This window comes from Plecotus auritus, assembly GCF_963455305.1.
Source record: "Plecotus auritus genome assembly, chromosome: 9".
Classification (NCBI taxonomy): domain Eukaryota; kingdom Metazoa; phylum Chordata; class Mammalia; order Chiroptera; family Vespertilionidae; genus Plecotus; species Plecotus auritus.
This window is the reverse complement of record NC_137783.1, coordinates 28,504,509-29,057,229: the sequence shown is the minus strand read 5'-3', so window position 1 is coordinate 29,057,229 and position 552,721 is coordinate 28,504,509. Positions and strand designations below refer to the sequence as shown.

The 552,721-nt window shown below is 39.8% G+C and overlaps 2 protein-coding genes and 1 pseudogene across 10 annotated transcripts; 1 reads left to right on the top strand and 2 right to left on the bottom strand.

Moving 5' to 3' along the window:
- Window positions 1-200,284: 200,284 nt before the first annotated feature.
- RNLS (renalase, FAD dependent amine oxidase) lies at window positions 200,285-518,938 on the bottom strand. Of its 8 annotated transcripts, XR_013961612.1 has the most exons (10): window positions 518,762-518,931; window positions 517,922-518,027; window positions 517,181-517,323; window positions 513,241-513,399; window positions 339,147-339,320; window positions 311,792-311,967; window positions 225,249-225,340; window positions 224,764-225,115; window positions 205,167-205,282; window positions 200,285-200,720 (listed from the first exon to the last, which is right to left on the bottom strand). XR_013961612.1 is itself a non-coding variant. In XM_080687541.1 (8 exons), the coding sequence occupies exons 1-7, from the start codon at window positions 518,877-518,879 to the stop codon at window positions 230,159-230,161; spliced, it is 921 nt and encodes a 306-aa protein (XP_080543667.1). In that variant the 5' UTR covers window positions 518,880-518,931; the 3' UTR covers window positions 225,008-225,115; window positions 230,146-230,158. The 8 variants fall into 8 exon arrangements, 5 of the variants coding, with proteins under 5 accessions (XP_080543667.1, XP_080543666.1, XP_080543669.1 ...); XR_013961613.1 differs by lacking the exon at window positions 225,249-225,340; XR_013961614.1 differs by lacking the exons at window positions 200,285-200,720; window positions 205,167-205,282 and having other exon boundaries at window positions 223,853-225,115.
- Window positions 495,437-499,922, bottom strand: LOC308257702 (nucleophosmin-like; annotated as a pseudogene). The gene is made up of 2 exons: window positions 499,912-499,922; window positions 495,437-496,253 (listed from the first exon to the last, which is right to left on the bottom strand). The product of its transcript is annotated as a nucleophosmin-like (transcript).
- A 7,685-nt stretch (window positions 518,939-526,623) lies between the features above and the next one.
- Window positions 526,624-542,639, top strand: LOC308234756 (gastric triacylglycerol lipase-like; the record flags this gene model as incomplete). The annotated part of the gene is made up of 11 exons (XM_080643063.1): window positions 526,624-526,636; window positions 526,726-526,766; window positions 532,239-532,354; window positions 532,513-532,630; window positions 533,449-533,647; window positions 534,761-534,870; window positions 536,229-536,365; window positions 538,310-538,456; window positions 539,275-539,346; window positions 539,746-539,817; window positions 542,403-542,639. Exons 3-11 carry the CDS (start codon window positions 532,250-532,252, stop codon window positions 542,637-542,639), a joined length of 1,197 nt encoding a protein of 398 aa, XP_080499189.1. The 5' UTR covers window positions 526,624-526,636; window positions 526,726-526,766; window positions 532,239-532,249.
- Window positions 542,640-552,721: the final 10,082 nt, after the last annotated feature.

Here is a 552,721-nt window from a genome sequence, read left to right as displayed (position 1 = left end):
CTTGGATATTAATGGGTATGTTAGTGGCATCTTGATAGCTGCATTAATGAATTATTTTCAAAGCTGTGCATTTAACCAAAGTTGGTTTATTGGAAATGTTTATATCAAGTTCCATTTGGCTACTGATGGACATAAAAAATAGAAATGCTTTCTTATAGAGAGTATTTTTTCTTTAACAAATTAAAAGGATAATTATTTTTAATAATTGGTTTTAAACTTTTTATTTAGCAAGTATGTATCAAGTCCCTGCTGTATATAACAGAGGCTTGGAATATATTACTGATCAAAACAGACACCCTTTCTTGCCCTTGAGGAGTTTCCATTCTAGTAGAGGAAATAGATTTTATTAAAATAATTATAAATTGTGATACATGCTGTGAAATAAGAGGTGCATATGTTACAGTAATAATCACCAAACATTCCATATGCTTTTAAAATTTCCACCTCCTTTTTTGGATGGGGCCATTATAACTAGTTTATTCCAATGAAATAGAACTGAAAGTTATGTGACATTTCTGAGGAAAGGCATTAAAAATGAAGTTTCTTGTACAATCCTCTAGCTTCTGTCTTTCCGTAATGCGGTGACCAGAGACAACATGTTCTGTTCCATGTGGGTCTTGAGTGACTTTTTAGAACTCCCTCAAATATTTTTGCTACATCGAATGTGTTAGACATTAGCATGAGCAAGAAATTATTATCTTAATTTATACTGATATTCTGGAAAATTTGTTAGCATAGCATAATTAACTGTTCTAACCAATGCTTTGGAAGGATCAGGGATGGATTTCTTGAGCAACTAACAGGGAGGTAAGAATGAAGCAAAATCAAAAGTGACATCTGTAAACAACATGACGCAATACTAGCCACTCAGTAGTGGCTGAGATGCTTGGGATACGAATGGGTGAACAGCAGATCCCTGCCCCAATGGAGCTTACATTCTAGTAAGAGATCATGGATGATAATTAGCATATCATATATAAGGTAATAAGTGCTGTGGGGGAGAAAATGTGGAAGAGGGTTCCCAGAGGTGGAGAGATTGCATTGTTGGATAGGGGAGCCGGGAATAGGCCTCACTGGAAAGGTGAGAATTGAACAGACTCATCAAATAGTGGTGGAATTTTTTCATCCTTTCAAACAGCAGGAAGCACTCATTATCTATAAAATTTCATTCTCACCTTTTACAACTCTATATTAATTCCTGACTTAAGATTATTATTGGTATATCTAGGGAGAATTTTTAAGGGTATCACCCCAAATAGTCACAATGTTCTAAAATCATTTCTTCTCTAAACTGGTTTGGCAAAACCTATACAAATCTGTTTCTCCTCATACTAAGAGTTAAGTTTATTTTTAAATTTTTCTTACAATCTACTAAATGTGGTTATATTTTGAAAATAATTGATATCACTTTCAGTAGAAGTTAAAGTTCTGTTATGGCCTCAAACATTTCTGGAAACCTGAAAGGAAATGTCATTTATGATTTATTGATGGGAAACAGGTTATAAATTTGGAGTCACTTGAAAAACAAGAGGGGTGAAATTTATGGCCTAGGCTTATATGTTTAATTATTAGCTCATAAGCAGAAACCTCTGGAAAAATATCAATATCTATATAGTAAAAAATTTTTTTTCTTTCACAAAGAGAGAATCCCCCTTTTCTACTCCATTTTAAGATCCAAGGATAACTTTGTGGTCAAGGGAAATAGTATAATTGAATTGATTTAATACAACAGAAATTTACAACTATTTATCAGGGCAGGTACATATAATTGGGCATGATATTTTGAAAGAAAGGAGTAACTATTAACTTTTAATCCTTTAGGATTCTACGTGATATCAATGACATTTTTCTTGGCAATTTTGCATCTTATTTTTATTCGAGTCTAATGAAGTTGTTTGGTTTTTTTTCTTGCATTTTACTTTGCTTGAGAAAGAATTTAAGGTATAGCTAAATGGGATTCCCCAATGTGAGAAAAACTGTCATGTAAATTTAGAAAAAATATTGCATATATCTTTTGGTCTTGACCTAAGGATAAACTTCACTTACTGGAAATGTCTCTCGAACCTACCTCATTGAGTTTGAAAGTATTTTCCAATAGTGTTGTGATTGCTCCTTTAAACATTGATAAATAGCCTCACCATTAATTTATAAGGAAGTATGTCATATTTTTACAGTAGTATTTACTCTTCTTGAAATTTATAACTTGTTTCCTGAGACTTGGAAAAATTTAATTTTGTTTTTCTGTTTAATAATATAGTTAAATGTGACCTGCAGATATTGTGAAACTTATCTAAAATATAACCTGTAAAATACTCTATGACAATGCTGTCTATGTAGTAAAACTTTTAGAGAGCTAAAGTAGTTCAATTAACTGACATTAGAATACTCCATGACATGCAAATTAGGAGGAAGTATTAGCAAATTAGAGTCATGTTTATGTTTCTCTTTTCAATTTTAATCATGTTTTTGAAATGAAAGATCTAATTTTCCATCCCTTATGATCTATAAGGAAGAGAAATGCATTTAAATTTCATAAGTAGATGTGAAAATTACCAAACTACTTAATTTTCAATATTACATGGAGATGTTATTGTCAAGAAAGTCCACCATTTTACATCGTTAATTCTCAACAAGGGAACTCTGTGTTCTTCAGGTAATTAATTAGCTAATACTTAGTGTACTGTGTGTGGTCATCATAATTCATATGGATAATGCATGAGCTTCTTAAACTTATTAAGTATTGCTGTATATTCAATAAATCAAAGGGAAAATAGTAACTTCTAGTCTTTAGTAAAAGAGTAGGCATAAGGTACAATTTTCCTTTGCAAGACTCAGCAGACACCAATTAATGTGTTTAGCTGTTCTTGGAGAAGATGGAGCATGCCATTTCTAAAAAAATAATAATATTAAAGCAGATATATCACTCTGAACATGATTTACTGAGGTAACAATGGCTTGGAGGTATATGAAAACCTCAAGCAACTTGAATCTCAAGAAAATTAAACACATTTCTACCTTAGAAAACCGGAAAGCCCATCTTTTAACAATCATAGGAATTCTGTGATAAGTCAGCTGCTTAGAGACCAAAATAAAGGAGCTCAGAGAGGAAGGAAGCTGAAATAAGAAGTGTAGGGAGAGCTCAAATTAACTCTGAGTACCAGAGGGATGGTAGAGGGATAAGAAAATAATATTGTTTTGAGCTTGTAGTTCATGCTAGACACTGTGATAGACATTTCACATATTTTACCACCCCCTTCAAGGTAGGCCTCAAATTAAGTACAAAACAAATCAGAGTACTTAAATTACCCAGGTGCCACTACTAGTAAGTAGGAAACTGGATTCGAACCCAGGGCAATCTGCTACCTCTTAAACAGAATCGAATTTACAAAGCAAACTAAAAACAAAAGCCTAAACAATTAATGAGTAATGAAATCATGCTAATATTCTTTATTACTGACAAAGGTAAAGCAAACTTTTAGTATAAGCTTTAATTCCTTCAAAATTAAAAGCAAAGAGAAGTATTTAACAATTGTTTGAGCCATAAAAGAGAAAACAAACAACTTTATGTATCTTGCAACATACTTGACAGGTAAGATGCTAAGATGTTGACACATTTTTATATCAAGACTCAGCATGAGAGCTCTTTTATTTACTAGTTTAGTGTTAAATCCATTGAATAAACTTGTACTTCAGTTTTGCTTGTACTAGAATACCCAGTTTTAAGTCATTGGCTCTCAGTAAAGCAGGCCAACCAGCCACCCAACAAGTATGTTGCTTGTCTACTGTGTCCAATTGGAATCAGAAAAGGCCATAGCACTTACATTTTAGAATGGGGAAGCAGATTTTACACAGAGGGGAGAATAAGTGCAATGACATGGTGAAGGAACAAATGTGGCCATTTAGGAAACAAGAAAAGAAAGGCTAGGGCGGAATAGTGACAGGGCAGAGTGGTGGAAGGTAAAATTTTCGAATTAGGCAGGGGAAGTCTGGTTAGCCAATGTAGAATAAAACTACTCAAGTTCACCTCTTTTTGTTGGTTAATCCTCACTTGAGGATTTTTTCCATTGATCTTTTTTATTTTTTTATATATATTTTATTGATTTTTTACAGAGAGGAAGGGAGAGAGATAGAGTTAGAAACATCGATGAGAGAGAAACATCAATCAGCTGCTTCCTGCACACCCCCTACTGGGGATGTGCCCGCAACCAAGGTACATGCCCTTGACCGGAATCGAACCTAGGACCCTTCAGTCCGCAGGCTGATGCTCTATCCACTGAGCCAAACCAGTTAGGGCTCCATAGATCTTTTTTAGAGAGAGTGAAAGGGAGAGGGAAAGACAGAAAGAAACATCAATGTGAGAGAAACACATCAATTGGTTGCCTCCTGCAGGCCCCAACCCAGGTCGGGGAGGAGCCTGCAACCAAGATACATGCCCTTGACCGGAATCTAACCCGGGACCTTTTGGTCGGAAGCCGATGCTCTATCCTCTGAGTCAAACAGGCTTGGGCAAGCCCACCTCTTTTGCCAATGCAATTAAAAACTTCTGGACCAAATACAAAAGCAAGTACTTAAGAACTTAGGAAAAGTAAACAGAAGCAGGCAGATTGTAAAGGAGAGTCTGGACTTGGAAAAGCAACATATATGAAGATATTCCTCATTTTTTTCTCTTGTATGGCTTTTCCCCAAGGTGGCCCCACCCCTGGAGCTGCACAACGGTGGAGAACATGAGTAGCTGAAAATCAAGAGAAATCCAGCTTTCTGGCCAGAAGCCCAGGAAAAGTTTTTGTGGGCCAGAGAACAGTGAGGGTGAGAGAGAAAATCCTGAAGAAGAGAGCTGGAAAAGGGATCCTATAATTCTGTGTGGGAACTTCCACACATCCTGGCTCACTCCTGAGCAGGCATACACAGAACAGACCCAAGGAGCCCAGAGCTTGAGTTGTGAGCCTAACTGGGTTGATTGTCTGCTTAAACCCAAAATATTTCCCAGAAAATTTCAACAAGATCCAGAAACAATACAATCTGGTATCCATAATTGCTTAACTAGGAAAGAACCAGGAAAATGTGACCAAAGGAAAAAGGCAAAGACACAGGTCTCAAGATAACCCAGATGTGGAATTACCAAGTGTAAACGCAGCAATTATGACATGCTCCATGAGTTCAAGATAAACACACTTGAACTGAATGAAAAGATAGACTTTCCAGCAGAAAAACAGAAATTATAAAAAAACACCTGGAAATTTCATAGCAAAAAGTACATCTGAAGTTAAAAATAAGAATCACTGCATGGGCAATAAAAAAATAGAAATGACAGCCAACAGAATTAAAGATAAATTAATAAATGTTCAATTCTATTGATGACTTTGAAGTCTTAAAGGTGGATGAGGCTTTGAAAAGCAAAATGTATTTGATTTGGAATTAGCTATGGGGAGCCTTAATAAGATATTAATCCAAGTACCTTTATGGGGCTCCCTCAGATACATGTGAAGAAGTTTCTGCTGTTTGTCAATTACATTTAGTAAAGAATTAGCATTATCATAGGTCCACCCATGATGATTATGAGAATTTTCTGGTAGTGTTTTATACAGGCTCAATATGTAAAAACGTTTCAAATGCTCTGTGACTTTCAGTGTCCAAGGTGAAGTATGCAATGACAAAGAAAAGCTCTCTGATTGGGCCCATTAAGTTGTGTACCTGTAATAAAAGCACTTTTTGAAACATAACAGATTTACCACTAGATAATTACCAAGCTCATCCTCAGAGTCGGTGCCTGGTAATTGCTTTGCTCGCCTGCTCATGCAAAACTCTATGATTCAGCCTTTGCAGTCAGTCCCAAATATGAATGTTATTACAGAGAATGAAAATCAACCCATCATGTAAGCACAATACATGCTTTTCAATTTTGTAACAACAACAAAGCAATGTTTAATGCTGCTAGTACCTAGAAATCTGTTATGAGAAATCATTAAGGTGAGTTTGGAGCAAAACTGAACTGGTGTTATGATTGGAGAAATGTCTTTCTGATGAGAGAATATAAATTCAAGATGTTAGAATAACTCCCCCATTGTTATATTTAGCACCATATTATTCTTTTTTTTATTTTTCCCTAAAAAGTTTTTTATTAAGGTATTATATGTGTACATATCTTACCATTGCCCCCCTACCCCACTCCCATACATGCCCTCACCCCCCAATGTTTTGCATCCGTTGGTTACTCTTATATACATGCATATAAGTCCTTCAGTTGATCTCTTATTTCCCCCACCTCTCCCTAACCTTACCGCTGTAATTTGACAGTCTGTTTGATACTTTACTGCCTCCGTATCTATCTTTTTGTTCATCGGTTTATAATGTTTTTCATTATCCCCAAATGAGTGAGATAATGTGGTATTTTTCTTTCATTGACTGGCTTATTTCACTTAGCATAATGTTCTCTAATTCCATCCAGGTGCCTACAAATGGTAGTAATTCCTTCTTTTTTATGGCAGCATAGTATTCCATTGTGTAGATATACCATAGTTTTCTGATCCAGTCATCTGCTGACGGGCACTTAGGCTGTTTCCAAATCTTAGCTATTGTAAATTGTGCTGCTATGAACATAGGGGTGCATATATCCTTTCTGATTGGTGTTTCTAGTTTCTTAGGATATATTCCCAGGAGTGGGATTACTGGGTCAAATGGGAGTTCCATTTTCAGTTTTTTGAGGAAACTCCATACTGTTCTCCACAGTGGCTGCACCAGTCTGCATTCCCACCAGCAGTGCACGAGGGTTCCTTTTTCTCCACATCCTCACCAGCACTTGTCATTTGTTGATTTGTTGATGATAGTCATTCTGACAGGTCTGAGATGGTATCGCATTGTCGTTTTGATTTGCATCTCTCGGATAATTAGTGACTTTGAGCATGTTTTCATGTGTCTCTTGGCCTTCTGTCTTCTTTCGAAAAGATTCTATTTAGGTCTGTTGCCCATTTTTTTATTGGATCATTTATCTTCCTTTGATTAAGTTGTATAAGCTGCCTGTAGATGTTGGAGATTAAACCTTTATCAGTGATAACATTTGCAAATATGTTCTCCCATACAGTGGGGTTTCTTGTTGTTTTGTTGATGGTTTCTTTGGCTGTGCAAAAGCTTTTTATTTTGATGTAGTCCCATTTGTTTATTTTCTCTTTGGCTTCCATTGCCCTAGGGGCAGTATCAGTGAAAAAATTCTTCTGGCATATGTCTGAGATTTTGCTGCCTGTGGATTCCTCTAGTATTTTTATGGTTTCCTGTCTTATATTTAAGTCCTGTAACCATTTTGAGTTTATTTTTGTGTATGGTTTAAGTTGGTGATCTAGTTTCATTTTTTTGCATGTATCTGTCCAATTTTCTCAACACCATTTATTGAAGAGACTGTCTTGACTCCATTGTATGCTCATGCCTCCTTTGACAAATATTAATTGTGCATATTGGTTTGGGTCGATATCTGGATTCTCTGTTCTGTTCCATTGATCTATATGTCTGTTCTTGTGCCAGTACCAGGCTGTTTTGAGGACAGTGGCTTTGTAATACAGTTTGAAATCTGGTATTGAGATCCCTCCTACTTTATTCTTCTTTCTCAGGATTGCTGTGGCTATTCGGGGTCTTTTTTTATTCCAGATGAATTTTTGGAGAGTTCTTTCTAGGTCTGTGAAATATGCCGTTGGTATTTTAATGGGGAGTGCATTGAATCTATAGATTGCTTTGAGTAGTATGGACATTTTAATGATGTTGATTCTACCAATCCATGAACATGGTATGTTCTTCCATCTGTTTACATCTTCCTCTATCTCTTTTTTCAGTGTCCTGTAGTTTTCCGCGTATAGGTCTTTTACCTCCTTGGTTAGGTTTATTCCTAAGTAACTTAATTTTTTTGGTGCAATGGAAAATGGGATTGCTTTTTTAGTCTCTCTTTCTGTAAGTTCACTGTTGGTGTATAGAAATGCCATAGATTTCCTGGCGTTAATTTTGTATCCTGCTACATTGCCAAATTCATTTATTAAGTCTGTTAGTTTTTTGATGGAGTCTTTCGGGTTTTTTATGTACAATATCATGTCATCTGCAAATAAGGACAGCTTTACTTCTTCTTTTCCAATTTGGATGCCTTTTATTTCTTCTTCTTGTCTAATTGCAGTGGCTAATACTTCCAGTACTATGTCAAACAGGAGTGGTGAGAGTGGGCATCCCTGTCTTGTTCCTGTTCTTAGGGGAAATGGTTTTAGTTTTTGCCCATTGAGTATGATGTTAGCTGTGGGTTTATCATATATAGCTTTTATTATGTTGAGGTATGATCCTTCTATTCCCACCTTGTTGAGAGTTTTTATCAAGAAAGGGTGTTGGATTTTGTCAAATGCTTTTTCTGCATCAATTGATATGACTATGTGATTTTTATCTCTCAATTTGTTTATATGATGTATCACATTTATTGATTTGCAGATATTGTACCATCCTTGCATTCCTGGGATAAACCCTACTTGGTCATGGTGTATGATCTTTCTGATGTACTGCTGGATCCGATTTGCTAGAATTTTGTTGAGGATTTTGGCATCCACATTCATGAGGGATATTGGCCTGTAATTCTCTTTCATTGTGTTGTCTTTATCTGGTTTTGGTATTAGGGTGATGCTGGCTTCATAGAAGGAGCTTGGAAGTGTTCCTTCCTCTTGAATTTTTTGGAATAGTCTGAGGAGGATAGGTTTTAGTTCTTCCTTGAATGTTTGGTAAAACTCTCCTGTGAAGCCGTCTGGCCCCAGGCTTTTGTTTGCTGGAAGCTCTTTGAAGACTGCTTCAATTTCTTCCATAGTTACTGGCATGTTGAGCTGTTTAGATTCTTCCTGATTGAGTTTTGGAAGATTATATTTTTCTAGGAATATGTCCATTTCCTCCAGGTTGTCCAGTTTGTTGGAATAGAGTTGTTCGTAGTATTTTTTAACAATCCTTTGTATTTCGGCGGGATCTGTTGTTATTTCACCTCTTTCATTTCTGATTTTGTTTATTTGGGTCCTCTCTCTTTGCTTCTTGGTGAGCCTGGCTAGAGGTTCATCAATCTTGTTTATCTTTTCAAAGAACCAGCTCTTGGTTTTGTTGATCTTTTGTATTGTTTCTTTTGTCTCTATGTCGTTTATCTCCGCTCTGATCTTTATTATTTCCTTCCTTCTGCTTACACTGGGCTTTTCTTGTTGCTCTTTTTCTAACTCTTTGAGGTGTTGGGTTAGGTAATTTATTACCATTGTTTCTTGTTTTTTTGCAGTAGGCTTGTAGAGCTATGAACTTCCCTCTCAAGACTGCTTTCGCTGTGTCCCATAGATTTTGGATTGTAGTGTTTTCATTGTCATTTGTTGCCATGATGTTTTTTATTTCTTCTTTGATCTCTCTGGTAATCCAGTCATGGTTTAATAGCATGCTGTTTAGTCTCCATGTGTTTGATTTCTTTGGGTTGTTTTTATTGTAGTTGATTTCCAGTTTTATGCCACTGTGGTCTGAGAAGATGCTTGATATGATTTCTATCTTCTTGAATTTGAAGAGACTTTGCCTATGTCCCAACATATGGTCTATCTTTGAAAATGACCCATGTGCACTTGAGAAGAATGTATATTCTGTGGCTTTGGGGTGAAATGTTCTGAAGATGTCAATTAATTCCATCTGGTCTAGTGAGTCATTTAGGATTGATGTTTCTTTGCTGATTTTTTGTTTAGAGGATTTGTCCAATGGTGATAGTGGGGTATTAAAGTCTCCTACTATGATTGTATTGCTGTCAATCTCTCTCTTGATATCCTCCAGGAGTTTTTTTTTATGTATTTGGGTGCTCCTGTGTTGGGTGCATATATGTTTACCAGAGTTATTTCTTCTTGTTGGATTGCTCCCTTTAGTATTATGAAGTGGCCTTCCTTATCTCTTGTTATGTCCTTCAGTTTGAGATCTAATTTGTCAGATATAAGTATTGCTACCCCAGCTTTTTTTTCAGTTCCATTTGCCTGGAAAACCTTTTTCCATCCCTTCACCCTCAGTCTGTGTGCGTCTTTTTTTCTGAGGTGGGTTTCTTGTAGACAGCAGATATATGGGTCGTGTGTTCTTATCCAATCCGTTACCCTATGTCTTTAGATTGGGGCATTTAATCCATTTACATTTAAAGTTATTATTGATAGGTACTTATTTGTCGCCATTCCTATTCTTTACCCCTGTGTTACTTCTTCGCTTCCTATTTCTTTTTTTTTTTCTTCTTTTTTTTTTTTTTTACAGCAGACCCTTTAGCATTTCTTGCATTGCTGGTTTGGTGGTAATAAATTCCCTTAGTCCTTTTTTGTCTGTGAAGCTCCTGATTTCACCTTCAATTTTGATTGACAGCCTTGCTGGGTACAATATTCTTGGATTCAGACCCTTCCTTTGCATGACTTTGTATATTTCATTCCATTCCCTTCTGGCCTGATGAGTTTCTGTTGAGAAATCAGTTGCTAGTCTGATGGGGGTTCCTTTGTATGTAACTTTCTGTCTCTCTCTTGCCGCTTTTAAGATTCTTACTTTGTCGTTGGTGTTTGCCAATTTAATTATAATGTGCCTTGGCGTCAGTCTTTTGGGGTTCATTTTGCTTGGGACTCTGTGAGCTTCTTGGATTTGTGTGGGTTTTTTCTTCCCTATATCAGGGAAATTTTCTGTCATTATTTCTTCAAATAGGTTTTCTATTCCTTGCTCAGCTTCCTTTCCTTCTGGAACCCCTATTATGCGGATGTTGTTTTGTTTCGTGTTGTCCCAAAGTTCCCTTAGGCTCTCCTCCTGCCTTTTAATTTTTTTTTCTAGAAGTTGCTCTACTTGGGTATTTTTTCCCATCTTGTCTTCTAGCTCACTGATGCGGTCCTCTGCTTCTTCTAGTCTACTCTTGATGCTTTCTATTGAGTTCTTTACAGCAGCGATGTCCTTTTTCATTTCTTCTTGGTTCTTCTTCATTTCTTCTTGGTTCTTGCTCATATTGTCGAATTTGTCTTCCATTCTTTTCAGCCACCTTATGACCATTTCTCTGAATTCTTTCTCTGGAAGGTTGCTTGCCTCCATTTCGTTTACTTCCTTTTCTGGTGATGCCTGCTTTTCTTTCATATGCGGGCTGTGTCTTTGTCTCCCCATGGTCTCTCTTCTCTGGGTGTCTGGTTATGTAGTTCTCTCTCTCTCTCCTTTCCGTGGTGGAGTGTAGAGCTCCTCTGAACCCGGGTGTTTGCGTCTATTGGGGAGCGTTGTTCTGGGGCTCGCAGCTGTTCTGTGGGTGCCGCAGTTGTGGATTCTTAGGCTTCCGATAAGCTCCACTTTCAGGATCAAGATGGCACAGACTCCGCGTCCAAGCCCGCAGCTCCGGGAGGGGACCCAGCCGCAGTTGGTGCTGCCAGGTCAGGAGAACCCCGTCTAGCAGTCCCCCACCTTCTTCTGGAGTTCAGCTGTCTCCCAACTTGCCAACAAACACTCCTTGTGCGACCCTCAGCTGTTCTTTCTTTCTGCTCTGGGACAAGGCTCGGAACACGTCTGTCTATTCCGCCGCCGCCTGTAATGCTGAAGGGCTCTCCAAACTTCTCCCTACACGATTCTCTCACTCCAATAAGGAAAGTAACAGAGTGAGCAAGAGCAGGGCTCCTGTTTCCCTTCAGGTGAAACTTAAAGGGCCAGCACCATATTATTCTTAAAAGGTGATACAAGCCCTTGGAGTGACAATGATAATTGTGGATTTAAGAGTTTAACAAGTGTTGCCACTTAATTCTCATAAGATAGGAAGTACAATTATATCCATGTTATACATGAGGAATTGGGGTACAGAAAGGTTAGTAACTTATTGAACCAAGCAAAGCTAGTAAATTGTAGAGCCAGAGCTTAAATCCAAGTCAATCAGATTTCCAAGCCTAGGCCATTGCCTACTGTGTTATATGTTTATGTTACCTCCTAAAACAACTTCCTGAGACCTTTCATTTTCTTTATAAAGACCATAGTCTTCAAACTGGAAAGGCTAAAGCAGTGGTGTAAGAAGCAATTCTCAAGCTTTTTGGCCTCAGGATTCCTTTACATCCTCAAAATTTACTGAGGACCTCAAAGAGTTTTTGTTTGTGTGGGTTATATCATATTAGAAATTAAAACAGACATTCCTTATTACCTGAAAAATATCTACTAATTAAAAATAACAATACTAAATATCACACATTAACATGAATAACACTTAAATAAAAATATGCTTTCCAAAACAAAAAATTTAGTGATAAGGGTGGCTTTTAAAAATACATCTTTTCTTACCTATCACTTGGCTTAATAGAAAACAGTGGATTCTCATATATGCTTCTGCATTTAATCTGTTGTGACATGCTGTTTGGATTGTAGTATATATAGAAAACATGGCCTTGCACAGATATGTAGTTAGAAAAGGGAGAAGTATTTTAATAGCTCTTTCAGATAATTGTAGATAATTTTATTTGATACTACTAAACTCATCAAGTTTTAATTCCGTAACAGTTAGTTGCAATATGGAAGTGGAAACCCTCAATGAACTTTTGTACTCTGTTTAATTCAAATGCATTGGTTTATCTTGTTCTTTGAATGGATTTTATTTTTTTACTCATTCATGATTTTGTAGCATCACCAAGCATGGGTTATTTGGAAAATATTGGTTCACTAACTTGTGTAGATTTCCAAATGTTAACATGCTTATTATACAATGCCAAAAAAAAAAATCACTTTTGTTAATATCACCCTGAGCTCAGCATAAAAGTCTTTAAATACTAGGAAGCTGTCAAGTTCACAATGGCAGATGCAAGTTTTTTAAAATACTGATTTTTACTTAAAAGTTAGAATTTTATTATTAACAACAAATACTGTTAGTTGTTTTCCTGAAAGGGTCTCGATGTTTGAGGCTGCAGGCCACACTTTGGGGATTACTGGTATAAGAACTTAGTGGGGAAGAAGCAACATTTACCTAAAAGGCTCAAACAAATTAATTTTCAGGTGCTGAAGGAATTTGAGAATAAGACCTCAGAATCACTTGGAGTAATCTATGATGGGTTAGGGGAAATGGGAGAGAGTTCAGATACACAGAAAAGATTGCCTTAATTCTCCAGAGGGATATATTCTGGGTAACAAAGGCCAGTATGTTTAACACTGATTCCCAGAAAAAGACTATGCTATGTTCTGTAGCAAATAGTTTAAGAACAATAGAAAATAATTCGGCAATTACCAGATGTCAGGAGGGCTGGGTGGGTCATCTCAAAGTTCATTTTTTCCTATATGATTATGTGACACATGTTACACATGGTGTCCATTCTAAAATGTTTAACTATAGAAAGACAATTTAATAATTTGTATAGGTACTATTTATACAATCTGCATGAATCTTATTTGATTAAAAACCACTTACACATTACCTGCCATATGCAAATACTGTGTTAGGCAAAGGGCAGGTCTAAGGGGCACATAGGAGGAAAATTAAAAGGATTTGCCTTGAAAACAGAAGCCCAAGAATATTTTCAAATGTGAGAAATCTGCCTTGTGAGAGCAAGTAGCTTGGTGTTATGGGAAGAGCATAGATAGCATAGGAGTTAAACATCTGGATGCTCATCCTGCCTGTGCCACCAACTCAATGACTGACCATGGGCATTTACTTCAATTCCAGACCTGTGTCCATACCTGTAATATTGAATGAGACTAAGGCCCCTGACAAGGTGCAGTTTTGCTTTCTCACTCCATGGAACGTAACCAGAGTTAGGAATGGAATTTTGGGGAGGCCAACTTTGTCTCACAATTAGTAAGTAACTTACTAGCTCTGTGCTGTCCAATACTATAGCCACTAGCTCCAGGTGGCAGGTGAACACTTGAAATGTGACCAGTCCAAACTGGGATCCGCTGAAAATATAAATTGCACACGAGATTTTGAAAACTTAATAGAGAAAAAAAATGTAAAATTTCTCAACAATTTTTATATTGATTACATGTTAAAGTGAGAATTTGGGAATATATTGGGTTAAATTATTATTAAATTAACTTCACCTGTATCTTTCTACTTTTTAAAACATGGCTACTAGAGAATTTAAAATTATACATATGGCTTACATTATATTTCTACTGGACAGTGTTGTATAGCTAAGTTTCCAACAAAGAATAATAACTTGAATAAAAATCTAATTGTACCTTTTGATGTATGTAAGCGGAGGTGCCTAAGTCACAGTTCTGATGAGAGCTTCACAGAAGATTCCATTTGCTGTGCATTTGGTCTGTATTGCATTCTCAATCTGTGCTCAGATGATGGCTGGGGCTCCAGCAGCTTGCTCCCAGGATTCATCCGTGGAGGGTACAGGAAAGGGCCTAGAGGGTTGCCTGATATAGGCACTGGGGGCTTTCTCCCTCCACCCCCTTTTTAAAACAATATATTTTTTATTTCATAGAGGAAGGGAGCGGGAGAGAGAGAGAAACATCAATGATGAGAGAGAATCACTGATCTGTTGCCTCCTACACACCCCACACTGGGGATCGGGCTCACAACCTGGGCATGTGCCCTGACCAGGAATTGAACCGTGACCTCCTGGTTCATAGGTTGACGGTCAACCACTGAGCTAAGCCAGCTGAGCTCTCCTCCCTTTATTTATTTTTTTTATTGGAGCAGAGAATCATTCAATATGTATTAAATGAACGAATGAGTGTACCAAATACATGTGTGTGTTTCAGGTAAAACAACTGGTAGGGTTCAGGCTTTGGACCAGGTCAGGCAACTGGTTTTATTCTCAATGCTACTGTTTACTAGCTCTGTGACCTTACTTATCCACTTCATGCCTCGGTTTCTCCATATGTAAAACATGGGGTTTGCATGTGCAGTTTGAATAGAGTATAGTAGATTTCCCTGGAAGCATGGCATGCTACTGAACATCCGTGGCAATACAATGGCCTAAATCACATCTTGCAAGAGAACACGACACACAACAACAACACTCTTTGAAAACTACCCTGCCCGTGAACAAGTTGTTAAACGTGTTCTCACTTCCTTGCCTCCGTCACCACCTGTGCAGCACATTTTGAAATAATTTCACATGGCTTGTGATTAAAGCCAGTTTGTACACTGCCTGGACACCCTTTGGAATTGATCTTCTGGTAGGAGGGCATTTGTGGGGAAGTGGAAACTTCATATTCAGTAAAGACCTGTTAGGTGCAAAGTGATCCAAGATGCTCTCTATTTCTGCATTTCCCATCCAAACCTGATTCTGGCAGCATGAAAGGGCAAGTAAGCGTTTATCTCATATGCCTATTATCTGACTCTTAGGATTCTAAAACTTAGGGCTAAATTATTTTTGTAACCCACACTTCTTGGCAATACCATTATACTCCTCTGTCCAGCTCTCTCCCATTCCCCAGAACTTGACTGCCCTGCTGTGTCCATCCCTCCCACCTCCTCTATTCTCTTTCTCTCAGAACCTACCCTTGCCTTCTGCTGAGCAGTGACAAAGAAAACAAAGGTTGTCATACTGAATGGAATGCTCAACGTCCTGCCCCTCTTATCATCAACCAGCCCTCTATCTCTTTCAATCTACCTCTCTCTAATTTTGATGAAAAAAATATTAACCTCTTGTATAAGGCTAACTTTTCTACAATACTCTCATTCCTCTCTTTTCTGGGATTAAGACCATGTTTAATTGGATTATTTCTTTTGTATCATTTATTGAAGTTTATAAATATTCTAAATTCCTGCATTCTATTTAGTTATCAGTCTCTTCTTTTCAAAAAGAAAATCTACAATTGTCTCTACTTACTCACATATCATTCACTCATTTTTCTATTGATATTTACTATATTAATTTAGTTACTAAAGCACATTCAAAAATCACAAACATAAAATAATATATCAACTTAGAAATATTCTAGACTTCATCAAATTATCAATCAAGTATAAAGGTAGGATATAAACTTTCAGATATTTAGGGATGCAGAAATGTGATCTCCTATGCAACCTTTCTTGGGAATGTATGGGAGAATATGTTCTACCAAAATACAGAAGTAACCTAAGAAAGAGGAAGACATGGGAGCTGGGAAAGGGGAGGGAGAGCAGCAAAGGGAAGTCCTAAAAATAAAAGCTGTGTAGCAGGCCTAGAGAAAACCCAGTCCAGAGTGACGCAGACACATGGAGTCATCAGGGAGAAAGGTTTCTTAAGGGGAAATGGAACCAATATGTTTGAATGTATGCAAATAGTTATCAATAGGTAGGTGACAGAGATGTTCGAGCATTTTGGAGAAAAAAATGTTAGAGGGTTAGAGGTACATTAAACAAATCAAACATGAAAAGATGAGTAATTGTCAATTCTGGGAAAAATGAAGAGCTGAACAAGACAGGGTGTATGGTTACAAAGGACTATTTGGTTCCTCAGAAGCATTACTACAGATTACTATAATGTAAACACTGATTAATGCTTTTACCGAAAATGGTTGAGCTGTTGGTTGTGGTGGATGGTAGGCCGAGGAGAAGGGTGATGTGGAAGAGCTGAGTCCTCATTCACCATCATAGGAAGTCAATAGCTAACACCTAAAACCTAAAATTGATGAAGAAAAAATCTATACTAATAAAAGGGTAATATGCTAATTAGACCGGGAGACCTTCCAGACGTCCTTCTGGACAAAGCCATGGTAGTGGGGCCAAGGCAGAAGTGGTTAGGGGTGATCAGGACAGGAGGGGAGGGCAGTTGGGGGCAAGCAGGCCAGCAAGGGGGGGGGGCAGTTGGGGGTGAGCAGGCCGGCAAGGGGGGCCAGTTGGGGGCAAGAAGACCAGTGGGTGGGGGCAGTTGGGGGTGAGCAGGCCAGCAGGCAGAGTGGTTAGGGGCAATCAGGCAGGCAGGCAGGTAAGTGGTTAGGAGCCATCAGTCCCTGATTGCCAGCAGTCTCCACATGGATCAGGCCTAAACCGGCAGTCGAACATCCCCTGAGGGGTCCCAGAGTGGAGAGGGTGCAGGCAGGGCTGAGGGACACCGCCCCCGTGCATGAATTTGTGCACTGGGCCACTAGTAGAAGTATAATGTTCAGTTAAACATATAAAGGCAAATACTACCAAGGAAAACAAGAATAGTTGAGAATGGGTTTGAGACATTGCCTTTGGAGTGTAGGGCCAGAGCATGGAGGGGGGTAGAAGTATAAATCTGTTCTTTGTCATTATAAACCTTTTAGTATTATTTGAAGTTTAAAATTAGGTACATATGTTGTTTAAATATAAAATAATTGTAAATTAGGCATCCGATTTGGATGTCAATGCTCCCTAGGATTCTAATCTTCTCTCCCCTTCTTTTATACCAACAACCTGCTGGGGTAATTTCTTCTATTTCATGATATTCAATTATTAGTACTCTATAACTAATATCTGGCTGCCCTCAAAATGCACTGCTTCCCCTGTAGCCCTCTGTAGTGGAAGCTGATTATACCTTAATGTTTCAGATAACTTAAGATTTGGTAGGGACAGGATGATAGGATAGGTATAAATCTTGTTCCTCATTGTTACCTCTCTTATCAGAGGTAACAAAAAGAACACACACACACACACACACACACACACACCACATTTTCATCTCTTCTGAAGCTTATGGCATTAGATTTGACAATCCAATTGTCCTCCTGTCACAGTTGCCTGGTGATCTGGACTTCACTGATAACTTTAGTGTCTGGCTTACTGTTTTTCTTCCCACCTCATAATTCTGCTGGGATTCTTGAACCAATATAGGACCAGCTGGTGTGATCTAGTATACATGAAAGCAGAAGTCCTTGTTAGGTTGTGAATTTTAAAAGGTCTATTTTTAATACACTTTACAAGAATATTTAGGTGTGAATTAAGCACATTTAGGAGAACCAGGAAACCTTGCCAGTTGCCACACTCTTCTGGGAAAGATGGTAGCTTATGTATAAATTTCTGAAGTTTTTCTCAGAATTGGAAATAGCCAAGAGACATTAAAGAAACAAAAACAAAATACCCCTAACTCATTTGTTTGGAAACCAGGGAATAGTGCCAACCACATTCCACAACATTCAAAGAATTTCTATTAGGTATGGTGCAATGGGGTCAGACTGAAGTGACAGAAAAGAAAGAAATCCTGGAAACCCTATTGGCACCCCTTAAGTTAATGTGATCAAGATCAAGAGTGAGGTGAAAGATGTAGCTATAATAAGACTGTGGTCCCCAGGTAATAGCAATGAAAAGCAAGTTGGAACTTCTTTGATCCATCTTCTCAGTAACTTAGGGCTTCACGTCAAGGCAGACAAGGACTTTCTGAGCAGGAGCGGTCCTGCTCAATGCCTACTTTCTCAGCAAGAGGCTGGGAGAAGGTTCCAAATGGTATATCAAGGGTGCCAATAAGCCAAAGAGTAAACTAGATGTGAACAATTACCTTCCTACGACAGAGAATGAAATATGGAGGCCAAACAACAAAGACAAATTCCCCCGCTCCCATCTGACCCCAGGGCAGGCTCTGGCCTCAGTTCTCTCCAGCCTTCTGTACACTTCTTTTGGAATGGTTATGAGAACACGTACCATCAGCCTTCCAGCTGGACTTAAGGGGAATTTTGAGGGGTGCCCAGGGTCAGTGAGGAGACTCAAGGAGAATTCAGAGACACTATTTGGGACAAACATCTGGTCTGGTATTGACCTCCATGTTTCTGAATAATATGCCAATACTCAATCTCTTCCTTTTTTAATTTCAGAAATTATATTGACTTCCCATTTTGGTAGATGCCATTTAGTGCCCATGTCCTCCAATGCCCAACTCTTATTTTTTTCTTGGTTCACTTATATCACAGTTTGTAGTTACATTATTATTATTACGTTTTTTCATCCCTGGATTAAACAGACATTGCTCTCTGTATTGCCAAACTATGTACTAATTGTTTCTTATAGAACTTTTGGGTTTTCCTGCAGTTAGTAATTGCCTTATTTATTTTCATTTCCTTATACCTCATATCCTTTGCTAATTTTTCGCCTTTCTTTCTATATAATATTGCACATGGCCAAATCTGGCTGTCAACTATCCATTCCACTTATTTTCCTGGAGACATTCCTTTGATTTCACTGCTTGCCCTCTACGTCTGCTACACTGCTGTGATCCTGAGGCTTTTCTTGATAGATTCCCTATTTCCTGGCTACTGTTTCTTCCTCTTTCTTAGTTTTATTCCTGTTTTAGTGATTCTCATATTTTGGAGCTTCCCCAGAAAAAGATGCAGAGGAAATAAAATTTTTTGAGATTTTATATGTCTGAAAATATATTTTTTTTCTATTCTCATACTTGTTTAAAAGTTTTAGTTAGGAATTGACTTCTAGGTTTCAACTCATTTCCCTTAAAAATTTGAATTCTTGTTTAATTTGGCTTCTTTAAATTGGGCTTAGAAAATACTTAAGTAGCAAATATTAGGTGCCAGACATCAGTCTGAGCACTTTTACAAACATAAAGTCATTCAATCCTCATCACATCACAACCAAATGACATAGATACGGTGATTAAAGCAATTTTTCAGATAAGGAAACTGGGGCACAGAGAGATTAACTGTGCAAGGTCACGTTGCTAGTAGAGAGTAGAGTCAGGATTCAAACTCGGGAATTCAGGATCCCAGCTTTTATACTTTGTTGCCACTTCTGATGGAACTATTATAAAGTCCAGCTTTTGGGGTCCTCCTTTTTATTCTGGTGTTCTAAAATTTCAGGATCATGTGTCCTAGCAATCTTTTTTTATTGATTTTGTATGACAGAAGACCCTTTGAACTTATAGTTTCATGTCTTTTAACCCTGGGCATTAAGTATGTGAGTGTGTATGTTTATTTGATCACTAGAGGCCTGATGCAAGAAATTCATGCAAGGGGCTCAGTCCCGGCAGCCACAGCGGCTTGCCTCGGCCCTCGAGCCCTGGCTTCGTCCGGAAGGTTGTTGGAAGGACGTCCGGAAGGTCGTTTGGCTGTGTCTAATTAGCTATTATGCTTTTATTATCATAGATTCCCCTCTGACTGTTTTCTCTGCTCTCCCTTTCTGGAACTCCCCTCAGTCATGTGGATTCCTGGATTGATACTCTAATTTTGAAAAAAGGCTTTTCTCTCCTTGTTCTATTTTTTGGGGTATTTTCTTGACTTTATCTTCCAATCCTTCTATTGATTTTTAAAAAGAATTTTAGTTATATTTTTACTTCCAGGATCTCTTTTCTTGTTCTCTGAATTATTCTTTTGTGTGGCTTCCTACTGTGGACTTATACACACAACATAGTTTCATTATTCTGAGGGGACTAATTACCTTTGAAAAAAAGTTTAAGGTTTCTTCTGCTCTTTGCATTGTTTTCTTCTCCCTCTTCAAGTTCCTTTTTGCAGTTTGTTTGGAAATCATTTTTTTCACGTCAGTGGAGACAGCTTTCCAGATGTTGCTTGGTTGTCCATTCATATTGAGGAGCCAGAGATCCCAGGTCCCAAAGCTTTGTTTTCAGTTTTAGCCCCAGCCCTCCTTCTTCACCTGACAACTATGCTGCCAGCAGCTTTTCCGGGTGGAGCCGAATAAGTGGACTTTCTTCTCATCAGTATTTCTCACTGTGAGCATTTAAGTTTCACTGTCCACTGTTCTGATATGTGGTTACTACTCTTCTATGTCTTTACTATTCTTCATGTTTTTGTGGTTTACAAGTGTCTCCAGGATTCTTTCAAGTTGAAATTTGTGCTTCTGTCCTCCTTCTCCTTGTTGTCTGGAGGAGATTTCTGAGAGGGAAAGTGTGCAGAAGTACCTTTACTCTGCCATGTAAGTGGAAATCAACCACTCCTTCTCAAAACACCTTCCTCTCTTGGCTTTGGAGACCCCACAGTCTTCAGGTTCCTCTCCTGCCTATTCCTTCTCTGTAACATGTCTGACTTCTGACATCCTTCCGGCGATAGGTGTTGGCTACCTGCTCACCTCTTCTCCGTACTTTTACCCAAGCTGCTCTAATCCATTCACATGATGGTAAGTACCTTCTGTGTCCCAACAACTCCCAGTTTACATTTCCATCTCAGATTTCTCCTTAAAGTGTCAATCTGGTTTATTTTTCAGATGCATCTCAAGCTTAACAGATTTATTTAAATATATAATAAATTTTATTATTTGCAGAAAACTCTTCTTTTTAAAGTCCATGGAACACTAAAGGATAAATCCTTTTTTTAAAAAAAAATAAATCTCTATTGTTCAGATTATTACAGGTGTTCCTCTTTTTTTCCCCCTAGCTTCCCTCCACCTGATTCCCCACCCCACCCCATGCCTTTACCCCCCGCCACTGTCTTCATCCATAGGTGTAAGATTTTTGTCCAATCTCTTCCCGCACCCCTCACACCCCCTTCCCCCTGAGAATTGTCAGTCCACTCCCTTTCTATGTCCCTGATTCTATTATATTCATCAGTCCATTCCTTTCATCAGATTTTTTATTCACTTGATTTTTAGATTCACTTGTTGGTAGGTATGTATTTGTTGTCATTTTGTTGTTCATAATTTTTATCTTTACCTTTTTCTTCTTCCTCTTCTTAAAGAATACCCTTCAACATTTCATATAATCCTGGTTTGGTGGTGATGAACTCCTTTAGCTTTTTCTTGTCTGTGAAGCTCTTTATCTGACCTTCAACTCTGAATGATAGCTTTGCTGGGTAGAGTAATCTTGGTTGTAGGTTCTTGCTGTTCATTACTTTGAATATTTGTTGCCACTCCCTTCTGGCCTGCATAGTTTCTGTTGAGAAATCAGCTGACAGTTGTATGGGTACTCCCTTGTAGGTAATTAACTGTTTTTCTCTTGCTGCTTTCAAGATTCTCTCTTTGTCTTTTGCTCTTGGCATTTTAATTATGATGTGTCTTGGTGTGGTCCTCTTTGGATTCCTCTTGTTTGGAGTTCTCTGCACTTCCTGGACTTGTAAGTCTATTTCTTTCACCAGGTAGGGAAAGTTTTCTGTCATTATTTCTTCTAATAGGTTTTCAGTATTTTGCTCTCTCTCTTCTTCAGGTACCCCAATAATTCAGATGTTGGTATGCTTAAAGTTGTCCCAGAGGCTCCTTACACTATCTTCATATTTTTGGATTCTTTTTAATTTTTGTTTTTCTGGTTGGGTGTTTTTTATTTCCTCATATTTCATATCTTTGGTTTGATTCTTGGGGTCCTTTGATCTACAGTTGAATTTCTGTATATTCTTTATTTCAGACAGTGTATGCTTAATTTTTTACTAGTCTTTTTCCATTTTTTTGGCATTCTCATTAAGGTCCTTGAAGATCTCACTAAGCTTCTCAGAGGTCTCATCAAGTTTCTCAGCAGTTTTTTTTTTTTTTAAATATATTTTATTGATTTTTTACAGAGAGGAAGGGAGAGGGATAGAGAGCTAGAAACATCGATGAGAGAGAAACATCGATCAGCTGCCTCCTGCACACCTTTTACTGGGGATGTGCCCGCAACCAAGGTACATGCCCTTGACTGGAATCGAACCTGGGACCCTTCAGTCCGCAGGCCGACGCTCCATCCACTGAGCCAAACCGGCTAGGGCTCTCAGCAGTTTTTAGAAGATTCTTGAGTAACCTTATAAATGTGGTTTTGAACTCTATGTTCAGTAATTTGCTTTCCTCCATTTCTTTCATTCGTGACATGTTTCTTTGTCTCCGTATTTTGCTGCTTCTCTGTGTTGATGGAGTGGTTTTCTGTGGTAGGTGACCAGTGGTTCAGCCTATCACCTGAGGTGGACACTCTTGGTGCACCCCTTTGTGGGCTGAGTGCAAAGTCTTGGTGTAGTTAAGCCTTGATTGCTGTTGGTACACTGGGAGGAATTGACCTCCAGGCCAATTGGCTGTGAGGACCTGCTGTGTCTATAATGGAAGAACTGTGCTGGAGACATGCTTATGGGGCAGGACTTGCTTCAGTGGGGCTTTGGTGCTCACTGAGTCTGCCTCTTGAATATGTCACTTGTAGATGAAATCTGGTGTCGTCTCACACTGACCACTAGATACACTAGCTTCTGGATCTCCAATAGGGTGCAGGTCAGCTATTGTCTCAGGCCACCCAGCAGGAGCTACAGCGAGAACTACAGTTTTCTCCTCTTTACTTGGGGTTTGGAGGTTTTGGAGCTGTCTGACCAGAGCTGCAGTTTGTTAGGTTAAGCTGTGATAGGGCAGACCATTTATATGCAAAAGCCACTGCGTGGAGCTTGGGTGGGTTTGTAGATTCTGAGGGGTGGGGTCTCAGGGAGTCACTAGGCTAGGGCATGGCAAACAGCGATAGCTGCCAGTCAGCCACCTCTGTGTCTCCGCGTTTCCAAGTCCCCGTGTCCTGCGCCCCAGCACAGTAAACAATGATTGCTGCACGCACCTCTGCAAGAAAGCCACTCTCACTTTCCGACCCAATGGCAGACAGTCCAGCTTCTCCCCGTAGGAGTTTGGGTCCCCAGTGTCTCCCCAGAAACTGGAGTTCAGAGTAATTGGGAGCTTGTCTCCCTTTGGGTTGAAAAAAAGCAGCATGCCTAGTCGCCCACCGCCAGCCTGATTCGCACGCCTCCGCACCTCAGTTTTTCAGCACTTGTGCACGTCTCAATGCTCTTTTCTCTTTCCTTCTAGTTGTAGAACTTCCACTCGCCAGCTTTCCCGTGGTTCTGGGTGATAGACGTTTTGTCTTTTAGTTGTAGTTTTGAAATTGTTGTGCGAGGCAGCAGTTTAGGTGTTTACCTATGCCGCCATCTTGGTTTGGATCTCCTAAAGGATAAATTCTTAATTAAAAACATGTGTATAATTTTACTTTTAAAAATCTATATACACATGTATAAATATATTCATATAGATAAAAATAAAACGAATGGAGTCCGCAGTAGTAATAGTGTTTTCTGTGGGTGGTGGGACTTCGAATATTTTCTTTTTATTTATATGTATTTTCTAACATTTCTACAATGAAGATGTATTGCTTATATAATTAAGAAGAGAACAGCCCTAGCCAGTTTGGTTCAGTGGATAGAGCATTAGCCTGTGGACTGAAGGGTCCTGGGTTCAATTCTGGTCAAGAGCACATGCCTGGGTTGCAGGCTCGATCCCCAGTTGGGGGCATGCAGGAGGTAGCCGATAAATGATTCTCTCCCATCATTGATGTTTTTATCTCTCTCTCCCTCTCCCTTCATTTCTGAAAACAATAAAAATATATTTTTTAAAAGTGAAAGGAACAGCTAGCCAACTTATGCTAAAATGAAATATTATTAGAAAAAAGACCACCATCATAAGAGAGAGGTGATCAGTAGGAAGGAGGAAGTGTGCACAGAGATTAACACACATGCGCGCGCACACACACACACACACACACACACACACAACCTTAGAGTATTTTGGGAAGCTTTATTAAACTGCAAAAATTGAGAAAAATCCATTATTCATTCATATATAGGAAAGGAAGCCATGGCAGTGCAAAACTAGAATGAAAGCTCTCAGAATGCTTTTCCAAGCACAGCATACCGTGGAGTAAAGAACAGAAAGAAGCAGATCTCAAAGGAATAGAGATGTTAACGTTAATGCTAACCCTGGAAGGATTATATTACTATGCTGTTGATTTTGGAAAGTGAAGAAAATTTCAAGCCTCTTGAATTGATCAGAGACACTGTGTTGGAGTAGAAAGGACCCTGTGGCATTAGCATATTTGAATTGGAATTCAAGGTCTGACACTCAACCAGTTTGTAATCTGATGACTTAAAGGTCTCTGACCCTCAGTATTCTCATCTATTGAAAGGGGAAAATGCTTTCTTTGGATGATATCTATAGTGAATTGTTCAAAGAAAGAATCTATAATAATAAAAGCATAATATGCTAATTAGACCGGATAGCTGAAGGACCTTCCAGACGTCCTTCCGAGAGACCTTCCAGACGACCTTCTGGATAAAGCTGGGGCTGCAAGAGTTGAGCCCCTTGCACAAATTTCATGCATTGGGCCTCTAGTATATACATAAATGTACACATACAGGGTGGGGCAAAAGTAGCGCTATAGTTGTTTGTATGGAAAATAATACAATAAGTAATAAATAATAATATAAGAATAAATTCTGTGTTTCACATACTTACAACTGTAAATCTATGTTTGCTCCATCCTGCATATACACACATATGTATGTATTTATGAATATGTATATATTACACATATATATGTAGCATCAGGCATGAATGAATCTGGGTTGGTTTGAAAAAGCTTTTGAAAGAAATGGAGCTGGACCTTGAAGGATAAGGTTGGATATATATATATATATATGTATATATATGTATATATGTATATATATGTATATATATGTATATATATATATATATAATACTTATTAAATATCAGGCATAGGGGCATAGAGGGGAACAGACCTTGTCTCTGCCCCCAGGAAACTCACATTCTGGTAATGAGCAAGAGTTTTCTGGACAGAGAAGGTGACTCTCTGAGCAAATGAATAGTGGAACTTGGATTACATTATAGTGTAAATCTGAAATACTGTTCAAATAATTACAAAAGCCTTGTCCTAAATCTCTCTTAATTATTCACTAAAATCTTTAAAGAAACAATTTACCTATGATAGCAATTTATATAGAAGAAAAATGTATTCATTCAACAAACACACAATGAGAATCATCTATAAATCCAATACTCTGGTATGTCCTGTAAGGATAATATAATAAGAACATGTGTATTTTTTTCTTAAGGACCTTGTAATGCAGTAGGAAAGTTAAGTCATAACAGTCATGTCCACAAATGCAGTATAAGATAGTAGAGAAGGGACTACTTTGAGGAGAGATAAATTATGTTGAGCAGGATAATACCATAAAAGATTCATAGTGGAGAGGATGTTGGCATTTGAACTGAACCTTACAGGAAAGTTAGACTCTGGACATACTAATCCATAGGCAGGAGGAAGTGTGATAAAGTGCACTCCTGGGATATGAAAAAGAATGACAAAAGACCAGAGAAGAAAAATAAAAAGTTGTCAACACAGAGTAATTTGATTTGATTAGATCAACAATAATCACAGCATCATTTCTTCTGTATAATTTAAAACACTATTGCTTGGGATGATGTTGCAAGCCTATACAATTGAGCAGGTTGATTATGAGATGTTGGTAAAAATCAAGTTCTCAAGTATTAACTTCTGCCTGCCTATGACTAGTATCTCTCAAAATGAATGCGAAATTTGTACCCACATGTTGAGTAAGATGTTCATGAGAATATCAGAGAGCTTGTTTATCAACCTTAATTAACAACTGATGTTCAAAAGACAGTAGTGTAATTCTTATAGTTTAATGGGAACATATTGCTATTGAATGCCAGAGGAAGAAGAACTAATATATGCAAAAGCCTGTAGAAATGAGAAATGTGGACAAAATAATCTCCTGTTTGTTTCATAAAAATGTAAAATAGCGCCCCAGGGATTGTTGGCAAATATTATCCTCTTTGAAAGCTACTACTTAACACAGATTCTGGGAAACCAGAGGCTTCTGGGTAATGTGAATCACAAGGAAAGAATGCCCCGTTTTATGGCTGAAACTTTTTAATGGAATACTGGTTGGTCTTAGTGAAGAAGGTCAGAGGTCATGGCCAGTTTGGAAGAGTTTTCTGCCCTTGCCTGTAGAGGCCCCTTCTAGGGCCCTTCTTCCTTGGCCTGTCTAACTGGAGTGTTTCATATGATCATGTGTCTATGGGAACCACTCATATATTTGAGGACATGGTTCTTTCTTTTTTCTAATATATAGAGTTATATGTGTATGGTTGTTGCTTAACTTAAGACAGAGCTTTATAGGGCTCTATTTATTCTTTAAATGAACATTTATTAAGCACTGGTTGAATACATAATCCCACCTTTGAGGGTCTTGATGTAGAGAGGGTATATATGAGTGAAGATCCACTAAGTGAAACACTCTACATGTTAAACCAAATGGAATATAGGAAATTGGTTACATGATGAGGGAAAAACCAAGATGCCATAGGGGATGGTGAGGCAACCCAGGGAATAATAAGGGCAAGAAATTGCTACTGCCTTAGAACAGAGCTCAGGAATTAGAACTTTGTGGTAGGGGATGGAACCCCGGTGGGGTTGGGCTTCCAGAGGAGTGGGGCCAAGGGACATTGCCAGGAACATCATAGGAAGCTGAAGGGGAGGGGAGAGAGATAACTTGACTCCTACCATTTTCCAGCTTTCGTCTTTCACCGGTGGATAAAGGACTTCTATGAAGCACCAATATTTTTGTTTTTAAATATTGGCCTTAAGATATTTTTATTATTACATCTCAAACAGGTATAACGTTGAGAGGATGGTATAATGAGCTCCTTGGGCACCCAGCACCACACCTTAATAATTTCATTTTTACTAGTTATCTATTGTATATAACAAAATACCCTAAAACATAGCAACTTAATACAATAAACATTTATTATTGTGTATTGTTTTGGTGGGTCATAAACCCAGGAGTGGCTTAGCTGTGTGGATCTGGCTCAGACTGGAACTGTAGTTATCTGAAGGTTTAACTGAAAATCTGCTTCCAAGGTGATTCACTCAAATGCCTGGCAAGTTAGTGCTGGTTGTTGGCAGGAGGTCTTAACTTCTCTTCACGTGGATCTCTCCGTAGCATTGCTCAAGTGTCCTCATGACAAGTAGTTAGTTGGCTTCTCCCAAAGTGAGTGATCTTAGAGACAGCAAGGCAGAGGCTATATTTGTGACCTGTTCTTTGAAGTGAGACACCTTCATTTCCAGTTATTTTGTAGTGGCAAAAGGTTGACCCTGTTGCATGCGGTAGGAAATTACTCAAGAGCATGAATGAATACCAAGAGGTGGGGGTCATTGGAACCAGCTTAGAGGCTGGCTACCATAACACTCATAGCCAATCTTGTTTTGTCTATACTCCCACCCAGCCCCCTGCCTAGATGGCTTTGAAACAAATCCCCAACATTGGGTCATTATATTAATAAATGTTTCAGTGGGTATCTCTAAAAAAGTAAGTACTTGTATCATTTTCACACCTAAAAAATTGACAGTACTTTCTTTTTTAAAAAATTTATATTTATTGATTTGAGAAAGAGAGAGAGAGAGAGAGAGAGAGAGAGACATCAATTTTTATTGTTCCACTTATTTATGCATTCATTGGTTGATTCTTGTATAAGCCCTGACCAGGGATTGAACCTGCAACCTTGATGTATCAGGATGATACTATAGCCAACTGAGCTAGCTGGCCAGGGCCAAAAGTACTTTCTTAGTAGAATCAACTACCCAGTCACCCAGTCAGCATTCAAATTTTCTTATGTACATACATAAATATACATATAAATATATTTATTTATTGTGCAACTTGTTTATTTGAATAATAATCCACCTAAAGTCTATATATTGCAATTAGTTGATATAACTATTAGATCTTAATCTGTGGGTTCACTCTTTAAAAAAAAAAAAAGGATTACATGTCTTTGCTAAAGAAAATAAGTTATTTGGTTTGTGCCACAGTCTGCTTTTTGATGATTGCAGTGTTACTTAACATTTCTCTTTCTTGCCTGTATTTTTTTATAGCGACATCAATATTTAATGAGTCATCAGAGAAAGAGGGCTTATAAATAGATAATTTTGTGGAATAGTCTAGTGTTCTAATTAGTATTTGACCAAAACTAATAATACACTGCCACGGAATGAAATTCTGACATATAAGAATATATTTGAATTCTTATTTTTAAATGTGATTATTTTTACTATTTGGTTATTTAAAAGTTGAGTAGTTAAATTTGAAAACTATGATATCACAGCATAGAAACCACCTTTCTTCCGTGCTCTCTCTTCCCGGGATTCTCCTGTGGTCAAACCTCTGTCCAGCTATGTTGAACTGCTATTCCCTTTCAGTTGAGGTCAGCAGAGAAGCAAGATATTTTGGGGTACCCCAGGTTCTCTAATACTTTCTTCTTTTCTTCATATACTTTATTGTGTTTGCAACAAAGATAATTGATTGTTGTTGATAACAGATTTTGGAGAACCTCCTACTTATGAAACTTGGAGGTGGCAAAGGTGACATTTTCCTTTTAATTTATCCTCAGTAGGCATAGAAGTATTCCCAAATAGGACTTCAAACTGAAAGGCTCATAGCCTAATGCAGTTAAGTAGCTGAACATTAAATATAATTATTCAAAATTATTTCATTTATTTTTGTGAGTGCTAGTATACCAGGAAATGCCACAAAGACTAAAATCCTACTATCTTATCTTTACTACTTTGACCTGTATTATCATTATTTCAAATTTTATGAACATTTTTTTGATTCAAAGGATGTCATAGCCTTGCTAAAGATACTTAGCAAACATATTATATGCTAAGTATGTTTATATCATAAATTACTTATTTAACTATTTGAAAACCTTTATTTTGTTTATGAAAAGGACAGCTTTCACAATTATGGCTAACTACTGCAGCATTTATTCTTGTAGTGATATATATATATATATGTATATATATATATTTATATATATATTAAGTAACTGGTAGAGTTTTTGCATATACAGCACTCAAAATTTTCACTCCAAATTATATCTAGAATGTTTATTGATTGATTGATTGATTGATTGATTTCAGAGAGGAAGAGAGAGGGAGAGATAGAAACATCAATGATGAGAGAGAATCATTGATCGGATGTCCCCTGCACGCCCCCTACACTTGGGATTGAGCCTGCAACCCAGGCATGTGCCTTGACCAGAATTGAACCATGACCTCCTGGTTCATAGGTCAAAGCTTAACTGCTGAGCCACGCTGACAGGGCTAGAATGTTTATGTATATTTGACAGTGAATACTTTGATATTAACAATAAATCTAAACAACTGCCTCTTCTGTATTAGAATGGCATATGATCAGATGCAATGGATACCTGTGCTATCATATGGTTATTGGCATGCATGAGTGCAGGGATGCCAGAAATAACAATGAAATTGGCATTTGGTTATTTGGCCTTTCAAAGCTGAAGCTGCATATCAGCTGAATACTGAGGTGGAAGGACACTGAGAATGTCCAGATAGACAGGAGAACCAGGAAAGAACAATTCCTTCAACAAGTATTTATTTGGAGCTTATTTATTTAGATAAATTTATTATTTATTCTTTACATAAATACTAAATACTAAACAAGTATTTATTTAGAGCTGATCCCTGAGATACATTAGGGAAAAACAGACCCCTGTCTTTATGTGATAGAGTCAAGAAAACAGGATGCTTGAGGATCAACAGTTTGCCTAGGCCCGTGGTCAGCAAACTGCGGCTCGCGAGCCACATGAGGCTCTTTGGCCCCTTGAGTGTGGCTCTTCCACAAAATACCACGGCCTGGGCGAGTCTATTTTGAAGAAGTGGCATTAGAAGACGTTTAAGTTTAAAAAATTTGGCTCTCAAAAGAAATTTCAATCGTTGTACTGTTGATATTTGGCTCTGTTGACTAATGAGTTTGCCGACCACTGGGCTAGGCCAATAAAAATAAGAGCTAAAAAATGTCCCTTGGGGTTGGCAGTTAAAGAGTTAAGCAGGCATCCATGGTGAGAACAGTTCTAGAGGAACTGTTGGGTTGGAGGCCAGATTATACTAGCCAAGTGGTGAATGGGCTGTTGAAGGAGTGGAGACTATTGTGTAGGATGTCTTTAGAAGCTTAGCTGTCAAGGGAAGGAGAAAGGGCTGTAGTTAGAGGAGGGGCTGGGTGGAAGAATGAATTTTTCTTTTAAGCTAAGAAAAGCTTTGAGCATGTTCTGCTGATGGTACAAATGAGTGTCAACATTTGGAAGAATAAGGAGAGTTAGTGAAAGGTCAGTGGTCAGGGCAAGCGAGGAGCCACAGCTGCAGGGAGGCTCCTTAGACTCAATGGAAATGACCAGAGAATGCGCTCTCCCTTCTCACTAAAGGGACACAGTGACACACTTTCAAGAGCCGTGGCGGGAGATGCCCTCCAACTCCTGGATCCTTCTTAGTCTCTCAGGGCTTCCTGCCTAAGCCCTGGGCCTCCTTCCCAACCACTGAAAAGACAACAAGAAGTGGTGGGGCCACCCTCAAGCCTGAAGCCCCATGTGAGAAACTTAGGCCATAGAAATGGGGGAAATGACAGGATTCCTTTCGCTTCGTTCTGGTTTTCAGAAAATCTGGTGTTCTGTACAGGAACTGGGAGTGACAAACTCAGGGTGGAAGGATAAGTTCAGGCAGATTTACTGTTTCCTGAGCTAGTGAGAAAACGGAGACCAAAATTCCCTGTTCAAGCCCCAGGCCCAGATAAGGGAGGGCAACCCTAAGAAGAGACATCTATTTTTTTCTCTCTCTTCTAATTCACACAGATTCCATATGGGCTAGCCACAGCCCTGAGAACACTCAAAAAGATACTTTTACAGAAGCTCTACCAACGGCTCAGGTGAGAGACTGCTTATCTTGCAGATGCTTAATTCCACATTCTCATCCACTTGGAACATATCCAGAACACAGTTCTGTTTATGGAATCTAGTAGGAACTTCTTGACTATTTTCTGAAGTAATATCTCTGAAAACCAAGAAATCATCCACAGATGAGTCACACAAGAGGCAATGTGGATCTTAAAGAAACACATGGGAAAAATCTACGACCTCATTAGAAAACAAAGGAAATAGAATAGAGCAGCCGAGGGGCAACATTTTAAACACATAAAAATGGAATGATTATGCCTTGTGCAGGGACGTTGGTGATGAAACTTACGTTCACAGGACAGCTGGCATCATTTGAGGACAAACCCATCTGGCAAGCAGTATGGCAACATGCATCAAGATGTTCCTCATTTTTATTCCCCATCCAGTTAGCCCATGCTTGGAAATGTATCCCATGGAATTAATTCAGGAAAAAAAAATCCACCCAGATATATGCACGAACTTGTTCATTGCAACGTTACAGGGTCAGAAAAATAATAGGAGCTTGGGTAATAATCTTGCATTAATCTAGCAGTAAAGGAATATGTTTTTGCTACAGGAACATTCTATATAGGAAGCTCTGTGATGATAGGTTGTTTCTAGAGGTCATATGTGCAAAATGTGTCCTACCACTTTATAATCAAATAGCATATGCAGATTAGATAGTGGTTTCTTTTGTATTTATAAGTGATCTTAAGCAAATTTTTTACAAGGAAAATAATGTAGGCATTGCTTAATGCTTAACATAGAGTAGTGAGTGATGGTCCTCAAACTTGGCACAGGCCCTCTGATCTGACCCTTGGAATATTTAAACTGCTGCTGCATTGGGACAGTGGTGGGGTGGTGAGTTCTGCTCTTATTCTTTTCTGTGCCTCTTAGATCCTGGACTCTCAGCTATGGGGGCTGAAAAATTGACTCCCAGTGCTGGTATGAACTCCACCATTTTCAGCAGAATGGGAAAGAGGAGAGTCCATGAAGTCAAGAGGCTTGAATCCCTTGAATGGATATCCTATATAATAAAAGCCCAATATGTAAATTGCCCCCTCAACCAGGAGTTCGACTGGGAGTTCTTTTATCTACCTGCAATTTATTTTGGTATATGGTAGTAATCTAATGGTATAAGGTAGTAATCTAATGAATACCCATTTTTCACAATATCATGACTATTTCTTTTCCCATTGATCTGAAATGTACTTTTATGATATTTTAAATTCTCACATATACATAGCATTTTTGAATATTTTACTTCAGTGAGTCATCTTTGTATCCATCAGCTAATACTAACATATTTTTTCTTAGCCTTTTGGCATTCACCAAGTGACTCCTTACTGTTATTTTAAAAACATATTTTGGCTTCTCTCATTCATTTTCCTTCATATGAAATTTAGAATCAGATCATGGTACAGAAAAATTTCTGTTAGAATTTTGATTAACTTTTTAAAATATTGTGTTTGTTGCCATTAGAAATAGTGTATTTTTTCTTTTAATTTTTGAAATGATTTTACAGATAATTAGAGATAATGTTAAATTTTATGTGTTGATCTTAAACTAGCCTTGTCTACTCTTATATGAGTTCCATAAATTTTAGTTTATTCCCCTGAGTTTTATGCAAACAATTATCTACAAAAAATGATTACATATCTTTTCCTTTTCCATATGTATGTTACTTAAAAATTTTTTTCTTATTTGTTAGCACTGCTAGTAAAATATTTAATAATGAAAGTGATAGCATGTTTTCTGGTCTTTTGATTTAATGGAAATTTTTTTAATATTTCTGCATCAATATGGTGCTTTCTATAGGCTTCTACTACTCTTACAACCTTTGTTAAAGAAATTTCCTCTTATTTCTTTTTTGTTTTTTTTTCTTTTTAAATTGAAATGTGTTTTGATATTTATGAAATGCTTTTATAAGTATACTAAAATGCTTATTTTCCCTTGATCTGTTATTGTAGTGAATTTCATAAATATAGTCTACACTCTTTGTATCAGTTCATAAGTGAAATTTTTATGAACTATTAATCACATATTGATTGATCTAAGGCTCTATTTGCAGTTTGTGTTTATTCAATCTGAGTTGAGCTTCTTGTATTCTTTTCTACTCCGTGCAGTTTTTTTCTCTTGTGTATGTTTCTATTTTCAAAGCATTAGACATGATTTCTAGTCATTAATGAGATTTCCCTCTATTTTCCAATGCTCGTTGGATTTATCCTTCTTAAGTTTTTAAAAAATTGGCAATTTTCCTTAATGCCAAAGTCATCTGTGTTCAGTCTATCATCTTGATCGAATTCCAATATAGTTGCTGCTGTGCAGAGGAAAAAAAATCGAATGCCTAATTTTGTAACTTTCTGCTGTATTAAGTTCTCTTTTCCAGACTAACAGTTTTTTTATGAATTGTTTCAAGCTTTTTAGGTAAACAATAAAATTATATGCAAACAAGAATTTTATCTCCTTATCAAAAACTACATCTTACTTTTCTTTTCATTGTCTTATTTCATTGACTAGAAATTATAGGTTACTCCAAATGCTTATCATGAGAGAGAGTGTCTTTATCTTATTTCTGACGTTAATACGACTCAATTTTTCACCATGCATATTATATTTGCTGTTTGTTTCATATAGATCTTCTTTATCTTGTTTGGGTTTTATATCATTATTTCCTTTATTTCTAGGTTATTACGCTATTTAAAAAAATTAAGTATCTATATTGAATTTTAATCAAATTCCTTTGGCTTTATTCAGAAGGTCAATGTTTTCCCTTTGACTTAATGAAATAGATCCATTTCCTGGTTGAGAGAGATTACTGCCATTCTTTCCTCCTCGGTTTTCAGTCATGGCAGAGCAGGACGATCACCAGGACCCTGACAAGTGTTAGGATGTCTCCTTTCAGTGAAGATGCAGAATGGATGGACTGAAGTGTGTTTTCTAGGTTTTTTTTTTTCCCCCAGTGATGGCAATACATTTTCATCACTCTCCCAAAACCTAACCCATCCCCAAAGAGAACAAGAGAACAAGGGCCCGCAGAGTCAGCTTCCTGGCCAGGTACATGCTGTAGCCTTTGAACAAGATGAAGCCAACAGGATAGGATTTATGAACCTGGCTTTTTACCAACAAAATAACCAAGAGCAGACATCACAGCTTTACTCCTTGCCAGTTCAACATGCCAAAAGGGCATGCAGGGGCTGAGTTCACTAAGATTCTCTCCAGTGTGGCTTTTGTTTCCCCCTTCCCATTTTGCTTGTATTTTTTGTTGTTGTTTTGTTATTGTTGTTGTTGTTTGAGTAAGGGATTTAATTCTGAGATGATTTAATTCATATTTGGCAATTTTCCTTAATGCCAAACTCTTAGAACTAAATCTCTGGATTTCTAATAGCTATGGGCAAATGTTTTTCTTGTGAACCCTGTTCAGCAAATGTGCCCAATTATCTCCTATGCTTACAAATATTTCCACAAGGTACATCCTGGACCTTCTTAACTAATACAAAGCTAATGAATTGTGTGTGAGGGAAATTTTTTAAAAAGTATTCCACAGAATCATGGGAAGTGAGCCACCTTTCCATGTGAGTGTGATTGCAAAGACCTTTCTTTGTGTTTCACTACAGGGTAAGAGGGCAGGCTAAGTATTTTAAGGCCCTAGTGATGAGCCTGCAGGCTAGATTCCCAAACTGTGAAAGAGTATTCAAAGTGTTCTCACTACCCAAAAACATGTTCAATGATGGGTGGTCTAGGAGACTCTAAGATGAGCCCTAGGCTGCAGCACCTTTATAACTGAGCCAGTGAAGGGTCTTATATCCTGCTCTAACCTCTGCTACCTCCACAAAGAAGCTTTGCACAGGAAGTGGTCACAGCTATTATGTTATTTGTCCTCATCACCATTGCCCCATCACACATATACTTAACAGGCTGGGTGGGTACCTAACTAAGGCTGATCAGTGACCTTGCTCCAAGTGTCTTTGGAAGAGTCACATTGCCCTCTCAGTAAGGCAGAATTGGGGTCCTGAGAGACTGAGCCAGTTAGGGAATGGACACGAAGATCACAGGTTAAGTTGAGAAAAAAGAGGTCTTAAGAAGCCAAGTACAAGTTAAAATGATGGAGAAAAGACTTTGAAGAAACAGAGGCAATGAATGGCAAAAAGAGGAGAAACGAACAGGTGTCTAAGGAAAGCAGATAAACGCTAAGAAACAAAGTGACCTTGGTTCCTGAGAGTTCCCTAGCTCCAGTTCTCACAAGGCACCGGGATGTACTGTAAGTTCCTGTTCTTGGTTTTTTGTGAGATCCTGATGTATTCTCACTATGCCCACCACCCTTTATATGTATTAGCATGAGCGTTCTTGCAATCAAAGGATCTGGCCCAAAATACTGACCGTGTGGGAAGCCTACTTTTAGGTTGACAGTGGAATCAAATTTTCCTGCCTCATAGAAAATCTGTAGCATGGGAGAAAGAATTTTTTGGTGCAGGCCGGGAATGTCCAGAGCTTGAGGATTTAAGGTTTTCATGCAGGTCTGAGATCCCATCACACTCCAACCCACTATGCCTGGTGATCTTCCATCCCCTCAAGGAGGGCTCATCTAAGGCTTTCAAGTCATGAGGGAGTACTTGCAAATGATGCTGGGTGGACTGTTTACCACCTTCACCACTTAACACCTCCAGAACTGTTCCTGGTGACAATGCTACTCTATTCTTTGGTAAACAAAAAATCAAAAGAACAAAAGGTGAAAATTAATTGTAGGGTGTGAGCATATTAGCAAATATTTCTAGTTTCAGCTTAGTGGAGAAAGAGAAGACTTGAAAGTGATAGAAGTCCAAGTCAGGAATTCCTCTGGGGCCTGCAGTCACCCTTCCAGGCCCACTGCCCAGAGCAACATTGCTTGAAGCAGGAACTGGAGGGTGGATAGGATTTGGATATGCAGACCTGAGAGGAATGGCATTCCTTGTGGAGAAAATGGCATGCCCGAAGGTGTGGACAGGGTCAAGTACGCTATGTATACAGAAACCTAAGGACAACTCAACTTGGCTGAGGTGCCAAGGATACAGGAAAGTAAACTGAGACTGAATCCTGCAATGCCCCCTACGCAGGCAAAGTGAGCATCGAAGTTTCATGAACAAGAGAGTGATTCATCAGCTGCACTTACGAATAGCAACTCAGAAGCAATGTGTTGTGAAGATTGGAGTAAGGAGAAAGCGACAGTCAGGAGACATGGTGAAAGCTAATAAGAGAATAGTGTCATTTAAAAAAAAGATGAACAATCGCCCAGCTGGCATGGCTCAGTGGTTGAGCTTTGACCTATGAACCAGGAGGTCACGGTTCTATTCCCGGTCAGGGCATATGCCTGGTTTGCGGGGCTTGCTCCCCAATGTGCGGCATGCAGGAGGCAGCCAATCAATGATTCTCTCTAATCATTGGTGTTTCTATCTCTCTCTCCCTCTTCCTTCCTCTCTGAAACAATAAAAATATATTAAAAACAAAACAAAAAGATGAAAAAGAAGGAAGCAAATGAGAAAGAAATTACAGATGAATGGCTCAGATGGGCATGAAAAGAAGCAGTCTGGGTTCCTCTTGGATGCTGCTTGCTTGTGTTTTTGAAGGATGGTGAGCCTTTTAGGAAAGTGGGGAATGCTAGAGGAGGGGGAGGGGATGGAGAAGAGGAAGAAATAATGGGGGAGGGGAGGCCATTCTTGAATCACTCTAAGTAGCTTCAAAGCCTCAACTGATGCATTAATACACCCTGTCTCAGTTAGGGTAAGACTCAGAAAGATACACTTATGTCATGGCTAAATTAGACTGAACGTTTCATGTCTGCACTGCGGGAAGTATATGGGTCTATGTCTGCAACATATATGTCACTAAATTCTTCAATGTGTTTGTAATTTGTTGAAAAAAGTAAAAAAAAAAAAAAAACACACCCAACACAAAACACCAAAACTCTAGTCTTCCTTCCCACCTCCACCACAAGAGAATTAAGCTATAGTATGGTCTATAGCCTTGGATTTTTATTTTATTGTGATAATTTTCAAATCACCTAAAAGTTTTCTGCATATTACCAATTTATGACTCCAAATTAGAAAAATCTAAGGCCTTGTGTCTTAGCACATTACACTTCTGATAATACCTTCTTTCCACAATGACATTTGAAGGATCTCTGGAGGTGACCAAAGGGACAGTAATATTGAGTGAATTTAGAGTTTTAATTACAGTTTTATTTCATTGCAAGTGGGTACCGTGAAAAAAAAAAAGCCATCAACAAAGGAAATAATTGTTTTAAAGAATCACATCTGCACTGCATTCTCTTTTGAAAATTTCTCATTAAAAATGTGTTTCTTTAAAAGTAACTCGAAGCAGCTGATGAAATACAAGAGCATGGAAAGTTTCAAATCCCAGTGCACATTTAGATTCATCAAGGGTCATTTGCCAGAGACTTGACTCAATGGCAAGAGAGCTTTTCACCATTTCTCACATCCTTTAACTAGGTTTCAGACTTAAGTCCTGATGCCTGCAGTTTTATTTCCAAAGCTGGGTATTTTCCACTTAAACACTTCCTTTTCATAATACTTCTATTGTCTCTGGAGTATTATTAGTGTTTGATTTTCCCATTTAATAGTGGCTCTGACTGTTGTGTTTCTTTATTTTAAGAGAGCAGGCAAGGAAAGATGAAGCTAGAGACAGCGCTCCTAAGAAGGAGACAGTCCTGAAAACCATTTCGGGATGTGTGAGCCATCATCAAAGTGTGGGAGAAATGGCAGTTATTGAGACTATTCCCAAACATCCCTTAGCTTTTCTGAAACTACAGGCCTGCCTGAGGGACCACCGGGACAAATCTTACAAAAGAATGAGACCAGCGAAAAATGGGGCCATCTCCTTGAAGCTGCTGCTGCTGATGAAAGGGAAGGAAATACATGGGCAGAAGAGAGGTCAAAACTCAGATTCAGGCTGATGCTCACTAGAAGAGGGAAAGGCTCATCATTGAATTGAATGAGCACCTATGATGCATGGGGATATTGCCAAACCCTGAGGAAATTCCCTCCTTCCTTGCCCCCTTCCCTCCGCCCCCCCGCACCTCACATCCCCATCTCAAGGCTTTTCTAGTCTATTGAGGAGACAAAGCAAATATCCCCATCTCCTTGGGCAGGTTTTCCTGGAGGATCTCTCTCTAAATGGGGTCTCTCTTGTTCTTTCCCATTAGAGAACATCATGGTTTCTTTTTTTCCTCTTCTTGCTTTCAGAACATTTTCTACATATGTAATTGTACATTTTTTTGCTTGTTTACCGATTTCTTTCTATTCCCTCCCTTCCCTACTCAGCTGTATGAACAATACGCACAGGGGCCACACTTGTTTTGTTATTGCTGGATATCCAGTAGTTAACTTGGTACCTGGCACAGAGAAGGTGCTCGATAAATGATTCTTGAGTGAGTGAATGAATGAATGCATGAATGAAAAATTGACAAGATGGCCTGGGGAAAGTCTCCAAGGCTAGTGGAATGCATTGCACACACAGCTAGAAAGAGCTTGTCAAAGCAATGCTTGACAAGGAGGAGCCACTTTATTGACCCAGAATTGACTCCAAACTGCAGGTGGGCGTGTGTCCTGTCCCTGTGGCAGTCTCTTAACGGAGGACCTCGGGGGAACAATGAAGGAATCAATGAAGATGACTGACATGCTATTAAAAAAAGAGCTACATGTATTTTATTCTGCATTCACTTTAGCATTATATATTCAGCGGGTGGAATTGTGATGATGGCGACCACTTCCTTCTCCCTGAGGAAGTGCTGAGAAACATGTCCAGGGTGGCTCATGCAGATTCCTCTCCTCTGGGCTTCTGCTGACTTCCTTCTGAGGCTGACACTGGTCCTTAACACACACTGCCTGCTCGGGAATCAGTCACTTCCCTGTTTCAGGGACTTTATTACTATTTGCATGTTATTCTCAGTCTCTGAAAATGTGACTACTCAAATTTCACTTTAAAAATATGGCCTGGCCCTGACCGGTTTGGCTCAGTGGATAGAGCGTCAGCCTGCAGACTGAAGGGTCCCAGGTTCGATTCCGGTCAAGGGCATGTACCTTGGTTGCGGGCACATCCCCAGTGGGGGGTGTGCAGGAGGCAGCTGATCGATGTTTCTCTCTCATCGATGTTTCTAACTCTCTCTCCCTCTCCCTTTCTCTCTGTAAAAAAATCAATAAAAAATATTTAAAAAAAATATGGCCTGTATCAGTTGATATTTATAGAAGTCTTACTTCCCTCTACTATCCGTTGCAAAAACCCTCCTGTCTACTAGAATTCTATCTCTGCGTTCTTGGCCTCAGCGATAATAAGGACAATACATACAATAATAACACAGCCACTATTTATTTAGTACTTACAGTGTGGCAGACATTGTGCTGACTCGTTTAAGTCACTCATTTAATCTTTGCCATGGGTGAGGAAGCTCAGGCATACAGAAGGTATTAAATAAAGTGGGATAACTACTGTAATATGCAAAGCCTTATTTTTTGCTCATGTCACTCTCCAGGTATTTAGTGGTCAAGGGTGTTTGCTTCACACAGTTGCTCAGGGATTCAGGCTCCTTCCATATGGAGGTGCTACCATCCTCTAGTGCAGGGGTGGGGAACGTCCGGCCTGTGGGCCGCATAAGACCCTCAAAATCATTTGGTCTGGCCCTGCCAAGGCATTGGGGTGAGTTAATTAAATGTTTGACCAAATACAGCAGGCTAATTTTTAAGTTGATAATTTTGTATGGCCCACGAATGAGATTATAAATATCCAAATGGACCTTGGGAGAAAAAAGGTTCCCCACCCCTGCTGTAGTGTGTCAGAATCCTCCCTTAGGCCCTCTGAATCTGGAGGCAGCTGATAAGAGAGAGTGGTAGACCCCCTCTGCTCCAATTCCATGGGCCAGAAATCAATGACATGACCCCATCTGAATGCAAAGGGGCTGGAGAATATGGTCTTGTTATAGACCCAGGAAGAAGAGAAAATGGTTTTAGTGAGTATCTAGCTAGTTTCTGCCACACGGCAGTTAAGTGACTTATGAAACAATAAATAAGTGCAGATCTGGGACTCAAACCCATGTCAGTTGGACTCCAATGCCAAGCTGTTAACCACGTGTCTCTATTTTACTCCCTTCACCCATCAGTTTTTTTGTTTGTTTGTTTGTTTTATTATATGGCCCTACAACCACGCCATGAAGGAAAGGTTATAATCTACTCTTTCTTAAGAAGGCTCAACCACCTGACTAAGGGGTAGGTGGAAAATCAGGTATTCAAAGGGGCAGAAAAATGGATGCTGTGTCATTTCTTCTGTGAAGGCCTAAATCCCCCTCTTTATGTCAGCAGCTGAACCGATTCCTGCCAGGTATCACGAGGCCAATTAGATTAAGGGCCTGAGACCCTACCCTGTAGCCAGCCTGCTTAGGCACTTAGCTGGATGCCCTAAAATTCAAGTGTAGTCTTGCATTGCTGCATGGGGAGGGCCTCAGACCTGTGTGACGGGCATAACTTTATTAAGCTCATGTGTGCAACATATGCACTTTAAAATGTTTCTTTAACCCGAATGACCATACTGCAGTAATTCTAACACATGCCTTCTCATATGTTAACATGTCTAAAATCAGGGTTCTACAATGGATGGCATCTTTGAATGGCTATTGGCCAGGTGACAGTGCTGATAGAGTTGGTGTTGCCTGTGCACGTTCAAACTTGGTCACAGGTATTTATATTATTGTCCCTTTAGTTGAATTGTATACATTGTCAGTTTAGTTGCTGTTTGAAATGCTTTCAGAAAGATCATCCTGAGTTTCAGTGTTGAAATGAAACAAAAAGTTAACACAAAGGGGATGTAAATATGATATTAGTGAAGCAACTATATATTTTTGAGATATGACTGCGAAGTAACTACCTCATATAGGGTATTAGGAGTTGATTACTACAAGTATATGAAACTGGTAAATTTTTTTACTTAATTATGTAAAAAAGCATTGCCTGCTGGCATATGCGAAGGAAGAATGCACCCATTAGAATGGGTGGCAATATATTGGATGAAAACCTGGAGCCAATAGTCGGGCACTTGTAAGAAATGCTTCATCATCAGTACAGATGACAATACTGTGCAGAAAAATATGAACATTGATTCAAAAGAGTTAGACTCTGAAAAGTGAAGATAATTTCAGGAATTTCTTAACTTTCTGTATATACACAAGACTGATATGTAATAAATCTAGAAGAGCTTCTTCAGCAAGTATAAAATAAAAATTGTAAGTGATGAGAAAGCATTGTTTTATAGATTAATTGGCATCTCTCTTTCTTAGTGGTAATACAAATTAACGATGCATTTTGCAATCAATGGCTTCTTAGTATCAATGAAATAGCTACTTTTCTCATTTGAGCTCCCATTCCTTTGGGTATTAGAAATTGTTTCAGTCAGGTCAGTAACCCCACCTCCCTCCATCCCCATGATTACATTGCATTTCCTGGGGTTTACCTGCGGCCACCATTTAGACTGGGGACAATGCATTTGTTGAACTTTATTCCCTGTCTGTGCTGGCAGCCACTGAGGTGTCCACTCCTTCGGATCCACGTCATCAGGCCACACAGATCATTGCTGTGCCCCTTTCCCCCTCACCTCAGGGCTCTTGCTAGGTAGCTCAGGTGGTTAGAGCATTGTCCCAATATGCCAAGGTTTTGGGTTCAATCCCTGGTCAGGGCACATACAAGAATCAATCAATGAATGCACAAACAAGTGGAACAACAAATTAATGTTTCTTTCGCTCAAATCAATAAATAAAAATTGAAAGAAAAAAAAGAGTGCTTGGGGTGTACCTCCTTAGATATAGATGCTCTTTGAGGCTGGTAAGGCCCTGGGCCACTCAGTGGGCTCTCTGGAGTAAAGGCTACTCTGCTCCCACACATCCTGCTAGGTGGCTGGGTAATGGTAGAATTCACTCCTCCTGAGCTATTCTTAGGCATGTAGGAATCTAGCCCTATTCTGTATCACTTTGGAATGGGGAAACCCAGCGGCTGCTTTGAGCTGCTTGCATCTACAATGCATCTTGCAGCCTCCCTGACTCTCTACCTGGAAAAAGGGCACATTTACCTTCAAGTGTGTGTGGGGCTTGTGGCTTTCCCTCCCCATTCTTGCACAGCCAGGGAAGATGGCCCAGCTGCAGGACCCACTGGAGGGGACCCAGCAGCATCCAACCTCTCCTAGATTCCTCTCCAACTCTCCCCTTCATCCTAGTCTGGGCGATGCTTTCTCAGCTTGAGAGCCAGCAAGCCTCTCTCTTCATGCCCCAAATTCTACCAGCTTCTCAGAGGCTTCGGCTTCTAAAACTGAGGCCAAGAATAGACGCGTGGTTTTTCCTACCTGCCAAACTATTCAGCTGCTGACTGAACAGTAGAAAGCTTTGGTGAAAAGAAAGACAAGAAATTGGTTAACATTTCAAAATATTATCCTAATGCAAGTTCTCACTGTGGTAACTCATTTTGCCATATTCTTCTCAGTGTGTTTTCTGCCCTCTATCCTAGTAGCCCGGTGCCTGGTCTGAATGATCCCTCAGCTTTATTTTCCCCAATCACGTCTGAAACCAAGGTAAAACGATAACCAACTCTCGCTTTCCCCCTCCTTCTTCCACCTTAAAATAAGTTTATAATTTTTATTTCATTATAGAAAGTCAGGGACATGCAGACAAGTTAGAAGGGGGAGAAAAAGGATGTACAAACCCATTACTCTAAGACATCCACTGGTTGGTGACATATTGTTATTTCTCCTTCTAGTTGGTTTTACTGCTTACTTAGCTCATGTATATTTTTTGTAGCTAACATTGCATCAGGCCCTGGCCGGGTAGCTCGGTTGGTTAGAGTGTCGTCCCAATATGCCAAGGTTGCAGTTTCAATCCCCAGTCAGGGCACATACAAGAACCAACCAATGGATGCATAAATAAATGGAACAGCAAATCTATCTATCTATCTATCATCTATCTATCTATCTATCTATCTATCTATCTATCTATCTATCATCATTTATCTATCTATCATCTATCTATCTATCTCAAATCAATAAATTAAAACAAAAACATTGCATGAGGCATAAAACCATATATCCCACTTTGTTTATTCCACATTATGGCTAGTATTTTTCCTTATTATTATAAAGTCTTCAGGAACATTAGTTAAATGTGGCAGTGTCACCCTAGCCGGTTTGGCTCAGTGGATAGAGCGTCGGCCTGCGGACTCAAGGGTCCCGGGTTCGATTCCAGTCAGGGGCATGTACCTTGGTTGTGAGCACATACCTGGTAGGGGGTGTGCAGGAGGCAGATGATCGATGTTTCTCTCTCATTGATGTTTCTGGCTCTCTGTCCCTCTCCCTTCCTCTCTGTAAAAAAAAAAAAAAAAAAAAAAAAAAATGTGGCAGTGTCCTGAACCATTTCCCTAGAGTTGAGCACTTAGCTTATTCCTGAGAAGGCTAAAAAGGGCTAATTCCAATGTAACCCTGATATTTGGGATAGTGATCTGAATCCATGCCAGCAAGCTCAGTGTACATTCTTGATAACCTATAATTAAGTCACTACCTCCTTCACAGATACTGGTCTTGCAGAACTAGTTACAGAGGCCATGGGGCTGTGGACAGTGCCCTGCCCCAGAGGGAGGGTTATTAATGCTGGCACCAGGCCAGACCATCAGATATGGCCTGGAGACCCCCAACACCTGGGGGCCTTCTTGCAAGGCCCGAGAAAAGGACCGGAAGCATAATCCATATTTTCGGGACAAAGACCACAGGGAGATATAAAGGAAAGCCCCGTGCATGTTCCTTCACTCAGATTTGGAAGGCTGTTCCCTGAGTCTGCCGGTGTATTAAACACTGTCCCTCCTCTTCTTTGAAGCGTCCTTGGTTTTCTTTGGTCTTCTGCAACATTCCCATTGCTATTATAAAGACATAAATAATAGCATTGTGATGACATCTTCATACATGAAGATTTTCCTACATTTCTGATTATTTTCTTGAGATAAACTCCCAGAACTGGGATCACTAGAAACACTGCATTTTAAATATATTTTATTGATTTTTTACAGAGAGGAAGGGAGAGGGAGAGAGAGTCAGAAACATTGATGAGAGAGAAACATCAATCAGCTGCCTCCTACACACCCCCTACTGGGGATGTGCCCGCAACCAAGGTACATACCTTTGACTGGAATTGAACCTGGGACCCTTGAGTCCACAGGCCGACGCTCTATCCACTGAGCCAAACCGGTTAGGGCGAAACACTGCCATTTTAAAAACAAATGATTTCCCTAGACTCCATGTAGTATCTTCCCTCCAAATATGGAAAGATTTTTATTTTTTATTTTTGCCTGAATAACCTATATTGTATCAGGCTGTACTTGAGGTTTCTGGTAGAGGAAAATCAGATTGCTACTGATAAAAGAACATTGTACACCTTCATGATAATCAAATTGATGATGCCAAAAATGTAAAGCCAAAAGCTTTGCCTGTTCTTTCCTCGTGAATCAGCTGTTGCAAGTCGTTTTCCACAAGTTGCTTTCTTTCAATTTCAAGCTTCTATAGATCTTGATGGCTTTTTCTGGCGTCATTGCAACAACTTGGCATTTATCCGTAGGAGGAGATGTACTGTACCTACAAGTACAAAGTCTGACTCAGTTACTTCTAAAGTTTTGTTTTTTTTTCTAACCAAAGCTGTTGATAGACAACCTGTGGCATTAGAACCAGAGGATTACGCTGAACACTAGAAATTATATGGTGGATTTTGTTTTAAACAAACGCCCAAAGCTGATACATTCAACGCATTGTCCTTCCCAAGGAGCTCCCCTCGCCGGCTGAACACTTATTCCAATGATGTATCATCACACAAGATGTCTTAAGGCCTCCTCTTTTGAAACTGCTGTCAGAGTCTCTGGCACATTCTTTTGAGTATCCTCAATGAAGAAAAAAATCTTAACCCTTTGAGGAAGAATTGGATCTTTTGAGCCTTTCAGTGGTATTCAGAATCACATTTGAGCAGACAGAGGGGTGAGTGGGCAGATGGACAAGATTAATAAAAACAATACGCCAAGGCACTGTGATAAAGCAAGAAGGCTGATTTTCTTCTGTGACTAGTAAATCACACAGTATGCGAAGACAGTTCTCCAAGAGAAAGGAGTTACATTTTAAGCTGCAGCAGCAGCCTTGGGACATAGGAATGGCCAGGTCGAGGCACTGTGTACTTGAATGTGTGCACATTTACATTTAGCCCAGGCTTATTACTTACTGATGATATCATCTCAATGAAAATATTTAAATGTTTTTAAAGAAGAGTCAAGTCTGAGAAAGATAAAATCTACCCATTGAAAATCATGGGATTAATTCATTCCAACACTCTAGGAAGGACCCTGCCTCTCTTAAAACAATGTCTTTTTATTCATTTAAAATAAGCAGTACAGACTCATTCTAGAGAATTTGGAAAATCCAGGAATTTTTGTCCCTCGGAGATATTTCCTCGTCACATTTTGATGTAAAATATCTTAAATTGGGTTGCTGGAAACATACTCTGAGGGCAGAACTGCAGGCTGAATGTTTACTGGGCGAGTTCTGTCTGGAGACACCCGTTCGGAAAGTGAGGGGGAAGGGTGTCAGGGGAGGGGGGAGAATCCGACTGTAAATGCAGATGCCACTGAGACTTAGCAGATGATGTGGGGTGGCCTTTCAGAGTGGTTCCAAATGGAAGTAAGTGGGTAGGCCTTTGTATCCCCTCATCAGCAAGTCATTGGCTCCCTGGAGGGGCTAATTTTGGATGGGTCGTTTCCTAGGGCTGAGAACAATTCCCAGTGAGGGGTGCAGCTGTGAGCTATCAGCAGTGGGAGTCACAGCAGCTGGGGAGGGATATGCGCTCCAAAGAAGGGATTTGGGCAAAGACTGCATTATCCATTTATCCATTACAATGTCGTGCCAAAATTGAGATCGTCCCATACATACAAATTCACAGCCTATCTTTTCACCTAACATTATTTGCTGAATTTTCCTCATGTCATTAACTCCTTTTTGAAAACACTTCAAATAGCTGCCTATTTTATCATATGGGAATATCATTTATTTAACCATCCTCTTACTATTGAGCTTTTGTCAAGTTCTCACTATCAAAAATAATATTGTGATGAACATCTTCGTGTTTTTGTCATGTACACAGTATAATAAAAAGAGCCTGCAATTAATTGAGTGCTTATTATTGATGAGGTCAGGCCAATGTTTTTCTTGCCTTCCTTATGGAGTTTTTATGAGGAATGAATGAGAAAATGATTGTAAAGAATGTTACATTTAATAACTCATTTAATCCTCTTAACAACTCCATGATGCAGAGACTATTATCATCTCCATCTTGCAGATGAAGAACCCAAGGCACAGAGGTAAGTGGCTCATGTTCCATAACTGGTGAGCATTAGGATACAGGCATATGCACCCAGAGATTAAGCAGTATGTTATAGTCTTCTCAGCCTGCTTTCCTGGTGATTTTTCTACTTATGTCCTTGGAAGTAAAGTTCAGAGCTCTAAGGGCTGGACTTACTCTAAAGCTCATGATAAGAATTGCCAGATCATTTTACAGAAGCAGTGAGTGCTTCCACCAGCGAAGAAGGAGGGGTTTATTTCACCATCGTCAACAACGAAGAACTCAAATGCTTAATTGGAAGCATAATAAAGAACAAGTAATCTATTTCCTTGTCTTCCATCAGGCATCATGAACAATGATTGTCCTTAAACCAAAGGCTCTCCTATTTTTTTTTTTTAAAGTACGCTCCATTCTTTCAACATTAACTTTTGTGTTGACTAAAATGTACCACCTACATTTCAGAGTAAGGATTTTTTTGTTTGTGGAATGAATGCACGAATGAGGCAGGAAGAGGGCGTGGACCTCGTACTGCATTGGGAGCTGTGTAGAGCAGGGTGCGTAAAAACCTTGCAGAACAGAGTCCTCCAAAAAACAGGGGAGTGATTTTTGGCAATTGCAAAGTTGTCCCAAAATCCCTTAGTAAAGTCTTCCTTAGTCTCAGATGAATTGAGTATTTAATAAACAATTACTGAACACCCTTTACCTGCCACACTCTCTAATCTGCTTGGAAACATCCACTTTCACTGCTGGAATGAACTTTCTAGTTATCTGGCCCCACAATGTATTTCAAGGAGGAGGAGCTTGAAGCCACTGCTGCTCTGTCAGGGCATTTCTGGTTTCTGGGTGAGGGGGCAGCAGCAGCTGGGGGTTCCTTTGCTCTTCATTCAGAGTCAGAGGGAGCCCTTCAGAAATGACTTAGAAGGCACTCAAAGTTATTTTGAATTATTTTAGCATTAACTTAGACTGCCCTTACCTTCAAATTGCTCAGTATTTAATTTATTTGTGAGTTCTGCAGGAATTCTTTGTAAAAACAAAGTTTTTCTCTCAATTTTGACCTTTGACACTGTATTGAACCTCTCCAAGTTCATGTCCTTACCAACCTCTCTTCCACATGAGTTGCTGCAAAGTTTAAAGGAGCCAAAGTATGTAAATTCTTTTTTTAAAAAATATATTTTATTGATTTTCTACAGAGAGAAAGGGAGAGGAACAGAGAGCCAGAAACATCGATGGGAGAGAAACATCGATCAGCTGCCTCCTGCACACCCCCCACTGGGGATGTGCCCGCAACCAAGGTACATGCCCTTGACCGGAATCGAACCCGGGACCCTTCAGTCCACAGGAAGACGCTCTATCCACTGAGCCAAACCGGCCAGGGCAAAGTATGTAAATTCTTAAATAAATACTTCCATAGAGTAAGTACTCCATAAATCTTGGCTTCACTCACCCTTCCCCTCCATACCTCTGCTCTTGCTTCTTCTTGGAATGTGTGTAGTTGTGTGACCTTCCCGAGCCTCAATATCCTCATCAGGAAAAAATACAGATTATACTTTCTATATATTCATTCACTACATAGTGGAGATCAGATAAGGTAATTGATCAGATAAGGTAATCGGTGTGGAGCAACTAGCACAGCACCTGGCACAGAGCTGTGATTGCCTTAATGCCGGTTAAGAGGTTGTTAATCAGTTGTTTGATTGGCTTGGCTGTCCAATGGATCCTCTGCACCTGATTAATATTCAGTCCTTTTGAATTTAGATAAAGGATAGAATCTATATAGAAAGAGTATACATTTAGATTTATGGCTGAGGCATTAATTTCAGCCCACTTGTCTTTGATTTTGATGTTTATCTCAACTCTTTCTAAAATTTCTTCTTTGCCTTTGTCACACTCTTTATTCCCCCCCCCCCTTAATGATAACTGAATCATTTAGTTTGAAGTATAATTTGTGCCAGTGTTGAGTAGTTGAAATTAGGCCATGTGGTCTTCTAGTTGTCAAATCTGATGGATTGGTCCTCCTGGCCTTTGGCAGCATTCCCTGGGCCTTAGGGACAGACACGACTCCCTCCTTTTTTCCTGTTTTGCTTCTGCTCAAATTCTTTAGGGTCTCTTCCTCTTCCTTTGCCTGCCACTTAAGTTCTGAAGTTTCCATGAGTTTTATGTGCAATCATCTTCTCTCACTTCCCACTCTTTTCCTGAGTAGTCTTCTGTCCTCCTACGATGGCTTCATCTTTATTATATTGGGTCCCAAATCTGTGTCTCTGACCTAGATTGCTTGGCAGTGTCCAGAGGTTGAACATCTCATCTTGGATATGCCACTGGTGAATCAAGCTCAATGTGTAGAGAATAGAGGCCATGATCAGTTTTCCCCTAACCAGCTCCAATTCCAACCCTTAACCACTATGCTATGTCTAATGCAGAAATCACCAGTTAAAGCAGCACAGGAAAGTGCATAAATTAAGTATTTTGCCTTTTTTGAGTAAAATCTGTCTCTCACTTTTCAAATGGCTCCTTCTCTATGAAGACTTTGATTCAGCCACCATTCCTTTTTCTGTACTATCTGTGCATTATTATAACAATTACTAGAGGCCCAATGCACGAAATTTGTGCAAGGGTAGGCCCTCGCAGCCTCGGCTTCGTCAGAAGGTAATCCGGATGGTTGTTCCGCTGTTCAGCATTCGGTCGATTTGCATATTACGCTTCTTATTATAGATTCTATTGCTATGCTTCATTTATGTTTCTTTTCTTTGAGACTAGGGGTCAGTAAACTTTTTTGGTAAAGGGCCAGAGAGTAAATATGGTCTCTGTTATAACTACTCAACTCTGGTTATAGTGTGAAATTGGCCACAGACAAAACATCGATGCGTGAGCATGGCTGCATTCCAATAAGACTTTATTTACCAAAACAGATAGTGGGCTGGATTGGTCCCATGACCCATGGTTTGCTGCCCCTGTTCTAGACTATGGATTCTTAAAGGATTATGTAATAAGAATTTAAAGTTCAGTGACCCATTTAGCCGCCACATGCTATAAGAGGCCTGAGATCCAAAGTCAAATACGACTCAGTGCCCACTTGTAAGGAGCACACCTGGAAACTGAACACATGCTGTGATGCAGGTGTGGACTGGCCTCCAAGGGCTGCTATAACGAAGTCTCATGCACTGGGCAACTTACTGTCTCACAGTTTTGAGTCAACGTTTCACAGGGTTGGCTCCTTCTGAGAGCTTGAGGGAGAATGTGTTCCATGCCTCTTTCCTACTTCCTGGTGATTTGCTGGCTATCTTTGGCATTCCTTGGCTTGTAGATGGATCACTTCAATTCTCCACCCTCACATTAGCTTCCTCCGTGTATCTCTTCACATAATTTTCCTTCTGTGCAAGTCTGTCTCTGTGTGCAAATGACCCCATTTTATAAGGACATCAGTAATATTGGTTAGAGCCCATCCTAATGACCTCACTTTAACTTGATTACCCCTATAAAGATCCTGTTTCTAAATAAGGTACAGAAGGTTAGGACTTTAACATATCATCTTTGTGAAACATGATTCTACCCATAACAAGGTATATGTATTCACTGTGTGTACAACGAGGGTGCTGAGGTGAGGAGATTTGTTCTGCTGGACAATCGGGGAGAAGAAAACAGAGGGAACAAAATCCCCACAACATTTGGCCTGGAAGAATGACTAGTATCTTGCTAGACTGAAGAAAAAGGAAAGAGAAGTCCAGACTGAGCAAACAGCTTGAGTAAATGCAAGGGGCAGGCTTGTAAGAAATGTATATTGAATAATTACGCAGGTACAGTTATAAAGTCGTGAGGTTGGTGGAAAGGGCTCACCTTGATGTTAGAAAGATTAGCTGGAGCAGAGCAAGACGAAATGTGTGCAGGCTTAACGAGTTGCTTGGACAGTGTTTGTTGAGTGAATGAACTAATGAAATAGAAAAGAATGGTTGTAACTAACTGGTAGTTATGAATTCCTTCTTTTTCAAATCAGGGGTCTCATTCATGTTCTGAGTACTCGTTAGGATCTGGGCTATTATCCTGCAGCTCCTCCTTTCACTGACACTTGCTTGGGCTCATGCCTCCCTCATAAATGTTTTTGCTCCTATATGCACTGGAAGAATAAGGACAAGAAATCTGGAGGTTTAACTTGTAAGCAAATATTCTCTGATGGAAATATACAACATATTTGTCCTTTGGCAATATTTGTTAAATGTTTACTCGGCACCAAGCACTGTGCTAAGCATCATATATATGAACTCATTTAATTTGCATATATCTCCATGAGATCGTATGCTCTCTTATACGTGAAGTAACTGAGACCCAGAGGGATGAACTGGCCCAATGTAACCAGGCTGCTAGATTACTTGTCTTCCTATGTTCCAACTTGAATAAGTCAACCTGCTTCTGTTCATCTCTACCCTCCACCAATTAATGTCTGACATTCTGGTTTTTCTCTCTCTCCCACTTCCTCTTTTCCTCCTTATTCTCATGCATTTCTCCATTTCTTGGCCTCTCCTTTACTCTCTCTACATTGGCTTACTGGTCTTTCCTACCTTTGGTGGCAACATTAGATGGTTATTTTGAAGGACTCTTCATTTTTTCTCAACAGTAACCAAATACTTACCAGCTGAACATAAAAATGTAGGCCTGGCAGATTTTATAGCGAACCCACTCCCTGCTTAGGAGGGGCTGGAGGATGTACAATGGGTAGCATGTTCAAATGTAAACATAGGAAATGTTGCTGTAACCATGGAAGCTCCGTTAAAGAGGATCACAGAAATACTGAGAATAATAAACTTGTAGCAAAACACTCCCATATTTTGTGCTAGTAGCATAATTTCCTGGATTACTGTTATTCCGGCAGTTTACCCCAGTCTGATTTCACCTGTGCATATTGTTCAGCATTGAAGCTTGAGGAGAGTTTCCTAACTTTGCCATTTCTGATTCCATCCTAGGGATAACTTTGGAGAGAGCTTCCAGCTAATCATCCAACAGTGGCTTGCTAGAATGAAGGTCATGAACTTTGTGCTGAGAGAAGCTTTGGGATTTCACAGGAGTAAGTCTTGAGAGGAATTCTGGGATGTTGGTGGACGGGAGGAGGGATGGAAATGGGGCCATTTTCAAAGTCATGACACTAGATTAAGTTAGATGTTTCTTATAAAACGTCCTTGAGGTGCCCTAGTGCTCTTTTCTGATAACTTTCTTGGTAGAAAATAAACAGCAGACTTTTGGCTCCTGACCACCACTGTACCTACAGAAAGCAGCCTTTGAGAACGTGCAAGCAGCTTATGTGTGTCCGAGCGTGCGTGCTTGGCAGGAATTTTCTGGAGAGGCATGAAGCACTACTTTAATTCCCATGGATGCTACTTGTTCCTCAGAATGGAAACTTCTATTTTTGGCCAAAAGACTATTTCTAAGGAAAAAGAGATTAAACAAAGCATTGTTAACAAGTTCATGTGTGTAGTTTTCTGAGATTGAAGAAATCGTGAGTTTAATGCATTTGGGGGAAGAAGAGCAGCTTCTTGGACTGCACTGGCCTCAGAGTGTTAAGAGGAACAGTTCAATTTGGATTCTCGGGTTAGGACTGGAGGGCTCTGGGCAGAGGCTGCATGAGTGTGTGTGTGTGTGTGTGTGTGTGTGTGTGTGTGTGTGTGTGTGTGTGTAGGGGGGGTCGTGGCTGTGAAGGCTGCAGCGTGGCCTTTGAGGGCAGGCAGATTGGCTGGTGTGGAGAAAAATAGCTTTGGCATCTGAAAAAGGAAAACCCAGCAGACTGGTGTTCTCTGCCATCATAAACCTATCTCGGATTGTGAGGTGATTCGCACCCCTGCCTCAGTGTCATAGTTGGTCATGTGCCTTTTAATTAATTAATTAATTTAATGTATTACTTTTTTTAATTTTTTTTTTTAGAGAGAGGGGAAGGGAGAGACAGAGAGAGAAACATTGATGTGAGGGAAACATTGATCGGTTGCCTCCTGAATGCACCCCGACTGGGGATTGAACCCATAACCTAGATAGGTGCCCTGACCGGGAATTGAACCTGCTCCCTTTTGGTGTTTGGGAGGACACTCCAACCAACTGAGACACCTGACCAGGGCGGCCACGTACCTTTTATGGGCACTTCCAGGGGCTGATTCCAGCAGAGTCTGATCTCAAGGCAAGTCTTTGAGGGCCAGCTGCATGGTAAACTAATTTTTTTGGCCTTTTCCCCATCAGAAACCTTTCTAGGAAACATATTTTGCTGCCATGACCTCTTTTGCTGCTGTTTGATATCCTTGACATGAAAAACGAGAAAGCGGACAGCACTCCATCAACCAGCAGCTCTTAAGGAGCATCTCCTGTTGAAGGTATCTTTCCACAGGAGGCCTGGAGCTGAATCAGTGCAGCCCAGGGGCCTATGGGGGAATCTTGAAGGTGACCAGGGCATTTTGCACAAGTGGTTGGAGTGCCTGGGAAGAGCTATCACAGACTTTGTAACACCCTCAACCCCAGGAAATGGAGCTGTATCCTTGGGCTCTGATTAAGAAACACAGGCTAGTTTAGAGGGAGCCATGTAATCCGATGCCCTGAAGCCAGCAGGGCGGGGTCTGTGAGGCCTCTGGGATTTTTCTCTCCCCTTGCTGTTGAAATATTCTTGAATTCCAATTGGTTGTTTCTTTCATCTGCTTTAAACCTAGCCCTCGGGTACAGATGCAGTAGAGTTTCTGGGTAACATCTAATTCTTGGAAGAAAGGGCTGTTCTCTTTTCCTGAAGACATTCCATATCTTCGGAGTTATGAAATGAAGTGCCTGGTGAGGAGACCTGTTATTACTAGTTCCTGAGGCAAAGCATTTCTGGGGAGTGCTGTTCTTGAAAGTGGCTCTGAGTTGATGCTTGTGAGCTTGGAAATTTTTCTTCTTGGCTACAGTCTTTTGAAACTTTTGCTCAAGATTAAGGGATGGGACCTGTATTGGTCTTGTTCAGAAATGTATACAGACTTGGCACCAGCTACCATTTCTCATGTCTTTACTCTCATTGATTCACCAAATATGTACCAAGCACCTACTATGTGCCAGGCACGAAGGCAAACACAAGAGACACAGTCTCTGCTGATGTAGTACTTATGATCTGGTTGGGGAGACAGACAATATATAAGCATATTCACATTATAGGGAGTGCTGTAAAGGAAAAGAACAGGGTACAGAGAGAGAGAGAGAGAGAGAAGAATGGTAGATATAAGGAGGGTGGGCAGGGGAAGTCTCTTTGGGAGGGTGAAATTTAAGTTAACAACAAAAGAAAAGGCCAGTAATGTGGAGAAAGTGGGATGGAGATGGAAGTTTTAGGCAGAAGAAACAGCAAGTGCAAAGGCCCTGAGGTGAGAAAGCTAAGCATGTTTGAGAAAGCTAATAACACCTGGGTGAGCTGCAGCAAAGTGTGTGGGTGAGATGAGCTTGGAAAGTTAGCCATGGAGCTGGATCACATAGCATCTTGTAGTCCCAAATATAGAGCTTAAATTTTATCCTGAGAGTGTTGGAAAGCCACTGAGGAGCTTGAAGCAGGGGTGTGACAGTATCTCTTTTACAGTTTTGAAAGCACACCAGCTGCTGTGTGCAGAATGGATGGGGGCAGAAGCTCTAGAAGGCCTATCTAATGTTCAGGCAAGAGGTGATAGTGGCTTAATCTGGAGATGGCAGTGGCTCCTTTCTATCTGTGTTCATTCTAGTCTCCTGTTATCAGTGGGGAGAGGTCCTCGTCTCACTGGTTGCTAGTGGGAGTGGGATTCTTGTGATATCCTGAGAAAAGGAATTTTCTGAGACTCCCATGGGAGGATGAGATATTATAGAAAGCTTTATTTCTATGGAATCCAACCTCTGAGTTTTCAAGGACCCATTTCCCTTCATCCCGCCCCCTGCCCCCGGGCCCCCCTAAGGAAGAAGTCTAGCTGTGGCTTCAGAAGAGCTAGAACAGAGGCATGTTGAGAATTTCCTTTCCATGTTGGAGCAGAGTTCAGATCAGCATCAGGCTAGCTTAGCTTGTGTTCCCTGCTGCAGTCCATGAGTCCATTGCTTGTGGCATCACATAGCTTGGAGGGAACACGGGCCAATGCAAGGAAGCCAAGGGAGAGAGCGAACTACTTTGTTTGGGGGGTATCCCCAAATTTCCCCAGGCTTGCATTGGCCCTACTTACTCTGGCCAATGATCTCTGTTCCCAGATTTGACTGACAGGTGCCTTCCCTAGTCACTCCAACTTTACTATGCATGTGTCTATCTCTCCTTTTTTCAGTCCCTTCCTCCAGTGATCTGCAGGGAACGGACCAGCGGTGCCTTGGGGAGTGTAAAGCAGCTTCCTGGTGAAGTTGCCCAAATGACATGACTATGATGTCTGGCCTTCCTTTTGCTCCTTTCCTATTATTAGTAACTAACGAATGATAATGGTATCACTTCCATATCTTGCCCTCCCCATCACTGTTTTCTGGGGCAAAAGCTGGCCTTCCTTTACAACAAGACCCCTTCCTGGGGTTGGGGGTACTGGTGCTTAAGACTTTTCCAAGATTCTTTAAATCTTCCCATTGATTATCTCAATAACCCTGTGAGGGAGACAGGGAGCTTAGCATATTGTCCCCGTTTGTGTGAGAGAGAGGTTTTAGGAAATTCCTAGCAGAGCTGTTCCTGCCCAGGGCTCTCTTCGGCTCCATGGAACCTACCCTGTTGACCTTTTGGTTTTACATGTCAATCTGTTTTACACCTGGTGTTAAAAAAATATTTTGAAAAAAAAAGTACATTTTTAACACTTAGAGAAATATAAAAAAAACATAAGTCAAAGATTTTATTTAACTCATTAATTAATGAGGGAACCAGTAAGATGTTACATATGGCCTGCTCAGAAATGACCTACCAAACCAAGATATTTACAGGCAATTACATAAAGAAATGTTAGGGTTAGATATAAACTGGCTAATGTCTGACAGGTCATAAATCTTAGGGATTATCTGTCCAACTGGACAGAAATTATTTGCATCTCTACTGGGCAAAAATGTGTCAGAGAATGGGCAACTTCACTAAGTTAGGGACCTTTAGTCAATAGCAAACAATGAAATGAACTAAATGTATATTCCCAGAAAAGGGGTTTTGGGTGATGTTAAAAAGATGTGCTACTTTTTTTTTTTTTTCTTTTTGCCTTATTTCAAAGTTTTGGCTATTTTTATGACACTATTTCTCAGAGCAGTGATCACTAGGTACAATGCCTTTGTTATGATGTTTGTAGAAAGGGTAAGGAGAAAAATAAAAATAAAGAAAGGATCGATTAAAATACAATCCTACTTCTCCCAGAATGAGTTGCAATTCAGTCGATTATCAGACCTATATTGACCATGGATGTGTAGAACCCTTTGTGAGGCTGTGGGAGCACAGTGCTTCATACAAAACAGTTCCTGCCCTGTGGACCTCACAGTCTAGACAGGGAGACAGACATATAAACGGTACATTCCAATTCGTTGTGATTAAGGCCAAGTAGACATGTGGGAACTGTGCAGGCGCCAGAGAAGGGAGCGGCACCTCAGCCTGGGAGAGTCAAGGCCACTTCCCAGAGAAGGTGCAGAGGAGCTGTCTTGAAGGCTGGGAAAGGGTTGCCGGTTGGGAAGGACTTGGGCATGGATAGCCGGTCAGGCAGGACGTCAACTACCAACCTGAGAAATAGCATGGGCGTGCATAAAGAGCTCTACCTTTGTGGTTATGAGAGATTTAAAATTGTCTCGTCAATTCTCATTGTTAGTTGCAGAATTCTAAGATTTTGTGCGGTAGGGAGTGAAGGGGGTATGGAAAAGGGAAGAAGTTGGAGTTTCTTGGGCAAGCTTGCAGAATTTTCTTTTAATATTAGGTCAAATTCTCTATAAAAACCCTATTTAAAACTTTTTGAAAGACTTTGAAGTCCCAGAGAAGCAGGAAGTTAATTAGAGTGGCTTTGATATCTTCGGGTATGTTTTAACAGCTGCTTAAGACAGTTTAAACAATAAGAACTTATGTGGTTTGGGATGTTTCTGTGATAGTCAGCTCCGGCCAGAGTGAAATATCACTGCATCTGAGAGCAACAGCAGTTGGCTTTAATTTTAGAAAGAGTTCAAGCCAAAAAATCTCTCTAAAACCCAAGAGAGGAACTCCTAAAGAGGAAGATTGCTCCCAGAGAATGCATTTGGGGGTAAAAGATGAACTGAGTGGGGAACAAATAATCTTAACTTGGTTCTCAGAGGAACACAGGGCACACCCATTTCTGAATAATTCTTTTAAGGTGGATTTAACCAAGGGTATTTGTTGGCAGTTGCCATTTGTAAAGGAGTCCCAGTGAGGTGGATTAGTATCTATAAGAAATACTTAAATAACACAAAGGGTGTCCAACGAGTTTAAATATTCTGGAGATTGGTCGTTGTACTTGAATTAACATGTAATTTGTTTTCCTGGTCGATGCTTTCAGTCTCCTTAATTGTTTCCCCAGAGCCTGCTCCTGATTGGATCTTATCCATGCTGGGGAAGAGCAACTTGAGGATATCCATGATAAGCAATAAGGAGAGGCCTGTGGAGTGAATGTCAAGAAATTCTGGGCAGGCAGGCCTGCTCTAGAGGCCTGATGTGGGCAGCATGCTACACTGCTGCTGCTGCTGCTGTGGCTGCTGGTGATCGATAGTGGTGGTCTTGGTGTCAGTGGTGCTGGTGATGATGCTGGTGGTTCTGGTGGCAGTGGTGCTGGTGATGATGCTGGTGGTTCTGGTGGTATTGGTGGTGGTGATGATGATGCTGGTGGTTCTGGTGGCAGTGGTGGTGGTGATGATGATGCTGATGGTCCTGGTGGTAGTGGTGGTGGTGGTGGTGATGATGCTAGTGGTCTTGGTGGTGGTGGTGGTGTTGATGATGCTAGTGGTCTTGGTGGTGGTGGTGGTGGTGATGATGCTAGTGGTCTTGGTGGTGGTGGTGGTGGTGATGATGCTAGTGGTCTTGGTGGTAGTGGTGGTGGTGATGATGCTAGTGGTCTTGGTGGTGATGATGATGCTGGTGGTCCTGGTGGCAGTGGTGGTGGTGATGATGGTGCTGGTGGCCCTGGCGGTAGTGGGTGGTGATGATGCTGGTGGTCCTGGTGGTAGTGGTGGTGGTGATGATAATGCTAGTGGTCTCGGTCGTATTGGTGGTGGTGATGATGGTGCTGGTGGTCTTGGTGGCAGTGTTGGTGGTGGTGATGATGATTATACTGCCTAACTTTTGGAGAACTAAGGATTATACGAGAAGCACCCTGCTGAGCATTTAAACCCATTCTCATGCGTCAGGTATTTCATTTTCAATTTATTGATGAGAAAAGTGAAGCTTAGAGAGCCTCAGTGACTTGCTCATTCATCCATTCATTCACTAAGTCTTTGGCTTCCATTAAGTTCTGTACCTTCTCGAAATCTATACAATAGTGCATTGCAGCCTCTTTCTCCCTATGCAAAAACTGACTAAACCATAGAAGAGGTTTGAAGATAAGTGCTTTTGGTAATGGGCCAACTGTTGGCTGACAGGTGACTATATCATCCCATTCAGGAGACAAATTTATCTTCCAAAAATATTGCATGTTATACCAACCTTCCAAGGATTTCTCATTTTCCACAGAATAAAGACCAATTTTTTTCTGCCTACATAGTACATGCCAGGCCATTCTGCATGCCACTTTTGGTGGGAAGGGTTTGAGACCTAATTGAGGCCTTCCTTGCTACTGCAATTGTAGACTGTGTTGTAAAGGATGTTGTTGTTCCTTTCTAAAAGTGTCACCACCACATCTTTCCTAGAGAATGCTTGAGTTTATTTGCAAAATGGAATAAAATAAAATGAAAATTACACATAACACTCACACTGAATCTATTGAGAAACGTGCACAAAGATAACCAGTTTTCTTTTTCTTCTTAAAAAAAAAAAAGTATTTTTATTGATTTTTTTTTAGAGAGGGGGAGATAGAGAAATATCAATTGGCTGCCTCCTGCACATCCCCTACCGGGATTGAGCTTGCAACCCAGGCATGTGCCCTGTCCAGGAATTGAACTAGCAACCTTTTGGTGCAAGGGATGATGCTCAACCAACTGTGTCACATCAGTCAGGGCGAGATAACCTGTTTTTTAAAAGTTCCATTTTGGTGTAGTAGCTGAACAAAGAACTTTAACAGTTAACTCTCTGAGTGGGATACATTTGTAAATGAGGACATTTGGTAAATGCACAAAGACCTTCTAAAACAGTGACCTTTTCTTGATAAATTACTGTCCTCAAACTAAGTTGTTTTTGCTCTATCTATCTATCTATCTATCTATCTATCTATCTGCATTTTTACTTCTCTATAAAGAACACAAGTGCGTGGGTGGCCTGTCCAAGCCCAGTGGGGTACAAAAGATGCATAAGAAAAATTCATATAGAAAACATGATGTGAGTAATCTCCTTTCTTAAAGAACAGGCACTTTCCATATAGAGGAGTGGGCTATGACAAGGTGTTCTAGAGCTCAGTGTTTGCCATAAACCGGGGGAGGCACAAAAATAAGGGAGAAGAGGAGCATGTCAGGGAAGGCAGGTTCTCAGGGAGCCTTTAATGCTTACTAACTGTGGAATGTTCCTCAAGGGGACTTAATTTTCTCCAATTTTATAGCTCATGGTAGGTTCTGACTCCTTTCCCTGATCTATTGAGGCACAAATTTGAGTGGAAAATTTTGTCTAAGATTCACATGTTGTCTCTGGAAAATAGAGCTTGTTCTTCTTTCCTTTGGACTTAGGTTTGGCTTTATCTTGTTTTCATTGGTCCTTGAAGTGTCAACAGCCGTGGGCAAACTACGGCCCGCGGGCCGGATCCAGCCCGTTCGGCTGTTCTATCCAGCCCGCGGAGCCGAAAGAGCGGAGGGTTCTCTTGCTCTCCCCTCCGCTCCTTCACCAGCAGCAGTGTTAACATGGCAACGTCGGGAAACATGGCCACAGCTCCTTCTTCTGAGTGGGCGGATTTATATCCGCCCATTCAGTAGAAGGAACAACCTCTCAATCTTCCAGAGGCTCCTTGTAATGCCCGCGGACGCGTCCCCCGACATCACCCTGGGAATGCGTAGACACGTTATCTTGGTGATGTAGGGAGACACGCCCCTGGAGAGCACAGTATCAGAGCATTAGCTAAAAAGGAGACCAACAACACTGTTCCCACTGAAGATGTTTTAAAGACCAAAAACCTTTCAACCCAGTCTACATTGCCATCTACATCTACGTCCCGGGCATAATTTGGAAGTTGCACTAAAGAAAACGTTTAATTTACTGTTTACACATTTTGTTCTTTTCTATTTGTTTTAGTTTTAAATTATTTTATTATATTTAAGTTTAATTTGAAAGGCTTTTGTACCTTTCCTTTGTTAGGCAATTTTATTTTGCCTTTGCCATCTTCAGTATAAGGTATGTTATTGTGCTATGATTCCTCCATTTTTTGAAGTTTCAAATTATAATAATTAGTGTTTACATTCTTCTTGTTAAAATGTTTGAAATGAATAAAACTATTGAAATAATAAAAAAAAAGACCGTACCCTTTTATGTAATGATGTTTACTTTGAATTTATATTAGTTCACACAAACACTCCATCCATGCTTTTGTTCCGGCCCTCCGGTCCAGTTTAAGAACCCATTGTGGCCCTCGAGTCAAAAAGTTTGCCCACCCCTGACCTACAACCTAGAGATGAATGCTCAACAGTATGGCATTGCTTCATGGCAAGCAGAGTGAATTCTGTGCACTGCAGTATGCACACACTCTCACGTTTTTAGCTGGTCCCAAGTCTCTTGCCTGAGAGCCCACACTAGCAGCGACATTTTTAACAATTAGCTAGTGGCTAATGTGGGTGTTTTTGCTTCCAAAAGCTATAAAGAATAGGCGCTTCTGTACGCAAAAGGATACTCTACCTTTTCCACTCCAATCATCTAACTTAAGAATTCTAGTGTTTCCAAATTTCCAACAGATATTAATCTTTGGGATTCAACAATGAGAAATCAGAACTCCCACGAATTCTTAAAAATACCCCCAATCCTAAGTTATTATTAAAATACCTCAACATTTTTCAGATTCTTTACTTACTATCATGGATATCTAAGAAAATGTATTTAATAAATAAAAGCCATTAAGTTTAGTAGTATTTGCAAAGAACTATAGCCTATTGCAAATATTCAAATGCTTGAAAATGCCAGCAAACATCATTGGGTAGTATTTGAATAATGTAACATTGGATCTCCAAGCTAGGCTGACAGCATAACACAGAATCTCATGTTGAAACTGCCAATTTTAAGGACTTGTTTTACTTCCAAAATTTTTTATTCTTTAGTATACCTCTAATAGGGTATATTTTATTTATAAAGTACAGTATATATGCATACTAGTATATATTTATTAATATTACTTACTTTTTTTAAAAAAATGATTCACCATTGACAGCCAGCAGGACCACGAACACACACTTACAACATGACAACAGCTACAGGCAAGATCAACTGATTCGAGTGGGGCAGCCTCCCTTCCACGGTGCCTGTCCCACTTCCCTGAAATGTTGGCATCAACCCTGGGCTGCGCATGCCAGCTGTTCTGCTTTTGCTTTCTACTTGATGTCAGTAGATTTCTTCAAACCAGTAATGTCTCTCTGTGATTGCTAGGCTTTAGTTCTCATGGTGTAATTATAATAATTTCCCCCATTTTCTCAATTTCTTGACCAACTTTCCTTGGGATTTGAAATTCAGAAAAACCAGCTTAATTTTAGAGATATGCTGGGAAGGATTTCCCTCCTGGAAAGGATCACTCTTTCTGGGAGTAATCCAGGACATCACCACCATTCAAAATGGGGACTGAGGAGATGTCCACTCAAAAATCCCCAGTAGCTCATGGTGGATTGCCACCACTGCCACTATTCAGTGGTGTTTGTGGGTCTTCCTCCAGCAAAGGACTCGTTTAAAAAATGTAAAAGCTGAACCACAGCAGGCAGGGGGGAAATTATAACTGAAATGGGTTAGCATAGAGCATCCACCTGGGAGACGTGTAAGTCTTTGATGAAAATGGCCGCATGGGGCCATGTTGAAGACCTAGATGTTGGCTACCTCATTTTCTCCTGGAGTGTAGCATAAAGATATATAGTAAAGGGTAAGCGTGTTAGACCACCTGAGGTGAAATTCTGTCATTAACTAACACTGAGAAAGTTGCATACCTTCTCTAGACCTCAGTTTTCATGTCTGTATTGACTTCCCAGAGTCAGTTAAATGAAATAATGCAAATTACAGTGCCCTGGCACATGCTGGCTATGAACTAAGCAGAACCTAGGATTGTATATTTTTTCTTCATAGAATTATTGAGAGTGCACGTTACCAGCACTTTCATTCATTGTTCTGAGATCTGGGTGCCCGCAGCTAGGTGATGGGCAGTGCTGGTTATGGTTCAGAGCCCTACCAGGTGTCTTGGCACTGTACGTTTCTAAAATGCTGTTGCTATTTAGTTGACGCCCTCAAAGTAAATCCCAAACATGGTGTCAGAAAAGGACCTCATGTCTGATAACTCTTCATCTTGACAAGCCCTAGTTCTTTGGGGGAGCTTTGGACTTGAGTATTGCACACACCGGCAGGGGACAGCCTAAAGAGATGCAGGTCTAGGCAGCCTTGAGAGCAGGGCAGGCCACTGGGGTGTTTGGTCCATGCTCCTCCTGCACATTTTAAGCTGTGGGTGCAGGTTTTATAAGAGAAAGGGCTATCTGGGAAGAGTTTGTCTTTCTGAATCTGTCTCAAAAGATGGAGGAATTCTCAGATACGGTCACACAATCTGATGTCAAGGACCCCTTGAGCAGATTTGTTATAGGAAAGTCAGTAAGCAGTTGGCATTAGAGTGTAGTAGAAGGTTCTATGTTAAGAGCATTAGTGCAGACTTGATCACATTTAGGGCTATAAACATAAAAAAAGAGATATTTTTGTTGATTTCAGAGAAGAAGAGGGAGGGAGGGAGGGAGGGAGGGAGGGAGGGAGAGAGAGAGAGAGCGAGAGAGAGAGAGAGAGAGAGAGAGAGAGGGAGAGAGAGAGAGAGAGAAAAGCATCAATGATGAGGGCAAATCACTGATCGGCTGCCTCCTGCATGCCCCCCTACTGGGGATTAAGCCCGAAACCTGGGCATGTGCCCTGACTGGGAACTAACCCTGACATTATAGGTCGACATTCAACCACTGAGCTACACTGGCTGGGTGGAAAAAAAACACACCTCAATTTTCTTCTTTTACTAGCTGTGTGACTTTTGGTGAGTTACTTATTATCTCTCATGTTGTGTTTCCTTGGTTATAAATGGGATAATAATTGTACTTACCTCATAAGGTTATCTTGAGTATTAAATAAAGTAATATTGTAAAAAGCTGTCAAAACAGATCCTGGAACACAATAAACACTCAAGAAATATTAGCTATTTTTTCATTAGTACAGTTGAGTCAAGGTGTACAAATATTCCTCTCCATACTCAACTGCTGCATTCTTGAATAGATAAAAGTTTCCTCATAAAAAATATGGTAAAGAAGGGAGTGAGAAGAGTTTAGTCATTCATGATGTAATTTTCCATTATTCTGGCCTAGATTCACACAGCATGTGTTTCTGGACATGGACAGACAGCAGGAGAGGTGAGTGGGTGGATTGTGGAGCAGGGTGGAGTCACTACATCAGAGCAGAAGGACCCGCTGTGTTAAATGTAGAAGAGCAAGGTGTAGGTGGTGGGGACTCCTTCCCAGCGCCAGGAGAAGTTGATGGCTGGACACTCTTCTTTGGGCTTTTCTTGTAGGTTAACTTACTCCAACTTGTTTAACTTACTCCAGTCCTGGTCTAGTTAAATCATGAGACTTTTAAAAGAGACTCTTTAGTAGTCTCTCACGAATCAGGCTTTTTAAAAGCTCCCCAATCCACCACCTGCACCATCTTGCTGGCAGGAAAAGTCTTTGCAAAGGTCAAGTTTACCAACAGCTGATCCAATAAGTACCAGTGATGAGATTTCAGGGGATACAAATGTCACTTTTCACAGGGGACTAGATAGAAAATTATTCTTCAAGGATGTTCTGAACAGAGACTGACAGAGCTGGAAACTTCAGAAAGATCTCCTTTTCTGATCCATTAGCTTTTAAAATGAAATAAAAAGAAATGTGAAACTGGAAGTTCTCAGAATATGTCATGAACACTGCTGAACTATGCTTACCACTCCTAAAGAATGTGCAATCAGCAGTCTCTGGTTCTGGACAGCTTTTAGGGGGACTTCCCTGATCATGATGGACCACGCCCCCAGAAGGACATTTGGCTTTCCAGCACCCGTGTATTTTGTATGACCTCCCCCTTCCTGGAACGATTTTTGACTTCATGCATGCATGATAATGGTCAAATCACAATGACAACAGTGCCTATTTTGAGGGCCTTCTATGTGTCAGGCATATCACTGGATATTTAGCTTACATTATTTTCTTTAATTCTCAAAACCAATTAAATATCATTGTCTCATGTTTAGAAATAAGGATATTGAGGCTTGGAGAAGATCATTTATTTGTCACTGACATGAATGGAATTGAGAATCAAACCTGGGTCTGTTTGAATCTAAGGTCTTTACCTGCTAAACAGCAGCAGCTCAAGTAGACGTGGCATAGCATCAAGGCCTCATTTTGTAGATGTGCGTGCCAGGTGACTCTCTTGCCTTGACGCCAGCCATGCCCTGACAATTTATGCTGATCACAAATCTCTCTTGGTTTGTCTTCTCACACAGGTGTGCCCATATTTCTGCCCCCCCCCCGCTACCCTCTCCCCCCCCCCCCCCCCACCATATGCAGCACTGGCAAACTCCTGCCTTGAGTTCAGGATACATATTTTTTGGTTGGCATTATAGACATGTAGTTATTGGCTAAGAACTTGACTCTAGAATCAGATTCAAACCACAGCCCTACTACTTACTAAGTCTGTGGCCCTGGGAAAGTTGCCTAATTGCTCTCAATTTTTGCATCTGTAAAGTGGGGACAGTAACAGCACCTAACTCACAGGTGAAGATTAAATGAGGTAAATTGCTTAGAAGAGCAAATGGTTCAAGTTAGCTGCTTAATAGAATTATTCAAACTTGGAAGAGTTCACTGAATGTTAATTATAGCTAACAACATAATACAATTAGACACTGCCCATTACAATCTCTAGTCTCCTGACTTTGGTTCAATTCTTTAACAGACAATCATGAGTGCTTACTATATGTCACACACCGTACAAAGGGTCATGGAGACAGAGAAGAATAAAATCCTCAGGAAATGTATGGTGTGGTGGGTAGTCAGACATATAAACAGATCCCTTCGACTTAATGTACTAAGAACGCAGGATTTATTAGGAGTCTGGTACGGTGATTAACCTGCCTGTGCAAGGAAGGAAGAGCAGGAGCCAGTTACATGCAGAAAGATGCAAGAGGATTTCTAGGCAGAGAGACCATGCAGAAAGACACAAAGGTGGAAAACAATAATATGGTGAGAGGACCTATGAGCAATTTGCTGATGTTAGAACATATAATTTAAGCTAGGAAATGAGCTGGAAACAAATGTGATGCTATGGACTTTATTCTGCAGGTCATGGTGGAGTCATTTTAGTGGGTGCGTTCAAGAAGAGTGATCAGATTGGAGCAGGGGGACTAGGTGGGAGGCTATGGAGAGACAAATGGTCCAAACTAGAGCAGTCAAGGACAGGAAGGGGTGGGGTGCATTAGAGGAATATTCAAGGGGTGAGCTGCAGGGCCTGTAGCTGAATGGAGATGCTGCAGTAAACCCTGAGTTAACATGCCCCTCCTGTGGGAGTTCTCCTTTTGGAGGATAATTCTTTTTTTTTTTTTAATTTAATAAATCTTTATTGTTCAGATTATTACAATTGTTCCTCTTTTTCCCCCCACAGCTCCCCTCTACTCGGTTCCCACCCTACCCTCTGCCCTTACCCGCCCCTCCCCGCCACTGTCCTCATCCATAGGTGTACGATTTTTGTCCAGTCTCTTCCCACACCCCCACACCCCTTTCCCCCTGAGAATTGTCAGTCCACTCCCTTTCTATGCCCCTGATTCTTTATATTCACCAGTTTATTCTGTTCATCAGATTTTTTTATTTACTTGATTTTGAGATTCACTTGTTGATAGATATGTATTTGTTGTTCATAATTTTTATCTTTACCTTTTTCTTCTTTTTCCTCTTCTTAAAGAATACCTTTCAGCATTTCGTATAATACTGGTTTGGCAGTGATGAACTCCTTTAGCTTTTTCTTATCTGTGAAGCTCTTTATCTGCCCTTCAATTCTGAATGATAGCTTTGCTGGGTAGAGTAATCTTGGTTGTAGGTTCCTGCTATTCATCACTTTGAAAATTTCTTGCCACTCCCGTCTGGCCTGCATAGTTTCTGTTGAGAAATCAGCTGACAATCGTATGGGTGCTCCCTTGTAGGTAATTAACTGTTTTTCTCTTGCTGCTTTTAATATTCTCTCTTTGTCTTTTGCTCTTGGCATTTTAATTATGATGTGTCTTGGTGTGTTCCTCTTTGGATTCCTTTTGTTTGGGGTTCTGTGCGCTTCCTGGACTTGTAAGTCTATTTCTTTCACCAGGTGGGGGAAGTTTTCAGTCGTTATTTCTTCAAATAGGTTTTCAGTATCTTGCTCTCTCTCTTCTTCTGGCACCCCCATAATTCGGATGTTGGTATGCTTGAAGTTGTCCCAGAGGCTCCTTACACTATCTTCATATTTTTGGATTCTTTTTTCTTTTTGCTTTTCCGGTTGAGTGTTTTTTGCTTCTTCGTATTTCAAATCTTTGACTTGATTCTTGGGATCCTCTAGTCTGCTGTTAGATCTCTGTATAATATTTTTTTTTCAGTCAGTGTATGCTTAATTTCTAGTTGGTCCTTTTTCATATCCTTGAGGGTCTTGCTAAATTTATTGGCCTTTTCTAGAAAATTCTTGAAAAACCTTATAACCGTCGTTTTGAACTCTATATCCAGTTGTTTGCTTTCCTCCATTTCTTTCATTTGTGACCTGTTTCTTTGTCTCTGCATTTTGGCTGCTTCCCTGAGTTGATAGAGTGTCTTTGTGTGCTAGGTGTCCTATAGGGCCCAGTGGCTCAGCCTCCCCAGTTACCTGAGGTGGACACTCTTGGTGCACCCCTTGTGGGCTGTGTGCACAGTTTTGTTGTAGTTAAGCCTTGATTGTTGTTGGTATCACTGGGAGGAATTGACCTCCAGGCCAATTGGCTGTGAGGATCAGCTGTGTCTACGCTGGGAGAACTTCTGTGCTGGAGACACCCTTATGAGAGAAGACTTGCAAAAGCCTCTGTGCTCAGCTTGGATGAGGCGGAATCTCAGGGCGGAGCAGACAGCATTGGTTTCTCATCAGCCCTGCCCTAATAGGCCCCTGTGTCAGTGTCCCATGGTAATTGCTGCAAGCACCTCTGAGAGAAAGCCACCCTCAAGTTCCACCCACTGCCAGACAGTCCAGTTTCTCCCTGAATGAGTCTGGGTCCCTAGAGTCTCGGCTGGAACTGGAGTTCAGTGCAGTCAGGAGCTTTTGTCTCCCTCCCGCTTGAGAAAGCTGGCTGCGCACTCAGTTGCCAGTCCTCTCTGTGTGCGTGTCTCAATACCTCTGCCTTCTACAGCTCCTGTGAGTCTCAGTGTGCTTTTCTCTTTCCTTCTAGTTGTAGAATTTCCACTCAGCCAGCCTTCCTGTGGTTCTGGATGATGTCTGTTTTGTCTTTTAGTTGTAGTTTTGAAATTGTTGTGCGAGGCAGCAGTTTAGGTGTTTACCTATGCTACCATCTTGGTTTCTCCCCTAGAGGATAATTCTTTTCCCATGTTTTCAGAAGGATCCATTAGACCATTAATTGTATAGGCTCCTAATGTCCATTAGAGAAACTACCTGAGAAGTTGAAGCCAGCTCTAAGAAGTCAGCTTTAAAAAAGATAGCAGCGATATGATAGCACTTAGGGTCTCTACATCTCAGTGTCCCAATCTGTAAAGTGGTACTTGTCCCATTGGATAAACATAAGAATTAAATTAGCCAAAGCTTTAATAACAGTGCCCACCATCAAGCAAGCCCTCAAAATAGGAAAGCTGCTGTCAGTATTGTTGTTGTGACTGTTACTCACTTTATAGCACAGCCTCATGAATCTGACTACCTCGGTTCCAACCGAAACTCTATGAAATTAAAAAAAAACACACAACTTAATTTCATTAAGCCTCAGTTTCTCATCTGCTAAATGGGAACAATGATAGACAATTTAAAAAGTACCTATCTTGCCCAGCTAGCATGGCTCAGTGGTTGAGAGTCATCCTATGAACCAGGAGGTCATGGTTCAATTCCCAGACAGGGTTTGATCCCCAGTGTGGGGCATGCAGGAGGCAGCTGATCAATGATTCTCTCTCATCATTGATGTTTCTCTCTCTCTCTTTACCTCTCCCTTCCTCTCTGAAATCAATAATAAATAAATAAATAAATAAATAAATAAATAAATAAATAAATAAATGATACCTATCTCACAGGCTTGTGGGCAGACTGAATGGAATGTGTACCAGACATGTAGCCCAGATCCTGGCATGGAGTAAAAAGCCAGGAAATGTAAGCTACTGCTGTATTTTTTATTGTACGCTAGGTATTTTTTGTGTATGTGATATTTCACTTTCCCCTGCATCCAGTACAGTAGGTGATATGTTTTCCATATTAAAGATGAAGAGATTGAAGCATGGGGAGGTTAAATGCTTTGTCCAAAGTCATCTAACTGAGCTGATACAAGCTATTCCATTTAGGACACCTTGATTGGATATAGGGGAAACACTGAAGGAGAATCAAAGATGATTTTAGTTTTGTTGTTTCCCTGAACAAATATTTATTTTATTTTTATTTTTTAAAAATATATTTTATTGATTTTTTACAGAGAGGAAGGGAGAGGGATAGAGAGTTAGAAACATTGATGGGAGAGAAACATCGATCAGCCGCTTCCTGTACACCCCCCACTGGGGATGTGCCCGCAACCAAGGTACATGCCCTTGACTGAAATCGAACCTGGGACCCTTCAGTCCACAGGCTGACGCTCTATCCACTGAGCCAAACCAGCCAGGGCTGAACAACTATTTAAATGGAAACCTGGATGAGGAACAGAATTTAAATGGGGGTTGTGTGCATTCATGTGTTTGTATAGGTATGTGTGTGTGCCTGTGTGTTTGTGAGAGAGTGAGACGGACAGAGATAGAATCCAAGACTTCAGTTTTGGATATGTTAAGCTTGTGATGTCTTACAGACATCTTTGTGGGTATATTAACAAAATAGTTGATTATACAACCCTGTCTTTAAGGAAGTCTGGAATGGAGATAGAAATCTGGCAGTTGTCATCACAGAGATGGTATTTAAAGTCATGTGAATGGATGAGATTTACCAGAGCAGGAAAGTATAGAAATGGAAGAGCAAAAGGCTCAGGCTAAACCAAACCCAGAGCATGTCAACCTTTAGAGGCAAAAAGAGGAATAATTGCTATAAAATGCACTAGAAGGAATGGCCAGAGGGGAGAACCAGAGGGCAAAACACTGCCAGGAAAGTGGGCATCCTGGGTCTACCTCAATTTTGCATGGCACATTGGTGCTATATGTCACCCATTTGGCACTATGGTATATCCTGCATTGGTGGTTATTTCTCTTTTTGTGTATTGGACACTTTCTCTCTGTGTTGAGACCTCTGGTCCCCAGGGACTGGGGTTCTGTCTGTCCTTTGGAATTCCCCATAGCAGGCACGGCACTTGACCTTGAGGTGATACTCCATAATGTTTGGCAATGATGATCTGTGCTCACTGTGGTCACAGAAAAAAGATGGTGCTCAGCAAAAGAAAGCTGGTTTGGAAAAATAAAAAAAAATGGAAAGTGTGCTCAACTCCAGGTTGAAAGTCTCACTGAACACCAGAATGAAATACATTATCTGACCAAAGGGAAGACTTTTTAGAAGTAATTTTAAGAGTATGAATTGTCTGTAGCTCATAAGACCTAATATAAGCCAGACAGATTAAAGAAAAGATGTTCAGAATCTAAGAATTTCATTGAGTTAGGGTTCAGGTGGAGAGGGTAGCTTTGACCAGAAACACCAAGGGCTTATATCAGAAGCTGAACAGGAAAGAACAGAGTGTTCTCAGAGCTGGGATGAGCTCATGGTGGCTGCTGGGGTGAAATAAGGAGGAAGTAGCTATGAAACCCTGGCTGCATGCTGACCCACAGTCATGGCATTGGCTGATTCTTGAGATATCCTACATTGGTCTTTGGCATGAAGTGCTGATGTCCTGTTATAAGGTTCTTTGGGAGAGAAGTGTAGCCCTTGGCTAGAAGGCCAAACCCCGATCATCCATCCATTCATATATTCATTCATATTTAATTTGCAATTGCTATATGCCACATCCTTTGGATATAGTGGTGTAAAAGACAAAAAACATACCTAATTTCATGAAATTCCTATTCTAGTGTGGGTAGTTTGTCTATATATGAGAACAATAACTACAGGAAGTTAGTGACTGTTGGAGCTCAGAGAAGGCCTTAAAACTAAATTCTGGAGGGATTTAGGAAGTTCCATGTGAGCTGGCTCTTAAGGGAGGAAGACTTTTTGCAAATTTAAAGGGGTAGTGGTGGTTACTGGACGGTAATGGTGGTGGAGGGGCAATGATGGTGGTGGTGGTGGTGATGTTGATTTTGAATGGAAGTGGTGGTGGGTGAGGGTGGTGATGATGAAAATGATGATGGCAGTAGTGTTGAGGTGGCTGTGGTGGTGGTAATGGTTTTGGTAATCATAGAGATAATGAAATACAAGTATATACACGGCAGAGGTCACAGCGTGCCCATGAGCACAAAGTCATGAAATAGCTCACTAAGTCCAAAAAGCTCACTTGGTAGAGACATTGCAGGTAAGAAGGATAGGTAGGTTTGAGTCGGATATAAGGGCCTCTGGGGCCAAGATGGACCCATTTTTATTACAGGTTTAAGTGGGACTTGGTTTGCTTTGATTTGTAGGGAGAGAACTGGCAGTATTGTAGCAGGGGTCAGGGAGGGTGACATCTCCTGTCATAGTTGACATTCTTATTTTAAAATTGTACCGGCATCAAAGGGGAATGGTCAGAGGAGTGTATGGAATATGCACAAATCTACTTCTCCTTAGATCCAACATCCTAGAGAAGGAAAGAATGTCCCCCTTCAGGCAGGATAATATTGAAATCAGTGAAGAAAGATAGTTAGCTATCTCATTTATGTAATTGTTTGCATCTACTCAGCATTCATTAGTTCCCTTACTCATTCCAAATATTTTTACTGCATGCTTGCAAGTTCAATGCCTTTAGAGAGGATGGTCAAAAAGAACAGTAAGTAACTCCCTCAGCTCTCAAGGAGTTTACAGTCTCTTGGAGAGGCAGGGCTGCGGGCACACATAGAACCATGAACAGGAGGTGCCTATGTGCCGTTCCTGACTTTGCAGATTAGGACAGGTCTGTAATGTGTTCGCTCAGCACTTTCTTCCTGAGCCCTTACTGTGTTGATGGTACTATATTGGAGAATGCAAGGGTCATTAAAATAGTTCTTGCCCTAAGGAGCAAGAAGTTTATAATCCAGGGAGGAAACATCTCTATAGTCTTTATTTATATTCTTTATGTGTCTGTGTGTAGGTGGGTGCAAAAGGGTTGACCAGATGATTTTTAAGGTCCTTTACGAATTTAATATTTTATGACAAAAAGATCCAAGATTTATAGAGAGCACTTGGATTACAAATAAGCCCAATATTTATGCTAACTTTGCTAGATGCTTAAAAATTACAGAAACTGCTTCACACCCCCCGTCCCTCCAGTAAGTTATCTAGGATCCTTGTAAAAGGCTTATTTGTGGTAGATTTGTGCACGGTTGTCAGTTTTCAAACCTGAGTGCAGGACATGGGACCATCCCCGGGAACTCAGGATCCTGGAGGCCATGGCTGGGCAAGTAGTCATAGAACGAAAGACCCAGTTGTTCTGTATTCATGCTGGGGAATGTGGTTTGGGTGGCTGTGGGAACTTAAACTTTCTGACTTTCTGTGTAACCGAAATCTCAACCCCCAAGTGTGTCAGAGTGACTTCTCTGACACAGCACATGGAACTTGGCTTCCTCCTGATGTCTGTTTTTCTGGCTCTCAGGAGAAGAAATGGCCTAAACAATCCTCATGGGCCAACAGTTGAAAAAATATTTGTTTTGGTTTTGTTGAGCGCTTTCCTCATTAAAACGTGAACATTTTTGAGGGGAAGGGAGATCCCCATTGTGTACATTTGATTCGTTTAGGCTTAACACACCAATTGTTTTAAGGAGAGACTATGTCCAAGAGGGCTATAGAAAGCTTTACTGCCCTTTCCTTTCAAACAGGAAGTTGTATTTTGCCAAAAGTAAACAAATGTGAACCGGGAAGGTTTGTTTAGTTTCTAACACTGACTTCAGGACCTGAGAATGGAGTCTGTGCTTGGCAAAAATGCCTTCTCCGGGATCGCTCTGGGCCAAAATGTTCTCAGCTCAGGACCTGGCCTTTGCGCTCTGGTAAACATCCTCCTCTCACCAGCCCCCAGAACTTCACTGCCAAAGTCCCTCGGCAGCTCTGCTTACTTATCAGGAACATTCTCAAACTGATGGCAACGTGGAAACAAACTTTCAGTGGGACGTAGCTTTCCGAAGAGTGGCCTGAGGTTTGGAAATCTCAGGGGACTTGAATGCAATGTGACATTCTACCAGCAGGTACTTAGGCAGGGACTGGCCCCTCTGGGTGCAGAAGTTTCCAGGAGAAGGACTGTGGTACTCAGCTACCATGGTGGTGCTAAGCACTTCATAGGACTGATTTACATAATCCTCACACAGCCCTGGGAGGGAGACTGATGTTATCTGCGATTTACAGATGAGGGAACTAAAGCTTAGGAAGGGTAAAAAAAAAAAAAAAAAAAATAGCTCAAGTTCACACAACTAGTTAAGCAATGAAATCCTCTGGTTTCTGCCTTCTGGTTTGCAGACTTGAACTAGTTCAAGATCAATATCTGAACTCCAGGAAGTTACAAAATGTTTAGAAGAGGGAGACCCACATGATTCAGGTGAAGAGCAATGAAAGACAATTTACTGTTAGTACAGGCCAATTGAGCAGGCAGCATTTGCTGTTTTGAATGAATAAGTTTAACACTGAACCGCTCTTGTTCCAGGAAGGACTTAAGACAGCTGATAAAAATTCCCATGCGGGAACCTAGGAGTTGGTAGAGACTGTGAGGTCTAGAGGCATCTGTGATGATTCTTAGAGGAGGGCCTCTGGTTTGCCCTCCTTTAAGCAGGAATTAGGCAAGTAAGTCACGTTTCAGATCTGGGGAGTCAGAATCAACTATGTATTTAGGAGCCTTGCACTGGAAGCTACTTCATGAAAATGTTCTTAGTACCCAGGGTGACTTGCCTTGGGCCTTGGTATTGTACTTTCTGAACTCTCATATGCTTGAGAGATATTTTATCCACCTAAACATACAAAAAAAATTGGCCTGTGATGTAATCCACCACTCACAGGCGGTGGCAAAGCTGGTTATATCAGACCAGAAATTCACCCTCTCCCCATCTTCTCTCCCATCCTAAGCCAGTTCTCCCACATCCTAATGGCGCTAATCTTGCCATGGCTCCAAAAACACATTACTGCCTACATGCATTTTCTATTGTACTTTACAGACATTTTCATTAATCCTCACAACTGCTCTCTTATGGTAAGTGAGATTAGGCCCACTTCACAGCTGAGAAAACTCAGGCAGGAGATATTAAGAATCTTGCCCAAGGCCATAAAACTTACTGATGATAAAACCAAGTGATTAGAAGAAACAGGTCTGATGCCAAAGCCCATGTTCTCTCCACTATACCACACAGTCTCCTGGGAACAGAATGAAGACTTCCCAGATAGTTTTTAGCTAGCATTCTGGATTTGCTTAAAACCCTTCTGAGATGTTAACAGCTGTAAATCCTGTGGTGGTATGGGAGACCTGAATAGTTCGGTACATTTTCATTGATTCCACCAAACGGGGACACAGACCTCTGGCTTCCCTCGTAGAACCCCGCGTTTGAAGTGTCTCTGTTTTCTTCATTCAGAAGAACAGATCAGCATCTCTCATGCAAGGCCTGGCTCCGTGCCCATCTCACTTTTGCAATGAGTTTAGCAACATCTGCTTTGCCCATTAAAGTGATTTTTCTCTTCCTGGCCCCGAGCCTGTGTGCTTGCTGCAATTGATTACCAGCAATTTCCTTCCCAAACCAAAGGGTTCAGTGAACTCTAAATTGAATTGTTGCTCACTAGTCTCCTTCAGACCAGTGCATATGGCTTACGTGCAACACAGTCAAGCCACTTAGTTCCCCAATCTACTGGTTAGACACAGGGGAGGACCAGGGGAGTGACATTTCCCATTTTTTCACACAGTGGCCTGGGGCTGTGGTCATCTCTGGGTTTCTCAATTTCAAACCTAAGTGGGAGGGGGTGAAGTCACCTTGCTTCCAGCAAGGCTGTCGCAGTGTTCAGTCCAACTGTGGCACTGGTGGCCTCAGATGTAGCTGACGGGAAGGCTCACCTAAGAGACAGCTGAGAAAAATGATCTCTAGGTCTAGAAGCTAAAATAAAGACGTCAGGATGAGGTGCATCACTGTACCCTTTGGAAGGAAATTGTGGGTCTTCCTATGTGGCTCAGGCAGCTTTTCTTAATAAAGCAAAGCCCCCCATGAAGCAGAGCCTGAGCATCTGGCCTGCTGCTCTTGGATTGGCAGACTTGTAGTCATCTTTTAAGATGCATCCGAACGTCACCTTCCAAAGAGCGGGCCCTGAATTCCACAGCCTCATCACTTTCAAATGCTTTGGTCACCATACTTGCCATGTTTTATTGCATTTGTCTGCTTACATAGCGGCCTCTTACATGGGTTCTTCACCAGTCTGTGAGCTCCCCAGAGCTGGGGCCCCAGTCCTCACTCACCCTTGTATTTCCAGTACCCAGCACAGGGAGTAACACAGAGTAGGCCCTCCATACAAGGAGAAGATTTTAAATTAGTACTTTGCTCTGAGCTGTTCCTGAAATGTCTCTCTCCCCCCACAGCTGTGGCAGATTTACAGAAGGACAGTGAGGACTGGTTGGTGATTTAGAGAAGTGGAAATCAGGAGTCTCCTCCACCACAGAGTCCTAAAAAAAAGTTAGGATAACCCAACACCCATTACTAACCAGACTGCTGCTGCTTATCGATGCCCTTCTTTTAAAGCTAGGTGTCTAAAAGAGAAAGAGGTAACACATGACTAAAGCCAGGAATAGTGACAATTACTTGAAGTCATTTGAGTCATTGCATTTTCTGTTTCTTTGAGAAGACGTTCCCCCACTTCCACCACGATTGCTGACAGCAGACCCACCTGTGGCAGCAAGTGCTTCTGAAATGATTACCGCGAACAGGGCTATACAGATCCTCTTGTTGCACACGTCTTTCACACACACCCCTGGTATCGAGCTCACGGCTCTTTGCCTTTATTTCTGGAAGAGATCTCATTTATGTTATTACCATGGTGAGAAGTATTGGAAAGACCACAGTATCCTAAAAAGTACGGTGTGGCTTGAGGCTGTGAGACCCATACCTCTTAATCAAGTAGATTCTGAGCTGAACCTCCAGAGCTTTAAGGGATTCCTAGGGTTCTTAGCTTCCAGAGAGGCCTTAGTTCTTTATTTACAGGGCCACATTGGCAGGTGGCCCTGTAAATTTACTGAGGAAACTGGTTAGTAAACTTCCAGGGAAACTTCGCTGGGCCTCACATGAAGATATATAGCTAGGGAAAGGACATTTAACATTTTTTTAAAAGCGTTGAGAACCTAACAGAGGAAAGGCCAGGGAAATGTGCCAATTGCCTGCCCTTCCTCTTCACAATCATGTATCAGACACAATTAAGCCTGGTACCCTTTCCTTTTCAGTCCCCTGCAGCAGAGAGGGTGGGACCTCAGTTAGCCACCCCCCACCCCCCAACCCCATGCAATAAAACACCATGGGCTGTGCTTAGTTATGCTGTTTCGGTTCTGCCGCCAGTTACCCCAGTAGCTGGGATGTAGAGCATGTCCTTCCCCTTTCCAGAGTTTCTGACTCAAGTTGAACAGGATTTTCTAAGAGAAATGGATCACTCCGACATCCAATTTATCAAGCCCACGCTTAATCCGAAATTCCAGATTGAACAAATCATTAGGGCTAGGGATGTGCTATATTTTATCCAGAGCTAACAAAACCTCCTCCACTATCAAATCACCACATTGCCACCTAATCGGCAGTTCATTAAAATGAATGCTTATCATGTAGCAGGCACTAGGTAAGCACTTAACATACTCGGTTTCATGTTATCCTCACAGGTCTTCATGGGGTGGGTTTTATAATCCCATTTTACAGAGCAGGAAACAGAGACTCTGAGAGTTTAGATTTCTTAGGCAACACGTATTTGTTGAGACTATTGGGCACTGTGCTAAGTGCTGGAGGTAGAGTGGTAAATGAAATAAACACAGTCCTGTCTTTAGGAAATTTACAGTTAGCTAATGGCCAAGACTAGAACTTCTGTTGGCCTGATTCTAAAGCATACCTTAAACCCTACATATAGTTAGTTCCTCATAGGCTAAGACACCCCTTGGGGATCTGCCTGGAAACTCGGTCAGTTCAGCATGGATATTGGGTAGGTAGAACCTGAACTGAATGTATCTTTCTAATGTTACACCATCATGAGGTGTAAGCTCACTTTGGTAAGGACCATATTTGTCTTCTTAAAGGCATACAGTTGTCCCCAAATAAATCTGAATTGGATGAGTGAGTACCAGCACTAGCATTTTGGGTTTGGGATTTCTGCCTCAGAATGGTCCCCCTAGGTTTACAGTGAAAGCAAATTAAAACCCATGTACTGTGACAGGCCACAGAGGAAGTCTTTGAGCACTTTTACATGCAGCGGGTTTAATTCTTTCTCTCTCTCAATTTTCACACGCCCTCACACTTCCTGCTCTTTCCTGGGCCTGGAAGCGGAAGTACTGAAATACTGAGACAAACTGTTCTTATGGTTTTCAGAAGCTGGCTGAAACCAGGAAAGGCAGGAAATCAGAAAGCCAGCGCTCTCTGGGGTATCTCTGTCCAGGAGACAAGGGCTGGCTCTTGGGACCCTTGGCCATGTTTCCACTCCTCCTTCAATTTAGTTGGGTTCAGCAAGATCAGTAAAGGAGTTGATCTTGGCTGCAGCATCATTGTTCAATGGCACACCCATTACTGTTCTTTTGACTCCATTTTCCATCTATAACTGAAAGGATATGTCTTTAATGGGAGACATGCTTATATTTATTTTCTGATTATAGATTTCTGTACACACTAATTTATTTATTCATCCTACATATATTTATCAAGTACCTATTATGTGTCCTCCATGGAGGAAACAAAGTAAATGAAATAAACAAAATATGTATTATGTTAGGTGAAATTGCTATGCTGGAAACTAATGTAAAGAGAGGGCGGAGGAGTTTGGGAGTACTGAAATTTTAAGTAGGGTTGTTAGGAAAGGCCTCAGAGAGAAGGTAACATTTGAGGGAAGGTCTGAAGGGGTTGAGGCAGAAAGCCATGTGGAAATGGGGAAAGAGGATTCTAGACAGAGAAAGAGCCAGTGCAGGGGTCCTGACGCTGGAAGCTGCCTGGGATGCCCCAGGAAGAACAAAGCTCTCAGCATTGATGGAGCACAGTCAGCAAGAGGGAGGGTAGAAGGAGATACAGTCAGAGAGGAAATGGGCTTAGTCTCATAATGAGGGCCTTGAGAACAGGGGTTAGTGACTTCCTCAGGCCATTGGCCATACAGCCAGTAAGTGGAGAAGGTAGCCAACACAGTTTTTGTGTGCCTTCCGGCCGTGTGCCTTCTGGAGTCTCTAGGGGAAAATTTGTGTCCTTGCTTTTTCCAGTGTCTAGGCTGCCCACAGTTCTTGGCTTGTGGCCCTCTTCTTCCATCTCCAAAGCCAGCAACATCACCTCTTTATGATCCTTTTGCCATCATCAGTCTCTCTCTCTGACCCCAGCTAGGGAAAAAAAGTGGTTCTCCACTTTTAAGGATTCATGTGATGAGCTTGGGCCCACCCAGATGGTCTGTAACTTTAATTACATTTGCCAAGTTTGTCTAAAAATGTGTGTGTGTGTGTGTGTGTGTGTGTGTGTGTACTAGTGTGCTGAAGTTACAGGCCAAGGTAAACACTTGTAAGTAATGTAATACAAATATAAATGCCTTAGGGGTTCACATTGGCTTTGAGAGAAGAATGTGGTCAGGAGAAAAGAACAGAGTAAATGAAAAGAACAGAAGATCAAGAGGATGATCCTTATTTTAGAATAGAAAATAGGTGGCTTCCTATATGTATATTTACACATGCAAATCTAAGCATAGCAAAAAAATCAAGATGAAATATACCACAAGGCAATGGCTCATTATATGTAATATGTAAATATTTGTATTATATTATAGTACATATTTTCTTTGTTTGTATATTACATATAATTATTATATGTAATTAATAAGAATAACTATTATTGATATATCTCAATCAGAGGAACAGGGGGAATCCAGTTGTCTAGTTATCCTTGAAGCCTCTATCCATTTCTCCACCTTTCATTAGTTCCCAGGTCCTAGAGATTCTGTCTGTAAAGTCATCATTTTGGTCCCCCCAACCCCTTCTTTCATTCTCTTCACCTCTACTTCCAGCCCATTTGCAGGCTTAGTTTTCTCCAGTGCAACTCCAATCATGTTTCAAATTCTCCATTACCCTCCACCCCATTTCCATGACATTAAATAAAATATCCTTAGTCTGTCCCTCAAGGCCGGTTATATTATAACCCCACCTAGTCATCTGCATGCATTCTACATCTTAGCTAGATAGACAGAAGGCACTTTCTAGCCTCACTTCTCCATCTCTGCACCATTGCTCAAGTGTTTCCCCTTCTCTGGAATGTCTCCCACCCCCCACTGTGTCCTTTTTTTCTTTGGTCCTTGAAATTCTACCCGTCTTTCCCGGGCTTATCTTAAATGACATCTCAAATCTCCATGAAGTCTTTCTTGACCTCGCCCAGCAGGCGTGACTTATCCCTCCTTTGAGCACCTTCTGTGGGGACTTTGTACCTCCTCTTTGGAGCTTATCCCATTTTCCAGTTATTTGCGTGCTGGTCTTTTCTTTCCTACTAAATAATACTCTCTTTAGATCAGGGTCTAGGTCTCACTCTTCAGTTAAGTTCCCTGTGGCATCAACACTCACTTAGTGCCTTCTGAATGGTGGCCGAGCTGTCAGCGAGGGCAAATGCAGTCAGAGCAGTGCTATTTACATCAGAGTTGCTTAATTCATTATTGTTGGGGTGAATGAGGGAGCAAATGCCCACTGAGTGGGAATGAGAATCCCTTCTATTTCTATGGATCACATGCATTTTTATTTTCACACTCATTATCTCAGTGATTCCAAAATGTCAATTCTTTGAGGCGTCTTTTCACAATCTTTGCTGTTTCTACATATCACCTCCAGTATTATTTGACTTAATTTTTTTAATTGACTATTTTTACCTAGTCTTGTCTTAAGTCATAAAATATATGAAAATCCTGGTCTAATATGATACTTACACATTAAATAATTACAAAACAATTAAAATACAACATCTTCACTACATACTACTACAAGGACTGCATTTGGGAAAATCCTACCCGAGACCCTGATAGGTGAAAGGACTTGAGTAAGGTCACTGAGTTGTCCTGTCTCTTTCCACTAGGCCACATGGCTTCCAAACACCAGACCTCGAAACAGAGCGTACAGAGTTTATGATACTGTATGCTTCATCCGGACAGACACCAGGCCTGTCTAGCTCAGCACCGTATGGCAGGCACTCTGCAATTGTTTGTGGAATCAACGTAGAACACAGATGTGCAAGCACACGTGCACACACCTACAAACTTGCACACCCACACTGGAATTTCAAATAAGTGGCTGTCAGTGTTTCGGTTCACTCTTGACGTTCCTCCTCAGACTTGATTTAAGGGATGATGTTAGTTTCTCATCACCCTGACCTTTGCTGCCACTGTAGCTGCTCTGCTGGGGTGGGCTGGCCCCGGGCTTGCTGCTTCCTCTGCCTCTTCCTTGGGGGCAGCTCCCTGGCTGCTGGGTCCACTCATATCTGCCACCCGGCTCTAAAGCACTTCCCAATATGCAGGGCACGAGAACTGCTTCGTAATTCTACCCAGGCCCTTTGCTATGCTCTGTGGCCAGTCACAAGAGCATCTGTCTCTGAAGTGTCTTCACAGAAGAAAGCAATGGCTCTGAAGGGATAGCGCAGGCGGGAATGGGGCCACGGCTGTGTCATTCAGAGGCGCAGAGCAGCTCCAAGTCCCTTCCTCTCAGCTCCTCAAAAGGAAAGAGAACACTGAAATGATTTAATAACTTGGCTCACTGTTCACTGTCACTTCACATTAGGTCTGGACTGGGACAAAGCTGAAACTTGTAAGCTGGAGGGGGGTTGCAGCAGAATTTTTCAGTGCAGTACTGTCTCTGCCCCTCCCTGAAGTGGGTTCTTCAGGAGTTGGACAGATTGTAGGAGGGGTGGCCTGGATGAAGGGGTGAGCGCTACCTACTGCACATTCTCTTTCCCACCTGAGACACCAGTGGAGAAAGGAAAGGGGGAGGGGGACAGGGTGGGAAGCCACAGGCTCTAAAAGGGGCAATACTTGTGGGCTTGGAGATCAGAAAGAGTGAAGTTCCAATCCCAGTCGTGCTGATGTTAGCTTTCGGGGCCTGGAGCAATTTACTTAACCTCTCTGTGCTTCAGTTCGCTCACCCGTAGGAGGGGAAATGCCCGTTTCTTGACATTGCTCCCAACATGGCTATGTTGGAGGTAAAACATCTTATTGCAGTGTATGGCACATAGTATTCGAAATATTAGTACCCTTCTAATTTCCACCAAATACCACTGCATCATGTGCGACCAAGCTATTCCGGCATCGTTCTCTCCATGAACATTCATGATGTCTTCCAATACTATGAGCTACTGAGACAAAATATGAAGGGACTTAAAAGTCTTGCTGAAACTGTGAGTCCAAATGTGCTGCTTAATAGAGCTTTGATTCTGTTGTGATGTTTGAGCCCTGGACAGGACACTGAAGGTCTTTGGGGTGCTTTCTGGCTTAGAGAGTCTGGAATGTAGTTGTTTTTAATCTGACCTCATGAATAGGTATTTGTATAATGTTCAAATTAGGAAACTTTTAAAAACAGGGTTAATTTAATTTAATATTTTAAATAATTTGTAAAATTGCTTTCAGAGAGAGAGAGGGGGAGGGAGAAACATCAATGATGAGAGAAAATCACCTATTGGCCGCTTCCTGCATGCCCCCCACTGGGGATTGAGCTCACAACCCAGGCATGTAACCCAACTAGGAATTGAACTGTGACCTCCTGGTTCATGGGTTGAGAGTCAACCACTGAGCCACACTGGCCGGGCTTAATTTTATTTTTTTAATTAAAAAATTTTTCAAAATAATTAAAAAATTTTCAGTTATAGTTGATAAACAATATTATACTACAGGGGTATAATACAGTGATTAGATATTTATATAACTTACAAAGTGATTCCATCCCTTGACAACTCTACTCCCAAACTAGGAAACTTTTGATAGTGAAAAAGGGTGCTGTTAAAAATTACAACTGGACAGTAGATATAAATTAGCACTGTTTGGGGCAAGTGGGGTTTATTTTTATCCTCATTAGGGTACACACTTTGGTCTCCAAGCTCTGTGCAAGTTATAAGCCCCATGGTTACCTGGCTTCCTTGCATTTTGAATCATGTCATTTCTTTCCTTCTTTGGCTGGTGGCTCTCATTATGTAGGCAAGGACCTTCTGGAAGGAAGGTTAAAATGCATGGCACAGTGCACATGTAAATAACATGTCTGATATACATAGCAAGACAAATGAAAGCCAGAGGGTGAGCCAATCCAAGGTCCAGATCATCCTGTAGCTCCCCCACCCCCACTCACACACCCTCTGGGTCTCGCAGGCCTGAGCCTCCATGGCAACCAGCTGTGGAGAGAAGTAAGAGGCTGGGGAAAGGCCAACCAGCTGCGACTCCCAGAAAACCCAGGCCAACTTTGACATCTGTTCGTGGTCTCAGTGGCTGGCTCTGACGTTCCAGACTCATGAGGATAAAAATTGAAGGGAGAACTTTCATCACTGTGGTCCTCAGGTACCAAGGGGGCCTCTCAGATGTCTCTAGGAGCCAGGATGCTGCAGCAGCCAGCTTCTACTCTACTGAGCGCACTGACCCAATGCGGGACGGGGTCTTGAAGGCAGACACAGAAGCCTGACTTTGGGCTTGAAAGAGGCCCCCAGAGATGTGGGGAGGTAATGAGGAAGGAGCTCTGGGCTTCTAGTCAGCAGATCTGGGTTTTCTTCTCTGCTACAGAGGATCTTTAGTATCCTCACCTGGAAATTGAGGATAAGTTACCTTTTGTGTCCACTACCCAGGGTCATGGGGAAGATGCAATGAGATAATGGACATGGAAATAGCCTATAAACTATACGTATAAATGTCAAGTGGCATCCCAAATTAAGATCCTGAATTCCACCCCCTGAATTTACAGAAGAAAATCTGGGACCCAGGGAGGTGAAGAGTCTGGCTCCGTGTGGACCAGTCCCTTTATAGAGAGGGATGTTGATGGCATGTGGGTGATGGGGTAGAGGTTGACTAAGAAGGTAAAATTTAAGAAAAATAGAACACCGCGGACAAATCAAGGAGGCAAAAAGATTTTCAAGGAAGTTAATTTAAATCTGGGCTAGATGAGATGCGAAAAATGATTCTGTGATTATTTTTTCAGGTCGGAGGATCTTGCTCTTGGTCATGGACATTAACTGGAATTGATTTCAGCTGAATCTTTTCATCTTGAGGCTTGAGGCTAGAGCTGATTCTGTTAGTAATCTACCCATGCCATTCTTTTATTAAAAATGCTCCTTTAGCTTGATGACCCCCTTCTAACACTAACATGCGTGAGAGAGGTCTGGCCAGTTTAGAAAAGGATATGAGGGCCAGAGAGGATCTATCTTGAAAAGGAGAAGGTTGAGGCAGCTTAGCGGAACAATTAAGAGCACGGACTTTGGAGCCAGACCACTGGGGAAGAATCTCAGTTTTGCTGCTCACTAGCTGTGCCACCTTGGGCAAGTTACTTAACCTTTCTGTTCCTCGGTTTTCCCATCTGTAGAATGAGAATATGAACAGTATTCACATCCCAGGATTGATGTAAGGCTTAAGCAAATTAACATATTTAAAATGCTTAGAAAGGTATCTGGCACACATCCAACCCTACTTACTTATTAAATAAGAATAAAATACCTAGTGTATAAAGGATGGACATGGGTTAGGGCACGGAAGTGTCACAGAAAGAACATGGGCTTGTCATCAGACAGACTCATATTTGAATACTAATTCCACAACCTTTTTCTAACAACATTTATATTTTCCTAATTATAAAATGCATATGTGTTTATAGTAGAAATTATAGAAAATACATAAAACCAGCAGGAAGGAAATAAAGACTAATTCTAATGCTACCACAGGGAGATGGTCACCACCTAATATTGTTGGCAATGACGTTTGCACTGGAGTCCTCTGTTTGCATATTCCTCAAGGAGATCCAGGAACCATTTGAGGGCAAGAAACTGTGAATACCTAGTTAATAAAAAATTTTTTAAACAATGATGAGACCCTTGATATGTAATTCAGAGCCTTTAATCTATGCACTTTTACAGCTCTCTGTTCCTGACTTCCAGGGGCTCAGTTTTCCAGTGATACAGCATGCCAAGCATTTAGATTGCAACTCATAAATTTCTTCTTCCAACTTCCCTGCTGTAATTACTTGGCCGCCCACATCATTATTGCCAATTGCCAAGTGCGGCCGGTGAGTGACAGGTAGATTATTTGTGCCTGATGTGGGTCACACTTTTGCTAGGTCTGAGAGTTTTTGTTTAATGCTGTACCAGAAGGCCATAGATGGGTAGCAGGGTAGGAGTAATAGGAGAAATCTACTGGGTGATGATTTGGCAGCCCAAGGAAAGTTGTAAATTAGGCTGTCAGAAGGGAACTTTCTGGCAAACTCAATGAACAAACACAAGGTGTGAGGTGGCCAGAACTCATAATAAGCTAACTTTCTCTCTCACTGGTGGTTTCCTCTTGTTGGTCTTTTTGGTGAAGTGGTTAGACGTGTTAACTATCACCCAAACAGAATCTGAACTGCTTTGGGGTTGGGGATAGTGTGGTGGCCAACAGTAGTAAAGAGGGAAATACAACGTACAGATTCACAGTCGGAGCAGTGTTCCGTGGGCTTGGACATTGGTTGATGGCATAACCCAGTGGTTTTCAACTGGTGTGCCACGACACACTGATGTGCTGCAAGAATTTTTAACACATGCAATACCTGACTATTTACTCAGGGGCACTGACCTCCTTTCCCTTAGGTTGTCAAATAAAAAAATGACAACAGCCAATACAACAATAGCCACCTGGTGTGAATGAATCAAAATTATACTTTTTTTTTTTTTTTGTCAGAATGGCAAAACAACAACAACAACAAAAAAACCCAATGTATTTTTTTTTGTGTGTCACAGAATTGTAATAATTAGTTTATGTGTGCCATGAATGAAAAAGGTTAAAAATTGCCGGCACAACCAAATCTATTTGTGGGCACTATCCATGAGCAATGGCACACAAACTAAGTTTCCCTGTCATTTTAGTGACTTCAGTGGGATAGTTCTGAACACCCCACTTTCTCTGTTTCCAACTTCACAGAAGGGGAGGGCCTATAATATAAAATTATGACACTGATATTATAGAAACTTTAAGAAGGTTTTCTCTCTCTTCTCCCATTTAATGGACAAAGACCTAGCTATGTATGGCCAATCCACTTGTATAAGTTAAGCTCGCTATTGGAACCACCTTCTTTAGCCAGTATAACAGCAATTCACACTGATGTCTGACTTAGAGATGGGTCTATCTCTCCCACAAAAGCCTTTGTCAACATGGCCACACCTACTTTAACAGGGTGACCAAACATTTTGGTTTGCCTAAGGCAGTCATAGTTTATTATGCCACTTGTCCCAAACAATAAATTTTCATAGAACCCCACTTCATTCTCGGAAGTGTTCCAGTGAGGATAATAAATTATATGCCCCTTCTCCCCCAACAAGAATGAAATCAGGGAGAAGCCTTCCCATAGACAGGCCTACTTCCATTTTCATATGGTTGCTTTGCTCAGAAAAATTTTCAATGCTTCTGTCTGTAAGACTCTTGGCCTGGGGTCATGATCTGACTTCATTTCTCCAGCAATATTCCTCCCAGCCTCTTAGCATATTATTTTTCTTTTTTAAAAAAAATATATTTTGTTGATTTTTTTACAGAGAGGAAGGGAGAGGGATAGAGAGTTAGAAACATCGATGAGAGAGAAACATCGATCAGCTGCCTCCTGCACACTCCCTACTGGGGATGTGCCCGCAACCAAGGTACATGCCCTTGACCGGAATCGAACCTGGGACCCTTCAGTCCACAGGCTGATGCTCTATCCACTGAGCCGAACCGGTTAGGGCAGCATATTATTTTTCAAACTTTTTTTTCTGCAGCAGAATCTGTTTTTTTAGATGAGAAGTTTAGAGGCTCTGATATTTAAAATAGATAAAGTAGAGCTTTTCCTGGTTGAATAGGGGTGGGAGCTCTATTGATCCTCATGGCTTTGTCAAATGTAGATTTAAATCCCCTGTAGGAGCCTATGCTACCACCAATTTAAAGTGTTGCTATTTTATAGGATGAATATTCTTGTTCCCTAGTAAAGTTAGGTTAGTAATACAGTATTTATTTAAGCTTGGCAAAGGTTAATAATTCGGTTCTTAAAAAAATATTACCCTGTGTTCAGCCTCTATTTTAAGGTAGGCTAATCCTGTGGCCTTGATTTTTCAAACCAATCGGCTGACTTTGTTGTTCTCCCATAGAATATGGCGGAGGAACTACCATGCCAACCACAGGTCCCCTGGGTCCCGGTCATGGTAATTCCCTGATCTCACCTTTCCCTTTGGGGCCCTTTAGCTTAATTCTGGATTTATGGCTTCTCCTCTGTAACCTGACCCTTTGTCTGTGATTTGAAATGCTATTCCAGCAGACTTAGTTTTCTCTTTCTCCTCTAACTCTTGAGCAGACCATCCTGCACCTTCTCTTTTGTTTTAATTCCCAGGCTATTTTAAAGTTCCTTATAACCTTCAAAATGCCTCCATAGACCCTACCATACACATCACTGCATTAAAATCCTTCATTCACTGAATCTCAGGAGTCTCTTCCAGTTTTATCAGCGCTATTACTTTAGACATCCTGACCAAATACAACCTTTCATCAGAAATAGCCACATATTTCAACTACAGTAACTCACCAGCCTGACGACCTCCATCAATTCTCAGTGATTCTGGGGATATGGTTATTTTTCTTGGCACAGACCCAAAAACATTGAGGCTAGAATTTAATATTAACCTGGTCTCCCTAGGATGTCATTAAGAGGATTTAATTACTGAAACACTAAAGGATATTGTCATAACATAGCAATTTCACTCAAAATGGCTTCATGCCCAAGACCATTGTGACAGTCACATTTTAAAGTTGTAGTGTCCTTGGGGAGGGTTGAATGGGGGGTGCAGAGGGCCCAATCAGCATTGGATGCCTTTACTTATTTGTTGTTGTGTGTTTTTTTTTATTCAAAAATATTTGGAATGAAATGGGATTTCTGACAGATAATTTGAAGTACTAGTCATTATTTCTAGATGTACAGAAATATTCAAACCAAGGTTTTCTTCAATCAGCTATTACATGTTCAGGACATTTATGGAAAAAGAGCCATTCATACTTTAAAGAAAGTATGCATTCATATTTATTGCATGTGTATACAGAAAGTTGGCTTGACTTTAAAGAGAAGGTAATTTTCATATTTTAAATAAATTTGTATCGTATAATTCCTCAGATTGAAATTTAAACACTCTAATAGAAAAAAAATCAAATAATTTAAAATTATAAAAAAGAGTCTTTCAAGCTTGGCATTATTGACATTTTGGGCCAGATTATTCTTTGTTATTGGGGGCTGTTCTGTGCATTGTAGGGTTCTGTACCCACTAGATGCCAGTAACACCTTCCCCCTCTACCCAGTTGTGACAACCAAAAATGTTTCCAGATATTGTCAAATGTTTGTTGCAGAGCAAAATCACTCCTGTTGAGAACCACTGCCTTTAAAAGATGAGGAAAGATGCAAGAGAAAGAGTTGGAGATGGAATGGTCCATTGTGCTACAGTTACAGCAGCTCCTGTCCCCATCCATCAGCAATGATGAGGATCAAGTGTTGGCTCACTTGCTGAATGGGGCAACAAGGAGCTATGAAGAGTTTCTTCCAACTGACCCTGGGACCTCTACTACTAAGTCTCGAATTTACTCCATATGGAAAGCAGGCAGTTTAAAATACTAAGTAGCTGGTAATATTTTTCTTTGGGTAAAACTAATAATTTAGGAATGTGCTTATATCAGTTGGCTTTTGCTACTTAACAATTTGGTCCAAAGGTTGGTGGCTAAAAAAAACCCCACATTTATTATGGCTCACTCATTGGATTGGATGGTGTTCAACTGGATCTGATGGGGCAGCTCTGCTTCTCATTGTAGGTCTGTGGGTTACCTGGGGCTGCCAAGCTCTGCTCTCTGTCTGCCTCCTCCTCCTCCTGGGAACAGTGGGCTACTCAGGGCATGCTCACCTCATGGTGACACCAGAGGTTCAAGAGGATGAGCAAAACACACAAGGACTCCTGTGGCCTAGGCTCTGAATGGGTACCATCACCTCTACTTCATTTTATAGGCCACTGTAAAACATGTGGCTGAACCCAAAGTCAAGGGGAGGGAAGAACATACTCTGGGAAGAACATGGCAAAAGGCCTAGGGATATACGGAGGGGTGAAGAACTGGGGTCAATGACACAACCCATTACAGATTATATATACTAGTATTTATTGATCTTAGAGAAAGAGAGGAAGGGAAAGGGAGAGTCAGAAACATCGATGCGAGAGAGAAAGATCTATCAGTGGCTTCCGCAGAGCCTTGACCGGGATTGAACCGGCAACCTGGGCATGGGCCCTGACCGGGAATGGAACCAGCGACCTTTCAGTGCATAGGATGACACTCAATCAGCTGATCCACAACGGCCAGGGCTACAGCTCATATTTTTAGAGTAGTAGTTTTGCTTTTATATAATTTCAGAACTCAGCTCCTTTATTTTGCTGGACACTTCTGTAATGAGAGAATATAATCATAGGGCCATTTCAAGAATGGCCTCATCTAGTAGGGAAGAGTGAGCCAAACTATCTGAAAATTTATTTTAACTCCAGTTAACCCAATCTTGCATGAATTAAAACATTACTAGTATAGCTCTGTGGTTTTAGAAAATGGAAAAAGCTGAATTTGCTTGACATGGAGGCAGAGAGGAAAGGTATTTTCAAAGATGTTTGTGAGATTAAGATGCAAAAATACCAATTTTTAAGGATTGGCAGATTGCAGATGTCTTAGCCAGAGGAATGTTGAGTGAAAATCTCTGGAATGTTTTAGCAACCTTTCAAATTTATTGCCAGGAAATGTGTGTTGCTTGCCTTCTGTGCATCCTTTCAAAAGCTCTCTTGTGAATCCAGTCCAGTCTAGTCCAGGTAGGGAGGTTTGGAAATGGTGATAAGTGAAAGGTGTTTTCTACAGCTGTGCCTCAGCGCCAGCCTGACCCAATACCATTAATATGTAACCCGAGTCTGACCACTTCTTTTATGTTTACATTTGGTTTCAGTATTATTTTTAACTGGTGAAAGAGCAGTTCAAAGTCATCTTTTTTTCTTGGCACTTACCCATAATTTCTCAAGGTTCAGTAGCAGAATGGCAGTAAGCCACGTCAAGGGGATTTGAATCTGGTGGAATTAAAAATCACTTACTTTATTATACCTGTTAGTGCACTGGGGATGGATGGGTCAGTCTGTAAAAGGATAAGACACTATATCAAAAATAATGTTGAATTGTTTTTGATGATACCCTAGATTTAGATGATCTTCATGCTTGGTATAATTCATAAAAAAATGGGTGTATAGCCCTGGCCGAGTAGTTCAGTTGGATAGATTGTTGTCCTAAAATGCCAAGGTTTTGGGTTTAATTCCCAGTCAGGGCACATCAACCAATGAATGCATAAATAAGTGGAACAACAAATTGATGTTTCTCTCTCTCCCTCCCCCTCACTCTTTCTACAAAATCAATTGAAAAATTAAAAAGAAAAGAGAAGAAAAATTGTCTTAAAAAATGGGTGTATAGTAGAAGGGCTAAAACAAAACAAAACAAAAACAAAATGCTGACAATGACAAGTGCTGGAGAGGAGACAGAGCAATGAGAGCTCTCAAATGTTGCTGTTGAGGATGCCAAATGGTTCGGTCACTTCCAAAAATAGTTTGACAATTTCTTATTAAGTACATGCATCCCATAGGATTCAGACATCCCACCCCCAAATAGTTACCCATGAGAAATTAAAACTATTTTCATACTAAAACCTCTACATAAATGTTTATAGTTGCTTTATTCACAATCACAAAATATTATTTAATTGGTGAATGGGTAAACAAATTGTGATTCATCCTACAATGAAGACTTACTCAGCAATAAAAAGAAACAAACTGCTGATCTATACTAATAAAAGGGTAATATACTAATTAGACTGGGTTGACCTGATATCTTCCAGATGCCCGACTTCCTTCTGGACAGTTAGGGGGTGACCAGGATGGCAGGGGGGCAGTTAAGGGGTGACCAGGATGGCAGGAGACCAGTTAGGGGGTGACCAGGCTGGCAGGGGAGCAGTTAGGGGGCAATCAGGCCGGCAACTAGAGGCAGTTAGAGGTGATCTGGCAGGCAGGCGAGTGATTAGGAGCCAGCAGTCCCAGATTGCGAGAGGGATGTCCGACTGCCGGTTTAGGCCCCATCCCAGTTGGACATCCCCTAAGGGGTCCCAGATTGGAGAGGTTGCAGGCTGGGCTGAGGGACCACCCCCTTCCTGTGCACAAATTTTGTGCACTGGGCCTCTAGTATGTGTAATAACGTGATTAAATCTCAAATGCATTATGTTAAGTGAAAGAGGCCAGACTCAAAAGACTTTAAGCTGTATGATTCCATTTATATAACATTCTGAAAAAGGTACCCCAATAGGGACAGAGAACAGATTAGTGGTTATCAGGGGTAGGGGCTGGGGCTATCTACAAAGGGTCATGTGGGAAACTTTGAGGGTGATGGAATTGTTCCAATCTTGATGTGACAGTCATTATATGACTATGTACTAGTACATATGTCAAAACTCATAGAACCCTGCACTAAAAAGAGTGAACTTATACCCCAACTTTTAATAAAGTATGTGGTTTATTGTCCCTCAGAATCTCCTAGTTTTTTATTTGTCAATGTAACATACATGTTGGGGTGGTGACCCAACTCACAGTTGTTTCTTTGGAAATGGCTCCCCAGTCCCTGCTGAAAGGGGGTAGGTCATGCTTCTTCCAGGTGATTCCATACCCTGACCCCACTTCATAGGACCAAGGGTGGATATCTACCCTGGATTAAAACAGAAACATGCTGTCTTTGAGACTTTGCTCTAAAAGACATGGAAACCACAGTTCAGAGGGTGTAGATTTTGGCTTCCAGATATGTTTTGCTTGGCCTGCACAATGTTTAAAGAATTGAATTAATGGCCATCGTTAAAAAAATGGGAGATTTCACATAAAAACCCAGATTTCCGGCTTCTCTTTAAGAAGTGGGAGGATTTGGTAAAATGGACCCAAATTCCTGCCTAGAGACAATGGCGGGAGCATCGACCCCTTCACACCAGCGTGCCCTCTCCATCTGCTAGCTCCTACCACTCCCTGGGGTGGCCAAGTGGTGGCTGAGCTGTGCTATTCATGTGCTGATATAATAGCATTAAGGAACATATGAAATATGTCTTGTACCTTCTTTTTCTATCAAAAGACCATGTTTAATGAAAAACAAGAATGAGCATATTACATTGTGAAAGTGACGGTTATTTTAGTAGCTTATAATAAGCAAACCAAATGTGTCTGTACTGAAGAAACACAAATTAAGATTCCTTTCTGAAACAAACATGGATCTTTACACTCATCCATGTTACCTGCCTGGTCTCCGTAGGCATTTGAGTTTGTACCACTCTCCCAAATGGTTGCATAAAATTAAATGGGGACCTCGGGACCTATATCTATGGGCAAACTGGTGTCATTGGGGAGGAGAAACGGAGAGCCTTTACAAAGAAGCAAGTCTGCAGATTTTTTTTTTTTTAAAAAGAGAGAGCGAAAGAGAGAAATTGGGAAGGGGATAGATGTTTAGCAAAGAGGGTGAGTAAGTTTCCTTCAATCACAGTAAGGAAGTTGGGGGTAACCCAAGTCTCCCAATTGGTGCTTCTCAAACTTTAATGTGCACAGAAATCCTGGGAGAGCTCGTGTAAATGCCCTTTCTGACTCAGTAGGCCTGGAGTGAGGCCTGAGAATCTGCATGTCTAGCAGGATGCAAGATGATGTCCCTGCTGCTGATCAGCTGACCATGCTTTGAGGTACAAGGCACCTAGGCATACTGTCTACAAAGAAACAGTAAAACTTTACCAACCTAAACTTTGTTTTCTAACCATCTGCTCTCCATGGAAGTACTCAGTAACATCAGTTTTTTTGCCACTTAACCAAAGAATATCACTCCTCTTGAACAAGGGGCTATTTAAAAGGTAGTGCAGGCTAGCACTCTGGGAAGCAAGAATAATTCTGTGATGAACTGGCTGGTATCTTCACAGAAGCAACAGGAGTGAGCAGCCCAGCTAAGTGACTGTGCATCTGGCCTTCTTAGTCTTGATGGCTTTGCTCTGTGGCTTTAGGCAAATCACCAGGTCTCTGCCCTCTCACCAGTCAAAAGGAGGTGAGGTTTTGACCTTGCAGGCTATTGTGAAAGATGTAATTAGCATTTGTGAAAGCTTGCAAGATCTCTGGAGGAAAGGTACTCAGAAGAACAAAGTAATTTATAGTTACTATCATCATTTCATTACCGGTTTAGCTGATATGCCAGGCAACTCAGTCTAAAAGAAGCCACTGCTCCACAATCTACAACTCCCTCCTGGTTGAGAATACTGCAGGGCGGCTCATTCCAGCTGTGCAAGAAGATAAATTGTGCTTCTTTTTCACAACCCTTCATATTACTTGGGTGTCTACCATTTCAGGTTTTCATATAACAACTTTTCATGTAAAGAAGAAAGATTCCACTTTCAATTGTCTCCTTCTACCATGGGCCATGGTGATGTCTGTCTAAAAATTACAGGCTCTGGTTTGAAAGGAATATGTTTTTTTTTTCTTCATTTTTTTTCTCTAAATCAACAGTCTAGAGAAAATGTCCAAAAAATATACTGTGGCCGAAACCGGTTTGGCTCAGTGGATAGAGCGTCGGCCTGCGGACTGAAAGGTCCCGGGTTCGATTCCGGTCAAGGGCATGTACCTTGGTTGCGGGCACATCCTCAGTGGGAGGTGTGCAGGAGGCAGCTGATCGATGTTTCTCTCTCATCGATGTTTCTAGCTCTCTATCCCTCTCCCTTCCTCTCTGTGAAATATCAATAAAATATATTTAAAAAAAAAAAAAGTAAAAAACAAAAAATATACTGTGGGCCACAACATATGCAATGAACAAGTGTCTAGGAGCCACATTGAAGAGAAAAAGAATCAGATAAAACTAATTTTAATAATGCATTTTATTTAGTCTAATATTTCTAAAATAGTTTTTAAATATGTAATTAATAGAAAATCATTAAAGAGAAATTTTGCCTTTTGGGGGTACTGTCTTTGAAATTTGGTATATGTCACACTTGAAATGGGATGCTAAAGTTTCATGAAGAAATAATCCATGTTTAAACTTCCTAAAATTTACAGCTGAAAAAGTAATTCCACATACCCACATTGTTCCAAACATACTTAAATTTTCTCCTAATAACTGTATTGAGTATCCATTTTTAAATTTGAATGCCAATTATAGAATGAAATAACACTTACAAATCAGTTCCTTGGTCACATTGGACGCATTTCAAGGACCACATGTGGCTAATGGCTATACTGCATTGAACAGGGCAGTGTTGGCCTCTTGGGTGAGGACAGAAGGCCCATGCCCACCCCACCACTGGCCCTGTATGTGTGTCCTTTGTTGATGGAGTTGCCTAAGAGCTAACTAGCCCTGTGAATGTGGTGAGAAAGCCTTCTTCCATCAGTACACATTATTTGCCCTCTACTCTTCAGAGTACTGCTGTTTATGGCCCATCTGTCTCTCAGAATGACCCACATTCCCCAGAGGGAACTTGCAGAGAGCCAAACTGGGCGCCACTAGACTAAAACAGCGTCTGTCCACCCATTACTCCACTTATCCATTCAACAAATATTTATGAAGCAAGTTTCTATGCCCAGCCCAGCTAAGCTCCAGGGACTGCTTCAGCCATGAGAAAGGACAACAAGGTCACTGCCCTTATGAGACTTAATGTCTAGAAGTGGTAGGCATTTAATGGAATCACACAAATAATGAGTTAAAAACAATATGATTTCTACAGAAAAAAAGAAAAAAGCAGAGATCTCCATGCGATTAGGGAACCTAATCCAATTTGGAGGTTCAGTAAATCTTCCTTAAGAAAATGACATTTCCATTGGGACCTGAAGGGATTAGGCAGTGAAGATCGGGGAAAGGGGCCTATTCTTGGCAGAGGAGATAGCGTGTCAAGAAATTGGCAGAAGGTCAGGGTGCCTGGAGTCTGGGGAGCCCGGGAGGATGGAGAGAGGAGTAAGGGCCTGATCTGAAGGGTTTGGAAGGCTTTGAGAAGGAGCTCAGTCTTTGGTTTAAGAAAAACAAGAAGGTCACTGAAGGCTTCTAAGAATGACCTATCAGATTCGGGTCCCCCTTTTGGATTTCACAAGATGCCATGTGGCTATAGATCTTCCTTGGCATTGTCACCTTCAGTTCAGCTCCAGTTGAAAATGACTGTGGAGGCAAAATGACACCTTCATTTAATTGTCCTGTTGACTGGCAATGGGCCTCAGAACTCTCTGAGGAAGAACCATCCCATAGACACAGTGAGGGGAAAGGCAGTCTGATAGCTCTGAAGGAATGAACTAAACCAAAATGAAACAAACAACAAACAAACAGGAAGTTCCACACCAGGCAAAACCCTGGGTATTTCAATTCAAATTTAAATAGAATCTTCAGTGGCTAAGACTCATTATTATTATATTATCAACAGTGGTACTAATTGTGATGAGCATGGCTACTATTTACTAAGGGCTCATTGTTCGCCAGTAGTATATCCATACACCCATCCATGCATAAATGTATATAAAATATTACAAACATACATACAAATATGTACATACATGAATATATATATTAGTTCTAATCCACAAGAAAACCTACCTGCAAGAAAGATATTATTCCTATGTCATTTGCTATACACAGAAAGAAAGTTTCACAAAGTGTAAGCTACCTGTCTAGAGTAAAGGCGTTAGTAAGGTAGAGACAGGATTAGAACACATATCTGTCTGACCTCAAAGCTATGTGTCCACATCATCAGGTTGCATCAGGCTGACTTGGGCATTTGAGAAACAATACGCAGGGGCTTAGATAGAAACAACACTGCTCACTTCTGTGACTAGCCAAGGAGTAGCAGCTCATTTTTGGATATTTGCTACTTACTGGGAGTTTGGGTGGAGTCACCCTCAAAATGTTCTTAGCAGCATGTGTCTTTTCCAAATGCTGTGTGTGTAGTTCTGCTTTTTCTCCTCCCCCGCAAGTTTTTAACCTTTTCTTTCTCCCTCTTGCTGCTCCACAGGTCAATCTGCTTTTGTTGAGTTGAGCTGGGCTTCCTTTCGGTAGCACGTGCATTAGCTCAGCCATCTCTGAACCTGGGCACAGCCTCCTTCGTCTGCTAGGGTGGCTGGTGTGGGCATCTACAGACACAGGGTATCAGCCGTGGGCAAGCTATGGCCCGCGGGCCGGATCCGGCTGTTCTATCTGGTTCTCTTGCTCTCCCCTTCGCTCCTTTACTTTGAATTTATATTAGTTCACACAAACACTCCATCCATGCTTTTGTTCCGGCCCTCCGGTCCAGTTTAAGAACCCATTGTGGCCCTCGAGTCAAAAAGTTTGCCCACCCCTGGGGTAGATACATGCTCTAGGCTCTAAGGCAGAAGAGACAGAGCTGACAGAGGGCATGAAGGAATGGCCTCTGAGCACCAGGAGCTGCTGAGTGCCTTTGTGCAACACCTCCTACCAGCGATGCAGAAAGCTGTGACTCATTGATCCATTAATCTCATAACATTGTTCTTGAGAGGGGGGTAGGGGGGAGTGGAGCCCACCATATCCCCACAAAAAGAAAGTAGCTTGGTCCAACAGTTAAAGAGGTAAGTCAAAAGGCTTGTTCAAATCTCATTTACTGCACAAAACATTATTGAGCACCTAATATGGGCCAGAAATGGATCTTGGTGCTGGGCTATTGCAATAAATTAAACCGATTAAAACCAAATAAGCAAATAAGAGAGTAGATTGTAAATGTTCTCACCCCAAAAAAGAAACCGTAATTGTGTTGGAGGTGTTAGGTAATGCTCTAGTGGTAATCATTTACAACACATAAGTGTATCAAATCAACAGATTGTACACCTTAAACTTACACAATGTTCTACACAAGGTCAATTGCATCTCAATCAAGCTGGGGGAAAAAACAAGCAAGCAAGTAAACCAGGAGAGAGCATTTCAGGCAGAGAAAATAGTATGCGCAAAGATCCAAAGGCAGGAGGGTGTCTAGAGCATCCAAGAAACAGCAAAGAGGCCAGTGTGGCTGGAGATGGGTGAGAGAACTGGAGGGTCACTGGGTCTCACAGTTACTCTAAGACCTTTGGATTTTCCCCCAAATGACACGAAAAACCACTAGAAGTTTCTTAGCAGAGAGGGAGCATTTTTTAGAACCAACAGTATAGAAAACAGCCTGTGCAAGCCCGAGGGTGAAAGCGGGAGAATGGTCAGGAGGCCAATGGTGAGTGATGGTGAAGCTTACACAAGGTGAGCTGGGGAGGTGGCCAGAAGCAGTTGAATTCTACACGCATTTTGGGAAAGAGTTAAATGGATTTGCTGATGGTAAATAAATTGTTTGAAGTCATTTTCCCACCCCTACCTAGGAGTGATTTTAGCCATTTTCAGGCCTAGTTGGGAAGCTACTTAGGTCATTAATTACCCTTGTTTAGATACTTCTTATATGTTTTAAAAATAATGTTTTCATGTTAACAAATTATAAAAGTGAGCCAATATTTTATTCTTCTTATAAAATCATGTAGTACAAGTTGACCACTCCAATTACTTATCAATAGTTCTCCTTTCCAAGAGATAACCTCTATTATGTTTGACTTTTTCTATGCATTTATACTGAGTGGCCAGATTATTATGACCTCTGAACGCATAATAATCTGGTCACTCAGATTATTATATGTGTGTGTGTGTGTGTATATATATGTGTGTGTGTGTGTGTGTGTGTGTGTATATATATATATATATATATATATATATATATATATATATATATATATATGGTCCGGTGCATGAATTTGTGCATGGGTGGGGTCCAGCCAGCCTGGCCAGGGGGAGAGGACATGGGCAGTTGGCCGGCCTGCCTGCTGGTTGAACTCCTGGTCAAGGGGACAATTTGCATATTAGCCTTTTATTATATAGGATATACAATGAGTGGCCAGATTATTATGCGTTCAGAGACCATAATAATCTGGCCACTCGGTATACATATATAAAGATTTATAGTTTTATTCTTTTATAAAACTGAGATCCTGTTGTTGATGTTGTTTTCTGTTTAAAATGCCTTGAGGATCTTTCCATAGTGGTACAGAGGGTTGATTTCATTCTTTTAGTAGCTTAGAGAGTCCTCTAGAAATGTAGCGGACTCCTTTCGCTCCTCTCTCAGTGACTGTCTAAATGAGGGGATCAGAGACAGGCATCCACATGCGTGCCTCGGGAGAGTTTCTGCTTCCACAAAACATCCACGAGATGACATTTTAAGGTTGAGAGAGAGCCTACCATGCATAGCCAATCGTTTGAAATGTCTTCCCGGCTCTTGGAGGCGATCAGAGTTGCTTTGAGTCATTTCAGTTGGAAAGTGCTTTTGCTGTGGAAAACTCTTGGGGCATTTCGTGCCCCTGGTTTCCCGGCATCTCATTCCCTATCATGCGTGGCTGGAGAAAGTTAAAGCGCCCAGGGCAGCAGGTTAGCCTGGCATTATACGGTAAGCAGATTTCCCAAACCAAAATGAAAGCACCTGATTCAACAAGAGTAAATGATGTTATTGGCTGAAAAGAAGTCTCTATGTATGCATGCTTCCCCCCCCTAATTAGTACAATGTTGCATTTTGTTATATATTGAATTGCGTAGGTCATGCATAAACAGTGTAGGAAATTTAGGAAAAACACAGGAAAAGATTGAGTAATCAAAAAGTTCCCACCTAAAAACACCGTTTTGCTGTTTACAAGAGGATTGGAAATTGGATTTTCTGAGACATATCTGGGTTACACAGTCACCGAAGTACCACCACTAGCTTTGCTTGGTTCCTCCGCCTGTGTGCAGCAATGTGTCATGAGGAGGTGGGAGGGAGCACAAACATACCCTATTGGAAAACCAACCCCAGCAGTCTGCTTTCCTATCTGGGGCCTCTTCATATAGGAAGCAATGATTTAGTGCTGGCGGTTCAATAAAACGATATGACTGAATGAGCCCTGGCTGGTGTGGCTCAGTTTGTTGGGCATCGATCTTTCCATGCACCAAAGGGTTGCCGGTTTGATTTCCGGTCAGGGAACATGCCCAGGTTGCAGGCTCGATCCCCAGTGGAGGGTATGCAGGAGGCAGCTGATTAATATTTCTTTCTCATATTAATGTTTCTCTCTCTGCTTCCCTCTCCCTTCCTCTCTCTCTAAAAATCAATGAAAAATATACTCTTCTGAGATATTTATATCCACATCCATATTAAAAACAAAAACAAAAACAAAACCCTGCTATGACTGAATGAGATCTCCAGCAATGAGCAGGAGAGAAACCTTGTCTCAGTCTTGCTGAGACGTGTTAGGAGGTGGAAGGAGGATGTGAACATAGCAAAAGACATGGGGTACTGGTCCATGTGACAACAGAAATGGGAGAAGGGCATCTCAAGAAAGAGGATCACCATTCCCTTCTTGACTGCCACAGAGAAGCCAGGGATGAACCTTGGGAATGAGCCACTGAATGTGGCTGTTGAAGTCATGGACGACTCGAGAGTGCCCCTCAGCTTTGTAGGTGTTTGGAGTGGGTGGTGATGAAATATCTACAGGGAGGGTAGACCAATGGTTTTTAAACTTGGCTGAACATCCTACTCACCTGGAGGGAACCTGGATAATACAAATTCCTAGGCCCCATGTCAGACCTTCTGAGTCAACTCTTCAGTGGTCGGTTGGCCTAGGAAACTGAGTTTTCACTGGGGGCTCAGAGGAAGCCAGCCCACAGATCAGCATTCATGAATCCCATGTAGGCGATGAAAGGTGAGACTTAGGATATACTGGAAGGGAGAGTAGGGCTAAGGAGTTTCCTTGGTAGTTTTTCTTCCCCCCCTTTAATTTTGTTTTCAGAATAGAGGAGACTTGAGCTCTTTTTCCAGGCCCTGGGGGAAATAATCTGATTGAGGATACAGAGAGATGGGAGAGAGGAGGTCAAGTGCGCCCTTGGAGAGATCAGCTGTAGAAAATAGGAGAGGGAGCTCCTAAGCAGGTGGGTGAGGAGCAGCTGGAGGAGATGCAAGGTATCAGGAGGTGGAGACTCAAGTGGAAATTTGAGGAAGTGAAAGGCAACGCCAGCTTAAACTGACTCCAAATCCAGCTTGGTGTATTCTCGACAATGGACTCAATTCACCTAAGAAACTTGTTGATTCTTCTGAGGACTGTGAGTTGAGCAAATTGCATGGCACTTTCATCATGCCAGCTGTGCCCAGGAAATGCAGGTTATGAAAGTTTAGAATTATGAAATGACACAGGTTGTGTGGTTAAACATGAGCTTATCTTTTGAAAGTTGCTATTTCACAGCTTCCAAGGAGACGCACTCTGCATGACACTTAATACCGGAGTTTTCAGGATCCTGGAGCTCAGAGGAAGAATCACCAAGCACTTGTTTTAGCCCCAGGCAGCAAAGTCCAAGAGTTCAGCTTGAGGGTGGGAGGGGGTGGGGTGTAGAAAAGGCACCCAGGGTGCTGTTCCCATGGAGCATGTTGAAAATGGGTTCTCAGCATTGTGGCAGGAAGTATGGGGCCACAAATCACACCTCACACCTTTCTCTGGCTGTCTGTCTGGGCTCTGTGAAATCTGGGTCTTTAACCTTCTCTTTCTATCTTTTTCTCCATTCCACCCATTGTCTGCCCAGTCCAACTGTCATTTGTGGATTATCTTTGCATCCTGTAAGCACATAGCTGGTGTGTTCTTATAATAGTAATGAACTTAGTGGTCCAAGTAGTAACAGCCACTTTGCTCTTTTGAACTCTTATGTGCATTTTACCTAGCACTGTCCTTTGAAATGTGCTTTGGATCCATTTCTATTTTAACATCCTATTACAATTAAATAATTGATTTTTATTTTTAAAAAGACAGTACTAATTTTATTACTAACTAGAGGCCCGGTGCATGAAATTCGTGCATGGGGGGGGGGGGGGGGACGAGGGTAGGGTGTGTGTGTCCCACAGCCCAGCCTGCACCCTCTCCAATCTGGGACCCCTCAAGGGATGTCTGACTGCCACCGGGAACAGGCCTAAACTGGCAGTTGGACATCCCTCTCACAATCCAGAACTGCTGGCTCCCAACTGCTTGCCTGCCTGCCTGCCTGCCTGCCTGCCTGATTACCCCTAACTGCTTCTGCCTGCCAGCCTGATCATCCCCTAACCACTCCCTGCCAGCCTGATCACCCCCTAACCACTCCCCTGCCAGTCCGATTGCCCCTAACTGTCCTCCCCTGCCGGCCTGGTCGCCCCCAACTGCCCTCCCCTCCCGGCCTGTTCCCCCCCCCCCCCACTCAACTGGCCTCCCCTGCAGGCCTGATCGCCCACAACTGCCCTCCCTTGCAGGCCTGGTCCCTCCCAACTTCCCTCCCCTGCTGGCCTGATCGCTCACAATTGCCCTCCCCTGCTGGCCATCTTGTGGCAGCCATCTTGTGTCCACATGGGGGTGGCCATCTTTGTTGTTTTTTTTTTTTTTTTTTTTAAATATATTTTATTGATATTTTACAGAGAGGAAGGGAGAGGGATAGAGAGCTAGAAACATCGATGAGAGAGAAACATCTATCAGCTGCCTCCTGCACACTCCCCACTGGGGATGTGCCCGCAACCACAGTACATGCCCTTGACCGGAATCGAACCTGGGACCCTTGAGTCCGCAGGCCGACGCTCTATCCACTGAGCCCAACCGGTTTCGGCGGGGTGGCCATCTTTGACCACATGGGGGCAGCCATCTTGTGTGTTGGAGTGATGGTCAATTTGCATATTACCTCTTTATTATATAGGATAATGACGCTCCCTGTATACCACACTAATTATTTTAGGTACCTTGTTTTCTTTAAATCTCACAATAACACTATGCTGTAGTTATTCTGATCCCCATTTTACAGATGAGGTCATTGAGGCTCACAGAGGTAAGCCTCATTTAAGAAACGGTCCACGTATTGCATCCCGCTGCATGCCATGCCCTGTGTTTGTGTTGTGGAAACAGTCGCGGGAGCACACACTCACAAAGAGACAAAGAGGACCGCTGGGGTGACAGATGGCTGTACAGAGGAGGGCCCTAACCCAGACACTGTGCGGTGAGTGGGAGGTGTTAGTTCCTGTGAACTGACGTTTACCCCATGAGTGACGTAGGGTGAAAACCACAGATGGCAGACTTTCAGGATTCAGGGCAGGAGTGTCGTACATTCCCATGGTGCTAGGCCACAGAGATGCTAGTGACTGCAATTTCTGCCTCACTTCGGAGAAAAGTGTGCTGGTGAGGCCAGTTTCCCCAGCAGCCACCTCGTGAAAGCCTGGCTATCTGGCAGCTCAGAAAGAGCTGAGGACAGAGGGTCAGGCTGAGCTTGCTTGGAAATCCTCCCCATAATTTGCTGCCTGAGGGACTTTAGGTCAAGTATTTAGCCCTCTGAACCTCAGTTTCTTCCCTTACAAAGCTGGAGCTAATAGACCTAGCTCCTGGATGTTGGGAGATTAAGGTGCTAATAAATGTCTTGTTCAACATTACTTTTTGCAAATGCTCAGAAACAGCGCTGTTCTATGTTGGTGGTTCTCAGAAGGGGGTAGATTTACCCTCCAGTGGACATTTGGCAATACCTGGAGACATTTTTGAAAATATATATATTTTATTGATTTTTTACAGAGAGGAAGGGAGAGGGATAGAGAGAAACATCAGTGAGAGAGAAACATTGATCAGCTGCCTCCTGCACACCTCCTACTGGGGATGTACCCGCAACCAAGGTACATGCCCTTGACCGGAATCGAACCCAGGACCTTTCAGTCCACAGGTCGATGTTCTATCCACTGAGCCAAACCGGTGAGGGCACCTGGAGACATTTTTTATTGTCACCATTAGGGGGAGGGTCTACTGGCATCTTGTGGGTGGAGGCTGGGAATGCTGCCAAATGACACACGGACAGGCCCTCACAACAAAGAATTATCCCTCCCACATAATGCCAAAGTTGCAAAACTTTATTCTGCATCTATATTAATGCACGTAATCCTCATAGGAACCTCATGAGGTAGTATTATTTTTATTCTCTTACTTTTGATCCGAGAATATTGGAGAGATCAAGTGACGTGGACAGGAAATGATTTACCCAAATGCAGACGGCTTGTAAGAGCTGGGATTTGAGCCCTGGCGACCCAGCTCCGGAGTTCTCACATTAACCGCTTTCCCTAGTTTGCCCTCTGCAGGAGTGGGTCCCAGGCAGTGTAGGTAGGGCACCGAAGGGCTTCCTTCCCCCTGTGCCAGGGATTCTTAAACTCCAGCGAGCATCAGAATGATATGAGACATGCAGATCCCAGTGTCCCACTCCGGGCCGTCTGGATGCAGCTGTGCCGGGGGCACAGGCTCTATACCCGCTCTGGTGAAGACGTTCACATAGACTGGCAGCGTGACGCAGACTTAGCATCTTTCAGGTGGTTTTCTCCATCTAGATTTTCAGGAAATACTGTGTGAAGAGCTTAATGTAATTTTAGCATGTTGTCCAAGAAAAAAAAAAATTATATGCAAAAGCTTTTGAACCTGGTCATGACTATATCTCCTTAAAGCAGGATCTGGCTCAGTTAATTCATTCCTAGACTCTTATCTCCCTCCAAATGAGGACACGGCGATTGCAATGGGCTGTCCTCCCACCACCTTCAATGCTCAAAACTGGGCTTGTACTCCCCGGCCCCCACCACCCTTTGCTCCTTATGATGTTGTCCTTATTGCTGTCCCAACTAATTACCCAAGCACTTCGGAATTTGCCTTCCTTCCACTGATGCAGCTGATCTCCGAGTTCTTCAAGTTCCCCTGGCATCACCTTTCTCCTGGTGGTCACTAGCTCTTCATGGCCATCACTGAGCTCCTACTTCAGTTCTCCAGCCCCTCGGCTCAGACTTGTAGTACTTCCTACCTGGTCTGGCAGCCTCAACTTTTTCTCTTCCAAAGCATCCAGGCAGATCAATCTAAAAATGCCATTTTCTTTTCTTTATGGATTTACTGATTCACTCACAGGAATTAAGGAGCACAACCCTGGGCCAGGCTCTGTCCTGTAGATACAAAGCTGAATATGACCCTGTCCTGCCCCTTTCTTATTCAGTGCTACCAGCTCTTTATATCATCACAGCCTGAGCCCCCACCCCACCCCACATTTCCCCACACAGCCTCCCAGCCCTGTTCATTGCCCACTGTCCCCAGTTTGGTTATTATTGCCTCTGCGGCTTTGTCATGCTCTAACTACCCAAGACATCCTCTCTCTCTGATCCACACCTCTCACTTCTATGCATCCTTCAAAACACAGACCAAATCTCATTTCCTTAGTGAGTGCTTCCCTAACCATCCTACTTCAGGGCCATGTCTCCTGTCCTGTGGTCTTGCAGTATCCAATGTCGCTGTTATTTTTGGAACTGCTACTTAATGTACACATATGGATTCATTTTTATGCCTGTCTGGTAGGGGAGAAAAGGTTGCAATCTGGAACAGTTTATTGTAAAGGATTTAGTCACTCTGGGCGGCATGGTAGATGCAGACACAAAATAGGCATCAGTCTGCCAAATGTAGTTTTAAATTCCTGTGGATGAATCTTAGAGCCCAGCTCTGCAGGCTGTATGCCTGGCTTACCCACTTGGACCAAGTGTTGCTGCTCAGAATGGCCAAACCCACAGAGGCCCTAGTTAGTATCTGTGTCTGGCAATAATTCCAAGAATTTCTGGATTTGTCCTTCAGTGATTCTTCCCAGAGCTCTGTCAGCTAAAGAGAAAAAGGAATGCTTCAGCCATGGCTGACGTTTATTGAGTGCTTACTATGTGCCAGGCATTGTGTTAAGTGCTTTACATGCATTATCTTATTCAACCATCACAGTAACTAGCTAAGGTGGGGATGGTCAGCTCTCTTGTGCATGTGAAGAAACAGAGGCTGACAGAGAAATCAGTAACTGGTAGCAGCTGTGGCCAGGGGAATGCAGGCCTGTCTGCTTTTAGTCTTCACTTTTTTAACCCTTCTATGCAATCCACGGTTGGGTATAAAAAATACTAAGGCTTTCCATTTTTTAAAAAAATATATATTTCATTGATTTTTCACAGAGAGGAAGGGAGAGGGATAGAGAGTTAGAAACATTGATGAGAGAGAAACATCCATCAGCTGCCTCCTGCACACTCCCTACTGGGGATGTGCCCACAACCAAGGTACATGCCCTTGACCGGAATTGAACCTGGGACCCTTCAGTCTGCAGGCCGATGCTCTATCCACTGAGCCAAACCGGTTAGGGTGGCTTTCCAATTTTTAAATGAACCCTGGGACTTATAGCCTTTGTCATCTGAAAAGCTTTGTATCGAATGAGGATTATATTAGAAATGATGTAGTTCCAGCTAAAAAGATGTTCTCTCAAATTCTATAAAAAAAGATTTTAAATAACTGCTGTTTGGTCATAAGCCCATCACATCCTGAAAGCCCGGTTCTGGACAACGGAGAAGCTAGTGTGCGAAAGTACACATGCGTCACCATGTTTTCTAGGAAAGCTGGTGGGTGAAAGGCTTCCTGAGAAAGCTCCCACTGGGAAGGGATACCCCTGTGGGTTATATTTCAAGGCAGATAATGAAATCTTTTCTTCTGGGGACATGCTCCTTGCCCTGTGTTTATAGTTTCACCAGTTCGGGTGGCCTGAAATGCCTGATGTTGGAAATACTCCTACAGTGGTCATGAAGGGTGAGGAATGCCTGCTGCTCTTAGAAAGAATAAAGTTCCATAACTTAGACAGTTGGGCTTTGTACCCATTACCAGAGGTATAGATTTTCATGTGTGTGTTTTTTTAAGTGTCTATTTGAAGAGGTAGTCTTGATGGGGATAGTGGTTGCATAAGTTAATCTTTTAAAAAACATGTTCTTATTGATTTTTGAAAGAGAAGAAGGGAGAGAGAGAGAAAGAGAGAGAGAGAGAGAGAGAGAGAGAGAGAGAGAGAGAGAGAGAGAGAGACAGTGAGTGGCTGCCTTCCATGCTCACCCTGACTGGGGATTGAACGCACAACCCAGGCATGTGCCCTGACCGGGAAGCAAACTGGCAACCCTTCGATGCACAGGACGATGCTCAACCAACTGAGTCACACCAGCTAGGGCTTATTGCATGATTTAAAAAATTTGCTTTTGCTTTGTTTTATAAAAATCCAGATTTTGAGAGGCTGTAGCTGAGATGACATGTGCTAACATGTTGGTCCAGAAAAAAATACAGAAAAGAAAGAAGCTCTTGGTGATTCTGAATATTCTCTTTTCTTGGGAGTCCTAATTTTTGTGTCAGTTCTTACTAAAGAAATAGCAGACACATTAATAATGACACTTTATTAAAGGTAGACAAATCCCTGAGAGAATCACTAGCAGTAAGAAGAAGAATTAAAAATGCTTCACTAAACCTGCTTTTAAAATCTCAGATGTTTAAATTCTCCTCGTCTTTCAACATGCAGCTTTTCCCAGAAGAATGCCTCACATTTGAAATATTTAATAATGTGATGTAAGTCCAGTGGCTCTGCAGTGTAGCTCCCCTCTTTGCAAAGACTGCATCCTTGTATGGCCCCTCCTTCTCAACAGGTGGCTTCTGGGATGCTGAGGTCAGAGAAGATGTAACTGGAGGGTCTCACCTGGCCCTTTCACTGCCCCAGCATGGAAGTGACACACATCACCTCTGCTTACAGTCCTTCAGCCCAAAGAGGTCATAGAGTCCCTTTCCATTGTAACGGGGCTAGGAAGTCCCATCTTCCTTATGCACCACTCAGTTCTATTCTCTAACTAAGCCAGTTGGATTCAATGGGCCCTAATGCAATATAATAGCCTGTTTTTCACCAACCATTTATCAAGTGGTTACAATGTACCAACACATCTTGTCAGATGCTCAGGGTATAACTATAAAAAAGACTCAAATCTCCTTTCAAGGAACTCATTGACTAATAAAGAAGACGTAAGCATGCCTGGAGAATAATACTGGCAATAATAAAAGTAAAAATCAGGTGCTTTTGGAATTAAAAGTTGGGAGGATTTCTTCTAGTTAAGAAAGATTTTTGGAGGAAGTGACATTTAAAAGAGTCGTTGAAAGATTAGTAGAATTAACCTCGGTAATGTGGTCCAATCAATACTCTTTCTCAAAGATTTTTTTCTGGGTTAGTAGGAATGTTAGGCTATAATTTCAATACTGCCAGGGTCTAGCTATTTGATCTTGGACAAGTCTTTCCCTTCTGTAAGATGAGCGAGTTGTATAAAATGTCTCTGTTGCCTCTTTCACCTCTAATAGTCTGGGATTCTCCAGTTCCTAAGCCAACATTCGAAAGCCTAATGATGTGGTTGTGGGACATACAGACAACAAAACTTTCAAAACAGAAGTACAGTCAATGCTCATGGAAGTCACTTGGAAAATAGAGAAAAATAGAAAGGAGAAAAAAATCTAACTATTAGGCAATACGCACAACCATTCTCTCATTTTATTGCAGTTTCTTCCAGTGTTTTTCATGCACAGGTTTAAATACGTTGTTTGCTTTTTTTCTTTTGAACATTGTTGCATTCTTTATTCTCTTAGTATACTACCAGGGGCATTTGGTCCATGATTTTTTCTAACTCTTTAGAAACATGAGACAATATGATACTCAGATCCATTTCCATGCCTCCTTTTGATGAGCTATTTAAAGGCCAAGTTTCTCTCATGTGCTAGTGAAACTCAGTAAAAATGAAATAATATTGTAGTAACTTTAATTTTGTGTTAGAGGCTTGGGTTGCTTTTCTTATAGTTTGTTTATTTAAAAAAATTACAGCCAGTACACGGCAGCAACTTGAACCAGTGCACTGGATAGATATGGACTCATTGGTCTCAGCAGCAGATATTATTGCTCCCATTTTGCTGACGAGAAAAATGCAACTTTGAGAGATTAAGCTCTCCTTCCCAGGAAGTGGCTGAACCAGGATCCACACTTCATTCTTGTGTTCTGAGAGTCGGCATGACTACTGCACCGTACTCCCTGTCTCATCGCAGAGGACAGAAACTGAGTTTAAGCTGATGTGAGCAGAACGGTTGGACGTAACTAAAGCCCAGAGACAGAGCTTGCTTCAGTTGGGGCAGGGTTCATTTTCCCCCCGGGCCTTCCTGTTGCCCGTGCTATTCTTGCTGACCGTCACCTCGCTTAGCTCTGCGTTGCCTTTATGTACAGGTAGGCTCTGCAGGTAGCTCCTCTGGTGGCTCCTCTCAGCTGGCAACCGAAGTGGGAAGAGAGCTTTTTTTCCCTAAACGCACAGTCTGAGAGCAGAGTCTCATTGGACTGGCTTTTCCACGTGGCCTTCCTTGATACAATCATGGTTGTGGGGGATAAAATATGCTGACTGCTCAAGTCTCAGCCGTATGACCACCCTTGAGGTTGGTGGGGGGATGGTAAATTTGAGTCCTGTCCAAATTTCATGGACTGAGAAGGGGTGGGTCTTCCCCAAAGTAAAACTAGATCATTTTTATCAAAAGAAGGCAAAATGAGTGCTGTGCGGGCAAAACCAACCCCTGCCCCCCACGTTGGCCTCTGCCTTTTCTCTTCATGAAGTTGTTTTTTTTATCCCCCCTGCCTCCAAAAGAGCTTACACTTTGCCATGTGGTATTACCTCCCAAGAACACTTCACTTATGTCTTAGAAAAATAAATACACAGCCAATTTGCAGATTATACTTTCCTGAGTTTTGCTATAAATTATATGACTTGTTCTTGGCAAAGCCTGAAGTAAAAACTGGCTCTCCCCCTCCAAACGCCCCCTCCCCAACTCAAAGAATGAGTGGCATTCACTGGAGTTGTGTGTCCAAGGATGAATTAGCCCACCTGAAGGGGAGAGCTAAATTTATGGGAAGAATTGCAGCTTTTCAAATAGTTCCAAGCATCAATTCCAGGGTGAGGAGCCTATGGGCAAGTAGGAAATATTTTTTTTCTATTGAATTTGGGCCAAACCTTCACTTAAGGTATTTATAAAATTCATGAATCTGGAGGAAACCCATTATGGTCACCTTAGCCACATTAAAATTCCAAAATTTTCTCAGCGTGTTCTGTATAGTTGGAGAACATGTATAGAATCTCTGTAGTGGAAAAACACAAACCCAGAAATCAGGCAGTCAGGGTTCTAGGCTCAACTCGCACCCTAACCAGCAGGGTGGTCCCAGACTTGTCTGTTCGTGGCCCTGGTTCATGGTTTCCTCTAATATAAATGAAGGATTCAGTTTCTATGAGTTACTAAGTGTAGGCAGATCCAAGCAGTCCCGGCCCGGGTATCAATTAGAAATACTGTTCACTGTGCTGTTGAAACTCTTTATGAGAGTTGAACAAGTCTCAGGTGAGTCCTTTTAATATTGTTATTCCAAATCGTTTTGGAGTTTCTCCTCCTGGCTGTGATTAGCCTGCTTAGTACTATGCCCTACTCCACCTAAATGGGCTGTAGAGAATAGATTGACTTTAACCATTTAAGGAAGTTCAGTTAATTTTATTTGAGAACTTTTGGATTTCAAAATTTCACTTGCTATAACTGAAGGCATCTCAAGGCTTGAAAATTCCTGGTTCAAATAATTAATCAAGTAAAACTCTTGTGGTTTCACACTATTCTTAGGACTTAAGAACTCATAAGTCCAGGATGCTGGTGCTTATCCAGTCTTTACCTGGGCCGCTATACTGGGATTTGTTGATTCTTTATGATTTTTGAAGCAAAGTCTGTCAGGCTTTCCTGCTGCCCTGAAATATATTTTTAGCCCTAACCGGTTTAGCTCAGTGGATAGAGCGTTGGCCTGCGGACTCAAGGGTCCCAGGTTCGATTCCGATCAAGGGCATGGACCTTGGTTGCGGGCACATCCCCAGTAGGGGGTGTGCAGGAGGCAGCTGATCGATGTTTCTCTCTCGATGTTTTTAACTCTCTATCCCTCTCCCTTCCTCTCTGTAAAAAAATAAAAAAATAAAAAAATCAATAAAATATATAAAAAAATAAAAAATTATATTTTTAAAAAGTTGTCTATTAAGAAATAGAATTTGGGGTCCTCATTTATATTCAGTGACTCGCCATTTATTGAGTGCATATTATCTACCAGGTTTTGTAAAAGAAATATGCTTGTTTCCTGACACAAATTTAAGTAAATGGTTCTGGCAAGTGAAAGCTCATTTTAAAGTAAAGGAGGCATCACTGGAAACTAATTTCTTTAAGGCTGATTCAATAAAACATAATTCTACTTGTCACTCCTAACCTCCCTGTTTCTTACAGCCTTTCATATTTAAAAATTTTTACATTGAGATATAATTCACACAACATTAAAACCACCACTTCAAGTGTGCAGTTCAGTTTTTAGTATATTCACTATGTTGTGCAATCATCCCACTCTCTGATTCCAGAACATTTTTACCACCCAGACCCATAACAGTGAGTTCTGGTCCTCACCCCCTGACCCTCTGACTTTGTTTCTATGGAATTGCCTACGCTGAACATTTTTTTAAGTTTTATTTTTGAATTGTAGTTGATATAAATATTATATTTATTCTGGAAATTTAATATAATGAAATCATCACACAATATGTGGCCTGTTTTGTCTGACCTCTTTTACTTAGCATAAGGTTTTCAGGGTTTATCCATGGTATAGCATGTAATAGTACTTCATGCCTTTCCATTGCCGAATAATATTCCATTATAGGCATATAGCACACTCACAGCTGATGGACATTTGGGTTGTTTTCACGTTTTGGCTATGTGAAATAATGCTGCTATGAACATCTGTGTACAACCTTTGGGTGGAAATATGTTCTCAGTTCTCTTGTGCACCTATCTAGGAATGGACTGCTGGGTTATATGGAAATTCTGTTTCTCCTTTTAAGGAACTGTCAAATTGTTTTTCCAATGTAACTGTTCCATTTCACCTTCCCACCAGCAATATACCTCTTTGGTTGTTTTAGTAGAAAATATTGTGTATGGGGGGGATGTCAATAAGGACACATATGTAACACATATAAGGACACATATGTAACACCTTAATCAATAAAGAAAATAAATAAATTAAAAAAAAGAAAAAAAATATTTGTAACCACCCCAGAAGTTGGGCTGATAGTTTTCTTCCCAATTTATTGATGAATACTAGAACAATAAACTGAAAATGCTTTTCCAGGGCCAAGACTGTAGGATTATTCATTTACTCAACATTCTTTGAGTCCTTATTCTGTTCCTGGCATTGTTATCACTTCTGTGGATACAGAAATGAATAAAATATGTTGCCAGTGAGCTGTTGAATCTTGAGTCCCTGTAACTTCTTTTGGAATCTTTAAAAATGGGAAAGACTCCATCCTGTAACCTGGTTTAGGCAGAATCTGCCCAGAATCAAAGGATCAACTGAAACCAATGTCCTTCATACTAGACAAGTTTTAGATGGTGTTCCTTAAATGTAGCTCTAGCTTCCTAGTCTCCATGGTAAACTATCCATTCATGTTTCATTTTCCTAATGGAGAAAATGTGTGAGCACCTGGCTTTTGCTGATTCTCTGAAATGAACCATTTTATAGTACAATCATCTAATCCCAGGAGTTTGGAAATAAGTACATAACTGCAGTCGAGAAAGAATAACAATCCTGAACATTTGTCTAATTCTTCACCTTTTCCAGAGCCATTTTGTGTATGTTGCTGTGTATCAGTTGACCACAGTCCTGTGAGGTAGGGCAGGCGAGCACACATTATTTCCATTTCACAGATGATAAGGGAACCTCTGGGAAGTGGAGTAATTTGCCCCAGGTCACATGAGTGAGCCAGAAGGAGTCTCTTCACTAAAACGGTCCTTCCCTGGACTAGAACCAGTTCAGGATAGAGTTTTCACTGATGCAGGAGGAAGTGAGAAAAGGTAGTGTGGGTTTCACATCACTAAATTCATTCAATTTTAAGAACTGTCTTTTATTCTGAAATGAAGTATCTCTTATTTTTATGTTGGTAAAAGATCTCTTTCTTTATTGAAATGTGGTGATAGTAGATAGCCACTTTTCTTTTTTAAAAAATATATTTTTATTGATTTCAGAGAGGAAGGGAGAGGGAGAGGGAGAGAGAGATCGAAACATCAATGATGAGAGCACCATTGACCGGCTGCCTCCTGCATGCCCTACATTGGGGATCAAGCCTGACTGGGCATGTGCCCTGACTGGGAATTGAACAGTGACCTCCTGGTTCATAGGTCAACACTCAACCACTGAGCCATGCCGGCTGGGCGATAGCAACTTTTCTTTTAATTTTTATTTGGGGGAAAAAAAAAGTTAGCACCTTCAGTTCATTTTTTTATTTTACCTGTTTCGTGAAATCTGCTTCAACATTGGGCAGCCCTGGGCCAACTTTTCCTGATTAGTCACTTTGCTATTTTCTCCTGAGCAGCTGTAAAGTAGAAAATATGTCTTCTTACAGATATGGCCCTTTTTTTCTATGTGTGTTTGTCACATGCAGCTTTAGTATCCAATCTCCTGGTTTTCAGCTGAGCCCTTGTAGGCTACCACGTTCACAAATCCACAGACTGGTGGGAAAACACACGATCATGCAGCAGAATGACTTAATCAGTCTTTTGGTTTCTAATTCCGAGTAAATATGTCTTACTGTTCAGTTTGTTAATTATTCTTGTGATTTTTGTTGCGGGGGGGGGGGGGCGGGGAGAGGGTTGGGCATGACATTTCTAGCGAAGTGAACTTGGCTATATTTGAAAGGAGGTAGCAATTATTCATTTTATGCATGGGTCTCCATCTGGTAGAAAGCAAGACTCAATGCAGACAGGTTAATTAACTTGCCCACAGCACATACCAATGAGAGGAACTAGAAGTGGAACTCATTCCACTTCTAAATATTACTCATCAACTTTAAAATGTAATCGTGGGAACGACATGCAAATGACCCGTGGAAAAATCCACTTGACTTTAGGAACACGGAGCAAAAAGATGCAGTGGGATCAAAGCAGGGATTATGTGAGGGGAGGAGCCGCTGAGTGCCAGATGGCCCCTCCTCTAAAGCAGCCTTCCCCAAAGTAGGAACACTTGCTCCGGTTTTAAATGGGATGGAGCACTGCACTCAAGTAAGTCTGGAGAAAGAGTAGGCAAATTTTAGTTCTGTGGAGTAGGATTTGGGATTTAATTTATTACAAGGTATGGTAAATGAGCTGCAACACTCTTCAACCTCTTTGATTAAAATCTACCTCCTTTCTCTTGCGTCTCCCTCCCTCCTCTGCTATCTCTCAGAACTAGTCTTTTGCAGAAGGTAGTGTTTTGTGTGCGTTGTACTTACCTTCTTTTTTGATCCTCAGAGCAACGCTGTGGGCAGCAACATTCTCATCCCCGTTTTACAGATGGAGAAGCAAGGCACAGAGAGGTGAACTTGCCCCAGATCACACAGTGGCAGGGTGCCCTGTGAACCTGGGTTGTGCTGCCTCTTACTGCTAAGTGGCTTTCTTTCTTGTCATCTTCCTTTCACTTAAGTACCGTGCATTTCCTCATGTAAAGGAAGTTAGTGATCTAAACTGGAAGTTATACTGAAAGTTTCCAATGTCCTTGGCTTGCTGGTGAGTCCATTCCAAATGTAATGAAAAGACTTTGGAGTGAAACATCTGAGCTCACCTGTTTTTGGTGCCATTTCAGTTTTAAGAGCCTTAACTTACTCATTTGTACATGATGCCTTCTATGAAGGAGTCAACCTGAGAATGTAAGAAAGGGCTCAGAAAGAGGACGGTGTATGGCATATCCCATGTGCTCAACAAGTGTATGCCCATTTTCCTCCTCCCTTCCTTCCCACCTCTATTTCTCCTACTCAAATGCTCATGTATGCTTGGTGTTTCCTCCAGTGGAGTGGATTTTGCTCTAGTTGTCACTCATCTACAATTTTATATGGACAGGGAGAAGGATAAATCCCATGAGAAGCTGTATGGCATAGAACAATGAGTTCAACAAGGAGGCAAGTGTCAAAGGTAATGTTTTCTTAGGAGATCAGAAACACCATTGAACCAGGAGAGTGGGTTTAAACAACCCAGAAATTGTTCCCAATGAGCATTTATACTACAGGGAAGTGAAATTTTGAGATTAAAGGACAGACACTGAAAACTAGATCCATTTCCCACTTGTTATTGGCTGAAGAAGTAGAACTATGGGCTGGTGAGGCCACTCCAGTGGTACAATCTCACCACCTAGGTAGTATAGACCTTCAGAACCCACCTGGGGGCCCTCGAACTTACCAAATACAAGGGGCTACCCTTGTTTCTCCATTTTTTTTAAAGTATGTGAATATGGAATATAATTCTTCCTATTACTAAAACATTTATCATTATAGGGAGAGATAGCCTCATATACGCAACACCTATATGTTCTTATGTCTCCTGGGCAAAAATGAAAATGTTTAGTAGTAACTAAATAGAAAAGGTGATGATTCAGAGAACCCAGCATTTAACATTTTTTTTAATGCTTTAATTCAAAGGATGAAGCAATAATATTAAAGACAATTTTGAAAATAGGATTAAGAAATCAACCATGATTCTAGCAGCTTAAATTCCTATTATTATTTTTGTGTTTTAGATTTTAGTCTTTTCTTCTACTTGCAGATATTTTGCATGATGTCAGTCATAGTATATATGCCATTAGGTATAGCATGGTCCTAGGAATTTGCATCTACGTTATTTGTAATTGTTATTTTTTAAAAATGTTTTTATTGATTTTTAGAGAGAGTGGGATAGGGATAGAGAGATAGAAACATTGATGAGAGAGAAATAGCATTGATTGGCTGCCTCCTATATGTTCACTACCAGGGATCGAGCCCACAACCCAGGCATGTAACCCAACTAGGAATCAAACCAGCCACCTCTTGCTTCTTGGGTCAGTGTTCAATCAACCACTTAGTAACACAGGCCAGGCTTTAATTGTTATTTAAATGGCTTACATGGGAGAAGATAGTCCAGGTCCCTTTTAAGAATGAAGAGAGACTCCCAGGCACAATTTTAATGATGTGACATCATTTGCTAAACCATGTCCTATTGGTGATTGTTACCAATTTTGTACAATTATAGATAAAGCTGTTTAGCAGCTAAGAATAGCTTATAGCTACTCAAAACAGAGACCCAACTCTCCTATCCTAAACACATCAAAAGGAAAAAAGCCGAAGGTAAGCTGTTCAGAGCTGGTCTGGTGTTGCAAGAAGGCATCAGTGGCCTGGGCTGCTTCTGTTTCTCTGCTTTGGCATCATTCTTGCATGGCTTCCAAGTTCAAAATTACAAAATGGTTGCTTGAACTATAGCCCTAATGTCTGAATTTCAGGCAAGAAGTGTGAAGAAGAAAGAAAGGCAAAAGGTGGCCCTTCCCCACCTCCCTTTTAAAGAGCCTCCCTAGAGTTTCCATGTTGAAGCTGTTTATTAGCTGTGTGATCTTGGGTAAATAACACAAACTCTCTGAGGCTCCATTTCTTGATCTATGAACTGGCAGCAATAATTCTTCCATCACAGGTTGTATTTGAAAGAATATTGTAAATCCAAAAATGCTATGTGAATGCAAGTGTTAAATTAAAATAGCACTTGCAATCCAGTGCAGGTTGCACAATAGCTGAGGTATCTCATGTCTGTGTTCTTCCCACGAAGGAACACATTATAATCATTTACAATCATGCTCTTGCCCCATCCTGAAGTACATTTGGGAAGGAGAGAAAGCAGAACTAGACCATGTTTGGTTCATGCCAAAGGGAAGTTTGAGAACAATGAGATTCCAGAGAGTGGTTGAAGTGATCAAATCCCAAAGCTGCCTCCATATTCCTCCATGCCTTTGCTGTCTGGGAGGGGAATATTATGTTGTAGAAATGGGCCACCCCGAAACTCAGAGGCTGAAAAACCCTGACACAGGCAGCTCCTCAAGAACTCACAGGACTCCAGACCAATGAACAAACTCTGTCATGAGTGGAGTGGCCCTGACCACAGTAATCAAAATTGTAAGCTCCCTGAGAACAGGGTCCCAATCTCTATTGACTGTGGCATTTCAATGCTTGGCACCAGAAGTTCCTCAGTAAAAATGTATTTATGAATTCTAGACCCATCCTGAGAGTCTTTCTTAAGTGGACTGATTTAAGCTATTGTGCCTTTTAACCTGTTATTGTTGGTTGAAGCTGTGAAAGACTACCTTGGGATGAGGCATATTTTTGAATAAAAATAATTATGATGCTAGTTATAGGTAACCTTTTGGGAATTTTTTTTTTAAATATATTTTATTGATTTTTTACAGAGAGGAAGGAAGAGGGATAGATAGTCAGAAACATCGATGAGAGAGAAACATTGATCAGCTGCCTCCTGCACACTTCCTACTGGGGATGTGCCCGCAACCAAGTTACATGCCCTTGACCGGAATTGAACCCGGGACCTTTCAGTCCGCAGGCTGACGCTCTATCCACTGAGCCAAACCGGTTTTGGCTAACCTTTTGGGAATTTACTCTGTGTAGGCATTTAGTACTTTACATCATTTAATCCTTCCTATTATAGTAGGTATTACACTTATTCTCTGAAAAAAGAAACAGAAACTCAGAAAGGGGGAGTAATTTGCCCAAGGTCATAAGTTCATAAAGTTAAGAAAAGGAGAAACTGGCTGAAAATTACAAAATCTGAACATAGAGATTCCTTGAAAATCACTGTTAAATTTCTCAGTAGGTTATAAGTGTCCTTCAGGAACCTTTATTTCATCTAATCTATTTATTCATAAATGGACCACTTTAGGTAAATGACTTAGTTTCTTTAATACTGTTTTCTCATCCAAAGAATGAGAAACTAATGCTGCCTACCTCATAGGGTTTCTGTGAGGATGGAATGAGATAATGTATACACAGGGCCTGACAGGTAGGAATGTCCACTATATATTAACCATCATTACTCCTACTAGTTTTGTTCATTTGATGAACATTTATTAATTTGTGATGTAGGTCATAATTGTCAGTGGATCATTACTTTTCAAAATCTGGATCCCAACTGGGGTATTTTGAAAGAGTTCCTTAAGTGACTGATTCATATGCCCTTGAGAATCACTGCTGAATGTGACCAATATCCATAAAGGGACTATTTTGTTCAAGACACTGCATTATCTGCTAAGAGGGATGTAAGATGCATAATAATAGTAAATGTCATATAAAAGAACTACATTAGATATTGGGGTGGTTTCCCCTCCAGTGGGGGCAGTCAGGAAGGCCTCATGGAGGTGATCACTTTTGGGCTGGGCTTGAAGGCTCAGCAAAGGTAGCTTGCTAAGAATGGTGGCAGGTTAGTGAGTGAAGGCAAGGGGTAGAGATAGTGGTGACACTTTTGGCTGGAAGTAGATCTTCTTTGAGGAGAGCTGGGAAATGAGGCCACATGGTTGGTTGGAGTCAGAGAGTAGAGGATCAAGTGAATTCTCGAACAATTGGCTTTGGGCTAAATTTGGAGGACCATGACAAGCCACTAAGTTTTTTCAAACCAGAGAATGAAATGCTCAGAACTGTGCTCCCAGCAAATGAATCTGGTGCCCTAATGAATTAGAAAGTGAAGAAAGGCAAGAGATAAGCAAGGACAGAGGCATCTATTGCATCAGCCAGGTCTCAGACGTCTATTGCATCAGCCAGGTCTCAGTACCAGGCAGGGTACTGAGAGGCAGTCAGGTGAAGAAACAGTTATACAAACCTAGAGACTGATGGGGGAGGAGTGGTAGGGGAAGAAGAAGTGAAGATGACTATGAGATTTGAGCCAGGGTGATGGGAAGAATGGTGCTATGACCAGAAAAAGGGAAGTTAGGGTATGACCTGGATTGGGGGAAGTAAGAATATGCTGAATCTGAGATGCCCAGGGATGAGGTGCACTCATCTAGGAGTTAGGAGGAAAGGTGTAATTCAAAGGAGAGGGTAGGGCTACACACAAACAAATAAACAAAACAAAATGAGTCATCTGCATTGTGAGGTGTTGCCTGGAGCCTCAGCAATGGATGAATTCTGTGGGAAAGAGAATAGAATAGGGACTCTTAGCGAGGTCTGTGGATGGACTCTTTGGGGTGGGGAGATGTCTGTGGACTCCTTAACATTTTAAGCAGAATATTATGCATATGAGAGAGTCCACCATTTCATTGGTTTATTTATCCTAAACAAGGTTAAGAGCCAAGGTTGGTATATATAGAAAGAGGTGGACTGAGATGGTGCTGTTAGAAGTTTTACATAGCAGGTATTGTATAAAATATCCTAGCTTATCTCTGCATTCCTGACTGCTGTATCATGGGCTGTGGTGGTGTTTACTGTGGCAGACTCTTTGATCAGGATTATCTTAGAAATGTTTCTTCTTGACCAGACAATTCAATGGGGAAAGAATAATCTTAAACAATGGTCCCGAGAGAACTAGACATCCACCTGTAAAAGAGTAAAGCTGGACACTCTACCTCACACCATATACAAAAGTTAACTCAAAATTGATCAAAGGTCTACATTTATAAGAGATAAAACTATAAAACTCTTAAAAAGATTTACCTTCTATGATGTAAATCTTCGTAATCTTGGATTAAGCAGTGATTTCTTGACTTTTTCCAGGGAAAGAAGAGGACTGAGCTGAGGAGAGTCTAATTTCCAGGCCAGTGGATCTGGACTGAATGTGTATGGTGGTCCGTACACTCACCATACAAGGCTTTAGGGTGCCAATCTTGCCCAAACATCCTGCACTGTCAGCAAAGCAGGGGCAGGAAGAACATTTCTTCAACAGTGACAGTTTCTGGGCCCTATTCCGAGGAGCTCCCTGTCGTAATTCATCCTTCCAGATGTTTCTGGAGAAGGACACGCATGACCTGTCATGACCATGTGAAGGACCAGCACAGCAGGCCTCTCTCCCGCCTCTGTGCTGAGGGCAATTAAACAGGGCCCTTCCTGGCTTTTTTTCTTTCCTTTTTTGGTCAGGCAGATAGAAAAACTATCATGTAGCTTCATGTTCTAAGGTCACTTCTTCCTTGAATTTGCCCCTTGAGTTGTGGAAATGTGTGTTTGTGTGTGTGTATGTGTGTGTGTGTGTGTGTGTGTGTGTGTGTACCTGTGTCAGGGAGAGGTGGAGAACAAAATTGAAAACAATATTATTAAACAAATCTCCTTCTCTCCCCCTTGCCCCCCTGCTCTGTGTGAGGTGCTGATGGGGGACACACAGATGAGGAAGACATGTGACTCTGGACTCAGGGAGCGGCCCATCTAGTGAGGGACACAGGTCTGACACAACTGTTATATGTACCAAGGACTGTGGGAGCTCAAGGAAGGGAAAGGCTAATTTTCAACACATAGAAAGGAAAAGTATTGCAGTGGGCAAGAATTCCCATGTCAACTTCAGATCTTCAGCTCCTTAAAGACCAGGGCTCTATTTTCCCTTCCATCCTTAAAGCCCCTGAGAGGCCCCGTGGCTCCTTGATGAATTCGCGGACTCACTGACAAGTCCTGCAGACCTTTGCTTCCTAGTGCTGCCTGCATGCTGGTCGCCAAAGGCGCTTCTTTCACCCAGACCACTCTGTTTCTAGGGACAGCTCCTGTTAGGTTATCTGGAGCAGTTCTTGCCTTTATTAAAAAAAATAAAACACATCATTGCAAGGACATCTTGGTGAAAATAGCAAACGCCCTGCCTGCTTTTTCATTCAGCTCCTCTTGCTTCTCCAGCCCCACATTCTCACCCACAACACCACCGAGGGTTTAAATGCTTGAAAGCCACTACTTCCTGGGCAAGTGGGCTCATTGGAGAGTTGGAATTTGGCCTGGGCTACTGGAACTCCTTTTTTCCTAGCACTGTCTGTTTGAAAAGGAGGGTGGGCAAGCCAGTTGGGTTGGACACAGTACTTTGAACAAGTGGGAGCTTAGGAATGGAGCTCTGAGGACCCCCTTGGCTAATGAGTTGCCTCTGTTAGCCATCAGTGTGCAAAGATGTTAAGTCACATGACTGCCCTATTGTACTGGTTGCTATTGGTTCCTTTTTTTTTTTTTAAGTAAAGTGGCTGTTTGCTTAAGAAGCTTTTGTTCAGAGTGGAAAAAGGACTTCTACCTTGGAACAGGAAAGGCGTCAGCAATGGTAGGAGAAAGTGCTGGACAGTCTTGTTACAGAGCCACCTGGTGGCACTTCCCTGTCAGCGCTGCTCCTGGAGCCTCCTCCATGTGGGCTGGGCTCACTCAGTGCTTATCTAGGAGAAATGACTCCTCTCCACAGCAGTGCACCAGATGGCTGCCCTCTTTGGTTTTCCTCGCTGTGGCTTTCAGGGGACCCCAGGCCCAACCCCTGGGCTTCCTGCTCACTCTTCTCCTTCCATCTCCAGACATGATTCTCCAGCTTCCATCCCACTGGCCCTCCTGCCTGCCCCAGGGCCTTTGCATTTCCTTCCTTCTGCTCAGGAAGCCTTTCTCCAGCATCCTTTCAAGGCTGGCTCCTTCTCATTGCTCCCATTGCAGCTCCAATGAACTTTCTTCAGACAGACTTTCCTTGACTCCTCTCTCTATAGCAGTCTCTATACCAAGTTATTCTCCACATTATTCATTGGCTATTTAATAACACCTAAAATCATCTCATTAATTTGTGTACCTTTTCCTTGTTAAGTCTACAAGAGCAGGGCCTTGTTTGTTTGTTTTATCTTTGTATCCCTAGCATCAAAAAAAGTGCCTAGCGTGTATTTGGTGTTCAGTAAATATCAGGAAAATGAAAACCGGAGGCATGAAATAGAAAAGGTAGAAGCTAGAGAGACTTTGCTGGACTCCTCACTCCCTGTGTCTCTCCTAATACCAGTTTATCACAGGGCCTATTTCCATGGCTAGCTTCCATTTTTCTATGGGATTCTATTTTGGTTGCCAAGAATTTGGTTTTCTCACCATCCAACTCTCCTTTCTCCCTTTCTTGGTTTAGTTTTTCCTAATGTACATTCACACACTCTTTAATAGCTTCAACAGGGGCTGTCTTTATAAGGAAAAGCCATGTTCTAGCTGCCACAGTTTTCAGACATTTCCAAGTATTCGATGTAAAAGCATTGAACCATCAAGAGAAATCCATAACTCATCCGGTCAGTTTCCCTCACTGTAGAGAGAACCCGGAGTGCACATCCACATACCTTTGCAGCTGCCTCTTCCTCTGATGGTGACTTTTCATTTCCTGGCCAGCAGCCAAGACTATACCTGCTCAGTTTCTTCAAGAAAAAGTTTTCAAATCCCAGAGGCACCAGCTGATTGTTAGCCAGACTTCCCCTGTGTCTGGGCCCAGAGCTGGCCAAATGTCCTTCCTCAACCTCTTCTTCATCCCCCACCCCCAGCTCTGTGTGTTTGTGCGTGCAGGTGTGTGTGTATGTGTGTGCACATGTGCACATGCACACATACACACACATCGTGTCTTCCTCCCCATTGACATGGAGGAAAGATGGGCTTAAAACCATCCATTCACTACACTGTGAATGTCTAGAGATTTCTCCAAATTTGGGGGGTATTTTCTTGTAATCACCCCTGGCTTCTAACTGCTGTTTTCTTTTTGGTGTGGCTCTGCTTTTTCTGTTATTCTAGTCTACATTTGACTCATACCTGAAATTGAGCCACCATCACAAACAAATAAACAGGCAAACAGTCTCACGCATGCATGATGTTTTGTAGAGAAGATTTTATAGCAGATATGAAAGGAAGAGGGAGTAGCTTTTATTGTAATAGGGCACAACTACATATTGAAAAATGACATCTAAGTCCTGGATTCCCACCTGCTATTTTTTAATGGTCAATCTACCCCACAGAGAGCTCCAGGCTCACCCATTTTGCTGGTCACATTTCTTCACCCACATCTTTTTTTCTCATCCCCCCCTTCCTGAGTCCTCCCCACCAATTCCAATTCTTCTTATTAATTATGCAGAGCAACTCAACTCCACCCCAACCACTCTTCTCCTACTTGCCTGGGCCCATTTTGCATGTCCAAACCCATCAAGATACTCAGCCGATCCAAAGGGTTTCCAACTTATTGAGAGCCACTCTTCTTAGAAGGCAATTGTGGTTTAAACAGCATTTTCCCTTCCCTTGCAAATGCGTTCTCCAAGGAAAGGCCAATGGGAATCTAACACCATGTGTGTCATCCAAAGAAAGGCTCCACAAGATACCAAAGTTGGCGTTGGCTTTTCTGAGGCCCACTCATGATCTACTTCTTGCTCTATTCTGAGATGGTAAATGGCTTGAGGACCCAGATGAGTTGATGAAATCAAACCACCAAAGTTTCTGGAGTAGCTTTATCTCCAAAGGCTAGCTGAGAATCTATGCCCCCTGAGGGCTATTTGCCTTTTACTGGGGATGTCTTCCCCCCAGTTCATCTTGGATGAACTAGCAGTTTTCATGAGCTTTTCTCAGCCTGGAATTTAATGAAAGGAAGAAAGAAAACATCTTTCCACCTTTTATACTGGCAACTGAAGAGCTGGGCTGGTGGCAGAGGATTTATTGGGGCTGGAGGTGTGTTTTGAGCAGGTTGTGCTGTGGAGAGAGCCCAGGAATGACAAGGAAATCAGTCACAGAACTTGTGAGGTCTGTGGGGAACCTGAAGAGAAGAAGCTCTTCCTTTGTAGCTGTGGGCTCCTCAGCCCAGAGCAGTAAGTGACTTCTGTGCTCAAAGTCACACATCAAGGCAGTGCCATTTATGGTGCATTCTTCAATTTGGTTAGGGAAGGAAGAATCCCCTTGGTCTGCCCCGGCTTCAGGATCAGGGCCACAGAAGGGGTATCAGGTCTGCCCTAGAGAACCCTCAACTCTTTGAATCAAGGAAAAATGAGTCAACTGTTCATTCTTTTCAGCTCTTGAACTTTAACAATCTGAGTTGTGGTTTAGTATTTGAGGTGGTATGTGCATTTGGTGAGGGGGTGGAAGATGACAGGGAGTATTCAGAAGATGGTGATTAGGTGCTTTGAGATGTCTGGCGGAGGAGGAAGAGCATAGAACAGAAGTAGGCTCTCTTGAGCTGCTGGAATAAAGAAATGTAAGTGGGTCAATTTGATGTCAGCTCTCTCCATCCTGGACTGCAGTGCAAATTGTACCCAGTCGAGTTTCTCTCTGGCAGAATGACTGCTATGTAAACTGGAATCAGAGGGAAAAAATGCTGCATAGGATTGTTTGTGACAGAGAATCTGTTATGACCATTTTAATTCAGCTCAACAAGTACTTCTCAAGCATCTAGTATATGCCCAACTTAAGGCCAGATGTATTGTGAGAACAGGAAGAAAAGCTTTCCTACCAAAACCAGATGATCTTATTAAGAAAGCAAGACCCATCTATGTGGAGCAGACAGAAAATGAAGTTGAGAAGCTTCAATGCCAAAAGTCCAGACAATATATGCTCTGGAAAGCCATGAGAGAAAGAGGTCAGGAGGAGGGGGTGACAGGGAGGTAGAACTTGGGCAAAAAATGAAAGCTGCTTGTTTGGGGGTCTGTGTCTTCCTCCTGTATGTAGTCCCTAGCATGAGGCTTTGCCCATAGCAGATGCTCAATAAAAACCTCCTTAGTGACGGAGGGAGTAGAGGGTGGGTAAGAACAGAGGAGCGGCTGTGGAGATGATTAGAGGTTTTCAGGAATCAGGTCAATCTAGCAGAACAGAGAGGGTGGACTTGCAAGGAGGGTGGGAGGGCAGGAATGTCACCAGATGCAGAATTTGCACTTGTTCTGAGCCCAAGGGAACCACAGGAGAGGCAAGGGGCTATGCTTTGGAAAGCACGCTGGCCTGTAGGTTAGGAAGATATGCTGGCCTCTGCCTTTTTATTCTCTTGGCCGTAGCGTCTTAGCAATCCAAGTGCATGGTTGTGCATTCTTTTTCAAGTCAACATTCTAGAGAATGCAGCTAAGGGTGATATGCAGGCAGAGAAACCTTTCGGTTCCAGGAATTCAGGGACTGAAGACTTGGACCGGAGTGGTGACAGAGGGAACAACAAGGAAAAGAAGGATTCAGGAGATTTGGAAGTGACTCTTAGGATGCTTTTAGGTGACTCAGTGGAGTCTGAGTTAGCACAGTTGGTTTAAGGGGAAGAGATATTTTTGAAGGGTTGGTGGTCTTCGGGATATGAGATGACTGTGAGATGTCTTAGAAGCAGACAGAAAAAGGATAAGAGGCTGGTGGGCAAGGCAGAGTAGGTAAAAGTGGGGGCCTGGGAGTTAGACAGGGGGTAGCTTTGAATCCCATCTCTAATGTATACCAGTTGTGTGACCTTGGGCATGTGACTATGTAGAGTGACAAAATCATCCAGTTTGCATGGGAATTTCCCAGTTTTAGCATTCAAAGTCCCATGACCCAGGAACTCCCCAGTCCCTGGCAGACTGGGACAGCTTGCCTGGGACTGTCCTGGTAAAAGAACTGCAAGTTCCATGTCCTGGGAACTCCTCAGAGGTGGGAAAACTGGGATGGCTGATAAACCAAGTTTACCTCAGTTTCCTCATCTGAAAAGTTGTGATAATAATTCAGAACATTGTATGGATTAAATGAGATAGTACATGTAAAGTACTCAGCATAAAGATTGGCACCCAAAGTATAAAATAAATATTTACTGAATGGGTGAGTGAGGTGAATCCAGCAGGTGAACAAGTTAGGTGCAAAGGGGATAAGTAAGTGTTCGATGTCACCATGGGACAATGGCAGAGTCAGTGGCTTCATGTACACAACTTGTGGATTGGTATTCTACTTGTATGTATAAAAGAGGGTTTGCCGATAAAATTAGCAATGTAAACAAGGAAAATGTTAGCCCATTGAGGAGGGAAAACCTTAACAGCAGCATTTACATTTTAATAATGCTTATCCTATATAATAAAGAGGTAATATGTAAATTAACCCTCACACCCTCACAAGATGGCTGCCTACGACCAGGCAGGCAGGGGGGTTAGTGAGGGATGACCAAATGACTGAACAAGCAGGCTGCATGGGGTGACTAGGCCAGCAGGGAGGCCATGAGGGACCACCAGGCCGGTGGGGTGGGGACAGTTGGGGGTGACCAGGCCAGCAGGGGGGGCAGTTGGAGGTGACCAGGCCGGCAGAGGGGGGTAGTTGGGGCAACCAGGCAGGCAGGCAGGCAGGTGAGCGATTAGGAGCCAGTGGTCCAGGATTGTGAGAGAGATGTCTGACTGCCGGGGATTGGGCCTAAACCAACAGTCAGACATCCCTCGAGGGGTCCCAGATTGGAGAGGATGCAGGCTGGGCTGAGGAAACCCCCTCTCCTATGCACAGATTTCATGCACTGGGCCTCTAGTGCTAATTATAAGTGAAAATGTATCTTCACTAGAGGATTGCTGAGGTTCTCTAAAGACCAGCACCTCTGCTTGCTGGCTCAGTTGACACTGTGGCTGTTTGTGCTCAATGAAATAAAATGACATTTTGTTTCAGTATTCATTCATTCATTCCCTTGTTCAACAAAACTTTTCTTAGTTGTTTTTTGTTTGTTTGTTTGTTTTCTTTTGGTGTATGTGTGTTAGGCACCATGCTAGGCTACAAAAAATTTGAGAAGTAGTCTGTATTCTTAGAAAATTATATAATTAAAAGCATTATTTAAACTTCAACTACCATTTCCCCTCCCTTATTCTTTCCCCACCATCAGGCCCGCCTTTTGATAGCCACATACAAGACTTCCTTTAAAGTCCTAGAAGCCAGAGAGAAATCAGAAAGTTCCAGTACATCTTGAAGAGGTGGGCTGGGAACAGAAAGCTAGAATAGGAGAGAAGGTGAGAGGATGAGGGAAACCGAGAGAGGAGGGGAGCAGAGAGGAGGGGAGCAAAGGAAGGTGGAGCAGAGGGGAGGGGGACAGAGGAGGAGTTTTGAGTGAAGGGGTCTGAGAGGGGGCAAGCAGAGAGAGCAGCAAGAAGATAAGGACAGGAGACAGGAAGGACAGCGCACAGGGAGCAGCTGGGGAGAAAGGAGAACCAGAAGAGAGAGCAAGAGGAGACTCGAGGGAAGTGCTCGCTAAGCTCTAGTCACTCCCAATTGAATAAAATGTTGAAATTATACATGTGAGGAGTTCTTTTGTTTTAATCGTGATTTTGTTTTTTCTTTAACCACAGCTAAGAGGAACCAGGGTAACGACCAGATCACGGTGTCAAGACGATTGGGGGTCCCCCGCACCCCCCCCCCCCACTTCCCGTGTCAGTTTTCTCTCTTCTCCTCTTCTCCATGTGGCCTGGGGTTGTATCTCCTACTCCAGCCCTCACTGTCTACAGCCCTGGTTTGATACCAAAGGAGCAGGACCCTGTGCCTTCCTGTCCCCCTCTGGCCAGCGGACACTGAGCCTCCCCTGACAGGATGCCACCTCCTCCAGGAGTTGACAGCTCCCCTGAGCTTTGCAACTGCTGCTTCCCCAAACTGCTTCCTCCTCAGAGCCACTCTGGTGCAACCTTGACGCCACCCTTCCTCTTCCTTCACCTGAGGAGGCCAAGCAGGGTCAGGCAAGAACATTTGCTTCCTCCTCCTTTTTTTCATTCGCTCTTTCAAACTCATTCCCCTGTTCCATTTTCTGTATTATATGTCCCCGAGGCTTTCATCAAATAAGAGATTCAAGATGAAAGTGCATAACACACTCCAGGCCTCAGAGGCCAAGAAGGAAGGGCTGTGTGCAAATAATCAGTTCGCTTTGCCTTGGAGAAGGACCAGGCTGGAAGGGCCTGCAGAGAGCGTAACTGTTAGCCAAGAGCTGCAGACCAGAAGGTTGAAAAATTCCATGATCTGAGCCAAGTGATCAGATTGCTGGCTGCCTCAATCAGCAAAACCCGAAGGCAAGGTCTGGCCAGCCCAAGAACGGCTGCCATGGTGGTGTGTCTCAGCAACCCCACATAATCGCTTGGATTATGGTTTCAAGGGACAAAACCATTATAGACGCTAGGTCTGAGAGGAAGCTGTGCTATTGCATATTGATTGAGGCCATTTAAGAAATATATAACCAATCTATTTGAAAGATGCTAGGCTATTAAGTACAATCCGTCAGGCAATTCCTTTCTGAACACAGCTCTACAGTACATCTCAGACCCTTTGAGTTCAGCTTTGCACATTTGTGTGCCTCATTTTTGCTTTGTATCATTAGACTCTTAGGATGCTTTTAGGCATTAATCAGCTGCCTGGACAGTCTGTGTTCCGAACAAACTCACAGAGATGACATCTGCCTAGAGTTTCCAGAGGCTTAGGGATAGCTGGGAGATGATTACATTAAATTATGCTTGCATATCACGTAATAGTTTGCAAGCACTTCCCCCAAGCAGTAGTTCACTGAAGCCTGAAGCAACTCTGCCAGATGGGTATGATTATCCCCAATTTGTCGATGATGGAATAGAGGTCCAGAGAGGTGAACCGATTACCCCAAAGTCTTAGAGCTAGTGGCAGATCCAGGTTTCCTGACTGAAATTGTATGCTTTTCCACCAAACCTGCTGCCTGTCAATGACATAAAAATAAAGACATTAACTAATATGGATGGAGCTTTTATGTTCGCCAGGCACCATTCTAAGTACTTTAATGTGCATTATCTCATTTAGTTTTCCCAACAGACACATGAGAAAGCTGATGTTATTATCTCCATTTTACAGAGGAGAAAACTGAGGCTTAGAGGGATGAAGTAAATTGCTCACTGTCACCTGAGAAGGGAGCAGTAGATAAGGACCTAAATCCAGCTAGATTGATCCCAGGACTGGTGTTCTTAACCCTTGACCACTCACTGGCAGGCCAGGGCAGGGCATCCAATCAAACTTGGGCCCTTGTATTTAATCACTTAATCGGTTTTTTGTCTCCTGTTTAAAATTTTCAGTGCTTTGCCCTGGCTGGGTAGCTCAGTTGGTTAGAACATCATCCTAAAATGCCAAGGTTGTGGGTTTAATCCCCAGTCAGGGCATATACAAGAGTCAACCAATGAATGCATAAATAAGTGGAACAACAAATCAATGTTTGTTTGTTTTTCTCTCTCTCAAATAAAAAAATTTTTTTTTCTAAATTTTTAATGCTTTGGGATTCCAAAAGCCCCATTAGCCAAATAATTTGCAGACAAACACAATTAAATTGGTTGTAAGGTCTCCTGGGGTGAGAACATAGGAGAACAGGAAGTTTTTTGGGGGGGGGGGGCGGGGGGAGCATAAGGCTGGAATGGAGAAGGAGGAGGGATTTCCCATTCCACTATGGCCAGAGTGACAGGGACCGAAGGGCAGGATGTGTCAGGCATGTGCAGGGACAGTGCCATCTCTTCTTTCCAGCCATATGTGCTGTGGCAGCCTTTTTTTAGTGCCACATATGGTACTTTCTTAATTGAATTTTTCGTAATAATTATCTGACCTGTATCATTCTGTTAGCTTTAGCAAAACAAATCCTGACAGGTTTTGATATTAGAACTAAAAATATGTTTCCAACTAGCTGAGGAGCCATAAAGCAGGCTGAAATCATACTAATGATAATGTACAATCTGCTCGCTACCATAAAATTTTTCTTATTTACATGTAGCAAACCATCCACACATGATGTGAGCCTTGAGTCTCCTTCCAGCTTTTACTGATATCCTCTAATTTACCAAACAGGGGCAGGGAGGCTGCAAACGGCTCCCCAGGTGTGCCCTTGAGATGCCCTTTTTTTGATGCCTCATTTTTGATGCCACGTGGAGTCTTCCCGGTGCTGCTGCTTGCGAATGTCTGGGACACCATCCCCAGCGGGGTTGGAGGCTGCTTCCATTAAAAAGCCTCCAATTGAGGGAGCGGAGATGCATACGTATTTTCTCAGGTGTTTCTTTTCATGTATTTTCCCTGAAGCAACCTGGTGGCGTTCAGAGGGGCCGAGCGAGCAGCTTGCCCTTCACGTGTGCCCCACCTTTGGAGAGCCTGCTCTGGTACCCTTCCCTCAGGGCAACGATTCTGCAGCGTTGAGGGAATACGACCACTTGGAGCACACGCCCCTCCATACTTCAGGTACCTGGAACCCCCCATTTTTGCCCCAATAGCCCTGAACCCACCTCCACACACAAACCTTTCCTCGGGGTCTGACTTCCTGAGAGTTTGCCAGGCTGTTGGTAACACACTCTGAGTTCTGAGTTCTGAGTTCTGGGGGAGCATCCAGAGGTAGCAGTGGCAGGGGCTGTGGAAGAAGCCTGGACACTGTGGCCAGAGGGGTCTATATACATGTAAGCAAGGACCCTCCCAGGGTGGGACAGAGCCAGGGACGGGAAGGGCTAGGAAAAGACCCAGCTTGGCCTCGGCTAGGGGCCTCGTTTTCCTCCTAAGTCATGTTCATGGAGGGACTCTAAGGGGTTCAGCGTTTGAACCTGGCCTTCCAGGTCATTGTGAAGGCTCGTTTGCCAAGGCAGGAGAGTAGAACACATTTTCTTTAGCAGCTTGTGAGCTTGACTTGTGCCTGTCATGTACTAAGACATAGATTGTATGGATCTCCATTTGTCTTCTGGCTCTAGCCGAGGAAAATGTAACAATGGGCCTGAGAGGGTGGACTAAATAGGTGGAATGTGGGGTGGGCAGAACATAGGACTTCTTTCCACACCTCCAAGGAGACTAAGTAATGAGGTAGCAGGGGAAATGTGGGTTCTTCATTTTGGGATCAGGTGACTGAATGTCCTGAGCTAGTTCTCCTTGGAGGGGCCCAGGTTCCTGGTCTGTAAAAGAGAAAGGGGATAGAATAGCATTTCCTGTGGGTATCTAGATAACTGGACCTGCCAGATGACCTTTGGAAAAGGGTTCCATGGTCAATTAAATTTGGGACAAAAATTCTTTCTTCTTTGAGAGTCTTTTTTTTTTTTAAGAGGTTGCCTTTATTTATTTATTATTTTAGAGCGGGAGGAAGAGAGAAAGAGAGAGAGAGAGAAACATCACTGTGTTTGCATTGATTGGTTGCCTCCCGTATTTCCCCTAAATGGGAATTGAACTTGAAACCTAGGTATGTGCCATGACCTGAAATCAAACGCATGACCTTTCAGTGCATAGGATGATGCTCCAACCAAATGAGCCACACCAGCTTGTGGTTCTTTGAGAGTCTTAATGTACATTTACATAATAAAGTCTTCTAGAAGTCCTAGAATTAAAAAAAAAAAGATGAATTTTAATTAACCTAGTTTCCTACACCAAACACTTATCGAGTGCCTACTGTGTGCTAGGATCTATGCTCTAGGTGCACACTTTACTTAATTATCACACCAGCCCTGGAATGTAGGTATTATTAGTGATGAGTGACTTGCCTAAAGTCAGGACTGAAGCCTTGCCACTTAACCTAGTGCTGAAGTCCTCACTCATCCCCAAAGCCAGGTTCATGAACTCATTTTTTCTTATAAGGCATTAAGACATCCTTTTGTACTTTTCTCTTTTGGTGGCTATTACCACAGGCTCAGTGTGAACTCCTATGTTCTTAATATTTATTAGAAAGACATTATTTCTCTTTCTCATGCTAAACATTTTTCTAAATTGAGAAAAGATCAATATCAAATATACAAGTGGCCAAAAAGCACATAAAAAAATGCTCAAGGGTTTACCATTGTGCTATTTAAATGGGCTGTGCTAATTGATACTCTATTAGCACAAGATAAGTAGGAACATTTCTTTATTTTTTTGCCTTTCTTTTTTTTTTGGTTAAGGGAACTTCTTTCTGTGCATACTATTTGTCTAAATTCATTAGCTAAGCTGTCTGAAGACTAAACTACTCATCATATCTTAAGTATGACATATCAAAAAGAAAGAAAACCACATAGAGTTTGAGACTATTAGTCAGGAATGGAATCTTTGAAGAAAGGAAGGTGTCAGAACCATAAGTTAAAGGAAAACCAAGCTTAAATCACTAGTGCTGTTGATGCAATTTTACCAAACTACCCTACCCTACACTTTTCTGTTAGAATTTAATCCCCCCCCCGTCCTCAAGGAGATCCATAGTTGCTTATATTTTTTTTTTCCTATTTTGGAGCCTTTTGTCCATTAAGAGAACCCAACAGGGAAAGGCATTTGTCTTCACATAATAAAAGTCTATCTAAATAGAATGTGACATTAATGCCCTTCTCTGTCAAAATAAAGATGACATGTATACATCCTTGCTACTACAGCACATAAAAAGAGAATTATCTCTTATTCTGTGGAGCCCTGCAGGTAATAACATTTTTATAGCAAGGGTAGCAGTTACTTTAGCTGGGTTCTTGTTTGTCTTTAGCAGGAGTACTTGCTACTCTACTCCTGCCAGTAATTACTTCATTCAGTACCTTTAGGGCCTCGGGCAAGAAACTTTTTGAGTCTCCTGATGAAGTCCACATGGATTTAGGGTAGGAGAATAAGAGATAGTTTAGTACTTAAATGAAAAATGATATTAAACTCTTCCTCTTGATTGTCTAAACTGTTGGCTGAAACGTGTCAGCAGTGCCTGGGGCCTCCTGTGCTAGGCCAGCCTGCTCGGGAGGCTGAGGGATTCAATAATGGGAATGCTTGATGAGACGTAGTGTGGAGCAGTAGAAAGAACATAATGTGGGCATCAGGAGACTTAAGTCCTGGGATGGTAGGTATTCTGCATTATTGGAACTTAAGCATTTCAAATATCTTCTCTGACTTTTAGGGCAATATTCTCAATCATCAAGTTAGCTGGTTTTGTTGACTTCCTTCCAGCTTGGGCACTTGGTGGTTCTATGATTTCTTTCTGAGGAAGTTCTAGCCTCTACATTTATTTTCACATGGAACTTTCATGGCCTTCAAATCTCATCCTAAACACTGTCTAAATGTCTGTTGAGTTGAGGAGACTCCCCTGTGCTGTTTAGATGTACCCTGAAGTGCAGTTGTGATGGCATATGTTATCATTTGTTGTCAAGTGGAAACTATTTTTAGAAACAGAAAGAAAATGACAACATGCATATTTCATTCAGCTTTCTACATGGGGATACAAGCAGTCCAAAGACTGGAGGGCTTGGAGAACTAAAGATAATTGTGTAGTGGTGAATGACCTGTTTTGTGACATAAACAGAGCATCAATAGGGTATTCAAAGATTGGGTAGTTGGAGCTGAGGGAATGTTTCAGGTGGTTCTTGGGGGGAAAAACCTATGCTCTCTACTTTGTTGAAAAAGAGAGACTTCAATTAGTGTCTCCTCCTGACAGGATACAGGAGATTTAGGGTCATGTGAGCATGTATTACTTTTCAGACATCATGTTCATCATTTGACTCCTGCACTTTGTCTTGGTGAGTATGTACTATGTAAATATTGTCTAACTAGCCCCTTCCTGATGCATGAGCTGGTTATAGGTGCTCTGTACTTGCTGGTGGTATGATCGAACCAATATAATGAAAACTGTCCTTTCATTATATTCTTTACTAGAGGCCCGATACACGAAGATTCATGCAAGAATGGGCCTTCCTTCCCCTGGCTGCCGGCACCGCCTTCGCTCTGTCTGGAGCCACCTTTTTGCTCTGGCCCTGGACCAGCCTTTCCGCTTTCCCACGCTACCCAGAGGCCTGGAGCGGCTGGGGGAGTGTGGAATGTCTGCGTTGTCGCAAGCATCCTGCCCTGCCCCCAGCTGCTTGGCGCCTGAGTATGCAAATTAACCCACCATCTTTGTTGGGTTAATTTGCATAATCACTCCTGATTGGCTGGTGGGTGTCGTGAAGGTACGGTCAATTTGCAGCTTACTCTTTTATTAGTGTAGAGATTGCTGTTATGATTTATTTTTGCATACAATTAGATTTTATTCAAATATCATGGTTGTTTTGGAAAGGAAATGTCTGGGGCCTTTCAACCAACTTTGTTTTGGGAGGATGACAATGGAAGAAGTGAGGAGGGGTTATTTTGTACCAGCTAGATCCTTCTCCTTAAAGAAAATTTAGATATAGAATTAAAGATTTGAGCAGAACCTGTACATCTTCTTCCCTGTTTTCTATTCTCTGTTTCTATGAAACCAACTCACTAGTTTTAAACTCCAGCTCTAAAACTTAAAGCTTTAGTGTTGAATTTGTAAAAAAAATTTCATCTTGAAGATATTCTAGGTTGACAGAGCTCAGGTCAACAAAGAGCACAACTTTCAAACAGCTTTTCTGGGTTCTCATGGTTTTGCAATGTGGAGTTTGTGGTCAGACACTGAACCTTCTGCACAGGTTTAGGGTGGCAGTCACATTATTTCTTGGCCCAGGCAGGAGGTTCTTCCTATCATTAGCACAGCTAAACCGTAATAGTAGGAGAATTAGATAATGTAGTTCACATACCTGTGGTTTGTCTTTCTGAAGGTGATTAGCATTGGGGAATCCCTGGGATTTACCAAATATTCTCTCTATGCAGAAGTCAGTTGATGATTCAGGGGAATGAACATTACATATGATGGTGATTAGTTTTATGTGTCAGCTCATCTGGGCTAAGGGATATTCAGCTGATAACATTTCTGGGTGTGTCTGTGTGGGTGTTTTTGGAATAAATTCACAATTGAATCAGTAGACTGAGTAAAGAGAATCCCTCCCACCAAAGTGGCTGGGTGTCATCAATCTTTTGAGGGCAAGAATAGAACAGAAAGGTGGAGGAGGGGGAAATTTGCTTTCTGCTGGAGCTGGGACATCCAACCTCTCCCGTCCTTGGGCATTATTGCTTCTGGTTCTCAGGTCTTCAGACTCAGGCTGGGATTTATACCATTAGCTCTCCTGGTTCTTAGGTCTTTGAGTTTGGACTGGAATTATACAAGCAGCTTTCCTGGGCCTCTAGCATGCAGATGGCAGATTGTGGGACTTCTTAGCCTCCATAATCAAGTGAGCCAAACCCTCACAATAAATCTCTTTCTATTTATTTTTCAGTATCCTACTGGTTCTGTTTCTCTGGAGAACTCTGACTAATATACACACGAATATACACACCAGACTCTTCAAATTATTATTACATTATTACTTTAATTAATGCACAAACATTTATTTTCTGAGCACCTAAAATGTCTCAGGCATTGAGGATACCTACAAATCAGATATAGCCCTAAACCTCAAGGCACTCTATCTCTGGTGGGGAGATCAATGAGCAGTTCCCAAAGTGCATTAGTGTAATGGGAGCAGAGAGGGTTACATTTACTCAAAGGGATCAGAGGACGTCAGAGTTGAGCAGCCCCTTGAGGAATCTGTAGGTGTCAGCAGGGGAAAGACCTGGAAAAGGCATCCCAAGCTCAGGGACAATGTATGTGAAAGGGCAGCCATACTAAGAACACACCTTTCTAGGAACCATGCACCGTATGGGATGGTTAAAATCCAGGCTGTATGTGCATATTTTGGGGTTAGGTAGAAAGGATGAGTGGTGAGAGATGAAACTTGAGAAGGAAGCTGAGACTGAGTCATAAAGGCTCTGCCTTGTGTACCATTTGAAGGTGTTTCACCTTTATTCTTTGCTAATACCACAGGGAAGCATCCAAAGATTTAAAGCATGAGAATGACCCTCACTCAGTAATTCAACAAATATTATTGGGTACCTACCTTGTGCCAGTGTGGTTTTAGATTCTGAGGTTACAGCCATAGTTAAGACTGTTGGGTTCCCATCAGACATGGTCTGGTGTACATTTTAGGAGCTGTGTGGCAGCAATGGGGGGATAGGTTGGCTTTGGGAACAAGTAAGAATTCTAACCTCTAACTTTTTTTTTGACTTGTCTTGAGACTGTTGGGATGTGTCAATCATTATTTTCAGCAGTTCACAGAGCAGAACAGTAGCTTATTTGCAGTATTTAAATATTTTTTTTGACCTGAGTAAATACTAATGAGAAGCCTGATAAGTCAGCAAGGTAGGACATTTATAGACATAAAAATCTCAGTTTTTATATGTTAGGTTACTCAAAGAGAGAAACCCATGAAAGATAAAGGAAGTTGTGCAAAATGTTTGGGAAATGACCCATGGGGGAACGGGAAAGTGAGGGTAGGGAAGGGCTGTGTTATAGAGTTGGCTACCACTGTAGGCAATGGAGTTTGATCTCACTGGGGGATTCTAGTATACATCTCAGAACTATCTCAACTAATTGGCTAGGAAGCTGGGGTGTTTACCCACCAACTCCTTGTCTATCAGTGAGTAGTTAAGGGGGTGCTTCCAAGGGCAAGTTCCAATTTGCCCTGTTCATAGACTAACCATATTCTCAAGGCCAGAGAGTCCCAGGTGTTAATGGGAAGTGGCCATCAATGTGTTGAGGTGGATGCTGAGGGGATGTGGGTGGGGCAGTGATGGCATCTGCTAGCAGAGGTGGGGGAGCTTTTTTCTGCGAAGGGCCATTTGGATATTGATAACATCATCCAGGGGCCACACAAAATTGCCAACTTAAAAATTAGCCTGCTATATTTGGTCAAAATTTATTTAACTCACCCCTAATGCCTTGACAGGGCCAGACCAAATGATTTCGTGGGCCTTATATGGCCTTCAGGCTGGACGTTCCCTACACCTGTGCTACAGGAATGAATAATTCTTGGGTCTTTTAATTCATCCATTCACAGGTACCAGACTCTCTAAATTTGCAATAACATGTATAAAACAACCCCAAGAATTATGTTAAATCACTGGTTCTCAACTGGGGATGATTTAGCCCCCCAGGGAACATTAGCCAGTGTCTGGAATTATTTTTGGCTGTCACAGTTGGATGGGGAGAGTGGTACTGGCATCTAGTGGGTAGGCTAGGGATGATGTTAAACATTCAATAATACACAGGACAGACAGCTCACCCCTCTCCCTCCGGCCACCCTTCCTCCCCCCGCCATCCCTACTCCAATGCCATAGAAAAGTATCCAGTCCAAAATGTCTGTGCAGAGATTGAGAAACTCTTAGATGAATGCTATTTCAGAAATAAGAACCCCAAGGTCCAGAGAAGTTGTATAATCTTTTGGGGCTTATAAACCTAGTCTGGCCCAGCTAGAATTTGAATCAAGGTTTATGGGCTTCTAAAGTCCATGCTTTTTGATTTATGTTGGTCTGCCTTCCAGATAGAGAAAGAAAGAACCTAAATCCCAGAGGCTCACTGAAAAAAACCTCAGCATCAGTAATGGCCATGCCTTCTGGCCCAGGACTTCAAAGGCCTGGAGCTGGCTGGAACCGGAAGGGGGTGAAGAGTGAACACCTTTCCCATCTTTCCCTGGCCTCCCTCACTCTCCTGGGCAAGTTGGGGCAGGCTCAGCGGGCGCAGATCCCGGATCTGCATACCAGGGCTGGCGAAGCGCCCTCAGCTGGAAGCCCTGACTCCCTCCCAATGCACAAGGACGCCCTTCTCTGCCAATGCTGGCTGTTGTTTCTTTCTGGAATGGCAACTCTCCCCATCCCCCCAGGCCTGGAACGATCTTCTGGCAAGCATATGTACTGAAGAGTTACAGGTGGTGCAGACACGGTTTGGAAAGAACCCCAGCTGGGCCTCCTCCCAGGAGCCTTCTGATCACTCACCAGATAACTCTAGCTGCTTGCAAAATCCCAGGAGTCTTAGCCGCTCCAGGAAACCAGCTTCAAGGGCAACAAGAGCTTCTGAGAAGCTAGGATAATTTTGGAAGCTGAAACTGCCCCGTCCTTTTGCCTCCTTAGGTTAGACATATTTTTGCAATACCACCGGATTCTCCATTTCTCTCTTCTTACGATGAGGAGTGAATACCAGAATAGAAGAGGGGTGGGAAATAGGAGGGAAAGAAGGACAGGTTCAAAAATCTGTGGACTTGACCCAGATACCTTTGGGTTTCTGAACTTGAGTTGTTTCTTTTTCGGAGGTGAAGTGTATGTCATTTTTCTTTGGGGCTAGTTCATCAGCTCTTTGGGAGAACTTTTAGCTCTGCAGTGTCAAGTCTTCTGGTTTCCAGACCAATATCCTGCCCCAGGGGAATTCCCATCTATCACACATGCTGTTCTTGGTCTGTTTAATCAAACTTTCATTTGATGTTGGTTATAATTTCACATGTGGACCAGATATAGAAAAATTAAGTGGTTCCAGCAGCTTAGGTCTAAAGGGAAGCATTAACCTTTGGTATTAAATAAATTAAAACATAGTACTTCTTGGTACTATATTTTTGGAGGCACTGCTGAGTAGTGGCTGGTTTACTTGTTTATTCATTTTCTTTCACTCATTTAACAAGCAGTTATCAAGTACTTAGCATGGTTAAGGCTTTTCGTAGGTGCTAGAGGAGTATTGAGGTAATTATGATAAGTTCTTACCCTTGAGAAGCTTAAATCTGATGGGAAAGGAGAAATAAATAGCTCTCCCACAATGCAGGATATAAATATTACAGAAGAAGTATAAAAAAGTGCAGTGATTCTTTTCTGTTCTATGCAATAAAACAGTGATAAGGCAGCAAATATGGGCTACATTTTTAAGAAAATAGGTCCTAAAGAGAAAGAGAAAAGTAGCCCTTTAGTTTGAGGGGTTGATAAGATTTGGGGAAAATATATCAACTGAGTAGGCGTGGTTCATGAATAATTTCTTTCCTTAAACACTTCTTGTCCTATTCTCTCATTCATTAAAGCAACTAACTTATTGTATTACATATCAGCACTATTCAAAATGCGGCCTGTGGACCATTTCTGGCCTGCATACTGTTACTGTTCTGTGAGCCAAGTACAGAAACTGATGGTGTTTGGAAATAGTCACAGTAATTTGACAATAATTTTAAGTCAGTTGTCTCTAGTAATTATAAAAAAATGGGGGTTGTATTTTATATACTTTAAATTTTTTCATTTTCTGGTAGGTTCTTTTTATTATGCTTTTCAATAGTATCAGTCTGTGACATATCCTATATAATCCTATATAATAAAGAGGTAATATGCAAATTGACCCTCACACCCTCATGTCACAAAATGGCCACCCCCACATCATCACAAGATGGCCACCACAAGATGGCCACTCCCACATCATAACAAGATGGCCACCACAAGATGGCCACCCCACATCGTCACAAGATGGTCACCACAAGATGGCCCCACATCATCACAAGATGGCTGCTACAAGATGGCTGCCCCCACATTGTCACAAGATGGCCAGCAGGGGAGGGCAGTTGGGGGTGACCAGGCCTGCAGGGGAGGGCAGCTGGGGGTGATCGGGCCAGCAAGGGAGCAGTTAGGTGTCAATCAGGCCGGCAGGGGAGTGGTTAGGGGGTGATCAGGTTGGCAGGCAGAAGTGGTTAGGGGCAATCAGGCAGGCAGGCAGGTGAGTGGTTAGGAGCCAGCAGTCCCAGATTGTGAGAGGGATGTCTGACTGCTGGTTTAGGCCCGATCTTGCAGGGACCAGGCCTAAATTGGCAGTCGGACATCCCCTGAGGAGTCCCAGTTTGGAGAGGGTGCAGGCTGCGCTGAGGGACACCCCACCCAGTGCACGAATTTTGTGCACCAGGCCTCTAGTTGGAAATAAAATAATTAAAAATCTTATTCCTTATCATCGATGAAGGTTGACTGAATAAGGGCTTGCAGCTTTCTTCCTGCTGTACAAGCATCTTCAGGGCAGGAGCTGTGTTTTCCATTCCTATATTTCAGTCCTGAGCCCATGGGTAGGTGCTCCTGAATTATCTGTTGAAGTAGATGGGAGTGTAAGTGGGATTGGGGTCATCATTGGTGAGTTCTTTTCAACCTTTGGAAAGCCTATTGGTATTTTTCTTCTTGAATTAGCTCTTGGATTCATACACTTATTCCTGATAGAAGTAGTACTTGATTTTATTGTCATAGTAATGCTTTTAAGCTTTAAGGTTGTTGCCTGAGTTTTAATTTTGTGTTATTTTATAAATGTACACTTGGTCACCTTATCCGTGTTCTCCAGGAGCCTAAAGATTGAAGTCTTACCACCTCTATTTTTCTCCCTTATCCTCAAAATTTAGTACATTGGACCTTTTACTGCCTTTGTGTTATTGGTGGGCCTTTTAAGTTTTGCTTTTTAGGTTATTTATTAAAATGTTTAACAAGATTATTCAAAGAACAAATCTCTAGAAAACCCCAGAGTGAGCAATTTTTGACACAATGAAGTATATGATTATCCCAGTCTGTTGGTTCCTATTTTAAAACCCATTTCAAAACCTTGAGATAGTCAGTACCTGATGCTATGTGACCTAATATGACTACAGTATAAAATTTTATTAAGGATTTTTGAAACTCTCAAAACATTGTATACTATCAGTTATGCTTTATTCACATACTTATATCAAATATTAAAGTGAATCAGTGATGAAAGTGAGGATTGTGTCCTTGAGTGTTTATTAAGTATCAAAAACTGTGCCAAGCACTTAGTATGCATTATCTTATTGAGTTTTCTCAACCAATATCCCCATTTTTCAGATGAAAATATTGAGCCTCTGGTTGAATTAAGTTGCTACAGGTCCTACAGCTAGTAAGTAGAGCAGCAGGGATTTGATTACTGCTCTGGGTGCCTACTGAGCCTGCATTTTTATGCCACTATGCTTAAAAATAGGAGTCAAAAATAAGAGAGTGGAAATTTAGAGAAAATGTCAACTTTGCAAATGGCTCTACCTTCCTGAAATGTTTATTGTATTTGGGCCTAGCTTTCAAAAGCCTGTAGAGACAAGGCAGGGGAAACACCCAGAAACATTTCCCATGCCCGAGAGTCTCGAGCCACTTGGGGTGGTGCCGGCTATCGTCCCTGTGGTTTTATAATGCACTTTCCCTCTCCCAGCCCACATTCAGACACTGCTCCAAACAAACAGCACGTCTCTTGTCCTTCCACTAATGGGTGAAGTCGTCAGCTTACTCTATTTTGACAATTAGTGTTTGAAAGAAACTTCTAAAAGTTTAATCATGGGAGTGCTTAGTCATTGCATATAATTTTTAAGGGACTTTAAAAAACAATCCTGCCTGACCTCATGAGACCAAATGAGATGATGTCTTAGTTTTTGAAAACTATATGCCTTTGTTCAAATAAATGTAGGAGACGTTATTAGAACTTGACTTCTGTGCCTTATAAGCAAGGACCCTTTGGTGCAGTCATTTGGAAAGAAGATAAATAGTCAGGGCAGGGATGCTGCGGAGGAGGGACATACAGTGGGTATGTTGTTAATCAGACATGGCAGCTTTCTAGTTCTGTGACCATGGGTTAATTTTCTAAAATCTTGAAGTCTCAGTTTATTTGAAGGATAGAGATCTAATAAAAGCTCTTCCTAGCCTTAACGAGACTATTAAATAAGCTAATATGTGAAAAGTGCTTAGCACAGGAACTGCCACAGCGTCGCAGTAGCAGAAATGATAACTATTCTATTATTTTTCTGAATCACTGTCTTGATTTATCTGATACTCTCATCTACCCAGGCCAGGTGGGCAAGCCCCAGGTTGAGGACTACTCTTTAGCATCACTGTTCTGATAGAAGTCTAGAAGGCTGGCTGGTTGCTGACCAGGGGTTTTCTTTTGCCCATCAAAATGCTACCCTTTTCTCAGAACACACCATAAACACAATGGCAGAAAAGAGGGCTGCACCCAGTAGGTCGACATGCGTGTGGTTCCCTGCAGCAGTGGCTCAGGACGTAGAGGTGTGGTTTCACCTTATTTAGAAAGAAAAGATTCTACTGATTTTGTAAGTTGGGAATTCTGCAAATTGGTCAGTGCTGTCCCTTTCATCACCCATGTTCTCAGGTAAAAAAGAAAAAGGAAAACTAAGAATGGAAAGGGAAAAAACTCAACTTCTCTTTTTTCCCAGATTGCTTCTTGAATTGGTAGGTTTAAATGTGCCCCTTTCCCCAGTGGTTGCATTAGGGTTAATGACTTGGTCAGTTGTTTGCACTAGCACTTGTCCAAGTTATTCGATACCTTTTGCTGTAGGTCACAGTGACTAGACATTCTGGTTTTGCAGGGACTGTCCCCAGTGACATGGCTCAAAGTGTTTCTTTTTAGCCACCAAATGATGTAATGTGGCCTTTTCTTATTCCCCTAGCCTCACACACACTGGAGACATAAAGTGATTGCTCTTGCAAAATGTTAATTGTAAGGATTAAATATCACCCCTCCCTCCCTTTTCTTTCTTTAAATGGAGTCTGGAATTAAAATAGAGAAGGTCCAGGGTAGCCAGTAATTGCAATTTGAAAAGGCTGGGGGTTCTGAAAAATCCGACCGCAATGAATTTCTACAGAAGGAAGAGGCACAGATTTGGTCAAACTAGTTTGGAGAGACAGGAGAGAGCTAATTAGGACAAGTTGGAAATTAAGAATCAAACCACCTCAGGAAGTGAGTCTAAGCCAGGGTTAAGAAGAAAATTAATCAGAGGAAAGCATTCGAATCAGGGCAAAGAAAGTGGCTGTGTAAGGGGCAGCTCCAGCCTCGGCACTCACTACAAAGTTTTGAGTCAACACCCCAACTGGATTTTGCTTGATTATTTTCCATGTGGATTTCGGCATTTTAAATGTGTTATTAGTCAACGAGATTCTAACATTCTAGGATTAGAAGGGATGTGGGCAGTCACCTAGACCCCCAGATGCAGGTATTTTGAAAGCATTTGTATAGGCCAGGCTGTAGCTATGTTGCTATTCATGTTCGTTATAACAAAATCTAGAGGATTGTACTGGAAACTTGTTGCCCATTTGCAAAGTTTTAATTGTTCCTGATTAGATTTCATTCCAGGGCACTTTTTGTATCATTAGAATAGGATCAACTGTGGTAGATGAAGGTGCTTGAAGGTTATCATTGAAAAACTTCCTGTCTTTGAGATGTGGCAGTTTAAATGGTTTAGTTTGGGCACAGTGAGCACCTGGGATTGTAGAAAATGGTGCATTATGTTGTGCTTGTGTGTATGTGTGTTTGTGTGTGTGTGTTGGGTGCATCTGGCTCAGTCATGATCATCAGAAGTTCATGAAATGTTGAATTAACTGGTATCCATTGTGTAACTTGTGATACTCTTTCTTGGGCTGGACTTTTGATTCTCATATCATAGGAGGAAAGAAAAACAGTCTAATAATAGCAATAATAAAAATTATTATCATGGCAGCTAATTTTACCGAGTGCTTACCAAGTGCCAGACTGCATACCAAACACACACACAAATATACATGCACTTTCATATGTATATACAATTACTCACTTAATCTTTATAACATTTAATCTTTATATTGTCTTTTGAGGGAGAAACTATTATTATGCTCTATTTACAAATAAGAAAATTAAGGCACAGAAAGATTTTGGCCAAGGCCATTCAAGTTAAATGGGACCATATAAAAAGAATTGTTTAAGCCTTCATTCACAAGTAGGAAAATTTGGATCACAAGGAGGTCAAGTGGGTTTCTCAATAGTAGAGAAACGTTTAACACAAAATTCTGGAAAAGTGGTTATTCTTACTGTATGTGAATGGCTTGTCTGTGACATATCCTATATAATAAATAGACCCTCACACCCTTTCAGTGTTGTTACCTCGATTCTTCGTAGAAGTGCCTAACTAATACTATTCACTCAATAACCGACTATTGATTGAATCAATTAATCCAAGTCATTAGGTCACTCTGCTTTCTGAGGGATGGAAGGACTGTAGTCAGGGCTAAGCTTTTGGTGTATACCTAATTCGTATTGTGCTAAACTTTCTCTTAAAGAACACTCCTGCCTGCTCCAAGGAAGCTAAAGATTCTAGGCATCCTGCTTCGACTAGCTGCCTTATTCCTGAAGTGGTTTTTTGTCTGCAGAGCTTTGGGGAGAGAGTCTGTTATGATGATGAGGTTACTATATATGTTTTTTTCTATTTCAAAAAAAGAACATTCATCTGACATTAGGGTCTGGTTTGGGCCAAGGCCTGGCCTTTGGCCTCTGGATCTCTCAGGAAAGACCTCTACATACCTTATCCCTAGAGACTGAATTACTCATCTCTTTCTCCCTGCAGAGCTAAGGACACACTTTGGGATGAGGGTGATTCTCAAGAATTTTCAGCATTTCTTGGGGATCTAAAACTTACAGTGGTATCGTCTTGGTGGAAATGGTTAGGCAGGTGTTTCTACTTGCAGACTCTGAAAAGCCAGATTATCTGACAGGTGACATAAAATCCTTCCTTCTCTCATACATTCTCTTTTCAAACTGGTGACAGCTTTCTGGTTTGGGGTCCAAACGAAACACAAAACAAAACAAACAAAAGCAACAACAAACAACAAGGATTCAACAGTGGAAGAGATCTTGGCAATTATTGGGTCTGGTAATTTTCTTTTTTCTCCCTTCTTTAATCTTTTAAAGTTATGAATTATAATACACATACATAAAAGTGCACAAAAATATTGTGAATTATTATAAAGCAACACCCATGTTTTACCATCTAGATCAAGAAATAGAATATTGCCAACATTCCAGTTTCAGTTTCATATAATCATCTTCTGATCTTCCATGTTAGTTGACTATCAAATGGGCACCTCTAGCATTATATATATATGTTTTTGTTTATTTATTTATTTTGAGAGAGAGAAAGGGAGAGGGAGAGAGAAACATAGATGTGAGAAAGAAATATTAATCAGCTGCCTCCTGCATGCACCCCAACTGGATGCTTTTATATAAAGCATTTTCTTTATATAAATAGGATTATATGACATATTATTTTGTGTCAGCATATTTGTAAGATTCATTCAGGTTCTTGTATGGAGCTGTCATTTTCTGATTTCCATTTCTCTTTAATTTTCCAATGAGGTAATATGCCATAATTTATGTATGCATTATACTGCCAATGCACACTTGGACTGCCCCTTTTTGGTTATTAAACCATGATGTATAAACATCATTTTCATCCATCCTGGTGTAATTGCACACAAGTGTCTCTAGTCCAGAGCATATGCCCAGCAGTGGGAATACTGGATCATGGGGATGTGTATATAATGTCAAACTATTAGCTAAAGAGGGTGTATCATTTTTCACTCCCATCACATTTTGGCCAACTTTTGGGTTTAGCAGACCTTTGAATTTTTTGCCAATCTGATGGGTATATATGAGTCTCCTGTGGTTTTGATTTTCATTTCTCTGATTAGTAATGATGTTGAACACTTTCCCACATGTTTATTGACCATTTGGAGTTACTCTTTGTGAAGTGTCTATTTATGAATGTCATTTGCCCATTTTGCAGTTTGGTTTTCTGTCTTTTTACATGATTTGTAGGGCTTTCTTACCTATCTTGTAGCTTACATGTCTTTTAAAGAATGTCTATCCTTCTGTGGCTTGGTCTTTTCACTTGAAATATGGTATCTTATGATATGTTTAAGTTCTTAATTTTAATGCAGTCACATTTATCAGTCATTTCTAATCTGGGTATTGCTTTTCATATCTTATTCAAGAAATCATTCTCTACCCCAAAGTCATAAAAATTTCTTGTATTTATAGTTTTTCCATTCACATTTTGCTCTTTAATTCTCCTGGAGTTGATTTTTATATATAATGTAAATTAAGGACCCATTGGCATTTTTTTCTCCATTAATACCCAATTGTCCCATTACAATTTATTGAAAGTCAGTCCTTCCCCCCTAGTCCATATGCCACCTCTCATACACAAAATTCATATAGTGTGTTTCTGAATTCTACTGATTTATTCATCTATTCTTGGGCCAATACTACGCTATCTTAATTACTATAGCTTTAAAATAAGGCTTGGTGTCTGGCAGAGCTAATTCTCTTACTTTGTCTTTCTTCATCAAGAGAGGTTTGCTCCCTGCCCCTTTTCATTTCCATGTACATATTAGAATCAACCAGTCATAAGCCACAAAGATGACTTGTTGAGATTTTGATTGGAATTATAATGACTTTTAGGACAATGTAGGAACTGACATTTTTGCAATATTAAGCTTTCTCATTCATGGACATGGAATATTTATTTCTTTAATGATTTAAATGCAGTTTCTTTTGGGTTTCCTATGTTCAAAATAATATAAGTTGTTTATATATTTTGGCTAGTATAAATAATAATACTGCAATGAACATGAGAATACAGTTATCTCTTCAAAATAGTGATTTCATTGCCTTTGGATAGATATTCAGTAGAGGGATTGCTGGATCATATGGCAGTTCTGTTTAGAATTTTTTGAGGACTATTCCATACGTAGTGGCTGAATGAATTTACATTTCCACCAATAGTGTATAAGGAAGACTCTACACTTTGAGTGTTATTTAACTTACTCACAAATCCACCACAACTGAAGTTTAGATTTATAGCTTTTACTTTATATTAGCATATACCCTTAGGACAAAGCAACTTTGAATGTTGGACTTTTAGCTCTCCGGGTTTCACCTTTTCCTGAACATTATCCTAGAAATTCCTTACTATTTTGTTAATTCTTAACACTTAAATATTTTTTAATTTTTCAATTATAGTTGACATTCAAAATTATATTAGTTTGTTCTTAATATTTTTAATATAATGTTTTATTTTCTATCCAGTTTTCAAAATTAATCTCACAAAGAAGGTTGTTCTGTTATAATGGTATTCATCTAGTATTTAAAAAAATTTTTTTTTCAAATGCAATGTTAGGTAGAGTAATGATATATAAAACATGTAAAAAAGACAGCCATGCTTAAAGTTATTCAGGAACCACCCATTTCTCCGCAGAGCCATTTTTCTTCTGTGGTCAGGTACTGCTTCCTGCTTCCTGTTTGGCTCCTGACTGGTCTATACTCATTTGGAACTATTGTACCTCCAACTTCCACCTAAATGATATATAACCATGGCCCTCAGAGCTCAAGTTATATTATAATATAAACAAGGAATTGAAAAGGGAATCCCAATTATTATGACTTACTGAAATTGCTTATCTATCAAATTAACTCTTTGGTAAAAATGTCAAATATTAATTCTCCTCCTAAATACTAGGCCTGTCTAATGCTCCCCACCTACATGGATATGTCCTATCTTAACTTGATTACTTACTATAGCCTTTTGCTGGTATGAACCCTGCTCATTGCCCATTGCCTCCAGAAAGATGAATTTCACACCTTGCCAGCCATGTGACCTTTCCTTCCTTCCTCCCTCCCTTCCTTCCTTCCTTCCTTCCTTCCTTCCTTCCTTCCTTCCTTCCTTCCTTCCTTCCTTCCTGCCAATTACTAATTTTTGCCATTATTCTCACAAGCTAGTTTTAAACCACTTTAGTATCTGATTTCTCTGAGGCTTTGCTCTAAAAGAATTGGTAAATAAGAATTTTTAAAGATGTTGGCCAATTGAAACTCTCCTCTTCAGTGAGGAAGGAGGGTGGAGAGTGGCAGGGAAGAAGGTACATGTGTAGTTGACGGCTAGGACCTATTTTCATTTACATGAAATCAGAGGTAGATGTACCAGACATTCCTGCTTTATTAAGTGGGTGTGTCCTATGCTTTTTGCTTTCCAAGTTGAGTGGAACCAGGTGGTTATGTAGGAATCTTTAACAACCCATTAGAACATAATTTATTCATATTTTCTCCCTCCCAGGCCATTTAGGGAGAAAACTTTGGTTTATTTCCCCTTTAAGTGAGGAAGATGAAAAATGAAACAAAACTAAACATCAGAAATCCAGTCACTAAAATAATGACTTCACGTTTTGTAAACAGTACAAGTCTTTGCTTGGATTTGAGAACTTGGCTATGGAATTGAGGCTGAGGGGTAAGCCAGTATATCCCCAATCTTCTCATATATATGTAGCAGCATTTCTTTTTTATGCTAGTGATCTACCAGCAAAGAAGTTGTCAAACTTTACCTTCAAAACTTGTGTTATGAAGGCAATGCATTTTATTTTCTAAATATAACATCATATTTTAATATTGAGTGCTTTTTTAAAATACTGTTTCTTGTCCTCTACCCCAATATTGTCCCCTTCTACCCTTCGCCCTCTGCTTGAGGATCACTGAACAACACAATTTAACTGACCTACTCATGATACTATGAATTTACAGCCAATTCTGGCAAAGGTGCTCAGGGTATTCTCTACAGGAAGTCCAACAGGAATCTTTGTAATGTTAAGTAAAGTAGGGGAAGGTTTGGTATTTATTTAAAAATATAATGCACATGCAATAGCTCAAATTTCTTGATGAGACACTTGTAAAAATTGTCACTGACATAAATTAAGTTGTTTGGGATCTATGAGAGTTAAAAAGGCAATTAATATTATTATGATTTTTGACTAAACAAGATCTTTCATTTAGCTCTCCCCAAGCCTTAAAAAGAAGCTTCCCATTTTTGTATTATGTCCAGTAGCTAAAGAAATAGGTCATTGGCAAATATGGGAACAGAACACAGAGAGGCAAATTTTTCCCAAGTTAAGAAATAAGCCAAAACCGAGAATTCTTCTTCACAATTCCTCAGTGCTTAATATAGTGCTGGGTGTGTAGGTGATAATTAGTAAATATGTTTAGACCAACAATGGAGGTTTCCTGTATAGACATACCTCCTTGAGGGCTAGTCTTGTTGCTTTGGGGCAGTGGTTGGCAAACTGCAGCTTGTGAGCCACATGCGGCTCTTTGGCCCCTTGAGTGTGGCTCTTTCACAAAATACCATGGCCTGGGCGAGTCTATTTTGAAGAAGTGGCGTTAGAAGAAGTTTAAGTTTAAAAAATTTGACTCTCAAAAGAAATTTCAATCGTTGTACTGTTGATATTTGGCTCTGTTGACTAATGAGTTTGCCGACCGCTGCTTTGGGGGAAGATGTTGGATGAAGTATGAGATACAGAGGAAATAGAAATAAGACATTAGCCTTGGTTTTAAATGTCATCTCTGCTGCTCATTACGTGACCTTGGAAAGATTCATTTCTGAGTTTCAGTTGCATTATATGTAAAATAGGAATTATGATACCTGGTAGCATTATTATTTGTAAGGATTAGAAATAGTGTACATAAAGTGCTCAGCACATACTTGTCTCTCATTAAGTGGTAGTCACTATTATTATTGGTAATAAAAGAACAACAGTGTCTTCAGAATTCTTTTATTTAGGGAAAAGCTTCCCTGAGCTAACTCCCTCCTAAATCCCTGTTGCAGAGTCTGGCTTTACTCCAAGTTTCTGAAACATGTAGCGTTGGCGTGAACTCTGCACCCAGTCCCTTTTCTGTAATCCCTGTAGACCCCAAATTCAGCTGACCCCAAAATGCCTTCATCAGAAGGGAATTAATGGGACATTTGGCCAAAAACTTTGAATGGAGTTCTTCCAAGGACAGAACATTCTGAAACCCATAGTGTTTTATATCTTCTTCTCACAGTGGCTGGGGTCAAAGCAAAGCTAGACGGAAAGATGTCCTAGGAGACCCAGACCCCAAAAAAGCTAGGACTTTTATTTTTAACTTGTGTATTATAAAGACTATGTATTGGCATCATTGTTAGATTCCTTTTGGCAAACTGGCTGGTCTTATTAGCAGTGAAGTTAATTTGAAAAAATGAAACAATTTTTAGCAGTTGAAAAGTAAGTCTTCTGAAAAACTTATTTTAGCTATTTTAATATTACTTTTTAATGTTAGTTTTATATGCTATGGCTCAAGTAAGAGCAGTTGCCCCATTTTAAAGTTTGATCATCTCTTTTACAAATATACTTTTTAAAAACATCTAGAGCCATATAATTGGTAAAGTATTTTCTATTAGATTCCCTGGCCGGGGGCGGGGAGGAGGATGTTTTCTTAAATTATCTTGGTTACAGGGCAAGTACCTTCTTTCATTCATCTTTGGATCAGTAGAACTATTTAGCATAGTGACTGGTATACAAAGGCTAATAAATAAATGTTTGTTGAATACATGGAAGCACAAACTAACGAAGGTACAGCATGATATTGTGGAAAGAATACAGAAATCCAGAAGACCTCTACTTTGGCTGTGTGACCTCTCTGAGGCAGACTTCGGACTGTGAGGCAAAGCAGTGTCCTAATACGTATGGAATTGTTCTACTTGCCTCACAAGACTGGAATGGGTGCAAATGAGATCATGAGTGTGCTTGTAAACTGAAATACATGGTACAAATGAGAATTTAGAAAGAAATAGAACTCTCCACTGTGTCTTAGGTACTTAATCAGGATGCCCACAAGTTTTGGAGAGGTCAACCAACTTGGGAATAACTGATATTCTTACTTAGGCTATGCTGTATAATGACATAAATAATAGTAATATTAATAATGACTATCATTTATTGAGCAATTTTTATAAGCTAGATCCTATACTAGACATTGTATATTATTTCTAATTTTCACAACAACCTAGTCCAGTGGTCTGCAAACTGCAGCTCACGAGCCACATGCGGCTCGCGAGCCACGGTTTGCCGCTCTGTTGACTAATGAGTTTGCCAACCGCTGACCTAGACTCTTGATTTCAATAATTACAGGCTGTTGTTGTTCCTTGTGATTAAGCCCCTATCCCAGTGGTCGGCAAACTGATTTGCAACAGAGCGGCAAACCGCGGCTCGCGAGCCGCATGTGGCTCACGAGCCGCGGTTTGCCGACCACTGACCTAGTCCATCCAGTAAAACAGGACTTATTATCATTATTTTACAGACAAGAAATGGGAGCTCAAGTTATCTCCATCACTTGGCCTCCCCAGACCCTCAGGCTCTGACAGCACCATTTTGTATATTGCCCAGTTGTGCCATCGCTTCCCAGTTTCCAATTAGAAAATAAGGTCTCAGTCTGAGCTGATGTTAGTGCTGAGTTTTAGTGTTGATAGTGCTAGTGTTAGCACTGTGATTTAAGGAGGAATGAGGCCAGCAAAGAATAGCCATTTAATGACAATGAGATCCTTACTTCAAGTATAACTGGGTACTCTTTACTGTGGGAGATAACTACAGAAGCATAGGATGGGAGAAGGGAAGACCGAGATAGGATTTAGAAAGATAGAGTCCCATTCACTAGAAATACTGTATTTGCTGGACTGCATGAGTGGCAGAGCCTGCCCCTAACTGCTATGCAAAAAGGAATGGGTCCTCTCAGGTGAGGCCTTTGAAGATATAGTCCCTCCACCTGGATTGACTACCTTTCTGGCTGGAACACCCTACTCATCATCCATCATCTTGCTTAAATGTCACTGTTTCTGGGAAGTCTTCTCTGCTATACCTACTGAGCAAAGTACCAGAGACTTTGGGGAATCCATCAAAGCATCTAGAACTATTGATGATAGTCAGCACTTAGTAATTGCTTGTTGAATACATAAGTTAAGGCCAAGAAAGAAAGGGATTGAAGAGACTCTTTCTCTGATTGTCTCAAAGAAACCATTCTGCTCTTTCCTTGCATCATTGCCTCAAATCTCCACCTATTAGGCCTTGGGGACACAGCCATATGTCCTGCTTTGAAAGCTTCGATTTCAATTTCCCATCATATCTTTTTTTTTTTCTGGCAGAAGATTCCCAAGACTGTGGAAGATGAAGTCATGCTAGATGCCAGTGGTGGCCCTGTGGGAGACTGTGTGTATGCTTTGGGAAGACTGCCGAACTGTCCTTCCCTTTGATGTCCCACCTCATCAGGCATATATCATATGATAGTTTATTTGTTTATAGTTCAGGGCGAGGGCAATGTTGCCTTCTAGGAAGCTGTGGAGAAGAACCTATACTCTAGAATGCACTGAGCCCAAGTGAAGCATACCACAGGACAAACAGGGGTAAACCCAGGAGCAAAGTTCTGGTCAATTTGGCCTGGGATTAGGCAAAGCTCCTTTCTGCTTCCACTTCTGGGGTGCCTCTAGGAAACAGTGGTTGCCCCATGGCTATGTTGGGTAGTCTGTTCTTCCTGGAAATCCCTGGGGTATAGACTGCAAAGGAGACCACAGGGGACACAGCCTGTACAAGCACTCTGCTCATTGTTTAGGCTCAGTAATAGCAACCACATGGTGCTGCAGAGGCCTTGTCATGCCTCGAGGGCTGGGACCCTGTTCTTATCCGACAAGATCTCTGACTAAAGCCAGGCTGAAAGTGACATGGCCTGCTTAGTAACCCTAAATATCCTCTTACAGGATTCTTTGACTCAGAACTCACAGACAGGATGTGATCTCAGTTCCTCGTAAATCTTCATGCACATGGGCACGGTTGCTTATTTCCTCTAGTTTTAATTGGGGTGGGAATTATACTGTTGTAATTAACTAGTTATTAATAATAGGAAAGGAGCAAAGGGGAGGCCAGACATTATAAACATGGACATTTGGGCAGCTTCACTAGGAAGCTGCAATTTCACACTACCCATGGCTCCACTGGCCCATTCCCCACAGGTCAATGGGGCCCAGCAAAGGGGAGACAGATGCATGTGCAGTGAAGTTGGGTGACTAGTGAAGGTGCCTGTTAGTCAAACCTGGGAACAGAGATCATTGGCCAGAATGAATGGGGCCACTGCAAGCCTGCAAAAATTTGGGGATAAATAATCCCCCAAACAAAGGAGTTTGTTCTCTCTCTTGGCTTCCTTGCCCATGTTCCCTCCAAGCTATGTGGCCCTGCAGACCCCACATGCAATGTTCTGAAGGACTGCAGCACGGAACACAAGCCTGATGCTGGACTGAACTCTGCTCCAACATGGAAAGGAATTCTCAACATGGCTTTGATTCTAGTTCTTCTGAAGCCACAGCTACACTTCTTCCTTTGGGAGATGAAGGGAAATGGGACCTTGGAAACTCAGAAATAAAGCTTTCTACAATACCTCATCTTCCCATGTGAGTCTCAGAAAATTCCTTTTCTCAGGGTATATCAGGAAGCCCACTCCCACAAGCAACAGGTAGGGACATAGACCTCTCCCCACTGATAACAGAAAGAAATACTAAACAGTCATGTTTGCAGGAGATCAAGAGGAATTTCTTAGGGGAGAATTTTGAATAGATCCTTGGGAAGCTCCAAAGGACTTTTTTCTTCCTGACTTTTTGTCTGGCTCTCAGCATTTTACCTAGGAGTGACTACCCAGTAGGTTCCTGGCTGGTCTTCCTTCCTTCAGTCTCTCAATTCCTTATCACGTGCACAGAGATACCAGAGCCACTGTACTTAAGCTTCCTTATGTCTAAGTCTTTCTGTCAAACCAAGTTGTCCCTTCTCCTTCAAGTTTGGTCAACACAGTTATTCATCAACTTACCTGTATTCTCATCTTCCCTACCTCTTACCATTCCTTCCTTCTGCTCCTCTACTACTAGCCGCTCAGCTTCATTGTTGTTTATCTCATATATCCTGTTAGTTCCTCCAACTTAGAGTTGAAGTTTATCCTTACTGGAAAGGCCTGTGTGTTCCACAGAGACCTTCCTGAAGGTACCACCACCACCATCATCACACAATCATCATCATCTATTTAGCACATCCTTTACATCAAGCACTGTGCTTAGGGCTTTACATGAATTATTCCATTTACTCCTCCTGATGATTCTGAGATAGGTACTATTATTATCCCACTTTACAAATGAGAAAACCAAGGGTCAAAGAGATTAAGTGACTCATCAAAGGCCTCAAGGTTATTTATAGTAGCTTATACTACAATGCGATCTGAACGTAGATTGGTCTGTTTCTTAATCATAGTAATATACAGTTTCCCTAATCAACCTTATGCTGCTTATTTTCTTTCCTTGAATCTCATCAGAATTTTTTTATGTAGTTTAGGATCCATTCTTGGGCATTTGGGTATTGGACACAAGGAGGTATCTTTTAGATTAGATAGTCCAACAGCTTTTAAAGAATAATTAAATTTTTTCAGTAGTTTAGGAAATTGTATAGGGGCAAAAGGGCTTGTCTAGGAGTGTAGGCTCACAGAGGAACCAGAACTGGTCCCAGATCTCCTGACTCGTGCACATCCAGTGCTTGTGCTAGTATAGCACACATCGTCCCTGTGTGGTCTTGAAAATTTGTTCTCCAGCTACTTCAAAATGGTATATCTTGCCTTCTCAATTATAGTATTAGTTTTTTAAAGACTAGAAGTCATATTTTGTACTTTTACAAATATGTTTCCAGTCTTATATAAGTTGTAAAAACGAAGTGTTAAAGGAAAACAAGCAAGCAAACGGGTTGACATGGGAGGGATGCAAGTGTTTACATGGTGGTCACTGAAAAGAAAATGCGGAAGATAGTAAGCACTTAGTACGTACTTTTCAAGTAAATGAATGGATAAATGAAATGGTGTCTGAAAGACGAGAGCTGAATTTGAGCTGGGGGTGAAGGCGGGTATTTCCAGAAATATGGAAGTTTTGCAACAAAGGAAAAATACCCAGCTTTGAATGCTGCTGAAAAGCTGGTCTTTAAAGAAAATTACAACACATGTGTATGAAGAGATGAGTCATTGGAGAAGAGTTATTGAACCTGACAGGCAAGTGAAGAGAACAGCAGTGGTCTCTGGCTGCTCAACGAATATGCTGAACATCTGCTCGGCATCATCATGATCATCTCTGCCTGCTGACCAGTGGGATGTGCCTCTGTGTCAAACAGTGGCCTCTTGTGTTTGGCATCATTCTCCTATGGGCTCTGAAAAATATGATTACTACAGTGGGTAAAGTGCCAGGTGTTTCAGGGATGCTTGCATGCAATATTATAAGCTCAATGCTTTTCAAACTTTAATGAGCATAAGAATCACTTGAGCAACTTTTTTAAAAGACTGGGTCTAATTTAATAGGTCTTGGGTGGAGCCCAAGGTTTTTTATTTCTAACAAGCTACCATGTGATACTGATGCCGCTGATCTGAACAACCACACTTTGAGTAACAAGGTTCTAGAATGCTCCATGGAAAAGTGCTAGAGGCTGCAACAACGGAAAACAGCTGTGCTCACATCTCAGCATTCTCCTCTGATCAAGGATCACCACTCCATGGGCCAGCTTTCCAGCAATGGGCTGGTCTCTCAGTTGGTTGGTTATGCCGTTTCCCTGGAGACTGACTGGATTTGGAGTCATATAGTTATTATGGGAACACAAGGAAGCATAAAAACTCAAACTTCCTGGAGATTTACACCTGAAATCCACACAAGAAAGACTTGACTCACTTAAAGATTCATGTTTATTTCTAGGGTCTAACACATAGTAGGCCATCCAAAGACACCAAATGAATAAACAAAAGATAAGGAAGGAGGCTTTAATCAAAGACTATAGTCATACTACATCTTACTAAAATTAACTTCACTTAGAGCAGTGGTTCTCGACCTTTCTAAGGCCGCAACCCTTTAATACAGTTTCTCATGTTGGTGGTGACCCCCGACCATAAAATTATTTTCGTTGCTACTTCATAACTGTAATTTTGCTACTGTTAATGAATCGTAATGTAAATATCTGTGTTTTCCGATGGTCTTAGGCTCTACAGCAGCGGTTCTCAACCTGTGGGTCGCGACCCACAGGTTGAGAACCGCTAGCAGGGTCACCTAAGACCATCGGAAAACACAGATATTTATATTACAATTCATTAACAGTAGCAAAATTACAGTTATGAAGTAGCAACGAAAATAATTTTATGGTTGGGGGTCACCACAACATGAGGAACTGTATTAAAGGGTTGAGAACCACTGACTTAGAGGATTAAGAACTAAGCAAAAAAAGTTAAGTAAACAAAAATAGATGTTTTAAAGGCCACACCTTAACTCTTGGGCATATTCCCAATGGAAGAATTCTAAGTCTTTACTGAGAGCTTATTTGTGCCTTTTAATTTTTAAATAAAAGAGTGAAATAGTTTAGCATCAAAATAAACAGAGTGATGTGATATCTCTTCTTTTTGTAAAGTATTATAGTCTGCACTGCTCTTAAAAATAGCTTTATTGAGATATAATTCATGTAACATAAAATTAACATCTAAAAGTGTTATTTGTACTTATTTTACAACCTATTTTACAAATGAGAAAAAGCAAGTTAAATGGGTTTGGAGAGAAAAAGGAATGGCTAGAGGCAGGCAAGGGGAAAAAAAAGAGTGCTCATGGTAAGAGAGGAGACTAAAATAATATTAAGAGACGCACAGAGAAGTACTAAGAAGTGCTGGTAATCGGCATCCATTTAGTTCAGTGGAAACCCCTTTCTAACATGCTTCAAAACACCGCAGGATGATGACTGTATACAACCCAGTGTGTAGTGGATGCTCGTGAAGATGTCCTCGAGTTGTCAAGGAAAGGCTAAGTTATACTCAATGTACTCTGCTTAAAAAGCCAGAGAGAGCTGTGATCCATTAACACGTTTTCATTTCAATAGTAATAGTAATATTTTTAAAAAGTTTTGTGTGCCTGAAGGAGTAAGTCCTCAGCTCTTTCCACAATAAGTCAGTCCATGGGATTCCAGAAAGTCGATGTTTTACAGTCTGAGCTGAGAGATGGGATCAGAGGGCAGCCACATTTGCTTGGCCCTGCCGGCTCGTGGGAGGGAGTCCTCACCAAGCACCATGTGCGTGAGTGAGGCGTCCAGGCTTCCCGGCACATCTTTCTCCCATCGGCAACACCCTTCTTTCCCCCCTCTGGACCTTGCTGTCTCCCGAGATCTTCCTGACCATAAAACTTAAGTCTTTCTGAGTGAGAATCAGAATGGGTCTGCTTTTGAGATGCAAAGTGAACACTGGAAAATTTTCTGTCAAATTTTCCTTTGGTTTAAAAATCTGAAACTCATTTGCTCCTCTGACCTTCTCCAGCTGCGGCGGGGTGCAAACACATGGAGACACAACGCCAGGATGCCACTGTTCAGAGTGCTCTTGTTTTTGATTGGGCAATACATTTTCTAGTGTCTTTCTTTCTCTGAGGGCCTACACCCTTGCCACACTAGGCAAGTCACTTTCTGAGCTTTACTTTACTTTCCTCAACAAGAAGCTGGTAATACCTACCCTGAGTACCTCACAGGGTTAGTGTGGGGTTTACTAATAATTTTAAAGAATAGATAATGACTATTGATGCTTACTACTTTTTAGAGCACCATATGGACGGCTTTGCACATACTGTCTCATTTAATCCTTACATGAATGCGTGGAAGTCAGTAGTTTTATTAACTCCATTTCACAGATGACGGCACTTCAGCTCATTGAGGTGACTGGCCAAAGATCACCATGGCTAAGAATTGGTGAAGCACAAAGTTGGAGACAGGCCCTCTAATTCCAGAAGTTAAATGGGATAATGCCTACAAAAGTGTGTTGGAAGCTGTGAAGGTCTCAGGAATGTATGAGATTAATACTATGTCTAAGATTATTTTACAGACCACATTAGAATTCACCTCCTGCCTTCATCTCCCTATTTGGCCTTCCTGGCTAACCCCCTTTCCAGCTCACAGTGGACTCTAGGACCTTCACAGCTTCTTATGCTGCTTTTCCTGAGAGCTTTGCTCCCGGATCTGGGAGATCACTGCTGGGGATTTGAGTCTTTGACATCACTGGTATTTGACATATCTTTGGTATTGGCTTGATTCCTCACTGGGAGAAAAGTTTCCCCCCAATCCTATATAATAAAAGCCTAATATGCTAAATGTCCAGTCATCTGGCTGTTCAGTCAATCAAAGCATAATATGCTAATGATATGCTAAGGCCACTCAACCACTCGCTATGATGTGCACTGACCACCAGGGGGCAGACTCTCCAACCAGTAGGTTAGCTTGCTGCTGGGGTCCGGCTGATTGGGACTGAGTGAGATGGGCCGGACACGCCCTGGAGCCCTCCCATTGTCCCTCCCTAGCTGGCCAACCTCCCGCGTCCCTCCAGAGCCCTGATCATGCACTTGTGGGGTCCCTTGACCTGGCCTGCGCCCTCTTGCAATCTAGGACCCCTCAGGGGATGTCGGAGAGCCAGTTTTGGCTCGATTCCACAGGTTGAGGGACCCCACTGGTGCACGAATTCGTGCACTGGGCCTCTAGTACTTGATAAGGAAGCTTATCCAAACTGTTTTCTCCTTTATTTCACATCAATAGGAAATGCAGCTGCTTTGCTCCTGGGATCAAAATGACCTGATGACACCTTGCCCAGATCCCCAGGGGCTGCTGTTTTTCTTTCCTTCCCTGGGCACCATCTCAGATGGAAGACTCTGCCTGCCAGGGAGCATGCTGCCCATGTCTAATGCCTGGCGTTCTGAGGTAGGACATACTATGCTGATGGGGCTTCTCAGGGGTATTTGAATAGTTTCAGAATTTACAAATATTTCATGTCATTTCAGACTGCCCCTTTAATGTAAAAAGTCTGTTTTGTTGGGTAAGCTCACTCTACATCAAGGAAAATACCCTAAGCCTCAGGTTTCTTTCTGGCTACTTCCTGTTTCTTTCCAGTGGTCAATTCTAGTCATCTTTGCCCTAGTATGTGACTCAGTCTAAGAGTGTCTCAGGTTCATCTAAGTTTATCCAGATTGTAACATCAGTGACATTTTTCTACAATATTTCATGCAGCCACAGTGTTTATAGACAAACTAGTGACATGGTGCATGGATTCGTGCACATTGAAAGGAAATTAATTAGGAGGTGTCTGGGGGGGGGGGGGGCAGGACTGGGCGAGATGGGCTGGACATACCCTGGAGCCAACCTCCCACAGTCCCTCCCCTGTGTCTGCAGAGTGAGTGGGGTCCCTCCAGCAGGTGGGGTCCCTCGGCCTGGCCTGCAGGGATCGGGCCAAAACCAGCTCTCCAACATCCCCCGAGGGGTCCTGGAGTGCGAGAGGGCACTCTACAAAGTTGCTGTCATACAGAGTGTGGAACACAAATGCGAGTTTGCAGTAAACAAGATTCGGGGCTGTGACTGGTTGGACAGGTGGAGGGACACTTAGCATATTAGCCTTTATATATATAGATTTGTGCTTTGATACCTCTTTTAGCCCTTTTTGACTTCCACCAATCAAAACCTCTGATGATATTCATCCTTTGCCAGCTATCACTGACATGAGAGAATCTTTCTGACTGCCATGGCCGATTCCTCTTGCAACACCATCTCCATAGGTGCCATCAGCTCTACATCTTTACCATGTTCCTTCCAATCACATCACTCTGAGTTTTATTTCTTCCTGCCTTTGACTTGATACATTTGCTTTTCAGAAGAAGGTTAGGAAGAGCAGGTGGTGAGCACACAGCTGGAACCAAGGAAGCAAACAAGGAATCCAGGCGATAGCTTTACTCTTTCTCTAATCAATAATTCATTTTGAACCAGAATGTTTGAGGAAATGGAGACTCAGCCTGACATAGCTCTTCACAAACAAAAGAAAATGAGCAGGAGTCTCAAACAAAATACAATTTGGGACATGGACCAAACAAAATGAAAACATCCTGCTGAGTGATAAAGGCTGTGTAAACTTCTTTATGTTTCCATAGGATTGCTTGTGCAAAATGCAAGGACATGACTTATATTTTGTTTATGGCTTTTACTTAAACACCATAACTGTGACTTTTGACTTGTCCTTGTATGAATGAAAGTAGCCTAAAATATTCCATAATTTTAATGCTGCAGTTAAATGAAAGATAAAGACTTAAGGGACTGCATCACAGCAAATAAAATGCCCCACGAGGGTGGCTGTCACCCACACAGATGAGGGCAGGTCCTGTTTTCCTCTGGAGAAGGCCACCAGGAGTTTTAGAAATGATGAAATGGCTTCAGATGTCCATGGTGCCCCCAAATGAGAACACTTGAGCCCTTCTTCCCAAATGTACTTTTTGTTCCCCACTAGGCCTATTTCCTGCTTTTTCTGTCTCCCCCACCCCTTGCCCTTATTTTAGTCTATTCATGCTCATAGGGGCTCACAGTTGCTTGGTAAACCTTGGCCTTTCTCTGTTGTTTCCATGACAGGTAAACATTCAGCAGCCCCCACAGTCCCTCCCAAGTGAGTCTGTCTACCAGTTTCCCCACAGAACAGCCCACTGCCCATTCCCATTTTATCAGCTTCACTCCTGTGCACTGTGTCATCATGGCCAAAGCCTGGTCTGCTCTTTGAAATCTGAGAGCCCGAGGTCTGAGAACTTGCTTCAAGTTCCTCCTGCTCAACCCATCTCAGCCAGGATGCCCATCTCTGCTGTGGAGGTTCATTCCCTTCATTACCTCCCAATTTTTTTTTTTAATTTAGAAGAGTTTTCCAGAACTATTGGCAGATTTTCTCACTCTACTTCCTCTCTGACCTGAGTGTGTGTGTATGTGTGTGTGTGTGTGTGTGTGTGTGTGTGTGTATGTGTGTGTCTGACTCATAAAGTCCCACACATGAGAGTACCTTATGTGAAATATCTGCTATGAAGTAGTATTGTCACTTTATAGTAAATTTAAAAATTTTCTGTGAATATTGAAAGGGACCAGAGCTTGAAATTCAGGAAATACCTAGAATCTGAGGATGTAGAATGTAGTTCGAATGGGCAAGGAGATGTGGAAGAACACAGGAACATGGTTTGGACTTAACCTCCCTCCCTCTTCTCTCCTTACCTTGCTCTCCTCCATTATACCTATTATTCCAACCTATAGTTTTTATTTTTGAAATTTTATTTATTTATTTATGTATGTATGTATGTATGTATGTATTTATTTATTTATTTATTTATTTATTTAATTTTCCCATCACCATTAATTCCCTTTATGCCCTCTTCCACTTTTACTGCCTTCCCCCAATCTATAGTTTTTAAAAAGCCACCATCTCCACCCTCTAGGCAGTATACACTGCTCCAGCCCCAGCACAAATCAAAGCCCTTTCTAAAAAGCAAACACAGACTAACTTTCACAACAGGACAGAAGAATTTAAGAAATTAATTAATTATGCTTCTATGACATTTCTACTTCCAAGGGTAAACATTTCGTTAATTATGGCCATTGAGAAAGTCTGCTAAGACAGGCTCCTGTTTATGGAACACGAGGCTGGTAGACCACAAAGACCAATAGTCTCCTCTAATGATGGCAGGATGGCAGGAAGTATAATTTAAGAAACACAAAATAAAAAATATTTTGAATATATTTGGAGGTAGAGACATATATTGATGTAGTTTGCTACTTGGTCTTCCCTACTGCAGATGGGCCGTGGTCTAATCTCAAGTGTGCTTTACATACATGCCTACACATAAACACTGAGGTATCATTCCTCTTTGTGGACATTAGATTCACTGGTCTAGGGTTCTCTCTGACCACTAGTTGGCAATATAATTTGGGGGAGAAGATTATAGTATTTTCTTGCAGGAAGAAAAAGATTCTACATCAAAGATTGTATGTTCTAAGTTTTAAATTGTCTTTACTAGAAGTGACACATTTCTGACAGTTTGGATGACTTCAAAGAACTTTGGCAGGGCTGTTATAAATATGTGTTTAGTCACTTTTATCATAAATACTCCCATACCTAAAATAGGTTCTAAAAAAGAAAAAGTACTTTGCTATGATGGGGTCCTAGTGACACTCATTTTTCATTCTTGACCAGGTTTGTCTGTCTTGTACATGTCTTATCTCTTGGTCTCAACTTTTTCTTTGTGTTTAGATTTAGCTGTTGGCTCTGCAGATCCTAATGATAATTTTTTAGTGTATTTCATTATTGTATATCTAGGAACTGCTAAAAAAAAAACCCAGCCCATTAATAGCAAGATCCTCCCACAAGATTGTATCTAAATAGCATTTCATTTGCTACCACTTCTCTCCATATACAGTGATGTCTAAAGGTGCCATGGTTCACCCCAGGTGACACTTGCCTTTCAAATTCTAGTTTGACAAAGAAATCTATTTTTTAAAATAGAAAAGCAACCCAAACCATAAATTCAATAGCTCAGTGCTATTTCTTGCAGTGTTATCATTTTAGAAGTGATTGAACAGATATTGTTCAAATTGAGGTTGTTAATTTGTTTCCTGCCTAGGATCTCTGTCAGTCATTACTGATTTTTTTGGCCTTATTTGTCATAGTTCTATAATCTATCAAAAGAGAAATTTATGATGAAAACAATGGTGGAGTTTTAGAAAGATATTTCATTGTATCTCTTAGAGTGCACAAAAAAATGATTTTTGAATTACAGATGATGAAAAAGGAAAATTAGCAAAATGAAAATAAATAGACATGTTGTTCCTAAACAGAAGATTACTGAACAGGAACATTCCTGAGTAGAATATTTAACTCTCTCAGAAGGACTCAGGGTACTGTACTGAAGGCCACAGCCATGAACAACCTAGCTGTGGTTTTTGAAGAAATAATCAGTTTTGCCTAAGGCAGTGACCTTCTATTGCAGCATTATCAAGTTATATCTGTACAACATTAGGTCCTACAAGGTGAGTAAAGTTTCTATGGTCAAAGGTGTTTGAAACACAAATTCATAAACTTATTAGCATCACGAATCACTTAAAACATGTTAACCCCGTATTTCTCAAAGTTAACCTGTTATCTCTCCTTTGCCATATCATGCCTAATGGTATCCCAAAGAAGTAGAGTCCCAAAGGTCAAACTTTGGGATATGGTTGTTCTGCATCGCTACCTGGCTGTACATGAAGAAGGGTGTTCTATTTATTTATTTATTTATTTATTTATTTATTTATTTATTTTCATTTTTAATAAATCTTTATTGTTCAGATTATTACAATTGTTCCTCTTTTTCCCCCCATATCTCCCCTCCACCCAGTTCCCACCCCACCCTCTGCCCTTACCCCCCCCACCACTGTCCTCATCCATAGGTGTACAATTTTTGTCCAGTCTCTTCCCACATCCCCTACACCCCTTTCCCCCCGAGAATTGCCAGTCCACTCCCTTTCTATGCCCCTGATTCTATTATATTCACCAGTTTATTCTGTTCATCAAATTTTTTATTCACTTGATTTTGAGATTCACTTGTTGATAGATATGTATTTGTTGTTCATAATTTTTATCTTTACCTTTTTCTTCTTCTTCCTCTTCTTAAAGAATACCTTTCAGCATTTCATATAATACTGGTTTGGCAGTGATGAACTCCTTTAGCTTTTTTCTTATCTGTGAAGCTCTTTATCTGACCTTCAATTCTGAATGATAGCTTTGCTGGGTAGAGTAATCTTGGTTGTAGGTTCTTGCTATTCCTCACTTTGAATATTTCTTGCCAGTCCTGTCTGGCCTGCATAGTTTCTGTTGAGAAATCAGCTGACAATCGTATGGGTGCTCCCTTGTAGGTAACTAACTGTTTTTCTCTTGCTGCTTTTAATATTCTCTCTTTGTCTTTTGCTCTTGGCATTTTAATTATGATGTGTCTTGGTGTAGTCCTCTTTGGATTCCTTTTGTTTGGGGTTCTGTGCGCTTCCTGGACTTGTAAGTCTATTTCTTTCACCAGGTGGGGGAAGTTTTCGGTCATTATTTCTTCAAATAGGTTTTCAGTATCTTGCTCTCTCTCTTCTTCTGGCACCCCCATAATTCGGATATTGGTATGCTTAAAATTATCCCAGAGGCTCCTTACACTATCTTCATATTTTTGGATTCTGTTTTCTTTTTCTTTTTTTATTTTATTTATTTATTTTTTTATTAAGGTATTATATGTGTACATATCTTACCATTGCCCCCCCCCACCCACTCCCATACATGCCCTCACCCCCCAATATTTTGCATCCGTTGGTTACTCTTATATGCATGCATATATGGATTCTGTTTTCTTTTTGCTTTTCTGGTTGGGTGTTTTTTGCTTCTTTGTATTTCAAATCTTTGACTTGATTCTTACGATCCTCTAGTCTGCTGTTGGATATCTGTATAATATTTTTTATTTCAATCAGTGTATGCTTAATTTCTAGTTGGTCCTTTTTCATATCCTCGAGGGTCTCGCTAAATTTATCAGCCTTTTCTAGAAAATTCTTGAAAAACCTTATAACCGTGGTTTTGAACTCTATATCCAGTCATTTGTTTTCCTCCATTTCTTTCATTTGTGATCTGTTTCTTTGTCTCCGCATTTTGGTTGCTTCCCTGAGTTGGTAGAGCAGCTTTGTGTGCGAGGTGTCCTATAGGGCCCAGTGGCTCAGCCTCCCCAGTTACCTGAGGTGGACACTCTTGGTGCACCCCTTTGTGGGCTGTGTGCACAGTCTTGTTGTAGTCAAGCTTTGATTGTTGTTGGTATCACTGGGAGGAATTGACCTCCAGGCCAATTGGCTGTGAGGATTGGTTGTGTCTACGCTGGGAGGACTTCTGTTCTGGAGACACCCTTATGAGACAAGACTTGCATCAGTGGGGCTTTGGTGCTCACTGAGTCTGCCCCCTGAGTGTGTCCCTTATGGATCTGAGGAGTTGTAATCTGGATGGTCCCACTCTGACCCCTGGGTGCACTGGCTCTTGGATCTCCAAGTATGTGCTAATTTAGCTTCTGCCTGAGGCCACCCAGCAGGAGCTATGGAGAGATCTGCAGATTTCTCTTCTTTGTTTGGGTTTTGGAGGTGCACAGATGAGGCCCAGCTGTGAAGCAATGCAAGTTGCTGCGGGGCCTTGGGCCTTCTTTTGGATGTTCTGGGTCTCACTGACTCAGGTGCAGTTTGTTAGGTAAGTTTAGAATACAAAGGACCAGGTCATTCATATACAAAAGCCTCTGCATTCAGCTTGGATGGGCTGGAGTCTCAGGGCAGAGCAAACAGCTATGGCTTTGTGGGGCGGGATCTCAGGGCTGAGCATACAGCAATGATTTCATGTCAGCCCTGCCCTAAGAGGCCCCTGTGTCTCAGTGTCCTGCGGTAATCACTGCAATCACCTCTGAGAGAAAGCCACCCTCGAGTTTCGCCTGCTGCCAGACAGTCCAATTTCTTCCTGTATGAGTCTGGGTCCCCAGAGTCTCGCCTGGAACTGGAGTTCAGAGCAGTCAGGAACTTTTGTCTCCCTCCCGCTTGAGAAAGCCAGCCGCGTACTCAGTAGCCAGCCCTCTTGGCGCACACGCCTCCGTACCTCTGCCTTCCTCAGCTCCTGTGAGTCTCAGTGTGCTTTTCTCTTTCCTTCTAGTTGTAGGATTTCCACTCAGCCAGCCTTCTTGTGGCTCTGGATGATGTCCGTTTTGTCCTTTAGCTGTAGTTTTGAAATTGTTTTGCGAGGCAGCAGTTTAGGTGTTTACCTATTCCGCCATCTTGGTTTCTCCCCCAAGAGGGGTGTTCTTAATGCCAGGAAACTTTCTGACAATTTGATTCTGACAATTTAGATTCTTCCACTCCTTGCAACATGGCATTTATAAATTTTAACTGAAAAATAGGGGAAGAAAAGTTGATAATGCCCTGATGTTATTCAAGAATTTTGAAATCCTCATTGAATCACTGAGCTCTCCATTTTCTCCTTCTTCAACGGTTAATTTAGAAGGCTGAAACCAGATTCTTTTCCTTCCCCAAGGATTCTCCCAGCTCAAATCTCCTGTGATTCTGAGGTATTGTTTCAGGCTCTTCCTCCCTCCCAGCAGCGCCCCCCCTGTCCCCCTCATAGCTTCATACCTGAAAATCATCTCCTTATTGATTAACAGTCTGGCCAACCTTTTCTTCTCCTTTGACTCTCCAGCAACTGCTTAGAGGCAGTCAATGGGCCCTCGCCATGTCTTTAGAGACCCTCAAGTGCAGATATTCTTGCTGATTTCTAGCCCTTAGCCTGCAATATTCTGAACCTCTTTCTTCCCTGAGCCTGAGGCCTAAAGTTCATTTCTGTGATATAAATGGGCCTCCAATCGAGGTGTGGTGCATCTGATATTAAGGTGGATTTTCTTTCCTTTTCTTTCATTTTTTCGTTTTATTTGAAATATAACTCTGACTAATTACTTTAAAATTTTTTTAATTTTAAATATGTTATGTACTTGAAGAAAATATGAAAAATTATATATCCACACACACACACAAACACACACACTTCTTTATATTTATGGAAGGAAATAGGAATCACCCATAATTTCACCAACCAGGGACAACAACTGTTGACATAGGTTCTTGACCCTCTGTATGATCTGAGGACCAGATGCAGTTAGTGCTAAAAACATGCTCCCACCTCTCCCTTCCCTTGGAATCTATTTGAACATTATAATACAAAGAGAGTTTTGTTTTATTATTGATGGAGGAGAGGAGAGTTTGGATTGATGGGAAGAGGAGAAGAGCTTGTATGAATAGTATAATGTCTTACCCCTGCCCAAGCCTTTTACTGAATTTGAACATTCATGATCAGAGGCATGAGGGCCCCAAATCACCACTCAAATAAAGCTGCCAGTCTCTGGGTCACGCAGAAGTGCTTTGGGTCCTAGTGACAAAGTGTGGTCCTGAATTGGAGAGGGGAACATTTTTCCAACCTCGGAATCAAACCCAGTGTTTTGAAACTCGCAAGGACTGGAAGTGAACGCTTGACAGGTTTTGACTGTAGGCCAGCCTTGGGCAAACTACGGCCCGCGGGCCAGATCCGGCTGTTCTATCCGGTTCTCTTGCTCTCCCCTCTGCTCCTTTACTTTGAATTTATATTAGTTCACACAAACACTCCATCCATGCTTTTGTTCTGGCCCTCCGGTCCAGTTTAAGAACCCATTGTGGCCCTCGAGTCAAAAAGTTTGCCCACCCCTGCTGTAGGCAATAGTAATAGTGATGTTTCATGGTCAGAGAACATGGACAAGTGGACCAGGTGAAACAAATGGGAGGATGCTGAAGCTGACCCAGGGTTGGAATACTTGAGACACACCTTTGGAGATATCCCTGATTTACTGGGGAATATTTCGAGAGGGCCTAATTTCTAGGAATTATCCTATTAAGAGTCTGGGTTACAACAGCCATCTATTTATCTGATAAATATTTATCGAATACACTAGAGGCCCAATGCATGAAACTTATGCAAGGGGCTTGGCCCTCACAGCCCCAGCTTCGTCTGGAAGGTCATCCAGAAGGACATCCGGAAGGTCGTTTGGCTGTCCGGTCTAATTAGCATATTACACTTTTATTATTATAGATACCATAAGCCAGATATTCTCCTTGGTTTTAGAATATGAAAGTGAACAAGATAGATAAAGTTATTTTCTTCTAAGGAACCTAGACTCTAATAGGGGAGATACAGAGGTAAATTCGATGATGATAATTTCTTTCATTTATCTGGGAAGGTCTAACAGGGGTGGGCAAACTTTTTGACTCGAGGGCCACAATGGGTTCTTAAACTGGACCGGAGGGCTGGAACAAAAGCATGGATGGCGTGTTTGTGTGAACTAATATAAATTCAAAGTAAAGGAGCGGAAGGGAGAGCAAGAGAACCCTCCGCTCTTTCGGCTCCGCGGGCCGGATAGAACAGCTGAACGGGCTGGATCCGGCCCGCGGGCCGTAGTTTGCCCACGGCTGGTCTAGGACATCTGTGTATGTCTATATGTGCAATATTTATACACATATATGAATAAATGTATACATATATATATATACATATGCATTACACACTTTTAAATAAACTTAAATATATCATAATCATTATTTTGTAAATATTGTACTAATGCACCATTTTTAATGCCTATGTAATATTTCCTGAGATGGCTACATCTTCCTTTCTATAAACCATCTCTATGTTGAACATTTGATATATGATATTATAAACTGTGATGTTTAATCCCAATCACCTGACTCCAGCCCTACCTCTCAAGTCTACAAGACTTTTTCTGCATCCCTAGAAGCTGATTGGCCTGTGTCCCCCCTTCCCTGCCTTCTCTGATGCTCAGCTGCCTTGGCTACTCGGGTGGCCTCTCCTCATGGCTTGAGCAGAACTACAGCCACTCCCACTGCTTCAAGAACAGAATTGCCTAGCCCGTGGCTGCCTGGGGCCGTCACGGTGCCAAAGCTGGGCAGGATCTCGTGGCAAAGTGAGAACAGCTCTCTCATTCACATGACTTGCCTTTTCCCAAAAGGTGGCCAAGGCAATATCTCTTGGGCCCCAGAGTGTTGCAGAGTTCAGTGAAATGACTCTTTCAGTTTTCCATAGCCCCCCTCTTCCTAATCCTCAAACATGCCTCTGGGGCTTGGGAGGGGACAGATGCTAGGTAATCACTTTTATTCTTCTTTAACATCTCTTCACCCCTCCAGGGCCAAGCCTTTATTACTAGGCTAAACTTGCCATGCCTGATTTCCTCCCTCTGGTTGAGCTGCTTCCTAGAATGCTTTTCAGTCCTGCCCTCAACTCTCTCAGCACCCCCAACCTGAATGTGAATGTCTGTACCACTCTCCCAGGGCTCCAGACAAGCCCTGCTCTTTCTAGACCCCATACGGCTCTTGCAGCCAGTCTTACCAGTGCTCCAAACCCCCCTGAACCCCCAGAAATAAGTGAACAATGATGGCAAGATGATAGGCCTGGTACGATGAACTTATTGTTATTCATATTAATTTATGTATCCTTCTTGTTTTCTTAAGCTAAAATTCCTTAAAGAAAATTTCTGGGTTCAAGAATATGAAGATTTTTAAAGTTTTTGATACAAATTACTGCATATGGCCTGGTGTACAGGGAATGGACCAGGCTTGCTTTCGCATTGAAAGCATAGAGAATAGAGGCCCTGTTTTGTTTGGAGCAGGAGGGCACAGAAGTTATGTAAAAATGTCAGCATCAGACCTTTCTTTGGTGGAGTAACTCAGTCATCCAAACGAACAACCCCCAAGAACTCAAGGTCATGGGGGGGAGGGTCACAAACAAGTTTCTTATTTTTCAGCTTGCTACTCAACCCGCCCTCCTCCCAGTGGTCACACAGTCCAGCCAGGTGGGAGGACTGTTCTCTGACCGCCTGGGGAAGATGGTTTCAGACTAATGGGTGCTGGGCACACTCTGAGGAGCAGAGCCACTGTTCCTTTAGGACCATGGGACAGGGTTGCTGAAGGGTTCCTGTGTGCCCCATGAAAAGATGAGGCCCATCTTTCTGGAAGCATTTGCTATGGGTGCTTTCTGGAAATAATGCACATTGCTTGGACGTGGTGTAAGCTGGCTGAAGGGGAGCGTGGTTATAACAGGCCCTATTGCCCTGGAAGTCCTCTCAATTGTAGCACTGAGAGTCCAGGCATAGGGGAATGGTTGGTCACCCTTTCCCCAAAAGGTGCCAGGCCTAAAAGTCCCACCTTTGGGAGTCCAAACAAGTTAAGCAATCAGAAGTTAAAGATGGTGAGTCTGGAGGGTCTGGTTAAAATGTGGTGGCTTTTGGGGGCGGGACCCCAGAAGCGCTGGTTGAGCTCCTCTCTTCCTCTTGTAATGAGCTCCGAGACCTTGGGAGTGAACCCCCTCCCTGGGTTTCATTTTGCTCATCTGGAAAGCCTTAGTAGTAAACTTGCCCTGCCTACCTCTGGGGATGGCTGCAAGGAACAAACACGATATTGCTGAAGAAAGCACTCTATAAAGGGTCAGAACCTGGTCAATGTAAGGTGGGTTTCTTATTCTAAGGCATTTGTGGTCAATGACACATGAGTTTCAGTGGTGATTGATTCTCTTTATTCTGAATTTCATTTCTCAGCCTCATTTAGTTCACGGTAAATAGACACACATGTCAAATGCCATCGACTGTGACTAGGGCAGAATCTGAGATGGGGGCCGAGGAGGGGGCTTCCCGCAGAGCGGGCATGAGCCTCAGAAAGTGGCTTCAATGCCATTCTGTGAAAAGGCAGCGTCATTACTTTCCTGCTACACCATTTGTGTGTCTTCTCCCTGCTGCTGTCTCAAAGGAGGAAGGATGAATTGGGGTGAAGGTAGCCTGAAGATTAATTCAATTTTTGTCAGTCATGGAACAAGCTTCTCCAAAGAGCAATCAGTAATGACTCAAGAATGACAAAATAAATAAATAAATAAATAAATGAAATAAAAAATAGGCTGCCTTTTCCCCTTCTCTTCTTTATTTTTTTCCATTGTGTAAGAGCCCAGTTTAGTGAAATGGGCCTGTAGTGGGATGTGTTTTAAATAAGACACTCTCTGGAACACAAAACACGAGGGCCCATGTGAATTGCTTTTTGTGTTCAGAGTTTTTGGTGCCCACATTTGCCTGACTGTAGTTCGCTACTTGAGAGAGAGGAGTAGAATGGAAAATGCTGTAGGCACTACAGAGGGCCCATTATCTCAGAATAATTCTTCCCTTTTAGAAAGTCACCGCAGCAAGGCTGGGGGCAGAGAACAGATGTGGCTCGGACTCAAGAATACTTAGAACCCAAACCAGAAATCCAACTATGGGAATAGCTGACATCCAGGACGAAAGGCCATCCTTGGCTTAGTTCTCACTGAGCCATAGTGTCTAGCCCCTCAAAATGCAAATGCTGTTGTTTGCAGCACAAAAGCCCTGACTTTCCCTTCAACAGAGCTTGTACTATTAAAATAGCTCATCTTGTGTGTAGTTGCTGCACATTCTTTCCTTTTTTTTTTTTTTTTTTTTTGGTGTGAGTCAGAGTGCAGATTCTCAACAAGACGGAAAAGAAAGCCATCTAATTTACATGGGCACGGAGTCGCCACATCTGGATAGAGTTAGAGCGCGCAGGAATGACTCGCAGCATTTAAATAGAGGCGTGCAGAGCTTCTTTCTCTTGACCATATGAGGCATTCACATATCCTTCCATGAAAGCAAAGCCTAAAAGTCTACTTCTTATTAAAAGGGACTGTGACTAGTATGATTCAGCCATTACAGGAACTGACCCAACTTACAGGAACTGACCCAAACCTGAGGGCTGACAATGGGTGGCATCAGGCCACCAGGCACTCACCACCCTCCAGAGTTACATGCACATCATGGTTGGAACCCACTGTGTCAGTGCCAGGATGCTGGCAGGATCTGAAATCTGTCCCACTTGGAACTTCCAAGCACAGTGGTGAGATGCAGATGCTGGGGAAACCAGATGGAAATCACGAATGGTATTAGGCCCCAGGTGGAGGGATTTTGTGCATATTAATGCCGGCATTGACAGACATGTTTTCAATTCAAATAAAATGTGAAGAAAGAATATGAAGAGCAGATACCCAGGCATGAAAAGAGAATATGCATCGATGGTATAAGCCCTAGGAAGATGAGGGGAAAGAGAAATGGCTACCTTATAAAGCTGGGGGCTCATTGATACCGAATCACTGGCATCTAAGGAAAAACTATATGGATTTTACAACTGAGCAGGTATCCTCATGGATGTCTGGTTGGTGGTAATATTGTTAAAGACCTCAGTGAGTAAGCAGGTAGACAAATATAGAAAATGATATTGTTAAAGGGCTAACGAGGCAGAAAATAAGTGTCATCTTATGGGTCTCTTCTCAAGATGACTCACAAAGTGTTAAGACAATGCTCAGCTTGTTGATTTGCTGAATCCGAGTCTGCAGGTTAGATGTCTGTCAGGAGACAGCTGGTAGAATTTTAGGCATCTGGCCTTGACTTCTGGATCCTTCTCTGGGTCCCCTGACAGTCTTCAAAAGCAGCATAATATTATTGTCCTTACAGTTGACTCCATCAAAATTCCTTTTATTCTCTCTTGTTTAAGCCACTGCACTTGAGTTTTGTTGTGATAGCAGCTTATCTAAAGTCTTACCTAACACAGACTTTGCTGTTAGAAGTGGGGTGCTGCCATGACAAAACCAAAATAAGGGGCTTAGTGGTTGGATAGCAAGAGGCAAAGAAAAACATTGCAAATTGGAAATCTGGTGATTGCTGTTAAGCCATGGCAAAATATTTGAAAACATTGTCTGTAATGAAACCCCAGAAGACAAAATGCATGGTGCCAGATCCAGAAACTTTAGTGAAGCTGGTTAAGAAAACTCAGAATATTGATTTGTTCTAGAAACTTCTTGCCACTTAAAGATTGATAACTAATTTTAAAAGGTGATTCATTTGCTAAAGGGAAACATTTAGCAGGTGATAATATTATAGCCTCAAGACCTCCCCAGTAAGACTTCTGGTCCAGAGAATGGAACCACATAGCCAGAAACCTGTAATTCTTCCATCTCTATCCCCCAAATACACCCCAAGCAGGAAGTGCATTCCCAAAGCTGCACAGCTCCCAAGGAAAGCCTGTTCTTTAACACTCACTTCAGATGTGACAAGTGAGAATAATGGAGAGGGAAGAACATCTCAGCGGGCAGAGCAGGATCAAATCAAGGAAATTTATTCAGTCAGGGGAGGAAAACTTTGGTAATTGCTATGGACAAGTGACTGCTGTGTTTCACCATTTTCCCTTTTCCTAATGGGAGTTTTAAATTGCAGTTTGTTCGTTTCTACTCCATCATTGTATGTAGGGAGTGTGTGTGCATGTGAAAGGGGCAGTAGCATTCCACCAGACCCCAAGAAGCTGCATCTAAATGATGAAAAAGAGTGCTCCTCTTTGGAGAGCTTGAAACAGTAACCAGATGGGACATTGGGTTGAATCCCACAGGGATCGGGCAAGTATGTCCCAAGCTATTTGTGGGAAGAAAGATGCAAACAGATACTTGAGTGGCTGACGAGGGGAACTATGCTGGTTGTCCTCCATCATCCATTGTTTTCTTATTTTACTGATGGATGTTCATTTTTGTAGCTAGACCTGTGACAGCCAGGTAACAACTCCAATTCTAAGCTGCTTTTGAAGCTAGTTGTGCAAACGTTATAGGTTCTAGACATTGAAATGGGAGCAGACATGGTGTGTGCTTTGTGCCTTCATACGGCGTGGGCTGGAGCTCCGCATGCTGTTTTTCTCCGCCTGCTGCCTGACATGTAGAGGTGATGGCAGGAGCTGGACCATTCGGTCACCTTGAACTCAGCCATGTGCATTGAAGATGCCAGAGTGACTTTACCTTTCTCTGGACCATGACAGGAGAGAGATAAACTTCTATCTTATTTAAGCTGTTTTGAGTCCCTTTATTACAGCAGCTTAGATTGAACTCTAAATAATATAAGTGTAACCAAAAGCATGCCCAACCCACAAATTCACAGAAATCTGGTGGAGGGCTTCTGCATTAGGGATTAAAGAGCCAAATCTTATCTATATTTCAAGGGACAGATGAAGAGAAAAGATAAGATTTAGATCTCCTATGGGCCTCCCATTTCCCAGAACAGACCAGAAAACCTAGGCAGGAAGTGGAAATGCTAATATTGCCACAGCAGCAGAGAGCTGGCCAGGAGGCAATGCAAATCTCACTCTCTGCCCAAAGATGTGGGTGATTTCCATATGCCAAGCGTCATCGGGGCCCCCTTCTGACACCATTGCTTATAAACCAACACTTTACTTCTCTCTGGGAGAGGAAGGGTGGCAAAACATTTTTTTTTCCCCAGCAGGAAAATGTATCCGATAGATTTTAAACAAAGAGAAATGCAAAAGATGTTTTATTTCTAAATTTGTCAGTCATTGCACTAAACCTAGAAAGTTCTGTTATGAGTTTTTTTTGAGAGATCTTATACAAAACAATAATTAACATTTCTTGGGATTCTTGGAGCAATCTTTCTATATAAGTCACAGGGATGCTCTCACCACAAGTAAAATGGAAAATTTAACTTGCTTTGCTGCCTCCAGCCAGGCTCTGGCAGAAGCTTTGCTAAGGGCAAATGAAGCAGTCTGAGTCCATGGACGTCAAAGAAATGCTGACCCAATTGCTTTTTTCTCCATTCTACTCACAGAAACAGTTTGTTTTACATCCTACGGAGCCTTGACCAAGCACCTGGTTCTTGTTTTAGATTCAATCAAAGATGAAGTGACTCGACAGTTAAGGGCGGCAGTGGAACTTGAGCGTGGTCTCCGGCATCCAGCCACTCTTCTGTCTCACCTGCTCTCTTTACAACTTCCACTGGGGACCTTGTCAGGGGAGAGGCTCACATTGGGTTTTCAACAGGTTACTTAAGGAGCTCTGTGCTCAAGCTTTGCAATACCCACTCCTCCTCTTTAGATGAATCCTCTACTCTTTTTAAATTTTTTAATTGAATTTATTGGATGACATTGATTTATAAAATTATATCGGTTTCAAGTGTGCAATTCTATAACACATCATCTGCATACTGTATTGTGTGTTCACCACTCAAAATCAAGTCTCTTTCCCTCACCATTTATTCCCCCTTTACCCTTTCTACCTCCCTCCATCCCCTTTTCCTCTGGTAATCACCATACTGTTGTCTGTCTATGAGTTGTTGAGTTTGTTTTTTTTTTGCTTAGTCCCTTCACCTTTTCCACCCAGCCCCCCAATCACCCTTCCCTCAGACAGCTGTCAGTCTGTTCTCTGTATCTATGAGTCTGTTTCTATTTTGTTTGTTAGTTTATTTTGTTCATTAGATTCCACATAGAAGTGGAATCATATGGTACTTGTCTTTCTCTGACTGGAAGCCTCTACTCTTGAAAGTAGGTGGCCATCCATGCATCAAACAAATATTTACAGACCACTAACTACAAGTGTGGTGCTATTGTAGGTGCTGAGGTTACAGCAGCAAGAAACAGACTAAATTATCTGCCCTCCTGGAACTCACATAACAGTAAACAGAATAACTAAATTATATAAAATGTTAAAAACGCAATAGAAGAAAGCTAGTAAGGGGGATAGGGAGTGCCACACTGGTGGTGGTGATATGATTTTATATTGGGTGATCAGGGTGGGCTGCACTGAGAAGTTATTATTACTGCAAAACCCTGAAGGAAGTAGAAGAATGTACTCTGGGGCTATTTCAATGAGGAAGCACCTGGTCAAGGGAAAAGCCAATTTAAAGGCTCTGAGGCATGAAGGTGACTGGGTAGTTAGCATAACTTGAGCTTGTTGCACTCTTTGTAAGTGATCATGATTCTCTGAAAGATTTCTGTGTGTGTATGTGTGTGTGTGTGTGTGTGTGTGTGTATTCCAAATGTTTTATATGTTTAATTCATTGAAACCTCACAACAGTCCTAAGATGTAGGTAATATTATTATATTCAATTTTACAAATTAGGGCACACAGAGATTAAATCCTTAGCCCCTGATAACACAGGTATTAAGATCAGAGACAAGATTTGGACCCAAGGATGTGTCACCCCAGGATTTTTGTAGGAAAGCCTACATGTTTTAACCATAATGCTATAAGGTGCCCACCAATCTGCTACTAACAGGACAGAGTGTTCAGTCTAGTCATAGGTAGGGGTCAAAGTCTTTGCTAGGTCTTCTGAGAATTAAGCCTACATTTGGTGACTGATTCTAAGTATGATCCCCAGGGTAGAAGTGGATCTTCCATAAACAGAAATGCTTGCTGAAGGGGAAGGTGGGTGGGGACCTGTTTTCTTTATTAAAAAAACATCCAAGTTGCATGGGAATGCACCACATGATTTTTGTGAATTGAATTCAATTTGGCACCAACAGAAATAACCTTAGGAACAAAGTTTGTATACAGTATGTTCTTATGGAAACCACAGTTAGAATGTAGAGTAAACTGTTAAAGATAGACCCTTCTTTCTGGAGTTGCATTAGCTGTCTTTGGGTGGAGACGGCAAATTGTTTCGTTTATAAGCTTTGTACATCAAAAGCTAGATCTGCTTACACTTTAAAACCAAAAGGAGGAGAAAGACTTATTTTTAGCTATCTGAAATTTAAACCAAACCCAACACTGACATATGGATGTTACAGGCTGCACAATGTCAGAAAATTTCTCAGAGATGACATTAAACAACAATACATTATTGCAGCTCTAAGAAAGTCAGTGCTATAAGGTTATAAAGTTATAAGGTTCTTCTCCTATATCTTGACTTAATAGCTACTGGGCCACTGGGCTAAAAATATTGGATTTCTCAGAATTAGGAAAGGCTGTCTGGGATTGGGGTTGTCACGTGGAAGCTGAGTGCAGTCCCATGAGACTGAGAACATCACTGTCTCTAGTAGAAACAGCTTTTGGTATTTGGGTTGGGTCAATTGGCTGGCCAAAGGGCTATCTATTGCATTCAACTTGTAAGAGAAAGGTTTAATTTTTAAATTTTGCGTGTGTGTGTATTGTAGATGATATACTTATTTACTTAGGTTAGTTCAAAAATGTATATTAATCTGAAACTTAAATCACCACTCAACATTTTGGGGTAGACCTTTCCATGTAGATACATAAATTCTGAATAGATATAGATACTTGGACATATGAAACTATAGATTACTTTTACTCTATAAAAATGGGATAAGACTATCCATATTATTGGGTGGCCTATTTTTAAAAAATTCTTATTTTAATGTTTTTCAGTGTGATATTTCACTTAACACTTTTCCATACTATTAAATATTTCCCTATACCACTACTTTTATTTATATTCCATTTAAGTCCATGCACGTTCCACACTTTACTTCAGGAATTCCTTATTGTGGTAGACCCGCAAACATCAACATGCCCTAATCCTTGGAATCTGTGACTATATTAAGTTATTAAGGAATTAAGATTGCCAACTTTCAGATAGGGAGAATATCTTGATTATTGGCTGGGCCCAATAGAATTACATGGAACCCTCATAGTGCAAGAGGGAGGCAGGAACACAGGTACAGAGATGTGGCCTGAGAAGGACTGGCCCCACTCTTGCTAGCTTTGAAGATGGAGGGTGGGAGCCATGAACCAAGATATGTGGGTGGTCTTTAGTATCTTGGAACGGCACTCAGCTGAGAGCCAGCAAAAAAATGGTTACCTCAGTGCTACTACTACAAGGAAACAGGGACCTACGCTCCCCAACAGCCTCCATAGGGGATGCAGCCCTGGTGACACCTTGATTTTAACTCAATGAGACTCAAAGCAGAGAACCAGTCTAGCCCCCAGACCTACCAAACTGTGAGAGATGAATTTGTGTTGTTTCAGCCACTGCGTCTGTTGTATTGCGTTAAAACAGCAGTAGAAAACCAATATACCGATTGTTATATTTCTAGGTAAATGTTTTTTTTAAATTCTCACCCGAGGATATTTTCCTATTGATTTTTAGAGCGAGTGGAAGAGAGGGAGAGACAGAGAGAAACACTGATGTGAGAGAGACTTGTTGATTGGTTGCCTCCCACATGCCCCTGAGCAGGGCCAGGAAGCCTACAACTGAGGTAGGTGTCCTTGATCGGAATCAAACTTGGGACTCTTCAGTCTGCAGGCCAACGACGCTCTATCCACTGAGCCAAACTGGCTAGGGCTAGGTAATTTTTAATTAATGAAATAATGTTGCAGTGAACATCCTTGTAGCTAAGCCTTGATGTAGTTAAATCGAGTATCATTGATTATTTCTTTACAATAAGTTAATTAAAGGGGAACTCCTGGGTAAGTGGGATAGGACATTTTCAGACTTTTGATGTGCAGTACATTGTCATATCTAAAGAGTATGGTTTTCTGATTGGCACTAGGGCAAAGGGATAAAGAAAGGCCATCATTCCTTTCTTTCAGTTATTGGTTCCAGTTGTGTACAGTATATCTTTCCTCTTCTTAGCTTAGCCACAGCAACCTTTGCATTTTCTGTGCAGACTGGAATAATTGCTGCATTAGTAGAATAATGGCCAGCTCGAGAAATGCTTGAGAGATCTCTATGGTGAAGTGGCTCCTTAAAATTTGGAACGTTAGTCGAAGTGCATCAGACCCAAGCGTTGGAATCAAAATGGAATGTGCTTTGCTCTTCAAATAACACTTGTGCTGGCATTAGGGAAGGGTGGGGGATAGGTCAAAGATCTATTACTAGGCAAGCAGCTTGAAGTATGTTTATTTTATGGGGTTCTCTCCATATATATTAGTCAGAGGTGGTCAGAGGTAACTGCCTCCTCTATGAGCCTCAAGACTAGCTGTTCTCAAATACATTCAACCGCATCAGAACTCAAGAGTTGTCGATTGGAAGGCTGCTGATGTGTATGAAGAATGTAGAAAAAAAAAATCTCACCCAGATGACCGGATGTACCTCAGTTAGGTGCCCAGCTCTAAGCCAGCACTCATCTTTCATGTTTAGGATGGCTTAAACTTTAAAACAACATTAGGTTTCAGATAACATATTTAACATGTGGGCAGTTTATTCTTTTCTGGAGCCACACACTGATCACACTTCTTAAAAATTCAAAATGCATGGGGATAAAACTTTAGGACTATTCATTTTTATTCTTATGTGAAATAATAAACAATAAATAATAAAGTAGACACATTAAAAAACTTCACTTTACAAAGGGACTCACTGCAGTATTCTTTTTTTAAAAATTTCTTTATAGATTAAGGTATCACATATTTGTCCTCATCCCCCCATTCCCATCCCAAACCCCTCCCCACGCATGCCCCCACCCCCCTCTTGTCTGTGACCACTGGTTAGGCTTATATGCATGCACACAAGTCCTTTGGTTGATCTCTCCCCTGCAGTATTCTTTTAAATAATGAAAGTCTCTGGGGAAGCTAACATCACACTTAATTAAAATCAAAATAATATGTAAGTAGTATACATTGGGGTCTCTCTCTCTCTCTCTCTCTCTCTCTCTCTCTCTCTCTCTCTCTCTCTCTCTCTCTTTCTCTCTCTCATTTTAAGTTCTCATGATGTACAACTATTGTTTTTGCAAACCAGAAAATCATTCCTGGCAAGTAACTTCATCAACAGGGAAACCAGTAAAACATTTTAAAAAAATTGGGACTCTAGTCAAAGAGTCTTAGAAATGATACAGTTCAGTTGAGGAAAGGCAGCCTGGAATAGTGGAAAGAACATAGCATTGAATTTGGACAGACTGGCTTTGAACCCTATATGCCTAACACTTACTAGTTATGTTTCTTGGGGACATTTTCTTTAAACACTTTGAACTTTAGTTTACTCCTCTATAATATTCACCTTGCAGAGTGTTCACATCTCTTAGCACACTACTTGACATTGATTTGGTGTTTGATGAAGAAGGGTATTAGTCATCTGTTATTCCACTGGATTATTCAGATTCAGAGAGCAAAATCCATACTTCCCTTTGGATACAAGGACTTCAATGTCTTGCGTGCAGAAAGAGGAACACATAAATAAATAAATAAATAAATAAATAAATAAATAAATAAATAAATAAATAAATAAATAAATAAATAAATGTTTCTTTACTTAACCTCACCTTACATTCATGTCAGATAATGTGTGAATTAAACCTAGTAGAATTAACTTGTCAACAGACCATACCTTCCTTTTCATTTTCATAGAGATTTAGAGAATTTACTTGTTTGTGTATAAATACTCTCAATTAAACTTGACTTTTCCATAAATATGTAACCTTAATGCATTTAATAAATTTTCTTCTCTGTGAAAAAGCATTTTTAGTTGGATATTTGAAATTAAAGTTTCATTTGAACCCAAAGGCCATTGCCCTGTTAAAGAATCTTCAGTTATTTCCCATGTTTTACAGTATTAATTATTATTCATCTTATTTCATTACTTTCTCCTACCATATTTTTCATGATTCTAGAAGGATATTTTTTTTGTTGACCTCAAATTGATCTATACAATATCTGGATGCATTAATGCTATAATAGCCATCTTTTGTTTTGTCTTTTCAATAATAACCTATAACAGCCAGTTATGTTTGGCCCCAGTCCCTGGATCTAAGATAAGCACATAATCCAGGCTTGGTTAGTCAGTATATTTTATCCTCCTGATCACAGGGATTGGTTCAAGGGTGGGCAGGTAATCCAAGACAGTCCAATCAGAGGTAATCCTAAAATTTTTTGATGGATCAACTGCAGAGAAGTCATATTTTTTACTGCTCTACTGGGACAGCCAACAAGTGAGGACTGAGCCTCCAGCCAATGTTAGCATTTTTTTTTTTTTTGCACATATTGAGAATCTTCTTGAATGTAAAGTCAACACAGGAAAAAGTTGAACAAAGAGATAGAGAAAGACAGCATGCCAGTGATGGCATTTTAAGTCCTTCAAGATGAACCCCTGTACTTTTCAGTGATTTGAGCCAATAAACTCCCTGTCTTAAGTCAGTTTCAGTTAGATGTTTGCCTGTCCAACACAAATACTTTCTTGCTTGAACTCATGCTTTTCACTTCCCAAATACTGTCTCTTTTTCTTTAGTCATTTAAAAGCTACCATTACTTGAAGCCCTTGTTTCAGCCTCAGATCCTTGATCATACCTTATTCAACTACCCAGGCTCTGGGACAGTCTTTCTATAACCCACTGACAATGCGAGCATGTTTCCTTGAATAGTCATTTAGCTTTTTGAGTATATATTCTGCTTTCTGATCTCACCAGTATCTTCCATGTTCTTCCATGGGTGTTTACTGGGGAGACAGTAGAAGGGAATAGTTGGAATATGTCTCTTAAATTTGGTTGAATAATCATGCTGGGGGACAGAGAGAGATCCTTTTCTATTTTTTGTTTGTTTGTTTGTTTCTCTCAGCCCAATGCCTGAGAAACAATACTCCTGACTTTAGTTACCAAGTCTTTCTACACATTCATAAGAACACTTATGTCTATGACTTTAGTCCACTGAATTATGATGACCAATTTTTATTACTTATGGGACCCTCTCTGTCCTGAGCAATAGCCCAAGAAGATTGCTCAAATATTGCTTGTAATTGAGGGTAAATTGTAACGTTCTTATTATTTATGAATGTCATGCTAAACTAATCCAGTTTAGTAATCAATAGTAATAGTAATCAATAATGTATCCAGGTTCATCTCTATAGCTCAACACTCTGAAATGCTTTGTTGCAACCATACATCTGCCTCTGTGGTCCTGAGGCACTCCAGGTCTTAGGTGTGTAGATAGCTCTTTGGCCACCAAGGTACCAATGCTCAGAGGCTGTGGAGAAGAGTCAGAGTGTTTTCAATAACACCATGTTCTTGTATTGATGCCCTGCCCTTGTTTAGTCTTGAGGCTATTGAGATAAGGGTGTAACTAGATATTAAAAATCTCTTGTTGCTCTACCTTTCCGCCAGCATCAACTAATTAAAAATATAGTTACTAAAGCCAAGGTTACATGCAGATCCTTTTCTCTTTATTCTATTCTACCCTTCTGTTCATTCATTCATGTCTAGCTCTTTCTCTTCATTCTCACTTTCACTGGACTAACTTTGGTCACATTTAGAATACTGCCCCCTTAACTGGTCTTTCCTCTTTTATATTATTTTTTCAATCCATTCTTCATATTGGAAAGGTTATTTTGTTAAAATACAGATGAAATAACTTACTACCTGTCTTGAAGCTTCTAAAAAATCTCCATCTTCTACTTAACATATTTTGAACTCTTCACCATGGTATTTAGTATCTTCCATGATATGATTCCAACTTACCTTTTACATCTTATTTGGTCAACTTTGTCACATAAGGACATAGCATAAATTAAATCCCCAAGTAAATAAATAAATTTTTAATCAGCTTTTAAAATGTGTTGTTTTCTTTATTCAGCGGACACATTCTTTGACTAAGCCCTATAAACCAGTAAAATATTTGTGCTATCTGAGATATTTCAAGCCCTGGATATGGAGAGGAGTTAGAGGGAAAAAAAGAATGTCAGGCTAAAGCTAACATAGAAAGGTGATCTAAAAAAATACAGGGTTAAATCTGCATCATTGGGTTACAAAAACCAATGCAAATCTACTCAACATCCTTTGAAATAAAACATTACCAAAGCACATCGAAAAACATTGCCATAAGCATCTCCTGGTCTTGATTTTACTAATTGTAATGGAAAAGTCTTTTCCCACCAAAGGTCTGTTGATATTTCCAGGAAACAGGTCCCCACACTCTTCTTTCTTGGAAAGTATTGCTCAACTTTGTATTTTTAAAATAACGAGAGAGTCCAGAGATTATGAAGAAAGACCAGAGAAGATAAGGAAAGTCACAATTTGAGGAATCCCTAAGTAAATAAATAAAATTTAAATCATCTGTTAAAATAAAATAAAAACATTTTCCAGCTTGGTTAAAAACCACAAGGCAGAGGGTTTGAGCAGTTTTGAAACAAACCCTTAATTCTTTAATAAATGAGCAAAGCCTAGGAAGTAAAGTAAGGATTCTGGGGACTGGAGCTGATGAAAGAAGGTATGTTAGAAGACCATTCTTTTTTTTCTTCTTCTAAATATATTTTTATTGATTTCAGAGAGGAAGGGAGAGGAAGAGAGAGATAGAAACATCAATGATGAGAGAGAATCATTGATCAGCTTCCTCCTGCATGCTCCAGACTAGGGATCCAGCCTACAACCCTGGCATGTGCCCTGACTAGGAAGCAAACCGTGACCTCCTGGTTCATAGATCGGTGCTCAACCATTGAGCCACACTGGCCAGGCTAGAAAACCAATCTTATTTTGTGTATCTTTTTAATAGAAAAGAGTTTTTATTGATTTTAGAGAGAGAGGAAGAGAAAGGGGGAGAGAGAAAAACATTGATGTGAGAGTGAAACATGGATCTGCCTCCTGCATGCCCCCTACGGAAATTGAGCCCACAACCTGGGCATGTGCCCTGACCGGAATTGAACCAGCAACCTTTTGGTGCATAGGATGTTGCCCAACCAACTGAGCCACACTGGTCAGGGCTATTTCATGTATCTTAACAGAACAGTCAGAGAAAAATCTGCTAATCCCATCTTTTTTAAACCATCAGGATGGAGTTAACATCTCCCATAAATGATATATAACATATAAATGCATAGCCAACTACTCATGTCTCACTATTAAATTCATACAACACCCTCCCTTTTCTCAAAGAACATGTATTTTACACATGTCATCTCTGTTCATCTCTCGCCTCTCTGTGGAAACGCAGAGGAAAAATGTTGAGTGACTCAGTCAAGGTCACAGCGTGATGAAAGTGCTTGAGAGCTGGAAAGGAACCCACGACACCCCATCCAGTGCCATACGCCTGAGTTCACACTGCTGGGTAAAACTCATCGCAACTGCGTGCGTGTTTAAGTGATATATCAGTGCTAAATGGTAACACATGTAACACTTCCCACTTAGGATATGATCTTGGCTAACTCTGCTGGAAAATATTATAGAGAGATTTCTCCATGGTAAAACGAAAATTTTTTTGAGTAAAATTTCAACAAAAAAGAACAAGATCTGAAGTTCAGAATATTCCCACCCCCATTTTTCCAAGGATGGCAGTGGCTCCAGCAACCTCATTTTACTGCATGTAAAGTTAAGCATGAAGGCAGAATTGCACAGTTCAGGTATTCTTTGTAGAGAGAATCACCAACTGAACGTAAACAAAACCATGTTTTGCAGTGGAAAATAATGCTACAAAGCAAACGCTGCGTGGAAAAATACAAAAACCTTTTTACAACATCGCACACTCAAGTCTCATAACTGCTTACCCTGGGTGTCCTCAGGCTGGGAAATGTGACACATCGGACCCCAATCATTTTGCAGGCTGAGAAGCACTGAGGTCTGCTAAGAAGATACTTTTAAAAAGAGATGGGACTTGAGTATCTCATGAAGGTAAAGAGATTCCTGAGTAATCTGTTGTGGATATGAACTAATCAGTTCCTAGCATTCATGTAGGAATTAATCCAAGTCTAACAAATTAAAAAAGGGATGCAGAAAACCTGAGGAGAATTATTGGGATTAACCTTAAACTTCTAGAATATGAGTACATTTTGCTGTAGGCTGATTAGGGTCATGTGGTAGGACAGACATTTACTCCTCACTGGATATCCATATATTCTCCACATCTCTCAGCCCTTTTGCAGGCAGGTGGCCAATGAACTGAAGCATTTAAAAGCTGATGCAGTACCTTGACCTTTTTCGTCTGCAGCCATGGTGACCTTAAAACTATGTGTTCCAAGTTTCATAGCTATAAAATGCAACCAGGTTGAGTCTCTGAGCTGCCTGGAAGGACCCCTGCACAGGCAGAGGTTCTTGTGGGATTAAGAAATAAGCCTTTTTGTGTGAAACCACTGAGATTTAGAAAAGTGTTTGTTGTTACAGCACAACCTCACTTATTCAGACTAATACACACAGGGATCAATAACTTTCTTGTCAAAAGGGAATTTGACTAATTGTGATTAATGTCTCACTTTTTTTCTGATTCAGCTTGTTTCTCAGTTTCTTGCTCTTAGAACTCAGGATTATGATTGTAAAATCTTAGTCAATCCTTTCCCATGGACAGTAAGACCATGCATTTTGTATTAAATTTGCATAAAAACACTCAACCTTGCAATATTGGCCCTGAAATATTGGTGTACCTCTATTCGACACATGCCTTGTTCTTTACTTGAAAATAAATCATCAGCTTTTTACCGTAGGCCGTCATCAGTCAGAGCACAGGCCTAACTGGCCACTTTGGAGGGGCAGGCCTTCCAGAGGCTGCACAGAGGACAGGGGCTCCCCTGGATGTATGGGCACCATGTTCAGTGTTGGGAGGTGGATTGACGGCTGTGGCATTTCCCAGCTCCCTGACATCAGGTCCTGCAGTGCCCCCCTCTCCACTACTGCAGACAGTCAGGGAGCACCCAGGAGTTTCCCCATTGGCTAAGAGGGTGCAGAGGGAGGTTCTTACACCCAGTGGCCAAAAACTAGAGAGATGAATGGACAGGGCCCCAGCATCCCAAAGCTAGCAAGATAATGGAGTAGGAAAAAAGCCCTCCCCTTGCTATCCCTTTAAGAACTGTGGGCTTGAGCAGGAAGGGGAGATGGTCTTTGAGACCATTCTCCTAGGTCTTGGGGCACCAGAATAAACCTCTTTCCTTTTGCCCTAGCATCTGTCTCACAAATTTGGCTTTTACTGTAGCAGGCAGCTGAACCCACTTGTTCGGTTACAAGCTGTTTCTCTAAAAGTCTTTAAAAATGCACTTTGATTTACTTGACATTCACTCTTCCTTTTTGATAAACTATCATCCATGGTATCTTTGAATACATCCCTTCTTACCATGGAAGCATTGAGGAATATTTTTTATTAAGCTGTTAATATGACATTTCTAATGTCAGATGTATTCCCTTACAAAAGCTATTTTTAAAAATCAAGCTTTACAAGCAGAGTATTATACCATAGGTGATATAAAACAGAGATTGTGGCTAAATGGCTTTCCCTTTGGAACAAATCCCAAAAGCACTAGAGCTACAGGGATGCACTGTGTTAAAGGCCAATGTTACCAGTAGCTGAAGTCTCACATAATTACAGTTCAAACACTAATTTGTATGTCTTTTTGGGTTTATTTTTAAATGAATTATTTCACTTTTTAAAAAGCCAGCTCCATTTTTTTAAAAAGAAAATGTACAATAGAGACAATTATTACTACAACTACCAGCTGAACTGTGTAAGTAGAATATTTTAGAATTCATTGTTCATTTGACCTTTATTTTGCTAGTTAAAATTATTATACTTTTGGAGTCTCTTCTTAATTGCTCTGTGAAAGTTCTGTGCCTTTTCTCAGTGCCAGGGTTTTACTTTTAAATTTGATGAAACCCCTAAAATCATGTCGATAGAAACATAACTTTGCTAGTAGATAACAGATGTGAATTCTAGTACCTAAAATGAGTGTTTGATTGTGGCCAAGTGATTGTCCAGAATTTAATTTCATCATCTCAAAAATTTCCTTAGAGCCCATCAAGTTTTAACATTCTACGCTTCCATGATATTGATACGTGTTTGAAGGACACAAAGAGAACCACTTGTATGTATATACATATCTATCTATCTAGATCAATGTATGTGTATAGATAGATAGATAAATAAAAGCATACACAATTTCTTAACATTGTAGGTATGACTTTAAAAGCTCACATTTGAATATCGTTTTCCTAGTTTATTTATTTTATAATTACTTCCATTTTCCCTTTTGTGATATAGAAGTGTCAATAACGTATCCTTTCACTCTATGTATTTTAGGTTGAGCAACAAAGCAGAGTAACAATTTGAATCTTTACAAGATACAGTAATAATTTTGCTATATAAAAACTTGTATTGAGATTGTGGAGATAAATAAACAGGAATCTCATTTAAATTGGAATTAAGAGGTGATATCACCTACACCACTTATCCCAAACAGGAGGAGATGTATTTTCCATCTCCAACAGGAAGATGTTTTTCTGCTCTCCTGCTCCACAGGAAGAGGAAGGAGGATCTTCTCCTCGCCCAGCAACCACTTAGTGAATGAATGACAGCCAATAAAAAGCCACTACACTTGGAAACCCCCAGTTTCCTCCAATGGAATCTTTGTTTACAACAGCCCCTCTGAACTCTCTCTTTTCTTTCCTTTGCTCTCTGGACTTGCATGTCCCAAATTTCCATTCTTTGTTGTCCCTGAATAAATCCATTTTGCTGGAGAAATATTTGGGTGTCCATTTGTTTAAGGTCAACAAGATTTAACCTGTAACTATGAAAATTATTATCTCAAGACAATAAAAAACATACAAAGGAAGGATGAAAGGAAGGAAGAAGGAAGGCAGACAGGCATGTGGTAGGCTGTATGGGAAGCTTGATATTCTGGGGACTGATTGTTGGTCCTATTTCCCACATATTCATGGAGACTTGCACTGTACCTGGTGAATAGTAGGCAGTCAATAAATATTTGTTGACTAAGTGACAGTTTTAGAGTGGCCAACTGCAACAAAAGTTTTAGCATTTAGACCATGAATGACTGATTTTAAATTACTTTTTTAACAAATATTTGACCAGGCATACAAGGCAGCAAAACACTGGGGGATAGACGTTTATGACAGCTATGTTGTTCTCAGGTTTAAAAAAAAAAAAAAGATTTTCTGTCTATTCTTTGAAACTTACAGGTGTCCCAATCAAGAGTGGTGGACATATTGAAAATATTGGCTGCCTGCCCTTTCAACTCCCCAACCCTCTCACTTTTCAAAATATCATGCCAAACCTGTGTCTCCTTCTGAAGGCCAGGGATGACTAAATGATAGCAGGAAGTGTTACCATAAACAAGGGCAGAGAGATAAGGGCCTCCTCCCCTAAATTTTGGGTTCCCACTCTTTGGGACTCTTTCTTCAACTTCTCTGACCTGCTGTGCTCTGGATCTTTTCTGCCTTCATCTTAGATATCTGTCTAAATCCTTACATTTTTGTCACTCTAAATTTTCAACCCATCATCGGCTCTGACATAAAGGAACTGTCTTATTCTTTCTCTGACCTGAACTTCTCATTCCCCATCTGTTCTAATCCTGGCGACTTGATTGAGATTTGAGCCATGTCTGAATCCTTGGCTGTACTCCTTTGCTGCCTACACCCTGGCCTGACCCAAGGAGACAGAACAAGCAGGCAAATCATTAGAGATCATGGCACAGAAAGGAGAGGTCTGTGTGGATTATAGAGACTGGGAAGGATTTTTTTAGGGAAGGTGAGATTTAAAGGGTAGGTTAACTCTGTCTTCCCTCTTACTGTTGGTTAAAATGTTGCATAAGCCAACATTTAGTAAAATGGAATTTTTTTTAGTGTGCTATGATATGGAAGCTCTTTAATTCACACCAACTTTTCTAGTTTCCACATATTATAAGATCTTTCTGTTTCCCTTGTTGCTATAAATCTCTTTGTGATTTGAGTTGGTTGGGCATAGGATTCTGTCTATGTGTCCTCCCCCACCCTTTTATTATTTTGCTCATGCACATCTGTGCTTGCTTATTTTCCATCTTCTCAGATCATAGTTCACGGTCCGGAAAGCTCATCTCAGAGCTGGGTTTCCTTATGGGGAACAATCGAGTCAGTCATGTCTGCCATAGTGTGTGCAGCCATCCATGTTACATACTGATCAGGCCCCTCTTAGCAGTGAGGTCCAGGGTGAGTCTGGTCCAGGGCAGAGGCAAGCTCCCAGGGCTGAGTGCAGGGCTGCCCTGGCTCTGCCTGGACTGATTTGGGGCTTGGAAGGGGAGGCCCAGAACTGTGCCAGGAGCTTTTTCTAAGGGCTCCTGTTCTTAGATCCAGCAGGCTTGGCTCAGTGACAGTGACATGTGTGGGGGCAGGACATGCGCTCCTTTACCAGGAACTTTGGCAGCTCCTGCAGCTTTGGGGGTGGCTCCCTAGTCTTCCCACCCACACCGACCTTCAAAGGGGCCTCATCTCTTGCCTCTCATTGACACAACAACTTTGTTCCTCTGAGGAGTATTGTATCATGTGTCTACCTCCTATGGCAAGTAGGAGCATTTTGGAGAAATTAAGAAGTTAGAGCCTGTACTCTGCTCTTAGTCCCAGGGAACTCTATAGGGTGCTGAGTATTTTGTCCTTAATTAAAGCATGTTAGATCACTTGATTCCCCCCACTCCCTCATTTAAGGAAACCAGATACAGAGGTTGGGGGGACAAAGGGATAAGTTAGCTGGGCCATGCTCCTGGGCTGAGGCATCCCCTGCTAACTCCATGTCAGCAGAGATTAATTTTTGATTGCTTCTGTCATCAGAGTGGTTCTGCCTAAGCTACTCTCAACCGCTAAAATTAGCAGCAATGTAGTTATGTGTAGGAAAAAGTCCTAGACCAGAAAACAGGTGCCCAGCTGTAACCATGAGCCAAGACACATACCCTCTCGTGTCCAGTTTTTTTCACTTGTGTGTAAAATGAGACACATAGATGATACTTCTGAAAGTCCCCTGGGGACTCTGGCTTCAATGTGCGTCTGAGTTCACACTGTTCTCTGATTTGTACATTCTGTTCACACTTTCCACTCTGGCACTGTCAGCCTGGGTTGGCCAAGTTGTCTCCTTACCCACCTTTGCTTCTGGCCCATTATGAAAGACAGCGTTTGTTCAATCAAAACACGGTTACCAATGGGGTACCTAGAAGTATTCACAAGTAGATGAGGGAGCTCTGCAACCAAAGTGCCAGGTCCCCTCCACATTCTTTCCTAGGTCAGCCTCTGTAGGACTCTGTACTTTTCACACCATTTTCCATATATTGGTTAAACATTGTGCACTATGTAGTCTTACTTCCTGGTTGACACAGACAAAATGACCTCCTTGCCCCCAGCTGCCCCCTATTGTGTATCTGAGTTTTCTTATCTATAAAATAAACCAATACTATCTACCTTGTAGGTGCATTATGAAGATTAAATGAGCTAATGTTTTTTTTAAAGTGTTTACAACAGAACCCAGGACATGGTAAGTACTTGTTAAATATCCACAAAATGTTGGTAGGTGTGCTATTACTAAATAAATAGATAGATAGATAGATAGATAGATAGATAGATAAATGGATCCCCAAATAAAATAAGTTCATTTGGAAAATTTGGGTTGATCAAAGTCAACTACATTTTCTTTTCTTTAGTCCTCCGAACCAGGAAATTGTGAAACTTTGTTTGGAACTATGGGAAGCATAGGATATGATTTGGAATTTCTCAGGCTTACTTGACTATGTGGTGAGTTTTATGAAACACCTACTATTGTTTCAGGGAACTCAAGTGCATCCCATGGAACATATTTTGAGAAATGCAGCTCCAGGTACATGGAAGATGCTCTCCAGGGCATTCAACTTTCATCAAAGGTCTCTTCTGCTGCGGCAAAGTTCTCTAGAGGGATGTCGGTCACTCATTGTGCTGTTTTCTATTTATACTTTTTCATATTTATATTTGAGCAATTACTTGCTAATTTTAATGATTGAAGATATAGATGGAGCCACCCTATTGAAAAAGCAACCAAAAATTAGTCTCTACTGAAATGGAGTTAGCATGAGCTTTCAGAGCCCAAGAGCATGGCCCCACTAACTTATCTCTACCTATCCCTGACCTGATAATGAAGGGATGCCTTTGTTAAGAAGTAGAGGTTGCCTGTGAGTTCCTGGGGTATATGAAAACCAGGAGCCTGGCTCCATGGTGCTTAGGATGGTGTTGTTTTTCTAAATCCTTCTCCTCATCCTTCTGGATAGAACCTGCAAACAACCAAATGCCCTTACCTGTCACCCAGCTTAATATTCAACAGGCTGCCCAGAGAGCCAGTCAGCAGCTGAAAAATGGATCCTGAGCAAGGGAAGGTATAGGGCTAGACCTCTGGGGCAAACATGTGCCATATGTCCACTGACGCTGCCCAAGAACTAGAGTGACAGGGATTGGATTAGGGATTAGAGCCTCCTGTCACCAAGGACCTGGTGGTGGCCCTTTGTTACAGGATAAAGCCCAACACATTGGCTAAGCCATCAAAACCTTCCCAGACTGGGTCAACCTCGCTTCTCTCCTTCACATATCAATGAAAACTTCTTTTTTTTTTTTTTTTTTTTTTTTTTTTTCTCTTTTTCTTTTTTTTTTTTTTTTTTTTTTTCAAATTTTTATTAAGGTATTACATGTGTACATATCTTATCATTGCCCCCGATCCCCACCCCACTCCCATATATGCCCTCACCCCCCAATGTTTTGCATCCGTTGGTTACTCTTATATACATGCATATAAGTCTTTCAGTTGATCTCTTATTTCCCCCACCTCTCCCTAACCTTACCACTGTAATTTGACAGTCTGTTTGATGCTTTACTGCCTCTGTAACTATCTTTTTGTTCATCAGTTTATAATGTTTTTCATTATCCCCAAATGAGTGGGATCATGTGGTATTTTTCTTTCATTGACTGGCTTATTTCACTTAGCATAATGTTCTCTAATTCCATCCAAGTGCCTACAAATGGTAGTAATTCCTTCTTTTTTACGGCAGCATAGTATTCCATTGTGTAGATGTACCATAGTTTTCTGATCCAGTCATCTGCTGATGGGCATTTAGGCTGTTTCCAAATCTTAGCTATTGTAAATTGTGCTGCTATGAACATAGGGGTGCATATATCCTTTCTGATTGGTGTTTCTGGTTTCTTAGGATATATTCCTAGGAGTGGGATTACTGGGTCAAATGGGAGTTCCATTTTCAGTTTTTTGAGGAAACTCCATACTGTTCTCCACAGTGGCTGCACCAGTCTGCATTCCCACCAGCAGTGCACGAGGGTTCCTTTTTCTCCACATCCTCGCCAACACTTGTCGTTTGTTGATTTGTTGATGATAGCCATTCTGACAGGTGTGAGATGGTATCGCATTGTTGTTTTGATTTGCATCTCTCGGATAATTAGTGACTTTGAGCATGTTTTCATGTGTCTCTTGGCCTTCCTTCTGTCTTCTTTCGAAAAGCTTCTATTTAGGTCCGTTGCCCATTTTTTTATTGGATCATTTATCTTCCTTTTATTAAGTTGTATAAGCTGCCTGTAGATGTTGGAAATTAAACCTTTATCAGTGATACCATTTGCAAATATGTTCTCCCATACAGTGGGGTTTCTTGTTGTTTTGTTGATGGTTTCTTTTGCTGTGCAAAAGCTTTTTATTTTGATGTAGTCCCATTTGTTTATTTTCTGTTTGGCTTCCATTACCCTAGGGGCAGTATCACTGAAAAAGTTCTTTTGGCATATGTCTGAGATTTTGCTGCCTGTGGATTCCTCTAGTATTTTTATGGTTTCCCGTCTTATATTTAAGTCCTGTACCCATTTTGAGTTTATTTTTGTGTATGGTGTAAGTTGGTGATCTAGTTTCATTTTTTTGCATGTATCTGTCCAATTTTCCCAACACCATTTATTAAAGAGACTGTCTTGACTCCATTGTATGCTCATGCCTCCTTTGTCAAATATTAAATGCGCATATTGGTTTGGGTCGATATCTGGATTCTCTATTCTGTTCCATTGATCTATATGTCTGTTCTTGTGCCAGTACCAGGCTGTTTTGAGGACAGTGGCTTTGTAATACAGCTTGAAATCTGGTATTGAGATCCCTCCTACTTTATTCTTCTTTCTCAGGATTGCTGTGGCTATTCGGGGTCTTTTTTTATTCCAGATGAATTTTTGGAGAGTTCTTTCTAGGTCTGTGAAATACGCCGTTGGTATTTTAATGGGGAGTGCATTGAATCTATAGATTGCTTTGGGTAGTATGGACATTTTAATGATGTTGATTCTACCAATCCATGAACATGGTATGTTCTTCCATCTGTTTACATCTTCCTCTATCTCTTTTTTCAGTGTCCTGTAGTTTTCCGCATATAGGTCTTTTACCTCCTTGGTTAGGTTTATTCCTAAGTATCTTAATTTTTTTGGTGCGATGGAAAATGGGATTGCTTTTTTAGTCTCTCTTTCTGTAAGTTCATTGTTGGTGTATAGAAATGCCATAGATTTCTTGGTGTTAATTTTGTATCCTGCTACATTGCCGAATTCATTTATTAAGTCTGTTAGTTTTTTGATGGAGTCTTTCGGGTTTTTTATGTACAATATCATGTCATCTGCAAATAAGGACAGCTTTACTTCTTCTTTTCCAATTTGGATGCCTTTTATTTCTTCTTCTTGTCTAATTGCAGTGGCTAATACTTCCAGTACTATGTCAAACAGGAGTGGTGAGAGTGGGCATCCCTGTCTTGTTCCTGTTCTTAGGGGAAATGGTTTTAGTTTTTGCCCATTGAGTATGATGTTAGCTGTGGGTTTATCATATATAGCTTTTATGATGTTGAGGTATGATCCTTCTATTCCCACCTTGTTGAGAGTTTTTATCAAGAAAGGGTGTTGGATTTTGTCAAATGCTTTTTCTGCATCAATTGATATGACTATGTGATTTTTATCTCTCAATTTGTTTATGTGATGTATCACATTTATTGATTTGCGGATATTGAACCATCCTTGCATTCCTGGGATAAATCCTACTTGGTCATGGTGTATGATCTTTCTGATGTACTGCTGGATCCTATTTGCTAGAATTTTATTGAGGATTTTGGCATCTACATTCATGAGAGATATTGGCCTGTAATTCTCCTTCATTGTGTTGTCTTTATCTGGTTTTTGTATTAGGGTGATGCTGGCTTCATAGAAGGAGCTGGGAAGTGTTCCTTCCTCTTGAATTTTTTGGAATAGTCTGAGGAGGATAGGTTTTAGTTCTTCCTTGAATGTTTGGTAGAACTCTCCTGTGAAGCCGTCTGGCCCCGGGCTTTTGTTTGCCGGAAGCTCTTTGATGACTGCTTCAATTTCTTCCATAGTTACTGGCATGTTGAGCTGTTTAGATTCTTCCTGATTGAGTTTTGGAAGGTTATATTTTTCTAGGAATATGTCCATTTCCTCCAGGTTGTCCAGTTTGTTGGAATAGAGTTGTTCGTAGTAATTTTTAACAATCCTTTGTATTTCGGCGGGATCTGTTGTTATTTCACCTCTTTCATTTCTGATCTTGTTTATTTGGGTCCTCTCCCTTTGCTTCTTGGTGAGCCTGGCTAGAGGTTCATCAATCTTGTTTATCCTTTCAAAGAACCAGCTCTTGGTTTTGTTGATCTTTTGTATTGTTTCTTTGGTCTCTATGTCGTTTATCTGTGCTCTGATCTTTATTATTTCCTTCCTTCTGCTTACACTGGGCTTTTCTTGTTGCTCTTTTTCTAACTCTTTGAGTTGTTGGGTTAGGTAATTTATTACCCCTGTTTCTTGTTTTTTGCAGTAGGCTTGTAGAGCTATGAACTTCCCTCTCAAGACTGCTTTCGCTGTGTCCCATAGATTTTGGATTGTAGTGTTTTCATTGTCATTTGTTGTCATGATGTTTTTTATTTCTTCTTTGATCTCTCTGGTAACCCAGTCATGGTTTAATAGCATGCTGTTTAGTCTCCATGTGTTTGATTTCTTTGGGTTGTTTTTATTGTAGTTGATTTCCAGTTTTATGCCACTGTGGTCTGAGAAGATGCTTGATATGATTTCTATCTTCTTGAATTTGAAGAGACTTTGCCTATGTCCCAACATATGGTCTATCTTTGAAAATGACCCATGTGCACTTGAGAAGAATGTATATTCTGTGGCTTTGGGGTGAAATGTTCTGAAGATGTCAATTAATTCCATCTGGTCTAGTGAGTCATTTAGGATTGATGTTTCTTTGCTGATGTTTTGTTTAGAGGATTTGTCCAATGGTGATAGTGGGGTATTAAAGTCTCCTACTATGATTGTATTGCTGTCAATGTCTCCCTTAATATCCTCCAGGAGTTTTTTTATGTATTTGGGTGCTCCTGTATTGGGTGCATATATGTTTACCAGAGTTATTTCTTCTTGTTGGATTGCTCCCTTTAGTATTATGAAATGGCCTTCCTTATCTCTTGTTATGTCCTTCAGTTTGAGATCTAATTTGTCAGAAATAAGTATTGCTACCCCAGCTTTTTTTTCAGTTCCATTTGCCTGGAAAACCTTTTTCCATCCCTTCACCCTCAGTCTGTGTGCGTCTTTTTTTCTGAGGTGGGTTTCTTGTAGACAGCAGATATATGGGTCGTGTTTTCTTATCCAATCTGTTACCCTATGTCTTTTGATTGGGGCATTTAATCCATTTACATTTAAAGTTATTATTGATAGGTACTTATTTGTCGCCATTCCTATTCTTTACCCCTGTGTTACTTCTTCGCTTCCTGTTTCTTTCTTTCTTTCTTTCTTTTTTACAGTAGACCCTTTAGCATTTCTTGCATTGCTGGTTTGGTGGTAATAAATTCCCTTAGTCCTTTTTTGTCTGTGAAGCTCCTGATTTCACCTTCAATTTTGATTGACAGCCTTGCTGGGTACAGTATTCTTGGATTCAGCCCCTTCCTTTGCATGACTTTGTATATTTCATTCCATTCCCTTCTGACCTGATGAGTTTCTGTTGAGAAATCAGTTGCTAGTCTGATGGGGGTTCCTTTGTATGTAACTTTCTGTCTCTCTCTTGCTGCTTTTAAGATTCTTACTTTGTCGTTGGTGTTTGCCAATTTAATTATAATGTGCCTTGGCGTCGTTCTTTTGGGGTTCATTTTGCTTGGGACTCTGTGAGCTTCTTGGATTTGTGTGGGTTTTTTCTTCCCTATATCTGGGAAATTTTCTGTCATTATTTCTTCAAAGAGGTTTTCTATTCCTTGCTCAGCTTCCTTTCCTTCTGGAACCCCTATTATGCGGATGTTGTTTTGTTTCGTGTTGTCCCAAAGTTCCCTTAGACTCTCCTCCTGCCTTTTAATTTTTTTTTCTAGAAGTTGCTTTTCTTGGGTATTTTTTTCCATCTTGTCTTCTAGCTCACTGATGCGGTCCTCTGCTTCTTCTAGTCTACTCTTGATGCTTTCTATTGAGTTCTTTACAGCAGCGATGTCATTTTTCATTTCTTCTTGGTTCTTCTTCATTTCCTCTTGGTTCTTGCTCATATTGTCGAATTTGTCTTCCATTCTTTTCAGCCACCTTATGACCATTTCTCTGAATTCTTTTTCTGGAAGGTTGCTTGCCTCCATTTCGTTTACTTCCTTTTCTGGTGATGCCTGCTTTTCTTTCATATGCGGGCTGCTTCTTTGTCTCCCCATGGTCTCTCTTCTCTGGGTGTCTGGTTATGTAGTTCTCTCTCTCCTGGGTTGATTTAAAGGCACAAAATACAGCACTACCAGGTACAACTCACAAGGCACTGAACAGAAATGTATTCACGATATTAATAACCTCCAATAAAGGTGACCACCAGAGAAAGGCAAATTAGGTGATAGGAGAGAAAGAAGAAGAGGAAAAAAGAAAGAAAGAAAGAAAAAAAGAAAAAAGGAGTGTGAAAATGAAATTGGGAAAAGGGAAAGTAAAGAGAAAAAAAGAAGTAAGAGAGACAAGAAAGTGACTAAGAGAGAAAGGGGAACAGACTATATATATTGGGGATAAAACTCCAATAGAACAATCACTAATCCCGGTAAATGCCAGCAACAAGTGCCTGGGGATTAATACAAACTACAACACCAACTAATATGGATTGAGGCAAGGGAAAGCTGAAGCACAAAACAAACAAAAAAATAAACAAAAGAAGAATAAGCAAAACAATCTCACAAAAACAGCATAAAAATTGGATATAATCTACATTCAAGCAAACAACAACAAAAGGACAGAGAGAAGGACAAGTTTATGGATAGCTCAGACAGCGAAGGGAGAGGTGTATGTGGACTTGGAGCAGGGGATTAGAGATTAGATATGTAAGTAGGGTGAAATTTTAACAAGGGGTAAACAGAAAGAATAGGGAAAATCTAAAGCAGTAAAAGGGTAAGACAAACAGGACACTGAAAAGGGGGAGGTTAGGAAGAGAGTGATGGCCTAAAGGTAGAGTTGAGATAGAGTAAAACGATGCTAAAGGAAAGATAAAAAATAGAATGTAGAACCCTAATCCCAAAATAAAATGAAGAGAAAATAAAATGACACTTTAAAAAAAAAAGATAAAATAGCAGTAGTAATAATACGGATTGAAAATAAAAATGTAATCATTAAAAAGGTAAAATCAAGTGATGAAAAAAGAAAAAAAAGTTTCTTGATTAAAGGATGCAAAAAATGAAAAAAAATAAAAATAAAAAAATAAAAGGTAAAAATAAAATGTGAAGTAGTGAAGGTCATTCACTTCCTCTGTTTTTCTGTTTGGCACGCCTGTTTCTCAGTCCAGACAGTATTGCAGTTCCTTGCGATCCACTGCTCTTCGGTGTTGTAAGCCAGTCCTGATTTTAAGCAGGCGGTGTGTCTTAATTTCTCGTATTCCTTTATTTTTGATTACGCAAGAGTCAATTTGTGATTCAGCCCCTGGGTGGCAGTGTTTCTGGATTGACTTCCGGGTCTATCTATGGCCTCTCTAGGCAGTGTTAGAGCCTTTTTTCTCTGTGGCACTGCCACCGGCCTGTGGGCGTGGTCTGCCTCAGAGCTGACTCTCTGATGGTCACTCCCCGCTCCGATCCCCAGGTTCCAGAAAAACAACTTTCCCCTGCAGTCTCCCAGGGTGTCCCCAACTGGGTGATCCTATGTATTGGGCTTAGTAATCAGAAGCAAGGATTTGAAGAGGAAAAAGCCCAAGTGTGCGAACTCCAGGACTGCGAGTAAACCCAGGCACAAAGGGAGCGCACGGGCTGCGCGTAAGTCTGGACAGCCTGAAATTCTTAGGGTGTCCCTGCACTTCAGATCAAAATGGGTTGCTTTTTAGAGTGCCCTTCTCTTAGCAGCTCTGAGGACCCCTTTCCACAATCACAGATCACGCCAGCCCCTACAGCCACGGATTTTTCTAGGCACAGACTTCCCTGGTCCTCCAGCTCCCGCAAAACGCGCGTTCCTCTCTCCCGCCGGGACCAGAGACCTCACCTTATCCCAGGCGAAATCTGACCTTTCCGTGGTGGAGTGTAGAGCTCCTCTGAACCCGTGTGCTTGCGCCAGTTGGGGAGCGTTGTTCTGGGGCTCGCAGCTGTTCCTGGGGTGCCGCAGTTGTGGATTCTCAGGCTTCAGATAAGCTCCACTTCCTGGATCAAGATGGCGCAGACTCCGCGTCCAAGCCCGCAGCTCCGGGAGGGGACCCAGCCGCAGTTGGTGCTGCCAGGTCAGGGGAACCCCGTTCAGCAGTCCCCCACCTCCTTCTGGAATTCAGCTGTCTCCCAACCAGCCAACAAACACTCCTTGTGCGTCCCTCAGCTGTTCTTTCTTTCTGCTCCGGGACAAGGCTCGGAACACGTCTGTCTATTCCGCCGCCATTATTCCCTCCTCTCAATGAAAACTTCTTGTTCACTCTTCTGGGACCACCCGTCCCCTACCAATGCCACCCTGCATTTCTTGTGCCTCTGAATCTTTGCTTGAATAACCTTGTTTTCATGTCTTCTGTCAAAATTACACCTATCTTTAAACCAAACTAAAAAAATATCACACTTCCCTCCCCAATGCCCACCTGCCCCATCTCATTGAAGCAATTCAGGATTCCCCTCTTCTATTTACAGTGGTCTCATATGCTCCATTTTGAGTCCATGTGTCTCTATGTTATGGCTCTTGGAGTAGATATAATATTCACTCATAAAAATATAATTTATTTGAAGTCAGGGACTGTGCTGCTATTATCCATGTCCCAGCCTTCGTGTCAACATTCAACATACATATGTCTACTAAGAGCTACTTATTTTGTAGGGTTAGCATGACTTAGTTTCCTCTGAGCTAATTGGTTGGCAGGCACAGGTGATTTTCCTTATTCTTCTAAGCTTTCTAAATACGAAATAGTGTGTACATGCCTAAGAATAGCATTCAAGATCCTCTACCATCTGGGATCAATATTCCTTTGAGCACATGGAGAAGGGGTGTAAACTGTCCAAGTTTTCTTTGAAGAACAGCTGGGTCGAAATCACGGGTTCTCACACTCGGCACGGCCTACATTGTGTGCTGGATAATTCTTTATTGTGGATGCCTGTCCTGTGCATTGCAGGATGTTCAGTGGCATTCCTGTTTCTCCCCACCAGATTCAGAAGCACCCTTCTTACTGCTCTTCCCACCCCGAGATTGTGATAAACAAAAGCATCTCCAGACATTGTTAAGTGAGGGGCTGGGGGCAAAATCACTCCTGGTTGAGAACCACTGATCTAGAGGTTTCCAGTATTTTGTTCTGAGTCTTGCAATAAAGGGACCATGTCTTCCTCTCTGACATCTCAGGTGGTATCTCCCTCATCTGGAACCCACAACAGATAAGTGTAGGCAGGGTTAGTCAAAAGCTTGAGCAGGAATAGGCAATGCTCTGTAATGTTCCGTGGTTCACTGGTGCAGTCAAGGATAGATGATGACCCAGGTGACCTGGGTAAACCAAAGAAAGCCAGACAGGTAGTTAGATGAGAGCTTTGCAAAGTCTTGTTCATGAACCACATCTTTTGGAGAGAAGATGAAAGATTCCTCGACTATCCTATGTGCCTACTATATTGAAATTTAGAGTTTTAACAACTCCTAAGGAGATTCTTATGCATCCAAGTGTTTGAAAATCACTGTAGTACTTATTTATTTATTTATTTATTTATTCATTCATTCATTTAGAAATCATTAATTTTAAATAACCCAGGACAGTGTATCAATAGCACACATAAGAACTGGAACTTAGCCTTGATATAACAAAAAGTACTATCTATACCAGGGGTGGGCAAACTTTTTGACTCGAGGGCCACAATGGGTTCTTAAACTGGACCAGAGGGCCGGAACAAAAGCATGGATGGAGTGTTTGTGTGAACTAATATAAATTCAAAGTAAAGGAGCGGAGGGGAGAGCAAGAGAACCGAATAGAACAGCCGGATCTGGCCCGCGGGCCGTAGTTTGCCCAAGGCTGATCTAGACCTTAATTTTGATTTTTCTTTTTCTTTTTTAACTTAACTACCCCTTAACCACTAACACAATCCATATGTTCATGGGAAAAGCAAACCCCCACCAGAATATGAGACTGGTCAGGCACTCTTGAATGAATCTATCCAAGCCTGAGACCTGGTGGGTGCTGGATCCAAATTCCCTCTTCAGCGCGATGTGGGAACCCAGTACACTCACCACTCCCTTCTCAAATCGGCTTGGTCTGTGCTGCTGCTTTTTTCCTGACCCAGGAGGAGATGAGATTTTGTGTGTGTGTGTGTGTGTGTGTGTGTGTGTGTGTGTGTGTGTGACTTAGAAGGAAAAGTAAAAAGAAAAGCAAGCTGAGATAAGATGCTCTTTGGCAAAAGAATAGGATACCGTGCATTGTAATTGGTTTGAAGTTAGGTATCTGGTTTGCTTCTGTGTACTTACAAGCAGAGCCTAAAACTCTTAACCCGCAATTCCCCAGTTGTAGTGCAGCTAAAGTCACAAGCTGCACACCTAGTGAATGGATAGCTAGTGACTACTTTCTGTTCTGAGAATATAGTCTTTTCTTCCTTTGCTACCTTCCATTGCCCGGCAACGGTGCTAGGAACACTGTAGGACATCTGTAACTCCTTGCTGATTGGAACTCAGGGCTGCACAACCCTGTAGGACCTATAGGTTGGTGCAAAAAGGCATCTGGATATTGACTTATGCACTAAGCTACATGGATGGTCTTCTTATAGCCCATAAGAGACTGAGAGCAGAAGAGACCCAGATACTGACTGCATGGACCCCTAGAAAGAGCTCATTCAGTGTCCTTGCTTCTTGGAAGTTGAAATAATTGACACTGTGGAACTTGTCTGGATAAGAGAGAAGACAGAAAATGATGCCCGGGGGAATCTCTACTGAAAAGACAGAGCAATCCAAGTTTCCATTGGAACCATGTCTCCCAGTTCAAAAACAACCCACCGTCAGAACTGCTGAGCCAACACAATGAAATGTAAATACAGCTATATCAGTAACGTGATACCTCTAGAGGCCTACCCCGGACTTTCTGCCATAAAATCTGGCCCTAGTTCTTTCAGATTTATGTTTCTAGGGGCTTTCCTTTTTTGTTTTATTAGCATGCTTGCTCCTATTTGTCAAGCAGTTGGGCTGGTGTCTTCGTGTTTGTAGATTACAGGGGTGGAGATAAAACACCAAATGGGGACTCTGAGACCTCAAAGCAGAGGCGTGCATTTTTCACAGATATTTGCCAGAAGCTTAGAGATGGTTGAAACTTGAGACTACAGGGATCTCTCTTTTTAGCCAGGCTTGCCTAATATTCTGGCATCCTACAATTTTTGTGTACTTTTTAAGGAAAAGGAAAAGGAAAGTGGGAGGGTGGAAGGGTTTGTCTTTCATTATCTCCATTGGAGAAATAAGGAAATGTGGTGTTTTATTCATAGGCAAAGTTCTTCCGGCAAATGTTTTGAAAGTTAGTGGGATTTTATAGATCCTCTCTACCCACTCCACCCAGTCTATGTTAGCCACTCCCACCCCAAATCAGAAAATGTCTTTGATAGATGGAATTATTGGCCTCAATTCCTTATCCACACCTTTTGCCAGTTGACTTTGCAGCCTTACCCACAAAAGGCAAAGTAAACGTCCTCATTGGTTAAAGGCTTGCTTTGGCCAATGAAGTGTGAGTGGCAGTGGCCCTAAGAGGCATCACTACTCCCATCTCTATGAAGAGAGATTTTCCCATGTAGCCTCGGGCCTAGATCAATACATAGGGAACCTCAGCATGGAGCCAAGTGCAGCCAGATCTATATCTTGATGCAGAGCCACCTGGCTGAGCCCAGCCTTGATGAGCAATGCCCAGATGGCCTACAGACGTGTGAGCAAGTATAAATAATTATTATTTTAATCTACTGGATTTTGGACTGAATTACTTGTTATACAGTAATAAGGTATAGCCAACTGATATGATGTCCTGAATCCCTTTATTTTTCCAATTCATATATTAATTATCAGCTCAATATGTTTTGGGACAAACGGATAATTTTTCTAGCCCCTTCCAAATGCTGCAAGTAGAGACTAGCTCCTCTTTCCAATTAATAATGACTCTGGGGAAGGGACTACTACATCTTCCAGTCCTTTATGTCCACAGCCCTGAGCTCCTGCATGAAACAGTCCAGCCCGGGAGGAAAGTACATGACTTTGGGATTCAAATAGTCTTGGAACAAGTCAAACTCTTGCCACTTAATAACTGAAATTTTGGCAAGGCCATTTAACTTCTCCAAATCTCAGTTTCCCCATATGTTGAGGTTGTTGGGAGATAGTAGAGATAAGTTACATAAAGTGCTCAGCACATAGTGTTAAATAAATGGCAGCTGTTATTATGTTTGTGGCATAAATCAATAAATGCTGTTTTCTGTCAGTATTCGGGATTGGTCTCCCTCGAGAGGCTCCTACCTCTTTCCTTCTGCCAAATACGGTGCCTTCCCTGGGTCCTTTCTGGCACCCTTCTGTCTAGGTCTGACACTGCAGGTTAGCACATGTCTTCCTTTGCTAGTCCCTACTCAGTAAACTCCTTTCATAGTGGTTGTCAAGCTGTAGACCTGCCTGTCCTGATCAGGTGGTGCTCTATACTCTTAGCAACAATAGCAGCAACTACAATAATAATAGACATTATTGAGTGCTTACTGGATTCAAATAATTTACATGGATGATGATGATCTCATCGAATCTTTAAAGAAATTCTGTGCTATGGACTGAATTGTGTCCTCCCCAGCACCATTCATAGGTTGACACCCTAACCTCCAATGTGACTGTATTTGGAGATAGGGCCTTGAGGTAATTAAGGTTAAATGAGATCATAAAGGTAGGGTCCTAATCAGATAGGACTGGTGTCCTTATAGAAATAGGGGAGACACAAGAAAGCCCTTCCCACACCCTTCTTTGTGTTCATATAGAGGAAAGGCCAGGTAAAGACACAACAAGAAGGTGACTGTCTGTCGAGGAGCCAGGGAGGGAGGCCTCATTAGAAACCAGCCTTGCTAGCATCTTGATCTCAAGCTTCCAGCCTCCAGAACCACGAGAAAATAAGTTCCTGTTGTTGAAGCCACTCAGTCTGTGGTGTTTTGTTATGGCAGCTGGAGCTGACGAAAACTGCCTGCATAGTTAATATTATCACCTTCAACATTTAGTGAAACAGAGGTTCAGAGGATGAAGTAACTTCCCCCTTGTCCCACCTCCAGCAAATGCTAGAGCCATCACTCCCACCTCCGCAGCCCTACTCCAGAGCCCGTGCATGGAATCATTCTGGGTCTGAGATTGCATGTTAGCACATGTCTTCCTTCGCTCGCCCCTACTAGGTAAACTCCTTTCAGAGTTGGTGTCAAGCTGTAGACACCTATTGAATTACTTGTTCTGCTGCTGTTGTCATGATCAGCTCTGGACTACCTCAGTACTGCAGGAGGCTTGCAGGCCTGAGACAGAGTGCCTGCAGCCACCAACATGAGAAGGCAGGATGCTAGGAGGACTGAGGTGGGCCCTCAGCTCAGGTTCCACATGTGGGAGAAGCAAGAATGTGATCTACAAAGAGGGCTTCTTATGGTCACAGAAAAACTTCAGACAGCAGCCCAACACTATAGAAGGGAGGCCACCTAGAAAAAAAGACTCCCCCTCCCTCCAAAAATTGTTTTGATTTTTTAGGTAGTAATAAATACTTTATAGTATAAATAATTCCATTCAATGCATATTTTATCAAGTTACTGCCTGGCGTTCAGAAAAGTAGCTGGTTATATAATATTTATAAATATTAATAAACCAACAATGAAGTCATTTTGAAATCCCTCTCAGATTATCTTCCCTCAGTGAGAAGTCAGCTTCTCTATCTGTACTCATTTCACCCTTTTGGCCCAAAGGAGACTCAAGGGCAGATGACATCTAGGAAAGGAAGAAGAAATGACACGGGGAAATCTCTGTCACCAGGAAAGTCTGGGAAAGGCTGCTGTTTCACCCCCCAGGGAGGTGTGGAGAGACAGGCGGAACAAGGTGGTGAGGTACCCATATCCCTACCTCCCTACTACCTCCAATCTCAGAGTAAAACTCCTGGCTAATGGAAGAGGGAGGCAGTGCTGTGTGGTAGAAACATCTCCATAGGTTTAAGGAGACCTGAGAATCTTGAATCTAGTGGCTTGCTTTTCTCATTGTGGCCTGGGGGTGCTGGGAGCCTCTAGGACAGATTTTCTCACCTTTGGTACTGTAGACACTTTGGGTAAGCTAATTTTTTTTTTTTTTTTTTTGGCCTTGAGGGGCTGTGCCATGCACTGTAAGATGTTTAGCCTCTACCTACTAGAGGTCTCAGCATCTCCCCAGTTGTGACAATCAAAAATGTCTCCAGATGTTGCCAATGTCTCCTGGAGGTAAAATTGTGCCCCCCTCCTGCCCCTGAAAGAAACCACTGTCCTTGGAGATGCTCAACATTTGGCTCCATGTTGGAGTGACAGTGATAGAGCGGTTCAGGTTGGGAAGAGGTCATGGGTAGATGAGCCTGAGGCAGGACTCGTGGCTCCCTAGGGCTTGTATGTGGTGAGCAGGAAATCCAAAAATTCCAGTTTTCCCTGATGACAGGACTCAGAGGTGCCGGAGGCCAGTGACACTGCGGAGATCTGGAAGCAGATGGCTGGTTCTGTGGTTGTCAGCGTAGGCAATGTCCTTATCTACCCAGGACACATCCCACTGCAAAGACAAGCAAGAACCGAAGAGATATGTTTAAAATCTTCCCTCCCCAACTACCCAGGAATACTATATCAGTAATGAATAACATTAAGAAAACACATTTCCTTTGCATATCTAAAGAGCAATGTGAGTATGTGTGAGTACATAATGTGGTAATAATAGTAATAATAACAGCACCAACATGTATCAAGAGCTTACTGTGTGTTGACTACTTAGCAGGGATCATTTCATTTAAACCTCAGAAGCAGCCTTAAGAGGTAGATGTTACTCTGTGGTCTTTTCTTTACCTCTGAGAAAAGTGAGGTGTAGCTAAGCTCCGTTATTGGTCCAAAGGGTCATGGTGGGAAGTGTTAAGGTGTGGATGCAAACCCAGACGGGATGACTCCAAAGCCCAGGTGCCTCACTGCTCCACCATGCTGCCTCATTGCTGTAGCACTTTGTGTCTACATAACCAAATTTACCCATTTATTCCTTTTACCAGACATGTAAAACAAATGGTGGCATTTCATTTCTTTTCCATAGCAATGCTTCAAGAAAGCATTTCTAGCATTTAGTTCCTATTGAGCAATACTTCCTTTCTCTTGGGAGCTCAAATACTCTCAAAACTGAGAGGGAACTAAAGGGAGCATTTGTTGTAGTAGATTATTCATGGTAAAGAATTTGCTGCACCCAGAACAACAAAGATCTGTTTGTGTGTGTGGACTGCCAGGGTGGCATCTGTGCCACACTGAGAGCAGAAGCAGAGCACTAAGCAATGAGCTTGGCCCCTGGCCCCATGAAGTGGCCCTGTCACAAGGCTTTGTAGTCAGAGTTAGTGGGTACTTAGCAACCCCCATGCCATTCTTTTTTGAAAGAGCCAGGGACTGAGTATTATCAAAGATAAAAGTCAATTACATTAAAATGAGTCTTTTTTTTTCCTTGTTTGTTTTTTTAACAGCAATCAGTTATTATTTAATCACTAGAGGCCTGGTGCACAAATTTGTGCACCAGTGGGGTCCCTCGGTCTGGCCTGCAGGATCAGGCTGAAACCAGCTCTCCGACATCCCCCGAGGAGTCCCAGATTGTGAGAGGGTGCAAGGCTGAGGGACCCTGCCAGTGCATGATTGGGGCGGGGGAGGGATTTGGGAGGTTGGCCAGCCAGGGAAGGACTGCGGGAGGGCTCCAGGGTGTGTCCAGCTCATCTCGCTCAGTCCCAATTGGCCCAGACCCCAGCAGCAAGCTAATATACCGGTCAGAGTGTCTTCCCCCTGGTGGTCAGTGCACGTCATAGCAAGTGGTTGAGCAGCCTTAACATATCATTAGCATATTATGCTTTGATTGGCTGAACGGCTGACCAGCTGACCAGACACTTAGCATATTAGGCTTTTATTATATAGGGTAGCTTTTTTGGTCTGTAAACAATGTCTTCATGAACCTGACCATCCTCTGCAATCAGCTTCTTATCTGGGTAGAAAGAGGCCATAGAACAATCATTGAATATCCCAAATAGCCTTCTTGTTTAAAAAGGATAAGTCTTTAGAGTTTTGTGAAAGAACAAACATTTTTTTGAGTCATTGCCTTTGGGTAGACTTCATCATGTTGGAAATTAATTTCTATTAAATGCTAACTGTGGCTGATAGAAGATAGCTTGACATTTTCTGATACTCCTCCCATTGAGGGTTCTGGTTCTCCACTTGAATCTGGGTTGGCCTGTGATGTTTTAACCAGTAGAATACAGTGAAAGTGATGCTACAGCAGCTCTGGGCTTGCCTTCAAGAGGACCAGCAGCTTCTGACTTGGTCTATGGGGACACTAAGGCTTCAGGTGAGAAGTATGACCAACCTGAGGTTGCCATGCCATCCTGAAAAGCATGAGCCACATGGAGGGGCCCTGGAGGATGAGTTGCCAAGTAGAAGCAGTATGTCGGGGGGGGGGGGCGAGAGAGAGAGAGAGAGAGAGAGAGAGAGAGAGAGAGAGAGAGAGAGAGAGAAGAAAGAATGGCACCGGGGCATCAGATAGGTGGATGGGTCCTCCCGCCTCAGCTGGAAACAGAGGTCACTTATCTAGCTGAGCTCTTCCTAAATTCTTGACCTACAAAATCGTGAGCAGAATTAAATGGTTCCTTTAAGCCTCTAAATTTTGGAGAAGTTTGTATAACAGTCTAGATAACCAACTTTTCAACTACTTAAGAGCATTGTAGCTAATCCTAAGAAATTCCTCAGGTTAGAGCTGGAGAGGGTCATAGAATCATCGGTTCCAATACTTTAATTTCACAGAAGAAACTGAATCCATAAATGTTAAAACAGCAGGACTCACAGCTGCTTTGTCGAAGAGCAAATAGTTAACTTTTGTTCTAATAGCTTTGTGACATCTTTCCCAGAGAAGAATATTTCTTGCTTTTCAAATGTCTTATGAGGATTTTTACCGCTGCCGCTAAGTTCATAATCGTCCTCACCCCCTTGCCCCACCCAGTGCCTGCATTCCATGGCAGGGGCTGGTCTGCTCCTGGGACCCAAGAGCCTTCCTTTGTCCCTCCTTCATCTCATCCATGAGCAGAGTTGATCCAACTTCAAATGCAGACTAGACACAAAAGACATTGTGATTCATGTTGCCTAGTTTCCTTCCTTGAGAACAGGCTCCATTGGAAGCCATTAAAGGGCAAATCCCAGGACAGCAGGATTAGGGCAGGCTCCCGTGTTATCTGCCTCTGGGCCGGGTCCCTCTGGTTTGCCTCACACTTGTGCACAGCTGCTCACGCACAGCAAACCATCGCCCTGGGTTCCCCATGGCATGCAAGGCTGAGTTTCTGTGGCCATGTACTCTATGCAGAAGTTGACCACATAGCTTTTAAGTTAACAGGGAAGAGAACTCACAGAAGCCCTAGTTCAGCTGACTTTTCTCTGTTGCAACTGCTCTTGGTAGAAAAACCCCTGGAGAGAAAATCTTTCTGGTATTCTTTGTCATTGTCTAGCTGAGGTTCAGAATAAAGCTGTCTCCACTACATTTGCCCCAGCCCTACTCAATGAAAAAGCACTTTAGCTTTCAGAAACTAAATAGTTTCCAAAAAAGAAAAAAAAAAAGAAAAAAGAGAATTTACCTGAGCCAATGATGGTAATCTTATGCTTAGTGAGAAAATTGGGGGAAATAGTTAAAAATTATTCCCAAATGAATATGAGGGCAGAACAAATTATGAAGATAAAAACATCAAGCTTAGACTAGCATTTTTCAGAGTGGTTCAAGGACCATTTGCATCAGATTACATGGGATGCTTGTTAAAAGTAAAGATTCCATACTATGGGCTGTAAAAAGGAAGGAGCTCTTACCCTTTGCAACAACTTGGATAGACCTGGAGAGTATTATGCTAAGCAAAATACGCCAGTTAGAGAAAGACAAATATTGCATGATCTCGCCTATATGTGGAATCTAATGAACAAAATAAACTGACGGACAAAATAGGTCCAGAGGCATGGATGCATGGAACAGACTGACAGATCTCAGATGGGAGGTGCGTGGAAGGAATTGGAAGAGATTAACCAAAGAATATATATGCATATATGCATAGCCTACGGACACAGACAATAGTGTGGTGAAGGCCTGTGGTGGGGCAGGGGCTAGGTGGAAGGGGAAAATGATGGGGGGGGGCGGGGGGAGCGGAAATGGGAGACTTCTATAATACTGTCAATAATAAATAAAAATTTTAAAAAAGTACAATAAAATGAAAATAAAGGTTCCAGATTTTCATCCTGGGCCTACTGAATCAGGCTCTCGGGGGCTGGAAATATAAATTTTCAGCAGCTTTCCAGTGGTTCTTATGCTCATTGAAGTTTGAGACTGGCTGCCTTAGATTTATTTTTACAAACAAATTTCACAAAACATTTTCTGGGAAGTCAATGTCAATTTCAGCTCTGACTTATTGTGCCCTTCCTAATGCCTGCATGTGCACGTGTGCTTATAAACACACACAAACACAAAGATGCATACTCATCACACTGTTTTATAAGCTTCTAATAGGAATGGGGGAGGGAGGCAGGCAGACTAATTTAAATCTTTATGTGTGGTTTTTAGACCTCAAGACCCCCCCCCCCCCCCCACACACACACACACACACACACACACTGCCTTATCTTCTCCCGGTAACATTTCTTTTATGCATGAAACGTTTCCCCCTTCTGGTTTTCTGGCCACAAGGGAAATTCCCAGGTGCAAGAACATTCAGTCCTCAGCCTCAGGAAAGACTCTGATGTGGATCTTTGAAGATGGGGGAACTTAAATATTAAAGGATCCACCAGGTGCCAATAGAGTTGAACAGGAGTCCCAAAGGGGAGTTTGTTTTCAACATAAATACTAATAATCTAGTAATTGTGAAGCGAATATTTATAGTGTGTGGCGGACTCTGATCTGCACCGGCCTTGCTCTCCTGTGGGATGTCAGAGTGGGGAAAGCAGGCAAATGTGGGAAAGCACTGACCTGGGGAATTTCTGCTGAGCATGCATTTCCTCTTCCTTCATCCCTCTCAGTATTTGGTTCCAGGCTCATCCTCATTAACCCTTCAGGAGCAGAGCCTTCTGCACGTGGTCCTATAGCTAGAGAATACAAGGTGGGTGGGTTCAATCACCAACCATCACTACCTAAAAGATAAATCATAAGTAAAGATACAAAATAATAACAATGATAATTATTATTATAAGAGGATATAATACAAATAAATAATACAATAATTAATAAATAATGATACAAGAATGTACTCTGTGTATACCATACTCACAACTGTAACCCTACTTTGGCCAACCCCTATATTAAACTTAGAACAGATTAAAACTTATAAAAACACACCTGTTTTCCTTCCTTAGATGCTGAATAGCCAAACATTGCCTAAATGGTACCTATTCTTCAAGATTTAGCTCAAATGTCAAATTTTCCACGAAGCACTGACCATGTTACAAATATTCTTATTATACTCTTAGTTTTATACTAATTAATATTATGATACTAACTATAGGACTATAGTGATATATAATAATATTAGAGGCCTGGTGAACAAAATTTGTACAAGGGGGGGTCCCCTCAGCCCAGCCTGCACCCTCTCCAATCCGGGGCCCTTTGGGGGATGTCCGACTGCCGGTTTAGGCCTGATTGGGCCTAAACCGTCAGTTGGACATCCCTCTCACAATCCGGGACCACTGGCTCCTAACCGCTCACCTGCCTGCCTGCCTGATTGCTCCTAATGGCCTCTGCCTGCCTGATCGTCCCTAACTGCCCCCCTTGCCAGCCTGATCACCCCTAAGCGCCTCTGCCTGCTGGCCTGATTACTCCCACTGCCCCCCCTGCTGGCCTGATTGCCCCTAACTGCCCCCCACCCCCGTGGCCTGGTCACCCCCAACTTTCCCTCTCCACTTGCCTGGTTGCCCCCAACTACCCCCCCCCCTGCTGGCCTGGTCGCCCCTCACTGCCCCCCCCACACACCGGCCTGGTCACTCCTCATTGCCCCGCTGCCATCTTGGTCGCCCTACGGAGCCTACTGTTCTGTCATTTGGTTACCCCTCACTGCCCACCCCCGCCGGCCTGATCGCCCCACGCAGCCTGCTGTTTTGTCATTGTGTGAGGGCATCCTGACAAATTTGCATATTACCCTTTTATTAGTGTAGATGCTAGTTTCAATATGCTAGTAGTTTTAGGCTATAGGTTAATATTTATAATTATGTTACTATTCTCCAGTTAAAATCATACTAGATGATAATAATAACACTACAACAATAATGGCTAAGGTTTATTGAGCATGCGTCAGGCTTTATGTCCAGCTACAAGTATTATCTCACTTAATGCTTACCGCCATTCCATAAAGCAAGGACTCTAGGTGCTTTCACTTTGTATGTGAGGAAATGAGGTTCCTCTCAGCCAGAAAATAGTAAGACAGTGACTTGAACCCAGAGCCCACTTCCTCCTCACTCCCTGGGTCCAGACCATGCTCTGCACTTTGGCTGGAGCAGTTGGTCACCACCTGCCTTTCCTTCCTTCCTTCCTCCCTTCCTTCCTTTCCTTTAAAATATGTTTTTACTGATTTCAGAGAGAGTAAGGGAGAGGGAGAGAGGGATAGAAACATCAATGATGAGAGAGAACCATTGATCAGTTGCCTCCTGCATGCCCTTCACTGGGGATTGAGCCCACAATCCAAGCATGTGCTCTGATCGGGAATTAAACTATGACCTACCGGTTTATGGGTTGATGCTCAACCACTGAGCCACACCAGCCAGGCCACCTGCCTTTTCTTAAGGTGATTTCTGAGTTGCGGCTCCAGTAGGGCAGGATATGACTTATGTCTGAATGCCTAAGAACCCTTAGCCCTGCGCCTTGAATATACAGATGGGCGCCGTTCAAAACCCTCCCTGAATTGGTTAAAATTCCATACTTCCCACAGGGTCAGGCTTGCTGATGATGAGGGTAGCCCATCTTCTCCAGCATACAGTTCAAGGATAAGTGCTGATTGCTTATTTCTAGTAATAGCAGAAGGTAATTTCTGCATGATTTCCACACCTGTTTCATCCAGCAAGGACCAAGGCAATTATTAATCAGATTTAAGATGAGTTCCATTAAACTATATAGTAATAATGAGAACAGTGATCACTGAGTGCTTCTCACGTCCTGAGAACAATGCTAACCTTTTACAAAATTAGTCTTACAATCCTGTCACACTTCTTGGAGGTGGATATCACTATTTCTTTTCTATAGATGAAAGTTGAATAACTTGCCCAGTCACCCAGCTAGTCAGTCAGAGGGTTTGCATTTGAAATTTAGTTTGACTGCAGATCTATGCTTTTAATCACTTAATTACTCTTCTAATGAACCTCTTCTTCCCTACCTTCCCTCTTTCTTTCCTTCCAAAAATATTTGTTGAAGGCTTCCTCTCTCCTCGGCCTGTGTCAGGTGGATAAAGCAAAGGTGAGCAAGCAAGGCATGGCCCTTGCCCTAGCGGGGTCTTGGGGCAAGTCAGAGATGACATGAGCAATTAGGAAGCACGGCAGTGAGTGCTGCCATAGAAGCTAAAGCATGGCTGGAGCAGATGCAGAACAGCCGCAACTCCCGGTGCCTTGCTCAGCTCCTTGAAATGCAGAATCCCCACAGCAGCCCTCTGGTCTGCGGGTCAGTAGCCCCATGTGTGTGTGACGAACACTCGCTCAAGGCCACACAGACAGCAAGTGGCAGGACTACTATTCACACCCCGGTTTATAAACCCATGGCTGTGCTTTCCTTACTAGACCAACCCGCTGGGCCTAATATAAACTAAAATGGACCGGCTGCCTTTCTCTGTGATGGGCAATGTGTTTTATACTAAATAAAATGGAATTAAAATTTCTCCTAACCCAACTACCATCCCTCCACACACTTCTTAGGGGGGAAGAAGTCTAAAATTCCCACTTTTTGATGATTCTCTCTGTGAGGGACAGGAGGAAACCCTTAAGATAAAAGATTCCATAGAGTTTTTTAAAGTTCTGCTCTAATGGAGTTTTCTAGGAAAGTTACACCTCAGTTCATGTTTGTTTGTTTGTTTGTTTATTTATTATTGTCTTTGTTAATTCTCATCCAAGGATATTTTTCCAATGATTTTTAGGGAGAATGGAAGAGAGAGGGAAAAAAAAGAGAGAAACATCGATGTAAGAGAAACACATCGATTGGTTGCCTCCTGCTCGAGCCCTGACCAGCACCTGGGCCAGGAAGAAGCCTGCAACCAAGGTACATGCCCTTAACCAGAATCAAACCCAGGACCCTTTGGTCCACAAGCGGACTCTCTATCCACTGAGCCAAACCAGCTAGGGCAGTTCATGTTTATTTAGATTTCAAATCCACCCTAGCGTGGATTGATAGCATGAATCAGTGACTTCATTTTGGGCTATGAGGAACTGATAAAGGACTAGTAAGCACTAAATGCTGAAAGAAGTACAAAGAGGCCAAGGCACTTGATGGCTGGTGCAAAATGAAGGATGTGAAGTTCCACAGGGCACTCAAGCCTCAACAGTGGACTCAGTGAGAGTTTCAGGCATGTAACCCCTTGTTGGTCCTCTGAATTTCCTTTATCTTTTTGTAAAATAACCACAATAGCAGGAAATGGCTTCAGAGGAAGGATGAACTGTCCTGTTGCTTTGAGAATCCCAGATACAGCCAAGAAGAGGAGATAAAGGGGGTTCCAAAGCTATGTTCTCCTTTAAGCGCAATGGAAAGCTTTCACTTCTCTGAAAATGCTTCTTACAGGAGTTCAGTACTGAAACCATTGCTGAAACCATCAACAGAGTGGAAGAGTCTCCAACGTCAAATTTAGGCTCGTTGATCCAGACCAGCATCTCGGCTCCAAGAACAGTTGTATGCGTTTATGGAGCACGGGGGCTCAATAGCTGCCCTTGCTCCTTTTGAGTTCCTGAAGTTTGATGCTGCAGTGGTTTCAGAGGGACCAGCAAAGCTTTCTCCCCATAAAAGACTCTGCTCAACTCCCACTGCCCCTCGCCTGTGTGCTATCCATCCACCCAGGGACATCCTTAAGCCTCTGTGCTCTCAGCACACCTCGCACATTCTGAACTGCACCCTGCATTTCATGGGGTCTGATTACATTTTTAAAAACTGTTCTTGTGAACAGTGTTTGGACACGAGACAACAAATTTCCTACATCACATGTGGATTTCCAGAACAATGCCAGAGGGGCTAAGAACACTCGTTCTCTATTGACTACACAAAATTGTTTTTATCCTATGCCCCAGGCCAGAATTTTGTCTCCTCTAGTATATTAAAAACACTATCTTGGAGAGTCCATGTTAAAGGAATAACATTTAATTAGTCAAGGGCTTTTGAAATCGTCTTTTGGAGGTCTGAGATAGCACTGAAGAACAAAGGGCCCCAACTGGCACCGACCCTAATTACCTGAAAGCAAAATTTAAACAGAAAAATCTGCTTTCCCTCTGCCTCTTCCCCTGAACCCTATCCCCTCCACAATTTTCTCATTAGTTAAAGTTAAGCAATAGTTGGTTAATATATTGTGATAGTGAATGTCATTTTTATCTGACCAGAACTCCAAGCAAGTTCAGACTCAGGAGAACTAAGATCATTTATTCTTTTTCTCAACACTCAATAAAAGTATTGACATCCCAATACTTTTTTAAAAAATCAATTGGCATTGATTTTCTGTGTAAATCATGGAAAAGATGACCCTGAGTAAGAGTTGTAACAGTTTCTTGCAAAACATGATGTGCTGTGAAAAGTTTAAGGAAGGGACTTGTTAGCCTTGTATGATACAAAATTAGGGATATGAGGGATTGTGCTATAAGTAAAGGTTAGAAACGGGTGACTCACAGGCAAGATCGAGCTCAAAGATGTATTTTGTTTGGCTGACACAGAACTTCCATAGAATTTAAAATTATTTCTGGCCCTTTAAAATGGGAAGGAAAGAAAATATCTTTATGATCTTGGGTTAGGCAAAAATTTCTTAGATAGAACACCAAAATCATGATCCATGGAAGAAAAGAAAAGAAAAGAAAACAAGATAAATGGGACTTTGGCAAAATTAAAAACCTATGTTTTTGAAATGCACTATTAGGTGAATGAAAGACAAAGTCATGGATTGAGAGAAAATATTTGAAAAATCACATATCTGATAAAGGACATGTATAGAGATTACATAAAGAACTCTTAAACTCAATATTGAGGAAATAACTAATCCAATAAGAATGGACCGATTTGACCTAACTGGTTTGGCTCAGTGGATAGAGCATCGGCCTGTGGACTGAAAGGTCCCAGGTTCAATTCCGGTCAAGGGCATGTACCTTTGTTGCGGGCACATACCCAGTAGGGAGTGTGCAGGAGGCAGCTGATCGATGTTTCTTGTTCATCGATGTTTCTAACTCTCTATCCCTCTCCCTTCCTCTCTGTAAAAAATCAATAAAATATATTTAAAAAAAAAAAGAATGGACAGATTTAAATAGAAGCTTCACCAAAGATTCCCTGCCTGGCCTCTGTAGGAATGAATGTTGTGATCCCTTGGCTCGCCACGCCTCTCACAGGCATTTCAGCTTTCAAGTGTTCTCCTTGCTTCCCAGATTAAATTCCCTTGAGAGAAGCTTTTCGAGTGTAAGGCTGCTGTCAAAGATCACTGTGACAGAAGGGAATTAGGGAACACTTTTGGCTTTCACCCACAACCTGAGACAATTGTTCCCTTGCCTGCTCAGGAGGCTGATTTCAGTTCTTCAACTTGAATAATACCGGTTAGCAGGATGCAGAGGAATGCTTTATTAAGAGAGAAGGAGAGTTGATAAGCTTCTGGAATCTTTCACAGCTAAAATCACGGGGCTCAATAGTTGAATGGGACGTTCCCCAATGTGACACTCGGTCAAGTCTTCTGATGAAGAGTCTCTCTCTTCATGCTGGGACTACGATGGCCTGCCTCTGTCCCTGATGCTGCTTCTAGTCTCCTTGCCCTGCCCCCAGATTTTGGCATGGGAAATCCAGGAATCGTTAATTGTGGTGATAATTACAAGCCTTTTAAGACACCCAGAATCAGGTTAGGACTTCCCTCCTTTTGAGATCTATGCCTTCTGTGTATGGCTCTCCTGCTCATCAGACATGGAGACCCTAGAATGGGGCCATCGTGTCTGCTCAGCCCAATACAACCCAGAGCTTGGCTCATAGCACAAGTGACTGAAAACTCCCTCTTGCCATTTCTCAATAGGGGGATTCTTTAACACTTCCTCAAGGAAGTCTTTGTTAAGCATCTGTCTCAATCTAAAATCTGCCTTCCTCAGGGAGGGGTTTCACTGAGACTGGAGAACATCTTTAACTTTCTGTTTGCATCAAAAGATGTATAAATGCTGCCTATCTGTTGAAATTTATGCTATTTATATAAATGCAGACTGTATAATTACACAAAGCTTTGAGACTGGAGATGAAAAGGGAATAACTAACTCAGCTTGAGTCAGTTTCTGGCCAGATCAAATTTAGAGGAAGATGTCATGATGATAATGATGATGATGATGATGATGATGATGATTTATTAGAATAACTCTTCTAGTCTCTTTGAGTTGAGTATCATTTGGTAAGCCTAGGCATGCATGAGTATATTCTCCATTCTATGTTCTTGGAGGGACAGAATGATGGTTTAACTAAAGTTCTAAAATAATGAGAATATATATACAGAGTCAGATATTATAGCTTTAAATTAATGACAATGGTAGCCAAGCCATGCTTTCCAATAAAACTGCCAGATGCCACCGTCTGAAATATATCTAGGACTCTTCTTTTTTTGCTAGCTTTTGTAAAACATGCATTCGGTAATTTTGGATGTCCTTAAAAATATAATACATTTTCTTTTTAAGAGATTGATTTTGGTGACTGCTCTGTGTTGAATAGTGATCACCCCACATAGAATTTTTGCAGGTATAATTAGTTATGTTGAGATAAAGTAACACTGGATTATGGAGGGCCCTGCATCCTATCTATCTGGTCTCCTTATAAGGAGAAGACAAGAGACATAGGGACAGACATGCAGAGGAATGGCATGTAATGATGAAGGCAGATGTTGGAGCGCTAAATCTACAACCCAAGAAACTTCAAGGATAGCTCGGGACCACCAGAGCTAGGAAAAGTAATGAAAGGATCCTCCACTATAGCCTTTAGAGAGAGAGTATGGCCCTGCTGATACCTCACTTTTGAACTTCTAGCCTACAGAACTGAGAGATAATACATTTCTGTTTTTTAAGCCACCCAACGTGTAGTATTTTCTGAAGTCAGCCCTACGAGAATAATACAGGGACTAAGTTGCTTGTCTGAAGGAGTGATCAAGCTGAGTAATTCTGCTGTTGGTCAAAATATTCTGTGATTACCTAACAAGATTGGTTTTATCCTATTCATCTAAAACTGAACTTAAAGGACATGAAAAGTAATGGCTGCCTCTTAAGACTGGTACTTTTTGGCATTATCTCAGTAAGCCTGGGGCGGGGGTGGGAATGGTGTGGCATCTTATCTCCATTTTACAAGAGAATCTAAGGAGTTGGTAGGTTAGGAAACTTGCCTATGGCCATGCATCTGGTAAAGGTCAGAATTCAAAGTTCATGCTTCTTCCACTACACCACACTGCCCCTCCGAGTCTAAAGACACCTTTGAAAAATGTCTGAGCAGCAGATATATCTCTGAACTAATTATACCATGCCCCATGGTGACAGGCTTGCAGAGCAGCTCTCTTGAATAGTAAGTCCTGGTATTTGCGTTTAAAAAATTTCCTGTTATTACTTTACAGCCATATCTTATCTATATTATGTAGGAGTCTTTGCCTGCCTAACTTATGTTATCACTCCCTGAGGAGGGGACTGGAACTTCTTTTCTATCTTGTACAAAACTGAAGAAGCTGTCAACGCTTTAGTAAATAATCAGTATCCAAGCCAGCACAGTGATCCCTACAAATTATGACCCTCAGGCTTTGAAGACTAAGAAAAATGTTCAGTTGTGCAATTTTCCACTCTTTTAATAATCTTAAGCATATGGGTCATGTTATTCCTCATTTAATATTATTATCCAAACAACATTTGACTGAATGCAGAGCGAGGCTTAGGAACCATCCAGGCCAGTGTATTCTAAGACAACTCATGGTAGTTGGTTGGGCTATTTGACCTTTACAGTTTCTGCAAACTACCTGGGCTTTTTGTCCCTCCTCTACTTATGTGGCGCCACTTACTGTTAGGGGCAAATATAGAATATTGGGGACTAGCTATGGTTATGGGAAATATTAATCATGCTCTGTTAACCATGATTGCCTTGTGTTGGTTAAAGAAAGGACATTCTGGCTGGAGTTGTATGCCCCCAGGACTTGGGAGTCAACCTTGGACCTGGGAGTCAACCTTGGAACAATTTTTATTCAAGAACCTGCTTATTATCGTGGAAAAATTAACAACCTAGTTATCCGAACAATGGCGTTCCACCGCAGCCTCCTACTTCCCCATGCCTGTAATCTCTACTTCTCCATGTAATCCTTGTCGGACCCTATTTAAGCAGCTGGTTTATGGGGGACTTCAGAGCATATTTTTGTGAATGACCTGCTGCTCTCCCATACTGCTGGCATACTGGAATAAATGCTCATATATGATTCAACCCTGTCTCTGCTTAATTGGCTCAAGTAGTGACAGGCAGCACGGACCCATTGATTGTCTGGTTACATTACCAGACACGTAATACCAGAACAATGATAAATTATAAAGTTTTGTGTATTTTTTTTTTAAATTTTGTGAAGAAGGACCAGCTCAGCCTTGTGGGTTGGGTAAGTTGAGGACCAGCTTGCATGTCTGCTGACACCCCAATTCAAGTGGGGCCAAGCTTCAGAGTATCCATCTCCTCTGCTCAACTTTAAATCTTTATCATTCTCTGTCCCCAATCAAAGAAATGTGGTTCACCCCATGTGAAAAGGGTTATTTACAAACTGTCCCTGAGAATTTAGATTCCTTCTTTTGTACGTGTGAGTGTCTGGGTGAGGCACGTACCAGTGTTTATGACGTGGCATGAAGGGAGGATGGCCTATGCTTAGTTCTGAGGACCAACTTTGGGTTGAACCCAAATCTTAAAAGTCCTCAAATATCAGTAATTGATCTAAGAAGCATTTCTAGACTGTACACATGATTTCATGCCTCCTTCTTTCAAATCCTTTATTTTTGTGAAATGAAATCTTTGGCTTCCCTTTTTTCATTCTCCAACCTGTCATTCTTATAAAATCAGTTATATCTATTTTTGTCTTTTGAATATCAATTTAATCACTTATTTTGTCACGCTTTGTACTCAAAATTGTTTAATAATTAGGTGCTTTTAAGGTAAAATTCAGAATCCTTGGCCTATCATTCAAGGCCCACTGCAATCCTCAATTCCTTCCCAATTTGTTTGAACAACATTAATTCATTCATTCATCTACCCATTCAACAAAACTTTACTGGATATCTAACAAGTTTCAGACACTGTAGTTTGTGTTGAGAACAGAGTGGTGACACAGACAAGCCTGGTCCCTTTTCTCATGGAGCTTACAGTCTGGTGGCAAAATGAAACACTAAACGTGATCATGAAATGTGACAAGCTCTATCAGCAGGAAGTACAAGGAGCTCAGAGAGAACACAGGAGGGACAGGTAACCTGGGGCTCGAGGCCCAGGGACTCTTTCAGAGGAAGTGCTATTTAGGATGAAATCTGACCTGGGAATAGGAATTAGCCAGGTGAAATATGGGGCAAAAGTTTTCTTGGTGTGTGGAGCCTAGGGGAGACAACGTTGCATCCTTGGGAACTGAAAGAAGTTCAGTGTAGCTGGAGGCAGAGTAGGGTAGGGCTGGGAAGGTGGGATTGGGGTCAGAAAAGAGGCCAGATCCTGCTGGACTTGAAAACCTAGTGAGCTAGGACTTTGTCCTAAGGTCAGTGAGGAACCCTGGAAGGTTTTAAGCAGGGGAGGAAACAGATAGGATTTATCTTTTAAAAAGATTATTCTTGCTGCTTTCAGGACAGTGAGTCAGAAGAGTATCAGAAAAAGTGCCTGGGAAACCTATTGGAGGCTGTAATTCAGATATGAGATGATGGCAGGAACCTGGGGCCCGCAGAGAGGACAAGAGATGTGGCCAGATTACAGATATTTAGCTGCCAGGTTGGTCCCAAATATGTCACATGATTGCATTCACATCAGACATTTCCTTGACAGGCAAGCCTTGCTCCTTCTATCCACAGACTCAAATTCTACTTACATTGATGCTATCTCTACGTGACGCCTTCTCTGACCTTCAACCCCCAGAACCTACACAAATGCTTGTAAGACTTTTTTCTCTGTGTTCCTTATTTCATGAAGAGAATTAATTTATAATTTCAGTTCTTGTTTTACTAGTGTATTCATTTTCTCAGGTGGATGGCAAGCAATATTGAGCAGAAACCATGTTGATAACATCTTCCTGTCTCCCTCCCCTGCAATATTTTCCACTTCACCTTGTGCAAGATGGATGAGCCATAAATATTTGTCCTGTTGACCAATCATGATCTCGCTCTACTTCCAAGAATTTCCCAGCTGGCTCTCTTTCAGGTCTCATTTTAAATGGCTCAACCAATGATTCATTCATTTATTCATTTGCTTATGCTTTTATTCACTCACTCAACATATACTTATAAGTGCCTACGATGTCCTAGCCACTATTCTAAGGCTGATTCTCTGCTTTTTACTGAACTATTCATTTCATTTTGGATACTACGTTTTTCATTACAGAGCCAGATTCCTTTGCCTGTTTGCCATATAAAACGAGGCTTGAATGTACTAGAAATGTTTTTCTCCTATAAATGCAACTTAGCACATGGTCCCCAGATGAGCTATCGTACGGCATGGGAGGAACGAAGGTGTGGAATGATTCTCTTGGCTTCCTAGGTAGAGCACTAGTCTTCTGTAGTTGGCAAACGTCTGTACTAAGGGACTCAAACCTGGGTATTTGAATGTGTACAGGGTTGCGTCAATTCTGTCCTGTTTTTTAAACAGTTCCTGATGTTTACCCAGTAGAAGCAGAATTAAATAGTGCCAGATACTCCAAAAACATGAATCAGGAGAATGTCAGGGTCCTGATACAAAGTTCTTTTTTAAAAAAATATATTTTTATTGATTTCAGAGAGGAAGGGAGAGGGAGGGAGAGATAGAAGCAAGAATGATGAGATAGAATCATTGTTTGGCTGCCTCCTGCACACCCCACACTGGGGATCAAGCCCACAACCTGGGCATTTGCCCTGACTGAGTATTGAACCGTGACCTCCTAGTTCATAGGTCGACGCTCAACTACTGAGCCACACTGTTAGGGCACAAAGTTCTTAATGTAAAGAAAAATGCTGGGTTTTGCCCCTGTCGCTGCACTCCACCTGCCAGGAACGGGCACTGGACTGGCTGTGGTTTGGAAGAGGTGCTTCTGAGTTCCAACATTTTTCTGAACTGCACTGGTTTTAAGTGATTTTTATGCTAGCATTGCATCAAAGCTCTTTTCTGGCAAAGAAGTTGCCATATAAGATTAAAAATAATTTTTTTTTTTGGGGGGGGGCAGGATTTCTACCAGGAATTGAACAAACAATGTACTGTCTTAAGTTGGTTCCAAATTCCTACTGCATCTGCTTTGTACAGTCCCCATTTCATAAAAACTACAATTCCTCATTTGTCTGAGTGCTTTCTGCTGGTGTTCTGGAGGAGTCACACCCCTTTATTTGTGGCCCTAAAGGCACCTTCCCATGTTTGGGAAAGCCTCTTTGTTTTTTAAAATATATTTTTATTGATTTCAGAGAGGAAGGGAGAGGGAGAGAGCAATAGAAACATCAATGATAAGAGAGAATCATTGATGGGCTGCCTCCTGTACACCCCTTTCTGGGGATAGAGCCTGCAACCGGGTATATGCCCTGACGGGGAATCAAACTTTGACCTCCTGGTTCATAGGTCAACGCTCAACCACTGAGCATGGGGCTGGGCTGGGAAAGCCTCTTAATGTGAAGTCACAGAAGCCCTAAATAATGCAAGCATTCCAGTGCAATACTTAGCAAGCCACGCCACTGCTTCTCCTGATCAGGGCAGTTGTAACATGGCTGGCTCCTTAGCTAACTTCCCAAAGACGCCGCCCAAGTCCTGATCAATTTCCTGATTTTTCTCTTGAAACTCTCCACTTGAACAGATATGCTTTATTTGTTTTTTAAATTATTGTTATCTGAAGGTGCATCATGAATCTGTGGATCAACTTGCAGAAATTCCTAGGTTCACCGGGCTGTTGTGCTAGGCCTTAATCTCTCAGCTGTACTCACTGCTTATGCCTGATTTAAACTTAGATATGTCTTGATTTTGTTTGTTTGTTTTTGTTACCAGATCTCCATATCATGAAGTCACTTTAAATCGAAAGTAACCAAATCCTAGCCTAAACTGGCTTAAACAAAAAGGCAATTCATGGGCTTACGTAAACTGGAAAGCCCAGGGAGCAGGGTTAGGCAGAGCTCCCAGGGAGCAGGGTTAGGCAGTGCTGGATTTGGGGCTCAAAGGGGATTCTCAGGACTCAGTTTCTCCCCATTTCTTGCCTCTGCTTTCTGCTAGTGTTGGCTTCAGTCTCCTGTTTCATGAGCTGTAGTAGTAACAGTTGGCAGTCGGAGGAGTCCATCCTCTCATTTTCAGGTCCAGTGAAAAAAGTTTCTCTCCCCAAGATGTTCCATTCAACAAAATTCTGAACTTGGTCAGAATTTATTGGCCAGAATTTTTTCATAGACCCTTCCCTGAACCAATCACTCTGGCTTAGTGGAGTGCTGGTTGGTATAGGGTATCCCTGACGTGGGGAGAGGGGACTGGGAGTCAGGGCAAAGAGCCCTAAACACAACAAAATGGAAGAGATACTGACCTCACTTCCTAAGTCAGGGGTGACCACGAAACTCTTTTCTCTTTCCTTTACCTCCCACTGGATAGGGCTGGGTTGAAAGGAGACCTAACCTGTAAAACCATTTAAAACTCACCTATCAGGGTGTGAACAAACCATACTCATATTCATGTGTATGGTATTTTTTTTTAAATATATTTTTTATTAATTTTTTACAGAGAGGAAGAGAGGAGAGGGATAGAGAGCTAGAAACATTGATGAGAGAGAAACATCGATCAGCTGCCTCCTGCACACCCCCTACTGGGGATGTGCCCGCAACCAAGGTACGTGCCCTTGACCGGAATCGAACCTGGGACCCTTCAGTCCGCAGGCCGACGCTCTATCCACTGAGCCAAACCGGTTTCGGCCATGTGTATGGTATTTTTATGTTGGTTATTGTGGCATTGTTTTATTTTCAGTTTTTAGCTTCCATTTTCTTTCCATTTTATGCCATATTTTTTCATAGGGGTACATTTTCAAAATTCTTCTCTTAAAAAGTTAATATGTCATTTTGACTCCATTTGTAGAGGCTGCACAAATAAATGGAAGGTATTAGCTTTTATCTTTTAATAGAGTTGATATAACTCAACTGTTAAAAGAGATCTGTTAGCATTATCTTAAATGGAACATTTTACCTGAATTGAAAATAAGCAGAGATTAGCATAATAAATCCTTTAAGTGTCTGAGAAATTTGGCTTAGTCAAGGTACATACTTTGTACTGACCTCGACAAAACTGATAAAAAATGTGCTTTCATCTCTTTGCTCTCCTAATCCTTACACACCAGGCCAAGAGGACACTAAAGCCTATCTAATGGTAATCTTCCCTTTCTTCTTTCCTTCCTTCCTTCCTTCCTTCCTTCCTTCCTTCCTTCCTTCCTTCCTTCCTTCCTTCCTTCCTTTCTCTCTCTCCCTCCCTCCCTCCCTCCCTCCCTCCCTCCCTCCCTCCCTCCCTCCCTCCCTTCCTTCCTTCCTTCCTTCCTTCCTTCCTTCCTTCCTTCCTTCCTTCCTTCCTTCCTTTCTTCCTCACCCAAAGATATGCCATTGTTTTTTAATTGTTTTGAGAGAGAAAGGAAGGGAGTTGGAGAGAGAAACATTGATTGGCTGCCCCCCACACACACACACTCCCCCACCAGGGAGAGACCAGGGATCAAACTCACATATCAACCTGGATATGTGCCCTGATCAGGAATCAAACCTGAGACCCTTCGGTGCACCAGATGATACTCCAACCAACTGGTACACCACTGGTCAGGACATGGAAATTATGCTTAATGCTGTTTTATGTCCTAAAGTTCCAGTTCTACCACACACATAAAATGTAAGTAAAAGTGAGCAAACTCCTACTGCCTCTGTTATTATCGTTATAATTACTATTACTAATAATTATACTGATGATGGTTACCAACTAGTGAGTGCTTACTATGTGCCAGTGACTAGATGAAGTATTTAAATTTATAATTTCATTGAATACCCTCAAACACCCTTCGAGATAGGTGGTGTTATTTCCATTTCTGGGAAAGGAAACCAAGGCTAAGAAAGCTCCTCTGAGGTTTCACACAACTAGTAACTACAAGCCGTGGGACTTAAATACAAGTCGGCCTAATATCAAAGCTTATGATTTTTGTTTAGGTCCTATTAACTGATAGACTTAGTCTTTACCTCTATAGACCAGAAATAAAATTACCCTGGGCAGTCCTTTTCCTTGGCTCTGACTGGCCAGGTTCAGAAAGGGGCTTCACTTAGACTGTGGACCATGAGTCCCTGAACACCATTTTAGGCACTGGACACCAGGTTTGCACATTAGACAGGTCTTGTGTTGTTGCTTCTTACATTTAGACCTTTCACCATCTGTCAGCCCTCCCACAAGTAAGCCATCTGTAAATTTTGCTACTTGATCATTACTTTGTTATGTTGAGGAAAGAAGAGATTAAGAATGCTAAGATGAGTTGGAAATGATTGCAGTGTTAATAAAGCTATGTGTTTTTGTCTTACATCTTAACCAGTGCATAAACAGGAATGAATGAATCCTGTAATATTTTTCTCTCTTTTCCACGTTCAGCGCGGCTAGAGAGCGGGTCCAGTTCCTGAGTAGAGGAGCTGGGGATTGAGAAATAAGAGAAAAAAAGAGACAAGATACAGAGATAGAAAGAAAAGTAGGGCCGGGTGGACCGTTGCCCTCTTCTGATGGAGAGACAGTGACGCAGAACCCAGGCACATGTTTATTTATACCCTCAAATACCAGGAAGTTTCACCAAAAGGTCAAGACAAAGGAGATTATTTGCATTCTTGAGTAGGCCCTGAGCATTCCTGGTGCTAGGCTGGTTTTAGATATCAAAGCCCACTTCCCCATACCATGGGCTGAAATGAAGGTCAAGCTGACAACACCCTTGCCCTTTTGGCAAGGCGTGTTCACAGGGCATGACTTTGCCTACGCCACTGGGTTCAGCTGACAATAATTAAAGAATGCCCTCATGTGCCTTCCCAGGGGGCCCTCTACAGAATCCATTCCTGGATCTTAGCACATCAATAAGGGCAGGAGGACCCTCCATCAATACTAAATTCTAAGTACCACTCACCCTTACTTCAAGGTGAGTAGCCTTGCTCAATCTGCCTTAAGCAAGACAGGGAATGCTTTTGGCCAACCTGCTGGAAAGCTCAGGCATAGTTAGCTTCAGGCGAAACTAAGTCCAGGGACTCAAATAATGTCACAAAACAGCTGTGTCTCATCGCCTCTTATCTCTGCACTCCTCTCTGGGCTTAGTCCTCTAGAAGGTTCCCAGCTTACAGTGACAGGATGGCCACCAGAGCATCATTCTTACATCTATCAGCTTTCAAACCCAGTAGAAAGACACTAGCTCTTTCCCAAGAGTTCTAGCACAAACCCTGAGAATGTCACTTTGGCTTGGCTTGGGTCACACACCCACCTCCTGAATCAATCACCGAAATCAGGAAAGAGAACTGGCCAGGCCAGGTTGCGTGCTGTCCTCTAGGGCAGCGATTTTCAACTGGTGTGCGGCAAGAATTTTTAAAACATGCAATACCTGACCTCTTTTCCCTTAGATTGTCAAATAAAAAAAAATGACAACAGCCAACAATAGCTGTTTGGTGTGAATGAATCAAAATTAGACCTTTTTGGCTGTTGTTGTTAGATTGGCAATATATATATATATATATATATATACATATATATATATATATATATATATATACTATATATATTTGGTGTGCTGCAGAATTTTAGTAATTAGTTTATGTGTGCCATGGGATGAAAAAGGTTGAAAATTGTTGCCCTAGGGCACAGGAGTGGGATGAACCTCTCCAGAACCATACATGCTAGAAATGTGTAGAAAGATGGTTTACCAATAGAAAATCAGAAAGAAGGGGATAAAACACACACACACACACACACACACACACACACACACACACACACACACCACATTAAAAAATGCCCAGGTGCCCACCATCCTTTTTCAGAGCTGAATTTCTCTACCAGAAAATATATACTACTCTAGAACACTATGTTCCTGTGTCCCCTCTGCCTCGGAAGCAGGCAGAGAAAGGTGTGGTATGTGGCTAGCTGCCCAGGCATTGATTAGGGTAACCAAGATGGCCTCTGGGCATGCTAGTATGGTCCAGTAGGCCTGGAGACAAAAGTAACTAAGAGAAGAGTGGTCCCAGTTAGGGGGATGGGTGGGAGAGAGCAAGATCTGTTCTGGGGGAAAACAGATAGATTTTTAAACATCCACTTGGGGTGGTTATTAAACAAGCCTTTTTAGAACACTTCTAAGGGCAGCTTTGTGCTACACCCTGCTGGGCTGCCCTCTGAAAATGTGACATTAAGAGATAACACCCGCTGTTCCCAGTGACTAGGAAATAAGAATGAGGTGGCAAACTGCATCAAACATGCAGAACGGTCAGGAACAGGAGTGATGTGGGTGGCGCTGAGCTTATTAGAGGTCTTCTGAAAGGGTATGGATTCATATATTTTTTTCAGGTGTCACTTTTTCATCAGTTGGGTAAAAATATTAAGAAGATCTGGGATTTATGTTCCAACACTTTTAAAAATATATATATATATCTTTACTGATTTCAGAGAGGACGGAAGAGGCAGAGGAGAGAGAGAGAGAGAGAAAGAGAGAGAGAGAGAGAGAGAGAGAGACATCAATGATGAGAGAGAATCATCAATCGGCTGCCCTTTGCGCACCCCCCTCCTGATTGAGCCCGTAACCTGGGCATGTGCCCTGACCAGGAATTGAACCGTGACCTCCTGGTTCAGAAGTTGACACTCAACCACTGAGCCACACCAGCTGGACTGTTCCAACACTTTCAATAAAAAAGAAAGATAATGAAACCCAAAGAAATATCTTGTCTTCCTAAAGGTGTAAAGTGATCCTCATTCTATGAGTGTTATTAGATATAAGGAACCTTTGATTCCGAGCAGGGGATCCTGGTACTCATAACTGGATAATAGAATTAGTTACAGGTGATCCAGGAAAATAAAACAGAGGACCTCAGCTAGAAAGAGAAACCCAAGTTGTGGAGCAGCTGGGGGTGGGGGAGTGTAAAGCACTTAGAGATCAAATAAAAATTCTTGTGACTTTTCTAAACTCAGAAATTTAGTTCAGTTTGATGTTAGAGAACTCATTGCATTCAAATTAAAAAATAAAAAGAGGAGAAAAAAGAAAAAAGATACCCTATTTTCTGATTTCCTGAACTGTGATTCTTGCCAGATAGCTGGGATCCAGGGGCTAATTGATGCCACCTGAAATGGATGCCCAGACCACATGTGGCCAGCTCTCAGCACAGACTGAGGGCAACACCTTCTCCAACCTGAAGCGGATGTTGGCCAAAGCAACCAGCCCTGTGCCTGTGAAAATATAAGTTAAGTATGGCATATGGGATTAGAGAGGAATCACAGAACCTCAGACATTTCCAAGAAAAATGAATACTAGAAGGCCGGGGCTTGGATGCTCTGCATCTCGTTAAGCCCCCTTTTCCACAATGGTGGGCGGGCTGCTGGGGACGTGGGCTCCAGATGGGAAGCATGCTTTCCCAGGGTTTTGTTCTATTCTCCAGGCTCCTCTTAGGCACCAGAAGTTCTCCTTTCCTGGCATGAGCAGGGATTTGGAGCTCGGGTGTCCCATTCGCTCTTTGGTCAGTTTGGACACCTGCCTGGGCCCTGGGATATTTGAAAAGGTCAATGGGAACCATCTGTTAAGATAGGCTATGCCCAACCAGGCTTGGTCCCATCTCTGCCCCTGGATCGCTGGTGTGGCCCCAATTGACCCCTCCCTCCTCAACTCTCCCACTCTGCCCTCTCTGAACATGGCTGCCAGATTTGCCTTCTTAAATTACCATTTAATGTGGTAAACTCTGGTCTTGAAAGTCAGCAAAGACTCCCCTTTGTTTTCAAGAGAGCTTTTGAATATCTCCATCTCAGGCAGACGAGTGTCCTTCAGATACTCTGCTTGAGCCTCCCTCCAAACCTTTGCCAATCTTTTCCCCTGGTCTGGAATGTTCCCTTTGCACCAGTTCCTGCTCCCCTCTCCCCAACCTGTCCCTCCCAAACCACTCCAGCTCTCAGGGAATACCGTCAACAGACTGATTATGTCATAGAGCATCTACTCTTGGATGGTTAATTGTGTCCTTTTTCTCTTTTTCATTTTAGCACATTTTTATACACGTCTGTTGATGAGACTATCCATTTATTTCTCTCTTGTATCTCCCAGAGGGATGATTACATCGTAGATATTTAATAATTATTTATTGAATAAATGAATACATAACTAAATGATATTATAGTGCTAAAAACATTCTTGTTGTTTGAGTAAGACATAGGTTAGAAAAATTACAACCTAGCCCCATCCTTTCTATTTCCAAATCTGAATTTGACCTACTAGTTGGTTGGTGTCTCCTCTCTACCAGTTGTTTTAATCTGCAACAAGAAAAGATACTAGAAACATCTTTCATCAGCAGAATATTCCTACGGTCTGTCCTCTACTTGGAAACCTGTAACAATTTTCTTATTGATCCCACATTAATAACAAACTGGCCCCCGGACTTCTCTGGTCCCCTGGCTCTTGCTTTTATCAGCTGGTTCCCATCTCATTGTACTTCCTGGTTCCAACCTCATTTTCAGGGAAGGGCTGATGAGCCAGCCTTTGCCGCTTCCTTCTCCCTGTCTGATGGCTGCTTTCCCTGCCTCCTGGGCACAGAGCTAGGGCCTTCTGAAGTTTTATCTTTAAAGCCATGTAAAAGCTCCTCTTTAGCTGGAGTACCAAAAGCGGGGGAAAACAGAAATCTGATTTACCATTCAGTGCTTGTGACTTGTTGAGATTAAAAAAATAAACAAAAGCAGGCATATTTGAAGCACAAAAAACACATCAATTACTTCCAGCTTGTGCTATTTCCTTTTGAACTCTCATCTTGTGAATGTTGCTGTCTCCCTGCCTCTGAGCGCCTTTGCCCCCTTCTGGGTCTGAGCCCACACCACCAGGGGATCTCCGCCAGGGAACAGGAAGCCAGGGAAAGTACGGCCTTCCCTGAGCCCAGCTGGTGCCCTGATGGTTCAGCAAACCCAGCTTGCCATTCCCTCTCTGCTGAACAAGCTGGCACCCCGCCTGAATGTGGCAGATCAGGGTCAAGGGTGGATGGAGTGTCCTGACCTTTCATGGTGCCCAAGCAGCAAAAGCCCTGATTCGCAGGTGAGAGGCTGAAAGCCCAGGAAGAGAACAGTGCTGTGACAGCAATTCATATGCATGAGCAGAGGCTGGGATGCACCCCCAGGTCTCATTCACCCTGGGCTATCCCTTGTTTTAAAATCTGCTTTCCTTTGCTTGGAGTCAGTCAGCTCCAAGGCGAAGTGGAGCATTATGGGATCTCTGGATGGTTAGGGTCAAATCTTCAGGTGTGATTCAGCCCAGGGACTGCTGAAGTCAAATGCTGCATTCTCTGAACTTCGCTGGGACTTCAGCCTCATGGCCATGACGGTGCCCAACTAGCAGTGGAGTTGCCCATCTGTGAGAAATACAGAGATCAAAAGAATGTTATGTTAAAAGGGATCTGAGAAATCAGTCTTCCTTAGATAGATGTGAAATCCTTCTTGAATTTTCTTATTCATTCATCCTGCAAATATTTATTTAATGCTTACTATGTCCAAGCATCTGAGGTCCCAGTGTTGGCTTGTAGCAGAGCTGGGACCAGAACTCAAAGCTTCTCATGCCTGTCCCAGTATTGCCTTCCCTACAAAATATAATAAGCCAGCATTTTAATGAATTACTTGACCATTTGTCCAGCACTAACTAAATTCCAGGAACTGTGCACAAGTGTTTGACATCATTATCTCAGCCATTTTTTAAATACCATACTAGAGGCCTGGTGCACAAAATCCATACATAGGTAGGGTCCCTAGGCTTGGCTGGCAATCAGGGCTGATCGGGTCCTTCCAGCTGCCGACCTGGGCCTCCCTTCCCTGGCTGCTGGCTGCCAACCGGGGCCTCTCTTTGCCAGCTGCCAGCTGGGGCCTTTCTTCATTCCGTGCCACCCCCTGGTGGTCAACGCACGTCATAGCAAGCGATCAAACTCCTGGTCTCCTGGTTGAACTCCTGAGGGTACACTTTGCATATTAGCCTTTTATATATATAGATTGAAGGACATATGATGAAGAAACTGAGACCCAGAGAAGATGCACGCAGTGTTGGGATCCTGCTGGCAAGTGGCAGAGTTAGGACTGGGTTGGAAGTCCATCTGACTGCAAAGTCCAGGCTCTTCTCACCATGTACATTGGCTTCTCAATTGCTCCCAAGACTTAATGCTCAAACCAGGCTGATCTTACTCCCCACTGAGGGGCTCTACGCCTTTTTACCACCAAACCTTTGTAAATGCAGTTCCCCTGCTAGGTATGTCTTTCTTTCTTCCTGTCTACTTATGAATTCCCACTGGTTCCTCAGGGCTCACTCCTTGATTAGCTCGTACCTCAGGAATGCTTAGAGATGATGAAATCTGTCCACCAGAGTTTAACTTAGCTGAGCTCGCTGTTTAGAGAGCCATCATTCCTTCAAATGCATTTTATTTTATCAGGTTTAACTGACATCTCAGGCCAGACTGGCAAACAGTCCAACTACATAAATGCTTATCATTGGCTCTTTAGAAAAAGAACGGAGACCTTGACCTGTCTTCTTTTCTCTTGTCTGGAATAAATTGCTCCTTGCCTGGGGGATGGTTATTGGCTATTATCCAGCCAAGTCAGGGAATGATCTGAATAATCAGATATTCTGATGAATAGAGTTACATTACATGGATCATCAGCTTTCAAGGAATTAGAATGAAATACACTTAACACAGATACTGTACTAAGCATAATGTCATCTGCTTGCTGGGCTTTGCTGCTGATCCGTGAGCACCAATTTCTCCTTGACAGGAGCTGAGGTGTTATGGAAAGAACACTAGAAACCAGGCAACTCTCCACTAACCTGCTAAGTGATTTTGAGGCATCCAACCTTTCCTATTTCCTCCTCTACAAAACAAGCATGTTGGATTAGATTCCGTCTGGTATGCATGTTGCATGTATGCCATGATTTTCTACTCCCGGGCCCATGTCATACATCACTAATCAATTGAGGCATTTTTTTCCTTTGATCCCTGATAGCCTCAGGATCCTCCTAGACCCAGTGTTCCAACAGCAACCCTCAGTGGATTGGAGTTGGCACATGAAATGAAATCTATCTGCTATCATTGAGCTAGATGATCTCCAGGGCCCCAGATTTTATGAGTTGCCTGAAGCAAGCACACACTAGATAGAAAACTGGATGATGGGTAGTTTGTAGTATTATCAAGCACTGAGCATTTGACCCCTCAACTGAGGGTTTTTTTTCCACCCTCTCCCCCTTCGATTCACTGACACCCAGGCTAATGTGGCTACTGAAAACTCTGGCAGGAATCATATCTAAAATCCTGGGTGGGTAAGTCCAAGTGAACGGTGACAAGGGAGATCTGGTCAGCTTGGCTCTATGCCTAAACCCAACTCAGCTGTTAACTTCTCTTTGAAGCCCTCCTGATAGAAAGAGGAGAAAATAAGCTCACATTTGAGTTGCCTTAGCCTACAGCATTAGGCTTGGGTGTGTCATTCTATGTTGTGGTTAGTGGAATGTGAAATACAACCTCCTAGTGGATTATAAGCCCCTTGGGGTCAGGGTGGAAGTTCTAGTGATCTTTTGGATTCACAGCCTGATTCCACAGCTAACAGTCTGCTTAACATCTGACAAATTACTTAATCTCTCCTGCTTCAGTTCTTAACTTATTAAGCAAGGGTTTGTCCTGCGCATCAAATGACATCATTGATATAAGTGCTTAAAAGACCACCTGGTATATTGTTATTGTTTTATCAGTATTATAAAGTCACAGCCTAGCACCATGCTTGATGCTAATGTACTTTGATTTAGTTTTCACCAGTAAATGACTATCAGATATGAGCATCCACTTTGGAGGGACTGATCCAAGAACAATCAGGGTGATGAATATGATGGGATCAGTCCACAAGATGGTGGGGAACTGGACAGGGCAGAGTTAGTACAAAGGGTCTGGACCCATCTGCCTCTAAAGCCACCAGGAACTGCTGATGGGAGTCACATGGCAAGGGAGGAAGTTACACTCAGTTTCCTGGGCTCAGGATATTTTTAGTCTTTTAACTAGTCTTCCATTTTTTGAAGCATATTCACAAATCATGAAAGTATTTTTGTGAGAGCATATTATTTTACTCTCAATGTGTCCTCAAACAAATTTGTGGGCTCAAGGTCAAGGCAGTATCACCCCTATGATTAATGAGGAGAGGGTAAGTCCCAGAAAGGTTATGAGACTTGCCTAAGGACACACAGCTTGGGAGGGGTGAAGCCTGGGCTAAGACTTCCAACTCCACAATCTCACCCACTCCCTGTCTTTCCTGTCCTCTTCAGAAATATATTCTAGTTTTAGGTTTCCCTGCAGTTTTTTTTTTGTGTGTTTTTTTTTTAAAACAGCATCAAGAAAAAACAATTTTTATTAACTCGTTAATATAAACAATGATCTGATAAGAGACTTTTATCTTCCTCAAATCCTCCAACCCTATGTTAAATGTTAGATTTATTTTGTGGTATAAGAAATCATAAACGTAGAAATGAGCAAAATATTCCCACAAAAGGAGTCTGTAAAGCATGCCTGGACGTGACTGTGGAACAAGAGACAGGAAGAGCATATAATGCTTAATGAAACATGTAAGGGGACAGATCTGGGCTTTTATTCGAAACACGATTTTTATTTTGCTGCCAAATAAAAGAAAACAAGTATGAAACAGGCACAAACCACTGCTGGACGTGTTTCCCTAAAGACTTGGACATAATGTAAAACCAGGAGTTTATAGGTTGCCCTTTGAAAAAAAAGACAGGAATATATACCTTCTGAATAGACATGACTTTTGGTTTTCTTTTCCATGGGGGGGATAAATTTGCAAGGAACCATTATCAATTCATCCCTCCTTCCTCCTGGAGACCAGAGCATGCACTAAACCCATTTTCCAAAATTGCCCCCCACCTTGCCCGGAAATGAGTGGGCCTGAGTCACCATGCTTGCGCACTAGAGAGCCCCACTATGGCTTCAGCTAAATAAGGTGATCTGACCTCAAGGGGAACCATGGGCTGGCTAAGCCAGTCAGACCCCTTCTTTAGATGCTTTAAATCTCAAAGAGGAGGATTCAGTTGGTGTAAATACATGAGTGGGGAGAACACGGAGATTGGGTCTAAGAACTGATCTGGGCCATGCCCAAACTGAACACTCAGAGAAAAAAGGCAAGGCGAGAAAGAGAAAAGTGAAGTAGATACAAAAAAGGTAGTGAAGGCATAAAAAGATATAAGAAAGACTATATAGATCTTGAAAAATAGAGGATCTGCTTTATAAGCCCCAGATTCCACCACTAGTCCATGAGGTTTGGCTGGACTCCTCACCCTAAGATGCTATAAGATACCACCAGGTCTTGGGAGAGTGTGAGCACTCTATTTGTTGGATAAATTGTTGATTAAGTAATCCTCCTTCCTTGGCTACTTCAAGTAGATTTTTGTTTCTTATATCCAAAGGGGCTTTGATCAGTATCATACAACTTTCTCTAGCTGACATATTATGGGTTGGTGGTTCATTTCAGTGATCAGGCAAGGTTTTTATTAATCCTCCCCCAAGAATATGTTTTATTGATTTGAGAGAGAGAGAGAGAGACAGAGAGAGAGAGAGAGAGAGAGAGAGAGAGAGAGAGAGAAAGAGAAACATTGATGTGAGAGAGAAACATCAATCGGGCCTCCTGTACACACCCCCACTGGGGATCAAAACTGCAACCCAGGTATGTGCCCTGACCAGGAATTGAACCCAAAATCTGTTGGTGTATGGGATAACTCTCCAACTAACTGAACCACCTGGCCAGGCTATCATCCTTTTTGATTATCATCCCCTCATCCCTCACATGCTTAGTAGCAAAGTCTCAGATGGAAGTCTTCCAACCATTTGACTGGCTTTATTTGATAGAGATCTAGCAATTTTATTTTCTATTTTAGCTTCAAAATTTGGGAAAGTAATTCCATGATTAAAATCATCCCTTTTTGTCTCTTTTTAACATATAATCCAAATAGCACAAAGCATTTATTGAGCACTTATTTTATGCCAGTAACTAGTGTGTTCCATGCATTATCTCTAATTCTCAACCAACCCCATGAGATTGGACATATTATTATCCCTATTTATAGATTAAGAAGCCAAGCCTTGGATACCTGATATGTATCTTACTGGAAACTTCAATTACTAAATTGTCATTGGTTTGCTTTATGCTACAAAAGGAAGTATGTGCAATATGAGTTAAATGCCATCTGTGGGAACATTTGGGTTTAATTTTCATCTCTCTCACAGTTAGAAAAATCAATTCTGTTTCTTCACCCAACAAATCAGGTATCCCAATACCTGCCTCCTACTACATCAATGATGATACCTCCTCCTGAGTATACACACATGCTCCCCAAAAATAAAACATTATTCACCTTAGTTTTTACATTACAGATTCTTAGAGGTCAGCCAGCAAGAACAGATCCTCCAAACCTGGTAGAGAAGAAAATATCCAAATTTGTTACTTTATTGAGCCAGCAAATATTAATAGTTAAAGGTTCAATAACACTCTTCTATCTTCTCAGTTCCATACTCATTAAATAGTAGAAGTGTTCTATTATCCCTCTTGGACTAGCATAACAAAATACCACAGACTGGGTGGCTCAGACAATAGACATTTATTTCTCACCATTCTGAAGGCTAGAAAGTTTAAGATCAAAGCACCAGCTGATTTGATTCCTGGTAAAGGCTACTTCCTGGCCTGAAGATGGCCACTTCTTGTTGTGTCTTCATGGTAGAGAGATAGAAATCTCTCTCCCTTCCTCTTCTTATAAAGCCACTGATCCATCACGAGGGTCCCAACTTCATGACCTCATTTAACTGTAGCTACCTCCCAAATCACATCTCTAAATACTATCACATTGGGGATTAGGTATTAAACATATGAGTTGCAGAGGGCATAACTAAGTCCATAGCAATTGTACTTTAAAAGAACCAGGACCAATATAGGGTTGCTAACATCATTTTATTAAATAACTAAAGGCCTGGTGCATGAAATTCGTGTATGGGGGGGGGGTGGTTTGTGTCCCTCAGCCCATCCTGCACCCTCTCCAATATGGGACCCCTCGAGGGATGTCCGACTGCCCATTTAGGCCTGATCCCAGTAGGATCTGGCCTAAACGGGCAGTCGGACATCCCTCTCACAATCCGGGACTGCTGGCTCCCAACTGCTTGCCTGCCTGCCTTCCTGATTGCCCCTAACCGCTTCTGCCTGCCAGCCTGATCACCCCCTAACCACTCCCCTGCCAGCCTGATTGATGCCTAACTGCTCCCTTGCCAGCCTGTTTGCCCCTAACTTCCCTCCCCTGCAGACCTGGTCACCCCTAACTGCCTTCCCCTGCAGGCCTGGTCCCCCCCCACTCGCAACTCCTCTCCCCTGCAGGCCTGGGTTTCCCCCAACTGCCCTTCCCTGTAGGCCCGGTCGCCCCCAACTTCCCTCCTCTGCTGTCCTGGTCACCCCTAACTGTCCTCCCCTACAGGCTTGATCACCCCCAACTGCCCTCCCTTGCAGGCCTGGTCCCTCCCAACTGCCCTCCCCTGCTGGCCATCTTGTGGTGGCCATCTTGTGTCCACATGGGGGCAGCCATCTTTGGCCACATGGGGGCAGCCATCTTGTGTGTTGGAGTGATGGTCAATTTGCATATTACTCTTTTATTAGATAGGATAGAGGCCTGGTACATGGGTAGGGGCCAGCTGGTTTGCCCTGAAGGGAGTCCCGGATCAGGGTGGGGGTTCCCTTGGGGCATGGGGTGGCCTGGGAGAGGGGCCTGTGGTGGTTTGTAGGCCAGCCATGCCCCCTGGCAACCCAAGTGGAGGACCTAGTATCTGGGATTTATTTATCTTCTACAATTGAAACTTTGTAGCCTTGAGTGGAGGCCTAGGCCAGCCAGAGTGTGCTGAAAGCTTGGCTTCCTCCATTGCTGGGGAAACCCAAGCCTCCTGCTCTCTCTGTGGCTGCAGCCATCTTGGTTGGGTTAATTTGCATACTTGCTCCTGATTGGCTGGTGGGTGTGGCTTGTGGGTGTAGCAGAGTGATAGTTAATTTGCATATTACTCTTTTATTAGATAGGATAATTAAGTAAAATTAATTAAAGTTGATTGTTTAACAAAAAATAGAGACTAAAGTAAGGTTCTTTAACTAAAATGCTATGTAAAATACTTACACCAGTATCTTAATTATTTTCATCTCATTATGGACTGATAAAACTTTGTGATGAAATGAATTTTGTAAACCATTGCTATTGAAAGGTTTTGTATGAGTTTACAATTAAAGAGACAGAAAATGTGCTTTGTTTCTAAAAAATGTTTTTGGGTTGGACTAACTTGTACACAAATTACTAAATCATTATGTTGGACATTTTATTTTTTCTGCAGACAACAGTATGGCATTTTCCACCTTCTAATATATTGCATCTTAAGTTTTGAGATTCTTCTCCCCCAAAACAAGTTGAGGAAAGCAGTAGAATTGTACACAAATTTTCCTAGTTTTTGAAATGTTGGGGTTCTGCTCTGGGGCATTGCTTAGAGTCAAGGAAATTGGGAACATCCAATCATTGATGAACATTACAATTTAAATGTGTTTCTTCAGCCCAAAGTCAAGGACTTCAAAGTGGCCAATATTAGCTCTTTATTGATGCATGGTTCATACAGTCCTTTGTTTTCCAGTGTACAATGTTAATTTCAATATTTGATGAACAACTAGGCTCAGAGGTGTGAACCATTGCAATGAATGTCTATCCACCTAACCATGTGCCTCTGGAGGTAGCTGAAGAGGAATTTCAGCTATCTGAGCCTCATGTGGTTTCAGCTCCAGCTGGGACTTCAAATCATGTTTCCAGAACACAAAGAACACTTGATAAAGTCAGAGAGAAATATTTTTCGAAAATATGTCACCAGGCTGCTTGGGAGTGATTTAACAGAACCATCCTAGAGGGTATGAATTTAACCTTTGATCTCTGAAATGAAGGTCAGCAAATTTGTTTTTACTGTACATCTCTTATAATCAACTCAATGTCTGGGTAATCAGTTTTTAAAGAAGACACTCTGTTTGCAGATAAGTGATACTTTCATCCCCCAATTTTTAGCCACATAATCCTCGCTTTTCTGAATCAAATTCTACTGCACATTGCAACTTTGTGTGTGTGTGTGAGAAGAATCTCAAAATTTAAGATGCACTATATATACGGGAAGAAGAAAAATCCCATACTGTTATCTGCAGAAAAAATAAAATGTCCAACAAAATGTTTTAGTTATTTTTTCCTTCTAGGAGATGAACATGAAAAGATACTGGTTTTTGTCTCTCAGTTCACCTGAAACCTTCTTACTAATTCATTTTAAATCAGGGTTGGCAAAGTACAGCCCACGGGCTAAATCCCACCCACTGTTTATTTTTGTAAATAAAGTTTTATTGGAACAACCATGCTTATTCATGTAGCTATTGTCTCTAGCTGTCTTCAATGCTATAATGACAGAATTGAGTACAGTAGTTACAACAGAAACTGTATGTCCCACAAAACCTAAAATATTTACTATCTGGGTCTTTACACAAAATGTTTGCCAACTACTTTAAATCCAAAAAAAGCTTGGAGTGGTGACATTGGGAAAATATATTCGGGGTCCAGATATAAACATGGGGGTAAATAAGGATGGATAATGGTTGTAATCCAAATATTCACGTTGCAGAAACAGAGCCTTACAATAACATCAAGCTGATGAAAAGAACAATAGTTGGGGGTGCATTGTAATGAGATCTGGACAAAGTAACTGAATTTATTTCTCTGATTCTCCAGCAGCCCATCTAATACAAATAGGCTATGGTGGAGATGAACCCAGCATCTTCAGCTAATGTCAGCCCTTTGGGAATAAGAGTTCCTTCTCTGCAGCAGATGTGTGGCTCAAAGTTCATGGCGAGTGCACTCCCAGGGAGAGCACAGCATGTGTTGTTCTGTGAGGGGACCAGCCCTGGCCTGTCAGTGGAATAGCTAATTTCATTAAAGGACATGGAGACACAGTGGGGGTGGAAGCCTAGGCTAGAATTTGGAAAAACCAGTTTTAACCATTTCTGGGCATGGCTTAATTTACTTTTTATATATTAATGATTCTGTTTAAAAAATGCCTACAAAATTTAAACCAAAAGAATGAAATGCAGTCTGTAGCAGGCCTTGCCAGTCATCCCTCATGGACGGCTGCCAGAAGCTGATACACAAAGGAGATCATTGCATGCATGGTTATTTCAGTCGTGGACACACGTCATCCCTTGAAATTGCTCTACTCCAAGGATTCCAAATTCTAACCTCCGTATTCCTGTCTCAGAAGTTAAGTGCATAGGCTGGCGAGGGTAGGCTCCCTCAACTCCCATCTCCAACCCCACTGCCAGGTATTCATCCTGGGTCTGGATTTTTCATCTCTCTTGGAAGAAGAGTAGAGATCCACCTCTGGGCCTGTGCATTGTCATATTTCCTACTTTCTTTGGGACACTGCTTTGTCATCTTAGATTATTCCTCTCTACCAACTTTCCATTTTCCTAACAAGCATGCTTGGGTCTCACTTGTCCTAAAATGATAAAAACTCAAAAAATAGAAATACCAACATCCTTTCTTTGACTCTGCTCTTCTCTTTTGCTACTTTCCTAGCTTTTTTTCCAGTTCACTATCCATTAGCAGGGATAAGACAAGGCTATGAGAACATACCACTTCTACATCTCAGCAGCTTGACAAGAATTTATTTCTTCTTGATGCAATGGCCACAGAAGAGCAGGTGAGCCTCTTCGAGAGTAATTATTCTCTTAGACAGGGACTCAGCAATAAGGGGCTTCAACCTGTGGTTGTGTCATCTGAGTAACGAGGCCTTTTCCATGACCACCGTAGCAGGAAGAGCGAGAGAGAAAAATCAGGCAGGGGCTTTTCATGGCCTCTGTCCAGAAGTGACCCACTTCACATTCCACTAAAAAACCATTACCGGCCTCCTCCCAAGTGCAAGGACACTGAGAAGTACCATCTTCCACATGCCAGGAAGGGCAGCAGAACCAGACATTGGTGAATATAATAATGCTTTTCACAGCAACCAAACTTCTGTACAGAGGTTCCCACACTCTATCTCCACCTCCTCTTGCTGACTCACTGTCCATCCAACCCATATCTTCTAAAATCTGGCCTTTATCACCATCAGTCCACAAAAATTCCTGTTGGTTTTTAAAAACATATTTTTCTTACAATGGCCTTCTAGTCTGTCTAACCATATTTTGTCTGCTATTACCTCCTTGGTTTCTTTGTAAAACTGACCTACACTTCAATCCCTTCTTCCTCGATGCTCTTCTTTGTTTGCATGACAGCATTTGCAGCATTTTCTAGTTTGTCCATGCATCTTTTCTCAGCCTCCTTCCCTACTTTCTCTTCCTCTCCCTCCTGCTCCGTGTAGGGAGTCCAGGCAGCTCAGACTCTTCTCTGCTCTCTCTCCGTGCTCTCCCTTGGGCTAACAGCCCCCTGCGTACCCCACTCTTTTGATCATGTCCTTTCCACGCTCCAGTCCATTTTACATGTTTGTGAGAGCAACCTTTTCACAGCATATCTCTACCAGTAATAATATCACAGACCCACTTCAGAAGTCTTCCGTAGCTCCTTGCCTATAAAACCAAGTCCAAATTCATCATTCACACATTTAAGGTCAGCTTCATTACAACTTTAATTATTTATTATTTTCAGTTATAAATTTCTTTTTCCAGTTATGAAAATCCTACCCATTCTTTGAGACATCCCAAATAATAATAGCTAGCATTTATTAAGCTGCTATTATATGCCAGCACTGTTCTAATACTTATTGAGATTATTCCATTGATTTCTCATGAGAAGTCTGTGAGATCCATATAAATATTATTATCCCTATTTTAAAAATATGGTAATTTATTTCAGAGAGGAAGGAGAGGGAGAGATAGAAACATCAATGATGAGAGAGAATCATTGATCGGCTGCCTCCTGCATGCCCCATACTGGGGATTGAGCCCACAACCCTGGCATGTGCCCTGACTGGCATGTGCCCTGACTGGCATGTGCCCTGACTGGGAATTGAACCGCAACCTCCTGGTTCCTAAGTTGACACTCAACCACTGAGCCATGCCAGCCAGGCTTATTATTTCTATTTTAAAGATGAGCAAATCTAGGCTAAGTACATTGCCCAAGATCATATAACCAGTAGGTGATAGAGCTAGGATTCACATCCTGGCAGTTTAATTCCTATGTGTTCCAAGAAATTATTTATTTATTTATTTTTAAATATATTTTATTGATATTTTACAGAGAGGAAGGGAGAGGGATAGAGAGCTAGAAACACTGATGATAGAGAAACATTGATCAGCTGCCTCCTGCACACTTCCCACTGGGGATGTGCCCGCAACCAAGGTACATGCCCTTGACCGGAATCGAACCCGGGACCCTTCAGTCTGCAGGCCGACGCTCTATCCACTGAGCCAAACTGGTTTTGGCGAAATTTTTTATTTTTATTTCTTAACTATCATCTCCTTCCTGAAGTCTTTTCTGATCCTAGCTCCTTTTCCTCCATTTGCTGCCCCACTTCCACCCCACCCTCACTGACTGCAGTCTCTCCCTGCTTTGTATCATATAGTATTTTCCTTATAACTCTAAGTCACTTCTCATATGTTGATATAGGCCTTGTTATGATGAGAAGGCACTTAATATTTATTGAAATTTACTATTAATTTTATAATCATTTATGTACTTGTTTTGTGTGTTTTTTTATTCTTTTTTTGAGGTTTTGTGTTTTTATTTAATTTTTTTAAATTTCTTTATTGATTAAGGTATTACATATGTGTCCTTATTCCCCCATTACCCCCCACCTCCCATTCATGCCCCCACCCCCCTGTTGTCTGTGTCCATTGATTAGGCTTATATGCATGCATATAAGTCCTTTGGTTGATCTCTCCCCCTTACCCCCACCATCCCCTACCTTCCCTGAGGTTTGACATTCTGATTGACGTTTCTCTGTCTCTGGATCTATTTTTGTTCATCAGTTTATGTTGTTCATTATATTCCACAAATGAGTGAGATCATGTGATATTTATCTTTCTCTGCCTGGCTTATTTCACTGAGCATAATGCTGTCCATCTCCATCCATGTTGTTGCAAATGGTAAGAACTCCTTTTTTACCACAGCGTAGTATTCCACTGTGTAGATGTGCCACAGTTTTTTCATCCACTCATCTGCTGATGGGCACTTAGGCTGTTTCCAAATCTTAGCTATGGTGAATTGTGCCGCTATGAACATAGGGGTGCATATATCCTTTCTGATTCATTTTTCTAGTTTCTTGGGATATATTCCTAGAAGTGGGATCACTGGGTCAAATGGGAGTTCCATTTTTAGTTTTTTGAGGAAACTCCATACTGTTCTGCACAGTGGCTGCACCAGTCTGCATTCCCACCAGCAGTGCACGAGGGTTCCTTTTTCTCCGCATCCATCCTCGCCAGCACTTGTCATTTGTTGATTTGTTGATGATAGCCATTCTGACAGGTGTGAGATGGTACCTCATTGTTGTTTTGATTTGCATCTCTGATGATTAGTGACTTTGAGCAGGTTTTCATGTCTCTTGGCCTTCCTTCTGTCTTCTTTCGAAAAGTGTCTATTTAGATCAGTAGTCCATTTTTTGATTGGGTTGTTTATCTTCTTTTTGTTAAGCTGCATGAGTTCCCTGTAAATGTTGGAGATTAAACCCTTATCATTGATATCATTGGCAAATATGTTCTCCCATGCAGTGGGCTTTCTTATTGTTTTATTGGTGGTCTCCTTTGCTGTGCAAAAGCTTTTTATTTTGATGTAGTCCCATTTGTTTATTTTCTCTTTAGTTTCAATTGCCCTAGGAGCAGTATCAGTGAAGAAATTGCTTCGGCATATGTCAGAGATTTTTCTGCCTGTGGATGCCTCTAGTATTTTTATGGTTTCCCGTCATATGTTTAAGTCCTTGATCCATTTTGAGTTTATTTTTGTGTATGTAAGTTGGTGGTCTAGTTTCATTTTTTGCATATATCTGTCCAATTTTCCCAACACCATTTATTGAAGAGACTGTCTTGACTCCATTGTATGTTCATGCCTCCTTTGTCAAATATTAATTGAGCATAGTGGTTTGGGTCAATTTCTGGGTTCTCTATTCTATTCCATTGATCTATATGTCTGTTCTTGTGCCAATACCAGGCAGTTTTGAGAACAATGGCTTTGTAATACAGCTTGATATCTGGTATTGAGATCCCGCCTACCTTGTTCTTCTTTCTCAGGATTGCTGCAGCTTTTCAGGGTCTTTTTTTATTCCATTTATGTACTTGTTTTTACCTTCCTCTCTTGTCTCTATGGGATCATATACTGGAGGGTGGGTGTATAAATCCCCTTTTTGTATTTCTGGTGGCACCCATCACAGCAAGTGATAGTGGCAGTGGATGGAGGGCTTGACTACTGGCAAATAAGTAGGTTGAGATGAATCCTAGTAGCTACAAATGTGAAGATTCCAAAATCAAGTCCTGGGCAGACAGGAATGGACTGGGATCCAGGAGACCGGCTGTAGCTCTGCTCTGTCTGCAAGTACCAGAAAGTGTGTCTCAAACAGAATTAAATAATAAATAGGTTGTATTTCGACCTGCCTGTAAGCAGCTCCGGGATGGAGGCAGGAGCTTGAAGGATGTCACAGGATTTTTTCCCTTTCCTCTCTCAGCGGCTAGGCTCCTTCTATGCTGATTTGGTTCTTCCACGGCCTTCACATTTGCAAGATGTAAATCTTCATCTATATCCTCGGTTGTAAGTTGTCTTCACTTCCTTTCAGTGTCAAAGACTAGGAGGGAAAAGTTGACACTGCTTTTAATCACTCAGCCAGGACTCAGGGCCAGCTGTCCGTGGATTTGGTTAGCTTGACCTGAGTCAAGTGCCCATCTCCATGTGCCTGGACTGAACCTGAACCACCAGAGAAAGTCCAAGAGAAGAATAGCCACTAGATAGCTGCCTCAAACAGATGACCACCATACCCATGTGCACAGAGAGGTGGCTTTTAACAATCAAATTCTCTGCTTCCCACCTTCTCCCTTCATTTCCTTCCTGTTCACTCTCCCTCCTTCTTTTTCTCATGTCTTCTCTCCTTGTTATTCCTACTTCTTAAAGTAGGCTTCTCACTCCCAATACATTTTTGTGGTGATCTAATTCATGTCCACTTGGTGACCTGATCATTGACTTCGGAGGTGGCCAGTGTGCCGGCTGCTGCAAGACTGAATGGGGCAGGGCCCTGAGGAAGAGCGGTGGGGTCATCTTTCAATCCAGTTATCCCTTCCTGGTGTACAAGGGGGCTTCACGACCTTCTAGAATCCGTGTTCCAGCATTTCTAAGTCCCAGGCTTGGGTAGACTCTATTCCAGGTGTCACCATCATGTATGACATGCTGAAGAGAGACAATAGTAATAACAACGGCTAATATTAAAGGAGCACCTACTATGTGTCAGGCACTGTGACCAGCACTGTAGATGCTCCAGTTTCATGTCCCCCTCACTGGGGTCCAGAGAGGGTAAGCAGCGTGTCCGGTGCGTCACTGGAAGGCAGTGGCAGAGCCAGATTTCCAGCTGACGCCTGCCTGGCCGCACGCCCCTTGCTCTTTACCCCTTGGCCCCTCCACGCCACCTCCACAGCTGACAGGCTCCATAGGACTGCAGCCTGCAAGCAATTAGCAAAAGTACCTCTCCAGCAAATCCAAGAAACAATCCAATCTGTGAAAGGGGAGGGGAAAGCCATCTTAAAAGAGAAGATTTTTTCCCTCCACAGCTGGTTGAGGGGGAGCAGTTTGCCACAGGCTGCTGAGGGCAAGGAAGGGGCGGAATGCTCACTGACTGTTCATTCTCGCAATTGTTTTTCTATGACATTGAGCTCACACTCCGGGGAAAACGCAGGGCCTGCACCGAAATGTCGTCCAAAGCCATTCAGCCAGGGCTTTGAAAGAAGCTTTGTTGGTGAAAACCTCTTTGCTGTCTTGACTCTCCCTGGGCAGAGGGCTGTCTGATAAAATACAGGAGAGCCAGTTCCATTTGAATTTCAGATAAACAGCGCAACTCTTATTTCAGTATAAGTGTGTCCCATGCAATATTTGGGACATACTTATACTAAAACATGATTCATTGTTTATCTGAAATTCAGATGGAACCGGGCGTCCCGTATCTTTATTTCACGGAATCTGGCAACTCTGTCTGGGCTTCGGGGAGCAGCCTGACCCCTCTGCCTTGCTGCCCAACCGGACTCCAGTGGGTCATGCCATTCTCGTCAAGGAAGCAGAATCAGAGGGTGCATTCTGGAAGCTGCATGCTTCTGCCTACGCTATCTTGTTCCTTTAAGAAAACCTTGTTTTAAAAACGATGTGCGCTTTGCAAATACTAATAATAATGGTAATTGTAATCCCATCTGGATCTGGGAAAAGTCTTGAGGGTTTTGGGGGAATTCACTTCCCACTAAAGTTCCTGGAAACTGATCACTGCAATTTGTATTTAACACAGAGCAGCAAGAGCCACTGCCAGCGAGAGCATCCCACGGATGAAGTGGGGCAGAGCCCTGACCTCCCTGGAGTGGAGGCCTCTTCTTGGGGATTTGGGTTGAATTCCAAGCTCCTCAGGACCAAGTGGCAGAAGAGGACAGGGTGCGGGGGAGGGAAGTGGGAGGATGGAGAAGGAAAAGAGGGCAGGAGGGGGAGGAGGCTTCAGGGTAAATGCAACATCGTTCCTCCCTTGCAGGGTGCCCTGCTTCCCTCTGAGTCTGAGAGCACATTCTTGGCATTGACACTCTCCTACTTGGACCCTGCTCTTTCCTTGCTCCCTGGCACAGTGAACTTGGCCATGTGCTGCAGTAATGGGCCATGCCGGGGAGGGCCCCATCGAATCAGCAGCAGGCCAGCTGTCTCCTCAAAAGGGAAGACACCCTGGGAGGGCGAGTATTTGCCAAGCAACTAAGTGTCCCCATGTTTCCAGGTGTTTAGTATATGTTTGTGGGTGTGCACAGCTGGGAATACAAGACCCTATTGTGTTCTGCACTCTAAAGCTGGCCCAGGGCCTAGTAGCCAGGGTGAGTCACAATTCACTCGACTCAACACATTTTTATTGAGCTTCTAAGTCTGACGCCCTCTGCTCTGCTTATAGGAAATGTGAAGATAAGACTGATTCCCGCTCTGAATGGACTTCAAATCTAATAAGAGACAAGGCAAAGAGACAGCAACATAATATGCAGGGCAGGGAAAGTCTCCTCTGAGGGGTGAAAGCCAAGTTTTGGGGGTGTTCATGAGAGAGTGAGAACACTGGCTTAGAGGAGAGATCAGAAAAGATGTAATAGAGGAGGTGGCATTCAAGATGAAACTTGTAGGATGGGTGAGGTTTCACTCAGGACCTATTTGACCACTGGTGTTTTATTGTGTTTGATGTAGAAATAAATCCATTCCTAACAGATCCAAAATGAATTCCACTGATGGTCACACCAGGGGTAATATTCAAAGCAGACAAGCAATGGCCAATTTTACAATAATGCCTCCTTATCTTGGAGTAGCCTCAGTTTTATCAATGACTGCCATGGACAGCGAAAGCAACACACACATGCCAGATCCTGTGTTGTGTGGTTTACATATAACATCTTATTCAATTCCAATGAATGGCAGCTTCCTGGATCATATTATCATCTCAATTGCAAGATTAACAATATAGGAGAGTCCATTTATACAAGTCCTCCTTATCCGCCCAGCCACCAGATTTAAGCATTCTTCCGCTGGGGTCATAAAGCAATTAGTCTACTTTTTTTTCCCCTGCTCATTTTTTAAATTGATATACATTTGTTATCAATATGTAGATCCAGTAAAAGTGATTAATATGGACTAATATATGACCAATGTTGATCTTTAAGTAGTATATTTATGTGATTCTTGCTACTGAGCACTTGTATTAAGTTAAATGTTTAACTAGATATGGCAAGGTTTCTAAAATATCTTGTGCAAACTGTGGTATAAGATTGTTTGAACATGGCTGGCTTTTGCTTAGTCGTGTCATAAAGTTCCGGAGAAAAAAAGGCCCTGGCTCCCTTAAGGAAGAGGTGGTGGGCTTGGCATCTTGTACATACTGTTGGCATAGTCCTCAGCATAGAAACTTCTTTCCAAGTCAAGGAAGTCTTAATAAAAGAGGCAGAGCTCCGAGCTGACTTTATGAGGTCCTGAGTAACCATTTCCTGATTTTTTTAAACAAAAAGGGTCACAGGAAAACACTATTATATAGTTCAGCTTTCTTATTGGCCAATCTTCAAGGGATTAGAAGGTTTTTTTTAACCTGCCTGCAAAAGGAAGTGATGTCCCTGAAAGTAGCTCTCTGGGCACTAAGAGGAGGAGGTACCTAGATAAATGGTTGCCTTCTGTCAGGAGGGCTCAGCACAGATGCTGGTCAGAGAGATAGTGGTGCAAGTGAGGGCTCCACCAAGAGCTCAGGCAACTTACTTCCCGTTTCCATTTCCCCTTCCAGCAAATACATCATGCTGCTCTTTCACAGCACTGAGAGGAAAATTCATTATCCCACTAATAAGTAGTAAGCACCTCCCATGTGCCAGCCCTCTGCAAATAAAACAGACAGCCCAGCCTTGATGGAGTGATAACCGAGAGGATGTCGGTAGAGTCAACCACAAGGAGTCCATACATGCCGGGAGGGAGGCTTTTGTCCCAAGTATGAGAAGTTCAAGCTTCTATAAACACCCATCTCCCAGGCTTCTTTCTTTCGGTAGGGCCTCTACAGCTGAAGCACTGATAAGTAGGGTACCACTTAGGAGTTCTGAAGTTTAGGTCCACTCCCAGAATGAGCTTTCCTCAGGCTCATCCTGAAAGTAAGATGGAGAGGGGCAGAGTGGTCACTGACAATGTTTATGAGGGAAATGTCCTCAAATGAAATTTCTAAGGTCAGAAATCTTTTTTTCCCTTTCCTATGTTGATATACTTGTTATGTATACAAATATGTCAGTAGCTTACAAGTGGTTAAGTCATGTATGTGGATACTTTAACAAAGAGCTTTTTTCTTTTTTTAATTTTTTTAAATATATTTTATTGATTTTTTACAGAGAGGAAGGGAGAGGGATAGTGTGTTAGAAACATCGATGAGAGAGAAACATCGATCAGCTGCCTCTTGCACACCCCCTACTGGGGATGTGCATGCAACCAAGGTACATGCCCTTGACTGGAATTGAACCTGGGACCCTTCAGTCCGCAGGCTGACGCTCTATCCACTGAGCCAAACCGGTCAGGGCAGAGTTTTTTTCTTTTGTTCTTTCTTTGATCTTTCTTTCTTTCTTTCTTTCTTTCTTTCTTTCTTTCTTTCTTTCTTTCTTTCTTTCTTTCTTCCTTTCTTCCTTCCTTTCTTTCTTTCCTGCTCTCTCTCTGTTTCCCCCTTTCCCTCTCCCTCCCTCCTTTCCTTAATACAAAAAGCATAAAAAATATATCTTGTACTCTGAAAAGCCCAACTAGTTTATCTACAAAGGATCTATCATAACTAAGACTCCTCTATCTACTACAGAAATGGCTGTCATGGGCCTATTAGAAATTAATCAACGTCTCAGTCAATCAACAGAAAATGTCACTGTAGTGTTGTATTATTTGTGGTGATAATGTTTATGTAGTTGCTATCTGATTTTATGGCATAAAACACATTATTTCCTCTTAAATACTGGTGTTCAAAGTTACCTTGAGACTTCAGAAAGGATCTTTTAAGACATTTCTCCCAAGTGTGGGCTATAAAAAAGTAGCAGAGAATGATGCTTTTTGTGTATTGCAAATTTAGCTGCCATATGGCATAAATCAGAATGTATTTCTAATATCTATCAACAAACAAATTGATCAGTCAACCAACAGTTATTGAGTATGTGCTTTGTGTAAGAATCCATGTTGAATCCTGAGGGAGTTCTCTCCCAAATTTAAGTAAACAAATATTAGATAGAATTTTTCCCTTTGGGAACCATGAGGTTGAGGAGATGACAAAAATTTAATTAAAAATTCAAAGCCAAGTGACAGCTGTTCCCCCTGAAAAATGCCAAAAGGGAGCATATAAGGAAGGCTTTGTGAGAAAAGTGGTTTTTCAAACACAGGTAGGGTTAGGTAATTCATTTTCTAAAACGTGTATAATGACACTAGGGACAAATGTCTTCCTAGCAGTTTCAGCTGCTATGTGGTACAAAGCAAACTGCATTTCTCGTTTTTATCAGCTAACAAATTCATCAGTCAACAAACATTCCGTGAATATGTGCTTTGTAGAAGAACCAAAGCTGGATCTTTTAAATTTGTGTTTTTAATTTTGGAACTTAATGTATTTCAGAACACATGTGCTAGATATTTGAGGATAGATTTTTCAACCTCTGTAATGTTCTGGGAAAAGTTGAGCCCAACGTCCAAGAGCCTCAGACTATGCATTTGGCACCCCCAGGGCTAGATTTGAAAGTCCAAAGTGTAAAAATCATGGCATTCTGATGAGCCTTTCTTCACTGATGAGAACTTTACCTCTGAGTGAAAGAGAAGTTGAACCCTGGCCAGAGTGGCTCGGTTGGTTGGGTGTTGTACCCTGTCCAAAAGGTTGTCGAGGTTGCCCGTTCGATTCCCATTCAGGGTGTGTTCCCAGTAGGGGGTGTGCAGGAGGCAGCCAATCTCACATCTATGTTTCTCTCTCTCTCTCTCTCTCTCTCTCTCTCTCATTCTCTCTCTCCTTCTCCCCCATTCTCTCGCTAAAAATCAATAAAAAATGTTTTTTTTGAAAGTTGAGGCTAGGAGGCTGATGAATTTTTCAGGGACTACTTTCTTAAACTTTAAAGCAAGCCAAGTAAGTCCCCTGCATCGGACAGTAGGATTCCTTTGGTTCAGAAGGAACTCATGTACCTGGCAATTCCCAAAGTGAAATTGCTCCTTGTTCATTTCCAGGTCCACTGGACCTGGGCCATGAAAGAGTTTTGGCTCATTAGGAACAACAGATTATTGGGCTCACTGTGGATCCACCCATGTTTTATGAGGCTGGGAGTGGGTTACACAAAGTGCCACCGAGTGAGAAAGGAAGATGTTTGGAAATATTTTTCTGCTTGAAGCTCTGAGACTGCAAGGGTTTTCTTAGTCCTGCGGAATTCCTCTAGCTGCCTGGGGATTTCTAGGTTTCTAAGAAGCCTGAGGTAGCTGTTAACCTAATACACAGTTAAAGGCAGCCAAGACAGCCTTCCTATGCCAGCTGTGTGGTAGGATGTCTTCTTAAAAGGCTCTTAAAAATCAGGCATGTAAGGGAATCCTTCTTTCCTGAACTGGGGCCTCTGAAACTGGGTCAGTGGTTCTCATCCGCATCTTCCTGCTTGCTTTGCTGAAGCACAGTGTAGGCAAATAAATATCAATGAATTGCTTAATGATTTTCATAAGGCTCCATATTTTCAAGGCAAGGGGCTCTCCCGAAATGTTTGATCTACTCCATATGAATCTGTTTGCCAAATGGCCAGCACATGTCGAGGCCTGCCGTCCTCTGGGTCACAGGAAGATGTCTTTGATGGGTTAACCGCAGAGTAACTGAACTCTTTTTCAAGTTCCTTTCAAAGGTTCCTTTGTCCTGCTGTGGATCTTGCCACTTGGATCAGATCAGAAGAAGATTGCTCCTGGCAAAGGGTTCTCGTTCATTCTCCCTCTGATCTGGGTTTGGTCCCTGGGTAATGCCGTCTGTAGTCTGGTGTCCCAAAGGTTAAAGTTTAAGCACCAGTCAGTTATGACAAAATTACACAAACTCTAGATGGACCACTCATTCTTTTCCAGCACTCTCTCCCCAGCTCACACCTGAATGAATTTTCTCAATGTCAAATGAAGTCGTCATCGTTCTCAACCATCTTGGGAAGACTGGTCTAGCTATTAACAGAACCTTTTGGCAGCTGCCTTCGGTAGGATATTACTGCTTTGGAAATGGCCTTCCATGTTCTTCTATAGTTTTGTCCACTCTTTTCCTAGGCTGGTAGCTGCATAGAAATATTTAGCCATTAACTGTCTTGATACTTTGCAAATATAGAGTAAAATGGTGACTTGGTTTGGCTTGTTTCTACAGATTTTGATACATACTCAACTCACAGTACAATGGGTGAAACAAACATACATAGATATTATCAAATTGAGAGGGCAAATCAAAGAAATAAAGGGGGACAAAAAAGGCAATTCTGATAGTCGCCAGCATGTGGTCATTGAGGATCAACATCTTATACTTTGTTATTTTCTATAAAAATTACGCCTGTTGTAAACAAAGCTTAAGTGTTAATCCAAAATGCAACAACTATTTATAAGAGCTTAACAAAATATATGATAGAGCAAGATTTAAGAAAATGAAAACATCTTTCCCTCTTCGTTGTGTTTTCAAAATTAAAAAAATATATATTTTTATCACTCTTATTACCATCATTAGGCACTTCTTAACTCTAGGTTTACTATATGCTTCCAAGATAACTTTTTTTTCATAGCTACTATGATTGTGAGTGTCCAAAGCCTCAGCCCCCTACTGATTTGTACACACTGTGTAAACTGCTGGTAGGTTTGGGCTAGTTTAGTAAACATTTATTCAAGTGGTGACTCTGACAGTCCCAGCTTAGGCTGCAAAATCCAATAGTTCTCTCTCTCTCTCTCTCTCTCTCTCTCTCTCTCTCTCTCTCTCTCTCTCTCTCTCTCTCTCCCCTTTCTCTCTCTCTCTTTCCTTTCCTGGTATGAACTGAAATCCAGTGGCAGCAAAAGCTTTTTCTCAGGCTGTTACTTAGCTCTCTTAAATAGTTATTCCTCCCTCATGCAAGAGAGCCTTGCTAATTCTGATAAACCTTCAAAACACATTTTCTACTTGGATTAATTGAATTACCATCCACAGAGCCAGCTAGCCCAGAAAGCTGAGAGTCAGTAATAGACTCCTGTCTCTTCATTGCAACCCTTCTCCCTCACACATTCAATCAATCACCAGCTTCTGTCAGTTTTTCCTCATAATCATTGCTGACACCCACCCTCTCTGCAGTCTCTACCATCGGGGCTTTTCTCCAGTCTTAGATGTCTGGATCCCCAACCTGGATTGCCACAATGACCTCCTAATTGTTTTCTTTGCCTCTACTATCTTTCTCTTTTTTTTCATTCTTTTCCTTTTTCATACAAAGCTTAGATTGTGTGTATCTTTTTAAAGCATCACCGGAGGACATGCTTTCATTGTTTTAAAGACACAGAGGAAGGAAGGGAGAGAGAGAGAGAGAGAGAGAGAGAGAGAGAGAGAGAGAGAGAGAGAGAGAGAGAGAGAGAGAGAGAGACATCAATCAGCCACATCCTGGACCAGGATGGAACTTGAAACCTGGGTATCTGCCCTGACCAGGAATCGAAACTTTCGGTGCGCTGGACAATGCTCCAACCAATTGAGCCATACTGGCCAGGGCACATTGTTTTTTACCTGAATTAAATTTAATAACTAATAAGTCATGGAACTATGAGTCAAAGTAGTTGACAAGGATTTTTTTTAAATTATGAACAGAATTTTACGGAATGTTTTCCATTATCTATTGTAATATGTCAATGTGATAAATTACATGATTGATTTTCTAATGTTAAACAACTCTTATATGCCATATAAGATATATTTTATATGACATTTATATACACACTCACTTTGGATTTCTTGCTAATATTTATTTAGTATTTTTGCATCTCTGACAATATTACATAAGGTTGATTCTTGTTCTCTCCTTCTCTGACTTTGAATCAGCAGGGTTATCATGGCTTTATAAAATATGCTGGGGAATTTTCCCTGATTTTTTATCCTATAGAATCATTATTTATTAGGGGTTAATATTTCTTCCTTGAATTTTTTTGGGAAAAAAATGCCCACAATGTGTTCTGGAGCTATTACTATTTATATTATATTTACAACTATTGAGTTAATTTCCCTTCCCTTACAGGTTTTTCAGTGTCAATTTCTTCTCCAGTTAATTTCCATAATTTATGCTTTCTAAAAATTGTCCAGTGTATTTAAGTTTCAAATATATTGGCCTAAAGTTATTCATGTGATTCTCTTATGATTTTCAAATATTTACTGTTTCTGTTTCAATGTCCCTTTTCATATCTAGTCCTGTTTATTTCTGCCTCTTAAAAAATCAATCATGCCAAGACTTTGTCTATTTAATTACTTTTTTGAAACAACCAGCTTTTCATTTTGTTGATCAGATGACTAACCACTCATTCTTGACACCACCACAAGAGTAACTTTCCGAAAACTCAACCCTACTTCTCAAAACCCGTGCAAGTGGTGTGGCTTCCCATGCCACCTCCAAGCTCAACCTCCTACTTCTCCACCAGTTCATCTCTCCCCACTGAGCCCTCCTTTCCAGCAAGATCAGATTCCGTCTAGGCTCCTCATGTCAGCTCATGTCATGTTCTGTGCCTTTGTACAGACTTTTCTTTTTTCTTCTGTTACCCACTTGGTCAAAGTCTTTAAACTTCAGCTCAGGTTTTCCTCCTTTTCAGCTTTCCCCAATCCTTTCTTTCTCTCTCTAGGTAACTACTTCCTCCTCTGCAATGTTTGTGTGCTTTGTACACTATCCTATTTTTCCATCTAGCATCCTGTTTTGCTTCTGTGTCTGCCACCGTTTCTGGACCAGGAGGCTCTTGAGGGCAGGTGCCATCCATTTTTCATCTTTATTACTAGCAATTTTAACTTCTTTCTTCTATCCCATGTCTTTTCTTTGTCAAACAAGAAAGGTGAAAAAGAGAGGGAAAATTACACCAAGTCTTTTCCCTCTATTTTAGGAGAGGTTGGCATCCAACCCCTCTAACTGAGATGTAATCTGTATTAACTTCAGTCTTCCTGCTTTATCAAGATGCACTTGGCCTTGACCATCTATTTGCCAACATCTTTAATGGTCCAACTCTTTAAGCCAGTATTTTCCTGTTATAAGGTCCAAGCTATTTTATGTCTGGACATTGCAATGCATTTCAAATACTAGACCAGATTTTAACCAGGTTATAGAATGTCTTCCTCACAGAGAGTTTATTTATAAATGTATGCCCTACTGAATTAAAAGGCATAATACAATTTCATGACCAACCCCACCCACTACCTTCATATTTAGGCAAAACATTGCAAGTAAGTCATTCAAAGAAATTTCCATTTTAGCTCATAATTTTTCTCATCCAGAAATTTACACTTTATAACAGTCAACCAAGATATGAATACACAAAATAAGATGCTATTTTAAAAAGGCAGTTGGGGACGACTTTGTAAAACACATGGTTTTCTTACTACTGAAACTAATACTGAATAATATTGAATGTAAACTGTAACTGAAAAACAATGCTATATAATAAAAGCGTAGTATGCAAATTGTCCCCTTGACCGTGAGTTCATCTGGGAGTTTGACCAGGGGGCGGGGCTGGCCAGGGGAAGGGAGGGAGTATCTGGCCGGCAGCCAGCAGCCACTAGAGACCCTACCAGTGCACAAGTTTCATGCACTGGGCCTCTAGTCCTATATAATAAAAGGCTAATATGCAAATAGACCAAACAGCAGAACAACTGGTCACTATGATGCGCACTGACCACCAGGGGACAGATGCTCAACGCAGGAGCTGCCCCATGGTGGTCAGTGTGCTCCCATAGGGGGTACGCCGCTCAGCCAGAAGCTGGGCTCACAGCTGGCAAGCGCAGCGGATGTCCGACTGCCAGCTGAGACCTGCTCCCCGTGGTGAGAGGGCCTAAGCTGTCAGTTGGACATCCCCCGAGGGCTCCTGGACTGCCAGAGGGCACAAGCTGGGCTGAGGGACCCCTCTGAGTGCATGAATTTTGTGCACTGGGCCTCTAGTATATATATAAAGAAAAAAAGAAAAGAGGCAGTTGAGTGGTTCTTACTAGTAAACATGGGAGTTAGGAAACCACTTACCCATCAAATAGGGTTTTAATCAAGTTAAGTTTTATTGGGAAAAAGTAATAATGACATATGACCTACCAGGTTCTCATGAGGGTTAAATCATATAATTTATGGGCAAATACCATGCACAGTTCTAGGAACACAGGCATATTCAGTAAATTTTAATTTAACTTGCATGATGGGAAATCACAAATGTACCTACTGTGCAAATGGAAATTTTACATTTACAGCATTATATTGGGGCATGTGTCCTCAGCCCAATTACAGAAAATCCTGCGCTCCTGGAAGCTCTGTTTGCTTTCTGAACTTTGTGGTCTGCAGCAAGACCCTTTCCTAACCCATTTTATTTTCATTGTTTTAATCAAAGGACAATTAACCAGACACTGGAGTTTGGGAATCTTTTTGCATTTCGAGCATGCACAGTCTGGTGACTTCGGACAATCCGTGGGATGATGCTGTGTTGTGAACATTTTTTTTGCATTGCTCCCAAGGCAAAGCACGAGTCCTACTCCTCCTTTCTGCCCGCCCAGCCCTAACTTGGCAATGCTTGTTACCCCAAATCAGGACATCAATGTTTTAATTCACAAGAAAAGCCCAATTCACGTAATATCTTTCTCCCTCTATGAACTGTGGGGAAAGGCAAGTAACCAAGCCTAAATGTTCAGCCGAAAGCATTTGCCAATACCCCTTTAAAGTAATAATCTCTCCGCAAGGCCAGGGGCTCTTTCACCGACACCTCATTTTGCTGTTGGAAAGAAAACCTTTTCTGCGTGCTCTGTCTCCACCTCAGCTACTCGGTAATTGAAAGTCATTTTGTTTCTCCAATCACCCTAGGCAGCTACGTGCACATTACCCATCCACTGCTCTGTCTGAATCGGGGGGTTGAGGAAAAGTCCCTGTGGGAAGCGAGAATAGCCAGCAGCTGCGTTTGGCCTGGCCAGCTGAATATCAGCCTGCTCCTTGGCCCAACCCCAGCGCTGATAAAGCCTTTGCTAAGCTTGAGATCTCCCCAGCATTTGTGAGCAAAATGGAAAGACTGCTTTCTTTCTGTCCTAATGGCCTCTTCATGTTCTTTGGGCCTGTTAACTTGTTTTGGGCAGGAAGAGAATGAGGGGAAACTGGGCCAGGGGCCGGGGTCCACAGGCTTCCAGCTTGCCTCAAGTTGTCCAGCAAATACTGACCTACATTGCAGTGACACACACCAGATCTGAGTAGGACATAACTGCCCAGGGAGCCGCCCACCCCTCCCAGTCCTCCTTCCTGAGCCAAGAGGGCAGCCAGATCTGTACACCAAGTTCTCTCTTGTTAGCCCGGGGGCAGGGGTGGGGGATTGAATCCCCCAATAGCATGCACCTCAGGGGCCACCGCACACTACTCCCTCCAGGGAGCGAAGCGGTAACCAGAATGTGCAGAAAAGTCTCGCTTGGGTTTATGCAAATGTATTTCCTTCCAGCCATTGTTTTTGGAATGCTTTGCAGCGTTTCTTTAAAGTGGGCAGATGGCAGGATCCTGGAGGTGTAAAACAGCTACAAAAAACAAGATGATTCAAACAGAAGGAATATGTATAAACCCTGCTGGATCATTCTGATATTAACCAGGATAGCTGGCTTTTTTTTTTTTTTTCTTTGCTTGTTTCTTTTCCAGGATGTTTAAAGTTTTCATGCTCCCCCACCCTTTAAAAGGAACGACACAACGTATAAATGGGCCACTTTGTGGGCTCTCGCTGGGAAAACTGATGTCAGTTTTTGCATTCACCTTATTTTGAGGATGAACCCCATTGAAAGGCTTTAGAGCAAGACCTTCCACTTTGAGTAGAAGGAGGAAAGCGAGAATGGAACTGCTGGGGAGGAGTGCCGTTAGGATGTATGTGCCATCCAAAGTGCAGGAACCGCGCCTAAAAGAGATAATTTCAAGTTGAGCTGTGGTTTACCACAGTGTCCTCGTGACCAGTTGAGTGGTCAGATGTCAGGGGTGACTGAAAATAAGTTCATTTTCCCACAGTGAGAATACAAAAAGGGGGGAAAAAAAGAGAACATCTTTGCCCATAAGAAAAAAAAAATATTTGCACATTTCAGAGTTTGGCTGGAGCAGGCTTGAAAATGTGGCATCATCCTTGTGATTTTTGTGAAGAAGAAACAACATTTATTGCTTTGATTAGCATAACATTTTGCCCAAGCCCCCCTTTCCCCCCTAATGACCACAAATCATCTTTCATGGTGTGATTGCTCTGCCCCATTGTTTGTTCAATTCAAAAGAGCTTCTGAGAGCTATGCGTTTGTGTTATTATGTGGCCCACGGGGAGAAGAGAATGAGTCACAGTGATCTCAAGTGAAGGGTTTGGGGATCATGCTCAGCGAGCTTAGGAGTTGAGCGCTACCCAGTGTTTCTAGACCTTCCTTCCTCGACCTAAGGTCCAGCCTGGCTTGGTGGTGGCAGCTGCAGAGCCATCCTTTCCTGCTGTGTGTGTGCAGGGTGACTCTCAGATTCAAAGGATTCAAGTGTCATCTGTAATTGGAAAAATGGCTTAACCACAAATGCATCCCGTGTTTCCTTAGTTATGTGACTGTGTGTAATTTTTTTTTTTCTTTTTCAAATACTATCCTCTTTTATGATCTCATATTCTAAAATGCCCCCTTCCTAATTTAGTGACAGGGGTTCCGTGGTTTACCACCCAGAGGAGAGCACTTTCTTCCCTCTCGGATGCGAGAAAAGCACCGCACATCTCAAAGGTGAGCGCCCAGAGCATCAAACCAGTGACTGGAGGACCAAAGACTTGATTTGGAACTCACAGGTCAGGCAACTCCACATCCCACTGTCCTGCTACCCTTTCTTTCTCTTTGTCTTTTTTCCCCTCTCCATAATCATGTGTCCTGATCTAATCTCTCCCATTTCACTGAGCCTGCAGCACCTTGAATGATTCAGTGGCTGTAAAATCCCTGGCCGACTTTGTTTTGGCTGGAATTGCAACCCACATGTGGGAGAATTAAGCTAAAACCTCAGAGCTAATAACGCGCCTCTGTGCCATGGTAGCAGATCAGTAGAAAAAAGGTGACATCATGGCTATTCCAGGACTTCAGGTCTGCAGTGCAAAGTGGCTTCCCCGCTGTACATCAGAGTCAAAACCTGGATTTGAGACAAAAACAACTCTCCCTTCCCATAAATATCTGCTCTGGGGCTCAAAAATATTCGAAGTGCAACAGCTCAGAAATGGTCTCTTTCCTTGGAGACCCATCTGATTTTCCAAATCCAATCACAAACTTTTTAATAGCACGTCATGAACCTCTCAGCTCATTATTTCTCTTCAAAGCCCTCCAGTTTGCCAGCTTAGAGCCTGTGAAGTGTTGTTTGATGATGTGCTGCACCATAAATAAACACATAGGACATGCGAAAATCCATCCTTCTGGCTTTCCCACCAGGAATACTGCCATATAATCAGGGATGTAAGATTTGCAGCAATTGCTCTGAATTGAGGGTGGTTGGTTTTTTTTTCTTTTTTAATGTGTCCAGTGTGTAAAGTAGGTAATATAGCAGATTTATCATGCTTATATAAATCCTATTTTCCCTCTTCTTTTCCCACTCTCTCTCTGGGTTAGGATGTTGGAAGCAAAGACAGTAGGAATATAGACAAACTCTCTGAAATAGCAAATGATAACTTAAACCCGTGGTCGGCAAACTGCGGCTCGCGAGCCACATGCGGCTCTTTGGCCCCTTGAGTGTGGCTCTTCCACAAAATACCACGGCCTGGGCGAGTCTATTTTGAGGAAGTGGTGTTAGAAGAAGTTTAAGTTTAAAAAATTTGGCTCTCAAAAGAAATTTCAATCGTTGTACTGTTGATATTTGGCTCTGTTGACTAATGAGTTTGCCGACCACTGGCTTAAATCATTCGTATGGCAGGAAATCAAGGCATTGGATAATTTACCATGTCTCTAACGCCCAGTGTTTCCTCTGATGTTTTTAAGTTGTGAGCAGACAACCATTTTACATGTGTAACCAGCCGTGAAGGTTAGTGTACAGAATGGAAGTTACTGTTGTAATCAAATAAAGCTCACACAAGCTAATCTGACATGTGTTTTGGCTAACTTTTTTTTTTTTTTTTACTGTATAGGCAAAATGATAAACAGTTGACCTAAATAACTGTCATTTGTATTGTTTTGTTGCAAATTATAGTAAGATTAAGATGCTTTTGGGGAGGAATGTAAGAACACCACAGTCTTATTCTTAATCAGCTTCCTTTTCCTTCAGTCATTGAGGGAAATATATGCAGAGAGAGCAATGGCCTGCAAACACTTGTTATTAATACCTGGGGCTGTGTACACAAAGCCCACTGCATGGACCAAGAAAGCATCATTAGGAAAATTATTAAGTGAAGTATGTTAAAACTTGGTAGAGAATAAGAGTATTAGGGTTCTCCAGTGAAACAGAATATATACATATATATATATATATATATATATATATATATATATATATAATTTTAATAGAAATAAACATATTTATTATAGAAATTTATTATATAGGATTTATTATAGGAATTTGCTCATGTGGTTATATATATATATATATGTATATATATATATATAATTTTAATAGAAATAAACATATTTATTATGTAGGATTTATTATAGGAATTTGCTCATGCGGTTATGGAGGCCAAGAAGCCCCCAATCCGCCATCTGTGAGCTGGAGAGCCAAGAAAGCCAGTGGTGTAATTCAGTTTGAGTCAAAGCCCTGAGAATTGGGGGACGGGCCGGGGAGCGGGGGGGATGGTATAAATCCTGGGCGGACTCTGAAAGCCCGAGAGCCACTGATGTCAGAGGGCAGGAGAACATAGATGTGTCAGCTCAAGCAGAGAGAGCAGATTTGTTCTTCCTCCGCCTTTTTATTCTATTCAGGCCTTCAAGGGTTTGGATGATGCCCACCTATATTAGTGAAGGTGATCTTTACTTAGTCTACTAATTCAAATGCTAGTCTCTTCCAGAAACATCTTCATAGGCATACCCAGAAATATAATGTTTTGCCAACTATCTGGGCATCCTTTAGCTCAGTCAAGTTGACCCATGAAATTAAGCATCACAGTAAGTACTTGTGGTAGGCAGAATTTTGGGGTCCCCAAAGATGTCCACATCTTTTCCCCAGGAACCTGCGAGAATGTTATGTTACATGGGCTGCTCATCATATTGCCTTAAAATAAGAAGATTATCCTGGTTACCTGTGTGGGCCCAATGTAATCATAAGGGTTTTTTCAATAGGGAAGAGGGAGGCAGAAGGTCTGAGAAAATTCAACCTGCTCTTGCTGACTTTGTAGATTGAAGGGGCCACTAGGCAAGGAATGCAGGCAGATTCCAGAAGCTGCAAAAGGCAAGACAACAGGTTCTCACCCAGAGCCTCAAGAAAGGAACACAGCCCTACTGACACTTTGATGGTAGCCCAGTGCCCATTTCAGACATCTGTCATCTGGAACTATAATACATTTTTGTGTTTTAAGCCATTAAGTTTGTGGCATTATTATTATTTTTTTTATAGCAGCCATGGGAAACTATTATAGTACTTAAAACATGTGAGCTGATGACTTAATCTTTCCTCTTACTAAGTGATATCCCTTTATGATTAGCCAGTTCAAAGAGATCCACATCGCATTTATGTATCTAGTATCTCAGTCTGGATTCTTTTTCACCTCAATATCTGCCTAGCATTCTCAAAATAGATGCTACAAAGAGCAGTTAAGAGCACAAAGTCTTGCTTATTGTAATACTGTCCAACTGTAAGCAGCAGAAACTGATTCTATCTAACTTAAGCAGGAAAGGAATTTATTGGCAAGATATTGGGTAGTTCCCAGAATTAACTGGAAGTCTGGAGGATCAGACATAGAAAATTAGGAGGAGTTGAAAAAGATCGCGAATCAGACTACAGAGCCAAGATCAAGACTGGTAGGGTCCAGAGGCTTCTACTGCACACCCAGTGCCAGTAATACCAGACCTAAAATACTACCACTATTACTGTGAACACATTTTTAACTCTTTGTGTTACTCAAGATCCCAAGTTCTAGTAAAAAAAGTCTTATTGGGATCATGCAGCCCCTTTGGCTTTCATAGTGGTTCACAGTGCCCCACCTGCCACAAGACATATGCAAAGGACGGTTCTCCCAAATAAGATATGGGGGCCCAGATAACTCTCCAAATGACAACTGTTCACTACATGTATCCTCTCTCAGTGTTTTAGTCCCTTTGGGTTGCTACAATAGAATACTGTAGACTGGGTGGCTTATAAACAACAGGAATTTATTTCTCACAGTTCTGAAGGCTGGGAAGTCCAAGATCAAGGTGGTAGCAGATCCACTGTCTGGTGAAGACCTGCTTCCTGGTTCACAGATGGCTGTCTTTTCTCTGTCTTCACATAGCAGGGAGGAAAAGGGAGCTCTCTGGGGTCTCTTTTATAAGGACAGTGATTTCACTTATGAGGGTTCCACATTCATGCCCTAATCATCTCCCAAAGGCCTCCCCTCTAGATGCCATCACAGTGGGGATTACGTCTCAACATGAGAATTTGGGGGGCAGGGAGGAACATTGATATTCAATCTACAGCACTGAGCTTCAGTTTTCTTGTCCATACAATGGAAATAGGAATATCTTCTGATTCTGCTCTACCAGAAATGCTAGGTACCTTCCAACTTTGGAGAGCTACTGGATATTTCCTGAGAATGAGCATGTATTTTCATACCACTGCTGAAATTTTATCCCCCCCTTATCCTCCTCATGACCTTCTGCTCATTCTTTAATACCTAGTCCTGGGTGTGTTCCCCTTAGGTCCATTTTCTGTCTTCCCCGGCTCAGCTCTGCAGTAGATGGACTGACTGACTCTTGCAGGCTATGTGTTCTCAGCCTCTGTCTGGGTTAGGCCAATGGGAGGCAGTAGCAGAAGATATGTGAACAGGAAGAAGAGAGAAGCCTAGTATTGCTCTTGTTCCTTGAGAAGTATCTTCAGCCCCAGCTGTATTTTTTTTCAATTGTTCCCTTCTTTCTGGAAGGATAGCTTTGGTTCTAACTTTTGTTAGGTTACCCTGGACCCTGACCCTCATCAATACCAACTGTTTTCTTTGTGCCTCTAGCCTGGAGATGGTAGCACTGTGTTTCCTGCTATTGCTGATCTATAGGTTGCTCCCCTGTCTTGTTTGGCTTTTTAGTAATTCAACTTGTAGTTCTGGTTGTTGTTTCTATGTAACAAATGACATAAAAATTCGGCAGCTTATAGCAACCATTCCACGAGTCAGGAATGCGAACAAGCAACAGACAGTACGGTTTATTTCTTGTCCAATAATGTCTAGGCCTCAATTGGGAAGACTGAGGCGGGGGGGTGGTTTTGATGTGACACCTAGAGTTTGGAATCATCTGAAGATTATTCAGTCCCATGTCTGGTGCCTGGGCTGTGATGACTCAAAGGCTAGGACTGCCGACTGGAGCACCCACACACGGCTTGACATGTGGCGGGACTTCCTCACAGCATGACAGCCTCAGAGCACTCAGTTTGCTTGTATGGTGGCTCGGGACTCCAAATGTGAGGGGTCCAGCCAGCAGCAGGTACACTCCCATTCATACCCAGGCTTCTGAAATTGTACAGCAACCCTTTCCCCTACTCTATTAGTTAAAACACACAGAAGTCCACCCAGATCCAAACAAGGGGCAGGAACGTGGACCACTCCCTCAGTGAGAGGAATGTCAAAGAATTTGGGGATCATGTTTTAAAACCACCATACCTGGGTTACCAATGGACTGTATGAAACTGCTCCATTTTCCTTAGAATGTTTCCCGTTTTCCCTGTGGGGCCCTGATTGCTCAGTTCAGTGACTTGCTCTAATAAAATTCCTTAAATTCCCCTTATTAGATTCGGTCACTCCCACCTTTGTGCTACCATGACTCACCATAGCATTTGGATAAACTATCTAATCACATGCTTCTCTTCTTCACTAGCCCAGGGGCTCCTGGAGAGGCTAAGCCTTGTTCATCTCAGTCACCTCCATTCCTAGCACACATCCATCTGGAACGTAGGAGACAATAGTATATGGTAAGGGAATGAATGCATTTTTTTCTCTAACCTCACTGATCACCAAAACCATTTTGAACTCAACTCCCGGAGAAAATTGGTTGGAAGCCTCTACAGCTTTATAACGATTTTGACCCCTGATATGCAACAAAGGCCATGAACTCAAGTGCAGGGCCTGGTACGTCAGTGAGTGAAGCAAGCGGGTATGGAGGAGAGCAGGAGATGGCAGGCAGGTTGATGCCTCCGATTTGGATACCTAAGATGTGAATTCCAGAATTTAAAGGGAGAGCGCTGGACTGGACATCCAGACCAGTGGTGAGTGTTTGCCTTGACTTAAAAGGCTACCAATAGGGGACATAGTAATAATGTCAACAATAAAAATAATAATAAAGCCCTAACCAGTTTGGCTCAGTAGATAGAGTTTTGGCCTGCGGACTGAAGGGTCCCAGGTTTGATTCCGGTCAAGGGCATGTACTTTGGTTGTGGGTACATCCCCAGTAGGGGGTGTGCAGGAGGCAGCTGATCGATGTTTCTCTCTCATCAATGTTTCTAACTCTCTATCCCTCTCCCTTCCTCTCTGTAAAAAAATCAATAAAAAATATAATAATAATAATAAAGACTACCCTGTCCACAAACTGAGTAGTCAACTCATGTTGACGGATGAGTGAGAATGTGGCTCGGTATCTCAAAAACTTCTGATTTTGTAGGAGGAGCTAGAATTTTTATTTTTATGTAATAACCTCCTGATTTTTAATGTTGTGAAGTAATTCAAAAATTTAAAAACTCTCGTGTGGGCCAACACTCTGCAAGCCAAACCAAATACTATGACCAAAGGCTGGATTTGGCTGGGCTAACTCATTTGTATCCCCTGATTTCAAGTTCCCTGGGAATGATCCACAGATAACTTCATTAACCCAAACTTTAAAAGTTTGAGATCAGCATCCTAAAAAGAAAACTTGTGAAAGAGGCAAATAAGTTTGTTAACTTGGTACACTCTTTAACATGACGAAATCTAATAGTATAATATAACAAACTATACTTGACCTTGTTCAATTTGCTTCGTTTTGCCAACCTTGATTGTTTTGAAAGCTGTAAACCTAAAATTCACAACAGGTTTAACTTTTGAGGTCAAAATATTTCCTCCAATGATCAAAATGCTTGTATATGCAGGGGAAGATACAGGTTGTTTTTGAGAAATTAGATCACTCTTGCAGCACCCCAGAAAGATGACAGGCAGGTTGATGCCTCCAACTTGGATACCTAAAATGTAAATTCCAGAATTTAAAGAGAGAGCCCTGGACTGGACGTGCAGATAACTGCTTTCTAGTACTTGGTTTGGCCAGTGTCCCACACACAATGCCTCGCATGGGGCAAGCACTCAGCATTGTTTGCCTGAATTTATACATAAAAGAATGAGCAGCTTGGGACTTTGAACAATTCATCTGAACTGTTTATGTCCTTCAGTTTCCTTATGTGTAAAAGGAGAAATGTGACAGTTACTCTACTTTTGCTATCACTGCTAAAATATGCCAAGCACATGCTAAGCACCCTGTCTCATTTCATTTCTATGCCCCCTTCAGCTTTAAAATTCTATAAACAAGGGATTCCAAAGAATAGAGAATGAATTAGGTGGCTGTGTGACTACCTAATAAACATTTCTCCCCTTTACTATTTTTATTTTATTTTTCAATTACATTCAACACTTTTTTTGTATTAGTTTCAGGTGTACAACACAGCAGATAGACATTCATATATATAGGTTACAAAGTGTTCCCTTCAATAATTCAAGTGCCCACCTGGCACCATACATAGTTATGACAGTATTGTTAACTATATTCCCCATGCTTACATACCTTACAACCCTGTGCCTCTTTTGTAACTACCAATTAGTACTTCCTAATCCCATCACCTTTTTTTTACTCCATCTCCCAACAAGCTTCCCTTTACTTTTGAGTCAGGTAAGAATGGACAGAGATCTGACATTCAGTAAAAGTCACTGACTGCAAACACCACACACACACACACACACACACACACACACACACAAATGCACACATATGCACACATATGCACACACATGCACACAAACAGGCACAAACACACAAAGCTGGAGCAACACATTTTGGTATTTGACATTTTCTTGTGACTTAACTGTGTGTGTTAAGACAGATGCTCATAGAACTTAAATCTCTGAAGCCCCTTTGAAGATGCCTTCACTCCATATTTCAGCTAAGCTTTGTCAAATCTCAGGCACAGGCCAGGGAGAAGTCTAAGTGAGTCATCTAAACTTTTTTTTTTTTTTTTGCCTGCAAACATCTGCCAATGGTGCGCCTTCCCACAGAGCATTAGTCCCACATTCGAAGAATGTCAGAGACAACTGGCAAGAAATGGTGTGTTATGCTGAAATGAACCCCTTCTTCCAAGAGTATCCATTCCTGTTCATCTTAGCAGAGATGATGTTGCTAGGCACCAACCCGCAGATAGAAATCAGCCGGTCAGCTGACACCACCAGAAAGCAGTTGGGTGACCTAGTCTGCTCGAAAGCTTTTCCATTCCTTCTTTTCCTCCACCTCTGACCCTATCCCATCTCTCCTCTTCTTTCTCTGCCATGGGGTATCTTTTTTAGCATTCAGCCCAGGTAACTGGCACACAGTAGGTACTCTACATATTTGATAAACGATTTAGGTGATTTAGATTAACCTGACTAACTTGTTCTGATAGAAAGTCCAGACAGTTCTCTTAGCTGTCAATCAGAGAGTCAAATTTTGTAATAATTCCTGGAGGAAGGAAAGCCTTTGTTTTTATTTCTGTGTCCAATTCCTTACACCATCCAACTCTCCACATGAGCATACAGAAGTGTGCTCCTTTTGCCAATTCAGGCCCTCGCTGGGCTTTGTGGTATGAGGTGGGCCAGAGGTTATTGCTGAAGGGTATAATAACTAGTTTTTATTCCCATCTTTATCTGCCAGAGTCCTTTACTTCTTGTAGCACTCTGTAGAACCATTCTTTGCTTTAGGAAACTTCCTGGCCCTTCAATATTTTGTTAAGTTTCTCTCAGGTGTGCCAAGTACCCAGGCAATCCTGCGAGCATTTATTATCCTGAACTGTCATTGTCTCTTTAGGTACCTTCCCCCCGTCCCCGACTGGACTCAGCAAGACTGAGTGTTACTCATCATTTTATCCTCAGCTCTTGATACACTACTGGGCACATAGTAGGTGCTCAATTAACTGACTCCCTTAATGAATGCATGTCTATGCTGTAATTGTGTTATATAGATAACTTTGCAGGTCGACACTCCACCGGACACAGGGGCCTGAGGCTATAGATGCCAATACTTGTGGGCAGACGAAGGAAGGGTCTCTAACACGGAAACTCTGGACTTCCTCATGCCTGGCCTTGAACACTCAAAGCCTTCAGGCTGCAGTGAATTTTTCTGGAGCTTTGGCCTTATATAGCTCTGTTGAAGATAAAAGCGGTGTTTAAGGAAACATTTGGGCAATGTCTCAGGGTGGCCAAGTTGAGCCATTTCAACAACACTGTTTCTACTCTGCAGCTTGGGCTGTGGATGTGATTTACCCTCTGCATTTCAGGCCGCAGTCACTGTCCCAGCAGTCTCAGGGGTCTGTCTCTGTCTCTCACAGTGCTCTCAACGTTGCCTCATAAGTCTTTGGCTTCAACATGACAGTGACCATCTGTCCTAACCAATCCCTGAGGGACATGCTGTAAGAAGCAGCACATTGACATTCAGCCTAGCAGAAGCAGGGGCCCAGAACCCAAATAGAAAGACTTCCCGGGTTATCCTCACTGTGTCCATGGCTGGGAACCAGTGATAGAGTGCCAATGGGCTTGGAGGCTCAGGGTGGGCCAGGGGTATTTGTTTCTGTAGAAATGTTTCTACAAGGTGTCTGGAGGGCCTTTGGAAATTGGCATGAGCTTTGCTCTGGAAACCGTAGTGTCCCCGATGCCTTTTTATTATCAAAGGAGTTTTCTGGTAGCTGCCCCGTCTCTGGCCTGGAATTCACGGATGTCTGTGAAAATTCTATGGAGGCTTCTGAGCCAGGTTTTCCACCTTCCAGGGAAGAGAGGGCCTGAGTATCCATCCACTGTGCTGATCAAGAAGCCTGCCTCTGTGCCCTGGGCACTTCTGCCCCCTCCCTCCTCCACTGGGGCCTGGATCTGTCCCCTGGGGCCTGGCTCTCAGCCAGCTGTCAGCTAATCCTTGCTAAGGTGTTAGGTGGCAAAGGCTCAAGGGTTATTAATCCCCGTAGGAGCTTTCCACATTAAACAAAGTTTTGTTAATAAATCAAAGGCCATTAAAAAATCATCACCATAACATAAAAATAATTTCTTTGTGTTCCCTATAAATCTCTACCTTCACAGGTGAATAGAGTTATGACTATAACATATATACAATATTTTTTTTTCACACAAGACAACTCACACATTTCTTCACATTTCTAAATGTCCCATGTTCATCCTCATAGCAGTTTGAAAGTATCGTTTGCAGCATCTGCCCACATAATGGAGATTTCTCCCCACACACCCGACTGCCTTCCCTCTCTGCCAGCCTCCTCACCAATGAAGTGGGCCCCAGTGCAGGGGGCCATAGTATACCTGCGACCCCTGCCTCACCTATGCCTACCCCTGCCACAGACACTCCTTAACAACACCACACACTCACACCCGATCAGAGGCACCTATGCCTGAATAAGAAGAACTAGCACCAGATGCAAGGTGAGTGGATCTGAGTCTTTCCCCGGAAATGTGAAAATAAGGCTAAGAGAAAACTGCTTTAGCATCTTTTTTGGAAGCTGAATCTGCACCATGTCAGCTTAAGAGTTGAGAGATGGGTTTTCTCCAACAATTATGTGGATCCGAGAAGAGAAGCCGAGAGGGGGAGAATCAAGCAGATGTCGGAGAGGGCAGAGGTGCCGGTACCTGTCTGAGGCCCACGTGCATGCCCACTCAGTTTCTGTGAGACACACCTGGATGTTGAAGCCAGGTTTGGTTCATTCTTATCACTTGCAAACAAAAGAGTCCAACCTAATGACAGTAATGATGACAATATTGGTGATACTGAACGTTGGCTCTGTGTCAGATACTCATACTGGCTCATTTAATCCCTTGAGCTACCTAAGGAGTTAGCTCAGAGATGTTTAGCAATTCCCCAGGATAATACACTGCAGTGAATGACAGACGGGGGTTTGAACCCTCTTCTGTCTGAGGCCATAATCTTTGGTCTTAGCTATTATCTTATGTGGGCTCCCAAGATATGTCATCCCAAAGGTGGGATGAGTAGAGGGAAGAATTAATGTGCCTTCCAGGAATACATTTAAAACACTCTAAGTTCAGGGGCCAGAAAGAAGATATTTTGGGGCAGAAGCCCCTCCTTGCTCAGTTCCTATAAATGACCCTTTTAGATGACACTGCTCTCCCTGTGTCCTAGCTCCAAGCTGTCCTCGCCTGGGGGTACCTGTGAGAGGACTGCCATCTCTCCAACAGCAAAAATGTGGCTGAGTCAGTTCCCTGCATGCAGGCATGATCCATGTGTGGTTATCCAAGCTACCTTTGTAAGAGTTCTCCTATTCCCAGCAACCCTGTGCCTGAACTAGCTCTCCTGGCCCCTTGATGTAGACCTTAAACACCCGTGCCAGGCCCGCGTGCATTTATTCACTATCTATAATATGTCCATTGGCAACAGTCTGTCCTCATCTTGGGGATAGGACAAATCAAACCCAACTCTGCCTCCCTGGAGACCCCAGGCACATTTGAACACACTCCCTGACAGCACCACACATTCTCCCTGATGAGAGGCACACACAGGCTGTACTGGGATCTCAGAGAAGGTAACTAACTGTCTGAAGAACTAGGGAAGGCTTAATGGAGGAATGGACTTGGGAGGCTGTGAGCTTTTGTGTTAACCTAAGTAGAGCAAATCCACAAGTTTTAGCTTCCTGTGGCCAATCATCTGTCAGGGACCCACACTGAATTGCAAGGATGTTCCTTCCCATGTCTCCCTCCAAGGACACCATCGTCTCAAGAACTAATAAAATAGGTGACAAACCCGCATGTGCACTAAGGAGTCCTAGCCAACCAGCCAGGAGTATTGCCTCAGCAGAGAGAGTCGTTGAGTGAAGGCCTTCAGACACATCATTCAATGCAGGGAAAGGATGATTCTCCCATGCCTGATATCTCCAAACATGGTAACTGCGGTTCGTGACTACACGCAGAACGCTTTCTCCAGGATGGGTTCAGTGGAGCAGAGTTGTAGCTAGACCAAAAAAGCAGCTCAGGGCAGAGAACAGAGTTTCAGGAAATTCAGAGAAATGAGCCCATTGGGAATTTTTAAAAATTCCAGGCAAATGATTGGATAGGAACACAGTCCGTGTTCCCAGCGTAAAGACTTGCCCTTCTGGCTATTGATCTTGCAGCAGTTCAGAAAGCAGTTTGCAGGGAAGTGACCACTCTTTCCCTTGACGTAACGTCCATAAATGTGCAGGCGAATTAAATGTGTCATAGATGAAATTACCACCCCGAGTACCACCCGGCTGGGTCATGTGAACTTGGTTTATGAATCCAGTGTTCTCCAGCGAGCATCACAAATCCACATCATGTTCCCGAGTGCTAAATTTGGAGCTCTGATTTAGCTGACAGATGTTTAAAATCACATCTAGTTGGACAACTCCCCGAGGAGGACACAGCTGCAGATGTTCATGAAAGAGAGCAAGTTATTCCAGTTAAGGTCGGCGGGAACTCAGCCCGAAAACCTTCTGTCTCTGCCTGCCTTCTCCAGACAGGATGAGAGGGTGAAGGTCGTTTTCATGCGAATGCCACCCACTTTTGGCTAAACCGAGATAAATGTTGGACTGTTGCCGAGATAACTGCAGAAGTTGCATCTTGGGAGAAGCAGGGTGTTCCGGTCAGCCTTAACTAAATACAGAGGGGGCTGCTAGTCTTTTTAAAACCTGGCACAAAGCCACATCTGGCAGCCCGCTTTGCCCCTCCGGTGGCATCTTAGGCCTGCAATGAGTATGATTCTGGACTTTCGCACTTCAGGATTGGTTTGTCGGATGACAACAGCTCTGGGTAGGTTGAAGTCCACGCGCTGAATGGGGACAGAAAGAAAATGGTGCCGTTCTTCATCGCCTTCCGTGTGTGACATCCCGAACAGATCCTCCAGCATTTTTTCAAAACAACAGATTTAAAATTATCCTAGCATCTTCTTTACACAATCACATATTTGAGACTTGTTTTAAGACTCAGCCTGAAAGGGATTTGTTTAAAAAAAATGGTCTGTGTATTTGATGTGGGAGACTAGTGACCTTTGGTATTTTGGGTTAAAAAAAAAAATGTTTGATGTCTAAAATTTCCCTACTGCGCTTGTATTGTTTCTGTGATTTTTCCATCCTCCATCATTCCTCACATTCAAAATCAGTTCTTTATTTACCCAGCAGAGGTTTTTACATAGTTATGAGCTCATCCTGATGGCAGCCTCAAATCAATGCAAATCACATTACCATGTCAAAATTGATGTGATGTGAGTGTAAGTTAAGTGATTGTAAAACAATTTTAGGACAGAGCCCAAGAGACACTCTTACCTTGTCAGGAGCATGGCAGGAAGGGATTAGTGGAAGCTGTGCTACATTCTCCCAAGTTGAAGTTCTTATAAAGTCATCCTTAGAGACCACAAGATGCCCTCCATGGCAGTTGATGGGCAGCTGGCTAAGGTGACAGAGTGAGTCTGGATCACAATTTTTATGTACTAGGATGAAGAGTGACTATGTTAAGTAGGTGACAAACTCAGAACATAGCAAGCTCAGCCAGTGGCGATGAATCTCGGGAACCTAGTTTGTAAATGGTCAGTCTGGGAGGCCTAGAGCTAGGAAGAAGGGTCCAGGAGGGGAGGTATGAGATCACTAGGGGAGACAAAAATAGTCTCTAGGGTTACTGATAGAATCTCAAGTGGATTCCTGTGCTAAAATTGTAAAAGTTATACTTATGACATCCTGGAAGAAGTGGCATTTACTACATGAGTCAGTCTATGATACTATCTTTAAAACCATGAATGTTTGTAGTCTGGAATAGGAGATTATATACCGATACTTTCCATGGATAACTTCAGGAGGGTGGGATTGAAAGAAGAAAGGAGAAGGCAATTAATCTCAAAAACAGATCTGTACTGTTTGACTTGTTACAACAAACACTTATTCTTTTTACCTAAAACATCCAATAGAATAATTGAACCACACATGCATAAATGCACACTCTTCCTCTCAAAAGAAATTTCTCTGGAGGAAGAGTCGGGAAACTTGATAATTGACTAGGCAAATTCTTTGACCTCATCTCTGAGGAATCATAGTACTTCTGTGAGAATAAAATGCATCAGTAGATATGGATAATGCTTTGAGAAGTTGAGAGTCTGGCACACAAAATGTTATTGCCATTATTCTTGGTAGGACATAAAGGGTAGTTAATAAATACCATTGACTAACTGTGACATTAATAGTTTTCCTGTAAGAGAGAGTTTTTAGGCATACATTCTCAGAGGACCTTGGACATAAGATAAATGTTTAGGACTATGCATTCTGGATTCTATTAAATAAAATCCATTTTAACTTGTGGAAAAAATAGTCTTTAAAGGCAGCTTTGAACCCTGACTCCACAACTCACTTGTTCTGATACCTTTGGGCAAATTAGTTAACTTCTCTGATCCTCAGTTTCCACACCTGTAAACAGAGGATATAATAATGCGTTCCTCCTAGAGCTGTAGTGGGAAATACATGAGATAATTAATATTAACTGGATAGCCCTGGTATGTATGCTAATCATGACTTCTCATTTCACTGGGAATTCTCCATGCAAAGTGCAATTATTATTTTATGATTGCAAATATTCATTCTTCTCTTTTACTGACAAACAAACTGAGATAATGGCAATAGTAATAAACTCAAAGTCGCAAGACTTGGCCATTAGGTCATAAAAGGAACCCTTTGACCAAATCCCATAGAGGTACTCTTATCTTGGGAGTGTTAGGGCTTTGGTATCATAAAAGATAGGCTCATTCCTTCCCCTGAGATGCAGGGATCCTTGACTCAGGGATCATGGAAGTGTGGAAAGTGGCGCCTCTAATGCTCTGTTTCTGGTAAGCTTGAATCCCTCAAGCTCAAGAGTGTTCTGGATGCCTCAGTTTCCCTACACATTCACTCTGTGGACTTCAATCATTTTCTAATTCTAAATACTCTGGTAACAGTAGAAAATGTTATCACATAATGGTTGCTTCCTACTTAGCACTGAAGTATGGTTTAGAATATATTTAATCATTTACATTATTGTCTATAAAATATTGGTTTGGAAGAGTTCCAAGGAGTTGGTTAAGAACAATTGGTTGAGAATCACATCTTTCTGGGAAATAGAAAGAACAAGGTTTCATACTGGGGAACTGTGGGAGATGATGGTAACTTGGTATGCAGAGCCCAAACCAACGAAAATCTTGTGTGTGTATGTCAGATACATATTTTTTTTTAATTCCAAGATAACTGATTTTGTGCCCAATAGTATATCCTAGCCATAGGGCAGCATGGTGCAGTGGAAGAGTCTTCTATCTTAGTTCCATAATCTGTTCGAGTATTTTATTGAATGAACTAGAGGCCCAGTGCATGAATTCGTGCACCAGAGGGGTCCCTCAGCCTGGCCTGTGGGATCAGGCCGAAACCGACTCTCTGACATCCCCTGAGGGGTCCCAGATTGCAAGAGGGCACAGGCCAGGCTGAGGGATCCCACCGGTACGTGATTGGGGCCGGGGAGAGACTCGGGAGGTTGGCCAGCTGGGGAGGGACCACGGGAGGGCTCCAGGATGTGTCTGGCCTGTCTTGCTCAGTCCCTATCAGCCAGACCCCAGCAGCAAGCTAACCTACCGGTTGAAGAATCTGCCCCCTGATGGTCAGTGCACATCATAGCAAGTGGTTGAGCAGCCTTAGCAGATCGTTAGCACATTACGCTTTGATTGGTTGAATGGCTGACCGGTCGACCGGACACTTAGCATATTAGGCTTTTATTATATAAGATGATGCTCATCAGCTCTGGCATCTCAAGGTTCCACTGACTTCACCTGTAAATGAAGGGTTTGAATGAGGTAAAATTTGAGGTTCCTTCAAATATTTAAGTTCAGGAAACATGATGTAGATATGTACCCTCCATGGAGCTTCAGTCCCAAGAAGACTGCCAAACCAGTTTCACCAGATAATTTTATACCATCCCCTGAGTTTCCTCAGGCACCATTTCTGGTTGGCTACTAGTTTTCAGGGATGGCACACCTCTCTGGTAATTTAATATTGACTACAAAAGTATAATATCTATAGTAAGTATGTCAATTCAGGCACTACCAAGCTTATTCTTTGGGCTTCATAATTTGCAACCCAGGAAAAAATGTATTTCCTGTCACTAAATTACATAGTTTCAAGGACTTCTATGTCTCAAAATTGTTGAATTGGCTTGAAATATGGTTTTGTTCTTGCACTATACACAGGGAATTCTGACCGAAGTATTAAATCTGTGACTTACAGAATATGTAGCCTTATATTTGGTGCTTTATCAAGACATTGTAATTATGTATTACCTCTATGGAGTTCCTAAGGTCTGATTTACCTGGACTATTGGAAGCACTGTGTTGTAGTGGTTAAGAAAGCATATTTCAGCCAAAACCGGTTTGGCTCAGTGGATAGAGCGTCGGCCTGCAGACTGAAGGGTCCCGGGTTCGATTCCGGTCAAGGGCATGTACCTTGGTTGCGGGCACATCCCCGGTGGGGGGTATGCAGGAGGCAGCTGATCGATGTCTCTCTCTCATCGATGTTTCTAACTCTCTATCCCTCTCCCTTCCTCTCTGTAAAAAATCAATAAAATATATTAAAAAAAAAAAAGAAAGCATATTTCAAAGATAAACTGTTTAATCTCTCAGGACCCCAATTTCCTCATCTGAAAAGTAGAAATGATATAAGGTATTTTAATTAGCAGGCAATGAGAAAAGGGCTTAGAGCAAAGCATGGTACACATAGTAATGTTAATAATTATAATCATTATTAAGAAGTTGAAAGCTAGCGCCAACAGAGATGCAAGAATAACATGAAGAGAATTTGAGCAGGTTGGGTATGACTCAGATGCAGAGAAATTATATGGTGTTGGAAAGGGGCATGCCGGGTCTCTGAGTACCTAGAGCAACTTCGTTTTCCAAAGTAAATTTTTAAATCCTAAACCAACCAGATTTTCATATATTTGGATTTGAAGAATAATTATTCTTCTTCATATTAGCATTGTTGGCAATAATATCATTATCACAATAAAAAATGGATTTACTGTGAAACTAATGCTTCAGCCTTCCTCACTTGCATGGACCCCTTATAAGGCCTTGGATTGTACTTTGTTTTCATATATTTTCTTCTTCTTTTTTCTTTCTTTTTTTAAAATATATTTTATTGATATTTCACAGAGAAGAAGGGAGAGGGATAGAGAGCTAGAAACATCGATGAGAGAGAAACATCGATCAGCTGCCTCCTGCACACCTCCCACTGAGGATGTGCCCGCAACCAAGGTACATGCCCTTGACCGGAATCGAACCCGGGACCTTTCAGTCCGCAGGCCGACGCTCTATCCACTGAGCCAAACCGGTTTTGGCTCTTCTTTTTTCTTAATAAGGGCCCCTAATATATAAGCTTCAGGCTCCCCCAAAACCTGGATCTGTCCTGATCACAATGGTTGAGAAATAGGAAAATGTTGTTAGGGGTATAGGCTCTGGAGTCAGAATGGTCCAAGGTCAAGTCTCAGCTCAGCCATTTGCCAACTGGGTTAGTTTAGGTAAATTACTTAAGCACTCTGAGCCTAGGTGTCCTCATCTCCAAGGAGGATTATGTAAAGACCTTGTGGATAGGATGTTCTAAATATGAAATGAGATTATGCAAAAGTACACCACTAGTATTGGTTATTATAAATGGTTTATTTTTCCCCTTTGAGTAAGAGGAGGGTCTGGGTTTGCTCATAAGTGACCTAAGTAGGGAATTCATCAGTCATCCTTTTAGGGTTCACATCATGCATTACTTTTCTTTGAATCCCTTTGCCTTTGTCTCCCCAGTAGCCAGAGAAATTACATAGAAAACATCATAAAGATTCTAGAAATAGTGGTACATTCTTGGTCTTTCTTATATCGGGCAATTTATTGGCAGAAGATGGGCTGGTATAAGGTGGCATGTACAGGTAAAGTCTGAATGCTTTTTTACAAGACCGTATAAGACCTTGGAGACTGTGAGCCTTGAAGGCCATTGCATAGGCAGGCAAGTCACTTCCCAAGAAAGTTCACCTTGTCTAATGACAATGACCTGCTTCTCTGCAGGCTCCCCTAGAAACACACAGCAGTGGCAAAGCACTCTCATGTTCTTCAGGGCTTTTTGGAACTCAAATGGTAATGTCTGGGTCATTGATGAGGCTGCTCCCAAAATAACTCTCCTGATTTGTGGCCAAAACAGAGGGCTTTTCCCCCTTTATGATTAACACAGCATGTTGGATGCCCAGTAGTCCCAGAATACTTTGCACTCTTGGCATTTCTAATTCTATTCCTTTTTAAAGTTGGGAAATTATTCTCTTTCAACCAGACAGTCTAGAAGTTGGGGGTGAGACCTGTTCTCCCAGACAGAAAGATTCTATTCTGGTTTTCAAGGTTTTATCATGTCACAGCTCAGACTCCTATTTTCAAGACAATCTTCTTTCTTCTTTTAAAAAATATATTTTTATTGATTTCAGAAAGGAAGGGAGAGGGAGAGAGATAGAAACATCAATGATGAGAAAGAATCACCGATTAGCTGCCTCCCACATACCCCACACTGGGGATGGAGCCCACAACCTGGGCATTTGTCCTGACTGGGAATAGAACCATGACCTCCCAGTTCACGGGTTGACGCTCAACCACTGAGCCACACCAGCTGGGCTGATCTTCTTTCTTTTAAACACACATACACACAGCCCTAGCCGGCTTGGCTCAGTGGATAGAGTGTTGGCCTGTGGACTGAAGGGTACCAGGTTTGATTCTGGTCAAGGGCACATTCTCGGATTGTAGGCTCAATCCCCAGTAGGGGGTGTGCAGGAGGCAGCCAGTCAATGATTCTCTCCCATCATTGATGTTTCTATCTCTCTCTCCCTCTCCCTTCCTCTCTGAAATCAATAAAAATATATTAAAAAATAAATAAACGCACACACAAAAACACACCATATGCCAAACAACTGCCACTTTTAAAATACCCACAAATCCATAGTGGCTGCCAGGAGGTACTCTACTCCAGTGGTGAGGAAGGTAGTTGGCTGATAGTCAGTTATTGCACTGAGCAGACTGGGGCACAAGAGCTGGGCCACTCCTGCCTGAGCCATCTCTTCCTCTAACAGGTTATCTTTGCTCTTGTGCTCTCAAATAACCAGCCTGAGATGAGCTAGAGCTTGCACTCTGTAGCTTTTCCAACCCAGCCCTCCTTCTTCCTTTTCTTCTTTCACAGACGTCAGACCTGCAGCACCACCTGAAAGCGCTCCACACCCACTTCTGCTCCCTGCACTCTTCATCCTTCGCAGGCACTTCCCCTTCTACATCTAATTTGATCTTAGTGTCTGTTTTCCAGAGTGCCCAACTGATATGCCATGCATTCCACTTTTAAGGAATTACCGATCTCACAGAGTGACGACCCTAGCAGTTTGGCAGATGTTTGAAGATACACTGCTGCAAACCCAACAAGCAACAGAGAAGCAATGCTATAAAACACAAGGAGGGGTTGGATTCCTGGAGGAAAACATGACCAATACATACCCTAAGCCTAACTAAGAAGAGAATATAACCTATAAATTACAGACTCTGGGAGCAATATAGTCAGACCTCCACATTTTGGGTTTGGTTACATTTTTTAGAAAGATGGTCAATGATGGAAGGGAGGCATGAAAGAAGGGAGCAGGAAGAGAGGAACGAAGAATCTAGATGTAGAAATTAAGAAGAGCTACATGATCCAGTGTCTTTATAAGGGGCTCAGAAGCACACTTGGAAAAGACGGAGCACCCACAGGGGCTGGTCTGAGAAATTTGGATCTTACATATCTTGGGAAAGGAATGACATTTTATGGGCTATAATTATAGGGAGAAACTTTAGTGTAAGATTTGTTCATAAGCAGAGAAGTTCTATGAATCCTGGGCAGTGGTCAAAGGACACACTAAAAATGACCCTTTGTTTTACGATGCGCGTTTCATCAACTTTTGAACCTCAATATGATAGAACAAGTTTATTTTACTCCTGAACATGTTGCTGTGGCCAACACAATGTGAAATACTGATTATCCCGGCCTAGAGGTTATGCCTCAGACCACATGCACTGAGAATAGGAAAAGGGAAGGAACCCAAGTGAAGTCTTTGGAAGGTAGTCAATTGTTTGGGAGACAATTGACAAATGCTCGCTACAATCAATGAATTGCCCGAGTCTGTTAAAATATCAGTGAAACTCAAGGAGGCATATCCTATTTGGGGAACAAGCAATAAAATGCAAAATCCAAGTGAATCAAATCTATCAGGCTTTTTTGGCCATTTAAAAAATTATGTAATAACCATGAGATTGAACAAAATGTTTTCATGCACAAAACCCTCACTTAGCATTCTCAAGTAATGGTTATGAATTGACAGTTCTCTGAATAAAGGAGTATTTACAATGAGATTCCTGAGAACAGGTTTTCTATATATAAATAGGATTAGTATACTAAACTGAGGTTCTGTGCATGAAAGCATTTTATTGTTGTGTTTTTTTTTTTAATTTTTTTATTTTTTCCCTCCTTTAAGTCCCTGTTTTTCACTGTTTGAGATGCTGTGGCAGAAAACCAAAGTACAGAAACATTGGACAAGTCTGAGTTGTCATTCTCACCCATCAACAAACCAAGGCCTGGCCTCGGGGGTCATAAGGTTTAGATTCTCTATTTGGATGACCAACCCCACAATGGATCAAGGACAGAGGTTATGGCTGTCTGGGGGGAATCTGCAACAGGGTAACAAAGTTACAAAATCAGGCAGCAAGGACCTGAGAAGTCCCCCTTATTTGTGGCTTAAATTAGAGAGGCCCTTGGAATAATCAAGGGGGAGTCTTGCTTCAACCTGAAGAACTGATCCTCTTGCATGTGATCGATCTTTGTAAATATGCATATGTATTTCTCTCTATATCATATCTATCAATGGATCTTTGTACTCCTTGGTGAGTCTTATAGCTAAGAGATGCAAATTAGATCTGTTTGAACTTCTCCTGTGGTCAAGATCTCCTACCTATCAGACTGAAGATCAGGTTTTGTCTCCTGGCTTCTCTCCACACTTTTTATTTTGAGGATTTAGCTGACATTGCCTCAGTCTTCAGGCCGGACACTCCCATGGCAACTTATGGGCCAAGCCTTGCTTGTTAGATGCTGGTTCCCTTCAGCCTTAGTTTTTGTCTTGTGCCTCAGGGGTTTTCTAAACTGGAGGTGGCGTCCAGGAGTTGCTTTCATGTGCTGTATGTAACAGTGCATCAAAGGGGAACCCATGCTTCCATCTGCTCAGTGCTTCCCATCAGGAGCAGTGTGAGTCTGATTCTGTAGACTATCCTCTGAAAACTTTCCACAAGAAAGTTCTCATACAGCAAACACTCCATACTGTTCATTGGTGGGACTCCATAACTGAAACCCCCCAGAGGAGAAGGTCCCATGAGATCCTGCTAGTTCATTATTTGCTAGTTGGTGAGAAACCACATTTTTCACATATTGATATCTCACCACTGGACAGAAGGGATTTCTTCACCTAAACATCAAGCCCTTGCTTTGGGGATATAACAGAAAATTCCTTTGGGATTTCTCTTCTCAAGCTCCTAGAGAGCCAGGCCGAGGTGGCTTCCATGCTATTCTTACATACACTGCTCTTGGCGGGCTGGTGGCCTTTTGATATTCTGAGGTCTAGCAAAGCTTGAGCTCCAGCAGGTCACCAAGAGGTCATGGTCTCAATGATTTCCTCTGTTATTTATCTTTGGCTTGTGGTATTGGAGCCTGCCTTTGATAGAGGGCCTTCCTCCCACAACGGCACAGAATCAAGCATTTCAGTGCTTTGGTTTGAGGTGGAGAGGTTTGGCTTCTAATGCTGTGAAAATGTCACTGAGTACATCTGAGAGTATTTAATTCTATTCCTTTCTGATGGGCAAATTCATTTCTGGGGGTTTACCAGTGGCACTTCCCAGACTCAGGTCAGAGAAGGGCCTATGCTCATGAGGTCAGCAGATTTCAGTTTGATTAATTCCACTTTCAGTTCCTCATGAGACACTCGTCTTGAGACGGAGATAAAAGTGGCATTCCTCTGACATCCAGAGTGCATATCTACTTTTCTGCACTGCTTATGACTCACCTGTGGTCACCCTCAATGCAGCCAGGGGGCCATTTATGCTGAACTAGCCTTCGGATTTCTCTTCTCAGTGACAGCAAAACTTTCAAGCCAGCTCACTAGTAAACCACAGGAACATCCCTGGTCTGGATAGCTCAGCAGGCTCTCGGATTCCCAGAGAGACAGAGAGGACTTCTCAGCTTGTTTTATGTGGGTTTGTTCACCCCATCCTGTTTCATTTTGATTTAAGATGACTGTTATCTCTCATCTGGGTCAGAAGGTATGGATTGCATATCGTTTCAACCCGACATGAGGGGCCTGAATCAAATACCCAGCACTTTGGCCTGGAAAATTGGTGGTGTTATGCCTCTGTTCTTGTTCCCTCTAAAAGCATCCTCACAAATGGAAACATGCAGCCCCAGGAGGTCCTTGCTGTCTGATGCTTCATCTCTGCCATGTCTAGCAAAGAAAGCAATGCAACCTGTGATGGAGACATGGCCATCTGTGGGAGACAGCGGCTCTGGCTCTCCCCAGAAGAAAAAGAAAATGCCATTACGTATGGGATATGCCCAGTGAGGCAAATTCCCAGAACAGCCTGTAATGCATGGTATAGGGATAGAATCACATTTGGTTTCTTTCTTTTTCCTTTTTTTTTTTTTAACTGAAGCTTGTAACTTTGTGCCCAGCCTCAGCACCTCCAGATTTGGACTGAGAGAGAACTGGTGTAGTATAGGGGCTAGATAGGATAAAAGTGGTAATATATTTTATATATCATACTAGAGGCCCGATGCCTGAAAATTCATGTAAGAATAGGCCTTCCTTCCCCTGGCTGCTGGCACCGCCTTCGCTCTGGCCCAGAGCCACCTTTCCCCTCCAGGCTGGAGCCGCCTTTCTGCTCCAGCCTGGAGCAGCTGGGGTGGTGCGGAACGCCTGCCACCCCCAGCCGCTTAGTGCCCACATATGCAAATTAACCCACCATCTTTGTTGGGTTAATTTGCATACTCCTGATTGGCTGGTGGGTGTCGCAAAGGTACGGTCAATTAGCATGTTACTCTTTTATTAGGTAGATTTCTAGCAGTGGTTTTCTATATGAAACCAGTTTACATTGATCCAGGGCAAGGAAACAAAAGTTTATGAAATAATAGCTACTCTTACCACAAATCAGCCTTCTCATTCTTTTTTCTTTCTGTTATTTTAATTAAAAAATCAACAACAGCCTGGCTGGTATGGCTCAGTGGTTGAGTGTCAACTTAGGAACCAGGAGGTCATGGTTTGATTCCTAGTCAGGGCACATGCTTGGGTTATGAGCTTGATTATTAGTGTTTTTATCTCTCTCTCCCTCTTCCTTCCTCTCTGAAATCAATAAAAAAATATACATTTTTTTAATTGAGGCAACAATGAAAATAACTTCTTGGTTCCCTAAATTGCTATTACAAATCATTTATGGGTCAAAGCCCATATTTGGAAAAATTAGGATGCATTAGTGTAAAAGAGGCATGTACAAGGGTATTTATTACAACAACTATATACAACATGCTATAAATTTAAAAAGTCAGAGAACATAGCCATATTTTATAAATACCGTGTTTCCCGAAAATAAAACATCCTCCGAAAATAAGACCTACTTACAGGTTTCCTTCTGAGTGAAATATAAGGCATCCCCCCGAAAATAAGGCCCCCAGGCTCTGTCTCAGAATGAAAATTAATTTACTGTAAATTGGTCACTAGGGCCGCCCCGACTGGCGTCTAGCAACCAGTGACGTTATGCGAAGTCCTGACGTCACTGCTGTGTGGAGGCAGAGCGGAGGTCGGAGTGAGCGGTGAAAGCGGGGCGGGAGAGAGGAGGAGACTTTCACAGATGCGTGTAGAAGAACAGGAGGATTAGAGCGGACGGGACGCGGCGAAGGTGGTGAGTGCTGGTCTGTCTCTGGTGACACTACCTGATGCTTGCGGCCGCCTTCATGATGACTGAAGGTTCTCAGTCAGTGGCAGACCCTGCTCCATCCCAGCTCCAGGCCCCAGCAAGCCCAGTGATAGTCCCCAGGCAGGCCCCAGGGGGTAAATGTCTGATAAAGGGGTAGGGGGGATGTCTGGTGAAGGTGTTCAGTGGCACAGGGGTGGGGGGAGGGGGATCACTTAAAATGACACAGGAGGATCAGAGGGGGCAATCAAAATGACACAGGAGGATCAGAGGGGACAATCAAAATGACACAGGAGGGTCAGAGGGGACAATCAAAATGACATAGGAGGATCAAAAGGGGTTACTAAAATGGTAATCCCCCCTCTGATTCTCCTGTGCCATTTTGATTCCCCCCTCTGGTCCCCCCTGTGTCATTTTGAGTGATCCCCCTCCCCCCACCTTGATACCCCAATTCCTTTTTTTTTACCCCTAGAAATGAGCACAGAAAGAAAAAGCTACTCCGTGGAGTACAAGAAAGGAATCGTGGAAGACTCTTGGGGCCAAAATCTTACTGCTTTTTGCAAAGAGAAGATGTTGAGTATCCAGTTGGTCTGAAAATGGTGAGCAGAGTATGGTAACCTCATTGAACAAGTGGACAAGGGAAGTGCTAAAAAGCGCAAGTGTGGATCAGGTCAGCAACCATTATTTTCCGAGCTGGAAGACCTGATCTGTGAATGGGTTGTTGACAGGAGAGCAAAGGCTTTGGTTGTGAATAGGGCTCAGATTCAAGAATTTGCCCTTGCAATGGCACCACAGTTTGACATAGCCCCCGAAGACTTCAAAGCATCACAACACTGGCTGGATAATTTCCTTCAGCGAAGTGAACTGTCTTTAAGAAGATCTACCGGTACAACATTGTTTAGGTTGGAAGATACTCAAGTTATTAAGGGAGCACTTGCATTCAAGTCCTTTATTGATGATGCTGACTTCTCTAAATACAATCTTTCCAACATGATTGCTATGGATTAAACTGCAGTGTTTATGGGCCAATCATCTCAAACAACAATTGAACAGCGGGTTGCCTCCTTAGTGTACATTCCCTCCACTGCTTACGAAAGTGCACATGTTTCCTGTATTTTGGCAATTCGTCTGGATGGCACTAAAATCCCACCTTTAATCATTTCTAAGGGCAAGAAGGAAAAGATTGAACGTGTTTTGGGCATTTTTATTCTTGAAACTGAAAAAGCCTGGGCCGCACAAGCAGTTATAAGGAAGTGGGTCGATTTAATGCTGCCGCTTGTTATGCAAGGGAGCCAAAGAAGTCTGCTAGTCTGGGATGCAGCCAGCACTCACCACGCTAAAGACATGAAGACATTTCTTCACGAAAGAAAAATAGATCAGATAATGATTCCCGCAGGAATGATGGCCTATCTCCAGACTCTTGATATTGCATTAAACAAGCCATTCAAAGACAATTTGAGCATGGAAATTAATGACTACATTGAAAATAGAATGGAGAGAAATCAGCGTGGAAACTTTGTGAAACCTAAACTGCAAGAAGTTGTGACTTGGGTGAAGAATTCATGGGAGAAAATAACTGACAGTTGCATTGCAAATGCACTGCGAGCAGGCTACCTTGACAAGAAGTACTCATTTAAAGACAGTGCTATTGCTAAACATGCAAGATTTGGTCCACTGATTCTGAAAGAAATGGAGTCACAAGAAATTCACCAGGAAATTCAGGAATTGCATTGTTATGATGATGTTCCAGAAGATGATGACATGATTGTCATTGAATAAATGAGTAAATTCTTGATACTGTAGGATTCACAGTTTGTCTGGTTTGTGTTGACAACTACTGTACTACCGTACCGTATACAGGTAATAAATTTCCTTTATTTTCATTTAACAATAAATGTATACCGTATTCTTCTTCATGGAAAAATAAGACATCCCCTGAAAATAAGACCTAGCGCATCTTTGGGAGCAAAATTAATATAAGACACTGTCTTATTTTCGGGGAAACAGGGTACATATATAAAGTCAAAGTATAGATATGTGACCATGTTATCACAATTAAAAACAATGTATATATGATAAAACATAAAATAACAAATTTTAACCTATAAGAAGTTTTATCTACTATATTAAACTTTTACTTTAAATTATTTTAAGTGATTTTTCATAATCTATAAAACTTGTAGTTTTGTTTCCTGAGAATTTTAAATATTCATCTATATTTTGCTCTGTTTTATTAGGAGGAATATATATTTGCTTATCTTCACTCCTTTAGTCCATGTATGGTTTTGTAATGCTTCCTTGATAAAATTAAGTGCTTTTATTGACATTATTTCCATTGATTTGTGTCAATTTTAAAACCAATAGTAAACTGCTTTTTTATCTAACTTTATAATACCTTTTTGAAGATTATGCGGGTTTTACAGATGATGGTCTTCAGGCTCAGGGACATAAGAAACTGGTCTACTATCACATGTCTAGAAAGTGGTGGGTTCAGGATGGCATGGAACCCACCACGATGTCACGGAATTTACCAGGAGCTGAGCTTTTTGAAATGAAGACCAAGGGCAGGAAATGAACTGGCATAGTTAGTCTGACGTGTTAACAGTGTGAACTAACTCAGTCCAAGTTTTCACAGTGTTTCAGAGCTTCAGTACAGGCATACCTTGTTTCATTGACCTTTGCTTTATTGTGCTTCACAGATGTGCATTTTACAAATTGAAGGTAAAGACCCTCCACCTGCAAAAAAAATTACCAATTGCTGAATTGTGGTACTTGCTTTATCGCAGTGGTTTGGAACCAAACCCTCAATATCTCCAAGGTCTGCCTGTAAACAATCTTCAGGAGGACCTAGTCCAAGCATGCAATTTTTTGCAGTTGGCACACATACTTGCTAAAGAATAGACACCATTCATTGCAAAGAATGCTTCTATTTTATACCACCTCGACTCCTGGTAATGACTTACCATGGTTTCTTTTCAAGGACCCCATGAGAGCAAACCAACGGGACAAGAGAACGTGGCTCGGGGCTGGTCTCAGGGAGACACTGCTACTCAGTTTCATGACGGTTTTGAAGAAACCTAGAGCTATTGAGCTTCTGAGTTTCACCATGGTTGGCTGTCCATGTCCATGTCTCCTTGCCATCCGCTTTCCTAAGTGTCCTATGTAAACACAGAGGAAACTGGCCTTCCCAGGGGCTTTGGAGGCACCAGGAAGATCTGCTTCTACTCTCCCTCCTCCTCCTTCTTCCCCCCCCTCATCATCATCATCATCACCATCATTGCTATCATTTATTATGCACTTGCTACATGTCCAGCACTAAGGTTTTCTGTATATTTAAGCCTCACAACAATCCTATGAGTAGCTTCCACCAACTCGTTTTTCAGATGATGAGGTGTCTGTCTCAAGGTCACACAATGAGGAGCAATGTCTGGGTAAAACACGGATCTATTTAACTCCAGAGAACCTGTTCTTAACTACAAAGCTAAACTCTTGCCTTAAAAGATTTCCAATGGGGCTTAGGATCATGGAACAATGGCCCAGATGTGTGGATCTAAGATAAGCCTGTATTTACATAAGGCCATGGGGTCGAGATTTAGAGGTTCTTAATCTGGGGTCCATAGACTCCCGAGTGTCTAAAAATAGATTTTGGAGGGTTTGTAATCCCCTAAAACAGGAGTCAGCATTTTATTATTATTATTATTAAAGCACCAGAGAGTTAACTTTTTTAGGCTTTGCAGGCCGTATGGTCTCTGACACACTTATCTTTGCTGTGGTTGTAAAGAAACAGCACTGACAATATACAAATGAATGGGCAAGGCTGTGATCCAATTAAACTTTATTTATAAGAATAGGCTCTAAAATGGTATGCAAATTCTATGTGCGTGTATGCATAGTTCTCTTTATTGTTGCTGCTAGGAGAAGATCCATAGTTTTCTCCAGCTTCTCAAGTGGGTTCAAAATCCAACATGGCTAAGAACTGGTCCAAATGGTCTCCAAGCCCTCTAAACCTTGATTTCCAGTATTCTGTGGCTCTACATGCCTTGTAAATTAACACTCTCCTAGATAGTCTTTCTTTTTAGCAGGTCCATTTGATGAATTCGCTATGAAATCTTACTTGGACTCTAATGGCTATCTGTTGAGAAGGAAACATGGAACACATTACCACTCCATTCTTCCCTGGCTTACGGGGCCAGATGATACTGGCTGAGACAGAAGCACATTCCAGACTGGAATACTGCCGCGTAGTCCTGCATGAGCAAGCCTGAGGTTCACTGAAGCTTTTTCCTCTTCCCACTTTCTGTGTCTCATTGAGCCTTCTCCACAGAAAGGACCCATTTGTCCTGCTATGAAGTTCAGATTCCTGGAGTCAGCCAGGTGTGCCCAGGTTGGGTGTGGAAGGGTGTATTTGCCTGATGCAATATCTGCATCTGTTCAGGGACCCTCTCCTAAAGAAACAGGGTTCTTTCTCTGAAGATTCCCCAGCTTCACGAGTTAGAGCATCTAATTTACTGCCTGACATGACACCGACATGAACCTTGACCCTGCCTTCCACTTCATGTGACTTGTCTTCCCCTGACCATAACCTTTAGGTGGAGATTGCTGATTACATTCCCATGTGCCCAGCTCAGAGCCTGATCCCATGCTTTGCATGTGTTCTTTAGGTTATCAGCACTGAGATCCCTGACATCTACAGCCAGTTTTAAATTCTTGCATCACTTCTGAAAATCAAAATAATGATTATCTGGGCCACTTGAATCAAATGCAGAATCAACTGCTTTAAAATTTTAGAGAAAAAAAAAGGATATATTAAAATAAGATAGAACAAATGATATGAATCATAATGTGATTGCATTTATAGTGCAGGTTTCTGAGAATGGAGAATTGGGCATAGGGGAAGAAGCAGGAGAAAAAATAAAAGAGGAGAAAGAAATGACAGAGGAGAATGAAACAAAACGGATGAAGAAACAAAGAAAGAAACGATAAATGTAGTCTGTAGCTAACCTATTACTGCTCAGTTGATATTCAGTGTCATTGTGATGCAGCTATTTCTCACAGCAAGAACCCCCCAAAGAAGGAAATAAACCAGCAAATAAAAATAACGGGAATATAAATCATTTAGCCAGTACTCGTGGAGACTTTACTCCATATTAGACTCCTGCATATACCACATCAGGATTAGTATTAGCTCTCTGAAATGAAACATCAATAACAGGACCACACGGTGCTGACTGTACTGCCAACTAATATTTCAGTTCAGGTTTAATTATCAAGTTCATATGGCAGCAGCATGGTGCCACGTAAATAGAAGTGGTCATAGAAGGCTTGGGTCTTGTCCTGGCATCTCATTATGTGACCTTGGTTGGCCAATCTCCATGCCTCAGTTTCTTTTACTATATATATATATTATTGACTTCAGAGAGAAAGGGAGAAGGGAGAGAGAGAAACATCAATGATGAGAGAGAATCATTGATTGGCTGCCTCCTGCATGCCCCCTACTGGGGATCAAGCCTGCAACCCAGGCATGTGCCCTTGACCGGAATTGAACCTGGGACCCTTCAGTTCACAGGTTGACATTCTATCCACTGAGCCAAACCGGCTAGGGCATGCCTCAGTTTCCTCATTTGTCAAAGGTGAATAAGAATTCCTTGCTCTGCATATTTCACAGGGGTGTTAGGAGGATGAAAAGTGGATATATACTCATTCTATACATACTTGGATGAGTAGAAAATACTAGATAAATGTAAAATGGACTTTGTTCTTTTTACTTAACATAGTAATGGGTAGGCTGGGGAGTGGGGATGATGGCATTTTGCACAGAAGGCTTGGTGACTCAATGAAGTTTCTTCCCCCCTCCCCCATCTGTCCTAGGATTATTACTGCTTTCTTAGTGTTTTTAGACATGCTTCTCCCCTTCAGAAATGCCAAAGGTGAAAAATACTATTCCTCTGCTATAATTTGTCACCCTTGCTGCCTGAGCAAAACGTGCATAGACAGTTTGGTAATTAAGCTTTTCAACACTGCAGCATACAGTTTTATCCCAGCAAAGGCTATATTTATCAGCTAACAAGTATTAAATCACCTCACTGCTCAAGCCGTTTCTCTCTTGAATATGCTCCTTTCAAAAACAAAGCAGCTTTCCTTGGCTGGCGTGATTAATAAACGTTCTTGTTTGGAAATGTCGTGGTGCAGTATGGTCCTGTGGGGCTGACAAACATACACCTTGGCAACCGTTCCAAACGGTGCTGACCCCTCTTTTCCAGGGGAGCCCAATACCTTAGCCCTGGGTCTCTCAGGGTGACCAGGCCACCTGAGTTTCACGGCCGGCTGGGATGGCTTCCAGCACAGGATAACCCCATATCCATTTCATTTCTTCAGGGATAGGGGTGAATGAAAATGAAGAACATTAACATTTGATACATTTTTTTCTCCCTTATCTGGGCATCAGGGAATTGGCCTGCTCCTATCAGAGATACATCTAAATGTAAAACGAGTTTTCAAAATGATTAAAATAGCAAAGTAACAATGATCTACATACAGAATTATTAGGGAAACATAGAATGAATAGATATTGAAAGTCATCAGTAATGGCTTAGGAGAGTCCTGTCCTTATGTATCCCATCCCACATTTACAAATTGTTTTGTTTTTCTCTTCTTTGGAGGATATACATTCATGAGACAAATATATCCTTGTTCTTAAAGCTTCAGGAAGCTTTCCGTCAAATGGCTCCAGAATAATATTAAAAACTAGAGGCCTGGTGCACGAAATTCGTGCGGGGGGGGGGGGGTGTCCCTCAGCCCAGCCTGTACCCTCTCCAATCTGGGACCCCTCAAGAGATGTCTGACTGCCCGTTTAGACCCGATCCCACCGGGATCGGGTCTAAACGGGCAGTCGGACATCCCTCTCACAATCCAGGACTGCTGGCTCCCAAATGCTCGCCTTCCTGCCTTCCTGATTGCCCCTAACCACTTCTGCCTGCCAGCCTGATCACTCCCTAACCACTCCCCTGCCAGCCTGATTGATGTCTAACTGCTCACCTGCCACCCTGTTTGCCCCCAACTTCCCTCCTCTGCCGGCCTGGTCACCCCTAACTGCCCTCCCCTGCAGGCTTGATCGCCCCCAACTGCCCTCCCTTGCAGGCCTGGTCCCTCCCAACTGCCCTCCCCTGCTGGCCTGATCACCCACAACTGCCCTCCCGTGCAGGCCTAGTCCCTCCCAACTGCCCTCCCCTGCTGGCCATCTTGTGGTGGCCATCTTGTGTCCACATGGGGGCAGCCATCTTTGACCACATGGGGGCAGCCATCTTGTGTGTTGGAGTGATGGTCAATCTGCATATTACTCTTTTATTAGATAGGATAAAATAGTTAATACATTTGAATGGCTTTTCTACCATGTTTTAAGGATAAAGCCAAAATAAAGAAAATGTTAACCAAATATGGATGCAAATGATGAAAAAAGTCTCAATGTTTTCATCATATCATAGCAGAGATCACATTAATTTCCCTTTTTCTTTCTCTGCTTTCAAAAATAAGTGACATTAGCTACATGGAGGCATTTCTGTTTCTCATCAGTTGATTGCTAAAAGGACACATGTAATCACATTCCACAGGATCACAAAACCCACTTTGTAGCTATATAAGCAAGTTCTGACCAGGCCTGTGCATGTGTATGTATGATTAGTGGGCATGTAAGTGTGAAACTTTGGGTTACCACCAAGATAAAAAGTCTTTCATTGAACTTTTTAGTTTGAAAGGGCACAACAATTTCATTTCAAAATCATAAAATAGAACTCGCCATCTTGCTTTTCAAATTAGCAACAAGTCACTTATTTGGAAGGCTGGGGATTAATTTCTCTCTAGCCAGCAGGTCACTGGGTTGTCCCTGAAGCATGCAACAGCCATTAAGTTGGCAAATATTGAACTATTTGAAGTGCATCTATTTTCTGGTTCAGTACATTTTTTTGGCTGCATTAAATTCATTAAACTTGACCCAGTCTAAATGCCACAGCACATACTGGATCATACAGACAAGTAACAAATAGCAGCAGCTGTAAGAGATAACAAAAGGTAAAGATCAATATGTTTTATCTATCATAATAAGATTGGAGTTTTGAAGGTTAAAAAGTATTGTGTGACTTGGAAAGTCAAGTTGAATCTGGTTATTTTCTGAAAATTTGAAGAGAGGTTACTTTGTCAGTCAAGTTGCCCTCTAAACTGCGATCCTAGAGACAAGGACATCTATGACCTACAATTCAGGATCATTAATAACTTGGGAGAGAAACGAGAAAAAAAAAATTACAATCTGTTATTCACAGTTTGGAGGGGCCTTAAAGTTCAGCAGTTTGCAAAAATATTGAATCAAGGGCATACTTGAAGATTAAAAATGAGCCTTTGATAATGATTATTCTTTATTTAGAAACAAAAATTTCAAAAGAAAAATAAAGGTTTGGGAACATGAACTGCTACTTTAATTTGACAAATTTTGGGGGGGATTCTTTAGCTTACTTTTCCTCCATCAAGGGGTAGTCATGGCAACTCAGAAAGGTGACAAAGGTATAAGGTCCAAGGAATTTTTATTCTAGCCTGGGTTGTAACTATCAATATTATAAAATTGATTTTTTACTCCATATGAGAAAATGACAAGTGAAGAACAATTTTCCGGTAATTTCTCTGAACAAAACAGAAAACAAAACGATCAATAACTAAAAATTATGAAAACAAAAACCCAAAGTACATGTACTAGTAAGTAGATAATAAGAATACAGGTACTAAATAGACTTACTGGGGTGATGACTTCCCAAGTTCTATAATGTCTAGTCACTATGTTGTCCAACTGAAACTAACATAACATTGGGTGTCAGCTGTAACTAAAAAATTAAAAGAAAGAATACAGGTACTAAATATGGTTCTTTAAAGCTTCCAGAACACACAGGGCAGAAGTGACGCAGCCATCAAAATTGGAATGAGTGAATCCATCCCCTCCACACACAAGGAGAGGTTTCAGATGAAGAGTCATTTGGCCAGGAGAGTTGACAGCAGCATTTGTAACCTGGAAAAAAAAAGTGTGGGGGGTGTAATTGCAATTGACATTCTTTGCTCTGTTGTGCTATCCTGTCAACACCCACCTGGGGAAGGCTTCTCAATCTGGAGAAATCAAGATGTCTCAAAGGAGCAACAGGAAACAAAACCAAGACCCCCTATGCTTCCCCCTCATCCAAGTGTTTACAGTGACATTCTTACATGTTTGCATTTTCAATTATTTGATAAGATAATCAGAAGTTCGTTGAACTTCAATATTAGTATCTCATGATATGCACAATTAGTTGAAAGTACAGTGATTTTTTTTATAAGAAGAAAATGATATTCACAGAATCATTCACTGATTATCAAATTGACAAATAAAAATTGAATATATTTAGGGTGCACAACTAGATGTTTTGATATGCGTAGACACTGTGAAATAATCACCAAATCAAGCTAATTAGCATATCCATCATTTCACTTTTTTTGATGGCACACTTTATGATCTATCGTCTTAGCAGATTTCAAGTATACAATACAGTATTGTTAACTAGTCAGATTAGACCTCCAGGACTGTCATCTTATAACTGTAACTGTACCCTTTGACCAACATGTCCCCATTTTCCCACCCACCAGCTCCTAGAATCACCATTCTACTCTCTGTTTCTATGACCTTGACTCTTTTAGATTCCACCTAAACGTGAAATCATGCTGTAGTATTTAGTATTTGCAATTCTAGAGCCAATAATCTTGAAATCAGCAGAAGAGATCATTGAATGGCTAAAAGAGACAGGCACCAGAAGACAGGCTTGGGCACTTGGTCAGAGCTTTCATTCTCCTGCTTTGGATGGAATTTTAACAAGTCAGATGATTTGATTTGTCAGTGAAGCACTAAGGGAGGAAGAACACTGTTAGGTTTTTATATAAATTAGCAATTTCAGAATGTGACAACTGATTGTTCAGGGACATTTAGTGAAGGGACAAATAACTCTCTGGCTCCTAATAGGCCCCAAGGGTGCCAGCTTATTAATTTTTCTGTAATCATTAATGTTCACGATAATAGTCCCAATATTCAAGACTCAATTCTAATGTGCACGAAGTAATCATTGTTAGCTCTGCTTGAATGTTCACTGATACTAAATGCTTTACGTGCACACCCCATTGAATTCACATAGCAACCCTATTAGGTGGTTACACTTATTCTCATTTTACAGATGAGAAAGTTGAGACTCAGAAAGATTGTTGCTTGTCCAAGGACAGAAAGCTAAGAAGTGAAGAAAAAGGAATTCAAACAGAGCAGGCTAAATCTGGAACTCACATTTCTAACACTTTTGGAAATATTTCCATAAAGACTAGATTTAAAGAAACCAAGATGGCGGCATAGGTAAACACCTAAACTGCTGCCTCGCACAACAATTTCAAAACTACAACTAAAAGATAAAACAGACATCATCCAGAACCACAGGAAGGCTGGCTGAGTGGAAATTCTACAACTAGAAGGAAAGAGAAAAGCACACTGAGACCCAGAGGAGCTGTAGGAGGCAGAGGTACTGAGACATGCGCACGGAAAGGACTGGCAACTGAGTACGCGGCTGGCTTTCTCAAGCAGGAGGAAGACAAAAGCTCCTGACTACACTGATCTCCAGTTCCGGGCGAGACTCTGGGGACCCAGACTCATACGGGATGAAACTGGACTGTCTTGCAGCGGGCGGAACTCGATGGCGCCTTTCTCTCAGATGTGCTTGCAGCGATTACCATGGGACACTGAGACACAGGGGCCTATTAGGGCAGGGCTGACGGAAAACCAATGCTGTCTGCTCTGCCCTGAGACTCCACCCCATCCAAGCTGAGCAGAGAGGCTTTTGCAAGTCTTGTCTCATAAGGGTGTCTGCAGCACAGAAGTTCTCCCAGCATTGACACAGCTGATCCTCACAGCCAATTGGCCTGGAGGTCAATTCCTCCCAGTGATACCAACAACAATCAAGGCTTAACTACAACAAGACTGTGCACACAGCCCACAAAGGGGTGCACCAAGAGTGTCCACCTCAGGTAACTGGGGAGGCTGAGCCACTGGGCCCTATAGGACACCTAGCACACAAAGCCACTCTATCAACTCAGGGAAGCAGCCAAAATGCAGAGACAAAGAAACAGATCACAAATGAAAGAAATGAAGGAAAGCAAACAACTGGATATAGAGTTCAAAACCACGGTTACAAGGTTTTTCAAGAATTTTCTAGAAAAGGCCAATAAATTTAGTGAGACCCTCGAGGATATGAAAAAAGACTAACTAGAAATTAAGCATACACTGACTGAAATAAAAAATATTATACAGAGATCCAACAGCAGACTAGAGGATCGCAAGAATCAAGTCAAAGAATTGAAATACAAAGAAGCAAAAAACACTCAACCGGAAAAGCAAAAAAAAAAAAGAATGAAAAAATATGAAGATAGTGTAAGGAGCCTCTGGGACAACTTCAAGCATACCAATATCCGAATTATGGGGGTGCCAGAAGAAGAGAGAGAGAAAGATACTAAAAACCTATTTGAAGAAATAACAACTGAAAACTTCCCCCACCTGGTAAAAGAAATAAACTTACAAGTCCAGGAAGCGCACAGAACCCCAAACAAAAGGAATCCAAAGAGGAACACACCAAGACACATCATAATTAAAATGCCAAGAGCAAAAGACAAAGAGAGAATATTAAAAGCAGCAAGAGAAAAACAGTTACCTACAATGGAGCACCCATACGATTGTCAGCTGATTTCTCAACAGAAACTATGTAGGCCAGATGGGAGTGGCAAGAAATATTCAAAGTGATGAATAGCAAGAACCTACAACCAAGATTACTCTACCCAGCAAAGCTATCATTCAGAATTGAAGGGCAGATAAAGAGCTTCACAGATAAGAAAAAGCTAAAGGAGTTCATCACCGCCAAACCAGTATTATATGAAATGCTGAAAGATATTCTTTAAGAAGAGGAAGAAGAAAAAGTTAAAGATAAAAATTATGAGCAATGAATACATATCTATCAACAAGTGAATCTAAAAATCAAGTGAATAAAAAAATGTGATGAACAGAATAAACTGGTGAATATAATAGAATCAGGGGCATAGAAAGGGAGTGGACTGACAATTCTCAGGGGGAAAGAGGTGTGGGGGGTGTGGGAAGAGACTGGACAAAAATCATACACCTATGGATGAGGATAGTGGGGGGTGAGTAAGGGCAGAGGGTGGGGTGGGAACCGGGTGGAGGGGAGCTATGGGGGAAAAAAGAGGAACAATTGTAATAATCTGAAAAATAAAGATTTATTAAATTTAAAAAAAGACTAGATTTAAAATGTACACATTAGCCCGGAATTGTGCTGTTCAGTGGTTAGAGTGTCAGCCCACATACTGAAGGATGATGGGTTCGATCCCTGGCCCAGGTCTGAGTGCCTACAGAAGACAACCAATCTATGTGTCTCTCTCACATCGATATTCTCTCTTTCTCCCTCTCTCTCCCCCCCTTCAACTCTCTAAAAATCAAGAGGAATAATACCCTCAGGTGAGAATTAACAAAAAAATAAAATAAAATGTCCATTACTACTCAAAGCAATCTATAGATTGATTCACCACAACTCCTATCAAAGTACTAATGGTATATTTCACAGTGTGATAGTATAATTTACAAGAAATACATATTTGATTATTCAGATGATCACCATATATTTTCCATATATTTCGGGTCTTGTCCACAATTCCTGACTCACAGCTCCCAAAACCCTTGGAATTTCTTAAGTGTTGAGAGTGATAAAGTTGCCCCTTGTTATGTTAATGAGGTGACTTTTGGAAAGTCAAAAAATTAAGGATGGGGGCTGGTGCCAGTGGAGCCAACCCTGTGATTAGAGGTTTGGTATTTGTAGTCCTACTAGCCCGCCCCCCCAACTCCAGGGAGGGGACAGAGGCTGAAGATGGAGTTCAATCATTAGTCTTGTAGCACTAAACTCTTAACCTGTGCAATCTGATGCTGCCTCTGGGTAGATGTGTCAGAATTGAATTCTTGGATATCCTGCTGGTGTCTGAGAATTGTTTGTTGGCTTGGGGGGACCCCCCTCAATGTTGGAATTGGTACCAGGACTTATTTAGAGAGTCACATAGTTTTGTGCATCTGAAAGATTCAGATAAATAAAGTAACGCATTCATATATATACACACAGATTTATACACGTGTGTCTATGTATAATTTTTTAAAAATATATTTATTGATATTCCACAGAGAGGAAGGGAGAGGGATAGAGAGCTAGAAACATCGATGAGAGAGAAATATCGATCAGCTGCCTCCTGCACCCCCCCCTCCGCCCACTGGGGATGTGCCCGCAACCAAGGCACATGCCCCTGACCAGAATCGAACCTGGGACCCTTGAGTCCGCAGGCCAATGCTCCATCCACTGAGCCAAACCGGTCAGGGTACTATGTATAATTTTTAAAACAAAACAAAAATGTTTGATAGTCAGAGCTTTATGGATTCAGAAAATTAATATAAATGGGATAACTCATTTATATGTATTCATATATATACATATGTGTGTCTATCTATGTATAATTTATACACACACATATAAATCTCCATTTGTGGTCAAGTTTTGATACATTCCAGTTGATATCCCTCTATCGATGAGCCATGGCCCTATTAAACATTACACAAGTATTAAGGAGGAGGGAGTATAAGGGGAAAAGTTCTGCCCAGGCGTGAGTTGGTAATTTATCGGTGCTGTGTAATTTCATCTGATAGGTGGTAAATGCCAGAGGCCAGATCACATGACTGGAAAATTGAGCTACTGATTAGCCAGTCTGCATTTTGGATGAAATCAAACTTGCTGCATTTAGGTGGAATCACCCATTTTGCAATTACCCAATGAGGAAAATATGAAAACATGAAGTGTGTGTTGGCAAGCTCCTTCACCCAAGTGAAGTAGAGAGCCCTGCAGTGGAGGAGCACGTAATTGTCAAAGCCACAATCTCTCACAACAACGCAGCCTTTGGCTCTGCTTCCAGCCACAGTGAGGAACCACAGCTCAATGACTGTGTTTAAGAGAGATGTCAGGGCTGAAACCCCTTCGAAATCCAAGTTGGATAAAAAGAGCTCTCCCTGCAGAAGCTCATGCTGTGGAAGCCTGCTGCGGGGTTGCTAATGTAACATTTCTATAAACTCAGGTGGTGATGGGACTGAACATAAAAATTCAAAGCAGAAAAAGAAGTTTTATTTCTAAACTACTTAAGCCCATGTGGACGAAAGGGGCCACATGCTGACCTGACAAGCTCAGGGGAGGCCTGCATGGCGGTCTTGCAAACTCAGAGTCACCACAAAGGATGGTCTGAAATGAAACTTTAACTACACACATTTATGGTGGGCAGTTACATCCTAGGCCAGTATTTCACTGACAAGGTCAACCTTTACTTTAACTGAGCCTATCTGTCTTTTTGCATCTATGATAACATACCCTTGAAATGTCTGGGTAACTTATAACTTCCCTTTTTCTGGAGCCCCTGGGGCACAACCAAATGTGGTGGGCACCAGGACAGATACCAAAAATTCCTTCATTATCATGTTAATTGTTCCTGCACCCACCTAAGTATGTGTCCATCATTTCACTTTTTATCCAATCCCAGGGGTTTTCCCAGCTTTGCTTTATCCCACCTCCTTAATCTATCACCAATGAATTTCAGGTAACCCACCTATGTCCCTCCTTTGATGGCAATGTATAAATACAAATGTAACCCGCCATTCTCTGGAGTATTATCTCAATTCGTTGAGGTTCTGCTTCCCGGCATATGTCGACAGTTTGGCTCAAATAAACTCACAAAAATTCTTTACAGGTTTCAATGGTTTTTACGTTAACACCCACTTCAATGTGTTTTGCAACCTCTCTCCACCTGCGGAATAAAATGCAAACTCCTCGGCCCCACATGGGCAGGCCTTTCATAACCAGATCTTACCTCCACTAAAGCCTCATCTCTTGCCACTTCACTCACATGTCCCATCTACACTCAAACGAAGGTTCTTCAAACATATCCTTCTTTGTTTTTCAGTGACTTTGAACAAGACGTTCTGCTTGGGGATGTTGTATTGTTCCCTTCTTTTTGCCAAGTAAATTGCTCATCTTTTAAGAACCAATACAAATGTCACCTGCTCTGAGGTCTTCTTGCTCTTCCAGGCAGGGTAAGTGCCTTTTCAGCGTGTTATTTATATCCATTATGTGACTTGCTATTTTGCACTGTAATTATGTCCGTGCCTGTCTTCCTTCCTAGACTGCATGCTCCTGAGTGTAGGGACTGTGATGCACTAATCTTTGTATGTAAGGCTGAGACTGGTGGCCAGCCCCTGTTAAGTGTACAATTTTTTGTTTATTGAGTTAAAAAACAAACAAACAACAACATAGGATATTATATGTACAGTTGATCAAATGAAGGTCTTCACAGGGGACCATCTACACAAAAAGTGTTATTCAGAGGCTCCCACAGAGCTGGTAGAAGCTTCAGAGGGAGAGAGATTGTACTTAGAAGGCTCTCAATAATGATGAATGGAGGTCTGTCTTCTTGTCTCTGATTGTGAACTGCTTTACATGAAAATCTCGTATGTCACCCATTAAGTTGAACCACACAAACTTCCTGATTCTGTAGGTCAGAAATGGTAAAATATTGTCAATTTTGTATTGTTTCATTTAATAGTTCTATGTATCACGATTATTAATTGTGAAAGTTCACGCAAAAAAAAAAAAAGTTCCTTTTGTGTGAGAATGAACTTAAAGATGAAAAGAGGGATGCAGACAAGTAGGCTACTGGGTATTTCCAGAAAATGATGGTGGATAATTAGCAAAAAATTCAGTGACACACCTGACAATGGGCGTTCTTCCTTCCATACCTATGCTGACAGCTAAAGCATGCCCTTGGACTGTCAGACCTCTCTACCCATATAGACCAATCTTATTGGTTTGATCTATAGAAGGGGTGTATTTTAGGCTAACCATTTCTAGTGGGCCATCCAGCCCTTGATTTGGTTACTTAGAACCAACCTTTCTGAAATATGGCACTAAGTGATGTTCAAGTGTGCGAGGCAAGGATTAAGGTCTCATAAATTCTAATCCTACATGTGCAATTCACTTGAAGAGAGATCTTGGACAACCTAGGAACAAATCAGGTTCTTAAGGCTGCATCTTCTCACTTGTTATGGATGTAAATTACACTGCATTTCATTGAGTCTAAGGCAACGTCAATTGGATGAAACACTGATATTTTACATACCAAAGAGAGAAAAAAATGGTGCCAATGTGATCTAATGCTGTATTTTATACTTATGAGAACTGTTCTTTTAAACTCATTTACATGTAGGTCTTTTCCAAACATAAAAAGGAAACAAAAGAGGAATACATTGGCTAAGCCTTCCCCCAAACCTCTTCACATTCAGAGTTTGACTTCCCTGGGACACTCTTTAACTCAGAGAGTTTGGTGCCCACACTCTCCCTCACCCAGCCTGTCCTCTGTGGGGCCCAGAACCCTGGGAATGCACCATTTCTCACAAGAGGGCTCCACTGAATTGTCCTTTCCGGGGGTTTCTTTCGAGCCACTGACACTTGTTCCATAAGTTCTGATTGTGCACTTTTTCATCCACAAAAAAGATAAGTTTTCAGGCAGCAACTGGGATTCACGTTCTTTTCTCTTTAAAGAATTCATAATTGCCCTAGCCAGTTTGGCTCAGTGGATAGAGTGTCGGCCTACGGTCTGAAGGGTCCCTGGTTCGATTCCTATCAAAGGCACATGCCCAGGTTGTGGGCTCAATCCCCAGTGGGGGGCGTGCAGGAGGCAGCTGATCAATGATTCTCTCTCATCATTGATATTTCTCTCTCTCTCTCTCCCTCTCCCTTCCTATCTGAAATCAATAAAAATATTTTTAAAAAATTATTAATTTAAACATCAAGAGGTTTCTGTGGTGGTCCCACTGTTAGACCAGTAGAATATGTGAAAAACAGCATCCTGGCTGTCTCCTGGTATATACCACCTGGATGGTGGCATCTTATAATTGATGAAATATGGCAAGTATTAAAAAGGGGAAGGGGAGGAGTTCAGTGAGTACTTTATAGTAAATACATAATTAATCAAAAGATAATGAGTGGTAAGATCCTTCAAGGAGGGCATTTTCTGGTAATAGCATTTGGTGTCAGGATTTCTAACAACTTTAGATTGCTAGTTTAAACCTTCCATTTTTTGCAGTTCACCCAAATGAGCAACCTCAGGTGAAACTGACAGAGATGGACTGGTTATCAGAGAATCAATTTGTTCATTTACAAAGGTAAATGTACCGATTCCAGAACCAAGTCTGGTTGCCTTCCCAGACCATTCATCGCAGTAGGCAAATTTCCTCAACTGTGTCATAGATTAGAGGGGTGACACACGTTCGGCAACTCCTGACAGACATCACTAATCAATTGTGGCATTCTTTCCCACTGAGCCCAGAAGTGGCCTCAGCATCCTTCTCACTTCATTGCTTCAGGCAGCCACTACCAGTCAATTGGAGTTGACACTTGAGAGAAATCCTATATACCAATCCTGGGTTAGAAGATTGTAGAGCAAACACGAAATTAGAAATAAGGGAATTAAGTATTCTTTACTATTTTTTTTCTTCTTTTTTCCATTAAGCCAAGATAGTCTGATGCATTGCCTTTCTCCAACCAGAGTCATGTCAATGCAAAGAATTAGGATCACATCAGGAGCCATTTCCTCTAGATGATGCTGGGTAACCTTCTAATAACCTCTCCCCAGATCACTGCCCTTCCCCTCCATCAGTTACATCGGGGGCTTTGACTGCCGTGTGAAAATAAAAATACAGGTATTCTGGCTACAACCATAGTTCTACAAAATTGCACACCAAAAATATCAGGGCTTGTGAAAAAAACAGAGTTGGGGCAGATGACTCAAAATGTAGGGAACTTTGAACCAAGCATTAACAAAAACAACAAACAACATGGTAGAGTGAGGAGCAGTTAACATTCTCCCAGCCTCTGCCTCTAACTACATGCTGCAGCCTAACCCCTGGGGCTCGTATTTCCTCCTTTGAGATGTAGGTCCTGGGGGCAGTTGCTTTTAAAAGAGACTATTTTGATCTACATTAAAAATATGATCCAGGATGTAGCCTTCTTCATCAATCTGTTGTTTTAGTAAAGGGGAAATGTCTTTGTGGGTTTTTTTTTCATGAGCACTTGCACCTTTGCTGACGAACTTCACATGATGGAAAACCCAGCCGTTCTTAAGGCCACTGAGACAGTTGCTATTTGCACTAAAGGAAGGCACCTCTGGACATTTTCAGGTTTTTTCGTTCTTTTTTTTTTTTTTTTTGGTAAGAGCTTCATACTTGCTGAGGCTTTATCTTTGCTGGTGAGAAAAGTTAACCTGATCACTTGAAAACACAAACATGTGTGAAACCAATATAATTCCTCCATTATACCGATCTATTTCTCAACTGCTTTTGAGATCATTCACATTGAAGAGCCAACAGGCCCAAAGTGTTGTAAAAGACTGTAGATAATTTTACTGCTTTCTTATATTCCATTACTTTCCCAAGGGTCGCTTTAATTAGCCTTGAGTATGCCTGAGTCTTGAAAGCAGATGGAGATGTCCAAGCCATCGCTTGTGCTTTTGAGACTCACACAGCATCTTTTATCTAAAATTCATTTATTTTATTAATTTCAGTGTCTGAGGGTGACTCTTTAAATCTTAATGTCTCTTAGTTGCACACTAGCTTGATTGGAGCAGACTCTGAGTAATAATCTCCTTGCACTGGCATTCCCCTGCCCATTGTGCGTGTGAGGTACCGACCGCACTGGCAGTGTAAATAGCTAGGAAGGCTGTGATGGTATGGAGCTGAATCATCCATTTCCTCACTGCCTCTATTCTGCTGCCAGTGTAAACCTGAAACCATGCCATGGAACATAAACAGCCGAAATTGAATATTTGGTTAACTTATTCTTTTATAGCCCCTATGCAAAGCTCCAAGGAAGTGGTTCCCAAAAGTCAATCTATGGCAAGAAGAGAAAAAATAAGGAGAATTATGAGCTTTTTTATAGGGCTAAATCTATTCTATGTATAAATTTCCTCTGAAGTTATGTCTTTACTATTTTTTTGTTATTCTTTTCATTAAATTCGTGTAGCTGTGTTTTGCTTTTTAAATTCATAACTGCAGAATAAAATGATAGCAATATTATATCAGTGTAGAGAGATTTTACTGGTCCATGAAATAAAAATGCTTCGAACCACTGCACTGGGACAAGGCGCTTGACGTGGCTGAGAGCAAAGTCTTTGTCAGTCTGTGGAGTGTTTTCCATAAAGACAGGTGTGGGTGGGGCAGCAAAGGCTGGCTTTAAAAACCCATCAGTAAGCTCAGGTAACACTGGACAACCTTAGTTTGGATTTGGTGAGTGAATGAGTAATTTTTAAAAGCAGAATAAAATCTTGTATAAAACTTACTACCCAGAAACATGCGCAACCTCTCTTCTGTGCAAATATTAATGCAGTAATCATAAAAGATGTGGTGAAAATAGGGATTTTGGGGGGGGAGACTTAATTAAATGTGTAATAAATACCTTCCTTCAAATTCATGTATCTAGAGGGTAAATGTGGCTTGTATGGATTCTCTGTAAACATTTCATTCTTACCTTATCCCTCAGGCATCTAGCATATGTCTGCTTTTGAAAATAAGGAGAAATGTAAATAAATGAAGGAGAGGTCAGAATTTATGCTGATGCCAATGGAAATATTTGTTTGCATATTTATAGATGGGGAACTAGTCCAAGCACTTTGAAAAAGATGGGACTTCAATAGATAATTGGATAAAGAAGATGTGGTACACACATACAATGGAATACTACTCAGCCATAAGAAAATATGAAATATTGCCATTAGTGACAACATGGATGGATCTTGAAATAAGTCAGATGAAAAAAGTGAAGAACCATGTGATTTTACTCATATGTGGGATATAAACTGAAAGCAACAAACAGAAAAACAAGGCAAACAAATAAAAACTCAGATGCAGACAACAGTATGGTGGTTACCAGAGAGAAGGGGTGTGTCGGGGGGGGGAGGGGAGATAGTAAAGGATAATGGGAGTCAAAAATGTAGTGACAGAAGGAGATTTGACTTTGAGTGGTGGACACACATACAATATACAGATGATGTATTATAGAATTTTATTAACCAATGTCAGTTCAATAAATGTAATAAAATTTTTAAAAATCTTAAAAAGAAAAAGATGGGACTTTACTATTATATCAATAGTGAAAAATACTATCTACCCCTAAGCAAATTTCCATGGTACAGAAAAGGAAGACCTGAGAAATGAAAGTTGCATATAAACTTTTTTTTAAGAGTATAAAATGTTTTCTATTGGCTAAATTAAAAATGTAATGTTCCTATTTCTTTCTTTTATTTAAAAAAAAATCTCTCTGGAATTTGATGCAAATGCAATGAAAGATGGCTGATTCCTCTTCACTTAACGCACCAGATTGCATACGGTAAGAGATATTGGATGTTTAAAGGCCTCTATGAGAAAACTGTGAGGGTTGTGTCTTATTCATTTTTGTATTCCCAGCATCTGCTACCTCCTTATATATAGTTAATGTTGAATAAATGTTTGCTCAAAGAATGTGTGCACACAGGCCAAAACAACCACCACCACCACCACAACACAACTTCAAACTTTTGAAAGTTTCACATTCTCAGTGTTCAAATGGTCTTTAAATGCAGTGGAATTTGTTTTCTTTATGAAAATAATTTACTTTGGTTTCTCAGTCTCTAAATTTTTCTTTTTCTTTCTGAATTGCCAAGTTTATCACATGTGACACCTCACCATTTTAACCCAGTTCTTTTAGGTGCACTGTCCTGGGGATATCTAGTGTATTCTAGACCCATAACCCTTGCTCTGACATTTGTGTCATCACCCCTGGAAAGCTGAATTCTCTGCCCGTCGCTCACCTTTTGTAGACTGCAGGAAAAAGCACGAGGAATATTTAAATCGCCCTGAATTTCAAATAGGAAGTGAAGATAGTTTCTTACTCAGATAGTTCACCCTCATCCCATAAAATGCCATAGTAAAGAATACCTTAAAAAGTGTGTAAACTATAATTAAATGAGTGTGTATGTGTGTCTATGTATATATATGATAAGATATACAGATGTTTGTCTTTATTTCAAAAAATGGGGAGGCCATAGTGACATAGTCCGTGTTATTTCCATAGCTATGGCAAAGCTGCGGCAAATATGCACAGACAAAAAGTTTAAATAATCACTTAAATGATTTTTTTTTCTCTGGGAGATGGTAAATACAAAGTTATAGGTGTCAGAGGAAAAAAACAATTTTTCTGGGTGACCTAGCTAATTTATGATGTGTCTATCTTTTTAAAATTCTTTCTTAGAATAGTCAACTCTCTATGCTCAGATTTTTGTGGCATAGCCAGAAATCATACACACACACACACACACACACACACACACACACAGAGAGAGAGAGAGAGAGAGAGAGAGAGAGAGAGAGAGTATATTTGTTATATTATTAGGAAAAGTGATAATAAGGATTATTTATTAACCATACATTGCTTATTAGTGAAGATAAGTGATATTCAAAACTGAGATAATAATGATAAATTGGGGGTATTGATTTTTACCATTTAATCTATTTTAGGTATATTTCCTTAAAAATATTGTACATCTTTTGGCCACTGGTATTTGAGACTCTCAGTCCTATATTATGTTATGTTACAGTACTTAATATTCATAAAAAGCTTTCTCAACACATGGGTGTTTTTCTGCAGAGATGGTACATTTTTAATTGGTTCCTATGTGTTATGTTCATCATCTCGTCTTGCCTCTGTTCTACTCAACTCTCCAGTGTTCAATTATATTTAATGGTGATTTCATAAACTCGTTTCTTTGTTGTGCATTAGGGAAAGGTTTGCTTGTATTGTGGGTTCCTGGCTACAGCCAGAGCTCTGTCTCTGGTACTATGAAGAGCTGCTATAAAATTACTATTGGTTGGAATATCCTAGGTGTGAAGAAAGTGATGTGGTTTGGTCAATTCTCAGTGGAGCTTTTCACTTTATTGGTGTTTGTCTATCCTATTTGAATAAACCATTGGGTAGATGCAGGCCGAATGTGCCACAAATCATTTATATGATCCATGTATCAGCTTTAGTGGGCTCAAACTGCAAAACACATACTTTGCTGAAATTGTATATTCAGTTGCTGAAGTCTATACTGAATCCATTTAGACCTAGTCTATCTTTTAAACATTGGAGCAGTCTATTTTGATGAGGATTTGTTCAGGATAAGCACACAATAAAGAAAGAGATACTGTTTCCTCTAGTGCTGTTGCAGTAATAATGGACAAAACAATAGTTGTATTACATTTCCCTGTAGGGTTTTTAATTTAATAGAAAATAGCTCGGTCCTTCAGCAAGTTTTAGTATACTCACTCATTAACCCCTCAAATATCTGTTGTGTTCCCAGTAGTTGCCGAGCACTGTGCAAGGTGCGACCAGTCCCCAGCCATGAGGTGATTTAACAGACTGGAATCCTTTTGTTTCCATCTAAATGTAAGTGTTGCACAACAGTCACTCAAATAACCCAACTATTTGGGATCCTAGGATGCAGAGGACAAAATATGCTTTTGATTGTGAGTCTAGAAATAATCCTGAATTCATCTTTCCTACTCAACTGAGCCTAACATGGCTTTCCCCATTTAATAGCTGCTTAATTTCCCACCAGTTCTATCTTTCTTCATCCCTTCTCCCATTCCCTTTCCCTTCTTGACGACCCAGAAGCATGGTCATTATTTCTTTCTGGTTCTCATTCACATTGAACGAACCTAACAGCTTTTTCTTTGGGCTGTGCAATTATGGCAGAGAGATTGCAACCGTTTTGATCCTAAGGTTTAGAAACAACCTTCCTTCTACTCTGAATACTGAGAAATAAGAGGATCAATGCATGTGCTCCTCAGAAAGACAATAATGGAGGATACAAACAAGTAGTTTTACATCAGCTTAACTGAGGTGTAATTTATAATACAGTAAATTTACCCTATGTGTACTGTTCCATAAGTTTTGCCAAAGTACGCAGTTGTGTTAACTACTACTATAAGCAACATAGAGAACATTTCCATCAACACCCCTGCCCTTCCCGCAAATTCCCCTTGCCTCTTTGTAATTAATTCTCTTTTCCCAATCACAGCTCCTGGCAACCACGGATCGTTTTTCTGTCCCTACAGTCTTTCCGATTCCAGAAAGCCATATAAATAGAATAATACAATACATCGTCTTTGAGTCTGGCTTCTTTCATTAGATAATGCTTCTGAGATTCACTCCTGCTACTACTAGTTTATTTCATTTTATTACTGAGTTTTCATTTATGGATGTACAATAGTCTGTTCATTTACCAGGGGATGAATATTCAGGTTATTTCCAGTTTGGGGCAATTATTAATAAAGCTGCTGTGAACATTTGCAAATAGAATTTTATGTGGATATAGGTCTTTCTCTTGGGTAAATCCCTCAGAGTAGGGTGGCTGGGTCATATGGTAAGTGCATATTTAATGTTTTAATAAACTACGAAACTCTTTCCCCAAGGGGCTGTGCCATTTTGCATTCTCACAGTGACATGTGACAATTTCAGTTGCTAAACATCCTCACCGGTATTTGGCATCTTTAGAGTCTTTAATTTGAGCTATTCCAGTAGGTATATCATGGTATCTCATTGTAGTTTTAATTTACAATTTCCTAAAAACCAAGGATGGTCAGTATTTTTACAGCCATCCACATCTTTTCTTTTTGTGTTAAAATACACATAACATCAAATTTTCCATTACTAATAGCCACTGGCAAAGACTTATCTGCTTTCTGTCTCCATAAATTTGCCTATTCTGGGTATTTCATGTAAATGGACTCATTCAAGAAATGAGCCTTTGTGTCTGGTTTCTTTCACTTAGCATAATGTTTTCAAGGTTCATCCATGTCATAGCATATAACAGTACTTCATTGCTTTTTTTGTTGTTGTTCTTCAAATGTTTAATATGAGCATTTCTATATAATTTCTCATGGGTCTTGTTATTAGACATATGTTGAACACACTTCCCATATAACGATTAATTCTTAAAAACTGAGGTTAACTCCTTCCTTTTTAAGGCTGAATAATATTCCATTTCATGGATATACCACATTGTATTTATCCTTTCATCATTTAATGGACAAGTAGTTTTTTTCTACCTTTGGTTATTGTGAATAGCGCTGCTATAAATATTTGTGTACACATTTTTTGGTTGAACACATGTTTTCAATGCTTTTGGGTATATATCTAGGAGTGGAATAGCTTGGTAATGTTGTAATTCTATGTTTAACTTATTGAGAAACTGTCAAACTGTTTACTACAGTGTCTGAATCATTTTATAGTTGCAACAAGGTACAAGAATTCCAATTTCTTCGCATCCTCAACAGCACTTGTTCTTCTTCTCCTTCTCCTTCTCCTTCTCCTTCTTCTCCTTCTCCTCCTTCTCCTTCTCCTTCTCCTTCTCCTTCTCCCCTTCCTCCTCCTCCTCCTCCTCCTCCTCCTCCTCCTCCTCCTCCTCCTCTTCCTTCTGTGATAGCCATCCTAGTCGGTGTGAAATGATATCTCATTGTGGTTTTAATTTGAAATTTCCTAATGCTTAATGACATAGGACATCTTTTTGTGTGCTTGTTGACCATGTACCTCTTCTTTGGAGAAATGTCTATTCAAGTCCTTTGCCCATTTTAAAAAATGTTAAATATGCTGTACACCTGAAACCAATATAAAATAATATTGAAAGTAAAATGTAATTGAAAAATAAACATGAAAATAAAAAGATAAAGTACTCTTTCAAATATTTTGCCCATTTTTAATAATTGGGCTATTTATTAGAGTGAGAGTTCTTTATATATTCTTGATACCAGTCTTTTATCAGATATATGTTTTTTGCAAACATTTTTTTCTAAGTCTGTGGCTTGTCTTTTCATTTGCTGAACAGTGTCTTTCCAAAACATAGTTTTTAATTTTAATCAAGCCCAATTGATCAATTATTTTATGGCCTGTATTTTTTTGTGTCCTATCTAAGAAGTGTTTGCCAAACCCATGAGCACAAAGAGTTTCTCCTATGTTTGCATCTGGAGGATTTATAATTTAAGGTTTTCCATTTAGGTCTATGATCCATGTTTAGTTAATTTTTGTATATTGTGTGCAACTTGGGCTTCTGAATCTCAAGTGACATGTCCCAATTTCTATTCTGTCCCTTACTAGCTGCATAATGTTAAGCAAAACATTCAACATGAACCCCAGTTTCCTCACTTAAAGCAAAGATAGCAATATTTACTTCCTAACATGTCAGAATAGTTGTGATAATCAAATAAAAAAAAGCATAAAAGTGTTTTCTAAACTCAAAGTGTACATGTTAACTATTATTATTTCTAGCTGACAGCAGCAAAAGTGATAGTGTGAGAATGTGTCATACTTGGGAGAAAGTCAGAACTCAAACAATTACCAGCAGTAGAGTGAGGTGTTTAAAAGCACTAGCTTTTAAATAGACCTGGGCTTGAATTCTAGTTTTGCCACTTCCTGGTGAGAGAGCCTCACACAAGCTACTGAGCTCTCTAATTCTCAACTCTCTCAGCCATGCAATGGGGAAGGAATATAAACGACGTAGCGTGGTTGGAGAAGGAAGGGAGTTACCCACAGAGCTCAGTGAGCTACACTGAGTGGGGGTTAATAAATGGCATTTTTAAGAGAGATAATGTGTGTGTGTGTGTGTGTGTGTGTGTGTGTGTGTGTGTGTGTGTGTGGAGAGAGATATAGACACACTCTAATAAAATGATGCTGGAGACTGTCATGGTTTATAGAAGTGCTATAACAGATAATGGCAAAGACCAAGGTGAAAAGAAAGAATGTGCCTTGAATTCTTCTGCTTCTGGGAAAACACATGTGTTGCTGGAACATTATTCCATCATCATTACCTTTGCCTCTCTGACTACTGGTAGAATTTAGCTCAAGGGACATCTTCTTTTAGAAAGCTATTTATAACCACTCCCTCTGAAATCTGCTCTTTGCTCACATAGTACGTCATGCATACTTTTCTTATCGCAAACTACACCATAACTTGATTATCTGTTTATTGCATGGCCTTGCTGATTACATGGAAAACTCCTTGAAGGAAAAAAACTGTCTTTGAGTCTTTAGAATCCGGTATAATGTCTGGCATGGTGTTACATGAAATGATGAATATATATTACTTTCTAATTTTTCATTTGCTAAGTTTATGTCATAACACTGATCTCTACTCTAAGTAGACAAAGCAGACTTACCTTTTATGTAATAGTGACAGAAAAGATCCTATTTCTTTTATGGTGTCCAGGCCCATATAATAACACCCATCACCCAGTTTTAAGTAGTAACATTGGGTACAGGTGACTATATGTAACATTTGTTCAGGAAAGACAACATGGATTCCTTTTTAAAGTTTTCTATAAAATAAAAGAGAAACCAAGATGGCGGCATAGGTAAGCACCTAAACTGCTGCCTCGCACAACAATTTCAAAACTACAACTAAAAGACAGAACGGACACCATCCAGAACCACAGGAAAGCTGGCTGAGTGGAAATTCTACAACTAGAAGGAAAGAGAAAAGCTCACAGAGAATTGGAGGTACAGCAAAGGGTCTTTGTGCGCGCAGAGAGGAAGGATGGTTGAGAGCCTGGCTGACTTTCTCTGGGGGGAGCGGGAAGGAAGCCCTCGAATGCACTGAACCCCAGTTCTGACTGCACTGAACCCCAGTTCCGGGCAAAACCCTGTGGACCCAGGCTCATACAGGGGAGTCTAGACTGTCAGGTAGAGAGAAAGGCACCTGGAGACTCGGAGACCCAGGGGAGACCTGGGGGAGCCCCCGCGGGCAGGGGTCTGAAGGCGCGCGCCAGTGTGCACAAAGACTGCGGAGGTTGCCACAGGCTTTCCCTAGGAGAAGGGAGTCAGAAGCTCCTGACTGCACTGAACCCCAGTTCCAGGTGAGCCCCTGGAGACCCACGCTCTTACGAGGTGGGGGGACCTGGACTCTCGGGCAGAGGCTCAGGAGCCGGGGAAGGCAGAGGTCTGGAGGCGCACGCGCCAGTGCGCACAAAGACTATGGAGCTTGCCACAGGCTTTCCCTAGTGGAAGGGAGTCGGAAGCTCCTGACTGCACTGAGCCCCAGTTCCAGGTGAGCCCCTGGGGACCCACGCTCTTGCGGGGGGAATCTGGACTCTCAGGCGGAGACTCAGGAGCCAGGGAAGGCAGAGGTCTGGAGGCGCGCACACAAGGGCAAGGCTGACTGGAAGCCAAAACTGTCTGCTCCGCCCTGAGACTCCACCCCATCCAAGCTGAGCACAGAGGCTATTGCAATTTGGCAAGTCTAATCCTATAAGGCTGTCTCCAGCACCGAACTTCTCCCAGCGTAGACACAGCTGATCCTCACAGCCAACTGGCCTGGAGGTCAATTCCTCCCAGTGATACCAACAACAATCAAGACTTAACTACAACAAGGCTGTACACACAGTCCGCAAAGGGGTACACCAAGAGTATCCACCTCAGGTTAACTGGGGAGGCCGATCCACCGGGCCATATAGGAAACCTAGCACACAAATCTACCCTACCAACTCAGGGAAGCAGTGAAAATGCGGCGACTAAGAAACAGATCACAAACGAAAGAAATGGAGGAAAACAAACAACTGGATATAGAATTCAAAACCACAGTTATAAGGCTTTTCGAGAATATTCTAGAAAAGGCCGATAAATATAACGAGACCCTCGAAGATATGAAAAAGGACCAACTAGAAATTAAACATACACTGACTGAAATAAAAAATATTATACAGAGACCCAACAACAGACTAGAGGAACACAAGAATCAAGTCAAAGAATTGAAATACAAAGAAGCAAAAAACACTCAACCGAAAAAGCAAAAAGCAAAAAAAAAAATCCAAAAAGTTGAAGATAGTGTAAGGAGCCTCTGGGACAACGTCAAGCGTACCAACATCAGAATTATGGGGGTGCCAGAAGAAGAGAGAGAGCAAGATACTGAAAACCTATTTGAAGAAATAATGACTGAAAACTTCCCTGACCTGGTGAAAGAAATAGACTTACAAGTCCAGGAAGCACACAGAACCCCAAACAAAAGGAATCCAAAGAGGACCACATAAAGACACATCATAATTAAAATGCCAAGAGCAAAAGACAAAGAGAATGTTAAAAGCAGCAAGATAAAAACAGTTAATTACCTACAAGGGAGCACCCATATGACTGTCAGCTGATTTCTCAACAGAAACTATGCAGGCCAGATGGGAGTGGCAAGAAATATTCAAAGTGATGAATAGCAAGAACCTACAACCAAGATTACTCTACCCAGCAAAGCTATCACTCAGAATTGAAGGGCAGATAAAGAGCTTCACAGATAAGAAAAAGCTAAAGGAGTTCATCACCGCCAAACCAGTATTATATGAAATGCTGAAAGGTATTCTTAAAGAAGAAGAAGAAGAAAAAGGTAAAGATAAAAATTATGAACAACAAATACATATCTATCAACAAGTGAACCTAAAAATCAAGTGAATTAAAAACCTGAGGAACAGAATAATCTGGTGAATATAATAGAATCAGGGGCATAGAAAGGGAGTGGACTGATAATTCTCAGGGGGAAAGGGGTATAGGGGGGTTCAGGAAGAGACTGGACAAAAATAATACACCTATGGATGAGGACAGTGGGGGGGGGGCAGGTAAGGGCAGAAGGTGGGGTGGGAACCGGGTGGAGGGGAGCTATGGGGGGAAAAAGGAGAAACAATTGTAATAATCTGAATAAAGATTTATTAAAAAAAAAAAGAAAAAAAAAGTTTTCTATAAAATAGTGCTGTTCAGAGTAATTAGTTCTTCTGAATAAGTGTGATGCTGACTACATGGCAGTGTAAGTCCCACGAGTACTTGAGTAAAATAATTTAATTAAACATATATGTGTTAAAACGTTTAATACCTCACATAATATGGGATTTTGTGAAAAGGGGAAATATCTGTCCATAAAACTTCAATGAAATTATGACTCTGTATCCTTAATTCAATGATCAGCATTTCTCAGCAGATGATCTCACACTTAGCTACCTCATAATAAGTTGAAGTAACTAGTTAATTATGTGCTAGTGACAAGAGGCGGGAGATTACTCAATGGTTTGCGTAGGACTGACACCTGTTAGAGTTCCTGCTGTTGATGGATTGGATCATACCATGGTCCACTGATCCCAAAAGGCCTGTTTGGCTCTTCCTAGTTTACTGTAAACTTATAGCACATAGGCAAGAGTGCTCATGGCCATAATTTCATGCCAGGAAATGTTGACTCATGGCATAAATGTGCTAAGTTTGCCAAACACTGGAAAATGTGCAAGTTAGTTTAGGAATGAATGTCAAGAAGCTGAAAAATCTATAAGCTTCAAAAACACTCAAGTGAGAAGAGTTGCTTGTGTCCACAGTGATCCACCATTTTTTCTCACTTTGTTCTTATATTACTCAACAGTCCTTGTGCTATGAGTAAGTGTCATAGCTTCTGGCATTGAATCAGTCCTTCTGAAACATCCCTGTCCAGAACTATCTGCATATGTAAAACAGAGTGAAGAGAAGAGACAGAAACTAAAAAGAGAAGTGTATGAAAAAAGAAAAAACGGGGCAGCATGAGGGCATGATGAGAGGTAATCAGTGAAAGAGAGCAAGGGGCATAGAGCTAAGCTACTGACTAAGGAAGGGCCATGGAAGCACCTTCACCTGCCACCTGTCCTCCTCCTCCTCTTGTTCCCACTACTTGTGACACTTATTGAAAACTCGCTCAGTACTAGTGTCTGTAGTAAATGTTTTCTTCCTGTTCTCTCATTCGTTTTAACCACTAACCCTCCAGGTAGGTTCAGTTGTTACCATTTATAGCTTAGGCCCCTGAGGCTTAGAGCTGCCATCTAGCTTGCTCAAAGGCATGTGGATAGCCAAGGTTTGAACCAAAGTCTGTCTAACTCCAAGTCCAAGATCATAATCACAGCACATTATTAAAAATCCAAGAATTATAAACACAAATGTGGAAGAAAAGTCATAGGACTAGTGACAGAATGACCAAAAAAAGCATGATTTTATTGCAGAAATACACTACTAAACAACATAACAAATGTACTTAAACTCACAAACACAATTGATTATTTACTCTCAAATACTTATCCTGGAAGACCATATGTTTAAATCAAGTGCATAACAATGCACTGGCCAATGTCTCTTAGGGGTACCAGCTTTGAACTGCTTTTAGATTTAGCCTACAAGTCACATTAAAACAGATAAATACAAACAGCTATATTTCTTTAGTTCTATCTATAAAAACATTTTTTTAAAAATTGTCAAGGTTGACCATCCATTTTATTAAAAAGGTTTAAGTCCAAATGACTTTGATTAGTTCAGATTGCAATCATCCGATCCAACTGATAATATGCTGAAGAATGTATGTCAGGTGCTGAAAGAGAAGCCCCATCTTTTTTGAAATAAAGGTGCAGCTTTATCAAGGTGACTGACTACTTTGACAGGAACAATCCTTTGGATTTATAATTATGGTATATTCCTATAATCAGTCACTGTTTTCCAGTTCCTACCTATCTACAAAAAGAAAATTAGGAAGATACAGCAGAAGGTGAATAAGAAAGAAAAAGAAAAAATTAAATTATTAATCACCACCTGACCTTCCAATGCTAAAATTAGACATAATTACCCACCAGAAATTAATCTCATGAGGGAATAATGTAAGGTGTCTTAGGCTTTTCTCTGTATATTTCCTTCTCCCCTACCAAACACAAATCTCTAAGGAAAATTCTGGGTGCACATTTCTTCCTTTCTCTTTTATTCTTTCTAATTCCTGGGTAGTTCTATGCCAACTGAGGTATTCAGGTGAGGAAGATCTAAGGAAGTCAAAATGGGAATTTGCATTGAAAAGGGCAAAGTTTTACTTGTCTAAGAAGGAAACAAAAAGGATAGAGTCAAAAGTGGAGCATGTGAATAGGAGGCTGAAGAGAGAAAAGACAGAAAAAGAGATGAGCCACATGGCTGATTGTCAGAGTAAACTGTGTGGGGAATTAAATCGTAAGGGTGCAAATAAATTTGAGGGAGCTTCCAGAGAGGGATATACAGTGAATGAGAACAGAGACTTAACACGTACTCCTGAGGATGAAATCTTTTCAATGTTCTTTAAAGTTCTATAAAACATACTAGTAGAAATTGGAATTAGTTTACATTCCTTTTGTTCGGTGAATTGTGTTTCTTTGCAACACTAAGACTGGGACATAGGAAGCCTTGATTTATTGAGGTGATAGTAATAAGACTTTCACAGCAGGTGTCATTAATGCTGTGTTTGTGGGAGGACTTTAGGTGGCTTATAAAGCCTCATAATTATATGCAATGTTGTGTTTATATGTACTTGCATATTTTGAAGTGATGACGATTTTCATGTTTATAGTTTTTATCAGATTCATAAAGAGTTCATGATCCTTCTTAAAAAATATGAAAGGACTACCATTGGGGAGAAAGTATAGGCTCAGGAAAAAAGATCAAATGAGGAAATGTAACTATAGAAGATAACCGAGTTCTAATTCTATCACAAAAGCTTAATATGCTAGTCCAAATCTATTTATTTGGCCAAAGGTACCAATGTATTCATTTGCTACCTCCCTCTCCTCTTTCCTATCCCCCTAAATTCCCTTCATGTTTTCATTATTTTTTAAACCTTTGTTTATTAGTTTCTCTTAAGCATATAGTTATCTCAGAATTTCCTTTTTTTAAAAAATGTATTTTTATTGATTTCAGAGAGGAAGGGAGAGGGATAGAGAGATAGAAACATTAATGAGAGATAATCATTGATTGGCTGCCTCCTACACGCTCCCTACTGGGGGCGGGGTATTGAGCCCGAAACCCACATGTGCCCTTGGCTGGAATCGAACTTGGGACCCTTCAGTCCTCAGGCCGATGCTCTATCTACTGAGCAAAACCAGCTAGGGCTCTCCTTATTATTTAAAAATACATTTGGTGATTTAAAAAAAAAATAATCTACTTGTGTGCAAATAAAGTGAAGAAAAGGGCCACTGATGGGGAAAATTAAAATTTCAAGCAAATCAGACATATCCTATAGTTTGAGAGAGCATCATGATAGAACCTGAAACAGAGGAGAGCACAGCCAAGTAGTAGTGGTGAGAGTATTAAGATTAGCAAACTGATTACATGTTCCCATCAAGGTACAAGCAAAGGCGTCTTCAGTTATTACTCTTCTGCTGAAAGGATGAATATATCATACTAGTTACAGAAACCCTAATTCAATGTTTCACAGCCTAGGTAGCAAGCTATATTAACCGGATAAACATTTAAATTATGGAGGGCAAATAGCTGCAAAAGAGAGGAACCGAGAACCAGGAAGATCTGCCATCGCTTTGCTAAGTTTATTTGCACCACCTACTCAAGTGTTTTATTCAAACCCCAACTGGGAGGCACAGAGCAGCTCCCAAGTCTTTCAAACACGCCTTCTTTCCTCATCTGCTTTTTTCCTCCTTGATGAGCAGCACCCACAAGAATGCACCGTTATCTTACTCAAGACAAAAACATTTCATTTAGTGTCTTAGGAGAGGCCTTCAGCAACCCTCTAGGGTTCTATGAGCAGAGTACTAGCCATGTCTCAGGCATTCATTACATGCTTATTTAATAAATGAGTAACCAAATGAATAAAAATCTTTCACCTTCCTGCTGCCAATGTGGTGTGTGATTTTAGAGGCAACCCTAGGAGAGCAACATGGGAAAACAAGAAATTATCTCTCCCGCCCCACACAACACTCCCCTGTCTTTTTCAGACAGCACTCACTTCCTTTGAGTGCCTTGAGCCTTAAAGGACTGATGCTCTTCTCATAAAGGGTAATGGGGAAAGTAGCTTAGATTATCCAGGTGAGCCCAATGTGGGAAAGTAGCCTAGATTATCCAGGTGAGCCCAGTGTAATCACAAGGGTCCTTAAAGAACATGTGAGGCAGAAGAACAGGTCAGAGTGAAAAGGACTTTACCCACTTTGCAGGCTCTGAAGATGGTGGAAGGGGCCTCAAGCCGACTGTGGGCAGCTGCTAGAAAATGGAAAAGGCAAGAACATGGATTCTCTCCTAGAAGCTGCACCAGAAGAAACACAGCCCTGCCAACACCTTAAATTTAGTGAGACCCTCCATGAACTTCTGAACTCCAGAACTGTAAGATAATACATTTATGTTGTTTTAAGCTATGGAATTTGTGGTAATAGGAAATGGGGTCAGTGAAGAGGAAACAGAGAGTCAGTGAAACAAAGTGAAGGACTCGAGAGACAAATGGTGGGTTTTGTCATTACTAGCCAATGGACCTACGGGAATTTTGTTCATGACTCCCAGGCTTTGTTTTCCTCAGGGGTGTAGTGGTTAAAACTAGCAACCTCTAAGGCTACTTTGATATTCTAAGTGAGAACACATCTTAGAATTGCCCAGCCCCAGGTCTGCCACACTTGTGGGTGTTCATCACTGCTACCTCCCTTTCTCTTCTTCCAACCCACCCAACAGTGTAGGGATCACACAAAAAAAGAGAAAACTAAAATGAATGTAGATAAAACGTTAAGTCTGAGGGGTGTAGAAATGAGGGGTATATCACCGCTGCTTGAAGCATGGGACAGCAGTTCTATGGTCTGTCTAGGATTTCATAAAATGAGGGTTTTCACACTATTTTTCATAGTGTGAAAAATAGGGGAAGATTTGGGTAGAGCAAGACAGGGGGTGGAGAAAAAGGAAGGGAACACAGGCTGGAAAAAATATGGGTGGAATTTCCTCTACAAGGGGACGGTACCATTAATTAGAAATAGGAAAAAGGTCAAAATCAGTTGTTTCTTCTTTGTGTGTCGTTGTTTCTACACCATCCTTCCCTTCAGCTTAAGCACTATATTAGACCATATCCACAGCACAAACATTGATGAATTATCAAAGGTAGATCATGTGTTCTGGATGGCAAGGGAGGAGGGGTGCACGCATTTATGTTACATTGCAAAGGCTAAGATGGACCTTTTAAAAGCATTGACGAAATGTTCTCTTGGAAGTAATAATTGAAAACTAACTAGTTAAATGCTATTAAGTCTCTGAACCTGTCACTATTTCTTTTTCTAAGATGATGTTGAGATTCTATCTATCTATCATCTATCTAGCTATCACCTATCTAGCTATCATCTCACAATGAAGGTAAGCTCTCTGCCATCAATGACAATGCTATGTTCTGTAGAATGCTGCTCAAGGAAATAGGGAAGTATATGAATGGTGGAAAATGCAAACTTCTAAGGTTGAATGACAACTTATTCCCTTTCAGGCTTTGCAGCAATGTAGATTTAATGACTACAGAGCTGTAAATGTACTGGAATAATTTCAAGAGAGAACATCTCAATTGTAATAAAAAGCATTTCTATGGTTTGGATGTACTTTGTGTTCAAAATTTTTTTATTACATTTTGTGATATTTCACAACTTGGAATAGGCCATTTTGTGGTAAGGTCCAATCTATTTCTACAACATTTAAAATGTTAAGAAATGAGTAGATTTTAACCCATATTTTTGGCTTATTAATAAATTATTTAAAGGAAGTCACAGGAAGAAACTCACAAACCATTGTTCCTTTAAAGGATGTTTATAAATTGCAAAGTGACTTGCTGTGTACTATATCTAGCTGTGCACTAGGTTCCCTGTATAATTTAACTTGAGAATGTGGGTAAACACATATTCCTGCAGCAATTTTAGGAAGTCATTTACAATCTCCCATTTCCTTTCATTTTGGAAAACCCTTTAACATACACAAAATCTGCTGCATATCTCACAACACCACTCTTTCTAAAGGCTTACAGCTGAGATGACCAATAGTGCTGATAAACCAGTTCATCCATAGGCTCAGAACCTTAGAAAAAAATAGACAACTCACTGTGTCTTTCCCCTTCCTGCCCTTTGCTCCACTGTCCCTAAATAACTTCGTAACAGAGTTTACAGATCAAAAGGCTTTTTCTAGGAATACTCACAAACTTCCACTGAAATATGCAGCGACTTTCAGAAAAGTCAACATTTACTTAGTGTTACAGAGCTTTAAGTTTGAACTAGTCCTGAGATCAGCAGGTTTATCTAACCCTGAAAACCAGCCTAACTGGCTGATCTATGCAGGCATTCATCTTTCTCCCGCAAAGAGCTCTGCTGGCAGCAGTCAAAACCAAAGTGGGAACTTAATAAAAATGAAAACTGTGGTAGCAAAACACACTTAATGAGGTTAATTTGACGTATTGCAAAAATTTGGGAGGTTACAGTGGTTTCTATATAACCACAGTACTGATTTAGAAAAACCCCAGGGAAACAGCTGCATTTGGATATGTAACTTGCCTTGCTTGCATAGGAAAGCCAAGATTTTCAGGGTGTATGTCTTCAGATGCTAAAATTTGCACATTAGATTGGTGAAAATTGTATGCATTTCTTATTGAGAAATAACAGGATAATAAAACCTGTAGACGTTTATGCTTACACATTAGGCAAAAGGATCAGAAAAAGCCAAGTCAGTTCTGCTGAGCTGTTAAGAAAATTGTGCTCATACTACTGGGTTCCGTGATTACCTGTGAATGTCTCCATTTCTGGCATTCGGTAGCGACTGGCTGAGGCAAACCTGGCAAAATGTTTTCCAGCTGCTGGAAGATTAACTCTTGCACCTCCTCAATGCCATGTTCCAAGTGTGTAACTCCAAAGGGGACAGTGGTGTGAATTGCAAGGGAAGGCCCGACTTCTGATGACACTAGAGTAAGAGGAACATAAAGGTACATCTTAGGGTGGGTAACATGGAAGAGTCTCTCAGCCTTTCAGTCTCTCAGATTTAAGAATTGATCACAATAGTCAGACAATAAATGGAGGGGAAACACTTTCTAATCTTTGGAGCATAAAACTAGGCTATTTCTGAAATCCAAAATCAATTTTCTCTGAAGAGAAGAAAAAATTCATGATGTACTTTAGAAAATACGTTTTAGGTCTTGCTAAAGAATGGGAAGGACGGGCACCTAATATATACTTCTCTGGGTGGAATTAAAATTATTGGTATGTTCATCTTCTCTCATCCGCTAAATTATAAACTCTTTAGGGCAGGCACCATTTCTTACACATAGCCCATATTCTCCTTAAATTCTAAGAACAAAGTAGATGTTCAAAAAATACTTATTCATTTTTTGATAAATGGATTTCATAGTGTTTTGTTGATATTATTAAATGCTAGAGGAAAATATATTTACCACTTTCCAAAAAAAACAGGCTTTTCTCTAAAAACAGACTTGACCTTATAATATTCTCCTTTATCTTTTAAGTAGCATTAAAAATAAAAGTCTGCCTCATTTATAACATGGAGTTACTTTCCACTTTTGTTTGCCATTGCATTTTTTTGGTGCTATATTTCACAATTACAAATAATGAGTGTCTGCTTCATATCTTTCACTCTTTAGTAGAATATAGGAAAATCAAATAAAGTTCAAAGTTGAAAGCAAAGTGACTGAGGCATTTAGAAAATACAGACTTGGAAGGAATGTTAGCAAGAGTCTGCCTGCTATTCTTATTTGTTTAAATCAAGCCCAGAAGAAGGTTGATTGGAAACAATAATAGATCTGAAATGCATGAAATGATAATGTGTAATTGGTGCTCCCCCCTGCTGAGAGAAGATAATATTAAAGCTTTTAAGGTAATGACAGGAGTTGTCAAGCCTGATTCTGAAAATTCTTTAATTTGGGATTCTAAAAACAATGATCTATGTAAGGTAGGTTTCTACAATTTTAAACAGAAAAAAAGTTGAGCAACATAAGCCACTTATTGTTATGTGCCCACTTAACCTCTTTACACTTCAGGGATTTGTACTGTTTTATATAAAATCAGCATGTTAGGTGCATGGTGTGGATTAAATATATAAGGCATGTGATGTGCTCAGCAGCTTCTGGCACAGAGTAGGTGCTTCATAAATGTAAGCTGTGGGAATAGAAACAATAAATCAGATACACACAAAGGGGAAAGGTCCCAGGGTGTTGCCCAAGTGATGGGTATGAGTTATTTTTTTGTAAGAATACTTCATTTTTCCATTGCTCTCTGCTCAGAGAATCCTGGATTATCAATGTTACCCAAAAACACGAGGGAAGAACATCCCAAAATGCTGTAAGCATTTTAAAATAAAGTGAGTGCTTCCAAACATTTTTACATGTCTGGAGAAGACTGGACTTCAGAATATGGGCAGTGAATGCAAAGGTGAGGGGATTGTCCACTGTTTTCACCTCACAGTAGCTGGAACGACTTGAAAAGGAAATTGAGGGAGCATCTCTTTGAATGGTCAAGGTTTAACCTATCAGTGTACACTGTACAGGTACCACACAGACAGGGAAGGACCAAGGAGTACAACTTCTCACATTCTTTCACCCAATCCCACTACAGTGAAACCTATTGCATATTGCCACAGGGAGTGCTTTGTTACCAGTAATAAATTCAGGGAGGCCCATTCACAGCAAGGGGGTGTCAATGCCACCATTCTTCCACCAGGTAACATCTTCCCAGAGACAGTGAAAGCTATTGGCTCAGCATTCTGCAGCAGGAGAGTTGGGGTTCTGAGGTAACTTTCTATGGCAGGTTTCAGAGGAAAATGAATGCTAGCTGCGTGCTGAAAACCAAGAGGTTACACTCACCCAGCCATTTGTTCTAGGGGGAGCTGGTAAAATTACCAAGGGAGTGATGGTGCATTGTTGCCAGGGTTCTCTCATTTACATTAGCCATGCACTCCAAGGAGAGCAATAAAAAAGGAGATTTAAGACCCAAAATGAAACAGTCCTTGCATAACAATGAGAGAACAACCTGGTTACTTGTTTTTAGTGGAATCAGACACAATTTTTTGAGAACTGAGATTAAAATTTGAAGAGCCACAATCTAAAACAGTACATTTTAAGGGAAAGCTCCCTCCTGTCTCCCCCGCCCCAAGTTAAAGGGTATTTTTAGGAGCAAATGTTCAAAAATGCAAACACCCAACCAGAGTTTAAACATGACCAAGGTTTGCAAATAGAGCATTATAAAAAGCCACAAATATGTTAATAGGATTCCTAGCGTAAATTCAGTATAATCATTACTCCTTGGTCACTGAGAAGGTAATGATGTTATCTTTTTCTTTTCTTTATTCAGTTTAACAAGCATTGCACTTTGCTTTTGGCATTTTAAATGTAAAGTTCATAGTAAGTTGACAACTATTTCTGTATGTTGGGAGATCAATGGCTTTAGTCAGTAGATATTTGGACCCTTGCATTCTTAATAGCTCCGTGGTCTTAGACAGTTTAATCTCTCAGGCTTTGCTTTCTTCCATGAAGTAAAAGGGAGTATTACAACTTACCTTATAAGGCTGTCAGGAGGATTAAATGGGTTAGGACACATAAAAGCCTTTCTTCAAATATAAAGTGATATGCAAACGAGAGACATTTGTAGATAATACTTTTTTTTTTTTAATCTCTATGCTGTGGTTAGAGCAGTTTTAGAAAGGGATAACAGAGTTGACTCCTCTCAAAGTATTAAGATTGATTATTCTATCAACACCCCAGGAACAGTGGCAAACTATTCTTGGGGTGTTGGCACAGAAGGTTCTTTTTTGTTGTTGTTTTTTCACTTGTGGTAAAATAAACATAACATGAAATTTGCCATTTTAACCTATTTTAAGTTTATAGTTCTCTGGCATTAAGTACATTCACATTGTTCTGCAACCACCATCCATATCCAGAACTTTATTTTATTTATTTATTTTTGAGCACTTTTTTTTTTTCAAATTTTTATTAAGGTATTATATGTGTACATATCTTACCATTGCCCCCCCCCCCACCCCACTCCCATACATGCCCTCACCCCCCAATGTTTTGCATCCGTTGGTTACTCTTATATGCATGCATACAAGTCCTTCAGTTGATCTCTTATTTCCCCCACCTCTCCCTAACCTTACCGCTGTAATTAGACAGTCTGTTTGATGCTTTACTGCCTCTGTAACTATCTTTTTGTTCATCAGTTTATAATGTTTTTCATTATCCCTAAATGAGTGAGATCATGTGGTATTTTTCTTTCATTGACTGGCTTATTTCACTTAGCATAATGTTCTCTAATTCCATCCAGGTGTCTACAAATGGTAGTAATTCCTTCTTTTTTATGGCAGCATAGTATTCCATTGTGTAGATGTACCATAGTTTTCTGATCCAGTCATCTGCTGACGGGCACCTAGGCTGTTTCCAAATCTTAGCTATTGTAAATTGTGCTGCTATGAACATAGGGGTGCATATATCCTTTCTGATTGGTGTTTCTGGTTTCTTAGGATATATTCCTAGGAGTGGGATTACTGGGTCAAATGGGAGTTCCATTTTCAGTTTTTTGAGGAAACTCCATACTGTTCTCCACAGTGGCTGCACCAGTCTGCATTCCCACCAGCAGTGCACGAGGGTTCCTTTTTCTCCGCATCCTCGCCAACACTTGTCGTTTGTTGATTTGTTGATGATAGCCATTCTGACAGGTGTGAGATGGTATCGCATTGTCGTTTTGATTTGCATCTCACGGATAATTAGTGACTTTGAGCATGTTTTCATGTGTCTCTTGGCCTTCCTTCTGTCTTCTTTCGAAAAGATTCTATTTAGGTCCATTGCCCATTTTTTTATTGGATCCTTTATCTTCCTTTTATTAAGTTGTATAAGCTTCCCAAACTGATACTCTTTACCCATTAAACACTAACCCCTCACGCTCCCCTTCACCCAGCCCCAGTCCACCACCATTTTATTTCTGTCTCTATGAATTTGACTATTCTAGATCCCTCATATAAGTGGAATCATACAATATTTGTCCTTTTGTGACTGGCTCATTTCACTTAACATGATGTCTTCAAGGTTCATCCATTTTGTAGCATGTGCCAATTTTCTTTCTTTTCTTTTTAAGACTGCATGATATTCCATTGTATGTATATACCACATCTTGTTTATGCATTCATCCATAGAAGTAATTTCTGTTGCTTTGACCTTTTGGCTATTCTGAATAATGCTACTATGAAAATGGATGTACAAATATCTGAGTCCCTGCTTTCACTTCTTTTAGGTATATACCCAGAAGTGGGATTGCTGAGTCATATGGTCATTCTATGCTGCCCTTTTGAGGCTCAGCTTTTTCTTGCTTCTTTGGCTCAGTCTCCGTTTTATTTGATAATTAAAGTTGCTTAGTTAAAGATGAATATTATCATGTTGGATTAAGAAAATAATATCTAACTCTATGCTGTTTACAATAAAATACATTTTTAAAACCAATCCTAACTCAATTATGTGAAGTCAGAGAATGTGATTTGAATGCTACTTTAAGATTTGTTAACTGGCTTCATACATAGTCAGTTTTCAAAAGTATTATATGTGTGCTTGAATATAATTTTTTAGATGTTGAATTAACATTTTAAGTTCATTGAATCTTATTGTGTGGTTCTAAAACAACTAAAGTCTTATGATTTTTGTGTGTGCTTGATTACTAAAAATTTTTGCTTTATATTGAAACTATATTACTAGTTTCCTGCTATTTCCTGATACCTTTTAACAATATGTCATGAATATTTTTCATTTAGAAATGTCTTTAACCTTACAGTTTATTTTTTGCTTTCTATTTGTTCCACTTTTTAAAAATTTTATTGTTTCTCTGTAAAATTTTGCCTTCTTTTTGATTAAACTACTTTTACTCATTTCTTCCCCGTTGCTAGTTTGGAAGTTATAGAGTTTATTTCTATGTTTAGGGATTACCCATAGACTTAATTATCCATATTAAAGTAAAAAATTACTATCTTTATCCTTCTCCTGCATAACATAAGAACTTAAAATATTTTAACTCTGATTTTATATGCTTTTGTTGTTCAGGATTTACTTTTTTAGTTTTGTTTTAATACAGTCAGTATTTGTTTATATTTATCCACAGCTTCCTTTGTGGATTTCACATCTTCTCTCCAGGGGCATTTTCCTTTTCCCAAAGTATCTTCTTTTGAAGTTCTTAATGAGGTTCTGTTGAAGGTCAACTCTCTCAGTTTTTGTTTTTCTAAAAATATCTTTATTTAATCCTTATTTGTGAAAGACAGTTATCCTTGGTATATAATAATAGATTGAAAATATTTTCTCTCAGCACTTGAAAGAACTTATTCCAATGTAGGTTAGCTTTTAGTGATGCTGTTAAGAAGTCAACTCTTAATCTGATGGCAGGTCCTTGGAAGGTAACTTTTCTTTTATATCTGGGTATTTCCCTTGCTTTCTCTTTGCCTTTGGTGTTCTGCTATTTTACTTGGATATCTTGAGGTTTGAGTTTCTTTTTGTTTACCTTCTTTGACTTCATTGGGTGTTCTGAATCTGAAGACTCTTTTTTTGTCATTAATTTTGGAAATTGTTCAGTCATTAATTCTCCCCATTCTCTCTATTCTGTCTTCATGGAGCTCTAACTAGATAAATTACAGGTATTCTCATGCTATCGTCATATATCTTGATCTGTTTTTAATATTTTCCATTTCTGTCTCTCTATGCTAGATTCTATGTAATTTCTTCTGATTTATCTTTCAGTTCAACATTCTCCCTACATCCATGTAAGTATTCTGATGTTTAATTTGTCCTTTAAATTTCAAATTTAAATTATCCACTTATAAAAGTTCTACTTTTCAAATCTGCATGGTCAATTTTCATAGTTTATTTCTAATCACACTGTCAGTACACTTTTATTTCTTTAAACATCATCAGTATATTATATTGTGTATTTGGTTGTTCCAAAATCTTCATGAGTGTGATTCTGCTTTCTGTTGTTTGGTGGCTATTGCTCATGATGGTGTACTGCCTTCTGTGTGTTTTGTGATTTTTTCCCCCTATTTTGAGCCCATGTTCCTATTGTGAGCCTAAAGTTCCTAGGAACTTTACAGAGAAATACTTTGAGGCCTAAGTTTAAAGAGTGTTCCTTTGGAGATTTACTTTTGTGTCTGCCAGATGCCTTGGGGCAACACTGCCCATGACTACTTTAACTAGGTTTATAGAATATACTGGCAGAATAAATTCTGGCACCAAGTCTGCCTGAGGGCGAATATGTGGTTTGGCATCTCAGGGGAGACATTTTATTTCTTTTTTGTTTTTTCCACTCCAAAGACAGGCACGCATACCCATTTTCTTCCACTGATAGGATGTATCACATACAGAGCCATAAAAGTGTACACGTCCATGCTAGTAAACTTTCAAATCTTAAAGAAACGGAGTGATTTTTATTGGAAAAGAAAGTTATCAAAATTCAACATAAAAGACATCAGTATTAGCCAAAATACGTAAATGAAATAGAAATAAAAGTCTTCAGGACATGGTTGCTTCAGTTGTGATTTGTTTAAAATTGTCAAGCAAATACGTTGATTGTAGATACACATCACATTTACCTATATCAACATACCAAACTACAGATAATTCTTCTCTTAAATAGTAGGCACATTTTTTCATGTTAACATGTATAATTAAGAAACACATGATAATCTCAATATGTACTTAAGAGGCATCTATTAGCATTTAATATAAATTCATGGGAAATAAAGATACAATATGAAAAAAGGTGACCTCTAAGTGAGATAATCTTTAAGCTGATCGTTTATATCATACTTTACAATTAAATAATATAGATTTTCACAGTAAAATCAATATAAACCAAGGATGCTTTGGAATATCAATGCTCTGGTCAGTGCATTAAGATAAAATATATAAAGTTTATAATTACTAGGAAGAAGGGAAATCATATGATTGAAAACAATAGTGAACCAAAATAGAATCCATCAAATTAGTTTAATTTTTTATATTAAATTAATTTTCCTATATACCAGCAATAACTGGTGAGAAAAAATTATAATTCTACAAAAAGTTTTTGGAATTAGAATGATTCTAAAGTAAAAAATAAGGCAATGAGAATATTTAAAGTTTTTGAAAAGTCACTGAGGCAAGACTTGCTTTGTCATGTATGTAAATGCATTATTAAAACAGCCTAGTATTGGTTTACAAGCATAGTCAATGAATCAGAATAGATACTTCTGGGGGGGGGGGGAAATCCTAAAATATATTGTTTTAAGAAAACAAATTTAAAGCACTGAAGGAAGATCCAATGTTTTATATTGTCCTATAAAATTGGATATACAGAAAAAATTAACTTAGACTATTCCCTTCCCTCTTCTGACCAAATCTGTCACCATTTCTGATTTCTTCTGTAACCATATGAGAAGTGTACATTCTTAGGTCACACAACAAGTTCAAACTCACTGGGACAGCCTTTTCAGATGTAAATACTACAGAGATCTTTTCCACCTGATATACTTTATTTTTGGCAGTATCTACAAGGGACAGAAGTCGGGTCATCAAGTTGGCCAGAAGTTGGGTCTTTCAAAAGACAGAAATCTAAGGCCAGCTCTAGGTTTCATCCCCGACAAGGAAGTAGAGGACTAAAGAAAACTGAGTGGCTAACACTATGGCTGCAGGGCAAGAGCATCAAGGAATGGGTGAAAATGCTTCTTTAATTACTGAGTCAGTCAAATGAGCACACGGGTGTCTAGTGCAGTGCTTGATACCGTGAGAAACTCCATTGAGATGTACATCTTAGTGGGGGGGTTGACACATAGGCAAAACCATTAGAGAGCCATTATCTGCTAAATGGCATGGCACTGACAGTGTGTGCAAATGAATTTTAGCAGGAAATTCATGTGAAGAGAGGAACTAGACAGGACTTGAGAGCCACAGTTTGGAGGTGGTAATGGTCAGCTCTCCTTTTTCCTTCTCCCTGGCAGTAGAAATTGGTAGTAAGTTTCCCTCTCCCTGCTCCATGTGGAACTGGCTCAACTACCCTTGCCCTCTAGCCATGAAAGCTCTTATTACAATTTAGCTCTTTCATATGGCTCCAGGGCCCACCAGCCAAAGCAACTGAGAGTAAGCCAATCACATCAGTTTCTCCAACAACAAAAAATTTAACTCAGCCTCCATGAAAGAATAGGTGAAAGGGATAGAAGGGTGGGGAGGGGAAAAGGAGACGGAGATGGAACGATATCTGCTTCTGATGTCTCTCTCCCCTTCCTCCTCTCCTTAGCAGCGCCAACCCAAACAAGCATGCAGCACCCTGCCATTTGGCATTCCACGTTGTTGGCAGTGTGTCTGTTGTGCTGTATGTCTTCGTCTGGCCCGGAATCAGGAACTAGGCCTCACTATTCAGAGGGACCACCTGTGGTTTTTATTTGCTTTTTAATAATCTCAGACCTATTTCTTATGTATAGGTTACAGAGGCCAAAATTCATCTACAAGAGCCCTACTCATGTCACGGGCAACTTCATTACTTCCAACCTTATCTGCAGTGGTGACTTCTGTAATAAGTGTTTATATTCATTCAATACAATGTTATGGTTTTAACTGAAGAGTAAGGTTCTGGAAGTGTAAACTTCTGAAATGACAGGATGGGCCAGGCACAGAAAAAAAATAGTTTTACTCATAGTTTCCCCCTTGGCTTATTTCGTTTTTCTCCTATCATCTTTGAGGAGAAATAGTTGCTTTATTTTCTTCCTTATTATTTCCCTGGAGGTAGGGGACTTTATTGATTGATAATAGCAATTGCTTTAATTAGCCAATGAAAATCACTGAAGAGGTCTGAATGAACAGTCTCTTTGGGGAGACACAGATAACAGTAAGGAGGGAACTGACAAGAGAGGATAATTGGCCTAAAAAAGATCAAAGAAAGAAAAACTAATGGAGAAATGGTATTCTTGTCAGCAACTGATACCAAAATTCCCTGACAAGCCCCTGCTTCCCTTTTTAAAGGTAAAATATCTATTAAAAAGGAGGAAATGATAGGGCTACAAGGGTACTCTTTTAAAAGACAGTAAATATAATTCAAATGTAAAAGTGTTTTGTTCTTTTCCTGTTGAAGGTAGTTCCTAACTCTTCCTAGGAAAACTATGAATACCATCTAAGATTGATAGAAAAATCTGCAGTGCTATTTTTCCCTTTCAAAAACAAGATATATGCTTGGAGGTGAAAGAGGGTATAGGGAGATAAATGCTGATGAAAAAAAACACACCAAGATAAAATAAAGAAAAAACCTAGTTTGCCTTGAAAAAGAAAAGAAGCAAGATCTGCTTTATTTAGAATGAATGAATCAGATCCCTTTCTCCATCCTGATTGCACAGACAGTTTTGAGGGGACATCAGCTGAGCTTTGGATGTCGAGTCAGAAGTTCTGTCTCCCCCCTCCCTGGCTGTATAACTTTAGTCATAATATTTCTGTGATTCCTGGGTCAGTGTTGCTCACAGGATGACCCATGCCGTGTGAATCGTTATTTGGCAAAACAAACAATGAAATTCTTTGGGACAAATATATTTTTGAAATGTTGGTTTTAAACAAAATTGTATAGGACTTCTCAAGAGTCCCCAGTATGATTATATACAGACAGTGTGATTCTTTAAAGGAAAGATGGTATAGAATTAGTTTTCGTATTTTAAAACTTTTTATTTGATTTACAAAATTATTTTTTTAAAAAGGTTATTCCAACACTGTAAAAGGGTATAAAGTAAATAAATAAAAATAAATAAAATTATTGCAAAATTATTTCATATGTAGCTAAATGGTGCTCCAAAATTCCACTCGCCCCAACAGCATATGAGAGCTCTTGTTTTTCCACACGCTTACCAACGCTAAGTAATTTTGCTAATCTGCTAGATTAAAATGTATCTTATTTTTAGTCAGTTACATGTGAGTGGGGTATTTTCACAAGAAACCCAATTTGTATATTCTTTTCCAGCAATCTGCCTTTTTGTTGTCCTTCTGGTAACCATAGTGCCAACCTCAGGTTTACTGTGCAATTAAATCCATGTAAAGTGAGAAGTTTAGAGTTTGGCGCCCAGTTGGTGCTCATCAAGCGTTATTTGGCAAACCTACCTATCAAAGCTGACTCACTCCATTTCTGAGGATTAGTTACTGAGGTTTTATTGTGCCATAACTCTTACCTTCCACTTCCTTGACGGGAAATCTAGATCTCAGAAAATGATGCCTCATGGGAGAAAAGTGCCTCCTGGAATCATATTTATCACATTGTATTTTAATTGTCTGTTTACTTCTCTGTCTTCCCTTTAGACTGAAAGCTACTCGAACTTACTTGTTTTTCCTTTTTTTTTTTTTTAAAATTAATCCTCACCTGAGGACATTTTTCCATTGATATTTAGAGAGTTAAAGGGAGGGGGAGAGACAGAGAAAGAGAAACATTGATGTGAGAGAGACACAACTATTGGTTGCCTCTTGCACACCCTCCGGTAGGGACGGGGATTGAGCCTGCAACTGAGGTACATGCCCTGGACCAGAATTGAACTGGGACCCCTCAGTCTGCAGGCCAACCCTCTATCCACTGAGCCAAACCACCTACAGCTTGTTTTACATTTTGAATACCTACCTCAGGGCCTGACGCATGTAAGCAATCAATATTTGTTGAATACATGGATGAAAGAATCAAGTAAGGTATTGACTAACTATTATGGTAGATGAGAACTTAGCTCCCCACAACATCATCCTTCTCCTCACCCCACCATCTACCCCAACCAACAGGTCAACAAGTTCTGGTACAATCATTAATCAATGTTTACATTATAATAATCTGTAGTAATGCTTCTGAGGAAACAAATAGTCCTTTGTAACCATACACCCTGTCTTGTTTAACCCTTCATTTTTTCTCAGAGTTGATAATTACCCCGTCTTTTCATTTGTTTGATTCTCAATGTACTTCTAACACTCTAACATATTTTTCCACAATGCTCAAACATCTGTGTCACCTACCTATTGATAACTTTCTGCATACACTCAATCATACTGGTTCCATCCCCCACCCCCACCCCCTTCCCTCGAGACCTTTTTCCCAGAGGACTCTGTGTTGTCTGTCTGCACCTAGGGCTTGTGGATAGGAAAAGCAAGCTTTCCTCCATCTGTTGCATAAACCGGATGAGTCAGCTCTCCTGGATAGAAGGACAGCACATTTAGAACCTAACAGCATTAGGTGCTCATAAGTGAACAGTTACAGCCGTGGTTCTATATGTGACCCTAAGATTTTTTTTTCCAATCTTTGAGCTGAAAATGCTAGCTTTAAAAAAACACTAACATACTTATTAGTTTCTCTATTCGTTTGGTCTTTGACTTGTTTATGCTAGGCCTGTGGTTACTAACGTATCTGTGGATGTATGCATTTGCCATTTTAAATAAAGGCCAGGAAAGGAAGTTTTAAAGCTGACACACATGTATGTTTGTAATCCTTGTTATCCCAGGCTACATATGTTTGGATTTCTTATGTTTAACAAGACATACAGACATCCTCTAAACAATTCCGTATAAGCTAACCATTCTGATAGACATTTAGTTAAATGTAAACAAGTGTGTAAAACCCCACACGATGAATTGAAAATTCCCCCTAAAGTCCATACTTCCAGTTTCAGAAGATGTTTCCCCATAGCTCCAGTATAAGTAAATCTACACAAATTCAGGAAATAATATTCCAGTAAACAATGGAAAATTGTTCACAGAAAAGTATGTTCTGCCTTCTCCAGCCAAGAGAAAGTAAATCCCAGATACTTGAATAATAAACAACACGTTGCCTATTTCCACAATATCTGTGAATGCTGGATACTAGAGGCTTTGAGATGGGATTGAGGAAGTGGGAACAGGGGCTGGGCTGGGCCACTGGGGAGAATTTTCTACTGATTAGAGGGGCATCTCCAAGTCCTCAGAGTGGAGTAGGTCTAAGAATCAAGGTGTTGAATCAAATCTTCAAAGTAGACAAGATTTCATAATAGACTAGAGGCCCAGTGTACGAAATTCATACACTCGGGGGTGAGGGGGTCCCTCAGCCTGGCCTGAGCCCTCTTGGCAGTCTGGGAGCCCTTGGGGGATGTCCGACTGACGGCTTAGGCCCGCTCCCTCTAGGGAGCGGGCCTAAGCCATCAATCGGACATCCTTAGCGCTGCCGCAGAGATGGGAGAGGCTCCTGCCACTATTGCTGTGCTTGCCAGCCAAGAGTGGGGCTCAAAGCTTGTGGGTGAGCGGCGCTCCCCCTGTGGGAGTGCACTGACCACCAGGGGGCAGTTCCTGCGTTGAGCGTCTGCCATGGTGGTCAGTATGTGTCATAGCGACAGGTCGTTCTGCTGTTCGGTCAATTTGCATATTAGCCTTTTATTATGTAGGATAAGGTGATCAGTGGAAAGGGCGGACATTAAGGGTAGGATATGAGAGGTAGGGCTGGGCCTGGAGAATGGGCAGTAAGGACTCCTCATTCTAGGGAGAAAAAATATACATTGCCTACACAAATTCATGTTAATATATTTTTTTTTCCATACTGGATTGGCTTTGGGTTGGGAAGGGGCTCAAACTAATTCATAAGTGGTAAAAACATCTTCTGTATGGTAATCCACTTAACAGATTTGAGAAACCCAGTACCCCTTGGAGAAAAGGTATGGTATAGTATAGTTAAATATTGACCTCCAGGCTAGTTGTGAGGACCACGTGAATGATTGTCTACACTACATCTCCTGCTCAGCATCCACCAGCTCTTTTGTGGTAACAGAACCCAAATTTTGTTTTAGGGGATCACCCATCCCTACTTTCAGCCTTGATTAAGGTGTCCTACAAGCTGAAATGATAAGTTAATCAATTCCTACTGGTCATGGTGATCAGTTCAGCAATGGGTACATAACTGAAGCCAGGCCAATCGGGTCAATGAAATTCAGTTCCAAGACTAGTGTTAGGCGTTGCGGAAAATGAGCTCTTTGGGTGTGTGTGTGTGTGTGTGTGTGTGTGTGTGTGTGTGTGTGTGATTCAGCACTGAGATGCTTGGTACTACCTGGTGTCACTATAAATAAATCCAATTCAGTGAAAGATAGAGTCAAGAAAATTAAGTCTTCATGATGTTGACTGAATCAATCCAGACATGCTGGAAGCTTTACTCTTGGACTTTCCAGGAACAATAACAATAAGTTCCCTTTCCTTACTTAATCTGAGTTGAGTTTGACATCACTTACAGCCTAAACTGTCCTAAATGTGTGAAGTATCTAGTACTATATGTGGTATATGTATGCTTATTCCTATGAATATTAGGATTAGTTTCCTTTCTTATCTTCTCCCATCCCACCTGTCCTTAATCTTAATTTATATCTCTATAAAGATTAGATTTTGCCAGTTTCTTTAGAAAGCATGAACAAATAAAATAAAATCTACTTTTGGACCTCAGTTTATTGGTAGGTGAAACAAAGGAGTTAGAAAAGTTCATTCTTTTAAGCTCCCTTTCAGCTTTAATTTTCTCTGAATCTATGAAATGGAGATCCAAGTGGCAGTGACAATTTGAGAAGCTCATCCTTTCCCAACCACTCTGCGTTGTCAGTAGGGTAGAAATCCTGGTCCTTAGAGACTAAAACTAGTCTCAAGACTGAAGTGATGAAAACATTTCCCTTCATCTGAGCTTTCTCAATCCTTGAGTTTGCCCTAGATTTTAAGGTCTTAACCTCCATCCCACGTTTGAGCTTAAAAATACAACAAGCTATTTTGTAGTATGGTGAGAAAAAGCACCACCTCATTTAGTTTAAGATTCAGCTCTGCTACCACCTAGAACAATTCTTGTCAAAAGATCTGACGAGGATTACTGATCAGATGAAAAGGCAATGTCTCAGAGAGATATCAATGCTTTAATTTCACACACGTTCTATTGTGTAGACTTTAAAATATATATCTTCTAAAGTCTGCATAAATAAAATAAGGGGAAAAAAGAACATCAGATTAAACATTGTTGAAATTTTGCTTATAAAAAATTCTGACTTTTTACTATTGTCCTATATTTTTTTTTTGGGGGGCGGGGGGTAAGGGAACATTTATTGGGTAAATTACAGAAGAATTATAGAGGTAGAAAAAGTAATTCTTGGAAGAAATGGACTTGGGAAACAAGTTATGGAGGTCAAGGAAGGGCCCTTGTAGCTTGGAGTGAGGAAGCAAAAGGGAACGTGCCTGGGTAAAGGAAAGGGAATGGCACTGGCATGCTCCTGGGAGGGACAGAGCCTATAGCGTTTTAATATTCCCTGTGGAGTGGAAGCAGTAGGAGGGCTTATTCACCGGGACAGCTAGAGCCATGTAACTAGTTTTGATCAGTGGACTATGGGGGTCAGGGAAGTGTGTCACATCTTGTCCAAGGCTGAGAAGTTGCAACAGAGACGGTAGATATGGCTCACAAAGACTGAAGTATTTACTATCTGGCCTTTATAGAAAAAGTCTGTGACCCTGTACTAGGTCGCTCAGGACCTGGTAGGTCACGATAAGATTGGAGACTTAATTCTGTGTGCAATGAAAAGGCTTAATTAAAGGGCTTTGAATGGGAAAGTGGGTCCATGAACAGATGTATGTCTTAAGAAGACCTTTCTGGCTATGTGAAGAATGAACTGAAAAGAGGCAAGAGTGGGAGGCAGGTTAAAATAAGATGGAGCCTTGGTTGTGACAGTGGTGATGAAGAGAAGTGAGCTCATTGTCTATTTTGGAAGCAAGAGCAGGGTGATTTGGTTACAGATTGGATATTGGATTGAAGGAGAGGAAGAAACAAACATTCCCGATTTTTGGCTAAAGGGGATAGGAGATTGGTGGCTCCGTTTTGAGAAACAGAGACGACTGGAGGAGGAACAAGTTCTGAATTTCAAAGGCAGGTAATGAACAGCCGGCACAACACACATTACATTTGATTATAACATATATAGTTGTTTTAAAAAAACAAGCAAACCAACAACTCTGACAAGCATATTCTGAATTCTACTTGCTGTCCAGGGTTAGATTAATTGTTCCTCTATGTCTGTTTAAAAATTTCATAGATTCTACTCATTTACAGAAAGGGGCCATATTTCGTAGGTCTGCGTATATTTTGGGATCTGTTTGGGAGAAGTTTTTTCTTTGACTAAGACCTCCCAAGTTTTATGAAAACATCTATTTATCTTGACACACAAGGAGATTTTCAGCCTGTTGCAGCTTTTATTGGCACTGCCAAAAGGAAAAACGAAAGGGTTTCAATAGCCCTTTAATTGGGCCCTACCCAGGTCCCTAGAGCGGAGGATTTGTCCTAACTCGCACTTGGTGTTCCAGCCCTCACTGGAGTCCTTCCACAGTAAGAAAGCCCTGGTTTTCTATGATGACAGTCCACTAAAATGCTCCCCTTCCCCAATGCTCACCAGCAAGAAGCAGCCATCCCTTATTACACATCGCTATTTCGGCCTACTCAGCATAGTGCCCGATATGAAATTTTGTGTGTTAAGTGGTATTATGATTGGACTCCTTTCCCGAATTGGGCAAGGTTTTCCCCTTGAGCCAGCACACTGGTTTGCCTCTAAGGATATCACTTTATCACTGTAGTTGCATAATTGGGTTCAGCTTTGGATTTGTATCTGTTCAAAAGGATTCTGTGAACGGATGAAATCTCTCTCTGGGCTGGAGGATTTGATCTAAAGCTTCACTCTTGTTCTTTTGGTTTAATAAAGAGAAGTTTTTGCCTTGACATTATAAAATGTTGAATTTGAGAGACTGACTGAACAGATAGTGAAATTTTTAAATTTATGATTATGTCAAAATATTTCTGGCTCTTTTCATAGAGGAAACTTATTGGTTCACTGTGGAATTCTTATCTCCTTTACTACTAAGACCAGTAAATTATTCTTCCTGTTAACTTTCGACAAGAAAAAAAACAAGATTGAGTCTGACCAAGTTAGTGAAAATTCTTAAGTCAAAGGGACTATAATCTTCATAATATTGTTAGCTACTCCTAAGAAACCATTATTATGAGTATTGATAGTGGAAAAAGGAACAAACAGGCATTTCAATTTTAATAAAAAAGAGTGGGTTAGGGTCAATTGAGCTCAAGTTTCTGAAATACATTTTCTGACTCTTATTAAATAATATCAGGATATATAACATCAACAACATCAAAGAATTCACTAGGTAGATTATGTAATAGGAACCTAATTCAGTGAAGAAAACTATATTGTAAATTCATGGAGGCTCATTCTTACAAACGTAAATTTGGAATATTTTATACTGAAGAATTCCCTTAATCCCACAGATCAGTTATAAATATTAATGGAAGGCAATAGATTCTTTTCAGATTCTAATCTTTAATATTCATTTATATGATGCAGGGAATTCAATGTCCTATACAGTACGTGTGGATTCTTCTCATTATCTAGATGAGCACATATATGAAGTCTGTATGGGCAATGATCATTAAAAACAGCAGGGCCCTGGTATAATCTTAGGGGGCATATCAAAACCTTATCAAATCACTTAATAACAAAGTCACTGGTAATAAACCAAAGGGCTCTCTAAGCTAAATGGACTCCACAATGTCACATATGGGGTAAATGATGGATTGGTGATTCTGGACAAAGTTAAAAATGCTAACTGATATAAAGTATTTATGAAACATGATGAAGCCATTTCCTGTATTCAGATTCTGCAGTCAGATTTCGAAACCTGCTCTTGAATTAGTCTTAGCCCTTTATTTTGGTAACTACTTACTTTACAGTGTCTAACTCTTCTTAGATAGGCTGTAGTGTAAATTTTGAGGAATTATTCTTATTCAAAAAGTGATTTGAGATGGCATAAAAAGAAAGAATGGCATCTAATCTAATGTCCTCTGATTTTCACAATTTATTCAGGTAATAAGATATTGTTTAACTACCCTAATGTATGTGTTACTATTTTCCACAAAAGATAATATAATTTAACTAGCACTATTGGCATTTTGTTTTCTCTCTTTAAAAATGAAAGCAAGTTATATAACTGATATAAGAAACCATAGAATATTTATATGTGACAACTATAAAGATAGCATTCACTGTGTACCTACTATGTGCCAAACATGGTACTAGAAATTTTGGATATACTATCTCATTCAATCCTTATAACATTTCTGGGAGACTTTATTAACCTTATACTTACAGTACAGATAAATGAAGCTCAGAGAGATTAAGAAATTTATTCATGATCACAGAGCTATTAAGTTGAAGCACACAAAAATTCTGGTATTCAACCACTTTTAATTTATAAAGTCAGCTATATAATATGGTTCAATCTAATTCTAAGTGTTGAGTTATAATTTGAAACTAGGTATATGTTATTGCAAAGTAGTCACAGAGTCATGCTGGATAATACCGGTTATTTTTGACCATCCTATCTAATAAAGAGGGGATATGCAAATTGACTGTCACACCATCACAAAGGTGGTGGTGCCCATAGCCACAAGATGGTGGCGCCCAGCCCCCTCAGCCCTGCTGGAGGCCCCCAGTACTTTCAGCCCTGCCAGGGGGTGATGGGGTGGCAGGAGCATGGTGCGGCCAGACCTGCCCTCAGCCCCCCAGCTGCCCAGGGCCAGTCCAAGGCGCAGGCAAGCCTCGGATGGCGGCTGCCCAGCTGCCCAGGGCCACCCTAGGTTCAGGTAACCAGGGCTAGCTGAGGCTTGTGCTGCCGGCAGTGGCAGCAGCAGAGGTGTGATGGGGGCATCACCTTCCCCTGATTGCTGGGTCGCCTCCCACCCCTGAGGGCTCCTGGACTGTGAGAGGGGGCAGGCCAGGTTGAGGGACCCCCAACTTCAATGCATAAATTTTCACGCACTGGGCCTCTAGTCCACTATAAACACTAAATGCTGAATTATGCAATAAAGAATTAATCACTCACCAAACTTGGGTTGATATGAACTCATCATTTATGGCAAGGTTCTTATGCAAAATATCATTTCATTTTAATATCATTGTGATGTAAAAAAAAGATAACTGCTAAGCCATGGCAAAGCAATGGCACATTTGCAGAACTTATCACATATTTTCTAAGTTACATATCTCAGCTGGAGCATAACTGTTCTTTAACCAGCTATTAAAAAGAAATGTCTTTCACAAAGAGAACAGTGGGATCCTTTGAAGTGTAACCTTGGAAATCGAGATCTGTGTTACAGGGCATCATTCAAAGCAAGTGGATCTTCCCTAGAGGACATGGTAAAATTGTTTCTGAGAATATTTGCACCTCTTTGGGAAGAGGGCTCCATAAAACTTCCAGGTCTTAACTGGCAATACCTCTGATACTATATAAAGAATTGATATGTCCCATTCATCAGTATTCCCAATGTTGTAGACATAATACAGAGCTCCACAACGAGGTTTCTAATCATTCTAATTGCCAAGGACCCACATATGCTTTTCAATGACTTCTAGATTCAGCAACTAGAGAGCACACTCATTTTATATGATTATAAGGGCATGGGGACAGGTAACTAGGTTGTCCTAGGGATGAATAATTTGCTGATTAGCCATTACTTCTTCTTACCTGCTAAGTGGATGACCAGTGCTGAAGTATTAATTCACAATATTATTTCAGGAACTGGGAGGACATATCAGAGCTGCATAAAGGATAACTGGCTCAGCAAATATTTACTGAGCACGGAATACACACTCCTCTTAGGCCTGATGTTAGTTGCCTATCTCTTATTTTCAATCTTGATCAAGATAAGAGGGATCAAGTGATGAACAGCATGTATGATGGTTAGTGGCATGATTCCCACTAAAGGAGAGAGCTACTAATTCTGGAGAAAGCATCAGACTCTGCTAACAGGTCATATCAATTCTTTAGCCCATGAGACATTCAGGTTGACCTGAGGAGGAACGCTTGACAGTGAGGAAAATGATGAAATCTTTTCTGCGGGAGCTCTAGGCAAAGGAAAGTTCCCACCTCTTTGGGATAGTGTTGTCATGGTCCCAGATAAGAAAGGACTAGAATGAAGACTTGTCAAGCTCTCATCCTTGTCAAGTCTTTACTGCCTCCCAGGACACAAGGCTCACAAGCTGTCTGAGAGTTACGCAGTTTTACAAGACGGTTCTCAAGTTGCAGAGGTTTTGAGATGCCTCCAGAATGATGAAAACCAGGTGCTTGTCTGGGAAGCAAAGCAGAGCACATCATTTTGAGCCCTGGCTTCCAATCCAGGGTGCTGACAGCTTCACTCAGGCCACAGTGAGGACTTAACTTCGAGAACCTTCTAAACAGTTCAGTTCCACAGAGAGAGCCTTTCCCCAATTTCTAGCTCTCTCAACAGAGTGACATGGTTGCAGGTATGATGAAAACAGCAAGGTGAGCTTGCTTTATTTGATGTGTAATCCAGAGAATGAGGAGTCCTGTCTTAATCCAAGATAAGGGTCTCAAACAGCTGCAAGGCTTGCCACATAGCCAGCAAACTCCAAATTTCTGTGCAGGAACTAACTTGAAGAAACCAAGTACCTATCTAATTTCATACTAGATATTACAAAAAGTGATTGTACTATATTGATTACTTAACAACTCCCAAGTAAAAAGCAGCCATGGATTTAAAGCAGTTGTTCAATCAAGGACTATGTTGAGGTTACAGGGTGTTGCAAAAGGGGTAGCAAAGTAAACAATATAACCATCACGTTACAAATCTACATGGTTACCCCTCAGGTCAAGCCAGAGTCTCTCACCGCCTAATTTTCTCTTCTTTCCCCTTTTCTGCTCCTTGCCCTCCCCATTGTTTCAGGATGTCTAAAACTTTCTCCTCAATTGGACAAAGCAATTTAGCTCTCCTCACTCCCACTCCTAAACTGGCCTTTAATCTCTTCTAGGTGCTCAACCAACAAAAGAACCATTTCTTAAAAGGACTGTAATTATAAATAGCAAAAATGGGATGTTATTACATTTAATACAGCAGTTTCTTTATTAGACAACAGCTACACACCTAGTTAAATGGTCTTTGTTAATGGAGAAGTCAGAGGGACTATGGCGATTTCCACCTTGAACTTCTGCTGATTTTCTGCCTCTTGATATACATGGCCTTCCTCACCTACTTACAAAACCAACAGAAGGTTTTCCCTTGCTGTTTCCTTTCTAAATTAGCATCAGTGATGGCAGCTTCTGTCAGGTTTTCTGTTGCTCTCATCTATGACCTGTAAGTTTAGATTTATATATTTATTCATCATAAAAAGTCATCTGATTCTCATTCTCTTCCTATCTTCCACTAATAGTGGATAAAAATTACATTCCGTCACCTTCACCTCGGCTTCGTGTGTTCTGGACCAATTCTTGGCCAACCTGAAGGTCTTGTGTAAATCTCAGCTGGACTGCTACAAGTTCTGGCCAATACCACAAGTGAAAACATCACTCTCAGAGGGCAGGGCAGGTAGAACACAAACGTGGAATGTTGACACAGAAAGGGATTTAGAGTATTTAATGTTTAAGATCACTTCTTAGTGTGGATGCTATATAAATCTGTAATTTGGAATTGAAATTGCTTTTAGTTACAGAAATATCAGGCAGATGTAGACCTCAGACTCACTTTACCCTTTGCTCACTGCTTCTTGGACTTTCCTTGACTTATATGCATCTATTGAACTTTTCAATAGCCTCAGAGAAAGTTAAATAATGGGCCATACTAAAGTTTCTGATTTATTCATGGATTTAAATGTTCCATAGCCTCCATCTTTAATTTCTTCACCAAAAGAAAGAAAATTATTGGGTTCATGTTGACAAAAGGTCTTAGTTCTTTTAAAGGTTCATAATATTATCACAAGGCAACATGATTCTTCCTGGTTTTGATTGTAGATGAGTAATGTTCTCTATATGGTATATATCAGTGCATCCATTTATATTTATGAGGACTCTTGCTTAACTCTCTATTATCTATATCAACAGAGCCTTCTATATCTATATCTATGTCCTTCAGAATTCTCATTTGAGTAGACGTTTTATGAGGGTGGGGACTATGGAATCCTAGAATTCAATACATATTTGTAAATAATTAATTGTTCAACTGAATCAATTGAGAATTCAAAATGTCTAAGTCAAATATTTGTAGATTTGATTTTTCTGAAAGAAACTTCCATAAGATATATTTCCCCTTGTAATATGCTCTGTAGAATATTTTTAAAGTTTATTTTTGATGTTATATATTTAGCTGCTTTCCCACTTTGCGCTCCATCTCTGGCATTGAATTTTTTTTCTTTTGGCATTGATTTTCATACTGAGTTAACTTGCTTGGCAAGTGGGAGGAGAAGTGCTATCTTGGATGTGACTCTTTCCCATTGAGGATAGTGCAGTGGTCGGCAAACCGTGGCTCGCGAGCCACATGCAGCTCTTTGGCCCCTTGAGTGTGGCTCTTCCACAAAATACCACGTGCGGGCGCACACGTACAGTGCGATTGAAACTTCGTGGCCCATGCACAGAAGTCGGTTTTCGACCTGGGCGAGTCTATTTTGAAGAAGTGGCGTTAGAAGAAGTTTAAGTTTAAAAAATTTGGCTCTCAAAAGAAATTTCAATCGTTGTACTGTTGATATTTGGCTCTGTTGACTAATGAGTTTGCTGACCTCTGGGATAGTGTGATAGGGAAACCAGAGGCTGAAAGGGATCTATCTGTTGTTTGTTTTTACTTTGTGTGCAAATGTTCTCCTTACATTTCATTTTCTAAAGAAAACCCACTTTTGTTTTTTAGAAGTGGCAAATATTATGTGAAATAAGATTAGTCTATTTTATAATTTTTACTTATTTTAAATGACAACAATGAATATTTATTTTGTATATTATATATACATATGTATATTCACATATATTTTATATAAGTACATTTATACATTTATATATATGTACACACACATATATAGAGTGTTCCCCCCAAAATGTATACACACACTTTAAAGGCAGTATTTATTAAAATACATTTCATTTTCAGAATTGAACTTTTCAGCTGTTAAAGTGTATATAGATTTTTTGGGGACAACCTGTATTGTTTTTATTCCTGAGAGATCATCCCAGAATATTTATATTACAATCATGTGACATTCTATGGCATCATTGTAATAACGGGATGGATACTTACAATTAGAACTTGATTACTATTTATTAAATTATCTTAACAGATTTATATAGACAGCATAATTGGATTACCATTGACTACATCTATTATACAAAAGCCATAATATCATGAACTTTGTAACTGATTACTGTTATTATTATTATTTTAAATACATTTTTATTGATTTCAGAGGGAAAGAGAGAGGGAGAGAGAGATAGAAACATCAATGATGAGAGAGAATCATTGAATGGCTGCCTCCTGCACACCCCATACTGGGGATCAAGACTGCATGTGCCCTGACCAGGAATTCAACCATGACCTCCAGGTTCATAGGTCAATGCTCAACCACTGAGCTACACAGGCCAGGCACTGTTATTTTAAGATGATGATTGCTATTTTATCTGAGACCTCTGCTTCTAGAGTTGGTACAGATTTTTCATGCTTACAGATCTTTTTCTTTCCCCCCTACCTCCTTTCCCCCTTTTTGTTATTCTTCCTTTTATTTTTTTGTTCTACTTATAAAGTATTACCTATCTGGATTGAATTTTCTGCAAGTTTATGAACAAATAATTCCACATTTATTCAAATCCTAAGGCAGACCCCTTTGTGCTGTCGATTGCATTGTTATCTGCTTAACTGGAATTATCAGGAACTCCCTTAAGTCACACAAGATGATTGGATTTAAGACCCTGGGCCCATCCCAGTTCTTTATAGGATTTCATACTGTGTTCCTGTCTTTTATAAAGAGTTAATGTAATAAACAGCTATATGGAATAACATTTCTGCATCTTTTGTAAAACAGCTATTAAAGGCAATACATGTTTATATTAGTGTTTGTTACTCAAGGATCCTAACAATAAAGTCCTTGCAAATATAAATTCCATGTGATGAAAAAGTTTAGTCATTTGTTTGTTTTCTTTTTGGATGGATTGGATTATATCCTTTGAGATATTGAAAGCTACATAATTATGGTGATTGCTCATCATATTTCTAGAGTTCAGATTGTGTTAATATCCTCAGATTGCTGCATATTGGTCTTCTACTAATCATTAACGCTCTTCCACGTGGTAAACAGGGAAGGATGCTCAATCAGTTTCAGGAAAAGTTATACATTTTATTTACGTCACCTTGACTCCTATCTGAACTAGTGACAGGGGGTTGCATTCACCTAAATTAGGCTCATTTATTTATGTCCTTTGCTTTAGAGGACATAATATCCAAATTAAAGACTGGAATTACTAATTATATTAATAGGTATCCTAGATACTGACTTATTATTTACTAAGTGCCATGTGAAGCCCTTTATATTTTTAAACTTTTTCATCCTCAACCCTTTAGGGGTAACATCAGTAGCATTTTGCAAACTTATTCGACGACAGAGCCCCTTCCCTGCATCTCAAGGAACTGGTGTTCAATTGAACACATTTTGGGAAACAGAAACCTACATGTATTGGGTCATACCTATAACTATTGGTACTTGAAGCTGAGTCTCATACATCTTGGAAATGAGCTCCTCTGCCTAAGGAGACTTTGGTTCTGGTCTGGCTTCCTGCATGTATTGTGTGTTCCTGATACCTGACAAATGATTACACCTTGACCTCTGTCGGGTTTGGGCCACTAATCCTTTATCCCTGGCTCTCTTCATGTAAGTTCAGCCCTGTTAGCCTTTGTCTATCTTGTTGCTGACCCACCTTGACAGAAAACAAATGTTTCCCTTTATTAGTTGAGTCTGTGTATTATAACATTAATTCTTGATCCAATCAAACACCCCAAATAAAGGGTGGGTTTGGGATAGTGTTAGTGACATAAAAAGACAACTTTTACTGGTCTAGTTAAATATAAGTATCAATAAAATACAGTAGGGTTCAGTGGATAGAGCATTGGCCTATGGACTGAAAGGTCCCAGGTTTGATTCTGGTCAAGTGCATGTACCTTGGTTGCAGGCACATCCCTAGTAGGAGGTGTGCAGGAGGCAGCTGATCGATGTTTCTCTCTCATCAATGTTTCTAACTCTCTATCCCTCTCCCTGCCTCTCTGTAAAAAATCAATAAAAATATATTTTAAAAAAATACAGTAGAGTTATAGTTTATGGATACTTACATGATGTGGATTCACCTAGACACACTTCGCATCCTGCCCCAGGTGAGAAAAAATAGTTTAAATGCAAGGCAGTTAGATTTTATGTTAGGGAATGCCATTATTGGAGGCCTCCCATAATTTAAAACTTGCATATCCAAGATTAATTTTTCATAAAACTGACATAAGAATGCAGGTATTTCTTTGCTGTCCAAAGTGGCACCACCATGGGCTGTAGCAAAAACATGGTTTCCTATTCACCTGGCCCTCTAGCTTTAAAATTGTGTTATTGTTAACATTTTTAAAAAATTGTATTTCTATTTTTTCAAATGCTGCCAATCATGTGAGAATTTATTAATATTTTTATGCTACACTATTTCAAATTTGAATGACTCTGATTTTATAAATTGCTACTGCATTATGTAGTATTGGTGCTTTCATCCACCAACCCATTCCATTTGTAATCTGTTAGGAAGTATGACTGCTATTTCTTTCTTTCCTTTCATAGTAGAAAATAGCACTCTGCCCTATAAATGCAAACTAAGTATTTAATCAGGCCTCACCCAAAGAAACTGAAATCTATTGAATGTTGGAAAAAATACTCAATTTACTGCAAGTTACATCACTCTCCAAAATGTCATGTAGTTTTAAGGGATGTTCAAAGATAATTTTGAATATACATGGTTCTTCTCTTTATGTGCCAACTTTAGAACTTTACCTCCCACATAAGATGTGACTCTGCTTGAAGATAATAGGCATTATTTGTTGCCAACCCAACATCCGCCACTGTTCTTTCTTCCTAAAAAAACCCAAACCTATTTTTATGGGTTTCTACCCATTATATGACTAAAGAGAAGATTATCCTAATACTAGTTTCAAGAGTGAATCTTAGCTTGTCTAGGCTCATCACCACATCCCCCTACACCCCCACCCCCAAATACACACACACACACACACACACACACACACACACACACACACAATGCCAGTGATTCCTTTCAGACTGGTCGAGTAATCCAATTCTGACCTATGAGATACAAGATGAAGTCAGTTGAGGGGTTTCTGGAAAGATTTCCTTGACTCTTAGAAAGGGGCAGAGGCAGAAATAGTTCCTCTTCTTCCTAAACATGTTGTTGCGTCTGGATGTGACTCCAGCAGTCACTGCCATCTCGCTACCAGTCTTCTGAGGATGTCAACATCAAGAATGGAAGAGAGAGCAGAGAAGGCCAAATCTAGGTCCTTGAAGATATTGCTCAGTTCTTTAATCAACCAATTTTGAAATCCCCCTAATTTCTTCCTCTGAGATGTGTCAGTAAGCATGGGCTGTCATAACAAAATACCATAGATAAGTGGCTTAAACACCAGAAATGTATTTCACTCAGTTCTAGAGGTTGGGAAGTCCAAGATCAAGATACTGACTGACTTGTCATGGTGAGGATTTTCTTCTTGGTTTGCAGACAGCTTACCTTCTCACCTTGTAATGATCCTCAGTTGGTCTTTCCTTCGTATGTGCACAAGGGTGGAGAGAGAGAGAGCTCTCTTCTTCAATTTATAAGGCCACCAATCCTATTGGATTATGATCCCACCCTTATGACCTCACTTAACCTTAATTACCTCCTAAAAGCCCTATCTTCAAATATAATTACATTAGGGATTAAAGCTTCAACATATAAATTTTGGGATGATACAAATTCAGTCCATAGCAGATAACAACAAATGTCCTTATGTTGTTTAAACAAGCTTGAATTGTTTTCATCTACTGTTATATATTACTGAATACATCCTAACAGATATCGTGTCTTATGAAGCAATACACAAAGGATAGTGTCTAATTCATGACATATAACACAAGAAAATCAAAGGCTATATTTCTTTTCTTAGAACAAAGCAGTTATAGAGTTAAAACTGGTTAGTTCATGGCTGTCAAAGGGCATTTCATTAACTGCTGATTGTACATATATGTGGTATCATGTTAACATAAACAGTCCAGCCCTGAGGAAGTTTTAAGTTATAAAAGAAACATTTTTCTAAGATCATGTGCTCTGATAAAAAACCATGCTCCAGCCCAGTTCTATCATTGCAGAGTTCTGGCAAGCCACGAGACATTAGATGGTGATTTTATCAAGCAAGACTTCTAACTAATGGCTCGATGAAACCATCACTGCATCATAAAACAGTGTAACAGATTGAAATGACGATCCACTTCAAGAATTTTGTAACTTTAGATTATTGCAATTTAGTCCACAAAAAGCAGTATCTCAGGGATCACCACAATCCTACAAATAAGAATACACGTTTGCCTTTATGCCTGAAATGAATCAGTTATGTTTATTCTTGCAATTCAAGTCTAATTTGTATAACTATCTTCAATAAAAAGGGTGGAGTACAGATTTTATCCCATTCTGGTAAAGCTCTTACGAAACATTTTACCTATCATTTAGTTGCATTATATACAAAGTAATTTTATGTAGTCTCCCAAAAGAAAATTAAATAAGTAAAATTATATTAAAGTGAAGGGTTTTTATAACACTGTTAAAACTCACCTCTTTTTTTTTCTAGCCTGGGAAGTAGAAATAAGAGCAGCACTTACCAAATTTTAAAAACAAAACCCAACAAAAATCAAACTGCACCAAGAAAAAGATGATGAGAGAAATACATTTGCATATAGATAAATCCATATTAAAGCCAAGGAACGTGGACCATTTTGAAATCTTAAACCTCCTGACACGATTTTTATGAACTCGGTAATACAAACCATGTTGTAAGTGATTTTCTGCAAAAACTTCACTGGTTTCACCGTGTATTGTATCATTGGCCAAATGTGACATTAAATTTTATCCCCTGTGGCTTGGAGTTAAATGCTTGCTCTGTGCAGAATGGCAACACTCAATTAAACAGCATTTTTCATGATCTACACCCACCATTGTTACTGTATTTAAGGGAAATAATGGGGGTACTGACCTATATTGCGTTTCTTATTATCAATGGAGATGAAGCGTATGCAGGGATTACTGGTGATGTACTGCCCGGCCCAAGGGACATCAATCTTCGTGCCAGCTTCATAAAAGAGGCCCAGAGCGTAGCGAGACGAGTAGCTCACAGACTCCAGTTGCTGCCTTTGGCGTTCACTAATCACTGTGGAAGAAAAAGTAGAGGCCAACAAACTTGCAAATATCATCTTTCCTGTTAGTACATCAAATACAATCCTTTAAACTAGCTCCAACTGGTTCCACCAATTCCATCTCACTCACAATGAATTTTGAAAGGTAACGTGAAATAACATCAGCTTTCATTTCTTTTCAGAATGATTACTGACCTTGGCACAATTGTTTTTACCAAGCTAAAGGTCCAAACCTCTTAGACTGGCATTCAAGGTTCTCAAAATTTGACACCAATTTGCTTTTCTAGCTTTGTATCCTAGTTATTATCCTGGGACTGTCTGACAACATTATAGATTCCATATACTGAGCACTTACTATGAGTTAGATTCTTTACCAAACACTCGCCACAAGCATTTCAATCTAATCCAACAACTGCTGTATAAGGTAGAGTATTATTCCTCTGTGACAGTTGGGGAGACCAATGCTCAATCCCTTATGGACTCTTAAATTCTTCCATGTCATATAGAGATTTGTTGGCTTGTCATCTTCCTGCCAGGATTATAACAGTCCCTTAAGTACAGGGACCACACCTTCGTCATCTTAGTTATAGGCCTCTATCCTACTCATTACAGGCACACCAATGATGGAAGTATAAAGGTATAGAAAGGCAAGCATAGACATGCAAAGTTAAAACGTAAGAGGTAAATAACAAATGGAAAAAGACTGGGAAACAAATTAGGCAGGTTTAGGTTCAAATCTTGACATTGCTACTTACTAGGTATGTGACACTGGTCAAGCTACTTAATTATTCTAATTATAGTGCTCTTGTCTACAAGTGGCAATACTAGTACAGGATGTATTAGTATATTGTGAGGATTGCATGAATAATGCATGTCACAGTGCTTGGCATAGGATAAGTGTTCATTAGATAGGCACTTTTTCTATTATATAGAAGAAATTATTTAGGAAAACGTGAAAGTGTCCATCGTGGGGTGTAGAAGGAAGAAATCTCCTTCACTTTTTAATCTCCATCTCCAATCTCCCTACCCTAAAGAGTCTTGGGGAACTGCTTGCTCATACATGTACAGCATTAATAACTTGTATCTCAGGGAAGGCCATAATTCTGTTCTGAAGATTTAGGCAGACTGATTAATAAATGGAACATAGGAGCCAGCCAGTGTGGCTCTGTGGTTGAGCATTGACCTATGAACTAGGAGGTCACAGTTCTATTCTTGGTCAGGACACATGTCCGGGTTATGGGCTCAATCCCCAGTAGAGGCGTGCAGAAGACAGCTGATCAATGATGCTCTCTCATCGATTGGTCTCTCTCTCTCTCTCTCTCTCTCTCTCTCTCTCTCTCTCTCTCTCTCTCCCTCCCTCCCTCCCTCCCTCCCTCCCTCCCTCCCCTCCCTCCTTTCCTCTCTGAAACTTGTATATATATTAAAAAAAATAAATGGAACATATAAAAAGTTTTCATTAACCCAGTGAAAAACATCCTAAAATATCCTAATCTAAAAACAGTAGGGATAGGCAGACCTCAAGGATGACAGCTAACTTTAGCTAAACCTTAGAGTAATTACTTTAGGAAGTCAAGAGAAGACAAGAGGGTATTCAATGAATTATTTAAGCACAATAATAATCTTATATATGATCATAACATATTCTACAAAACAGTTTTAGAACTAAGACCTCATTTAATCTTCACAAACACCATGCAAGGTAGATGTTTTTACTCTCCTCATTTTACATCCTTAGGAAGCTGAGATTCACAGTGGTTCAGGAACTTGCCCTAGGTTACCCAGCTTCCAACTCATAGGGTCAAGATAAAGCCACAATTCTCAAATTGAAGTTAGGCACAGGTATTCATGAATCCATACTACCCCTTTGTGCTCTGTAACTTTGAGTTTCAAAATGAACTTTGGCATTGCTTTCTCTTCGGACATTAATGATTATTTTGTACTCACTTAGAAGTATACCAGTAAGCCATCACTCCTTTAACCATCATGTTCTGCTTATTAAAAGATATTAACCTACTTGATGAACAAATGATCTTCTGACATTGGCCTCATTATACTCAATGTATCTCGGGCTTCATTTTTGTACTTAATCTGTTTTTAAAGTTATAGGCTCGATATTATGCTTAACTGCTCTCTGAGAAGGAAGCGGTAAAGAAGACTAATACTAGCAGTTGAGCACATATTGGGGTCTTATTACTAAGTTTCCCATTTTTTCAGTTAAAAAACAAACCAACAAAACTGTATAGTCAGCTATTTAGTAATTGAAAGGGCCTAAAACTCTCCTTTTTTTTCTTTAAACCAAAAGTGAAGGGTCAACTAGATTGACAACCAAACTAGACCTTCCCCACCCCCACGTGCACAATTTGCACATTTAGCTAGTTTTTGGACAAGCTGCCAAGTGGCAAATCCCACTGGGTAATCCTTTGAAAACGTAATTGATATCTATATAGAAACAGAAATTAACCTTAAACACTCCAGTCCGGTGGTCGGCAAACTCATTAGTCAACAGAGCGGCAAACCGCGGCTCATGAGCCGCATGTGGCTCGCCAGTGGCAGTTTGCCAACCACTGCTCTAGTCTGTTCTGGGGGCTCTACAATTCATTCTGAGAACAGGGAAGTGAGACTTCTGACTGAAACAACTTAATTACTTACAAAAAAATTCATCTTCAGGGCTTTAAAAGTCTTTGTTGCAGGATCTAAAAAAATGTTGTGATTTTGTTTGAAAGTTTTTCTTATACAAATGCCAAAGGGAGCATCTCTAGGTCTAATATATATATACGGGAAAGAAAATTGATAGGTTTTTTACTATCATTGTATATCATGTACTATCATGTGCCATTTACCCAAAAAACTAAATCTCATATAAAAATGCCCATTTCAATAAAATGAATCTTTACCTGGATGCTATCCTAATTTAATTCTGAACCACTATTATTATATAATCTCTGTAACTATACACACATGTACATATAATATTGAATGCACTTTATGACTATATTGTGAGTAAAGTGGCTATAAAGTGTATTGAACAGGATTCGTTTACATTCTTACTTTCATCAGTAAAAAGAATTGTTCTTATTCCATCATTCTTGTACCTATACCTGTGTGTGCATGTGTGGATATAGGGGAGGTGAAGGACAGAGGAAGAAATGGAAGTTAAGGGAGAGAGAGAGAGAGAGAGAGAGAGAGAGAGAGAGAGAGAGAGAGAAGACCCAGGCTGTACTTCTGAAAACATCAAATAAATAATTTCATTTGTCGTTTCCTAATGTAATCTCATTCTTTCAGTTTCCTAACCAATAGAAGAAGACTAAACATACACATTCTGCCTATTTCCTATGTTTTTTGGTGATGATCTCATTCATTCATTCATTCATTCATTCATTGTCTACTTTATGCCTGGCACTGTTCTAGATGTTAGAGATATAAAGCAGAAAGATAAAGTCCCTGCTCTCATGTAGCTTATATACCAGTGGTAGAGATTATAAATCTAATAAATATAATAAAAACCTAATTATAAATAAATAAAACTAAATGGTATGTCTGTTGGTAATAAGAACTACAAGGGAAAATAAAGCAAGGTGAAGGAGTAAAAGTGATGGGTATGGGTAGTGAGACTATATAAGCTGTCAGAGTATATGTATCCTCGGAGGATTTTATTCTGATTGACATATGAAGTTACTACCAGTGATGAGCCAAGGACAGATATGACCCAGCTTCCATTTTAAAAATTATTCTGGCTACAGGGGAAGATTGCAGGGATGAAACAGAGGAGTTAGGGCAAACAGCTTTGTAGTAGTCTTGGATTGGAGAGAACAACAGAGGAGGTCAGGAGTGGTTACATTTTGGATGGAATATTCGCATATGTATATATGTATAAATAAATATGTACGTTATATTTTACATATGTGTGTGCATCCATGTGTGTATATAGGTGTCACACACAGAGACACATATATAACTATATCTTATGTAACTATATCAATTGAGGTTTAACATACATACAGAAAAGTATGCCTTGATGAATTTTCATGAAGTGAACCTACCAGTAAAATCACTCACTATGTTAAAAAAAAACCATTTCATTACTAGAACCCCAGAAGTTGCCTTTTCCCTCCTTTTCAGGCACTCCCTGCCAAGAATAATAAGTAATCCAGAATTCTAACACCATAGATTTGTTTAGCTGTTTTTGAACATCACATAAACAAAATGATGCAGTATGTACCCATTTGTCTGCCTTCTTTTACTTAGCATTATGCTTGTGATATTTATAATTGTTGTTACATGTAATTGTAGTTAATTATAGTTTATGTGAAAGAGTATTGTATAAACTACATATATATTCCACTGTATTTATCCATTCTACTGCTGATGGACATTTGGATTGTTTGTAGTTTTTGGCTATTACAAATGTAAAATGAAGAACATCTGTATGTGTTTCTCTTGGGTATATATAACCAGTACTGGAATTCCTGCTTCATGGGTTCCCTTATATTCACCTTTAGTTGATACTATCCAATGGTTTTCTAAAGTGATTGTAGCCATTTGTACTCCTACTTGGGATGTATGAAAGTTCAGTTGCTCCCTTTCTTTGTCCACATTCGCTACTACCTGCCTTTTAATTTGGAATGTAGTGATATCACATTGTGATTTTAATTTGCGTTCCATGATGACTAATATTTGGAAACCCTTCATTGTTTATTTGGATATCCTTTTGTAATTGCCTGTTCAAATCTTTGCTCATTTTTCTTTTGGGTTGTCTGCCTTTTCTTATTGCTATTGAGGAGTTCTTCAGAAATTCTGGATATGAGTCACATATGTATAGAGACATTTTCTTCTCCTTAGTTTCACTCTCTTAATCATGTGGTTTGATGAATAGAGTTTTAATTTTAACTTTAGTACAATTCATTTTTTTCATTTATAGTTAGCACACATGTCCTGTTTTAAGAATTTTTTGCCTACTCCAGGCCTTAAAGGTATTTCCTTATTTATTCTTTCTGAAAGCTTTATTGATTTACCTTGCATAGGGTTTTGGATATATTTTTGAAGATTAAGTAGCCAGGATTCTTGTTGGCTTGGAAAGGTGGTGTGAGGGAAAGAGATCAAATGAGAAATAGATGCGACACTACTATTCACCTACTCTAGTTAAATAAATTACAGCTTTATTCTATAATTTTTGAGATTACAATAGTAAGACACCAGGTTATAAGCAATTTGAGGCCAGGACTGTGCTTCGTGAGCTTTGTGTGTCCAGGACAATTCCTGGTATAGTGTGGACATCAATAAATGTTAACGAATACATCCTCACTTTAGAATATTTGGAAAGTACACAAATACATAAAGAGGCAAAAGGGAAAATAATCACCATATACTCATTATCCAGAGAAACAACTATTAACAATTTGTATTTTTCCTTAATATCAGCCTTACTTTTTTCTTTAAACATGGCTGTGATCATATGATACATATAATTTTGCAAACTGCATTTTTGCTTAGCATATGACCAAAAAAACCCTTTTCATAAACATAATTAAAAATGTTTTTATTGCTTTTTAGAGAGAGGGGTAGAGAGATAGAAACATCAATGAGGAGAATCATTGATTGGCTGCCTCCTGCACACCCCACACTAGAGATCAAGCCTGCATCTTGGGCATGTGCCCTGATCGAGAATCAAATTGTGACCTCCTGGTTCATAGGTCGATGCTCAACCACTGAGCCATGCTGGCAGGACTGTAAACAATTTTTAATGCCTCCATAATATTTGATGGAGAGGATGCTGTGTGACTTAACCATTCCATTAATGTAGGACATTTATTTCCTTTTTGTCTGTTATAATTAAAACTGTATGCATATCTTTGTGTCTAGATCTTTATCTATGTTTATACTTATTTCCTTAAGACAGAATATTGGAAGTGGAATTATTGTTAAATTGATTTTCATAAAGGCTGCACTAATTTACACTTCCATTAACAATGTATGAAAGACCTATGTCACTGTATTCTTGCCTGTGAGGTTGAATATACATACAGAAAGCTATCCTTTTTTCTTGATAATTCAATAGGGAAAACACCTCATTTTGGTTTTAATATCTATCTTGTGCATGCTCATGCACCTGCTCACACACACTCATTGGCTCTCTCACTCTCTTACCCTCCCTCCTCCTCCCCTTTTCTGTTTAAACACTGATAGACCAAACTTGATCTGTGCTGGTTATTCTTGCTCCCTCAGATCCACCCTCTGCCCCTCTCTGTTCTGCTCTGTGCCCAGAGTTGACTGCCCTCTCTACAGGTTGAATTTCCTGGACCTCTGACTTCTGGATAGTGTTGGCCAATGAGAGGCATAGGCAAGAGAATGCCAAGTGGAAAGAGACAGAGATGGAATACTGATTCCTTCTGTTCCTTCCTGCTTTGCTAGGTGCTGGCAATGCTGAGTTGCTCTACAGTGAAAGTTCTTTTTAAGTAGCTCTTATTCCATGGTTCTAACCCTCATGAGACATCAAACATCTTGTTTTCTTCTCTCACCCATTTAAGTCAAGGTAATGGCTTCCTGTTGTTACTGTCCCGAGGTGCCCCAATATCCTTTGCTGGTTGCCTTAACCCTAACCACCGTTCTGTAAATGCCCTGTCATTAAATTTTTCCCGTTAACACCATCTATTTCTTGTTGGGACTTTGACTGAAATAGCATTTAACTATATTTTCTTCTAGCTTCTTCTAGAAATGCACACGGAGGCAAAGCATGCATGATACATTCTACTCTATGGGATGGTAGAGATCAACTCTTCAGACCAAAATCCTTGGGCCAACGAGTATTCTGAGTGAGAATATTTTGTGATTCATGAATGTCTGTGTTTTCATAAGTAAACAAAGTACTGCTTTCAGTTGTATTTTTCTTCATCTCCTATTACTTTTTTTTGGCATGAAAACAAATATTTCAATGTTGATAGTAAAACAAATACCTTTAGCACTAACATGGCATCCATGGTATTGTAGTTAATGGTGAATGCTGCTCACATTGACAGCTGGTGCTCAAAGCCTTCATCTCTTTCCAGACGTTTTGTTGTTTATAGCCAATTACAGAGAGTTGCTAAATTCCTGATTTGCCACCATATGTGAATAATTTTAACTCAGGGACACTTGAAGTTAGAAAATCAACTCGTATATAAGCATTTAAGCTCTGCATCAAGGGACACTGGCTGCTCTTGATTTATTTATTATTGCTTTTATCTTTTATGTTGAATTCTAAGAACATCATAAATTTCACGCACCAATTCAACTCTTCACATTAGACCATCCAGTTTGGGGGGTACATGAAACCAATAGTATTTTAGTCAGAATAGCCAGTTCATCTTTACTCAAAGTGGCCATAGAAATAGTACTGGAAGGCCCATTTCCCATAAATAGTTCTCCTCGCAGGCCAGTACAGAGTTTGAACTTTTACCATTCATGAGTCATTTCTTTCGTGTGAAAGCATCACAGAATCAGTCTTGTTTCCCTTCACCTGGAATAAATTGAATGTTCACTTGGACTCTGTAGGTATAGAAGCCATTAAGCCTGGGAGCACAGTTTCAAAAATAGTTTTGGCAAGCAATAAATCTAGCGTTTATTGGTGACAGACTTCAGCAGTTATATGTCTATGTGGAATTTCCCTGGGGAAATATTTCTTTCATCCGAGTAGCATCTCTGAAGTCAGAAAAATTTGGGTTTGAATTCTGGTCCTGACATTTATCTGTGTGACCTTGGTCAAGTTGCTTAATCCCTCTAAGCATCTGTTTTCTTGTAAAATGAGAATAATAATAGTGTCTGCTTTAAGGATTGTTAAGAAAATTAAACGAGATAATAGTAACTGCTTGGAAAAATGCTGGACACAAGTGTATTGCAAAACCCTAACACTATAGTTCTTGAATTCAAAAGCTTTTAGAAGTGTCTATGTGTATGTCATATGTTAGAAAAAGTGTTTTTTTTTTAAGTCCTAAGACAACATCCTAACATTCAAGCATATCAGGATATTACTAAATCAAAAACATTGCTGGCTAATAAGTACACTGGATACTCTTCACTTTTCAGAGTAGAGGGTAAAAAAAAAAAAAACACAACCTTTTCTTTGAAAAGTAAGGAGTATTAAAGATGCTAAAAACATTTCAGACAATCATTTTTGAAAAATTAACATCAATTGTGGAATTCTTTAGCTATATAACCTAGAATGCTGAATGTCCAAAGGTTTGTCTTTTGAAAAGAATGAAACCCCATATTTTGGGTCATCATTTCTCTAGTATACCAGCATTACATTTTCTTAATCCTAATCCTACCCAGAATTGTTTAAAAACAAAAAGTGCCAAAGAAATTAGTTTCTCTGCATCATCTTTTGGTTACTTGATAAAAACACAGTGTGATAAAAATTTAGGATTAAGCTGGTTTTACACTCATGTGCTTAGGGAGAATGCTAATCATTACCTGAATACAAACTTTTCCAGGTACATTCCATCTAGCTGCATTAAAAAGGATGGGCATGTTAGGGCAGTTAAGTGCATAACTAGTCAGAGAAGTTTATTCTAATGTTTCCCAAATTTTGTGGGACCTTAACAATCAATGCAATAAGTGGCCTTAAAAGGGGAAGAAAAGAACATAAAGACACCTACAGTTTCTGAAATATAAGAATACTTCATTGATCATGCCTTTATCTTATTTTGTTCCTAGTAAGCATAAACAAGCATTATTTTAAGAGCACGTACTTAAGTTTCCGTGATTAAGCAGGCAATCCTGCCATACTGGAGGCCCAAACTGTTGGTGCTACTATCAGCATTTATGATGAATCAGGACCCATCCCCCTCCTAACTATCTGGAAGTGATTTTTAATCCCCACTGTCTCTCCATCTCTCTATAATCATAAAGAACAATCTGCTGAGACTAAAAGACAATGTTTTCTTCCCAGTCTCTGCTTCTACTGCCTTCTTGTCACTCTGTCTCAGTGGCCTTTGAAACGAGCATTTAGCTATACAATGTGGCTGTAGCTGGCTTTTCATAAAGCCTTTTGACTTTCTCCCAATCGCATTAAGTCTCTGCTGCTTTACAAACTCACTACCCACTCTTCTCTTTCTTTGGATGGAGGTCCTGCGACACTAAAGTGATAGTCAATTGTTTCTATAGCAACCAGCACTAACCATAGGATTAGAAAAATAAACATTTTTTAATGTAGGAGCTGTTTTCTGAAAGAATGTGGGATTATTTAACTCAAACATTGTTTGCTGTAGGTCCACTGTGCATCTAGTGCTGTGCCAACTATGTAAAATACCTTACCAAAATACTTATCAGAGGCAAGGCTAGATTTTGGACTGAAGCATAAAATACTATTACCCTGGTTATTATCAGTTTTATCCTTTGGAAGCTTCTTTTTGCACATCAGAATAGAAATATAGTTCGCTTTCCTGTTTTCTTCACAGAACATGAATAGTAAGTCTGGAAACCACAGTAGTAAGGTTGGAAAATACTAGCCTTATTTCCATGCCCTCTAAACTTTTAGACTATTATGCCATCATTCTTTTAGTAGGAAAAGTGCTGAGTTTCAGATGAGAAAGAATATGAAAATAAAGCATTGTGTGTGCTGTTATACAAAAAGTCACAGAATATCATACATATTTTACAGCCACTCTTCCCTGCTTATCCATTTAATTACTTTATGGCCATGCCATTCATGAGCAATCTAGTGATTTTAAAATTCATAATAGTAAAAACTTTACTACATGTCACCTCACATTTTTATACCGATATATATTTTTTATATTTATGGCTAAAGTTACTGAGGCAATGACTTGACGAATGAATATTCTAATTCAAAACTTTTATGGTTTTAGAGATCAGAAAGCACTGTTTGCAAGGATCTGGAATCTGCAGTATTGAGGCAAAATGTCAGAATTTGGTGGTGTAAGCTCTGGGATACTCAGAAACATTTTCATCTTGTACTTTGCAAATCCACTAGCTTCTTTTCTATTTCCATAACAACAACTCCCCTCAATGCTACTAAAGCCAAAGCAAATAAACTGAATTGGGGGGAAAAAAACCGTAATGGCACCAGACTTCATTTAGTGTAAGCCTACAGCATCTTACTTGTTTTAAAATTTGTATGCTCCCAGAACTAGCAAAAATCTCAATTTGATGAAAAGCACAATTATTTTTGTTCTTCATATTAGCTTATCTTTTATTTGCAATGTTTTTAAAGTTTCTTTTATTAATATGCTGGTTGGTACAGTAGTAAAATATTGTAAATTTTTCTTTGTTATTTTATTCATGCTATTGAATTCTAAATTTTTACTGCCAGGTTTCAATCATTTCCCCATGTTTTTCTTCTGACCTTTACATTACTGCAAATGTTTAATCTACAAGATGTGATTGTTACAGAATTTACCAGGCGACCGGAAAATACACACACAGGACCCCATCATGATGACAGATTCTCCTTAACTGAGCATTTGCATTTCTGAGCCTCAGCAAAAATATTTATGTTTATAAATAGGTGCATATCAACATAATGCGATATACATATTTCAACTCACTGAGCTCCAATTTCCTCATCCATTAAATATCGATATGACCTAGTTTAAAGGGTTGTTATGAAGATTAGAAACTTTATATTCTAAGTATTATTAAAAAGTTTTAGAAATTTTATATTCTAAATATTATATATTAATATATTATATATTAATATATCATATTAACAATTTTATATTATAAGCATTACATATATTGTTATATGTAAAATATATGAAATATGTGCACAAAATAGGAGCAAATAAAAAATAATAGTAGTAACTGTTGCTGTTGCAGGGAAAGGGATGGACAAGATAACCTTAACTGGTATATAAAGGTACAATTGTTAAGAGAAGATTTAGAAGTGGGAGCAAGGAAGAATGAAAATAATTTTTTCCTAGCTCATCTGTGGAAAGACATAAATCTTATATCCAATTTTATAGCCTCAAGATATTTGCTTCTAATCTATAACTTTAGCTATATAACATTTTATCAAAAAGTTTATTAAAACATTTTTATCAGGTATCTGTTTTTCACTAGGAATCTGTTATTAATCAAAGTTAGTATACAACTTAACTCTAATGAAATTAACCAAAGCACCTCTATAGCCTAGAACATAGTAGGTAGTTTTCTTCCATCTTATGACATATTCCAGACCAATGATTCTACCATTTGTAGAGTCAGAAACAAATTCCTCCTGTGCTTTCCTGCCCTAACACACCCAGCTCACACACCTGTTTACTCTTAGCTTGCAGGTAAATGTGTACATCTGTTAGGGTGTGATCTCCATGATGGGATGACAAATGGGATCTTGTCATCACATTATTTAAAGAGCAAATTCCAAAGATCAAAACTTTTTCCACACCCTTGCCTGCTTAGGAACATTAAAATGGAGCTAGTCTCATTGATTAGAAGGACATTTTATTGAGTTACCTGCTGAAATCTTTTCAGACATATCTGAGAATTATTCAGACATATAGGAGAATTCAATTGTAGATCTTCTTTGTAAGCTTCCACCTGTCCCACTTTGCCCTCACCTCCAGCATAGGCAGCAAACTGACTGTCCTGGTCAGATGGACAACTGATGGCTTACTCTTGCCACCTCCATTCCTAAACCACAAACCAGATTACCCCCACCCCACTCACCCTCCTCCTTATCCAAGTTATCCTCTTGTCTCAGGAAGATCTCTTCTTAGCTCACCAATTGCCTTCTCTTTCCTTTCTCTTTTATTCTATTTATGAACAAGACATGGGCCCATATCCCAACAATAGAACAGAAAAACTCTTTGCCCCCAAAATAAATTGAAAATGGCTTTTATAGTTGGTGATGCAGGGATAAAGAAAGCCATATATTTTGTAGTGAAATAAGAAATAATAAAGAACCATAACTTGTAAGAGTTCCCTAAAGTTCTCTTCAGAATCTCACAAAAGACCCCATCTATCTCCTCATCCGGCTTTCCCTCAATAACTAGTATCCAATATAAATAGAACAATTACATTGTTTTCTATCTTATTTGAGCAAATAGATAGTATTTCTATTATATCAACGATAAATAAGCTTTTGTGGACAAGACTGAGACAGCAGATTAGAAGATTGGTTCTGTGGAAATACACATTCCTAATTTCAAAAAAAAAAAAAAAAACACACCAAAAACATTACCAATAAAGGGTTTATAAACTGAGCACTGCCTGGAGTGGGAACTGATTAATGCTCTGCTTTCTCACTCGGTACCATTTTCACTGTGCTAGCTCGTCCTCGTGCATAAAGATTCAGGGACATGGTGCCAAAGAAGAAAATCAGAATAGGCAGCCCATAAAAAAAAATTAATTCACCTCTATTTCAAATAATGCTCACTGAGAAATTGAATTGAATGATGAAGCAAATAAAATATTTATTTCTTATATGCAATATAGATGAGTCAATGTCACTCTGAGAAATTTAACTTTTTAATTTGCTAACTTGGTGTTTGTATTTTATTAGCAATTGCAAAAGAATAATCTATTATTCTCTTGCAAGTGTCAAAAAGATGATGTTGTGGGGGAAGCAGCATCAACTAACTCCTGGCTGGAAAAGCATGCAGTCTACATTGTTCATTATTTGTCCCTGAGTCCCCTGCCTTTATTTCTATGGTGGCAGGTACCCAAATCAGGGTGGGATTATAAATTTGCATAGCCACATATACAGCAGTCTAATTGTGTGAAAGATATGCAAATCTTCTGCTAATACTGTGTAGTTAACTATGCAATTACCATTATATAAATATCACAGGTAGAGTAAATAATCATAAAATTATATATTCACATTTATATTAAAAGAATCCATATGGCTTTGGTAAAGAAGATGAACTTATTTTCTTTTTAGAAAAAATTTTTTTTCTCTGTTCTAAAATCTTGGTAAAAATACTACCCTATATGGTAACACACTTAACATATAAAAGCCAATGTAAAAATTTCAACATCACCAGAAATATCAACCCATTCATTACAAATAATTTATTAAACTTATTAAATTTTTTATTAAAAATTCTTTTGGAACAAAATAATACTTGTATGTTTTATTAAAAATCAGACAAAATTACCTACACTTGAGCTTCTTACTTTCTTGAATATAATTCAAAAGTATTCTTTTAAAAGCTGAAATACAAGATAATGTGTGTTGTCTGTTTCTCTCTCTTTCTTTCTCTTTCACACACACACACACACACACACACACACACACACACACACACACACACACCACAGAAGACAACTAAACTACAGGGGAAAATGCAGTTTTATGTTCAGTAGAATGTATGCTCTAATGTTGAAGAATTAGTTAAATTAAGGAAATTGCTTTTGTTTACTTAAATGTGAAAATGTATTGCTATTTAAGTAGAGTGTGCAAAATAAGTAATTTTTTCATACTTAAAAAATGGCCAGTTTTTTAATAACATTTGACCAAAAATAAATCCTTTCCAGACCAAGGATTAAAACAAAAACAAAAACAAAAAAACTAGGGAAAAACACAGTGCTAAAATTTAGTCCAATGTTTTTGTTTTATTTATCTTCCTTTCTATTCCCCATTTATCTTCCTTACTTTTTCCCCAAAAGAATTTACTAGGAAGAATTATCAATCTGATGAGTGATAGTCTCGAGTTATTTGATTTGCATTTTCTTGATAACCAGTATGGCAGATACAGTCCCCCTAAATGGTTGCAATGTATCCATCATACATTGTCTTCTTTCATCCTTTTTATCAAGAGGTAGGATCTATAGCCTCTTACCTTGAATATGAGTTTGTGACTAAGGCAGAACCGACACCACTGAAAACAAGTTTTGAGCTAGGTCACAAAAGATGATATCATTTATGCCTGGTTCTCTTGGAGCACTCAGTCTTGAAACCCAGCCACCATATTTTAAGGAAGCCCAGGCCACTTAAGAGGCAACATAGATTTCTGGCTGACAGCTCCAGCTTACCACAGCATCAACCCTCAGATAGGAGTGAAGATGCCTTAGGAAGATATCAACCCCAGCTGTTGAGTCACTCTCCAGCTTTTGATTCTTTCCAGCTAAGATCCTAGACATTGGGGAGCACAGACAAGTTGTCCCCATTATAACCGGTCCAAATTTCTGATCTGCAGAGTTCTTGATGTAATATAATGGTTGTTGTGTTTTGTTTTGTTTTAAATATATTTTATTGATTTTTTACAGAGAGGAAGGGAGAGGGATAGAGAGTTAGAAACATCGATGAGAGAGAAACATCTATCAGCTACCTCCTGCACACCTCCTACTAGGGATGTGCCCGCAACCAAGGTACATGCCCTTGACCAGAATCAAACTTGGGACCTTTCAGTCTGCAGGCCGACGCTCTATCCACTGAGCCAAACCGGTTAGGGCTATAATGGTTGTTTTGTCACTACATTTTGGGATTATTTATCACACTGCCATAGAAAACTGCAACGGCAACCAGAGCGGTCAATCATCTTTTCATATTTCTATTGACCACTTTCACGTCTTCTGTGTATTGCCTATTCATAAACTTTGCCCATTTGATCTTGGGTTGTTTCTGTCTTGTTTATACAGTCAGCATATAATCCTATACTTGCTACATATATTGTAAATACAATCAACCAGTTGCTTATTAGGTGACACAAAAGTTGGAATTTTACATAGTCAAATCTTTTCTTTTTCTTTTTAGTTTTGGAATTTTCTGGGTTTTATTTGTTTTTTTAAGGCAAGTCTTTCCCAAAAGAAGATTATAAAAATATTCTATATTTCTTCTAGTACTTTTATACCTTTACTTAGGATCAATTCTTTTTTTTAAAATGTTCTAATCTTTTTTTGTTTTTTACTGACAGCATTACAGATGTCCCCCTACCCCCCCCCCCCCGCACTGCCCCCACATAACCCCCTTGACCTCACAATTGTCTGTGTCCATGGGCTATGCATATAAATTCTTTGGTTAATCTCTTCCTGTCCCCTCTATCACCCTCCCCACTGAAATCTGTTATTCTGTTCCATTCTCCATGCCTCTGGACCTATTTTGTTCATCCATTTGTTTTGTTCACTAGATTCCACATATAGGTGAGATCATGTGATATTTGTCTTTCTCTGAATTAATTATGTTATATGATATGAGAGAAGGCAAACTGAATTCTGTAAATAGTCGGTTGTCTATATATCATTTATTTAAATAATCCATTCTTCTTTGACTTGAAATGCTTTTTAAAAATCAACTAAATTCTTAAACACATATCTATTTCTGGACTCTTTCTGACTCATTGATCAATTTGACTATTTCTACAAAAATGCCATTTTGTTTTGATTTCTATAGTTTTTTGGTATGTCTTAATATCTGGTAAAGCAAGTAATCTGTACCTACCCACCCCACCCCACCCCCACTTTCTTGCTGAATTTTAAAGATTTTGTCTTTCATATGCATTTCAGAGTCAACTTGCCAAGTGCCTTGAGAAAACTGCTTTGACTTTATAGATTAATGTGGGGCCAACTGACATATGTACTATTTTGAGTCTTTTTGTACATGAATATGGTATATTTCCCTAATTATCCAGGTCATCTTTTAGGTCCTTCAGTAAAGTTTTAGAGTTCTCTTCATCTACCCATGTAGAATTCTTGTTAGGTTTATTCCTAGGTAGTTTACTGTTTTTGTTACTCTTGTGACTAGTTTATTTCAATATCACATTTTCTAATTGGTCATTGCCATAATAAAATGATTGGATTGTGTGTATGTGTACTTATACCTACTAGTATATGTATCAAAATATATTTTGTATTTCTTATATTCAGTTTTTTTTTTCTTTTTGCTCCTTTACTAGTTACAACAGATTTTCAGTTGATTACCTTTGAATTATAGATGACCATTATGTCATCTACAAATAATGGCTGGATTGCCTCTTTCTTTCTAAATTGTGTAACCTCAATTTCTTTTCTGTGCAAGATTGCATTGCATAGCATCTCCTTACACCACTGCTTCTCAAACTTTAATGTGCATGCAGATTGCCTAAAGACCTTGTTAAAGTGCTGATTATAATTTTAACAAGCTGCCAAATGATGCAGACCACATTCTGAGTAGCCAGGTCTCTAATATGTTAAGTAGTAGTGATGATACCAGTCTCTTTGTCTTACTTGTGACCTCAGCAAGAATTCTAATTATCCAACCCAATAATGCGGATGAAGAAGCAAATTTAAGTATATTAAGTACCTTGCACAAGTAACAAATGGCAGAGTAAGACTCATCTCCAAATGAGCAACATCAAGGCCCTTGATCTTAATATTTACAGTAATTTCTGTGATAAAACAAAGAAAATACATCTGATAGAGCCTGTTTTAAATTGCAAATCACCTATCACTTGTTTTAGAAAAATTTTCATCAAAGTTCTTATGTCAACTTTAATATTTAGTTACCTAGAATAGAGGTTGGTAAACTACGTCCCATTAACCCAACCTGACCCCTGCTTATTTCTGTATGGCCCTCTAGTTGAGAATGGGTTTAACGTTTTTAAATGCTTGAACAAAATTAAAAGGAGAATAATATTTGGTGACACGTGAAAGTTATATGTCAGTATCCACAAATGAAGATTTATTGGAATCATGCTCACTTGTTTATGTATTGTCTATGGTTGGTTTCCTACTGCAAAAGCAGAGTAGAATGGTTACAACATAGATCACATCTGTTGCTCTCATTGCCTTGCAGTGCTGCTAGGTGCACTAAAACCCCACTGATGCAGTTATAATTTGACTGTGTTTCAGCACCATTTTGTTCTGTGACACCTTTTATTATTATTTTTTTAATTACCACTGCATATTCATTATGTCAAAACAAAAAGAGATAAGTGGATTTCAAACAGCATGTACAGTGGCATGTGGATGATTTTATTATCCACTTACAGGGTAAAGCATTGTGTTTATTGTGGAATGACACTGTAGCTATGCTCAAAAAATACAATAGACATAGGCATTATGGGATTTCAGCACTCATCACAATTCACAGGAAAGTAACTGTCATAAAAATTTTTTTAATGAAACATTTCATCACAGCAGAATTTTTTTTCACAAAAGTAAAAAGTGAAAATGAGGCTGCAACCAAAGTTTCTGAGTTTCTCATTTGTTTCCTAAGCAAGGAAAGTTGTTTGCCAATGGTGAGTAAATTAAATTGTGTGTGATTGCAGCAACTGAAGAAATTGTTCAGAAAAAATAACTTGTTTAAGACTATTGTGGGTTTTTTGTTTGTTTGTTTGTTTGTGAGAACAGTTGCTTGAAGGGTTCAGAATGCTGGGAGATACATCATTAATCAATTTATTAAAAAAAGCAAATAATTTTAAGTGTTTTTTTCCCGGAATTTATCCTGCATTTGGAGTGACTGAAGAATTAGCCTCTCTATGAGCAGTCTGCATTGTACTATAATAAGTGAGAATATTTTTGAAGAAATTGAGAGAACACTAATGTAGTACAATCTGAAGGGGAATCTTCTAAGATGTGCTCCAAATGATGGTAAAAATGTTTGTTTTTAAGCAGAAAAAGGCTTGGTTGTACAAATTTACACAGCTTGTGAAAACATAAGGCATTTTAAGCCTAGTGATATTCATTATATTATTCACCAGCAGGTGCTTTGTGACAATATTTAAATATATCATGTGTAATTGAAACAGCCTTAATGGTAAGCTTCATTTAACTGTCATCAGTTTTGTTAGTATTTGGCATAATAGAATCCAAAATATCAAATTTCTCTACCACATAGCAAATCAATTGCTAAGCAGTGGTAAAATTTTATTTTGATTTTTTTTGAAGGCCATGGTTGAATTTTTGTGAATGACATGTGCCACCATCCACTACAATAATTGAACAACACTGAATGGTTTTGGAAATAAGAGTTTGTTGTGGAATTGATAATATTTCCTCATGAATAAAATATTCAATTAAAAGGCAAAACAGCACTTAAGTGTGAAACTTATCACTGTGGTAAAGTCATTTCATTGACAGGTAATGTTTGCATCCCATATAATATCAAGCTGCTTTATACATTTCCTGTGCTGTCAAAAGTTAAAATGAAAAACAAGGCCTTCATTTCCAAACAAATGTGCATCAGCCATATTTTCTGAGCTCAAAATACAATTCCAGAGTGATTCTTTTGGGGTTTATTTTAGACTTTGAGGCAAGTGAAAACAAAATTTCCATATTTCAAAATTCATTTCACTGTGCAATTGAGGAGCTTCCACCTACCCTTCAATTGGAAGTAATTTAATGACATGCTAAAAGGCAAGTATTCAGAGAAGAATTGAACAGAATTCTTTAAGTGCCTTTTAAGCAATAAATGTGCTCAATTAAAATCATATGCTCAAGGACAGATATTAGGATTTGGCAGTACCTTTCTGTCTGAAAAGACATGTTCAAAGATGAAATATGTAAAATCTCATTATAAATCAGCATTAACAGGTGGACATGTGTATTCGGTTCTGATGATAGGAAATACTAACTTTGAACCCAACTTAAGTGAAATGTTATCCCTCCTCCACAATGAAAGGATTCATTCATCTCATCAGTCGACCTATATTATAGAAAATTGTACTTTATTATTATTGTTACTAGAGGCCTGGTGCACGACATTCATGCACTGGGGGGTGGGGTGGGAGGTTCCCTCCGCCTGGCCTGCACCCTCTCACATCCAGGACCCCTAGGGGGATGTCCAACTGCCGGCCTAGGCCTGCTCCCTGCCTAAGCTGGCAGTCGGACATCCCCCGAGGGGTCCTTAAGCATTGCCGTGAAGGTGGGAGAGGCTCCCACAACCGCTGCTGTGCTTGCCAGCCATGAGCCTGGCTTCTGGCTGAGCAGCGCTACCAGGGGGCAGCTCCTGCATTGAGCGTCTACCCCTGGTAGTCAGTGTGCATCATAGCAACCAGTAGTTCTGCCATTCAGTTGATTTGCATATTAGCCTTTTATTATATAGGATTACATTTTCAATTTTGTCAATAAAGATAGGTGGAAGTTTATTTTCTTTCTTGTTATGTAAATGCCTACATGATATCCTTGATTTTACCTGCTGGCCGGCAAAGCCTATTCTATTTACTCTCTGGCCTTTACAGAAAAATGTCACTAATCCCAAGAACATTCCCTTATGCCTCTTATTGTCACAGGTGCCGAGTAAAGAGAGTTCTCAAAATCATTTTATAAGTTTATGTTTGTTGAGTACTTACTATGTGCAAAGCTTTTCCCTTGTGGCAGAGGCACTGCTATTTTCAGTTTATGGTGTGGAGAGAGTGAATTTCAGAGTCTTTTCTATAGTCAATTGTACATTCCTAGTTGAATGATCCATGTGTTAAGTCTGGTCTTCCTAGCTGCAAAGCCTATGCTGTGTGACCGTGGGGAAGTTACTTAATTTCTCTAAGCCTCAGTTTCCTTCCTCATTCGTAAAGTGGGGATTATAACTATAGTACCACCCATATAATAGATTTAAACATTAAATTAATTCATATACAGCAAGCACTTAGAATAGCTCCAGTGGAGAGCATTCAGAAATGGGGTGGAGCTCCAATAACAGAAGGATCAATAAAATAGGTTATTATTTCGAAGGAGTTGATGGAGAATGGTTCCCAATTCAGCTGGGAATAGAGTTTTTTTTAGTTATTATGGAATCTGTGCTATTTGGTTAAGGTTTGTTAAGAGAAATAAACTAATATATTATAAACATGCAAAAACGAAACATATCATTTAAATCTAACTAATGTAGATATACTAAAGTGGTTGATAAAGCCAGTTGGGGTGATATTCACCTAGTTTATTTCCAGTTTTGCTACTTGTTAGCTGTGTGACCTTTGTCAAATCACTTAATCTCTCTGATCCTTGGTATCCTCCTTCATAATAAAATGGGGATTATAAACAGACTACTTTATAGGAAACATGTGAGGATTAGAAAGAAAAAAAAAAAAAAGAAGTGCCTAAAGGTTGTCATAAGAATGAGCTCAGCCAATGCTAGTTCATTATTTTCCCTCGCCTGTATGTAGCCTTTCTAAATTGACCCAAAGCTTAGAAACAAAGCAAAGACAGCTCTAGTGAGGGGTGGGAGAGGGGTGGTGGCAGTGGGGTTAGTGGAAGGGCCTGAGCTAAACAGAAAAGAGAAAGAACTCTAGGACAGGACAACAGGGTAGTGACTGCAGGAGTGGGGGGAGGGGCATGGAGAGTGTTGGAAGTGGGGTTGGGGAAGGTGGGTGGGTGTAGAGGTGGAAGAGAGTATTGAGGGATAAATGGTGATTGAAAAAATTAAAAAAAAATTTGTACAAAAGAAAGCTCTTAACACATTGAGAGCTATACTGAACAACAACAAAAAAGCTACTCCTAAACTTCTAAACTGCTAAAAATCTTTACAAAAACTGTGTTTCTGAGTCCAAACTGCCTAGATTAGTTCCTAAAAAGGGAAGTCTTCAAAAGCTTCAAATTTACCAATTGTGATATTTCTTGGTTTTAATTTTGTATAATAATACATTTGCAATCAGTGTGCCGGTATGCAAAGTACAGATACTACTAACAGTAATAGAACAATTCTCATAAAGGTGAACTAAATCTAAGTATTTAGTGTATCTACTTATGTGCGCCTTCTTTCCTAGCAGGTAATATCATATGCATTTTGTTATTCCAGAATGTACAAAACTTTTTTTGCTTCTTTTATATTTAAAATAAACAAAGTTTAAATTTTGCAAAAGTAATATGTATATCAATAAAATCAAATGTGCAAAATGAAAAAAATAACAACAGAGCAAACTAAACAACAACAAACCAAAGTAAAAACCATAAACAAATAAAACCCAACTTACTGATTGGGTGTTGGAGGATACAGAGACCATAAGGAAGGAGGGAAATGGAAGAGTTGGCAGATAAAATAAAAGACATCCAGTTAAATTTGCAGATAAAGAGTGAAAAAAATTTTTTTAGCTTAAGTATATCCCAAATATTGCATGGGGCATACTTATACTAAATAATTGATTGTTTATCTGAAATTCTGTTGTAACTGTACATTAGGTATTTTTATTTACGAAATCTGGCAGTTTAGGCATGGCCGAATTTAGTAAGAAATCTCTTAACCTGTATAGCCAACAAGAATCAGAGCTTATGGGTTTCTATCTCTAACTGCAAAGGCTTCAAGGAAAGGTTGACTCCACCCTCTCTATGTAGGCCAAGCAAAGGACACTGACAGGAAACCCCAGGTGAGGGATTCTGCCCCCTGGGCACCCTCTGTGGGAGCCTGGTGCAGAGGCTGCTGGGAAAACCATGACAGCCTGCCCATTGTCCCCTTGGGTCCCTCCACCCCAGGTTTTCCTTTGGGTGGGGCCCTGCGGTTACAGTGCGGTGACTCTGTCTCTGAGCCCCTGCCACACCCGAAAACAGGTTAAAAGAGGAAAAAAAAAAAAAAGGTTTATCAATTTAAATTTTCTTAGCCGGTTAGTGCTTTGCTATCCTGGCCTGCAAAACTTTAATTATTACTTTGATGCGCAGTGGCTGCCAATTGTCACTGCTAGGCCTAATTTAATAGCTACTTGCACAAAGTCCGACAGAGATTGCTTTTGTTGCACTTTCAAACAGCTCGAATGGTGGCTCTTTTACGTTAAGGAGGAAACTCTGTGGTTAAACTGTAGCCTAGGTATTTTTAGAGCCGTTACCATGTTAACCGAATTTTGTACATTTCACCTGCAGGATATGCAGTAGTGCTTAGGGCCTTCCCTAAACTCTAACAAAAAATATGATTAAATAGTTGTTAATACTGTGCTTAGGACCAACTGCACGTTATCAGAAAAGCTACTTACCAAATACATGGGCAGCTAAGACTCACTTTTTGGATGGGTGGTACTGTGCCATTGGGAAGTAGTCTTTTTTTTCTTTGACACATAATGATTTGAAGGAACCTAACCAAAAGGCTAAAATTGGTTAGTTCTAAAGGTCAGAGCCTGAAGGCAGTGACCCATTTGTTAATCATTAAGCTTTTCTAAGCCGTCTCTGACAGAATCCTGGCTTTCTGCCACTTCTCTGGTCATTTTAAGCTGCAAATTCTTGTGCTGTTTCAGTGTTTAAGTAGGTAGCAAAGGTTATGAGAAAGACATCACTTGTTATTTTTCCTTATCAAATGTCTTTAGGGTTTTGGAAGGCAGAGCTATTTTGTGTTAAGGGAATCTCCTTAACATTCCTGCTACATAGAATTTAAAGATGGATAAATGTGTCCTCTGAAAAGAGAGGGTCTCTAGCTATTATTCCCAAGTTAATTGGCTTCCCAAAATAAGCCGGAAGTGAGTGTGAGGACACCTACTTCTCGATTAGGTATTAGTTCCCAAATCACTGCTATCCAGCGTGGTTTTCTCTAATAATCCCAACACTGAAAATTGAAGAAACAGGAGCCTACTGACCACAATGTATTTATCATCTTCTGTTATCAGCTAAAAACTGGAAGAACTTTTAAATTTTTAAAAAAATATTTTGTGAAGCCTGATGAGGTTCAACTGATATGATGTATCATTCCAAAATGCAATGCCAGTGTATGGCCTAGCCCTAGGGCTATCTGAAGTAGTGTTGATCTGCACACCAACGCACTCCCATAAACAAAATTAAATTTTATGTAGCCAAGGGACATTAAGCTGCTAAAATACTTGCTACAATATTGAACATGGAATAGCTGTTCTCTATTTCTCAAGGGAAAAAATACATAGTCAAACCTTGCTTATCCCTAACCCAAACTTCTGGGAGGCTTAAGTATTTGGAATTGCTCCAATACTGAAGGTGGGGGGAGGGAGGGGAGATGGAGAGTAGGGCAGCAGCGGGAGGAAGAGAAAGGAGGGTATGAGGGGAGAGAGGGAGGGAGAGAAAATGAGAACTAACAGAATGCAAGCAAGTCAGCTTTTAGAAGTAGACCTGAAGCCCTAGCAACACTGAAAAGAGACCTGGAGGTTACATCTGATTGGCTCACCAGCCAGAAGGAATGGTGAGCTCTGATTGGTTGGTGATGATGTCTCCAAATAACCAGCCTTTTTCGGGAAAGCAAATTTATGTGGCAGAAGGGGGACAAGAGGCAGAAGACGCAGGCAAGAAGAAAGGGAAGAGAACAGACAAGTGAATGACGGGTTATTTGTGACAGCGGTGATGATTTAGATTAAAATGAGAAAAGAAGAACAACCCGATTTATGTACCTGCTTACAATTTGCAAAGTGCTTTTTCCTGCAGTCACTGATATTGTCTTTACAAAGACCTGCAGGGTTCCCAGAAGTTAAATAGCATGCCCCAGGTCACTCAGCTAGTAAGAATAATAGCTGAGGTTTCCTGGCCATAGAAAATCCAACAAATGCGCGCATATCCAACACTTTTGATGCCACACAGGTGTTGTGGAGATAATGATTTGTAGTTGGCCTGCGGGATGGAGAGCAGCAAAGGCTCTGATTGCAGAAAAGAGCATCGGAAGCCACATCAGCTTGTAGTTTAGTAGGAAATGCAAATGGGGATGAAGGGCTCTCTGCCCTTCATGGCTGCAGACCTTGAAAACAGACATAGGGAACATCTCTGTGGGTATTTGGAAGGGGATAGAGTGCCGGTGGAAACGAGGCTTGTGTCTCTCTCTGAGGCAGCTCTGAGATATGTCACTGGGGTGTATACAGTCTTGCACTTATGTGGAAGCTGGACGCCGATTACCCCCCCTCCCCCACCTCTCCTGGAAAGCCATTTCTTCCTCAGGCTTAGCAAATAGCATCAATGCTCATCGAGCCGCTCAGCTAAAAACCTGAAAGTCATCTTTGTCTTTACTTTCTGCCCACACCTAATTTATCAGCAAGCTCCGTAGATCCCGTTTCCAAAAGGTATCCCGAGTCAGGCAGCTTCAGTCCATCTCTGCAGTCACCATCTTTTTCTCCTCCTATGTCACAGGAATAGCTTCCTAGTTGATTTCTCTAATTTCCTGCACTCCGTCTTCTCTAACTCATTTCCCCTTCAAAACTATTCTCCAGACCATGTCAGCTCCCTGCTTAAATTTGTTCTCAGAATAAAACTCAAAATCTTTGCTATGATCAACCCCAGTTTACTCTGCATCACTCTGCCCAGAGCTCTCCACTCCAGCCATCTATTCCTCGTTTCAGTCATGAAAACACTGCAGGATTTCCAGCCAAAGGGCCTTCCATTTTTCTGTTCCCAGTCTCCATATCATTACATAGCTGGCTCTTCTATTTTGTGGAACCTACACAAATTAGGGCTTCTTTCACAGCCTAAGTGAGAGTTTTCTTTCATTCTCACTCATAGTGCCTTTCTATTAATTGCTTGTGATTTCTCAGTCTGAAATTATGTATGTTTGAATTGGATTTCTTGTGAATCATCTATTTATATGTCTCCCCCCTGCTAGTCATCAAGCTCCATTAAGGCAAAGACCAAGTCAATTTCCCTCAGCACTGTATCCCTGATCCCACAATAGTAGTATGTGGGAGGTACTGCTTGTTGAATGAATGGATATCAGGGCATTAACATAATTTGATGATAAATTACCTCTGCAGCTAGGGAGCCATGGATGTGGGTACACTGTGTTTCCTGTTCGTGCCCTGTTATTTGTCAATTCCTATTGGAGTTGGGAGTTCTGACACAGCTGCCATCATTTGGGAAATTCTGCGGGATCTCAATACCAAGATTTCTGAATAAGGGAATGGAATCCTGTTTGAATTGGGAATTGGGTAATGGTATAAAGTCAATCCTAAGATCTATTAGCAGTAAACAATTGAAATGACCCTGAAATTGGAGCTTAACTAAAGAAAGTATTTTATAGCATGTGGGAAAGTGTAATATTGGTTTGCCTCCTGGGATTCATATGCAGAAAGGCATTCATTCTTTTTTAGAGCCATTAAAGTAGAGGTTTCCCCCCATCCCCTCCTCAAACAGACTTGTACTGTTTTCTTGACAGACTGGGGAGCTCACACGTTGGCCACAATAAAGCTTGTATCTATTTTGATTGCCACATTTGTGTCTGTGAGTAATAAACATACCCTTAGCAAAATGATTCATTCTACAGAGATTTTAAAATCACAGCGGAATCCATATTTTGGTCAAGGTATTGCTGCTTTAATTACATTTGTTTCAACACTCTAGTTTTGGGATGTCTTTGCTGACCTGTTATGGATCCCATTGAAAATGAAGTTTACCATAGTGCCCTCTGGTGGAATCCAATTCAGACATTTTTAAAACTAAAGTCTTATCTGGAAGAATGCATCATTCTGTGTGATGAACATGAAAGGAGCAAACTCGAAATAAAAATGTCTATATACTATAAGAAGAGTCCTCTAGCTATTGGGAGACGGCGAGAAATACATGCTTTTGAATATCTGCTTTCAGATTCAGGCGTGTAACGTACAGGTGCTGCAGAGGGAGGGCCACCATATAATTGCATGTAATTCTAAATCCATCAGAATGAAGGCCAGGAGCCATAGCATTTCATATTACCTGGCAACATGAAAGCTGACTAATTAGATATTATTTTCAGAAGGTCAAAAGAAGGTTATAACTATTACAGCCTCTGCAATAATATTCATCAATAGCCATAAACTCAGAGGGAAGAGGAATTTGGTTGTAATTTATTGAGAATCAGTGGAGATTCACTTCATAGAACTTTGGTCATTAGATTCCTCATCACAACTGATAAAACCACACATCCATCAAAATGGCAAGGATCCCAGTGTTCAACCCTAGAACAAAATATAGGTGTGGGTCTGGGTGCTAATTTGAATCTGACACCAAAAGCACAAGCAACAAAAGCAAAAATAAATAAGTAGAATTGCATTATACTAAAAAGCTTCTGCACAGCAAAGGAAATCATCAACCAAATGAAAAGACTTGTTGAATGGGAGAAAATATTTGCAAGTCATGTTTGATAAGGGGCTAATACCCAAAATACATAAATAACTCATACAACTCAAAAGCGAAAGAAAAAACAATTCACTTAAAAAATGGGCATAAGATCTAAATAGACATTTTCCCAAAGAAGACATACAGATGGCCAAGAGGTACATACAAAGATGTTCCCCATCATTAATCATCAAGAAATGCAAATCAAAACCACCATATCACCCCATACTTGTTGGAATGATTATTATAAAAAAGATAAGAAATAACAAGTGTTGGTGAGGATGTGTTGAAAAGAGAACTCTGTGAACTATTGGTAGGAATGTAAATTAATACAGCCATTACGGAAAACAGTATGGAAGTTCCTCAAAAAATTAAAAATAGAACTACCATAAGATCTACTTCTGGATATCTATCTGAAGAAAGTGAAAACACTAACTCAAAAAGACATATGCATTCCTATGTTCATGAAAGCATCATTTATAATAGCCAAGATACGGAAATAATCTAAGTGTCCACCGATGGATGAATTGATAAAGATATTGTGTATATACACACAATGGGATGTTATTTAGTCATAAAAAGAACAAAATCTTGCCATTTGTGACAACATGGATGAACCATGAGGGCACTATGCTAAGTGACATAAGTCAGACAAACAAATTTCATATGAACTCTCTTGTATGTGGACTCTAAACAAACAAAGGTCATAGATACAGAAAAGAGACTAGTGGTTGTCAGAGGCAGGGGATGGAGGTGGGGGAAGAAATAGGTGAAGGGGGTCAAAAGGTAAAAAGAAAAAAATGAAAATAAATAAAATGGCAAGGATCACATTGTTGGTTCCTTGAAATGGTTGTACCATGACATTTAGTGACTTCTTCATAGAACAACTTTCACTCATCTCCACAAGGACACAAAGTAAAAGTCTTTTGGACACAAACTGGGTTACATACAAAAGGGATCCCGCTCAAGGAATTTAGACCATTTGGACCAGCTAACTACAGAAACATGTCAATGGAATTAGAAAGTCCTTCTCTGAGGATCTTGGGTCTAAGACAGAGGGAAGCAAAGTTATTCAGTTTCTTTTTTTTTTTTCATCTAACTATAAATAAAATTATCATTTACAATAAATATTCCAAAGCGGGGGGGGGGGGGGGGAGAAAATGTTTGGGCATGTAATCCATCAAAGTGTCTGCAAATTTTTTAGTGATTATTTCAGTTTTCAATTATCCTGAAAAGTAGAATGGGGGCCCAGTAGCAGTTGAGTTGTGAATACAGCATACTTGCATTTGATCAGCTTATTGCTTTTCATATTGGAGAACTTTCTTTGAAACTTGCTGTATCTCAGATTAAATAAAAAATAACACCACGGACAAAAACCTGTAAGCTCATCTAAAGCAGTGGTTCTCAAAGGAGTGGTACTGCCCTCTAGGGGTTATTTTGGGACTTTTTGCACATGTGAGTGTTGCGGGGTGGTACAGTGTGTCTCATAGGGTCTAAATGATTATGGTGCTGTTACTGACATTCAGTGGGTAGTAGCCATGGATGTGAGGAGCAGTTCCATAGAATGCTAGATTACCATGTTCCACTGGCCATTCATATAGATTTAAAAAAAACAAACCCCAAAAACCTGAATATAATTATCTAAGCCTCAGACCAAATTCAGTTTTACATAAAAACACTAATGTTTTTCACATGGTTTTAATATACACTGAATTTTCCAGAAATGCAAGTTCAATGTAAATTGAGAGAAGATTGTATTTTGTTTTGCTTGGAACTTTACCACGAATTGTTCAGCATTTTTGAAAACTATAATATCAATGGCCACACATGATATTTGAGTACTCCAAAAACATAACTATAATAATTTCTTTCTATTTGTAATGTCCAAGTCAATGTGATTCTACAAATAGGTGTATCTGAATCTTTCATCTTGTCTTCTAATATAGTTGTACTCAAGTATTTTAAATTATTATTAATATATTATTTCCTTATTCATTATATTACAGTTAGGTAATTATATTGAAATTATGTGTATTGGTAGGTCATATTATCCATGAATTTCATTTCAGGACAGAATTGGTTATTATTAAAAACTATTATTACAAGACAACACTGGGGTGATAGTAAAAAATAGCAGAGTAAGGAACTTTGAAAACCCTCTCCTCCATAAAAACAATGAAAATACTGGCAGAAAAAAATGTCAGAATGAACCTTTTCAGAGCTCTGGAAATTAACCAAAGAATTGCAGCAATTGGGAGAGCTTTCACTCAAGAAAAATAGCTGAAAGTCGTAAAAACAGTGAGATTTGTGGGATTGTACCTGGCTTGATTCCCATCACCTCCCTCCCCAGCTCTACAATAATCTTGAAAACCAACAGCCTGCAATCGTGGTAAAAACCAGCAGCCTGGCAGCCACCAGAGGGTCAGAACAGGATTAGAGCTTCTTCTAGGCCCCATTCCCAGAGAACTGCCGTTCTCTGACCTATCTGGCGATTCTCTAGAATAACCCACCCATAACATTGTCTTGACAGAACTCATCCACTATGAACAGCCTTTTTCTCAATGAAAACAATTTTCTTTATTTGTAGAAAAAAAACATCAGGGGCAATTGTTTCATATCATACCTGCCAGAGGCAATGGGGGCAAAAAAAAACCCAACAAAACAAACAAACAAACAAAAAACAGCTTACCAAAGCTTAAAAGGAAAATCTAAAACAAAAGATATGCTCACAGGGATATTTGAAAAGCATGGACATATTACTGGAATTTAGAAGGCTAAGTAAATGTATAGAGATGTGAGCATAACCAGGGCTGTGATCAGGAAAAACATGAATAATATAACTCTCACTTCTGCCTAACTGTGAGGCTCTGTGCAAGCAGGAAATAAAAGCTAAGGCAGAGTTACACACTGCCTACAAGAGAATATATGACCCAAAAGAGTCCCTTGGCAAAAAATGGAGGACTGATTGATTATAAGCTGATTATAAGCTGAACACTAAGCTAGCCAGCAGAGACCCCAGTGACCACCCATGACAAAGAAGTCAGACCTTAAAGAATTAGCTCAGAAAAATCAGACAACCAATAATAAATAGCAAATTCTGGAGAGGAGAAAGACTGCTTTCAAGAGTTGTCACATTATATTATTTAAAATGTAAGTGTTCAGCAAAAACGAATAGAGATGAAAAATAATAAAAATATGACCCACACACAGGACCAAAACAACCAATAGAATTAAAATTAAAAGGTCTAAAGAATTTGTCCCTGAGGAAGCCCAGACATTATACTTACTAGACAAATATTTAAGTCAGCAATTTCAACTGTGTTCAAAGAACTAAAGAAAATTTCTTAAGAACTAAAGGAAAGTATGAGAATGATTTCTCACCAAATAGAGAACATCATTAAAGAGACAGAAACTAAAAAATAGAGCCAGATGGAAATGATGAAGTAAAATAAAAGAAGTAGAAATTTCTCTAAGGGGCTCAACAGAATATTTCAACAGGCAGAAGAAAGAATCAGCAAACTTTAAGATAGATCAATTGATATTACCAAGTTCTAGGAAGAGAAAGAAAAAGAAGAAAAAATAAACAGCCTCAGAAACTTGAGGAACACCATCAAGTGTACCAACATATGCATAATGGGAATCACAGAAGAGGCAAGAAAGGAACAGAAAGATTATGTGAAGAAATACCGTCAAAGCATTCCAAATTTGATAAAAAAACAAAAACATTTCACACATAATTATATCATAATCAAATTGATGAAAGACAGAGACTCTTGAAGAAGCAAGAGAGAATGAAAAAAGACTCCCCAATAAGATTAGTTGATTTTGCCTCAGAAACCATGGAGGTAAGAATACAGTAGCAATGACATATTCAAAATGTTGAAAGAAAAGTTAATCAGCCAGGAATTCTACATCTACCAAACCATCCTTCAAAAAATAGAGGAAAAATTTTAACATTTTCAGATAAACAAATACAAGAGAATTCCTTGCTGGAAGACCTGTTCTACAAGAAATACTAAAGGGAGCCCTTCAGACTAAAATAAAAAGTCACTAAACAGTAACTGGAATCCACATCCTATCTAATAAAAAAGCAATATGCAAATTAACCGTCACTCTGCGACAAAATGGCAGCGTCCATAGCCACAAGATGGCAGCGCCCAGTCCTCTCAGCCCCACTGGAGTCCCCCAGTCCCAGGGAGGGCTACCACTGAGAGCTGGGCAGCCCCAGGTGTCTGGCTGGGAGGCGCCCGCGCCCGCGCCCCCACGCTGCGATCCCCTCCCAGCGGCAGGACACCCGGGGTGTCTGGCTAAGAGGCGCCCATGCCCCTACGTCACCATCCCCTCCCAGCGGCAGGATACCCAGGGTGTCCGGCCGGAAGGCGCCCGCGCCCCCACGCCGCCACGCCGCCATCCCCTCCCAGCGGCAGCCCTGGGTGTCCGGCTGGGAGGCGCCCGCGCCCCCATGCCGCCATCCCCTCCCAGCGGCAGGACACCCAGGGTGTCCGGCTAAGAGGCGCCCATGCCCCTACACCACCATCCCCTCCCAGCGGCAGGACACCCAGGGTGTCCGGCCGGAAGGCGCCCGTGCCCCCACGCCGCCATCCCCTCCCAGCGGCAGCCCTGGGTGTCCGGCTGGGAGGCGCCCGCGCCCCCATGGAGCGATTCAAGTACTTACGATTCTACCAACGGAAAAGTTAAGAGAAAGAGAGGACAGAAAAGGAATAAAAGGAGAAAAGAAAGAAAGGACAAAAGATGAAACATCAAGAAAAAGAAAGAGAAGGAAAAAAGGAAGAAACAACCACATGATATCACCTTTCCAAGGTCTCATGAAATTCCTGTTTAAGGAGTTTATTTTATGACACTTTTAGTTTGGGTTTACATTTTTACTGGTTTTTCAAGACCACGGCAGGTACACTGTCCAATATGTTTTTTTAAAAAATATATATTTTATTGATTTTTTACAGAGAGGAAGGGAAAGGGATAGAGAGCTAGAAACATCTATGAGAGAGAAACATCGATCAGCTGCCTCCTGCACACTCTCCACTGGGTATGTGCCCCCAACCAAGGTACATGCCCTTGACCAGAATCGAACCTGGGACCTTGAGTCTGCAGGCTGACGCTCCATCCACTGAGCCAAACCAGTTAGGGCTGTCCAATATGTTAAAGAAAAAACCCTATCTAATAAAGAGGGTATATGCAGGGGAGGGCATTTGGGGGTGACCGGGCTGTCAGGGGAGAGCAGTTGGGGATGATTGGGCTGGCAGAGGAGCAGTTAGGCGTCAATCAGGCTGGCAGGGGAGTGGTCGATCAGGCTGGCAGGGGAGCAGTTAGGCGTTGATCATGCTGGCAGGCAGAAGTGGTTAGGGACAATCAGGCAGGCAGGTGAACAGTTGGGAGCCAGTAGTCCCGGATTGTGAAAGGGATGTCTGACTGCCTGTTTAGGCCCGATCCCTGTGGGTCCCGAGGAGTCCTAGATTGGAAAGGGTGCAGGTTGGGCTGAAGGACACCCCCCCCCCCCAAGTGCATGAATTTTGTGCATCGGGCCTCTAGTAAAGAAATAAAGTACTCTGGTAAAGATCACTACACAGATAAATACAAAAGACAGTATACATATACTATTTTTTGTTTGTAACTCTTTTTTTTTTTTTAAATATATATTTTATTGATTTTTTACAGAGAGGAAGGAAGAGGGATAGATAGTCAGAAACATCGATGAGAGAGAAACATCGATCAGCTGCCTCTTGCACACCTCCCACTGGGGATGTGCCCGCAACCAAGTAACATGCCCTTGACCGGAATCGAACCTGGGACCTTTCAGTCCGCAGGCTGATGCTCTATCCACTGAGCCAAACCGGTTTTGGCTGTTTGTAACTCTTTATGTGATTTAAAAGAGAACTTTATAAAGTAATAGTTATAAATCTGTGTTGATGTGCACACAACGTTTAAGATGCAATTAAAAACTTTTTTTTAATCCTCACCCAAGGACATTTTTTTAATTGATTTCTTTAGAGAGTGGAAGAAAGAGAAATATCAATGTAAAAGAGAAACATCGACTGGCTGCCTCTCACACATGCTGCAACTGGGGACCAGCCCAAAACTTGGATATATGCCCCAACAGGGAATCAAACCCGACCCAACACCTCTATGTATGGGGCAATGCTCCAACCAACTGAGCCATACCAACCAGGGCTATATAGGAGCGAAGTTTTGCATACTATTGAAATTAAGTTGGTATTAATACAAACTAGATTACTATAAATTAAGGTGTTAACAGAGAATCACTAAGAAAATAGTTTTTTTTTAAATATAGTTAATAGAAATAATGGAATTAAAATGGTATACTAGAAAATATCTACTTAATTAAAAGAAGGCAGTGATGGAAAAAATAGAGGAACAAAAAAGTCATTAAGACATAGAAAATAAATAGCAAAATTGCAAATGTGATTCCTACTCGTTCAGAAATTACATTAAATGTAAATGGCTTACATATTCCAATTTAAATGCTGAGATTGGCAGAATGGATAAAGACCTGATCCAACTGGATGCTGTCTATAAGAGACACACTTTAGATTTAAAGACACAAATAGGTAGAAAGTAAAAAGACAGAAAAAGATATACTATTAAAACAGAAACCAAACTAGATTTGGAGTGGTTATACTTATATCACACAAAATAGACATTAAGACATCAACTGTGATAGAGATAAAGAAGGACATTTTATAATAATGGGTCAGTTAAAAGGGTCAATTCGCCAAGAACATCTATAATAATAAAAGGGTAATATGCTAATTAGACTGGACATCTTCCAGACATCATTCCGGACATCCTTCCTGACCAAGCCAGGGCTGGAGGGAAGCCAGCCTCGGGCCTGGGTGCCTGTGGGTGGCCCGAGAGAAGCCGGCTCGGGTCCCGAGTGCCTGCGGGCAGCTGGAGGAGGGAAGCCCGGGTCCCGGGTGCTAGAGGGAAGCTGTGCCAGCAGCCCAGGTCCTGGGTGCCAGAGGGAAGCCAGTGCCAGCAGCCGGAAGAAAGAAGACCTACTCTTGCATGAATTTTCATGCATCAGGCCTCTAGTTTAATAATAAACATGTGTGCATCTAACAGTAGAGTCCAAAAATACATGAAGCAAAAATTATGGAAATATGGACATTGGCTAGCTATTTGATGATATTAAGCAATTACATGACTGGACACTTGATTTTTAGAACTTACTGTTAATATTTGTTAATGTGATAACTATTGTGGTTATGGTTTAAGCAAAGCACTCATCTTTTAGAAATACATACTAAAATATATTTACAGATAAAATGATATGATGCCTTAGGTTTCCATAAAATAATTGTAGGGCACATGGGGACTATAGATAAAACAGGTTGACCATCCTATATAATAAAAGGCTAATATGCAAATCAAGCGAATGGCGGAACGACCAGTTGCTATGATGTGCACTAACCACCAAGGGCAGTTGACAACCCAGGAGCTGTCCCCTGGTGGTCAGTGCGCTCCCACAGGGGGAGCACCGCTCAGCCAGAAGCCGGGCTCATGGCTGGCGAGCGCAGCGGTGGTGGCGGGATCCTCTCTCACCTCCGCGGCAGTGCTAAGGATGTCTGACTGCTGGCTTAGGCCCACTCCCCAGGGACAGGCAGTCAGACATCCCCCAAGGGCTCCCAGATTGCGTGAGGGCACAGGCTAGGCCAGCTGTGGGCAAACTACGGCCTGCGGGCCGGATCCAGCTGTTCTATCTGGTTCTCTTGCTCTCCCCTCCGCTCCTTTACTTTGAATTTATATTAGTTCACACAAACACTCCATCCATGCTTTTGTTCCGGCCCTCCGGTCCAGTTTAAGAACCCATTGTGGCCCTCGTGTCAAAAAGTTTACCCACCCCTGGGAACCCCTCCCCCCCGAGTGCATGAATGTTGTGCATTGGGCCCCTAGTGTATTGATAATTGCTGAATCTGGATTCTTTATTCTGTGCTTTCTATATTTGCATAAATTTAAACATATCATAAAAAGTTTAAAAATAAAAGTTCAGTGGAGAGAACCTATTTTAATTGAAGAGTTCTTGTACATTTTTTTCATTAACTGAAATACACATTTTTCAGTAAAATAAAGGACGAGAGTCTAATTTATATTATCCTATATAATAAAGAGCTAATATGCTAATTAGACCGAATAGCAGAACGACTGTCCAGACGAAGCCAGGGCTGTGAGGGCTGAGCCCCTTGCACAAATTTCATGCATTGGGCCTCTAGTTCAATGATAAGATTGTATACTTTATAATAAAAGCAGTTTTTTATTAAATTCCTTCAAATTAAAAATTTCCATACCTTTCTCATTTGACAATCCTACCTTGTCACTTTGCTAGTATAACATAAGGAATGGTTGAAAGCTTTGTTCGCTGGGTTGTAGAAAGAGCATGCAACTGAGAATCAGGTGACTATGGTTCCAGTCCGGCCCCTACTCCTGGGAATCTTTGTGACCTGGGGCAACGTGTTTAATGATTAAACGTCTTAGTTTTATCATTTGTATAATAAAGTATAGTAAAGGGGTTTGGCTAACCTCTTCTACAATTCAGACCTCTGCTATCTCTGATATGTTTTGTTTCTTTGAGAACAATTTATTCTGCTGAAGAAGTCTGAAAAATTTTTCCTAAAAAGAGAGGCAGGAATTTAAAACTATTTCTAAACTGTTAAGTCATGGGCCAAGTGACATTCAAAATGGCAGAGTAATTTACCCAGAAAAGGAAACATAATTTTGAATTAGAGAGAGGGGAAAACATGACTCAAATTTAACAGAAAAGGTCTGAATCTGAAGATCCTAATGAATGGATCCTGGCTAATCAGGAAGCACCCCAGTGGTGCGATAATGGAAAACAAGCTTGGTAACAGAAGCTGCACACGTAACTGTAGCAAAGAGAAACCATGAGGTAACTCAGATTCTTGACTCAGCGTTGCCCAAATTCCATCTAGTTTTTTCTTAGGTAATTTGGTGAAACGCGGAATATTTGTGGATTATCTAGAAGACGGACATAAAAGTGTTGTAAGGGTTGCAAAATAGGCAAAGCTAAGGGTCTAGGATCAGTGGGCCCAGGGAAAAGAATGCCCGAGTAGAGAGAAGCTGTAATAACAACCTTCAAATAGGCAAAGAAGTATCATCCAGATGAAGATAAGGAGCTGTTTCAGTCAGCTGGGGCTGAGTCAGGGCTTCTATTACAGAAGAAAGAATTATAGTTAGGCTTAGGGAAAACTTCCTGGCACCTGGGAAACTGGACATGTTCCTTCTCTGGGGATCTTTAAGCACAGAGAAAACAACTACCTGAGATGATTTTAGTGTAGCCCTCTTGAAGTTGTTAGGATAACTAAATGATGCGTATCTAGTGATTTACGTTCAAATCTCATAGATGTGGGTAAAAATAATTGCTTTGGTGTGGACTACAGATACAAATCTGGGAGACATAGATCAGGCCTCATTTCCTCCTTTGATTCTTTCAATTTCCTGCTCCCTTGAACTATTATAATCCTCAACATCAAAGTTCTTATTAAACTCTAGGTGCATGTGGGATATGCCAGCCCACTACCAATGGAAAGAACATAATCTCCAATCTCTGTGTCTAGTCCTTCTCCCCATGGACAAAATGCAACATGGAAATGTATAGTTTTGTTTTGTTTTTGTTTTTTAAAATCCTCATCAGAGGATATTTTTCCACTGATTCTTTTAGAGAGAGTGGAAGGGAGAGGGAAAGACAGAGAGAAATACTGATGTGAGAGAAACACATCAAATGGTTGCCTCCTGCATGAGCCCTGACCAGGGCCCGGGCCGGGGGAGGAGCCTGCAACTGAGGTACGTGCCCTAGACTGGATTCGAACCTGGGACCCTTCACTCTATCCACTGAGCCCCACTGGCTAGGGCTGGAAAGGTATAGTTTTCATTGCTGTTTTAGTTTGGTTTGTACTCCTTTTTCTATGGCTTCACTCTCCTAAGTTCCTTTGTGATTGAGAGGGCAAGAAAAAGAGGGATGTCTGTGCTATCTATATATGACTGATGTGTCAGGAGAGAATTAACACTAGTACAGATGAGAGGGGCATGAGAATATTAAGGTAATAGGTGAAATCATCCTAAGAGGAAAATGGGGTGGAGGGGGGGAAACAGCAGGAGTTAGAATAAAGACAGCCAATTCTAGATCCTTCAGTAGGTCAACAAATATTTAGTTAAGTGCTAAGAGCAAAATGCAAATACAATAGGCATTGATCTAGCCCTCATAGTGCCTACTTGCTACAACTACTGACCTATGGAGGAAACTAGTCATGGGGCTAAAAGGACAGCCAGGTACCTGCTTTGGCAGTCATTATTAAAGTACTCTGACTTCAGTGTTAGTATTTATTCTGTTTTTGTGGGCAAAACATGAATGACATTGGTGATGTGATCGCAGACTGAGTTAATATATGGCTAAAAATGCTTCCATCTAAGGACAACATTATTGCTATAAACTCTGGTTCTACTGTCCTCTCTACTGTTTTGCTGGATTTTTTGTTACTTGCTTTTACTTCAGTCTCCCACTTCCATCCCCAGCAGTGTACTGATGAAAGAGGGGGAAAAAATAAAATAAAAGGCAAGTTCTTAAAGAGATAGTATACATATTACATAAATGCAGTTGTTAAATGTGATTAAGCTATTCCTTCAGTACCTCAGCTAAAGATGTCTGGAAAGTGGCCAGAATATATCTTAAAAAGATAATCATAGTGACTTTATAGGGAGAAGAATTGTTCAATTAGATGTGAAAGCTTTTTGTTTCCATTTCTTTTCTTTTCTCTTTTTGTTTAATCTGTAAACATTATACAATGAGATGAAACTTCTCCCTTTCAACAATTTAAGATACTGAGTAATACTGTATTTTCAATTTTGTGTTCCCATAATGTATTTTTTTTTGCGATTTGGAAATAGTTTTTGGCTTATTATTTATTTTTTATAACTCTCCTTGTTCCAGAAAGTATTTGAGTAGGCTTATTTGTAAATTGTGTTTTTCTTTGAAAAGTGTGATTTGTTTTTGTTGTGGGTGTGTATGTTTTTTTTGGTTTGTTTGTTTTTAATGTATGTGTTGAGAAAAAAAGCCTTAGTGGAAACCCATTTCTGAAAATACAATTTAAATAAGTAAGAAAATATGATTCAATTTACAAGTGTTACTTTATACCAAATTTTCCAATTGTTTAGGAAATCATCTGCTATGTAAAATTTCTTACACATATCATGTGGATAAGAACAAATGAAAGTCTACCCACAATGTCATTTTGTCACTGGTTGAATGTGCAATCAGAGGGATCAGTGACTTCCCATGTTCAGGTATTGTTTGTGAACATTTTCACAATAATGTGATTAGGACGTTAATTTAATCAGCCTTATTTTTCATTTGGAATCCAAAGTCAGGAAAAAGAACATGTGCAAAAAATACACATCTCAAGGCATTAGAAATGCATTTCTCCACCCTGTGCCATAGAACAAAGCTGTACTAATACTAGATGAATCACGATTCCTTTCTTACTTCTGCAAAAGCAATCACATATATGAATCATTAATTTCAGTTTCAAATGATTTAAATAGAGCCCAGAAAGATGTTGAGTCATTAGAACCTCTGACTTAGGTTGTTATTTTTTTATTATTATTATCTTCTCCACTTTCTTATAAGAAATCTGTTCTAGATTGCAGGCTATCTCCAATGTCACATATGGCTTTCAAAGAATTAAAGTTATAGAGCAAAATAACTCACTTACTATGCACATACAATGCATGTTATATTAAACTTAGTTGAAAAAATAAATGGTGAAGCTGAAATTCATTTTTTGATAGCTGACAGCTATTTTTGTCTTTTTAAATCTTTTTATTTTTCATTCTTAAGAGAAATTATCCTTAAGTCTGTCAGCTTAGCAGCTCTAAAGATCAGGCTTTACTTATTTGTCTTAATATCCACTGTCATATCAGAGGTCAGCAATTTTTTTCTGTAAAGGTCAGATAGTAAATATTTAGGCTTTGTGTGCCACATATATACACTCCATTGCAACTACTCAATTTGACATTGTAGGATGAAAGCAGTCATAGACAATACATAAATGATAAGTGTGTCTGTGTTTCAATAAAACTTTGTCTACAAAATCAGGATTTGGTGCATGGGCTACAGATTGCTAAATTTTGTTCTATACCAGTAGTTGGCAAACTGCGGCTCGCAAGCCACAGCCACGGTTTGCCGCTCTGTTGACTTATGAGTTTGCCGACCAGTGGGATAGGGGCTTAATCACAAGGAACAACAACAGCCTGTAATTATTGGAATTGAGAGTCTATAGGTCAGTGGTCGGCAAACTCATTAGTCAACAGAGTGGCAAACTGTGGCTCGCCAGCCGCATGTGGCTCGCGAGCCGCAGTTTGCCGACCACTGGTATAGAACAAAAGTTAGCAATCTGCAGCCCATGCGCCAAATCCTGATTTTGTAAACAAAGTTTTATTGAAACACAGACACATTTATCATTTGCCAACCACTGGTCTATACAATGGCAAAATGCATAAAACTGTGGAGAATACAGAAAACTTTCTATGCCAAGTTTAATAAAGGAGTGAAAACCCAAAGACTTTTAAAAAATATTTTTCCAGTTTTATTGAGATAAAATTGATGTGTAATACTGTATTAGTTGTAAATACATAACATAATTATTTGATGTATATAGTGAAATTATTACCACACTAAGTTAGTGTTTATCCATCATTTTGTAGTTATAAATTTTTCTTTTTGTGATGAGAACTTTTAATTTTACTCTCTTAGCCACTTTCAAATATACAATACATTATTACTAACTATAGTTACCAAGTTGTACATTATATCACCTGAACTTGTTTGTCTTATAATTGGAAGTTTGTAACTTTGATCACCTTCACCCATTTCACACACTCCCTAATCCCACTCTGACAACCACCAATCTGTTCTTTGTATCTACAAGTTCGTTTTTGTTTTTTTAGATTCCACATATAAGTGAGATCACAGACATTTTAAAAGTCATTTAAAATATTTACAGTTTTATTATTCAAAGAAATTAAATTGGAGAACTTAAAGTTTTGATCACCATTTAATATCACAGCTAATAATTTTACTCTATAATTATCCTGTCTGTTCTAACTTTATTATTTTTACATTTCAACTTCAGAAAATAAAACTTATGCTTGGACCATATTAGTATAAAAGCCCCCAAGAGTTAAATTTACAGAATTGCCAGCTGTACTCTCTTGATATTTGTTACTAAGTTGAAACAAGAAAGGTGCTCTGATAACTGAGGCTGAATCATAATTTTAGATCCAGGAAATCACAAAATAAATGAGTGCCCATGAAAATGTGATGTGGTCTAAGAAATAAATTCAGTGGACAATGCTGAAATATAATAGTTTGAGACATTTAACAACACAATATCACTAGCTCTAATTAGTGTATTGAGTTTGTTCAAGGGAATCTTTAGAAAAGAGTTAAAAGCCATGAAAACACACGTAGAAACGTATGATTTCAACATCATTCTATTGGAGCTGTTATATGGCTAGGCTCAGACTCCCTCCTCAAAGGAGGCTAAATTCTCATGATTTCAAAAGACAAGGCATTTCCTGTAATGCTTCTCATCTCAGTCGATGAATTCCACAGGAGTTGGTCAATGCATAATCCACTGGTCAACCCTAAGGCAATCCTTGTGGTCTCCGCTCTGTGAGCTTCAAACAATTTACGCAGAAGCATTTGATCATTGCTCCTAGTTCTAAAATTTATTTATACTCCTATATATTCCTTTGCTTTTGAAAAAGTAGAATTTATTCCCTCACTGGACCATGGGAAAAATATATGTTGTAAACATATTTACTGTTAGGCAGATTCTGATTTTATTTCATACTGCCTTTGTCCCTGATTTTGCACATCTGCCCACTTACTCCTGGTTGTTTTACTTGTACATTCATACTGGCTCAAACTCCAATCTACTAGATGTACTGGTTAATAATAGCGGATTTTGTAATCAAAGAAAACACGATAATTTCAAGAGAAACATCAAAAGTGCTTTATTCAAAGTAATGTCCATCGCTAGCTACACATTTCCCCATCTTTCAGGTAATTTGTGGATACTGTCCCAATAGAACTTTTCTTGTTTTGAGGCAAACCATTCAGAGACCCAATTTTCCATTTCTTGGTATATCTTGAAGTGCTGCTCAGAAAGTGCGTGTGCCATCGATCAGAACAAGTGGTAATCTGAAGGAGCAAAGTCTGGTGAATACAGTGGGTGGGTTAACACTTTTAACGTGTCTTTAACTGGTTTTGAAGTATATGATGGTGCGTCATCATGAAGCAAAATTACTTTGCCGTGCCTTCTGGAACATTCTGGTCATTTCACAATCAAAGTATGATTCCAATTGGTTATCTGTTGTCGGTAGCAATCAGTATTAATGGTTTCACCTGGTTTTAGAAGCTCATAATGCACCACACCTTTCTGATTCCACCAAACCCAGAGCATTATCTTCTTTCCGAAGCTATTTGGCCTTGCAGTGGATGTTGATGGTTGACCTGGATCAACCCATGATTTTGTGCATTTGGGATTCTCAAAATAAATCCACTTTTCATTGCCAGTCACAATTTGATGCAAAAAAGACTTTCTTTCATGCAGTTGAAGCAACATTTTACTAATGACTTTTCGGTTTTCCATTTTTCTTTCATTCAGTTGATGTGGCACCCATTTTCCTTCTTTTAAAATCTTTCCCATTGCTTGTAAAGGATCAGAAATTGTTTGCTGAGCAACTTTTCATCTTTCTGCAAGTTGTTTTTGAGTTTGACACGCATCTTCACCCAATAATGCTTGTAATTGTTGGTCTTCAAACTTTTTCAGTTGACCTGGACGTTCTTTGTCTTTCACATCGAAATCATCACTTTTAAAGCATTTAAACCAGCATTCACAAATATCTTGAGATGGAGCATGTTCACCATAAGCTTCCCGAAGTATCAGCAGCACTTTTCTTTAAAATAAAGTAATGAATTAAAACTTCCCGCAAATGCTCTTTTTTTTGGCATGAAATTTGACATTTTTAAGTGTAAAAATATCTATGATGTTAACATCTTCAGAAAATTTGACATATGAAGTTTTAAAGCTTGTTGTCAATACAGCAAAATAGCATACATTATCCAATTGCATATATATCAACATATGTGTAACTCCATCTATTGAAAAAAATCCGCATTATTAACTGGTACACCTAGTATGTGTGTTTTTTCATTTTTTAAAAAAGAGTTTAAATTGATTTTTAGAGAGAGAAAAAGGAAGAGGGAGAGAGAGAGAAACATTGATCTGAGGGCAAAACATTGATTGGCTGCCTCCCACAGGACCCCCACCAGGGATCAAGTCTGTAACCTGGGCATGTGCTCCTACCAGGAATCAAACCGGCTATCCCTTCGTGCACAGGATGATTCCCAAACAACTGAGCCACACTGGCCAGGGCGTATATATTTTAATTTCTGTCCTTGCCAAAACATTGGAACTCATTGTTTATGTAATTAGGTCAAAAAACTTGTATTCAGCATACTAGGTGCCAGATCCTTTGAAAAGAACAGTTCCTCATGGAGTACATACCTAATTGGAAAGCAAGATTAATGGTTAAACCATAATGTATGCATTCGATAATATTGCAGTACTTCAGAAGTAGAGCTAACTCTCTCTATTCTAGGGAAAAAATTAAAAGTTGTAATGATGAGCTGAATCTCATAGAACACACAGATGTTATCCAGTCAGAAAAGGAGGGAAAGGAAAAGGCTTTCCAAGTAGAGCAGGAGTCATGTGCAAAAGCATGAAGGTAACTGCGCATACAGAGCACTCTGGGAACTACAGGTAGTTCATGGCCAAAGTGAAGGGTATGGGAGGCTGTTGTGGTTAATGAGGCTGGAGAGAAGGGTCTGTGTCATATCATGCTTAGGAGTTTGGACTTTGTTTATCCTACAGCTCACTGGGTTCCATTATGAATTTTAAGAAGGAGTGTGGTATGATCAGATTTGCATTTCAGAAAGGCCATAAGTGAGGAATAGAATGGAGCTGTGAGAGACTGAAGGCAGGGGACTGGTGAGAAGGCCACTGAAATAATTCAGGGAGGAGATGAGGAAGACCTGAAGTAAGATAGTGGCGGTCCAGATCGTGGGGAAAGGAGCCCAAATAGAACGCTTACATTGATCCTATTTTACTATGTGCTAGGCACCATGCTTTACCTTCATATAGTCCTTACAATAACAACATAAGGGGGTGTTGAATGAAGCTGTAAGTACCTCAGTTATACAGATGAAGAAATTAACCTGGGTTAAGTACTAGTAATTTGCTCAGATTTATACAATGACAAAGATGAGGTTTGCATTTATATCCCTGTGTCCAAGCAAAGTTTATAAATATTTAGAACATGCCACATCATTAATAAGAAAACCAGGGAAGGTGGGAGTTTTAACAAAGAATGATCAATAATATCAAATGTTTCAACAGCAGTTGAAAAAATAAAGAATTGAACAATGGCCAAAGGATGAGACCTCATGGATGACCTTAGAGGAGGGTAGTTTCCTTGGAACAAGGGGTCTTAAGATCAGGTGACTTAGGGAAGAGAAATGAATGAGGACTGAGGGAGTGTGTAAACCACTCTTTAAAGACACTTAGCAATAATGAAAATAAAGTGATCCCTAATATTTAGTAGCTTCCCAATTGCTCTCTGTATATGCCTATTGAACTATTCAGCATAATGAAAATTTACCCCTGGTTGGGATAGTACCTGTCAAATAGTGGGTGCTATTTGTTGAACGAATGAATGCTCTTCCTCAGCACTGACTGTGAAGAGAAACTAGAAATATTTAAAGCTTATGTTTTGGACACAGATCTGTTGATGATATCCAGCCCCAAATGAGAAGTATTTATTCACTACTGTGTTTGAAGAATCTTTACTGTCCCTATAAAAGTGGGAGAAAATGTCAGATTCTCTGCCTCAGATCACATAACGCATCAAGGCGGAGGTTGCAAACAAAGGCCTCCTGGTTCCCATTCAAATGCTCCCAGATACCCTGCTGTAAAATCCTTCTGTTCTGGCAGTAAATGTCTTTTCCTTTTCTTGATCTTTTCTTATGCCTCACTTCTGTTAATAGCTTTTGCTGGCTTGCGGTTTCTTCCATCCACCCATATGCAAACAGGAACTCCATTCCCAACATTACCTGACCATTCATTCATTCATTCATTCATTCATTCATTTTACAACTATTTATGAAGCATCTGTGTGCCAACATTGCTTTTGGCACAGTGAAAACAGCAGACAGTGTGTTCCCTTCCCTCATAAAGATGAGTCTACTTTTAAGGATTTCTCAGCTACTCGATCTTACACTGACCTGATCTTACATCAACTTGACTTTACACCATTCTTGCTTCCTATTTATGGTCTTCCTCCAAGTAGCTGGCCAAACCCTGCTTTATTTGTAGCCTTGCACAAACTATTAAGTATCACTGAGGTCAAAGGAGGTAGAGGGTAGGTCATATTTTCCTTTCAAGTTTAAGGGCCCCTTCCTTCCTCTTTCCGATATCTCCTTTCTGTGCTTCAGTGGTTTGGGTTGGCAGATCAGACTCTTTCACGTTTCTCCAATTCTCACATTCAGATACATTTCAAACAACTAATCTAAACGGATCTCATCCATTCTGTTTTCTATTCCTCTTGCAGACGGTGATAAAGTTTCCCCATGACACTATCTACTACTCATCATTTAATAGGTTAGCCATCAAGAATCCTGCCCATATTTTGGTCTTCTCATTTTATATTTCATACCAAAAGAAAATAGTCTCTAGTCCCATCTGTAGCAAAAATAAAGTTTTGAAAAATACCATCTGAAGAAATTAATGCAAATAACATAAATAATTTTCTTATTTAGGCTGGTTCTAGGGATACATGCCTTCCACTTTTAAAAAATTGTAAGTGTTGTTTGTTTTCTTAGTTTATTCTTGACACTTGGCTACCATAAAGCAAATATTCTGGATCTATTTGGGAAATACACACAAAGCTTATAATCTGGTCTTCTGTTAATTTAAGTTTGTCTTGAGATACTGCGTCATCACCACTGAAGGAGTGTAATAAAAACAAGCTTCCCATGAGCATAAGAAAAATAATAGTCAAAAAGTCCTAGAGCTGAAGGGACATCTGAGATTAGGAAATTCAAATCACGTAATTTTAGAGATGAGGAAACTGAAGCCAGGGAAGATGAGGTTATTATTTAAAGACTGGTTCAGGGCACAGTTTCCATTTCTTTTCTTTGCTCTACAGCTGCTTACATCAAGGGTCTTAATCCATTGCGCACACGCGTGCGTGTGTGCGTGTGTGCGTGTGTGCATGTGTGTGTGTGTGTGTGTGTGTGTACTACTCATCAGATTCTTGAAGAAGGTTAAGACTACTCTTTGGGACTTGATTTTAGAGGTTCAACTTTGAATATGATGTCTTCTTACGTGAAGTCCTAAAATATATGTGTGTGTTTTCCTTACTGTATGTATGGGAAAATCACAAAAGCAGAAAGGCTCTTTTAAAGTTCACAATCAAATGCAGCGCTAAGTAACCTTTTCGGACCTTGTTAAGTCTTTGTTTTGATGACATATAGGATAGAGGCTAGAAGTTATAAGTATTGAAAAGACTCTCGTGCAGAAATGACCTCTCCAATCAATATGCCCATTTGGGATTCACTAAGTTAACCAAACTTATCTTCTAAATTGATTGTAATTAGCTCATCACATTGCTTCTGTGCCGCTCAGATCTACAGCAATGAATACAATGAGGTCTGATCTTGGGTGGGCTTTCAGTGGTTAGAATTCTAGGAGAGACTGAGAGAAAGGAGACTGCAAAAGTACCAAAAATCTCCTTTACTTTTCAATGCTGCCTCCAACCAAAGTACCCTGATGGAAATCACACAGATACTGTAAAGTATGTGTGAACAACTAGGCGGACCATGCTGTGGGCCCAACTTTGAACAAATACTCCAGGGTGCTGGAAAGGAAACAGAGGACCAGGGTAAAAATTCATGTGCATGTGAGCAAATGGACTTATAAGAGATGGTTTTGTGGGTTGGTAAAATATTTACTTCTCTTTGCCTGTCAACGATATCAGCTCCCACCTCTCCCCAAATAAACAATCCATGTTGGAAATAACTAGAGCTCATTATGAAGCTTAGGAAGGTATATGGCATTGGAAAGAACTGAAATTCAAAAGTGCATTGAGGTTGTGTTTACATTCAAAAGATTGATTGCTAATCTTCACTGCATTGGCTGGGTTGATAATTTCATATCCAAAATCTCAGCCATGCCATTTATTAGACTGACTTGATTTGTACATTTTGGAATAGCTTCCTGCCCCCACCCCTCCATCAATAAAGTGTGTATAGTGACACTGGTTTGTGTGTCTATAGAAACATTCAAGGACTAAACGTTGACTTCATACAGATTTATTAGTTATATGATAGAGCGGATTACTTGATCTTTCTAAGCCTCAGTTTTGCTATCTATAAAAGTAGTCCTGTCTCATTGGGTTGCTATAATCTTATTAGGATAAAATGAAATGCACACATACAACCCTTAGAAAAGGATCTGGCACATAGTAAGTACTCAGTTAGTGTTAGCCATTACACTTTGCAAAGATCATCTGTTCTTGCTCCCAGGCTATAATGCTCATGAATTGATTAACCTGAAAGTCAAGAACAAGTAGAAAAGGAGGACACATTATTATGGTTTCTCTGGCAGCAGTTCTGGTCCTCCAGGTTTTCTCCTCTCTGTGACTGACCTGACTTTTGCAATCTTCTGCCTTGCTCTCCTTAGACCTCCAGTGTTCTGACCTCCTGTGTGACAAAACCTGTGTCTGCTCTTCCATGACCCTGACCTGATTCCTGTTCCTGTATTTGCATCACAGTAACTCTACCTTATGAGTTGAAACACACTAAGAACTCCCACTCTCTTTTCCTTGGAGAAAATGCGACAGTGACTTCTAAGTGGATAAAGATATCAAAACTATTTAGTTGCCAACGGATAACCTGACCTCATTTTTTCTCTGATCTGAGAAGATAAATATATGAATTATATCAATTTACAAAGTCTATTAGATTTTTTGAGGACTTTAAAATTTTACTTTATATGCTTCTCTATTTGTTTTACAAGAAGCCTATGACATTTTTGCAATTTAATAAACTACATATGCAAATATAATCACATTACCCTTCTGTCTGAAATTTGATTTGTCCTATGTAACCAAGCTCCCACCCTACTGAAAAATGGATTAAAAAGAAAAAGAATGGGGCAATTTTGCAAATATCCTATGCCCCTTTATGGCCATAGGGACATAAGGATATTCTTTTGTTGAATGACTGACTGAATTCTTGGAAACTCAGGAAACAGTGTATTGGAGCCCCAAGATCATCATTTCCAAGTTAACATCTGGAGCTTAAGTGAGGGCAAAGATCATATCTTAAAGAATCTTGTGTTTATTGTTTATAAACCACATTCTCATCCTATATAGATCTATGAGAATTTCTGCGAGGGAGGTTCACAAATTTCCCTATGGGAATTCTTAGAATTATATAGGATGAGAAGCTGGCCTTCCTAGACTTTATGATATGTTTGGAAAGGGGAGTGGGCGTTCAGCTAGGTTATTTTTGTTTTCTGCTGAATTCTTCTAGGAGAAGTTAAATCAGTATTTTATATGTTTTAAAATTTCCAAAGACTTTTGAACAGCAGGATCTAAAGAACTTAGTATTGTTTAGTAGCCTAAAACTTGGATTTGTATATGTGACTTGAAAAGATATTTCCCAAACCTTTTAAATGGGAATTTCTTCTTATATGCTTCAATAACTAGAAAATCTTGATAAAGAATACCATTTTTAAGTTAGAATTTGGATTTAGAAGCCTTTGATTAATGAAATAGTTCTTTTTTAAATAGTAAGAGTCCACATTTATGGGGAATTATTATCAGTTAAACATTACATAGAACAGCTGTAAATAGTTTACTATGTTAATTTGACAGGCAAATTAACAAATAGTGTAACTGTGTGAAAGATAATACAGCATGTTTCCCAAAGGGTCAACATGCCAACACTGCTGAATAAAATGGTACTCTTGTTTCTTGAGAGGACTCACAGGCCAGCTTCTGAAATATGAGTTGCATCGCTTTAACTGTCTAAGTCATTATGACAATGCCAAGGATTTCAGCCATAACTTCAATATCTACCATGGAGAATGGGAACAAAGAAAGTACATTAAAAAATGTTGTCCATTTTCACTTCAGAAAATTTCAGTCTTAGGACCTCAGCAGGTAATTTTCTCTGGAATCTTTGCAATTTCGGCTTTTTGTAGACCACATAGTTTTATGTACTATAGATGCCTTTTTAAGGTGCAGATACAAATACAGTTTTATGTAACAGTTTTGACATCCCTGACACACTTTATATTCATGTGTTGCATAATTACTAATTTTCCCTTTTGGAGTTAGTGATCTGAAATGGTTATCCATGGCCTTTTAAAATACACAAAAAATATCCACATAAAATGAAGCTAAGATTCAGTAATCAACCTGTAAATTCAGAATGGAAATAATGAGACTTGTCTTTTTTCTTTTTTCTTTTTTAAATTGCTCACTAGGGAAGCAGAATTAGGCAGCTATGTTTTTACCTTGATGAAGCTAATGATCCAACTGTATTTTTTTAATTCCATCCCTATGTGCTGGACACTCAATGTTCTCTCATTTGCTTCTTGCAACAATCCTGGTAAGTAGGGATATTTAATCCTGTTTTATTTACAGTAGAGGAAATCAAAGGTCAGAGGTAAAATGACTTTTCCCAGGTCACTCGGCTGGTGTGTGGCACATTTGGGAATTGAATCCAGTTCTGACTCTAACATGGGACTCTGCTCATGATAATACAGCATAAAACTTAAATACAGTATATTAGATAGTTATTTTGGGGGAATTCAGGAAGCAAGCATTGTTAGTCTCATCTAGTGCCAAGCCTGGCACACTTATTTCATTATACCATTATTGAAAATAGCAGTGTGTCCTCAACTTTGGCCATCTGAAATGGTGGTGTTTGTTTCATCTAAGGCTTACAAAGTCTGACTTAAGGAATCTTCTGAATGGATGGCTAAAAAGGCTCTCATTCTAATAAAGATCAAACATACATTCTCCTTCTCTGTCTCCATTAGCAGGATTCTCATGGAATTGCACAAGCAGGTCAAGTGGCCAGGATGCTAAGTTGGTTAAACATCTTCCCCATCTACCAGCCCTTGTTGAGCATTCGGGTATATATGTATACACTAGAGCATAAACTACACATTTTGTTTATGTTCCTGGGCCAAAGAGTATTCATAAACGTTATGGAGAACTTCAGGAGTGACAGATTGAGGCAGATAATCTGTGAGACCCTGGAAGGAGCCTTTATGGAAAGGACTGTGTTTTCAAGATACTATGGACATCCCCTTAAAAATAAATTTCTAAATGACTTCACTCTGAGAGACTGGCCTACTCTCTCTTACTTCCTCTTGCTGAACCCTGATAGCCGAGTCCCCGCTTAAGCAGTTGTTCAAACACTCCATTGGCTCACCTCAAGGAACAGTGTTAGGGTGAAGGATCCCTAGATTCCATAAGACTTCCTGAAAGTCTGACAGTTCCTTTGGTTGTTTGCTGAAGTCTACTGAGGGTGGCTCAACATGGGGCTTCAGCAACCCCCTCTCCGCCACAGACACACCATCTAAGTACAAAAAGTGCCTTTGCTTTGCGACTCTCATTCAACGAAGTCTCCTAGCTCTTCCTTCGAAGAACTGCTTTTCCTAAAACCTCTAAACGCAGAACTGGTGCTGGCCAGTAGGGAACGTAAGGCAAAAATTCTGCATGAGATCATTCATATGGTCACTGTCAGAAGATACAGGCAACTGGTCTGTGGTGGGTTCAGCCAATCGATGATTCTCTCTCATCATTGATGTTTCTCTCTCTCTCTCCCTCTCCCTTCCTCTCTCTGAAATGAATAAAAACATATTTAAAATAAATTACATCTATAAGTACTATTTTCCCAAATAAGGTAATATTCACAAGTCCAGGGATTAGGATGTTGGTATATTTTGGTTGGTTAGGGAGGGCACTATTCAACCTATTAAAACAGCAGTTTGAGTTTAGGCAATAATGCTATGTTTGAGCTATACTGGTGTGACTGGGTTTGGCTACGGTTTGTTAAGGACTGGGGAGTTACTTGGGCCTGAGCAGAACATCTTTGAAGCCTGGCTACTCTTAATCAGATCAAGTCTATACCAACAACCCCAAAACAGAGAGAGCCCAAAGGTCCCCTGTTGGGCAGTCTGAGGCTAGGCTCTGCATGTGGTCCAAGCTGTTCCTCTGGTCTGATAAGGCAACCAAGGAACATGCCACTCTTCTATCCCTAGATGAGGATGGTCCCAGCTTCCTGGGGTTCTAGAGGCTGCAGGAACTAGCCCACCACCCTCTCCCAGCACAGTGACCACCTGGAGAAATAACTGAACTGAACTTTTCCTCTAAGGATCCTCTCTTTTCTTCCTTCCTGGGTTTCAAGTGGACAGGAAGCATGATTAATATTGCTGATGACATTTTACCCATATCTTAGGATTCCGTGTGCCCTGTTCTTTCTGTGCAAAGGCCTACTCACTTAAGGTAAAAAGAAACTACTCTTCACTTCTGGAAGGAAAAAAAGCTTTAATCAAACTAGCAATAACTAGCAACTAAGAATCTAACATATTTCTAGTAAATCTTGGGTAAATTTTAAAAATAAGTCATTTGTAACTTGGTCTTATCTATAATCACTCTCCAGACAGAACCCACATCTTCAAAAAGTTTCCCACATGTCCATCTTCACTGCCATTGGCCTAGTCTGTCCTATCCACCCACATCTGGAGATGTGGTTTCCTTATTAGATCACTTGCCTTGAATCACTCTCCTTTCTGAGCCATTATTTTATCCTATAGTGTGTGTGTGTGTGTGTGTGTGTGTGTATATATATATATATATATATATATATATATATATATATATATTTACATGTGTATATATACTACATATACTACAACTATGAATTTACAGTTATTCCCCCACTCCCCAACACACACACACATACTCTTTGCCCCCATGATACACATGGTCAATTCAGATTCTCTGATGGCTGCTAACTGCCTACAGAAGGAAATTCCAATTTCCTCGCCCAGTATTTAAGGCTCTATGACCCTAGACATAATCTACTGTTTCAACCTTTTCCCTGCTCTGGCCGGTCTTATCTACTTGTATGTCTCAACCATGTTTTCTCATCTGACCTTTGCTGCCGGCCATTCTTTTGCCTAGAATGTGCTTTAGCATTTCTTCCTTCTGCTGCAGAAAGGATACCTCACAAAAGCCCACATGTCATTGTTCTCTTTATTGCTCATTACACAAGGTCGCACTGTATTATAATTCATCTTTTATACACGTGTCACCTGGTCTTAACTTGGTTCCTCAAGGGCAGGCTATTTTTTTTAATCTCTTTCTGGGCCCAACACTTCTACTGTCCTGCTCATAAGTCCTCTTGATAAGGATAAAGCTTTGGGAGGGAAAAGCTCTATCTTTATTTCATTAATTTCTGCTCTGTTTGAAACAGGCACTTAAACATTAATGATGGCTCCGAATATTAAAGGTGGCCTCCCTGTAGGAAGAAGAAGAGTGCTTTCTTCCCTGACATCTCATCTTGTTTTCTGCTAACACTGCCTTATCCAGTGCACTTGTGATTTTGAAACTCTCTTATATTGAAAAATGAGGGACATGAATTAGAAGCCTGGGAGAAAAAGTAGTTTCCAGGAGGTATATAATTTTACCTCAGATGGTTACTGTTTCAAAACCAATCTACAGCAGATAGCAAATCACTATAAATATACGTGGCCTTTCAGTGTTTCTGTCGAGGAATTGGAAATGGGATTTTTTGATGACCCGGATTTCCTTGAATGGAACATTTGCTGTTGTATGTGCTGCTTCCTTATACTTTCTTCCAGCTACCTGGAAATTCTGAGGATTAACTAATTTAAGCTTCATCAGAGTGCTCTGTTTACTAGCTGTGACTAAACCTCAGAACATATAGCTTATATTCGGTTTGAACGTGATTTCAGTTCATGATTTAGCTTTCCTTAAGTGAGCAGCCTGATAGAAATCCCATAAAACATAGCATTAAAAAAAAAAAAAGACAATAGGGGAAAAAACACTTCCTTTCTCTTTTGTTGCTGTCATCCGGTTTTTGCCATTTCCCCAATTAGGTGGATTTTATTAAGAGAACGCTTTTCAAAATGCAAGGAAGGTTGGTGACAAGTCCAAATTCACTGGATGCTAGTTCTGTTTTAAGGCATTTATTCTCTTCATGCTTCCAGAGCATTTTACATGAATCTAATGTCTATTTCTCCTAATAGCACTGTTAATGACCCTGAGTTGTAAAACGACGGCACGATTAGGCTTGCCTTGTGTTGCATTTATGTCACACATGCGCTGACACACGACTTGTCAGCATTTTCCGTATCTTATACCACAAGGACACGCTCTATTTGTTTGGACTCAGGAGTATTATTAATCGACACTGTGGTGCAACCAGTGCTCTTAATAATCTCTTTAGAAAGTAATTTTGTGGAAATGGACAAGGACCGACTTTGTTAAGGTTAATTACTTAGTATTTGCCACATCCGAAGGAACATTGACTGAGAAAGTTGCTTTATTGAACAAGGAGGGTGATGCTGAGTGTACAGGTTTAAGAGTCTCCTGAAATTAGCACTGCATATAATTGAAATAGATTTAAGTCGGATACAACAATTTCAAACTGAGACTTTTATGTAAATGCTTACAAAGCCTACTGAGTGAATAAAAGACAGTGAGCTGATTGTCCTGGCAATTGGTGCTTATCTCTTATTAAACTTTGCTGGTTGGTCTGTTTTCAGTTGTTAGAACTGTGCATTGGTGTTGCACATTCTCAATTCCGTGGGCTCTTGCACTGTGAATTCTGCTGGGATTGCAGTGCTGTCTGCAGCAGGTATGGACCCTTCTCTTGAAATCCTCTCAGCTGTCAATTACAGGATGGCAGAGGATCAAGAACACAGCTTGGCGCCCAGCCAGCATGGCTCAGTGGTTGAGTGTTGACCTATGAACCTGGGTTGCAGGCTGGATCCCTAGTAGGGGGTGTGCAGGAGGCAGCCCATCAATGACACTCTCTCATCATTGATATTTCTCTCTCTCTCTCCCTCTCCCTTCCTCTCTGAAATTAATAAAAGTATTTAAAAAAAGAATAAAATTATTTTTTAAAAAGAACAATAACAAAAAAAGGGAACACAGCTAGGCACCATGGTAAGGAGCATGGGCTCAAAAGCCAGGTGGCCTGGTTTTGAACCTGGCATGGCCATTCCCTAAGTGACATTGGGCCACTTACTTGTCCCTTGTGTGTCTCAGTTTTCTCAGCCATCTACTCCCACACCACCCATCATTCTCCTTTACCCTGTTTTAGTTTCCTTGATAGATCTTTTTACCACCTGGGCAATGTGTCAGCATTGCATGAAGTGAGATCAGCAGCTTCCTTCACTCTCATGGCCACCTGGCTCCTTCCACTGGAATGGAAGGTGCATGAGCACTGGAACTGTGACTTTCACACTCAGTATATATAATAAAACCTGGCACATAACAAGTCAAGCTGCATAATTTGATGGAAGGATGAATGAATGAATGAAAAATGGAGATAGAAATTGGGTGCACAAAATGTCAGTTCTCTGTGATGCTCCTGGAAGACCAACCAGATGAAGCAGAGAAAAACTAGATGTTCATCACTGGAATGAAAGAAATAATCCAGGAGTGGAAAGAAAAGGACCCTGATAACGAAGGAAAGGAAGACAGTGATAGGTAGCATTAGAGCAGTTGCACGGAAGTGCATGGATAGGGAGCCTCTCGGATGCAGGACATAAGAAAAGCAATGTGCCCCAGTGAGCTGAAGTAGAGGGTAGTTGGAGGGGATGGCTCTATGCCTCGCTGACGACTTGAAATAGTCCACACCAATCCTGAGCTGTTTTGTCATATCCTAAAACAGTTGGAACATTATTCTCTCCTTTGTGGATGTGTAATCAAAGGCAAACATTAATAGGGTGATGAGTGAGGAAGCTGCTGTGCTAGCTCTGGGCAATGCTGACACATTACCCAGGTGGTAATATTCAGACAATGAATAGATGTAAAAAAATTTTAATGCATGAATGCAGAGTAAGGAAAAGGCATGGGACCAGATGCTCTTGGCAACAGAGGAAGTGCCCAATGACAAAGGCAACCTTGGTCCTTGGCACAAGATCTGCTATCGTCGTGGCTTCTCTGAGGTTTGGAGCAATGTGTCTCCCTTTGGAGCAATGTGTCTCCCTTTGTCTGCATTTAAACAGACTCATTGACCAGGACTGAAAATATGTAACAAGAATTTACATGACCTTCCAGCTCCTGCTCACTTACAATTCTTTACACTGTTTCAGATATGGTAGCTCCAGATATTGTGGTAATCAGCATGCTCCAATACACTGTCACACACTATGATTTTGGGTGATATCCATGCCACATCATTAGCACCATGTTCCTGAAAGGTTTGAAGAGGAGGAGGGAACTGTACATATAACACCTCACCCCCGTCTACGCCTTCCTCACACTTCTGTACAACAGATGGCAGAGAGGCATTAGTTGTCTCATGTTTTGTTTTGAAATGTTTTATTGTAAAATAAACAATCCTGCAGTAGAGTTATTTGTCAGAGCATGCAACTAGACTTAAAGTTAAATGTCCTTACCCCGCTTCTCCTACCCCAAAGCACAATTCAAACAAAAATAAAATGTATCAAACAAAATAAAAATTAAGCTACAGAGTCAAAAGGAACTCACAAAGCTGAAACTCTACCTGCAACTTACATCTTTATCCTGATGTGTTTCAGCATATGTAATCTTCCTACTTGGCCACAAATTAACGCTTCCATTGTACTGCGCTTAGTCTTATTTTGCACTGCAGTCTGTTTAAGGTGGTTAAGACAAAGTCGCTCCGGTAACAAGTATTTATTGATCTTTGCACCAGGTGTAAGGTACAATGCCAGGTACAAAAGTGTACGACATGGTCACTGCTCTCAAAGGATTTAAAATCTGGCTAAGTATTTTTTTCTTGTAAAATAACAACTAAAAATACACAACAGCATGTGCTAAGCAACAGCTAATTGGTTTAGACAACAGCTACTATAGGAGTTCAGGAGAAGGTGAAATGACTTACACTTAGAGTAGAGAAGGAAATGTCCATGTAAGGTGTGAGTTGTGATTCAGATTAGAAGAGAAGGAAGAAAAGGCATTCCAAAAAGAAAGGCTAACCAGAATAAAGGCACAGAGACAGGAAAGCACCGAGTGTGTTGGGGGAGGGGAATAATAAACTATGACAGGAATGATGAAACTCAGAAGGTAGAAAGCCCAAATTAGGATGCATAAATGTATCCCTAAAATTTATTAGGTTCCAGGATTATTCCCAATCTAACTTGGAAGTTTACACTTTGCTGAACTAGCATACTATACTTTGGATGCGGTTTCATTCATTCATTCACTCATTCATTCATTCAGTTTTGTGGCAGTTTAGGTGCTGCAGATATAATGAAGTTAGAATATGGGCCTTTTCTCTCAAAAAAGATGACAGTCTAATGTGAAACACAGAGAAGTACACATAAATTACAACAACCCAAGTTGAAAGTCATGGCCATGTCAAAATTGGGCCACCTTTGGCAGTTCATTAAAACCCTGTTCTATGAAGTGAGCTCATGTGAATAATGAAGAAGTCCAGAATGAAGTCAGCGAGGGACTCATCGTCACTCATATATCTTTAATATTGCAACACAGAGCTGTTGTATTGACAACTTATGGTGGCAGTATGTTGCAAGGCAGTATGTTGTCTTGTTTCTTTTATTATTGAAATAAAAGGAGAAAACGATAAAATCAAAGAAAGAGTCCTCAGAACTCAGGCCCTCTGAATAGACTGGTACTTTCAGAAGGGGAAAAGATGCCTAAGTTTTGTTACTCCTAATTGTTAGCATTTAATCATGGCCAGACTTAAAAGATCACATAACACTTCCCTGGCACTATTCTAGGGGCTTTACATGTAATAACTTAATTATCATAAAAACTCCAGGGGTCAAGTCCTATTATCATTCCCTTTTCATAGGTACCTACTGGTTAGAGAAAGTTGTCTAAGGCACCAAAATCAGTAAGAGGAAGTAGGACTGAAACTCAACCATGTTCATATATATACTATAAATATATGAGGGGTAGGCCACCTTACACCTGTTATACTTTGTTTGTTTTTTGGTAATCCTCGCCTGAGGATATTTTTCCATTGATTATATTTTTAGAGAGAGTGGAAGGAAGGGGAGAGATAGAAACATTGATGTGAGAGAGACACATCGATTGGTTGCCTCCTGCAAATGAGGTATGTGTCCTTGACTGGAATTGAACCCAGGACCCTTAAGTCCACAGGCATCGGATGCTCTATCCATTGAGCCAAAATGGCTGGGGCTCAGCTGTGTTCTTAATCAGTGTGCCACACAGCCTTCTCATATGTGGAAAGATCCCAAGGGGTAATGGTGGTACAGGGAAAGGGGAATCTTCAGAAATATCTTACCTAATAATAGACAAACATGTAAATAGACCGTACCTCTGCTATGCCCACAGCCAATCAGAGTGAGTATGCAAATTAGAAGGCCAAAGATGGCAGCCGCCCAGCTGCTCCAGGCACGGAGTGGCCAGGTGGGGCAGGATGCCTGCTATGAGAGGGAGGGCGGGGGTGGGGGGGCACACGAAGGGATCTACAGAAGCGGAGTGCCACAGCGAAGACAAGACTGCAGACTCCGGAATCTGCAGCAAAGACAAAGATGGCAGACTCTGGCCGGAGCAAAGGCCTGGGTCCTGGGTGCCAGAGGAAAACCGGTGCTGGAAGCCAAGGGAAGGAAGGCCTATTGCACGAATCTCTTCATGCAATGGGCCTCTAGTATCAAATAAAGATTAATTAAATCTAAGAAAAAATTAGAATGGTGGAGCAAAATGATGCAAAGAGCCCACTTTTTTTTCATCTTAAAACACTGCAGTTAGAATAAAGTGTAAACAGGGAATGGTTTCTTTTAGATAACTGATAAAAATAGTATTGACTGAGCATCTATATGTGCTTGGTACTTCACACATCTATCCTATTTTACAAAAGGAAAATTGAAGAGATTTACAGTTAAATAGAGGTTTGTTTAATCTTTATCACAATTCACCCAGTTAGCAAGGACTGGAATACAGGTGTATCTGACTGATCTTTATTGCCACACTCTATGTTAATTATACCTCCAGGTATCAGACCTGCGGATTCTCTGGATTTTCCTTTCTCCTATTAACCTGTTAGGTGCCAAAAGCCCTGCTATGCTGGAACATAGTCAGGACACGCATTGAGAGGATAAGGTTGCATCTCTTTGACATGATGGCTGGCTCTTTGTGACATTTCAGAACCAGAAGTACTATTTGGGAACTATTTGGGATAATGCATGCCTCTGCCTCCACCATAATTATGGAAAATTGTGGATCTATTTCTAATACCTAACATTTAATATCTATTAATGCTTCTTTCTCTTGAAGTAAGATATTTTACCTGCCTGACACATTTTAAGGTATGAACTCCAGAACAGAAAATCACACCTCATTTCAAGTTCAAAGAACAGAAAACCATAATCAGCTGAAGTACAGAAGGTGGAGATTGCATTATTACTGTTCAACTTCTGATTGCCAAATAACATTTGTACTATTTGATCCCAATGAAGGTACATGTATCAAAAATGGTATAGAACAGAGAAAAATTAGCCATATTCTTAAACTCATTTAGTGGAAAGATGATGCTCATTGGATGTCTTCTACATGCCTACCATTTAACATTTTACAGTAACTCATTTGTTTCTCACAATGACCCATGGATTATGACCTCATTTTATATATGGAACAATTGAACTTCAGCCCAGATAAGTAGTAGTAGTTCCTCTCAGGTGACAGAGGCAACTTGGACACACCTATGATCTTTTATTTATTTATTTTAACTATTTTACTTCTGTACTAGGAGAAAGTACAGAAACCATCTCTTTGTTCCCACCCAAATTGTTATAAAGGCTACATATATCCTGAAGAATAGGAAAAGAATAGATATTTATAGACAGAAGTAATGCAAATTAAAAAGGGCAAAAACTATTGTTAGAGTTAGAGAAAACATCTATATATGACACTTGAAGCATTTTACTTCCTGTCACACCTTCCCAAACCTCTTGCTCCATTTCCCTTTCTCGAGATAACACACAAGTGTGATGCTGAATTTATTTTCCCAGGGAAAGAACTAGGACTGTTAATAATAAGAAAATACAGTTTTGCATTTCTTTGGATAGCTTTATAAAATGACCCCCCCGCCCCCATCCAAATGTTAAATCCTTGGCTATAATGTAAAAGGCTCACTTTGATTCATTTACCTTTCTCAAATATTGCCTTTTGCAATAAATGTACTGGTCTAAATTCGATTCTGTTAATGACACTATACTTCGGATTTCCAATGGCTTAACTGTGTCTAGTAGCACAACTGAAGGATAATCTGACTAAGACCCATGAGACTGTTCATGTGGTTTTGACCCTTAGAGAAGAGTGGGAGGTATTATCCTTTCTACTTTGTGCCATTCTCAGAGGACAATCACAAATGTGTAAATGAATGTGAAAGAGAAATAAAGGGGACAGCCAGATTGCCAGAGATCCATTACTTTACCCCTGGGGTATGTGGCTATTACAGAACTGGGGCAAATGCCAAGAGCACTGAATTCAAGGGAGGCTCCCTGAAGTGAGTCATCTATTTAGCCAACATCAGAGGAATATCGGGTCAGCTCCTAGTGGGTGAAAAAGTAATACCAGGGGCATCTGGTAGTCACTTTGGGAATTACATTAATTTATGGTAACCTGAGTACAGAGTGGTAAAGTGTCATTAAAAGCGAAGGCAAATTTATTCCTCTTCAAGATGGAAAGAGCTGCTGGTCATGCATCTTTTCCCTTTAGCCACACTTGCTAACATGGATGGCAGCCATGATCGGTTTGAAAGATAAAGGATAAATATCTAGTTTACTAAGTAATATCCTCCCGTATCTTTAGTGAGTTAATGCTGACCAATTGCCCATTCTGAATAGAGAGGCAAAATGAGACAGTAGAAAACAACCAAACTCTAAGATTAGGGAACTGTAAGAACGTAGCCCTGCCACTTTCTATCAGTATAACCTTGGGCAGGTAACTGAATTTCTCTGAGTCTCAGTTTAGTCTTGTGTGTAAGATGGGCATTGTAAAACAGTGTCCTCTTTATGAAGTTTCTGTATAATTAAAATGGGATATAGAAAATCCATCTGTAACTTGAACAATGCTATACAAAGTTTATTCACAACTGCTATCTTTAAAATGTAAAAAGGAAGAAAAAAAAGGATTCCTAGGCAATATAATTCAAATTTCAGTTTCCTGGACAGGAATGTTGAATAAACCTGGAGTCCAAGTTGATCTGTCTTCCAAAGCTAGAAAGGACACAAATGGCTAGAGCAGTGGTCGGCAAACCGCGGCTCGCGAGCCACATGCGGCTAGCGAGCCGCAGTTTGCCTCTCTGTAGACTAATGAGTTTGCCGACCACTGTCATATACTACCCTTTACCTCTTTGCACACAGTATGTTACAATTGCCTAATCCTCACAGCTTCCAACTACACCATAACATTTAGTCTAGTCCAGTTGTCGGCAAACTCATTAGTCAACAGAGCGGCAAACTGCGGCTCGCGAACCGCATGTGGCTCTCGAGCCGCAGTTTTCTGACCACTGGGCTAGAGTATCCTGCTGAGCTCAAGTCTCATTCATCAATTTTTTCTTTTATGGATCATGCTTTTGGTGTTGTATCTAATAAATCTTTACCTAATTCCACATCACAAAGATTTTTTTCTATATTTTCCTTTAGAAATTTTATAATTTTAGGTCTTATATATAGGTCTATGATCCACTTTGAGTCAATTTTTATACATTGTGGGATAGAGATCAGAGTTATTTATTTTTTTTCCTTTTCAGTGTATAGTCATGCAATTGATCCGGCACAGGCACAACTTGTTGACAGGATTACCTTTTCCCCCTGAATGACTTTTGCATCTTTATCAAAAATCAATTGTCTATATAAGTGTGTGGAACTAATTTCATTTAGTTCCATTGACTTGTCTATCTTCATGCCAGTGTCACACTGTTTTGATTACTGCAGCTTTATGAGTTTCTTGCAATTAGGTAATGTTAGCCCTTCAACTTTGTGTTGTTTTTTTTCCAAATTGTTTTTGCTATTCTAGGTCCTCTGCATTTAAACATAAATTTTAGAATCAGTTTGTCAATTTCCACAAAAAAATCAGTAGGAAATTTGATTGGGATTACATTGAATCTATAGGTCAATGTGGGGAAACTTTAGTCTTCCAAATCATGAAAAGGTATATGTCTCTATTTATTTGGGTCTTCTTTATGTCTATCAGCAATGCTTTATAGTTTTCAGGCCTTGGCCAGTTTGCTAAATGGTTAGAGCGCCAGCCCTGGGACTGAAGTGTCACGGTTCAATACCTAGTCAAGGACATGTACCTTGGTTGCAGGCTCGATCCCTGGGCCCTACTTGGGGCATATGTGATAGGCAACCAATCAATGTGTTTCTCTCACATCGATGTTTTTTTTTTTCTCTCTCTCTCTCTTTCTCTCTCTCTCTCCCCCCTCTTTTTCTCCCCTCCACTCTCTCTAAAAAAAAAAAAAAAAAAAAAAAAAAAAAAAAAATCAATGGAAAAAATAAACTCAGGTAAGGATAAGAATCCTATATAATAAAAGCCTAATATGCTAAGTGTCCGGTCATCTGGTGACTGGTTGATTGTTCAACCAAAGCATAATATGTTAATGATATGGTAAGGCTGCTCAGCCGCTTGCTATGATGTGCACTGACCACCAGGGGGTAGACGCTCCAACCAGTAGGTTAGCTTGCTGCTGGGGTCCAGCTTGTCGGGACTGAGCGAGATGGGCTGGACATGCCCTGGAGCCCAACCACGGTCCCTCCCTGGCTGGCCAACCTCCCATGTCCCTCCCCAGCTGGGCAAGATGGGGCTAGACACACCCTAGAGCCCTCTTGTGGTCCCTCCCCAGCCCAGATCTTGCACCGGTGGGGTTCCTTGGCCTGGCCTGCGCCCTCTCACAATCCGGGACCCCTTGGGGGATGTCAGAGAGCTGGTTTCAGCCTGATCTCACAGGCCACTCCCTTTGAGAGAGCACCAGACGCAGGGCTCACGGCTGGCAAGTGCTGCTGTGGCACCGCGAGCCTCTCCTGATCAGGACTGATTGGGCATGAGCCTGCGGCAGGCACAGTGGGGCCGCAATGAGCAGGAGCAGCAGGAAGGAGCTGCAGGGGGCGTTGGACTGCGGGTTTCAGCCTGATCCCCGCAGGCCACCCAGAGGGAACCCACCCATGCACAAATTCGTGCACCAGGCCTCTAGTATATACATATTTCAGTATATGAGTCTTGCCTATCTTTTGTCAGATATGTCCCTAAGTATTTTATTTTTTTTAATGCTGTTGTACATGTATTATTTCAAAAATTTTAAGTTCTAATTTTTCATTGGATATTGATGTTATAGTCTGAAGCTTGCTAAACTCACTAGTTCTACTGCTATTTTTTTTGTAGATTTCATTGGATTTTCTATATAGACACTTATGGCATTTGTGCATAAAGACAGCTTTAGACCTGCCTTTCCAATCTAGACAATTAGATACTTCATATTTCATTTTCTTGACCAATTGCTCTGGCTAAATCTCCCTGTATAAAGCTGAATAAAAATAGTGACAGCAGTCATTCTTTCTTGCCTTGTTCCTGATCTTAGTAGAAAAATATTTAGTCTTTTATTATGAAGTATGTTACTGGCTATAGGTTTCTCATAGATGGCACTTTCAGATTGAAGAAGTTCTCTTCTATCCTAGTTAGCTAAGAATTTTTATTAGAAATGGATATTGGATTTTGTTAAATGCTTTTCAATAGATTCAACTGAGATTATCATATATTTTGTTAAAGTTTCTTAATATGGTGAATTACATTTTTTTTTTTTTTAAAGTTAAACCAACCCAGAATTCATGAGGTGATTCCCATTTGGTCATGATCCTTCTTTATACAGAGCTGGATTCCATTTGCTATAATTTTGTTCAGAAATCTTGTTTCTAGGGATGTATTTTTCATTTCTTGTAATGTCTTTGTATGGTTTTGGTATCAGGGCAATAATGTTGGTCTCAAATAATGTTTTGGGAAAAAATCCCTTTATTTCAATTTTCTAGAAACATTATTTTTTACTAGAGGCCCGGTGCACGAAATTTGTGCACGGGGGTGTGTGTCCCTCAGCCCAGCCTGCACCCTCTCCAATCTGGGACCCCTCGAGGGATGTCCGACTGTCCTCTCACAATCCAGGACTGCTGGCTCCTAACCACTCGCCTGCCTGCCTTCCTGATTGCCCCTAACTGCTTCTGCCTGCCAGCCTGATCACCCCCTAACCACTCCCCTGCCAGCCTTATTAATACCTAACTGCCCTCCTCTGCAGGCCTGGTCACCCCTAACTGCCCTCCCCTGCAGGCCTGGTGCCCCCCAACTGCTCTCCCCTGCAGGCCTGGGTCCCCCCAACTGCCCTTCCCTGCAGGCCCGGTCACCCCCAACTTCCCTCCTCTGCCAACCTGGTCACCCCTAACTGCCCTCCCCTGCAGGCTTGATTGCCCCCAACTGCCCTCCCTTGCAGGCCTGGTCCCTCCCAATTGCCCTCCCCTGCTGGCCATCTTGTGGTGGCCATCTTGTGTCCACATGGGGGCAGCCATCTTTGACCACATGGGGGCAGCCATCTTGTGTGTTGGAGTGATGGTCAATTTGCATATTACTCTTTTATTAGATAGGATTGTTTTGTAGAATTTATCCAGTGAAACTATCTGGGCCTGGAGTTTTCTTTGTAAGAAGGTTTTTATCTATAAATTCAATTTCTTTAGTAGGTGTAGGACTATTTTTCAATTTCTTTTTGAGTGAACTTTGTGTCTTTGAAGGAATCTGTCCATTTCATCTAAGTGTCATATTAATAGGCACTGTTGTTCATAATATCCCTTCATTTTCCTTTTAGTATCTGTAGAATCCATAATGATGTTATCTCTCTCTTTACCAATATTGGTAATTTGTGTTTTCTATCTTATTTTCATGATCAGCCTAGCTAGAGATTTATTAATTTTATTTGATCTATTCAAAGTACCAACTTTGGGTTTCATTGATTTATCAACTGTTTTTGTTTCCTATTTCATTAATTTTCACTTTGATTTTTATTATTTCCCCTTTTCCTGCTAACTTTGGCTTTATTTGCTCTTTGTTTTCTAGTTTCTTAAAGTAGAAGCTGAGGTCACAAATTTAAGACCTTTTTTCTTTACAAATATAGACATTCAGTGCTATAAATTTCCTCCTAAATATTGTTTTAGCAGTATTCCACAAATTTTGACTCGTATTTTCATATCCATTCAGTTAAAAACACTTTATAATATTCCTTTTGATATTTTCTCTTGACCTATAGGCTATTTAGAAGTGTGTTATATAGTTTCCAAACTTTGGAGATTTTTCCAGGGATATTTCTGTTATTGATTTCTAATTTTATTACACTGTAGTCAGAGAACATACTCTGTACTACTTAAATCCTTTTAAATTTATGGAGAATATTTTATGGTCCAAAATATGGTTTATTTTGGTAAATGTTCCATGTTTATTAAAAATAAAGTGTATTGTGCTGTTGTTGGGTAGAGTATTTTATGAGTCAATTAGACAAAGTTGATTGATAAGTATTCTTCAACTGTACTACATCATGAATGATTTTATGTCTCCTTGTTTTATAAATTATTCACAAAGGAGCATTAGTATCACTGACAATTATTGTGGATTTGTCTATTTCTCCTTGCAGTTCTATCAGTTGTTTTTTTTCTTTGAAACTTATTAGGTATATATGTATTTAGGACTCTTTTGTCCTCTTAAATTGGCCCTTTTATCATTATGTGATACCTTCTTTTCCCTGTTAATAATTTTTTGCTTTGCAATCTACTTTGTGTAATGGAAATATAACCACTCAGCTTTTTTTTAAAATTAGTGTTAGCATATACTTTCACATTTTCTATTTATATTTTTATATTTAAAGTGTGTTTCCTTTTGGCAGCATATAGTTGCATCTTGAGTTTTTAATTCAATGTAACAATCTCTGCTTTTTAATTAGAGCAGTTAGACCATTTATATTTAATATCGTCATTGATTTGGTTGGGTTTAGGTCTATCATTTGCTATTTGTTTTCTGTTTTTCCCGTCTGTTCTTTGTTCCATTTTCCATCTTTTGGAATGGATGAATATTTTTAATGATTCTTATTTTATATTCTTTGTTGGCTTGTGAGTTATAACTCTTGGTTTTGTTACTTTACTGGTTGTAAAACACTTTTTAAAGCCAAAGTTTTCAAATACCAAGGAGGATATAAATCTGACACCCCACCCCCCTCCCCATAAAAAGTCTATAATTATGTGTCTTATCTTTAATTTTTGGAGAAGCACTACAATGAATGAGTTGAAAAGATCAAATTGAAATAAATATTGCAATTCATAATCTTTTAAATGGAGCCAAAATGCCAGAAAACATTTTACTCTTTTAAACCAAATTCAATCATAGCTGAAGTAAGATTTTTAAAAACTTTTTTATTGAATTCATTGGAGTGGCATTGGTTAATAAAATGATACAGGTTTAAGGTGTACAATTCTGTAATACATATTGTGTGTTCATTATCCCAAGTCAAGTCTCTTTCCATCACCATTTATCCCCCATATATCTCTTCTACTTCCCCCTTTCTCTCTTTCCCTCTGGTAATCACCATACTGTTATCTGTGTCTATGGTGCTTTTTTCTTAATCCCTTCATCTTTTTCACTCAGCCCTGCAATCCCAATCTCCTCTAACATGTCAGTTGGTTCTCTATCTATGAGTCTGTTTCTATTTTGTTAGTTTATTTTTGTTCATTAGATTCCACTCTATGAGTGAAGTCACATGGTACTTGTCTTTCTCTGACTGGCTTATTTCATTTAGCATAATGCTCTCCAGGTCCATCCATGCTGTCACAATGGTAATATTTCATCCTTTTTTAATGCTGTATAGTATTCCATTGTTTAAATGTACCATGGCTTTTTTATTCACTTATCTACTGATGGACACTTGGGCTGCTTTCAAATCTTGGCTACCATAATGCTGCAATGAACATTAAAGTGCATATATTCTTTAGAACTAGTGTTTTGGGTTTCTTTGGATATATTCCCAGATGTGGAAAAGCTGGGTCATAAGGCAGTTCATTTTTTTATTTTTAACTTTATTCATAATATTTATTTTACAATTTTTTGATGAGAATTAAAAGAGACAATTTTATAGATGATTATTTATGACTAGAGCCCTGGTGCAAGAAAATTCATGCACTGGAGGGGGGTCCCTTAGCGTGACCTGCCCCCTCTCACAGTCCAGGAGCCCTCAGGGGCGGGAGGGGACCGGCGATCAGGGGAAGGCGACACCCCATCACACCTCTGCTGCTGCCACTGCAGGCAGCACAAGCCTGAGCTGGCCCTGGTTACTTGAGCCTTGGGTGGCCCTGGGTGGCTGGGGGGCTGAAGGGACTGGAGGACTCCGGAGGCAGGCGTGCGGAGCAGCTGGGCCTTCCTGGGGGTGGGCCTGGCCTTGCCGTGTACCTGCTGCCCCAGTGGGGCTGAGGGAACTGGGCACCGCCATCTTGTGGCTGTGGGCACCACCATCTTTGGGGGTGTGGCAGTCAATTAGCATATTCCCTCCTTATTGGCTGTGAGCATCGCCGTCTTTGCGATGGTGTGAGGGTCAGTTAGCATATTCCCTCTTTATTAGATAGGATTAGTTAAGTAATGCCTTTGCTTTTCATTAGTGTAACAATAGAAGGTAGGTAGTAGGGATGTAAAATAAAATTCCTTTCTTGGAGCCCAGATATTCATCCCAATATAAACATACTCATCCCATATGAACATATGGTGGTTGTTATTAGTAGTATTATTGACAATAATAATTAGTGAAGGGGGAAAGTGAGGACTTAGATTAAACCTCTTTATTCAGCAGAAGCAATGGAATTTCACTTCAGCCATGCCATTCTGAGCTGATGTCTAATGCTTTCTGCTTTCATACCCTCCCACCCAGGCTACCATGACCTAGGAAACAGTTATCAAATCAAAATAATGTAATGTAATGTGTATATGATTGTTTCATTACAGGCCTGCCATTTTTTCTCCAGTTGACAATAGTAGTCTCTTAGAAGTTCTCAGTGCCAATGTGGTTGCATTAGAGGAGCTAGGTACTGGCATTATTAAAAATCAGCCTGTTCTACTAGACTCCCCAGTTGATTAGATTCTTCAGTAAGCTTCTTATTTGTCAATATTTTTTCTTTGATATGGCTAGTTTTCTCTCTTTTATATCTAATCACATTGCATAGCTACTTTAAAACAGAGATGCATAACTTTTGGAGCATTGGTGCCATATTGGAAATCTTTTGAAAATCTAAGGGCTAATTCTTTGATGTATACTTGCATGAAACATCAATGCATTATTGGATGTAGTCATATCAAAAACAAGCTAGGTGTTGCCATTAGCAATCTCCCAACAAAGTAAGGATGCGAGTGTGTGTGTGTGTGTGTGTGTGTGTGTGTGTGTGTGTACATGCATGAGTGTGTTTTAACCAAGTGATTTTGAAAAAGGAAACTGTGGTAGTGAAGCTAATAGAAAGATATTTACATGGGCTGAGAAACAGAAAATTTGGGTTCTATGTTAGGTTCTATTCTGGGGTCTTGGAGGGCAGGGGCATAAAGCTCTTCTTTGTATCCAGAGTTCTTATTATGCCCCAAGCATTATTTGCTGCATGTGTAAAAATATTTGCCATATGCCACTATAAGCTGGGAGTTCCTGTTCTAGTCACTTAACATTTATGACTCTGTTTCCTCATCTTTAAACTGGAAATGACAGTCATAATACCTTAGAGGCTATACATGGTGGGACAAAAGTAGGTTTACAGTTTTTCATATGGAAAATAATAAAATAATTAATAAATAATAATACAAGAATAAACTGTTTCTTGTACTCACAACTGTAAACCTACATTTGCCAAACTCTGTATTGTGTGAAACAAAAGAACCATTGTATGTGATTATATATTATGAAAATCAGAATATGTTGGCTGGGCACATAGTCTCTGGCCTCAAAGGACTTGGTTAGAATAGCTGTCAGATTACTGAGCACATTCTTTAGCTATTCATCGTTATTTCATCTGTGAAATGGGAGTAGAGATTGGATCAAAATGGTGGATTGGATCCAGGAATCCCTATTCCTTCCCATACAAAATCCCATGAAATAACAGTAAAGGTATTTTTAAAAATAATTATAAAACCACACAGCATTGGAAAATAAGAGTTTATGTCATCAAAGGGCTAAAGGTTTTAAAGTATTCCTGAAAGGTAGAAATTAGATGGAGATTGAGACTGGATAAACCATGCCCCCAAAGGCAAGCAGGAGAGCACCCTGTGAAGGGGACAGCATTTACTAGTAAAATGTGCTCTGTACTCAGTGTAAACAGATGCAACAGCAGAAGCACGGATGTGTGATCAACTGGCGAACTAAATTCTGGTCATGGGTCTTGTTAATTCCCCCACCTGAACGCCTCCATTTGTTGAAACAGTGAGAAAGAGCCCCATGACTAGAAAGACAGGCAACACCTAGGATAACTAGAGACCCAAGGAAGGGCAAGGTACCCCCAAACCCAGAAGGAAAGTTTCCAGCAAAATGAGCATATATTTTTACTTTGCTTTCACTTGAAAGCACCTGTAATTAGAGCCTGCATCTTCTCCCATCCCCCTCCCATCAAATCCCCTAAAAAGATTTTCAAACACAAAGTGACAGAACAAATAAGAATCAAATTACCAAATATTTTGGGTAAACCAAAGCAACATGCAAAATATGAACAAAGATCAGCAAATAATACCCCAAAAAGTACATAAGGAAACAGAGTTACTGGAACTAGCAGAATATTTCATTATTTAAATAAGACTAACTAAAAGAAAATCTAGAGGATAGTAACATCATAAAAGAAGAAGAGACTGTTATAAAAATAAAACAATGAATCTGGAATTAAAAATTTCCCAATAGCCTGGCTGGTATGGCTCAGTGGTTGAGTGCTGACCTGTGAACCAGAGATCAAGGTTGATCCCTGGTAGGGGGTGTACAGGAGGCAGTCAATTAATGATTGTCTCTCATCATTGATGTTCTTCTCTCTCTCTCTCTCTTTCTCTCTCTCTCTCTCTCTCTGAAGTCAATAAAAAAATATTTTTTTAAAAAAATTTCCAGACAACACAAAAAGCATCTCTGTAGATGGCCGGAAAGCAAAAGGGACACAAACGCAGAGCCAAAGGAAAAGAACTAAAGGTACAAAGTGGGGGTAATAGTAGTGGCTCCTCATAGGGGTATTCCCAGGAAAGTAAAAGTAACATTGCTTAGTCCAGTGGCTACTATATAGGAAGGTTATAATAAAGAGCTATTTTTATTGTAGTTGTTATAACCATACTACATCATTCTTAGTTACTAATGCTATAATTATTATATTAGCACTAAAATAAGGTCTCAATCCTTGATCTACCTGCAAGGTCCTAGACCTAACACTGTAAGAGCTCATGCCACTGAGAGGAGGAGAGAGGCGGGGAGAAAAGAGAAAGTAGGGTGCCAGGATCCTGGGGCTGGGTGATGATGCTCTTTAGAGAGTTTGGGTGAGGGAATGTAGGAAGCAAGGGGTGAGAACAAGAAAAAGAAGGGCATGGGAGGGAAAGAGGAATTCCTCCCCTGATATTCAGGAAGGAGCAGCATCTGGGCTGGTACTGTGAGCTCATTTTGGGTTCTGACGTGGTAACTGCTACCCAGGCCCAGTGAAAGTGTGAGAGTCCCAGGGGCTAGATGAAGGCTCTGCATGTGTCGATGCCGCAAAGAAAGCCAGCATTACACTCATCCTGCAGTCTCTCGTGCCCTGCCCAACAAAACACCCCTGTGGGTCCTTTGGATCGGAGATAACCTTGAACCAGATGGGTCTCTGAGACATGTCCTGAATTAGAACAAGAATTTCAGGCCTCTGTCCTATAACAAGCTTACAGATATAAGAAGGTTTTACATTTTATTTTTGTCAAGGTTGACAATGTTTCTTGCAATTATATTTATTAATCAATCAAAGCTTCTACAGCTTAATATGAATATTGGCAGCAAAGCAATTTCAATTTGCTCATGAGAAATGTTGCCAGGCTACAAACCATATATGTATTCACAAAGCCCTAATGCACACATGCCCCTGAGTGCCTTTTAAAAGAGTTGCTTTTTAAAAATTATCCTTTGGGCTTCAGATTGGTCCCTGTTCTTCAGAATTCTATTATTTACTCATATCACTAAATAAATGTCTTTATTTTTAAGAGAGTGATGCAGGACAGCTAGGGACACATTTCTGGATGTTTTTATAAAGAACTCATCCAACTAACTATTGTACTTCATTACCATTAAGTGCCCAATAATAAAATCAGTTTGCAGATGCCATCCACATTTCCATATATTATTTATACAAGCTTGAGGTTTGTAATTTCAAGACCAAAAATGTTGATAGAAATTTGCATAGTATTGAAATGGCATAATTTATTGATGAAGCACACAAATAACAGAGGTGATGCTTACAGCAGTTTGGAAGCTAATGTATAATTTACAACACTAAACAACTTCACGGGCAAGAGTGAAAATTGCACATTAGGCCTTGCCTGAGAAAATATTAGCTATAAAATGAAGGCATTTAGCTTTGTGTTTTGTAACAAGGGCATCTTTGTGGAAAACTGATAGACTGTTAGCTTTTTTTTTTTTTTATCCTCACCCAAGGATATGTTTTTATTGATTTGAGAGAGAGAGGAAGGGAGAAAGAGGAAGAAAGAGAGGGAGGGAGAAACATCAATGTGAGAAACATCAATCAGTTGCCTCAAGAAGGCACCTGGAACAAGGATCGAACCCAAAACCTTTTGATGTATGGGATGACACTCCAACCAACTGAACCACAGGCCAGGGATCAGTGGCTTTCAGTCTGTGATTGGCATAAAGAAACATCAATCTGCTGAAGAGCAAAGGCAGGCAGACATCTTTCTGTCTGCCTCTCCAATCCTCCAATCATACCAACCTTTCATTAACATTTGAATGCAGAAAGGATAGAAATAAAAGATTGTATTTAAAGACCCATATAAATGGGGCTGAATTGTATATCAACAATGTTACTCAAAACCAGACAAATTTATAGTTTGAAATAATTTATTTTAAAATCAAGATAGCCTATCTAATAAAAGGGCAATATGCAAATTAACCATCACTCCGTCACAAAGATGGTGGCACCCATAGCCACAAGATGGCTGCGCCCAGTCCTCTCAGCCCCGCCGGAGTCCCCCAGTCCTGCGGGGGTGGCCGCTGAGAGCAGGCAGCATGAGTGGCCTGGTGGAATGCTTGCTTCATTGCTGTAGTGAAGAGGCAAGCATTCCACCCGGGCCGCGGAGGGCCTCTGGCCAGGCTGGGGCATGGATGGGCCTCTGGGCCATCAGAGCCTCTGGGCAGCAGGTGTGGAGCAGCCAGGCCCCGCAGAGAGCTACTGGTGCACGGATTCATGCTCAGGGCTACCAGTTTATATTATAATAAGAATTATTGATTATTGTATCTAAGGTTTATGTCTTAGGGGGAAATCCAATGCAAAGTTTAACCACCAGATCAGTTTTCTACAAAGACTTTCAAGATCACAGGATAATGGGTTCTATTGGACACTTGGAATTTTTCCCAATTCTCATTCCCACACCCTGCTTTATAATAAAACTTTGATTAGACTCAAACATACAGTTAACCCTCATGTGACTCATGACTTACACAAGGCTGACTTTGTCCCCATTTTCAGGGAATTGGGGGAGGGTGTTATTTAGTATAAGCAAATCATAGAATCCTGCTCTTTGTGCTTATGGATGCTCCTGAGGTCAATTCCATGCAATGAGATGTGAAGAAAAGTCTGCTAGGATGCTTCTCAAAAATATTTCTGTATGCCTGAGAATGAAACTTAGGAAAAGATGTGTCATTCCTTTTCCAGATTTTGCATATCTGGATGTGATGCCTGGCATATTGCATCATCTTGCAGCAACTAGGCAATCCAGTCAGAGTTCAAACTCAACACTCTGAAGATGGGGAGAAAATGGAAAGGACATGGGACTCGATGGCTTGATAGAGTGCTGACTCAACCAATCTTAAAGACTGCCCCAATTCTCAATTTCTTGTTTTATAAGCTAATAAATTCCCTCCATATTTGGGTGAAGCTGAGTAAAAATTTATGTCACTTGCAGAACTGAAGGCATCAGAACTTACCTATGGACTATTTGCCATTTTTTGGTTGCCCCCCACCTAATGCTGCCCATTGAAAATTTGGTTATTACTGATGTGTAATCTCAGTGGGAGAGTACTAGTAAAGAAGCAGGAAGGTTAGATCCTTTCTTTCCTCTCCTGGGCAGATGACCTGAATTCGGCCAAGAGTATGTTTTACCTCTTGCCATTAATTTTAAATTGCTAGTTCAAGAATGGAAGGAACATGGGTAATGATATTTATAGCAACAGTGTGGGCTGACTAGAAATCTGTTGGCGACTTTGGCTGCTCCTCCTCCTTCTTGGTTCATTGGAAGTCCCTTGATTTCTGCCCATTCCCAAGCCCAATCCTCCAGTCTCCTTTTTATTCTTTGAGTTGCCCTCAATATACACATTCATATTCTCCCAACAAATCCCACTTTGTTTCAGTTAACCAGAGTTGATTTCTGTATCTTGCCAAAAACAAGAACTACAAACTGATTATCACCAAGCAGATCCTATTCTTAGCTCCAACAGCCAAAAGGGAACCTGTCCGCACAGGTCAATCCAACATATTCTCAAGTGCAGCACCATCGCTTTTCTCGCAATATATCTTGCTTTATTTCCTCTTTCTCATATATCAAAAACCATTTTAACTGTAATAGAACTACAGCTAACTCCAAACCCTTTTCAGTAAGAGACAATTATTGTTACTGTGGCTGCTTGAAGTCTCAGAGGTCTGCTAGTGGCAATTTAGTAAGAACATGGAATCTTAAACTCCAGATGTTGCTGGTGCCATTTAATTTAATCTTCTACTTATTACTAGTACTATAACCTCCAACAATTCCAAGTGACTATATCAGATGGTATAAAATATAACAAATGTCTTTCTCTTCTCCTCAAAGCAATTTTAGGCTCTGAAATCAACAGAGTTATCTTGTCACCATGTTTGTTAATTGGTGGGAACTTTTTTTGTGAGTTGTTGAGGTTTTTAGAACCTGCTTAAACACACTCTAAAGAGGAATATATAAATACAAGCAAGGTCAAAGTTTGGCCAAAGAATACTGTAGCAGTTTGTGGTTAAAAAAAAAAAATAAAGGAGGTTACCTATTGTATTGACATCTTTTGAGGCATTTATAGAATAACAATACATCAGAGTTGAAAGATGCCTTACAGATGACCCACTCAAACTCTCATTTTATGAATAAGGAAACCAAGGTCTAAAGTAGTGGAAAGTTATTTGCCCACAGTGACAAAGGTGGAACTCAGACTTAGACTCCCAGCTCTGAGTCCAATATAACACTCTCCATCAAAGTCTTGCTTAATTGTTACTCTCAAGTAAATATTTCAAATGTCTGTACTGTCCTTTCTGTACTCAAAATCCTCTTATCAAGATCCAGGTAAGATATTTCCTGTCTGAAATCTTCTGCAGTTCTTCCTATAAAGTAATCATGTTGGTCTCAAAGCTCTCTCTCTTTACACCCACATTACTGACTCCTTCATGATCTACTTGGATATTGTTAACTGTGTGCATGCATACCTGTCACCCCTACTGGAGTATACATTCTCCAAGGCCAAAGACTGTACCTTCTTCATCTTCAACTTCATTTCTTTATAGGTCCTAATAGTTTAAAGGCAATAAATAATGGCTGAGTTGCACTGAAATGTACTCAACAAACTTTTGTAATCCCACAAATGTTTGTGGGAATTCATGGTTTAAGATGTCAGTCCTCTTGGCATCCTAACAATCACCACCACTTGCAGAACTGAAGACATCAGAACTTACAATAGTACTTTAGCCTAAAGCAGTAATTAATGGCCAGGATTTCAGGTCCAGTGTTACACTGGTAGAAGAGATAATCTGTGGTTGGTACTCCTCCAATCAAAGCACCCAGGCAGCCTTGGACTTTACTTGCAGAGTCTGCTCAGACATGAATATAAAATGTTAATCATAAATGTATCATGCAAGATACTTTCCAATGCAAAGAAAGAAAAGCCCCATTCACTGTGACTTAAAGAATAAGGAAATTAATTGGCTCATGCAATGGGAAACCCACAAGAAGAAAAGATTTCAAGTTTGGCTAATTCACTAACCATATTATGTCCCCTTGGGCTAAATTTTATCCCTCTCCTCTATAATCTTTGGTATTGGCTTTTTTCTAAAGCTGGGTACTCTCTTCATTAGATGTCTGTTGCTAACAATGAGGATTATACACTTTCTTACCATGCCCAGCATGAGAAAGAAAACCCCTCTCTCAACTATGCAATAAAAATCTGTCCCTGTCATCTGAATCTAGGTCACATGACCAACTAACTAGTCCTATTACAGTCATTACAGGAGAGTCTGATTCTGCCTAGTTTAGAAATTCAAAGCAGTCTTTGGAAATGGGGATGTATTTAGCTTCCCCTCAGTCTCTTGGGGAAGGGGCAGATACCTGGACAAATTCAGGTTCTGTTGGGAAAAAGGAAGGAGGGAACCATCAGTACATGTGATCTAAGGATGACAATTCTTCAAATTGTAAATTAGCACAAATAACTCCTTTTATGGAACTTCAAGTTAAGAGAAAGAAAAGTCACTGTTTTTTAAATAAATAATCATGTGTTATAAATAATATACATTTCAGTATTATCTTCCCATTGGATCAAATTAGTTCTATCTTGATGACTTATGAATTGACAGATCAGGAAAAAAATCTTATTCTTCATGGCTAGTAATATAAATTTGGGAACCCATGGCCACTTATAAACCCCCATATTGAACAATTTCCTTATCAGAAAATTCACTTTAATTTTCTCTTCCAATTCTTCCAAATGTCTATCTATGCTGTACTTATTTAGAGCTTTTCCTTCCCACCTACTTATAAACAAGTTGATGATGATTCACTGAAATCGTGCTATGCTGATCATGGTGATTAAGGAAGCAGAGGAGCACATTATTATGCTGAGAAGTGGGCATTTTTCTCAAGATTTAAAAAGAAATTGACACTGAAATGCAAATTACTTATGGTTCTTAAAAGTCTCCCAGCATATTTGCAGCATTCAGTGCTGTCCTCTGAGTGTGGAGGAGGTAAATGCCAACTCAGGGTGCTTCATGATTTGGGGATGAGAATGGATTCTAGCTCCACAGTCAAGCATAATAAATTTGTCAGTCATGGCCTGCTTGGTGGGTAGAGCAGTGAGGACTACCTTTCCATGGCATATAAAGTAATTCCAGGGGGTATGTTTCCTGGGGGGAGGGGAGCCATTCTCTAAGCATCAGAAATATAATCAAACATCTAAGATGGGCTGGAGATGCACTTCAATACCTCTCTCAAATGTTTCTGAACATGTTCTCATTAGTTTATTCCATGACTCATAAACACAGAAAGGAAGTGAAAACCCTTGCTAGGTCTTAATGGGGCTCCTGGGGGGACAGCTCCCAGCTATGATGCTTTCACTTACCCACGCAGCTTAACTTGAAGTTTCTTGTGTGTGAGGAAGAAAACAGCACCTTTGAGGCAGAGGCAGCAGGGTTACTACACCCTACACAGTGACACCCTCCCAAAAGCTTCTTGCAACAGGAATGACAAGCTCACATAATATGACAAGAGGCTGGGAACATTTCTTTGGAATTTGGAAATTTTTCAGAAGCTCTTCTGCAGAGACAGGGAACCTCATGGGGCCTCAATCATATAATACAAAGCAGAAAAGGGGATATAATTTGTATATATGTAGGATAACAGAGGTATTTTTTGTAGAATTTTGTTGTTTAGGGTTTTTTTTAGACAGTACAAAAAGAGCAAATAGTTTATTGCTGCAGAACATTACTCTCGAGTAATTTTGTATATATTATACCAAATTCTATTTATTTAGGAAGGTGTCTCTATATGCCTTACTAAAATGGGTTTCCCTTATATTTACAAATTGTTACTGTACATTCACCTTTTTAAAACTTGGTTTTAATGCTCAGAAGATGGTTTAAAATGGGGAAAAAATATCCCCCGCATTGATCACCATTCCCAATTTTCTTTCTTGTTAATCTCCTTGAAGAAGCTCATGCTTTCCTTAAGCCATGGAGTCCTGATATTCATACTCTCCACCTGCTTCCTTATTACTTTTTTATCCTTAATGTGCAGGGACTATACCACAAGCAGCTCTGCTGAATACACGTCTTTCTTATCTCTCTCGTTGCCAGAATGTTATGCCTCACCTCCCCTGGCTCTCCTCCCTGTCTCCCAGGAGTTCTTTTTTGCTGGTCTCTGAGAGTTCCTTTTCTTCTTTGCCTCCTGTTTCTACATGTTTTCACACTCTTCCTGATTGATCCTCTTGCCCACACTCGTGCCTTTAGCAATCATTTCAACACCTCCAGTTCTAACACTTGTCTGAGCCACAGATCCTATTGTACATTTCTCCACCAGACATCTCTACTTTGTGTCCCTCGGCTATGTCAAGTTTAATGCAGCCAAATCTGAACTTGTTCTTCCCTAATTAAGGAATTAAAACTACCATTTTCATAATCACTCAATGACTTGAGAAACCTCTGCGTCATCCACTCTCTTCTAAACTCCCTCATCCAAGACCTGAAGATTAGACCTGCTATAAATTTTCCATATCTTCCCCTCCTCTGTATTTCATTGTCTATACCCAGGTTCTTACCACACGTCTGAATTTCATAATAATTTTCTAACCTTTCTCCCTTTTAATTTGAGATCCCCCTAAAAATGCAATTCATTCTCTTCATTTTCCCCACTTTGGCCTGAGTGACCTTTCTAAAAATCCTTTTTTTAAAAAAAAAAACCTTAAATCCCTTTAGAATTCTTCATAGTTTTCATAGTTAAGTTCAAACTCCTAATAAAGTCCTCTTGATCTGTTTATTGAATATTATTCTCCTTGCCACTGCCTTCCTCTCTGACCACCTAAGAAATTTTTTTCTGGGCACAAATAGTTGTAATTCCCAAGTATGCTCCTATTTATTCACACATGGAAGCCCCGATGAATGGAATAAACTCTCCTCAATGTGTTTAACTGAACCTTCAAAACTCAGCTTAAATGTTACCTCCTCTCTAGAAAGCTGTTTTGGATTCTTCATTCTGAATTACATTATTCTTCTCTGGGTTACCTTGGATAACTTTTCACCTTCCTTTCATTACCTAACAGCAGTTTTTATTAACTCATGAACGGCAAGGGCTGTTATTCATTTTTCTGCCAACAGTTCTAGGTATTTAATGAATGTTTGCCTAATGAATGAATAAATGAATGAATGAGTGAATGATCAAACCCAAGTGTTTTGAGGAATACAAAAGACTTCTCTGAATTATTCTCTGCTCTAAATAATTTTAAAACTTTTTAGAAAAATACTTTTATTGCTTTCAGAGAGGAAGGAAGAGGGAGAGAGAAACAGCAATGATGAGAGAGAATCATTGATTTGCTGCCTCCTGTACACCCTCCACTGGGGATCGAGTCTACAACCTGGGCATGTGCCCTGACCTGGAATCGAACCATGACCTCCTGGTTTATAGGTCAATATGCAACCACTGAGTCACACCAGCCCAGCAATAATCTTAAATTTTTAATACTAAAATTAAAAAATTAGAAAACAATAATAAAAGGGCATATAAGTAACTGTGGACAGTTGGTATGGGCTCCTAGTTTAGCAAAATCATAGTATAAATTCCAATGTATTTTTCTTGTTCTTAATTTTTAAAAATCTTTTTGGCCTTTATAACAAAATAAAGTAGGCTAAAGTTTTTATGTTTGTTTGTTTGTTTGAGGGAGGGGAGGACACAAAAGCATCATCAAGAACAAAACGTCCAACACTTGGCTTTGAATTCCAAAATAGGTTCTTGAAATTCATGGCAGAATCAACAGTATTGAAAGCCATACAGTTTTTGATTTTCAAGAGCTGAACCTTTTGAAAGGAAAAAATAATATTTGTAAGTTGCAGTAAAGTCTGGAAGATTTAAAATGTGGAAGTTATATCAAGAATCTTAGAGAAAGCTACAGAGCTTGATGCCAAAGGGCAGAAAGAGTCTTTCAGAATTAAATGATAGAAAATAAGATAAGTTAGAGGGATATATTCTACAAAAGAATCTCAGGGAAGAGCCTGGAAAGCCTGTGCATATCAGAAAAATCTCATCCTAAGATGCCATCTGAGAGTTAGTATCTAAGCAGATGGATCTGTGGTCAGCCTCAGAGGATTAGCATACACCAGCAAGAGGGAGGAATGGCAGCTAAAAGATTCACAGTCCTTGTGGAAGGTCCACACGTCCTGAGAGGTCTATCAGACTAGAGGTCCTGGGAGGACCATGAAAATCAGAAGAGACTAACATAGAGCTGTGCAGCTCACATGAAACTGGCAGATGTCAGTGAGGAAACAGGAGGCCTGCAGACCAATTCCCACCTTGGAACTCAAATTATCCATCACCCAAGAGAAAGAGAAGAAAATGATGGGAGGTAATCTTGAATCAGAAACAGTGTTCACTGTTTATCAGCATTTAAGTGTCCTTTAAAACATCCTTTCTTTATAAGTTCTTTCTCTACATCTCCTAGTTTTCTTGTTCAGTGTTTCCAGATATTCTCTTCGATATCATCCTTCCACTGTTTACATAGCTGTTCCTGATACTAATCTGCCTCTTAAAAGCAGGGACCCTTATCTTTGCATCCCTATTATCTACTACAATACAGTAACTTGTCAGTAAATATTTATGGATTTAAAAAAGAATGTATTGATCTGGAATATGGATAGTAGTCTGGATTGGTGATATAGATTTCATGGAGTTATTGGAATACAGACAAGTGTAGAAACTATGAGAGTGTATAAAATTGCTGATGGGTTATGTGTAGTGAAAAGATAAATTATCACAGAACCCTGAGAAATACCAATTTTTAAGGGTTGAACAGAGAAAGGAGACCTCATTAAAGAATGATTAGTGTGTCCTGACCGGTTTGGCTCAGTGGATAGAGCGTCGGCCTGCGGACTGAAAGGTCCCAGGTTTGATTCCGGTCAAGGGCATGTACCTTGGTTGCAGGCACATCCCCAGTAGGGGGTGTGCAGGAGGCAGCTGATCAATGTTTCACTCCCATCTATGTTTCTAACTTTCTATCCCTCTCCCTTCCTCTCTGTAAATAATCAATAAAATATATTTAAAAAAAAAAAAGAATGATTAGTGAGAAAAAAGGAGGATCAAGGGAGGGAGGTAACCTGAAAGCCTAAGGTAGAGAAAAATTCAAGAAGGGAGTGTTCAACAGAGCCATATAACAATTCAAGATAAGGACAAAGAAATAACTATTGGATTTGATGATTAGGAGGTAATTGGTGACTTTTTCCAGTGACATTTTGGTGGCATGGTGGGAACAAATATATGCAGAATCAATTTTTAGATGCAGCTTTTCCTATAGTGGTTGTTTCAAGATGTCTGGAGAATTAAGTATAAAGCACCAACTTCAGCTTCCTGTTTAAGCCATGTTCTCTAATTCTACTTCAGCAGAGGGCTTTGTTCTTTAGGAGTCTATTGGGGTTCCATTAAAAATGCTTTTATAAACACATGGTTCCTTGTATCTATTTTCAAAGGTTAGAATTTAGAGAGGTCGGGTATATGATTATAACCTTTAAAACTCCCACAAGGTCAACTCCTTACTGAAAGTTTAAATGTCTAACAGAATTATTCAGAGCTCAAATAAACAGAGGTGGTTAAGTTACTCAAGGGAAACACATTGAAGTCAATTACAGCTCAATATCAGATTTCTTTCCCCAGTGACTCAAGAAGCAAGAAGTAGAACTTGTTCTGAAGTGTGGGGATAAAGGTGGGGTTGTACCCGGGGTTGACAGAGAACATCATAAACCAGGAGCACAGATAACCTGTGCCTATTTCCTGGAGGATTAATCAAGTTTGGACATGTTTCCTCAATTTGAACTATTTGAAATATAAAAATATGCATTTTAATTCAATTCAACAAATATTTACTGAGTACTGTTACGGGTTGGGCACTATTTTAGGAATTGAGAAAAAAGCTTGATCAAAGAAAAACAAACAAAAATAAACAGCATGGCTTCTGTTTTCAATGAGTTTACATACTAGTAGCTAGAGAAATATACAAAATTACTGTATGATTTCAAAGGCTTTCTAAGAATGGTATGTACAGAGCACTATAAAAACACAGAGGAAGCTATCCAGTCTGCCTTGGGAGGGAGGTAGAACTAGGAATGCTGCAGGTGTGGAACTTAGCTCTTGCAGGTTGATTAGAATGGAGGGCAACAAAACAGAGGTGGGGGGGATCTATTGTTTTCTAGAAAATCTATAGAAATAGAAGTTCTAAATCTTCTAGGGTAACAAGTTTAGGTCTTTAGGGAGAAAATTATTCCTGTAGTTATCTTTAACGCCATGGCCTTATAATTCATTTTAAGCCCTCTCCTTTCTCTTTTTTCACAGAGGAAAAATAAAAAGAAACAGACGGTTAACATGGTATTTACATTTCTGTTAGAAATATTTCCCAACAACTCTGTTATTTTCCAGAAAACAAAACAAAAAAACCCTCCCCAAATCACTTTACCCAATGCACACCCATTCATCATTTAGTCTTTTTGTTTTAAAGTGAATGCTAATCTACTTCCATTAAAAGGCTCCCACAGGGCCTTAGTTCCAGTGAACCTGGAACAGTTTTAACTGATGGGCTTAAGGGATGGAAGAAGCTGTACGAGAAGTCAGCAAGAACATTCTTTGATAAAACTAATAAAACTAGTCCTAATCAGAATTCTTAAGATTTGGACAGGGAATCATGTTTGTTTTATGAGGGGACTCTCTTATTTTCCGTCTCAACTAAGTAAATTAGGAATGGTTGTTTCCATGGTATTTCTCCCCAGGCTGGGCATTAAATCTCAAGTTACACCAAGCTGTGTTTCTAGTAGAGTAGAATAAGCACCCAAAGCTTTAGCAGAATTAAAGTTCTTATGGCTTTCCTGAGGTATACTTCCAGCTTGTTTTTGTTCCTATGTCATCTTTGCTTGAAAACACACACACACACACACACACACACACACACACACACACACACACATATCTTACAATGTTCTATAATGGTAATGACTGTGAAATCCGAATTCGACATTTCTCAAACAGTATTGAGAGATAGAAAATAAAAAGAGAGTATGAGATAATTTTAGAAGTAGCAGGGACTGGAATATTTATAGGCAAGGTAAAACTAAGGCTCTCTGATTTGCTCAAGGTCAAGTAGCAATTTAACAGCAGAGCTGAGAACAGAAGCCAGGTGAAGGAATCAGGTCCTCTGTTGGCTATATCATAGTCAGGGCTGCCCACTGCACAAAAGGGCAGCATCCACACAGAATGGGTGAGCACCACCACACCCTGAACGTAGAGCAGGGACCAAGCATGGAACTAACCCCAGTGCAGGCTCTGCCAACTCCTATAATACAGCAACCTCAGAGCCACCAGAAACCTACCAACTGTTTCATTAGTCTTCTGAGATGCCCGACTAAATAAACAACATTCAATGTGGAAGACATCCTACCAGTTTTGGTCCTTCTAATCTACAGGATCAGTTTCCCTGAGAGAAGTGGGAGACTTTGTGGTTGACCAGTGCACCTCACCATAATAACTCATGATTTAACGTGTTTTCTTCACCACCTTGTACAACATCAGTGGCTTTGGGAAAGATCCTACTGAGTCATACTTGTAGTAGGCTTTATACAGCATAAGCCTTCTAAATGATTTTATAAATCAGAAGAGAAAATAAAGACAGCCTCCCTCCTCCATCCACATTAAAAAATAATCTGCAAGTTTTAAGAAAAATCCTGGCTTTAGCTAAAATCCTTAAAGCCCTTGTGAAGTCTCAAGATGTTTTCCTCCCCACCACCACCCAGGAGTGTACACACTGGTGGTGCATCAGTGGCTTGAAGAATTTTAACTCCAGGCAGCCTTCCCCATGTATGCTCGTTTGAGTGACACAGTTGATACTACACACCACAATTGCTGTACCCACCAAACATAATATATAATGGTTGTTTTGTAAAGAGTTTGGGGATTTATGTAGCTAAAGGAGGTAATAAAGTGTAACAAAATCATAATACTAAATGTTAGCTCATTATCTGAAGCACTGGTCCACCTCAATGAGAAAACATCAGCAGGAGGGCAGGAATAATGAAGATAAAGATGCAAATCATTAAAGAAAACCATTTGCCACCTCAACTGCATAATAAAGCCAATGCAGCCTGCTGTAGCCCCACACTCGAAGTAAACCTAAAGGATTTTCTGCTGAGCAAATGCAATGGCATGCAAAAAAAGGCAATGCATTGGCTCTGGTGTGAGGTGCATTACAAGGGGAAAGATGCAGGGCCTCTGGGGTTTCTGTCATTGACATCTTTTAATTTTTAGAAGAGAGCTTATGTTTTAACTCAGACTCAGGAAATGCATTTTAGGAGAATGAATCCCTCAGTATTCTGCCAGTCTTCAGTATCTTGATGTCTTCATCACCAAAGCCTCCTGACTCTCTAGCAACTATGGAGGTCCAGAACTGACCTCAGAGGCAGCAGGCAGTGGCGAGGAGGCCTACCACCAGCTGGTGCGGTGCCCTGCGCAGACAGACAGGCAAGCAGTGTGCTCACCTTCCATCCCGGAGAGTCTGGGTTCAGCTGGACTCTGAAAACAATGTTTGCTTTTATCTGCACCCTTCAGCCCAAATGGAAACCTTCTGGGTAGCCTGATTCCTCACCCAAATCCATTTTCCCCTCAAGGAGCCTTCCTCCCAGGACATCATCGTGGGGTGGGCTTGAGAGGTGGCCTGTCCCCCTATGGGCCAGGCTTGCCTTCTAGCATGGCAGATTAGCTGAGTTTCAATTATTTTCATTGGTTATTCCCAACAATTCTCCAGCGAGGTGCTGCCACCTCCACTCTGCAGAGGCGGGCACATGAGCGGCAGGGGCCTACCGAAGTCCATCACGTGCAGACTAAGTTTGCTCTTTATGTCCATTCGGTTGACCACATTCCAAATGCAGCATGGAGCTTCCTTTCTCTGAAACAAAAACCTTTGTGCACTGTTCTTCTGTGGTAAGGCCTTCCTTCCCTTCTCTGCTTTTTCTCCATCCTTCCACTTCCAAACACTTCCTACACTCAGACCCACCCAGCCCTCAGGGCCCGGTCCCTTGGGGGTTCTCCCTGCATTTTTCTAGCTGTAAGAACCGGGAACTGCTCTCCTCTGCTGAATTCCGATGGGCAGTTGGGGCACAACTGTTGTAGGATGAGGACATACCACTTGACTAGATAATTTTCTTTTTCTATAAATGTCTTCAGTTCAGTGTGCTATAAACTTTCTGGAAAATGGAACTTTGACTAATTTGTTATCCTTTCTCCCTATAGAGTACTGCACACAAAGCTTCAAAGGAAGAATAGTATTTGTCTATGAATTAAGACAGAGAAAAAAACACATAACAGTCCTCAACCTAGCTTTGAAAAAGAAAGCAAATGTGTTCCTTAATTCTAATTTTGTCCTGGTTTATATTTTAGATATGAGCCTCTGGCTAGAAGCCAAAGGGCACATTTCCCCAGGGGACACTAGAAAATAGCTTATAAAAATGAGCAGCAGAAGACTTTTCCAGTGTGGGAGGAACGGAGGGAGGAGGAAGGAAAAGAGGGAGAAGGGGAGGGAGGGAGGGAGACATGGTAGCATGGGCCCTTAGAGCTAGAACTTTAACTTAATGCTGCCAATATCTTTTTATAAACCAGAAAATAACTGTTCAATAGAAACATATGATGTGAAGCTTTCTTTCTTTCTCTCTCCCTTTCTTTCTTTCTATTTTTTGGATGGTGGGGGTAGAGAGAAGAGGGGGGCTGGCCGAGGGGGGTGGGGGAAGGGAGGTGGGAGAAGAAGAAGGGGGAGGGACTGTTTTCAAAAAGATTTGAGGTGGATAAGGGCTTTTCCCTCCCTTTTCCTTTCCTTTTTAATTTTGCTATTAAAAGGATGCATTTTATAGCTTCTCTATTTTCCAGCAGTTATGTCCTTTGATGGAAACATGTTCTGATGTTTATAGTGATTAAACCTGTCAGTGGGTAAATTCAGTGTTCAATTTAGAGACAAAACCACAGGACCAAACCCACCACCTTTTATTGGAAACGTCAGGACCAGTGAGGAGAGGCAATTCATTAAATGTAAGCCTATATGGAGCAGCCTGCTCTTTTTGTCTGCTCGGTGTCGTGCCACAGCAGAAATATTGCACTGTACCTCTGCCACTAAAACAGTCCAGGCACGCCAGGAGCTTGCTAATCAATTCTGGTTACAGTCAACAGAGCCCCAAGACACTGTTAAGAAATTCAAGGTTTTCAGTGATAGTTGAAAAGGAAAACAAATGATTGGGCCTGCTTTTCTCTGCATTTCCACTCTGCTTGGCGGAGGACAAATAATGTTTGCTGGCGACTGAGAATGCGATGTACCATCGACTTCTTTCCAGCATGACTGATGCTCTCAGACCAGCCCTCTGTTCGCTGAAAGGCACTGTGTCCTGACATAGCTGTGCCCGCAATTAAAGGGCATTGGATCGCTCCAAACCCTTAGCAGTACCAAATGGCCTATTAGGCAGGATTGAAATTGAGGTGAACCCTGCAATTCACAGCTCAGAAATACATTGGCCACCAAATAATTACCTCATACCCAGACACATGATTGTGTCTTTTAGTCTGCACCAGGGAAAAAAAAACCAAAAAGGAAACAAGCGAATAGTGATGGAGCATTTGTTGAGTTGTTGGTGCTAAGCAGTTACTAGTTTATTTAATCCTCACCAGATCTCTCTGCAAGGTGGATTTTTATGCTCATTTTAAGAAGTGGAAACTAAGGCAAAAGAACATTACAGCCCTGAAAAGCATCTTCCATGGTAATCTGTCTATGAGTAGAGAAGATAGAAATCCAGATCACTATATATTTATTTCCTCACACCCATTTCTTGCTGGTTAAATGAAGAGTAATGACACCTACTTCAAGTAGTTGTAATGAGGTATAAATGAAAGAGCACATGTTATTTTTACATTTGCAGTTTCCTCTGCCTGACTTTTTGCATAGCTGACTCCTTCTCATCCATCATGTCTTAGCTTAAGTGTCACTGTTTCCAAGAAGCCCTCCCAGATTACTCACTTAAAGTCTCCTCAACCTCCTGCCTTACTATCACATTCCTCCTTCTCATCTTTATAGCACCTGTCACTATTTGTAAGTATCTTATTATTATCCATCTTCCCAACAGAATGCAGCCTCCATGAAGGAAAGAACTGTTTCTTTTTGCTTAGCACAGTGCCTGGCATGTAGTTGTTGCTCAAAAATATTAGCTCAGTAAACGCATGAATGAATGAATGATAAATTTAGAGCTACTAAATAAATGGAAGTTCCCTTCTATTTCGTTCTTTCCCTCTGACCATTTTTGGGTTCACTTCCAATTGACCTCATTTTTCATCACAGTGACCAGTGCTCCTGTATCATATTACAGTGAACTGAAGTTGAAAGCTGACTTTGCTCCTGCACTGGGCTGTTTTTCTTTTGTCTTAGGGCAGTGGTCGGCAAACTCATTAGTCAACAGAGCCAAATATCAACAGTACAACGATTGAAATTTCTTTTGAGAGCCAAATTTTTTAAACTTAAACTTCTTCTAAGGCCACTTCTTCAAAACAGACTCGCCCAGGCCGTGGTATTTTGTGGAAGAGCCACACTCAAGGGGCCAAAGAGCCGCATGTGGCTCTAACCCAACAAAACTGCTGTCCTTTTCTCAAAAAGGGGAAATTTAGACAGATGTGCACACAGGGAGAATGCCATGTAGAGAGGAAGGCTGAGATTGGCAGAATGCTTCCATAAGCCAAGGAATGCCAAATATTTTCAGCAATGCATGACAAGCTAGGTGATAGACTAAATATTTGTGTCCCTTCAAAGTTCATATGCTGAAAGCTGAACTGCCAAGGTGATAGCATTAGAAGGTGTGGCCTTTGAAAGGTGACTAAGTCATAATGGCAAAGCCCTCATGAATGGGATTAGCGCCCTTCCCACCACATGAGAAGACTACCATCATCTATGAACTAGGAAGCAGGCTCTCACTATAACCTGGGATTTCCCAGCCTCCAGCCATGTGAGAAACAAAATTATGTTGTTTATAAACCACCCCGTCTATGGTATTTTGTTATAGCACCTTGAATGAACTAAGACTCTAAGAAAAAGGGATGAGATTGACTTTTCCTCATGACTCACAGAAGGAACCAACCCTATTGACACCTTGATCTTGGGCTTTTAGCCCCCAGCATTGTAAAACCATAAATTTCTACTTAAGTCACCCAGTCTGTGGAAATTTGTTATGGTAGTCCTAGAAAACTAATACAGACCATAAATTCGTTTGGGGGCATGGTGAAGGACCACAGAAATTTTATACTAGAATCTATACAATACTAAAACATTAACTTCATTGAGAAAAAATACCTAATGGAATTAAGAGATTACTACTCCTTTTTCAGTTTCTCTATGTAGTAAGTCTACAAAAGCATTAAAATATAAGGCATATATGTATTTTAAACTTTAGCTTAGTCTAGTGTTTGGCTAAAAAATAAAATACAGTTTTTACATCCCTTTCTGCTAGGTTCTTAGAAAGCTACTCTGGTGGTGGTGTGTGTATTATTCTTTGGGATCTTAACTCTAGCTGATGATTTTCAGCTCTTAAATGATTGGCTTTTACCAAGTGTGGATTCTTCTTTTACTTGTCCTCCTAAGGTGCAATATTGACCATTATTTCAAACAAATCAACTTTGAGGATGTGGAACAATAAAAAGAGCACTGGACTGCATGTCTGGAGACCAGGGGTCTAGCCTCAATTTTAGCCCTAACAAACCATGTGGCCTTGGACCAGAGCTTCATTTTCAAATAGCTACCAGCTCAAGAAAAACTTGGGTCAAAGCAGCTTCTGCCCCAATGTTTGCAAAATTTCTAATATCCATGCTTCAAAATGAGAAAGAGCTAGCAGAAAGTCTGTAAGAACAACACTGCAAACCCATTTCAGCAAGCAAAAGAAGTGATGACGAGAAAACAATCTCATCATTTTCTTCAACGGAGCTAAAGAATCCCTGCTTATCATTCCCCCTTGTCAGTGTACAAAGACGGCCTTAGACCGTGAGTTAGTAAAAGCAAACGATTCCGAGTTAATATTTTGTTGTCTTTAAAGTTGCAGCAGCATCAAATGATTTTACAGCCCACTGGGGCCAGAAAAATCACTTGGAAGCAGGGTGTACCTACGTGAGCAAGTTGTACTACATAAAGCGGCAAATGATCTCAGACAATTACAGAAACCTTTACATCTCAATCAGTACCCTGGAGACAACCAATAATGTTGGCAGATACTGCTAAAGCTGTCAGCAATAAGATGTGAGGGAAACCCAAACCAGAACTTTTAACAAATTATGAGGTTCTGAAAAGGAGCAGGAACCTCTGTGGTAATGGCTTACATAACCAATACAGCTGCCTCTTCAAGCTCCCCAAGTCATAAAACACGACCAGCGTGGAACTGAAAGAAAAACATGTGTGCGCTACAAGGAAATGGAGATTAGGAGAAATGGACTTTGCATGGGGGTGTGTACGGTGGCTGCCAAATGAGACGCGGAAGACTGGCACTCCCCTGATGTGAAAACAGAGTTAACCATGATGTGCTCATAGGGAATGAACTCAAGTAAGCCTGTTTATGGTGTCTAAAGGTGGTTGAAATTGGAACAGCTGAGCTTGAACCAGTGCTTTGGTGACTTGGGCAAGTAGCTCAGTTTTTTTATCTGTTCAATATGGTTAACAGCAGTGCCCACCATATAGGCAGCTGTGAAGATGAGCTGAGTTAATACAGGTAAAGCTCTTTAAATAGTGCCTGGTAATTGAATAGTCAATAACTGTTAGCTACTAACTCTGTCCTGCTGCTCCTACTAGGCAATGAGTCCTTGTCAAATAAAACAAGTCCATTTTTTCAAATATTTAGATAAAACCAGAAAGTATAGAATTCTGGCAAAATTTTGCAATCAAGAGTAGTTATTTAGGCACAAGTCTCTATGTTTCCACTTTGTTGATTTATTCATTTTGTTATGATTTAAATAACAGATATTTATCGAGCATGGTGCTAGTGTGTTAATGGTTCAGGTTTCAACAATGAATACGATACACAGTCTCTGAACTCAAATAGCTCACGCCTAGTTGGTGGAAAGCAGACAGAGAATTCTGAGGAGTTATGTTTGAGCTAAGCGGAGGGTCCTGGGGGAGTCCACAGAGAGGGACTCGCTCCAGATGGGGTGGGTGGGCAGGTATCATTTCCTAGAGGTGAAATCTGAACTAAAATGTGTGTTAGGATAAAAATGGCCCATCAAAATGGCCAGAACACCTTGGATTTCCTATTATCATTAAAAAAGAGCCTGAAGTATGTTTTTAAAGTTAATGCCTACCTTTGCTTTTTTTTTCTATTGTTAGCTGCTTATATATTATGATTTTATGTTATTTGATTTTTCAAAGGAAATACCACTTTTAATGACTGCAGTTTACAGTATATTTATAAATGGTAATTTGCTTCATTCATACTTATGTAAAATCTGTTTGGATGCATGAAGTCCTATAGATCCTTGGGTTGACCACTACTAACCAATAATAAGGTTCTCTAGACTTGGAGCCCTAGGACAGAACTACTCTGGGCACAATGTGAAATTGGGTTTTTGTTATGCCACAGTAGGGCAGGCGGTGAAGGTGCTAAATCTTATATCCTTGTAAAAGGAAGGAGGAAAAGAAGGGGAAAGGAAACTCAACTGTGAGCAGATGGGATGTTAATGAGAGACAGTAGATGTTGTATTGTGAAAATGTTAAGCTTGTCCTGCTCAATAGCCATTAGAGGAACAAGCTAAACCACTATAAGGCAACAAACACAGTTTGTTTCTGAATGTGGGGAGAGGTTACCTCAAAAACGGTCCCCAGCACCAAAAGGCAGAAATAAAAAATGTTGTCATGAAATTGACCATTTATTTTAACATGTACTATGAGAGACATTTTAGAAACTTCTTGAGAAATATTCAGTGAAAGTATACAAATAGTGAATAGGCTTCCTGTTCTTCAATTCAGCTTAACGCCCGCCCCCCCCCCCGCCCCGCCCTCCACTTAAAAAATAAGCAACAGACTGAGGATCTTCAAAGAGCAGAATCCTGCCCCACCCTAGTTCCACCCACGAAAAATAGCAAACAGTATTTTCCTTCCTTCTTATTAAGTTGTGATCCTCAAAATTCATTTTCTTAATTCAAAGAGTCCCCCAAACATTTGGTAATTTAAACATTTGGCTTAAAAATATGTGAACAAACTAGGTTTCATTTGCTCGGAATCAAGACCATTTGGAGAAGACATGGAAGAGAGATGCAAAGAATGTCTGAGCATAGTGGATATTTCATTCCTTTTAAAACCACACTTCATTTTCTCAATGGAAAAAAACGACAACCTTTTATTTTTAAATTCTCTTTCAAGGTGAAATTGTCTATGTCCAAGCCATAGCCTGGAGCAAAATTTTACAGCTGAGTAACAAACCTCTTAAAACTCAGATTTATAACAGAAACGCTATCCGAAAGTTAACTATAGTGGGCTCCAGTAAGGTATAATTTCTTTCATCAGTTTGGAATTTGGCGAGAACATCAGCCTGACATGACCATATTTATCCCCAAACTCAGACTCCATTATTTCATTTTGTTGGGCTGTATGGCAAAGACCAGAGAGCAACTCTCCTTTCTTTACTTTATAGCCTCAGTTTGCCCAAAGGTTTCAGAGGAAAAACAAATTCTTTCAGAAGAGGCCAGTATCAATAACCAGAGTTTTAAGTTAAAACAGCCTAAGGGCAAGAAAGAAGTCCTGCCTGATCTTAAGGAAGAAAGCACTGGAAGCACACACTTAATAAAGGCAAATTTCTTAAAAATTTAAATCTTAACCATCTTTAGATTTTTTTTTTTTAGGACTTCAACAGGGTGGCGTTTACTCTTTCTAGAACATCCTATCTAATAAAAGAGTAATATGCAAATTAACCACCACTCCACTATGCCCACAAGCCACACCCACAAGCCATGCTCACAAGCCAATCAGGAGTGAGTATGCAAATTAACCCAACCAAGATGGCTGCAGCCACAGAGAGCACGAGAGAGGCTTGGGTTTCCCCGGTGATGGAGGAAGCCAAGCTTTCCGCACACCCTGGCTGGCCCAGGCCTGCACTCCAGGCTACAAAGTTTCAATTATAGAAGATAAATAAATCCCAACAAAAATGGCAGTAGCCATGGAGCTGGAGAGAGCAGGAGGCTAGGGTTGCCCCTGGCGATGGAGGAAGCCAAGCTTCTGAAGCCCTGGCCTGCCTTGGCCTCTGCTTAAAGCTACAAAGTTTCAATTATAGAAGATTAATAAATCCCAACAGAAATGGCTGCCACCAGGGAGTGAGCAGAAGGCTTGGCTCTGCTCCAGGCTACAAAGTTTCAATTGTAGAAGATAAATAAATCCCAGATACCAGGGCCTCCACTTGGGTCACCAGGGGGCGTGGCCAGCCTGCAAACCACCACAGGCCCTTCGCCCAGGCTGCCCCATGCCCCAAGGGAACCCCCACCCTGATCCGGGACACTCTTCAGGGAAAACCAGCTGGCCCCCACCCATGCACCAGGCCTCTATCCTATCTAATAGGAGAGTAATATGCAGATTGACCATCACTCCAACACACAAGATTGCTGCCTCCATGTGGTCAAAGATGGCTGCCCCCATGTGGACACAAGATGGCCACCACAAGATGGCCAGCAGGGGAGGGCAGTTGGGAGGGACTAGGCCTGCAAGGGAGGGCAGTTGTGGGCGATCAGGCTAGCAGGGGAGGGCAGTTGGGGGTGATCAAGCCTGCAGGGGAGGGAAGTTGGGGGAACCCAGACCTGCAGGGGAGAGCAGTTTGGGGGGAACCAGGCCTGCAGGGGAGGGCAGTTAAGGGCAAACAGGCTGGCAGGGGAGCAGTTAAGCATCAATCAGGCTGGCAGGGGAGTGGTTAGGGGGTGATCAGGCTGGCAGGCAGAAGCGGTTAGGGGCAATCAGGAAGGCAGGCAGGCGAGCATTTGGGAGCCAGCAGTCCTGGATTGTGAGAGGGATGTCCAACTGATCCCTCCAGGATCCCACCAGGATCAGGCCTAAATGGGCAGTCGGACATCCCTCGAGGGGTCCCAGATTGGAGAGGGTGCAGGCTGGGCTGAGGGACACCCCCCTGCCACCATGCACAAATTTCGTGCACCAGGCCTGTAGTCTTTTTTCTAAAAGCACACCTAGTACCTCATCAAGGACTGTAGATTGTAGCCTGGGACATAAGATACTGGCTGAGACAATTTACCAACTTTTTGCTTAAGCCAGTGCTTCTCAAATACTAAAATCACCTGGGGATTTTAAACAATCTACCTGCCTGATTCCCAATACCAGGGATTTAGGTGTGATTAGCATGAGGTGCAGCCTGGGGGGGGGGTCAGGAGCTGTAAAGGCTCTCTAGTGGATTTGAATGGGCAGCCAAGACTCAGAATCTGTGCTCTCTGCCCTTTTACTAAAAGTAGGAACCGTGGATCAGCAGGGCCAGCATCACCTGGAAGCTTATTAGAACAGCAGAATCTCAGGCCCCAGAACTTCTGAATCAGAATCAGTATTTTAATAGTATCTTCCCGGGATTTGTGTGGCATTAAAGTTTGGGGAAGCATTGCCCCTCAGCCATTCCAAACCCCTTAAGAGTCTTGGAGTCAGTCTTACAGGAATTCCAAAGACCCACTGAAAATATGATCTGCTTCATGTTCCACAAAATAAAAATAGGTAGGGAGTGTTATTTCATCTGATGAGGAGTTGGAAGAGAACAACAGGATGGGAGTGACGAGACGTGCCTCTCAAGCTTTCTGTACTCTGGATCCAGAGCAGATACAGAGCCAGGAAGTGGGATTTGGGGAGGGAGGGGAAAGGAGGAGAGACAGACAGTGGTTCAAATCAGTTATGATACATTAATCTGTTTATATTGTGCCAGTCATTAAGTATTTTTAAAAACCACCTCTGTTTTTCTGTTTTGGCCCACCCAGAGAATTTCTTGTCATTGCCTGGAACATGTCAGACTCTTTCCATCACAGAGTCTTTGTGCTAGGTTTCATCTTGCCCAAAATGCCCTTCTCCAAATCACTGCATGGTCAACTACTTCTTAAAATACAGATCTCAGCTTGTTCCTTCCACAGGAAAACCTTCCTTGATTACCCAATCTAAAGTAGCCACCCAGAATTTCATAACATCATCCTCACTTTAATTCTCTTCATAGCACTTATGACATCTGACAGCTTTCTTTTTTTTTTTATTTTTTTTGACAGCTTTCTTATTTGTTGGTTTATTGTCTTTCTTCTCTCTTTAAAGTTTATACTTCATGAGAATAGGGACCTTGTCTTAATCAGTGCCGTATCTGCATTTACTCACTTATTCAACATGTATTGATTGGTTTTGGCCATCTATTATATGCAGGTACAGTTCTAGATGCTGGGGATAGAGTACTTTTAATAGTATCAGCCCCCATGGTAACTGTTCAATAAATATTTGTTGTTGAAATAACTCATACTCTGCTACAAACATTTTTAAAAGGCCATTATAGACTATGCAAAGAGCTTTGAGTTGAAGAATTGCAAATGCAGTTTCAAGCTACAAAGTTCATATTCTAATATAGAAGACAGATGTAATATACACCTTACAATAATGCAGCCTCAAAAGCACTCAAGTGGCCTTCAGAACAAAAAGCTATGGGCATGAGAGGGGTGAGTCAAGAACTCTACTTAGAAAAGTGTTGAAGGGATGCAGTGTTTGGAGAGCATTTCCAGCGGAGGTGACATTCCTAGTGTACGTCAAAGATAAATTAGGAGGCACCAGGCACAGAGATGACAGAACATTCTATGTTACATTCAGGTGGAAAGTGACAGAAATGATGCTGGAAAGTCAGGGTGGGACCCAACTGTGACAAGTGTGCCACCAACTGTATTTTAATTTGGTATTCCTTTCTGGAAAATAATGTAGATGAATACATCAGGAATTTTAAAATTATTAATTCTATTTGACTCAGTATTCCCATTTTTTAGGATTTATTTTAAGAAAATAATCACACATCTGGACAATTACTTAAGTTTAAGAATGCTTGTGGGAAAAGGGTTTACAAAACCTTTCCCCATTTCTACATGAAAATTTGACCTTCAGTTACCTGTGAATCTGATGAGGGGGCAGGTCAAGTATGTGAAAACTAGTCAACACGACTTTATAGTAAAACGTACTTGTAAGTGGTATATAGACTAGGAGAACTATAAATAACTGATAGGAACCATAGCATTGGGCTTCCCTGAGTATGACAGTCTTGTAACTAAACATGTCTTTTACAAGGACTTTCAAACCTATTGGTACAGAATTTCTATAAGAGCTACAGGCTTCTTTGGGGGAATAAGTCTCCTAAAACAGGACAGTTCCTGCAATTACCTGATAGTCATCCTTGCACGTGATCTGCTATGGACCCCTGCAAGGACTACTTTAGGAATGGAATGAGTATCATGCCCTTTTAGCAAGTGATGTTGCCTGAAGTCTATACCCTTTGGAGGAGAATGGTGTCAAAATAGTCTTGAGTCTGAATGTTGAGTTGAATGTGTAATCCAGAGCTTTTTTTTTTTTCCTGTTTTGTTTTTTTTGTGTGTGTTTTTTTTAAGCCAGGGCTTTTTAAAAACTAAACTTGGGTACAAATTAAATTCCTAACAATAGAGGAATAGTTAAATATAGTTTATTCATAAAATTGAATATATACATCTCTGAAAGTGCATGTTTCTGAAGAATATTTAATGTCAAAGAAAATTAATGTTCATGACATATTAACTGAAAAAGAATAAATATACGGTATGTATGTACAATAAATGTTTTTTAAGTATATTTTTATTGATTTCAGAGAGGAAGGAAGAGGGAAAGATAGAAACATCAATGATGAGAGAGAATCATTGATTGGCTGCCTCCTGCATGCCCCCCACTAGCAATCAAGCCCACAACCTGGGCATGTACCCTTGACCAGAATCGAACCTGGGACCTCTCAGCCCACAGGCTGGTGCTCTATCCACTGAGCCAAACCGGCTAGGGCCAATAAATGTTTTTATAAAACATACAAGGAGTTTCAACAGAAGAGTACAGAAAATTAGACAAATTAGAAATCTTATATTTTGTCATTTTTTCCCTCCTCTCTTTTCCTTGGTACAACTGATTTTCCCCACCCAAATATTTGTGATTCATGCCATTTTGGCCCTCTCAGAGCTCAGTGCCCTGGCCACAGTATTTAACCCATGACCCAGGCCGATCCATCAGAGTATCCTATCCCATTCTCCATAGTGACTAGAGCATGTGGCTCAGGCAGAGCCAATAAGTCATTATTGGGGATCTTAAATGTACAAATACTGGGAAAAATAAATGGAAACTATTGATTTGTCTTTGGATGGAAATAGTTGCTGCTGATGCCTAGGTTCCTTTGATAAGGGAGAAAGCAACAGTTATCTTTCTTTTTTTTTCTTTTTTTAAAAAATACATTTTATTGACTTTTTACAGAGAGGAAGGGAGAGGGATAGAGAGAAACATCCATGAGAGAGAAACATCGATCAGCTGCCTCCTGCACATCCCCTACTGTGGATGTGCCCACAACCCAGGTACATGCCCTTGACTGGAATCGAACCTGGGACCCTTCATTCCGCAGGCCGATGCTCTATCCACTGAGCCAAACCGGTTAGGGCAACAGTTACCTTTCATTCTATGGACTGCCCAGGTGCAGTTGAGGAGCAGAAGGATTATATGGTCACACAATCTTAAAAACACTGAATAAAGAGTTTATTGAAGAACTTCCTTAATAAATATATTTGCACTAGAACAAGAAGAGGATGCAGTGTGTGGGATTTGTCAAATTTATTTAAATCACAAACTTATTTTTTCTTTTTTGAGAAAAATTGGTAGCAAGTCTGCTAATATTTGTTCTTTTTAAAATATATATATATTTTTATTGATTTCAGAGAAGAAGGGAGAGGGAGAGAGTGATAGAAACATCAATGATGAGAGAGAATCATTGATTGGCTGCCTCCTGCACACCCTCCACTGGGGATCAAGTCTACAACCTGGGCATGTGCCCTGACCTGGAATCGAACCATGACCTCCTGGTTCATAGGTCGATATGCAACCACTGAGTTACACCAGCTAGGGCTAATATTTGTTCTTAAACACAAAAAACAAATGCTGCTCTGAGAAAATAATAAATCAGTCTGCATGTTATTACTTTCTGCTTTGTGCTTTGCTTCATTTTCTTTTTCTATAACTAAAAATTTTTTAACATACATTTTAAACATAATTTATATATAATGTTCTTATATATAAAATGCAATATTTAATATGTTATCCACTTCTATCTGCAAAAGGACTCAGGCTTTCTCTCCTTTCATAAATGTTTTAGTAGTATTTCTAACATATTAACGCTTTTTTTTTTGCCCCCGATTTAAGATTGAGAGTATCTCCCCTTATACCAATGGATGCATACAAGTTTTATTTTTAATTTCAGATCTTCTTTCTTCTCTGGTTCATAACTTTGCATGAGGACAGTTAAGTTCATCACATAATCATCATTTTTGTGTATTAGGAGAAAAGGAGTTACTTGTTACCTGTAAATTAATATCTTACTGCATTTTTTGTTTCCTCTGCAAATGTGTATACACATATATGTGGTTTACAAAATGGTAACATATACAAATGATTTCATAACTTAATGTTAGTATTTAAACTTAATCATATGTGACAATGTATGATTTATATCCTTCCACACCAGCACACAGAGCTCTACCACTTAAAATTTTTTAATTACTTTATTTTATTTATGTATTTATTAAATTTATTGGAATGACATTGGTTAATAAGATCATATAGGTTTCAAGTGTAGATTTCTATGATACATGATCTCTACCACTTTTTATTAACCACGCTTGTTTAGCCTAGTATGAACTGTATGGATGGAGTCACACAGATGTTAGCTATTTGACCTCATTGAACCTCTAAGTGTTTGAAGTGGAGATAACCTACCTACATGGAAGATTTGCTATAAATTTAAGTTAAATACTCTAAGTAAATCACTGAGTACAGTGCTGAGATGGAATGTAAATGGAAGCTTTATCATTATTATTACTAAAGGATTATTATTCTGTTACTGTTATCATCAATGAGTAACTGCGTTATTCCCAATTTTTGCTTCAACAAAAAAGACAGTAACACACTCAGTGTACCCTTGTGTGAAGATTTCTATAGAACTCCAAAAAGTTGAACTGCTGGATCAACAGTATGGTCCACTTTAACTTTTGCTACCATAGGCAAATTTCTTTTCAGAAAGGTGTTTCCAAAGGGCACTCTCACCAGCAGAGGGTGCTGCTTGCTGCCTGCCTTTCTGAAAAGGAAACGTGGAAGGGAAGGGATTTTAGCAGGCTCTTGAAGAATGGCTAAGGTATGGAGAGGCAGAAAAGAAAGGGCAGCCCATTGAGGTGTGTCAGGGGTTCTCAAGAGCATCCTTTGGTTTGATGATTTGTGAGGACTCACAGGACTCAGAAAAGCTGTTATATCACTGTTTTGCAGTGAAAGGATACAGATTAAAATCAGCAAAGGGAAATAAGTACAAGGACAGAAGTCCAGGAGAAACCAGGTGCAAGCTTCCCAGTAGAAGCTTGGGGACGGACTTAATTCTTGCAGCAATAATATGTGATAACCCATGTGAAATGCTGCCAACTAGGAAAGCTCACCTGATTGGGATGTCCAGGATTGCTAATGGGGGTCAGTCACAATAGACACCCAAAGCCCACTTGATTGAGCTCAGCTACTCAGAGTCCAGCTCACCACTAGAGCCAAAACAGGCCTGCACCCTAAATTAGGATACATGTATCTGGTCAAACTGGTATGCCAAGGCCTTAATTATACACAGAGGTGTTTCCCATAAATACAGTATGGTCCAAGGCCTCAGACATATAAAGTGGTCTTTTCCATAGAATCACAATGGTCTAAGTCCATCAGCAAACAAAAACAATCTTACCAGGAAGAGCATTTCAGGGGCCCAGAGGTTATCTCCTAGAAGATGGCCAAGGACTAGTCCTGAAGACATGCATTTCTTTGGAATATGCAGGGTTTGAGCAACCCAGATCTGCTGAGTTAACCCTTTCTGCCCATGGGGGAATGGCATGAGCAAAGACAGGGTGGCGGGAATGCATAAAGCATGATTATGGACAAACACATACACCAGTGTGGTTCAAGAGAAGGGGAGCAGTGGGAGATAAGTGGAAAGTAGTTCGGGTTAAATCATAAAGTGTCTTCAATGCATAGAAGCATGGGTTTGAGGACAGTTAATTTGCTAGTGATTTTAAAGATGATTTGGAGTAAAAAGAGTCTAGATTCCAGGAAACCTGCTAACAAGCTATGAGATAGGAAGGCCTGAAGCAGTGTGATAGCCATGAAAAGGAAAAGACCTTGTGAGAAAACAGTGAGAAGCAGCCAAGTAAGACATAAAGAGTCACTGAACACACATGGAGGGGGAGGAAGAGTAAAAGAATCTTTTAGGATTGTAAGCTCATGTGGTTAAAGATAAAGCCTCATTGATAGACATAAAGATGTCAGGACAGTCTTCAGATACATTCATATATTTAACAACTGTTTATCAAGGGTCTACTAAGTGCCAAACTATTGGCTCAAAATATGGTCCATGAAGCACCTGCACCCTATCACCTGGGGAGCTCACTGATAAAGCATATTACTCCTTCCAAGAGTTACTGAATGCAAGTTTAGTCCAGAGTTTAAAAATCTGCATTTCAACAAGCTCCCCAGATATTATTATCATTACTAAAGTCTGAGATTCTCTGTTCTCTGCCCAGAAAATCCTCTATATTGGGATTTAAATATCTCAAGTTGTGAACATGGGGAGGAGAAAAATGTATGGAAAAACAGATACTTTCTTTTATCTCCAGGCAACTCAGGGTGGGAGTCTCAAAGGGTGAGGATGAGGCTGAAACTACTATTGCATTTCTCTGGTTGGAAAAAAAAATGGCACATGGGCCTTGATGTTAGAAAACAATGGCTCAATCTTTCAGACTTGGGCATGTTCAAGTGCATGGTCTAGGTATGCAATCTAGATTATGAAAAGCACAATTCTCCTTCCCCAAAAGTGACAAGGTCTTTGCTCAGCACAACCTATAATTGCTAACAAAAATATATGGCATATATTTCGGAAATAAGCACATTAAAGAGATGCCTTTATATAGAGAAAGTGTAGAAACTGTTTAAATTTGAGCAACACTTTAGACCACAGCATGTTTATGAAAGAGATAGTTTTTAAATGACATTTCAGAAAAGGCAAACATGGCAAGTGACAGCTCAGAGCTCAGAATATAAGACTAATTAAATAAAAATCCAAGTATAGATTTTCTTCTCTTCTAATCTCTTCACCTAGCTTTCCCCCACGCCCCCACACCCTTTTTCTCCTTTCCTAAATGAGTCCTTTCCACTACTGGGTGACAGTGGTGAAGACAGCATGCCCCAACATATGCAGCTTCCTTCACTTAATATAATGCTAATGATTTCTTTCATTAAGTTTTAGCATCCGCCTGAAAATCTGGCGAATACTATGATACATGCTATCTCCATTAAATGCATTAAAAGAACATTCAATCAGGAAATTAGTTAAATATTCTCTAAATAAATTATATTTAAGATGTTACATATAAAATGATAATTCTGAGAGCAAATCAAATTATGCATAATATTTTAATGTTCTGTTGAATAGAGTAAAAACATAAGCTTTAGAGGCAGACAGATATCAGCTTGATTTATGGCTCCAGATTCAGGGAAGTTATCTAGGCTTTCTGAATCCATTATTAGATTCTCATCCATTATCATTGTCTCGGAATGAGGCATTATCGGCATTTGAGGCAGGATGATCTTTGCTGTGTGGGGAGGTTCTGAGCAGTGCAGGACTGGTCTCACCACCATACTCCTCCTTCTAGCTGTTTAAATATGAGTAGCGCGTTCCTACCTCCAGCTTCGAGACAACCAAATGTCCCTACAAATGTGCAAATGCACTAAATGGATCACAATACAGGCAAAAGTAGGTTTATAGCTGTGAGTACGCAAAACACAGTTTATTTGTGAACTATTATTTATTAGTTATTGTATTGTTTTCTGTAGGAAAACGGTACACCTACCTTTGTCCCACCCCATAACGCCTCTTTGAGTTGGGAGCATTTTCCTGAAACGTTTGCGTTAACAAAGAGGCAGAAAAGAGAATGTGGTGAGGCCATTCAGACCTGGGCTTATCCCAGCCCTGTCAATAGAAGATGCGTGTAGTGAACTGCTTAATCTAAGTGTAAGCATCTCGTCTATAAAATTACAACAGAGCAATACCTGCCTCAGAGGATTGTTGGGAGAGGTGCAGAGCAAGCACTCAGTCAAGTCAGCCCTAGTTGCTGCAGTCATTCTTGTGATTAAAGCCAGATGCCTGAGAATAAGGAGAGGGGACGTGGCAAGGAAATCGGATACCTTAACAAGTTTTGCAAAAACAGAAAAGTTGGAAATAAAGAGTAGCTAGAGAGTGCAGAGTTGTAAGCCTCCCTACCCTGCCTCAGATAGGGAGATGCCGTGTATATTTGAAGGCAGAGGGGAAATAGATAATGGTGAAAATGAGGCTGAGATTCAAGAGGGTAGAAAGGATGGATCGTGAGGCGATGTGATGAGGAAGCCCGGAGGCTTGAAGGGAGTGGCATTCCACTGTGGCTTTTCCAAACTTGTGTTTGTGTGTTCAAAGAGTTTGCCCAATTTCATTGGTATTTTCACAGATTCTACTCTCAAAGTTATGGCCAGCCATCAACAGAGCTGTTTTAATGTTACCAGACTCAAGAAAAAAGAATCTGGAATTGAGAGTGTGCCAGTTAAATAAGGGAGACCACTGTAATAGGAAGAGAAGCCATCTCTTCCCTACAACACGTTCCTGGCAATAGATCTTGGCCTCAGAGCTCTGATATCTGATAGCATTTCAAAGGCCACTTTTACATTTTCTTTAATATCGTTTTCAATGATTTTTTTTAAAGCCTCAGTTGCCCATTCTTTTCTCCTCTGCCTTCTATATATACTACTAAAAAACCTTTTCATATCTGATTCATTCCAATGTCCTTTCAGTTCCTAATCTCGCCTCCTTAAGCCAAAAAGAATTTGCCAACACAATTATTTTCAAGTGTTCCTTCACATGAACTGCAGAGATTCATTCCATAGTCTCTGTGATGACCCAGTAATCAGAAAAAAATGCAGTCTCTGGCTTCTAGGAGGTAACACTGACTACAGTGGTATCATTATAGGTCATGTTTCAAAAATTAAAAAAATAAAGGAAAATAAAGTTTGAAGAATATAGTGCTATATTAAAGCTGTTCAAGAAGTGACTTGCCCTGAACAGTGTATCTCAGTGGTTAGAGCACAGGCCCTTGCACTGAAAAAACATAGGTTCAATTCCCAGCCAAGGGCACATCCCTGGATTGTAGGTTTGACCCCCAAGCCCCATTGGGGCGCATGCGGGAGGCAACCAATCGAGGTATCTCTCTTACATTGATGTTTTTCTCTCTCTCCCCCCCCCCCTCTCTCTCTCTTCCTTCCCCTCCCTCATTCTCTTCCACTCTGTCTAAAAATCAATGGGGAAAAATATCTTTGGATGAGTATTAACCAAAAATAAACAAACAAGCAAAAAAGAAGTGACTGAAAGGTTAAAAAGAGCTATGGAATGCCAACTCTTCATACAGTGTCCTCCATAGGACACTGCTCTTCACAGACACTCTCCAAATCCAGGGTTTCATAACATCAGAGACTCTACCTACCCTACTCCTCTTCACAATGCACCCCGCAGAGTTCCTGACCCTTCATGGGTAAGAGCCCTTACGTGGGCTGATCCCCTGCCTAATGTAGTCACCAATAATACCAAACACCTTGGTCATCCAAGAGGACCATGGGTAGGGCAAGGAAGTGTAATTACACAGGGGTCGCCACCCAGCTTCCCTTTTGTATGACACAAAATCAAACCACTGCTCCTTTGTGTGTAAAATTAAAGAGAGGTTTCTGGCTTGCGTGGACACCAAGGGAAGGGACTATCACTACTTGCTCCTGGGAGAGGTACAGAAAATATAACTAAGACCTTGTCTATACAAAAAGAAATTGACAGCCAGTTTGAAATGTAATTGCCATGGCCTAGAGCAAAGAATATCCTTACATGATATTATTCTACAATGTCATTATAATTTTTCCCAGATTTGTATTACCCCCATTACCTATAATAGTACCTCGCACCCTTGGGAATCAATAAAAAATCATCTTTATGGTGCTTGGAGACAAAGGTAACACATCTCTTGATATTTTAGAATTACAACAGCATAATGTACAATTATCCCAAACAAACTTACAAACTAATTCTCTGAATGTCTGGCAGCAATTTAAAAAGGACATGAAAGGATTTAATCCCTTCCACTGTGTAGAGGGCCCCCTGGGAAGGCACCTGAGCATTCTATATTGGCCCCTCTTGCCCTTTTGGCCAAGAGGGACCCTCTTCTCACAATCCAATTGCCCACAGCTGTTGCCTGAGCTTTCTGTTGATGCCGAGGTTGAAACCTCGAGGTGGCTGGTACCATGGATCTGTCTCTCGCCCAGTGGGGTGAGCTGGGCCCTTCCTGGAGAAGAAACCTGGGTTCCCCAAGATATGTGATCAGTGCTGGGGCCCCACCAGCAGGCGAGGAGATTCCAAGGCAGGTTCTGGGCATGGAGGCCACGGGGCATAGGCTACCAAGGAGAAAGAACTGAACCTCACATCAGAGATGGGTAAGATTCCTCAGGGAAGGAACAACCTAAGACAGGCACAGTCACAGAGGGGCCATCAGGAGAGAACTTGGGGGTCAACAGAGGTGGGGCACAGACCCTCACCCCCCCAACTTTGCAGGGGCCTGAACCCTCACCCCTTCTGAGGGAGGTCTCCTGCCCCCATGGCTGCTTCGCTTCCCATGCCCAGCTCAAATCAGGACCCAGGCAACAGACAGAGACTTGGCTGACAGCAGCTGCTCTCTCACTGCAACAAGACTTGTTTGAGTTGTCTTGTACCCATGGTGTGGGGAAGTGGGTTTTTGATATCTAAATCTAGCCTAGCACCAGGAATGCTCAGGGCCTACTCAAGAAGGCAAATAATCCTTTCCTCTAATATTTATAGGGTAAAATAAGATTGCTGTTAGAGTATTAAATTTGACAGTAAAATAGTAGTTAAGTTCTCAGACTAATTTAAAATGGCTAATTGAAATAAGTGAATATTCTAGAAAAATTAATGGTACTGGACAAAAAGCTGTTCCTAAAGTGTTAACTAAAATTTTTATTGGTAGTTCATCTCATGGTAAAATTGCGTAACATGTAATGAACCTAAAGCAGTCATATTTTAGTACAAAAAATTAAAATTTAAAAACTATCAAGACTACATTATAAAATTTCCAAAAGCCTCCTAATATTTAAATCAAAAAAGGAGGGATAGTAGAAGAATATCATGTAAGTAAAAATATCCTGTAAGTAAATTACATCTAAAAAATTTTTACTTTAGAAAATTAAATTTCATTTGAAATGCTAACAGCAAGACACCCATGAAAAACACACATGGTGTCAAAACAAGCCAAAGGAAAATCATTTGGGCAAAAAAGGAAAAAGGATCCCAAGTCAAATTTATAGAAAGGATTCCTTTATTAACTTTTGGTCGAGAATATGTTTGCATATTTTCAGAAAACAACTCCAAGACCATGTGGATTCCTGCAACAGAGAGGAATTGACAGGACTGCTGCAGCCATGAAGACAGAAGAGAAACAGTCCAGAGATGGAAGACGCTGACGACGCCTTGCCATACTAGCAGTCAGCAGCTGTGCATCGCTGCAGGTTGCCCAGGACCAAACCAGAGAGGGTTGGACCTGCATTACCACCATTTGTCCACCATCCAGAACTGAAATATCATTGCTGACATGTACACATAAGGAACTGTTTGACATTGAAATTGGGACTCAAAAGAACTGTTGGCCCAGAAAGAAACTCACTACAGACTGATTCATTTGCCTCTCAGCATAACCATTATTGCTTGTCTCATTTTCGGTTCTTATAAGTGTATTTCTAGTATCACATGATCTCACTCATCTAGGAGAAATAATGAACAACATAAACTGATGAACAAAAACAGACCTGGAGTCAGGGAAGCATTGATCAGACTGTCAAACCTCAGAGGGAAGGTAGGAGAGGGTGGGGGTAAGGGTGAGAGATCAACCAAAGGACTTGTATGCATGCATATAAGCCTAACCAGTGGTCACAGACAACAGGGGGGTGGGGGCATGCATGGGGAGGGGTTTGGGATGGGAATGGGGGATAAGGACAAATATGTGATACCTTAATCAATAAAGAAATTTAAAAAAAAAAAGAACTTACATGCCTTATTTTATCATTTCCTACCCAACTTACCTATGCATGTTTAATGCAATACCCATTAATATCCCACAGAACTGGTGTTCTGAAGACCAATGTGGTGAAGAGCCAGAATTAATTTGTTTGTTTTTGTTTTAGTTGTTTTACTGTTTCTCATTTTAAAAACTTCTAATCAGTTGATGGCTAAGATTTTTGCTAAATGCAAAAGCATATGTTTGGATGTCATGGCAATGTAAAGTTACTATGAAAGTTTCCAAACACAAAATAATATCTGAATTATCTTGTCATAGCTTGGTAGCAAGCAGTTTTCAGGTGGGCACTGGTCCATGAACCATACCGAGGAGAGCAGCTCAATCATTCATTGTGTGCCACCCTTAACCTGGGTAGAATGTATATCACCAGGAAGAAGAAAATGGAGTAGATAAATACCACCCGCTCCCCACCCCCAAATGACATATTGAAAGTAGCATGCCTTTATCTCGAGGAATGTTCATGAAAGCTATTTTCTAAATCAATAATCTTATAATATTTTAAAGCAGAAGTCTGGACAAAATATAAATCACCTTCCTAAATTCTTTTTCAAGAACACACCTTCAACATAAATCACGTTCCCATAACTGTATGTTGTTTTTTTAAGAACACTTACTCTTTTGTTGTTGTTTTTGTTGTTAATCCTCACCTGAGGATATTTTTCCATTGATTTTGAGAGAGATTGGAAGGGAGCGGGAGAGACAGAGAGAGAGACATCGATGTGAGAGAGACATATTAATTGGTTGCCTTCCGCTTGTGTCCAGTCCAGGGCCAGGAATCAAGCCTGCAACCAAGGTATGTGCCTTGACTGGAATCAAACCCGGGACCCTTCAGTCCATGAGCCAACACTCTATCCACTGAGCCAAACCGGCTAGGGCAAATATAGGTATTTAGCAATAATGAAAAGATGGTCAAAGTCTTTCTTTTATCTATTTTCTTCAAAAATGCATAAATGGAGTTGAGAGGTAAGAGACACCAGTTCTCTATTTGTTGGCCAGGGTACTATGTTCATAAAACATAAAAGTCCACAGCATGGTTAAACAAGTCAATGTGTTCCTTAAGTAGCAAGTTTTGCTGAATTCAAATTAAATCGTTTTTGAACAGGTCTGTCTCTCTATATATATATGCTGTGCTCCTTTTCCACAAAATGTCAGAATGCAATAATAGTATGACCTTTTTATTTTGAACAATTAACTTGCTATAGCATAAATGAAATTCAAATTCTTGATTTAACTCCAAACAAGCATAAGTCAACCAAATTGTATTTTTCTATCAATGTCATTAAGTGATGGATAACTATTATTTTAAAAAGAACAGAAGAAGGGTACAGTGTGATCTACACTAACAACTACAATTTAGGAATCGTTCCATGTCTAGGACTGTCTGTTAAATAGTGATATTCAGAATCTGTTCTCAGAAAAACTAACTAATAGAGCAACAAAGTGTGTGCCTATAACCCTGAGGAATTACCACCATGAAGATAAAAAATGACAGGAATGAGGGTGACAATAGGAATGATGATGATGAAGGTGACCGCAGAAATGGCAGTGATGACAGTGACAGAGAGGAAGATGGTGAACGATGATAGGGATGACAGTGATGATGGGGATTCGGAGATGATAACAGACAATAACAGTGGCATCTAAACCTTACTTCTCCCAGCAATAGACTGAAGGCTTTGTCTGCATCACCCCATTTAATTCCCATGAACTTCCTTTGAGGGAGGCATGGCCACTGTTTCACAGCTGGGAATTTCAAGGTCAGAGAGGGCCAGTATTCTGCCAAGTTCATATAGCTCTCCAATGCAGGAGTTGGGATATAACCAAAGTTCTGCCTGACCTAGAGCATATTCTTTTTGCTTATTAAGCTATGCCACCATCCACTATGTAATAATGTCTAGGGATTCATAATGCATGTCTGCTGAATGCATGCATGGATTCTTATAAGGCCATGTAGTCCATTACCTATTGCAGATGGATTAATGTTTATTCTAGTTAGATTTTCATCTGGTTTCTTTTTAAAAGACCTACAAATATGAAAACTTGACAATCAGGTGTTTTGTGGAGTGAGGTCCACTATCAATAAAGACTTTAACATCTATTCCAAGATGGCTCTCATATCATCTCTTAGACATTTTTAAAAAATTACTTTCTCCCACCTAAACACATTCCTTGTTTTCTAATGTCTGCCTTCAGTGCCACAGCTCTCCTAGTCTCCAAAATTCCTAGGCTTGAAACTATGAGGCCCTGACTCCTACATCCCTCTTATTCCTTCTACCCAATCAGTCTTTGATACTTGGCAAAATATCTTCAGCATTTCTTTTAAATTCATCATTTCCTATCTACTCCCACTCCCATTGTGCCAGTATTTCATCACCTTAGTCCCAGTTGTTGATTTTAACGGCATGACTGGGTTAAATCATACCAAATGGTTCCTCACTGCCTATCATTTCAATTTCAAATATTTCACTCTGTTACTAACTATCCCTTTACATGCAACCCCGCTTTACCCCAACTTTGTCTGCCTTTAGTCATCAAAGCATGTCTTAGAAGCTTGATGTATCCTTGAGGGTTTGCTACTGTCCCCCCAGATAAAGAATAAACCCACAGTACACAGGGCCTATTCATCTTCAATTCACCTTTCAGCTTCAAATCCCCAATTACTCCCCATCAACTACCTACTGTGGTAACACTTCTGTTACCCTGAACCAAGTTAAAATTCTCATGTGCTCTTCCCCACTGCAGTCCCTTCTCTGATTGTTCAGTCACACTTCTCTATTAAGACCCAGACAAGAAAAAGCTAAAGGAGTTCATTAGCACCAAACCAGTATGACATGAAATGTTAAATGGTCTTTAAGAAGAAGGAGAAAAAGATTAAAAATATGAACCATAAAATGGCAATAAATACATATCTATCAACAACTGAATCTGAAAAAACAAAATAAATGAACAAGCAGAATAGAAACATACTCATAGATACACAGAACATTTTAATGTTTGCAAGTTGGGAGGGGAGTGGGGCATTGGTGAAAAAGGTGGAAGGATTAAGAAGTACAAATTGGTTGTTACAGAATAGTCACTGGGATATAAAGTACAGCATAGGGAATATAGTCAACAATATTCTAATAGCTATCTGTAGTGTCATATGGGTATTAGATTTATCAGGATGATCACTTAGTTATATAATGTCTAATCACTATGGTGTACACCTGAAACAAATATAATATTGTATGTCAACTGTAATTTTAAAATAAAAAAATAAATATAACACATATTGGAAAAAGAAAAAATATTTATTTTTAAAACTTGTATGCCACTTACTTTTTAATATATTCTTGCATTAAAAAATTATAAAAAAATAAAATAAAAATAAAATATTAAATCTAACCCATACTAGTGGTCACCATAACTTTAAGAGAAATTGTTTCATGTGACAAAGATTTTTAAATGAAACTCTATGAAAAAAAAAATAAATGAAACTCTCTGTAGCCCGAAAATTATTTTGGAAGGAAACAAAGAGAAGTTTCCTTCAAAAGTTGTAACGATTATAATTGAAAGTCAATATATTTGGCCTCTTGAACTAAAGTAAGTAATTTGTGTTTTTGCCTCCCTGACAAAGTTTATATAAAGTTACAAAAAGAAATTGACAGCCAGTTTGAAATTGAATTGCCATGGCCTAGAGCAAAGAATATCCTTACATGATATTATTCTACAATGTCATTATAATTTTAGATATTTTACAACAGCATATTATACAATTATCCCAAACAAACTTAATAACTTTTTGCACAATCCTACATTAATCAAGTCTTTACCCATAGTTTAATCTCCTTTCCTCTTAAGTTTATGATTAGTCTTGATCCATTATATTCCTATATTACAGCATTTTTCCATTGTACTTGCCTTGCCAGAACTTCATCTAATATCTGAAAGCTTATTTTCCTATTTCATAACATATTTTGAATTTTAATTCTACCCTTGAAAGCATTAAAAATGTCATCTCCTACAGGAACTTTAAATCTGGTAAGCATATTCTGAGTTCTGTTTCTTGGGTCATCGATTAAATACAAGTTCTTTGACATAACTGTGGGCTGAATTTGATAGATTCTTCAAAATTGATACTTAACTGCTGATAATTATCCTTTAAGGGAAACCTTCAGTAAAATTCTACTTTTCTAAGATTCTTATGAGACTTTATCAAATTCCTACTTCCCTGAGGTTTAGGGAATCTTTAATCAAATTAACATTTTCTAAGATTCTAATGGAAATGAAATCAGTATTATTCATTCTTCTGCCTTGTGTGTGTGTGTGGGAGGAGGGGGGACATGTTAGAAAATAGAACTTATATTGGTCTGTTATCATTATTTTTACAAAGATTTGACTGGTAACATCCAAATACTTAATGTTTTAGTTGACTGAAATTAATTCATTTCCACAATTTGTTCTATTTTCCTTTCAATTCTGTCATTGTTTGTATTTTGGGGTTCTACTGTTAGGTGTGTGTATATATTTATAATGGTTATATCTTCCTGGTATTGACCCTTTCATCATCATGAAATATCCCTCTTTCTCTTTAGCAATATTTCTTGTTTTAAAGTCTATTTTTGTCTGATAGCGTTATAACAACTACAGGTTTTCTATAGCTACTATTTATATAATATGTCTTCTTCATTTATTTACTTTGAAAAGATTTTTGTCTTTGAATCTAACTGGTGTCTCTATAGACAGGATATAGTTGAATCTTGCTTTTTAAAAACACTATACCAATCTCTGCCTTTTGACTGAGATTGTGGACCATTCACATTTAATTAACATGGTTTGATTTACATCTTCCATTTTAGTATTTGTGTTTTACAGTACATGTATCCTATCTTTTTTTATTCTATTCCTCCTTTAATGCCTTTTTGTGTTAAGTATATTTTTAGTGTACTATTTTAACCCCTGTGTTGATTTTTTTAAATGATTTTATTTGGAGTTATTTTCTTAATGGGTACTGTAGGGATTATAATATGCATTCTGACTTATCACAATTAACTTCAGACAAATAATAAGTTAATTGCATTGAAATACAAAAAAATTGTCTCCTGTATAGTTCCATTCCATTCTCATTCCTTGTGTTATTACTGTCATATATAATATACATATGCATGTGTACATACATATGTAAATGCAACAACACAGTATTATAATTACTCTATAGAATATTGTCATTTTAAGAAGTTATCAGAAGAAATAATAAAAATATACTTAGAGAGCCTTTTATATTAACAACTTTATATTTATATTAACCTTTTACTAGTATATTTACCATTTCCAGTATTTTTCATTTCTTTCTCTGAATTTGAGTTATCTTCTACTGTCACTTCCTTTTAGCCTAAAAAACTTCCTGTGGTATTCTTGTAAAACAGGTCTGCTAACAATGAGTTGGCTCAGTTTTGTTTTTTAAAAATCTAGATGATTGTATTTCATCTTCATTTTTGAAGACTAGTTTTGCTGGATATGATTATTGGTTGGAGTTTTTTTTTTAGCACTTTGAATATGTCATTCAACTGCTTTCCGGACTTCATTCTTTTAAATGGGAAGTCAGTCATTAACTGCATCAGTTCCTCTCCACGTCATGAGCTATTTCTCACTTGCTGCTTTCAAGATTTTCTCTTTTTTTTGGCTTTCAGCAGTTTGACTACAATGTCTGTAAGTGTAGATGGTTTGCGTTTATTCTTCATAGGATTCATCAAGTTTCTTGGATCTGTGGAGTAATGTTGATTTTCAAATTTGGGGCATTTTTGATCATTATTTCATCAAACTTTTTTTTCCCCTCTGCTGACTTCTCTCTTTCCTCTTCTTTTGGGACTCATATTACATGTATATTGGTATTCTTGATGTTGTCTAGATCTCTAAGGTTCTCCTCATTTTTTCTTCAGTCTTTTTTTTTCTGCATTCTTCATATTGTATATGTATAATTTCTACTGATCACCCTCAAGTTCTTTGATTCTTTCTCCTGCCATCTTAAACTGCTCTTGAGCCACTGTAGTGATTTTTTTTTTCATTTCAGTTCCTGTATTTTAACTTCAAAATTTCCTTTTGAATTTTTTATAATTTCCATCTGCTTATTGAGATTTATTACTTGTTGATTTATATTGTCATAATTTCCTTTAATTCTTTTAAAATGATTTTATTTAGATGCTTTGAAGTCTTTGTCTATTAAATCCAACATCTGGGGATACTCAGAGACAGTTTCTATTGACTGCTATTTTCCTCACTCACACTTTCCAATCATTTTTAATTTTTTGTTAAAAACTGAACACTTTATATAATATATTGCAGCAACTCTGGGTTCTGCTTCCTCTCCCTGATGGTGGTGGTTGTTGCTTTTTATTGTTATTGTTTGTTTCTTATGTAGCAACTTGCCTGGGATAAATCTGTGAAATCCGTCTCTTCATGGAGTTCAGCCACTAATGTCCCCGCTAGGTTTTCTTTCTTTTTTTATTCTTGTTTTAATTTTAAAACCTGAATTCCCAGGGATCATACTTGTTTGTGACTGTGTAGTTTAATGGTCAGTCAACAACTGGACTGAGTTTGTGTTCAAACATCTTGAGCTAGTAAAGCTTCCATCTTCTGAAGGATAGATCCAACATTCGACAGTGTTTTAAGCATAAAGCTTCTCAGGTCATTGTATGCCTTTGGTTGATTCTAAAGACTTTGTTTTGTTTTGTTTTTTTCCAGTTTTGTCTAGTTTTATAATTGCTTTTTTGGGAAGAGGATTTCCCAAGCTCCTTCCTTGGTCATAACCGAAAGTCCTTAAAATCAGGATTTTGACTTTTTGTCTCTATATTCCAGGGCTTAACCACAGCAGACTTGTACTAAATGCTGGCAAAAATTCACTTTGTAATTTCCTTTTTATTAATATGAATACATTTACTAAAGATTGCATGAAAAATTTTCTGTTAACTACAATTTTTCTAACTGATGGCTACTAATTCCATAGGTTCCCTAAATGTCATATGATGCACATCATAGAACTTGCTTATTTGAATAAGTTTAGTTTTTCCTGCTTTAATTGAGATATAATTAAAATATAACATTGTGTAAGTTTAAGGTGTATGACAATGATTTGCTACATATATATATATGTGTGTGTGTATATATATATATATGTGTGTGTATATATATATATACATATATATATATATACACACATATATTATATAGCTTCATATATATCTTGAAAAGTAATCATCTTGGTACTCTTTATTTCTTCTCTTATTCCAGTTGTGTTTTTTTATATTTCTGTTTCTCAAAGGCCAAATACAAATTTTCTTTACAAATTCTGGGTCTTTGCTGCTTCTCTTTGTTCACAACACTTCGTTCCTGTGAATCAATAACTTCATATTATATAATAAAAAAACCCTTTATATTTTATCCTGTGCATGCAACTTTACTATAATTAAGAAAAATAACCTTATAAATAATCTTCTTTTAGATTATCTAATTTTGCAAATTAATAATCAAGTGAATATAATAGAGATAACTAGAGCATTGCATCACAATAAGTATTATTTTCTTTATTATTTTATCCAGAGTAACATAGCCTTAATTATATCTTATTGAAGGTACTCTTGTGAATAACATTCAATTTATTATACTTCACAACCCTGAAAAGTCATGTCTTGATAACATATATATCAGCTACAACTTATATCAAGTTTTTGACAAGCTGAGAACTCAAAGCAAATTTTTATTAGGATTATTAAACTGGCCCTTGTTGGTTTTGCTCAGTGATTAGAGCAAATTGATTCCCAGTCAAAGGCACATACCTGGGTGTAGGCTCAATCCCCAGCTTAGGCCGGGGTACATTTGGGAGGCAACCAGTTGATGTGTCTCTCTCACATCAATGTTTCTCTCTCTCTCCCTCTTCCTGCTCCCCCTCCTTTCCACTCTCTGAAAATCAATGGAAAAATATCCTCGGGTGAGGATTAAAAAAAGAGAATTATCAATCAGAACCATGAATAACATAAAAGTTCATAAGGGTTCTTAGTAATAGCTCTTTTTAATCTTAACAGCTACCACGCCAACTCTATTAAGATATTTAACCATTTTCAAAGCTCTAAATCTTTAATATAGTGACAAATCTTCTTCAAAAGGATAGGCTTCCCTCTTGAGAAATACACTTCACAAATTTAGAAGGTAGCATTTGATATTTAAATGTGCATATTTGTACTTTCCTACTACTGCCAATTGTCACTTTCTGTGGAAATGTGGGATGTGGAATGGGGGCAGGAAAGATAGTAAAATTCCTAAACACTGTTCGCATTCAATCTCTTTTTCCATAAAAGCTTTTAATAACAGGAGAAAAAGAATGTATGAGTTTTGGTCTCATTTCATTTCTCTACTCCTACTAGTATTTACTTCAAAAGTCACTAATGAGAACTGAAAATGCCAAAAGGTAGACAGAAAAATGGAAGAAGAAAAAGAACAAAGTGTTTGGATAATACATAGAGAAGATAATGATACCATAAATAATTTATTTCTAAACATTACTTTTCTAATCTTTCCATCAATCACTCTTTCATTATAATGTAACTGAAGATAGAGACTAATAGCACACCTTTAAAGTTATTATATATTAATTTCTTTAAAGTTGAACTGCAAGACAGAGAGGGAGGGAAAATATAAACAGGGCAAATAAAGCATGGAAAAAATTTTTAAATGGCCAGTTGAAGTATATCCCTCTTTACATTTAGGTCTTTAATTTCTCTTGGCAATGTTTTGTGGTCTCAGTGTATATATCTCATATACAGTGAGATTTATTCCTATGCATTTCTTATTACTTTATGCTTGTTCATGGGTCAAAAGACTCAATATTATTAAGATGTGAGTTCTCCACAAAATTGATCTATAAATTTAACAAAATCCCAATCAAAATCCCAGCAAGTTTTTTTGGAGAAATTGAAAAGCTGATTCTGAAATTCATATGAAAAGGCAAAGAACCTGGAAATGAGAAAACAATTTCAAAAAGGAAGAACAAAGCTGGAGGAATAAAACTACATGCTTTCAAGATTTATTTTAAAACTACAGTGATAAAGATAATGTGGCACTGGTGTAAAGACAGATAATTAAGTCAATAAAACAGAAGAGAGGGTCCAGAAGTCAACTCACACATATATGAACAATTGATTTTTGACAACGGTACAAAGGCAATTCCATAAAGAAGGAATAGTCAGTTCAGTAAGTTGTTCTGGAACAACTGGATATTCAGATGCACAATATGAACTTGGTTCCATAAATTGCCCTAGATATAATAATTAACTCAAAATGGATTGTAGGATTAATGTAAAACTTAAAATCTATAAAACTTCTTGAAGTAAATTTGAGAAAAAACTTGGTGATATAATCATAAAAAAATAAATGCATATATTCTCTCCTTCAACATTAACAATTTCTACTCTTCAAAAGATATTGTTAAGGAAAGGAAAAGATAGCCAAAGGGTGAGAAAAATATTTGCAAAGCATATACTTAATGATGGACTTGAATCTAAAATATGTATAAAGAGCTCTCAAGCCTCAAAAGTAAGAAAAGAGGCAACCAAATAAAAAATACACCGATTTGAATAGACACTTTGCCAAAGCAGTATACAGATGGCAAATAAACACATGAGAAGATGCTCTACAGCATTGGTCATTAGGCAAATGTAAATTAAAACCACAATGAGATACTTCTATATACCTATTAGAATGGCTAATGAAAAAGACTAATTATATACTACGTGTTGGCAAGATGGTAGAGGAACTGGAACTGCTGGTGCGAGTGTAAAATGGTATAACCATTTGGAAAACAATTAGACAATTTCTTTAAAAAGTAGGCATATGTCTCACACATAATCAGCCATTTTACTCCTAGGTATTCACCCAAGAGAAAAGGAAATACATGTTTATGCAAAGACTTGCACACAAATGGTCAAAGCAGTTTGTTACAGCCCCAAACTGGAAACAACTCAAGAATCCACAACAGATGAATGGATAAACACAGGATTGTATATTTATACAGGGAATACTCTATCATTGATAAAAAGGAATGAACTATTGATACCTCCAAAAATGCAGATGACTTTCAAAACCATTATGCAGAGTGAAAGAAGACAAAAAGTTGCATATACTGTATGTTTCCATTTATATAAAATTCTAGACAAGGTAAATGTTATCTAGAGAGACAGAAAACAGATCAGCGGTTGCCTGGGGATGCCAGGGATGAATGGTGGTAGGAGAAATAAATTACAGAATCATGAGGAAATTTGGAGGTAGGGTTATGAATATGCACATGATCTTAAGTGATTTCATGGGTGTATACATATAGAAAATTTAACATATTATACATAAATGTAGGTTATTGTATATCTAATATCCCTCAATAAAGTTGTTTAAGAAAAAAAAAAAAGGCCAGCCCCACTAGATTGGTTCAGTGGTTGAGCATTGACCTATGAACCAGGAGGTCACGGTTTCATTCCCAGTCAGGGCACATGCCCAGGTTGTGGGCTCGATCCCCAGCGTGCGGCATGCAGAGGCAGTTGATCAATGATTCTCTCTCATCATAGATATTTCTCTTTCTCCTTCTCCCTTCCTCTCTGATATCAATAAAAAATATATTTTAAAAAATGGCCAAAAGTTGCCTATTAAGAACTTCAAATAGTTAACTGTAAAGAAAAGACCAATAAATAAATGAGAGAAAATAAAATATAACATTAAAATATGAGAAAGCAGAATGAACAATGAAATAAATGAGAAGAAAGAGAGGCAGTGGTTCTCAACCTTTCTAATGCCGTGACCCTTTAATACAGTTCCTCATGTTGTGGTGACCGCCCCCCCTACCCCCGCCCCGCGATCCTGCTAGCGGTTCTCAACCTGTGGGTTGCGACCCACAGGTTGAGAACCACTGCTGTAGAGCCTAAGACCATCGGAAAACACAGATATTTACATTAAGATTCATTAACAGTAGCAAAATTACAGTTATGAAGTAGCAACGAAAATAATTTTATGGTTGGGGGGTCACCACAACATGAGGAACTGTATTAAAGGGTCGCGGCATTAGAAAGGTTGAGAACCACTGGGTTAACGGCTAAGAGAGCAGAAGTACCAGAAGCCAAATTTTCCGAGATTACTATCCAGCAATGAATGTGCCACATTCTTTTGTAAAAGCAGAAAACGAAGTAATTTGGCCTCAATTAAAATGCTTGAGAGAGGAATTTGGGTCATAGTTGTGAATGGCAAAGCTGATAACATTTAAAATGAAGTGTATGTATTTGAATATTTAAAAGATCTTTTGAAAAATATTCTTTGTAGTCAGCTCTGACTGCATGGCCTCTTGTAAATTGTGATGTGCTCTTCAGAACAGACAAGTGATTAAAGTGAGGATCATTATCTGTAGTAAGGTACACTGTACACAGTGGTGCTGCCTTGAAATCCAACAGTTCCTAGTCCTGCTCCCAATTCCATTATGGACCTGAACTCAGTTTGAGAGAAAATGATTTGCCTTTTTAATATCTTCTAATTTAAAAATGGGGAAAGAGAGCCCTGTGTTCTATATGAAGAGAGGTCAATTAGGGTTTTCAATACTTTCAGTTCCCTGGAGATAGTCACTGGGCAGGTAAAGTTATTAATTTGCCTCTGTCGTTGCTGTCTCATAATGGAAATGTTAAGTGTCCTCTTACTCCCATTGCTTCTAAGAAGAATGCTTTTGTCTGCTCAGAAAAAGAAAGAAAGAAATCAATTCTCCAGTACACTGACTGATTACCTATGCATTTCAATGGCACTTTATCACCATGGCACCCAGGTCCTTGGACCCTGGCAATAAATTGGGAACAAGAACATCAAAACCACAGCTCTGTGTGATGAGGCTAGAATGAATTCTAGGACATGAGTCTTTTGAAGATGTTCCTTTTGTGTAAACAAGTAAAAGGCCAAAATGGATGTGGACTATATGGTTCCCAAGGTGACTCAAATTGAAACTTAATAGCAAGGACCTCATCAATTTAAGTTACCCATTTTCTCACAAAAACAGAAAACCTCTTTGCATAGAAGACCACATCAATGCATCAGTCCTGTCGAAGAGATGCTCTTGTCAGCAAATTCAACCAAACAGCCATGTCTGTATATCTATAAGGCACAGTTCATCATCTGAGATTTTAAGGCCATCTGTTTGTATTCTAGAGCTTTTTCTACATCAGAGCAAATATTCAGATTATAGTTTCTTGTGAGACAAGAAGGTACATTCAAAAGTCTGGCCTTGATTGAACTGTGAATTCTTTTGTGATTTACTGATTTTTTTTTTTATTGAGCAACTAAAGGTGAGATATTGCTAGAATATTGTCCATTGTATAGCTAGAGACACCAGCTATATTGGAAAATTGGCTAAAATAACATGAAAAGGTTCTTAAAACTCTTATTTATTTATTTATTTATTTATTTAAAATATATTTTTATTGATTTCAGAGAGGAAGGGAGATGGAGAGATAGAAACATCAATGATGAGGAGCATCATTGATCATCTGCCTCTTGCATGCCCTCTACTAGGTATCAAGCTTGCAAACCCAGCATGTGCCATGACCTGGAGCTGAACCATGACCTCCTGGTCATAGGTCTACACTCAACCACTGAACCACTCTGGCCGGGCTTAAAACTTTTTTAAAAATAAACTTTCTGCATAGATTTTTGGCTAGATTTTACAAGGGGAAAAAAAAACAACTATGTTGCAAAATGCTAATTTCAACTTGTTTACTTAATAGTCAACCTAAGGACATGGATTTAAGCTGATTTTGGAGCAAGCTGTAGCAAAACATTTACCTTTTAGAAACAGAATTGGTGAAATTATATTGCAGTGCCTCAGGTAATTCTCTAAGATGTGATCTTAAGTTTGTTAAATGTCAAACAGTCTGAGGTTGTTTTAAAAGAAGCACATGAAGAATGTAGTTACTTTAATTGTAGCAAATTCTCTATTGAATAATTTTCAACTGAAAGATTGTCTTTATACTCATCTCTGAACTTTTTAAGCTCATGAGTGGGAACTCCTACAATCTTTACCTAAAAAAAAAACTCTGCACATACAAAGTGAACATTAGTCACTACTATGACAATAAATTACCACATGAGATCAGATAATACAGAAAGTTGTTTATTTTTTTAAGGTTAAGAATCCTGATTATTAGCAAATGTAAACATACTTTTTGCAGGAATAATGTGTTCTAGTTCTCCTAAAAATAACTTTATGGACTGCCAGTTACAATAAAAACCTACTTAAAACTATGAGATATTTATCTTGTTTATCTTTTATTTATGTTGACTCACAGGCAACTCAAAAACTTCAGAATTCTAAGGCTGTACAATATAGCATAAAAATATCAATCTTGTCTTACCTAAAACTGGGATTTTTTTTAAATTTAAAGTTTTGTTTTTCTTGTAAAATTTCTTGAAGTGACTACAGCTACAAAATTAAGCCACAGCATACAAATCACCTGGGAGTTGTAACATATTAAAACCTAAGAAGGAGGGGAAAAAACAACCCAAACCTTGGGGCATTTCAAAACCTTATCAGAAATACCTTCCTTTGTTAGGGCCTAAAATGAACTGAAATGGACTCTATTCCATCAGTTACCATTGTATCTCTCTCTTTAAAAAAAATATATATATATATATAGATTTCAGTAAGGAAGGGAGAGGGGAGAGATAGAAACATCAATGATGAGAAAGAATCATTGATTGGCTGCCTCCTGCATGCCCCACACTGGGGATCGAGCCCACAATCCGGGCATGTGCCCTGACCAGCAATCGAACCGTGACTTCATGGTTCATAGGGCAACGCTCAACCACTAAGCCATGCCACCCAGACTCTATTGTCTCTTTAAGTATACATGAGCTCACTAACTATTCTCAGGAAGGGTATTTCATATTCTGGACAATATTTCAAAAGTGTATTAAATGTATCAAATTAATTTCTTATCAACCTACTTATTTCCTCATAATCAAACAGTGCCAAGAGTACTCTATTATAGCCCCAGGTAACTGTGCAGTACATGGAAGGAGAAAGCAATAATTAATTACATGTTAAAATTTCACTGGTAGCATTGCAGATCTTGGAGTAGTGATGCTGTGAAAAGGAGGTAATGAAGGACCATGAAGGTGAAATTTAGTTAGTCCAATGTTTCCTAAGGATAGAATGCTATTTCTTAGGGATGTTACAGATGTGTGAGAGTAAATAATGATCATGATAGAGTACAGTAAGTAACAAAATAAAAGATAAAAATGGTAAAAAAAAAAATCATTTTAGGCTTGTGAAAAGCTGGGATAAACAGAGTTAAATAATGTACTTTACAGCAGTATTTTTCATATACTAATTTGCATTGTGCATGTCAAGAGGAAAACAGACTGTGTGAGAACCTCGCAATCTGATTTTACCAGACACTCGATCCCCAGTCCCATCACCACCACCACCCCCCCCAGTCCGCAGAACATTTCCTAGAATACACTCTGGGAAAAGATGCTCTACTTCATTTTAAAAAGTAATGTTTGAGGTAGCATTTTGTCCTGTTAAGAAACATCAGAAAAAGTCCAAAAGGTGGTTATTGGGAAATGGCATGCAAACTATGAAGGTATCTATAGGAGTAAAATGTAAATTATTGACTTGCTCTTTTTTTTAACACAATTTTTCCTCCTAGTCCTGCATTTGTGCAATTACCTAATCTTCCTCAATCCATTATGCCCAAATATTTACTAAACGATAATTTGTAGATGGTTCCCAAAAGTAGAGAAGCAGAATGACCAAACTTGGGGCATTATATTTCCTTTTCTCTCCCAATGCTTATGGCAGTCCCCTTTCAGCCCAGAATAAAGTTCTGAGTATGGGATTTTAAATTGTGAAAGTGAATAAAAGTATGACCCATTTAAATATATTTTATAACTCAAAATATTTATAGACAGGTGTTACCTACAATAACTGATATGCCATCCTAGCCAACTTCTGTTATGTAAGAAATTAAATCAATGTAATGGACTCATTTTTCATTATCTTACCAGCATGCATCACCTTCTAACCCTGGCATGTGCTTATTTGCAAGCCAGGTTTAAAGGAACCATTATGATAATCTATGTATAGTTAGAAGAGATAACAAATGGATATTTAATAGGAATTTATATGTATTACTTTTTTTCATCAGTGATGTATGTTCTGATATCCTGGCAAAGTAGATAACAAATGTAGTAAATGGATATTTAATAGGAGTTTAAGCAGATTGTAATCTTGTTTTCTACCATATTATGCAGAGTATCTTCGAATGTTAACAGAAATTATATATAGGAACAGAGGAAAGCTTATAAATTGAGCATCAGTTATTAGTCATTGAATAGCTACTGTATGATGTCAATTATTTTGCAGATTTTTAAAAAATTTAAATATATTTTTTATTAATTTTAGAGAGGAAGGGAGAGGGAGAGATAGAAACATCAATGATGAGAGGGAATTATCAATTGGCTGCCCCCTGCACCCTCCCCAACCCAACTGGGGATGGAGCCCACAACCCGGGCATGTGCCCTGACTGGAAACAAACTATGTCCTTTTCCTGGTTCATAGGTTGATGCTCAACCACTGAGCCACACCGGCAGGGCAGGGTTTTTTGTAGTTGTTTTAACACTCAGCAAATTGTCCTCCCCTAGATCACTTTCTAATTTGTAAGTTTCCCAGTGTTTTTGCCTGAACATTTACCTTTAAATAGACTGCTTCACTGTTCTTATTTTATAAAACAACTCAAGACCACTGTCTTATATTATTGTAGAGATGTATCTATAAATGTGTGACTTTTTATTATGGGATAATTCAGTGTCCCTTCCTCATCTCTCTTTCCCTATCCTTTTCTGCTTTTCCTTTTTGCTATAACTGCAACAACTCAAAGGCACAATCTCAACTATCATAACTGTTTCCTTAGGTATGATGGGGGATGTGAAGTCATTCAAAGCTGATTTGCCCATGTTGCTTTTACCACCCCTGACTGGGTTATAAAAACATTCCTAACCAATTCTGAACACTAGCAGAGCATAAACAAGATAAAAAACACTGGAGGACATTCAACTGACAACATCTTGACCTCTGACTCTGATGTTAAACTAAAAGAAAACTGATTATCTTTTGTCATGTTAGTATGAGATGAATGCCAAGAGCCATCCCCTGACATGCACAGTAGAGTCATAAAAAAAAAAAAAAAAAAAAAAAAAAAAGGTAAGGGGGGAAAAGGAACACATGGATTCTGTTAAAATACATACACTGGTAGACAGATTTTTGAAAGGAAGAGGAAAAGGAGGAGTTAGGGTTGTTCAGGTTTGGAACAGTGCTGCAATTAGCTTCAGAGTAGAGACTGCTCCACAATAGGAAGTTATGTGGCAAAATGGTAAGGACTATCTGTTAAAAAGTGAAAATATGAAGAAAAAAAAGACACTGAGTAGCTTTCGGTTTCTTAATAATTAGCATACAAATGGGATATCAGTTCATCTAATCAACAAAACATTTTCTTTAGTCATTCTGTGGACAAGCTTTTTTGGGGGGGCAGTGAGAGACACAGGATTAATAAAGAGCTTAAATGGGAGTGAATAAAATTAATAAAAGACTATAATTTAATGGAACCAAATTTATTATTTTCTTTGCATTGAAAGTATTCACTTGAAGCTCTACTTTTAGAAAATATTCATTGCATTGTTTCCAAAGTGACCCAAGATTATTCAGAAATTAGATGTGAAGTCATTCTGAATATGTGTGGTCCATATTCAAAAGCTAGCCTGATACAGGGTCTATTTTCAAAGACTAATAGTACAGATGATGGTGGAGACATATCAGAAGAGTATTAGATCTGAGATCGAAAACTTGGTCCAAGTCCCAATCCCACTGTTTTACCAGCTATGTTATATGGGAAAACTTTGAATGGTACCAACCAAAATGAGTACTGAACTTTTCTCTAAAAGTCTCTAAGGCCAATCTTTGATTCTTTTAAATTAAACAATTAGGCAAAAGTTTCATGGCACCAAGGCACCAGCTAAACAATTACTCTGTTGTCCTTATTTCTATACTCAAGAGAACAATAAACAACATTCAAAGATTCAAATTCCAACTTATTTCTGAACAAACCTGGACACCCCCCATCTTTAATTTTTTGCAGGTTAGACACTGAGATTTGCCTCCAAGTCATTATCTGCTTTGATGCAAAAAGATATTCAATACTGTCTTTTAAAATAACCTCTCCTACAACAGAAATAATTCCTAGTGATAATAACAAGTATTATTTCCATTACCTAATTTTGGATATGTTAAAACTTCCTTCTCAGTTTTGTTTTGTTTCTCCAAATGTCTGAGGTAGGAAAACAAGGCTGTCCAGCTCATGGCAGCCCCAACAATGATCCAGTGATCCTCAAGGGTTGATCTGAATGAGGAAAACAGAAACCCCCTGCAGTGTCCTTCCCAGTTTTAAGAAGCAACATGAAACAATAAACTGATACAACTTTGACACCAATGTTTTGTATAGAGAGTTTTCAATCATTGCATGTTTTACTTGCTGCAAAAATATGAAATTTATCTGTCTGAGAAAGGTATTAGTATGACTTGAGAAATTAGCTGATAGCCTCAACTTATCTTCATCTTTAGTTCCAAGAAGAAAGGGGATCCTTAGACAAACTGAGTGTGACAAGAGGGCTTTGGGTCTGTAAATGTTATGGTAGATAACTAGTTGTGTTGTACTAGACACATAAGTTAAACTTTCCAAGCTTCAGTTATTATATATTTTTTTAAAAATATATTTTTATTTATTTCAGAGAGGGAGGGAGCTATAGAAACATCAATGATGAGAGAGAATCATTGATTGGCTGCCTCCTGCACCGCCCCCCCCCCCCTACTGGGGATTGAGCTCACAACCCGGGCATGTGCCCTGACTGGGAATCAAACGATGACCTCCTGGTTCATAGGTCAATGCTCAACCACTGAGCCATACCAGCCGGGCCAGCTATTATCTTTATAAGGTGGAGTATATAATACATTTGCTCTCACTACCTCACGGGATTGTGTCAAAATAAGTGGTCTTCAAGTGAATGGGGTGTACTTAAAGGAAGGGGAATCAAAAGGGGCTTTTGTGGAGGGATGAGAGAAAGGGAAAATTTGGGAAGAAAGAAGAGAATGTTAAAATGACAATAAGAGAGGGCAGTCTGTGTATAAGTGGGGAGGAAAGGGGGGAGGAATATAAAAACTTGGTTTAGGGTTAGCCTCACTGACAAAGAAATTCAAGATGAAGGGCAACAGGAGTAAAAATGAGAGTGTATCTCAGCATTTTTTCTTTTGGTTCAGGATTTGATGAGTGTCAGTTTCAAGTGGGAATTTTGAGAGAAAGGAGCATATTTGGAAAAACTGGAGCAGCATAGAGGAAAGCTGTTTGAAAAAGTTGTGGTGGAGGTTGCAGAAGACAAAAAGGGGAGGAAAGCAAACACTTTTAACTTGTCTATTCTGCCTTCCATATGGGTTGCAGAAGGCAAAGGGGACAGAAGGAAGAGGGGAGAGAACATTTATGTACCTTCTGGAAGGAGAGAAGTAGCTCAGAAGGAAACTTTAAAAGGAAAACAATTTGAAATTATATATCTATGAAAGGAGGGGAGCAATTACCCAATAGACAGAGTGAATATAGACTTGACTGTAAGCATCGAAAGCAATAATTAAAACCTCTGGAATGAAGGAATTGGTAGGATTTTTAAATTGTAGAGCTGGGGGTATTATATTATGAGCAAAGGGTCCAGAACTTCCAAGAGAACTATTTAGAATTTCATTATTCTGGGAAAGGGTAACCTTCAAGAATGGGGTAGGAGAAGGAAGGCTCTGTGGCCAACAGTTCTTCAAACACTGAAATGCAGAAAAAAACCGCCTGTTTGGCTTTTGGAGTAGAGAATCTTAACTTGAACCAGAATTTGAGAAAGGGAGACAGGATGATTTGAGAATTTGATGAAACTATAAACCCTTTCCCAAGAGAAATGCATAGACATTTTCACACAATTTCAAGAAGAAAAGATTTCAAGTTTGGCTAATTCACTAACCATATTATGTCCCCTTGGGCTAAATTTTATCCCTCTCCTCTATAATCTTTGGTATTGGCTTTTTCCTAAAGCTGGGTACTCTCTTCATTAGATGTCTGTTGCTAACAATGAGGATTATACACTTTCTTACCATGCCCAGCATGAGAAAGAAAACCCCTCTCTCAACTATGCAATAAAAATCTGTCCCTGTCATCTGAATCTAGGTCACATGACCAACTAACTAGTCCTATTACAGTCACTACAAGAGAGTCTGATTCTGCCTAGTGATCAGGTGCCACATCCTTTTGCCACACACAACACACAACAAATTGGATTCCTTTAAAAAAACACTTCATTTCATGGAAGACAAAGGTTAAAGCTGGAATAGGGAAATACATGCTGAACAGCTCAAGAAATGGTAGTTGCAATTCAAGAAAGCATTTCCCTATGGTGTGCAGCCAGGGATGGTTCCAAGTGTGAGAACTACACCTTACCTAGTGTTTTTTCAGAGGGAGACTCTGGAACTTCTGTGGGAGTACAGACATAGCTCTGGAGATGGCCAAAGGGCAGGACATTCTAAAAGGGAGGTAAGAATGGGTGTACTAACGGTTGAAAATCTCATATAGAATGTATTGCTTCCCTGGGAAACATATCAAAATGAAAACGAAAGGAAAGAGAAAAAAGAACGGGCCTATAGCATGGGCCCCAGTGAGAATGAACTTTATTGGTAGCAGCAACAAAGGTTGGGGCAGGCTATGAAATCTGAAGTAAATGAAAAATGAGTAAAATTAATTTGAAAAAGTGAGTTCAGAGTTGTTTTGGAAGACAAACTAAATTTGTTGAAAATATTGGAGCAAAACACTTAAATTAAAAAGCAACAATATAGATAATCGACACAAGTCAATTTCCTGGAAGCAGAGGGGCTAGATTGAAACAGCACAGAATTAGCTTATTTTCACATTTTAGCGTTTCAAGGTGAAAGAAGATGACAACCATTGGAACGCAGTCTTCAAATGACAATAGCCCACAATGAGAGAGAAGCAAAATGGCTCAATAGAGGTGATTTTCAAAAGCTGAAATGGGAGAGATACTAAGTAAACACAGTAAAGAGAATGGCGGATTTAGAAACAAAAAGCTATGGGAAACAACAACAATGGGGAAGTCTTTTACAAAGAGAGATGTCAAAAGCCTAACCTTGAAAAGTAGAAGTCGATGGATTTGAGAATGTGGGCATTAAAAGAAAAGACTTTTGTTTAAAACCAGGAACAGGCAGGAGAAAAAATAGGACAAAGCAGAAATGTCATGTGAAGTATCTTACATAACTAACGGATGGCTTAAGCCAGTAAAAGTTCTGGGAGAGAACAAGCACCTGTCCAAAGGGAAGGTGTGAGGAGAAAGAGACTCAACAACACCTGGTCTCTGAGCACAGCATACCATTGAAAGATTTTTAGAGCCAACTGTCTAGAATTTTGGAAGAAATCTTGAGTAAATAGAGTTATAAAACAGTGTTTATGAGATCATTTAGGAGAAAAAAAGCAAAAAAGTCCTGGTCAAGAGCATAAAACTTATCTAGCTATGATTCATCCATGGATGCTAAAACTAGTGGATGGAAGTTTGATGAGAAACAGGATATTTACAGAGTCTCAAAGTATCTTCCAAGTTGCTTATTAATTACAAAGGAAAAATAGTAATTTGACAGTAGAGAAATCAACAAACATCCCTTAATCAAGTGATCATCACCACTTAACATGACCAAGTTAGCATCACTAGTGATGGGATAAACCAACATCATGTGCCTCCTAAACATAATGTTCTGAAAAGGACACACCTCACATCCAGCCAAAAAATGCAAAACCTAAATCTAATCATGAGGAAACATTAGACAATTTGAAATCAAGGGTCACTTGTATTATAATTGCTCAGGACCCTTCAGCTTTTCAAAAATACCAAGGTCATGAAAGATGAAGTTTGAGGAACTGTTCAGATGAAAGAAAACTAAAGAGACATGACAACTAAATGTAACATGTGATCCTGAATGAATCCTAGAGCAGCGAAAAGTATTATTTTTTCCAATTGTTATAAAGGGCATTACTGAGACAATTGGAAAATTTTGAATAAAGTATGTAGATTAGATAATAATATTGCATCCCACACTAATTTCCTGATTTTGACCATTGTACTACCATCATGTAAGAAGCAACTCACTCTCACACAGTTCAGAAATAAATACTAGTACTATTGTTATTATGCCTGAGGGAGATTAATAAAACAAATGTTATAAAGTGTTAACATTTGGGGAATCTAGATGAAAAAATATATAGAAATCCTTTGCATTATTCTTTCATCTATTTTTTCTATGTCTAAAAATATTTCAAAATTAACAATGAAAAATTCTCTGGTAAGAACATATTAATGCAATTCATGAACTTGGATCCTAGTTTGAGGAAAAACAAGTATGAAGACATTTTGGGAAAATCTGAGTATAGACAAAATATTAGATGAAATTACAACATGATCATCATTTTACCCGGGTTTGACAATGATGGTGTGCTTATGCAGAAGACTGTCCTTAGGCTTAGGGGATGAGAACTGAAGTAATTAAAGATGCAAGTGCTATTCATGTGGAAGATTCCATTGTTGCTCACTCGATATGGCAGCAGCAGCTGGGCACTCACCAGTCTGCACTGCTCTGCTGGGCACAGTATTTCTCTGCCTATGACTACCTTGATCCCCAAGGTACAAAAACTCTCATTTGATTAATACTCTGTTAGATGAATTTTAAAGCAGGATTTCTTGGTTCCAATGAATCCCAAAATTTAGTGTAATGGCCATTAAGCATTTCTTATAATTCCTTTTCCCTCCCCCAAGATTCAGGCTTGTGTTTCTAACAGCTAATATGTTATAAGCTCTTATAAAAATTACTTGGGCTGCTGTATCAGGACTGGCTTTTTTTTTTTTTTTTTTTTTACATAGAAGGCATTCCCCCTGTGCTTCCCCTCATAGGAGGTTTCTCAGCTGTTCTGCAAGTAAATTTATTTGGACCACCCCACAGTAACCAGACAGACGTAAATCCCAGAAGTGAACACAGCCTGAGTTATTTCTTAAGAACCTTTCTTTATAGGCTCCTCTCCCCTCTCCCACCTCAGCAACCAATTTCTGCTGGCTCTGACCAAACACCTTTGTCCCCATGTGCCCAAAGCCCAGCAGTGGATGGACCCTGCTCATCATCCATCTGAGACCCTGAGAGGTACATATAAGAAATAGACAGAGCAGCCAGCAAGAAGGATGTGCTACAGTCTAAAAACAAATGTCAAACAGATAAAGGAGGAAGTAATAACTTCTTGCATAGATTTATAAGATATACAGGTTTTTGGAGATTCTCCTATTGGCAGGAAGAGGCATGGAGGAAAGAATTATGAACATGTGTAATCATAAATATCCTTTACAATGAAACTGTAAATATTTAATGACAGCAAAATCCTGCTTACGATTAGATAAGAATTTTAATAGTGTTTTCTAGGCTGCTATTTCTGTTGATGAGCCAAGTAGAACTTTTTGACTAATGGGATCTGAAACATGAGGACTTATTTTCAAATACCTTAGCTCTACATTAGCTCCTGTTGCAGCTGAACAAGAGGCTTCTGATTCCTTACTGCACCATAAGAATCATTTTCCAAGGTAACTCCACTGGAGGCAGGAAGGAGGGCCTCACTGAGCAGCAGCTTCAAGAGCACTTGGGAAGTTGATAAAAATGCAAATGAATGGGCTCCAAACAGAACTACTAAATCAGGAACTCTGGGGGTAGGCCAAGCAATCCATACTTAATAAGCCCTCCAGATGATCCTGAAGCATGCAAAAATTTGAGAACCACTGGTTTAATCTGAATCTAATGAAGAAATAGTGAGACAAATTCAAATCATCAGATTTTCTACTGGCCTGAACTCTTCAAAAAAATGTCAAGATCACAAATTACACAAAAGTGGAACCTGGAAGGGACTGTGGGAGGACTGTTTTAGATTAAAGCAAAAGAGATACATCTACCTAATTCAGTGAGTGAGTTTTGATTTGAACCTGAATTTAAAATTAATTTAAAAAACTGTCAGGGTGTCTGCAACTTATCAACTTACTTTCAAATGATTCAGGAAAAATGAACAACAACAAACAAGCAAAAATAAATAAAAAATAAATGTAAATAAAACTATATGGTTTTATCTGTATATAGAACGAAAATAAGTCTGAAACAATGGTAACAATTGATGTAGATGTTGTTGAGTTATTTGTTTTTTGAACTTTTTCATAATCAGATAGATAAAAATTAATGCAAAGTAAGTCTAAAAAACAAAAGAAAGGTGAATATTCTATTTAAAAAAACAAAAACAAAGAAGTCAGAACACAAAACAATTCTGTAAATTTGTTTTTGCAAAGTGAAAGGCTCAAGTATCCTGAAGCAACTAAATGCTTGTTGATTATAGAGGCTGTACTGAGAGAACTGGGTTAGTCACTTACTGAGCTCTGACAGTTTTCACCCCTGCATTTTATAGCCACCCACACGTAGACTATATTAAAAACTGCTGCACTTCCAATTTTTCCTTTTACTATAGAGGAAATGCAGAGAGAGTTAATAACATCATCAACCATAAGCTTTTAAGGTTCAGCAACCTAATAAAACTGATGAATCTTGACTTGCAGCCTCAGCAGTTAAATTACTGCTATGAAAATCACTGCCAATGGCCAAGTTGCACGAAAGAATAATTATACATGTTTACTGTTAACCATCAGTCAAGTCCAAGAGCTAGGGAGATGAAATATGAAATGCAATTAAATGTGAATGCATAGTCTAAGGGCCTACCTGCCCCAATCTCACTCACACACACACACACACACACACACACACACACACACACACACACACACACACCACACACACAGGCACGCACGCACGCACACATACACACGTGAAATGAGTATAATACTTTTCTTTGGATATTTTTCCTGGTAATTTAAAAAAGATCTATTGAAAAATACAGAACAGTGAGTCTTAAATGACATCCCTAAGAGAAGGGGTCCAATCAGTGGCAAACAAATCAATAAAGAAAGTGCTATGTTAATGGAAGTATTAAACCTTTCATTTTACAATCATCTGTTCTTGAGAAACTGTACTATCCACAGCAAGATGCTCTCCCCATATTTAAAGTACATGATTTATGGCTGACTTTTTTTTACAGCTTTTATGAGAAAGCATTTTTTAGCTCTCCCATGTGAGTTGCTAACATCTGCACTGATGAATTGTAAAGAGCAAAATTCACAAAGGATTACCACTATCAGATTTTTTAAAAGAGAAGCAATACATTATTATTTAATATACTGGTAATTTTTGAAGTACTTTCCAAAGTAAACTTCAAAGATTATAATAAATATTTAATTTCAATGCAACACATGTTGAGTTCAAAATTAGTGGCCACTAGGAAACTAAATCCACTAATAAAAGAATATAACCATTTATTACATCCATGGGCATGATTTTGGGCTGTAATCATATGTAAATCTAATGTCTCTACAATTGATAACTGGGATTAACTGGATAGTTCTGAAACCTTAAAATAGAGTAAACAGTCAATAGTAAGAAGAGTTAATCAGTTAATAGATGGCAGTTGCAGCTGCAAAATGAATCAGCATTCTTAGAAAATTGAAATTTTAATCTAGAATAGTCTCTATTACTATACCAGTAAGCACTATTTTGAAGACTTTTATTATTAATCTTACCCTGTCTTTAGTTGCCAGCTGTGTAGCCATTAAACTTGAGGAAAATAGCAAATTCCAATTGATAAGCAGCTTGAATTGAGGGTTTTTGAGTGAAAAGAGCTCTGGCGAGGAATCACAGTGTTCTATGCAGATAGACAGACCTGTATTTGATTAACCCTACCACTTGCAATCTGTGTAACCTAATGAAAATTACATCATTTTTCCATGCCTTTATTTCTCCATTTGTAAAATGGGTTTCTTAATGATTTTCTACCACACAGGTATGTTGTGATGTTTCCATGAGAAAATATATGTAGAATATTTGCCAGAATGTCTGACACCTAGTGAGTGCTTAGTAAATGTAGCTAGGATTATCGCTGCTATTGTTATTTAGTGATCTTTCCTACCATTTCCCCATCAGTAGCTTGCGACTTACCTGGTATTGGTGATGGTTGTGATTCTGGTGTGTGACTGTAGCAGCTCTTGGGGTGAAGAGTTAAAAGACCACAGTCTTAGAACTCTGTGTCTTTAGGTGGAGGCCTATAGCCGATAATCACCCTCACTTTCCCAGTATTCTACCCCATCTTGGAATGTCCATTTGACACACTGTTCATATAGAAGAGAGCTATGTAGAAGTGAAAAGAAACATGCTCTCTAATAATGTCAAAATTCCCATTTTCAGCTTATCCCTAAATAGAACTGTTGATGAACTGTTTTACTCTCACCCTCCTTCATCCTTTCTCAAAGGCACTGCATATTTCCCTCTGGGTCCCAGGATGCAATCGTTTTAGAATGACTGCCTTTCCTTTGGCAAGACCCTTTTGTTGTTGTTGTTGTTGGGCTCTCAAATCCCTTCTAGATTGCCCCTGTGGAGTTAGTTCTCCTCCTACATTCCTGAAATGAATTTCTCTGTGGTTCTTATTGACCCCCAGGGCAGTGATACTGAACGAATGCAGTACTTTGAGGTTCAATGTCATGACACTAATGAGATAACTCATCATCATTTCCTTCTCTATTTGTCTGATTGTGATTTTGTGATATGCTGGTCTTTGACACTGGCAAACAAAAACAGGTGATGACGGCTCATTATCCTGAATGAGGGACTAAACTGCATTTACCAATGAGCTCCATGAGAAAATGGACTGCATATGTCTTGTTCCTTACAGCATTCCCAACACCTAGCATAGTGGCTGGTGTGGGTAAATACTGAGAGAATATTAGCTGAATGAGGAAATGAATGGCAGGAAGAAAGTAAGAGAGTGAAGAGAAAGGGAGGGCAGAAGGAAAGAAAGAGAACAGTTCTAATCTCAATTGTGAACTCAGAATAAAATATATAAAATGCTTGATTACCTTTTGTAAATGCCAGAAATGGTTAGGTTGAATATTTAAGAACAGTTTAGGTTTAAAAAAATGAAGAATTTGCTACAACTAAAAAATATATGCAAAAAGTGATTAAACAGGTGAGCTGTTCTCTGCCAAGGACATAATATAAAAAGGGAAGAAGGCTTAAATACCTATAAGGAAGAATATCCTCACAGCTATGATTATTAAATACTAAAATAAGATGCCAGTTGGTCATATAGTCTTTCTTTCTCAAATACCTTTGATAAGAGTGATACCCATCTGCCTGAAACAGTTTATGACCATTTCTGCCAAGATGACTTATCAAGCCCCATTCCAATGTGGATAAATTTTTCATAGTCTCCTTTCTAGCTATGTCCAAATGGTCATTTTAAGTAATTTTAAATTAATATTTAGAGTTCATGTACCCACTGAGGCTTTTAATATGAATGAGTATTTAGAGAATAATTTAGGATTGGAAATCTCAACCATTTCACATTTCATGAAAGTATGTCAAATTTATGTCCGACTTTAAGATAGAAGACTATATTTTCCCCAATAGAATAACATGGTATATATACTAATTAAATGCACATTTGGGATAATATGCACTGTATGGTATAATTCAACATTAAAGTTGTGGTCTAACTCAACATTTGGGATGACTCAACATTTAAAAATTTAAAATAAAACCAAAAATATTTGGGCAGATAATTCTAACCATCCTGATATAAACTTGCAAGAAAAAGCGCAGAAAACAGATTTTTAAAACCTTTTAAATATTTCCAATTATTCAAAAAAGCAAGAAATTATCTAACAATGTCAATTAAAATTTCCACTGACTCATATCAAAAGCTTCAAAATAAAGTTTCCACCAAACTTCTATCCTTAAAATGTTTCACTAACAGTGGTCAATTTCTAGCAATACCTCTATTAATAAAGATAATATATTTGTATCACCAGAGATAAAAATAAATACCAGATAAGCAAGTTAATATATATTAAAGGCTTACTATGTAACAGGCACTATATTAATTAGCACCTTACACACACTTAAAACTTTAATCTACATTAAAAAAACTATATCTGTATACACAATTATTGTGCCCATTTTATAGATTAAAAAACTGGGATTTTGAATGGAAACAAGGGAAAGATAAGAATATGGATTAGAGTGAGGGATAAATCTATTATAAAAATGGGGGTTCGGTGGGCATCATCTCCCTCCCTCCCTATCAAGCCAGTCAGTGGTGGGTTCCTGGACTTCCAGATGCATGAGACACTCAGGCCCTCATCTCTCAGGAGAATGATTTCTCAGTGACACACAGGTCACAGTGATTGCAGCAGCTCTCTCAATTCACGAGTGACCAAGATGTGGGGTATGAAAGGGAAGATAATGCCAGAGTTTTGGGCTTGAGCAACTGGAGTCCGATAGAATTGTCATTTTCAAAGATGGTAAAACTGTGGGAGGAACATGTTTGTAAAGAGAGAACTCAGAAGTTCCTCTTGGATGAGTTAAGTTTGAGGTGCTTATTGTACAAGCAGACTGACTTTCTGAATTAGCCCGGAGTTCAGGGAGAGACCGGAGCTGAAGATGTACATTTGGGACTTAAAGTGATGAAACTGGATGAGGAGGGTATAGATGAGGAAGGGAAGAGGGCATTGGATTGAGTCCTGGGACATGCCAACATTTAGAAGTCTAGAGAGAATGAGAGAGAATGAAAAGACACTAAGATAGAAGGGTAAAAGATGAGTTTTGTCTGGGAAGCCACTGAAGACAGCATTTCAAGGAGGGAGTGTCACTAATCCAAGCTCAAGTTCCCGAGGTAGGTCAAGTATGATGAAGGCAGAAGATTGATAGTTGGATTTTATAATGTAGAGATCACTGATGTTCTTGACAAGCTGTAAATGTTATTTTGTTTCCTTCCCACCTCTGCCCTTTGCTTGGAATGTAGTGTTCCTAGCACCACTTGGCAATGCAAAGGGCAAAGGTTTTGGAATTAGAACTATATCCCAGTTGTGCCTTTTTCACTTACTAATTGTGTGGTCTTGGCAAATCATTGAATTCAGAAACTCTTATCATCTGCAAATGGTGATATTAATAACCTACCTTGTAAGATGGCAGTGAGAATTACAGAAAGTTGCCCAGCCTATATGGCTCAGTGGTTGAGTAACAACCTATGAACCAGGAAGTCATGGTTCAATTCCTGGCCAGGGCACATGCCCGGGTTAGAGGCTCGATCCCTAGTAGGGGGTGTGCAGGAAACAGCCGATCAATGATCTCATCATTAATGTTTCTATTTCTCTCTCCCTCTCCCTTCCTCTATCTCTAAAATAAATACAAATATATTTTTTAAAAGAAATTACAGAAAGTAAGACATTAAAAGTATCTGCCAGTAACTATCTATAATGCTTTTAAACTTTGTTTTTGAGTAGGCTATAAAGGCACATGATTCAAAACAAAAATGTATAGATCTCCCTTCCACCCTACCCCCCATATGAATTCCCCTACCAGAGGCTATTTTTTCCCAATTTTTGCACATCCTTTTAGAGATATTTTACAAGTGGTTGTATCCTTGACATCTAATTTCACTTCATAATATACCTTGGAGAGCCTTCCCTATCTGTACATAAACATTTGTCTTACTCTTTTTAAAAATAACTATAGTGCTCCATGGTATGAATGCACCATCATTACACTGTTCCAATATGAATAGACTATAACATTATTGGCAATTTTTGCCAACATTTTAGAAAAGTTTTCAAATATACACAGAAGTTGAATTTTATAATAAACATTCATATATTCACCAGGTAGATTCTATAAATAATATTATGTACTTGCTTTATCACATATCTAGCAACCCCTTCATCCCTCTACCCATTCTTCTTATAGTTTTAGTATATTCAGAATATGTTGAAGATAACATTATATCTGCCTCAAAATATTTAATGCATATGATTTATTATTAGATGTTAAACATTTGCTATTATAATTAGTTTTGCAATGAACACTTGTATAAATGCTATTTCACATGTGTGTGAACACTTCTTAGAAATTGAGTTGTTGGGGAATGTGTACTTATAATTTGAGGGATATTGCCAATTTTTCCTCTGCTAAGATTATAACAAATGACCCTGTCACCAGAAATATAGGCAAGTATGTATTTCTCTTTATAATACACTATTATCAAATTTTTAAGAATTTGCCAAGACCAAAGGTGAAAAAGTATCTTGTAGTTTTATGTTGTATCTTATTTTTTTCATATGTGTTAAGAGCCACTGAATTTCTTTTTCTTTCAAATCTCTATTCCTTGGCCTATTTTTCTATTAGATTACTGGCCTTTCACACTGATTAGAACTCTTATATCAAGGAAACTAGCTCTTTCTACCATGAGTTACTAATATATTTTCCCAAGGTTGTCAGTTCTATTTTGATTTTAATATGAATTATTTTTTCCAAGCATAGCATTGTTTTTATGGTACTGTAATTTATTTTCAAGAAGTACTAAATACTGATTCAGTATTTTCCATCGTTTACCACCCCAGTCTCAACCCTCACAACTGCTTCGCTCACATTCTATTGAATTATTTGCAGGGCCCAATTGGGCTGTGTTTTTTCTACCTATGGGCTCTTGTTTCTGTTGCCTCTTTGTAAAACATTCTCTCAGTTCTCTTCTCCTGGCTGATTGCTACTAGTCACTTGAGATTCAGCTAAAGGCTGCTTCTACAGCAAAGGCCTCCCTTAATTCCCCAAGGCAGGCTTTAGTGGTCCTTCCTGTTCTTTCATAATGCCTTATATGCACACTCATGAGAACACTGTCCTTCTTAATATAATTGAGTATTTCTTTGCTTCCTCCTCCAGATCTTTGGAGAGAAGACTATGATTTATTCATTCATCATTGTATCTTTAGCCTCTATCCCCCACCTAGTATACAAGTAGATGCTCAATAAAGGTTTAAAGCAAAAAGTAAAGAAATAAGAAAAAAGGAAGGAGGGAGAGTGAGAGCAATAGATATGGGCTGAATTGTGTCTCTCCAAATGCATATGATGAAGCCCTAACCGCCAGTACCTCAGAACAAGAATGTATTTGGAGACAGGGCCTTTAATAGGTAATTAAGATAAAATGAAGCCATTAGGATGGGGCCCTGATCCAATCTTCCTGATGTCCTTATAAGAGGGAATTTAGACACACAGACACCAGTGAAGCAGGCACACAGAAGAAAGATCATGTAAGGACACAGCAAGAAGGCAGTTGTCTGCAAGTCAAGGAGAGAGGCTTCAGAGAAGCTACCAACACCTTTATCTTGGACTTGTAGTCTCCAGAGCTGTTAGAAAATAAATTTGTTGTTTAATTCACACAGTCAGTGGTATTTTATTATGGCAGCCCTAGCAAACTAATACAGTTGGTTAAAAGATAGAGAAGGGAAGATAGCTAGGTCAGAGATTATCTACCAGTAAATGGAGGCCTTTAGGAGCATATGAAAGATTTATATGTCCTGGAAAGTAAGTCTCAACTGAGGAAAAAACATAGTTCTTTCTTCATTTTCCATTCAGAACAAAGAGATGAAGCTGATTTTACACTAAAACCTCTATTCTTTAGATTATAATGTGAACATATAATTAAATTTGATCTTGATTTGGTAAGGCTCTCTCAGTTATAATTCTCATGGATTTAAGTCATAAACTTAATGGATTTACATGGTGTGAGAATTTAGTCTGATTATAATAAGCCACTCAAGCTTAAGGAAGCACATGCACTCCTAGCTGTATCACATTGTTGGGACTGTTGAGAAATCCCTATAATTTCTAGTCTGTTTATAAAGTTGGATGGTATTTTTCTGATTTAGTATTTCCCTTTTTACAACAGAATGAGTTTCAAATAGATGTTTTTTTTAGAAAATGAAATTTGACACACTGGCGTATTCAATAACATTATGAAAAAAGAAAAATTAATCATGAGACATGAAGTCCTTGAGAGTGCTTTTGTGGTTGTACATTTCATCTCTGTTGACGGCCATATTTTTGTACTAAAAACTATATGCCAACTTTGACAAACTGTTCATTTCCCTTCATGTTTTGGGTAAGTCAATATATCTGTGACAGTACATAAATCATTAAAGGAAATCAAGTTATGTCTGCCTTTCATCTCAATATATGATTGAAATGTGTGAAATTATATTCTGTCTATATTATGACAGCTATGATCCGGAGACTACATGGTTAATTTCCCTGACAGACTATAAAATCACCCAGCCAGGAATGGTGAAAGCTGTTAATCAGGAAGATAACCTTTGAAAGCTTTGTTCCTTTCATAATGGTTGCTAGTTAAATATGAACATCTGGAAAATCATTATAAATTCATTGTGCATAAATCTATTTTGCCCTATGCATAGAACTTCTTTTATTACAGATTTTACATAATAAGGAAAGAATAAATGTATCATTTATTTTTTAATATGCACATATTTGATGCACCATTTATTAACAAAAATCGACCTTACCCTCGGATATCCATAACGCTGGCTATAAAATGGGGATAATAATATTTAGTTGAAAACATATCTAAGAGGTTTACTGTTTTAGCAATGTTTAGAGAATTTTAATGCATTGAATGTGCTAATTTTTATGATGTTGTCTTAGAGGTTAGCTTTGATATTTATCTTACATGTATATAATATAAACTGAGTGAAATGTCCTTTTGTTTTACAAGCACATACATTAACACAGGTTAATAAATTTGAGAAGTGATTTCTACAAGCCATTCTTTATTCTTCTAATATTTTCTACTGGTAATTTAGAAATAATCTTTCAACATGGGCACATACACCAACCAGGGAAGAGATTTCTCCTAGAGTTGTTACAGACACAAATGCCTAAAGTCCTCAATTACTTATGAACAGTGAAAAACCAAAGATGGGGTTGTATAATTTTGGGGTGAATAAAGATTTCTCATCTAACAAAACTTGATTGCCAATGCCAGAAGATTTTGAGAGGCAATTCTCATGCCATTTTAAAAGGAACACTGAAGCCTGGCTGGTGTGGCTCAGTTGGTTGAGTGTCGACCTATGAACCAGAAGGTCATAGGTTTGGTTCCTGGTCAGGGTACATGCCTGGGTTGTGGGCTTGATCCCCAGTAGAGGGTGTGCAGGAAGCAACCAATCAATAAATCTCTCTCATCATTGATGCTTCTATCTCTCTCCCTCTCCATTCCTCTCTGAAATCAATAAAAAATATAAAGGAAAAAAATAAAAGGAACACTGAATTTAGCACAGTGGGAAACAATGAACAGATTAAAGCTTTACCTAATGCTATTAAGACACTAGGACTCTTGTGTTATAAATCTTAATTTTCTGAAGTATATAACTAGGACAGAGCCTAATCCCAAATGAAACCTAATTGGAAGTTGTTTTTAAAAACATGGTAGGAGAGATTTCTCTTTTTAGTGTTGCCAAATAGAACTGACTTCGGACGTTTCTTCATTGTCACTTCAGCCAAGTTAAACCATAATGAGAACCAGTCCTTTTGTCTTTAACCCAAGAGATATAATAAAATTTAAAATCTAGATTCCTTATTAAAATACATAAAAAGGCTTTCACAAAGCTTGGCATTAAGGGTATACATATTTACCCATAGCAGTAAGTAACATACATATGTATAACATAACCCACAGGCAAAATACAGTGTGCATCTGTTCATTTCTACTTGTGGATAAGGCATTTTTATTCCCTACAATAAGCTTTCCTGCATTAACATTGAAGAAAAAAATGTTTCAATATGTTAATATGAAAAAAAAATGTAGCTAAAACAGAAGGCTAATATACTATGTAAATTAGGTCAGAAAATCCTGTTGGAAACCCTTATAACATGTAATTTACATTTGTGACATGTTACAAAATTGTAATTGAATAAATATTAGCATAATTGGTTTGGCATTCATCTCTCCCATTAGACTAAGAAGAACTGGGATGCTGAACCACTTGCATTGAATACTCACTATTACCTAAAGAGAGAGGAAAGGGGCAAATAAGAACTAACATTTATTTTCCACCTACTACAAATCAGCTCCTAGGGTATAGATTCTTCTTTTAATACAACAGCTCTGCACAGAAATTATCAGTCTCCATTAAGCAGCTGGGAAATGGAGATAAGAGAAATTAGGTGAGCCCTAACCGGTTTGGCTCTGGATAGAGCATTGGTCTGTGGAATGAAGGGTCCCAGGTTTGATTCTGGTCAAAGGCACATGCCTGGGTTGAGGGCTTGATCCCCAGTTGGGGGGATACAAGAGGCAGCCAATCAATGATTCTCACTCATCATTAATGTTTCTATCTCTCCCTCTCCCTTCCTCTCTGAAATCAATAAAAATATATTTAAAAAAAAGAAATTAGGTGACCTTCTACATTAGCAGAACTAAGTTCAGGATTAGATCCCTGCCTAGTACTTTTTCCATTTGACTATGGTGCATCCTCAAGGAAAGACAAGATAATCATTTGTTTGGCTTTTGTTTATAGAAAACCAGTACTTTCTCTAGCCTCTAACCTGTGATTCATAAACTTGGCTGTTCATCAGAATAACCTGAGAAGCATTTAAAATGTATCTGGGTCCCACACAAGAGACCCTGATTCAGAAGGTCTGGGATCCTCCCAGGCATTTATCTTTTTAAAAAATCTTTACAGAGGAGAAACCAAGATGGCAGTATAGGTAAACACCTGAACTGCTGCCTCGCACAACAATTTCAAAACTACAACTAAAAGACAAAACAGACATCATCCAGAACCACAGGAAGGCTGGCTGAGTGGAAATTCTATAACAAGAAGGAAAGAGAAAAGCACACTGAGACTCACAGGAGTTGTGGAAGGCAGAGGTTCGGAGGCACGCGCACAGCGCAGAGAAGGCTGGCAACTGAGCACGCAGCTGGCTTTTTCAAGTGGGAGGGAGACAAAAGCTCCCGAATGCTCTGAACTCCAGTTCCAGGTGAGACTCTGGGGACCCAGGCTCATACAGGGAGAAACTGGTCTATCTGGCAACAGGCAGAACTCGAGGGCGGCTTTCTCTCAGAGGTGCTTGCAGCGATTACCACGGAACACTGAGACCCAGAGGCCTCTAAGAGCAGGGCTGATGGGCAGCCATTGTTGTTTGCTCCACCCTGAGATCCAGCCCCACGAAACCATTGCTGTTTGCTCCACCCTGAGACTCCGTCCCATCCAAGCTGAGTGCAGAGGCTTTTGCATATGAATGCCCTGGTGCTTTGAATTCTAAACTTACCTAACAGACTGCAGCTGAGTCAGTGAGACCCAGAACATCCAAAAAAAGGTTCAAGGCCCCCCAGCAGCTTGCATTGCTTCACAGCTGGGCCTCATCTGGACAACTCCAAAACCCAAAGAAAGAAGAGGAATCTGCAGATCTCTCCATAGCTCCTGTTTGGTGGCCTCAGGCAGAGGCTAAATTAGCACCTCCTTGGAGATCCAAGAGCCAGTGTACCCAGGGCTCAGAGTGGGACCATCCAGATTACAACTCTTCAAATCCATAAGGGACACACTCAAGGGGCAGACTCAGTGAGCACCAAAGCCCCACTGAAGCAAGTTTTGTCTCATAAGGGTGTCTCCAGCACAGAAGTTCTCCCAGCACTGACACAGCTGATCCTCACAGCCAATTGGCCTGGAGGTCAATTCCTCCCAGTGATACCAACAACAATCAAGGCTCAACTACAACAAGACTGTGCACACAGCCCACAAAGGGGTGCACCAAGAGTGTCTACCTCAGGTAATTGGGGAGGCTGTGCCACTAGGCCCTATAGGACACCTAGCACACAAAGCCACTCTATCAACTCAGGGAAGCGGCCAAAATGCGGAGTCAAAGAAACAGGTCACAAATGAAAGAAATGGAGGAAAGCAAACAACTGGATATAGAGTTCAAAACCATGGTTATAAGGTTTTTCAAGAATTTTCTAGAAAAGGCCAATAAATTTAGTGAGACCCTTGAGGACATGAAAAAGGAACAACTAGAAATTAAGCATACACTGACTGAAATAAAAATACAGAGATCCAACAGCAGACTAGAGGATCGCAAGAATCAAGTCAAAGATTTGAAATACAAAGAATCAAAAAACACCCAACTGGAAAAGCAAAAAGAAAACAGAATCCAAAAATATGAAGATAGTGTAAGGAGCCTCTGGGACAACTTCAAGCATACCAACATCCGGATTATGGGGGTGCCAGAAGAAGAGAGAGAGCAAGATACTGAAAACCTATTTGAAGAAATAATGACAGAAAACTTCCCCCACCTGGTGAAAGAAGTAGACTTACAAGTCCAGGAAGCACAGAGAACCCCAAACAAAAGAAATCCAAAGAGGACCACACCAAGACACATCATAATTAAAATGCCAAGAGCAAAAGACAAAGAGAGAATATTAAAAGCAGCAAGAGAAAAACAGTTAGTTACCTACAAGGGAGCACACATACGATTGTCAGCTGATTTCTCAACAGAAACTATGCAGGCCAGATGGGAGTGGCAAGAAATATTCAAAGTGATGAATAGCAAGAACCTACAACCAAGATTACTCTACCTAGCAAAGCTATCATCCAGAATTGAAGGGCAGATAGGAGCTTCACAGATAAGAAAAAGCTAAAGGAGTTCATCACCACCAAACCAGTATTATATGAAATGCTGAAAGGTATTCTTTAAGAAGAAGAGGAAGAAGAAGAAAAAGGTAAAGATAAAAATTATGAACAACAAATACATATCTATCAACAAGTGAATCTAAAAATCAAGTGAATAAAAAATCTGATGAGCAGAATAATCTGGTGAATATAATAGAATCAGGGACATAGAAAGGGAGTGGACTGACAATTCTCGGGGGGGAAAGGGGTGTGGGGGTGCGGGAAGAGACTGGACAAAAATCGTACACCTATGGATGAGGACAGTGGGAGGGAGTAAGGGCAGAGGGTGGGGTGGGAACCGGGTGGGGGGAAACTATGGGGGGGGAAAAAGAGGAACAATTTTAATAATCTGAACAATAAAGATTTATTTAAAAAAAAAATCTTTACAGGTGAGTCTGATGCATATTCAGGCATGAAGTTTTGTGCTTTTCCAAGCCCAGCAACTATTCCATCCCTAACCTTCCCAAATCATAAGCATCTTTCTGGTTGAAAGAAAACTGGAAGTGTATGCACACTAATATTTACTGAGCACCTCATGTAATCTCATTTAATAGGCAGCAGACATCAGATCAATGTTTACATAAGCCCAGTTACCACTTCTTTAATCTTACAAAACCAATAATGACATATTTCTAAAACACACCGTTCTCTCTTTTAATCATTTCAAATATCACTGTTCATTTCAAGATTTAACAATCAAATTGAAAAGAAAAACACAGAAAAAGTCTTCTAAACTCAAGAAACTTAAAAAAATCCATGTGGTGCTGTCTCCTATTAAAACACAGTATCTCTAATGTTCTTCAAAGCCCTTCACATATTTATGGATCTTCAAGGGTTACTCTCATGGGCTCTTAAAACAAGCCCTGTCAGCTACTATGTGGGGCCTGATATTTTCCTTTTCTGCATTGCGTATTTCCCAGCCCCATGATGTCTGAAACTCAAGTCTCTGAGATCTTCAATGTTGTCTAAATGTGTTTGTTGGCTGCCTGTGGCTGACATCACTGATTTGCCACCATAACTTGCTGGACATTGTTGCCTCTGCCAAGCATTGTGCCCATTTCTGATGGATACTACTATCTCCTGCGGCTTTCCTAACAATAAGCATAGTCCTTGAAGTGCTAAAGTTGCTTTGGCCTCTCTGAAGTTCGTAATATGTATAAGTTACCCTTCATTGCATTAAAAGTGTCCAAGAATGCCTTATTCTCTGATTCAGGGTTATATTTTTCCATGCGAGTACTGAAACAGTATTGTTCTAAAAGTTCCAGGACTTTAGCATGGATCTCTCTGTTTTTCTTTATAGTTCCCTCCTGCCTATGTCATAAGATTCACATGGCACAAGATTCACATGCCTTGAGATCCATGTGGTATTTTAAGTGGGAATGGATGATAGACAAAGTAAGTGGCTGGCATCATGATATTCTCAGAAGTATCATTCCCAGCAATTACTAAAGCTTTATTACGAGGTCAACTCTGTCTGACTTCATCCTCCCTGTGAAGGAGTGCTCTTTCCATAAATTCTATGGAGTTTCTCCTACAAATTGTCTTCTGTCTGGTGAGTCACATCAGTCCAACAGATGTGCTCAGACATGTGTGAATTTTGGTGATGGGTATAGGCTTAGGCTCAAATGAGGGACCACCATGATACCTACATGAATATGAAACTGCTTTCTAGAATATGAGTTGAGGGGAGAAAAGAGATGATTGAGATGGTAAACCGGCAGGAATCCTATATGTTGACTCTTCTTAGCCTTCCTCTATGCATCATGCATAGAATTTGGACTAGCTGCATCTCTAAATACATATCTTATTTGAACAGATGCAGAAAAATTTCCACCTGGAGAAAAAGTTCTAAATTCAGGAGAATGATTTACCCAGAATACTGGCCTACTGAAAACAAACCAGGGAGAGTTGTTGGAAGGTATAAATTATCAGGAGCCAAGAGTCTATGTAAACACTAGTTTATACTAACTTAGACATTCATAATATTTTCACTTTTCCTTCTATCCCCTGTTCTTCACATCTCCCCCCATTGAAGTCTTTGCTATTCTTCTTGTTCTCCCTCATCAAGAATCGTATTTATTTCCTATCTGCCTGTATTGTCTTTTTCAGGCCTTGCTGGAAAATGTGCTTAAAATATTTTCTGTCCAAAGCAAGTCATCCAGTTCCCGAGTTAGTCTTTTTCCATGGTTATTCTATTTCCTTGTCCCAACTTTCAAAGATATTGCCTTTTAGGGAATTCATTGCATGGTGTTGAAGGAAGGTGGAAGCAATGTAGAGGCAAGGCTTGGAATAATAGTGTTTAATATTTTGACCCTGTTTTGTCCCAGGTTTGTGTGTCTTGAAATATTGGAATTTTATCCTGTAGATAACAGGGAACCACTGGAGGTTTTTGAGAAATGTGTTATGAAATTCAGTCTACCCATAATGAGCAATAAGGATTAATGAAAGAGGACATCAAGGCAATTGTGATTATTAGAATATAACAGAAAAACTGGGTGACAGATTAAAAAAAATAAATGAGGTTTTCAGTGAAGAATGTATGTGTCAGTAATAGAAATGCAGCTAACAGAACTGGCAGCAAATAATTTAGGAGAGAATAAAATGTACTAAATTTGTGATAAAACACATTTCAGATAATGGTGTTTGAGGTAGCTAATGAGACAGAACTGGATCTTAGGGAAGTTATAAACATAAGTACAGATAAAAAGAGTTAAAATTGTGGCACAGGGCCATATTAGCAAAGAAAAGAACAGAGCGATCCGAACACCAAGAACAAAATAAACCCTGGGAACACCCACAACACCAGAATGGAAAGTGAAATAGATTCAGATTTTAGCCAATAAGTAGACATTAAAGGGTGACCTCTACCATAAGTCTTGTTAGATGATGTTACCAAGAGACAGTAACTGTTGCTTCACTTTTGCCCTGTGGAGTAAATGCTCAAATGAGCTCTGGCAGGCTCAGCTCACTGGCTGGTCCTATACCAGAACATCACCCTAATGGTGTCTTTGAAGACTCATCTGCTAATGAGGACTTTTGTACACTTCATTAACTACATTTCCCTAAAATGAGGCCAATCCACTCTTGCCTTGGTCTGAAGCAATGTTGTAGTGTGATTCAAAGTATTCATCGATACATTAAAAATGTGCAGGATAGGACAGGTCGTGCCTGAAATAGAGAGGTTTAATAAACATCTGTTGAAAGAATAAATGTGTGATTGAAGGTGCAAAATTTGAATTCTGCACAAACCGGCTACAGAAATTGAAATACAAAATAAAAATGCTAAATGGCAGTGATATTGTAGAAGTTGGAAAATAGATGCAACAATAGAGATTCAGTAGTGTAGATTTTTCCAAGTGAAACCATTCTGAGCCAATAAAGATTTAGCAAGCCTGGTGTTGAGTATCCATGACAGAAGAAACCTGTGCTTCTACAAAAAATGAAGATTAAATACAAGCCAATGATGCTATGCTATAATTTTAAAACCAAGTTTTGAACAAGAGAATTTTCAGCATGTGACATAGGAAATACCAGGCAATCACCCCTTTAGGCTCAGCACTGGGCAGGCCTTATAAGGGTATTGATTAGCTTCAGTTTTAAGCTCTGAAAACATCTATAGAGGATTTGGAAGTAATTCCAAATAGACTGATTAAAAAGATTGAAAAATAAAAAAATGATAAGAAAATTGGCCCCCAAACAGAAAGACAAAGAAATGTGATTTATTTGTCCATCCAGTTATGGCTCAGTGGTTGAGCTTTGATCTATGAACCTAGAGGTCACGGTTCAATTCCTGGTCAGGGCACATGCACAGGTTGTGGGCTTGACCCCCAGTGGGGGGCATGCAGGAGGCAACTGATCAATGATTCTCTCTCATCATTGATGTTTCTATCTCTCTCTTCCTCTCCCCTCCTCTATGAAATTAATAAAAAATATTAATAAAAATGTATAGTTTATTTAACCTAAAAAAGAGAAGGCTGATAAGCAAATAACAGTGTTCAAATATTTTGCCAATGTTGCAAGCAGCTGTTCTGCTTCCCTGCAGGCAGGACAGTGGAAAAATAAGTTTCCACAGTGGAAGCAGCAAGGTGGGCTGTACCACTGGTTTTCCCCCAAAGAACTTCCCGCTCGAAGGGGCTGGAGTGTAAAGTTTGATAGGAGCATAGAAGGCAGTGGCATTTCTCTCTCTGTACCTTCCTTAACATGAGTGAGTACGCAGCTATATATCTAAACAGCCGTCCAGGGGAGAGGAAGAAATTCTATAAACAAAGAAATCCTTTTCTATCTCTACAGTTCCCCAAATCATCACATACATTTATATATCAAGAGATGTGAGAAGAAACTTTCAGAAGAAACATTTTTCTTAAGATTTGTATAAGGGTGAATTCTGAACCTTAAATAATAAAAATATTTTTAAAAGAAAATATTGATATTGATTCAGGTCTGCTTTGCACATGTCCCATTATGACATTCAGAAAACAACTTTATTCAGTTATCTATATTCCTAGCCAAGTGTAAAAGGACACTCTACTTCTACTTTCCGTTATTCCACAAAACTAAACATTTACAGAATTTTTGAAGAAGTTACAAGTTTCCTGAAAGAATTATTCAAATGTCAGTTTAAGCCTATAAAGCAAAATGATTAGATGGTGGCATTTTTATTACTGTCCTATTCCAATTCTTTTTTCCTTTAGAAGTAAGGGGTCACTTTACATCAGCTTCCAAGCTCAGGAACTTTTGGCTATAGTCCATCCTTTCCTTTGAGTTTAGAAAATTACAAACAGCGCAATGAAAGATGACTCTGTCCCATTTCTTTCTTGGATTCCAAAATATCGGACTCATGAATTATTGCAGTTTTTTGGTCATAGACTCAGTTTTAAAAGAAGCCAAGGAAAGTAACCTATAGATCAGAAGTCCCCTTGATCCACAGGGATATGTTCCAAGACCCCCAGTGAATGCCTGAAACAGCAGATAGATTTTTCCTATACATACATACCTATGATAAAGTTTAATTTATAAATTGGGAAAAGTTAAGAATCAACAATAACAAATAATAAAATAGAAGAATTATAGCAATACACTGTAATAAATGTTATATAAATGTGGTCTCTCACAGATAGCTAAATGGCTACTAAGTAAAACATTTATTAATAAATATTGGCCCTACATATAAACTTGTGCCAAATACTAGCTGTAGCTAATCTTTCAGTATACTTTAAGTTCTAAAATTCCTTGCCCTAGACCCGTGGTTGGCAAACTGCGGCTCGCGAGCCACATGCGGCTCTTTGGCCCCTTGTGTGTGGCTCTTCCACAAAATACCACGGCCTGCCCTAACCGGTTTGGCTTAGTGGATAGAGCGTCCGCCTGCGGACTGAAGGGTCCCAGGTTCGATTCCGGTCAAGGGCATGTACCTGGGTTGCGAGCACATCCCCAGTAGGGGGCGTGCAGGAGGCAGCTGATCAATGTCTCTCTCTCATCGATGTTTCTAACTCTCTATCCCTCTCTCTTCCTCTCTGTAAAAAATCAATAAAATATATTTAAAAAAAAAATACCACGGCCTGGGCAAGTCTATTTTGAAGAAGTGGCGTTAGAAGAAGTTTAAGTTTAAAAAATTTGGCTCTCAAAGAAATTTCAATCGTTGTACTGTTGATATTTGGCTCTGTTGACTAATGAGTTTGCCGACCACTGCCCTAGACCAACAGCAGATCACACTACAGTTTATTTCCCCCATCTGACAACCCAATTGGGACATCTAAACTCCACATGAGAAGTATAGCAAAAAGAAACTTTACTTGTCTAAGTCATCTGGGGAGCAAAATATGTTGTTGTTGTTGTCCTTGTTGTTTAAGAGATACTTGGACCAAATATTTAATTTCTTTCATTCATCCTATCCCATAAAAAATCCTGCTGATCATCCCTGATATGAAATATATTCTACAGAACATAAGGATCCTGTAAACCTCCTCGTTTCCTAATACAATGAACTTTCTTCACATTTATAAAGGCCCTAGGAAAGCCCTCAATAACTGCATATAGAGCATCTAAATAACAAAATAGTTCTGATGGCTGAACCTGTAGCAATGCAGGAGAGCATTCAAAGTTAAGGGAAGATTATTTTCTCTAAACAGGTTTTCAGCAGGCCTCGTTTTTATTTTTTATTTTATTTACTTATTTTTTGTTGACACAGAACTGTATTTACAAACAATGAATGCTCCAGGAGTTTGCAATCATAGCTTAGATGTGCAGATCTCTACATCTCTATCTCTATCTCTATCTCTATCTCTATCTCTATCTCTATCTCTATCTCTATCTCTATCTCTATCTCTATCTCCATACACACATGAGAACAGTTAGTGGTATTCAAACTGATCCTGCGGTGCAGGAAGTGATTTCCAGACTTCTAGATCACTATATCTTACTAAAGTAGATATTCAGGCTTGTTATTAAGACCTTACAAATAAATATTCACCCACAAAGAAGAAGAATTCAAGTCAAGTGGGTGGTAAAGAATAGCGCTTTTTATTTATTTGACTAGAGTGCTGCTGTGGGTTATAGCTAGTTTAGTAAAAACATTATATGGTCTGGTACATTTCTGTATTCATTTGCAACATTAGGTTACAGTTTAAGCAGACACTAGAGATAATACAAATATGCATTAGCTGTGCAGGTCTCCTCAGACCCTTAAGAAATCACTATGTGACTTTCTCTAAAAATCCTGGCCCAGTGCCCACAGGAGCCAATCAAGATTTGTGGGGTGATGTGAAGTCCAAGTGAATGTTCTTACCAAGGTGCAAAGCTGCACCTTAGCCCTTGTTTAAATCTACTTCATCTTCACAATCTTACAATGAATCATAGCACCTCAACTACGGCCAATGAAAATCAAGTAGGCCTATTGATTACTTTAATCAGATCAAAACATAAGAACTATGCAGCAACTGCAGCCATGAGCAAAATATATCACATCCTTAACTACCAAATTTAGAACTCATCTTAGAATGAGTATATGTAAAAATTCAATAATACAGACCTTCCCTTCCCCAAATGATAAAGAAGTGATGAACTTCCATTTAAACACAAAGAATTGGGCATGTTTCTGCTCCCTTATTATTTCCCAGTAAAATGACAGTAGACACATAGAAAGTGAATAAACACAAAAGGACAAAGAAAACTTGAAAAGAAACAAGAGTAGACAAGGCACTGCAACACAATTTTAAAAGCTATTTAGTAGATGGATAAAGGATAATTGCCTGAGCTCATTAGAGATAGCTGAATTCTAAGTTTGCAAAGGAGGTAAGCCCTGGGAAGCCAGCTTCCAGAAATCTAGCAGCCAGACCGTTAGACTCCCCTCACCCTCACAACTCTACCCAATCCCACCCCCAGGCAGAACACTAAACATCGTTCCTGAAAAACTGACCAGCTGAAGAGACAGGCCTACAGATACTAAAATTGAGGAATAAGACCCTTACAGCTTCTCAAGTTGTTAAATATACAAGGAACATTGATTAGAGAGATGAGTGAGGAATGACATCCAACCCAGGTTCCACTTACTAAGCCCTGTGCTCTGGAAAGGGACTAACATTTTCGAATTAACATAAAGGCATCAACTGGTCATAAATCAAATGTTCCAGGGTTCACTTTTTCCTAATTCACACAAAGGTTCTGTCTGGGTCAACTTCAGCCCTATTTAAGAGGTCCCCTCTAAAATGGTTAGAACTTAGTCTGATTGTCCTTCAATGAAATGTGCTAGACTACATGCCAACTCTCCCCGTTTGCCCCCCCCAACACACAGAGCTTTCAACTGGCATATACTCATACATTTTTAAAATATGAAAGGACAACGAAGGGTCACCAGTTGTGAAGAACACAAAAAGCAAAAAGACATAAAACAAAAAATACAGCAATGGAGAGGGAAGAAAGAAAAAAAAAACTTGAAAAAAATTTGTTATCCTCAGATGAATAAAAGAAGACATGGTGTCTATAAAAATAAGAAAAGATACTATGATAAAAAATAAAATTTTAGGCTCTGGTCAGTTAGCTCAGTTGGCTAGAGTATTGTCCCAATACACTAAAGTTACAGGTTTGATCCCCGTAAGGGCACATACAAGAATTAACCAATAAATGCATAAATAAGTGGAACAACAAATTGATGTTTCTCTCACATGCATGCTCTCGCTCTCTCCTCCTCCTCCTCCTCTCTAAAATCAATCAATACAAAAATTATTTAAAAAATAAAATTTTAAATTCTGAGCAGAAGACTGAAAGATAACATTGAGGAAATCTTTATAAAGTAAATAAAAGTAAAAAAGGTGAATCCATAGGAAACAGGGAGAGCAATGGGCAGGATCATTAAAAAGGTTAATAAGATAATATATGGTTTCCAGAAATGCACTTGGTTCACTCTCTGATAAATTTAAAAAATGAGAATTTGCTTTAAAAAAAAAGTCTGATGGGAAGGTAAAAAAATGTATGAATTAAGTATTATTTGATAGCAGTTGAGCTGAACAAATGTTTCTCAATAAATGTTCCTAAGTCATTGGTCCCAATACTTGACCTAGCCTGTAAGAAATATTTTTCAAAGTAGAGGAATTGCTGCATTACAACTGGAGAGAACCAGAGAACAGCATCTCATGTCAATTGTCATAATTACATGGAAGGATAGAGCAGTACATCAGAGGACAGCCTTTCATTAATAATGACCTTGAAGGTTAATAGGCATTGCTAGGGCAACAAAGCTAAAGACAACTATAGAAGGGCATATTTAGGTACTGAAAAGAAAACGAAGTATAAGAGAATAATTTCTAAACTCATCTTTTGGATAAATTGTCCATTTTAATTTATCTCTGCTACAAACTAGATTTATCAGAATATTTGAAAAAACTCACATGAGATTAGGTACACTTACAATTCCACTTAGTCTAGATAAAAGCTTTATGGAAAGAGCAAGGACATTCAAGTTATGAAGGCAATTTTTTTTTCCTAGTTAGATGTTAGCAATGCAGGCGGTCACCACCTCAAGCCATTTCATAGATCTCAATGCCACTAAATCATAGCTGCATAGTTCCTACCATTCCTGAATTTCTGCCACCTTTATTCATTCACTGATTTTCATATGATGGCACATTCTAAGTCAAGTCAGGGCACTATCTTCTGTCAGAAATTCCCTTTAAAATGTTCATTCCAAAGACCTGGTAACAATTTTTACAGCATTCCAATGATGTGTGTAGTATTCTCACGACTATATATCAAGTAGAATGACATAACTACTTTTTGCTCTTGTGTAGAATTTATTTGTTCTGAGATTGAATGGCTTTAAGTTGAATAAGGAGAGGGTGAATGAGGAAATGTCAGGTCAGCTGTTCAGAGGTAGAAGTAAAATCATTATCACCTCCCAAAGACTATTGAGTAACCCTACATTTGATGAGGCAAATCAAAGGTCAACAGAATTGTTTGCTCCCCCTCCATCCCTCTCCCCACTGCCCCCAGAAAGTATTAAGGCATACTTGAATGAGACTTTTAAAGAGAATTGGGTTACAAAGACCCTTATAAACTTTGGAGGGAGAAGAGAATTTGCCATCAAGTAGAATCTTAAATTGACATTTAAAATAGCCTTTACATTTATGTTAAATGTATAATCTAATTTGTACCTTTACATTTTATGTACATGTTATAATAAATAATCATTACACATGCTATATTGACACTTTACAAGACTTAGAATATGTTTTATTTAAGTTATCATAGAAGATTTTAGTTATTTCTTTTATTTTACGATACACCATTGTTTATATCTGAATTGAGCCTTTGATTAGGAATGTAACTCATTATTTGCTGCTCCAATGGTAAAAATAAATGATTCGTTTTTCTATAATCTAATTTTTCTAATTGATTTCAGAGAGGAAGGGAGAGGGAGAGAGAGATAGAAACATCAATGATGAGAAAGAATCATTGATCGGTTGCCTCCTGCACGACCCCTACCAGGAACTGAGCCCATAACCTGGGCATGTGCCCTTGACCAGAATCAAACCTGGGACCCTTCAGTCCACAGGCTGATGCTCTATCTACTGAACAAAACTGGCTGGGGCTATAATCTAAATTTATGGAATTGTTTCTAATGATGAAATGCAGCAAAAGGCAAGGATTGATTCTATTGAGGAACCAATGAATAATAGAATTCGAATTTTTACTATGTACAAGACATTTCCATAGATTCATGAAAGAGTACAAAAAAAGCATAATTCCTGCCTTGTAAGAAACTTAAAACCTGGTAGAAGAGATATGTACTCAAACACATAGATAATAGTTAATACTATACAAAACCTAAGGATAAAGTGTTAGGTAATCACAAAGGGTTTTACAGGTTGTTTATTGATTACAACATCAATAGTAATCTATTGAAAAAGAAATTGTAGACATTGAAAAATCTGCACAATTACAGAAAGTCAGTGAAAATAGAGGTGGGAAAGAACCACTAAAATCAAATACAAAGTCATTTATAAATGAGGATCTAGCAGAGAGAAACCAGGTAATTAAAGACAAGAGAAGTGACTGACATGGGTTTTTGAAATAAAATAAAATTAAAAGATGATCTACATAAAACTGAGCTTCTAGAACCACTGTTCTAGAATATTAAAAAAATTATGTGGCTGTTACAAAGTCAATGTGACTGAAATATTCTATTTTACAATTGTCAGAAAATTATGCTAAAAACTCGATAAATACTTTGTTTTTTGTACATTTGGGGAATTAGCACATAATCTCAACCACAACCTAAATTTTATTAATGATAAGGAAAATAAGCTTATCTTCATCATTTTTAATTTCATTTTTTTCAATTAAATTCCTAATCAATCCTTTTATTTGTATTTACTATGAAATTTTGGTCCCTATTTAATGTTGATTCTCCTTAACTGGACTTTTCTCTAGTACCAATGATTCTTGGTTAGAAAGGACCACCAAAATTTACCAAGTGTTACTTTTTGCTGAGGATTTAAGGAAGCAATACAAGGAAGTAGCTTTGTAGGATGGACTGGGTCTTAACAGAAGTGATGAAATTCTAGAGAAAGAAAGTGTTAGGAAAAGATACAGAAATGGAAATGTATAGACATGTCAAGAGAAAAAGAAATAGGTTAGTTTGACCTTTAAGGTCAGTTGAAATCATATAAAAGAGGTATTTGAAGACCTAATTTTTATTGGTAGGCACTGGGGAACCCCTCAAAGTTTATATGCACAGAAGAATGAAATGATCTGAGGCATCCTTAAGAAGATTATCTTGGGTTCAGATATGAAGATGGATTAAAGTAGGATTTGACTAGTGACAGAAAGATTCCATAAAAGGCTTTGTTAAAGTGCAGGCATGAAGTAAGGGACAAGCCAATGGGGTGACACTGCACTGAACATAAAGGAACAGGTTTGGTGAGAAGAGTAGATGTCGAAATTAGCTTTGCACCAATTGAATTCTGCAAGCTGCCTGAGCCTCGGGTCTAAATCTTAGAAGAGAAATCAGGGCTAAAAATAAAGATTTGTGATCTTCTGTACAGAATCTCTTGGGGTAAATGAAATTGCGAAGAGAGAGGACAAAGAAAAAGAAGATGGCTCAAGACAAAGCCTTGAGTACTGCCTATATTTTGGGTGGAAGGAAGAGGACTAATTAACAAAGAAGAGAGAAAAATGAGGTCTCAGAAGAACAAGCAGAGTTCAGATGCAGAGTAGCCAAGGGGAAAGAGCTTCATAAAGGAGGCAATGAAGTAAGGAAGATGATCAACCAAAGGATTTGTATGCATGCATATAAGCCTAACCAATGGACACAGACAACAGAGGGGTGAAGGCATAAGAGGGGGGTGGGGGGCAATGGGAGATAAGGACACATATGTAATACCTTATACCTTAATCAATGAAGACATTTAAAAATTAAAAAATAAAAATAAGGAGGATGAAAGCAGAGAAAAATTCTATATACAATGAAGAGAAGGTCACTGGAGATGGCCTTTAAGAGAATGGTTTTATCAGAGCATTAACAAAAGAGGTTTAAATTTGTTTCATGGACCTGTCCACACAATTACTTCCTTAAACTGGAGACCTGCAGCATTATGTATTAGAGAAGCCTGGAGGAGATGTCATGATGCCCTGGCTCCCCTAAGCAGCTATGTGGCCCAGGACTGGTCATACAGATGCTCTGGACATTAACACCCTCCTTTGTAAAATAGGAGAAGGCAGAAATTTGGAAGAGGGGCTCACACCCAGCTGGCATGTCACACTAACTACAATGACAAGAAATAACATTCTTTCTCCAATGAACATGATTTTGAGAGGTTATTAAAAGCATTGACTTTAGAGTTAGACACATCTGAGATGGATACTAGCTTGGGTGCCTAATAGAGCTACAATAATACTAAACAAGTGATTTAACCTCTAAACTGTGGTTTCCTTTTCTGTCAACTGAGGTCAATGCCAATATCTCCTTCTGGGGCTACAGCAAAAATTACATGAGGCCTGGAAAAGTATTAGCATAGTTCCTGGAACCTAAAAAAGGCTCATAATATCTGTTGGCTGAAAGAATAAATATTGGCTAGTATTCTCAGAGAGGAGCAAAAACAGGATAGAATCATGCAAGGAAATACATATAAAGTGTGAGGAGGATAGTGGGGTTTTACAGGGACAGTAATAAAAAGTTAAATATCAGCTGTCAGCTCTGTCACTTAATGGTAGGGTGACTTGAGCAAGTGAACTAATCTTAAATCTTTGGGACAGGAAAAAATTGAGGCAAAAATGGCAGACAATAAATTATGTCTGAGAATTAGGCCCATGAATGCTAGCTACATTGTTCTTGGTTCTTTTTAATATATATATATTTGTAATATTTCATTATTTAAAAGTATCAATCAAGCTCTGGCTTGGTAGCTTAATTGGTTAAAGCATCAGCCTAATTTGCCAAGGTTGTAGGTTTGATCCCGGGTCAGGGCGCATACAAGAAGCAACCAATGAATGCATAAATAAGTGGAACAATAAATGAATGTTTCTCTCTCTCTCTCTCTCTCTCTTTCTCAAATCAATAAAAAATTATTGATCAATTGGAGCAATATTTGAATAACATGAGGATTATGTGAGAGTTAAACAAAATAGCAGTTAAAAATCATAGCCATGTTTTTTGTATGTGGTTAGTGCTGAATAAATGGTTGCTGCTGTTATTTATTACTATAAATATTATTACTCTATCATTATAGGAAATAGAAGTTGAAGCAGAGTAGGAGGAGTAAGCATAAGGGTACAATGTGTATAAGTAGATATGCAGGATGAGAGGAAAGCAGTGAAAAGAATAGAAATGAAACTAGCTCAACTGAAAATAGCAAGGCGGTCTAGGTAAACAAACTGTTAAGTTGCTATGATTTAGAAAAAAATTATATCAACTTAATATGGTAACTATGGTTGATCAGGCTTACCAGAAATTTTCATCAATGAAATAAAACATTAAAATAGGTTGATGATCTCCTATGTACACATCCAAGAATGTGTACAACTTGCTCACCACGGGAAATGTACATAAGAGCACTATCCATTATAGCATCAACTGAAAAACTACCCAAATGCCCATCAACTGTGAAATGGATGACGTGTGTTGTATCTACACAATATGGAATTACACAGCAATAAGAAAAATGGTCTTAACCACACATGTCAATAATTCCACAAAAAACTGTAAGTGAAAGAAGATAAGCACTTAAGAGCTTATACTGTGTGATTCAATTTAAATGAAGCAGAGAAACAGACAAAAAGAACTATGCCATTAGAAGTCAAGGGAAGCCCGGCCAGCATGGCTCAGTGGTTGAGCATCAACCTATGAACCAGGAGGTTGTGGTTCGATTCCCAGTCAAGGCACATGCCCGGGTTGCAGGCTCGATCCCCAGTGTGGGGCGTGCATGAGGCAGCTGATCAATAATTCTCTCTCATCATTGATGTTCCTATCTCTCTCTTCCTCTCACTTCCTCTCTGAAATCAATAAAAATATATTTAAAAATAAAAAAGAAGTCAAGGTAGTAACTACTAGAAGAAGTCAAGGATGGGAGAGTTAGTGACTAGAAGGGAGTACAAGGGGGATTCTCAGGGCGCCGTGTCTTTTATTTCTTGACGAGTGCTGGTTATATGGGTGCATGTTCAATTTGTAAAAATTCATCAAGATGTGTACTTAATATATGTGCACTTTTCTTTATAGTTCAATAAAAAGTTGTTTAAAAGGACAGGGAAAAATGGTGTTGATGATGACAACTTTATAAGTGAACTCTTTCCAAATCTAAGGTCCCTGGGGGAACTTGGAGAAGAAAAGAATGATGTACTTGTTGAGTCACTTGAGAGTTTCAGCAGCAGAAAAACATAATTGATATTCAGAAACAGTTAATATAGCACAATTGTGTGGAAATAAAGAATTTATATGTGATTTCAAAACAAGTCTCAGATGCAGAGAACCAGATGGTGCCTTTATTTACTCACATGTGATTCTGACTGGGAGAAAAATCTATCTCTGGAGATTAACCTGTGACTCTCACAAACAATGAAAGTGTCTGGCACGCACATAGGGAAGATTGACTCTGGGCCCAGAAGTTCACTGATTTTGAAATGGATGTGCTAAGAAAGAACTTTATTTAAAAGAGTTGACTAGAAACAGCTGCACTTTGTCGTCAGAATAAAAATCCACAAGTATTCTAAGACTTCAAAAAATATAACAAACAATGTGACCTCCTTAACCCTTAAGAGACATTTCTGCCACGGTTGTATTCAATCACAATTTATTTCTCTTCAAAACCTCTTGCAATGACTGTCCATAGAGATGCTCCCAGAAAAGGAAGGAAGCAGAAATGGAAAGAAACAATAAAATTCTTCTTCATTCCTAGTGAAAATGGTCATAGTGAAATCTGATGTTTTCTTAATAATACGTTTGAACATGTTTAGTTGAAGTTTATTCTTAAGAAGGCTTAAGTATGGGTTGACGGATTTTAAAAAAAGCAAAACAACAGGAAAATTGAGGAAGATATAGGGGATAGTCTTAGACATTATCTTGTCATTTCCTTTTTCCAGATTTCCACATGAAGAAATCTACTTAAGAAAATGTACGTGACTGCTGACTTAGGTTACTGAGGCAAGGTCTGACATCTCCCTGCTGGAAATGTTTAAGGAAGAGGTTAACTAGCCATTCAAAATTATTTGAAATTAATTCTCCCCAAAAGTCGGTGGCCAAATAGGATGTCTTCCAGATATATGACTTCATTTTGTTCTCTGCTTCCACAAACAATAGAGTCTCTATTTCATGGGGTGACACATTCTGCGCCCACCAGAAAACACAGCTCTAAACCATAGTGAACGTGAACTGTAGTTTCAAGGGATTTAGAGATCGTTTCTACAAAACTAAGTGAGGTAAATAGTTGATAAATTAACCAGCTAATTCAGGCAAAAACATTTCCAAATTTTGAGAGGGAAGAAAAAGGACCTTTTGATTAGTTTCCTCATTTTCTAAGTAACCGGGCGAGTCTACATTGTACTTTGTGTAGATATAACTCAATGCCTCCTTGAATAAATAGCACTACCTCAGAGTGAAAAGATTTTACAGTTTACAAAATGCATTCATACATAGTACTCATATATATTTCATAGTGAAAATACTAAGAATTTGGGAGGTAAGATTTAACAATTAAGATAACAAAGGAGAATTTTAAAAATCAGCATAAATTCTGATCTTAGAGGACTATGGAGACCATGAGTCCGAATCTGTCATACTTCAATGTAAAGAAAAGAACCCAGAGTTTAGGAATGAGAGCTTTTCCACAGAATACAGAGTTGCTATGAAGACTCCTAGTTTGGTCTATTCTCCCTAGAGCCCCACAGTCACCAGAGTATAAGCTCCATATAGTGAGGATGCTATCTGTTTTTCCACACATTTTCTCCAGCATCTAGTACAGCATTTGGAACCACAAAAGTTACTCAGCATATGTGTTATAAAAATTCATCTCTGTAGATATCTAACTTGCTTTGTAACATGGACACATCTAACACTTTTTTAAATATCAGGTTCATAATTTTGGAGTTAATGTAATATATTCAGAAGTTAAATAATTCAAAATAAAGGTTTACAAAAATAAATCTGTATTTACTTTTAAATAACCATCAAACTATTGGAATGTATCAAATGTTTTTCATGATCTAATTTTTCAGTATTTACATTCATTTATTCTGTCAATAGATTTTAACCATCATCTATGAACAAAACACTGTTACCGCTTTAATAATGTAATATACAAACTAACAAAGGTGAGTTAAATTAGACTTCACCTCCACCAGAAAGTCAATATAATTTCAAATATTATATTTATATTGTGGTAAAAAAGTACTTCAATTATCTGTGTTTCAAAATATAAAACCTTGTTTTCTTATTTTGTGAAGTCTTACTTAGCTAACAACACACTTTTACCATTATAAGATATAGTTTTTAAAAATGCCTGTGGAACAACTATGCTAGATTATGCAGCATAACTCCCAAAAAATTGTAAGATTCGCTATTTTTCCAAAAGTCAAAGACAAGCACTTCATGAGCTATAATGGAGGCTCCTGGAACAGCAACTGTTTTCAGGTTCAAGGAAGTGAACATTTTCTATAATAAGGCATTTACTACCTATTAGACATGTGACAATAAAGTATTATATTTTTCAACAAATATGTAAGAACTAACACATCCAGACAATCGTGCTATTTCAAAAGTGATGCTGTTACACCAAAATTGTTGCTATTATTATAAACATTTTAAAAAGTCCCTTCCGGAACTGCTTTTAGAGACTGCAGCTCATTCTTTTGAATATCTGCAAGGATAGCAAAACTTTTTCTTTTGAATGTAGAAAATAGTTTTAGAAGAGTCAAAAATTATTTAGGCCATGGCTAGAGAAATAGATGTGTATCTAAAAGAATGTGTGACTACAGCAGCAATTTGAAGAATTTTTCCAGGGTGGCTCCAAATACCCAAATCCACTCTTGGGTAGTTTCCAAAAAAAAATAAAAAAAACCCTAAAACTTTGTTTAAGTTTTATTTAAAATAGTTAACTAAAACTTTACTTAAAATAACTTTCCAAAAGTTTCCAAAAACCATTTGAGAATTGTAGACTAAGTACGAATTTCCAGAGGAACTCTCTCAAGGACAACACAGATTTTAAATAAATTATTTCTAAGTAACTTAAAAACCAAGTCTCATTATTTTATAGGCATACCACATGTAGTTTTCACATGTGTCATAGATTAAGCAGTGTGTATGGTAATTTGCTAGAAGCAGAATAATTTGCTCCCCTTAATCAGGAGTTGAGTTTTGGGAACTCCAGGTTGCTCTCACACTATGATCAGGAATCACATTTCTGGAGAGTGTGATCGCTCACTACAGGTCTCTCCTTACTACCTTTCTTAAGCCACTTGAAATTAAAATTCTAGAATATTGTTTCAACAATAAAAAAAGAAAAGCCAACTTCTATCAGTTGTCTTCCATGATAAGGCTGCTAACTGTGAAAACTATATGAGCATTTCTATTATATAGAGAAAATATTTACACTGTGAACAGTTTCAAAATGGAACATAAATCAATATGTAAACTGAATTCTCTAACTCAAAGTTTTCTAAATGGCAATGAAAAATTTAATACTTTTTTAAAAAATAAACAAGGCTACTTAGATAACAATGGAAAAGAACAACGTGTCTGTGTACATGTCTTAACTCTTTTTCATCACGATGCAATTCTTTTGCTTCAAGTTGACTTTGGCGGATTCTGGCTTTTCTCAATGAAAACAGATACTTGGCCATGATCTGAAATGTAATGCTGAAACAGTATGAAACATATCCTGGAATTCCCACATATCCTTTCTTATTAGTATGTAGTATATCATGCAAGTGACCCACTGTTTCTGACACATTCAACCCCTTTGGCCTTCAACAAGTAGCAACAAAATGAGAAGCACATGAACCTTTCTAGACTGTTCCAAGAATTAGTCTTTTTGTTTATTTATTTTGATTCATTCAAATGCTTATTGAGCAGATAGGGAGATACAAAGATATTTAAAACCTGGTCACAGAGGTGAGGCAAATGCACAAGTAGAAAGAAAAGTTTCTTGAATCACAGCAGTTAAAGAAAAGTGCTTTAGGAGATAACAGTGAGATCGCCCTCAGCCTGGAAGGAGGCATTGGTGAGTGGAAAATCAGGGAAGGGGTCTGAGATTACAATAGAAGACTTTAGTCTGGACTGTTGATGATATTCGGTATGGACTATATTTGTCTCTCCTCTTCCTCTTTCCCCATCTTTGGGCTTAATTCACCAATAGTTCCCAGGATTTCCAATGTGCTTTTTCTATACTTGTTTGCAATTTTGTTTTAATGCCCTCTACAAAACCAGGTCCTTTCGGTATTTTAAGTTTTTTCCTGTTTTGTTTTGTTTTTGTTTGTTTGTTTGTTTTGTTGTTTTTTTGTTTTGTTCTGTTTTTTAAGAATTCTTGACCATTTGATCTTGGCATTGATGGATTTGAGTCTTTCCCATTCTGGTTTGATTTTTGTGCTTTTTTGACTGCACTATTTCGTACAGATTTCTTTACTGCAGCTTTTCAGCTTCCTCATCCTCAAAGTCATCATCAGCATCATCATCCTCATCATTAACTTCATCAGCAGCAAATTTTACTTCTGTGGAATCTTCCTACCACCTCCAGGGACAGAACGCTTTCCAGACATACTTAGGGATTTCACATCCTCCTCCTCTTCATCTTCTGACTCTGCATCTTCCTCCACAGCTACTAAGTGCTGTCCACTAATATGTACAGGCCCTGAACCACACTTCAACCATAAGATTCCAGCTAGTGTTATTTCAAAGCCACCAAAAGAAACCGTTGGCTGTACAGGCATTTTCAAAGTTGCCAGTGTTACTTTCATTGGACTGCCTTCATAATTCCTTGCCTCTGCTTCAACAATGTGCAATTCATTCTTTGCACCAGCCCTTAAACTGACTGTTCATCATTATCCACCTTAAAGTGATGATCTTTGTTGGCCTTTAGTTCACAACCAAAAAGATAGTTCTGGGGCCTCAGACAGCTCATGTCCACATCCATTGGATCTTCCCTGGGGTGGCTGCACACACTTAAGTGGGAGAGAAGGAGGAAAGAGATAAAGGACTTCTGTTCCTCAGGACAGACGCGCAAGATGGAATCACACCAGGGAAGAATTAGTCTTGAGAACACATTGCACCATCGTGCACCAGAAATTAGGAAATTAGGGCAGCAAGATTTTGTTTGTAAAAGAAAATATTCCTAACTTTTTTTTTAGTTTGAGAAGACAAATGACCCTAACAACAGCTCCTTCTTTAGCCTTGTCATTTATATCTCTATATTCTAGTCAAATCTGGGTCTGGGTCAAACTGACCCGAGGCAAGGAGAAATATCTTTGTTGTGCCACTCTGAGTCAATGTATGGTACTAACAAGGACTTCTGTCTTTGATGTTTCTTTGGAGATTCTTTATGGGGGAGGAAGTCTTGGTGGCTGGCATGCCTATCTGGTGAACATGAGGATATGGGGAATCAATGGAACCTTGCACAGTCCACTCCAAGGAAATGTTGAGGCATTTCTGAGGATACAGAGTTAAAGAGGGAAGAGGTACCTTTACATTTTTCTTAGGGGATAATTCATGTTACTGCTAGAGTCTCTTTCCACTGAGTTTGTAATTAATTACAAGCCTTGACTAAACATGGATCCCCATGATATAAAAATTCAAGGTTGCAATGAATGGAGAGCTAGCCCATCAGCTTAATGTAGGCCTCCTTGACCATCCCCACCCGCCCTGAGTCTTTAAACCTAATATCTTGGAATCAGCTCTGAGAATGTAAGTGTGAGGCTGAACTCAAGTATGATTACTCTGTGCTGCAGGCACAGGAGCTTTGGTGAGAAGAGAAGGAAGCCCAGGGAACTACTCATGTGACCATGAGAGAGGAACACAGATTTCCCTTTTTGGTTCTGTTTTGGACTATTAGGTATACTTAGAAAAATACGCTTTAATTGCTTTTGTTTCTTCATCTAAAAAGACAATATGTACATCTTCCAGAGAGGGTGACATTCACAGTTCCAGCACAAACTTATTTCTGTCACTGTGAAGTCTTACTTGGTGTGACACCAATGATCTTGCAGTGAGGTCTGGGCATGGGGTAGAAAAAGTTACATGATTAATTTGCCAAATTCAATTGCTAGGAAGAGATGGGGCAATTTCAAGCAGTATAAAACAGCTATGCATTTAGAAACTATTATCAGGAGCACTAGACAGCACTGCATGATGTTCTGCAAACCACAAGTGATGTCAAAGCTGCGAGGCTGCTGGGCTGCCAGAGGCTCAAGCGATAATAGATGCTAAAATTACTGCTGAAGAAGCAGATTTGATTACAAAGAGACCCAAGAGCAGTAAAACCCTTGGAAAGCTTCCCTCTGAGTTTTACAAGAAATAAGATAAACAGCATCTCCAACTGTAATCACAAAATATAATAAAAATGCTCTGGGCTCTCATAGGACTTGCAAGTATATCTCCCTTGAGTGATATAAAACCATGCCATTCCTAATACACAATGATGAGGACAAAGTTACCACCAAATTGAGGTAATGTCTAGATGGAGACATGGACAACTCTGTAAAGAATCTTTTTAAACTGATTTTAAAAGAAATAGACTTATTTAAATTGACCCCAACCTGTATGTTCCCACCTCTCAAACCTTTCCTTTTATCCTCATGTCTTGGTTATACAATCTGTCAGCTCAATACTTTTAGCCTAATTCCTCATGGTATTTGATCACCTGGAGCCTTCCTCCAACCCCCAGCATCCCAATATGAGACTTGTTTCAAGAAAAAATATCCAAAGTATGCACTTTAATTAATTGGCCATTTTAAATAAAAATATTTTCTTTATCAGGAGCACTAATAAATAGCAGCTAAGGTGATCATTCTGAGGTATTTCAAGAATTTGAACCTATTCAGTCATTCAATAAATAATTATTAAATAAAATATTATGTGTATGGGTATATGAAATGAAGTGTCTTTTTTTTTTTAAATACATTTTTTTTTTTATTGATTTTCTTTACAGAGAGGAAGGGAGAGAGAAAGAGAGTTAGAAACATCGATGAGAGAGAAACATCGATCAGCTGCCTCCTGCACACCTCCCACCGGGGATGTGCCCGCAACCAAGGTACATGCCCTTGACCGGAATCGAACCCAGGACCCTTTAGTCCGCAGGCTGACGCTCTATCCACTGAGCCAAACCGGTCAGGGCGAAATGAACTGTCTTAAATTTAGGGTTATTATTGAGAAAAAAATATATATGTCAACTACAATGCCATTGAGAAGTAATTATAAAGTATATAGAATATGGCATGATAATTCTGTAATTACTTTCACATCAAGAATAAAAACTAAAATCCAAAAGTACAGAATTCTCCAAGTATTATAAGTATACTAGAGACCCAGCTCGCAAAATCGCGTGGGACCTGCCTCCGCCTCACAGTTCTGACCGGTTGTTAGGGCGTTACAACCACAGGCCTTTTATAATATAGGATCTGACTCCATATTCACTTTTTATATCTATCTTATTGTGAAGTCATTTTTAAGTGCAAAAGAGTATTTTGGCACTGTTGCCTATTCAAAGCATTTTAAAGTATTTATAAAAGGAAAAAATGCTTTGCTGATCTTTTTACCTGCTTAAGCCAGAAATAAACTATGAAATTATAAAATAAATAATGGTGACTTTTAAAAACGTTGAACAGTTAAACTAAAGACAGAGTTCACCAATTTATGTTGATTGCAATTAAGTAAGGGAATTAAGTTTTGCCCTTTGTGATTATTGCAAGTAGACACTTTTTTCTTCTATATAAGAAACAAGAAATTCAATGAACACTACAACTGAAGAAACTTCTAATAATAAAAGTGTTTTAAGTAGTTGATTATTGGCTTCATGTTAGGGATAAATAGAAATTTTAAAATGTAATCCATGTCACATGTCAACGATTAAAAAATATATATATTGCCGAAACCGGTTTGGCTCAGTGGATAGAGCGTCGGCCTGCGGACTGAAGGGTCCCGGGTTCGATTCCGGTCAAGGGCATGTACCTTGGTTGCAGGCACATCCCCAGTGGGAGGTGTGCAGGAGGCAGCTGATCGATGTTTCTCTCTCATCGATGTTTCTGGCTCTCTATCCCTCTCCTTTCCTCTCTGTAAAATATCAATAAAATATATTTAAAAATATATTTATATATATATATATAATCCAGGCAAGAAATATTAATATCTTCCTTAACAAGACATAAACTTTTTGTTGAGCAGACTAAATTAAACTTCTGGATAATAACTGTTAGAAAATCTAACAATAATGCTTCAAAGACAACAAGAACTTTCAAATCCTAAATTGAGTTCTTCAAGAAACCAAAACAATAGACAACAAATGTAAATGTCATTTATATTGTAAATGACAAGAAAAGAATCATGGAAGGATTATGGTATACCAATGACAGGGTTCCAATAAATGCTTATTGAATTAAATTTATGGTATGTGTCTATGTGTATTAGTGTGTTGGAAATGAAAGGTTGAGGAGAAATGTGAGTTTTTTCATTTCATTATTTTGAAACAATGGCCCTAAAGGGTACGTCAACCCCTCGAGATAATCTTCAGATATATCATGTCCTTAGTTCAAGACTTCCCTTTTCTGTTTACTTTTAAATTGTTTTCCCTCTCTTCACACTGATTTATGATAGCACTAAAGAACATACTCCACCTCCATGGTCACTGTGCTCAAGTGGAAGTAGTTATGAAAGTGCGTCCATCTGCCAGGCTTGGCAAGTGCATGTTAGCACTGGGATGCTATCTTGAACTTTATGAACTTGAAAAGCACATTTTCTTTCAAATAATGAGTAGGGTTTTACAGAATTTACTAACAGACAGATCCTTGGAACATGCTAAGCAAAACTAATTGCAGATAAACTGGAGTCTATCTTGGTTAAAATAAATACATTTCCAAATATCAGCATTTTGAAACTTCAAAGCAATTTTGGCTTTTCCAATTATGGGTAGGATATAAATAATTTGTGTAGGGGCAAACCCTTTTCACTATAAAGTAAAGAGAATGACCTCATTAAAAGATCTATGCCTCAGTAAGTTCCTACTCATTTCCAAGTGAATTGCTCAAAAGTTCCTTAGAACTCATTAGACTATCAGTACTCGACTCAGCAAAACTGTAGGATGTAAAGGTACTTTCAAACTATCAGAGAAAGCAGTCAACTGGGATTATTTTTAAGAGAGGAGAGGTAAATTCCTCACAATTCCCATATAGAGTATTCCATTAGGAATGGTTATGTTCCATATGATTATCAATATTAGATGAGTTATAAGCAAGTTTCATTAAAAACATTATTGTTAATGAAACTAATTACTGGGTATATAGTAATGTAACAAATAATCATAAACATAGTGGCTTAAAATAACACAAATGTAGTATCTACAGTTATGGAGGTCAGAAGTACAAAGTAGGTCTATGGGGGTAAAACCTGGGTTTCTGTGGGCTGTTTTCCTTCTGGAGGCTGTAGAGGAGAATCTGTTCATTGCCTTCCCCAGCTTCTAAAGGCTGCCCACATTCCTGGTTTGTAGCCCCTTTTCATTTTCAAAGCCAGCAATTGCATCCCTCTGAACTTTTCTCTTATCATCACATCTCATCTGCAAATGGGAGAAAAGTCCTACACAAGTTTCTGCTATATTTCAGTTAGTGGTTTTACTGTGCTAATAGAACTGCTTCATTGAAATAAAAATCATTTATGTTTGTAAAACTTCAGAAGTCATTCAGCTAGACAGAAAAAAAGACAGTAATTTGCTTTAATGAGAGTTCAGTGAAAAAGCAGGATAACAGTGAACATTTTTTTCCCTTTGTTAACTGATTTTCCCCCTCTTCAACATAATGTAGGTGGATATCAGGTGATAAGACAGTTGAGGCTAAAAAAGAGTGCAAGTTGAAGAAGTCTTACTTTCTCATAATATAATCAAATACACAGGGGATTTTGTCATTCAATTAATAATTCATTCATTCAAAAATATTACTTGGGACAGTGTAAGGTGGTAGAAATAGAAAAGACTCAAGGAACTCAAGTTTAATGGATGAAAGAGACAAAGTAATCATTATTTTAAAAAACACAACTATTCAATCTTGGCTTTAATATGAACCTTTCTCTTTCTTTCCTTCTCCCACCCCCAAATCCAATGTGTTCAGAATAGGTGCAAGCTTGTTAACCAAGGTGGTTTGTAAACAACAATAAAATATTTCTCTCTCATTCACCCACATTAACATTTTATAAACACACTTTCTGACATCTTTAACCTATGAACTCATGTTCAAATAACTCTCATTTTAAACAGCAATTATACACACCTGCCCTTCTTACAGACAAACCTGCCTTTTAAGAGAATCCTTTTAGGTTGGATTTTAGATTGAGACGGGATCTTAGAGATCTAGATTTCCATGCTCTCATTGTACAGAGTTGGAAAATAAAGTCCAGATACATTGGCATGTTCCCAAGGTAACCATTTAGAAGCGGATAATGAGAATTCTATATAGAATTGTAACTATTCTAATTTAATTTAATAGTTTGTTCAGTTTTTCCATAGAAAGTAGACACCCAAAGTTCCTTTTTTCTCAAATCAGAAATTCTTGTTACATTGGCAGTGGCTGAGCAGTTGAGCCACATGGGTCAGCTGTCCATCTTCTTCTTTTTCAAATATATTTTTTATTGATTTTAGAGAGATGATGAGAGAGGAAGGAAGAGGGATAGGAGATAGAAACATCAATGATGAAAGAGAAACATTGACTGGCTGCCTCCTACACACCCCTCCTGGTTTTAGGCATGTGCCCTGGCCAGAATCGAACTGTGACCTCCTGGTTTGTAAGTTGATACTCAACCACTAAGCCACACTGGCTGAGCCATATTCTTATTTGTATCACCTCTTTATCCCTGATGTCTTCAAGCACCAAGAAGTACAAAATAAAGACACAGAAATAGTATACTGAAGCAAGCACAGATCTTCAAAGTTTACCACTTATGATTAAAGAAAAGTCAAAATATCAACAAACCTTTTATTAAAGATCAAAGTGATAAACTTTTATCAAAATTTCTAAAATACTTCCAAAAGTCCAAAGAAAGAAAGCACTCACCACAACCCCCCTTAAAAACAATTCTTCTTTCAGTTGATACAGAAAAATAAACTGCTGCAAATGGCAAGACCTGAGAACTATTTGGGGAACTTTGGCTATCCCTAGACTAAAAATCACATTTATTTATAAAAGTGCAGATCTCTATATCTTAGCTTGTTAATGATATCATCAGACATCCCAATTAGAGTATTTGAGTTTGTGCTCAAGTGAAAACTTCTACTGTTTGTGATCATAATACACATTCATTAAAAAAAAAAAAAAGATAAAGCACTGAGAATTAGAAGACATTGGCAAATGTGTGGAATTAAAAAAATGACAGACTTTGGAGTCAGTATGTTGATTCTTTTAGTAGGTAGTTTCATAGAAAGTAATTTTTATCTCCCTGGTCTTCCTCTATATAGTAGGGATAATACAATACGTGGTTGTTTTAAGAATTGTTGACAAGGCACGTAAAATACTGAGACTATAAAAGATGCTCATAAACTGAAGCTATTGCTATTTACTCTAGTTCCAAATTCCTAACTGGCCATGTGTTTGAAGAATGTATAACAGCAAGGCAATGATAGGGAACTAAACCTTAGCAATAAGTACCAGACATGTAACCAATACACATTAAATAGCAGCAACAGCAGCTTCCTTCATTGACCACTGATCATATGCCAGCAATTAACTAGGTGTTTTAATAAATTATCTTATTTAATCGCCCCAAATACCATGATGAGGTAGGAATCATCACCTCAATTGTGCAGAAGAGGACTCAGGGAGTCAGAGAGGTTACATAATGTGCCCAAGGTCACAGAGCTAACAAGCAGTGGAGCCCGGACTAGCATGAAGGGCAGAAGAAATAACCAGAAGTTACCCTAAAGCCTAATTGTATAAAAACAACGAATTTCAGAAGGAACTAGAAGAGAAGTGCAACAGACAAATCTTTCCACTATGAGCTCCTTAAGAACTGGGACCAGGGCTCATTAACCTATGTGAACTCAGAATCTGGGACAATACTTAGAATACAGAAAGGGCTCAGTAGATGTATATGTAGTATAAGTAATTAAAATGCAATTAGCAAGGCAGGCAATAAGGAATCACATTCTCTCACAGCAGTCTTTGGGATGACATTACATACAAAAGATAGGACAGTAGTGAGAATGTTCATGCGTAAGGACAATAGTCACAGGTTAAAAATACCTTTATACATCTACTCAGTGATGATGACTACCACATTCACAGAGCTTTTCCACATTATATCATTACATAAAGACTTCAATCACTGTTAGTGGCATTACCTTAAAATGTGAAGGACGATGAACATGATCACACACACACACACACACACACACGTATTTGGGGGATGGCTTAAAATTCACTTGGCTATATGTGCTCTATGGGGAAAAAAGTCTACATGAGAGAAAATCCTCTATGAAAGTTGTAAAAATGAATCAAAAGCTTGTTCTCCTTTATTCAAATAGTATTTATAATTTAAAGACTTGGCAAAATAAATTCACAATTATGTTAGATATGTGCAACTGCATTTATGCAAGTGCAACCTCAGTAATTTGATAGCTTGCTTTTTTTTTTGGTGGGTTAAGTGGGGCTATTATGAAAACAAAGAGAACTTTGGTGTATCAGAATTTTCAAAGAAAATAGCACTTTAGCCAAACCAAAATTCCCCACAGCAACAACGTACATACAGCCACATCCAATGACTAAACTGTGTTTATGCTTTCCTTAAGCAACAGAGTTCGTTCTGACCATTTATCTACAAAGAAGTATGCCAGAAAACTGCCTATTCATTTTCTACATTCTGTTTGGTAAACAAAGCATGACACATAGCAATATAAAAGGAAAATATAATCCCGGGATGCATCTGCAGTGACTGCAGAGAAGTGCTCTAAACTGTCTGAGGCCCGTGGCACTGGTTTTCAGAACAGCATTTAAACACTGCCCCATGCTGTTCGTCTGTGCAACCTGCAGCCTGTGGGCACCAGGCCGGGACCCAGCAGAAGGATGAGTCACAGGCGGATTTATGAAGCTATTAGCTCTTTAACAGCAACTGGTCTTGTAAAAGAGAAGCGCATAACCATCTTGAGAATTCGTAATTCTTGAGAATTAATAATTTCTCATTCAGATTCTGTAAAGCACCCAATTGTAGTCATGGCAAAGCAGTCTCTCTGAGCACACCGTTTCCTAGTAAAAGAGCAGAAACTCAACCAGGACGGCTTTTTATGAAATGTATTTACTACTGTGTTTGCATTTTTTTATTTTACAGATTTCCTAACATTCTCTCCTTGTCAGCTAATTCTATGCGGTGCCACATAGGAACCATGATCTTTAAATATATGAGTTGGTATATCTTAAGATACACTAAAGTAGTGTAACATCCAGATGCCTGTAATGTACTTCAAGGGGGAATCGTGTTACATTCAGTTTTGTCCTCCCTGTACTTGTTAAGAGCGGAGATGCTGAGAAAAGGCTTGTTGAGTTACTAAATGAATGAATGAGTAGGCATAGTTCAGAATTTTGGAAATTTTTAGAGAATGACCACTACTGCTTGGATGTTGCTCCAGATATTCTATGGCTCACACTTTCACTACCTTCAGGTCTCTCCTGCTCAAAACATTTTGTCACAGACCTGCTCACACTATACACAAAATTACTTCCATTCCTTTTTATTCCCCCTATGTTGCTTCCTTTATCAACACTTTCTATCATTTCACATAGATATTTCCTTATTTCTCCTCCTCCCACTGGAAAAGGAGCTCTTTGGAGCTTTTATTGTTTGGTTCACTGCTGTATTCAGGGTGCTCAAAATTGTGTGTGTATATATATATATATATATATATATATATATATACATATATATATATATATCTGTATTGAATATCTACTAGGTGCTCAAAATTGTGTGTATATATATATATATATATATATATATATATATATATATACTGAGTTAAACATCTGAATAAAAGATTAATATTACCATTTAAAAAATGAAACTGGATTTTAATTTCTCTTCTTGGAATAAAATGTCATGATTTCATATGCCAATGGCAAGTAAAATTATAAGATGCAAAAAAAAATCTAACAAGTCACAGAAATGGAAAGGAAACTCTGCTTTGGGTATAGTGATTTTGAGGGGGCTAATACATGGAAGAAATTTTAGGAGAGACCAACATTTAAATAGCTTCTTCAAAACTAAAAGAGACTTATACACTGTTAAACATAGAATGTTTTGTACTAGCTACGCAAATACTCTTTTTAGAGTCTCTCATTCTTTTCTAGAAGCAAACATTCAAGTTAGAATGAGAAAATGTCAGACTCTGGAAACGGTACTTCAGAAGAATGATGACTGATCAGAATGTCTGGTCAGCATATAGCCATGTCTCATTCATCTGATGCAATAGAATAAGAAACTTCTCAAATGAAGTACATTTGTGAAAAAAGAAACAAATTTAGAAAAAAGCTTGTCCAATGCAGAATGGTGGTATTCCTTAATCCACCCCTTCCTCTCTTTTAATCTTAATATTTAAAATTCCCTACTTTAGGAAGGAAGGAGGGCTGAATGAAAGAAGGTAAAGGAAGTAGCCAAAGAACATATATGCATAATCAATGGACACAAACAACAGTGTGGTGATGGCCAGAGGGAAGAGGGGGCAGGGGCTGGATGGGGTGGGCAAAAGGTAGGAAAATGAGGACATCTATGATAGTGTCAACAATAAAAATAAAGTTAAAAAAAACCCTCTACTTTAACATTAGAATTTGATTGTGGTAATACTTTCTTATTTGTGTTTGGCACATTTCATTTGAATCTTCAGAGACTTGTGCCAGAGAACAAAAATTCTTAGTTCTCAAATCTCTTCTCTCTTTAAAGTGTCTTTGCCAGCTCAGATGGGAAGAAGCTAAATTGAATTCAGTTGGTGATTCAGTTGGTGATAATGACGCAATTCAATAAATTATAGCTCTCTGTTCTTTCATCTCACCCCACCTCTAGTTCTGACATTTCTTTTTAAAGCCTTTGGTAAGGAAGAACTCTGAAAAATGAAATTATGAGTTCTGAAGACAGCATTAAGAAAGGACCTTCTGTTTTAGGTGCAACCTGGAAGCCTAGTGTCAAACATATATCTATTGGCAGCATGTGTACAAGAACAAAAAAGTCAAAATAGCGACATCACTGATGCATTTATATCAAGTATGGGGAGATCACACACATTTGTGCTGGGTATGGCACCAAAAGGTACACTGCCCCACGTCCAGCTGGCGTGGCTCAGTGGTTGAGTGTCTACCTATGAACCAGGTCATGGTTCGATTCCCAGTCAGGACACATGCCCGGGTTGCAGGCTCGATCTCCAGTGTGGGGCATGCAGGAGGCAGTCAATCAGTGATTCTCTTTCATCATTGATGTTTCTCTCTCTCTCCCTTTCCCTTTCTCTCTGAAATCAATAAATATATATATATATTTTTTAAAAGGTACACTGCCCCAGTTACTAGAGCTTGGAGAAGATCTGGGTCCCAGATTTATCACTCAAGAGCTATGTGACCTCAGACAAGATAATTTAATTTCTCTGCTTCTCACTTTCCTCTTCTATGAAATGGGGATGAGATACTTCTTGTAAGGTGGTTGAGAAGAATAAATGATGCAATGTAGGAAAAGTGCTTAATAAGTATTCCCAAAATGTTATTTGATACTGGTTCTCATCATCATCATCTGGATTATCCCTCTTACTTCTTTTTTCCCAACACAGTTCCCCAGAGGGACACAAGTAGGGAAACTGCCTCTGTCCTGCCGGGACCTAGAGTGAATAGTAAGCACAAGTAACAGCAGTGCCAGGTCACTCTAAACTCCAAGATGGGTGGGAGTCTCCTCCATTTCCCTCTGATGCCTGCATTTCTAGAGGGTGGAAGAGAAGCAAACACTAGCTTGGTTTGCCTCTCTGGCACTTAGAGGAAGAATGGAAGATTAAGCAGAACCAACTCTCAGCTCATAAGCTTGCAGTCAGCCCAACAGATCAGCTAATATCTGAAGAAGTTTAAAAAGTGAATTATTTCCCCTCCTGTGGCGACGGTCTTCTGTAAAAAGCAATGAAGCATGTTACTTGATGAAGAGAAGACTTTTGTTTCCTGTACTTTTAATAAAAATTTTCAGCAAATGTCAAGGAAAAATGAAGAATTTAAACTTATTTTAGTAAAAAAGAATTGGTTCTCATTTTTCCATCTATGATGGGAGATTCTAGAAGTTGTAGAAAGGAGGTTGAAAGTGCTTATTATGAACAATATGCTATCATTATATTCTGTAGTATGCAGTAAGTTATAAGATTATGCATTTTGTGGTATAGCTTACTAAAGTTCTAAGTGTCTAAGGATAGTGCATATGTTAAGATTTAAAACCTTTTAACAATGTTCCCTCCCCCAAGTCCTGCAAATGTTTTCTTCCTCCCAACCCAATTAGGTAGAGTTATCTACCATCTCAATGTATGCAGCCAGGTTTAAAGGTAGATTCAGTATTTCTGATGAATTAGGACCTCTGATGTTTGCTCAACAGATGTTCACATTCAAGGCTCAACACAACCTGCTCCAAATCCACATTTCCAGCTTTATTTCTCCAAGTTCCCCACCACAAAACCTTTCCTCCCAGTCAGTCTATTTTTAATCCCCACAATATAAAACAAGTATTTCTATTTCTAATTTTTTGCTAGGATCCTTTTTCCTCTTCCTTTTCTTCTGCCTGTCCTTTGAGACATATTTCAGATTGTGTCATTCATTCATTCATTCATTCATTCATTCAGTAAATAGAGACCAAAGGCCTACCATACACGAGGCACTCATAAAGGAATCCTGAGAAAATAGGGGCAGTAAGTCAGGGCTAGTTCCTGTCTTCATGAACTTTATTTATTTATTTATTTATTTATTATTATTTTTTTAAAATATATTTTATTGATATTTCACAGAGAGGAAGGGAGAGGGATAGAGAGCTAGAAACATCGATGAGAGAGAAACATCGATCAGCTGCCTCCTGCACACCTCCCACTGGGGATGTGCCCGCAACCAAGGTACATGCCCTTGACCGGAATCGAACCCGGGACCCTTCAGTCCGCAGGCCGACGCTCTATCCACTGAGCCAAACCGGTTTCAGCATGAACTTTATTTTTATATCCTACCACAAAGGATTCACCTTACACAGTGAATTAAGTCATTCATTAATTAAGATTGTGATACTTGATAAAGTTGGCAAATAGAAGAAAATGTAAAAAAAGTGGGAGAAAAACAAAGTAAGATAAATAATAGACATCAATGGAAAGGTTGAAGAAAGATAGTAGTTTTTGCAATAAATAGGTTGAATTCCCCTATCAAAAGAAACAAACTTTCCATGTTAGGTTTAGAAACTCAGCTGGGTGGTATTCCCTGGAAACATCTAAGTAAACATAAGATAACAAAAGGGACATTATTCACAATCTCCACAAATATCATAAATGATTTCATAATAAGGCTAATAAGAAATATGTAAGATCTTAAGATTAAAAGCTACAAAATTTTACTGAAGGACATAAAAATACCTAAATAAATGAAGAACTGTTTGATTTCCTTGGATGCAAGGTGCACTATTGTAAAGACATTAAATCTCCCTAAATTAACACTTTACACTTGATCTTAGCCAAAAGGCCGAGAAGCGATGCCTAAATTAACACTTTAAATGTAATTCAAATCAATATTTCAACAGGAATTTTTAATGAAACCTCATTACAGAACACATAGAAAGAAATAAAACATAGATTATTTAAGAAAACTTAAAACAAAAACCATCAAGAGGGCCTTATTCTATAGCAAAATGGCTTGCCCTGAGGAAAGGAGCTTGGGAAGAAAATCTGTTTCAGCTTTGCACTGTCAAAGCAATACCTGATGAATTAGGGACCTCTGGAAACCTAAAATATCTACCTAACTGCTTTAATACTTCAAGGTAGATCCAAAGAATAAAGCACTATGTAGGAAAAATCATGACACACATGAACATTCATTGACATTGGAAAGATATTCCTAAAATATTATAAAGTTTTTTAAAACAGAAAAAATATTTTTATTTCTACCTTTAAAAATCTTTAGAAATGTGTATTTACTGGGTTAATATCTATGAAGCTAGAATTATGACTATATTTTATTTTACTTTTACTTTCAAATTTTTCATCAATAAACTATATTAATTATAAAATACAATTGAAATGGAAAAAATACATAATATTAAAAGAAAAATGATACTGAACAATTTTATGTAAATTAGTTAATTAGAATGGACCTACATTTGTGTCCCTGTAATAATATGGGATTTTGTGAATTATATTATAGTGATAGTTTTATATATATTTGATATTTCAGTCATCTTCATAGTCCTCTCTAGTTTAAAAATTCAGACAGGAACTGCAATATATACCAATATCCACTAGAGGGCAATATATGGCTTTGTAAATGGATGTCTCTTCATAGAAACTGAAAATGTTTAATACTCAAGAGATTTATTTAATGTTCTCCAAAAACACAGAGAAAAGAGATTAGCTCATTCCTCATACTGAGGTCATGATTGAAACTTATAAAGAGAAAGCAGATGTTTTTAACCTCTTTGTTTTAGACCCACAGGTATTGTGTCAGAATTGTTAGGACATTCTGTTAAGGGGTTACTGGCAGAGTGGGTTATTTCATAACAAGGAAGTAAACACAGAATGATTTGCATGGGGTCCAATTCTAATTGAGGCAATACAGCACCCCAAAAACCCTTCTCATCAATCAAATGTACCAAGTCAGTCATGCTTAAACTTTTCATCATAAAGTGCCTATATATTCCATCTTATTCCTCCACTAAAAAAGAAAAGAAAAAATGTATTTCTTTTTCAGCATGATACATTTTTTTTCAGATGTTGTCAGCATTATCCTTTTTAATAGTAAGACTAAATTATCCTCATTTTTAAAGTTATGACTATTCAAAAAATGTAAAGAATCTAAAAATCATCTTTAAGCAATAACCAATGTAAAAATGTTTCTGTCAAACTATTTTTGGTTGATTAAAAAATATAGATGCATTTTTTTATTTTTAAGTTTAAAATTTGTTTGAAATCTTTCATATTAATAAATATATTATCATATTAATGATCACTAGCATTCAATTGTCTAATTGTCCACAGGTAAATATTTACCAAATGTATACAGTGTACTGAGGCAACATACTTTAACTGAATGTCTGCCCTTCCGGACAACACTCTTCTTCACAAAACTGACAGAAATAGCTCCATTTAAAGATGACTAATGATTAGAGAGGGACCTGCGCAGAGAAATGGAGAAAGACAACAAAACATAACAGAACCTAGCAAATGAACTGATGAGAAATATATATTAGAAAAATATTGCCACAAAGCAGAATAGTTCAACGAACACTCAGGCAATGACCTGAAAACAGTGAAGAATTATAAGACCTCTTTGAAACAGTATCTCAAGGAAGGGAACAAAAGGAACACTTTTGAAAACTACATGGGTGACATGGAGAGAAGACTAGAAAAGTAAAGTTAAAAAATAATGCAAGGACCAAAGATGAAAATGAGTTGAGACAAAATGGCAGATATGGGAGGGAGATACTTTATATTTTTTAAGATATTCTGAGATCATAATAAATGGCCCAGAAATAATTCCTCAAGTATTAGAAGAAAACTTAGCTGAAAATAAAGGGAAAGCTGAATTTTCAAGTAAAAAAATGGAATAACATGCCCCTGCAAAAATGACACAAAATTATTATGTCTTTATGAAATTACTAGACTCAAAGATGAACAAATAAAGGTACCTCCAAAATAAAGTATCTCTGAAAGTCTAAAAGTAAAAAGGATGTACCAGATAAATGTAATGCAGATATATTATGAATAAAATAAAATTATATCAAAAATCATAAAGCAAAAATTGCCCCCCAAACCCCAGAAAGATATAAAGAAATACAATACTAGTAGGAGGATTAAGCTATCTCTCTCAGCCCAATACAGTTCAAGTACTCAAAAAAATATAGATAGATAGATAGATAGATAGATAGATAGATATACATATGATCTAAATAAAATTATTTTTGGAAGGCCCTTAAACATATCTCAGGTGTTATGGTTTATATGTCACTAATACAAATATTGATGAATACTTTCCAAATGCAATGTTGAAGGATCTCTCTTCAGACACAAAACTATGTAGCTTTTAAAAATTGGAATATGTAGCCCTGGTCAGTGTTGCTCAGTTGATAGGAGTGTTGTCATGTACACCAAAAGGTTGTGGGTTCGACTCCTGGTCAGGGCACATAAATAGCTTTCGGGTTCAAACTCAGGTTGGGGCAAGTGGGAGAGGCAACTGATCAATGTTTCTCTCACACTGATCTATCTCTCTTTCTTCACCTCTCTTTTTAAAAAAAATCAATAAAAATGTCCTCGATGAGAATTTTAAAAAAATTGGAATATGTAATTTACAGCACAACTGAATATACTGACCAATAACTGTTTTAGTAAAATGTTACAGTATGTTATTTAATAGTCTTGAAATCAACCCAGTTATTACAGACTCCTTGGCAATAAATTATCCTACTTTAAAGTGACTTTGGCAACAGTCTAGAAGTAGACTCACAAAAGAGATCTTTGAAATTAGTGTTCTAATTTGCCTATGGCTACATAATAAATATTTCAATCCCTTCTATATTATTACCTCACACTGTACTAGAAAAGAAGCTATATTGTTACTGGGTGGTAGAACTGATATTTAAGGAACAGCAAGTTACTTTCAAGATGTAATAAGCAGCAATTTTCTTCCTCGGAGAACAATTTCTATTACAGTTCTAAATCTCTGATCTATAAATTATATTTAATACCAATTTTCTTTCTAATAGTGGCATAAAAGGCCATTCCTCAATCAACTTCACTGTCAACTTTAGTCATGCAACAAGTCAAAAGCTCCAGGCACGTCAATATTCACAGCCATTCCCACACGACCCAAGACCTTGCCCACTGGCGCCAGGCTCTGCCTTATTTTAACTTATGGCTTCAAGGCAAGATGGGGTGTCCTCTAGAAGTCAATGGCTTTGACGTGTCAGGCTCAATTAGACAAAATGAAAGGAGGAAAATTAGTGAAACCTGACAGAGGTGGAGGCAAAGCGAACCACAGGAAAGCATTCCTTAAGAATCTAGGTGATGGGGAAACCTATGGAGACAGAAAGTAGATGGCAGCTTGTTTAGGGTTAGGGGTAGGGATGGGATGGAGGGACACAGGTGACAGCTTTAGGATATGGGGTTTCTTTTTGGGGGTGATTAAAATGGTCCAAAATTGAGGATGGGAATAGTTGCAAATATTGGTGAATATATTACATAGCATTGAAATGTACATTTTAAAAATGAATTAATTGTATGGTATGTGAATTATATCTTAAAGCTGTTTTTAAAAAAAGAGGGGAGAAGCTAGGTAAAAGGTGAGCCAACAATTCCCAAGCAGGGAGGAGCATGAGGCTCTTCCTCAAGAGCAATCCAAGATGAGGTTCGCCAGGGGTTCACATAATCAATGCTTGTGTCAGAAAAACCTTCTTTTCTCAGGGGCTCACAAAGAGGTTGCTCTTCTTGCAGGCTAAACTACTGAGCATCCATCAGAATGATTTACTTCTTAGAGGCAGGAGCAATAAGAAAAGCGTTCAACTCTTAACTGGTTAAGGAAAAATTCCGTTTTGTGTTTCAGTTTGACCAAGACTAATACAGTGAACCAGAACGTTGTATCAGTTTATAAAACATGCCAATCAGTAGGTTCCATACTATACCCTTTGCTAAGAGAGTTAAGCTGAATTCTTGCTCTTTCAAAAAAAATAAATAAATAAAAATCCCATTCCCTGAAGTAAACAGCACAGGCTGAGACTCACAGTTCACGATGTCACCTTGAAGCAGCAGAATCTGAGGAACCGGCATTGTGAGCACAATAATGTCAAACTGCTCAGGGGAGCCCGTTTCCTTGGAGACTTCCCACTTTTCATTTCTCAGGTTGATCTGGGTCACACATTGTCTGAAATAGATATCAGCACCTGTTCCAAGAGCAAAATCATGTTCACATAAGCAGAATTTTTTATACAAATAAATGGGGAGAGAAGGGTTGCCAATTGGCTCCATTCAGGTGAATAAAATGGTGCAGTTTGTCCTCTACAGCCCCTGGGGTCCCCTTTCTTTACTTTCTTCCTCATTTAGGGGGAATTCCTCTCCACCTGTCACACTTGGACCTGCCTATCAATGTCTGTTCTGAGTGTGTGTGGGGTGGGAAATACTATTACAATTAATAAGGATAGTAACCATAGCTATTTTTTTTTATTAAGCATCTACTATATGTCAAGACTATGCCAAGCACTTAATATACATACCAATTAATTTCACAGGTAAGGAAACAGATTCAGAAATGGCATACCATAATTTAAAGCTGCATCCCTCTCACTTTGAGCTCATTATCATTGTAGAGCAAGTATATATTTTAGTAAAGGTGTTAATTCTTCTCTCTAATAACTGCAAGAAAGAGCACCACGCCCTATTAAAGGAATTATTGTCCCCTATTAAACCTGAAAAAGGTCTCTGTAAGAGAAATCCAAGTATTCATCAATGGATCGATTATCTTCATTAAGAAGAATTAAGAGAAATATAAGCTAGAATATCCTCTCATTGCATGTTCCTTCTTTGTACTTGTCACAAAGGTATTTTAATAATTATTAGAGTAATTATTTGATTAATATTTTCTTCCCTTTTAGTCAGTAATTAAGTTTGTTTTGTTTCAATATATAGCATATAGCATATATAGTATAATACTTGGCACATACTAGTGTTTAATCAATATTTATTTAAGATGGTGATTTTCTTTTAAAAAATATATTCTTATTATTTCAGAGAGGAAGGGAGAAGGAGAAAGAGATAGAAACATCGATGAACTGAGAGAATATTGATCGGCTGCCTCCTGCACGCCCCCTGCTGGGGATCAAACCCGCAACCCGGGCATGTGCCTGTGACCAGAATTGAACCTGGGAACCTTCAGTCTGCAGGCCAATGCTCTGTCCACTGAGCCAAACCGGCTAGGGCTAAGATGGTGATTTTCAACCTTTTTCGTCTCATGCACTAATTACTAAAATTTTGTAGCACACCAGAAAAAAATATTTTTACCGATCTGAAAAAAGAAAAATTACGGGTATAATTTTGATTCATTCACATAAGATGGCTATTGTTGTGTTGGCTATTGTCATTTCTTTATTTGACAATCTAAAGGAAAAGAATTGCATGTTTTAAAAAAAAAATCTTGTGGCACACTGGTTGAAAATCACTGGTTAAGAATTATGAATCAGAAACTGAAAGATAAAATATAATTAAATCGGTGAGTCTCTTTGGTACCCTAGCATTCACTTCACATTCCAGTTTTTAGAAAATTTAGATTTAAAAACAAATTCACTTTTTTTCAGCCTCAGGAATAGAAAGGAAAGATGTGAAAAATGAAATGAGGAAAAAAGCACACTGAAAGGGAAACCTCATGCTACCAGCCAAGAAACATCCTGTTAAGTCCAACCTTGGCCATGAAACTTTCTTTTTGTTGCTTTTCCAACTCAAGGTGATCCTTCTCATCTAAGACATCCTTTGTATCACTCATTCAAAATTTCTCTTTGCTATAGGTATGTCTTATCTACCCAGAATCTTCTAGGCTTCTCCATGTCAGGTCTCCAGATCTCATATACCTTTACATCTTTCACAGTCCCTTAAATAATGCTGCAGTGTAGTAAAAACTCAAATTTTTAAAGCAAATGCAAATTAGCACCATTCTGTTCAAAGATTGGAGCAAGGGCTTATAAACACTACTTCAGCTGGCCTGGAGGTTTCTCTAAGGCCCCTGCTTAGGAAGGCACAAAAGCCGGAGCTTTCAACTCAACAACCATCATCTCCTTTACTCCAACCTGAGCAGCTCCATTTCAATCCATTCTATTTATTTAGGATGTCTCACCCCCAACTTACTTGCCTCACTCTGGTCCTGGTCCTGCCTGACCTCAATGAAGTCAACAAATTTTATATTTTATTCAGTTGTGTCTTCACATAATATTCCCTTTGACAGGAGCATACTTGGTTATTAGTGCTGGTGAATATATGGGTGCGTAAGGGAACTGAAGTCCACTGACCTAGAAATTCTGCATATCCAGCCTTGCACCTGTATCCCAATGGCCCCAAAGTGTTCTGCACTTGGGAACTTGTTAGAAATATACATTCTCAGGCCCCAACCCAGACCTATTAAATCAGAATCTCTGGGGATCAGGCCCAGCAGTCTATATTAAACATCCTCCCGCCCCCACAGGCTTAATAATGCACACTAAAGTGTGAGAACCTTTGGCATAGATGACAGACCCAAATCCAACACCACAACTGGCAAAATCACCCCAAAAGGAGTATCTATCTCAAGAAGGAGTATCTATCTCAAGAGGTAGGGGGTGATAGTATAACCATTCCTACAAACCAGGAAGTTCTCCTTTCCTACTACTAGGAGTGAAGTTTCTGGGAAAGTAGCTTTTCCTTATGGAAGTAATTACTAACTTTCCAAAGGACCACATACTAAAATCTGTGGGCTCCGGAAACTCTCATTTTAAAACAGTTAGAGAATTACATAAAATCTCTCGAGAGTAACCTCTGAGCTTAGTAAATCTGACCATGTCTGTCTCTTGTGTAATATTCTTCAATGGCTTCCCACTGCACATAAGATAAAGTATAAAATGTTTAACATTGTTTACAAAGCCCCTTATGATCTGGCCCCTGTCTTAGTCTTGAACTTCATCTCTTATCACTTTCTCTCTCATTCATTACTCTCTAGTCATCATGACCTTTTAGTTCCTTGAATGCACCAACATGCTCCTACATTAGAACAGTTCCAACTCATGTGTCCACTGCATGCCATTATCACCATCAGCTCTTGAAGACATTAGATCCTCAGTGACGTTTTCTCAGACATGTCTCCCCCTCTCACTCCTCTGAAACTCACATTAGATTAGGCCTTCTTATTATACCCTCCCTCATAATGCTCTCACTCCTTCTTAGCACTTATTACGTCTTTGTGTGTGTATGTAATTAATGTCTTTCCTCTCTACCTCACTCTACATTAACAAAGGCAGGAACCACGTCTCTTATTTACCACTGTTTACCCAGCACATAATATTTAATAAATGTTTAAAAAAATATGCGGATAGCAATAACATATCAGAATATTAAGAAGGTTTAAACATTTTATAAAAGCAAACACTGGGAAAGTAGCTTTTTGTGTTTCTGTTATGTATTTATTTAATTTAATCCCCCGCCTTCCTCCATTTTAGAGAAAATCTAAATTCATTTTCCTACTATAATTTCCTACAAATAGGTTTTAGGGAATAGCAGTTCAGAACTGATCAAACGACACCTGAAGAGATGTGAACAATGTCTAACTAAATGTACTGCTTGAGAGAGAAAGAATAGATAGATAGATAGATAGATAGATAGATAGATTTATTATAAACATAGACCAAACATGGTATAGAACGGCTTACGTAAAAAATGCCATGTGTATTTTTAAAAAGAATAAATATAAACATGTATGAATAGAAAATAGAGACAGCCATGTAGAGTGATAGCTGTATAAACATTCTCTGGAAGCACACCTTGGAAACTATTAGTGGTTACTTTAGCAGAAGAAAACTAGCTATTGAGTGGTGAATAAGAGAACATCTACTTTATAACTTTCTTTGAAGTATTAATATCTGATTATGTGTATAACTTTTGTTTTAAAGTGCTAATTTTAAAGGAAGGCAGAGAAAATCCTAATCCCACCTGATTCTTTCAAGTAATGCTTAATAATTGAAGAAACTCCTTGAGGTGCCACAAAGTTACAGTCTCCTGCTTTCATCACCGTTCCTTCAATAGGAGAGGTCAGAGGCTTCAAAATGCCATGAGCTAGCAGTTCATCATAAAAACTGAAATAAATCAACATATATTACATAATGGTATTCTATAATCAGCTCTAACATACCGTATTCTCTTGCAAGAATTCTTAAGAGATTATAATACTAAATAATAATCAGATGTTGTCCTATGGTCAACTCAACATGTTTTGTGTTAATAACATTTGCAATTCAAGTGAAGAACAGAAATGTCTTGAGAAGCCATAAATCTTTTGCTGACATTAAGCAAAGGCCCATTTTCTTGTCCATTTCAGGAGTCATGTCAGTAAAGACAAACAAAAAGGTATTCCGTACAACAGTTTTAAATTGGTTACGATTGACTTCCATCACAGCTATCTTGTCCTCTCCCTCAACACCAGCATAGTAATTCATATTCACGAGCCCTTGCTGTGTTCCATGGAATATCTCATCTGATCTTCACAAGGACCCTAGGAGGCATGTATTGACAGTTTTCCCATTTTACTTAGGTTAACCTTTTACTGCTAATACTATGAAAATGATAATGGCATAACAATGTCACTATGCTACAAGAAGCAAAGTTTAACCCTGTCAGAAACGGGTGGTTTGTGTTTTCACATCACACAGCAAATTCCACCCCTCAGGAGCTCACCTTTGGTGCTTTTGGGCATAGTGGGGAGTGCGCGTGATGTACTGGGCGCCCAGGTCCACGGTGCTCTGTGGATTGTGAGGGCTGCTGGTGGTGGCCATTCTTCCCCCTTGAATTCACCCACAGGAAAAGGTCTCTGCGTTAGAATGAACCTTGTAATGCTCCTCCCTGCCTTAGAGTGAACCAGTGAAAGCTATTCACCCCCTGTTGCCCCGCATGGATTCCATTACAGCTGTCGTAGAGAACATTTTTTCTATTTTTTTTTTTTTCAGTTGAAGGTTTTGTCATCCAATATTGTCAGGAAGTAGTTAAGAGACAATTTGGTCACTGACTGTGAGGTATTTTTTAAAGGACACGTGCGGTGCATACAGTTACTAACGTGAATGAATGAATAACGTTAATGAATGAAACGTGAGAATGAATCAATCAACACCAGCTTTCCCTCTGTCAGGCAGGACTGAGAATCAGGATCCTGAACACTAGATCTCCCTAGTCTTGGTCCGTGTGCACGTTGGGATCCCCATGATCTGGGCAAAGCTGCAAGGGCACCCACAGCCCTGATGGGCGTCTGAGTATTAGCGACGGCGGAAGGCCCCAGGGCTCCGGCCTGGCACCGCCTGGGGGCCCGGCCTCGTCGCCGCCTGCCTGGCCGCCCACCCTCGCCCGGCGCCCGGCCGTTCCCGGCGGCGGAAGTCTCCGATCACGTGTCGCGGCGCAGGACCGCCCCGCTGGGGCCCGAGGAGCCCCATTTTCTTCGGGCTTTCCCCGCTGGGGCCCGCGCCACCCCAGAGGCCGGCGTCTGTGCGGCGTCTTTTTCCGCGTTCCGGCCATGAGACGACCCACCTGAGTCGCCAGCCTTGTCCCACACGGCCAGGTGGACGGGACAGGCCGCCTCCCTCCGCAGGAGCGCCGCGCACAGGCTCCCGGTCAGCCCGGCGCCCACGATCAGCACCCGCGCCATGCCCCGAGTCTCCTGCGGCGGCGGCCGGCGTGTCGCGCGTCCCCGAGCAGTCCCGCCGCCGGCCTGCAGGGGGCAGAGCGGCGCCCGGAGCTCGAGACGAGGGCTTTCCTGGGCTCCTGAAACCTGCGGGCGCCCTTGGATAAGCTGCAGACTCTGAATAATAAAACTCATGAGATCATTGTATTTGCTTACTTGACTGTCTCTTCCAAACCTGTGAACTCCTCAGAATAGACAGTGTCTCGTGTAAGATAGTCAGAAATTGTTTGATGGTGGGAGGAAGGAATAGAAAGGAAAGAAGAAATCAAAGAGACACATATCAGTTCTGTTTCTAATGTTTCTTTATCTCCAATACTTTCTTATACCCTTTCTCCACCACCAGAGCCCTAGTGGTATCTATTCCTCTATATTCTCATCTCCTACAGTGATCCGGCCGGTCATTGGTTATCTCTGCATTGAAAATGGCTGGGTTTGGGGCAAGGTAGGTGTAACTGGGATGGTCAGATGGTATGTCTGGGGATGATTAGGGAGGGAACCAAAAGGTATGATTATTTCCTTAAGATATAGTTGAATAAAATGAAATCTGTTTAAATGCATTTCATTCGTTTGATTTTTATTTGTTTAAATAGCATTCATTTTACAATTGTGTTTTATGTGCCTGGCCTTCCCTATTCTCAAGTACATGAATCTACATGGCAAGTAAATGTGCAGTATTTTAACGTCCCCAAACGACACCTTAGGTTTAGTGGAGCCTTATTCTTTTCAGCAAATAAAGAAGAAAAAGTTGAGGTTCTTTCTATATGGACAACAACTTCTATTTATCTGTTTGACTCAGTATCATTTCTTTGTGAAACTTTCTGGAGAAATAATTCTTGAATTTTAAAGAATAGTGATTTAATTTTATTCTTTCAAAAATATCGGGCAATTTCTGGTGATCACGAAGTGCTAGAGCAACTGAAAGAGGAGTACATTAAGTATAAAATCCTATAATCAGGACATTTTTAATAAATAAAAACCAGAATTGGTTGGGAACAAAGGAATTAATAGATATCTTTCTAAATGTGAGCTCCGAAGTTATTTATCATTCCATTGTTCCCAGCAGACTAATTCAGAAACGAAAATTTCCAATTCTTTAGAATTCTGCCAATTAACCTTCTGATTGTCCCAGTGCAGATAGCATCCCTTGGTTTCCCTCAATGTTTCTCTGGATAAGTGAAGAGTCTAATCTTCTGATTTCCTCCAAAGCACAGAATTTCCAGTCAAATTGTTAACCAACTAATTCAAGATCTATAGACTCTTGAACCCCAACTGCCTCCTCTGCTAAACATTTTACTTAACTTCTGTGGTTTTGAAAATCTGAGCCTTTTGATATTGGGAAAACTCATGGGATGTTACATTAAGTCAAAATAAGAAGCAAATTTATAAGCAGAGTTTGGAGATTGATCTCTAATTATTATTATTTTTTTCTTGGTGAGTGAACTATTTACAACTGCTAGGTTTATATCAGCATGGAATTATATCTGAGGCCTAGTTTTGTACGCTCAAAAAATTCTTGACAAAGATGACTTCAATGGAACAAAGGTCCTGAGTCCTCTGTCACCTATTTCTGCTCCCAATCAGGAAAACAATTTTTTTAAGTGTAAAGTTTGGAATGACTAAATATTGTTCTGCTTGAAGCTATAAAATATTCATGTTTGCTTTTGATAGTAGTCAAGTTCATGTGAGAAAAAAGGTTTCAGGTACTAATCTCATTTGATTATAAAATACATGATCTATAAGTATTAAGTAGATGAAACTATCTTTTTGAGATTAATGACTGTTAGCTGAATTGTGTCTCCCCTCCACCAAATCCATATGTTGAAGTCCTTAACTCTGAGTGGGACTTAAGTTAAATGAAGTCATTAGGGTGGTCCCTAATCCAATATGAAGGGAAGACAATGTGATGACTCCGGAAGGAGACAATTGTCTGCAGGCCAAAGAAAGAGGCTTCAGGAAAAAATCAACCAGGCTGACACCTCGAACGTCTAGCCTCCTGAACTGTGAGAAAATAAATTTCTATAGTTTAAGCCACCCAGTCTGTGATACTTTGCAATGGTAACCTTAGTAAACTAATACGGTGACATTCTCTGCTCCAGAGAACCCCAGTAGCCCAGAAGGTGAACTATGTCTATAATCTGAAGCTCTGCTCTTACTTGGAGCCTATGGAAATGTGCATATCTTTAGCCAGTGACTATACCTGAGCTGATTTTCTAATTTGTAAATTGAAGATGATACTGGCTATCTCACAGGTTGGCTCCAAAGATTACACATTACAATTCAAGTAAAAATGCATATAACATGCAAGTGTTATTTAAAACTAATGGAATCTTAATACTTTTAGTCTGTTGGACCCACTCTGGGCATCACATTAGCCAAAGATACCTTTGTTTCTCAGGCTTCTGTCATATAGTAGATATTGACTAGGGTAGCAGATTCTATTTATAAATTCTTAGAACATCCACAAGTTTTCTCCCCAAAATAGTTCTTCATAATTCTATCCTAATACCTCTATCTCTTAGCCAAAACCTCCTTGCTCCCCTTGCCTCCATTGTGGTAGAGACTCATAAATTTGCCTTACCCAAGTGTTGGTGATAGGAGAGGAGGGGCAGGGTCAGAATTTAGCAGGATTAGGGCTGGAACCTGTTCAATCTGAGATCAACATCCTTATCTCTAGACCTGTGGGATCAATTCAGGACCAACGGGCCAGATCAGGACTGGTCTTTGTCTAGAAATTCTAAAACACACCTATCTTTGTTTCTTCAAAAGAGTCAACAAAGCAGATCTGATTTCAATCATGCATTTTACTGTTTTCTTAAAGATTAGGAAAAAAAATATTGTCTCTCCCCTAATCTTAGTCTGTGTGTAGGTCACCAAACTTGCCAGGTATGGTAGGACTACTGTTATGGATTTTTATATTTTACTAACATATATGCAAGTGGTCTTTTTTCTAGAAGCTATGGATTTTAAAGCCAACTCACTTTTACTGCTACTGCTGATATTAATAAAATACACATTCTCTCCTAGTAAAGCCTGGTTTTACAAAAACCTAATGTTGCTTTTAAGTATGATTATTTGTGAAAACTCTTTTCTTCCTTTGTATTCACTTAGCCTACTCCTGCACAGTGCCAAGTGACTGACAGATAGGAAAAGGCCACCCTCTGATCCTAAGGATGCAGCAACTTATGCTATCAAATCCATAACCTCATTCACCTTCTGCCTCTGCCTCCTACAATCAATTTGGTTTTGATCTGGGGACATGGAGCATTTTGGGACATTTACTATAAATTATTGACACAATGAAAAAAAAGCTTACTACTACATACAAAGCTCTGGGTTTTACTGGCAGTGGAACTATTTTTTTTTTCCTTAGTGGTATCTTTCTTATTCTTTCACCATATTCCTTAAGTTTTACTAGAGAAGGAGTTACTCACCTTGGAAATGCACAGACCTAAGTGCATGCACAATTCCATAGGCCCCAGGTAATAAACATCTGTCCTTTATAAATGTCATTGCCAACTATTCAGAGTGATAAGGGCCACTCCACATTTCTAAGAGGAGTTGTAATGACAATGTAATCACTCACAAGTGATAAAGAAACTTTGGAATTTTATGAAGACAATCAAATGGAGTCATTTCATAAACACCAGGAATTGTCTCATGTATTTGTGAAATGATGCAGGAAATAAGCTAATTCATTTAACATCTAAATACTAAGCACCTGCTGAGTGAAAAGGCCTACACTGTATTCTATGGTGACATAGATGTGTTCTAATGAAGTTCATCTTCTTGAACTAATAGGGCATGCTCTAAAGTCATTAAGAAGCAATACAAAATGGCAGAGATATATAGGCCAAAATAAGTTTTATTATCACCAAAGTACAATAAGAGGTCATAAGAAAAAAAGAGAGATAAATTGGGGCTAGCAATTTTAGGAACACTCCATTCCCTGGAACAAAGAAGATTCTCTAAAAATGTCTGTTGAGGAGAAACCAAGATGGCGGCATAGGTAAGCACCTAAACTGCTGCCTCGCACAACAATTTCAAAACTACAACTAGAAGACAGAACGGACACCATCCAGAACCACAGGAAAGCTGGCTGAGTGAAAATTCTATAACTAGAAGGAAAGAGAAAAGCTCACAGAGAATTGGAGGTATGGCAAAGGGTCTTTGTGCGCGCAGAGAGGAAGGGCGGCTGAGAGCCTGGCTGACTTTCTCTGGCGGAAGGGGGAAGGAAGCCCCCGACCACACTGAACCCCAGTTCTGACTGCACTGAACCCCAGTTCCAGGCGAGCCCCTGGGGACTGAGCCCCTGGGAACCCACGCTCTTGTGGGGGGAATCTGGACTCTCAGGTGGAGACTCGGGAGCCGGGGAAGGCAGAGGTCTGAAGGCACACGCGTGCCAGTGCGCACAAAGGCTGTGGAGGTTGCCACAGGCTTTCCCTAGTGGAAGAGAGTCAGAGGCTCCTGACTGCACTGAGCCCCAGTTCTGACTTCACTGAACCCCAGTTCCAGGTGAGCCCCTGGGGACCCACGCTCTTGTGGGGGGAATCTGGACTCTCGGGTGGAGACTCGGGAGCTGGGGAAGGCAGAGGTCTGGAGGCGTGCGCGTGTGCGCAAGGGCAAGGCTGACGGGAAGCCAAGACTGTCTGCTCCGCCCTGAGACTCCACCCCATCCAAGCTGAGCACAGAGGCTATTGCAGTTTGGCAAGTCTAATCCTATAAGGCTGTCTCCCACCGAACTTCACACAGCTGATCCTTACAGCCAACTAGCCTGGAGGTCAATTCCTCCCAGTGATACCAACAACAATCAAGACTAATTACAACAAGGCTGTACACACAGTCCACAAAGGGGTGCACCAAGAGTGTCTACCTCAGGTTAACTGGGGAGGCCGACCCACTGGGCCATATAGGAAACCTAGCACACAAATCTACCCTACCAACTCAGGGAAGCAGTGAAAATGCGGTGTCAAAGAAACAGATCACAAATGAAAGAAATGGAGGAAAACAAACGACTGGATATAGAATTCAAAACCACGGTTATAAGGCTTTTCAAGAATATCCTAGAAAAGGCCGATAAGTATAACGAGACCCTCGAAGATATGAAAAAGGACCAACTAGAAATTAAACATACACTGACTGAAATAAAAAAATATTATACAGAGACCCAAAAACAGACTAGAGGAACACAAGAATCAAGTCAAAGAATTGAAATACAAAGAAGCAAAAAACACTCAACTGAAAAAGCAAAAAAAAAAAAAAATCCAAAAAGTTGAAGATAGTGTAAGAAGACTCTGGGACAACTTTAAGCGTACCAACATCAGAATTATGGGGGTGCCAGAAGAAGAGAGAGAGCAAGATACTGAAAACCTATTTGAAGAAATAATGACAGAAAACTTCCCCCACCTGGTGAAAGAAATAGACTTACAAGTCCAGGAAGCGCACAGAACCCAAAACAAAAGGAACCCAAAGAGGACCACACCAAGACACATCATAATTAAAATGCCGAGAGCAAAAGACAAAGAGAGAATATTAAAAGCAGCAAGAGAAAAACAGTTAATTACCTACAAGGGAGCACCCATACGACTGTCAGCTGATTTCTCAACAGAAACTATGCAGCCAGACGGGAGTGGCAAGAAATTTTCAATGTGATGAATAGCAAGAACCTACAACCAAGATTACTCTACCCAGCAAAGCTATCATTCAGAATTGAAGGGCAGGTAAAGAGCTTCACAGATAAGAAAAAGCTGAAGGAGTTCATCACCACCAAACCAGTATTATATGAAATGCTGAAAGGTATTCTTAAAGAAGAGGAAGAAGAAAAAAGTAAAGAGAAAAATTATGAACAACAAATACATATCTATCAACAAGTGAACCTAAAAATCAAGTGAATTAAAAACCTGAGGAACAGAATAATCTGGTGAATATAATAGAATCAGGGGCATAGAAAGGGAGTGGACTGATAATTCTCAGGGGGAAAGGGGTATGGGGGGTTCAGGAAGAGACTGGACAAAAATCATACACCTATGGATGAGGACAGTGGTGGGGAGGTAAGGGCAGAGGTGGGGTGGGAACCGGGTAGAGGGGAGCTATGGGGGGAAAAAGGAGAAACAATTGTAATAATCTGAATAAAGATTTATTTTTAAAAAAATAAAATAAAAATGTCTATTGAATAGAATACGTTATTTTCTACTTGTACTCCATACTTGGCACGGTGGGAACCACCACAAGTCTTCAAGCCAAAAATGATATCATTGGATTTTACTTTAGGATTCAAATTAGGTAACAGTTTGGTGATGCATTGAATAATGAAAAATTAGAGGCTAGAATAGCAATAAAAGTGGCAGTAAAAGTCCAATTGAAATATGGCCAAAGGACCTGAATAGACACTTCTTCAAAGAGGACATACAGATACAATAGACATATGAAAAATGCTTAATGTCACCAAACATCAGAGAGATGCAAATTAAAACTACAATGAGGTATCACTCATACCTGCCACAATGGCTACCATCAACAAATCAACAAACAAGTGCTGGCGAGGATGTGGAGAAAAGGGAACCCTAGTACATTGCTGGTGGGAATGCAGACTGGTGCAGCCACTATGGAAAACAGTATGGAGTCTCCTCAAAAAATTAAAAATGGAACTGCTTTTGACTCGGTGATTTTACTTCTAGGAATATAATCTAAGAATCTCAAAACACCAGTTAGAAAGAATAATCACACCTATGTTTTCCTAGTTTATTGAAAGATCTGGAAACAGCCCAAGTGCCCATCAGTAGATGAGTGGATAAAGAAGCCATGAAACCTTTGCACAATGGAATACCATGCAACTATAAAAAAGGATCTCTTGCCCTTTGAGACAGCAAGGGGGGGGCCTGGAGAGTATTATGCTAAGCAAAATAAACCAGTCAAAGAAAGACATATATCATATGATGTCACTTATATGTGGAATCTGATGAACAAAATAAATTGAGGAATAAAATAGAACCAGAGGCATGGAAACATGGAACATACTGATACATCTCAGAAGGAAGAGTGGAGTGGGGGTGGGAAGAAATTAACCAAAGAACTTAAATACATATATGCATTGCCCATGGACACAGACAATAGGGCCATGAAGGCCTGGAATCGGGGGGGTGGGGGGTGAACTAAGTGAAAGGAGGTAATAGGGGGGAAATGGAGGGACATCTGTAATACTCTCAATAATAAAGAGTAAAAAAATACAACAGTGTCATGGTGGAATTCCTCAGGGGAATAATGGCTGAGCTGAGACTTAAAGATGAAGAAGAGTTAGCAAGTGGAAAAGGGGAGTGGAGCAAGGAGAGTGGAGCAGCGTTGAGGAGGTTAGTGGGACTGTTATGAGTAGAGAAAGCATCATGTTTCCTCATGGATCTTAATACATACTGCAAACTGGAAACTAACGCCCTTTTACTAGTTTATATGACTGCCTCAATGACCTCTGGCTAATCAGAATTTAAGGTATTTATAAAGAAGCAAGAGCACATTGATTGTTTGGTTGCATTATTGTAAGAATCATAGATCTCTTTCAAAGACTACTAGTATTTATATACTATATATGTCCCATATGTCCAGATTCTGACTCCAAATTATTTTCAACCACAGTAAAAGGCCAAAGAAACACATCCTGCATTCTCTTGTTTAAATCTATACAGCAATGACATGAAGAAACATGGTTAATCTACTTCGCACCTGCTAGTGAAGTAAGTTCAAATTGCATTAGGATAGCGAGCAAAACCCTCTCCCTTCGTGTTGATCCTTATGAGAATGTGTCACCATCTTTTACTTTCAGAAATGTTATTGTCAATGAAAATCAGCCAGACTTGAGCAAAGGTAAGATATTTGTAACATAAAAATATGTAAATACACGTGGTATTGGACATATCCTAAATTGTTTTCCTAGTTTATTGAAACAATACAACTCCAATTAATTGTATTATGATGGTTGATGGAAAGTTGATTTATAACTTGCCATTTCTGGTATTTAAGTACTAATAAAAATATTTATTTCTAAAAATAAATGACAAACTATTTTAAAAACTCAAAATATGATTCTCTTTTTCTCTCTGAGTTACAGATTTGCTCATGGTGGTTGTAAAGGATCAGCTATATTTTTAAATATAAATGTTTTAATTGCACAAGCCACTTGCAAACATAATGATATTATTCAAACTCCAAACAATGATTTTATATAACGAAAATGACACCACCCATATGTTTTTAAAGGGTGAGGTTGGGTTTGGTATATTAGCTGGACTACTATTTGAAGGGTTAGAGACCCTGATCAAAGACCATAATAAAAAACCACTCCTTGCTGATTACATGTATTTGCAGGTGTTTATCTAACCATCTGGTCAGAATAGTTTGTGCACTGTATTTTTAAAAAACAAAGAGGCCTTTTGTTATCTTAGGCCTTTTTATCTGATCCATACTGCATAATAATTTGCATTATACCACTGGTTTAACAGTTTTTATATGTTTAAGATATCAAGAATAATTTTTAATGTTTTCTAAATCATTCTTAGTCATCATAACTCCTTTGGCCAATATTTGTGATTGTTAAAAGTTGAAAGGGTGAACTCAATACTATGTGAAATTGAATGTAGTATTTTTTTTTAATTTTTTTAATATATTTTATTGATTTTTACAGAGAGAAAGGGAGAGGGATAGAGAGTTAGAAACATTGATGAGAGAGAATCATTGATCAGATGCCTCCTGCACACCCCCCACTGGGTATGTGCCCACAACCAAGGTACATGCCCCTGGCTGGAATTGAACCCAGGACCCTTGAGTCCGCAGGCTGACGCTCTATCCACTGAGCCAAACTGGTTAGGGCTGAATGTAGTATTTTTAAAAACTAATTGAATTTATTGGGGTGACATTGATTCCCAAAATCATACAGGTTTCAGTGTACAACTCAATAAAACATTGTCTGCATACTGCACTGTGTGCCCATCACCCCAAGTAAAGTTTATTTCCATCCCCGTTTTCCCCTCCTTTGCCCACCTCTTCCTACTCGCCACCCCACTTCCTTTTGGCTATCGCCACTCTGTTGTGTGTGTCTTTGTGTTATATGTATGGGGGTTTTGTGTGTGTGTGTGTGTTTGCTTAATCCCCTCACCTTGAGGGTAATATTTGAGTTTTAGGTTTGCCCTTTTATAATTAGATGATGTTGAGATATTAAAGACATGGCAATTTAATCAGTGAATGAGTAATTCGGGCCATTGTTGAGCTTTTGTATATAAGAAGTAAGTGCAAGATTAACAAAAATACTAAATATCCAGCAAAACATAGTCCTATATCTGAGGAGACTGTAAGTATACCTTCTGTTGAGCAAATTAATATTTGAGTTATTAGATTCAGTTTTTTCTTTAACTCAATTGTGCATTCTTAAAGGCCTATATATTTGTTGCATATTGATCTATATAAATGTTTCTATTAGAATTAAAGCTTATTCTTCTGGGATTTGATTTATTTTTTTCATTTATTTTTATCTATACATAGGATTCTGAATTACTAGATGACAAATGTGTTTATTAATTCAGCATTTTGTAATGAATGTTTAATGTGAATCTAATATCTTTTATTTTCCTTTTTGAGAAGTAATAGATCAACGCTCATATGAACTGACTTTACTGATATGCCATATTGAATCATTTAATTTCATCCAAATGAACTGCTATTGAGTTAACCATTGTGAATACTACTGTTGTTAAACTTCATAGGCTACTAGTGTATTTATTTAAATTATAAACCCCTAAAAATAAGTTTAGAACAAATTTTGTAACTCTCTCTGGGGATGTTCCAAGTAGTTCCAAGTAGATGTTGGGCTAGGTTATCTTAAAGAAGCATTGTAGTGGAGAAGAACATAGTCTTTGGAGACAGACTACCTAATCTCAAAAATGGGCTCAGTTGCTTTCTACATACTTTTTGCTTTGGTTTTCTCATCTGTAAAATGGGGAATATAATGCTACTTACCTCATAGGCTTAGCATGAGAATTAAGTGAGGTGCTACTAAAATATCACTGCATTTTTCCAGTGTTTAATAGATACTTAACATGCTCTTAATAACTTTCCTTTTATTATCTTAATGGATTCTTATGATAACTTCAGAACCTGCGCTATTACTGGCCCTATTTTATGGAATAGGAAATCATGTTAGAGAAGGTAACTCTATTGTACTAAAAACATGTCAAAAACACTATCCAACACATAGTAAGCACTCTGTAATGTAAATGTTGTTACTGCCCTTATTCTAGTCATTAAGTATTTTGAGAACACTAGTCTGCCTTTGAACTTAATAAATATTTATTGAATTATTCATTTCTGGCACACTAAAAATAAATTGCTTTAACACTGTCCTCTACATGGCACTCCTTCAAATATTTGAGGACAAATATCCCTTCTCCCTTGAAACTTTTCACCAGCTTAGTACCTGAAGATTTTCAAACTTGTAGTTGGTGATTATAACATAGGACATTTAGATGTTCTGGGTCTAATGTCAAATATTCTGACTGTGCTGAGAAACAAGTGATAATTGCCATCAGAAGATAAAAAATGTAGAGTGCTGTCCTGGCCAGTTTGGCTCAGTGGATAGAGCATCAGCCTATAGACTAAAGGGTCCCTGGTTCGATTCCAGTCAAAGGCACATGCCTGGGTAGTGGGCTCAATCCCCAGTAGGAGTCGTGCAGGAGGCAGCCGATCAATGATTTTCTGTCTCATCATTGATGTTTCTATCTCTCCCTCTCCCTTCCTATCTGTAATCTATATAGATTGCTGTCAAAATGTAGAGTGCTGTCAAAATGGTCATTTGGAAAAAAGAAAGCATATAAGTTGTAATTTTAATAAAAATGTAAAATTTGAATGAACACTAGTTCAGTTCTACTGAGTTTGAGTATATTTGAAATTCCTAGTTACTGTATGAGAGAAAATGCTGACTAGGGACAACATGTTGACAAGCAAGGCTGATAAGTTTTAAGTTGGGCCACCCAGGTGAAGCTGGGACCTACTAAGTTTTTATTAGAGATTAGAACTAATATGCTCCTCAGTTAGACTACTTTCAATGTAAAACATTTCATTCATTTTATAGCAAGCACATTTTGTCACTGGCCTCCTCGCCTGTATTGCCTTACAACTACAAGAAGCCTAACAATTTTGGTGTTTCATTTTTACTTTTTAAATTATACCAATTTATTTTCATAAATGGTGCTATATCCCTGTATTATATGTACTAAACATACTTTATTCAGTGCCTTGCTTTTACAATTCATCTAGGATAACTTTTCAGATAAGCACAAACAGATCTATCTCACTGTTCTCTTTGAACAATCTGCATGGCATTCGGTGGTGTGGTTGTAAAGTAATTTAACATTATGTTCTCTACTGATAGGCATTTAGGTTGTTCCCAATCTTTCCTCTTATAAATAATGTTGTAATGAACATCTTAGTACATGCATTTTAGACACACTAGTAGTTACTATATTTGAAGTTAAATTTCTAAATGTGGAATGGAAGGGATATATAATTTCTAAATGTGGAATGAAAGGGATATATATATATATATATATATATATATGTATTTAAATTTTTACATTCCTCTTGAAAGACCTTGCAAAAATTTATATTCCCATAAATAACATTTAAATGTCTGTTTTATCTAACTTTGCCATTACTATAATTTATCAAACTTTACTTGATAAAGGTGGAAAGTATTGTAACATTGTTGTTTTAATTTATATTTCATTGATGACAGATGAAATTAAGCACATTTGCAAATGTTTTTAAGTCTTAAGGTTTTATATAAAAAGTTTTTTCATGTACTGTACCAATTTCTATTGCTGTTGCTCTTTTTCTTACTGATTTATAAAGGCTCACTAGATATTAAAGAAATTCATATTTTGTCATAAGAGCTGAAAATATTTTATGGAGATGACATATGTTTTTTTGACTTTTTAAAATAGCTTATAAAAGACAGTCAATTTTGATAAAGCAATTATAGGAAAGATTTATTATTTAAACAATAGCACTAAATCAATCTACTTGAAACTGTCATTAAATTATCTAAGAAGTAGGTTGCTATTTTTACCTATAAAATATGAGTGGGCTGAATTGGAAAATTACTTTTCAAGTCATTTTAAAATCATGATACAGATTTTCCTTTTTGTTGCTTAAAGCTTGTGGAAAAAATATATTCTACCACCCAGTACATTGTCACCTTATATTTGTCAAGGCCTACCTAAGTAATTTCAATTGGGTAATAGCACAGCAAAAAATTAAAAGTGCAAAAGCTTTCCTAAAATTATATTCACATGTTACTCTAGTATGGTAGCATTTTGAGAAGGTGGAGGTAGCTTCTAAATAATTACCACATGATAAATATTTATGGAGTGACTATTATAAACAATATTTAAAACATTGTAATTGTTTTGAATACATGTTATATTGAGATAGCATCTAGAAGAATCAAATGTCCACACAATGCCTCACACACACACCCCAACTTTGGACTCTCAAAATAAGTTAAATGTAAGGCATAATTAGAATATAATATTATGCCAGACAATTAGAAGACTTTTTAAAAATATATTTTTATTGATTTCAGAGAGGAAGGGAAAGGGAGAGAGAGATAGAAACATCAATGATGAGAGAGAATCATCAATTGGCTGCTTCCTGCACGCCCCTACTGGGGATTGAGCCTGCAACCTGGGCATGTGTCCCTGATCAAAATTGAACTCAGGACTCTTCAATCTGCAGGTTGGTGCTCTATCCACTGAGCCAAACCGGCTAAGGCTAGAAGACTTTTTTTTATCCTTACCTGAGGACATGTTTTTATTGATTTTAGAGAGATCAGAAGAGAGAGAGAGAAAAAAACAAACAAACATCCATGTGAAAGAGAAACATTGATAGGTTGCCTCCCATATGTGCTCGGACCAGAGATGAAACCCACAACCTAGGTATGTGCCGTGACCGGGAACCAAACCCACAACCTTTTGGTGTATGGGACAACACTCCAACCCACTGAGCAACCTGGCCAAGGCCGAAGACTTTTTTTTAATCAATTAAGTTTTGTTCAATATCACTTCAAAACCAAATGGAAATGTTCCTAAACAAAAGGAATCAAATAGAGTGAAAACATGCTAAGCATTAAAATACCTGTGCTAACATCCATGCCTCAGGTTTTTGCTCAGCAGAATATAATAAAATGTAAGCATTTCTCTACTTTACATGAAGATAAAATGAACAAAAATAGGAGAATTATGAAAGTGTAATAGGTTAACCATGGCACAAACTATTCTTCTATTTCAGGCAGAACCAAAATGTGGTCACTATTAACAGTGGCAAGTTTGATATCTGCTCTTGGAACTACACAAGCTTTCTTTGGAAGACTAAGTCATGAAAGCCCTGAAGTGACTATGAATATTGTAAGTTACTGGAGGAGAAACACACACCTACAAAACCAAGATATTGCCATGATTTAGGATTATAGTAGATTTTACATGGTCAATTAAATATAACAATGTTTACTTACTAGATGCATTTAAGAAATAAACTAAAGAAAGTTTTGATTTTTCCTCACCAGAGTCAGATGATTTCTTATTGGGGATACCAAAGTGAAGAATATGAAGTCGTGACTGAAGACGGTTATATTCTAGAGATCTACAGAATTCCTTATGGGAAGAAAAATGCAGAGAATAGAGGTAGAACCTTCTTCCCCTCTTTCCTTTCTCCCTCTTACCCTCGCCCCTCTTTCTTTCTTCCTCCTTCCCTCTCTCTTTTCTACCATTCATGCCTTCCTTGTTCTCTTCCTCCTCTTTTTCCTCGTTTAATTTTTCCTAGACTTAATGAGTCTTGCTCATTCTGGAAATGCAACAGTGATGAAGTCATTTCTTCAAGGAGGTCACCATCAAACAAATGAGCTGGATAAACAGATGATTATAATAATGTGTGATCAGAGCAATGCTAGAAGTGTGCACAGAATATTAAGCTAGAAGTCCTGACAAAGGCACCTAACTAGGAGAAGTGAAGGAAAGCTTGCTCTCTGAAATTAAACTGAGCGCAGTCCTAGAGGATCCAGGAGAGAGAGCCAGTGTGTGTGTTGCAGAGGGAGAAAGGGGAGACAATTCAAGGCTCATTTGCTAAACAGATAAAAGTCATTTTTGCTAGTACTACTAAAAATTTATCTTTTTCTCATTGTAGAAAAAGTTGTACAGTACAAAAAGTATACAATTAAGTAGGGCCACTTAAATTAACATCATGCTGCATTTCTTTAGCATATAATTTTTTCAATAGTTTTTGGAGGCATAATTGGCATACAATAAACCACATATTTAAAGTCTATCATTTGATAAGTTTTGTCATCTGAGAAACCATCACCATAATTAAGGTAAGTTATAAAAAATAGTCAACTCAAGCAAATGGTTTAATTCTAGTGATATGAAAGTCTGTTTCTATCTTTATAATTTATCTTAGAATGAGAAATGTGTTTATACAGCTTTTAAATAATATTCTTCTTTAGGCCAGAGACCTGTTGTGTTTTTGCAACATGGTTTGCTCACATCAGCCACAAACTGGATTGCCAACCTGCCCAACAACAGCCTGGGCTTCCTTCTGGCCGATGCTGGTTATGACGTGTGGCTGGGGAACAGCAGGGGAAACACCTGGGCCAGGAGAAATATATACTACTCACCAAACTCAGCTGAATTCTGGGCTTTCAGGTAAAGAAAAGGAACAATTAACAATGGACACAAAAATCAATATTGAGTTTAAAAAGCATGGGTGTTCAACCCTTTCAATCCAGTCCCACTTCAACATATTATATTTCAAGTAAGAAGAGAAGGAAGTAATTTTTATTCTAATTGTTTCTTGGATTCTTCCATACACCTCATTGCAAGGGCAGTTTTTTCTCCAAGGGTAGTTTTTTCACTTTCTGTGATCTCATTACCCAGTATTTGGGAATTATGCTTTATGTTTCTGATCATGGTTTTCCAAATGGAATGAGCAAAATGACTGAAGCAAGGAAATTTTCTGTCCTGAGTAGATTTGAAAAGGAACATCCATATGGATTCAAGTGGATGTTAAACCTAGTTGGGGGTTCAGAACAGCAATCTGAGTCAATATCAGTATCGAGGTTGGGGTAGGAGTAATGAAATTTGACAACATAGAGATATTATCAAAGCCTTTATATTAGGGTCCCTTTTGTGCCTTATTCCTGAAAATTACTCATGGAAGTGGAGAACTGAAAACAATTTGGGTAATGATGCTGAGACACAAACATGCTCTGAGAACTGAAAGGAAGCCTGTGTGACCTGACTATAGTGAGGAAGAGGGAGAGCGACATGAGAGGAGACTAGAGATGTTGACAAGGGCCATATCAAGCAGAGCTGTGTAGAGAGCCATGCAGCTCATTCCAAATTTAATGAGTTGCCAGTGAAAAGTTTTAAATAAGGGAGCAAGGTGATCCCATTTTCATTTTCAAAAGTCATTCGGGCTGATTTGTGAAGAATAAAATAGAGAGGGATATGGTTCATATTAAACAGCAGTGGAACATTGCACACAAATTATTATTAAATCTGACATTGTTTTAGGGATAGAAATAATCCCAGCTACAGATATTACCTTGCTTTGATTAAATTGCGGCTTTAATGCTGTGCTTCAGAAATGATGTCAACTGTTTATAGGAAGCCACCCCAAAAAGCACTTGGCACTCACTAATGCTTAGAGAATCTAGTGTTCAATTTCTCAAAGGGAGCCTTAGCTATAAACCTGTCTGACTTTTAGAAATTATAGCAAGGAAATATTTTGTTTTATTTTGACTGTTTTTCTTACAGCTTTGATGAAATGGCTAAATATGACCTTCCAGCCACAATTGACTTCATTTTAAAGAAAACCGGACAGGAAAAGCTACACTATGTTGGCCATTCCCAGGGCACCACCATTGGTAGGTATAGCAGTCAAAGAAGATGGTTTAGTTCACATAGACCCTTTCCAGTTGTTATGCAGGTGTGTTGGTCATGGTGCTTATTGCTTTCCTTTCATTACATATACAATACAATGTCTTCAACAACCTGATGGTATAAGAACAATTATTAATCCTATTGTATACATGGGGAAACAAACGGGGGTAAATAATTTGTGCAAAGTAACATAGTTATTACAAACTAGAGGCCTGGTGCATGAAATTTGTGCACTGAGGAGAGGTGTCCCTCAGTCCAGCCTGCGCCCTCTCGCAGTCTAGGAGCCCTTGGGGGATGTCTGACTGCTGGGGACTGTGGGAAGCAGGCCTAAGCCTGCAGTCAGACATCCTTAGCACTGCCGTGGAGGTGGGAGAGGCTTCCACCACCACCGCTGCGCTTGCCAGCCATGAGCCTGGCTTCTGGCTGAACGGTGCTCCCCCTGTGGGAGCGCATTGACCACCAGGGGGCAGCTCCTGTGTTGAGCGTCTGCCCCCTGGTGGTCAGTGCGCGTAATAGCGACCAGTCGTTCCACTGTTCGGTTGATTTGCATATTAGCCTTTTATTATATAGGATGAGGTAGCTCATTTACCAGCCCAGGCACTCTGACTCCCAAGCCCATGCTCTGAAACATTGCACCACACAGCCTCTGCATTGAATTGATTCCATTTACTCAGTCATATTAATGGGGCACCTACCAGATGTCCTGAGAATACAGCAATAACTAAAAGAGATTGAAATCTGTCTTCCTTCTACTTATATTCCAGTGGGAGGAGGCAGAGAAAATAACAAAGATTAAAAAGTAAAATATAAAGTCCATCAGATAATGGTAATGCTATGGAAAGAAAAGTAAATGAAGGAAGGATATTAGGAAGCATCGGAGGGGTACACAGCAATTTTAAATAGGGGACAGCACCAAACACTCTCTAAGCAAGGAAGGAGGTCAGAGAGTGAGGCGTGGGCATTGCATACCTGGAAGACTGGTGTTCCAGGAAGAGGGAATGGCAAGTGCAAATGATCTGAGCCTGGAGTAGTACAAATAACTCTTTTTTGCAACAATATTACTATCCTATTTTTAAAGTCAGATAAAAGAGCTCATCATAACATTTTAAAAGCTCTAGCGGCTAGCCCCATGTCCCCATAGAGAATCTATGGAAATAAAGCAAATATTAAAAAATAATAGAATCTGATTAACTTGAACAAGCACTGATGGTCAATCTCTCAGGTTTCCTCAGATGGCAATCCTATTAAACCTACAGTAATGTAACAGTTGTAACACACACATACACACACACACACACACACACACACACACTTCACCTATTTCTTTGTCGTTCTGTTTCAGGTTTTATTGCCTTTTCTACTAATCCCAAACTGGCTAAAAAAATCAAAGCCTTCTACGCATTAGCTCCAGTTGCTACCGTGAAATACATCAAAAGCCCGTTAAAAGAACTTACACTTATTCCTTCATTTCTCTTCAAGGTATGTGATTCTTTTTAACTGAATGTAAGATATCAAATTGTCCATGGATTTCAAAGGGATGGAAAGAAACAAAAACACCTAGTGACCAATCATGTTTGTATTCAGAACAGAGATGTACACATTTACTAGTACTCTACGATATCTTGCATAGCACCAACAACGTTTGAATACCCACTACAGCTTGTGAGATCCCTGTACATTTCTTTGTTCTTGATTACTTGTGTGGTTTAGCAATGCCCTCATAGATATTTCATATAACAAGCACTCCATTCAGCTCTGTCAAGACTGGGATTCCAGCCGTGGAGCAGGGAAGGGGAAATAAAACCAAAACAAAATAGTCCAATAAGAACGGAAACTATCTGGGCCAAGAAAACTATAAAGAGGAAGAATAAGATAGAAAGGGAAGGGAGGGGAGAGGAAAAGGAAAGGAAGGGAAGGGAAGGGAAGGGAAGGGAAAAGGAGAAAGAGAAAAATAATGGTTGAGTGAGGCAAGGACTTTGAGACCCCTCTTTAAATACTCTTGGCTTTCTACGCCTTTTCCTAAGAGCTCCTTTCTCGTTAAACTTCATAGGGCAGTAGCATAGATTTCAACAAAACATAAATATTAAGTAGGCATACCTGGCAGGGAATTAATAATATTTATTTTTTCCAAAGCTTAATCACCTACTTCTCCCACCCACAAAAACCCACACATACAGTTTCCTTTAAGAGAATAGTTTAGCCTCAAGCTATCCAATGTAATCATGACATTTTCTTGTCTGATTTTGTCCTCTTCACTTCTTTTCACTCTTAACTAACATGTGTGTCTAAAGCAGTGGTTCTCAACCTTTCTAATGCCGCGACCCTTTAACACATTTCCTCATGTTGTGGTGACCCCCAACCATAAAATTATTTTCGTTGCTCCTTCATAACTGTAATTTTGCTACTGTTATGAATCGTAATGTAAATATCTGTGTTGAGAACCGCTAGCAGGGTCGCCTAAGACCATCGGAAAACACAGATATTTACATTACAATTCATAACAGTAGTGAAATTACAGTTATGAAGTAGCAACGAAAATAATTTTATGGTTGGGGGTCACCACAACATGAGGAACTGTATTAAAGGGTCGCGGCATTAGAAAGGTTGAGAAACACTGGTCTAAAGCCTAAGAAACTTTACTTAGAATCAAAGCTTTTATTCGAAGTGCAAGATTTTATGATGATCCTGGCTACATTGATACAGAACTTATTTCCTACTGGTACTCATATTTTCTCATAGGCGATGTAGAGAGTGGTAAAAAAAAAAAAATACATTAGACCTTAAGTCAGAGGCTTGAATCAAGATTCTAGTTATAATCAGTTCTAATTAGCCCAAGACCTTGACTATTAGCCTCATGTTTTCTCATGTATAAAATGGGGATGACAAAATGTCTATTTTGCTCAAGAAGAGTTAGGTCCAATCCTTCCCATTATAAACTACCTATTTTAATAATGGGAAGCATTGGACCTAACTCTTCTTGAGCAAAATAGACATTTGTCTTTCTGAAGACTTGACTAAAAATATGGTTCAGAGTCACCATTTTCCTTTCTGATCTTTTCATGATTTATTATTGAAATCACACATATTGACACTTCGTTGTGACATTCTGCCATGCTGTTTTATGATTTTTATTTCATAACTCTGATTACCCCAACTAGACTCTAATTCTTTTGTGTTTTATACTCATTCTCAGCAGTTAGTACAGTTCTCAATGTAACAACAAATACCCAGTATTAATATATCCCCTGCTTATTCCACAACTTTATTGTGGGAATTATTTGAACATATTTGAAATTCCTAAAACAGCATTAAAAATATGAAAATATCATCAGCCTATGTACACCTGAACTGGTAAATTAGACAAATTAATTAGTATTTTCTGCAGCTTGATTTTTCCAACCCTCTGATGCTTTTATTTTTCAGGTTATATTTGGTAACAAAGTATTCTACCCACATCATTATTTTGATGAATTCCTGGCCACTGAATTGTGTTCCCGAGAGATACTAAATGAGCTCTGCAGCAATGCTTTATTTATCATTTGTGGATTCGACCATAAGAACTTGAACATGGTTTGTATGCATTGAAATTTCTATTCTGAATATTTGGAACAACAGTTTTTTATTACTTGTCCCATCATCACTTAGAAATGGTACTTTATAAGAACTAAGAGTAGCTTCAGAATTGTGTTCATGATCTATAATAATAAAAGGGTAATATGCTAATTAGACCAGATGTCTTATGGACGTCATTCCGGATGTCCTTCCTGATGAAGCCAGGGCTGGAGGGAAGCCATCCTGGGTCCTGGGTGCCTGCAAGCAGCTGGTGTAGGGAAGCCTGGGTCCAGGGTGCCAGAGGAAGCCAGTGCCCGCAGCTGGGAGAAGGAAGGCCTACTTTTGCACAAATTTTCGTGCATCAGGCCTCTAGTATGCAGATAAGCCTAAGAGAAATCACAAGTCATTGCTCCCATTTTTGTCCCCTGCAGCTCCTTTCCATCACCCCATTGTCCCTTTATGTAGAAAAAAATCACAACTCACTAAACTAGTATATATAATGACTGTCATTTATATGTACACACACACACACACACACACACACACAGTTCTTCAAAGCAAGAAGTTTCCCATTTTGATAAAATGGAGATGATAAACTCCTCTTTGAGTGGCTACAAATTAGATGAGTTAACCTATGCAAGCTCTAAAGTGATGTACAAATGTGTTGTTCATATCCTTCCAGTAAATGCTGCCTTTAAACACTTGAACTGCATCAGAAAAACTTACATCTTCGCTTTAATATTTATGTCTTTTCACCACAATATCAGAAAAACTTACATCTTAGAAACAAAATAAAAATCTAAGTGTGAGTGTGCATGTGTGTGTTTTCTTCCTAGAGTCGCCTGGATGTGTATTTATCTCATAACCCAGCAGGGACTTCTGTTCAAAACATGCTCCATTGGACCCAGGTATCACTTCACAAATGCTGTTAAAATTTATTTTGTGAGCCTGAACCTAAAGCATATTTTCAAAATAATCTGTCAAATGTTCCTGTTGGGGAATTTTTCTGGCATGGGACTACTAGCTGAAAATAACTGTCATTCCATGTGAGTGAAAATCCCATGAAGACAGGTACTCTGGGCAGCAAAGAAATGAGTGATTTTTATGAAAGCAAAGCTGCATTTAAACCTGCATCAATACCTTATCCTGGGTGATTAATAGATTTTATTTTTGGAAGGAAAACAAAGTTTTTTAATACTTGTAATTGATTTAATGGAAAGTTATACTACTTGGACATGTTTGGGTTTTATATTTCACATAGCAAGCAGAGTTTTTATTTCCTTGTGTTCTTCATTTCTCTACCTTAGGCTGTTAAGTCTGGGAAATTTCAAGCTTTTGACTGGGGAAGCCCGGTTCAGAACATGATGCACTTTAATCAGGTAAGCTTCTTAAAGTTAAAATCATTCACATTTTGAAAGACAAATCTTTAAAAGGTTAAAGATGAAATTATGATAATTGTGCATATATTTTCCAAAGGAATGTTCATGCCTAAACCTAGCCTTAAGGAAATAATAAAGGAGAATATTATTTCCTTGTGATTTCTTCATCATATCAAACATCACCCCAGTCTCCCATTCTCCCAATGGGTTCTCATGTTCCAGTGGCTGTGCTCACTCGAGCTGCTCTGGAAATAACACATCCTTACATGTGACAAACTTAGAATGAATTCATCACCCCTCACCACATTAGATAGACCTGCCCTGTATCCCAGACCCCCCATCCCCCAGCAAGCTGTTCTCTCCACAGTGCAATTAACTAGTATAATAAACCAGTAATTCTGACTGTTCATGAGATAGAGCTGGAATCTCCGGTCTCTTTAAACAATTTCCTCTCCTTTGTTGTCAGCCAGGAAAGTGATTCCATCACATTTCCAGATATAAAAGAAGGATGGTGTGCTTGCAGGTTGAGGGTGGGAATCTTTTTCAGCAGAAGACCCCGTGGGGTGCATGCAGGCAGACATATTGTGTGCTCCTCCCACTTTTTGTAGCACAAAGAACCCAAACTTTGGGGTCTGCCCTCTTTGAGGTCAATATGAGTTCAGGCAATAGTTTCTTCATCTCTTCTCCTACATTCAGGGAGTTATTGATAATATTTAATAAGATAATGTCTATCAATCCTCCACACAGAGTAAACTCTCAGATTATCACTGGCTAAATATGAACAAGGGAACACCTACATTTTTTTTGTAATTCTCTCTTTCTCCTCCTTACCACACCTCAAAATTTTCCACCCAAGTGGTAGCTGAACAAAACTACTAATTTTCATCTGCTTCCATGCCTCAATATTTAGAAGGGATTTATGTCTTTTCACCATGATATCCTATGTGTAGAGAAGATGGCCCCATTTTTAAAACATCTTTGATATCTTTAAAGATGTTTTTAGAACATCATCAGATTAAACATTTGTTGAAAACACTTTCCACCTCTAACCATCACCTCCTCAAACACTCGAAACAGAGACTTGCTTTGAGTCTGTCTTTCTACTGGGCTCTAAAACCAATAATCCAAGGACTCCATCTTGAAGGATTAAGTGGGACCAGAATAACCTAGTCCCAAATCTGTCCTCCCTCCAAGCAAGCTGGTAATTGCTAAGGATGGTCTTCAACTATAATAAAGTATTAAAAAAATGAAGGAAAACTGCACATGGCAAAATACTTTGTTATGGAAAGTTGCCTATTACCTAAGGTGACAATAGAAAAAAATAGTATTTTGGGTTAGTTTTCTTGAGAATATAACATAAAAAACTAACAAAATTCTCTGGGAAAATTCTATCACTCTTTTTTGTGGTCCTGCTTTATGAGCCTTTATAAAGGCTATGTGTGAAATGACAATTTTCTAGAAATAGGAAATGGTTCTGATGATAGCTTTTCTCAGAATTTGAACCAATATTAAGTAAACTCAGGCAAGTATTTAACACAGACAGCTTCTTAAATGAACCAGTTGATCTATAGATTGACCATACTGGTAAGTCAATGCAAAACCAAAATAAATGAATCAGAACATTTTAAGGAGATCATACTTTAGACTTTTGGGGCAGAAACAATCTATTGCAGTTAGAATCCAATAAAGTTCATTCCTCCAGCTGGAGTTGAAATCTAAATTTTCAGTTTGTAAGAATTGTTATCTAAAGCCTCACTATTCACTCATGGTCCAGGACCAGCAACAGCTGCATCCCCTGGGAATGTAGAACCTAGGCTCTTCCCCCAGATGTGCTGAATCAGAATTTTCATTTTCACAAGATCCCTAAGAGATTCACAAGCTGTTAAATTTGAGAAGCACTGATCTAAATCATATTGCATCCAATTCGCTCTGTGGATAAAGGTGACTTTCTTTGAGCAATCATTGTTTAGAATTTACTTGTAAAACTAGGTAATGACATTTGCGACAATATTGATGAAATTTGAGGGCATTAGACTAAGTGAAATTTGTAAGAGAAAGATAAATACTATATGATCTCATATGTGGAATCTAAAACAATAAAAACAAACAACAATAAAACTGAGCTCATAGCTATAGAGAACAGATTGGTGGATGCCAGAGACAAGGGTAGAGGGTGGGCAAAATGGGTGAAGGTGGTAAAAAGGTTACAAACTTCCAGTTATAAAACAAATGACACCTGAGAATATAAATGTATAGCACGGTACTACTGTTAATAATACTGTATTGTATATTTGAAAGTTGCCAAGAGAGTGAATCTTAAAAATTCTCATCACAAGAAAAAAAATTGCAACTATGTAAAGTGAAGGAAATTAACCAGATTCAGTGTTTTGATCATTTCACAATATATACATATATTAAAACATTATGTTGTACACCTAAAATTAATATAATATTTTATTTCAATTATACCTCAATAAAAAATACATAGGCCAGTTTAGGTTGTATAAGCTACCCAAGGAATACGTATTGCGGTTTAAAGTGCAGATACCTATGAAAACTGTGGTTCTTTCTCCCTTGTATGTTAGCCCACACCTCCCATCTACAGTGTGACAGACATGAATGTGCCAATTGCAGTGTGGAATGGCGGCAAAGATTGGTTGGCTGACCCTCAAGATGTTGACCTTTTGCTTCCAAAGCTCCCTAATCTCATTTACCACAAGAAGATTCCCTTTTATAATCACTTGGACTTCATCTGGGCAATGGATGCCCCTCAAGAAATTTACAATGAAATTGTAAACTTGATGGGAAAAGGTCAAAATTAGTTCTGCATTTGAAGAATTATTCATTTACTTTTCCAAATACTTTTTTTTCTGTCATTGATTTTCTGTAATGTTTGAGATGCAATGCTTCTTTCAATAATTTTGACTTCCGAAATATATTAGCATCAACAAACGTTCTATTTTTCATTTAAAAGAATTTTTTAAATTTAATTTTTCACTTAAAAATTGATCTAGAAACATTTGAAAGAACACATTTCTGGAGAGGTGAAACTTCCAATCTTCTCATTCAATTTATCTTCTAAACTCAGCACAGATTATGATCTATAAACCATGAGTGTCTCCAAAAGACAGTCCTGTGATTGAATATTGACACCTTTTATGCATGCTTGAGGTTGAATAAATTGCTTTGCATTATCTACTATGGACTAGATGTCTTTCCATCTTCAGAGTCGGAATACCACCTGCTCTTCTGCATGTTTAACCCCATGAAAAGGCAAATTAGGGATAAAATGAGTTGTAGTCAGCTCACTTTCACCTCCTAGGGAGAAGAGAGCAAGGATAGGTTAGGAAGCAACAGACAATCTGGTTCAGGAAATTGAGAAGCAAAGGGTGTGCTGTCCATTCCAACTACTGCTCTGCCCCCATGTCCCTGGACCTCAACCACAAAACAGGCAGCAACTAACCAAAAGATTTTTGAAATCACTGCCACTTTCCTGGCAACCACAGGATCCAGAAACATTCCCACTGCTATTTAAGTCAGAATGTACAATGCCCAGCAGTTGATACACCTCCCCCCAAAATGATGGCTCCCCCACACTTCCAAAATTTCCAGTAAGCACAGCCTCACCTGGGAAATTCTATTAACCCCATAATATTATGACCTCATATTTAATACAATTCAGCTTTGGGGATCCCACTTATCATGCTGTGGTTGGGTTTAATGTATAAAATATAAATGAGATCAAGAGTATCTTCTACCTAGCATAGTTTATAGAACATAGTGGATAGTCACAAAAATCTGTTAATGATTTTTATTATATTGTCATGTCCCTCAACCTTTGCTAGAAAGCCTGAAGCTTTCTATTTATTTTTATTCCCTCACCTTAGTTTTAAAAGTGGACACCAAACAAAAAAATTTTAAAAGAACATTATTTAGGGGCCTTTATTTCAATCATTTCTGTGAACTTTGATAGCAACCTTTGATAGCAAACTGACCTGAGAATCTCAATGACTAGTGTCAAATACTCATGGTGGTGTAGCCAATTAAGGAGTCAGATATTTCATCAGTTCTGCCTTCTCAAGAGAACATGCATTATGTTAGTCTCCTGTGCTTTTCCAGCTAACTGCCTTTCGTTTAGTTTGCATTTAGCAAACAAAGGCAGCTTTGATTTGGGTCGTTGAACACAAGTTAATATATTTGCTCCCATAGCAGCTCTGCTAATATCACTCATTCCTAAATCTGAATTGTTAACATATAAGCTCATCTTCAAGGATTCATTTCTTTAGCCACTTCCCTCTTCCTGTGTTAATTTTAATCAAATTTGAGACATCACATATTTCATCCATATTTCTCTATGTATTTCTAGAAGATAAGACCTCTTTCTTTAACATAATAATACCATTATCACAACCAAATCTTCCTTAATATCATTAACTATCCAGTCAGTGTTGAAATTTCTAATTGTCTCATAAATGTCAATTTTTTTTTACAGTTTGTTTGAATCAGAATCCAAATAAAGCCTTCACCTTTTATTGGTTGATCTGTTTCTTGTCTCTTTAGGTCTATACATTACCTATTCCTTTTATTTTGATTCCTTTAATATTTCATTATTTTTTAAAGAACTGTGTCTTTTTTCTTATAGTTTCATACCACTGAGATTTTGCTGTTAATATTTCAGTAGTGCCACTTAACATGTCCTCAACTCTTCATGTCTCATAAATCAGGATTTCTTAACCTCAACACTATTGACACTTTTGGCCAGGTAATTTTTTATTTTCCTGGGCATTGTAGGATATTCATCAGCATCCCTGGCCCCTACCCACTATATTCCAGTAGTACACATGCACCCCAAGTTGTGACAACCACACATGTGTCCAGATGTTGAGGCAGCCTTGTTCACTCTCCCCACTGAGAACCACTCTTCTAACTTATAACCTTGATCAGATTAAGATTGTTTTTTAGAAAAACTACTTCATAGACCATGTTGTATTTTTCTATAATGAGGATCATAATGCCTATATGTCCCTCTTTTAGGATGTCAGTGGCCATTTCTTTTCAGCACCCAGATCTGATAGTTCATTAGAGGTTATAGAATGGTGACATTCTAATTTAATCGTATCTTCTTCATTTATTATCTGGGATACTACCATAAGAGAAAATTTTCTGCACATACTATTTGATTACCTAAAATGCATAATTTTTTTTATTTTTTCCAAGTTCCAACATGAATATTCCTTTTTTTACTACCATAACAAATTCATATTTCTATCTATATTTGATGTGTTTCAGTTCAATGTAAATTGATCCATATTAATATTAAAACTATGCCCTCAATTGCTTGTGAGAGCCACTATAAATTGGCTCCAAAGTTCTTTTGACCAAATCTGTCATCTTGTATGTTTTCTGTTCCTGCTTTGGAATTAATTATTTCTTTAAAAGTACTGCTATTTTCAGGAAGTAATTTTTACCAGTGAGGGTGATCATTGTTATTGGGCTGATCATTGCTTTTAGGCCTTTTCAATGCAGAGAATGAGGTGATATTGTTAAGATAAAATATATCAGGAGTTCATATTTATTCCTCAATTTATTTTTAAAAAATCATCAGCTGTTCATCTTCTTCACCATGACATCTGTAACATATAATACTTGAACAGTTACAGTTGCATCTTAAATGGTCTTCCTTTCTCTAGTCTCTATGCGTAATATTCCAAACTAATTCCTAAGATTCTGTCCAATCTTTTACATCTTAAGTTCATATTCTTCAACATGCCATACCAAATTCTCATAAATCTAGAGTTATTTATCTCTACTGTCTCTTCTTCAACTACTTTAATTAGTAGCCTTCCTTCTAGTCCAACTCTCTTCATTATGTCTCAATGTACCTCCTGACTTGCACAATCATTTTGCTGCTCACATTCCCTTGCTCCCCAAGTTCCATAAGGATTTTGTGAAAGCAGGGGTGGGTGGAAGTTGCACACACAGGGGTCTATGTCACAGTGAGGGACACCACGCTTAGGAAACTCCCAATCTTGTATAAGGGACTACTAGCAAACCTGTGCTATCTCTGCCCCGAAGAGTGTTCTTATTATTGTACTGGTCAGGAACAAACCTGCCTTCTAGCTGAAAAGAGACACAACCTCTATCTGCTATACAAACAGAGGGCAGGTTTATTTCTCAAAAGATAGTCTGGAACAAAAACTGATCTGAGAAGTGCAGAAATACCCCCAAAGAATAGTCTTTCAGGGTCAATCTTCAGCATACATCAAAGTCACCTAGAAAGCTTTCCAAACACAAATTGCTAGAACTAATCCCAGTGTTTCTGACTCAGTAGAACTGGGATGAGTTTAAGAATTTGCATTTCTAACAATTTCCCAGGCGATACTGATGCTGCTGGCCTGGAAGCTCTACTTTTCTTAAAATTTTTATTGATTTCAGAAAAGTAGGGAGAGGGAGAGAGAGATAGAAACATTAATGATGAGAGAGAATCATTGATTGGCAGCCTCCCACACGCCCCACACTGGGATCAAGCCAGCAACCCTGGCATGTGCCCTGACTGGGAATTAAACCTTGACCTGGTTCATAGGTTGATGCTCAACCACTGAGCAACACCGGCTGGGCAGGAAGTTCTACTTTGATCATCACTGTTTTAAGTCTATTAACAGATCATATTGTGTTGTGCTGTTGCTGATTTGCTTTTATTTGACTATGCTATATAGTCAGAAACTCCCAATTCTAACTACTTATACCCATTGTGATCTTTAATGTTATTAAATCAGGTAAATAACATATCTTCTACTAGGGACAAGTCTCATCTATATATACACAAAAGCCTAAGCAAGCAGCCGACTGCCAACTGGCCAGTAGCTATGATGCGCACTGACCACCAGGGGGCAGATGCTCAACTCAGGAGCTGCTGAGAGACAGCAACTTTGCAGAGTACCCTCTCGCATTCGGGAACCCCTCGGGGGATGTTGGACTGCTGGTTTCAGCTGGATCCCCTGCAGGCCAGGCCAAGGGACTCCACTAGAGGAGGGCCTCTAGTATCTTATAATGTTGTTCAGCTTAGTGACTTTTGTACTTAGCTATTACCAACTTCCATTTATCTAGATATGAAACAAAAGAGGCCATCAAAATTATAGAAAAAAATCCTACTTATGATATTATTGTAATAATAGTAATGGTAATCTCATGCTTGATGTTAATATTAGTGATATTTCAGTCTAAAACTACAAGACAGACTGATTAAAGCACAGATGTTGGCATCATTGCATAGTATTATATATTTCAGATTTCACACTGGTCCAGAAAACTATTCCTTTAATATGGAAATATGCTTTATGGCTATATCAGAATTGCTGCAGATATACCAGTGTTTTCTTTTTATATCTCTAAAATTTAACTGTTCTATTAAACTAATTTCATAAGTGTCCAAACAGGGACATGTATCTTATTTTTATGATAAAAACACTTACTGTTGTTTAAATAATATTTTCATATTCACAATCTATTTTAACAATCGAAATTTTATAGAAACTATAGTAACCCAAATCTGCCACTAGAGGGTGGGTGTGGAGATTTGCTTGAGTTTTCCCTTTTAATACAGGGTATTTACATACTCTAATTAATAGATGGTGCTTGGGCTCCTTTTACTTAGTATGTTAAATTCCCTTGTTAAAAATGGTCCAGATTTTATTTTTAAAGAGGGAATTAAGTCTTAGAGAAATTTACAAATGAAAAGTAAGGGTCATTGTTCCTGTGCTGGGACCTCCCAGGTGCAGGGCTGACTAGCAGCCATTTCTGTTTGCTCTGCCCTGGAGATTCCCTGAGACCCCGCCCTACCCAGTTTATAACCCCACCCAAACTGTGTACAGCAGCTTTTGCATATGAATGGCCTGTTCTTTCTCAGTCTAAAACCTGTCAAACAAGCTGCAGCTGGGTCAGGGAACCCCAAAGCTATTAAAAGAAGGCCCAAGGCCGTACCAGCACCAGCCTGCCTTACTTCACAGCTGGGCCTCGTCTGGGCACTTCTAAACCCGATACAAAGAAGATAATCTGCAGCTCTCTCTGTAGCTCCTGCTGGGTGGCCCCAGGCAGTGACTGACTTTGTACCTCCTTGGAGATCCAAGAGCCAGTGTACCCAGTGGTCAGTGAGAGACCATACCAGATTACAACTCTTCACATCCATAAGGGACACACTCAGGGGGCAGACTCAGTGAGCACCAAAGCCCCACTGAAGCAATTCCTCCCCCATAAGGGTGTCTCCTACACAGCAGTTCTTCCATTGTAGACACAGCTGGTCCTCACAGCCAATTGGCCTGGAGGTCAATTCCTCCCAGTGATACCAACAGCAATCAAGGCTCAACTACAACAAGACTGTGCACACAGCCCACAAAGGTGTCCACCAAGGGTGTCCACCTCAGGTGATTGGGGAGGCTGAGCTACTGGCCCCTAGAGGTCACCTACCACACAAAGCCACTCCATCAACACAGGGAAGCAGCAAAATGCGGACACAAAGAAACATTTCACGAATGAAAGAAATGGAAGAAAGCAAACTACTGGATATAGAGTTCAAAACCATAGTTATAAGGTTACTCAAGAATCTTCTAGAAACCTCCGAGGAACTTAGTGAGACCTTCAAGGATCTTAGTGAGAATGCCAAAAATAATGGAAAATGACCAGTCAGAAATTAAGCATACACTGACTGAAATAAAGAATAATATACAGAGATTCAACAGTAGACTAGAGCCATGGTCGGCAAACTGCGGCTCGCGAGCCACATGCGGCTCTTTGGCCCCTTGAGTGTGGCTCTTCCACAAAATACCATGGCCTGGGTGAGTCTATTTTAAAGAAGTGGCGTTAGAAAAAATTTAAGTTTAAAAAATTTGGCTCTCAAAAGAAATTTCAATCGTTGTACTGTTGATATTTGGCTCTGTTGACTAATGAGTTTGCCGACCACTGGACTAGAGGATCCCAAGAATCAATTCAAAGATTTGAAATATGAGAAAACAAAAAACACCCAACCGAAAGAGCATAAAGAAAAAAGAATCCAAAAACTTGAAGATAGTGTAAGGAGCCTCTGGGACAACTTCAAGCATACCAACATCAGAATTATGGGGGTGCCAGAAGAAGAGAGAAAGCAAGATATTGAAAACCTATTTGAAGAAATAATGACAGAAAACTTCCCCCACCTGGTGAAAGAAATAGACTTACAAGTCCAGGAAGCGCAGAGAACCCCAAACAAGAGAAATCCAAAGAGGACCACACCAAGACACATCATAATTAAAATGCCAAGGGCAAAAGACAAAGAGAGAATCTTAAAAGCAGCAAGAGAAAAACAGTTAGTTACCTACAAGGAAGTACCCATATGACTGTCAGCTGACTTCTCAACAGAAACTATGCAGGCCAGACAAGAGTGGCAAGAAATATTCAAAGTGATGAATAGCAAGAACCTACAACCAAGATTACTCTACCCAGCAAAGCTATCATTTAGAATTAAAGGTCAGTTAAAGAGCTTCACAGACAAGAAAAAGCTAAAGGAGTTCATCACCACCAAACTAGTATTATATGAAATGCTGAAGGATATTTTTTAAGAAGAGGAAGAAGAAGAAAAAGGTAAAGATAAAAAATTATGAACACAAAGTAACAACAAATACATATCTATCAATAAGTAAATCTAAAAATCAAATGAATAAAAAAATCTGATGAACAGAATAAACTGGTGAATGTAATAGAATCAGGGGCATGGAAATGGAAAGGACTGACAATTTTTTGGGGGGAGGGGGTGTGGAGAGGGTGTGGGAAGAGATTGGACAAAGATCTTATATGCATGTATGCAGTACCTATGGACATGGACAGTGGGGTGGCGAGGGCCTGGGGTGGGATGGGAACCGGGTGAAAAAAGAGCGACATCTGTAATAATCTGAACAATAAAGATTTTGAAAAAGTGTGAGTCTTTTTCATGATGATATCTTTAACTGCTTTGTAAATCTCTTCTAAGATATATTCAGGTCCTCTATTGTTCCTAGAGTTAATATTGGTAACTTCAATTTCACAAAAAATTTTCCACTTCATTCAGAATTGTCTGTAAAGGTAATGTGCATTATAAATCTCTAAAAGTACTAAATAAAGGTTTTTAAAAAGTTTTTGTTGTTTAAGTCATCCTTTTGTAGTACTATTTTTCCAAGTTGTATACCTTGAGTTTTACTCAAAGAATTAGCTTTGAGTATGTGTGTTAATGCTGCTTCTGTTTTTCTAAAAAAAAAAAAAAAAAAAATTCTTTAAAAAAATATTCTATTGCCCTAGCTGGTTTGGTTCAGTGGATAGAGCATCGGCCTGCAGACTGAAGGGTCCCAAGTTTGATTCCAGTCAAGGGCACATACCCAGGTTGCGGGCTTGATCCCTAGTAGGGGGCATTCAGGAGGCAGCCAATCAATGATTCTCTCTCATCATTGATGTTTCTATCTCTCTCTCTCCCTCTCCTTTCTCTCTGAAATCAATAAAAATATGTTTGAAAATATATATATACATATTCTATGTTTTCCCTTAATGGAAAAGAATTTTCAATCAGAAATCACACTAAGAATTTGTTTCAGAAAACCTAAATGTCTGTACATTTTTAAGCTGAATGAAATAAAAGGAAGATAAACAAATGAACAGATAGAATATATTATTGGGAAACAAAAGGAGAGAGAATGGAGGAAGCCAACACTTATAATAGTAATGGATGAGATAAATTTTTCCAATTTTTTCCCCAATTTTATTGAGATATAATTGACATACATCACTGTATGAGTTTTGCATATACAGCATGAAGGTTTGGCTTATAAATATTGTGAAATGAATACCACAATAAGTTGGCATCCTAGTACTTATAACTGGGAATTTGTACCTTTGATCACCTTCCTCCAAATGCCCCTCTTCCTTCCCATGCCTCTCTGGCAACCACTAATCTGATCTCTTTTTCAGAGTTTTTTTCCTCCTCTGAGATTCCATAAATAAGTGAGATCCTAGAGTATTTATCTTTGTCTGACTTATTTCACTTAGCATAAGGCCCTCAAGATCCATCTATCTTGTCTCAAATGGCAGTATTTTTATGGCTTAATAATAATGTATTATATATATTTATACCAGAGTTTCTTCATGCATTCATCTGTGGATGGATATTTAGGTTATTTCTATGTCTTGACTATCTATAATAATAAAAGTGTAATATGCTAATTAAACCAGACAGCCGAACAACCTTCCAGACGTCATTCTGGACGTCCTTCCGGATGAAGCCTCAGTGGTGGGGGCCGAGGCAGAGGCAGTTAGGGGCGAGCAGGCAGGCAGGCGTGTGGTTAGGGGCAATCAGGCAGGCAGACAGGTGAGCAGTTAGGAGCCAGCGGTCCCAGATTGCAAGGGGGATGTCTGGCAGTCAGACATCTCCCAAAGGGTCCTAGATTGTGAGAAGGTGCAGGCCGGGCTGAAGGACCCCCCCCTGCACGAATTTCGTGCACCAGGCATCTAGTTATAAATAATGCAGCTATGAACAGGGATACAGATATCTCTTTAAATTAATATTTTCATTTCCTTTAGCTATATTCCCAGAAGTGGAATTGCTAGATCATATAGTAAGTAGTTCTACTTAATGTTTTGAGGATCCTTATAGTGGTTATACCAACTGACAATCCCACCAACAGTGGACAAAGGTTAATTTTCCCCACACTCTTACCAGCATTGGTTGTCTCTTGTCCTTTTGATGATAGCCATTCTAACAGGACTGAGGTGATATCTTGTGGTTTTGATTTGCATTTCTCTAATGACTAGTAATGTTGATCATCATTTCATGTATTTGTTGGCCATTTGTATATCTTCTTTGGAAAAATATCTATTCAGTTCCTTTGCCCATATTTAAATTGGATTATTTGGATTTTTGCTATTGAGTTATATGAATTCTTTGTATATTTGGGGTATTAGCCCTTATTAAATATGTGGTTTGCAATATTTTTCCCATTCTTTAGGTTGTCTCTTCACTTTTTTTATTTCTTTTGCTGTGCAGGAGCTTTTTAGCTTAAAGTAGTCACACTCACCTGCCTTTAGTTTTGTTACTTGTGCTTTAGGTATCATATCCAAAAACCTATTTATGGAGACCTACAGCAAGGAGTTTTTTCCTTTGTTTATTTGTTTTCATAGGGGCTTTATGATTTCAGGTCTTACATTTAAGTCTTTAATCTACTTCGAGTTAATTTTTGTGATATAAAGATAGGAGTCCAGTTTCATTCTTTGGGTGGTTTATTTTACCAAATTAAATCTGTAGTCGCATAATTATGAAAACAAAAAATAGAAATCTATGCAGGTCTAAAATTCCTTACAGGTTATCTAACATCAAACCTCCACCCAGAACAGACGTAGGAGCTGCTTGTGTGGTAGGATAGACACTGGTTAGGAGATGAAAAAAGGCTATTTTTTGCCTTTAGCTACCTAGAGATCTTGAATGAGACACAGTCATTCTAGGCTTCAGTTGAAAGAATTGGATACATTTTCTGCATTTCCTGCCAGTTCAAATACCCAGTTTACTGAATAAGATAGAGGAAATTTAGGGAAGTCAAAGCATTAATTGGAAATACACAGCATGTTGGGTATTGTAGTAGGATGATGATTATAGACATTTTATAGAGATGCTCCTATGACTGGGTTATTGCATCCATCTTTGGGTGAAAACTGTTTTCTGAACTGAGAGTCTATCATCTGCCAAGAAGCTTCCAATTCATCTAACCCTTGAGGCACAGAACTCCGGGACTGGATTGGCAGGAGCAGGGATTTTAGTTCATTGCAACCCTTTTGTCATCACTGGCTCAGAACTCACCTAACAAGGTTACCTGGGCGGCATCTGTTGTATTTGAAGTCATAATTAATCTGCTTCAGT

Bases quoted from the DNA above. Each gene is read 5' to 3' on its own strand.
- RNLS (XM_080687540.1), bottom strand. From the start codon at position 518,879: ATGGCGCGGGTGCTGATCGTGGGCGCCGGGCTGACCGGGAGCCTGTGC. The intron at 517,324-517,921 runs GTGAGCTCCTGA...GATTTATTTCAG, and splicing joins TATGCCCAAAAGCACCAAAG to TTTTTATGATGAACTGCTAG. The intron at 339,321-513,240 runs GTGAGTCTCAGC...TTTCTTCCACAG, and splicing joins TCAAGGTGACATCGTGAACT to TGATTAGTGAACGCCAAAGG.